Source organism: Pinus tabuliformis, chromosome 9 (genome assembly GCF_031772625.1).
Source record: "Pinus tabuliformis cultivar Carrire ecotype Pingquan chromosome 9, CPIR1, whole genome shotgun sequence".
Taxonomy (NCBI): Eukaryota; Viridiplantae; Streptophyta; class Pinopsida; order Pinales; family Pinaceae; genus Pinus; species Pinus tabuliformis.
In genome coordinates, this window is record NC_142307.1 from 23,378,969 (window position 1) to 23,888,958 (window position 509,990).

Genomic DNA, 509,990 nt, shown 5'->3' on the forward strand with positions numbered 1-509,990 from the left:
TAAAGGTAGTTTAGTTCCTCATATGTGAGGAGCTTCTAAAACAAATAATAGATGATGAAAGTTATCTCTTATAATTGCAAAGATTTGGGGAATGATGAAAAATGGAAATCGGTAAGGAACCTAATTAAAGCATATAATCCTCAAATTATTATGCTACAAGAGACTAAACTACAGGAAAAGTAATCCTCCATAAAAGAAATATAGTTTGCAAAATAGTATGGAAAAAAGTATTAGTTCAAGAGGATCATTAGGAGGATTATGCATATGGTAATCATCCCACTTCCAATTCATCCAGGAACTATCATTAGCATAATGGATTGTTGTAAGATTACTTCATAACCCGTCAAGTAAGATTATCAATTTTTTCAACATGTAAATTTACATGTTTGAAATCTCTATCAAGTTTGAAATATACAATTTGGGAACACAATATTATTTATGTAAAAGGCTTCAACACCGCATTGATGGCTTGGGGAAAAGGGGGACTTCTTAGCAAGGGATCCCTTTATAAGAAAACAAGGAGACCTTATCTCATCCCTTAACCCAATTAATCTTAAGTTGATAAAATGAAAATTCACCTAGTCCAACAGACATTTAGTACTTTGACATACTATGACTAGGTCTGATACATTCCTTGTTCATGGCTCCTTACTAGAATAGAACTTGACAAATCTATCTTAAATCCTCCCTTGGTCAAGCTATAATCATAGACTAATATCTCTTACACTATCCTCTCCATAGAATTATGGACCTCTTCCATTCTAATATAACACCATCTACACACAGAATCCTAAAATATTTGAACTTGTCTCAAATGCATGGAATCAATGGGTAAATGAGTCATTGGCATACATCTGAGAGAAAATTGTAGAAAAGTTTTAAAAGTGATTAAAATCTAGGTTAAAGATGATCAAATAAAATGAAAGGATCATATTCTCACCTTGAAGCTATAGTTAAAAGAAACTCAAGAAATCCCAAAGGGGTTGGATCCAATGGTGCAAAGCAAGGATTTTTTCACCATTGGGAAAGGCTTGTTGATTTCTGGTAGCATCATATGTGCTCTAAGTCTCAAAATTTGCAAGGAGGCTTAGACACATGCATTCTCAAATACCTAGAAACCGTTTTGGGAAATTCCACCTCTTGGGTTGTGTTATATTCTTTCCACGTAGTTAACAAGGGGTTTGAGGGGCACCTGTAACCCCACTTTATGGGGTCCGGGGCAATGCCCCAGAAAATTTTGGTTTTGGACCCTATGTTAGGTTGGGAGGACCCACCTATGGTTTTGTGCATGATTTTCGCACATGTTTTTTGGACACGATGGTTTTCAGTCCATGTTATTGGATGCTTTGCCATGTATAAATATGTATTATAACATTCAAAGGAACATAATGAAAAATCAAGCTGGTAGTCCCGATTTTGGGATCCAGGGGAAAATATCTGTGTATATGTGTTTTATGTGTTCTTCTCTCGCATTATTTATTTTCAGTGTTTTAGAATTCGTATGCAGGTAATTTATGTACGGGGTTAAAACCTACATTTGGTATCAGAGCTGATTTGGCTTCAAGGGGATGCCTTTGTTGCTGAGGGGTTTCGCTCGGGCCTGTGGTAGACCCTGTTCAATGGGAGATCTGTGAGATCGATTCTAGTGGTGAAAGAAGATGGCGAGTAGTGGAAAGATAGAGATCGAGAAATTTAATGGTCAGAGTTTTGAGTTGTGGAAACTCAAGATGGAGGATTTGTTGGTGGATAAAGATTAGTGGATCGCGGTAGATCCGAGTACTAAACCAATGGGAGTGTCCGATGAAGAATGGAAGAAGTTGGATCGGAAGGCAAAGAGCACAATACGATTGTGTGTCTTAGATTCAGTATTGTTGAATGTATCAGGGGAAGCTACATCAAAGGCTTTGTGGGACAAGTTAGGGACATTGTACCAATCTAAGTCTCTGGTGAATAAACTGTTCCTGCAAAAAAAGTTGTATAACTTGAGGATGAAAGATGGAGACTCGGTGACAGAGCATATGAACACATTTAATACTGTGGTAAGTCAGTTAGCATTTATTGATATTAAAATTTCATATGAAGATAATTGCATCAGTTTGTTGTGTTCTCTACCAGATTCGTGGGATAGTCTGGCTATTGCAATAAGTAGCAATGCAACTGCCTTACAGTTTGATGAAATAGTCTCACCCTTGCTGACGGAGGATATGAGACGGAAAAATATGTAGAGCCAAAATGGTGATGCCTTGTCTGTATGAGGATGGTCCCAAAACTGAAACAAAAATAAGTCAACGAGTGGGAGATCTAAATCTCCAGGAAAACCTGTAAAGGTGGTGTGCTGGAAATGCGGAAAGGAAGGCCACTTCAAAAGGGACTGTAAATCTAAAGCTCCTGACAAAGGAAAGGGATCTGATGAGGTTCCTTCTGTAAAGGTGAAAACCACATCAGATGAAGGTGGGGATGTATACTTGGCTTCTTCAAGTACACATGTAAATCATGAAGCATGGTTGATTGACTCGGGTGCATCCTTTCACTTCACTCCCCATAGAGAGTGGTTCTGTGAGGATGAGAAATATGATGGTGGTGATATATTCTTGGGGGATGACAGGAAGGCTAGAATCATTGGTTGTGGAAAAGTAAAGTTGAATGTGCAAGGTGGAAGGGTTAGAACACTTTTGGGTGTTCTGCATATTCCTGCATTAGCCAAAAATCTGATTTCTATTAGTAAGCTGGATGATGCAGGTGTAAAAACAGTGTTCGAGAAGGATACCTGCAAGATGGTTTGGAGAGCACTAATATTGATGTGGGGAGTTCGGATTGGAACTCTGTACAAGCTGCAAGGTAGCACTGTTGTTGATGGGTGCAACAGTTCTGTGGTTCCTGAAAGTGGAGTAGAAAATCTAGTGGTCTCTCGAGAAAAGACCATGATGTGGCATCAAAGGCTTGGACATATTGGAGAGAAGGGCCTTCGAATACTTCATGGTAAAGGTATGGTAGAAGGTATGAGTAATAGCTCTCTAAATTTTGATTTCTGTGAAAATTGTGTATACGGGAAGCAGAATCGGGTGAGTTTCCCCTCTCGTGGTAAGAGGGCGAAACATATATTAGAGCTTGTGCACAGTGATGTGTTTGGACCTATGAAGGTTCCTTCACTAGGTAAGTCGGTGTGCTATGTATCATTTATAGATGACTTCTCAAGGAATACATGGATATATTTCCTTAACAAGAAATCTGAAGTCTTTGATAGGTTTAAAGAATTTAAAGCTCTAGGGGAAAACCAGACAGAGAAGAGGATAAAGGTGCTGAGGACGGATAATGGTGGAGAGTTTTGCAGTAAGGGATTTGAAGAATTCTGCAAGAAGTGTGGTATAGCACGGCAGAAGACTACTCCATATACACCTCATCAAAATGGAGTTGTAGAAAGAATGAACAAGACATTGATGGAAAGGGCAAGAAGCATGCTCAGTGGTGCCGGGTTAGGACAGGAATTCTGGGCAGAGGCAGTGGATACTGCATGTTACCTAGTCAACAAGTCACCTTCATCAGTGTTGGAGGATAAGACTCCACAAGAGGTATGGACTGGTAAGAAACCCTCTCTTTCACATCTAAGGGTATTTGGATGTGATGCATATGTACATGTTCTAAAGGAGAAAAGAACAAAGTTGGATAGTAAATCTAAAAAGTGCATCTTTATTGGGTATAAGGATGGTTTAAAGGGTTATAAGCGTTGGAACCAAGTAACAAGGAAGGTTATGTACAGCTGAGATGTGATGTTTAGAGAGGTGAGAGATGTTATTAAACATGAATTCCAACCAAAGGAACCTGAGAAGATAGAGTTTGAGCTAAAGGAGGAAGAATCAAACTCTACAGCAGAGGAGGAATCAGAAGATGAAGAGCTATAAACTCTGGCTATGAGTTGATCAGTTCGAGAAAGAAGGAAGCCAGAAAGGTATAGTCCATCTACTTTCTGTTCAAATTTTGCTTTGTCTGTTACTGATGATGATCCCAGAACTGTGAAGGAAGCAGTGGATTCAGAGGATGGAAGACTCTGGAAAGAGACCATGGTTGATGAAATGTCATCTTTGCACAAAAATGAGGCTTGGGATCTGGTGGAGTTGTCGGCTGGAAGGAAACCCATTGGCAGCGAATGGGTGTTCAAAAAGAAGACAAATGCAGAAGGAAAAGTGGAGAAATACAAAGCTCGGTTGGTAGCAAAAGGTTATTCCGAGGTGCCGGGAATTGATTTTGGTGATATTTTTTCTCCTGTTGCCAAGGTAACTTCTATTAGATTACTTTTATCTGTTGCTGCTGCTTTTGATTTTGAGGTAGAACAGATGGATCTGAAGACAGCATTTCTTCACGAGGATTTGGAAGAGGAGATCTACATGAAGCAACCTGAAGGCTTTGTGGTGAAGAGCAAGAAAGAACTAGTATGTAAGTTAAAGAAGTCTCTATATGGGTTAAAACAGTCACCAAGGATGTGGTATCAGAAATTTGATACATTTATAAGGGGACTTGGCTTCACCAGAAGCAAAGCAGATCACTGTGTGTATTTTAAATTAATTGGTGACCGTGTTATTTATCTGGTCTTGTATGTGGATGATATGTTGTTGGTTGGAAATGACAAAGAAGTTATCCAGGATTTGAAGACCCAATTGTCCTCCAAATTCTACATGAAAGATCTTAGTGCTGCAAACTATATTTTGGGCATGGAAATTAAAAGAGATCAGGCAAAGAGGAAGCTCAGGTTAAACCAGAGGAAGTATGTCGAGACAATATTGCAGAGGTTTAATATGCAGGATAGTAAACCGGTGAAGGTTCCTATTCCTGTAGGTGTGAGGTTATCTGTTGAACAGTATCCCAAAACACAAGAAAAGGAAGAGGACATGTCCCATGTTCCATATGCAAGTGTAGCCGATAGCCTAATGTATGCAATGGTCTGTACTAGACCAGACATTGCACATGTAGTGAGAGTATTGAGCAGGTTTATGTCAAAACCAGGGAAGGAGCTGTTGTGGAGGCAAATCCTCTCTGCGGACAGAGACGATCCCTACTAGCCCAGACCGGGTCTAGCAACAATCAAACAATGCTATCACGCAAGTTCCTAATTGCAAATAAGAAGTGGGTGGTGAGAACCTACTTGGATTCCAATGCTAGTGTTCGTAGAAGAGATATCGCCCTCGTTCCTTTGCTTCGGGCGGTCACGATCCCCACGATCTCCGTGATTGGACACCTGCACATGCAAAGAACAACATGAAAACAAGCATAAAATCTAGTAGATGCAATTATATATCAATCAGAAAAGATATAACTCAACATCAAACATAAGACAATGAGAGTGGAACCATAATGATAGTCATCTATTATTAATAAATAACAAAGAAGAATACAACCATTGTTCTGACGTCAAATCCTCCTTTGGCTGGGTAGTCAGCTACACAAGTCTTGCAAAGCTTGTTGGGATGAGGAACAAGCCTCTCTCTCTTTGGGTGACAAGAATCTCCTTACTTAGATTTGGCCTTATGGGTGCAAAGAAGGCTCTTGCAGCTTCAAACTCTCTATCACTATGCTAGAACTGGAACTATTGTAACTATGACTAGCTTGCTCAAGGCATAGAGGCAAGCTTTTATAGATAGAGAAGAAAGAGATAGGATCAACCACATTATTCATGGGATTGGCTTTATCACTTGGAAACTTCCATGAAAGGTGGCAAACCACTTTCCCTTCTATGGAGATTCGAAGCCAAACCATCCTAGCTCAACATAGATTCAGTTGGTGAATGGGTTGAAGAGAACCTTCGGGAGCTTGTTGGTTAAAAACTTTACTCAATTCGGTTGGCGCGAGTGCGACTCTGGGATAGAGCGCCAATGGCGCGCCCTTTTTAGAGGATTTCCCTCATTGGCGCGGGCAGTGAACTGTGGACCCGCGCTAATGCAAAAAGAGTTGTTTTCATGGGTATTTTGCAGGAGATGTCTTCAGGGCATATGAAGCTCATACTTAGAGGAATATGATGCAAGTGGTTTCAGGTCATGTCACTTCTCACAGGTCCCGGAATGAGTCCTCCAATGTGCGGGTGAGAGGTAATAGGGACGGTGACAAACGGTGACAAATTGTTGTGTAACAAGAGCATTGGACAGCAGTGAAGCGGGTTTTCAGGTATTTGTATGGCACTAGTGATTATTGTTTGTGCTACCAAGGAAGACCAGGATTGGACAGAGTGTTGGATATTCATGGCTTTGTTGATGCAGACTGGGCTGGAGATCTGGATCAGAGAAGATCTACAAGTGGGTATGTGTTTAACCTATTTGGAGGTGCAGTCAGTTGGATGAGTAAGAAACAATCTGTAGTTGCGTTGTCAACTACAGAGGCAGAATACATGGCAGCAACTCATGCAAGCAAGGAAGCAGTTTGGTTGCAGAGATTGTGTTCAAGTATGGGGTTAGTACAGGAAGCTATAAGGATAGGTTGTGATAGCCAAAGTGCAATTTTCTTGGCAAAGAACCCCGCATATCATTCAAAGACAAAGCACATTGATGTTCAGTATCACTTTGTGAGGGACATGATAGAAGACAAAAAGGTGTTGCTGGTAAAGGTGGACACTTTGAAGAATACTGCAAATGCATTGACAAAATTTGTGAGCTCTGAGAAGTTCTCTTGGTGTAGAGAGACAATGGGCATTTCAGGGCTGGAAAAATGACTAAGCTCTCTTGTGGCCCCCTATGGAAAGAAAACAACAAGTGGGAGAATGTTGGGTTGTGCTATATTCTTTCCACGTAGTTAACACGGGGTTTGAGGGGCACCTGTAACCCCACTTTATGGGGTCCAGGGCAGCGCCCTGGAAAATTTTGGTTTTTAACCCAATGTTAGGTTGGGCGGACCCACCTATGGTTTTGTGCATGATTTTTGCACATGTTTTTTGGACGCAATGGTTTTCGGTCCATGGTATTGGATGCTTCGGCATGTATAAATATGTATTATAACATTGAAAGGAACATAATGAAAAATCAAGTTGGTAGTCCCGGTTTCGGGATCCGGGGGAAAATATCTGTGTATATGTGTTTTATGTGTTTTTCTCTCACATTATTTATTTTCTCTGTTTTAGAATTCGTATGCAGGTAATTTTTGTACGGGGTTAAAACCTACACCACCTAGAGACAGTTTTATTAAAATAATCAATTATTTTTAATGGGACCCTAAGTCTAAACTTAGGAAATTAAAATAATTAATGGGTATTAATCTAAACAGTGGGTGTAACTTCTAGAGGAAGACGAGGATCAAGCCAAAATGATCTAAGCCATCAATTAGAAGTTAATTTGGGTTGTTGGTTGTCTAACAAAAAGATATAAGAGGAGGCTTGACAGGCACTTGGAGAACACGCACATGGGAGATCAGAAGTTCGATTTCCTGAAGCAGAGCAGCTACGAGAGAGATTTTCGATAGTGATCTTTTGCTGAGCGGGGCAGGGATAGTATCCGAAGGGAGATATTTCCTTATCGGAGAATACTCAACAAAGAAGGCAGAGAGAGATCTAGCAGTGGCAACGCAGAGCTAGAGAGGTTGACGCAGGGCCACACAAAGGCAGTGTAGAAGCCAAGAGGGAATCTGAAAATCAGCTGAAGGAATCGATTGCAGAAGCTGGAAGCTGGGGTGTGAGACCGGGAGGTGAAAATTGAATTTCCTTAGTAGCAGATGGATCAGCTAAAGGGGTGATGTTGTCTCCAAAGGATTTGTAGTTGGGATGATGCAGTGACTATGCAAAGGAAGCATAGAGGCAGCCAAGAGTAGCTCATTTAGTGGTTGGATCAGCCATAATTTCTAGTGATAGTGTGAGGTAACCTCACTTATCTTTCTGTCAATGACATTCTCTGTAACTAGATTGTCGAAAAGCCATCCAGATATTGTATTCAAAAATTACTATTGCTTAATAATAAACCCTCAGTTGTTGCATCGGTTTTACAGCATTGTGTTTTTCTGGGGACATTTGTCAAAAAATAACTATGTAGATGTGTTTTATTTATTTCCTGTTCAGTTTCTTGTTTCTGCTTATAATTTAAACTGTAGGCCACAGTGTATTTGTTTCAGTGTTTACTTTAGGAAACACCAAATAATTTGCTTCAGTAATTAACAAATAGGAGAAAAGTAATCAGTTGATGCAGTAGAGATTCGAGATTCCAAATTTTCACAAGGTTCAATTCCCAGGAGGGCTTCCCTAGATCCGTGGGAGAACCTTGAGGTAGTGGTTGAACATGTGGTTGCACCTAGAGAGACTATATAATTTTGCGACTCATGCACATATAAGTGGATCAAAGCCCACCCCCAAGTCCTCCTTTGCATGAGTCAAATGTTCTTCGCTCGAGCTCTTTGGTGAATAATTTGTTTCCCCAACTGTGTGGGTTCAAGTCTCCAGAGACATGTTGTAATTGGACTGTTTGTGACATTTATGAAATAGTTGTGACTAATGTAATAGTGGCAATTAATATTTTGAAGTTACCGATTCTCCATATTTTCTTGTTCCAAAAAAAAAACTTGAGAAAAATTGGAACAACAAATAGTCACCCAAAGTCTACGAATGGATTTTTTTTGTTGGAAAATTACAAACTAAATTAAGAAATGAGGAGGAAATATGGTGGCCTAATTCTAAGATTATATGGCTAAAGGCGAGAGATAGAAACACAAAACTCTTCCATAAACAAGCCAAACTATGAATCTAGAGGAACAATGTCAATAAAATAACTATAAATGATATGGATTTATGAAGGAACAAAATGAAATACAGATTTAAACAAAACACAGAGATACAACGAAAGGACAAAATTTCAATTAACTAATAAAAAGTACTGAAAATTGTTTACATGCAGAATAAAATAGACTAGCTCAGGCGATCGTAGCTTATCTCTAAGAAGACATGTGACAGTCACATGCCTTCTGAACTATGTTCCAATGAGGCTAAGAGGCATTTTTATCATAAATAATAAGTGTGAAACCCTAACCCTAGGAGATGAAGTGCCAACAGTTTTGGGCCCCATTGGGATAAGTTGGACCGCCAACTTCTAGGGGTCATAACTTTGGCATACAATCTCTGTTTCGATATCATAATACCTCATTTTCGAGATCTCCAAGAGCAAGTAGAAAAAACTATGTGAAACATATTTCGAAGCTTTTCTAGTTTCTCTATTTTCCCAAAAAATCACCTTCTAGGACTTCAAAATGACTTTGGAAGTTTAGGACCCGAGAAACTGCCAAAAATAGAAAATTGTGCTAGAATTAAGGAAAATAAAAGGAAACAATGTTGGGGCCACCAACATCCACATGGATCAGTCCTCCCCCCATAGGAAGCAATGGTCCCCATTGTGTTGATTGCCTCCATGAGATGGGAAACTTTTGTTGAACTTGGTCCCTAGTGAGCCCCTTGCCTTGGTGCAGGAGCTAGCCAGCTTTTACAACCTAATACAATTGGATCCTCTTTTAGCAAGTGTGCTTAATCTGTGTGTCCATGATCCAGTTAGTCGTGGCTTGTTCAATGCAATTTGGGTTGAAATATGTCGGTGTCAACTGCTCAATAGTGTTTGATGTGTCCAACAATGGTGGAAAGTATGGCCAAAGGTGGTCCACATTGAACATTGGGTGCAGACCAAGGAATGGGGGAATTCTGAGATCAAAATCATTGTCCCCCACAACCTTGGTGATGGTGTAATTTCCATATCGAAGTGGTTGAAGCTTCCAACGGGCTCTAGCAAGGCATTCCTTCTACAAATGTAACCAAATATTTTCGCCCACTGAAAACTTATGTGGCACCCAATGCTAATCATGACGTTGTTTGTACTTGGAATTGGACTTATCAATGATATCATGGACTTGTTGGTGGATGTGTTGGATGCATTCAATAAATCTGGTGGCTTTATCAGCTTCAGATTGAACTTGTGCAGATTCTGCTTGTGTAGCCGCAAGAGGCATTGCGACATCAATTGGACAAGATGGTCAGAATCGCATGCCCACTTGAATCGATTGTGGTCAATCCATCTATGGAGACCTCTGTTATAGTTGTGTTGCACATAGGGAAAACTTTCATTCCATGTTCGTGGATGCTTGGAGTTGTACATGCATAGTATGTGCACTATCATCCTATTGACAACCTTTGTCTTGCCATAAATATGCAGATGAAATGCAATTGACATGGTGAGATTAGTGTCCAATAATGACCAGAGGCTCACCCATAATGTGCTTAGGAGCCTGCTATCCTGATCTGATATAATGGTTTGTGGAATCCCAAAATGAGCCCACACTCATTCAAAGAAGAGTTTGGCAGTGTCTTCTGTTGTGATGCTTTACTTACAAGCCATCAATATAGCCATATTAGAGAATGTAACAACGACCACAAATACACAGTCATTACCATGCTTGGTAGAAGGGAGGCTAGACATGTAGTCTAAGAGATGGATTCCCATGGTCGAATAGGAGTAGGAAGAGGAGTGTACACGACTTTCTTCTTAATGGTTGGCTTGGCGATGGCATAGGCAGTGCAAGGTCTGATATATTTTCCAAAATACTTTCAAACTTTTGTCCAATAAAAATATTCCTGCAATACTCCAACTCATTTCTCGACACCAAAGTGTCATGTGACCCTACTGTAATGTGCCTCCCAGATCATCTTGGCACACTCGCTTAAAGGAACACAAATATGTCCCATATAGCACAATAGTCCATCCTGAAAGTTAAAGTATACAATTGGCTCTCCATCCATCAACATTTTGTAGGTGTCAGCAAACTTCAAGTCAATTTCATATAGTTGTGTCCATCCAGAGGTCTCGTGCCTGCAAGAGTTGAGAACTGTACTCAGTTCCAAAATCGAGGGTCGGTTGAGCCAATTTGCGACATGATTGAAGCTTCCCTTCTTTTACTTTATGTTTAGATGAAATTTTTGTAGGTATGTAGACCATTTCTGATGGCAATCATTCTCAAACTTCCCCTATGTCTACATAAATTGAAGAGGGCAGTGATTTGTGTGAATGATCATCTCCTTCGCCATAATATAATGCTTCCATTTCCATCAGGTTTGCACAATAGAGTACATCTCCTTATCATAGGTGGGATATCTATGAACAATATTAGAGAGTCTCACTGTGATAGGCCATTAGCTGCCCTTTCTAAGTGAGGATTGCACCAATAACATAATCTGAGGCATTTGTCTCAATCTTAAATGGTTGTTGTAGGTTTGGCAAGGTGAGGACTGGTTTAGATCAAAGGCAGTATTTTAGTTCAACGAAATCCTTCTGCTAGGCCTTAGACCAAAAAAACTTCACTTTTCTTCTGCCCTTGGAAACTTGACTCAAGGGCCAAGTAATATGAGAGAACCCCAACATGAATCTTCGGTAGAAATTAGCAAGGCCCAAGAAGCTGCGAAGCTCTACGATAGTTGTTGTGGTTGGGAAATCCCGAATGGATTAAATCATGTTTGAATCCACATACACACGTTTCTCAGTGATTATGTAGCCCAAATATTGGACCTCGTCTATGCCAAATGATCACTTCTCTAGGTTGGCACATAGCTTGAGTTGCCGTACGGTTTGAAGGACCTTTCAAATATGTTGCAAGTGCTTTTCCCAAATCTTGTTGAAGATGAGGATGTCATCCAAATATACAACCAAGAACAAGTTGGTGAAAGGTCACAAGATGTCATTCATTAGCCTCATAAAAGTTGCAAGGGCATTTTTCAACCTAAAGGGCATGACCAACCACTTGAAAAGTCCCTCCTTGGATTTGAAGGCAGTCTTCCATACATCTGTGGGCTCTACTAGAACTTGGTGATATATGGACTTCAAATCAACCTTTTTGAAGTACTTTTCCTCCTTGATTTGTTCAAGAAGGTCATCAATTTGTGGGATCGAGTACATGTTCCTAATAGTGGTTTTAGTCAGTGCCGAATAATCAACGCAGGTTCTCCAAGTCCCATCCTTATTTTGTACAAGTACAATTGGGCTCCTACAACGTGAAGAGTATGGTTAGATGTGCCCTTTTTGTAGTAGCTCCTAGATATGCAACTTGATTTCCTCATTTTCCATAAGAGAGCAGTGGTATATTGGTCCATTGGGTAGAGGAGCTTCGGAGTCAGATCGTTCGACTGCTTGACCTAATAATGCGAGGGTAATCCTCTAGGTAAGGAGAAGATGTTCTTGTATTCTTCCACGACCTTATCAAATTGATTTTGTTGTGCAGAGGGACCCTTTCCAAGGGTCATGGATGTGGCCATAATCTTCCCCTTACTTTGAGAACGAATAAGAAAGAAAGAAAATTTCTCGATCTTGGAGATGATCTTACTGCGTGCTTTACAGAGATTAAAGAGATGGTGGTAAGAGAGGCTACATGTGAAATGCTTCGAACTCTCAAGCTTTTAGCTCGACCACCAATGACTACTTGGTGTGACAATAATTTGTTTTGTGGGTGGGTTTGTTGTGGAACTCACACCACTTTCTTGTTTCCTTCTTCCTCTTTGTGGTGCCATTCTTTGATTTTGGTTTTGATGGGTTGTTCTAAGTCATTCCACCTTGGCTTTGTCCTTTGTTTTATGGTTTGAAAGTGCTCTTTTGCTGCTTTGGATTCATAGATCCAAAGTCATTCATTTTTTGTTTAAATTTTTGTTCAATCTTGGAATCATATTGGTATGTTCCACCAAATGACGAGATGTCCAGGAACTCCATTTCTTCCTAAATGTATTTGTGCGGACAGTTGCAATACTTGAGCACCAGATGTTTCTCAGAGTATTTGATACCCATCTTTGCGCATAAAGTATTGTTACACAACATTTTGTCACTGTCCCTGTACTCCCTGTCCACGATCCTAGAGGACCTCTACAGTGAACCCTCCATGATTTCCCATCATGAAGAAACTCCCAGTATGTCCCTCTTCATGAGCAGAATAATGCTCCTTTACATCATTTCCCAAGAATCTTCCTTTTACACCAGTTTACAAGACCGACGCTACTGACCAGTTTCCTCCTCACGTCGACTTGCAGAGATTAAAACTAGCCCTAGTGTCATACGGAGCGACTGAGCCCTTTTCCAGTCATGCCAATCCTATTTTGGCAAGTTTTTTAAATATGGAGTCAAAGCTTCCAGCTCTAGAAGCTTCGTAACGGAAGTCTGGTAGATGGTTGGGCTGGATGGAGCTGAAGAAGTCAGTTTGGGCTCCTTTCCCCTATTAGGATGGAACAAAATCAAGATATAAGACCTTCTCCCATGATGAGAGGAACCGTATCCCATCCATCCAAGCTATATAAACCTCTCTTTTCCCAAGCTAAACTAGTTTTGGAGTGAGTTTGAATGATCAGCAAGACATCTATAGCTTGTAGCTTTCTAGTGTATGTTTGAGGGAGAATAACGTGTTTTGGTTTGGTTTGAGACTAAAGGGAAGAGGCCTAAAAACTTCCATTGTTGGGGCTATCCATGAGATGCTAGCAGAAGTGTGAGAACCCGGATACGTCGAAGGAGACCAGCAACATCAAGGCATTGGTTGTAATCTCTTTCTGATTTATATGAATACAATTTTTTATTGATTTCCTACATGAAGTGTTATCTTACATCTTTATGTTTTAATGTTCCTTAATTTGTTAAGTAGGTTGAATACAATATTGTATGCTATCATGTTTGTTGTTGTTGTTTGTTTACTTGTTTCAGGTATTCGAAGGAGGGAAACGAAAGATAGCTGGAGTAAGGAAGTAGGATCATCACCAAGCGGAATAGCGTTCTAAGAGGTAGGCCCTCTTAATTGATTCTAGCTTAAGGAGATTTTCCATAGATCATTCGTTTGTGGCTAGACCCTCTCTCTTAGGCTAGAGGAATTGTGTGTGTCCGTACTGAGAATTTACCTGCACCATAAATTGACGACTCCACTGGGGAGCCAATCCTTCTATTTGATTGATTTTCATTTTATGGTTTTGTGTGAACTTTTCTAGTGTCACTGTTTCCCTTTAGTGTTCTCTGCTTTGCCTGGTTTACTGCTCTAAGCCTGAAATTTACAGTGGCAAGTTTGGTTTTAGCCTTTCAAAATTTTTAATTTTTTCCTTGAATCCTCGGTTAGCGCATTTATTTTTCTAATAGTCGCATTGATCAGCGTGAGTTTCTCAAAAACAGTTGCGCCGACCCCCTTGTGGCACTTGTTTACAGTTAGGTAGTCGCGCTGATTCCCATAGGTGAAGATCAGGGTTTCCTCTAGATCATAGCCAATGTGTTATTCCCTTTTGATTTTTGCTTCTCAGCTTGTTTTGACTGTGTTCTCCCTGACAGGAAAGCTCTTTCAGCTTGGTTTCTATGCTTGTTTGGTTTGCATTTTCTTCACTTGGTTTCTTAAGTTCTTGGATGGTTTATAACCCTAGGGAATCTAGGTCATCATCCATTCACTTGTTTGTGTGCTCAGTAAGTCAAGTAGATAGTCAAGTTACTCCTTGCATTTCGTTTGTTAGTCCTTTTGTTGCTTTGATTTCCATTTTACAAGTTTGAAAAGTTTCGTTTTTTGTTTGATCATCTCTTTTTGGGCATAGATCACATTGCTCATCTTGTTTTTGGTTGTCTTTGCATCATTGGTTTGAAAGGAATTCTCTTTTGTGATTTGCATTTGCTTGAGGTTGATTGTATTGGAAATTTTTCATTGAAGTGTTTGCTAAAGGTTCGTTTTCTCATTTCATTGAAAAATACATGGTTCTAGTTTGTTGAATCAATATGTTACATTAGTTAGCATCATTGAAGACTAGAGTTGCATCCTCATTTGCATTGGAAAACAAATGAATTCTCTTTACTAGTGAAAGGACTAATTGAAGTGCGTTTGATAGGAAAGATAGGAATTGGAAAGAGTTTTTCATCATTTTGTTTTCAAAAAGCGAAATAGTGAAAAGGTCATTTTGCTTTCAATTGCTTGTTTGTTGCATTGAGTGTGTTCTCTACTCTCACTAGTGTAAATAATTCATCGAATTGAAAGGGTCTTGTCTCATTTAGTTGCATATAGGAGTTTTTCGAGTCACATTGATAAGGCCTGAAAACCAAGACATAATTTCAAAATAAACTCTAAAATGTATTCAATTAACCTAAGGCGCATTTGAAACCTAATGATCACATTTAGAAGGTCTAGGCTAGAGACATGTTCTGGCGTCTTTAAACCTAGCAGTTGTCGTTCACTTCGGCACTAGACAACGCTAGTACGGACTTGTGCTCCCCGTACCATCACGTATATAAACGGAGACCCCACTAGGTTGCAATCCTTTATCCATAGGAAGTTGAGTCTGTCACCTTGTAAACGTGATACATAGAACACAGCATTCGAGGAGATTTCCTGCCCGTACTTCTCGATTCGCCGGGAGGTATTCTGCAATTCACAGTTACCACGTAATCCTTTTTTCCTAGATCATCCTAAGTATTCATTTTGATATTTTTGACTCCCTAAATAGAAAATATCACCTAAGCGCTTGTCCTTTCGAGCTCATTTCAAACCGAAAGTGATAGAGTCACCTTTGCTTCTTTCTTGACTCTTAAAGCATGAAAGAGCACCAGTTTCTTTAGTGTCTTAAAAAATTGTTGCCCACGATCATATAACATCCCTGTTAGTCTTTTGCTAGACCACATCATGAGTACACCTTTAAATACATTTTAAAATCCTTGGAATCAATCTCTCTCTTCTGGTTAATTGAGACAAAATCATTATGGCTGAACCAGTCGATTCGCCTAGTTCCTCTTGCTCTCCTTTGTCTGAAATATTGTCTAAGGAGCCTTTTCCTGAATTGCCGCAATCACTTGAGGACCAAGGTGTTGAACTTGGAATTTTTCTGAGTATCCAACCTTTGTCATCTCATCCTCCCCCTCCTTCAGATACTGGGTCACTTTCTGACATTGGCCTAGAATCTCCAGATAATCCTATCTAGACCCCCGAGATTCCACCGACTTCTGAAGGTCAACTTGGACTGGTTGTTTATCCTCTGAATCCTTTGTTCGATCCTACTGTGATACCACTGCAGCATCCATATAGTTCGTACGATCAGCCAGGTATTCCTTTGGAATTATACCCTTGAACATCTTCGATAGTCCATCGTCGCTTGTTTTCACCCACAGAATCAGAAGGCAAAATCCCAGTCTCCTCTCTGGGTCACTTAGAGGTTTCCACTCCATGCATAGTCGAGAAGTAGGAATATCCTTTCCCTCCTGAAGGTTTCCCTTACACAGGAAGCATTCCAACCAATGTTCATATTGAGTTACCGCATAATTACGTGACTTTAGCTTAGTTGGTTTCAAGCACGCCTACTACCTCATCACTATATCACAACCCTATCTGGGCAAATGGTTGTGTCACCGCCTGGGGGGTAGAGTCTGAATGTTTCTATGATATCTGATCCAACTAATGTGAGTGGATCACAAGCTCATATGGTTGGAATGAACCAACCCTCTTAGGGTGCCATTCTAAACCCTGTTGGTCCTACTGGATCAAGTAATGTCCAGTACCAATAGCCGAACCTTATTGGTTCGTCTGGGTCAAGTAACATCCAATACCAGTAGCCTAATATGGCTCAAGTTCAGTACCAACATCCTTATGTTCCATATGGTTCACAAGTGATGGTTAATCCACCCTACATCCCTCATCCTAGACTTTACGTCCAGCCTAGTCCGTCCGCCACACCTAGTGGGTATGGCTAGATACAGTTTGGGAACTTTCAAGGTGTCATTCCGGGAAATGTTCAAGTACCTTTGCAGCAGCAAGGACAACTTCTGCAATAGCAAGGGCAACCTTCGTTGCAGCAAGGGCCATCCATGCAGCAGCAAGGCCAGATGATGCCGCAGCAAGGACAACTGCAACAACCGTAGGGGCAACCCTTACAACCGTTGTAGCAAACCATGCAGTCGCAAGTGTAGTATGCGTTGAATCCTCCCAACCTATGCCTTCGCAAGATCAACCTCTATAGCCAAAGGGACAGCCTTTACAGCTACAAGGTCAGCCCTTGTAGCAACAAGGTCAACCCGGGTAGCAACAACCCTTATACTCATATCAACAGGGTCAACCTTTGCAAGGGCAAGGTCAAGGTCAAGTCTTATAGCAGCAAGCACAAAATCCTTATGTCCAAGGGCAGCAAGTGCAAAATCCTTACGTCCAAGGGAAATAGGTCCAAAACCCTTTCATCCAGGAGTAGCAGGTCCAAAACCATTATGCTCAGGGACATCATGTGCAAAATCCATATGTCCAAGGCCAATAGGCTCAACAGCCTTTTAACCTGTATGTTTCTTATCAGCAGCCTATGGCCAGATAGTTTCAAGGCTTTCAAGGTCAGAATCCTCCCTATGGGCAAGGTAACTTACAATGGGGGAAAAATCAAATGCCATATGGACAAAATCCTCCACTATGGGGACAAAATCCTTACCAGCAGGGATGGGCCCCACCAGTTGGGCCCCCTTATCGACCTCAAATGCCTTTCAATACCCAATTGTCATTCTTGGCTACACTGGAATTGCCAGATGTGTCTAGACTCACAAATGACCCGATTCTTCATTCGCCATACTGGCCTCTAGTTCCATCCAAGATCCTGAGCGATTGTCCGAAGTTTGAAGGAAAAGCGAAAGAGGATCCACAAGCCCACGTGATGACATATCACCTCTGGTGCTCCTCAAATTCCTACGTTGATGATTCCATTCGTCTTTGGCTTTTCCATAGAACTCTTACAGGTGATGCAGCAAATGGTATATCGAGCTGCATCGAAATACCTATCATGACTTTAACACTCTCACCATGGCCTTTCTCACACATTTCTAGTTGCCAGTTCGCTATGAAACTGGCACCCATCTGCTAACATCGCTCAAGAAAGACACTACGACCCACATCTCCGATCACATCCATGAATGGAGATGTAGGAATCGCCTGATTAAGTTCGATATTGTTGATCAGTTGTTGACCGAGTGGTTCACCAAATCATTCGTAAACAAAATTGTTGAGGAAATTGCTATGGGAGGATGCGTCACTGAGGAACAAGCCATTGTGTGTGCCCAATATCTAGACCTCGTCTATTCACAACCTGGCATGTTATATGATGTGTTACCCGATGCACCCAGACCTTCATCTAATCTAACGACATCTAGGTCTCTAAGTACACCTCCTGTTGATGGAGTAATTGGTTCTTTTAGCACTTGAAATTTCACCTCAGGCTGAGAAAGGTAAACCTCAAGGCAACATCAAACCATTTAGCCTCGTAGCTAGCCCTACGGGGCAGGAGAAGGCTCTCTCCGGTCTTGCTCGTAAAATCTTCAATAGATGGAGATGACCAATAAGGTAACACTGATATTAGGCTAGTAAACTGATCAAAGAGTTTGATTTGGGGTTTTTTGAGTTTTTGGTGGCAAATTGAGGAGAGGGCAATTTTGGGTGCGGGGATTGGACACAATTTCTGCAGGGGGTTCCTTGGGGCGAGGTAGGAGACAGTGTTGATGCCTTTGATTGAGGTGGATGGTCAGGAATGAAAGGTGAAGAGCTAAAGAGAGCAAACAATAACTTTGAATTCTCTTTAGACAGTAGAAAACATTGAAATTAAACAAACTTAAAAGCAGAGCATGGCAAGCATGAATTCTTACTTTAACACTTCATTTGTTTAATGTGCAGAAGTAAAAGAAAGGAAATGAGTCACATAACAAGCTTACAAGTACATTGAGAAACACACCATCAACACATGAGTCCACAAGAATCCCAAAGAGGACTGCAAAACCCTGGTCTTCCTTAGCCAAAAATTGCAGAGATACAGTGAATAATACAATGATAGCTTATCCCTCAAGAGTCCAACCCTGAAAATGAGCAAGAAAGTACATAATATAGATCATCTAACCTCTTTCCCTGCCTCCATGGGTCGAGCTCACTATCCTAGGAGTTGTTTCAACCACTTCTAAACTAAGCACTACAAACTAGGCAGTCAAAACAACTTGCCTCTATAAGCTAGGAAACCAATTCATTCATTTAATTTTCACCTTTTTCATGAATGAATCTTCTAGAAGAGGTACATAAGAGTAAAAGTGTCATAAAAGTACATTAATTACATCAAAGAGCATAATAATCCACCCCAAAAAGTCAAACAGGGTCAAACTGCGTTTTTCTGAGCTGTACACTGAAATCTGGAGAAGTTTGCCTGACGGGTCGCGCGCCTTTGGGACCACATTTGGGGCACTTCCAGGTGGCCAAATTGAGCAAGAGTAGGCTTGTTGGAAAGGTCTGTGAGTATACTTTCCAACCCAACTGGAATTTCTGAATTTGGTGGTCATTTGCCCCTCCAAAATTGTAATCTCCCAAGACTGCTTTCTGCAACTCAAAAATGTGGCAGAAAGTCAATTTTTGCTTGTTTTTTGACTTTCTGGAGGCCCAAAACTTCATAAAATCTCAAGTCCATTGATGAGCATATGTAACTTCTCATGAAAAATCTGGAAATGCTGAGTTTTTGCAAAATGGAGTTGCCAAAATGAAGGGTCGTGCGGGGGGTGAGACCCGTTAATGGAGAAAACCTGTAAATTGCCTGAAAAAACCAAAATTTACCCAAAATGCTCAAAATTTCTTGGGATTTGTGCTGTGGCTGAGCTATTTAGTGCCATGTTCCTTTTGATGTGATGCATTCTCAGCCAGAGGTGGAGTGTTGCTTTCCACTCGAGGTGAAGTGTTGTTTTCTACTTGAGGTGAACCACTCTGAATACACCTGTTGACCTCTTCAGATGCCCTATGCAATGGAAACATGTGTTCATATGGAGCTGACACATTTGGGTATGGTCCACCTTGTTGATAGTCATTAGAAATCCCTTGAGTTGCATTGCCCTTCACCAGCCTTGTGTGTAATGTTTGAAAATTTTGTGGCTGCAAGTAAGCATCCTCTACAACCATCTTAGACCGAGAGTCTTCACGTTTTATATCATGTTGTGATATCTTAGTGTATAAAGAAGGATTCTAGGGCCCAATCATAGCATCCACTTGAGCGGCCATTGGTTCTCTAATTCTGTTATCATTAGATGCAGCACCACCTAGAACTTCACCATCCCTACACGACTTCATGAGACGATAAGCAACACCAACACGATCAAAACTTCCAAATAGTGGTGTTATAAGGAATTCATACCATCTAAAATGACACACAGCAACTTTGTCTCTTTTGAGGAGATAACCAAGAAATGTCTCAAATTCTAATGATTGTTGCCGATTCTGGCCAGCTACATGAAAATAAACCCGAGGCAACTTTGATAGTGGAAGCATTGCCGTTGGAGTCATCTCCTTAACATGCAAGGCTACAGGTATCTTCACTAGAGAATTGGAGCATGAAACTTGGCTGATTGGCTTTCCATCTTTGTACAACATAATAAAGGTATTTGACTCATCTTCTTCGGGGACCTTATTCAAATCCATCAACACCATTCTCATCCTCGATTAAGCAAACCTTACAAAATTTGGCAATTTGTGGCTCCTTGGCAAATTTGCAGGCAGTTTGATATTGATGGCGCTGACGAGTCGTGCGCCTCACCCAACGGGTCGCACGCCACTGACGGGTCGCACCTGTGTAAATTTTGCACTGGAAAAGGCAGCCTGATGGGTCGCGCGCGAGGCTCAACGGGTCGCGCTTTTTCAGGAGGCTTTTGGAGGCCTTCCCGGTGTCAGAATTGGGTGAAGGATAGCTCGTTGGAAAGGTATTTGAGTCTAATTTCCAACCCAACTGGAATTTTTTAATTTGGAGTTCATTTTCCCTGTCAAAAATCAAATCTCCCAAGACTGGTCAAAATGTGCCAAATGAGGCTGCCTCAAGGAAGAATGTTGTTGCAGTCAACTTTTGAATGCCTTCCTCAACCCCAAATTGAGCTCATGATAGCTCATTGGAAAGATATTTGTGTCTAGTTATCATTTTACCCATCAAGAAAGTCATTTGGCCAATCAAGCTAGGAGAAAACTTGATTTTCCCAAGGTCACTTCAGAGGTGCCTTTGATTCTCCTGAGGCAACGGTATTCTTGACATTTTTCTCAAACCATGACACCTGTGTAAAATGTGAAGGAGGTTTTTCTTCCTTGGAATGTCTTGAACAAAAACCTCTCTCCGTTTTGAAAAATTCATCTTTGATTGCTCAAAAACATCATTTTAGTGAAACTTGCCCCGATGTGTGAAACAAGGAATTTTGTAGAAATGGAGCGAAATGAAGGGGATAGGGGGCTTCTAAATTCTTGGGGAAATTTTTGGGAGTAGAGAGGGATGTTAGGAAGCAGGGTAAAGTTGAATCTAAGGGATTGAGTGAGGGGAAGGGGTCCAAAAGGGAAAAACACAGGCCCAACCTAGAAAATTGCCAGGTTGTAGCTAGAAACTAGGGTTTGTACAAAAATGAGGAATTTGGGGGATCTCAGTGATGGAAAGCATTTGGTAAGGTACTTTAAGGATAGGGGAAGGTGTATGAACATCAGGATACAAGTTTCACCGATGATTTGACCGTCCAAGAGAATTAGCTTCAAAACCCTAGGAGAGGGAAATGACCTTACCTAGGCGCAACTGAAGCATGAACAAGATGTAAAATGACTCATTAGACACTGACATGATAATGAAAACCCTATGAATGATGATAGACTCAGCTGAATGATGACATAGACTGACATTTGGGCAATTTTGAAAGGAGTGAAGACAAACCCTAGACCTAATGCCTAGTGACCAAATTTTGCTTGAAAACTCTTTGAAATGACAAAATTTGACCTTGACACTTTGACACCACTTTGTAAGAGCATATTTGATCACTGGAGGAAGGCTGGAAAGCCTGACACTAATAGGTTCAATGACTCAGACCCCTGCAAAATCTTCTTCCAAATAGAAGTCGGTCTCCAACACTGTTCCTAATGATTCCTCTCACAATTCATCAGGCTCTGGAAAAACCTCAGAGGTTCACGCTATCCAGTCTACCGCAGCAGACAAATCCTTCAAAGATAAGAAGAAAGGAAAAGACAAGGGTAAAGACAATGCCCTGAAACATGGCCCTCCTAAGTCATTTTCTAGTGATGCTTCCCAACGGAAACCCAAATATCCATGCCTCATCTGTGAGGAGGATCACTATACTAAGGATTGTCCTAGACGATCCAAAGTTAGTCATTTTCTCAAAGGGATCCCAGCTGTCCTAAAAGATCCCTTTCCGTCCCAGCAGACCCAAATGGTAAACTAGCCTCAGTCATCTGCTTCCACAGGTTCACAAGTGTTCATGATGAGTACACTGATTAACATGGCTATCGAGTCAAAAGATTATCAAACTCCAACCCCAACAACAGGGAAAGAGAAAGAAGGTACCCCATCTTCTTCTGCCCCGTCTAGTTTTGGTCCTGTCCATATAGAGTGACCTAATCCTGATTCCACCATTCGACCAACTTCTCAAAGTGTGCTACGAAAGTCCTTGTATAATCCCAACACTCGAACTGCTCAACATTATAATATTGTTGAAGATTTGGCTCAAGCGCCATCAACTATGTCTGTTCTCGAGGTCCTTCAAACCTGTCCTTCTTAGCGGAAATCGTTACTTTCGACTATTGGGGGTATTTATCCAGCTGACTCTAATCTCATTTTTTTTGACCTTGAAAACCACATTCTGCATTTACCTCATCAGGTTGCCTTTCTCATTGAGGTGATCATAAATGAGAAAACCATTCATAGGACCCTCATCGATGAAGGTTCTTCTACCTGCATCATGTCTGTCGCTTGTTGGAAGGCAATTGGTTATCCTACTCTGAACCAGTCCCCCAACACTTTGGAAGCTTTTGACGGAGGCGATTCACGACCATTCAGTGTCCTTCCCAACCTTGCCATCACTTAGGAGGGCAAGACAATACACGTCAAAGTAGAGATCGTTGACGCTAATATTAACTACAATATTCTACTCGGACGGAGTTGGATGCATGCCATGCATGTTGTAGCCTCCTCCCTTTTCCGTGTGATTCGTTTTCCCCATCAAGGGAAGATAGTCACAGTCGACCAACTGTCCTTCTTTGCCTCTTCCTCCTTGGATGGCAATGTTTTGTATGTCAAGCACACCGGTGCTCCTTATGAGAGTGTGGGAGCAGGACTCTTTAAATATCCTACCTTGATGGATATTTTATGCTCCCACCTCCTCATGTTGCCTCTGTCAACATCATTTCGGTCGAGTCTGATCCTTGGTTCATTCCTTCACCGGATCTTGTTGATACGTGGGGCGAGGTTATGCCATTAAGTCTCGCTAAAATTAATTACGTGGAAATTGTTTCGGCTTCGCCTTCGGTATCCTCTGACCATCCTATTTTGAGAACATCTCTCGATGCATATTCTTAATCCTCGTGGCTTGGTTCTTTGGAATCTCCCGATCCCTTAGTCGATACTTTTCTTTCTGACGAGAGTATCATGGAAGTAATGTCTCTAGAGGAAGTACCTTGGAACGACACTCATCATCGTTCCTCGTTCTTGCCTGGCCTGGAAATCATATATATGTGGCTTGAGAAGTTCTCTTCTCCACTGCCTATTAAGATGTTAGTTTCTCCTGACATTGTCAAGATCTTTCAACTAAGGGCACCTTTATCTTTTCATAGATTTAGGTTTTTTCTCCCTCCCCGATTTTTTACCGATCGCTCATTATTGCAATGGGGTTGTCATCATATGACTTGTAACCCTCCCTCCCCTAGGGGTCATGGGGGCATAGCCTTATATGAGTTTTGATCTATTATTTGGTCGAGTCAGTGCTTACTCATCATGTCAACAGTAAAACTCTGATTTTCATCTGTGTTAATTGATTACCCGAGTCCACGCATGTGTAGGTTTTAACCCCGTACAGAAATTACCTGCATATGAATTCTAAAACACAGAAAATAAACAATGTGAGATCATAACACATAAACACATATACACAGAGATTTTCCCCTAGATCCCAAAATTGGGACTACAGCTTGATTTTCATTATGTTCCTTTCAATGTTACAATACATATTTATACATGCCAAAGCATCCAATACCATGGACTGAAAACCATCACGTCCAATACCATGGACCGAAAACCATCACGTCCAAAAAACATGTGCGAAAATCATGCACAAAACCATAGGTGGGTCTGCCCAAACTAACATAGTGTCCAAAACCAAAATTTTCTAGGGCGTTGCCCCGAACCCCATAAAGTGGGGTTACGGGTTCCCTTCAAACTCCCTATTAACTACGTGGAAAGAATATAACACAACCCAACATTCTCCCACTTGTTGTTTTCTTTCCACAGGGGGCCACAAGAGAGCTTAGTCATTTTCCTAGCCCTGAAATGCCCATTGTCTCCCTACACCAAGAGAACTTCTCAGAGCTCACAGATTTTGTCAATGCATTTGTAGTATTCTTCAAAGTGTCCACCTTTACCAGCAACACCTTTTTGTCTTCTATAATATCCCTCACAAAGTGATATTGAACATCAATGTGCTTTGTCTTTGAATGATATGCAGGGTTCTTTGCCAAGAAAATTGCACTTTGGCTGTCACAGTCTATCCTTATAGCTTCCTGTACTAACCCCATACCTGAACACAATCTCTGCAACCAAACTACTTCCTTTCTTGCATGAGTGGTTGCCATGTATTCTACCTCTGTAGTTGATAATGCCACTACAGATTGTTTCTTACTCATCCAACTTACTGCACCTCCAAATAGGTTAAACACATACCCACTTGTAGATCTTCTCTAATCCAAATCTCCAGCCCAGTCTGCATCAACAAAGCCACGAATATCCAACACTCTGTCCAATCCTAGTCTTCCTTGGTAGCACAGACCATAATCACTAGTGCCACGCAAATACCTGAAAACCCGCTCCACTGTTGTCCACTGCTCCTTTCCTGATTTTGACATAAACCTGCTTAATACTCCCACTGCATGTGCAATGTCTGGTCTGGTACAGGCCATTGCATACATTAGGCTACTGATTGCACTTGCATATGGAACACGGGACATGTCCTCTTCCTCTTCTTGTGTCTTGGGACACTATTCAGCAAATAACCTCACACCTACAGGAATAGGAACCTTCACTGGTTTACTATCCTGCATATTAAACCTCTGCAGTATTGTCTTGACATACTTCCTATGGTTTAACCAGAGCTTCCTCTTTGCCCGATCTCTTTTAATTTCCATGCCCAAAATATAGTTTGCAACACCAAGATCTTTCATGTTGAATTTGGAGGATAATTGGGTCTTCAAATCCTGGATAATTTCTTTGTCATTTCCAACTAGCAACATATCATCCACATATAAGACCAGATAAATAACACGGTCACCAATTAATTTAAAATACACACAGTGATCTGCTTTGCTTCTAGTGAAGCCAAGTCCCCGTATAAACGTATCAAATTTCTGATACCACATCCTTGGTGACTGTTTTAACCCATACAGAGACTTCTTTAACTTGCATACCAGTTCTTTCTTACCCTTCGCTGCAAAGCCTTCAGGTTGCTTCATGTAGATTTCCTCTTCCAGGTCCCCGTGAAGAAATGTTGTCTTCACATCCATCTGTTCTACCTCAAAATCAAAAGCAGCGGAAACAGATAAAAGTAATCTAATAGAAGTTACCTTGGCAATAAGAGAAAAAATATCACCAAAATCAATTTCTGGCGCCTAGGAATAACCTTTCACTACCAACCGAGCTTTGTATTTCTCCACTTTTCCTTCTGCATTTATCTTCTTTTTTAACACCCATTTGCTACCAATGGGTTTCCTTCCAGCCGGAAACTCCACCGGATCCCAAGCCTAATTTTTGTGCAAAGATGCCATTTCATCAACCATGGCATCTTTCCAGAGTTTTCCATCCTCTAAATCTACTGCTTCCTTCACAGTTCTGGGATCATCGTCAGTAATAGATAAAGCAAAATTTGAACAAAAAGCAGATGGACTATACCTTTCAGGCTGCCTTCTTTCTCGAACTGATCTTCTCATAGCCAGAGTTTGTGGCTCTTCATCTTCTAATTCCTCCTCTGCTGTAGAGTCTGATTCTTCCTCCTTTAGCTCAAACTCTATCTTCTCATGTTCCTTTCGTTGGACTTCATGTTTAATAACATCTTTCACCTCTCTGAACACCACATCTCGGTTGTACACAACCTTCCATGTGACTAGGTTCCAAAGCTTATAACCCTTTAAACCATCCTTATACGCAATAAAGATGCACTTTTCAGATTTACTATCCAACTTGGTTCATTCTCCTTTGGAACATGTACATATGCATCACATCCAAATACCCTCAGATGTGAAAGAGAGGGTTTCTTACCAGTCCATACGTCTTGTGGAGTCTTAGCCTCCAAAGCTAATGAAGGTGACCTATTGACCATGTAACATGCAATATCCACCACCTCTACCTAGAATTCTTGTCCTAACCCGGCACCATTGAGCATGCTTCTTGCCCTATCCATCAACATCTAATTGATTCTTTCTACAACTTCATTTATCTGAGGTGTATATGGAGTAGTCTTCTGTTGTGCTATACCACACTTCTTACACAATTCTTCAAATTCCTTACTGCAAAACTCTCCACCATTATCTGTCCTCAGCACCTTTATCTTCTTCTCTGTCTGGTTTTCCACCAGAGCCTTAAATTCTTTAAACCTGTCAAAGACTTCAGTTTTCTTCTTAAGGAAATATATCCATGTATTCCTTGAGAATTCATCTATAAATGATACATAGTACATAGACTTACCCAGTGATGGAACCTTCACAGGTCCAAACACATCACTGTGCACAAGTTCTAATATTTGTTTTGCCCTCTTAGTACCAGAGGGGAAACTCACCCGATTCTACTTCCCATATACACACTTTTCACATAAATCAAAATCCAGAGAGCTATTACTCATACCTTTACCATGAAGTATCCGAAGGCCCTTTTCTCCAATATGTCCAAGCCTTTGATGCCACAGCATGGTCTTCTCTCCAGAGACCACTAGATTTTCTGCTCCACTTTCAGGAACCACAGAACTATTGCACCCATCAATAACAGTTCTACCTTGCAGATTGTACAGAGTTCCAACCCAAACTCCCCGCATCAATAGTGCTCCCCGAACCATCTTGTAGGTATCCTTCTCGAACGCTATTTACATCATCCAACTTGCTAACAAAAATCAGATTTCTGGCTAATGCAAGAATATGTAGAACACCTGGAAGTGTTCTAACCCTTCCACCTTGCAACCTCAACTTTACTTTTCCGCGACCAACGATTCTAGCCTTCCTGTCATCCCCCAAGAAGACATCACCACCATCATATTTCTCATACTCGCAGAACCACTCTCTATGGGGAGTGAAGTGAAAGGATGCACCCGAGTCAATCAACCATGCCTCATGATCTACATGTGTACTTGAAGAAGCCAAGTACACATCCCCACCTTCATCTGAGGTGGTTTTCACCTCTGCAGAAGGAGACTCATCAGATCCCTTTCCTTTGTCAGGAGCTTTAAATTTACAGTCCCTTTTGTAGTGCCCTTCCTTTCCACATTTCCAGCACACCACCTTTACAGGTTTTCCTAGAGATTTAGATCTCCCACTCGATGACTTATTTTTGTTTTTGTTCTGGGTTTGCCCTCATACAGACAAGGCATCACCATTTTGACTCTCCATATTTTTCCGTCTCATCTCCTCTGTCAGCAAGGATGAGACTATTTCATCAAAATGCAAGGCAGTTGCATTGCTACCTGTTGCAATAACCAGACTATCCCACAAATCTGGTAGAGAACACAACAAACTGATGCACTTATCTTCATCTGAAATTTTAATATCAACAGATGCTAACTGAATTACCACAATATTAAATGTATTCAGATGCTCTGTCACCGAGTCTCCATCTTTCATCCTCGGGTTATACAGCTTTTTCCACAGGAACAGTTTATTCACCAAAGACTTAGATTGGTACAAAGTCCCTAACTTGTCCCACAAAGCCTTCGTTGTAGCTTCTCCTGATACATTCAGCAATACTGAATCTGAGACACACAATCGTATTGTGCTCTTTGCCTTCCAATCCAACTTCTTCCATTCTTCATCGGACACTCCTATTGGTTTAGTACCCGGATCTACCGCGATCCACTCATCTTTATCCACCAACAGATCCTCCATCTTGAGTTTCCACAACTAAAAACTCTAACCATTAAATTTCTTGATCTCTATCTTTCCACTGCTCGCCATCTTCTTTCACCACCAGAATCGATCTCGCAAATCTCCCACTGAATAGGGTCTACCACAGGCCCGAACGAAACCCCTCAGCAACAAAGGCGTCCCCTTCAAGCCAAAATAGCTCTGATACCAAGTGTAGGTTTTAACCCCATACAAAAATTACCTGCATATGAATTCTAAAACACAGAAAATAAACAATGCGAGATCATAACACATAAAACACATATACACAGATATTTTCCCCTGGATCCCAAAACCGGGACTAACAACTTTATTTTCATTATGTTCCTTTCAATGTTACAATACATATTTATACATGCCGAAGCATCCAATACCATGGACCGAAAACCATCACATCCAATACCATGGACCGAAAACCATCGTGTCCAATACCATGGACCGAAAACCATCGCGTCCAAAAAACATGTGCGAAAATCATGCACAAAACCATAGGTGGGTCCGCCCAACCTAACATAGGGTCCAAAACCAAAATTTTTTGGGGCGTTGCCCCGAACCCCATAAAGTGGGGTTACGGGTGCCCTGCAAACCTCGTGTTAACTACGTGGAAAGAATATAACACAACCCAACATCATGGACTCTCTTAAAAAGCACTATGCTTAGGTAATCTTGCATGGGTACTTTTGTACAATAGTGTGTTATTCATTTTTTTGCAGTGTGGTTTAGTGTGTTGTTTTGCAAGCAGATTTCCTACTTATTGTGCTTCTTCCTGCTTTGCGGATGTCGGTGTCTCTTCACATCGGTTTCCTTGATGGTGCTTGTCGTAGTACCCGAAATCTATCATCCGCGGCATGGGCCATTTATGACCCCCATGGTGAGTTGATTGATCTTCAAGGTATTTGTATAGGTCGAACAACTAATAACATCGTTGATTTGAGGCTTCTGTGATCCATAATATTTATAAGTAGGACTTCGGCGTAAATCACATAAAGAGAGACATTTGTCAACGCGTTTCGAACCAACTAGTGTGGTTCATCATCAGGACAACTTGTCCTGACGATGAACCACACTAGTTGGTTCGAAACACGTCGACAAATGTCTCTCTTTATGTGATTTACGCCGAAGTCCTACTTATAAACTAATAACATCGTTGAGTATAGCATAGTTATCGAATTGTTGTCAGAATTTATCGCTCTTGACATCCGGGAATTGGTTGTCAACCTTGATTCATAACTTGTTGTTCTCCAGCTCAACGAGAAATATTCCATTAGAAACCCTCAAATATTGAGAATGTATCTACGTATTCGTCTATTGGAGAGAAATTTTGATTACATTACATATCATCATATTCCTAGACACATGAATACATTGACAGATGCATTCAATTATGTGTTGGATAGACATTTGCGAAACATGTAAAAATCAAACACAAAAAATTTGTACCATAGTAAGCAAGAAAATATAGCATATATATGTATGTATATATATATATATATATATATATATATATATATATATATATATATATATATATATATATATATATGTCAATAATGTTTGTCATACATCAAAACCCCAAAAAATAATATGTGTTCAAATACATCTGTGGCTCACAAGCCTTATACAGGCGTGGCTTGCAAGCCTAAAAAATGTGGAATTTTGGACCCATGAACTAATCAGCATGATGCTCATGGTATCATGTAATTGCTCATACTACATGAGTCAACAGTCGGCAGATCCAGTTTGATACCCCCACTGTGTGCCTCTGATACTGGCATGGGACATCACCCATCCGGGCATACTCTGGGATACCATGGGTCAATTCCTCGAGGTTCCGCATGATATCCTCCTCATTATCACTTCCTTCCTTATAAGGAGCAACATCGAACTGCCAAGAAACGTGCCTGGAAATCGGGGACATCCCGGGAGGATGCTCTGGACCAACATCTGCATTTATAAAAATCAAAATGTCATGAACTCATATATCTCAAAAAAAAAAAAAAAAAATCAAAAATCAAAAATTAAAATTGTTTGTTTTTACCTCCATCATCGTAATCCTCCCCCTCTGGGAGAGGCATGTCCAGATCATCGTAGAAGTCAGTACCGCTGTAGGGCCAATCCTCCACCATGATCAGTTGTCGTCATAGTCATGAGAAGAAGCCGGGATTATAGGACATATATTGGCCCCTGGTAATCCTAGGCATCAATGCACTCCAACGGACCATCCGTGGGTCTCGTGGTAATGGCGGTTCCACCTCAGCAAGCTGGTAGTGAAATAGCAGAACCCGCTCTAGAAAGAAGGTCACTAGAATGGACCCATAGCAGAACTGCTTTAGGTTTCCCGCCTTGGCTTTAGATAGCTGGCACTTCATGTTTACCTTCATGGCTTCCGCCCACTTGAAGATAGTCGGCGTCATACATTCGATAGCATACTGAAACTTCGACTTGTTGGTTTCATGTTGTGCTTGAGCCCCAACCACTTTGTTTATGGTCAACATCAACACTCTCAACACAAGATCATGAACAGTCATGATCTCAATCTTGCCACTCTTTTATTTGAGTGCTTTTGGGCAGTGTTCTGTAAGTAGAATGGTCACACTTGCCCCAATAGGCCTTGACCCATATAGATCGACTGGCTCCCCTCTTCAGGACAGTCCTGTGATGAAATAAATGTCTAAACTTTCCAACTCCAGTCCTCTTAATTAATTCTAGCTCAAGGAGATTTTCCATAGATTGTTCGTTTGTGGCTAGACCCGCTCTCTTGGGCTAGAGGAATTGTTTGTGTCCACACTAAGAATTTACCTGCACCACAAGTATGAAAAATATATGTGATCTCATGCATATCTTGGTCCCTTTGTTGTCGTAATGTGGTCCATTGTATGTACTTTTCTTCATAGATCCCCAGACGGTAATATTGTTCCTTGACATCGTCTTGAAAATATTTCCAAGAAGGTGCAGTTGTAAATAGAGAGGGTTCCTTGGCCTTTTTCTCACAATAAGTTTCCCACTAGTCCTTGACATGGGGGACGACCTTAAGCAGTGCAAAAGTAATATTTTCCCTATTGGAGAAACTATGGATTGAAAAATAACCTTTCAGCAGACTTAACCATTTATCTACAACATCTACACCTATCTCACCTTCGAATATAGGAATATTGAAGCTAATTTACCTTGAAGGATGTTGCGCCTCTGAAGTGACTATTGGATGAAGATTTGTCCCTTGTTGGCATCCACTGAAAGATTTGGGCAAAGTTTTCCATCATCTCATTCCTTTACCACTTGAGGGCTTCTTTGAGCAAGAATTTAATAGGATCGACTGCTCCCTCGTCTTTCTTTTCTTCTGCCATGGGAGGTGTTCAATGTCAGTGGGAACAATCTTACAAGGGCTCAACTAGTTCAAGTCCAAACTCCTTGTACCCCGACCTTGTTGGGGACATGCATAGAAAAACAGAGAAAGAGCAGATCACTCTAATACCACTGATCTAGATATACATCTTTTCGAGTCTCTATGTTTCCTCGGGAAACATCTTTTATGACCTCAAAATGGCTCAAGAAGTTTATCACCCGAGAAACTACCAAAAATAGGAAATTGTGCTAGAATTAAGGAAACTTAAAGGAAATAGTGTTGGGGGTCCAAGTGGAATAGATGGGTGGCCACCAATATATCCACCTAGATCAACAAATGAGGGTAGGACTTCGACTATATACAATCAAATTAAAGAGGCCACAATAGACCATTATGCCAATCAGTATAGAGAGTAGCCTTCAGTGGATGATGAGGCCAAAGCAAACATGTTGGAGCATATCCCTCATTTAGTCACCCAAGAGGAACATGAAAAAATGATCCAACTAATTATAACAGTTTAGGATGCATTGAATTCAATCTATCTTGACAAAGCACCAAGACCAAATGGATTCTCTACCCAGTTTACAAAGATTGTTAGCTAATAATCAAGAACAATTTAACATGAATGATGTCCCATGTCCACAAATTCTAAAAAATCAAAGGAGGGATCAATTCAAAATTTCTAACACCAATTCCAAAGGAGTCAACTTGTCCTCCTTTCATAGATTTTGACCTATATCTCTTTTTAATGTTTCATGTAAAAGATCATGTAAAAAATTATCTCAAACAGTGTAAAGCCTCTTCTCCCAAAGCTAGTTTCATAAAACAAGGGCAGAATTATCCAAAAATGAAGCATCATAGATAATATTATCCAAGTTCAAGAAGTAATTCATTCAAGAAAAATGTGGGTAGAGAAAGGAATGCTCATCGAATTGGATATGGAAAACGCCTTTGACCAAGTTAGACATAGCTCTCTTTGGTGTTTGTTTTCCTTTGTAGACAGTCCTAGGCTAAGGGACTGTGCCAAAGCATCTAAAGTAATGTTTTTAATTTTGAGTGGATGACCAATGCTTAAAACTTTTAAACAAATGCAAATCCTAAATATTTTGAGAAAATATAAGGGTTGATTCTTCATCCTTAACAAAATTAAGCTTTAAAAGTGATATGGAGAGCAGAAATTAAGGAAACATATAATTCTTTAAATATTCAAATTGGACATCTAATTTATTATATATAGCAGATGCGTATAGAAGTTTTCTATAGCCAGACAATACATGTGCAAGATATTACAGAAGGCAACAATTTATTGATTTAGAGGAATTAACTAAGACAAACAGTGTCAGGTAATTAATCTCTTTAAATGATGATAACTTTGCATGAGCTTTCAGAAAGATTGATATTCAATCTATTCTTACCCAGACTTCTATGTTACCTTGAACATGTGCATAGAAAAATAAAATGAATACATAATTGAATAACTAGAAAAACTCACAAAGATACACAAGCTGCTCAGAATGAATCTAGAATCCTTCTATTAACTTCAAAAATAGCTCAGAAAGTTACAAGCATGTCCACTAGTTCATCACAAGGGTTCAACCCTTTCTTCTTTGAATTACAAAATATTTATAGAGTTCGACTTTCTAACATATCTAAATTGGAATCAAAATTTATTACAAAATATCATATCATCCAAAATATTTAGGATATTACAAAAATAGAACTAAAAATAGTGGATCTGAACTAATTTTGAGGGTTGTTGTTGATGACTATAGTTGGAAATTTTCTTTTTCTATTCACTGCCCCTGAAATTTTTTTGTCTACTGCTTAAATTGTGTTGTCTTCTCCTAAAATTATGCATTATGTTCCTATTCTATGAACTCACATAGTTTATCACATCTCTTTTCATCGAGGATAGAAAATTTTAACAATTTTCTATATGACTCGTCTACTTCAGTATGTTTTTCAAAAGTAGGCCTGGTTAGGAACAAATGCCTAATTTCATGCTAAATTAATAAATCATAACTTAAACCTTCAATGAAGGCTTTCTTGGTAATAACTCTTGTGATTTTGGAAAATTTGGTCTTGTCCACTGCTATATCATGTAGCCTTTGTTGATAGTCTTCAAGTGGGATAAATTTTCCACTTCTATTATGTAAACATAGAAGTCCTTTCTAATGTAAAGCATTGAATTTCCTGTGAAATTTCTTAATCTGAACCTCCAAATTAGGGCACTTGTTCTCGAGCTGTAGCATTAAATTTCTTTTGGTTATAACCTTTCTGATCAGGTGCTCAGAATTATGCTAAAAAATAAAAGTGTCAGAATCTTGTCAAACTCGACTTCATATTGAAGAGATCGTCATTCTAAATCCAATAATGCGAACGACACTCAAATCTGAGTTTGCATGCGGAAATTAGAGCAAGTCAAAGTTCAAGTTTAACTTGTCCACATAGCAGGATTGGGATGATGTGGCAAGGTCTTTAGCAAATGAGTAGGTTCCAAACCCTCCATTGACCCTCATATATCGCATATCACAATAGTAAGTGGTTGAGGTTAAATAATCAGCCCCGGCGCAAACAGGTTGTGTTGCGATCTAATCACAATTGCAAATCACCGATGGACTTGTATTACGGAGATCAGCCCCCGGCAAGTTGGGTTGTGATGTGATATCACAATCGCATATCACAGGAAAACACAAGTCCTGTTAAATACTACCACTATTTCTTCGCCGATTGCGATAAGACCCCAAACGCAGGATTTTATATGTAACAGTTTAAGTTCTCGTCGGGTCTGCCGATATTGCAATCGCAATGTTTTGTTGTGTTAACAAGACCTTCTGCCCACAAACACTCGTCGATTGTGATTTGTGATACGACTGACATATTATGCCCCACAGTGCTACGAATTTCTCGCTCTCTCAGCAAATTTTGGAGCAGAAATGTGGTTTTTGGTCGGATTTGGAGCATTTTGTGGAACGAATAGTGGAAGAACTGGGAGAAGTCATAACTTCTTCAGTTCTTATCCAAATTGGATGCAAAAAGAGTTAATTCTAGCAGTTTTGGGGATTCTAAACTCATTGAGATAGGTTTCAGAGGCATTTGAGCATTGTAAACACACTTTTGTTGTAATTTGAGCATAATACAGAGGCCTGAGCATTGGAAGTTGGACCAAGGAGACGTAGACCAAGAGGGGTGAACTCTTCATCAAATATTTGTGTTGTGTATTTCTGTTATGAAACCAACTCACAAAAAGATAGATCAACGCCTTAGAATTCAGCCTCTTCGAGGGGGCAACCTCCTTTACATTACACAAATGAAAAATTCTTGGATGATACAAATGACTAAACCTCCCTTCTATATATAGGAGTCTAAGGGGTCACAATATAATCAAGCCGACATAATAGTAATAACATAAGGGCACAACAATAACAATAGTGGGCTTCTATGGGGCACACTAATAACAATATGGGGACAATAGTAACGGGGGAATCACTAGTATTATAGGGACCTAACATGCCCCTCTCCTTCCGAAAAGCATTGTCCTCAACGCTTGAGTAGCTCTGGATGCTTCTGTATAAAATTCTCATCCTCCAATGTGGAATATCTAGTGGATAAGTTCTTCCACTTGATGAGATACTCCGAAATTGATCGATTTCGTAGCTGTCGAGTTCTTGTTTCTGTGACTCCTTCCGGTTCCAATATGATTTTTCCTTCCTTTTCAAGTTCTGGAAATATTGTTTGAACTAGGAGCTTGTCACCTATAACCTTCTTTAAACATGAAACATGGAAAATTGGTTGCACTCAGGAATCTGCAGGAAGCTCCAATTTGTATGCCATAGTACCAATCTTTTGCAACACCTTGTACGGACCATAATACTTTGGTGATAATTTATTATCCTTCTTAGCTTGCTTGAGGGACATTTGTTTATATGGTTGTAGTCGTAGGAATACCCAGTCACCTACATCAAAACGTATTTCACTGCAATGTTGATCTGCCTATTGTTTCACTCTATTCTGCGCCAACGTGAGGTTATCCTTTAAGAGTTGGAGAAATTATTGTTGATGCTCAATGTGATTTTTCCACTTCTTGAACCTTAGAATTTTCTCTTAAATATGATGTGATGGATGGTGGATGATATCCATAAAGTGCCATAAATGGGGTCATTTTTGCTATAGTATGGAAGGAAGTTTTATACCACCATTCAACCAAAGGGAACCGTTTGACCCATTGTGTCTGTTTATCAGATACAAAGCAACGAAGATATTCTTCCAAACATTTGTTTACTATCTCAATTTGCCCATTAGATTGAGGAGGATAAGATGAGCTATGAGCTAACTGAGCACCGAGATAAGAAAATAATTTTGTCCAAAAATTTATAGTGAAAATGGGATCTCTATCGCTTACAATAATCTTTGGGTTTCCATGTAGCTTTTGAATTGTTTCCATAAATGCAGTAGAAACTGTACTGGCTTTAAATGGATGTGATATGCCCTGTTCTTCGATGACTTGCGTTATAATAGCCTTAGTATGCTAATGAATATCAATCTGCCCTTCCTTCAGTCAGGATGTTCTTTGAATAGAAGGACTAGACCGGGAGGGAATAAAAGAGAGCCCGGAGGATAAAGGAAGAAAAGGAACTTTCTTAATAATTCTACTGCATTCAGCCATACGCAACAACCCTATACGGGGGGGAAACTTCTATATGGACCAGATCAGGATGCTAAACATTGTTTCAACATGCCAAACCTAGAACGGTGGTGTAGCTACCGAAATCAATGTGGTGAATTATGTCTCTCCAGGAAGTTGGTTATCCACCTCCCATTTCGTTCTAGGATTTTTCTTCTTAATAGGTCATTTGTGGCATGTAGGAAGGGCTCGTAACTACAGCAGGATTTGAGAAAGGGTAACGCTTGGTTCCAGACTAAAGGGAGATCGAGTGTGAAACCCCGAATTTATAACCACCTCCCTCTCTTTTTTTAGGGTGCGTTAGCATGCTCGACTAAAAGGAGAGGGACGAGGGAAAGGAAATTGAACAAATAAATTGAGAAAAACACATTAGATTATCCTGACGGTCATCCAAACTGATTTTGGCTCCTCTACATGGTCCAGTTCTGACATGCATTATTGTTCCCATAAGATTTGTTCCCACATAAGCTCTTTATCTAATAAGTAATGTTCCAACATAAGCAATGGTTTCAAGAAAGCTGTGTTCCAGCATTAGTACGTGTTATTAGGACCGCACAAGACTTTGTACATTCCCAGGTTGATTCATGACTTTAGCAACAGTTCCTGCAGCTCGAGTAAACTTAGCACCTTGACTTGGATTATATTCAATGGAAGCATGCATCCAGAAGCTCTAAATTAAAGTAAGAGCATAAGAATAACTAATGAACCTTCAGACGCCTTCAAAGCACGCATATCTTTTATTTCACTATGCATGTTAGATATAGCACCTGAAATGGTATACGAAAAAGCAAAGGAATCTATGACTTATATGCCATATTTTTTTGAGAATGGAATTCATATCATATCCGATCAATTCATAACCATCCGATAAAACAAGGACTCTTTCTATTCCTACTAAGAAAGAGAAGAGATAGAAGAGATATCATTTTTCACTGGAAGAAATGACAACTGATGGATGGCAACGAGGGAGCTGAAGAGTTCAGAAGGAGATAACATTTCTACTACTGAGGGTGAATGAAGGATCGAGGGAGCCAAATGGACAAGGTCGGGGACCTTACCTACTCCAGGATTTACCCCAGACCAAGATTCCCAGAATCAAATAATATATCCTTCCTTTAAAGGCCTGCCTTATTGTCTGAAGTATTGATCTGAAAAGATGACTTCTTCGTTCGTTAGATAAGGGTTAATTAGGACATGTTAAGTATATAGCTAAACTAATAATGAACGTTTTGTAAGTCCCCTTACAAAACGTTCATTATTAGGTTAGCTATATACTTAACATGTTCCTAGCAATTCACATGGCATCATCATGTAATGTTACAAGTATTAGATAAGTAAGAATATACAATGCACTAGAACGCCCTTGTTGACGATAAAAGTGTCCATACTTAGTAACTCTATCAATTACCACCGTGATGGCACTCTTTCCTTCGGACTTGGGTAAACCTGTGATAAAATCCATTGAAACCTCCTCCCAACATTGGCTTGGAATGTGATCCAAAATGGATTTTGGATAGACTCCTAAGTCTAAGTGTTCCTCACTGAGGAAAATGAAATCCCAAAGGAGTTCCTGGAACTAGCCCCATTGCAGAGATTGTCTCATTCTGAATCTCCTGCAACTTAAATGGGCAAAAACTGACTTAGGATGTAGAAGTTATCACAAAATGAAGCAGCCTTTTTCCTTTGGAAAAAAAGGCAAAATCCCCTAAAAATGGGTCCAAAAAGCCCTCTAAGTATGATAAATCTCCTAAAAGATCAAAACCATCGCAAAAGGAGAAGTTTTAGAAATATCAGACTACACTATCGGAAGGCAAAAACACAAAGAAATGACCAAAAACAGGCCTATCAGAGGCTTAAACCAACAATGAACAGGAGCCATCGGATCTAGCCGATCAACGGTCCAGATCCGATCGGCAAATCACAATCGGCGGTGGCAAGCGAAGGATATCAGAACATGTTATATGATTATTGTGATCGCGATATCGCAATCAGTGATTACAACGGAGCGCTTACCAAACGGACGGGGCTTATGCGAGATGCGATTGCGACAAGTCGCATCGCAATATCGCATCGGAGCTACACAGAGGAGCGGCCATATATATATATATATATATATATATATATATATATATATATATGCGATAGCCGGACCTGATAGAGTTATAAACGATATGCCATAAATTTTGAAATCCGCCCAAAGGCATTTTTTTATGTATTTTCGCATATTTCATTTAATAAACGAAAAGTGAAGGAATGCACCGATGCGATGAATCTAGACCCGAAGGGGTTCCTAAATGCAAATGTATATTATTTTAGGTCCGCGTAATGCCATTTTTGTGATATTTTCAATGTTTTTAACATATTTTCTAAATACAAAGGGAAGCCACGAAATGGGCATTGCGACTTGTGATAATCGATTTCAGACGGACCCGATAGTGTCATAAAGTGGAATTAAGGACTTTTGAAGTCTGATAAACAAAGATGTGGCGATTTTCCCCGTGTTTTACAGCATTTCTCAATGTAAACAAGGTGTTAGTGTCAGTCTTTCCAGCCTTCCTCCAGTGATCAAATATGCTCTTACAAAGTGGTCTCAGAGTGTTAAGGTCAAATTTTGTCATTTCAAAGAGTCTTCAAGCAAAATTTGGTCACTAGGCATTAGGTCTAGGGTTTGCTTTCACTCCTAAAGTTGTCCAAATGTCGGTCCATATCATCATTCTACTGAGTCTATCATCATTCATAGGGTTTTCATTATCATGTCAGTGTCTAATGAGTCATTTTACACCTTGTTCATGCTTCAGTTGCGCCTAGGCGAGTTCATTTGCCTCTCCTAGGGTTTTGAAGGCAATTTCTCTTGGATGGTCAAATCATTAGCAAAACTTGTATCCAGATGTTCATAAACCTTCCCCTATCCTTCATGTACCTTATCAAACACTTCCCATCACTGAGATCTCCCAAATTCCTCATTTTCGCACAAACCCTAGTTTCTTGCTACAACCTGGCAATTTTCTAGGTTTGGCCTGTGTTTTGCCTTTTTGGATCCCTTCCCCTCACTCAATATCTGAGATTCCACTTTCCCCTACTTCCTAACATCCCTCCCTACTCCCCAAAATTTCCTCAAGAATTTAGAAGCCTCCTATCCCCTTCATTTCGCTTCATTTCGACAAAATCTCTTGTTCCACACATCGGGGTAGGTTTTACTCAAATGATGTTTCTGAGCAATCAAAGATGAATTTGGGAAAAATAAGAGATTTTTTTGTCCACCACATTCCAAGGAAGAAAAACCTCCTTCAAGTTTTACACAGGTGTCATGGTTTTAGAGAAATGTCAAAAATACCATTGCCTCAGGAGAATCGAATGCACCTCTGAAGTGACCTTGGGAAAATTAAGTTTTCTCCTAGCTTGGTTGGCCAAATGACTTTCTTGATGAGTCAAATAATAACTAGACACAAATATATTTCCAATGAGCTATCATGAGCTCAATTTGGAGTTGAGGAAGGCATTAAAAAGTTGACTGCAACAGCACTCTGCCTTGAGGCAGCCTCATTTGGCACATTTTGACCAGTCTTGGGAGATTTGATTTTTGACAAGGAAAATGAACTCCAAATTGAAAACTTCTAATTGGGTTGGAAAGTAGACTCAAAGACCTTTCCAACGAGCTATCCTGTGCCCAATTTTGACACCGGGAAGGCCTCCAAAAGCCTCCTGCAAAATGCACTATGTTGCTGAGGGCGCGCTACGCGTCAGGAAGGGCGCGCTACGCGTCAGGGAGCTTTTCTCAGTGTTATTTTGCACGTGCGCTACGCGTCAGAGGGGCGCTACGCGTTGGGTTTTTCGCCCAATAAACTGCCAGCAAGCTACCAAATCCTCTTTTCTCTCAAGCAAATTCCAGGTAGGCTCACATCCACCACTTGTGCTTGGCTTTTGAAAGATAAATGTAATGGGTTCATGAAAAGTTTGCCGTGGATATCCAAGTTTGAAGCACTCCTTTTGCCAATATAAAAAGTGTTGTAGGGTTTGAAAATAGTGTGTTACCAAGGTTGTATTCTTCCTCGTTTCCCTTTGGCATATTTGGCACTTGAAGACAAAGAAATCAAGCCTTCATTCCTCATTTTCAACAAATCTGACATACACTTGGCATAGACTTTCAATACCATGGAGGCGGGCACCAATACATCATATGACTAAGACAACGACTCTACAACAGAATTGCATGCACCGGGAGGGCACTAAAATGTCGAAAAGGGAGGATAGACTCCGAATCTTGGCCGAAGCCTCTTTGGCTGAGCATGTCACTTGATGAGGCACCTTCAGCCCAAATTTCAAAAAAATTGGGGAAAATTTTGTCAATTTTGAAATTTTTATATAAAAAACAGGTTTTTTCCCTCAACGCATAGCGCGCCGCGTGCTACCCTTAATTTGGGGAGGTCCATTTCACAAAAACTCAGCATTTTTGGATTTTTCATGACAAATTACACTTGCTCAACCACTGCCAAGACATTTCATGGAGATTTGAGCCCCCAAAAGGTCAAAAAACAAGCAAAAAATGACCTTCTGCCACTTTTTGGACACACAGGAAGCAGTCTTGGGAGATTGCAATTTTTGAGGGGAAAATGGCCACCAAATTGAGAAATTCCACTTGGGCTGGAGAGTAGACATCCAGACCTTTCCAACAAGCCCACTTGTGCCTCATTTGGATGCCGGGAAGTGCCTCAAAAGTGGCCTGAAAGGCGCGCTACGCATTGAGAAATGGCGCGCTACGCGTTGGGAAAATTTGCCAGTTTTGCACGTTCAGCACAGGAAAACGTAGCTATTTGACCAGTTTTGACTTTTGATGGGATTTTTCACCCTCTTTGATGTAATTAATGTATTTTCATGTTGACATGACACTTATTTACCTATTCTAGAAGATTCATTCATAAAATAGCAAAAATTTAATGAATGAATTGGTTTCCTAGCTTATAGAGGCAAGTTGTTTTGACTGCCTAGATTGTAGTGCTTTGTTTAGAATTGGTTGAAACAGCTCCTAGGATGATGAGCTCGACCCCTAGAGGCTAGGGAATGGGTTAGCATGGTCTATATTATGTATTTTCCAAATCATTTTCATGGTTGGAGAGGTTGGACTCTTGAGGGATAAGGTTAGACTGTATTACTCTTTGTATCTCTGCAATTTTGGCAAAGGAAAGACCAGGGTTTTGCAGCACTATTTGGGATTCCTGTGGTGATTTTTGTTGATGGTGCGTTTCTCTCATGTACTTGTAAGTTTGTTATGTGTATCATTTTCCTACTCTTCTCTTCTGCAAATTAAGTAAATGAAGTGTTAAGGTAGAATTCATGGTTTTTATGCTCTGCCTTTAAGTTTGCTTAATATCTATGTTTTCATCTGTTTAAGGAGAACTCTCGATGGTTTCTTGCTCTCCTTAGCTCCTCACCGGTCATTTCTATCCATTCACTTATTTCAAAGGCATCAAGACAATCTCCTACCTTGCCCCAAAAAGACCTCTGCAAAAACTGTGTCTCATCCCCGCACCCAAAATTGTTGTGCTCAGTTTTCCAACAAAACTCTAAAAATTTAAAATCAAACTTTCCCTATCAGTTTACTAGCCTAAAATCAGTGTTCTTTATTGGTCATCTCAGCCCTTTGAAAACCTTTTGCCGAGATAGACCCGGAGAGAGCCCTCTCCTGTCCCCGTAGGGCTAGCTACGAGGCTAAGTGGTTTGATGTTGCCTTGGATTTTGCCTTCCTCAGCCTGAGGCAAATTCGAGCGCTAACACAAGGAACGACTATTTCTAGGCGATTTCAAGTGTCAATGTACTCTTTCGTTGTAGAACAAGTGGCCATCTCCCCTAAAGGCGTTAGAAATGATTATTTAACGCTCAGAGAGGGGATTTGAGCGGACAAAAGCAGGAAGCCAGAGAGCCCGAGAGGGAAAATGAACCGACAGCGCCGATTTGGCTTAAAAAGCCACAGAACGATAGAGACAAGGGTTGTTGAAGGTTGTTGGGGGTTGTTGTTGAAAGCGAAGCCAAAGCAGGAAGCTAAGGCGAAAAAGAGCAGAAAGAGGTAGCGCAGAAGGAAAAAGAACAACCAAGGGAGTCACTTGGAAGTCAAGTGAAAAGCCAAGAGAGTTGTAAACTGATAGAGGGCCAAAGAAGCCAGAGCCGAAGAGCCAGAACCAAGAGCCAAGAGCCAGAGCTTCAAGAGCCAGGGAATGACATGGTGTCTGAACCCACTGTTTCTGTGTAAAATAGTAGGAGTTGAGCCAAGAGCTTGTAAAAAGGACTTATACCATAATCCCAGAGAGCCTAGTCAAGTTGACTAGAGCTCAAGGAGATGTAGCCCAAGAGTTTTGGGTGAACTCCATATTAAATCGTTGTTTTGTGTCTTTTGTTTATTGTTGTGTTAGTTATTATTGTATGTATGTACATATCAGCATAACAGCAGATTTTAAAGCACATTAATTTACAGCACCTGAACAGTTTAAGACAAACATAAGCATGCACCCATATTTTCAAGCATTTTTAATTCTGCATTGGTTAATCAATAAGACTTGGTAATATTTAAAGCTTTGGAAGTGGGAGAGGTTCTTGTAAGTTAGACAAGAAGCCTAAGAGCCCCATTTTCAGATAAGGTGGTATCAGATCCTAAGTTTGATTAAACCCACCTTCAAAGGAGGTTATATCAGAATGCTTGATTGACAGAGCAAAGATTGCTTGTCTGAAAGGTGTTTGGGCAGTCAAGGATTGATTATCTGATTCATTGTATGCTTGTTGCAGACTGACTATTGTTTGAATTTGCAAAGGTGAAGGGAAAGTTGTTGATAACTCAGTCCAGGAAGGACAAGAAGGAAGAAGGGCTAAAGGCATTCTTCTATTCCAAAGGACCTCAAAGCAATCCTTGAAGCACAAGAGGTTTGTTGCAAAAGGTTGCTTAATAAAGACCTTCTTTTTAATCTTGTTTGAAGTTCTTTTGTTCATTGGCATAATGACAACTTCTACAAGTGGGTCCTCAAATTCTGCTTTCTTCATAAGATTCTTTGATGAGGACATGAAGCAAGAGTTGTCCACCATGATGGATATGGTGAGGGAAATGTATGAGGATGGAAGGAAGAGAAGTTGAATTCCGTGGAGGAATAGAAGTAATTGTTTTTTGACAAATTGCAAGAAATGGAGAGGCAACTTCATATTGCAAATATGAACTTGAAAAGAATGCATGAGTTGGAGACACGGCTCTTTGTTGCCCAAGAAGCCTTGGTCAAGTATCAGCTTGAAGAAGAGGTAAACCATTCCAGTTTGTCTTCAAATTCTTCTGAGAATGCTTATATTGGTTCTTTTGAAAAACATACCAAAGGCATAGGTTCCAAGCTAATGTCCAAGATGGGCTATGAAGGAAAAGGCTTGGGTAGACATGCACAAGGTATTGTTGAGTCAATAATGATTGAGGAGAGGCCTAAGTATTTGGGCCTTGGCTATGGACAAGCTTATGGAGAAAGTTCCAAGGCTGCCATGAAGGCCATTGAAACAACTCCAAGAAGGAGTAGCATTACAGAGTGTGAAGATTGTATTCAGGAGGAATGCAATAGTTTGAAACATAATTTGTAGGATGCAGGTGTTGAGAAGCACACACTTGAACTAGAGAGTTGGGGAGACTCCAACACCCTTGAAGAGATTGATGGTGTTCCAAAGGGAGCCACTTCTTCATTTGCTTCACCTCCTAATGAAGGCAATAAAGGTGAAAGAGAAAGGTATAAATCTGGTTCTAAACATTTTCCTTTTGATTGTGCAAAGCATGAAAAATTTCCACATATGTATGCGAAAAGAATTGCATGTTCCTTTTGTGGGTTGGATAACCATAATGTTTCTAGATGTTGGAAGAGAATGGCCACATATAGGAAACTTTTGAAGGAAAAGAAGCAAGAAGCCAAAGGTCCACTGGACAAGGAAAATCATGTTGTCAAGAGGATGCACATGCAGTGCACTCACTGCCATAAGCAAGGGCATCTTGCTGAAAAGTGTTGGACATTGAATCCAACAATGCTTCCACTAAAGCTAAAGAATAAGGTGGAAAGAGAAGATGGCAGAAATGGAAAGGAAGATTCCATGACTGATGTGTCTTAGGATGATTCACATGTTGGTGCTGATGTGTAGACAAAGGCGGTAACTTTGAAAGGGATTGGTGAGAAATGGCTAGAGTTCTTATCCAATTAAGGTTGCATGTCTATTGATGCATCTATTTGAATTTCTTTGTTAATGAGATGCAAGTTGCAGGTTCTTACCAAGAAGGTGAATGGAAAAGTTGAGTAGGAGACTCACTTTATTGCTACAATATTATATTTCATTTCAGCTTCGAAAGTACAGTGTACTTAAGTGAAAGTTGAAGGGTGAAATGCATGCATGAACATGATGTGCATGGACACAGGGATGTCGATGTTTTCCTTGTTTTGAAAATGTATGTGTAATTAACTTGTAGGGTTGATTGCTTTGACATGCATGTGATGCAACGTTGACTTGGGAGAAGTTAACTTGGTCTCCAAGATGGAGATAATGATGAAGTGTTTCATCTTTTGAAAAAGAGTCCTAATGGTCTTTTTATACATGCTTGACTTGAAGGGTCATTTGTTTAAAGGCATGTTTTGTGGGCTTGTTATCTTTTCCATCATTTGTATGCAGATGTAAGACATGGAGGTGTTCACAAGATGTGAAAATCTATTTCTTTTGTTGAAGCAGGAGTTTATGCCATCCAGTTGTTGTCTGTGTTTCTGTTGCAGTTAACAGTTGTTGTTGACAGCTTGTCCAACATGTACAAATGAAAGTTTTGTGGAGCAAATGAACTTCACATTTGTTTGAGCCGCCTTGGATCAATTATCAAAGCAAAGAAGTTCAAACCACCTTCTATGACCATTTCAGTAGAAGTTCTGTAGGAAGGCAAGGAGGAAGACAGTTCTTCCCAGGAAGACCAACCCATCCAAGAAGGGAAGTGGTCAGAAACTTTGGTTCAGAGGCACTATGGAAAGGCAAGTGTAGGGAGGCTGAAAGAATAGGGTGAGTCATTCTAATTTACTGTTCAGATCAGTATATCAGTCTTTTGGAGACCAAAAGTTCTTTTACTGGGAAGGCGTGATCCAAAATGGATTTTGGATAAACTCCTAAGTCTAAGTGTTCCTCACTGAGGAAAATGAAAGCCCAAGGGAGTTCCTGGAACTAGCCCCATTGCATAGATCGTCTCATTCTGAATCTCCTGCAACTTGAATGGGCAAAAACTGACTTAGGATGTAGAAGTTATCACAAAATGAAGTTGCCCTTTTTCCTTTGGAAAAAAAGGCAAAATTCCCTAAAAATGGCTCCAAAAAGCCCTCTAAGTATGCTAAATCTCCTAAAAGATAAAAACCATCGCAAAAGGAGAAGTTTTAGAAATATCGGACTACACTATCGAAAGGTAAAAACACAAAGAAATGACCAAAAACAGGCCACTCGGAGGCTTAAACCAACAATGAACAGCAGTCGTCGAATCTAGCCGATCAACGGTCCATATCCAATCGACAAATCGAATTCGGTGGTGGCAGGCAAAGGATATCGGAATATGTTATATGATTATTTCGATCGCGATATCGCAATCAGTGATTACAATGGAGCACTTACCAAACGACCTGGGGCTTATGCAAGATGCGATTGTGACAAGTCGCATCGCAATATCGCATCAGAGCTACACAAAGGAGTGGCCATATATATATATATATATATATATATATATATATATATATATATATATATATATATATATATATATGCTATGCGATAACTAGACCCGATAGAGTTATAAACGATATGCCATAAATTTTGAAATCCGCCCAAAGGCATTTTTTATGTATTTTCGCATATTTCATTTAATAAACGAAAAGTGAAAGAATGTGTCGATGCGATGAATTCGAACCTCAAGGGGTTCCTAAATGCAAATGTATATTTCAAGTCCGCATAAAGCCATTCTTGCGATATTTTCAATGTTTTTAGCATATTTTCTAAATACAAAGAGAAGCCACGGAATGGGCATTGCGACTTGCGATAAGCGATTTCAGACGGACCTGATAGTGTCATAAAGCGGAATTAAGGATTTTGAAGTCCGATAAACAGAGATGTGGTGATTTTTCATGTGTTTTACACTGCTTCTCTGTGTAAATAGGGAACGACTGTTTCTGGGGGATTTCAAGTGCCGATGCACTCTTCCATTGTAGAACAGGTGGCCACCTCCCCTAAAGGCGTTAGCAATGATTATTTAACACTCAAAGAGGGGATTTGAGCGGACAAAAGCAGGAAGCCAGAGAGCCCAAGAGGGAAAATGAACCGACAGCGCCGATTTGGCTTAAAAAGCCACAGAACAACAGAGACAAGGGTTGTTGAAGGTTGTTGGGGGTTGTTGGGGGTTGTTGCTGAAAGAGAAGCCAAATCAGGAAGCTAAGGCGAAAAAGAGTAGAAAGAGGCAACGCAGAAGGAAAAAGAACAGCCAAGGGAGTCACTTGGACGTCAAATGAAAAGACAAGAGAGTTGTAAACTGATAGAGGGCCAAAGAAGCCAAACCCGAAGAGCCATAGCCAGAGCCAAAGTCGAAGAGTCAAAGCCAGAGCCAAAGCTGAAGAGCTAGAGTTAGAGCCAAGAGCCAAAACCAAGAACCAAGAGCCAGAGCCAAGAGCCCAAGCTTCAAGAGCCATGGAATGACATGGTGTCTAAACCCATTGTTTCTATGTAAAACGGTAGGAGTTGAGCCAAGAGCTTGTAAAAAGGACTTGCTGAGATTGCAACAAGATGATGGAGCTTAGTGAAAAGAGTCGCCTTCACTAAGTGGGCCCGCAGGCAAATTATGGCGCAAGTTCTATTTTTGGATCCCAGCAGGGATGATCACAGAAGGAGTGACCACAGCAAGGATGATCACAGCAGGAGTGACCACAGCAGGAGTGATCACACCACAGTAGGAGTGACCACAGCAGGAGTGATCACAGCAGGAGTGATCAAAGTCTATTTTTAGACTGGCTGTCGAAAATAGAAAAGTCAAATATTATTGTCTCATAATAATATTTGGACTATAAACTTTATCTTATTCTCTTGGAGCACTTCAGTTTGAGCTACAGATGTGGCCCATGCAGCTGTCAGAAGGAAGTATGCTTTTCTTATGAGTCAGTTGAGTTGTTGCATGCATGACTTCAGTTAGAACTCAATCAGATGAGTTTAGTGGAGTTGATTGTGGAGTTGATGGAGTTGTGTTCAGTTTGACTACCTCTCATGGAAATGGTCATACATGAATGACTTACTTAACGCAGTTGAATCCCAAAAAATGATATCTAATATAATGCACTGCGTAAACCCCCTATACTTAAATTCAAAAAGAGTGAAGGGATCTCTACTTGAATGGTTCATGAGGCACAATACTTGCTAAGGTTTTGCAAATGGGGTAGCAAGCTAAGTGGGCTTGATTGTGGGGAAAAACTCCACAGTTAAGCGCGCTTGAGCCAGAGGAGATCTGGGATGGGTGACCTCCAGGGAAGTCCTGGTTACCGGGTGCAAGCCCCGGAAGTGATGATTGACGCTATGTGATTTATTTCACCAGTTTCAATCCCACTTCTTCACCCCTATGAGCATCACCCGATGCAATGAGTGCTAAGTGAACTATTCAAACCATGAGAAATTAGTCACTTATGACTACCTCTCATGGAAATGGTCATACGTGAATGACTTACTTAACGCAGTTGAACCCCAAAAAATGATATCTAATAAACTAGTTGTAGTTAGTCTAACTGCAAATAGACTAATGATGAGTTGTTAAACTAACTATTAACTCATAATACAACTACAGAATACATCAATTAACTCAGTTGCATGTCAGTGCATGTTCAGTTCAGCAGGGACAGGTGTTAGAGAATCATATTGCTATCAGTTGTGACTATAGTTGTGCATGAGGATTTGCACAATCAAGGGATTGAGTATGCCAATGAGTTTGCTCATGTATTTGCCTAGTATTATAGCCTCTGCTCACGTCTAACACAGTGTGAGTGATTCTTTGGAGGTGAAATACGAGTTTGGTAAACCATTCTCATTCAATTCTTGAGCAGGTATTGAGCAGTGGAGGCAGGCAAGCAGTGGAATAGATTTGGAGATCAGATCTTAGCTGTATTGTGTGTAACAGGTGGAGCTGGTACTGGATTGCTTGTGATGAGCATTGTACTTTGTAATGTTACATGGTCTCAATCATTAATATACAGATAGTTGGGGTTTTTAGCGAGATGCTTTCCCCGGGTTACATACTGTGTTAATGTGTGAATGCTCTTGATGTTTTATTGTTATTGATGCTGCTATATTGATGATCAACGTAGAGGAGCTTATGTATTGTGTATGTATTCCGCAATAGTACATGATCAGGATAATCTTTGTTGAATATGTGTTAAATTATTCAAAATTTCTACAGGACTTATACCATAATCCCAGAGAGCCTAGTCAAGTTGACTAGAGTTCAAGGAGACGTAGCCCAAGAGTTTTGGGTGAACTCCATATTAAATCGTTGTTCTGTGTCTTTTGTTTATTATTGCGTTAGCTATTATTGTATGTATGTACATATCAGCATAACAGCAGATTTTAAAGCACATTAATTTACAGCACCTGAACAGTTTAGACAAACATAAGCACACACCCATATTTTCAAGCATTTTTAATTCTGCATTGGTTAATCAATGATACTTGGGAATATTTAAAGCTTTCGAAGTGGGAGAGGTTCTTGTAAGTTAGACAAGAAGCCTAAGAGCCCCATTTTCATATTAGAATGGATAAAGGTTGTAATAGACCTGGGGTCTTAATTGTTTCAACTTTATTTTGTTGGCAAACCAAACATTCCGCCACAAACTTTTGAATATCCAATTTAAGTCCATCCCAAAAAAATCCTTCTTAACCCTATGGTATTTTTTTTTAAATCCTGAGTGCCCTCCTAAGGGAGAAGTGTGCAATTCCATAAGAATCTTTTGTTTGAGTTGGGAATTCTTACATAGGTATAAGCAATCTTTGTACCATAACGAATCATTTGTCCAGCTAAATGTATCATATGTACTGGGATCTTGTTGTAACTTTTGAATGTATGCCCACACTTCTTCGTCATTCTTCCATTCATCCCTTGCTTCATTTATCCAATTTGGTTGGATAATAGAAATGGCGCACAACAATGCTTCCACATCCTCGTCCTTTCTTGAGAGTGCATTTGCCACAACATTTTGATTCCCCTTTTTGTAGATGATTTCAAAGTCATAACCCAACATCTTTGTGACCCATTTTTGTTGCTCTTCAGAGGATAATATTTGTTCTAAAAAGTATTTAAGACTATCATGATCCATTTTTACCTTGAAGTGTCTTCCCATTAGGTAGGGTTGCCATTTCTTAAGTGCATGTAGTATTGCCAACATTTCCTTCTCATAAATAGTTTTGTGTAAATACTTTCCTTTGATTGGATGATTTTCGAAAGCAATGGGTCTTTCATCTTGCATTAAAATGGCACTAATTCCATTTCCTGAAGCATCACATTCCACAATAAAGGTTTTTGTGAATTCTGACATAGCTAAGACAGGTGCTTGGCATATTGCCTCTTTAAAATGCTGCTTCTGGAGTCCATGAAAATGCATCTTTATTCAATAATGTTGTTAGAGGTGCAGCTATTCTCCCATAATTCTTAACAAACTTGTGATAATACCCTGTCAACCTGATAAATCCTCGTAGATGCTTTATGGATGCGGGGATTTTCCATTCTATAATGGCTTTAATTTTGCTAGGGTCTACCTTAACACCTTCATGAGATAAAATATGACCTAGATATTCCACCTCTTGTACTCCAAAGAAATATTTGGAGCTTTTTGCATATAATTGTTTCTCCTCCAATAGTTTGAGCACCCTGTCAACATGTTGAACATGATCCTTCCAAGACTTGTTGTAGATTAGTATATCATCAAAAAATACTAACACAAATTTTCTAAGGAAGGGTTTGAAAATGGAATTCATCAAACCTTGAAATGTAGAAGGTGCATTGGTAAGGCCAAAAGACATGACCAAAAATTCATAATGACCCTCATGAGTTCTAAATGTTGTTTTCGGAATGTCTTCAGTCTTCATTCTGATTTGATGATATCCTGAACGAAGATCCAACTTGGTGAAGTAAATTGATCTATGCAATTCATCCAATAATTCATCAATGACAGGAATGGGAAATTTATCTTTAATAGTGAGCTTGTCGAGCTCCCTATAATCCGGACACTTGAGCCATGATCCATCCTTCTTGTGCACCAATACTACTGGAGCAGAGAAAGAACTTTGACTAGGTTGAATTATACCAGCCTCTAGCATTTCTGCAACCATATGTTCAATTTCACTCTTTTGGGCATAAGGATATTTGTATGGCCTGATGTTTGGAGGAACACTTCCTGGAATCAAATGAATAGCATGATCATGATCACGAATAGGTGGGAGACCTTTGGGAGTCTCAAATACCTTGGAATGATTGTCCAAGACTTTTTGGAGATCTGTAGAAATAGAAGATTTCGATGGGGGAATCTCTAGCGAACATAATTGTGCAATTAAGCCTTGTTGTTCCTTCTTTAAAAGCTTTGTAATAACGTTAGAGATGATTATCTTTCTCGGTTTCCCTGAAATAACCCTTAATTCAACTTCCTCTCATTCTGCATAAAATTTTAGGAAAATTTCTTGAAAATTAAAAGCTATTGTAGCCATTGGACTCCTAATACAACATCAGCACCACCCATTGGAATGGAAAGCATTGGGATATTCAATACATATTCTCCCATGGATAGATTGATATTATGGCACTTTCCAGAGCAATTTATGGTTCCTCCACTTGCAACCATCACTTGACACTCTGGCTATCTTACAATGAATAAAATTATGGGTACTTCCCGAATCAATCAACACTATTACCTTTTTCTTCTTGATATGTCCTTCTATCTTGATACTTTGAGGAGTGGTAATTCCAGGCAATGCATTACAAGATATGGTCGGATTCATTTATTCTTTCTCTGGGGTTGGTTTCTGGTGTATATCTTCTTCTTTTGACATTTCTTGATCCTTTTATTCCTCCTCTTCACAATCTATGTAATTTAAGTTCTTCTCAACAAACTTATGACCTTTAGTGTATTTGCTATCACAACTGTAACAAAGCCCTTTTGCTCTTTTTTTTTTCCAATTTTTGTGGTGTCAACCTTGTAGGTTGTGGAAGGCTAGGTGTTATAGACATTTTTGTGCCCTACAACCCCAAGCATGAAATGTCCATAAACCAAGGGCTCCTAAGTCCCTAAAAGTGTTGTTCTAACCCCTAAAGGAACAAGGTCAACAGATTACAGCTTCTCCCAGAAGTTCTCCATGAAAAACTACTCAAAATTGGTCAAAACAGGATCATTGCAGCTGCTCCACTGGCTAGGTGCGTTGCATCTCACCCAAATACACTGTGAGGGTGCGTTGCATTTCAAAAGTCCCTTCTGTGGGGTGCGATGGGCGAGAAATGACAAATGGCAGTGTCATTCCGCGAGGTGGAGAGGCAATGGAAGCTTCCATAATCTTCTCCTGTGACACTTGCGTCACTGAATTCGACCAAGGATGAGTAAGAGGCCCTCAGTCTCCAAGTGGAAGCAAGAACTGTCAGAGAGAAGACATTAATCAAATCACAAGCTGACTCATCCCCCTTACAGATATCTATATATGGATCCCTCATCCTAGAGATCCAGAGGCTGGAATTTTGCATATTGTAGGGAATTACTGTTGGTTTCTAGAGACAAACATCAGATTGTTGGGTGATCTAAGCTTTGTTTGAGGTGAAGAGGGGCTTCTTTGCTGGGAGGTTGATGCTGGGTCGGAACAACTGGTTGTAACTCCTCCTGGATCTTTTCTTGTTTATCAATAAAAGCTATTTGAGTTTTCCTCCATGCTTTTGTATCATTGATGCTTGTTACATTTGTATGGTCAATTTACATCTGATCCTAGATTGTTTATGAATATAGATCCATGTCTTTGTATAGTGCTATGCTTCTGTGATCTTACAGGTACTTTGTGAAGCTGGGCGTGCAAGGGAGCAGGTAGCTGGGGACTATCAAAGAAGAGAGGGATCGAATCAAAGGATTAGCGCAAGACAGAGGTTGGTCTTTCTATTCCTCTCTATCTATAATTCATAAAGGAAAAACATAAGTAGCTTTTCCCTGTTTGTTTCTAAGGCAGCTGTCACACCTTAGTGGGATAGAGCTGTTGTGTCGACCTATTTTAGGAAGATTGCATTTCCCTTTCAAGGAGGGATTACAATCGTCGATCAACAGAACTTCCTCCCCAATAGTTCTCAAGTTACAGGAAGCATTCCTATGATCCATGGAAGCCCCCATTCGCTTCAAAATATCAGAGTAGGCCTACTAAAAGATCCTATACTAATGGGAACTTTCACCCTTCCACCTCCAATCAATCTGGCAGAAGTAGCGTCGATAGGAACCTGCAACATGATATCTTCTAAAAAGATCTAAGAAAACGATATCGACATGGATCATGCAGTGGTTTTGCCCCCAAGCCCAACGGAAATATTTTATCAATCAATGTTCCTAGCATGGGAGGCAAACCCAAATCAGCGCTCATCAAGCGTTTGGATAGATAGGTCTAGAGAATATGGTACCCCTTCAGATCCTTGGTCGTGAGTGCATGTCACCGACTAAGGAATTGTCCAATCAATGGTAATTGAAGGGGCACCATGGAATGATTCCCACCATCGTTCCCTTCTTCCGGATTGTGGAGAAGATACTCAAGATGACCTTTATCATCCTTCAGTTTTTGAATTCCTATCAAATACTGTAAACACGGTGGATTCCGAGCGAAACTTGTCCAACATTGAAGAAACAATCGCCATAAATATCTCGACCAAAACAGATGTTGTAGAGAATATTTATGTTGGTAAATGTTGTTCTCCTTCAGAACTGGAAATATATAACGCTCTTTTTCGCAAATTTAGAGATGTCTTTGCTTGGTCATACAGTGAAATGCCAAGCATTGACTCGAGTATCGTTGAACACGAAATTAAGATGTATCCAGATGTCAAACTAGTACGACAACGGCTAAGGCAGGTGCACCCCAAGAAAGTCACTGCCATTAAGGCAGAAGTTGAAAAACTTCTCCATGCTGGTTTCATCTACCCGGTTCCTCTAACCGATTGGGTATCGAATATTGTCCCTGTTATGAAAAAACAAGGAACAATTAGAGTGTGCGTCGATTATAGGGATGTAAATCAAGCTTGTCCTAAAGACAACTACCCTACACCCTTCATCGACCAGATAATTGATGAATGCGCCAGATGTGAAATCTTTTCATTAATGGATGGATTCTCCGGGTATAATCAAATAAATATCCGCCCACAGGACCAGTCAAACACTGCATTTATTTGTCCGTGGGGCACATTCGCATATCGAAAATTACCCTTTGGTTTGAAGAACGCAGGGGCGATGTTTCAGAGGGCAATGAATTATGCCTTCCATGACATTAAGAACATCGTTCAACCATACCTCGACAACCTTCCGGCTCATTCGCGAAAGCGGACTGATCATCCGCAGCATTTAAGAGCGATATTTCTACGTTGCCGACACTACAAGATATAACTCAATCCACACAAATGTGTATTTTGCGTCAGTTCTGGTCGTTTGCTTGGCTTTGTAGTCTCAAAGGACGGAATTCGTCTCGACCCCTGTAAGGTCCAGGCAATCATAAACTTGCCTCCACCTTCGAATTTGCTTCACATTCAAAAACTCCAAGGGAAAGCAAACTTTCTGAGGAGGTTCATTCCAAATTACGCCGGACTTGCTAAAGGTTATACACGCCTTTTGAAAAAAGAAGTGCCTTTTGTCTGGGATCAGGTCGTGCAAGCTTCCTTTGATGCTTTAAAAGAATCCCTAATGAAAGCATCAGTAATGTACGCTCCCGATTATCAAAAAGATTTTAACATGTATCTGGCTGCAGCGGATACAACCATCGCGATGGTTTTAGTTCAAGAAGTCGATGGAATTGAACATCCTATATATTATTTAAGTAAAAACTTAAATGATACAGAAAGCAAATATTCCTACGTTGAAAAGCTAGCACTTGCAGCTGTTCAAGCGATACAGAGATTTCGACACTATGTCCTCTTTCGGAAAACTACCATTCTGTCAGATTGCAACCCCATGACTTATATATTGTCACGACAGTTGCTGGGGGGCAAGTATTCAAAATGGATAGCAATCCTACAAGAGTTTGATCTGGAATTTGTAAAATCCAAGTCAAAGAAAGCTCTAGTATTCGCAGAATTATTATGCGATCTCCCATCGTCGTCCAACGATGACACATCTGAAGAAACAATCGTGGACGAAAATTTGTTTCTGATATCTGCAAGCAATGAGTGGTATGGAGATATAATAATTTATCTCCAAACCCAAAAATACAGGCCAAACACCTCACACTCCGAACAAAAACGTATTCGATACCAAGCAAAAGACTACATGATCGTCGGTGATACGCTTTATCGTCGTGGTATCGATACAGTTCTGAGAAGGTGCCTCACCCATGAGGAGGCCGAAAAAGTCCTGAATGATTGTCATTCAGGCGCGTGTGGGGGGCATCAGTCTGGATATGCTATAGCGCAAAAAATCTTACGAGCAGGATACTTCTGGCCAACAATGTTCAAAGATTGCATAACCGCAGTCAGAAGTTGCCATGCTTGTCAAATTTTTGATAGCAAAACCAAAAGACCACCCACACCTCTGCAGCCAATAGTTGCTGTTGGGCCATTCGCCAAATGGGGCATCGATTTCATGACATGTAACCCCACCTCGACCGAGGGGCATGGGTATATCATAGTCGCAGTTGACTATTTTACCAAATGGGCCGAGGTGATGCCTACATTAGATAATACTGGTGAAACAGCTGCCCTCTTCTTTTTCAATCATGTAGTCGCCAGATTCAGCGTACCACAGGCTATAGTCACAGATCATGGATCGCATTTTTGCAATCACATGATGGTCGAATTAGCTGCCAAACTAGGGTTGTCTCACGACAGCTCCACTCCATATTATCCACAAGTCAACGGACAAGTTGAAGCAATCAACAAGGTCCTAAAGCGCATGCTGCAAAGGATGATTGGAGTTCACAAGAGAAAATGGCACCTAATCATGTACTCAGCTTTGTGGGCTTACCGAACATCAGTAAGGAATGCAACTGGGTTTACACCTTTCCAACTGCTATATGGCCTGGAAGTAGTCTTACCAATCCAGTGTGAAATCTCATCCCTCAAACTCGCAATTGATCTCCTCCCCGGAACTTCAGAAGAAGAAGCTCTTTTCTTGGAATTAATCCAGTTGGATGAAACCCGTCGTGATGCCGCTTTAGCTAACAAAGCCCATAAGAAACGAGTCAAGGCGCAGTTCGACAAAAATGTCAAACCCCGTGTCTTCTCAGAAGGTGACTTGGTCTTGCTTTACGACCAAGAATCTGATAAATTGGGAGCAGGTAAATTTAAGTCTTTATGGATGGGCCCCTATATTGTTAAACGAGTGTTAGCAAAAGGAGCCTACGAGTTAATGGATTATGACGGAATCCCACTGGCACAACCTCGTAATGGGTTGTACCTCAAGCGTTACTATGCGTAATGGTAACCTGTATGCTTTTGTTATGTTTTTGTTTTCGCTAAAGTGTTTATTTTGGTCGAGTAATCCACTTTTTACATTTATTACAGATGTCAAACCTATTGGAGTCATGTGTTGGATATGCCGACAGAGCGAGTCGTAGTTCACGGAACCTATCCTCCGCAGCCTGGGCTATTTTTGATCCAAGCGGCGAGTTAGTAAGTTTCAGAGGGGTATGTATTGGTCGATCAACAAATAACATCGCTGAATATAGCGCGTTGATATAACTTCTCTCTGATGCCATCACACATGGTATACGCCGACTAATTGTCAGGCTAGACTCACAGCTCGTAATACTACAACTCAATGGTATATATTCCGTCCGAAACCCAGCTATTTATTGCATGTTCCTAAGGGTTAAGATTTTGGAAAGACAATTTGATTTTATTCAATATCAACATATTTCCAGAAACTTAAACACATTAACTGACTCATTAGCAAATTATGTGTTAGATAGACATTTGCAACATTTATAAAAAGAAACACACCATCAATGTGTGCATGTGGATCATATAACTTAACCAAAGTAAAACTCCGAAAATCAAAAATATATATAACTGTTTATGGTTTACACATAATGTTCTGAAACCAAGACAAAATCAGTCAAATGACCCAAAAACTCAAAATGCTAGGGGGAACCCTAGTCTAATGATGCTCGTGATAGCAAGTCACAGCCTGTGCGATCATGCGTAAGAGACGAGTCCATCGTCTTGGCACACCAGTAGTATGCCGCTGTAACCGCAAAGGTAGCTCGTCAGTCCTCACATCTGGAATACCAAGGGTGAGGCCCTCAACCTGCTCCTGTAATGCTGTGAGAGTCTCGGCCACATCGAGGTCACGAATAATAGCCCTTCCGACGGCCTCTCCTGCTGGAGTAGCAGCTGGTACTCTCAGGCGAACTACTGGACGAACAGGACCAACATCTGCATGTACACATGAGTTTGATTAAAGTCTTGATAGAATAAAGCAGAAGGACATTATAAACAAAAAATGATAAACAGGGATATGGTCAAAGATTTTACCAATGGCGCCCCACTGTTCGCCGTCCGGCAGTACTAAATCTGGATCACCCCGGAAGTCCATGCCAATGTATGGATACTCGGAATAAACCATCTCCTGATGATCAAACTACCTGAATAAGGTATCAGAAAATGAAATATGAGACTGGCCAGCATGCCTAGACATATGGTCAACCCATCTCTGCATACGTGGTTCAGTAGGAGAAGGTAAATCGAGTGCAATATACTACGACTGCATCAGTGGTATCTTCTCCAAGGCAAAGGCGGTCAAAATAGAACCATACCCAAAGTTCTTCAACCTCCTACTCTTTATCTTGGTCAACTGTTCTTTCATCACAAGAAGTACTGCGTCGCACCAGTTGAACACCTTCGATTGGAGGCATTCCAAGGCATGTTGCATGTAAGATCGGTTGGCTACATGAAGAGCCGCACCACCGGCCATCCTACCAAAAGTAAACAGAATAGTCCTGAGGGACCTGTCAGTGACATCACGAATGATGATCTTGCCGTCTTTACTCGGCTGAGATCCTTCTCTGCAGTACCGGCGAACATAATCTCTCACAGAGTTGCCTCCTCGGGCCGAACCTGACAAAGAGATGGGGGCACCCCGCCTCAACAAGCCAGTCAAGAAATAGATGTCTACTACAGTCAAGGGGATAGATTTTCCCCTGATCTGGAAAACCTGATTGGTAGGATCCCAAGCATCGAGCAAATACTGCAGTAAGTTGATCTGCTATCTCATGCTAGAAATGCGGAAGAACTTCAGCAAGCCGCAGTTCCGCAGTGCGTCCACTGTAACCAGATCATGTAGGGCAAGCATGTCCTCTTCTTCATGCTCACGTTATCGCCATGTAATGGTCATCTTACTCCAAAGATCTCTGAAAAACAAACAAGAGAAGAGTTAGATCCTGATTTTGGTAAGAAACGGGTAAAATTTCCATCAAAAATTGTGCATCAAATTCCCTTTTTACGCCTTGTTAGCGCTTGAAATTTCACCTCAGGCTGAGAAAGGTAAACCTCAAGGCTACATCAAACCATTTAGCCTCGTAGCTAGCCCTGCGAGGCAGGAGAAGGCTCTCTCCGGTCTATCTCGATAAAATATTCAATAGATGAGATGACCAATAAGGTAACACTGATATTAGGCTAGTAAACTGATCAAAGAGTTTGATTTGGGGTTTTTTGGGTTTTTGGTGGCAAATTGAGGGGATGGCAATTTTGGGTGCGGGGATTGGACACAGTTTCTGCAGGGGGTTCTTTGGGGCGAGGTAGGAGACAGTATTGATGCTTTTGATTGAGGTGGATGGTCAGGAATGAAAGGTGAGGAGCTAAAGAGAGCAAACAATCACTTTGAATTCTCTTTAGACAGTAGAAAACATTGAAATTAAACAAACTTAAAAGCAGAGCATGGCAGGCATGAATTCTTACTTTAACACTTCATTTGTTTAATGTGCAGAAGTAAAAGAAAGGAAATGAGTCACATAACAAGCTTACAAGTACATTGAGAAACACACCATCAACACATGAGTCCACAAGAATCCCAAAGAGGACTGCAAAACCCTGGTCTTCCTTAGCCAAAAATTGCAGAGATACAATGAATAATACAATGATAGCTTATCCCTCAAGAGTCCAACCATGAAAATGAGCAAGAAAGTACATAATATAGATGATCTAACCTCTTTCCCTGCCTCCATGGGTCGAGCTCACTATCCTAGGAGCTGTTTCAACCACTTCTAAACTAAGCACTACAAACTAGGCAGTCAAAACAACTTGCCTCTATAAGCTAGGAAACCAATTCATTCATTTAATATTTACCCTTTTCATGAATGAATCTTCTAGAAATGTTACATAAGAGTAAAAGTGTCTTAAAAGTACAATAATTACATCAAAGAGAATCATAATTCACCCCAAAAAGTCAAACTGGGTCAAACTGCGTTTTTCTGAGCTGTACAGTGCATTTTGGAAAAATCTGCCTGACAGGTCGCGCGCCCCTGCCTAACAGGTCGCGCGCCTTTGGAGCCACTTTTGGGGCACTTGCAGGTGTCCAAATTGGGCAAGAGTAGGCTTGTTGGAAAGGTCTGTGAGTATACTTTCCAACCCAACTGGAATTTTTGAATTTGGAGTTCATTTGCCTTATCAAAAATCAAATCTCCCAAGACTGCTTTCTGCAATTCAAAAAAGTGGCAGAAAGTCATTTTTTGCTAGTTTTTTGACTTTCTGGAGGCCCAAAACTTCACCAAATCTCAATTCCATCCATGAGCATGTGTAACTTTGCATGAAAAATTTGGAAATGCTGAGTTTTTGTCAAATGGAGTTGCCATGATGAAGGGTCGTGCGGGGGGTGAGACCCGTTAATGGGAAAAACCTGCAAATTGCCTGAAAATGCCAAAATTCACCCAAAATTCTCAAAATTTCTTGGGATTTGTGTTGTGGCTAGGCTATTTAGTGCCTTGATCCTTGAGTGAAGCCTCAGCCAAGATACGGAGGGGATTGGGCCTCTTTCTCCGTTTTAGTGCCTCGGTCAACCGCCTTTGAAACATTTTCATCTTTGCCTTGCACACATGCATTCTTGCCCAGTAATGGTTCTTCATGTTCCTCAGCAATTTCTTCTCTTGGTTGGCCTTAGCCAACAGCCTCTCCAAGTGTGCATTTACCCGGATGAGCATGGACTCCCGCTCCATTGGCACTAGATCACCGGGCCTTCTTCGGTTCAAGATTCGGTCACTACGAATCCTCCACAACTCATCAAGAGTTTTCTCATCCTCCAACTGTTTGTTGCGCTGCTCCAGGTATGAGATTGTCCATTGTGCACCTTCTAGTCTCTTTTGAAATACCTCATTTTCAGCTCTAAGGTGTTGAATGATCTCCTTTGCCTCTTGGCTTGGAGAACCGGCCTCAAGATCAACAAGCTCAATATCTGGAACTCCTGATGGCCCCTCATCAATCATGGGCTGCTTGCCCCTCTGTGCTACCTGTGCTGCTGAAGAGAGCGAGGCCCCTTCCACCTGATGTGGAGATAACACTCGCTAAGCTGATGATGAAGGCGAGACCCCTTCCACCTGCTGTGGAGATAGTACTTGCCGAGCTGCTACAAATAAGGCCCTCGGGCCTTTCTGATAGGTAACCAAAGGTGAGGAGCTGACATGTCTAGTGACAGGGATGTCATGCTGCTGTGATGGTCCTCCCTCCTCGTGAACAACCTCAGGATGTGACGAGGGTGGTGCTGTGAAAAACTCACGAGAGATGAACTCCTCCCATGAGATGCCCTGCTGAGCCAACTGATGCAATACTACAAGCTGAATCAAACCATAATGGTACAGGCTCCTATACTGCTGTGCCGGGCTCTTCCTCTGCAACATGGACACCATCCTCTGAATGTTCTGATAGAAGAAAACAGGGATGTTCATCATCCTCACTCGGGTGAAGTGCATCCAGAGGCGAATATGGTATGAATATACCTGTGAAAATATGCCCTCACAGGTAAAATAATGCATGATGAGCCTCATCATGGGAGCATACTCGCTCCTGAGAAACCTGAATGGAAACACACCTGCCAAATGTCTCATGAATGGTGGCCGGACAAAAGGCTCAAAGTGAACATTATCCAGCACCTTGCGCTTATTCCACACCTCCCCAACATTAGGTATCCCTGTGGCATGTGAGATCACCTCGGGTGTCAATGTAAAGTCTACCCCTGCAAGGTTGACATGTCCATCATGCAAGTGTAAAACAAATAGGCGAGCCAACTCTCTGTGGTGCTGAATTCGAGAGATCCTCTCACAAAACTCATAGCAAGACATATACTGGAAACATGTGACTGCCATAGGACAAGCCTGTAACTCTGCTAAAGAGGTGGGCTCCTCTCGCCTATGATGACCACCCTTTCCACCCTTATGAGGCCTCCTCTGTACCTCAATCTCTGAAGCTGATGACTGGTCATCACTTTGCTCATAGGTTTCGGTTTCTGACATTGTTTAAGGAGCAAAGTGGACAAACTGTGTTGTTGTTTCTGCCTGTAAAAAGCTGATTTATATGCTGTTTCAAGGGGACAAGGAACATGAGGGAAATGTTAGGGGAGGGACATTTTTACAAGGAAAATGGGAATACATGTATATAACAGGGAATTTAGGGAAAAAACACTGCAAACATCACTGCACATGCATCATCAAATTCATGTGTTTACATGGGCATATGGAGAAGTAGGGTTAGGGTTTGAGTTTGTTTTTTTTTTTAGTGTTTAGGGAGAGGGGTAGGGTTTGTATTTATTTTACAATTTAGCAAGGGGAAATTACATGGAAATACAAGGGAAGTGAAAAGGGGAAAGAGGAAAATAATTACAAGGGAAAAAACATGAACAGCAATAAACCCTAGCACATTTTAATAATCAAACATTGCAGCCATATGGAGCCTCTTCCTCTTGCACAATTTGATCTTTAAACACATTCATGATGTCCTTTAAACATAACCAGCAATCATTTCCAAGTTTGGAGAACCTACCTCAAGCAATTTGATGATTTGGAGGGTGCTTGAACGAATTTGGAATGAGTTTGGAAGGGAGGTCGCTGACGGGTCGCGCGGCTCACCGAACGGGTCGCGCGGCTCACCGAACGGGTCGCGCGCGCCTGACGGGTCGCGCCCGTTATGAAAATACACTGCGGGTTGAGCTCTGACGGGTCGCGCGCCTGTCCTGCTCCTAATTTCGACCAGTCTTCACTCAAAATCGCTTGGATGCTCGCCCAATCTCTCTTGCAAGTGTCTTGGATGCACAATGAGAGTAAAAGGAGGGAGATTGGGTCTTTATAAGTTTCATTTGAATAAATTTCATGCTCAAACCCACTTTCTAATGTTTCTCTTTGACACTTTATAAAACTGACTTTTTGGTTTCCTTTGTCCTGAAATTGACTCATTTAGTGCTTTGGCTTGATTCTTTTTGCAGGGAGATCATCTGAGGGATCTTGGCAAGGGGACCAGGGTTGCATATTGTCCGCTGAAGTCTTTTGAAATTTCATCACTTTTTACAAAAATTTGAAAAATGACCTTGGCTTTAAAAACAGAGTTTTTAAATCCAAGGTGAAAATTAACTGTACAAGATAAAAAATTTCGAAGAAACATCTTTACAATCATCCCTCTGGCTTGCTGAGCACTTATTGACCTTCAGAGACATGACCTTGTAAACATACTTGACCAAAACCCTAGACCTAGGAATTTGACCTCAAGACAAGACAAGATAAGCTTGAAAGAGCTTAATGACTGAAATGACCTGATCCAGCAATGCCAAGAGGGGGACAAAGACACCAGCTCCTCCATCAGGGTTATGGCATGCCTAATGGGATGCAAAAATTGACACTGATGAGACACCTACTTATGCAAATGCAAAGAGTTTTGATCACTGATGGAGAGCTACTAGACTGACTCTAACACGCCCAACGCACCTGCAGCAGTGTTCTAGGTGCGTTGAATGTCAGATAGCCTTTAGACAGGCCAACATTCAACGCAGCTTTCGATACACAGAGGGTGCGCTGAAGGCAGAACGAGTTCTTCAAACCCCAGGGACTCAGAAAAGCTAGGAATCAAGCTCAAAATGCAAAATGGAAACCATGAAATGAAAGAGCTCAGGTTTAGCTCCTACCTGGTCCAGATGGCGCTGAGAATCGTCCACAGAATCTCCTGAAATCAACTTATGAAAATCAAGGGGGAAAAGCACCTCCAAAGCTCCAACAAACCAAAGTTCAAATGAAATGGTAAAATGAGAGGTAAAAACACTTTTTCATTACTTTTTACGTAGTTCAAAGTAAAATATTAGTGTTCTAACTCGTTTTCAAGCATACAGTGTTCATTTCTGACTAGTTTGATGAAGCAGTTGAAAATACAGTACGATCTTTGAAAGAACAAAGCTATTTATGGTAAAATCAAAATAGGACCATCTAATCGAGCAGTTTTAGCACATAGTTCAAGCTCGTTAAAAAATAAACATAAGACATGAGCAAATGTTTCCACCCGCGTTTAAGCTCGTTAAAAAATGAACTATTCCCCGTAAATAACCATCGTGAATGTAATACTTCTGCCGTTAAAGCCTTGGTCGTGTTTGCACCATCACCTCCACTTTTTCATTGGCCGATCATTCACCTCCATTTGATTGTTTACCCATTTTGAGGAACAGCTGCAAAGAGTGATTTCACTAGCCATCCTTGTGACACCGCCGTGATTGGAAAATTCCAAACCTTACCTGGAATCAGCTGCTACCCGTTTTATCACTCGTTCCTCAAAAGACGAGTCTCCTTTAAGCTCTTTTCAACTGACTCGTAAAATATGAAAAGATTGCCGAGCCATTGGCCTCTCCAGCTCGTTAAAGGGACAGGAAGTGCTATCCCTCCTCTAGATTTTAATCTTTTTGGACCTGAGGGATTATTACACAAAAAGATCGAGCGCTTGTTTTGTTCGGCTCGTTAAAAGTATCGAAAATCCATCCCTTCTGTATTGTTTTATACTTTTTCGGACTTAACGGATTAGATGATGAAAAAGGAATTTTGGAGTTACCTTTACGTTCCTTTTCAGACTCTCTAAAATTGAAAAGGACAGAGTTATCTTTGTCGTTAAACTCGTTAAAAAACTAATAGCGACAAACTTGTCTTTAGACGAGAACGAGTTTCACTATCGCTAGGCTCGTTAAAACATGGCGATGGGTTTGCCCGAAGGGAAAATTATAGAACAAGCATATGTTATCCTCCTCAAGCTTGACAAAAATAAAGAGGTACTGGTCAGCAATGACTGGGGAAAAATTGGGAAGAAAACTCAAAGAAACTTTATTGGTAGCAAGTCGCTCTTGAACATGACACTTCCACTCCGTGTCCGAGTCGGGTTGGGTTGTTTCATTCACCGGTCACATCACCATGGTCACGCCATACCATCCACATTTGGGGTTAATGCTACCAATCCATCAAATCAGTGTCGCCGATATGTTCAAGAGAAGTCATTCAGAGAATTCACATGTGTCTCACCCACTACCCTACATTATACTCCATTCTTTCATGACCGCCACCCTAAACCTTATATCACCAGATCGTTTTCACCTCCATTAAAATCATTTGCTCCGTTCTGTGTCATTGATGTGGGATTCATTAAGGCCCTCCTGTGACGGATCCCTTCTTGTCGACATCAGCTCATTATCCAAGAAGTTGATCTAGGAACACCCCATTCAGTACTTTGAAGCTTGCATGCCTCAATGGCAAGTTTCTCACTTCCGGCGACAGGTATACATCAATGGCCTTCGACCGAAAGATTTTGCGTGGTGTTCGACGCCAAGTCCTTTATTCACACCATGTGAATTGTACTGCAGTACCTTGAGGGTCATTATCATTATCGGTGATTCCTCTCGCGCTTGTTAACAGTTTACATCATTGACTGGTAATCAAGCGATGTCCTTCCATGTTCAACTTCAGGACATTTCTCACATGGATCGACTTGTACTTTGAGTGAAGATCGGACGAGATTGAAGACCCCGGATCTAGTTTCATCCATCCGGGCTGCGATATATATTCAGGGAAATAAAGACATTAAATGTACATCATTGCAACACAGATAATCATCCTATCAAAAGGATGATGGCTCTAACAGAATCATCAGTCTACACTTAGACGGTTGTCTGTCCTATGTACATGAAAATGAATTTATAAAGTTGAGCATGGGAATGCCCGCCTCAGCTAGATCATGAAAATATTATGAAGATAATGTATTGTATTGTATCTTATTACAGGTCTCCTCCCAGCATTGAAAGAACTTCGGATCCTCATAATAAAGCATTTCACCCGACACCAAAAGGTTAACGGCCTCATACTTTAAGGGGCAACTGTTATAGACATTTTTGTGCCCTACAACCCCAAGCATGAAATGTCCATAAACCAAGGGCTCCTAAGTTCCTAAAAGTTTTGTTCTAACCCCTAAAGGAACAAGGTCAACAGATTACAGCTTCTCCCAGAAGTTCTCCATGAAAAACTACTCAAAATTGGTCAAAACAAGATCATTGCAACTGCTCCACTGGCTAGGTGCGTTGCATCTCACCCAAATACACTGTGAGGGGTGCGTTGCAATTCAAAATTCCCTTCTGTGGGGTGCGATAGGCGAGAAATGACAAATGGCAGTGTCATTCCGCGAGGTGGAGAGGCAATGGAAGCTTCCATAGTCTTCTCCTGTGACACTTGCCTCACTGAATTCGACCAAGGATGAGTAAGAGGCCCTCAGTCTCCAAGTGGAAGCAAGAACTGTCAGAGAGAAGACACTAATCAAATCACAAGCTGACTCATCCCCCTTACAGATATCTATATATGGATCCCTCATCCCAGAGATCCAGAGGCTAGAATTTTGCATATTGTAAGGAATTGTTGTTGGTTTCTAGAGACAAACATCAAATTGTTGGGTGATCTAAGCTTTGTTTGAGGTGAAGAGGGGCTTCTTTGCTGGGAGGTTGATGCTGGGTTGGAACAACTGGTTGTAACTCCTCCTGGATCTTTTCTTGTTTATCAATAAAAGCTATTTGAGTTTTCCTCCATGCTTTTGTATCATTGATGCTTGTTACATTTGTATGGTCAATTTACATCTGATCCTAGATTGTTTATGAATATAGATCCATGTCTTTGTATAGTGCTATGCTTCTGTGATCTTACAGGTACTTTGTGAAGCTGGTCGTGCAAGGGAGCAGGTAGCTGGGGACTATCAAAGAAGAGAGGGATTGAATCAAAGGATTAGCGCAAGACAGAGGTTGGTCTTGCTATTCCTCTCTATCTATAATTCATAAAGGAAAAACATAAGTAGCTTTTCTCTGTTTGTTTCTAAGGCAGTTGTCACACCTTAGTGGGATAGAGCAGTTCTAAATAGACACTTTTCCCTGTAACACTAGGGGCAACAACACTTCCATCTTTATAGTTGTGAGTGTTAGGTTTCCTAGTTGCCATAATTTTGCTTTCCATTTTTCTTGCTAACCTAAATGCCTTCTCCAATGAATCAGGCTCCCAAAGGTGAACCTCATGTCGCATATTATTCTTTAAAGTCCCTATGAACACATCAATCATATGCTCCTCTGGAATATATTTTACCCTTATTTTCAATTTTTTGAAGTCCTCAATGTGCTCCATCATTGAACCCTTTTGTTTGAGATTTATCAATTGGCTAAAAATGGTGTTGCTTTTTGTATCCTCATAATGTGCTATCATTTCTTCCATAAAAATTTCCCAAGTGACAATTTTTTTACAAAAGCAAATCCATCGATACCATACAAACTGATTTGGTTCCAAATATAAAGCTGCAATATGTACCTTTTACATGTTTTGCACATTATGGAGATCGAAAAATTGCTCCATCAGTAGTATCCATGTTCCAGGATCCTTCCCATCAAACTTCCTCATATCGATTTTTGGAACATGGTGGGTCTTAAATCCAACATTAGATTCTATGAAATCATGATTAAAATTTCTTTTTTTCTCATCATGAGTTTCCTTTACTACCCTTTCACCATTAGTAACCATTTATTGTAGCAACTTATTCAAATTTGTCTTCAATTCTTCCATCTTAGCGTCCATGCCATTCATCTTAGGGTCCATGCCATTCATCTTAGCTTGCATGCCATCCATCTTAGCTTCCATGCCATCCATGTTAACTTGCACGCCATTTATATTAACTTCCACGCCATTAATCTTGGATTCAGTTACCTTTTGTGAGAGTGAAATTTGTTGTACTTGGTCTTGTAATTTTGATATATCATGTTGCATTTATTCCTCTTCTTCACGAGTCATGCTAGAGATTTCAGGTTGCTTACTAGGTGTTTCCATTTTCTTTCTTCGGGACATCAATTAATGCTAATAATTCTTCATTGTTCCCTTTGAATTCCTTCAAACCAATCCTATTCAAAATTAAAAAAAAAAAAACTACACACATTTTTTTCACTTTGTAAGAGCTCGATATTGAATCTGTTGTATCTCTATAACTGCGGATCTCGAATATCTGAAATTACGTCCTGTAGTAGCCCTTTGAGTCCTTCTTCTAACCCTACAAGTCTAATCAAGATTGGATTCTCCAAGGAAGAGTTATGCCAAATCTACCACGGTGACCTGATTATAGACTAATTTAGTAGAGCGAACTTGTATGAAGTGCCACGTGTCACTGTTTTGACCTTAGTACCTGAAACTAATATACAGAAAACTACAAGTCATCCTCTTTCTGAAACTTCTTACGAAATTTCAATCTGATGCTCAAAACAAAAGTTATGACAATTTTCCCCAGGTCACATGTTTGGAATGTAATTCGGGAGTCTGCAAAACCCTAACTTCCTCAGATCATATCTCCGAAAATATAGCTAGACAAGCTCTGAAATTCGGACCCGAAGTTCAGAATGATTTCGGCTCAAATGGGTGTTTTTTTAGCTTCTGGAACATCACAGAAAAAGGTTATAACGAAAATGCCACGATGACATGTTTGGAGTAGCGAAACCCTAGAATCTGAAGCTTTGATACCAAATGTTATGAAACCAACGCACAAAAAGATAGAAAAGATAGATCAACGCCTTAGAATTCAGCCTTTTTGAAGGGGAAACCTCCTTTACATTACACAAATGAACAATTCTTGGATGATACAAATGACTAAACCTCCCTTCTATATATAGGAGTCTAAGGGGCCGCAATATAATCAAGTTGACATAACAATAATAACATAAGGGCACAACAATAACAATAGTGGGTTTCTATGGGGCACACTAATAAAAATATGGGGACAATAGTAATGGGGGAATCACTAGTATTATAGGGACCTAACAGTTGCATTTTGATGTTCTTTGTTCTTATTTTGTTGTTGTTTAGCATATGTTTTTATGTTAAATTGTTTATAACATTTACATAAGAAAATCTCATGGGAATCAGTTAATTAAGCAAAAGTTTTGAATCCTTAAGCACTTGATAAGCAAATGATAAGCATCTTGGGTTTTATTCTGAATGGGGAATTAGCACAACATTACTAATCTGCTTCATTTCAGATCAAGTTGGTATCAGAGCACTGGTTTTTGCTTACTAGATTTGCTTTGTGAAAGAAGGATTTAATTGTTTGCAAGTTTATTTCATGCTTACAAGGTTAAAATTCAAAAGAGGAGAAGGAAAGTTGGTTGAATGCCTTGAAATTGGGTCAAGTGGAAGAAGAGCAAGGTTGCCAAAGTATTCTACACCAGTACATCCTCAAGTTGCAGAAGTCACAGTTGAGTCTTTAGAGACCATGTCTCATGAAAGAGAACCTATCATGATAGAAGATGAGAAGACCTTCAGAAAGGATTTCTTTGATATGACTGAGATGGTGAAGGTCCTCTATGAAGAGAGGAACAGCAGATTGCAAGGAGAAAGCTCCAAGCCTCCCAAAGGTGAAGGCTTTTTAGGAGGAGGTAATGGAAATGGATACAATCCTCCACCATCTCCACCATCTTCTTCATCTTCTTCTTTGAAAGCATCTTCACACTCTTCCACTAATACCATTGCTACTCATACTCATCATCATTCTGCCAAAGTACATGGTCAATCACCTTATCTAAAGTTTGATGTTAAATTTGAGTTGCCTATGTACAATGGTGAAGTGAATGCACAGAAGCTGGATAACTGGATTCGTCAGTTGGAGGTGTATTGTAGAATTCAAAACCTTCAAGAGGATGATATCAAAATTTAGTTGGCTTCGTTGAGCCTATGGAGGGTGCAACACTCATTTGGTGGGAAGAAAGGACTCAAGATGAGATTAAAAAAAACAACAACAACAACAACATGGTAAAATCTCTATTGCTTGGTCTGATTTCATTGCTTCTATAAAAAGACAGTTCTACCCTTTAGCCCATACGCAAAAAGCTATCATAAATTGGCAAAATTTCAGACAATTAAAAGGTCAAAATGTGCAAGAGTATACTCAAGAGTTTTGGAGAAGAGCTCTTATGCTAGGAGTAGACTTACAGTCACGAGATACAGTGTTGAAATACACAGGAGAGTTGCATAGCTATCTTTGACATACCATTCTTATGTTTAGTCCCACAAATCATGATGAGGTTTGTGTTCAAGCTACACACCTCGAAGCAAGAGGGGAAAATGTACAAGAAGAAGGTAAGAAAAAGCCATTCCATAGTGGTGAAAAAGGGAAGAAATTAAAAGGAAAGCATAAGAAAAATGCTTCTATTAAGAAAGAAGGGAAGAAACCCGTGTGCAAGAATTTTTCCTAAGAGGGTTATGATGAAGCGCATTGCAGGAAGATTCATCCAGAATTATGACTGAAGAAATCTAACAATAAAGGGAAACATAAGACAAACGTTTTTGTACAACAAGACTTGGGTTTTGACTCAAGTGATGAAGCAAAGATTGTAGCCACAGTCACCAAGGGAAAACTCATGGCAAAAGCAAGCAAAGAGGAAGCTGTGGCAAGCACCATCGCATCAAATAACTCCAATAACGTTTCAAATGAGGAAAACATAATAGAGTTGTTCCATATCCGAGTTATTTCCAAACACACCAAAATTGATACGATGTTTGACAGTGGATCCTAGGCAAACTTAATTTCTATAGACTTGGTCAAGAAACTGAATCTGGAAACCGTGCCTCATCATAAATTGTATCTATTGGGTTGGATAACCAAGGATGCCAATTTGCAGGTCACACATAAATGCATTTTCAGGTTTGCAATTACTGCCAATTTCGTTGAAGTCAAATTAGATGTAGTGTCATTGGATATTTCTCAAATTGTGTTGGGAAGCCCGTATTTGTATGCCAGGAAAGTCGTTTTCCATAGATTTGAGAACAAATATCATTTGTTCAAAGATGGAGTGGAGTATAATGTGAGAGGTGATTGGAGAAAGCTTAATATGTCTTAGCGCAGGGCAAATGAAGTGACTAGTCAATTCCAACAAGAATCTCGTGCTCCTTATGATCAAGCAGAAGAATGACACATAGCATGAATCCTTTGCAGGCAATGATGTGAAGTTGAAAGCTGAATTAGGTGATGTGATCAATCAATATGGAGACATGTTTCAAGAACCAAAGGGATTGCCACCAAAAATGGGAATTCAGCTACAACAAGGTTGTCTACTCCAAAATATTGATATGTATCGAATGTCAATTCTGGAAAGTTTAGAAATTAAGAAACAAGTCTAGGAATTGTTAGATAAAGGTGTAATTCATCCCTCTACTTCGCCATGTGGTTCACCAATTGTTTTAGTACCCAAGAAAGATGGAACCTGGCGCATGTGTGTAGATTATCAAGCTTTGAATAAAATTACCATAAAGAATCGATACCCACTGCCCAAAAAAGATGATTTGCTAGATCAGTTGAAGAATGCAAAATATTTCACTAAATTAGACTTGAGAAGTGGATATCATCAAGTTAGAATAGCTGAGGAGGATATTTGGAAGACTGCTTTTAAAACCAAACAGGGATTGTTTGAGTGGTTGGTTATGCCTTTCGGTCTTTGCAACGCTCCAGCTACATTCATGAGAGTTATGAATGATGTTTTAAGATCCCTTCTTGATGATTTTGTACTTGTCTATTTAGATGATATTCTCATATTCAACAAATCAGGAAAAGAGCATGTCAAGCATGTGAGGAAAGTGTTGGATGTCTTGAAAAGAGAATAGTTATTTCTGAAGATGTCTAAATGTGAATTCGAGAAAACTTCCTTAGTATATTTGGGCCACATAGTTGGAGGCGGTGAGATGAAGATTGACCCCTCTAAAGTTTCGAACACTGTGAATTGGCCAATACCCAAATCAGTCACAGAAGTAAGGAGTTTTTTGGGAGCAGTGCAGTATTGGAGGAAGTTCATTACCAATTTCTCTTCCATAGCAACTCTACTACATGCTTTGACCTGCGTGAAGATTGTCTTCCAATGGGGAGGCAAACAACAAAAAGCATTTGATGCTTTTAAACAAAAGATCAATTCAGCCCTAGTTTTAGCATGGTCGGATTTGAAAAAACCATTTGAAATACAAACAGATGCAAGTGACTACGTCATGGGTGCGGTTCTTTTACAGCATGGTAAGCCCATTTCATTTCATTCTGAGATTTTCAATGGTGTTGTTATTAACTATCCTACATATGATAAAGAGATTTATGCATTGGTGCAAAGTGTGAAGAAATGGAAGCATTATTTGATGGGAAAAGAAGCCATTATTCACATCGATCATCAGCGTTTGCAATATCTACAATCTCAAACAAAATTGCAACAATCAGGGCACTTTCGCTGCATGGGATTTTTACAGCAATTCCACTTGGTAATCAGGCACAATAAAGGTATTTATAATAGAGTTGCTCATATGCTTTCTAGATTGGTTGTTAATGTACCCATTTTACTCAAGAATAATTCTATTTTGTGTGAAAGTTATGTTGAACAATACACACATGATGTTGACTTTCAAGAGGTATATTCAAACTTGAGTCAAAGCCACCAAGTTGAGGAATTAGACTACCATGTTCATTATAATATGTTCTATCATTTGGGAAAACTTTGTGTTCCATAGGGAGAGAGAGTAAATGTCACAAGGGAAGCACACACTTCTCTTATTGCTCGACATTTCGGTGTAAGTAAAACAATGGAAAATCTTCAAAGGTATTTTTACTGGCCTCGTATGCTTGAAAGTGTGTCACGTTTTATCAGAGGTTGTTCATTGTGTGCAGTCAATAAGCCTATTAATAATAAACTAGGATTGTACACACCACTTCCAGTGCCTTCACGTCCATGGGAGAGTGTTTCTATGGATTTTGTAGGAGGTCTTCCTTTATCAAGAAAAGGTCATGATTATTTGTACGTAGTTGTGGATAGGTTCAGCAAGATGTGCATATTAATGCCTTGTAAAAAACAAATTACAGTTGAACAAACAGCTCAACTTTTCTTTCAAAATGTATGGGTTCATTTGGATTACCTACTTCTATTGTAAGTGATCGTGATTCTCGATTTGTTGGGAATTTTTGGTCAAGTTTATGGAACTTTATGGACACCAAGTTGAAGAAAAGTAGAGCCTTCCATACACAAACAAATGGTCAAACTAAAGTGGTTAACAAGACAATTATTCATTTGCTAAGAGGATATTGCAACAAACATCCTAAGTTGTGGAATGAACAGTTGCATTATATTCAACATGCTTACAACCGAGCAAAACACTCTTCTACTCTAACTTCGCCTTTTGAGGCATGTCTTGGTTATTTTCCTAAATCACTTTTGGATTTCATCTTTGAGAAAGATGTAGTTGTAGATGGACATAGTAACATAGATAGAGCAAAGAAATCCATTGAGCAAATTCAGTTGATTCACCAAACAGTTCAAGAACAACTAGAAAAGAATCAAGGCAAGTATAAGGCAAAGCATGATAAGCATCGTGTGGATCATCAGTTTCAAGTACGTGATAATTTTGGCTATACATTAGCAAGGAAAGGCTTCAAGGTGAAGGTAAAAATTGAAACCAATCTGTTATGGTCCATTTAAAATTCTGGAAAAGATTGGTAATAACGATTTCAAGCTAGATTTTCCTTCAAATATGCAAATTTATTCCATTGTTAATGTTGAAAATTTGAGATTGTATGAGTCTCCTTTGATTGAAGATCAAGGAGAAAGTGTACAGATTCCATCGATTGAATCTTTTTCTCCAAAATTTCTTGATGAGCTTTAGTAAGACACCATACTTGATAGAAGAACGAGGTCATCAAAGAGGAGAAATTTTGATTATCTTCGAGTGGGTCTCAATGGTGCAAATCCATCAAATGCCAAATGGATTGAAGAGGGGAAGGTGAGGGAACAATACCCTCCTCTGTTCAATAATAAAATATAAATATTTTGGGTTCCAAAAGGCTTTCAGTGGGGAGGAGTGATCAGGTGCTCAGAATTATGCTCACAAATAAAAGTGTCAGAATCTTTTCAAACTCAGCTTCAGATTGAAGAGCTCGTCATTTTGAATCTAATGGTGTGAACGACACTCAAATCTGAGTTCGTATGCAGAAGTTAGAGCAAGCCAAAGTTCAATTTTGATTTGTCTACATGGTAGGATTGGGATGATGTGGCAAGGTCTTCAGCGAATGAGGAGGCACAAAGTAGTAGCCCGCCATTGGCCCTCGCATATCGCATATCACAGAGATAAGTGGTTCGGGTTAAAGAATTGGCCCCAGCGCAAACATGTTGCGATGTGATCTAATCGCAATCACAAATCACAGATGGACTTGTATTATGAAAATCGGCCCCAGGCAGGTTGGTTTGCGCTGCAATATCGCAAGAAAACACAAGTCGCGCTAAAGATTGTTGTTGTTTCTTCATCGATTATGATAAGACCCCATACGCAAGATTTTATATGTAACAGTTTAAGTTCCATTCGGGTCCGCCGATATTGCAATTGCAATGTTTTGTTGTGTTAACAAGACCTTCTGCCTGCAAACACTCGCCGATTGTGATTTTCAATACGGCAAACAGGTTATGGCCCGCGGTGCTGCGAATTTCTCGCTCCGTAAGTGGATTTTGGAGCAAAAATGTGGTTTTTGGTCGAATTTGGAGCATTTTGTGGAAAGAATAGTGGAAGAATTGGGAGAAGTCATAAAGTCTTCATTTATTATCCAAATTGAATGCAAAAAGAGTCAATCCTATAATTTTTGGGGATTTTAAACTCATTGAGACAGGTTTTAGAGGCATTTGAGCATTGTAAACACACTTTTGTTGCAACTTGAGCATAATAGAGAGGCCCAAGCATTGGAAGCTGGACCAAGGAGACATAGCCCAGGAGGGGTGAACTCCTCATCAAATCTTTTTGTTGTGTGTTGCATTTTGATGTTCTTTGTTGTTATTTTGTTGTTGTTCAACATATGTTTTTATGTTAAATTGTTTATAACATTTACATAAGAAACTCTCATGGGAATTAATTAATTAATGAAGCAAAAATATTGAATCCTTAAGCACTTGATAAGCAAATGATAAACATCTTGGGTTTTATTCTCAATGGGGAATTAGCACAACATTACTAATCTGCTCCATTTCATATCACTTTCTGACCTCCAAGACAGCGGCATTTCTGTCTTCAATGCTGAATTCTTCAAGCTCATATTTTGTCTTGGAGTTTAGGACTTTGAATATCCTTGTAGCATCTCAAGGTTTGTGGTGCAAGTCTTACTTACTTCTACCACTGCTGCTTGTGTCCTATGTATTAAATCTTCATGCTCAAAAATCATTTCAACAGAAGACCATAAATCAGTCATTGATACATTAATGTCTATCCAAATATTTTCTTTGGCCTGAGCAATGGTTTGTGCAATTAAAGATTCATTTTCATAAGCTTCTAATTGTTTAGTTAATGTATAATTCTTCTGAATATCAACCAAATATGCATTATCATTTTTTATCTTCTATTCCTGGATCTTTTCGAGCTACATTTTAAGTTTTCCAATTTCTTGATCCTTCAGACATAAGTCTCCCATGGGCTTTGACAATTGTTCTACTCAGTCAATAGACCGTGCTTCTACTGTATGGTTGTTGATGTAGATGTCGTTGTTGTTGAAGTACCTGTTGTAGAAGTAGTATCTATAGGAATGGCAGATGAAATTTTGAGTTGTTTCTCTTTGCCTTTTAGGATTGATTCCATGTCAGCTTCCATTTTTTGAAGTTGAACATTCTGTTCAACTATCAATTTGAACACATTTTCTTTCTCCCTTTTTAGATGACCAACTTTCTTATCTTGTGGATGTTCAGTAGTAGGAATTTTTAGTTTCTTCCTCAATTCTTGAATGTCATCATTCTCATTCTTTTATCATTTCTTCTACCACTTTGATATTACTAGGATCATATCGTAGCTTGATCACCAGATCTTCAAGAGATTTGTTTTTGGTATATTTAGCCAAGGACGAAATTCTTTCCATCTTCAATTGTGTATGAATATTATTCTGGGAAGCTTGCAGTTTGGAGGTTGCCATAGCTGAACTTGTTAATGTGGAATATATCATATCAACAGCCTACTTATGTAGGTCAATTTGATCAATGGTGTGAATTTTCTTGGTGTCAAAAGCAAAAATGGACATTTCTTAATCTTCTACACTCTTAGGGACTAGAAATTTAGGTTCCAAGAAAAATAATTGAAGTTGCCCCTTCTCTGTATCAAGTGAAGATAGAAGTTTGTGTTGTGTAGTGGAAGACTGCTTCCAAAATTCAGAAGAAGTGGTGGCCTTCAATGCTTCATTCTTCCTTTTAATTTTTTGTATCTAGCAAAAATATTTTTTTGTGTTGTATCATGAGAAACAGAGGATATAGGAGAATATGTAATTTCTTCAATCTATGGAAACGAATTGGTGGGAAAACCTGACAGCACCAATGTGGCTTGTTCTTGTAAACTCTTGTCCTCTAAGGACTCTTGATTAGTGTTTGTCTTCATTCTCCTTTTGAAAATTGGTGACAAACTTTCTCTTGGTCTTTTGATTTCTTTTTCTTGAGGAATTGGATTCTATGAATATTTCTGACTAACAATATGTTCTTCAGCTTCCTATATTGTATTCGCTTGCTTGATTGTATGTACATATGGAGTTGGTGTTTGCTCAACTCTCAACTTTGAATAAATTCCCAAGGGATCATAGGACCAGGTAAAGCTCATCTTGAATTTCATCTACTTTAATAAAATATCTGCCTCCTTCATTGTTCCCCTCGTATTGACAATGAAAGGGCCAATCTATACCTTTAACTTGAATTGGGCTTTCTACTTTCTGGACACAAAATGTAAATCATCCATGTTCATCATTTTCCTGATGTATTCCAAGGCAAAGATCTTGATTGGCACAAATACTGGTAACCTGTAGGGAGGAAGTTCACATCCATATATTATAATTTCTGTATAACTCTGGTAGAGGTACCAATATCTAATCTTGGCTTGCTTAGTAAGGCGCATAATTCTTCTGATTTCAGTTGAAATCCTTGGTATAACATCACTGTTGAGAAGACAAAGACATATGCAAAAAATTATTTACATAATCATTAAAGGAATACTCTTATGTGTTCTTCCTTACCAAGGAAGTCTAGTGAATGGCTTATTGCATCTAACTTCTGCAATGGAAACTTAAACCTATCTGCTTAATGGAATAAAAGTAAATACACAAGAACCGATTGATGCTTAAAAGCACCTTTAGTGGAAAACTTGAGAAACTGATCATGAATATTGTCTGCTAAAAACTGACTGTAGTTGAAAATCAATTAGGGCTTATTACCTAGAGAGAACACTGATAAAAATCCCAATATTACTTCGTCATCCCACTAATCGGTAGAGTAACCTAACAGACATGTGACCATAGAGATTACTTGCCAAGAAATTTATAGGAAAATTGAAATGGAATAGGGCCAATTAGTCCTAAGCAACTCAAAAATTTTAGGTAAGAGTGACTCAAATATTCGGCGTCGCTGACGAAATGTGAATTTTTGGTAAATATCCATGAGAGGATCAGTAGAAAAAGGGTGCAAAGGGGCTGAAGGATTAATTTGAAGTGCTTGAAATATGGACTCAAGAGTAATAGCAAATAAAACTTCATTATTTTGGGCAATTACAACCCACTGATTAGGAAGATATTTGAGATGACACCAGGTAACAAATTAAAGGAAAATATGGGTATGGGGAAAGACGAATTGGGGAAGGAAAGACTCCCAAATTTTTAATTCATCGCTGACATCAAAAAACTTCTGGTTTGCCTAGTTGTGGACTTCATAAAGGTCGAACTCACACTGGGTCTCTGAGATTTTATACTGTGTATCTACCAGGGGAATTTCATCTAGGTTAATTACAGAAGGCAATATAGGACTTTCAACAACTAATTTCGATTTTCCTTTAGATGAAGACATCATAAATATGAATTACAGACTAGAGTGTCGAATTACCAGACAAATGTCGATCACTATCGTAAGAACAATGGTTGTGCGATGGGTGGAATTCAGAGTCGCACTGGAAATGTTGGGAGCCAGAATGGCGAAAGGGAATATGCAGTGTTTAAAAGAGGGAAACCATTTTTAGGTGCGTCGAGTTAAAGAATAAAATGTTTCCGTGAAAAATTAATGGTTAAATGGTTATATGAACTTTTGGCGGGAGGAATTAAATGTATAACGGGTGACTGGTGGGGGCGAATAAGAGACAAGTGGCGAGGTGTGAATAGGCGTGGGAGTGGGAAGTGGTTTTCGGAGGGCGGGTGTTAGTGCTTTAGGAGAGGGGGGTCTCGAACTTTCTGTGGAAGTTTCATGTAAGAGGGGGCGATCAATTAATTACATCTTTTTGGATCCCCCCCCCTGTTAAACTCTGATAGTGCGGGGGATCCCGAACTCATCCCCCGTCGTTGATGCGGGCGAGGATGATCTCCTCCATTAATTTCCAATCGAATTTTATTACAATGCGACAAAATGTTCAATCAAACTTTGTTTGCAATAAAAATATAATTCTTCGGCAAAATATACAAAGGATAAAAAATAATAAACATATAAAAAACAATGCAGTGTTCTAATTTGCAAGTGACTTTTGACATTTTTCTTTATTTATTTTTTCACAATTTCTTTTATTTTTTCTTTCTTTTCTTTTTTTCAACAAAAATTAAAAAACAACTAGGGTAAAAATAAGTTACAACCGTGTCCTTCATAAATATAGATTTAGTTCAAAATCCATTGCTTGAATTTTAACATGTATGAGTTCTCCATGGATTTCACCCTTGTTTAATGCTATATTAACACGGTTTCTCAAAGCCTCACATGGTATCCAACAAGGATACCCTCTATCCACTCTACTTTATATCTTTCTAGCTGATTTTCTAATTATGAAGCTTGAGTATGAGCAAAGAATAGGAAATCTTCTAAGAATCAGAATTGTAAGATGTGTTAAGAAGGTACATTACACCCAATTCACTAATGGTACACTCTTGTTGGGGGCAACATCATCGATCGTAGAAACAAGGTTCAATGAAACTCTTAATCAATTTGTCTAGGTGTCGCATGGTCTAATAAACAAGGGGAAAAAGTCTCCTCACTTAGAATTCCAACTCTTTAAGAAAAACAAGTATACAAAGCATACTACAAATTCATATTCATGAATAAAGGACACCTTGCAAATATCTTAGCATCCCTATTAGTCTAAAATTATTCCCCCACACTTGCTAGTCGTTAATAGACAAATTAGAATCAAATTTTTCCAAACGGGGAGTTCAATGTTTAAATCTAATAGGAAGATTGGTTATTTTAAAGGATATCTCGTCTACTCTTTTTATCTTCCATTTTTTTGTAGCATTAGCCCTAGTCGGTGATAGAGACACCATTGCTTAAGACCTAAGGAAATTTTCATGGCAAGGGTGGGAATCAAACACTAAAAGATATCATTTGGTTAGTTGGGCAATAGTTAAAGCTCCCATGAATAATGGTGTCCTAGGTGTGAAAGGCTCCTCCCTTAGAACTAGATCTAGGAGGGGAATCATTATTGATATTGGAAATAGAAAAATATAATTGGTGGAAGGAGGTAATAAATTAAAAATATAACTATTAGGGGGTGAGAGAAGATGTTTGGATCAAGCCATTAATATCGAAGATGGCCCCTAGATTTGGAAATTAATGGCAATAGTTATCCCAATGCTCTAGCAAAAAAAAAAAAAAATCGTTTTGATCCCATGTAATGGAAATAAAATCAATATTTGGAAAGACAACATATTGGGAACCTTTTCTCGGAATATAAACCAACCTTCTTTCCTCTCAAACCATGGCTTAATCAAGTGGGATGGACCTTGCACTATGATATATCTATCTAGAACCATCGAGGTCGATGGTGTGGGTGGAACTTGCTCTTTATCGCGTCACAACTAGAACACTCATCTATGGAGATTAAGATGGATTTTGCAAGAAGCGCTCCTTGATCAATTCATGATAGAGACAAAAGGGGATAGTCACTGTATTTAGTTAAAATGGGATGTGAAACTTAAATGTCTGCTTCTCGATTGAGCACCCATATCTCGAAGAATATTTGGGACCCAAACAACCCCTTATGATAAACATATTCTACTGGGAATCAGCCCATAAAAAGAAAAAGAAAAAGAAAATATATACTAAATAAATCTGATGATAAAAAGACCTAGTAAGTGAGGCATCCAAGCACCATCAAGATGTTCTCTTTGTCAGGCTATTAATGAAACAATTATGCATCTATTTCTAGAATATGAATTCACCAAATAGGTTTTGGCATAAGTTATGCAAGGATTGTCTCACTGAATCAAGTGGACAAAATCAATATTCCAGTTTTTTTATCATGGTACAAGCATTACATAACCCCATTTAAAAGTAAATGACTTCTTAGAAGAGTATGGATGCATGTCCGTAAATTTGTTTGCTGGAAGATTTGGCAAGCAAGAAACATAATTCTTGTTCAAGAAACTCTATCATTGGCATAGGTGGTAGCTAAAAGAGTAAATATTTTATTAGTAGTCAACCAACCCACACAATAATAGGCATAATTAACTATTAAAAAACAACAATTTCAAGGTTAAATATGCACTCATAACTCTAATACCTTACACTTTGATGGGCCATGAATGAAAAATCAAAAGTCATCGGTCTCCAAGGGGTTTTCTATGGCCCTGAAGGAAAAATTGAATTAGAATACTCACAAAATCTGGGTAGAGACTCCAATAATCAGGTGAAAATGTGTGCTCTCATTTAAGGAATAATCCTAGTAACATCCTTCACAATCAGATCCCTCACTATCATATGTTATTCTATTAACACAATTTAATGTCTTGACTAGGAACCTCTCCATTCAACCCAAAACCAAACCATCTCGACAAGAGAATTTTGGAAAACATATCCTTATTTCCAAACATTCCAGTGAAGCATGTGCTAAAGGACCGCATTTCTACAACCAATAAATTAGCTAACCAAACTTTATTATGAGACACTAGAACCATGTGAATCAGTGGAACCTTGAGGGAGGCAATGACTTTGTAAATCATGAAATCATTTTCACAGTTAAACATCAATGTGGAAATACACCTTGCATGCATGGAATGTGGCAACAATATATCATTTTGGAATTTAAATGGAAGGGTTGTGGGATGAAGAACGAAGTCAATTGGACACAACAATGATTGTTTTAAACTTATGGTGAGCTTTGCGAAGTGTCAGGGAATTATTTCCACAAATGGGATGGCACATTAGGTGATATGGAGGAACTTTCCCATGTGAAATACATGGGATGACCAAGATAGAATAACCCATTGACACAACCCCCTTGTGAGTAGGTAGTGGGAGATTTATAGACCAAATTCAAATGATAGTGTGGGGAATGAGGAAGGGTAGAGTAGTTTTTTCCTTAAACAATTGCTTATTTTCGCACCTCCAGCAATAGGGATTTAAAGATGTTTCAGATGTTATACCATGCATGACACTTTATTTCATTATCTCTTTGAATTTGGAAAAAATGACATCTAGGGATAAGTAGTGTCAATAAGGAAATTGATGCATCCAACAATACATGAGTAAGAATCAATCTAGCCAAATCTTGCTAGACACCAAGAAAAGAAAACTAGCATGTGGGAATGGAGGACAAAAAAGGTAAGAAATGAAGCACATTAAAGGAAGTATAGTGGCAAAGGGAAATGTCATAATGGAGATTGCACTATTAAGTAGAGAGGTTTATTGATTAATTGTTCTCGTGGATACACTGACCAACATCTTATATTCTCATCGTTAATAATTGCAGGATTTTAAAAAAGAGCTTTAGCAACTCCAACTCTACGTAAAAAATGCTCGGGTTTCACAACATGAAGAAGGTAAGGACCAAAAAATTTATGTGTCTTCAACCAACTCGCCATAACTCACTCCAATTGGATTTCTTGATCTCAATCGGGTATCCTCGGTTGATAATTTAATTATAATAGATGACTAAAAGCATAATTTAGTTTAACTTTTGTTAATTACCAATAATATGTTGTTATATTTTAAGCATTTTCTTTAAATTTTATCGATATAGACATTACTAGAGCATATTAGTAGGCTAGAGGCATAATCAGTCTAGAAAAAATAATGTAGTTTTAATTTCTTTTGCTACATTATGCTACTAGAAATTATGGATGTACTTCACCATGCTTTTGCACAGATTTGCTAATATAATATAGCATGTTATTCTTATAGAAAAAAGAAAGAAGAAAAAACATAACAAAAGATATTGATGATATGCAACTCATGATCCATATAATGAATTAATGATATAAACTTATATGGATTAGAATAAATCTAAAGTAAAGTTATCTTACCATGTCATGAGCTTTAGACAACTTCACTTTCGACACCATTGATATTTGGTTCCTAACTATAATTGAGTGAAGGCATTCTTGAGCTATCCCCACCACTTCAAGAATATATGTGCCCTCTAAAACCCAAAATATTCTTAAAAGATTTGATTAGATGGCACTTAAAAGTGGTTGGAATGTCTACTTTCGGAATTAGTTACAGGAAGGTTGAATTGAATTTTCCCAACGTTTTTCCTTAAGTTATTAGTCTCCACAACTCTCCTTAAATATTCCTTTGTAAAATCATAATAAACTAAGAATAATACCATAGGGAAACCATCATCCCCAAGAATTTTGTCCTTTTGAAACTTTGTAAGGTTTAGGATAGTTCTTCTTTCCTTGCTCCTTTATCAACACTTGATTATCTTCATAACTGACAAATCCATGGAAGGATTTTGACAACCTGCTAAACTTTGTTATTGTAGCACGAGTCTCCTCTTTGAAAAGCGAGGAGAAATTAATTACTCCTTTGGATCCCATGCTCTTCATGTTTGTTTCCCAAGTATCATCTCCTTTATCAAATTTCCATACAATATTAACATTATTTCTACAGTTTGCATAACTATGGAAAAACATTGTGCTCACATCACCAACTTGTAACTATAATGCCCTACTCTTGATTCTCTGCTCTTTTTCTTTTTCCAATGGTTTATGCCTCTTTTTGTATTATAGAAATTTTACTACTAGCTTTCACCCTCACTCATATACCCAAAACCTTCATCATTGTAGATTTGATCCAAGGTTTCTACAACTTCTCTAAGAACCATATCATCTCCCAATTTTTTGTCTCTTCTCCATTTAACAACTACTCTTCTAGCTTCTTTCACATTTTGGTGAAATTGTATGGGAGCATATTATCTTAAGTTACCATTAAAATTTTCCAAACATCTTTGACTTTCCCTACAAACTCATCCATATTCAACCATTTTGAATTTTATTTAAAGGGTTTGGCATGTTTCTCCGAAGTAGGTGCAACTTCCAATGCTATAAGATTGTGATAAGAATCACCCCCCTCAACACCCCTCGAGGTGACACAATGTTTAATTTGAATGACTTCCGAAATAAAGGCTCAAAGATTGAGAATCGATCAATTCTCTTGGAAAATCTAGCTTCTCCCACTCTCTTGTTTCTCTAGGTGGAAGAGAATTTAGTTGGTTCAATGTCTAAAAGACCAACTTCCCCTAAATGATAAACTACCTTGAGAGGCAGTCCAAGTTTGCAGTCAGGAAACAAACATTTGAAACTCCTAAAGTGAAATTCAAGTCTTCCCTTATCACTAGTAAGCCATTTTGAATAAAATATGTTATAAATATTTTATCCTAGTATTTGATTGTGTTCATGTAAGGACCATAAACATTTCACATTGTGATATTTTCCCCTGTCTGAGGAGAAAAGAGGGTTCTCTAACCTTGTAAGAAAGACCCAAGAATTAGTAAGGGTAAAGGAGCATTTTTTCCATCTAGTTACATTCCCTCTTAATCTTCCGATGGCATCTATAAAACTAAAATCCCAATTACTAAAGAATTAATATAAATCCCACGGATTTTCTCCTCGTCTAACATAATGTCTTCAACAAGATAATAGAATGTTTGATATTGTCAACTAAGTTCTTTAGGGCTAACTTCTTTGAGGAGACTTTGCAACAAAGGGTTAGAAAAAATATTTAGAATCCTCAAAAGGGACATTTTCTCCAAGAGTTCCTCTCAAGGAAAATTATTTTCAACATTGTAACTCTAAAGGCTTTTATTTTAAGCCATAAACATGTAATATTTCATTCCCCTTTGATTTGATTTGGGGCCTTTCTCTTAAAAAAAGCCTGAACCACCTACCACTTTCCGTAGAAAATTAAAAGGCCCATTGTTTCTAGAACATATATTATAATTCACAAGTTCTATGGGATTGGAATCATGGATATCATCCCCAACCCTTTAGAACCTTTACCAACATCCAACACCTCTATAGTGTCGATGTGACTAGGTTCGATCTTCATATTGTCATTGCATACTTATTGTAAATTGAAAAAAGAAGAAAAAGAAAATTGTTTTTGTAAAGCATGGGTTTCATGCTCAAGTCATTTTTTCATTAGTTCAAGCATCCTTCTAATTCTCCTAGGATTTTTCAAGAGTCAAATATCGTTGTCAAATTGTAAAAGTCCCATTCGGACACTTGTATCAAATAAAGAAAAATTATTTTATGTTTGGAATTGTCTAGTGGGCCCCAAGACCAAGTCGGCCAACCCAACATAAGTCACCCTAGTAAGGGGTTATGGAGCCTCTTAGAAATCTATAAAAAAAGCAGGACTTCGAACTCATTTTGGGACATAAACAAGAACACATTTCATATATTTGATTTGCAATTGGAAAAGGAGTGCAAAGATCTTAAAAGGCTAGAAAAAGTCTATCGAAGAAGTGGCAAGCCATAACAAAGTTCAGAACTTTGAAATTTATCCATTTCAACTCACACGTGCAATAGAACTAGGGTTTCTGGGTATATATCAGATCTAAAAATTGCAGAAGAATTTGAAGTTTGTCTTAGGAGACTGGAAGGCTAGAAGAACCTTGGTTTAAAATAGATTTTGTCGCGTTGCCTTTGGAAACATGACTTTATATAGGAACAAATCTATTGATTGGATGGCTTGGTTCTTTGTAAAGTCTTTGCTTTGGTCTTGGGTCATGGAAGTCTCATTTTGAATTTAACAAGAATAGATTTTGTCTAGGTTTTCCCTTAGGAGAGGGGTTTTTCCCCAGCTGAATGCCTACATCTTGTGTTCATTGCTTTTGTGATCTTCATGTGTTTTGGAAATTATTTGATGACAAGAACATAATAATAATCAAGAAGAAAGAATAAAAACATCACAAGTAATTGTCAAAATTAAGAGAAGTCACCCTAATTTTGACCTAATATATTTCTTAACATGGTATTAGCGCAAAGGTCAAACTCTATGGCAACTTGAAGATCACTTGTATTGCTCTAAGGTTTATACATCTTCGAAGTGTTCACAGTGAAGCAATAAGGACTATTTGCATTTGTCTTAAAGGCCGAGTCAATTAGATCAAGAGCCAAACAAGAGAGGGATTTTTTTGGGCTATCAATAATTTCAAACATTTGAAATAAGACCGAAGTCTTGGGCCAAGGGATCAAGGGTTCTAAGGTGTTTAGGAGATTCAAATAGCACACTTCAGGTAGTCAACTCATCTTTAAGGTAGGCATGAGAGGTATAACAAGAAGCCTATACTAGTCCAAGGGTCTTGTACTCCTTTACAAGGAAAACTAAGACGTGAATCCTCATCCTAAATAGAGTAAATAAGGATTTTCAGTGGGCTAATAGTCCAGCGTAAGCAAGAAACCTAAAGAAGGATCAAGACTACTGTCAAATAAGCATCTTGGGCCTATTTTGAAAGGTTATTACAGTGGCAACAAAAAACCATAACCAAAGGGTTGAGGTTGCAAAGTAATAGCACGAGTCCAAAATACATTGATACCAGGTCTATTGTTGAAGGCACTGAAACAAGAAAAGACTTTGATGACACATCTAAGTATTATTTGAAGAAAAGAACACTAATAGAAGATGAATTAGAAGGATTTTTTAGAGGAGCAACAACTGATCTCCTTAAAATCATCTTGAATTGGCATTTTATGATAATTCTTGGAAGACATTTATGAAGGCAAGCATCTTGAGACCATATTTGGAACATGCATACTGAAGGAAGTTTGAATACACCATTAAGAAAAATAGTAGAACGTGACAAGAGAAATACTAAGGATTGGAATAAGCATCATCAAGGAAGTCTCCCTCATGGCAAGTAAGTATACACTAATATCTATGTCTTCAAGTTAAATGGCCTTGCACACTAAGGAAAGTAATAAGTTGAAAGGACCATCAAATTTCCAAGTGTGAAGAAGAGAATAGAATTGGTGTTAATAGAAAATGAAGTAATGTAATTTGTCAAAAAGAAAGGTGAAAAACCATCTGAAGATGAATTCTCAAGGTAGAATTTAGAGCTCAAAACATTCTTATCTGTCAAAGATAAGTAATTCCATTTCCTGTGGATCTACGAAATATTGGTGAAATAGTATTAAATCACCACTGCAAGCCAAATATGACACTTGGGAATCAATATAAAAAGCATGGTAACCAAAGAGGAAGATGTGACCTAATATCTTATAAAGGTCTCTCAAAATCATAAATCAACTTCATATACTTGGAAAAGAAGTCTCTAATTCAAAATTGGTTACTTGCATATTGAATGCTCTACCCTCATATTGGAACAATATATATTAAGGGAAGGAAATTCTGAACTTTGATTTGGTCTCTATGCATTCAGGAAGATTCAAGGTTGAAGGCCAAAGATGATATAAAATCCATGGAGAAATCTTAAACATTTGCAACTACGTCAAAGAGAAGGAAAGGAAAGTTTTGATATCGTCAAAAGAGGGACAATGACAACAATCAGAAAAATATGTCCAAGGTTCAATTCTTTGGTTACAAAGAATATAAACACCTTAATAAAGATTGTCCTAAAAGATATAAAAATTAAAAGGACAATAATCAGAAAGAATAGATATAGAACTTATGTTGCAGAAGAAGCCAAAGAACCTCACTAAAATCCAAATAAAGAAGAACCTTAAGATCTCTTCTACTAGAAAGATGCATCACTTATTTGTAGTTAACTATTAGAATTGCACATGTAGTTACATCAATAAAAGACGTTTTGGCGTCATTGTTAGAACCAGTCATCCAACAAGGCATCTTGATCACTTTATGTAGCAGTATTATGGCATCATAAGGATCACAAGGTCCCTTATTAGAATGGAATGCAGCATGAAGGAAGTCTCAGAAGTGTAGTCCGAAAGAAAGTAGAATATTGTTTGTGCTATTTTTTTTCTATATTATGTCTTTGTGATTATTTGAAAATATTTATGTAGAGGATCTATGAGGTTTTTAGAGCTATTTTATAGATCTTGAGAATTTATGATTTGTCGATATTTAGGGTTTTCAAACCCTAGATGGAAGTAAACCCTAGAAACAAAAACCCTAACCCTAATTGATTGTTACCTCTATGAATCCCTAGTTCTTGGGATATGGCATCTAGGGTTTGCTAGTTGAATGTTTCTTTGATAACTATCTCAAAACCCTAATAGAGTTTTGAGTAGGGTTCTAGGGTATGTACTAAACCCTACCTAATGTTAGGATGAATATGGATCTCAGGGGTCCATGTCAAAACCCTAGGACCAAATGTTTATGATGTAAGTAGAAATCTAAGACTAGCAGAATTGACATCATGCTCTTATACAATTTGGTTATGCTAAGAATTGAGGTACATAATAAAGGGTTGAAGCAACACAAGAAGAATAAAATTGTTCATGCCTATTGATAACTATGTGAAAGATGATGAGCATGATGGAAAAAGGGAGTTATAAAAGAAGCTTACTAATATTGGTCAAACATCCATTGTAGATTCTTTTTTTTTTGTCAAGTAAGAGTGGAACCTTCAATTAACTGAACAAAGATTACATATTATACACATCTTTACAAGTGTAAATACCAACAAAAGACAAACTGGTTGAAAAAACAACAAACAACCAGGTTAACAGAACCCAAACCTTACATACATAACCACAAAAGCCCCCTGGGCAAAATTCCTAAGTGAACAGACTGCTGATCACACCGCAATTCTTCTCCTTTAAGTCTTACTGCTCAATCTCCCCAAATCTTATCCATCAAACCCCACTGTCGATCTACCTTTCAATCAGACGGTAGATACTCACTCCGATCAACTGAGATCTACCGAGATCCATCGTCGACCTAGCCTTCAATCGGACGGTAGATACTCACTCCGATCAACCAAGAACTCCCGAGATCCACCGCCAAGCTATCCTTAATCGGACGGTAGATACTCACTCCGATCAACCGAGTTGCACGTTGATCCTTGTCACACGGAATCTGTCAAGGGTGCGGACACGACTGACCTTCCTAGAAGTCTAAGACATTCTAATGACAAACAAGACAAAATGGAGTGATCTTTCTCTAAATACACCTTTTACAACATGAAAACTACAAGTGTTTAGGCTTACCTTATTCCAAAACGCTGTTGTTGAAGTCCGTTCTTGACGATCCGGATGAGCTCCTCCTTCAAGTCAATTCCTGCAACCACAAACAATCAAACAATTACCAAGCACTTGCATTTCATATAATAAAACATATATTCAACATGCAGACCAAGGAACACATGAAATAACTCATTAACACAAGCTATTGAGAAAAATAAACCAGTTTGTATTAATAACGAAACAAAGAAACTTTTACAACCTGGCCTTGGTGTTGTGCAAGTTCCTCCCAGGGTCCATCAAGGGTTTTCCTCTACTTTGACAAAGCTCACCCTCTCCCAAGTAGAATCAAGTGAAGACAATCTCTCCTCACAAAGGCTCTAATGGAAGACCTAAATCCTGCAGCATTTACCCAAAGAAAATGTATAGCTCCAACCTCCTCTCCTTCTGGCTCAATGCCTTTATTTATAGTGCTGTAAAGAGGTTATTCAGGTCCACTATCAATGGGATCATCCCCCTCTATGGGTGGGATAGCTCCCTTATTGATGGGATAAGTTCCCCCTTAATAGAGATACATGAACCAACTGGAGGCGCATCCATTTCATCAAACCGACCTCTAGAATGTTCTAGAAGTAACCACAAGTAACTTTTTCAAGATAAAACTCGCGCATTTTGCCTTTTACAGAGGGACGCACCTGTCCCTTAACATACAGAGTGTCCATGGACGCAGATTTTGTGAACATGGTCAGCGTCCCCGCAGGTAAGGCTAGAGAGAACCTGCGACCCCAGAGATAAACATAGTTTTTACAAGACTTTCTCTCTTCTTTGAGTTTGAGATGGATAACAGAGGTATGAGACTTGCCTAAGAGGGTAGCATGACTGTTGATTTGAGCCATACTAACTGTAAGTAGTCAAGGTGACATTTTTTAGTGTAACAGATTGCCCCCTAAAGTGCGAAGCCTGGAATAGAATAGGGTTTTGTAATTCTAGGAAGGGTGAAGCGCTTTATCATTTCAAGGATTGCCTTGTGGATGGCCTGGTTGGAACCTGCAATTTTCAACACAAAATACATGGATAAGATTATATCATCACTGAGGTAGGCATTCCCATACTCAGATTCAAAACTTTAACTAATGGACTAACTATTCTGATACAGGAATGATCTTGCAGTACATCATTTTTATAGACTTTTGTAGACACAGTATGGACGCAGCCATCTGTTTATGATTAGTCTACATAGATAATGAATACAAAACTCCTCGCAGCCTGGATGGTAGAAACTAGATCCAGGGTCTTCACTTCTACTTCCCGAATTGGTACGATTCTAGCCATGTGATTAAATGATTCGATGTCGAACATGGTAGAAACCACTTGATTACCAGTCAATGATGTAAACTGTTAACAAGCGTGAGAGAAACCACCAGTAATGTCAATGGTTCTCAAAGTACCAAGCACAACCCGTGAAATGTGAATAGATGTTTTGATGTTGAACACTTCACGGAATCCTCTGATCGAAAGTCAATGATGTAAACTGACGTCAAAGGCGAGAAACCTGCCATTGATGCATGCAGACTTCAAGGTACTGTCGATTCCTAAGTCATCTTTCTAGATAATGTGTCGATGTCGATAGAAAGCGACCCGTTGCAGGCAAGCCCGCAACACGAAATCATTGTTCAAGTTGAAGAAATGTTGCTGTAAGGACTGACTCAGGGATGGTCAAATGGATAACAAGTATTTTGCAGATGAAAGTTTTTGCTTGCAGACCTCTTGAACACATAACGACACAACAGATGGCTTGGTGGCGAATAACTCAAAGTTAATTCCCGGAACCCGGTTAAAGACTTTCAAAGTGATTTGGTCAACTGTGAGGTAAAAGATTTCCCAACCCAGGTGAATGAAAAGTGTCGTGTTCAAGAGTGGTAATAAAGTTTCTTCTGAGACAAATGGTGACAAACAGGTTCATTCTTCTCTCTTTTCCCCCACCATTTCTGGCAAGTACCTCTTTATTTTTAACAAGCTTGAGGAGGATAACATATGCTTGATTATAAGCTCATCCTTCGGACGAGTCCAACCTAGTTTAAATTCGAACCCTAGGAAGGAGTGGTTCGTTCCTGTTTGTAATTGAACAGGTCCTCTACTGTAAAAGTTTAACGAGCCCAATATAGGAGAAACTCGGCGTTTTTCAATTTTAGAGAGTCTGAAAAAACTAAAGGAGACTCCACGTTGAACTTTTTCGTATATTTGTGTCCCTCAAGCCCGAAAAAGTATAAAATAATACCTGGGGGAACCGCTTGATCTTGCGACCAAGGAGTACTTTCATAATAGTGTCGTTAACCTGAAAAGTAAACAGCGATCAAGGACACGTCGTTTTATTTCCTTATCGAGTTCGAAACGACAAAAACCCGGCAATCTTTTCCTGATTTTGCGGTCAGAAAAGAGCTAAAAGGGGACCGTCTTTTAATTCCGTTTTAACGAGTGAAAAAGAAACACTCGGCGATCTTTTCATGTTTTAGGAGTCAGAAAAGGGCTTAAAAGATGACTCTGATATTTTTGTTTGTGAAAAATTACAATTTCCCTCGAAATCCCTTTGTCCTGCACAAAAGTAACACATTACTCATACCTGTTTAAAATAGGCAAAAATACATTCAAAAACATCTTTTCATGGTAAAAAAATGAACTAATTCATCCAAAAAACCTATAAAAAGACCTTTTACCATGTCATTTTTACCGTTGCACTGTTGAGGTTGAAAAAGGAGCTTTTGACAAGAAACTTCCCGTGGTTGCTGCGGAAAATCTGACCGTCGGAATCGAACGCCGTCTCATCCAGGTATTTTACACATCCTACTATGCATTTCTATCCGTTTAGAATCAATTTTTAGGGTTTAGTTTCATTTTTTGGGGGGTTTTGGTTTTGGAATGCGCCTCTCGGCGGACGCAGGTGCCCTTCGGGTGACCTGCGTCCCCCGACTTTTTCTCATACGGGAAAACGGTCAGAAGACGCAGCTCGCCTTCAGGCCAGCTGCGTCCGGGCGCCCTGTGCTACAAAGCCGGGGTGCGTCCTCCGAGAAACGCGCATTTCAAAACCCCAACTCTCTCAAAAAAACACCAAAAATTCCCAAATTAATTTCTAATTGCTATTTTTGATATGCAGGGCATTAATCATGTTAGACTGGAGAGAAAGAGAGCATGTAGAGGAAGATGAAGCTGCAATAAATCATCAACCTTCCCTGGATGCCCTAAGAGCATGCGGATTATACAAATATTGGACCATACCGGGCATGAGGGGCCAGGTAAGATTCTTGGAATGGTTGGTTGAGCGATGGAACGTACAAGAACAATGCTTTTACATAGGAGGGCACCAGCTCGAGATAGAGCCCTCGGATGTATACTTTCTCACTGGCTTGCCAAACAGAGGTGAGCAACTTAGTCTTGCGGGGACTAGGCCGGGTGGCCAATCCCTTGATAGTCTCCGCGAGAATTGGTGCACACCTGGGGCTCACCATTCAAAAGGCATAGAGATAAAACACATCACTCTACCGGAACTCAAAGTCATAGCGTTCATGGTTACCAGAATTTGCGGCGCGGCCGCTTTACACATTGCTTCCGGATCCCAAATGCGGATGGCAATTGACTGTTACCAAGGCACCATTTTCAACTGGTGTGAAGCTGTGTCGGCTCATATGAAGAGCCAACTGACCAAGGCAAAGAACGGACGACTAAAGACTTTTGGATATGGGCCTATAGTCGTGAGCTTTGCCTTGGAGAGAATTCCAATGCTGATCCCTCAGCAACTCACTGTTGATATCTTGGGTCCCCAGCAGCCAAAGCTGATACGATGGGTTGCGGTGATGGCCCGGCATCCTGACGAGGGCGCGACAGTAGTTCGATTCTCAGATAGTTATTTTGACTGGTTAGAGGGCCAGCTTTTTGTGATACAGGACTTTCCGTATGCCGGAATGGATTTCAGAGGTGATCCGGACATGGTTCTTCCACAGGGAGAACAATGGGACGACAGAGGTACTTTTTATTTTCACAAGTTTTCTAGTTATGTATTTTTTGTATTTTTTATATATATCGTCTCAAAACTAATAGTAAACTTTTTCAAAATGCAGATGTTGGTCCACAGCGTCCAGCCAACCTCCGGCCTTATGATAGACTACATCCAGCTGCACCGGTACCGGCCCCACAGGATGCGACCGCAGAAGTACTAGCTGAGTTGGAGCATGATCTAGAGCGTCTCACGGCAGATATACCTGAGACTACTATGGACGACATTCCTATCAGGCTTCAGCGCTTCGTAGTCGCGGTCCCTGGACCGTTTAGGAGATTTTTGCGTAAGGTAGCCCGCGCAGTGGTGTCGTACAGAGAGCACCACCAGTGATTGACTAGTCACTTTTGTAGTCACATGTGACATTTTTGACTTTTTGTACTATCATTTTGCCGATCATAAGGTGTTTTAAACCTATGATCGAAGACGATGTATATATTTTTTGACACACTTCTATCTATATATATCACTATTACCGGCTTATCTTGTTTAACATATGTGATGAAATGTTTTTAAATTTACTTGCATGATTACCGTAAATGTCTGTCCAACATTCGAGAAGCAATTGCATCTGCTAATGTATTCAAAGACCTTGGAATATGTTGATATTCAATGTAATCAAATTCACGTTCCAAGAGACGCACTCTCAAAAACAACCTTAATAACACAGGATTTCTAATGGCATAAACTCTATTAAGCTGTAATACAACAAGTTCAGAATCTAACCTCACTATCAAACGTCGAATTCCAAATGAAATAGATTCGGATAATAATTCAACCACTGCGCTGTATTCTGCAATGTTATTCGTTGTTTGACCGAGGCTTACCCCATGCATAGAAACTAACTCGTCAGAGGGCGAATAGATAACCCAAGCTGCGGAAGAGATATTCCGTGTACTACGACAAGCACCATCAGCAAATCCAATGTATGTTTGGAGAGGCGTCGACATCTACAATATCAAGAGTAAAACCAAGATAAGCCAGAATAATGACGAAAAACCACACTCGCTAAGCTAAGCACACTGACTAAACTAACACACTTGCTAGCTAGAAAGAAAATCTAACCTATCTAAAAATTTCTCCATACCCATCATTTTAAGCATAATACCTCTTTAGGTAAAGTCCAATTCTGGGTTTACCCAAAGAGTCCCCATCAAAATCAACTAACTCATAAGCCCCTTTTGCTAACTTTCGCTTTACAATGTAGGGCCCATGCCACATGGGAACGAATTTCCCGGCACCTAGCTTATCGTTAGCTTGATCATATAATAGTACTAGGTCTCCTTCCGAAAAACTTCGAGGGGTTACATTTTTATCGTACTGAGCTTTCATTCGTTTCGCGTGAGTCTCGATAGCTAAAGTAGCGTCACGTCGAGTCTCATCTAATTTAGCCAAGTATAATAACCGTTTCTCCTCTTCGGAAGTAGCTGGAAGTAATTCGACAGCCATTTGAAGTGATGGGATTTCGCATTCAATAGGTAACACAGCTAAGCCATAAACTAGCTGGAAAGGGGTGAAACCTGTTGAATTTTTCACTGAAGTTCGATATGCCCATAGCGCCAAAAATAACATGTTATGCCAATTCGTTCGATGGATACCAATGATCCGTCGAATCATGATGACTAGAACTTTGTTGATTGACTCAACCAAACCGTTGGCTTGCGGATAATAAGGAGTAGAGCTATCGTGGCGCAAACCAAGCTGGCTTGTAAGCTCAGTCATCATGACGTTTCGAAAATGGCTCCCATGGTCAGTAATGATTGCTTGTGGGACACCAAACCTAGTTATGATATGATTGAATACGAAAACTGCAGCTGTCTTGCCGCTTGCGTCGAATGTAGGCATCGCCTCGGCCCATTTTGTAAAATAATCAACCGCGAGGATGATATACGCATGCCCCCCGGCCGAGTGAGGGTTACAAGTAATAAAGTCAATGCCCCATTTGGCGAATGGACCAGCGGCAATTATAGGGTGGAGAGGAGCAGGTGGAGCGCGCATCTTTCGATCAAACACTTGACAGTTGTGGCATGTTCTGACAGCAAGGATACAATCTTTAAACATAGACGGCCAGAAATAGCCAGCGCGCAACACCTTCTGAGCTGTGGCATACCCAGACATATGACCGCCACATGCTCCAGAGTGACAATCATTCAAAACTCTCTCAGCCTCTTCGTGAGTTAAACAACGTCGAAAAACTAAGTCTGCCCCCCGGCGATAAAGTGTATCTCCAATAATTCTGTATTGCTGGGATCGAAACCGAATTTTTCGACGGTCTTCCTTGGAAGCTTCAGGCCGAAAGGTTTGGGTTTGGAGATAGATGATTATATCTCCATACCACGGATCTAAAGTGCTAATAAGAAACAAAGATTCGTCCACAATGGACTCCTCTGCCACAGTCTCTGTGTCAGCACTCGGGAAATCACACATCAATTCCGCAAAAACTAAAGATTTCTTAGACTTGGACTTCTCGAACTCCAAGTCGAACTCTTGCAGGATAACAATCCATTTAGAGTACTTGCCCCCTAGCAGTTGTTTTGTCAAAATATAAATCATAGGGTTGCAATCCGAAATAACTGTAGTCTTGCGGAGAAGAATGTAGTGACGAAAACGCTGGACAGCTTGAACGGCTGCCAGGGCCAATTTCTCCACATGCGAATATTTTAACTCAGTGGGATTTAAGGTTCTACTAAGATAATATATCACATGCTCTGCTTTGAATTCATCTTCTTGAACTAACACCATTCCAATGGTGGAATGCGAAGCTGCGAGGTATAAGAAGTAGTCTTGGTTGTAGTTGGGAGGATGCAATAACGGTGCATGGGTCAACGCGTGTTTTAGTGCATCAAAAGATTGTTGGGCAATCTCGTCCCAAAAGAATTGTGCGTTCTGTTTCAACAACCGTGTAAAACCTTTAGTGACCTCGGCGTAGTTTGGGATGAATCGGCGTAAAAAGTTCGCTTTCCCTTGCAAACTTTGGAGTTGGCGCAAACTCGAAGGAGGAGGCAATTTGATGATAGCCTCGACTTTCGAGGGATCGACGCGAATGCCAGCTTTTGAAACAACAAATCCCAGCAATCGACCTGTTTCTATACAGAAAACACACTTGTGGGGATTCAACCGAATTCGATAATGCCTACACCTCATAAAGATTGCTCGTAGGTGGACAAGGTGATCAGCTCGTTGTAAAGAATGAGCAGGCAAATCATCGAGATAGGGTTGCACAATGTGCTTGATGTCATGAAATGCATAAGACATTGCCCGTTGAAAAGTAGCGCCGGCGTTCTTAAGCCCAAAAGGTAATTTGCAATAAGCAAATGTCCCCCATGGACAAATGAATGCCGTTTTTGGTTGATCGGCAGGTAGAATATTGATTTGATTATAGCCTGAGAAACCATCCATGAAGGAAAACATCTCACTTCCGGCACAATCATCAATGATTTGATCGATATAAGGCGTAGGATAGTTGTCTTTTGGACAAGCTCGATTGATATCCCTATAGTCGATACAGATTCTTATTGTTCCTTGTTTTTTATTGACGGGAACAATATTCGATACCCAATCCGTTAACGGGATCGGATAAATGAAACCTGCTTTCAACAGCTTTTCGACTTCTGCTTTAATCGCAGCCGCTTTTCGAGGGTGTTTCTGACGCAACCGTTGCCGAATGGGTTTAGCATTCCGGGCTTCACTGAAATATCAATGGGAATAGTAGGAAAATATTCCCTAAATTCAGCTCTGAATCAGAATGTTTCGTTGGATCCTGAGCGTCTTTGACATATTCAGCGGTAAAGATAGATGAAAAAATCATTTTCAAATGCATCATCCTTAGGTAAAAACGAAGATCTGTGATGGAGATCTTCCCATGGTAGATCATCTACACTTAGGATTTCGCGAAGTTGTTCGTCAGATGACACTTCTTCGGGAAACGTTATCCGTTCCAAGGGTGAGGTGAAAAAAGACTCTTCACTGACCACATTCATTTGGTCGGTTTCGGTTGAATGAAAGTCGGTAAAAGACATAAGAGCTTCATAAGCAATCTCATACGGACTCAACGGCATAACATCACCGAGTGAGTCTAGCTCAGAGTCAGAGGGAACATACCAAGGATCATCATAAATAATGTTTTCTGACGTGATCATATGAATTGTTGCAAACGAAGGGTCTGCATTGAGTGGAGGGAGAGGAAAAGTTCCCAGTAAACCAGAATCCTTAACTAAACCTACACCAATGTCCCTATAAGGGATTGTCGTTTTACCAACATGCTGGATAGTTTCTAAGAGGTTGGGTCGGATGAAAAGTATGTCAGCTGATCAATAGTCACGATCTTACCGTTATGTGGAAACTTAATGACTCTGAAGACCGATGACACGACCGCTGTCATAGCATATGACCAACTTCGACCCAAAAGAAGGTTGTAGTCTAGAGGGGCATCAACCACTTCCACATCCAGACTAACGGTTTTACCTTCGACCCTATAGGCAATTCTTGTAGAATACCAAATGGACGGAACCCACGGCCATCAAAGGCCTTAAGGATGGTGGGGGATTGGTTCAACGAAGGAGAACCAAGCGATCTCCACATTGAATCGACATAATACACGTAGAAGCTCCCTCATCAATCACAGTCCGATGAATAGGCCTGTTTTTGACTATCACTGAATTTGGAAAGCCATTTGATGGGGGAGACGCGGTGTACTACTTTCTAGATCAAAGATCATTAGGTTCGGGTCCTGAACATCGACAGCTCCAATAGCCGACAAAAGCAATTTTCGTTGCGCTGGACATGATTGCAGCACTTCGAGTGCCGACATTGCTGAAGGTGAAACAGCTAAGTCTTCAACAATGTTGTAATTCTGGGCTGCTCTCGCATGTGGATTGAAAGCAGACCTTCGAAGTACACCCTTGGCGGGCGGCTTAATCACTAAGTCTGGGTTAGGTTTTTCGATCTGTAGTGGATCGGAACAAGGAGCTGAGGTTGATGGGTTAGAGTGAGAAGATTTCTGCTTCCTACCATCAACAGGAGCCTTACTACCATAATCTTGCGATCGAGTCGCAATCCTGACATGAGACATCATCAAAATGGGTTCTTCACTGGCATTTGAAGAAGAACCTATCATCTTATTCTCCTGCTCTGGAAAATGGATTTTTTAACACAGCAGGAGTGGGAGAACCTTTGACTATTTTCACTACCTCGGCCGATGAGGGTAGTCTCTCGTAAAATGATCTTCTTCACAAATAAGACAAGGATAGCGAGGTTTGCACTTTTCGTCATTGGTTTCCGACTTTTCCGTTTTCTCCTTGGAGCCTTGTCTGCTTTAGCCTTCTTCTTTCCTTTCTTCTTTCCACCGTTTTTTGATTTGGCCGTAGATGACTCTACAGCGTGAATGTCGGCGGTAAGTTCAGGAGGAGAAGACTCTCCTGTCGGAGAATCAGGCAAAGTGATAATTGGAGTATTGGAGGTCTTGGAAGACTTCTTCTTACTCTTCGTAGTCACGATACCGATCATACCATCAGCGGCATGAGATCCCGAAGGAGCAGCAGCGATTTGGTTTGACTTTGGAAGATCCGGAATTTTCTCGTGTAACGTACCCGACTGAGTGTAAACTAAGTCAAGGTATTGTGCCTGAGCAATGACTTGCTCCTCAGTAACTACTCCGGCCTTAGCTACATCTTCAGTAATTCTTGGTAATAATGATTTGACAAACCATTCAGCTAAGATTTGGTCCGGGATAAAAACTTTCACTAATCTCCTTCGACGTCTCCACTCATGAATGTGATCAGAAATGTACGTGGATGTCGATTGTTTTAACGAAGTTAATAATTCTGTACCATTATCGTATCTGACTGGTAACTGAAAATGAGTTAAGAACGAGGTAGCTAACTGGCTAAAGTTGTAAAAAGAGGCCCATGGTAACTCAATGTACCACTTGGCTGCGAGACCAATGAGTGTACGCTGGAAAAGACGTAAGCGGATGGAATCATCTGAGATGGAATTTGATGCACACCAGAGGTGGTAAGTCATCACGTGATTAGACGGATCCTCTCCAGACTTACCTTCGAACTTAGGTATATCGCTGGGCAACTTATTTGGCATTGGCGGCCAGAACTGAAGATATTGAATTGGATCGTTCGTTAGGCGTGTCAAGTCGGGTAAATCTAAAGTCGCAATAAACGGTAACTGCCGGTTAGGATCTCTAAAACTCTGAGTCACAATACCAGCCCCAGGAGGAGGATATCCAGGATAACTAGGAACAGGAGTCGCATTGGGGATATTATATCCTCCTGGAAAACCAGGATTAACCGGACCGTACTGGGGTTGCTGAGGTGGTTGATAAGTGTACCCAGGATACGGTTGATACTGGTAAACCGGTTGTTGGGCAGCTTGCCCAGGTTGATACTGTCCCTGGTACGGAGGTTGAACAAATTGAGGTTGAGTAGTAACAACCGTACTTGTACCAGGTTGGCCTACAGGCATCTGGACTGTGGTTTGAACCGTGGGTCCAGACAACGGTACAGATGTCTGAGGAGTGGTTACAGGGACAGTAGAAACCGGAGCTGCCGATACTCCAGAAGTAAGCATGGTAGATGAAGCGGTAGTTGCTGCAGCCGTGTGAGGTGGAGTACCAGGTGCAATTGGCGGCTGAGTAACTACGGAAGTTACAGGGGTCTGAACACTTGACTGGACAGGTTGCGGTTGCTGGGGTGGACCAGGAACTGCAGGTTGTCCTGCTTGAGGTACCGACTGTATACTTGGTTGCGACATCTGTTGACCCTGTGGCGGATCCCATGTTAACATTCCAGGGTATTGACTCGTAACAGGTTGAGGATACTGAGATCCATAGCCGTATTGAGGATAGGGTTGATAACTGTAAGGTGCAGTCCCATATGATTGCCTTGAGGTGGTTGATAACCTTGACCAGGGTATTGACCCGTAGGTTGATAACCTTGAGGTAAATACGAATACTGGGGTTGACCTTGACCTTGAGGTTGGTATCCTTGAGGTTGATACCCTTGGGGTTGATACCCTTGGGGTTGCCATCCTTGAGGTTGCCATCCTTGAGGTTGATATTGATACTAAGGTTGACTTTGGGGTACATATTGAGGCTGGGGTTGATACCCTTGGGGTTGCCCCCCAGTCACGAATGAAGTACCTTGAGGTTGCCCCCCAGGCATTAACGAAGGTTGCCCCCCAGGCGGTAATTGGCCACCTTGAGGTTGGTTAATGGGAGTTGAACCTGACATCATATAAACTTCACCTATACTCAATGGTACATTACCACTGTTTCCAACTAATAACCCATGATCAACAGGTTGAGGAGATGCTCCCGCAAAGGTACCAGAAAGTGATTGATACCCAGTAGGAACAGAAGGACCGCCATGTAAAAATGATTCAGGACTTTGTGAAAACACAGATGACTAACCAGACATATTTACAGGAGAATGAATTCCTCTAGGTGGAACCGGAGTACGAGGTGTAGAAAAACCTACTGAGTTGTCTAAAAAATTGGTTAATGCAAGGTACCAAGATTCACTTCTAGGAGGACTGTAAAAGATGGATTCACGCTCCCTTAGATCAAGGGTAATTAGATCTTCAGAATCAGAAACGCCTATTTCTTCCTCTGGAACAAGTTCTTCTATAGCAATTAATCCAACAGGAAGATTTTCGGTGATAATTCTTTCTATTCTTGGTGAATCAGGAACACTAGGAGTTGGAGTAACAGGTTCTGAAATTTCAGGTTCTTCGCCTGTTTCACTGGCAGATGAAAAACTACCAGCAAGCTCGGAAACCGTAACAGCTTCGGGATTGTAACCTGTTTCTAATCTTTGGTAATCTGGATGGACTACCAAGGAAGATTCTCCTTCTTTAGGTGAGCCTACTCTACTGCCACTAGGAGGAGTTACAAGGACCTTTAAACCCTTCTAAATGACCCGGAACGTCTTCAGGAGATTCACCCCGCGATTTACGGAGTTTTCTTAACAAATCTATTCCGGTAACAATCTCAGGAGACTTGCCCCGAAGTCTACGGGACTGTCTCGGTAATTCCGCCACAATTAAAGATTTTAACTACAACACACGAAAACAAAGTAAAAAATTTCAAATCAAACCACCTAAAGTCTTCTAAAGAAGCAAACAAATTTGAAGCACACGCCTAAATAATCTAGAGCGTCAAACCACACACAAACAGTAGTCTTCCGGACCAAAAGCGCTAGTTGGTGATTAGGCCCAACCTCGCAGGATTCAGTACAGAAATGGTGGGTGGAACAGTTACCCCGGCAACCTGCTTAATGAATAGACTGGACCAAGTTCCTCCACTTTAACCGTCTCGAAGTGAAGCGACCCCCCAGAAAATCCAAGTGAGTATAACCGACGTCTGCTCCAGGTACAGTGGGACCTTCCCTCCACCGTCACCTTGGGTAGAATCCTAGATATTATGGCCACTAAGGTTACCAATCACAACAATTACACCTGGGGGAACAGTCTAAACTCCGACAGCACGCAAGGGCAGAGTAGCAAGCTCCAATCCCCTTACCGGCTCCTTGACAACAATCCAAGGTTTACCGATAAGTGACCCCTGGCTCCTCGACAATGGTTAATCCGAGGTTTACCGTTTGTAATACGTACTGCCTGGCGTCGTTCCCAACGAGGGAGGAATGATCCCCTCACTGGTTCGGACACGAGCTCGTGCTTCTCCTTTAAGAGGAGCTTTCCCAGAATGTAACTGAAACAATTGGATTTGTTCTACTCAAGATAGACTATCTGTTTGGTTTTGTAGTCTTGGAGAGTTAAGTACTCACCTACTCCAAGACCCTAGCCTAAGCTATGTTGGTGCTTCAGAGCCCTAGAAAAATAAAGATTACTAGATTGATTTTAATTTAAGCGTTACTTTTAAGGTTGTTTCTTAAGTCAAAAGGTGATGGAAGTGAAACTAGTGGTGTGTTGACTCGACTCGAAACCACTACAAAATGCACCTAGAATGATTTATCCACTACTTTACTTTTTCGATGAATTGCTTAACTAAAAAGTTGAGAGAATGCAATCTTTATAAAAGCAACTTCTTAATTGAAGACAATCAAAGAAACAATTCGTTTGTCTTTTCCAAGCATAAAAACATAACCTCTCTTCACATGCACGAAAAAACTCTTTTCTTCTTTCGAAAACAAAAAGCTACTTGAAACAAGACTTTTTAAGAAGATGTTTTTGTATTTTTCTTTTAATAAAACAAATAAATCTAATGTAACCAAAAATCAATCTTAACAACTCTTAAAATCTATGAAAATGCACTCATAAGCAAACTAAAGGCAAATTTACTCTAAGCAATCTTAACGAGGCCAAAACTAACAATGATTATTTCTAAGGTGTTTTACTTGATCACAATCAAATCAAGGACTAACTTATTGCAGAATCAAAAACTAGCCAAAACAAAACTCTAATCTTTTTGTTCTTTTTGTAAAATGGAAATCAATACTTTATAAACAAGTAATTCGAAATTTGACCCAAAACAACTCAAATGGCAAGTTGCTCAAAAAGGAGACTTTACGACAGGCCCGACTTCTAAGAAGGTTGACTAACCAGAGAGATCTAAGGCTGGACAACTTTCTACTATCAAAGTCACTACAAAGCCTTTCCAAAAATCAAACCCTAGGTCTAAACTTCGTTGAAAACCACTAAAACACTCAAAGCTCACAAAACTAGTTCAGGTGAAAATTCTTGACAGGGTACTAAAGGATCTGGGCAGGAAACACTAAGGAAAAACAAAATCTAAAAGCAATTTAAAGCAAAAATGAATTTTCTTAAGTTTTACAGGAAGACGCAGGCAGCCCGTTGTCACAGGTGCGGCCCCGCTCTGTGCAGACGGCAACAGCGCGTCCAAAGACGCACTGTGCAGTACTAAGAGGGTGCGTCCTTCTGGAAAAATGAAGAAAAACCAAATCTAACTAAATCTAAAGCTAAGCCACCCAAATACTAATTCTCACAGTCAAAAACCAGAAAATAAAAATGATTTTCTCAAAGCAAAGTTCATATAAAGGAAAAGACTCTCTCATTAATGGATTCCCCAGCGGAGTCGCCAATTTGTCACACGGAATCTGTCAAGGGTGCGGACACGACTGACCTTCCTAGAAGTCTAAGACATTCTAATGACAAACAAGACAAAATGGAGTGATCTTTCTCTAAATACACCTTTTACAACATGAAAACTACAAGTGTTTAGGCTTACGTTATTCCAAAACGCTGTTGTTGAAGTCCGTTCTTGACGATCCGGATGAGCTCCTCCTTCAAGTCAATTCCTGCAACCACAAACAATCAAACAATTACCAAGCACTTGCATTTCATATAATAAAACATATATTCAACATGCAGACCAAGGAACACATGAAATAACTCATTAACACAAGCTATTGAGAAAAATAAACCAGTTTGTATTAATAACGAAACAAAGAAACTTTTACAACCTGGCCTTGTGTTGTGCAAGTTCCTCCTAGGGTCCATCAAGGGTTTTCCTCTACTTTGACAAAGCTCACCCTCTCCCAAGTAGAATCAAGTGAAGACAATCTCTCCTCACAAAGGTTCTAATGGAAGACCTAAATCCTGCAGCATTTACCCAAAGAAAATGTATAGCTCCAACCTCCTCTCCTTCTGGCTCAATGCCTTTATTTATAGTGCTGTAAAGAGGTTATTCAGGTCCACTATCAATGGGATCATCCCCCTCTATGGGTGGGATAGCTCCCTTATTGATGGGATAAGTTCCCCCTTAATAGAGATACATGAACCAACTGGAGGCGCATCCATTTCATCAAACCGACCTCTAGAATGTTCTAGAAGTAACCACAAGTAACTTTTTCAAGATAAAACTCGCGCATTTTGCCTTTTACAGAGGGACGCACCTGTCCCTTAACATACAGAGCGTCCATGGACGCAGATTTTGTGAACATGGTCAGCGTCCCCAGCAGGTAGCTAGAGAGAACCTGCGACCCCAGAGATAAACATAGTTTTTACAAGACTTTCTCTCTTCTTTGAGTTTGAGATGGATAACAGAGGTATGAGACTTGCCTAAGAGGTAGCATGACTGTTGATTTGAGCCATACTAACTGTAAGTAGTCAAGGTGACATTTTTTAGTGTAAACAATCCTGCGTCATTGATCTAAACCCTTTTGATCTGACGGTCCACAAGATATCGCTTCGGAAACATACGCGGTAATTATCTGCTATATGAACCCAAACTAGATTATAGCCTTGGTCTAAAAAGATGTCGGTCTGCTCAACCCCTTAACCTCCAATCAAAATGAAACCTGATATCCAATCGATATCAAAGGCCCTCAAACCAATGGTCTGCAGCCCTTCAACAAGCACGCTATTTAACACGTCCTCTACTCCCGTAGTTGGCTCAGATAAAAGTAGTTACAGTAGGATTGACGATTATGAATCACGTCGATTCCAAGACTTCCGCTCTTGCCCACTCCCACTAGTCTCCCTCCTGCTTATTTTCCATGATCTGGAATAATCCATGCCTTTTTCCACCTGTCAATGACAATCGTCCCTCAATTTACCAAAGGGTATAGAATCCTAGTCATACCAAATATAGCTCTCCTTGCACATCACGCCTTCATTTCCCAAACGATCAGTTAAAATATTTGCTTTCCTTCGCACATGAACAAAACTAACAGTTCTCAGGGTTCACAAGTGGGAATGAATACACTGAAAGACTTGCAAGAGCCTCCAGTGTTTCGACACTTTTCCAGGTGTCGTTCCATTACACATTTTCTTGGTTGCATTAATGACCAATTCTCATTCAACTTCAATGATAGTATTGTGTAAATTTAACAAAATCAAGCTCTCCAGGCACAGATCTAAGGCCATTAGCTCCGCCATGTTATTAGTGGCAGTCCCTAGATGACTATGGAAGCTATCCTTTATGCTCCCCTGTTCATCTCTTATGACACCTCCAAAACCAGCCATCCCGGGTGTTAGCGCTTGAAATTTCACCTCAGGCTGAGAAAGGTAAACCTCAAGGCAACATCAAACCACTTCGCCTCGTAGCTAGCCCTACGGGGCGGGAGAGGGCTCTCTCCGGTCTATCTCGGTGAGATATTCAATGGATGAGATGACCAATAGGGTAACACTGATTTTAGGCTAGTAAACTGATCAAAAAGGTTGATTTGGGGTTTTTTAGGGTTTTTGGTGGAAAATTGGGGAAATGGTAATTTTGGGTGCGGGGATTGGACACAGTTTCTGCAGGGGGTTCTTTGGGGCGAGATAGGAGACAGTATTGATGCCTTTGATTGAGGTGAATGGATGAGAAAGACAGGTGAGGAGCTAAGGAGAGCAAACAATAACTTTGAATTCTCCTTAAACAGTAGAAAACATTGAAATTAAACAAACTTAAAAGCAGAGCATGACAGTCATGAATTCTACTTTAACACTTCATTTGTTTAATGTGCAGAAGGAAAAGAAAGGAAATGATTCACATAACACACTTACAAGTGCATAGATAAACACACCATCAATACATGTAACCACAAGAATCCCAAAAAGGACTGCAAAACCCTGGTCTTCCTTAGCCAAAAATTGCAGAGATACAGTGAATAATACAATGATAGCTTCTCCCTCAAGAGTCCAACCATGAAAATGAGCAAGACAGTACATAATATAGATCATATAACCTCTTTCCCTGCTTCCATGGGTCGAGCTCACTATCCTAGGAGCTGTTTCAACCACTTCTAAACTAAGCACTACAAACTAGGCAGTCAAAACAACTTGCCTCTATAAGCTAGGAAACCAATTCATTCATTTAATTTTCACCTTTTTCATGAATGAATCTTCTAGAAGAGGTACATAAGAGTAAAAATGTCATAAAAGTACATTAATTACATCAAAGAGCATAATAATACACCCCAAAAAGTCAAACAGGGTCAAACTACATTTTTCTGAGCTGTACACTGAAATCTAGAGAAGTTTGCCTGACGGGTCGCGCGCCTCTGCCTGACGGGTCGCGCGCCTTTGGTACCACATTTGGGGCACTTCCAGGTGGCCAAATTGAGCAATAGTAGGCTTGTTGGAAAGGTATGTGAGTCTACTTTCCAACCCAATTGGAATTTCTGAATTTGGTGGTCATTTACTCCTCCAAAATTGCAATCTCCCAAGACTGCTTTCTGCAACTCAAAAATGTGGCAGAAAGTCAATTTTTGCTTGTTTTTTGACTTTCTGGAGGCCCAAAACTTCATAGAATCTCAAGTCCATTGATGAGCATATGTAACTTCTCATGAAAAATCTGGAAATGCTGAGTTTTTTCAAAATGGAGTTGCCAGGATGAAGGGTCGCGCGGGGGGTGAGACCCGTTAATGGAGAAAACCTGTAAATTGCCTGAAAAAACCAAAATTGACCCAAAATGCTCAAAATTTCTTGGGATTTGTGTTGTGGCTGAGCTATTTAGTGCCATGCTCCTTCAAGGAAGCCTCGGCCAAGATATGGAGGGGATCGGGCCTCTTTCTCCTTTTTTGTGCCTTGGCCAACCGCCTTTGGAACATTTTCATCTTTGCCTTGCACACGTGCATTCACGCCCAATAATGGTTTTTCATGTTCCGGAGCAGGCTCAACTTCTAGTGTTGACTCACGATCATCACTTTGCTCATAGTCGGTTTCGGTTTCTGACATGGTTTCAGGGGCAAAGTGACTGAAATGTACTGTTGCTTCTGCTTTGAAATCTGCTGTTTTAACTGTTTTGAAATGTTGTCTCAAGGGGACAAGTAGCACAAGGGAAATGTTAGGGAAGGGAGACTTGGAAGGGAAATTGGGAAAAATATATGAAACAGGGGTTAAAGAGAGGAATCATGACATCAACATCATCATACAATTTCATTTGCAAGGATGTTATGGAAGGTAGGGTTTAGGGTGTAATTTTTTTATTTCTTGGGAAGAGGGGTAGGGTTTAGGGCTTTTCACATATTTGGAAGGGAAGTTTAAATAAAATGATAAGGAATATGTAATGGGAGGTGGACAATAGGAAAGAAAAGGGATACCTCAAAACAGCATAATAAACCCTAGCAATTTTGACAACTTTAAGCCCAAAAGCACAATGGAGACTTTTACTTGCAAATGAAGACCTTTAAAAATACAATCATGATCTTCTTGAACTGTAGCAAGCAATAATTTTTCATGATGGAGGGCCTACCTTGCAAAATTTGGCAATTTGTGGCTCCTTGGTGAATTTGCAGGCGGTTTTACAAAGAGGGCGTTGACGGGTTGCGCGCCTCACCCAACGGGTCGTGCGCCACTGACGGGTCACGCACGTTGTAAAATTACACTGTCGGAACGCGCCTGATGGGTCGCGCCCCTCTGACGAGTCGCGCGCCTGGTCTGACGGGTCGCGCACCTGTCCAGCTCCCAAATTCGCTCAAACTTTCACTCAATCACTCTTGCAAGTAACTTGGATGCACAATGAGGGTCGATGGAGGGAGATTGGGCCTTTATAGCTTTGATTTGAAATAATTTCATGCCCAAACCCACTTTATAATGTTTCTCTTTGACACTTTATAAAATTGACTTTTCTTGGTTTCCTTTGTCCTGAAATTGACTGATTTAATGCTTTTGCTCGATACTTTTTGCAGGGATATCATCTGAGGGATCTTGGCAAGGGAGCCAGGGTTACATGCTGTCTCTGGAAGTTTTTTGAAATTTCATCACTTTTTACAAAAATTTAAAAAAATGACCTTGGCTTTAAAAACAGAGTTTTTAAATCCAAGGTAAAGATTAACTGTACAAGATTGAAATTTGCGAAGAAACACCTTTAAAATCATCCCTCTGGCATTGACCTTCAGAGACATGACTTTGTAAACAAACTTGACCAAAACCCTAGACCTAGGAATTTGACCTCAAGACAAGACAAGACAAGCTTGAAAGTGACTAAGGACTGAAATGACTAGATCCAGCAATGCCAAGAGGGGGACAAAAACACCAGCTCCTCCATCAGGGTTATGGCATGCCTAATGGGATGCAAGACACTGATGAGACACCTACTTATGCAAATGCAAAGAGCTTTGATCGCTGATGGAGGGCTACTAGACCGACTTTAACACCGGGGTTGCCCTTAGAGGCCCCATCTATATCGATCTTCAAAAATCCATGAGGAGGAGGCTGCTAGAAATCTTTACCGGTAGTTGTTTTGCTCCCTCCCTTAACAGTTCTAAGGGGAACCAAAGAGTGGAGCTCCAACTGCCTCAAAATGTAAGCCTCCTGGGCCGAAGGGTGGTCCTCAGGAATTTTCCACATAAGGGCTCTTACTATATCTTTGATCTATCTTAGAATTTGGGCAATGATATTTTGGGTCGAGCGTGTTTTGTTCATGAAAATCCTGCCATTGTGTTCTTTCCAAACATCCAATATAATAAAGCCCGGAACTAGAGTCCAAGCCTTGTTAATGATTTCATTACTGGAGAAGTCTTTCCTCCAATTCTTCAAGGTGTTGGTGATGTTGATTCTATCTCTATCAGTTTGCCTGAAGAGTGAGGCTACCCAATCCCACAAGGTAGAGGTGAAGGGGTAGAGGTTTAGTAAATGCTCCATCGTTTCTTCCTGTAAGCCACATAGATGGAATTTGGATGGGTCAACAAATCCCCTTTTCAGAAGATTCACCCAAGTGAGAATTTTCTTTTGGTGCACTAACCACATGAATAACTTGACTTTCATCCACTGCGAGTTCCTCCAAAGGTTATTCCATACATGGTCAAGGTTTAGATAATCAAAACCTAAGGCCATGTGTTTAGCTTCTTTGAGGTTAAAAGTGCCTTCACTGTTTCGACCCCATCTCAGTTGGTCAGACGAGGAGGACACTAAAATCTTCCTCTTCTCCAAGTTAAGAGCGGGGAGTCCGCCTGGGCTTTCAAAGGGCTCTCTTCGCTGTATCCAAGATTCTTCCACATTCTCCATTTTTCATTGTCCCTTACCTGATCCCAGAAGTCACTTACCATGAGTAAACCTTTGTTATCGATGTCATTTTTTAGAGCGGTTAGTTTTTCTCTAAACAGATTTGGTTCCTATTGCCAGTTATCCTCCCAAAACTGAGCAAGGTTACCAGCTCTGCTATCCCAAAAGCTATGCTTCTGGACAATGCCTCTATTCTCCCAAGCAAGGTTCCAAATGTGGGAGCCCTTGATGAGCCCTGACATTCGGATATGCTCCCTCTCCTGCCAATTAATTGCATATTTTTGCTTCCAAAGCTTGGCCCAAGGAGTTTCTAATTCCTTGATCCACCTCCACCACAGTTTTGCTCCCAAAACTCTGGTTAGGATTTTAGGGTCATGAAACCCCAAACCTCCATGGGCCTTAGGTTTGCAGAGCTTGTCCCACACTACTAGCACCCACTTCTTTTTCTCTTCCCCTTTTCCCCAAAGAAAATCTCGTTGAATACTTTTCAATTGTTGTATGACACCTTTGGGAGTAGGGAGAACTGAAAACATGAATATGGGTATATCCTGTAGGAGAACCTTTGTAAGCACAAGGCGCCCCGCCAAGTTTAAAGACCTGCAAGTCCATTTCCTGACTTTGTCCTGAAGTTTATTGGTGACCGGTTCCCACACTCCCTTACTCAGAGGTTTATCAGTAAGAGGTATTCCAAGGTACTTGGAAGGTAACTGAGCCCTTTGAAACCCAAGAATTCTGGTGAGGTTCCTCTGAATAGCAATTTCAGTATTGAAAAAAAAAAAAAACCTTTGATTTGTCAAGGCTTACCCCTGTACCAGCCGCCAAAGCAAAGTCGTTCAGGATTTGTTTGAAAGCTCTGGCTTCCTTGACCGTAGGAATTCCCTGCAGCATTGTATCATCCACAAATTGTTGATGAGTGGATGCATCCCCATCCGGGGTAAGTTTTAGCCCCTGGATTCTTCCTTCAGCATTTGCCATTTTGATCGCTCTACCTAGTCCTTCCATCATGAGAACAAAGAGGAAGGGGGAGAGTGGATCCCCTTGTCTGAGACCCCTAGAGGGAATAAAGGTTCTAGATGGAGAGCCATTAAGCAGAATTGAGAAGCTAGCCGTGGATACAAGGACCATAACCCATCTTATCTAGTTGTGGTCGAAGCCATAAGCTCTTAGCACTTCCTTGATGTAAGCCCAACTTAGCTCATCATAAGCTTTTGCCAGGTCCAGTTGCATGATCATACCAACTTGCTTATTTCTCTTAAGAGAGTGTACCACCTCGTGAGCTTGTATGATGTTTTTGAGAATCGATCTTCCTTCCACAAAACTAGTTTGCTCCTCTGTAACAAGATCAGGAAGAAGAGGCTTGAGTCTGTTAGCGATCACTTTGGAGATAATTTTGTACACCACATTACATGAGGCTATGGGTCTGAATCTATCCGGTGTCATAGCTTTTTCCTGCTTTGGAATCAAAGCTGTGAAAGAGGCATTAAGAACTTTCAAACCAGTGTTGGATCTCCTAGAGTCTTCGACAACTTCAAGGATATCTTGTTTGACTGTTTTCCAGCAAGCTTTGAAGAAATCCACATTGAAACCATCAAGGCCTGGAGATTTCCCATTTTGCATATCATTGATAACTTTACTAAACTCCTCCTCCAACACTGGCCTGTTAAGATTGTGGTTTTCTTCCCTGGTTACAAGCTTAGGAATGAACTTTGTGAATTTTCTAATGAACCATGATCTATCAACATGAGGCTCCTCTGCTATGCTAAGGAAGTGTTGCACTAGGATAGATTCTATTTCTATGTGTGAGACAAGCTCTTTCCCTTAAGAATCTTTAAGTTTGGAAATTTTGTTATGGGATTTGCGATCCAAGGTTGATCTATGAAAAAACTTTGTGTTTCTTTCTCCGTCTCTAATCCACTGCACCCTCAATTTCTGTCTCTGTAAAATCTCCTCTTGCATACATCGATTTTCCCATTCGTTCTGAACAGAGTCAGCCTGAATTTTCCGTTCCTTAGTAAAACCCTCTGAGATGTTGATCTGATTAATCTCCTGGATTTTCATCTCAACTTCTTTTTTGGCTTTAAAAATATTTCCAAACTCTTCTTTGTTCCAATATTTAAGCCTTGATTTGATGTGTTTGAGCCTCTGTTGTAGTATGAACATTTTGGTGCCTTGAATGGGCCTTTCTTCCATCCACCATTTGTCAATATTTCTGGTGAAATCAGCAAGAGAGAGCCAGATGTTTTCAAACTTGAAAGGTCTATTCCTTGGTCTTCCCATAAAAGAAGCTTCCAGCTGCACAGACCAGTGGTCCGAGCCTCCAATGGGAAGGATTAAAGCTAACATATCAAGGCCTGTGATAAGGAGTTCCTCTAAGATTATGAATCTGTCCAACTTAGAGGCGACTTCAGAAGCCCCTCCTCTCTTATTATTCCAAGTAAAAATGCCATTTGTTGTTTTTGTGTCCACTAGCCCCATGTTATTTGTTAGTGTCAGTCTTTCCAGCCTTCCTCCAGTGATCAAATGTGCTCTTACAGAGTGATTTTGAAGTGTCAAGGTCAAATTTTGTCATTTCAGTGAGTCTTCAAGCAAAATTTGCTCACTAGGCATTAGGTCTAGGGTTTGCTTTCACTCCCTCTAAAGTTGTCCAAATGGCAGTCCATGTCACTATTCAGCTGAGTCAATCATCATTCATTGGGTTGTCATTATCATGTCAGTGTCTAATGAGTCATTTTACACCTTGTTCATGCTTCAGTTGCACCTAGGCAAGCTCATTTCCCTCTCCTAGGGTTTTGAGGGCAATTTCTCTCGGATGGTCAAATAATTAGCTAAAATTGTTTCCAGATGTTCATACACCTTCCCCTATCCTTCATATACCTTATCAAATGCTTCCCATCACTGAGGTCCCCCAAATTCCTCATTTTTGCACAAACCCTAGTTTCTAGCTACAACTTGGCAATTTTCTAGGTTTGGCCTGTGTTTTGCCCTTTTGGACTCCTTCCCCTCACTCAATCTCTGAGATTCCACTTTCCCCCACTTCCTAACATCCCTCCCCACTCCCAAAAATTTCCCCAAGAATTTAGAAGCCCCCTATACCCTTCATTTCGCTCCATTTCGACAAAATTCCTTGTTTCACACATCGAGACAAGTCGCACTCAAATGATGTTCCAGAGAAATAAAAGATGAATTTTGGAAAACTGAGAGAGGTTTTTGTCCATAACATTCCAAAGAAGAAAAAAATCCTTCACTTTTTTCACAGGTGTCATGGTTTGAGATAAATGTCAAGAATACCGTTGCCTCAGGAGAATCAAAGACACCTCTGAAAGTGACCTTGGGAAAATCAAGTTTTCTCCTAGCTTGGTTGGCCAAATGATTTTCTTGATGGATAAAATGATAACTAGACACAAATATATTTCCAATGAGCTATCATGAGCTCAATTTGGGGTTGAGGAAGGCATTCAAAAGTTGACTGCAACAACACTCTTCCTTCAGGCAGCCTCATTTGGCACTTTTTGACCAGTCTTGGGAGATTTGATTTTTGACAGGTCAAATCAACTCCAAATTGAAAAATTTTAGTTGGGTTGGAAATTAGACCCAAAGATCTTTCCAATGAGCTATCCTGAACCTGATTCTGACATTGGGAAGTCCTCCAAAAGCCTCCTGAAAGGCGCGCGAGCCGTCAGGCACCCTCTGCCAGTGCAAAAATTACACTGGCGCGACCCGTCAGGGTTTTCTCCATAAAAGATTTGCCAGTAAACTTGCCAAGGAGCCAAAAATTTCCAAATTTTGTAAGGTAGGCCCTCTACACTTCAATTTGGTTTTTGGTTATGATTGAAGGCCCTCATGCTTGTGTTTAAAAGATAAATTGTGCAAGTGGATGAAATTTCAAATGACTGTAATGTTAATGGTTAAATGTGCTAGGGTTTGTGTTGTTTCAAGGTTTTTTCCCTTTGTAATTGTTTCCCTCCTTCCCCTTTCCACTCATATGTGTACTCATATCTAGCTTCCCATACTATTCCATAAATAAAATGCAAATCCTCCCTTCTCCCCAATCACTACAAATACAAACCCTACCCCTCTCCCAAAGCATCAAAAACACTCAAACCCTAATCTTGCTGCACCATATGCATGTGTACACAAGAATTTGTTGGTGAATATGTAAAGAGTTTTGTAAATATGTTTCCCTATCTTCCCCTGTTAATGCATGTTTTCATATCCCCATGTGTTCACTTTCATACATATTTTTCCATATGCAGTGATCTTTGCAAATGATTTCCTAATATCCCTGATTTTAAATATGTACTCCTATATGCATAATGGTTTGCAACATTTTCCTTAAAAATTCCCTGTTATATTTGTATATTCCCAATTCCTTGTAAAAAGGTCCCTCCCCTAACATTTCCCTCATGTCTTTTTCCCCTTGGAACAGCATAGAATTAAGCACTTTTTACAGTCAAAGACAGCAGTACAGTTTGTCCACTTTGCTCCTAAACTATGTCAGAAACCGAAACATATGAGCAGAGTGATGACCAAGCATCAGTGTCCGAGATTGAGGTACAGAGGAGGCCACATAGGGGTGGTAAGAGTGGTCACCATGTAAGAGAGGAGCCCACCTTTTTGACTTATTTGCAGGCTTGTCCACTTACAGTCACATGTTTCCGCCACATGTCATGTTATGAGATTTGCGAGAGGCTATGCTTATCCGGGTCAATGCACACTTGGAGAGGCTGTTGGCTAAGGCCAACCAAGATAAAAAGTTGTTGAGGAACATGAAGAACCATTGTTGGGCACGGATGCATGTGTGCAAGGCCAAAATGAAGATGTTTCAAAGGCGGTTGACCGAGGCTCTAAAACGGAGAAAGAGGCCAAATCCACTCCGTATCTTGGCTGAGGCTTCACTCAAATATCATGGCACTCAATAGCCTAGCCACAGCTCAAATCCCAAAAAGATTTGAGAATTTTGGGTAATTTTGGCATTTTTTGGTAATTTACAGGTTTTGGCTCTTTAACGGGTCTCACCCCCGGTGAGACCCTTTGTCATGGCAACTCCTTTTCACAAAAACTCAGCATTTCCTGATTTTTTATGCAAAGTTACATATGCCCATGGATGGACTTGAGATTTGGTGAAGTTTTGGGCCTCCAGAAGGTCAAAATACATGCAAAACTTGACTTTCTGCCACTTTTTTGAACTGCAGAAAGCTGTCTTGGGAGAATTGGTTTTTGACAAGGCAAATGAACTCCAAATTCAAAAATTCTAGTTGGGTTGGAAAGTAGACTCACAGACCTTTCCAACAAGCCCACGTTTGCTCAATTTGGCCACCTGAAAGTGCCTCAAACAGAGCTCCAAAGGGGCGCGACCCGTCAGGCAGGGGGGCGTGACCTGTCAGGCAGTTTTTTGCCAAATTGCACTGTACAGCCTAGAAAACGCATATTTGACTCAGTTTGACTTTTTGGGGTTGAAGATGATTATCTTTGATGTAATTTTTGTAACTCTAAGACACTTTTACTCTTGTTTAACACTTCTAGAAGATTCATTCATGTAAAGGGTAAATATTTAATGAATGGATTCGTTTCCTAGCTTATAGAGGCAAGTTGTTTTGACTGCCTAGATTGTAGTGCTTAGTTTAGAAGTGGTTGAAACAGCTCCTAGGATAGTGAGCTCGACCCATGGAGGCAGGGAAAGAGGTTAGATCATCTATATTATGTACTTTCTTGCTCATTTTCATGGTTGGACTCTTGAGGGAGAAGCTATCATTGTATTATTTCACTGTATCTCTGCAATTTTTGGCTAAGGAAGACCAGGGTTTTGCAGTCCTCTTTGGGATTCTTGTGGACTCATGTGTTGATGGTGTGTTTCTTAATGTTCTTGTAAGTGTGTTATGTGATCCATCTCCTTTCTTTCCTTCTGCATATTAAACAAATGAAGTGTTAAAGTAAGAATTCATGCTTGCCATGCTCTGCTTTTAAATTTGTTTAATTTCTATGTTTTCTACTGTTTAAGGAGAATTCAAAGTATTATTTGCTCTCCTTAGCTCCTCACCGGTCTTTTCCATCCACTCACCTCAATCAAAGGCATCAATACGGTCTCCTACCTCGCCCCAAAGAACCCCTGCAGAAACTGTGTCAAATCCCCGCACCCAAAATTGCAATTCCTCAATTTGCCACCAAAAACCCAAAAAAACCCCAAATCAACCTTTTTTATCATTTTACTAGCCTAATATCAGTGTTACCTTGTTAGTCATCTCATCCCATTGAAGATCTGTCGAGATTGACCAGAGAGAGCCTTCTCCTGCCCCGTAGGGCTAGCTACGAGGCTAAATGGTTTGATGTAGCCTTGAGGTTTACCTTTCTCAGCCTGAGGTGAAATTTCAAGCGCTAACATTATTCATGAAGTTGTGAAAGGAAATGGAGTCCCTGCCTAGTTTTCTTGTACCGGATTTTTTCTCTGTAAGAGATCTAATCATATTGAAATCCCCTGCCAGAATCCAGGGTATATCAGGGTATCTCTCCCAAAGTTCCTCAAGGGAGGTGAGAAGCTTTAGTTTGTCTTCTAGTTTTTGAGGACCATATACGTTAGTGATCATGTAGATCTCCTTATCCCTCAACAGTTGAATCACCATCAATAGATAATTCCTAGAAGCTTCAGCATCCAGGATTCCAAGTTTTTGAGGATCCCATAGAGTGAGAATCCCCTGGGCCGAGTTATCTACTTTAACCTCTAGATACCCATACTTGATTAACCACTTATTGTGTATCTCTCTGATCTTGTCAATTGAACATTTTGTTTCCTGAATAAAAATCATATGTGATTTTTCTTCTTTTATTCGACTACTAAGATTTCTTTGTTTCTTTCTACTTCCTAGACCCCTTATGTTCTGGGCTCTAAGGTTCATTAAGAAAGGTTTGTAATGGAGTAATTGGTAAGATCCTTCATCTTACCTGAGTTAATCATAAGTTTCCCACATTCATACAGCAGCTCGTTCTATTTTTTCCTTCCCCTTTTCCTACCTGGGTTCTTTGAAGAAGTCATCGGTGTATCCTCCATCGTTTCCACTCCCCTATTTTCTTGGATGTCATGGTTTCTTTTGATTCCAAAGAAGAACTTTGTTTGTGATCTCCAGAGGAAGAGCTATTGAACCCTTTCAAAATCCTCTTTAGGCAGAGAGTCAACCCCTTTGGTGATTCCCAACTCCATAAAATTTTCTAGATCTAAATTCTCTCTCTCTAGAATCTCCTGCAGTTCATGGTCTTCTGTTCCTACCTCACTTTGGGTCATCTCACGGTTCCTACTGAGCTCCATAATTTTTGGCACGTCACCCGTTTGTTTGTTGTTTTCTGGTATATCTTCCATGTTAGCATCCCCTTCCTTCTCATTGGGATTATTCTTGATTCCTGGTTTGTCCCATTGATTTCGACTTCTTCTTCTAAGATCTTGAAACTATTGTGGTTTGATTATCTGTCTTCAGTGCCTTTCTTTTGGTACCTCTTGCCTCCTTTCCCTTTACCCCCAACCTTAGTAAAGCCTTCGGGATTCTTGCCTGTAGGGGCTTTCATGTTGTTCTCCAACTTGTTCAATGGGCAGTCCCTATATAGGTGCCCATGTTCATGGCACTTACGGCACCTGAACGGGACGTGTTCATAATCTACCGTCTACACCCATTCCTCGTCATACACTTCCAAAATGATTGCATCCGGAAGTGCCCCAAATAAGTCCATTTCCACACATATACAGGTGAAGGAAGTGTATTTGCCTCTTAGAGTAGTATCTGAGATTTTTATAAAATGCCCTAGTTTTTTACCGATAGCCTTTAGAGACTCTGACAGCCAATAATCTAAAGGAAGGGAGTAGAGTCTTATCCATAACGACACCGAGGTGAAAGTTTCTTGTTCTGGGACAAAGTTCATCACCCATGGTCTCATGTAAAGACCTATAGACATGTAAAAATAGGGTCCTCCCTCGAACACTCTGTCTTTGTCCTCTAAGCTTGTGAACACCACTGTGAAGAAACCCTTGGACCCAAGGTGAAGTTCTATTTTCCCCTTTGGTTTCCCGTGGTTCCTTATCCATGCTTGCAAAGCCTTCTCCATCAGCCAGATTCCCATAAATTTACAGATAACAGCATATTCCGCCATGCGTTCTCTGTGCACCTGAAGCGCTGGGTCACTTAAGACGACTCGAGGAATAGTGGTCGCCTTGGCTTTACATGTCCCTAATGTATTCATGGAGGCAACTTTCTCACTGCTGCCCTCTATCCTCTTCTCCTTACCATCTTCCTCATGGTTCTCTTCCTGTTCTTGAGGTCCAATGGTTTTCGATTTTTCTTTATTCGTAACCTCTATTGCCACCTTTGTTGGTTTCTTGAAGCAATGGGATCCAACTCCCTTGCTTTTTTCCGCAACCAATTCACTGTGGGAGGAGCAAACCTCCCTCCTCCATGCCCCGCCATGGTAACCAGCTGCACAAACCCTAAAGAAAAACCCAAAATCTTGGTCCCCGTGCTCTATATTTCATGAATCTTGTTCACTCCAAAATCTCCATTGTAGATTCTTGAAGCAAGGGAGAAAAGACAATTTTCTATGGGAGATGTAGAATCCCTGTTGGATCAAATAACTAACTAGTTTGTTCCAAGAACATGATGAATTATATATGCAGGTTGAATATCTCTAGAGGATTTCTTCCTAAGGAAATATATCCATGTATTCCTTGAGAAGTCATCTATAAATGATACATAGTACACAGACTTAACCGGTGATGGAACCAACACAGGTTCAAACACATCACCGTGCACAAGCTCTAATATCCTTTTCGCCCTCTTAGGAGCAGAGGGGAAACTCACTTGATTTTGCTTCCCATATACACAATGTTCACAGAAATCGAAATCCAAAGAGAATTTAGACTTACCTTCTACCATACCATTACCATGAAGTATTTGAAGGACCTTCTCTCCAATATCTCCAAGCCTTTGATGCCATAGCATGGTCTTTTCTCCAGAGACCACTAGATTTTCTGCTCCACTTTTAGGAACCATGGAAATGTTGCACCCATCAATAATAGTGCTACCCAGAAGCTTGTATAGAGTTCCAATCCGAACTCATCGCATCAATACCAGTCCTCCTTGAACCCTCTTGTGGGTATCTTTCTCGAACATTGTTTTTACACCTGCATCATCCATCTTGCTTACAAAAATCAGATTTCTAGCCAATGCAAGAATATGCAGAACACGTGGAAGTGTTCTAATCCTCCCACCTTGTAACATCAGATTGACTTTTCCGCATCTGAAGATTCTAGCCTTCTTTTCATCCCCTAAGAAGACATCACCACCATCATATTTATCATACTCACATAACCACTCCCTATGGGGAGTGAAGTGAAAGGATGCACCTGAGTCAATCAACCATCCCTCATGATCTACATGTGTACTTGAAGAAGAAGCCAAGTACATATCCCCACCTTCATCTGAGGTGGTTTTCATCTCTGCAGAAGGAGCATCATCAAATCCCTTTCCTTTCTCAAAAGCTTTAGATCTAAGTCATTTTTGAAGTGCCCTTCCTTTTTGCATTTCCAGCACACCTTTACAGGTTTTCGTGTAGATTTAGATCTCCCTCTAGATTAGATCTCCCACTCGAGGACTTTTTTTTTTGTTTCTGTTCTGGGATTGTCCTCGTCCAGACAAGGCATCTCCATTATGACCCTCCATATTTTTTCGTCTCATCTCCTCCGATAGTAAGGATGAGACTATTTCATCAAACTAAAAGGTAGTTGTATTGCTACCTATTGCAACAACTAGACTATCCCACGAATCTGGTAGAGAACACAACAAACTGATGCACTTATATTCATCTGAAATTTTTATATCAACAAATAACAATTGGCTTACAACAATTTGAAATGCGTTCAGATGCTCTGTCACTGAGTCTCCATCCTTCATCCTCAAGTTATATAACTTTTTCCGTAGGAACAATTTATTCACTAGAGACTTAGATTGGTATTGTGATCCACTGATCTTTATCCACCAGCGAATCCTCCATCTTGAGTTTCAACAATTCAAAACTTTGACCATTAAATTTCTCGATCTCTATCTTTCCACTACTTGTAATCTTCTTTCACCACAAGAATCGATCCGGTAGGTCTCCCCCTAAATAGGGTCTACCACAAGCCCGAGCAAAACCCCTCAGTAGCAAAAGCGCCCCCTTGAAGCTGAAACAACTCTGATACCAAATGTAGGTTTTAACCTTGTACAAAAATTACTTGCAAATGAATTCTTAAAAATAGAAAACATAAAATGGTGAGAAACACAAAAAATACACAATATTTTTCCCCTCGATCCCAAAATCAGGACTACCATATTGATATTTCATTATATTCCTTTCAATGTTACAATACATATATAAACATGTTGAAGCATCCCTAAACCCAAATCCATTAACCCTAGATTAGAACATAACCATAGCTCCCTTGACCGGATCTACAAAATACCATAGGAAGAAAACCATCATGCCCAAAACCATGTGTGAAATCCATGCAGACTAGCGTGCCAAGGTTAGAACCATAGCAGTGGGTGGCCAGATTGGCGTAGTCGGGTTTGATGAATATGTTTAATGTCTCGTACTTCGTAAAAAGTCCAGGAAGCACAATTTGTGTGACAAAACTACTCGTGTTGGTCCACGATGGATGCCTATGGATGGGGAAGAGGATCACTATCGACCAAATGCTAATATGGAGAATCACAAGACTGCCTTATCAAAGGCCAAACCTCGCAGAGGAGTTTGTTGGAAAATATTAGGATAGAGCCATAGCAGAAAATATGAAGAAGTTTGGACTGACAAAAGGGAAGCGAGGTTATGATATCAACTTGATCAACAACTAGGGAATTCGCTTCGTAGCACATATATTAGCTAGAAAAATCATGAGGAAGTGTCAGGCTAATGAATTCCTTTCACCAGTGGTTTTATTAGCTCCATAGTGTGCTAATGGGGTTCAATACAACTGCGTCACATATCTTTGCCAAGAGCTTTTTGACAACTGCTGTGAGGCTTAGGAGAAAGATACTTCGCTTCATTACGTATGGTTAATTTTGATAATTGGCCAACTTTGCTAGTGTGTTCCTATACTTGGTAGCCCATTCATGGATCGTGGTAATGGCTTAATTAATTACTTTCGAAGATTTCACATTTTCTCGTGACCTCTTCTTCATATCATGTAAGGGCACTACTACCTAATGCAAGGTGACCAACTCCTTGTAAAGTGGCCTAACATTGTCTCTCAATGCCTAGATCTCACCATATATAGTTGTTTGAAGCTCTTTCAAGTAAGAATGTGAGGAATATATTCTCTTATTTTCAGCTTGGAGTTGTTCAATTTGTTGCCTTATAACATCTAAATCATTTGCCATATTTTTTTTTATGCCATCAAGAAATATGTATTTGCTTTTATAGCTCGTGCAAAGGCCAAGGTTTCTACTGCAATTGTTTTTGGATTCATTTTGGTCTCAGTGACGATCACCCTTTCTATATCAATGAAAGCAAGATGTGCCAAATCATTAGGGAAATATTTCCTCCTTTCTTGTACTATTTTATTCTGGAGTTGATTAAAGGTCAGGTTGGAAACATCCATGATCATGTCATCATCTTGAGGAGAGGTTCCCACTTCATTGCCTGGGGTGTCCCATCTATGCGGGGAGGCAAAGGTTGATTGCTAATTTTTTCTACAATGGGCATGATGTCTACCTCTTGGTTATGCTCCCCTTGTTTAATGTCCATATCCTGGGCTAATATCTGCTCCTAAATTTCTTGTGCAAATTCTTGATCTTTCTTTTGTCTGTTCTCTTCTTCTTGTAACTATTTTTTCCTTTCGTCCTCCAATTGTTTCAACCTTTCTTCTTCTTCCTCCTTTCTTTGTAGTTCTTCTTATGCCTACATTTCTTCCTTTTATTTCCTCTCTTGCTTCTCCTTCCACATTCGCTCTTCCTCCTACTTTTGTTCTTCTTTCTGCCTCTTCTCTGCTTCTCATTAATTCCTTCTCCTTTCCTCTTCTCTACTTCTCATTAATATCTTCTCCTTTCCTCTGCCATAACCGCTTTTAGAATGGTTGGATCCACTTTGAACTTGCGGCTTTACTCTTCTCATGGGTTATGGGCAACCTTCCTCTTGTACTTGATTCTCACTCGGGTGTACCTTATGATTACCTTGCTTCCTAGGTAACACTTTGTTCTGTAATTGCACTAGAAGGGTCTGCCCCATTGCATGTTGTATGAGACCAAGCGAAATTATAAAAATTCTTTATATTTTCTTCCTTCGGCATGCCACAAGTCTCATACGACTAGACAAAGTGCAACTTGGCACAATGTCTCTTGCAAACTCCTCTAGGATTGTATCAATGAAAATATATTGTGTCGAACCTAAGTCTTTCCAATTCTTTAGCTTCAACTTATGTGGCCTTTAAGTTCTTAATCTCATAATATCCCACCTACAAAGGAAATGTAGGTCGAGGTGCCTTATTCTTTCTCTGCAATATTGAAGATAGACTTATGACAAGATGATAGGAAACCTCTTGCATCACTACTTTATCTGCGGAATACCTAAAAAAGATATGAGGTGGCTTCTGATAGCCAAACACTCTGAGGTATGTACCATTTGGTGAGGAAAACCAATATGCAACTTCCATCACTAAATTTATTGCCTCGTGATACATGCAAGGGGCCTCTTCTTCAAAGATCATTTGATATAGGACCTTGAATAAGTGCTCAAAAAGTTTTTCGTAGACTCCTCAGTAGTTGAATTATGCTAACATTTTGTAATAAATATGTATAGGAGGCTATTTAGGTGTCCATTTCCATTCCAAACCAGGGAATTCATTACGAGCACATATTCCATCTAGCAGGTAGGCAAACATGTAGAATTGTTGTTGCTTGCCTTGCTGTGTTTTTTTCACCTTGTTCAAGTTAATCTGTAGTTGTTGAGACATAATATAAGACCAATTGAATATCTTCCCTTATGAGACAATATGATATAGCATGTAGAACCATCCTTCTGTGAAGGATTCAACATTCCTACACCCGTGGGCTCGGCAACACAAAACTATCAAGTACTAAAACATCGTTTTGAGTGACTTGGTCTTGTAAGTATTATTCGACGTCTAACAAAATTTTGTTGGTTCTTTCCACCATGACTTAACCACTTCGTTAGTGTTTAGATAGCCTAAGGTTGCATAAAAGTGTGAATCAAGGTGTTGTTGAAGCTTAGACAAATTGTAGATCAAGTGGATATCATGTGGTCGGTAGGAGGAAATTTGTTTCCCACTAGCGTTGTTAAATGACATGCTCTTGATATACAGGCCTTGCATAATCCATTTAATGACATCCACACATAGTAAGACTGGTAATCTGCAAGCGACCCTGTAGAACCTTGATCATTGGATGTTGATGTAAACCTTTCTATCCTCAAAATATCCTTTATACTTTTTCATAGTGAACGCATCATTGATGGCATGCCAAGTGACAGTGGAATCCTTCTCAATATAAGACTGTGTATGTGACATAATAGGAATTAATATTGGGGGACTGTCATTGACTTCCTCGGTACTGATCTGTGTGGCCTCCTTTGATGTTGATTTCGTCGAAGGCATGGTGTTGTCTAATGATGAGAGAGTGATATGTTTAGGATTTGTAGTACCTATTGCAAGAGGTGCACTCATGGTGATAACAAGATAGCCTACAAGATCAACTTTAAAGAAAAAAAAAAACAAAAAACAAAAAACAAAACAAAACAAAACAAAAACAAAACAAAACAAAAAACAAAACAAAACAAAACAAAACAAAAAACAAAACAAACAAAAAACAAAACAAAAGAACAAAACAAAACAAAACAAAAAACTAACCTCTGGAATTACACAATCCACAGTGAGAGAGGGAGATTGCGCACTTGTGGTTGACAGGAGACAGGTTTATGGACTGGAACTGCACAATGCGCAATCTCAACTAGCAAAGAGAGAGGGATTGTGCAGTGCACAATTTCAGTGGCCAGGCAAGGCCAGTACTCGATGGGATTGCACAATGCATAGCTGGGAAGGCCAATGACTACACAATGTGCAATTGCAACTAATATGGAAGGGTCCTACTGCTTGGGATTGTGTAATGTGCAGTTGAGGAGGCCAACAAGACCTGAGGATGTGTGTAGTTTAGCCCAGGAGAGAGGAAGAATTTGGATCTGAGATTGAGGAAGGAACGAGTGTAGATCGGTCTTGGAATCAAATAGATCAGTCACCAACATGAAACAAATAAGATAATACAAAGGGAAGAACATGCATGCAAATAACCCCAACAATATTAATTGTTGGTAGGAAAAAATACAAGAAAGGCATGTGACACTTGTAAAAGTAACTCAAAAAACTAAAATGACACTTGTACAAGGTAAGAATAATAGAAACTCCACTTACTACAAGAAGAATCGGGTAAAGCAATACTTTCAAACACAAGAGCAACAAAAGCGACAAAAAAAGGAGCAAAAAGTGACACTTGAGAAACTTACCTAGAAAAGTGCTGCAAATCGAATTGAAATCTCCTTGAACTCGTGAGGATGGCCAGATCCCCAATGTCAAATGTGAAAATGATCTCTATAAGCATGTATTATATAGATTTACCCTCACGATATTAAAGTCAGGGTTTCTAACACGCATGCCTAAAATCAAGGAGAAAGTGACACTTGTCTTCAAATCTGAAAAGGAAACTTGTTCCACACTATCAGGAAGGAATGGACAATCCCTATTTTCTAGGGATTGGCTCTTGGATGATCTAAGGGACTGTGCAATCCACTAGTAGAAGAGACTGTGCAATTCCAATGGCAAGGGATTATGCAATTCACTGGAACAGTGGATTACACAGTTTTGACTCACAGTGGAAGACTACACATTTTTCTTGTTCAATGACTGCCTGTCTCAAAACATTGTGCAGTTGAGTTCCTCAAGGAGTTGTACAATCTCCAATGGCAAAGGATTTCACAATTCCTAGAGTCAAGACAAGCAATAAATGTTATATCAGGGCAAGAATTAGCTTGTGTTTGAGACATGTTTGCTTATCTTCAGAGGTTGTGCAACTATTGTCAACAAGAATTAGGCTTCATCATGAGAACTCGGTTAACACATCACACAAGAATTGCATGAAAGGATAAGTCATTGCGACATTAAACAATCAATAAGAACACTTGATGACAGTCAAAACAAAAGTTCTTATGAACAAGAGTAGGTTCCAAATCAAAGCGTAGGAAAAATTTGGAGGGGGGTTGTAACGGCTACAACACTTGGCAACACACTATAGAACTCCAACTTCTCTGTATGGATCTGACTTTATAAAACAAGTATAGCTTTCCAGGTAGTATTGCTTCATCCCATCGATCACCATATCCTAACTTAGCTCGATTTGAAGATATAGTCTCTTTCATTCTCTTTATAGGCGACACACTTTCACAAAGAAGGTCAAACCTCAGTTATTTTTATCAGGAGGGGAGGAGTATAAGAATATGCAAGTGAATGATGTCAAAGTCTTATTTTTCATCTCAGATGTTGCTCCACTACCAGTCAGCCTGTTCAGTACCCCGACGAAGTTACTTGCCTAAACTTTACACAGGAAGCATTTCTCTTCTTTCACCCTTTATTTATTTGTGCTTAGGCACTTATTTATTTACCGAGGTAGAAGACGGACCCCAACTTATCGAGAGAAAGAGAGGTTTTTCCTTTAGAGACAGGAGTATATACATTTGAATTAAAGTTTGTTCGCTTAAACCTCCTGGTCTACCTTCTCTACTTTACTGAGTTGACAAGTTAAAACCAATCAAACATAAAAATCAATTCAAGAAGAAGAACTTATTTATAGATTTTAGCATCATAGTTCCACTAATGGTTCCTCTAAGAAAGAAAGTATTTTTCGTCTTAGCATCATAGATTAAAAGATACAAGGCCCATGTAAAGAAAAGGGATAGATAGTCAACCAAACGTTGGGAGTTGTTCAATATCCTTTTAAACTTTTCCATGCTTATTCAAAACCAAAGCATAACTTTCATACAAGGCCCATTACAAAGAAACTTAAAAAGAAAACCACAAATTAAAAGGCAAAACAAAAGAAACGGAAATCCAAAAAACTATACTAGGCTAAACCTACTCCTAAACTAATAAAAGACAGACCGACCTTACATGAAATGAAATTTCCAATGCAACCAACGAAGTAGTTCCTAACCTATATCGGCGAGGGAATAAGCAACAAGAAAGATGATCAATTAAATCATGAGGAAAGAAATATAGATCGCAACATACTCCAAAGTTCGAAGGCACAAAACACTAGCAAAAAAGTATGACAAGAAGGTATGTGTTAAACGTTCCATTACTAAGTCATGGTGCATATTGTGAAAACCTTTCATATCAGAACATCCATTTGAATTATCAATCTTGGCAAAAATGAGGAAAGATGTAAGCTTGTTCCTCGAAAAAGGGCTTGCCAACTATGATTCCTCTGACCATTCAACAATAGGGTCATGATAAATCAAATGGAGGATCCTGAAACTGAAAGGTAGATTCATTTTCAAAATCTACACTCAATACGTTAATATTCTCCCAAGATAAAATATCTGTTTGATCATGTTTGGAACACTAATCAAGATCGCAAGATACTAACATAACCATCAAGATAAGTTGAAGTGTCTTAAAAATTTTGACGAGTTTCCAAAGTATATAGAGGAAAATCATCAAAAAAATGTGGCTTGGAGAAATTGATAGTTGAAGTCACTTAATCATTATTAGATGAATCACAAGATACATTAAGAAGGCAATGATCGAAATTAGATTTTACATTTAAGTCAAGGGAGTCTTCATGATTTGACGAATCCAAAAAGGGATTTAATTGAAAATATGAAGTTTCATTTTCTAGTTCTTTACATTCATTAGACGAGGAATGATGTAATTTGAATAGTGGGTTCTTCCATATCCTATTCTAGTTTAGAATCAATATCCCACCACTCCTCACTACAATCAACACCATTTCGCATTAATATTTGAATCAATAAAAGAACAAATGGGTGTGACAAATTTGTTAAACATGTCAGGGATGTGAGTCAATGGTGAGCAAGACAAAGAAAAATCAAGAGAAAAATCATCTTTAATAATAGACTCTTGTTCATAATTGAAAGCCCACACATAATCATCGCGAAGGATATCTTGAACCTCTTGATCTCCAATAACACCATCTTGAACTTGATCCTCATGAGATTCAACAAAGGGTGATATAACAGATTGATCTAGTGAATCAAGACAAAGAGGATCAGAGAGAATGAGTGGTGAGGAATAAAAGGCATTTCGAGAAAAAGTAATGTCATTGATCAAATCAGCTTCAACATCAAAACATGGGTTCAAATCTCGATTATGAAGGGAAGAGGACATGGGATTGGATCAAAAATCAGATATTCAATTTTTCCAACCTTACTCTTGGTACATAGAGCCGCTTCATTAGATGAATAACTGAGAGAAGGCGAAGAGTCGCATCAAAAATTAGGTTCTTCCTTTGAAACTTTGAGGGTTCCATGACCAAGGACAATGAGAGACTTGAAAGGGATTTAGGTTCAGGCGGATTCAAAGAGAGCTTAACAAGATATTGAAATTTCTCTTCCATAAAATTCCAATCTATGTCATCTTTTGAAAATTCATAACAGAAGTGAAGGAATCGATCATGAAAATCTTTAATGGATTCATTAGATTTCATTCTTAGATGAATAATCTTCTTGTAAACACTTTGATAATCACACTTGTCAAAGGCTTCGTGAAACTCCTTAACAAGTTGTTGGAAATAGTGAATAGAAGCAATCAATAATGTATAACACCATTGTTTAACACAACCCTCAAATGCGAGAATGAACAACCTACAAGCAACATCCTAAAAATTAATTTCATAATAAGTACAAAATTAAAGAAATCAAAGGATGTGCTCAAGAATGGTTGTTTCACCCTTGCCATCAAATTTCAGATTTGACAAGTCATGAATTATCCGCACGGGCAATTTCAGATTTGCGACTTTGGAAAAACACGTCGAGGTTTTGTTGTGGGAAGAATCCATTCAAGATGAAAAATTGAAACTGGACACCACATGCTCAGCTTGTCATATCGTCCTCCTTCTAATGCCAAAATGTTGTTGACGGTGTTCAAAGCCGACAACAAGGGAAGGGGGTCTCCCTGATGTGAAGTCCCAATTAGACACCACATTATTTGGAACAGGATCCCCAATCGGAATACAACCAGTTGCCAAAACTGGTGGTCTCAAAGATATGCATTGGCTACAATGAACACATAAGATTATATATGCATAGCTTTGGTGATAACAAGTGTATGAACTTTGTGAGATATCAAATGTAATGTGTGAAAGGGTATTTCACACCAAATCAAAAAAGGATGAGCCCCTTGGAAGAAAGTAATAGTATTGCCTTAGAAGAAACACACAAACAATGTAAAGAATCATTAGCTAACCTACGAAATAGTTCACAAGAAAACAAAGATCATGATATTCTAACCAACCCCCCTCTCACATCTACCCAAGTAACCGACCAACTAGGCTAAACATGTGATGAGAGGCTACTATGATATGATTCAACCTCCTTGGTGACCTTAAGGAATGGAATCGATGGAAACATGTCAACCTTACTTTCTACATTAGCAAAAACACCCCCATGAGACATCCCAACCACTCAGGCATCCTGCCCCTAGGTCCCACTAACCTTTTAGACCTCTTGACCTCTGGACACTCTCATGGTACTAACATGCCAACGTTCAGGGACCTCTAGACTCTCTCACAATCCTACATGCATGTGTCCAGGGACTTTTCCCAGCAGACCTGTGCCAATGTCCGCAGAATTTAAGGCACTTTTCTAGCCCAGAATTCTGGCCACTGCCCAGAACTTGTTGTAACTTTCAGAATCCATCAAACACATGATGACAAGACTAATAAACCAAAAATCAACTTCAGGACTAAGCCTAAACATTCCCAACCAGGACTGACATTCTGTCAAACACTTGGCATCAATGCAACCTACAGGTCTAAGATACAAGACAGAGCATGAATGACTGAAAACTCTTTTGAAACATGACAAGAAGGATCACCACCTTCTCCCTTGAACTGTTATGACATCAATTAGGTCTTGCATCCATCATTTTAACAATTACAAGTAAATACATGAAATAACCATGACATGAACCAATCAATTAACCATGCTTATAACCAGCATAAAACCATGGAAATAGCAGAGATATAATATCCATTAAATCCACATATAAACAAGTACAAAAGAAAGATAACTTAGCTTTCATTAATAATAGGCAAATCTGACTAGGTTCGAGACTCCACGTATCACTCGACCATAGACATAGCTGAACCAAATCTTTCTTTAAGTCAGTCACCCTCGTGCCATATTCCAAGCATGAATGTGGGAACTCATGGATAAACCAATCCAAAAACAACTCAAGGAATCCATCTGTTAAACCACGTCTACCCTCACCAAACCATTATCACACCAAAATCGGTGCTCTGATCGCAAAACTAAACCGAACCTTGAACGTCATCTGGAATCTCTCACTATCCTTGAGGAATTTTCCGTCTCCTTGTCTCTCAGGCTTTATCGCAATCCAATCCCAGATAAGTAGGCCCTAAACCGAGACCAGTCTCTCAAGATTTACCGCAATCCACACTGGATCACTAGGCCCTAAACCGAGACTCCTCCCTTAATATTTACCGTGTTTCCCACCAAAACAAGTCAAGGGATTCCTAGGCCTTTGGGAATGAACCTTGAGACCACCTCTACCCCAAATTCAGAAATCCATTCGAAAAATCCAAAGCTCAAACCTAAGATAAACATCCCAACACACTATGGCATTCAAAAAAAGCAAGGTTAGGATGAAAACCACTATCATAACCTGACAAAACCATGCCACCGACAACAATAGAACCATACACCAACATGCAAAGTCATGCATGTCAAAACTAGCTAGGAAATCACACATGCAATATGTTACCTGCAAGTATTCATGTTGAAGCTGCTTGATCCTGCTCTTCCTTCCTTGATCCTTGATTTCCTTCCTATCCCTTTGCTTGCTTTTCCTTGCTTGATCCAAAGCTAGAGTGCTCCAATAAAACTCTAAGTGACCAAGAGTGAGAGAGGGAGAGAGAATAATGAGAGAGCTCCAAAACTAAACTGACAAAAGGTTACCAATTGATCCTCAGAAGCCTTTTTATTAATGAGGCCTCTATTTTATTCATTTTCCATTATTTTGCTCCTCACGTGCAACCTTTGACCTTTCGCCTTACTTTACTCATAATTTTGTTTATTTTCATAAATAAATGTGTCAAAAATGACTTTTTACCTTTTTAATGCCTTTGCCAATTTCCTTTAGCCATAAACACATCCACTGATGCCCACTAGGATATATTTGCCCAACATTTAGCTTGGAATATGTGTCCCTTAACCGTGGTCATATTTTGCCTTTATTAACTTTTATTACATGAAATTTTCACCAAGGTTGTTACAGAACCCTCCCCCTTGGGGAACACCGTCCTCGGTGTTAAAACAATAACTTAGCACGTTGTAGTATTTACAATGAAAGACATGCTCAAAAGAAAAACATCATGACAACATGATAAGATAACAACCATGCCGCTTATTGGAGCTTTATAACTTAGCTCATGGTGGTATTTACATTCATATACATACATATACAAAAACATCAACAAAACATATTCCAAACATCAAACCAAAACTCATTTGCCTCTACTGGAAAACAATGAAGGATACAGGGCCCGCATCTAATTCACCATCTCCCATGTAGCTTCTTCAGGCCCAAAATGATTCCACTACACACTTTAATTTGCTTTATGGATATGTTCCTGAGCATGAGCTATTTTTGCTGCAATGTGTACTGAGGCTCCGACTGGAACTCTCCTTCTTGCTCCACCTGCAATACAAACCAATCAATAACATGATAAACATCCTTTATATACCTCTTAAGCAATGAAATATGGAAAACATCATGGACTTTCACTCTCAAAGGTAGTGCAAGTTGATAGGCCACTGGACCAATCCTCTCAAGTATCTCGAAAGGCCCACAATACTGTGGTGCCAAATTGGCACATGATCCAATCCTCAAAGAGCTCTTATTGGGCTTGATGCCCAAATACACATGCTCTCCAACCTAAAACTCCTTAAATACCTTGTTTTGGTCTGCATAACTCTTTTGTCTATCCTATGCTGCCTTTAGATTCTTCTTTATAACCTGCATTTCTTGTTCCATGTCTGCCAACATATCTGGTCCAATAAGTACCATGTTCATTAGATCACTCCAACTGATAGGAGTATTACAACTCCCTACATATAATGCCTTGAAAGGACTTATCCTCAATGACTCATGATAACCATTATTGTATGTGAACTCAACCAATGGAAGATACTCCTCCCATTTCCTCTGCTGGTGCATCACGTACATCCTCTACATATCCTCCAAGATCTCGTTGACCCTCTCTGTTTATCTATTTGTCTGTAGATGATAAGTTGTATTGAAGGCCAACTCTGTATCCAAACCAGAAAATAGCTCCTTCCAGAACTTCAAAGCGAACTTTGTATCCCTTTCCGAAACAATATTCTTCGGAACACCAGGTAATCTCACTATCTATCCGATGAAAACATGTGCTACTTCACTGGCTAAATATGTAGTCTTCAGTGGAATGACGTGAGCTACCTTGCTCAACCTTTCGACCACGACCATAATAGAATCATGTTGTCTCACTGTCCTCAGAAGACCTGTAATGTAATCCATGGAAATAACCTCCCATTTCCATTCTCAAATCACAATACGCTATAGTAGACCACCTAGATGCTTACATTTTACCTTTACCTGCTAAAAATCTAAACATCTAGCCATGAACTCTGCCACTTCCTTCTTTAGATTCAATCAATAGTAGAACTTCTCCATCGTCGTCAATGTATTTTGATATCCTGGGTGACCCATGGATTCACGTGAAACTCCCTCAAGCTAAGCTTATTGAGCTCACTGTAATTCGGCACATAGATCATGTCCTTGTATCTCACCAAACCATCTGTGGTGAGACGATAGTCTACATCCTAATCACCAGTGCTTGTACCTATACCTGTATATGTACCTATACTTTGTTGTAACCTATGCATGATCCCCATGTACTTGTCATCCTGTTGTCCTGTTTGCAAGATCCTATCCTGTAACTCTATCCCATTAGAGCTCATAGCTACTATATGATTTACTGTACCTTCCTACTAAGAGCATCCACAACCTGGTTCTCCTTTCCTTTGATGTATATGATCTAAAAGTAAAACTCATTAGGGGTGTCCAACCATCTATATTTCCTGGCATTTAGATTCGGCTGGTCACACAAGTACCTGAACCCACTCTGATCACTCGTCAATACAAGCCTCCTTCCAAGAAGATAATGCCTCCATATCTTCAATGCATGTATGATCGCTGCTAGGTAAGGATCATGCGTCAGATAGTTCTATTGGTGCTCATTCAGTTTCTGTGACTCATAGCACACTACCTGTTTTTCTTTCATGAGAACTCCACCAAGTCCTCTCTTGCAAGCATCTGTACACACTATAAACTCCTTACCTAGATCCACAATCTTTAGTATTGGTGCATGAGTCAACAACTGCTTGAGTTACTCAAAGCTGGCCTCACACTCCTCTATCTAGTCAATATTCTTACCTTTCCTCTGTAATGATGTGATAGGATATGCAATGCATCAGAAGTTCATGATGAACCTCCTGTAGTAACCTGCCAATCCCATGAATGATCTCACCTCATCCACATTCTTAGGAGTTGCCCACTCCACGATGACGCTTATCTTTTCTAGATCTTTTGTTATGTCTTCCTTGGAAATGACATGTCCTAAGTAATGCACCTCTATCTGAAAGAAATTGCACTTGTTGAGATTAGCATACAACTTATCGTCTCTCAACAACCTCAACATTGTTGCTAAATGCTCGACATGTTCTTACTCATTTTTAGAATATACCAATATGTAATAAATGAATATAGTAACAAACTTGTCCATATAAGGACACAACACATTAATCATAAAACACATAAATGTAGCTGGAGCATTAGTTAAACCGAATGGAACTACAACAAACGCCTAATTCCCATACCTGGTCCTTAACACAATCTTGAAGATATCCTCTTCCTTGATGCGTACCTAATGTTATCCCGATCTCAAGTCGATCTTAGAGAACACTACAGCTCCCTTCAACTGGTCAAACAAATCATCAATCCTTGGCAATGGGTACTTGTTCTTAATCGTTACCTTGTTCAGCTGCCTATAATCAATGCACAATCTGATAGTACCATCTTTCTTCTTTACTAACAACATCGTTGCACCCCAAGGCTATACATTTGGCCTAGTGTATCCCTTGTCAAGCATCTCCTTTACCTGCAATCTCAACTCTACTAGTTCCGGAGTGCTCATCCTGTAAGGTGCCTTTGATGTTGGTGTTGCCTGAGAAATCCACTTCCTTGTGAGTAGGTAACTCTGGAATCGCTACTGGAAACACATCCTGATACTGCTGCAATACCTTGAAGATTTTTGCATCCTCAACATCTTTGCCCTTGTCAATAGATATTTTCACTGCAAACATCACACAACCTTTTCTGCAACTACGCTTGGCCTGCATAGTGGTAACCATCTTCACTGATGTAGGCTTATTCTTTCTCAACAAAGTTCTCTTTTCCCCACTACCATCCACACACTTAATGTCCTTGTTGAAGCAATCCACTTTGGTCCTGTGAAAGTACATTCAATCCATACCCAAAAGCATACTATATGATCCCAATGGTAGTGCATTCAAATGTGTTGTTGTAGGCATACCATTTAACTCAAATGCACAAGCTCTTACCCAATGATGAACTCTCTTCTTTGTACCTGTAGCCAACTGTACCAACCAAGATTCTGCATGCACTTCTTTTCTCAAACCACACTTATCCACCAAGTCAAGATTAATATAACTATAGTTAGATCCAGGATCAATCAAAATAGAAACAACTTGATCACAAAGCTTATCGTCCATCTCAATGATAGATGCTTGATGATCCGCCTGCCTTTTGTCCACAATTGCATAGATCCTAGGGATGTTATGACCAACATTACAAAATGTATGCACCTCCTGAGCACTATAAATTTGGGGTCTACCACCACTTTGATATTGCGGATAATCCCTCTTACGATGATCCTTACCACATATCCAACACTGCAATGGTTCTCTACCACTGCCTCTAGTCTGTTGCTCTCCATGTCCCTTATCATTTGTATTGAACCTATTGTAAGGGACTACATTTTGTTTCTCACTTTCATCTTGAGTTCTTCCTCGCTTTTTTGGCCATTTTCCTTTAGCTTTCTCATTTCCTTTCAAGTCGCTGTTAGGATCAACTTTGCGCTTCGGCTGATCATAACAATGTTTTAACTTTCAAATGGCCTCCTCTAACGATATAAGCTCATTGAACTCAATTCGGTCTATGTATGTTATTGGAATTCCAGTAATGAATCTTTGAACCTTGGCCTTCTCCTCCTTGAGGTAAGGCACATATCTCAACATCTCCAAGAACCTGCTAGTATACTCATCATCTGTCATGGAACCCATCCACAACTCAAAAAACCCCTTACTCTGTCATCAAAGTATCTTTTCGACAAATACTTCTTCTTGAATAGCCTCTCAACCTCATGCCAAGTCAGATCATCCTCATGTATACCTTTAAAATTCTTCACATCTTCCCACCAAATATTTGCTTTACCTTTGAGACTGAAAGTGGCTATCTTTTCTTTCATGTTTTATGAATAATCATGCAATCTGAAGAACCTCCTCATATCAAGCAACCATGCCTCTGCATCTTGTGATTTCTTCATCTCTCCATCAAAGGTGGGTGGCTTTTCTTTTTTAAAATCATCCGCAAGGTATCCCCTATCACTCCTACTGTAAGGATGATAATGATGACAATCATGATGCCTATCAAAACCAGAACTAGAATAGTACCTCTTGCCATCACCTCTCTTATCCAGAGTGTCCAACAAACTGCCATCTTTGATCATGTCGGCTTTGTCTGACCTGTGACCACCATAATACCTATTATCATGTGCCCCATTAGTCTTGTCCTATTACTCATGGTTGATTCAAAGTGGTCCCTATCGCTGCAATTCTGAAAAATTCTGAAGTAATATTGCATTAACCTTTGCTTGCTTCTCTTGTGCCTTCATGATTTTTCCATTGCCCACTTTACAACTCCTTATTTCTTCCTTCAAGATTCTCATTGTGTCTGCCAAATCAGAAGAGTGCCCAACAACACGTTTCTCATCTGATTCATAGGGAGAGTCTTTGTAGTCTACCATCTTGCTATCCATTTGATCTAATTCCCGCAAGGCATACTATGTCAGCTAAACCAAATAACAATAAATCAATGTACCTTAGTATACTTCGGGGAGGATATCTCATCTGCAAGATCATCAAATCAATGCGATACATGTATAACATAATCATAACAACATATAGACATATGATACATAAGCATATAATCATGTAACCATTAGTCTATCTAGAGTCTAGTCATCAATGCATGAACATATCAACTACACATACCATGACCTCATGCATGACAGCACAACCATACCAATGTACACTGACAATACGCAAGCATAAACAACATGTAACCAATCACACACTCATAACAACACACTTCACATAGCGACGTCCTCATTCCCATGGCGACATCACTACGACCATGACCAACACTAGGCATATGCAACAAACATTCAAAGATGAATGACACATGTGCAACCGACATGAATGCATGAAAAACACATTCACCCAAGGAGAGCGCAACCATGCTCTGATACCAATCTGTAACCACCCTCCTCCCACATCTACCCAACTAATCGTCCAACCAAGATAAACATGTGACGAGAGGCTACTATGATATGATTCAAACTCTCTAGTGACCTTAAGGAAATGGAATCAACAGAAACACATCGACCATACTTTCTACATCAGCAACAACACCACCAACAGACATCCCATCCACTCAAGCATCCTGCCCTTAAGTCCCACTGACTTTTTAGACCTCTCGATGCTCTCATGCTATGGGCATGTCAGTGCCCAGGGACCTCTGGATGCTCTCACAAGCCTGCATGCCTGCGTCTAGGAACTTTTCCCAGCACACCTGTGCCAGCATCTGCAGATTTAAGGCACTTTTCTAGCCCAGAATTTCGGCCACTACCCAAAACTTGTTGTAACTTTTAGAATCCATCAAACACATGATGACAAGACTAATAAACCAAAAATCAACTTCAGGACTAGGCCTAACCATCCCCAACTGGGACTGAAATTCTATCAAATACTTGGTATCAATGCAACCTACAGGTCTAGGATACAAGATAGAGCATGAATGATTGAAAACTCTTTTGAAACATGACAAGAAGGATCACCACCTTCTCCCTTGAACTGTTATGACATCAATTAGGTCTTGCATCCATCATTTTAACAATTACAAGTAAATACATGAAATAACCATGACATGAACTGGTCAATTAACCATGCTTATAACTAGCATAAAACCCTTGAAATAACATAGATATAACAGTTATTAAATCTTCATATAAACAAGTACAAAACTTTCACTAACCATAGGCAAATCTGACCAGGTTCGAGACTTCCACGTACCACCTGACCGTAGACATAGCTGAATCAAATCTTTCTTTCAGCCAATCACCCTTGTGCCATATTCCAAGCATGAATGTGGGATCTCATGGATAAACCAATCCAAAAACAACTAAGGGAATCTAGAGGTTAAACCACGTCCACCCTCACTAAACCGTGATCACACCAAAACCAGTGCTCCGATCACAAAACCGAACCGAACTTGGAATTCCATATGAAATCCATCACTATCCTTGAGGAATTTTCTGTCTCCTTGTCTCTTGGGCTTTACTGCAATCCAATCTCGAATCACTAGGCCCTAAATCGATACCTGTCTCTCAAGCTTTACCGCAGTCCATACCAAATCACTAGGCCCTAAACTGAGACTCCTCCCTCAAGCTTTACTGTGTATCTTGCCAAAATCGATCAAGGGATTCCTAGGCCTTTGGGAATGAACATTCCGAGATTCCAAAATCCATCCAGTAAATCCAAATCTCAAAACCAAGAGGAACATCGCAATACACCATGGCATTAAGAAAAAGGCAAGGCTAGGCTTAAAACCATTGTCATAACTCGACAAAACCATGCCACCGACAACAAGAGAAGCATACACCAACATGCAAAGCCATGCATGTCAAAACTAGCTTGGATATCACATATGCAATATGTTACCTGCAAGTATTCCCGCTGAAGTTGCTTGATCCTGCTCTTCCTTCCTTGATCCTTGCTTTCCTTCCTTTGCTTTTGCTTGCTTTTCCTTTCTTTATCCAAAGCTAGAGTGCTCCAAGAAAACTCTAAGTGACCAAGAGTGAGAGAGAGAGAGAGAATAATAAGAGAGCTCCAAAAATGAAGTGACAAAAGGTTGCCAACTAATCCTCATAAGCCTTTTTTATTAATGAGGCCTCTATTTTCTTCATTTTCCTCCTTACATGCAACATGTGACCTTTCACCTTACTTTTCTCCTAATTTCCTTTTATTTCATAAATAAATGTGCCATAAATGTCTTTTTTCCTTTTTAATGCCTTTGCCAATTTCCTTTAGCCATAAACGCATCTAGTGATGGCCATTAGGATATCTTTGCCCAACATTTAGCTTGGAATACATGTCCCTTAACCGTGGTCTTATTTTCCCTTTATTAACTTTTATTACGTGAACTTTTCACGAGGGTTATTACATATATCATAAACAACACACATTCAAAAAGATACATAATAAGACAAATGAATTAGTTCATTAACATTAGTGTAAATGAAACAACATACATCACAAACATATAAAGAGTAGTCTTACAACATTCACGACATATGCATGAAAATGTGTCGGTTCTCAGAGTTTTTTATTATTATGTGAAAATTTTGAGCATACAATTATGTTGATATAGCACTAACCCTAATAGTGGAACATGAAGCCATCACTTGCTCCTCCAAAGAATGATACTCTTCCTATCCTAGACTAGAGAAGCCAAGGCTCCAAATCATAGGTTCCAATCCCTTTGTTTAAGTTATGAGGGTTCATTTATAACAAATAAGATAACTCTTCATCTCCCTTTGTCACCTTTGAGCTGACCTCATGACTCTTTGAATTATTTTCTCTTTACTTTAACTAATGACTTCACATTCCACATTTCCCTCTTTGACTTCTACTTACATTTATTAAAAAGACAAAACCCCGTATAAGACAAAATGGCCAGAGCCTAACAAGACAAACTAAATATATTAAGCTCGAGTTTGAGGAAACTCTAGCTCAATAACTTCAACTTTTAATTTTTTAGTTAGATATTGATGCCAAGCTTTGTATTGTGTGATTATATCCTCAAAATTTGAAGGAAGGTTTGGCTAATATCAAACTTTGGCTCCCATAAAGTTTGGGTAAATGGTTTTGGAACCATTATGTGTCTCATTTTGTAATAAGAATAGTTTCGTATTAATTTTAGCAGGCCCAACTATATACTTTTGCATGTTGTCTATTAATTTCCAAATTGTTTTAGTAGTGACCTGCTTCAACTTGTTCAAGTATTCCTCAATTTCCCGCCTAACATTGTTTCTGCCCTTTGTCTCTACAAATGGACCAACTAAGGGGATCTTGTGTGCCTTGACCAAGGAATCCAAGCTATTATATAACCATGCATAAGCAGCTATAATGTTGGCCACAAAATATTGAGTTGCTTTTTACTTTGTATGAGCATTCTAACCTCGGCCTTCTACAACTATGCTTTTTGTCTTGTCTTCTTGGCCAACTTTTCTAGTGTGTTCCTGTACTTGGTGCCCCATTCATAGATCATGATAATGGCTACATGAATTACTTTTGAAGATTTCACATTTTCTCACGACCTCTTCTACATATCATGTAAGGGCACTATTGCCTTATGCAAGGTGACCAACTCCTTGTAAAGTTGCCTCATGTTGTTTCCCAATGCCTGGATCTCGCCATATATAGTTGCTTGAGGTTCTCTCAAGTAAAAGTTTGTGAAAGACAATCCTCTAATTTTCAACTTGGACTTGTTCAATTTATTGCCTTGCAGCATCTAAATCCTTTGCCATTTGTTTGTTTTATGCCATCAAGAAATCTATATTTGGTTTTGTAGCTCTTGCAAAGGCCAAGAGTGTTGTTGCAATTTTTTGTGGATTCCTTCTGGCATTAGTGATGATCACCATTTCTGTGTGGATGAAATCAAGATGTGTCAGATCATTAGGGAAATATTTCCTCCTTTCTTGCACTATTCCATTATGGAGCTTATTAGAGGTCAGGTTTGAAACATCTATGATTATGTCACCATCTTAAGGAGAGATTCCCATTTCACTGCCTAGGGTGTGCCAATCTATGAGGGGAGGCGAAGGCTGACTAGTAATTTATTCTATAATGGTCATGATGTCGACTTCCTGTTTTTGCTCCACTTGTTTACTGTCCATATGCAGTACTAAAATGTGCTCCTCGATTTCTTGTGCAAACTCTTGATCCTGCTTTTGTATGTTCTCTTCTTCTTGTAATTGCTTTTGCCTTTATTCCTCTAACTGTTTCAATCTTTCTTCATCTTCCTCCTTTATTTTCATTTCTTCTTATGTATGCATTTTATCCTTTTATTTCCTCCTTGCTCCTCCTTTTGCATCTGCTCTTCCTCCTACTTTTGTTCTTCTTCTTGCCTCTTCTTTGCTTCCCACTACTTCCTTCTCCTTTCCATTTCCATGGCCACTTTTATAATGGAAGGATCCACTTTGAACTTGTGGCTTTGCTCCTTTCCTGAGTTATGCGCAACCTTCCTCTTGTACTTGATGCTCACTGGGGTAACACTCTATTTTAGAACTGCATTGGAAGGGCCTGCCTCATTGCCTAGTGTATGAGACCGAGAGGCATTATAACAATTCTTGAAATTTTCTTCCTCTGGCTTGGCATAGGTCTCATACAAATAGACAAAGTGTAACTTGGCACAATGTCTCTTGAAAACTTCTATGGGACCATATGGATGAAAATCCATTGTGTCAAACTTAAGGCTTTCCAATTCTTTAGCTTTAACTTCCATGAGCTTTAAGTTCTTAATTTCATAAGATCCCACCTACAAAGGAAAGGTAGGCCAAGATGCCTTCTTCTTTCTTTGAAGTATTGAATATATACCTATGATATGATGATGGGCAACCTTGCTTTGTTTGTGGCATGGCTTGGCAAGATATGAGGTACTTTCTGATAACCAAACACTCTGAGGTATGTACCATCTGGTGAGGAAAAACAATATGCAACTTCCATCACTAAATTCATTTCCTCGCGAGACATGTAAGGGGCCTCTTATTCAAAGATCATATGATATAGGACCTTCACGAAGTGCTCAACAAGTTTTTTGTAGACTCCTCGGTAGCTGCATTATGCTAATAGTCTGCAATAAATATGGATAGGAGGCTCTTTAGGTGTCCATTTCCATTCCAAGATAGGGAATTCATTACAAGCACATATTCTGTCTAGCAGGTAGGTAGACATGTAGAATTGTTGTTGCTTGCCTTGCGATGTGTTTTTTGCCTTACTCAATTTAATCAATAGCTACTAAGACACGGTATGAGACCAATTGAAAATATTCCCTTTTGAGACAATCTGATATAGCATGTAGACCCATCCTTTTGGGAAGGATTCAATATTCCTGTGTTCGTAGGCTCAGCAACACAAAACTATCAAGTACTAAAACACCATTCTGAGTGACTTAGTATTGTAAGTATTATTCAGTGTCTGCCGAAAATTTATCGGTTCTTCCATCATTTATCAACCACTTCCATAGTGCTTAGATAGCCCGAGGTTGCATAAGATTGTGAATCCAGATGATGTTCAAGCTTAGATAAATTGTAGATTAAGTGGATATCACGTTGTTAGTAGGAGGAAAGTTGTTGCCCATCGGTGTTGTTTAATGGCATGCTCTTAGTATCTAGGCCTTGTAAAATCCATTTAATGAAGTCCAAAAATGGTAAGACTAGGAATTTGCAAGAGACATGTAGAACCCTCATCGTTGGATGTTGATGTAAACTTGTTTATCCTTTAGATATTCTTTGTACTTTGTCACAATGAATGCATCCTTGATGGTATGTTGAGTGACAATGGAATCCTTCTCAATGTAACATCGTGTATCTGACAAAATAGGAACTGATATTGAAGGACTGTCAATGAATTCCTTGGTACGGCTCTCTATGGCTTCCTTTTACACTGATTTTTTGGGAGGCATAATGTTGTCTGTTGATGAGAGAGTTATATGTTTAAGATCTGTAGTACCTGTTACAAGAGCTGCAATCATAGATTAAAAGATTAGTTCTACAATCAACTTTAAAGCAACAAAATAGTTGCTGAGCAGAAAGATTGCACAATGTTGGGCTACAAGGAGGCAAATTGAGCTCTGGAATTGTGCAAGGCATAGTGAGAGAGAGAGATTACGCGGTTGTGATTGACAAGGGACTGGCTTATGGATTGGAACTTCACAATGCGCATTCTCAACTGGTAGAAAAATATAGAGATTGCGTAGTGCACAGTTTCAGTGGTCAAGCTAGGATTGTGCAATGCGCAATTGGGAAGGCCAATGACTGCGCAATGTGAAGTTGCAGCTAGCAAGGAAGGCTCTTGCTGCTTGGGATTTCACAATGCACAGTTGAAGAGGCCAACAAGACCCGAGGATTGCACAATTTAGCCCAAAAGAGAGGGAAAATCTGGATATGAGACCGAGGAAGGAATGGGTGTATATCAATCTTGGAATCAGTTAGATCAATCACCAACATCGACCATATAAGATGATATAAAGGGAAGAACATGCATGCAAAAATAATCCCAGCAACAATAATTGTTGGTAGGAAAAAAGACATGAAAGGGATGCAACACTTGTAAAAGTAACTCAAAAGACCGAAACGACACTTGTACAAGGCAACAATAATATAAATGGTACTTACTACAATAAGAATCGGGTAAAGCGACACTTGCAAACACAAAAGCAACAAAAGCGACAGAAACAAAAAAGCAACAAAAAACGACACTTGAGAAACTTACCGGAAAAGCACTACAAATCGAATCGAAATCTCCTTAAACTCATGAGGATGGCTAGAGATCCAATGTCAAATGTGAAAATGAGCTCTACAAGCCCCTATTATATAGATTTACCCTCATAATATTAGGGTTAGGGTTTCTGACTTACATTCTTAAAATCAAGGAGAAAGCGACACTTGTCTTCAAATCTGAAATGGAAACTTGTTCCACATTGTCGAGATGGAATGGGCACTCCATATTTTCTAGGGATGCGCACTTGGCTGATCCAGGGGACTGTGTAGTCCACTAGCATAAGAGACTATGCAATTTCTAGTGACAAGGAATTGCATAGCTCATTGGCACAATGGATTGCGCAGTGAGATTATGCATTTTGCTTGCTCCATGACTTCTTGTCTCACAAGATTCTGCAGTTGAGTTCCTTAAGGAGTTGCGTAGTCTCTAATCGTAGAGGATTGTGCAATTCACAGAGTCAAGACAAGCAACCAGTGTTAGATCAGGGTAGGACTTAGCTTGTGTTTGAGAGGTGTTTGCTTGTCTTTATAAATTGTACAACTATTGATGACAAGACTTATTCGTCGTCATGACAACTCGGTTAAGACATCACACAAGTGTTGCATGAAAGGACACTAAAATATCAAGAGGAACACTTGACGACAATCAAAATGAAAATTCTTATGAACAAGAGTAGGCTCCAAAATCGAAGCATAGGCAAAATTTTAGAGGGGGGTTGTAGTAGCTACATCACCTAGATGATACCTAGATATTTGTTGGGTTGGTACCTTGGCATGCAATCTAGATTCCTGTTGATACCTTGGAAATAGCCTAGATGATACCTAGATCCCTTGATGGGTTAATACCTTGGCAATAAACTAAATGATATCTAGATCCTTGGAATAGTATATGTTGGTAATAGCTTAGATGATACCTTGATTCCTAGATCAACATGTCTTGTGGATTGGTGTCTTAAAATCTAGAGTCGTGTAAAAGAATATTTGTTGGTTTGGCACCTTGGTTGTGACTCTTCTTACGAGAATATTTTAATTTGAGAATATCCTTGTACCAGTTGTATGAATACCTCCATAGTCAAGAGGGAGTGTTGAAGTATGTGACTAGGTTCAGTCTTCATATTGTCATTGCACATATGTCATTGTATACTTATTGTAAGTTGAAAAAGAAGAAAAAAATTTGTTTTTGTAATGCATGGGTTTCATTCTCAGGTCATTTTGTCATTAGGTCAACCATCCATTAAATTCTCCTAGGATTTGTCATGAGTAAAGTATCATTGTCAAATTGTAAAAGTCCCATTTGGGCACTTGTATCAAACAAAGAAAAAATATTTTATGTTTCAAAGTGTCTAGTAGGCTCCCACGACCAAGTCTGCCAGCCCAACATAAGTAGGCCTAGTGAGGGCTTATGGATCCTCTTAGAAAGCTATAAAAGGCAAGACTTCGACCTCATTTTGGGACATAGACAAGCACACATCTCATATATTTGTTTTGTAGTTGGTAAGTAAGTGAAAGATCTTAGAAGACTAGAAGAAGTGTAGTGAAGAAGTGGCAAGTCATAGCAAAGTTTAGGTCTCTCAAATTTATCTATTGCAACTCGCACATGTGAGAGACCTAGGGTTTCTGGGCATATATCAGATTTGAAAATTGCAGAAGAATTTTTAGACTATCTTAGGTGACCAGAAAGCTAGAAGAGCCTTGGATTGAAAGAGATTTTGCCTCGCTGCCTTTGGAAACATGACTTTTATCTAGGAATAGATATATTGATCGGTTGGCTTGGTTCTTGGTGAAGTCTTTGTTTTGGTATGGGTGATGGAAGTCTCATTTTGAATTGATTATATAAGAACAAGATATTTTGTCTAGGTTTTCCCCAAACAGAGGGGGTTTGCCCTGGATGAGTGCTTACATCTTATGTTCATTGCTTTTGTGATATTCATGTGTTTTGGCAATTATTTGATGATAAGAACATAATAATAATGAAGAATAAAGAATAAAAACATCACAAGTAATTATCAAGATCAAGAGAAATTGCCTTAATAGATATCTCAACATATAGTTCCAAGGATAGGTGTGAGGGGAGGGGGATTGGGATTTTTTTATTCTAGATGGGAAAGACATAAAATCACTCAAGGATTATGAAACTTTCATTCCAATATCATTTCCATCAATACCAAAGAATGAGATATTTTCAAGAAATACTTATAAATAAAGAGTCAGCCCGATGTGTCTTACTCAATTTTTCTTAGCCTATTTTTTTATTGCTAATTGTGTCTAGGTTTATATCCTTGTCCCAACCTAACTCTGAGGTTTGTAAATATTCTTCTAGAGGCAAAAAATGATGACCATTCAAGGTCGCATGAAACCCCACATCCTCCTTTCTCCTCAAAGTTTTAATTTTTTCTTGTTTAACCATCTCCAAATCTTTAAAATGCCTTCACGGTGTTGAAATTTTTCGATACCTTGGGAAATTACAATCTATAACCAGGTGCCCATAATAATGACAATAGACACATTTAAAGGATACTCCTTTGTATTCTAATTTCAAATGAAAAAGATCAGCACTCCTTCATATATCCATTGTCTCCACCAAACCAATGCTCACCTCCAACTCAACCAAGATTCAAGCATTCCACAATATCCTATTTTTAGATGAGTTAATTTTACTTCATAATATATGCCTAAAGATTTGCTAATTTTATTGAAAACCTATTTGGACCATAAAATCAAATGCCATTGTAGCAAAAGTGTTGGCATTATGACTCAGGTTTGGCGCCATGGCACAGGTGTTGTCCTTGATGGCAACTCACTCAAGTGGTAAACCTCTGTTCAGGCTCTCAAAATAATAGAAAATGAGATACCTGCAGGTGAGCCTAACAAAAGTTGCGGACCCGCAGGTGCCCCGAACAAAAAGTGCGAACATACCCGTAGGTCCTCCGAACAAAAGGTGCGGACGTCAAATTCACTCACTTTCATGCAGAGAAGCGCGCGCACGTGGGAATTCTTATGATTGATCCATGGTATCTAGTCCGACGTGTTTGATCCTATGGTTTTGGTCCATGGTATAGCATCTAAAATATTGAACCCGGTTTTGGGTCCCTTGTATTGGCTTTCTATGGTTTTGATCCATGGTTTGAGAAAGGCCTAGACTATAAAAACGGAAGGAGATCATTTGGCCTGGACACTTGTGAATGTTGAATATCTTAAGAGGAATTAGATCTGAAATACTTGTAATCGGTTGATGAAATAAAATTAAACCTGAGGATAAGAAGACTGATCAATTGAGGGGTCGTGATCTCTTTGGCGCATGATTAGATCTGTGGATCTGACAGTCTGGGGTACAATTGAAGACTGATAAAGTGTTTATATCCAGAGGTCTGCAGGCGAGATACGGCTCAAGTGCGGAGGTGCGCAGTCCAGTAGATGGTGCAGGTGCGGAGGACCGCAGTGCAGTAAACGGCGCAGGTGCGGAGGTACGCAGTCCAGTAGACGGCGCAGGTGCGGAGGACCGCAGTGCAGTAAACGGTGCAGGTGTGGAGGTACGCAGTCCAGTAGACGACGCAGGTGCAGAGGACCGTAGTGCAGTAAATGGCGTAGGTGCGGAGGTACGCAGTCCAGTAGATGGCGCAGGTGCGGAGGTGCGCAGTGCAGTAGACGAAGCAGGTGCGGAGGTGCGCAGTCCACTAGATGGCGCAGGTGCGGAGGTGCGCTATCAAGCAGACAGAGCAGATGCGGAGCTACGCAGGCTAGACTCAATAGAAGTGCGAATATCTCGCAGGTTTCTATTGGTGAAGTTGCAGACTTTTCTTGAAAGATTTGTTGACTGCCTTTTGTCTATTACTGCAGAATTCTGGGTTTAGATTCCTGGTATTTCTTGTCTGGCTACTGCATTCTGAGAGGCCATTGGTTGATTCATTAGTTGATTGTAAAAGGAGATTGGTTGATTCACATGTACTTGATGATTATTTGATGTTCATGGATCCAGTCTTAAAATTAATGAAATGTGGTCCTTGGAAGAAAAGAAGTAGGTCAGCACCTACGTACTAGTAGCTCAGCTAGTACAAGAACTAAGGGGGTTGTAGCTCCCTTCCAGGAGAGACTGGAAAACGAGAGAGGGTTGTAGCTCTTTGCAGGTTGCAGCTTGCGTACTGGTAAAGGACTGCACCAGTACAGAATCATTGTAAAAGAAGTTTCTAATTGAAAGAAGATAGAGACACATTGCAGCAGGTGGTTTTCACCCACATTGGGTTTCCACCTTATATCTGGTGTTCTTTGGCGTGACTGTCTGTTTTTCTTGTTCCTGTTCATTACTATATGGTACTGACATTCAAATTAATGGTCAACATCTTAAGAATAATTTAAGTTATAAATCTAGAGGGAATATTGAAAAGAATTTGATAATACTGATTCACCCCCCCCCCTCTCAGTATTATTTCCAACAATTGGTATCAAAGCAGGTCTTTCAGAAGAAGCTTTATCGCTTTGAAGGAAGATCTATCATCATGAGAAACTATGAGAGAGAAGCATCGATCAGGCCACCGATTTTTTATGGGACAATCTTCATATATTGGAAGGTAAGAGTCACTGCCTATCTTCAATCTCTTGGTACAGAAGTCTAGGATATCATAGATATAGGGTACACTTTTCCGTCAGCAACACCTACAGATCTGGCTGGTAAGAATCAATATGAAACAAATGTAAAGGCTGTCAATACTCTATTAGGATGTCTATCTCAATCAGAATTCGTCAAGGTTATGCAGTATAAATCCGCAAAAGAAATATGGGACAAGATTGTTCTGAGCTATGAAGGAGATGAACAGGTAAAACGAGCAAAACTTCAAACCCTCAGAATTCAATATGAAAATCTCAGAATGCACAATGATGAAAGTGTGGCTAACTATTTCCTTCGTGTAGATGAGATTGTTAATTGTATGAAAAACTTGGCGGCAGAAGTAAAAGAGGCTGTTGTGGTTGAAAAGGTTCTAAGATCCTTGTCCCCTAAATTTGAATCTAAAGTTTCTGCAATAGAAGAAAAAGAGAATCTACGAAACCTCACTATGTCACAGCTGCATGGAATTTTGACCGCTTACGAAATGAGGAAAGGAGGACCATCAGATAGAAGAGAAGCTGCATTCAAGGCTTCAGGCAAAGGATATTACTATGAGTCAGGACATCTATCAGAAGAAGACAAAGAATCAAATTTTGTCAAGAACCTTCAACGGGGTGCTGGGAGATTCAGAGGTAAGTTACCTTTCAAATGCTTTGCTTGTGGAAGAGTCGGTCACTATGCTGCAAAGTGTCCTCATAAAGATAAGCTTGATAAAGGTAAGGAAGCTGTCAGATGGAACAAGAAACAGAATGTAAATAAGAAAAGTTATTACACTCATGAAGACAGTGATGGTCTTTCAAATAGTGACGAAGATGAACAAGGTAACAATTATAGACTCTTAATGGCTTTTGAAGATGATGATTTCATGGATGCTATAGATGAAGAAGGTCTATATGAAGAGATTTCTAAACTCAAAATTTGTTTAGAAGAGAAAAATATGATTATTGATACTCTGCAACTCCAACTGGCTGAAAAAGAAAAACTTCATGAAAAGTTAGAATGTGAAATTGTTGGTCTTAGAAAAGAGATTGAGAAAACAAAAGCTCTTAATCTTAAATTTGTTAAAGGATCTGAAACTCTGGATGAGATTATCAATGTGAAGCATTCTCCACTAATCAAGACAGGTCTAGGATATAATGAAGAAGCATCTCAAGCATCCACCTTCAAAAGTTATCTTGATGTAGCAAGGAGGAGCGAGCAAAGGCCTAATAGAAATCATCAAGTAAATCAGGGACAGTTTACCTCAAGAATGAACAAAGATTATCAAGTAAATCGGGGGCAATCTACTTTAAGGGCAAACAGAAGCTACAACCAGCCTCAGGTAAAACCTTCTCAATTTGCCTCAAGAATGGATTTCAATAGAAACTACAATCATTTGGCTGGTAGATTTGATAATCACAGGAGTTTCTTCAATGGCCAATGTTTCTCTTGTCACAACTTTGGCCACAAAGCAGCTCAATGTGTTGCCTATAAGACAATCATGACTAAAGAAGCTCAAAAAGAAAGGAGCATGACTGGGATCGTGAAAATAACCTACAATAACTTTTCTGCTCTTGAAAATGTAATAGAATGCTCTATTTGTAACAACTTCGGTCATGAGGATTCTGAATGCAGGAGCAGGTTTCAGCAGACAACTCAGAAGGAGCAAGCCTCAAGTGTCAAAACATGGAGAATGAAGGAACCACAACTAGAAAGATGTGGTATAGCTTTATATGCAGAAGGGCAAGAAAATCAATGGTACATTGACAGTGGCTGTTCGAAACACATGACGGGTGACAAGGAAAAACTCCAGTCATATAGTGCCTTAGAGAAGGAGAAGAAGGTCTCTTTTGGAAATGACACCCCTGCGCTCATAAAAGGTAAAGGTTCTGTTCAGTTGAAAGAAAAGGTCAAAGCTGGAAATGTTATGTATGTTGATGGGTTAAAGCATAATTTGTTGAGTGTCAGTCAGATGTGTGATCAAGGAACGGAGGTAATATTTCGATCAAATGGATGTAGTGTTCGTGATCTTGATACAAGAAAAACAGTGATCAAAGGCATAAGGACTCCAAATAATTTATACATATTCAAAGAAGGACAACATCAATGCTATCTAAGCAAGAACGATGAACACTGGTTATGGCACAAAAGATTGGGGCATCTTAGCTTCTCACAGATAAGGAAAGCATGTAAATACCAGGCAGTTCGTGGTCTTCCAGACATCAGAATTCCAGACAATACAATTTGCAAATTGTGTCAGTTTGGTAAGCAAACCAGAACTAACTTCCCTGAGAAGGAAGGATCAGCTAGCAGGCCACTTGAACTTGTCCATACTGATGTATGTGGCCCATCTAGGAAAAGGTCACCTCGAGGAGAAGAATATTTCATATTATTCATTGACGACTTTTCCAGGATGTGTTGGATAGGACTTATGAAGCACAAAGACGAAGCCTTTGAAAAGTTCAAATCATTCAAAGCCTTGGTGGAGAACGAATCAGATCAAAAAATCAAATGCCTCAGGTCTGATAGAGGTGGGGAGTTTACCTCGAATGAATTTTTCGACTTTTGTGAAGAACATGGAATAAGAAGGGAATTCTCTATAGCTAGGACTCCTCAGCAAAATGGAGTGGTGGAAAGGATGAACAGAACGGTTCAACAAATGGCTCGTGCTATGCTTGATGAGTCTGGAACTCCTGCAACCTTCTGGGGTGAAGCCGCATTTGCTGCAGTTGTTATTCTCAACAAAACAAATATTCGGGTGAACAACACTCAAACTTCTCATGAGCTCTGGTATGGTGAGACTCCTTCGGTAAAACATTACAAAAAATTTGGAAGCAAATGCTATATTAAAAATAATGATGAAAATCTTGGCAAGTTTGAACCTAGAGCAGATGAAGGCATTCTCCTTGGGTATTCTCCTCATAGCAAAGCATACAAATGTTACAATAAAAGGCTTGGAAGAATTGTCGACAGCATTGATGTAGTGGTGGATGAAAAAGAAAACACTCCCAGGTATGTAAGATCTGAAGACTTCCAAGATGATGAGGACTATCCGTCAACATCAAATCAGATTCATGATGAAGAAGAAACCCATGAGGCACCAGAGGAATAGATAAGGATTGAAGAAAAGACTCCATCCAGGAATGTTCAAAAGAATCATCCAGAATCTCAAATTTTGGGGCAAAAGGAGGCAGGCATACAAACAAGAAGAACAATTGCAGAAGCTTCAAGCTATTTGGCATTACTTTCCTCCACTGAACCACAAAATGTAAGAGAGGCATGCAAAGATGAATGCTGGGTCAAGGCAATGGATGAAGAACTTGAACAGATTGAAAGGAATAACACTTTAGAATTGGTTCCTAGACCAAAAGATAAGAATGTCATAGGGACAAAGTGGATTTTCAAAAATAAACTAAATGAAAATGGAGATGTGGTTAGAAACAAGGCAAGACTTGTTTGTAAAGGATATGCGCAACAAGAGGGCATAGACTTTGAAGAAACCTTTGCACCAGTTTCTAGACTTGAGGCTATAAGAATGTTTCTTGCTCTCTCTAGCTTTCAAAAGTTCAAAGTATTTCAGATGGATGTAAAATCTGCATTTCTGAATGGAGACTTGAATGAAGAAGTGTACATTGAACAACCAGATGGGTTCATCCTTGGAAATGATCCAAATCTTGTATGCAGGCTCAAAAAGGCTCTCTATGGTCTTAAACAGGCTCCTAGGGCATGGTATTATTGGTTGGATAAATATCTTCATCAAAAAGGTTTTATAAAAGGATCAACTAACAACAATCTATATATAAAGGTTGATAATGAAAAGTTGCTAATACTTGTTGTGTATGTAGATGATATCATCTTTGGTAGCAATGAAGAAGACATGAGTCAAAAGCTTGCCTTGGTGATGCAAAAGGAGTTTGAAATTTCCATGCTTGGTGAGCTCACATATTTCCTTGGTTTGCAAGTCCAACAAAACAAAGACGGTATTTTTCTATCACAAACCAAGTATCTCAAGCAGATCTTGAAGAAATATGGGATGGAGGATTCGAAACCAGTATGTACCCCTATAGTGACAAGATGCAGCCTCAGCGTGAATGATGAGTCGGCAGCAGTTCATCAACCAACCTATAGATCCATGATTAGAAGTCTGCTTTATTTGACAGGCACCAGACCAGAAATCATGCATGCAATGGGAATTGTTGGAAGATTTCAGGAAAATCCAAAGGAAACTCATCTTCAGGCAGTTAAGAGAATCTTCAAGTACCTTCAAGGAACTCAAAACTATGGCTTATGGTATCCTAGAGATACAGATCTCACACTTCATGCTTATACAGATGCAGATTGGGCTGGAAGCGTGGATGACAGGAAAAGCAATAGTGGTGGTGCATTCTTCATGGGTCCTAGATTAGTATCTTGGTTCAGCAAGACACAAAGCTCTATTGCATTATCTACAGCTGAAGTAGAATATGTAGCTGCTGCATCTTGCTGCACACAACTCCTTTGGATGATGCAAACATTGCAAGACATGCAAATCACTTGTACTCCACCTATCTCCATCTTCTATGATAATACAAGTGCAATCAATATTTCAAATAATCACGTCACGCATTCAAAGACCAAGCACATACCAATCAAGTATCATTTTCTTCGGGAACAAGTGCTTGAACAAAAGGTCAAGTTGGAGTATGTTCCCTCTAAGGAACAAGTTGCAGATATACTCACCAAACCGCTGCCCAGGGAGACCTTTGAATACCTCAGGCAAAAGCTAGGGGTAGTTGATGCATCATCTTGCTGTTGAATCTTGTCTGTTTCAGAGATTGTTGGTTGTACGCGAGTTTCATATGGGGTATATGCATACATTCGCTGGTTTATGGATTGGTCGAAGACCAAATGGCACAGGTTCAGGGGGAGCATATATTCTTCTAATAATGCATTGTTGGCATTATTGTAGAAGATCTTGGAGGAGCATGTACAAAAGGAGTACATGGATGTTAATCTAAATATTGCTGCTAATGTTTTGTCTCTATGTCTTATATTTCTTTTTTCAAGGTCATGTAACGACCTATGTCCGGGATGAATGATGTAATGTACTTGGTTGTCATATGTAAATTTCTGATGTATCCCCACTTGGTTGGGTGATGAATGTATAGAATCTGTTGGTGATAGGAAGGTCATTTGGTGTATGGTGGTTTATGGTTCTTCTTGAAGAAAATTCCTTTTGCAGATCTGGCCTACAATCAGGGGGAGCACAATCAACACAACAGAACAGAGTTTTTAGCATGTTCTCAAGGGGAGCATAACCCTTTGCCCTTGATGACAAAGGGGGAGAATGACTTTGAGGATCTTAGGGTTACCATCAAGTCCAAAGGGGGAGATTGTTGGCATTATGACTCAGGTTTAGCGCTATGGCACACGTGTTGTCCTTGATGGCAACTCACTCAAGTGGAAAATCTCTGTTCAGGCTCTCAAAATAATAGAAAATGAGATACCCACAGGTTAGCCTAACAAAAGCTGCGGACCCGCAGGTGCCCCAAACAAAAAGTGCGAACATACCTGCAGGTCCTCTGAACAAAAGGTGCGGACATCAAATTCACTCACTTTCATGCAGAGAAGCGCGCGCACGTGGGAATTCTTATGATTGGTCCATGGTATCTAGTCCGACATGTTTGATCCTATGGTTTTGGTCCGTGGTATAGCATCTAAAATATTGAACCCCGGTTTTGGGTCCCTTGTATTGGCTTTCTATGGTTTTGATCCATGGTTTGAGAAAGGCCTAGACTATAAAAAGGGAAGGAGATCATTTGGCCTGGACACTTGTGAATGTTGAATATCTTAAGAGGAATTAGATCTGAAATACTTGTAATCGGTTGATGAAATAAAATTAAACCTAAGCATAAGAAGACTGATCAATTGAGGGGTCGTGATCTCTTTGGCGCATGATCAGATTTGTGGATCTGACAGTCTGGGGTACAATTGAAGACTGATAAAGTGTTTATATCCGGAGGTCCGCAGGCGAGATACGGCTCAGGTGTGGAGGTGCACAGTCCAGTAGACGGCGTAGGTGCGGAGGACCACAGTGCAGTAAACGGCGCAGGTGTGGAGGTACGCAGTCCAATAGACGCCGCAGGTGCGGAGGACTGCAGTGCAGTAAATGGCGCAAGTGCGGAGGTATGCAATCTAGTAGACGGCGCATGTGTGGAGGTCCGCAGTGCAGTAGACGAAGCAGGTGCGGAGGTACCCAGTCCGCTAGATGGCGCAGGTGCGGAGGTGCGCAGTCCAGTAGACAGATAAGGTGCGGAGGTGCACTATCAAGCAGACAGAGCAGATGCGGAGCTACGCAGGCTAGACTTAGCAGAAGTGCAGATATCTCGCAGGTTTCTATTGGTGAAGTTGCAGACTTTTATTGAAATATTTGTTGACGCCTTTTGTCTATTGCTGCAGAATTCTGGGTTTAGATTACTGGTATTTCTTGTCTGGTTACTGCATTCTGAGAGGCTATTGGTTGATTCATTAGTTGATTGTAAAAGGAGATTGGTTGATTCACATGTACTTGATGATTATTTGATGTTCATGGATCCAGTCTGAAAATTAACGAAACATGGTCCTTGGAAGAAAAGAAGTAGGTCAACACCTACGTACTAGTAGCTCAGCTAGTACAAGAACTAAGGGGGTTGTAGCTCCATTCCAGGAGAGACTGGAAAACGAGAGAGGGTTGTAGCTCTCTGCAGGTTGCAGCTTGCGTACTGGTAAAGGACTGCACCAGTACAAAATCATTGTAAAATAAGTTTCTAATTGAAAGAAGATAGAGACACATTGCAGCAGGTGGTTTTCACCCACATTGGGTTTCCACCTTATATCTGGTGTTCTTTGGTGTGACTGTCTGTTTTTCTTGTTCCTGTTCATTATTATATGGTACTGACATTCAAATTAATGGTCAACATCTGAAGAATAAATTAAATTATAAATCTAGAGGGAATATTGAAAAGAATTTGATAATACTGATTCACCCCCCCCCCTCTCAGTATTATTTCCAACAAGAAGAACTTTGATATATATATATATTATTGAATGAATGATTTTATGATCACATGCCTTCATGACAGTGTGCCTAAATAGGCATTGGCTGGTCACGAAGGTCTAGATGGTCATGTCTGTTGGATTTCCATTCATAACTAATTTTTTTTTATCAAAGTTTATTCATTTAATTTATTATTTAATTATTTTAGTTATTCATTACATTGCCATCACCTTATAGATGCTTTGTCCTCAAAGCATGGGTAATGTTGGGTGTTGTTGTTGAAACTTCTCTGTTTCCCATGAAGAATATTCCTCTCGAAGTCTTTTTCTATTTAATGAGGTACTCTCTAATAGTTTATAATGTAATACATTTTTCTGTGGTAGCATGAATTCCTTCTGGTTCTAAAATGTTTTTTCCCTCGTCATTAACTTTGGATATTTCTATTTGAACTAACTAATTCTTCTCTAGCATTTTCTTAAGACACGATACATGGAACACATTATGAATCTAACAATTATTTGGTAATTTCAACCCATAATCCGCTTCACTTATTTTTGTGATTATTTTGAAAGGTCCATAAAATTCTGGAGCCAACTTGTTTTTTCTTTGTTGCTTCAAAGATAATTCTTTGTGGGGTTGAAGTATTACAAATAGCTAATCACCTTATTCAAATTCTCCCTCTAAATGGTGTTGATCCACTTGTTGTTTCATACGATCACTAGCTATTGTTAATTTTTTTCTATATTTTAATGATTTTATTTTATTATATTCCAATTGGTTCTTCACTGCTTGAACCATGGAGTCACTTAAAGCAAAGTCCTTCGATTTTGGAGGTTTGTAACCATATAAAGCTTGAAAAGGAGTCATTTTAGCTAAATTGTGGTAGATGGAGTTGTCCCACCATTCAGTTAAATGTAACCATTGAGACCATTTATTTTGCTTATCTGCTACAAAATAACGAAGATATGTTTCCAAATAATTATTCTCTATTTATGTCTATCTATTAGTTTTTGGATGATAAGATAAACTCATGTGAAGGGATATTACATCTTAGTTACAAAAGTCCTTCCATAAATTCCCTTTAAATTTTACATATATCATTGACGATGACCTTTGGGAGGCCACATAATTTATAGATCTTTTGCATAAGACTCTTGCAATTTGTTTTGTTGAACCTATCTTCTTAACTGCCATGAAATGTGTGCATTTAGTTAGTCTATCCACCATAAAGAATATTTTGTCCTTTTCGTTAGACATAGGCAACCCTTCGATGAAATCCATTGAGATTTCCTCCCACTTCTGATTTGGAATATGTAATGGGTGAAATAATCCTAGGGCTATAATATTCTCATTTTTATTTCTTTGACAAACATCACATTTAATGATGAATTTTTGAATCTATTTATTCATACCATTCCAATAGAATGTTTGATGAGTATTATAGTATGTTTTGAAGAATCCAACATGTCTTGTTGCTAGTAAATTGTATGTTTCCCTTAGAACCTTCATTTTAAATTTGGAGGATAGGATTAGTTAAATTATACCTTTATACAATAATATATCATTTTTTTGTTCAAAGTTTGGATTTAGATATATATTTTTTATTATAGAACAAGAGTCTAGATCCTTGGCATATTTAGTTTGAATCTCATCTAACCAGTCGAGAACTACTCCTAATGTTATGCATGCTATTATGTCTTCATCTCTGCGTGAAAAAAACATCAACAACTAAGTTATCCCTTCCCTTTTTATGCAGTATTTCCATGTCAAACGTGGAGAGTTTCCCCATCTATTTATATTGTTTTATAGATAATGTCTTTGTTGAAACAAGAATTGAAGATTGTTGTGATATTTACGAATCGAGAATTTGCATTCCAAGAGGTATTGATGCCATTCATTCAATTCATGTATGATGGCAAGCATTTCTTTATGATAAGCAGACTTCAAGATTTCCCTTTTGTTGAGCTTTCAACTTTCAAAATAGATTGGGTGCTTGTCCTACATTAATACTACTCCAATTCCGAACCCCTGGATCATCACATTCTACCACAAAGGTTTGGAAAAATCTGGGGTCACTAGTACTGGAGTAGAAGACATTACTTCTTTTAATGTCTTAAAACACTCTTCTACCTTTCTATCCCATTGAAAGGCATTTTATTTAATAATTTTTATAGGGGTGCAGTCAAGTGCACATATTTTTTGATAAATCTTTATAAATCCTGTTAATCCCTAAAACCTCTTAGTTTTAATATATTTTTTTGGTTTTGGCCACTCTTTGATTAACTTGATTTTACTGAGGTTTACCTTGAATCCTTCCTTCGATATGATGTGACCAAGTACTATACTTCCTTTTCTTCAAAAGTACACTCTAATAATTTTGCATAGAACTAGTTTTTTTGTTAGTAAGAAAAGTGCATCCTCTCGGCGCTTCTTCCCATTTTGTTGTAGATAAGGATATCATCAAATAAAACTAATACAAAATTTTGTAAATATGGATGAAAACATTCATTCATAGTTCGTTGGAATGTAGCTAGGGCATTTGTTAAACCGAATGTCATCACCTTGAATTCATAATGTCCTTCATGAGTTCTGAAAGCAGTCTTGTTGACTTCTTCTAGACTTAATCGTGTATGATAATAAGTTGACTTCAGATGTAATTTTGAAAAATACTCTATGTTGTGTAGTTCGTCTAACAACTCATATATAATGGAATAGGAAATTTGTTTTTATTTTTTTTATAGTTATTTTGTTTAACCCTCTATATTCTTTACATAGTCGAAAAGATTCATCCTTCCTTTGAACCAATACCACTGGAGCTACATAAAGGCTTCTACTTTTTGTAATAACTCGACAGTTTAACAAATCTTGAATTAGCCTCTCTATCTTTGTTTTGTGATGATGAGCATAGCAGCATGGTTTGATATTAACAAGAATGGCGTATTGTTTAACTTCTATAATGTGTTCAATCTTCTTTTTGGTTGCTAACTTCATAGGAAATGTTTGAAATACTTTGTTATACCTTTGGACAAGGGCTACAATCTTTAGTTGTTGTGATTGAACTACATTTGTAGTTAATAATTATATTTGTTGACATTGTGTGATATATACTAGAGCTCCTTTTTTGATAAGTTTTTTCATTTGTTGTGGAGATACAATTTGAGTTGAAGGTGGTTGGAATATGGACAATTTATATCTTCTACCAGCCAAATTGAACTTAATGAATTACTTCTAATGATTTGAAGAGTATGTTCCCAATGGTTGTAACTATTGTATTCCCAAAACAATGTCTACTCCTCCCACGGAACTGTGTAGAAGCTAGGCTCCAATTCATAATCACTTAATTGTAATTTAGTCTTGTGACATTTTCAGCTCCATCTATTCTTTTACTGTCTTCCATTATGAATATTATATCGGCTCCTAGGTACACAATTAGGTTTAGTTTCCTTACAACAATTACATCTATAGAATTATGAGTGCTTCTGGTGTCTACTAGCACAATGAATACATACATACATACATACATATATAATAATAATAATAATAATAATAATAATAATTTTCTCATTTCAATGTTTGTGGTTTTGTTATTCCTGTGATTGCAACAAGACAAATGTTAGTCATGGATTCTTCTTTTGGTTTTGTGCTTGGGGCTTCAATTTCCTCATTAGTCTCTTCATCTAAATCACTATTAGTTGAGTCTTCCTCCTGTTCTGCTTCATAAGTGTAGAGTTTTTGTATGTTGCATTTATGTCCTCCTGGATATTTGTCTCCACATGTCCAACATTTGTCTTCCTTCTTCTTCTATGGATTTGGGTAGTGGTTACCTTCTTCTTATAATTAGGGTGGTATATATTTGTTATATTTATCTTATAAAATTTTACTTGATTTTTCCTTTGAATATTTGCTTGATTTCTCAGAACCTATGAACAATGTCTTATTGAATCTATTTTTTTTTTCAATAAACTCTGTTGCATATATGGCATCTTCGATAGTGTCGGGTTTCCATAGTTTTATCTTAGTGTGGATATAATCTTTTAGTCCACATACATACATTTTAAGTAATTGTTCTTTAATAAATCCATTTTGTCGTATCACCAATACTTCCCATTCCTGTTATTTCACTTACAATTTCCTTCTGCTTGAGACGTATAAATTTGTTATACAAATTGTTATCCTCTTCATCATGAAACCTTTTTAATAATGTTGTTGTGAACCCTTGCCAATGAACATAATGAACGTCACACTTCACCAAAGGAACCAATCGTATGCTTCACCTTATATGGGTGTTGGAAGCGTTCATTATCTTTTCCCTTTCACCTAATGGGTGATTTTCTTCAAAAATTTCATCCATTTTGTTAATCCAAATAGTTGCTCCTCTGTGATCCTTACTATCATATTTTGGTAATTCACTCTTGATTCCTTGATGGTTTATGTGTGGAATTCTAGTACGATATTGACTAACCGAAAAGTATCTTAGGATGCTCTTGATGGTCATGTTCACTGGCATTTTGCAGGCTAGTTATGAGCCTTTGATTGGGAAAAGAATGTATTATTAACGTGTTCATATTCTCCATTAGTTGATTAATCTGTTCATTATGGTTGTTAATCCTTTTGGTGGTTTCGTAAATTTTGTTGTCTCTTTGTAGTATTTGGTCCATCTTATCTATCGCTTTTTTTTTCCCTTCACTTAAATATGTTTGCGACTTTTCCAAGATGCTAAGATGATATCACATGCTATTGAACTCACCTCTACAACAATTTATGTCGGCCTTGTAGCTCATCGTTGTTCAACATATTAGTCATATTCTTCTTGGTGGAACCCACTGTATATATATATATATATATATATTAATTATTAATTTAAACTATATAATTAAATTATATATTGTTAATTAAATAAAGTTAAATATGTGAGGGTACAAGAATGTTGGTTATAGGTGTGATGGTTGACAGGGTCGTCAACTGGGGAACAAGAAATGTCAGCGACTACAATAATAAGTGGTGAATGGTGGGGACAATGGAACAATGGGACGTGAGGGTCAGACATGTGGATAGAGGTGTTGGGGGGGAAGATGCTCAGGTGATGCTTAAGTTCAAGTTAACAATCTCTCAAGCTTTTTTGATATAATTACATCACTTGGGTTTCCTTGAATCCTCTAGTGAATGTAACCCTACAACCTTGAAATCGGAGGGAGGGGCTACACTCACAAGCTTCTAGTCCAACATTTCACCAACAAAACAAAAAATAGAGAAACTATCCTTTCTTCCAACTGCATAATTGCCTTGGGTTTCAAACTCACTATTAGCCTTAGTTTGAGGGTTTGTAGTAACATACCTTGAACTCATTACTACCTCATCCTCTTTAAGCCAGGAGAATTAAGGTTTGTAGATATGCATTACTCCTTTGTCTATAAACATATAAGCTATCCATTCTTTTAGTTACACGATTGCATTGGTTTCAAAGTCACTACTAGCCTTGGTTTGAGGGTATGCACTAACGTACCTTGAATGCATTATTCCTTTGTCCTCTTCATGCAGGGAGATTAAGATGCATATATATTTGAATGAAAATCATAAATATTTGCATGAGGCGAACCTCCATGATTGATGATCCTTGGAAGGAGCATTGCATGATCCCATCACCCCTTCCTTCTCTCAAGCCATGGTGTTGGGTATGTGTTATATTCTTTACACGACTAGCCACACATGTGATTTGTATGTACTAGGCACAGTGGGGAGGTAACAATGGGGGGTCATAGTGGGGGAAGAGGGCATCCCCACCACCCACCCCCGCTAAAAAACAAGAGTTACTTTTTATGTTCATTTTTTTTGTATTTTTCAGCATACGATTTTTTCTTTTAGTAGTTTAGCCCATGGTTTTCTAATTTTGGTTAAGGAATTGAGGTTGTAATCTAATCAAAGTTAATAGATTAGGGGTTTTGGATGCCACGTGATCATATATATTTGCATTGTAAAAAATGAAGTAATTGATAATAAAAATTAGAGGTGCACCTCTAAATGGCTTGCTAGTTTTCCCTATTTGGGTTTTCAAGGTAAATATCTATGTAATAATTGATTTCAGCTATTTTGTTTTCTTATTTATTAAGAAAATATATATGCATTACATTGTCGTATAAGGTTTAAAACTTACATGTGGGCTCAAAGCATTTATTGATCAACTATTAAGCCAACTCATCTAAATTAGCTAAAGTGGCCTCCCTAGCAGATGAGACCTCGATTGATAAAGACTACGAGTGTCCAATGTCTCTCCTATATACCAATACTTGCATTGGATTAGATTTGTTATCCCCTTGTCAAGTCTAGTAAATAATCTAGGTCATCCTCCTCTATACCCATTTTCCAATCCTCATCAACCCTTCTTGACACCCTCATGATCAAAGATCACCATGCAAAAACCCTAGTTACCACCTAATGAAACTCTCCTCCTCTACTTGTGGAGATTCCTCCTTCCACTAGCCCATACTTGTAAAGCACACCAAGAATGACCTATCGAGTGTTCAATGATATGTTTTCACCTATCTCCAAATGTAACATAGATAATCCTATGAAAATAGATGGTTGGTAGGCCTCAAGGGATTATTTCTTCAATTTCTTTGGTCTGTGATTTTTACAAAATTGAGAACAATTCAGTTATCTAACATAGATAATCCTATGAAAATCCTATCTAGATAATCCTATGAAAATCGATGGTTGGTAGGCCTCAAGGGATTATTTCTTCAATTTCTTTGGTTTGTGATTTTTACAAAATTGAGAACAATTTAGCTATCTACCATGAATATCAATACCATGGAATTCCAATTAGAGTGTACAAATCCACCATTCTCAGTGGAAAACAAAAATAGAGAGAAACTACATGCCCTTTGCAGTGCTAAAGATTCTCTGTCACGTGAACAAAAGCTCAAAATGTGGCTAGATAACCCATCCTAACTCCTTGATTTTTGCTCAAAACCCTACTCACTAGTCCTTCCCAGTAAAAAAAATTCATCTGCAACCATCAACAAGGACTTAGCAATCAATCACCCCCTGTTATCTCATGAGATTGAGCATCAATAGAGGCAACCCATGTGCCCTTCTTCTACAACACATTATCTATACTGTCTTATATTCTCAACCATCGTCCTCCTGTAAATTTTCCACCATATTTATTGTTTTTATTCCTATAATAACTATATTATGACAAGATAAACGAAAAAAATAATAAATCATATAATAATTATAGTAATAATATATTTTTAAGGCCACAACCAAGCCAAACACCGTATTAGTGTATGACACCTCCTTGTTTGTGGGATCATGGACCCGACTCCCACAACAATTTGACCGCTAAAGTTTATGGAGGTGTGCATACTCTACCCTCCCCTCGATTTGAACTTGTGGCCTCTTATAAGGAAAAATGTTCTTTGAACAATTAGACCAACTCTTGACAACATACAATCATGTACATAACTTGCGCAATTATTCAAGTATAATATCAACTCCAACTTTCCATTAGCAAAATAAATCTATACAACAAAATGATGAGCTTTACCACTCTCCTCTATGTTTTTTTTGTAAAGTAAAATTTTCCATTCCTGTAATTCAGAGATATACATCCAAAATATTTGAAGCCTATCCTAGTCAACCACTAGGGAAACCAAACTACATACAAAACTTCAATTTGAAAAATAACAAAATATAAAGTTTACTAATAAAAATCCAAAGAACATCTAGACCGATCTAATATACTAGGCCTCTAGGGCCATCCTTGTACTAAAAGCAAATAAATGTAGAATATAAATTTAAAAGAGAGTGTAGCATGGACATCATATCTAGGATTTGTCAGATTTGGACACTCCAATGGAATGAGCTCATGATTGTAGCCTACAAAGCATCCAAGGTCAAGAGGAATACCAAAGCTCGTCTTGATTCTCCTAAGGCTTATATCCATGGAGCACATGTTCAACTACATTCCATTTGGCATAAAAATGATCTCTTATTTAGCTTGATTTATGTCCACCAACACTTGTCCTGGTAACAACTTTAATGCCAATATATGTCAATGGTATAGATATATTGGTGTAGTGGCCTTTGGTGTGACCTATGTTCACGACCCAATCAACCACTTTAGCCAAGACATTTGAATTTGTAAGACAAAGACATCCATCAACAATTTCCCTTTCCAAACAATCTCCTATTGCATTGGCTGTGGGGTGTGTTCTCTAAATCTAGCCGCTGAGCATTCTTCTTGTTGTTGGGCATGAGAGCGTCCTTGCTCTCGATAATAGGTTGCTCCATGTCATACCAGAGCGCATTGATGAGGCATGCTATTCACAATTGAATAAATCATTGCTTAACCTAGAAGAGTAAGATTTGTAGAACTCTATGTAACAATGTATGGTTAATGGGGGTGTGAGGCACGAGAGGGGGACATACAAGTGAAGAGGAGCGAGAGGGAGGGTAAAGCACCATGGGAGGGAGAGGGTACAAACCACCAAGGAAGTGTTAGCAAAAAAACCTCGCAAGATAATAGGTTGTGATAAATGGGAAAGGGAGAGGGAAGCCCCACTCCTTCATAAGGACATGAAAATAGAAAAGGAAACGACCACAAAGTACTCCATTCTTGCTGTGGAGGTCGAGAGGTAACATTAAGCAAATTGAAAAACAACAAACAAATTGAAAATAACCTAAATTACTTTCCCCACAGTTTCTTGAACAAAGAATATACAAGCCATGGATAACCATAAAACTAGACATGACGTCGAAATTGAGTGCTAGTCTTTTCTACTTGCATGCAAGGTGGCAACACTATTCATTGTACGAGCCTTCACCTCCAAAAATGACCATTGCACATGAAAGGGGTTTACCAAGCTGAATCATTCGAGGGTCGAGGATAATTAACCATCGCCCAACAAGACCTTTGTGTGAATTGCACATTAAACCGAGACTGGAGGAAAGGACCTCCATTAACATAAATGATTTATGATCCATTAAATTGCGAGGTTGATGCAATGTGTGTGGTGATTAATCATAGGGGAAAGAGGTTGCACTACCATGTCCCCCTACGTTAATGCATGGAGGGACAACATTTGCGTGCCCCCCCTTGTCCCTTTCCAAACAACCCAGACCCCATATGGGGACCATTCTCCTCTCTCTCTCTCTCTCTATATATATATTCTTCTAAATTTTTTTCTTGTAAAATTAGTTAATACAAAGGAGAGTGGTCCCCAATAGGGTGTTTGAAATGGGACAAGTCTTTATGTTTAAATTTAGTTAACTTGAGAAGGACAATTATAACTCATGTATAAGTAATTTATACCAAGAACTATGTCATAAAATATTGAACAGTCTAATATTTTGAGTGAACACTTCATCTATCATAAAGAAGCAAAAAATTATTCATAAAAGGAAAAAATCTAAAAATTATAAGTGTGTTAAAATATATATATATATATATAAAATTAAACCATAAAAAAACCAATTAAATAAATGAAATGTTTTTTTTTTTTTTTTTTTTTTTTAACTAAAACTTTTGTTTAAGATATTTCCTAAAAGGAAAATAAAATAAAATTAAACTTTTGTTTAAGATATTTGCTAAAGGAAAATAAAATAAAATTTTTAAATTTATTTTAAAACTTTAATTTTGTTTTTAAAGACATATCATTTACATGTTCATTTGTTAGACGCAATTCGAGAGTTAAAACAACACGGTCATCTAAATCTCGCATTTGCACATAGAAAGAAACCGAGCTGCCGGCACCAGTTTGTTCATCAATTCACTGTAATATCTTCGGCATTCGACAGATCCTAATCCGAAGGTACGCTACTCTCCAGTCCTTCGATCTGAAGTTTACTTGCCGCTCGGATCTCCAATCAATCCTCCGAGGTATGTTGCTGTTCATTTTCAAGAACTTTTGATGTTCAGATAAATTTGTTGAAGAGAGTTCTGAATCTTTGTTGCATGTTACCTAAAGATAATTTTTATAAAGAACGTGGTCCATTAGCAATAGTGATTTTTTTCGCGAAGAATGTTGTCTCGATGCTTCTAAACCCTCGGCATGACATACATTTCAATCAGACTGCTTGGTTTCGTAATTCGTTTGAGTTGCAAAACTGCTTCTATCACATGGGAAAAGTATGCATTCTATCTACTTTGCGTCGGATAAATTTTAGCGATCTCATCCTGATTTAATTTAACAAATATTTGATATTGGTGAAAACTAGGGCCGAGTCACAGTGGTAGATCAATCAGGATTAGTAAATATGTTTAGAGCAAATTTAGTAAATTCCCATGTTACCAGAAACCTAACCAGTAGACCTCTCTCTCATTCCTTCCTGTTTCCAAGCTGGTCTTGGCATTACATTGTACACTAACAATCAGTTCTATATGCATGATATTATCTGGAAGGGGTAGTGGGTTCACATTTGTTGTCCCTCAAAAGTCTCTACCCATTTTCTTGTTCTGTACCCGGTTTTCTGTTTCGTTGCCCGTTCTCTGTGTCTGGTAACATAGATTCCATCATATTTTCAACGTTGTTTAGAGTACCTTTGGATGTACGTTAACAAAATTTATAGAGCATATTATGCTTTGGGCCATGAAAACATAATTAATTCTACACAGCAATCTGTGCGAAGCAGGCCTCAATCAAAGAACTCTAAAGGCGAAACACTTTCCATACTCTGCACTTCTTTGATAAGTAAAAATTGAAGACAGCTTTCATTGGAAATTGGAAAAGAGCGATTTTCAGTTGAAACTAGTTTAATTTACTCCTGCTTTGCTTTAAAAGACTTCCTTAAAACCTAGAGATGCATTAAGCATTCCATTGGTCTGTTGTACTAGTATCAAATGTGATTAACAGTCCCAGTGATCCCTTTCTCGTTGTTTTAATTGAAGATGCTTCCTTTCTTAATTTTTCATCAATTTGTTCTATGCTGCAACTGTTACTTCAGCAATATCCAGTAGCGTCCAATTTAATAATTTACTTCTTCAATTATCCAATGACAGTAGAGCAATAGTAGATAGAACAATTAGACAATTGCACAATGAAAGACAGCCAAGAGACAAGGGACACAATATTTAGTCAATGACCAGGGAAAAACCCTTGCAATTCTTCTTCTATTAGATTGTCTTCAAATGTTCAGCAGAGAGAGTACATCATCCAAGAGTCAAAGTCAAACTTTGACTAGCCAATGTCCAATGTCAATATCCAATATCCAAACAAATCAATATACCAATGTCAAAGATGATGAGGAAGAGTCAAATCTGGTCAACTGTCAAATCTGCAAAAAGTCAACAGCAGTTGACTGCCCTAACTAGTCAAGTCAACAACAGTCAAATCAAGGTCAAATCTGCTCTAATTTAATTCGGTCAGTGCCCAGTCAATGTGGCCTCTTTTACTGGTCGAGGATCAGCCAAAACAGCCCAAAAAACTCCAGTCAACCTTTGTCAATGGAGAGAGAGTGCTGTCACAGTTTGCAATATTCTGTGGTCAAACCAGAAAATCAACAACAGTCAAACTGCTCAGAATTCCTTGATTTTCGTGCCTTCTAATGTGGACTGCAAAAAATAAAAAATTTCCACCCAAAACCGAAGTCAAATGATGTCTATTTCATCTAGGTCAACGCCCTGCAATTTTCTGTGGTCAACCCTGCGGTCAGGCTAGGTCAAAGTGCCCAGAACTTCTCGGTTTTGGTGCCAAAAGCTGCAGCCCACAAAAATTGAAATTTTAGTGGAAAAATTGCAGTCAAATGATAGGTGAAAGTGCGTGGTCAATGCTCTGCAACTGCTCTGTAATTTGACTTGCAACAACTCTGTAATTCGGCCCAGAAAAACAGCCCCTTGTCCTTCACACACGTGAGAAAAATCTTTCTTCTTTGGGTTGTATGAACCAATAGGAAGAGGAGAGATAAGATACGTGAGTGTGATGAAGTGCCAAATGAGGATGAAGGTCTCTTGTATTTATATGAATCGACGAGGGTGAAAAGACATGTCCTTTGGGCTTCTTGAGCCTACATGTCATTGAAGCCGACCTTGACAGTTCGCACATGAGTGGGTATTAATTCAAAAACACACTTCTTGTCCGATTTGAGTAATCTCTAGGTTGGTTTTGGCTGTGTCGGAAAGAAGATTTTAATGCAATAATTATCTCCATCAAATGATCTGTCCAAAGTGGAATTTTACCCTAGTTGCATAATTTAACACTATCTCTCAACCATAGTTTTAAAAACTAGAATCGGTGACCAGACCAGTCCACCTAATAAACTGGGTTTGGAACCGGAACCGGTCAAACCGGGACGGGTCAGATCTCAATGAACCGATTTAAAAAAAAATACATTAAAAACTGTTTTTTAATGAAAAAAAATATTTTTAAGATTTAAAACCATGATTCCAAGCCAATAGAGACAAAATATGCAAATTTTGCTCATTTATATACCATGTAAAAATAAATATATCAAAATTACACCGAGTGCAATACATATCATCGACAAAATACATAAGCAATGAGGCTCCAAATGGCCTATAAAGCCCAAGAACAATGCTACAAGCTACGAGGCCATTGACCTACTACAAGATTTAGTCCTTTATTCCCTGTGCTTCCTTATGATCCCTTTTTCGTATCCGGCTCAGGTCTTAGCTTGGTGAAGCTCTTCTAGCACAAATGGACAAGAGTATGCTTTTGCCATGTCAGAATCTTGGCCCCCTTTCAGGGACAATCCTCCGAATTTAGAATTTCGCATGGATCATATTCTCAAACAAATGACAAAAATCATCACAAAGCTTGAAGGACTCAGTTCAAGCCGGCCAATTTTTAAAACAATGCTCTCAACTAGGGAGAATTCCACTTGTCAATATATGTCCATAGATCATCATGTCATCCTGTCATTGTGTAACATCTCTGCTTGTCTCGCTCATATCATGCTGAATATTCTCGAATCTAAAGAAGAAGAAATGCTGCAGGGGAGCTCTAGCTACCAACCTGCCTCTATTGCGATCAGGGAAACTTTGCTACCACCCAGAATCATCATCATCATCGTCATCATCTTCAGGGAGCCATAGCTACCAGCCGGAACCAAAGACAATGGGCGAGGCCAACCTACCCAAGCGTAGGGATCACACTCTACCCCAAAGTCCCTGGCAATAGGTGAGATCAACTTACTAGAGGTAAGGATCACACTCTACCCTATTGTCCCTGATCAACCATCTTAACCCTAAAGAGTTAGTTGGTAGAACACATGCATCCACCAACATGGGCGAGATCCACCTATTACAAGGGGTAGGGGTCACACTCTATCCCAAGTCCCTCAACCCATTGGCCAGATGGGAGAGGTTATCCCACAGAGTGGGTAAGACGCTAACTGGGGCATACTCTGACTAGGGGAGATCCCAGGTCTCCTCGTCCTATCGGTTAGAGGTCTCTCATCCCTAGGAGCCTGGGAGCTCAACCAAGGGGGAAAAGCACTGCTTAGTGTTCTTGATCAACCCAAACCATTATTTGAAAGGGTTATGTCAACAGTCAAAGCTGCTCTTTGAAGACCAAGAACTTCCTTTTCAGCAAAGCCTTGGGGAGGATATCAGCGATCTGCTCATCTGTCGAAATGTGGAGGAGTCTCACGGCTCCTCTTTGCACCATGTCACAGATGTAATGATATCTGATCTCGATATGCTTGGACTTGTCATGAAACACAAGATTTTCTGACAAACAAATTCCACTCGTTGTCGCAATAGATGACTGTCGTTTCCAAAACCTGCTCAAATAGCTCTCCAAAGAGCTTCCTCAACCAAATTGCTCCATAACTTGCAAGGCTAGGTGCAATATATTCGGCCTCAACAGTGCTAAGGGCTACGAATTTCTGCTTCCTGCTCATCCATGATATCATTCGGAAGTACTCTTCTTGTCAACAACATTACTAGCCCAATTTGCATTTGTATATCCATGGAGTCTAACGTCTCTAGCGGCATATCTCAGTCCAAGGTTAATAGTACCATGTAGATATCTCAATACATGCTTGGTAGCAACCCAATGTACATGGTGAGGCTCGGTCAATTGGCTCAAGGTGTTAATTGCAAAATATATATCGGGGTGAGTATTCACGAGAAAAATCAGACTACCAACCAGTTGTCTATACTCAGAAGGGTTTGCTAGGTTTGGTCCAGCGACTTCTCCACACAGCTTCTTGAAATTCATATCGATAGGTGTAGGCAAGGACTTACACTCAACCATGCCAAATCTCTCTAGTAGTTTCACAACATATTTTCCTTGTGAAAGAAAAATCTCACCCGAATTTTGCCATACTTTCGGAAGCCAACTTCCTCTTACATTCTAGAATGAGAGGGTTTGCACCTGTCATGAATAATTCATCAACATATAATACCAAAATGAGAGGCATACCTTGAACCGTTTTGAAGTACAAGTTTGGATCAACATTGCTCCATCCCAGCTTTATCAAGTAACTGTCAATACAAGCATACCAAGCACCGGGGGCTTGCTTACACTTCAAATCGTGGAGGTTGTTCAACTTACACTTCTTGAAGCAAACCATGTAAGAAAGCGGTCTTCACAACCGTTTGATGGAGAGTTCATCCTTGACTTGCTGCAAGGGCTACTATCGAACGGATGGTTGTATATCAGACCACAGGAGAAAATATATCATCATAATCTTCTCCCTCTTTTTGAGAGAATCCAAGGGCTACGAACCTTGCCTTGTATTTTTCAAGGGGCTGTTTTTCGGCCCAGAAAAACAACCCCTTGTCCTTCACACGTGTGAGGAAAACCTTTTTTTCTCTGAGTTGTATGAACCAATAGGAAGAGGAGAGATAAGATATGTGAGTGTGATGAAGTGCCAAATGAGGATGAAGGTCTCTTGTATTTATCAGTGTTGCGAAAATCGCGATAACATAAAAAATCTCGATATTTTATTTTTATTTTTTGTTCCGATAATATCGCGCGATTAATTCAGTGATTTTTTTCATTTTTTTTAATAGATTTTTACGATTTTTTTCCCCTCGCTGATTTGCTCCCGATAATGATTTTCACAACACTGGTATTTATATGAATCGATGAGCGTGAGAAGACACGTCATTGAAGCTGACCTTGACAGTTTGCACATGAGTGGGTACGTATTAATTCAAGAACACTCTTCTTCTTGTCCGATCTGAGTGATCTTTAGGTCGATTTTGGTTGTGTTGGAAAGAGGAATTTAATGCAATAATGTTAAGTTTAGGTATGTTCTATGCTAGAGCAATTTATTTAAATTTTCACAGATAGCAATCACATCAACATTACGATAAACTGCAGATAGAACATAAATATAAAACACAGAAGACAAGCCAAGGCAAGAGGACACAAGATATGGCACGAGCCAGGGACAAACCCCACAATGTGTGGGGAAACCCTTTGATCAAATCTTCTTTTATCTTCAAAGTTCAGCAGAGAGAGAGAGAGAGTACATTTACAACAGAAGTCAACACTTTGACTTTATCTAGATCTAAGCATAGATCATCTCCTATAACGATGAGATCAGTTGAAGATAATTTGCAGTCATGACATTGCAGATGAGTCCCCAAACGTACGAGGCGGGCATCCATCCTCTCCAAGATGGACATCGGGTGTACCTGCTCTCTGCGAATCTCATTCAGAATGATGGATATCTGGTGTACCCACTCTCTGCGAATCCCGTTCACAAAGGAAATAATTTCATGTCTCTCTTCAGGTTTTTCCTAGAGGAAAAGTCCCAACAGGGTCTTTACCTGCCAATACAATGTGATGGAATTCATGTATTGGATCCTTCTTCCCCTGCTGTCACCAGGGTCAGGAAGCCAACTAGAAACCTCTGCCATGATTTCTGTGTCGGAGAAGGCCCCACGCTCACGAGTAACATGATTCTCGACCTGTTGAATTTCTTCTCGGATATTAGGGAAAATCACTGAACGATAAATCATTGCTGCTTCTTGCTCCTCGTACTGAGAAGCAAACAGGTTGCGCTGCCCGCCAGACCCTCTGCGGCTACGCATCCGCTGTCTCGACATTATTAGAGCCAAATAGAAAATAAACCAAACAATACACCGAAATAACCACAAGCCGCCCACAGAAGAGAACCCTCGCACCCAGAAGCCAGACAGCTTTGGAACACGTACACCAGGTCAAACTACCAGAATTAATACAACCACAACAGACTTACAGCACCATGTAGAGAACACCCCGCCCCCCTGTCTGAGCCGAGGGTAAGTAATACAACTATAAAAACCAGACTAACAACAGCAAAAGAGTGAGCCCATCGAAAATTAGAGATGGTGGAACCAGCCAAAACTCATACCTATCTGACCAGGAATAACAGGACCTGACCCAAAGCCACTGAAGGAGGATGACTCCGAATAACGATGCAGCAACCTGGAAATTTCTCGCCAGTTCCTTTCGCACTGCTCTGCATAACATCGGGACCGGGAACAAAGCTCCTGCCCACAACCACAGCGGACCAGAACTCACCCAAACGCCAGAAGCATGGAACTAAATACACACCCCTGAGGATCACTGCCACCGTCTAGCCTGGGACCCCCGCACAGTGAAAAAACAGAGCTCACGCCATCTTCCTGAAAAATCAGCCACCTTAACACGCACCCCTTGAAGCACAGAGGCAAGTTAAAACCCACCATTTATCTTACAGCGTGTGAGTTCCTTGAGAACAACGCATATATATATATATATATATATATATTGTGCTCCATAATATTTCTACAGCGAAGCATATATATATTGCGTTCCCAGCGTATGGCTGTGTCATCATTATCTGCGTGTAAGATACTCTATGAACTGCGCTTTGACAACAACGTATATAATCCTTTATGAACAGCGTATATGATCCTCTATATAAAGGCATCCATTAACTGCGATTAGGGCTGCTTAGAACAGCGTATAAGTTCATGACTGCGTTCTCCGTTAGGGCATCATACTAGGTCGGCGTAATCTAGTGTGAATCTCCTTCTCCAAAAACCCAAGACGTGGAGAGGAGATCACTTGAAGTGAGTTACCAAATGACTTCAAATCCTCCTCTATTTATACTAAAACGTTGAGGTTGAATAGACACGTCGGCTGAGCTTCTAGAGCCTACATAAGAGTTGGTCGGCTTGATAATAATTACATAAACAAAATAAATTCATATCTCCATAAATACTTATCGGAATCGGATGATCTTTGGATCAATCCTACACCTCTCGACGAGAGGGATCCAATAAAAATATCAGCTGCCATAAATAAGCTGACCCACATGGAGTTTGGCCCTAGTTGCCAATTTAACAAATAATTATTTCCATCAAATGAGCTATCCAAAGTGGAATTTGACCCTATTTGCATAATTTAACATCCTTAACCTCCAGAAGCTCCAATATTGAACTAGTGTTATTAGAATCAGCTGGACTGGACTGGAGGTGGCTGGTCCAGACCAATTCATCCCTGGAGGACCCTGAACCAGCTCCTGAACAGAACTGGCATGCTCGTTCCGATCTTAATCAGTCCCCAACCTGCTCATTGTTTTAGGAAAGGAACAGAAAAAAGGAGAAATAAAGGGGAAATCAGCCATAACGGCAAATATTAAATTCTTAAAATAAAAAATGTGGTTCTCTTTATCTTTCCTCTCTTAAATTTTTGACATTATCATTAATAGTTCCAGAATGTTTGAGAGTGGTTCCAACCTTATTGGATTTCATCTGAAGAACGTAAATTTCATATCCCATTCAGAATTTAGCAGACTTAACAGTTTTCAGGGTTTCAACATTTCACGATTGTCAGGATTGCACCATTTTGGTACTGTATTATATTATGCATGAGGGTATGGGATTGGCATTTAATCAAAAGCACCAAGGCCTTTGTGTACCCCCATTGGTGGTAGTATTGACTGTTGAAATCATCTGTCATGACATTAGTAAAAATTTACCTCTCAAGCCAGAATCACTGATTAGGCATGTCAATCTCTCTGTCTCATGTAATCATTAAAACACACACACACATAGAAACACATACAACTCCCTCTTGCTCATCGATCTGTCACCAAATTGCAATGATCAGAATGAGAGTGACCTGGCCATTTCCTTGTTCTATGCATGGTTTTAAAAACTGGTGCGGTCTCAATCAGAACCAGTCAAATTGGCTGGTTGGACTGGGTGTGGCTATGAACTGGAGGCCTAACTGGATTGGAGGGCCAATTTGTATCGATTAGGCACCAAATTGACCCTACCTAGCTTGTTCCGATCCTAAGCAGCTGGTTAACACACTAACTTGTGCGGTAGCTCATGAGACCATGATGCAGTTTTTTAAAGTGCTTTTGGAGGAAACTTGGGGCTGTTTCCCTGCAGCAACAACCCCCTTTATGCCAGTTTGGTACCTAACCAGTACAAATTGGTCCTAACTGGTTGGTCAGCACACTCATTCGTGACAGCTCACGGGACCCATGTGTGGTTTTGGGAAGTGGTTTTGGAGGAAGCCAGGGGCTGTTTCCCTCCAAAAACAACCCCCCTTAAGCTATAAAACCAAACCTTCCTCTCCTATTTGTCTCACACCTCTCATTTTGAGTTTTTGTGAGCATTTGTGAGCTTGGAGAGTTTTGCAACAGCCCTGACCTTTGTAGCAGCAGTATAACAACAAGAAGGTTGGAGGTTGTTTGTCATTTTGGAGCTGTCCACTAGAGTTGGCATCTTTGGGAGGAGGCCTTGGCAGCTGGTTTTCATTCCCAGGTATGCTTTCTCTCCTAAAAAATTGTAGATTTGATTGCTGTCTCTATTTTTTTTTCCTCTCTTAAGTAAAAATCAGCCTCTCTTTCTTGGCTAACTCTGCCTCTTTTTGTTTCAAATTTATCATAGGTTTTGCATTGTACTTGCATTTTTTTTCTTTTCAATTTGTAGATTTGTTTCCCTTGAAATTTCATCATCCATCATGGCCCCAAGTGCTAAAAATGCTGCATAGGTTCATTGTGATGTCATTGTGGTATGAACATAAATATATCAATAAATAATAATAATAATAATTATTAATAAGTATAATTAGCACTTATGAAAAGGCATGTCGGTTAGTTGGGACATGACTATTCATGAAAGGGCATCCCACCTAGTATTTATACGGGGCCCTCATTTGTAACTGAATATATCAATTCTCTAATACATTTTATACGTTATATATTTGATCCTCAATGGGTTACTTTTTTTCCCTTGGAAAAAGTCGTAATTTCTATTAGTGAAGAGAAATTACATTCTGTAGATGCCTTAGCATATGCATATTGAGGTTGATTGCCTGCCCAGACTGTTTGTCGAAACAGCAACAACAAAAAAATTACTGTATTCTCCACGCAGGGAGATCATGTAGGTCTCAAAATTACTGTTACTTATCGGATTTTAATCGACAAATAAACAACAGCAAAAAACAGTAAACTGAATTCTCCACGCAGGGAGATCATGAAGGTCTCAAAATTTGTAATATCACTGATACCGTCTTGACTGAAAGTCTGTCAAGATAGTCTCTAGAAGAGAGTTCTGTAGAACCATATGAGCAGAAAATATAAAACAGCATGCGAAATACTAGGAAAATAAAAAAATGTAAAGACAGAGTGCTTATAACCCCTGGTGCAGGTGAAGATCTATGAACGGTCTGTGGTAATACTGATGGAAGGTTCCATCAATTTCTTCCTATATCAACCAGTCCTCTTCCTGCCGGCGCGCTGCCTCCTTTGATAGGTAGTCTGCCCCTGAGTTGCGCTCCCTGTAAATGTGATGACATACAAAGTTATCAAAGGATGCTATAAGTCTGTGTGCCTCATCCAAAATGTGCCTCAATGAGAAAGCAGAGCAATGAGATGTTCTATTAAGCCAGTTGCAAACAAGTTTAGAATCCCCAAACAGTTGGAGATGAGTGCAATGTTTTTCGAGAGCAAAATGGAGGAGATGTTTTGCAGTGGCAAGCTCAGCATAGTTGTTTGTGCCTCTTCCTAGGTTCATTTGGATTTTGAAACAGTGAGATTCCCTTAGGTAGAGGATGCCCCCCCCTCACAGCCCTCTTCTTGGGCTGACCCGTCAAAATAGGCCCAAGGAATTGATTTATCTATGTGTTCTGGTTGTATGTCCCTAGGGGGAGGCTGAGAGACTTCCTCAGGTAGCGAGTCAAAGTCGGCTGTGATTCTGGTTCTGATGGAGAGCCAGTGGGGATCCTTGAGGTCGAAAATAGCTCGGTCCCTTGCCATCCAAATAGACCAGCACATCAAAAGGGGCAGATTCCTGTCTTTTCCCCTGTGTCCGCCGAACCAACTAAGCCAGGCCTCACGTATATTCCCCCCCCGCCATCCCTGAAGGGAGGGGTAATGTGCCAGAATGATGTTCCATTGCTCGGAGATGATAGGGCAGTCCAGGAAAAGGTGCTCAGTACTTTCCTCATTGCTTCTGCACAGGTGACACCAGAAGGGTCCATGGAAAGATCTCTTCATTAAGTTTAGTCCGGTCGGGATTTTGTTGAAGAGGATGGACCACATGAGTAATCGCGATCTGGGGGCCGCTTTTAGCTTCCAAAGGGCTTTCCACCATGGCTCTAAATGCTCAGGTTTTGTGGCTTCCATGAGCTTCAGGTACCCATCCTTAGGGGAATATCTTCCATTTTTAGCATGTGCCCACACGATTTCGTCTTCTCCATCTAATATCCGAATATGAGCTTGTGTTAGTGCCTTAGCCTTGATCCGCTAGAAGTCCGGTCACTTCTGCTGGGAGCCTGTGAGCATTCCCGCATCCAATCCAGGGGTCGACACCAATTCGAACTGCATTCCCCTCATGGATCCTCCATGTTAGACCTTCACGAATGAGGGGAAGGGAGTTTAGCACCGCCTTCCAGATGATGGATATATTGCTATTGATCCGATGGTCCATCCGGATCCAATCCATAGTGTTTGTAGGGGAGATATACTTGGCATAGGCAACCTTCGTCCAGAGACTTTGAGTTGTAATTGGCTGCCAACCCAAGTTCATTGCTAGTGCTTTGGCGAAGATGTCTAGTTTTTTGATGCCCCACCCCCCCCATCTCTTGGGTTTAGCAATAGTATCCCATTTAACCCAGGCAAAGAGACTTCCCTGTTTGTTGCCTTTCCATAGAAATCTGCTGCAGATGCTTTGTAGCCTGGCAAGAATCCCCCTAGGGATCTAGGCCAAAGTCATCCAGTATACCGGGGTCACTTCCAGAACAACTTTAATGAGGATTAGCCTGCCAGCTCGAGAAAGATATCTGTTGTACCAAATGTTCAGTCGCTTTTCCACCTTAGAGATGAGCCAAGCCCAATCCACAATTTTGTAGCCCAGAGGCTTTACTTTAGCTGGTGAAGTGCATTGTACCTCAAGCTGGGAGCAGCCTGCTGCAGTTAGAGTAGACTTGTGAACATTGATAACCATACCTGATGCCTTCTGAAAGAGATCAAAAACGTTCTGTAGGACTGTGGTGTCTCCAATACTTCCATTCAAGAAGATGAGAACATCGTCCACAAACAGTAAGTGGGTTAAGAAGCAGTTGTCCATAATCTTTATGCCCACTATTCTGCCCCTTCTGTGCTCAGCCCCTATAGATTTGCTTAGGCCTTCCATGATGAGAAGGAATAGTAGGGGAGAGAGGGGGCAACCCTGCCGTAGGCCCCTCTCGGCCGAGAAAAAAGGAGTAGGAGCACCGTTAAGAACACTATATGAGACATTGGTAATACAGCTCATGATCCATTTGATGTATATGTAGGGGAAGCCCAGGTGCGTAAGTAGCAATCGAATATAGAGCCAATTTGCTCTATCGAAAGCCTTAGATAAATCCACCTTTAGAATCATACCTTTCAGGTTCCTTATGTGCACTGAGTGAAGAAGTTCTTGTGCAGTTCCCACAGCCTCATGGATTTGGTGGTGCTGAAGGAAGGCAAATTGCTTGGGGGAAATATGCGCCGAGAGGATGGGCTTGAGCCTGTTTGCAATGATTTTGGCCATAATCTTGTAAAGGCAATTGCACAGCGAGATGGGCCGGAAGTCATTAAAAGAGGAGGGCTTGTCAGATTTGGGAATGAGCGCAATGAAAGTGGACTTGATAGCTGGCGACATCCTTCCAGAGAGGCGACAGTCCTCCACCACCTTGAGCAGATCATGGCCCAGGATGTCGAAAAAAGCAAGGTAGAATTCTATAGTCCAGCCATCAGGCCCTGGGCTCTTGTCTCTTTGAAATCCTTTGATGGTGGCTTCTAATTCCCCCAAGGTTACCTCCTTGGAAAGTTCCTCAGCTTCTTCCATCTCTACAAACTGGGGGAAGAGTTCTGCTATGCGCATGATCTCCAGAATGTTGGCCGCTCCAGAGGCCGAGAATATGCTTTTGAAATGTGAGCTGGCTAAGGATGCCAACTCTCTGGAGGTATTAACTTTATGTCCCTGGTCATTCTGGAGCTCCCAAATGGTATTAATGGTCTTTCGCCCATTTGCAAAACGATGGTAGAACTTTGTGTTATCATCTCCTTCCTTAAGCCAGGTTGCCCTGCTTCTGAGGCGCCAACTTTCTTCTCTGTCCTTTAGAATTTGGGATCTCTGTTTTATTAGGAGATCACACTGCTCTTTTTGCTCCGGAGAGGTAAAGGTACCCTCCGATTGTTCTTCAATATCTGAAATGGCCTGTTCAGCTTGTTTTAAGTTTATGTCCTCCTGTTCCCTCTTCTTGTGCGCCCATTCTCTAGATAAGCCCTTTAGTTCTTTGAGATTAATGACAAAACCTTTGCAGGATCCGCCTCCTCTAAGATCGGATGGGATTGCTAGAACTTGGTGACCAGCTTGATATAGGTGGGGTCCCTTAGCCAGGTTGAATTGAATTTAAATGGAGCTGAGATCTTGTGGGAGCTGTCATCCAATTCCAGAAATATAGGCGGATGGTCCGAGATTCCCCCGTTGCCTACCCATTGCCTGGATCGGGAATGTCTGGCATGGAAGGCCTCCTTTATAAGGAAACGGTCCAATCTCCGAGCTAGACTTTGGCTTCCAGTGCGATTGTTTTCCAAGTGTGCTGGATCTTAGCCGATGGGATGTCGATCCGATAATAGTCCTCTAGCATATGCATAAAAACTTTAGATAGCGGGTCTATCTGAGCCATGTGGCCCCATGATTCCATGAATCCCAAAGAGAAGTTCAGATCCCCGCCTAGGATCACATTGTCTGCCTGAAAGAGAGAGGTACCGAAAAGCCTTCTCCAAAAGGTCTCTCTGTTTTGATAGGGGCCATAAACATTGATAACTCTTATCTCATCTTCCAAGTCCTTGGAGAAGATATCAGCTCCGATAAATCCCCCACCACCCCAGATGTTCCTTATTTCAATTGTTCTGTTCCTGAACCCTATAGCGACCCCCCAAGATCGTCCAGAGGCATCCAGAGCATGGAAGGTCCAGTCCGATAACCAAGATTTCAAAAGGGGGATGATCGAATCTACCATACTTAGGGTTTCTTGTAAGAAAATCACATCGACCATCTCAGACAGAAATAGTCGCTTTAGGGCTAATTTTTTCTCGGGACTAGCCAACCCTCTACAATTGAAAGATAAAAGCTTCATGGGGGGGGGGGGGGGGGGGGGGAGGGTATCCTTTGCTCTAAGTACCCTTTCAATGGTTTTCTGCTTGCCTTGGACAACCTCATCACTAGCTTGTGCAATCGCCTTGTGAAGGTTGGAAGGTTTGCCCTTCCCTGGTCTGGGCGAAACCAGGGAAGAATCCACATCAAGGCCTACTTCATCTGGCTCTCTCTGCTTGGTTTTAGAGCGGGTAGAGTACCTCGGGGCAAAGTTAACCGAGGGGGAGGGTGGCGGAAGAGAAGGGATCTGGGCAGAGAAGAGGGAGCAAGAGGTGTAAATAGGAAGAGGCACCGGGAGGGAGCAGGACATATAGGACTGTCTTGCTTGATGGGGAAGGGGGGGAATCTGGGGGCCCAGAACAGGGCCAGAGGGGAGAGGGGGAGGGGAAACCAAAACCTGAGGAGGCAGCTGGGAAGAGAGCGATAAAAAAGATGCAGATTGTTGAGATGCAGAGACATTAGAAAAAAGAGACATACCCGAAGAGAAGACGTCGCCTTTTGCAGCCCTGGATCGCGTCAGAGGTGGGGAGGGAGGCCGCAAAGGATTCTTGCCTCTCTTCTTCAGTGCTGGTGCTAGCGGCGCTTCCACTGTGTCTGATGTCTTGTTCTGCTCCGCCGGCTAGGTCTCCGCTGCCTGAGGAGGAGGCTGTTCAGCTGGCAGTTCCTGATCCTGTTCTTGTGAGGCCTGCTTTTGCTTCTTTAGGAGGGGGCAAGCCTTGTAGAGGTGCCCCACCTGATGACACCTTCTGCAGTGATAGGGGATACCTTCGTAGTCCAGCGGCTGTTTCTGCGAGAATGACCTCCATTGTATGGTAATGAATTCCTGAAGACCTCCTTTGGTATCTAAGTGTACAAGGATTCTTGCGTATGCCATCATTCCCGTGGTTTGATATGTCTTGTCGAACTCCATGAAAGTGCCCAGGGAATTCCCAATTTTCTGAAAAATGTCCTCTAACCAGTACTGTAGAGGCAGTCCAGGGAGCCTAATCCAAACCAGGCCGACCCCAATTTGCTCAGTCTCCGGGTCGAAAAGAGGCGTCCAACGCTTAAGGAGCACGAGAGCATTCTCAAAGTGCCAGAAAGAAGAGAGAACCCAACTGGTATGGTCGGCCCTTGCAAAGCGTAATGCAAACCATCTGCGGATGAAAGTCTGGACAAAAGGGATATCAGCCAGGTGTTGTCCCCAGATTTCCGTGGCCCATGCTTTCAATCTGGCTGCCGAATAGTTCCTCCCTCTAATACCAGAACTTTGTCTGCATAGTCCATCGTGCCCCCCCACTGTATGTCCTCCTCTAACCAAGGAATAACGTCTATAAGCTGGGATTTGAAGCACCTTTGTTTCTTCAAGGGACGGGAGGCTGGGTGGCTAGGGTTTACAGAAACCCTCGCCTCTTCCGGAGCTTCGGGTGGGGGGATAGGGTTAGGGTTTGGGGGATTGTCAGGAACGACTTCAGAGAGGAGGGGAACCGTGGAAAAACTGCCTGAGGGGATGGAATGTGCAGAGGACGGGAGGGGGGCAGCCGACAAGGGGACTTCAGGCAAGTTCCTGACAGAGGAGCCGATGATAGACCCGGCGCTGTAGAAGGACCTGCGAGATCTGGAGAAGGGTGTAAACAATTCGAGAGAAAACCTAGGGTAGCCGGGGACGACACTGAGAAAGGCGGCCAGGATGAGGGTTCTTCCGGCAAAACAGAGGCAGAGTGAACAGGACCAGAGGACTGTGGGAGATCAACAAAATTACCAGAGAAGTCTTCGCTGTACATACCTTCAGTAGTTGCAAACGTGGATTGCCAGATGGAGCCCTCCTCCAGAGGATCCTTCGAATAATCCACCTCGTCAACATCCATAGTGATAGCTGCACTAAAAAATGGCTAACCACCTCGAAACCAGCTGGCCGACGGAATACCAACATCGACAACAATGGAAACGGAACTAGACAAATACGAAGACCTCGGGAAGTATAGACTGATACGGGAGCTAGGGTAGGGCACAGTCGCATAACCGTTGGGGAAGAGGGGGGTGAAAATGGCCTGTGCGCAAGCCCTCCTCAAAACAAATGAAACCCTAAACAGTGAAAATGACTCGGTCGGATGAAATGTTTTTAGGTATTAGGCGAAACCAGCTCGAGTTTGAGTACCGATGAAAAACTGTCAGGGGTAGTTGCAGGCCAGGTGTCGGCCACTGCAGTACCCTATACCCGAAAATGCCATCCTGTTCAGGCCATCTCCGTTCCGTTCCAGTGGGTCGCCATCAACCGAGCTCCTCCTTCCACAAAACCAAGTATTCACAAACAATCACCAATTACCACTTTCATATAGCTAACTTGTAAATAAACATTTAAGCGCCTCAATGGGTTACTTTATATTCCAAGCTTTTTGGTTTTTTTCCCAGAGGAAAAATCGTAACTTTTCATTAATATAGAAAAATTACATGTAGAAGATGCCTGTATGGCATATGCAGTATGTTGGCCGTAGCCTCCAAAAAATATATAGAAGTATGTTGGCCGAAGCCTTTCAAAAATATATAGTTTGTACATAAATTACCACGCAGGGTAAACATATAAGTTCATAAGCAAAAATATATACAATGTATCAACTAGTACTGATATAATTCATTGTTGTATACTGCAAAAATTAGGGCCTGTCAGCCCTCTGATAGGCCCGATCTATATAGGGACGATGATAGTACTGGTAGTGTTCATCTCCTTGCTGCTCCTGTATTATCCATAGTCCTCTGGGATGTGCCGTGGCCTCCTTGGAAAGTTGGTCAGCAGCCGAATTACATTCCCTGTAAATATGTTGACATGAGATATAATTAAATTGTGCTTTTAAGATCATGATTTCATCCAATATGTTCCTGAGAGAGTGCATATGACATGCAGATATGTTATTGAACCAATTGATGATGATTTTAGAATCTCCAAAAATCTGAATATGATTGCATGCATGTGCAAGTGCAAAATGGAGGAGATGTCTAAGAGAGATCAATTCTGCATAGTTGTTTGTCCCCATTCCTAAACCCATTTGTATTTTGTAGTGATGATTTTCAGTTTTATGCAGTAGAATTCCCCCTCCACAACCCTGTGCTTGTGCTGCACCATCAAAATAGGCCCAGGGAATATTGCGATCAATGGATTCAGGTAATACAACGCGACCAACAGGTGTATGATTTTCATCTGGTATTTCGTGATATGCAGCAACAATTTTGGCAATGGAGGACTGCCATCGAGCCATTTTATCTCTGAAAATGATCCCATTTCTTGCGAGCCAAATAGACCAACAAATAAGCAGTGGAAGGCAGTGGACTTTTGGATTCAGGGATGCAGCTCGCCAAAGATCCCAGGCATCTGTTACATTGAGTCCATGCCATCTGATTGTTATGGATAGGGCAACAAGGACCTGTTCCCAAATGTGAATCACTGTCGGGCAAGTCAGGAATATGTGGTCATTTGTTTCCTTTGATTCCAAGCTTTTTGGTTAACTAACTCGTGAGCTAGGTTTTGGTTATCATATTTGGTATCAGAGCTTTCTTTCTGATCCTAGCCATTGGCCGCACCTTATTTGAACCTTTTATGATTTGGCTTTTGGCCAACAACTTTTTTTCAAGAGTTTCTCTAATCCCTGGTCATTGACTACATCAAGACCTTGGCCATATACAATGTTGAATTCTATTGCGAAAAGTTAGCGTGTTGTGAAATATAAAACAAACTAGGAATATATATATATATATACTATGTGGTTCATGGACCTCGAAGATTGGTGACTGCTACATCCACGAAATATTTGTACCAGGTAGATCCACCCAAAGGGATCACTTCCTGCCGGCTCCACCACAAAGCCTGACGTGGAGAGTGTTGAGAGAATTGAACCCGTGACCTCTCAATAACAAAGGTGCTTTAACTACGGAGACTTGACCAATTGACCTATTGTATGACTTTGCTTATATGTATATAAACGGAGTCGTACAAAAACCATTCAAATATGTTTGTATACAATAATTTTTTTTGGTGTCCGTATCGTTTGTACATCTGGGCAATAGCAAAATTAATAAAAAAAATTTGTAGTCAGAATTTGCAATGTTGTCACAATTTACTAAACAATTGAACAGACAATTTGTGTCGTGAATTGAAAGCCATAGAGATAAATTGGATAATTTAATTAATTGCGGTGCTATCCATATTGTAATTGGATTATAGGAGAACTTTTCTCTTGTTCTTCACATCTATTTGGCCAACCATGCATCCCCTAATAGCCACCTGTTAATTTTTGACAGCTCAGTGACAAATTCTAACATGGGACTAAATTCCTCTTTTTGAGAGGACCACTTTTAACTATTGAAGCACTCAATTTGGACAAGGAAAAGTGTACTTTTGAAGAAAATCCCATATGTGTACAAAAGGATAGGTCGGCCCAAAAGAGAAATTGGACACCCATGGATGGCTATAAATACAAGTCAAGTGACCTTCATTTGGAGTCTGGACATCATCATGATCATGATCATTTCTTCTTTCTTTGGTTTGGCTCGCATAGGTCTGAGGTTGGTTTTCAAATTTTGGTTCATACAGGTCCGAGATTACAGGGTCCAAAGCTCACACGTGTGTTTAGGGTTTTGGTTTCCAGCCACAGGCATGCTTCAGGCAAATTTCGGTCGCAAACGCAGGCACACAAGCTCATGCGTGTGGTTGGAAGCTACAGTTTGAGTTTTATAGTTGACCACAGATAGTTACAGTTGTTCTGAGGCTTCTGAAACAAGGTTTTGGTTATTAGCATTGTTGGGTTCATCTCATGGATGTTGTTTAGTTGATTTTGTTGGATAGGTTTATGGTTGAAGATATGGATCATTGAACTCTCTCTTTGCTGAATCATTCAATGACAATCTAATAAGAAGAAGAATTTCAAAGGTTTTTCCTGTAGTGGGTTTTGCCTTAGTCTCCAACCAATCCTGGTATCTCTATGTGTGAATGCTTTTCTTGTATTGTTCCTTTATGTTCTGTTGCATTGATGATGATATTGTTCTTTCTATATAGTTGCATATGTTGCTGAATAATGTAATGAATTTAATGTGTAAATGAAGAAGTGCAATTATCTAAAGCAAAGAACAATATAGCCCTAAGAAAAATTAACATGGTATCAAAGTTGGGCTGAAGAAAAGTCATTGAGATCGCCCCAAAAAGGACACCTTTGATGGAAGCAAGAGAAGATGGAGGAGACCTAAAAGAATGTTAGGGTTTGAAGGAAACCCTAGGCAATTTGGTTATTAGGGTTTGGTGGATATTATGAAGTTAAGGTTTGGAAGAAACCATAGTTTATGACAAAGGTTTGAGATATGCAATCTAGAAACCCTAGCAAGATCAAATTCTAGCTCTTGTGACATTAATGACTCTTGAAGGTTGGTTTGAGAAGGAGTTGATCACTTCTTGTTAAAGATAAGTGCTTTTTGGGTTTATGTTATTTCTTTGTGATGCTATTCTTGTTTTGACTATTGCTTATACTTCTTGCATGAATATTTGAGCATATGTATACTTCTAACCTTTAGATGAGATGTGAAAAGCAGATCCTTCTTGAGGATCATCTGATGTGTAGGAAAAGAAAGCTAGTGCAGGAAGAGAAGAGCTAGTGGAAAATTGACAAAGAGCTACAACTGCTTGTGGCAAATAAGTGTTACAAGCTGCAAAAGGTACATGAATACTACATGGTATGTAAGCTACAATATTGGATGGAAAGATAAGCCCTGAGGTATGTCATGAATATGAAAGTTAGTTTGATTTATGGTACGTGTGATATATATTGGAGCTCTTACACATGATGGATTTCATAAAGAAGGCTAGCACATTGTTTTGATATATGGTAGCTTGATATTGTTGTTAATGCTTGGGATAAGCTTGATGAAAGTGTGACAATAAGATTGATTCCCTTGTTGATCTTGGTAAAGTTTAGTAAATTTGATATGTGGTAGAATTGGATGCGCTAACTTGATGTTGTGATTACGATCCTTGAACTATGAAGATACACTTATAAGACTCTAACCCTTGATGAATGCTTGATGACATGATGATGACTTGATACATGTTTAAGAACCTGGTATAGTTTATGATCTAACAATTTTGCTGTAGCATGACAATATTATGATAGACAGGTTGATAGTGATGATTGAAGAGGCTTCTCATTTAGAGGGAGAAACTTTTCATGAGATTCTAACACCTATGATTTGCAAAAAATGAATAGAAGACTCTTGACTGTTGAAGGAAGGATTATGGGCATGAATAATCATCTGAAGTTGTTGAAAAGGTTTTAGCAAAGTTCTGATTTTTGGCAGAGAAGATTTCTTCTAGTCCTAGCTCCAACTATTGGGAGAAGGCTTAAGAGTGCGGTTATAGGCCTCACCGCCGCACGGAATAAGGCCTATGGGTGTGATTATGCGTGTAGGTCACAAAAATTGATGTCTTATGCAGGAGATCAGGAGCGCACCAAGAGTATGACAAACTTACAATCATGGAGCATATGATGGAAGAGTTCTATGGGAAAGGAAGTTTCTCATGTCTTCATAATGTTTAACTTATTATAGAGAATGTGAATGTCTTGGCTTATCTTGTGAGTGCGAGTCTGTAGTATGCAGTTATTTTCATTATGAACGACAAAAACTTATATGACTTATCCATGGTGTATGCATTTACATTTAGTAATAGACATTACTATGATCATGTTGATGGCTTGATGAAGTTTGATATTGCTTGGTAAATGACAATTGTTGACATGACAATAAGGTTTGATTGATTTGATTGCACAATATTGATTTGTTTGAGGTCAGATATATTAGTTTGGTTAGTGTTATGATTGCAGAAAGCATTGCATGGTTTGAAACAAGCTCCCCGAGCCTGGCATGTTTGCATTGATAGTTACTTGGTGACACCTAGAAGCAGTTATGATCTGAACCTCAAAAGTTGGTCCAAGTATGTCTTTGCTTTTGGTTTTATATGTTGGCGATCTATTCTTGATAGGTAATGAGCATCTGATGATCAAGCATAAGAGGGAGCTGGCCATTGAGTTAGAGATGAAAGATCTTCAGGAGATATGAGTCTGCATGGATAAACAAATAATTGGAAGAGAACATTGAGTACATTATTGCAAAAGTTCTGTGGAGAGCTGTTTGAGCAGGTTCTGGATATGATGTGATATATTGTGATAACAAGAGTGGGATTCGACTGGCAAAGAATCTCCTATATAGCTAGGACAAAGATATCTTCATAGATTGAGACGGTGCTGCTGTATGCGACAAGCTTAGGCTTGTGGTTGTTGCCTCAGTGAGAGGGAGGATGAATAAGGTATCCTTTTTGTGACATAATTTTTGCTCTAACATAATGTTTGATTTTGATGTCTTGCACGAACAGGAAAATAGAGGACTGTTGATGTTTGAGGCAACTCTTTGGTGAGTTGGTACTAGATGTGAGCATGTTGATATGTTTATGATCTACAAAGAGGCGCATGGATTGATAGATGTGACCCTCCTGAAGTAAGGGTCTGGGCTGATCAAGGACATTGAGCTTGCTTTTCCCCCCTATCTAAGATCCCAGGGTGAGGAATTGAGATGTTGGACTCCCAGGGTTGAGGGATCTCTGGACAATAGGGTATCACCCCTATCTGCTACCCATAGGGTCAAAGGTGTTGCTCCCCTATCTTGGTCTATGAAGAGTATACCCCAGTTGGCATTTGTCTTTCCCACCCATCTCGCCAATGGGTGCTGGCTGCTTGAGTTAGGTGCGATCCTTACTATTTATGGTAAGTGGTATCCTGCTCAAGCTAGAGATGTAGGGGTTTTACCACTAATTCTTAAAGGTCATGATGGGAAGATCAACAAAGTTTCCTGGGTTGTAGCATTGGGCTCCCCGCTGGTAGAGTTTCCTAGGTCGTAGCATTGGCTCCTCATTGACAGAGTTTCCTGGGTCGTAGCATTGGCTCTCCGCTGGCAGAGTTTCCCGAGTCATAGCTTTGGCTCCCCGCTGGCAGAGTTTCCTGGGTTGTAGCATTGGGCTCTCCACTGGTAGAGTTTCCAGGTTCGTAGCATTGGCTCCCTACTTGTAGAGTTTACTAGGTTGTAGCATTAGCTCCACGCTTGTAGAGTTTATTGGGTCGTAGCATTGGCTTCCTGCTAGCAGTGATTCCGGGTGGTAGAAGTGGCTCCTCGGTGGATAGAGGGTGGTAGATTGAGCTCCCCTTTGATTTCAAATTCTTCCTTTTAGATTTATGAATGGTCGAAGGTTGGTCAAAGAGAGATTTTGGCCCATTGAGAAATTTTCTCTCTCCTACTCACATGTGTGAAAGAGGACCTGCAATTTCAGACTTGTACGAACCTCCAAGAGAAGAAGAAGATGTTGATGTGATGTCCAAATGAGGATGCCTTGACTTGTATTTATAAAATTATATGCTTCTTTGGAGACCCAATTTGTCCTTAGGTCGACATGTACTTTTGTGCATGTTATGAATAAAATATTGATAAAAAATATATTAATTAAGTAATAATAATACTTCAAATATTTTAATTGATTAATGATTATTAATTAGGAAGGACAAGGGTCAAAAGATGTGACCACTCATCTTCATGGCTAGTCAATGCCTTTAAAGGCACACTCAGACGAAGAATTGTAATCACCACCAAAATTTCAATACAATATAATTACTTATTTGACACTTACAAATACAAGTCTACAATTGGATTTTTGCAACAAGTTTCTTTGCTTCAGTGCACATGTGGGTTTTTTCATTAAAAATAATGTTTTTCCTTGACCAAATTAAATTCTTTCAAGGACAAAGAGGGTCTTCTTTGGATGAGGAAGGCTCTTTAAAGGAGGGAATTTGTCCCTTGAGCTGCCAAATCAATGGATAATTTATCGGTTGGCCCGGGTATTGATTCTTTGATTAGACAAATTGTCCATGGAATACCCGATGGATCATTTTGTGCACGATATCTCATCACTGTTAAGATTCGAGGAAGTGATACACTTCTCAAAGGAGCGGTATTTGGACCTAGCATTACAATGTCACTTCCACAAATAAATGGCACTGCAACAAAAGTAAAACATACAAAAATAGACAAACCATCTTCAGCTCCACAACGAACTCTAGTTATACCTTGTTAGAAGTATATCAACCAACTTCTGTTATCAAAGCCATAGCAAAGCTAACTATCATGACAAGGTTGAAACTCTACAACTACTTAGATGAGTCAACTGAAAGCAAGGCAATTGAAAATTGAAACCAAATTTACTTTCACCAAGATACAAGTTTCCAACTTTCAACATGCAGCGGAAAATAATCGAGATAAAAACACATGCAAACAAAATTGACACACTTGTTTTATTGAGGAAACCCAAAAGGGAAGACCTGCTTTCTTTTGTTCTGGTAATTTATGGATTGTTCTTTGAGCAGATAGATCTATTACAATTCGCGCTACTACTGCAGCTAGCAATTTGTCACTGAGAAAGTGCTATGCTTTTCCTCACTATTCTCAGCTCTACAACTGTTCTCGACCTTGATCTGGATCTTGACCCTGCACAATTGATCTCTGCTGAAGATAGTCTCGACTTGCTTTATGAATTCTGACCCCTTGCTCCACAAATCTTGCGCACTACGCTCCTAAATCCTTGTGCACTTCTAGCTACTAGATCTACACGCGCTATTGATCCTCAATTGTTGCGCATTCCACAATAAAGAATGATCATTTATTTTGTGCCTTTGTCCTTCTCTGCCTAGTTGAATTTGATGCATGCTAGGAGGCAAAGTTCGATTAGTAGTTCACACTAGTGTCACGAGTTTCCTTTAGTTGTGATTGCGAGTTAATTGAGAAATCAACTCATTCTCTCTCCAATCAACATTGAAGTCTTAACTCCTTCTAATTAAACTTGTCACTGCAACCTCATCCTATAGTCTAGTTGAAAAAGACTCCAACGAACTAAAGCTCTCACACTACGCATGCAAACTTGACGACCATTCTAGTAAAATAGAACTTAACTCATCATAACTAAAGTCTGTCTCAGGGTTGCGGCGGAGCGCCCCCACTCTGTGTAGGAATTTACAGGGTAAGTTCCTCAGAAAGAACACCAAAAGGACACCGCTCACAACCAGATCTCAAATCAATACACCAGTATTTTTGACGTGGTTAAAACCCTCAAAGTGCAAGGAGGGAAACAGTCCACGGCCTGTCCCAACGTGGGTACTACAGGCAATTTATTAATCAAAGAATGAAAATTTACATAAGCTTCTCTCATGCACGGATTACCCGAACAATGACCCTCCATGCGCTTTAAATAGAACTCATGGACCAATCGGGTGTCAAGCCACGGATCAAGTGTCGGTAATACCGAGGTGAGAGTGAACCGTCGGATCACTACATATCGTGACCGTCGGATTGTAAGTTACAAAATGTACAACGGTAAAGAAACACACTTTACCTAACTCTAACCTAACTCTATACTAGACCAAGTTGAACTTAACTATATCCTATGTGTCGGAATATCCTAACATCCCCCCTTAAGAACAACTTGGGATAGGATTGAAGGATTTACAAATATGACACAATAGGAGAAGGAAGGAGGCACTAGAGCCTATCCCCCCTTAGTGACAACTTCCTGAACTCCAAGCATATATCGAAGTTTAGTGAACTTCGCCTCTGTGAGAGCCTTTGTGAAGATGTCTGCAACCTGATCATCTGTTGGACAATATTGCACTTCAAGAACATGGTCATGAATGAGCTTTCTGATGAAGTGCATGTGTAGTTCAATGTGTTTGCTGCGCTGATGCTGGACTGGATCTTTGCATAGCTGAATGGCACTTTGATTATCACACCAAAGTGTGGTTGGATGCTGCTGCTCAAAGCCAAACTCTGATAGGATCTGACGAAGCCACAAGGCTTCCTTACTAGCTTCCACGACACCACGATACTCTGCTTCTGCTGACGAAAGAGAAATGGCAGCCTGTTTCTTACAAGCCCATGTAATAGGTCCTGAACCAAGAGTGAAGACATAACCGGCAGTAGACTTCCGATCATCAGGGTCACCAGCCCAATCAGAATCAGTGAAACCAACTAACAGAGGAGCTGCTTTGGCACTGTAATGAATCCCAAACTGTACTGTACCTCGAACATAACGAAGTATTCTTTTAGCTGCTTTCCAATGACTTTCACAGGGGTTTTGCATAAAACGAGCAACAAGGCCAACAGCAAAGGAAAGATCAGGACGAGTATGGGTTAAATACAAGAGTTTTTCGACAAGTTGACGGTATAAGGTAGCATCAACTTCAGGAGAAGTACAAGAGACTGAAAGTTTGACTCCAGACTGAAAGGGAGAAGGGGCTGGCTTACAGTCTTCCATGTGAAAATGACGAAGAATATCACAAGCATACTTGGATTGGGAAAGGAAAATACCCTCCTGGGATTGCAAGACTTGAAGACCGAGAAAATAGTGTAAGTGTCCTAAGTCTGTCATTTCAAATTTCTTTTTAAGGCTGGACTTCACATGGTTTATAAGGTTGGGATCACTACCAGTAAGAATAAGATCATCAACATAAAGAACAAGGATGATAAGAGAGTTGCCCACTTTCTTGGTGTAGACAGTATTGTCAGAATGACACCTAGAAAAGCCAGATTCTAAAAGAAAGCTATCCATTTTGGCATACCAAGCCCGAGGAGCTTGCTTGAGGCCATAAAGGGATTTCTTAAGTCGACAAACAAGGCTGGAGTCTGTTTGTATGAAGCCAATGGGTTGTTCCATATAGATTTCTTCCTGCAAGTCCCCATGCAAGAAGGCAGATTTAACATCCATCTGATGGACTTCCCATTTTAAAGAGGCAGCAAGGGAAAGAACAAGGCGGATAGAGTTCATTTTGGCAACAGGGGAGAAGGTTTCAGTGTAGTCAATGCCTTCAACCTGTGAAAAGCCCTTAGCAACGAGACGAGCTTTATGTTTATCAACTTTCCCATCTGGTCCATACTTGGTTCTGTAAACCCATTTACATCTAACAAGTTTGCGTCCCTTTGGTAGAGGAACAAGATCCCATGTATCATTTGTCATCAATGAATGATATTCTTCGTTCATAGCTGCTTCCCAATGTGGATGGCCTGAAGCTTCTGCAAAAGTGTCAGGATCATGATTTACTGGAGCTTGAGCCAGTAAAGAAGAGGCTCTTTCAAACTGAGAACGTGTACGTCGCTGATCTGTAGGATCACCGGCAAGATCACCTGCTGCATCCCGAGTAGCACGGACCCATCGTGGAAGTTGAGGATCCTGAGAAGGTGGGGGAGGATTATCATCCTCGCTTTCATCATCTGAAGAAGAAATGTTTTCAAAAGTAGAAGAGATAGGAAGAGGTGGCACATCCGCCGGACTAGGCTCGCAGGCCGATTTATTTTCATCAAACTTTACATCTCTTCTAATGATAACATTTTTGGACTTAAATGGAATAAGTCTATAACCTTTTACATCTTCAGAATATCCAACAAAAGTACATTTCTCACTCTTAGGTTCTAAAGCTTTATGCTTTTCATCTGGAATATGGGCCCATGCTTCACTTCCAAACACACGAAAGTGACTTACATCTGGTTTAATGGAACTCCAAGCTTCTTCTGGAGTGATATTCTCTAGAACCTTAGTAGGAGTGCGATTGATTATATAATTTGCACAATTAATTGCTTCGGCCCAAAAACTAAGACTGAGTCCTTTAGATTGCAGCATACAATTAGCCATTTCCTTTAAGGTGCGATTTTTCCTTTCAGCTACACCATTTTGTTGTGGAGTGTATGGAACAGTATGTTGCATTTGAATTCCATTTTCGGTTGCAAAAGTTGATGAATGTGTTTTTAACATATTTTCCACCATTATCAGTTCTTAGCTTAAGAATTTGATGTCCAGATTGTTTTTCAACAAAGGCTTTAAAGGCCAAAAAGGTGTTAAATACTTCGCTCTTGAGTTTTAAGAAGTATACCCAAGTGCGTCTGGAGAAATCATCAATGAAAGTTAAGAAGTACTTGCAACAGGAAGAGGACCACATAAATCACTGTGCACAAGCTGTAAAGGGGCTGAGGCGTGCCAAGAGGCACGTTTGTCAAAACTGTCCCGATGATGTTTTCCGAGTACACATCCGGAACAAACACCATCTCTGCAAGATACCATAGGAAGACATGTCACCATATTTTCTTTACATAGATGCTGAAGGGAGCGATAGTTTAAGTGACCAAATCGCTCATGCCAAAGTTTGCTCACTTCATCATTATGAGCAATAAATACTGAGGGAAGATTTGATGACCCAAAGTTGTGAAACTTATACAACCTTTTGGAATCATCAGCAAGACCAGTAGCTAGAATCTGTTTAGGATCTTTTAGATCCTTGATTACAACATCATGAGGTGAAAATTCAACAATTTTACCTTCACCTGAATGAGTTATCTGATAGACAGATAGAAGGTTGCAGGATAAGGTTGGAACACATAATACATCATTAAACTGACCATTGTCTAGATGAACAGTTCCAGTCCCTACAACATTAAGAGATCTATCATCACCAACATATATATTTTTGGTGTTACAATCATTTAAAGAAGAAAACATGGCTTGGTTTTTGGCCATGTGACAAGAGGCTCCAGAATCAATGAGCCACTCATGAGAATGAGAAGAAGAAGAAGATACATTTAATGCATAACCAGACTGAGATGATTGACAATGACATGCAGAAAGTGCCATTCCGGAAGTTGAAGTTGAAGTAGGCTCCACATGGATGTTATGTTTCTTTATTGCGGCTTCCAAGGCTTCCATCTTCTTAAAGCATTTAGATTCTAAGTGGCCATCTCGATTACAAAAGTTACAATGTCTATCAGTCTTCTTCCATTTGTTTTTATTGGTCTTATCATTTTGCTGAAATGATCTTTCATTTTGAGGCTGAGATGGTTTAGGACCATTCTTTTGAGGATATGACTTCTTAGGATTCTTTGAATTTGGTTGCTGCTGGGCGGCTAACGCTTTCGTGGAAGAGTTTCCAAGATTAAGAAGACCAAGGTGTAAGAGTTTTTCTTGTTCTCTTATTAAGGAATCACAAAAGGAGTCAAAGGAAGGGGCCTTGTAGTCTTTTCCTTGACAAATGAAAGCTTCCCTTGTAGAATGGAAAGTGGAAACAAATACAGAGTAGGCTGGTCCCAACTTAGTAAGGATGGAATAAATAAGGTTACCATCTTCTTTCTTAACTTTAACACCTTCCAAGAGATATCTAAGGGTCTTGAATTTGGACAAGAAATCTTCAATGCAAGAAAAATTATTAGGATCCAAAGTAAGCAGCTCATTTTCAAGTTGATGGGCTCTAATTTCATTTTTAATCCCAAAAACTTTAGCGAGTTTTTCTAATGCTTCATGAGGAGTCTCAAGTTCTGCAATGTGGAATCTAAGATCAGGAGAAATAGACATCCCTATCAAACCACGTGCTTGATCTTGTCTATTTTCCCATTTTGCAGCCTTGTCTTCATCTTTTGGTTTCTTCTCTTGGTCTGTGGCTATTCTGAAGAGACCTTTACTTCTAAGTAAATCTTCCATGTAGGCTACCCATTGGAAGTAGTTAGTGCTGTCAAGAATGACTTGGCATGGACTTTCCATTTTAAAAAAAAACTGAAGCTGAAGATGCTGAAAGTAAGTGTTCCAATGGATAGATCTCGAAAAAATAGGCGGTTTTAAAAAAAACGGCTCTGAAAAAGGCTTCCGGATGAAGAAGTTATGGCTTTTTGAAAAAAAATTGTTGACGTTGCCGGCAAAGTGCGCGAATGTGCGGGAATGAAAAAAAATCCGCCCCCACAAAATGGAGACTTGAACCCAAGACCTCTACTCTCTTAAAATAGCTTTGAACCAATTGATCTATACAAAAAATTTGAGAGAGAGAGAGAGAGAGAGAGAGAGGGGGGCCTTGGTTTGCGTGCTTGCCTTGAGAAAGCTCTTTTTCCCTACAAAACACAAAACACAAAACACAACACACAAAACGAATATGCAAAGAAAAACGAACCTTGCGGCTCGAAGTTAGCTTTAGCCAAAAAACTAGAAATTTAAAAAAAAAAATCTCAAAGTTAGCTTTAGCCGAAAAACTAAATATTTTTCTCAATGTTTCTGATTTTCCGAGATCACACTAAGGTGCAGGGAAAAGAGCATACGCATGAGAAAAATCCTTCCTTTCTGTTTCTGATTTGCCCAGATCGCAGGGCAAAGAGCATACGCAGAAATGAAAGGTATAGATCCGGTTAAAAAAAAAGGCTAAATAAACTGAGACCGAAATAAGCAGAGAGAAAATAACAGTAAACTGCAAAAAAAAACACTGTATACCTCCCGATCTGAAAAATGACGCAGCTAGGGCTACCGGAAACCTTTTCGCGTGAAACGAAAGGGGTTCCTCACTGGAACAGATGCTCCGAACGCAACAGAGCAGTCCTCTCGGCCCGAAAGCAGTCAGAAACAGCAGATCTAGGAAACGACAGCCGCATGCAGTTCTACCGGCTTCAGATTTGGATCACCAACGGACGCGGCCCTCAAATAGCTCTGATACCATGTAGGAATTTACAGGGTAAGTTCCTCAGAAAGAACACCAAAAGGACACCGCTCACAACCAGATCTCAAATCAATACACCAGTATTTTTGACGTGGTTAAAACCCTCAAAGTGCAAGGAGGGAAACAGTCCACGGCCTGTCCCAACGTGGGTACTACAGGCAATTTATTAATCAAAGAATGAAAATTTACATAAGCTTCTCTCATGCACGGATTACCCGAACAATGACCCTCCATGCGCTTTAAATAGAACTCATGGACCAATCGGGTGTCAAGCCACGGATCAAGTGTCGGTAATACCGAGGTGAGAGTGAACCGTCGGATCACTACATATCGTGACCGTCGGATTGTAAGTTACAAAATGTACAACGGTAAAGAAACACACTTTACCTAACTCTATACTAGACCAAGTTGAACTTAACTATATCCTATGTGTCGGAATATCCTAACACTCTGAATTCGCGCTCTGGTTCGGAAGCGATTTCGGGAGTGCGCTCCCTGCAAAAAAAAAACGCTCATTGGTTTTTAAGGAGCATTTAGTCTTTTTTGCATTTTTTTTACTGTAACATTCCAAATGCACTTTTTTTTCAAAGAAACAAATAATTTTTCAGTGGGGCAGCGCAATTATCAAGCCTTTGGCCTTAGTATTGATATACGATTTATGGTAATGTTAAATTCTTAAAGTAAAAGTGACATTCTCCTTAATCTTCATTTTCATCCTTTTACTTAAATTTTTAACATTACCATGAAATGACTCGGGATGTTTGAGAGTTGTTTCAACCTCATTGGATTTCATATGGAGAAAGTAGAATTTTAGATCTCATTCAAAATCCAACAGACTTATCAGTTTTTCAGGATTTTAGGATTGAAGGGATTGCAATGGTTCCATTGGATTTTGTCATGTATTAGGGTATGGAACTCGTATTTAATCAAGAGCACCAATCCCTCTATGTACCTTGATGTTAGTGACATTAGTTGTCGAACTCCTCTATCATGACCCTTCTAAAAATGTACGCATCACTCAAACAAAATCTTGACTTGACATGCTATGCTTTTTCTATCTTATGTTCATGCTTAGAGGGTGATATTAATGACAAAGATCCCTATATAGATCCAGAGGTAATGACAAAGATACCTCTGGATATTAATGCTTAGAGGGTAATATTAATGATAAAGATTCTGATTTTCCAACAAGACTAAAAAATTAGACATTTCTCGTGGCGGCGAGAGGCCCAAGCATTAGCAATAGATAATAGATTTACTTGCCTTTTCTAGTTTCTAGTATTTTTTTATAACTATTGACTCTTTCATATTTATTATGATATTTTTTGTAAACAATATATGACAATTTAAGTTTGAAGTTTGAAGTTGGCAATTATAACTCTTTAGTAATGAATTATGAATATGATGCTATGTAAAAATTGAAAGTTGTTTCATTTCATTTCATGTTAGATATTATTTGTTGTAATTGTTACACAACTTACAAGTACAACTTTGGTGATCAATGATGATAAATGTTATATATTGAATTTTGAAAGCTTGAAACTTTAAGATTGATGAATCATGAGACTCAATATGTTGTATGTAACTAACTTGTGGATGTGGTTGATGAAGATTATAACTTCTAGATGATTGTTGTTATATGGTTCAATCTATGTTTTTTTTATATCTAATACATCATTCTACATGCTTTTGTCGACATATATGCATCAAAATATAAAAAAATACATATATATTATATAAATAACACTCCCAGAATCGCTCCCAAACCGGGAGCTTCTGAAAATGTCGCTCTTGCTTCGTCTCTTGCTCCCCGTTTTCGCTCACTCTCCCAAGTAACCTTGGTCTATCTCATGAATTAATACTCATGTGAGAGAAAGACTAATTCGTGGTCTTCACTGGCTAAGGCACAAGCCATACGACCTGCCATCACTACATTTTCAACACTCCCTCTTAGCAAGGAAGGGATTCTTCACAATTCCCAACTTATGTCTGAAAAACATGAACTTTCCTTTAACTAAGCCTTTTGTCAAGATATCCGCAACCCTCTTATATGTTGGAATGTACGATAGCTTCACTATTCATTTTTGCACACAGTGACTGAGATGATGATACCTAATCTCGATATGCTTGGAGTGATCATGAAACACTAGATTCTCAGAGAGCTCAGTGCAACTCTGTTTGTGATAGTGGATCACAATGAGCTTCAACCTTTGCCTAAAAAGTCCCACAAGCAACTTACTCTACCTCTGCTGAAATGGATGCAATTGATCTTTGCTTCTTGCTGAACCAAGAAACAATTGCTGACCCAATGTTGAAGAGGCACCTTGAAGTACTCTTCTGATCTGTAGAGCTCCTTGCCCAAATATGCATCTGTGAAACCCTCAAGCCCCACTCCATCAACTTGTCTGTACCATAATCCATAATCTGCCGTTCCTTAGATACCTCAAAACATGCTTCGCATCAACCCAGTGAACTTTGGTAGGATCCATCATGAACTGGCTCAAGTGGTTCATTGCAAAACATATGTTAGGCCCTGTGTTGACTAAGTACATCAATGACCTGATGAGTTGCCTATACAATGTAGCATCTACTTGCTCTGCTCTGCTAGTGTTTACCTTCCTCCAATTTGTGACTACAAGTGTGGTCATGGGCTTGAAAACTTGCATATGAAACCTCTTGAGGATCTTTGTAGTGTAATTCCCCTTCCCCAAGAAGATTTCCCCATCACCTTGCCATACCTCCAACCCAAGGAAATAGTGCATAAGCCCTATGCCTTCATCTCAAACTCTCTTGCAAGATTTGCCTTGCAATCCTGAATCAAACTATCTACTCAAGTCAAGATAAGAACAACAACATAGAGCACTAGAATGAGCGAAATCCCTCCAACTTTGATGTAGTACAGGTTGGAATCTGTTTCACTCTTAGTGAAGCCCTATCCCTGAAGGTAGCTATCAATGCGAGTGTACCATGCTCTCAGTGTCTGTTTGAGCCCATAAAGAGCTTTATTTAGCAAACAGACACGAGTATCTCCGCGAAAGGTCTCAAACCCCTTTAGTTGCTCCATATAAATCTCTTCTTCAATCTCCTCGTTGAGGAATGTTGTCTTCACGTCCATCTGGATCTTGCATCCCAACTGAGCTGCAAGCGCCAAAATCGTCTTGATGGATGAATAATGTGCCACTGGAGCGAATGTCTTCTCATACTCAATACCCTCAACTTGCGAGAAGCCCTTGGTCATAAACCTAGCTTTGTACTTCTCCCCACTCCCATCCAATGTTATCAGAATCGGACTGGAACCAGTGGAACTAGTTGGTTAGGCCGTTTTTGGCCTGAAACCGGTCCGAACCGGCCTATTCCACCAAACCAACCTGTTCAGGACCGATTTTGTTCTGTGTCCCTTCCTTGGTTAGCATCAAAAAATTGCCTTTTTTATTTTTTATTTTATTTTTTCAATTGATTGGTTTACTTCTAATTCTCCCCTAGGCCAACCTAATATTCAAGCCTATGGTCCTCAGCGTAATATTCAAGCCTATGGTCCTATTATTGCTATGCATTTCATGGTAATGTTAAATTCTTAAAGTAAAAGTGACATTCTATTTAATCTTTCATTTCCATCATTTTACTTCAATTTTTAACATTACAATGAAATGACTCAGGATGTTTGAGAGTGGTTCCAACCTCATTGGATTTCATACAGAGAAAGTAGAATTTTAGATTTCACTCAAAATCCAGCAGACTTAACTATTTTTCAGGATATCAGGATTGCAAAGATTGCAACATTTCCATTGGATTTTGTCATGTACAAGGGTAAGGAACTAGTATTTAATAAAGAACGCCAATCCCTCTATGTACTTTGACGTTAGTGGCAATGGTTGTCGAACTCCTCTATCATGACTCTACTAAAAATATATACATCACTAAATCAAAATTTTGACTTGACATGCTACGCTTTTTCTATTTTATTTTAATGCTTAGAGGGTTATAATGATGATAAATATCCCAATATAGGCAGTGATTGCAGACTTGGATGCTACTCATTCTTCAAATGAGGATGAGGAGGATGATTAGGATGATGATTCTGATAATAACATTGACAATTAGCACTTGTAGGCCGTAGTTGTAGTATTGTAGACTGTAGTATCATACTATCATGTTATTTTGGACTATAAAGGCCTTCTAGAGTCTCCTGCTTGATGTTTTCTGGTTCAACGATGTTTTGCACTAAGTGCTATTTTGGTTATATGCATTATTACTTGCTATATAAATGAGAACTTTTGCATATTTGTGTATAAATGGTTAGGATTCATATGGATATGTTTTTCTTTAAAGTATGAATATTTTATGTGTTTTTGGTAAATCGATTTTTTTTTTGTTTTCCGATTTTTACCGGTTCTGGGTCGGTTTGGACTGGTTCCCGATCAATAAGGTTTTTCGGTTTGATCACCAGTTTGGTTATAATAACATTGCTCCCATCTACTCCATGCTTCACCTTGAACACTTGGTGTGAGCCTATCACTGATTTGCCTTTTGGGCATGGCACAATCTCCCAGGCATTTTTCTTCATGATGGAGGAATATTCTTCCACGATGGCATCTCACCAAACCTACTATGAGGTTGCCTCCTCATAACAAGAAGGCTCTGTGTCCAATAACTTAGTGATCCAAATTGGATCCATAAAGACTGTCAAAGGAACCATGATTGTATCAGGTTGGACAAACATCAAAGAATTCCAAAACAGTGATCAGAAACACCCTTAACCAGTGGCAATGGCAGCGAGCGTGGAACGACGAGGACCTTAGCCAAAGTGTGCTGACCGAGGCCCATGGAGATTGCGTGGGAGGCCGAATTAGCCCCTGGGAGGCCCAGATCGGGAAATGGAGGTGATTTTTCTAGGCGCTAATAACGCATCGCTGGGCGAAAAAGGCCGAAATGGGGAAGCCCCGAGCGCATGGTCACGTGGGGAGTCAGAGAATCGCAGGCGAAAAGGCAAAAAGCGCTAAAAGGACAAAGGCGGGACCCTGCATTGCAATTCTCTGCTCAAGACACAATAAAACAAGGCCACCATTGGACGCTGGACTGGAGATGTAGCCCTGGAGGATAGGGTGAACTCCTTATTAATTTCTTGTGTCTTTGTGTTTGCTTACTGTATTTCTCTGCTGTCTTTCCATTTAAATGTCTGTGTATTGGCAATCTGATCGATCCGTTGCTTAAATAACATAGAACACACACTAGCACATGAGTCTGTAATACTTTTATTCAATAAATCTTTAACTGAGGTCACTCATAGGGTGATTATCAGATCAAGTGGTATCAGAGCTCTAGGCTGCAAGGTTAGACAAGCTTGTGTTGGTTTAGCTGTGAATGATCACTAGATCAAAGCTCAAATTAAGAGAAGGAGAGTTGGTGGAAACTAATCGTGAAATTGGGAGAGTCTATCCTTGGAAGACAATGTCAGAGGAAGGTTCTATGGGGCCAGACCCTCAATTTATAGAAAGTTTCCTAGCTATAAAGTCTATGGTAGAAGAAATGTATAGGGACTTTAGGAAGCATAAGACTGAAGATTCATCAGGTTCTAAACAAGATAAAGAAGAAGGTGAGTCTCAATTCCATGACCACTCCAAAGGAAAAGGGAAAGAGGAAAGCTTTCTCACACCTCCTAATAGCCCTGTGCATAATAAGAAAGCATCTTTGATCAAGCTAGATGTTAAATTTGATTTGCTTATATATGATGGAGAGCTAAACGCTGAAAAGTTGGACAATTGGATTAGACAAATTGATGTGTATTGCAGGGTACAGAACATAGACTCAGACAAGAGTAAGATTCCGCTGGCAAGCCTACGCCTAGGAGGCACTGCCTTGGTTTGGTGGGAAGGCAAAACCCAAGCTGATATGAAAAGACACGGTAAGACTATCTCTGTCTGGAGTGAGTTTGTTTCTGCAATAAAAAAGCAGTTCTATCCATTGCCCTACATGCAACAAGCCATGATGAGTTGGCAAACTCTTCGATGGTTGAAAGGGCAAAGTGTGCAAGGGTATACTCAAGAATTTAGAAAGAGAGCATTGATGTTGGGTATCTCATTAGACTCACCAGAGACTCCTTTGAAGTACATTGGTGGTCTACACAACTACGAGGCATACCATCCTCATGTTTAATCCCACTAGTATAGATGAGGTATTTGTACAAACTACTCATTTAGAAGCTAGAGGAAAGAATGGAAATCCAGAAGTTGGGGGACCATCCCAGCCCACTGTAAGGAAGAGCAAGGAAAGAAAGCAGAAGTGGAAAGCAAGGAAGGCTAACACTGCACAGAAAAGCAAAGCTTCATGCACTCACTATAAAAATGATGGGCATGATGATGAGCATTGTTGGATTCTGCATCCAGAGCTGAGACCTAAGAAGTCCGAGGGCAAGAAGAAGAAGACTGCTGCAACTATTCAGAAAGATTTGGGGTCAGACTCAGGAGATGAAACAACTATAGCAGCCACAGGTATAAAAGGTAAGAATTTTGAAGCATCTACTAGTAATTCTGCTCAATCTGTTATTGATGAAGAAAGTGAGAAAAAGACATGAGCTTTTCCATATTCGAGTTATTTCCAAAAATCAAAAGATTGATATTTTGTTTGATAGTGGCTCACAAGTAAATTTGATTTCTGAAGCAATTGTAAAGAAATTGGGATTAGCAACTACACCTTACAAGAAACCATACCCATTAGGATGGTTGAATGACAAAGCACAACTACAAGTGACTAGACAGTGCAAACTCAAGTTTTCTTTTGGGTCAACATTTCTAGATGAGGTTGAGTTAGACATAATTCCTTTGGATATATGTGGAATTGTTTTAGGAAGTCCTTACTTGTATGATAGAAAGACTATTTTCTATAGAACTGAGAACTAGTATCTGCTTGTTAAAGATGGAATCAAATACTTTGTAAGAGCTCATAAGCTCAAGAATAATTATACTTTCATAAATTCAGGGCAGATGAAAAGAATGATAAATTCATGCAAACAATTCTTATTGATGGTTGTAAAGGAAAAGAAACCTGATAAAACCAATGTATTTGAGGGCTGTAATGCTGAACAACAAGTTGATATATAAAGGGTTGTTTCAGAGTATGATGTCTTATTTCAAGAACCTAAAGGTTTGCCACCCAAAAAGGGAATAATACATGATATTATTTTGCAGCGAGATATTCCATTGCCTAACATTGGGATGTACAGGTTGTCTGCTTTAGAGAATGCTGAAATCAAGAAGCAGGTGCAAGAGTTGCTCGAGAAAGGGTTCATTAGGCCTAGCACCTCAACGTGTGGGTCACCAATCGTTTTGGTGAGAAAGAAAGATGGCTCGTGGAGAATGTGCATTGATTACCGAACACTGAATACGATAACAATAAAAAATTGTTATCCCCTTCCTCGCATAGATGATCTTTTAGAAGCAAGGAAGAAGAGTAGAAGAATTGGATTATCATGTGAAGGACCGACTCTTATATCATCGTGGGAAACTCTGCATTCCACAAACTGAGAGGATAAAGATAATTAGGGAAGCGCACAATTCTTTGATATGAGGTCACTTTGAGTCCCTGCATTGTAATTCTCTGCTGAAGACACAATAAAACAAGGCCACCACTGAAAGCTGGACTGGAGATGTAGCCCTGGAGGATAGGGTGAACTCCTTATTAATTTGTTGTGTCTTTGTGTTTGCTTACTGTATTTCTCTGCTGTCTTTCCATTTAAATGTTTGTGTATTGGAAAACTGATCGATGCGTTGCTTAAATAACACAGAACACACACTAGCACGAGTCTGTAATACCTTTATTCAATAAATCTTTAACTGAGGTCACTCATAGGGTGATTATCAGATCACTCAGTCATTAAAGCCGTGTATCTGGTGTACCTTTGTGGTTGCTTGCTCAACTTGAACATAGAGTTAGGAGTCTCAACTCGCTCTGGGCCTCTAAATCAACCTTTCGGCTCACTTGGCTCTCTTATTCCCTGTACTGGGAGTCACTCACTGATTGGTTGCCTCCACTCTTCCTTGTCCTCCTCATCCTGCAATGACTCATTGTCATCCTGCTATATGACCTGCTTGCGAACTGGCTAAGACTCAATTTGTGATACTGGTTGAGGCTCCTGCTTGGGAGCGAGTAGCTCCTCATGTACTCCAACCTGCTCTCGCACCAAGCATTTCCTCAGAAGCTCTGTCTACCTCAAACCTCATGTCCCACCTGATAATTGTCTTCTTGAGTGATGGTATATACACCCCATACACCTGAGATGTCTCATTGTAACCCACAAAAAATCTCTTTTCATCTATGGGCTCTAACATCTTCCTGCTCTCTTTGGACACATGGCAGTAAACTTTGGTGCGAAAGATGCGAAAGTGAGAAACATCGGGCTTATTGCATGTGAAAGGCTCCTACGATGTAACTCGTCCAAGCACCTTGAGTGGACTCTTGTTTTGTTGAAATACTGTAGTGTTGTATGCCTCTGCTCACAAGAACATGGGTAACCTATGGTCATGCAACATGGCCTTGGCCACTCCAAATGTGATGTGGTTCCTCTTCTCAACGACCCCATTTTGCCGAGGTTTATGGGGTGCTATAAGCACTCTTCTAATGCCCTCCTTGGCGCACATGTCCTTGAAAGCATTGAGACATATTCCCTGCCATTCTCACTCCTCAATGCTTTGATCATCTTCCCGGTCTGATTTTCTACTAAGGCCTTAAACTCCATGAAGAAGATTCATGTCTTCCAGGGATAATCATCTATGGAGGTGACACAGTACCTATGTCTCATGAGGGATGAAGAAGAGAAGGGCCCACATATGTCTGAATGTGCCAACTGCAAATTCCCTTTGGCTCTGCTGTCTTGGCCTTGAAATGATGGCTTGGCATACTTGCCAAGCGCGTGCACCCCTTGCACACATCATGCTGGTCAAATGCGCACTGTGGTAGTCCCGTGGCTATCTATTGAAGGATCTTCAACACCCCATGATGCAAATGCCACATGCATCTATGGCAAAGCTCCCTCACATCTTTGCTCTGTGCACTTCTTGCATTGCTGCTCAAGGCTGCGCATGTCTCAACTGCAGCCTGTAAAGATTCTTCATTCTTACACCAATTTGCTTCATGGATCCAGAAGCTAAGTGCTTGTGGTTAGCCTTACCTCTACTAAAAATGACATCATAACCCTTGTCCTCTAGGGTAGCAACATAAACAAGATTCTTCTAAAGGCCTGGAACATAGAGGATATCCTTGAGATGGAGAGAGTTACAAGATTCCCTCTCAAAATTGACAGTACCTACTTCCCTAGTCAAGTACTTGCCATCATCTCCTAGCTCAATGTGAAATTGCATGTCCTTCTCCTTCAGCTGGTTGAAATATTCCTTCTTCCTGATCATGTGGAAGGGTGCTCCATAATCAATGTACCATATGTTGCTACCAATTGAGCTTTCCATGCAAGTTATCAATGAGAAGTATTTCATGAATTGAGAAGAAAACACATCTACCTTAGCTGATGCGGCCACATGGTCGTAACTGGATCCCTTCTTCTGGTTAGGACACCTAGTGGCATAGTGCCCGAACTGGTGGTAAAGGAAGCACTTGTTCTTTGCTCAGATCTTTCTTCTCCTTCTCGCCCTTCTGACTGGACTGGGCCTTTCCTTGGCCCTTCTTGCCCTTGGCTTTGCTACCTTTGTGTGCCAAGGCAAAGTTCTCCTCATTCTTTGTCTTTGCTGAGCATCCATCTCTCGCCCCCCTCCGCATTTCTTCTTGGACATAGTCTCCCCACAACCTTTCCCAGTTGGTAAGATTCTCACTGCCACTCATTGCATCTTGGAAATTCTCCCAAGCTTATGAAGTCCCAGTAGTGGAAGACTCACAAGGTCTTTGTCTGCTATGGTCTCACCCACTTATTCTAACTCATCCTGAACCGAAATGAACTTGGAAAGGTACATAATTTGTTGATATGTGGTTGTCATTGATGTCAACCCAAGTAGCACCATAATATGCCTCTGTTTTTGCCAACCAAAATGACATGAAAAATCATGGTTTTCGAGTTCGGATCATCTTTGTTGGATTCTCCTTGTTGAGCTGATTCCGGTGGTATGTGACACGCCTCGAAAGCCCTCATGGTTTGAGATATATCCTTGTTTGAAGTTGAAGCCCCCAACTTGTGGGTGAAAACCCCACATGGAGATGATGTGGCAATCCCTCATTGACCAACATATCATGAAATCAAGAGAGTTGGGATTTCATCAAATTTTATGGCTAACATATTTTTTAAAGGGCTTTAAAGACAATTTTATATTCTCAAAGGGTCTTTGACTTCAAAGTCAAATTGAAACCTAACTCCAAAAGGTAGATGGCCTCATCTTTGGGCTACAAATTTAAATAAAATTTAATTTCAAAAGGGGTTTACCATCCTAAAATCCCTCGAACAACTCACCTTTAGAAGCCCCTCAAACATCTATAAAAGGAGCATTCGTTTGCCCTCCTAAGTATGCTTTTTAACAAACATCTCTTGTGATCAACCTCTGCAATTATACTCGGCCTTGTGGAGAAAAGGCAAATCAAACGAGAGGCTTGGGTTTGTCTTGTTTTGGCTGTGTTTTGGGGATTCGTTGGGTGATTTGTTTGCACGTAAAGATAGAAGACTTCGTGCAAATTTCTCTGTGGTTTCGGCCCTTAATAGGGCAACATTTCTGGGCATAAGGCTGATCCCTTTGGCTCCTCAGAAAAGCAAAGTAGCCAGTACATTCTGAAGCAGGACAATGGTCTAAACTTCATCCTTATCATCTATCCTCTGTGACATATGTCTGGAAATTTTATGGTGTGACTAAGCCCTACTTAGGCCAATCTTCTATGCAAGATTTCAAACCATAAACAGAAAATGATCCTGAATTTTTGCGGCCTTAATCTATGTTGATGAAGGGCTATCTATCTCTGAGAGTCAGATCTCTTGAAGTCACTAAAAGGTGCCTGCGACCTTTGATAGTTCTCTTGAGGTCTTCTGTGCTGGCATTTTGAAAGGAACCAAGGTCTGCCACAAAGTCTTTAGGCTATTCGACCTTCATTGAAGCTGGTTGTATTTATCTTATGTGGCAGAAATAGACCGAGGCCCAACGGACATGATCTGAAGCATCTTAAGGCAATACTTCAGTGGAAATGTTTTCGGCCTAATTATCTCTGTGGTTCTTCAAGTGACCTTTTGTGTGGCCTCATTTCTGAACAGTCTGGAGTTTCTTTAGACCTGTGCGTTAGGGTATCCTTCAGTGATAGCTTCGGCCTTAAGACAGTGACAGTTGAACTTCGGTTAGGGTTGAACCATCTGTGGCCTAAGTCTCCTTGAAGAATGGCATCCAAATCCTGAAAGTCTAAGTTTGGAAATGGATCTCTGAAAGTTCGGGCTAAGACCATTGTCATATTTCTTGACTGCAAGTATCTTTACACCTCAGAAGTGCAACATCATTGTTGACCTGTGGTTCTGTCCAAAAGTAAAAGAATATACACTCTTATACATATGTCTACGGCCCCAGCAAAAGAATTAAGCCGACTACTCAGGTATGCTGATTACAAGTTTAATGTGAAGCAACATTGTGAATTGTTTACATCTTGTTGAAGAAACATGCTATGGTGAGTTGAAACATAAAATTCAAGAAATATATAAAGGTCTCAAGCAGTAAGGAATACTGAACAGGAAGGGTATTCACAGTGAGATTTTCTTGACAATGAATTGTAGCTTGCCATCAGTACAGTAGTCTTGTCTTTGTTACATTCTTGTTAATATTTTCCGCAAGGACAAAGGCCTATCATTCTTGATATCACAAGGTACTTCAGTGCAATCACTTCATTACCATACAACAATTGATTGATTCAGTAGTTGTAAAGAACTGTGCAATTAAAGAAGGCTGGTTGTCAAGCACTACATTATCTTCATCACTATGCAACAGTAAGAAGTTTTGGTGTTTCGGTCTCCCTGAGATATCAGTTGCAGCAGTATAGCAGTAAGGGTTCTATTGTCCCATCATAGAAGATCTGAACTTGCAGAAAGGGTTCTTGTCGCTATTGTAGTAAGGTTTCATTGATGGAAGTTCATTGTTTTATCTTTTGAAGTTGTCTATTAATTGCTTTATTGTAAGTGGGTCATTGTCCCTGGTATAAGAGCCCACAATAATATACAAAAGTCTACTCATTGTAAGTGGGTCATTGTCCCTGGTACGGGAACCCACAATAGTTGTCAAGTTCATTATCATTTTCAGGTTGGTTAGGTCGTGCTTGGTAGGTGGTTGAAGTCACCTTCAGGTTGGAGCTTGAAAACACTTGAGGGTGGTAGGGTGGTGCTAGGGCTAGTTGGAACTAGCTAGGGTGTTGGAGCTTCCTTTCAACAACTGTTGATAAAACCGGGGTGTTGTAGTGTCCTTCTAGTTGGAGCTGGAAAATTGAATGTTTTTCTAGAGTACTAGGGATTTGGGGCTTCCCTTTTCAGTTGGAGCTTAAGCATTAATGTACTCATAAATATTAGAGAAGCATTTGGTGGTTTTTCTCTCGGAAGGGTTTCTACCTAAAATAAATTTTGGTGTCTACTGCCTATTGTTTGTTTATGCTTTGAATTGACGCTGAAGAATAATTAATGCTCTGAAAAGATTAATAAGTTACTAATTGCTAAGAAATACTAATTCATCCCCCTCTCATTATTTCCAACATAATGATGTTCTCTCCTTTGGTCATCCAGATATTTCTTAGCTTGTCCTTCAGGGCAAGCCTTCTAGCATCACTGGACCTTCCATCGCTACATTTTCAACAATAGCGTTTGAAAACAAACATGAAGATCTTCAACTTCACCAACAACATGGATTTTTGGGTGGAGAAACCTCTGTTAATGAATATATTCGTCTTCCCCAACAACATGCACTTTTAGATGGAGAGAACGTTGTTAGTGAGATGCTAGAATTTGTTACTCGGGATTACACCTTTCATTTTTATGGTTGGAAGATGGAGGTGAAGATGGTTGGAGCTTATTTTATATATATGTGTGTGTGTATTATTATCAGCCCCAACTTGTCGTCCCCCGGAAAATTTTGGGGTGCACTCTAGCTGTACCCAAAACTCATCCCCTTGTCCTGTTGTCCTCCCATCCCCAAAGGCGAGATGCCCCATATAAATCCTAGGGGCATCTCACCTAGAATTTATATGGGGCCCTCATTTGTAACCGAATATATCAATTCTCTCATACAATTTATTCATTATATATTTTATCCTCAATACATTACTTTATATTCCAAGCTGTTTGGTTAACTAACTCGTGAGCTAGTTTCAAAGCTATCACACATTGATGACAATATGATTTGCAAATATTACAATCACCTAATGGCAATGCGTGGGTGAGGGGGTATTTATAGGTTGAAATGACACATAGCTGGTATAAGAGGCTAGGTAACCCCATTTGATGCACCAAAGGAAGTGTTACAACATATTAGGGTAGAATACATTCAAAAGTTTGAGAAGTTTGAAGAGGAGAAGGCTAGGGCAAAGACAATAAAAGCATAAATTGCATGGAAGAGGAAAATGTTAGAACCTACGAGAGCAAGCGGGTGTGATGATATTGGCCTTCAAGACTCCTTTGCCCCTTCCACCAGTGTTTGTAACCCCTTACATTATGTTCCGCCACCTCCTGGGTCTCAAAGTGAAACTAAAGCTAAAAAGAGGATGAACAGTAAGAGCTATGTAACGCCTTCCCCCAACTATGCCTCTACTAGTGCTATTGCCTCCTAGCCAAGTCTAATTCAACCCACCTTAGATACCCATTGGAAAAAGTAATGCAAAGAAATTGCTTTTCAATACATTGCCAAATGATGGTGTTGTCGCTTAGAATGTCCAGGGACCCGCGACAACGGCTCAGATCGGGGGCTGTCACCCTGGTCCCCAATCTCTCCGTTTAAATTGTCTCTCTACGATAGACTAAGGGGGGTGGACCCTACAAAAATGCAATGGAGGAGGACTCGTTGGGAACCAACCTGTCTGGGAGACATAGTTGAGTGACCAAATATTTGTTTAGATCTAGGAACACTTAAATGATTTGATTTATACAATTGATACCAGTGCCTTGTAGAGTCAACTAACTTGCTAAGAAATTTAGGACGAAGTACATGATGGACAACTGCTGTTAAAGAAAATGTTATTATGATGAAAAGATATGCAATATGCGATTGGCAAAGGGATGAGTGAGTAGTCTTGAGGTAAGATCATTTAAGACTCAAGTACTTAGTATTGATTACCTTTATGACGAGTACTTAATGAAATGAAGAGACAATCTTATACAAGACAAAGTGCCAAATATCTCAAGTGCCAATAAGATACACAAGATATATGCTCTTAAAGAAAGATCACTAATACGCCAAAAATTATAATAACCACAAGCCAATAACGATATTAATGCCAAGAAAGAGAACTAGAGCATTTATGCAATTTATGCTTCAATGACAATTACTTGAAAATTCCAAAACTGCTTGAGAGATATTCAAATAACCCAAGTTTTCTATTAGATCCAAATCGAATGCAAGCCTTTTTAATGATACTTAGCTCAATAGATTTCAAAATATTTACCATTCACCAAACAAGAAAATCTTTGGGCAGTTTAAAATATTAGACTTATCTGTTCCAAGTGTTTGAAATGAATTTCCTTTAAGCAATGAGCTTGTGTGTATGTGATTCAGAAACTCAGAAAATAGGAGTTTAAAATTGGATTTTATTGCCAATAATTGTACCAAAGATTTGTTGACCTAAACTTATGCAAACAGTCATCCAAAAGCATTTATTTTCAAAGATTAGATTTAGGACAACAACAAATTCTCTAATGGCAGGAGTAAAAATAAAATGCCAAACTAAGCCAAACATATCAATCAAATTTTGAATTGTGTTATGAACTCAAATCACTTGAAATTTCAGAATTTATTCTATGGCAGCCAATATGTTTCAGTGATAAAAAAGAGCAGCAAAAAAGACTTTATGACATCAGGGAAATGCTTGTTGCAATCAAGAAGATCACCCTTGTAGATTCTTATGACAGTTAATTCCACAACGATATTAAAACTCCTAACTTTCAGAGAATTGTTTTTTAGGACAATAGTGAATTGTTTAGGACAACAACAATATGACAATGAAAACAATAAGCTATCAATGCTATCTTTATAACAAAAATTTATCGACAATTTTCCAAACTTGCCCACATGAATTATCAAAATATTTCAACCTGTTATGATGTGATTTCCAAAATTATGTCAGATCTGAGATATTTATTACAATCAACAATTGAAATATGAAATAGGCTTAATGATGGATTCCCAACTCAAGAAATTAATTTTTTAATGTATTAGACAACTTAGAAACTGATTTTAGGTTAACCCACCTGAAATTTTGCCACCATTAGAAAGGTATATGATTGCTATAGCAAAGAGTGAGGAAAAAGAGGGTTTAGAGATCAAACACTAGGCCCTAGGCCTTGAAGATCTCTTGCCCAATTTGCCAAAAAAAATTCCAATACCTGAAACACAATTTTTTACCAATTTTTCCGTAAAAAATCATTAATGATCAGCTTCAAAAAATTAAATATTCAGATCAGAAATGGAGCAAGGGGAATCTAGGGCCAATGAGGGCTAGCACTAGGCCCAATAGGGCTAGAGTTGGGATAGGAGAAGGTAGATCTGGGCTTAGTAGCCCCAAAACTTGAAACCCTTTTTCTGAAAAAATTATTTTGTATTAGATCTTCAAATTTGTTGCAAAATCTTTAATGGCTGGCCCTGCAAAAATATTTGGGACAAGATCTTGCCCTCCAGGGCCTATATATGTCTCAAAACCTCTAGATCTCCTTGAAAAATTCTCAGATCGGGAGTTGGTTGGTCCAACTGAAAACTACCCCTAACGCCCGAGGATTTAAAATCAAGATTTTCGTGCAAAACTCAATCCAACCATAAAAAATAGAGCGAGAAAATAATAATAAAATTTAGACAAATAGAGACACTTGCTATTACGTTCAAAATTTAAATTATTATTCAAACCCCAACGATTGAGCAAGATACCTGTACTCAAATCACTCTTCAGAAGCTATCATCAATGGCTTTAGAAAAATTTATGCATGAAAATAAGACATCTTAAAGTATTCCCTAGAAGAGCAACACCAACAGAATTTAACCCCAAAGTCTTTCTTTATTGTCCAGAAAAAAGATTACACCACAGCTTCTTGCTAAGCACACGATCAAAAGATCGGTGAATCAACTGACAAATGACTTCCTATTTAAAGATAAATTCTTCAACGGCTAGTTCGAGTGATCCTCGTCAAAGCAATCTCGATCGTTGATGAAAATTAAAATTTCTTTTAATCTCACCTGTTGAAATATTTAAGTATCTGGGGAAATTCGAAATTTTTAATTAAATGCATTTTAATTAACTCAAAAATTAAATTTTTGAGTTATTTTCCAAAAAAATTGACATTGTCTTAACCTCCAGGGATCAAAGGTTTAAATTTTAGCAAAATAATTAATTTACCTTAGTTCCAGGACCTTTTAAAATTTAATTTTTAAGGAATGACGAATTTTGCGTTTGGAGAAGTTAAATCTACCTAGGACCTAGAATTAATTAAATTTTATGGCTTAGGATTTTAATTAATTTTTGGCTAGAAAATTTAATTAATTAACTTATGAGGGAATAAATTATTTTTCCAACCCTCAAGACACTTTACATTATGATTTTCATATTTTTTACATCATAAGGGGGAAAACCCATTTGTAATAGACCCTCACAGAGTACCCATTTCTGCGACACAAATATAATACAACAGAACAAACAATTTGTAATAGAATAACCTAACCAAATAGTTAAGATTATTCCCAAATTATTTTTACATAGACTCGATCTAGAACACTAGGACTCACTTAAGATCCTAGCGACAAAATCTATTCTAGCTTTGGGGTAAGACTGGAGGAAAACTCTGCTGACCATCCGAGAATGGATCGGTGAGACAAAAAACCTCCCAAAATAGAGATCGTCACTAGAAAAGTAGGTTAACTAGGTCATTACATATGTGACACGAATCTGCTGAGATTATTTACATTATACACATGCAGAAAGGGTTTACATAACATCCTGGAAGTCAAGCTGATGATAATAGCTGGACGACACTGACACATCGATCAAGTGCTATCCCTTTTGCAAAAAAAGGGGGTGTATTGTTATGGGTCGTTGACATGTAGTGGTTAACAGATGGTATGGTGCAAATATCCCCTTTAATGTTGCATGATCACCTTATTACCAAGCTATGTGGGACTTTGCTATAGCTGTAGGAAAGGGCTTCAAAGGCCCTGGTATTCATGATTTGAGGGTTTCTCTTTTGCAAAAAGAGGTTTTGTCCCTTGATGACTATTTGAAAGAGTTTAAAGAGTCATGGACCAAAACAGGTTGTTCCATCATGTCAAATGGAGGGAGTGATTAAAAGAACCATATTATCGCAATTTTCCTTGTCTCTTTCCATCAAGAAACCATGTTATTGAAATCAATTGATACATCTACTAGGGTGAAAGATGCAAACCTGTTATTTGACCTTTTGGATGAGATGGTTAAGACAATTGGGGAGCATAATGTTGTGTTGGTCATCACAGATAATGCCTTGAACTATGTTCTTGTTGGAAAGATGTTACAATCTAAATATAGGACTATATTCTGGATACCATGTGCTGCACATTGCATAGTTCTCGTGCCCAAGGACCTAGGCAAAGTGGATTGGGTAAAAAACACTATAGAGCATGCCAAATGTATCACAAAATACAACTACAACCACTCATGGGTATTGAGCTTGATGACGAAAAACACTAAGGACAAGGAGCTTGTTAGGTTTGCCATCATGAGATTTGCAACACAGGTCCTCATGTTATACTCTCTCACTTCCCAACAACAAAACTTGCAGAAAGTGTTTTCTAGTGACGATTGGAATGTATCTCAGTGGGCTCATAGACAAGATGGAAAATACACCAAAAATAAAGTTTTTGACAAAACTTTCTGGAAAGAAGTATGAGAGCTTATGAAAATTGGTGAGCCCCTTGTTAAGGTGTTGTGGTTGGTGGATGGGAAAAAATTAGCCATGGGCTACATCTATAAGGCTATGAAAGGAGTAGATATGGGCATCATACAAGAATAAAGTAGGTAAATATGTGCCTATTTGGGAGACCATAGATAATAGATGGAACAACCAACTCCAACATCCTATATATGCAACCGGGTATTTCCTGAACCTAAGGTGTCATTATAAAACTTGGTTAGGAGAAGAGTAGACTTTCGAGGTCGAAGATGGGTTCTATGAGTGCTTGGAGTTCATGGTTTCCTAATGTGTACAATTCGTTGGAAATACGTCAACAGATCAGTGCTTTCACTAGGGATGTTGGTACCTTTAGCAAAAACCTGGCAAAGCTTGCGAGAGATGTGGATCAACTAGGTAAGCAATTCCAATTTTTATTTTAAAGTTCAATTGTTTAAAATTTAAACTATAAATAGTTTATTTTTTAGCTAACTCACAATCTAAATTGTTGAACAATGAACTAACTTTAGTCTTTGTCTTTGCAACACATTGGTGGGAGTCATTTGGAAGCTGATGTTCTTAATATGAAAAAGTTTACTATTAGAGTCCTCAACCAAACTTGCAGTGCTTCTAGGTGTGAGTGCAATTGGTCTATTTTTGAGTGGATTCACATGAATAAGAGAAACCATTTGAAACAAAAATAGTAAAATGATCATGTCTTCGTGCAATACAACCTTCAACGAAGGTGTGACTAGTTGCCGAATAAAAGATTTGATACAAATCCCATTGTGTCGGATGATATTGATCCAACTTCAAAATGATTGGAGGAGACTTAACCAGGAAAGTTTTGTTGAGGCTTATGGTAACTTTGGAAGGTCTTCTGCATAGGCTTGGTGTCTTAGCATGTGGAATTTGATATATTGCCACTTTAGGTGCTTGCTTGATGGAATAAGTGATTTATTTCTTATTTTCTAAGTCTTAGGAAGAGTACAATAATTAAAGTCAATTAATTATTGTGGACTATCAAGTCATTTTCGAAGGATAAGTAATTTAATTATTTAAGTGACTTCGAAATAATCTCAACCTTTGATTTCCAAGATTTTCTAGAAGGGAGATTACGGTTAGGGATTTGGACTTAAAGAAAACTATTAAAAATCCTAGCAAAGAGGTGAAGACACAAGAACGCAAGAGAGAGAAAGTCAACTACAACATTTTTGGGAAAGTGATTTTCTCAAGAAGGAGAGAGTGAATTTTTTGAAGTGTGAGGCTCAGATCGACTGAGGAGAAGGAAGAATAATATAGAGATAAGTGCGGGTGTTTCTAGGAGGCCAATTTGCTAGGGCCGAGTTGTGAGTGCACAAAGGCCGATTTTCCTTGGGTCGAATTATTCTAGCGGCGCAGAGTTGCAAGTTCCAATCATTGTATTTTTCTTTGTCAATTCTTTGTGGGTTGAAACCCTGATTTTCTATATTAATAGACAACGAAGAACTGTTATGGGAGAATTATTTTTATTACAATGCGTGATTGATCTCTTTGATTTATTTCTGATGCATATATTTCTAGATGTTAAAATACCAATTGTATTATTTTTTGGTAATTCAAGATTTATTTTGTTAATTAAATAAATTACTCGGAATAAATAATTGTCACAAGAAAATAAATATGGGCTAGTTTTAGGAGATTTAACAAGTTTGATGTTGATTTTGATATTAATGCCATGGAGTTGGGGATTGATCCCAATGTAGGTCTTGTAGTCAAACTAGGAGCTAAAGGAAATTAAGCACCAAGCATGGCACATGCAAGCACTAGTCGTGCAGTTCGGCCAACTCATGCTTCTACTAGGCCTAATATTGCTACTACTACCACTGAGCTAAGTCACTTGACACGGGGATTCGGGATTCGTAGGATTTGGGATTCGTGGTGTTGGATTCAGACACGTTGATCCCCCTGAACAGGACACGTAGGATTCGTTATATATTATTTTTTATATATATATATATATATATATATATTAAAAATTAGATATTTCTTACACAAGTTTTAATTAATGATACAAGTTTATTGATTTCAAATATAGATCTTCATCTATAGCTATTAGCATGCATAGTACATACAAAATTCAAATACATGTCAATCTATTATCTATTTCTTATGCTTGGCCCTCTTGCCACCACGAGAAATGTCTAATTTTTTAGTCTTGTTGGAAAATCAGGATCTTTGTCATTAATATCACCCTCTAAGCATTAATATCCAGAGGTATCTTTGTCATTACCTCTGTATCTGTATAAGGATCTTTGTCATTAATATCACCCTTTAAGCACTAACATAAGATAGAACAAGCATAACATGTCAAGTCAAGATTTTGTTTGAGTGATGCGTACATTTTTAGGAGGGTCATGATACAGGAGTTCGACAACCAATGTCACTAACATCAAGGTACATAGAGGGATTGGTGCTCTTGATTAAATATGAGTTCCATACCCTAATACATGACAAAATTCAATGGAAACATTGCAATCCCCCAATCATAAAATCCTGAAAAACTGATAAGTCTGCTGGATTTTGAATGAAATCTAAAATTCTACTTCCTCCATATGAAATCCAATGAGGCTGGAACCACTCTCAAACATCCTGAATCATTTCATGGTAATGTTAAAAATTTAAATAAAAGTGACAATGAAGATTAAGGAGAATGTCACTTTTACTTTAAGAATTTAACATTACCATGAATAGCATATCAATACTAGGGCCTAGACTTGATCATTAAGCTGCCAAAACGCTTGCCAAATGAAAATATGCGTGGCTGTAATGACCAAATGCAGCCTTTTCATACCCGTGCAGGTCACTTTTGCCGCCTAATGAGTCCTGGAAAATAGTACATGCTGCCAAAATCGTGACACAGTGTCGGATTCGACGTGTCAAAATAGGACACGACGTATCATGGTTTTTGGACACGAATCTCGAGAGAATCGTGTTGGACATGATGGATTCGGGATTCATGGGGCCTATAGGACGAATCCGGTTATCTAGCCACTGAGGTTGTAGATGTCCTTGAGAAGTCTGAGGATGTTAAGAAACCAACTCACAAAATAGAAGAGATAGATCAACGACTTCAAAATAAGCCTTTTCGAGGGGGCAACCTCCTTTACAGTACACAAATGAACAATTTTTCCATGATAGAAATGACAAGACCTCCTTTCTATATCTAGGAGTGTAAGGGGTCAATATAATCGGAGCTGACATAACAATAATAATGTAAGGGCACAACAATAACAATAGTGGGCTTCTATGGGGCACAAGAATAACAATATGGGGTCTACATGGGCACAACAATACAATAAGGGGGTTGCACTAATAACAGTAGGGGGCTACACTAGTAGTATAGGGACTTAACATGCCCCTATCCTTCAAAAAAGTGTTGTCCTCAATGCTTGAATAGTTTTGGATGCTTTTGTATAAAATTATCATCCTCTCATGCAGAATTTTCAGCGGTTAAGTTCTTCCACTTGATGAAGAACTTTGAAATTGATTGATTTCATGGCTGTCGAGTTCTTATTTCCATGACTGCTTCAGTTTCCAATATGATTTTTCCTTCTTCGTCAAGTTCCAACAATATTGTTTGAAATTGGAGCTTGTCACCTATAACCTTCTTTAAGCATGAAACATGGAAAACTGTGTGCACTCGGGAAGATGTAGGAAGCTCCAATTTGTATGCCATAGTACTAATCTTTTGCAACACCTTGTAAGGACCATAGTACTTTGGTGATAATTTATCATCCTTCTTAGCTTGCTTGAGGGACATTTGTTTGTATGGTTGTAGATGTAAAAATACATAGTCGCCTACATCAAAACTTCTTTCGCTGCGATGTTGATCTTCCTGTTGTTTCATTTGATTCTGCGCCAAAGTGAGGTTATCCTTTAAAAGTTGGAGAACTTGTTGTTGATGCTCGATGTGATCTTTCACTGTTTGAACTTTTTTTTTTCTTGATATGTCCTATCTTGAGAGTGTGAGGGGTGGTAATTCTTGCCAATGCATTACAAGATATGGTCAGATTCATTTCTTTTTTGTCTGGGGTTGGTTTCATTTCTTCTTCTTTTGACGTTTCTTGATCCTTTTTTTCCTCCTCTTCACAATCTATGTAATATAAGTTCTTCTCAGCAAACTTATGACCTTTAGTGTATTTGCTATCACAACTGTAACAAAACCCTTTTGCTCTTTTTTCTTCCAATTGTTGTGGTGTCAACCTTGTAGGTTGTGGGAGGCTAAGAACAACAATACTTCCATCTTTTTAGTTATGAGTGGTCGACTTCCTTTTTGCCATAATTTTGCTTCCATTTTTCTTGCCAACTTGAATGCCTTCTCCAATGAATCAGGTTCCCAAAGGCAAACCTCATGTTGGATGTTATCCTTTAAAGTCCCTATAAAGACTTGAATCCTATGCTTCTCTGGAATATCATTTACCCTTATATTCAATTTTTCGATGTTCTCAATGTGCTTTTCCATTGAACCCTTTTGTTTGAGATTTATCAATTGGCTAAAGAAGGTGTTGCTCTTTGTATCCTCATAATGTGCTATCATTTCCTACTTGAAAATTGACCAGGTGACAAGTTGTTTACGAGAACAAAGTCCTCTATACCATACAAATTGATTTGGTTCTAAATATAAAGATGCAATACGTACCTTTTGTGCGTTTTGCACATCATGTAGATGAAAATATTGCTCCATCTGTAGTATCCAAGCTACCGGATCCTTGCCATCAAACTTCCTCATATCTACCTTTTCGTCATTAGGAAGCCTTTCTTGTATCAACTTTGTCCAACCTTCCTTCAAATTTTCCCCGTCTTTCTTCAAATCTTCCATGTTTCCTTTTGATTTTGATTCTATACCATCGATCTTAGCTTCCATGCCATAGATAAAGTCATTTATCTTAGCTTCGATCAAATTCTTCAAATCATCCATACAATTTTGCTTATTAGGTGTTTATATTTTCTCGATTCGAGTCATTCTTTTTCTTGCTTTTAGGATCTCGATATTAAAACGATTGTAACTCTGCAATTTCGGATCTCCAAGTTCTGAAATTTCGTCTTGTGGTAGCCCTCTGAGTCCTCTTTCCAACCCCACAAGTCTGATTGAGATTGGATTCTCCAAGAAAGAGTTATGTGAAATCTCCCATGATAACTTGATTATAGACTGGTTCAATAGAGCGAACTTGTACGAAGTGCCACGTGTCACTGTTTCGACCTTTGGCCCTGAAAATGATACACAACAAATTACAGTTCGTCCTCTTTCTGTCACTTCTTACGAAATTTCAATCTGATGCTGAGAGAGAAAGTTATGATGATTTTCCCAAGGTCACCTGTTTGAGACGAAATAAGGGAGCCTGCAAAAACCCTAACTTCCTTGGACCATATCTTTGAAAATATAGTGAGACAAGGTATCAAATTCGTACACAAGTTTCAGCAAGATTTCGGCTCAAATGGGTTTTAATTTCAACTTCTGAAGCTTCGTAGAAAAAAAGGTTATAGCGAACATTCCAGGATGACCTGTTTGAAGCAGCGAAACCCTAGAATCCAAAGTTCTGATACCAAATGTTAAGAAACCAACTCACAAAATAGAAGAAGAGATAGATCAACGACTTCAAAATAAGTCTCTTCGAGGGGGCAACCTCCTTTACATTACACAAATGAACAATTCTTCCATGATACAAATGACAAGACCTCCTCTCTATATATAAGAGTCTAAGGGGTCACCATATAATCAGAGCCGTCATAACAATAATAATGTAAGAGGCACAACAATAACAATAGTGGGCTTCTATGGTGTACAATAATAACAATATGGAGACTACATGGGCACAACAATACAATAAGGGGGTTGAACTAATAACAATAAGGGGCTACATGAGTAGTATATGGACCTAATAGAGGAGTTCTTAAACTTTGAGTCGGATGATGTTTATATAGCTCCTGTTGATGATCACATGTTTAGTAGCAGTGACACGTTTGACGAGTGATCATGTTGATCTAGGATTTGTAGTAGGCTAGTAGCTTGTAGCATCGTTTTTGGACTCTAGAGGCCATTTAGAGCCTCATTGATTATGCATTTTGTTGTTGGTATGTATTGCACTTGCTGCCATTTTGATATATTCACCCTTACATGGTATATAGATGAACAAACTTTGTATATTTTGTCTTTAATGGTTGGAATCATGGTTCCTGTTAGTGCTTGAAATTTCACCTCAGGCTGAGAAAGGTAAACCTCAAGGCAACATCAAACCATTTAGCCTCGTAGCTAGCCCTACGGGGCAGGAGAAGGCTCTCTCCGGTCTATCTCGGTAAAATCTTCAATAGATGAGATGACCAATAAGGTAACACCGATATTAGGCTAGTAAACTGATCAAAGTGTTTGATTTGGGGTTTTTTGGGTTTTTGGTGGCAAATTGAGGAGAGGGCAATTTTGGGTGCGGGGATTGGACACAGTTTCTGCAGGGGGTTCTTTGGGGCGAGGTAGGAGACAGTATTGATGCCTTTGATTGAGGTGGATGGTCAGGAATGAAAGGTGAAGAGCTAAAGAGAGCAAACAATAACTTTGAATTCTCTTTAGACAGTAGAAAACATTGAAATTAAACAAACTTAAAAGCAGAGCATGGCAGGCATGAATTCTTACTTTAACACTTCATTTGTTTAATGTGCAGAAGTAAAAGAAAAGAAATGAGTCACATAACACACTTACAAGTACATTGAGAAACACACCATCAACACATGAGTCCACAAAAATCCCAAAGAGGATTGCAAAACCCTGGTCTTCCTTAGCCAAAAATTGCAGAGATACAGTGAATAATACAATGATAGCTTCTCCCTCAAGAGTCCAACCATGAAAATGAGCAAGAAAGTACATAATATAGATGATCTAACCTCTTTCCCTGCCTCCATGGGTCGAGCTCACTATCCTACGAGCTGTTTCAACCACTTCTAAACTAAGCACTACAAACTAGGCAGTCAAAACAACTTGCCTCTATAAGCTAGGAAACCAATTCATTCATTTAATATTTACCCTTTTCATGAATGAATCTTCTAGAAGTGTTACATAAGAGTAAAAGTGTCTTAAAAGTACAATAATTACATCAAAGAGTATTATAATTCACCCCAAAAAGTCAAACTGGGTCAAACTGCGTTTTTCTGAGCTGTACAGTGCATTTTGGAAAAATCTGCCTGACGGGTCGCGCGCCCCTGCCTGACGGGTCGCGCGCCTTTGGAGCCACTTTTGGGGCACTTGCAGGTGTCCAAATTGGGCAAGAGTAGGCTTGTTGGAAAGGTCTGTGAGTCTACTTTCCAATCCAACTGGAATTTCTGAATTTGGTGGTCATTTGCCCCTCCAAAATTGCAATCTCCCAAGACTGCTTTCTGCAACTCAAAAATGTGGCAAAAAGTCATTTTTTGCTTGTTTTTTGACTTTTTGGAGGCCTAAAACTTCATAAAATCTCAAGTCCATTGATGAGCATATGTAACTTCTCATGACAAGTCTGGAAATGCTGAGTTTTTGCAAAATGGAGTTGCCATGATGAAGGGTCGCGCGGGGGGTGAGACCCGTTAATGGAGAAAACCTGTGTTTGGCATAAAAAATTCACAAATGACAAAATTTTCTCCAAATTTATTGAAATTTGGGCTGGGAGTCCCCAATCAAGTATCATGCTCAGTCAAAGAGGCTTTGGCCAAAATTTGGAGTGGATCGGGCGTTTTCCTTCGTTTTTGTGCTTTGGCCAACCTCCTTGGATCCGGCGATTGTAATTTTGACATTTCTCTGAAACCATGACACCTGTGCAAAAACTGAAGGAGGTTTTTCTTTTTTGGCATGTTGTGGACAAAAACCTCTCTCAGTTTTCCAAAATTCATCTTTTATTGCTCTGGAACATCATTTGAGTGCAACTTGTCCCGATGTGTGAAACAAGGAATTTTGTCGAAATGGAGCGAAATGAAGGGGATAGGGGGCTTCTAAATTCTTGGGGAAATTTTTGGGGGTGGGGAGGGATGTTAGGAAGCAGGGGAAAGTGGAATCTCAGAGATTGAGCGAGGGGAAGGGGTCCAAAAGGGCAAAATACAGGCCAAACCTAGAAAATTGCCAGGTTGTAGCTAGAAACTAGGGTTTGTGCAAAAATGGGGAATTTGGCGGATCTAAGGGATGGGAAGTGTTTGGTAAGCTACTTTAAGGATAGAGGAAGGTGTATGAACATCAAGATACAAGTTTTGCCGATGATTTGACCGTCCAAGAAAAATTGGCTTCAAAACCCTAGGAGAGGGAAATGACCTTGCCTGGGCGCAACTGAAGCATGAACAAGGTGCACAATGACTCAATGGAACCTAATATGATGATAGCAACCCTCTGAATGATGATAGGCTCAGCTGAATGATGACATGGACTGACATTTGGACAACTTTGAAAAGTGTGAAATCAAATCCTAGACCTAATGCCTAGTGACCAAATTTTGCTTGAAGACTCACTGAAATGACAAAATTTGACCTTGACACTTCAAAATCACTTTGTAAGAGCATATTTGATCACTGGAGGAAAGCTGGAAAGACTGACACTAACATTGGCTCCAATGGGGATGGTAGCTCCTTGGAGGTGCCAAGAACCTTAGACCTCTGGGAGAGCAGACCAGTGCCTTACAATCATTGGGCAATGGAGTCATTATTTTGAACGGAGAACACAAAACCTTTGACACATTTATTGACTGAAACTTGATTCAAGCCGACTCAATTATGAAACCTACATGACGGAAAACTGACTCACAAATGACTCATGACTGACTTAACTAAAACAAGAACTTACAAAGCTTATTGACGGGCAGCAGTCCATCAAGATTTGAAATCATGATGACAACCACCTGTGTTTCTTACAAGACAATATACATCAAACTATATCAAAATGCCAATGCAACCAATCAAGCAGATGCCTTCTTGATTGATTCTTCTTATCAGATCTTCTGGTCAACAATACAAACTGATAACTAGGCATCCAAAAACATCGCTGACCATGATCTCCTTCATCACTGAACACTGCAATAATCACTTTCACTGCTGACTGTAACAAACTTGCTAAAGGATCCTGAAAAACATGATGACTTGACATTGCTACCTCCTGCTGAAAGAACAAGGTGTCTTTTGCTTCAAATTCTGATCTGCCTTCATCATGTGCTTCAGTAAAAGTATGCTCATGGGCTTCAAAAAATTCTGAACAAGTAGATGAGCAGATCTCCTCTTGAAACATTTCAACACATGAGACATATGAAGAATCTGAAAGGTGATCCTGCATGTTTTGATCTTCTGTGGTGTGAATGTGCTGTAGGTCATTTGTATATGACATGAGGGCCAGGTTATCATGTTCCTTATTACATTCATCAATCATAAGAGAAGAAACTTCAGATGGTCCTTGAAGCACAAGATGATCATTTATATCGTCTACCACAAATTCATGCAGAAAAACTTTTTCACTTGCTTGGGCAAAGATCTCACCTTGTTGTTCATGAGCTGACTGAATGACATCTCATGAAGATCTAGTTCCGGTGAGGTGGGAGCACTTAGATTTGTAACTTCGTTTTCTTCATGCCAGCTGATCTCAACAGTTGAGTTCTTCTTTATAGGATTCAACACAAGGTATTCTTGGTCACCATGATTTGAATTTTGATCTGAAATAGCTGAGTTGACTGCATTACATTCTAAAATTGAATCTTGGCTACCCTGCACGCTGTCTTCTTCTGTGGGCAGATCTGAAACAAGCTCTTCTCTTTCATCAATTATAGCCATATGGACATCTTCAACCTGCTGATCTTGACAAGTATCCTCTAAGATTTCTATGTGCTGCTGAAACGGCTTTTCATACAGGGATTCCATGATCTCTTCATCCATGAAATTATCATCTTCATAAAACTTCTCAAGGCTTTCAATAAAACTATAGGCATGCTTGCAACAATCTTGAACTAAATTTAATGATGGATAAGAGTCCTTATATCGTTCAATGAACATAGCATGAAAATCCTTTAAACAGTAAATACAAGCAGGCGGCAAGCTTTCATACCATGATTGGGCTTTACCTTCTAGAGTGGCCAAGAATATCTTCATCAAGCAATCTTCAGGAAAATCAAGCTTCAACTTGCGAATATGCATATGAAATCTAACTAGATGAAGAGCAGCATCCTTCTTACCATCATCATTAAATATAGGCAAATTCCTTGACCAATCTACCTTTGGAATTTTTTTTGGAAAACCAGGGATGTGATCTCGGCTCAAGGGAGCATATCTTCTTTCAATCCGATCCATCTTGAAAAGCTCAAAGCTACTGATCTCTCTGCAGTGAAGTCACCATGAAGCATTGATCTCTGGAGTTTTCAGTGAAGGAGTCGCCAGTGAATGATTTCAGCCTTGTCAGTGTCTGATCGTTGTCCACCATCAACAATCAGATCTGAACTTGATACATGTACTAGGGTGAAATGCAAATGAAGTGCTGTATTCACAAGCTCACGGAGATTGACTGAAGCAGCGTTTATCTACTTCCGCTTATGCAAAGCAAAAGCGTTTCGAAGGCTACCTGGCGTAACTTCAGGCTCCGTCTAAGACTTATGAAACACACACATCAATCAACAGACAAGTTTGTTCTCCCCAGTATGGTTGCCAGTATGTTAGCGCTTGAAATTTCACCTCAGGCTGAGAAAGGTAAACCTCAAGGCAACATCAAACCATTTAGCCTCGTAGCTAACCCTACGGGGCAGGAGAAGGCTCTCTCCGGTCTATCTCGGTAAAATCTTCAATAGATGAGATGACCAATAAGGTAACACTGATATTAGGCTAGTAAACTGATCAAAGAGTTTGATTTGGGGTTTTTTGGGTTTTTGGTGGCAAATTGAGGAGAGGGCAATTTTGGGTGCGGGGATTGGACACAGTTTCTGCAGGGGGTTTTTTGGGGCGAGGTAGGAGACAGTATTGATGCCTTTGATTGAGGTGTATGGTCAGGAATGAAAGGTGAAGAGCTAAAGAGAGCAAACAATAACTTTGAATTCTCTTTAGACAGTAGAAAACATTGAAATTAAACAAACTTAAAAGCAGAGCATGGCAGGCATGAATTCTTACTTTGACACTTCATTTGTTTAATGTGCAGAAGTAAAAGAAAGGAAATGAGTCACATAACACACTTACAAGTACATTGAGAAACACACCATCAACACATGAGTCCACAAGAATCCCAAAGAGGATTGCAAAACCCTGGTCTTCCTTAGCCAAAAATTGCAGAGATACAGTGAATAATACAATGATAGCTTCTCCCTCAAGAGTCCAACCATGAAAATGAGCAAGAAAGTACATAATATAGATGATTTAACCTCTTTCCCTGCCTCCATGGGTCGAGCTCACTATCCTAGGAGCTGTTTCAACCACTTCTAAACTAAGCACTACAAACTAGGCAGTCAAAACAACTTGCCTCTATAAGCTAGGAAACCAATTCATTCATTTAATATTTACCCTTTTCATGAATGAATCTTCTAGAAGTGTTACATAAGAGTAAAAGTGTCTTAAAAGTACAATAATTACATCAAAGAGAATCATAATTCACCCCAAAAAGTCAAACTGGGTCAAACTGCGTTTTTCTGAGCTGTACAGTGCATTTTGGAAAAATCTGCCTGACGGGTCGCGCGCCTTTGGAGCCACTTTTGGGGCACTTGCAGGTGTCCAAATTGGGCAAGAGTAGGCTTGTTGGAAAGGTCTGTGAGTCTACTTTCCAACCCAACTGGAATTTCTGAATTTGGTGGTCATTTGCCCCTCCAAAATTGCAATCTCCCAAGACTGCTTTCTGCAACTCAAAAATGTGGCAGAAAGTCATTTTTTGCTTGTTTTTTGACTTTCTGGAGGCCTAAAACTTCATAAAATCTCAAGTCCATTGATGAGCATATGTAACTTCTCATGACAAGTCTGGAAATGCTGAGTTTTTGCAAAATGGAGTTGCCATGATGAAGGGTCGCGCGGGGGGTGAGATCCGTTAATGGAGAAAACCTGTGTTTGGCATAAAAAATTCACAAATGACAAAATTTTCTCCAAATTTCTTGAAATTTGGGCTGGGAGTCCCCAATCAAGTATCATGCTCAGTCAAAGAGGCTTTGGCCAAAATTTGGAGTGGATCGGGCGTTTTCCTTCGTTTTTGTGCTTTGGCCAACCTCCTTGGATCCGGCGATTGTAATTTTGACATTTCTTTGAAACCATGACACCTGTGCAAAAACTGAAGGAGGTTTTTCTTTTTTGGCATGTTGTGGACAAAAACCTCTCTCAATTTTCCAAAATTCATCTTTTATTGCTCTGGAACATCATTTGAGTGCGACTTGTCCCGATATGTGAAACAAGGAATTTTGTCGAAATGGAGCGAAATGAAGGGGATAGGGGGCTTCTAAATTCTTGGGGAAATTTTTGGGAGTGGGGAGGGATGTTAGGAAGCAGGGGAAAGTGGAATCTCAGAGATTGAGCGAGGGGAAGGGGTCCAAAAGGGCAAAACACAGGCCAAACCTAGAAAATTGCCAAGTTGTAGCTAGAAACTAGGGTTTGTGCAAAAATGGGGAATTTGGCGGATCTAAGGGATGGGAAGTGTTTGGTAAGCTACTTTAAGGATAGGGGAAGGTGTATGAACATCAAGATACAAGTTTTGCCCATGATTTGACCGTCCAAGAAAAATTGGCTTCAAAACCCTAGGAGAGGGAAATGACCTTGCCTGGGCGCAACTGAAGCATGAACAAGGTGCACAATGACTCAATGGAACCTAATATGATGATAGCAACCCTCTGAATGATGATAGGCTCAGCTGAATGATGACATGGACTGACATTTGGACAACTTTGAAAAGTGTGAAAGCAAACCCTAGACCTAATGCCTAGTGACCAAATTTTGCTTGAAGACTCACTGAAATGACAAAATTTGACCTTGACACTTCAAAATCACTTTGTAAGAGCATATTTGATCACTGGAGGAAGGCTGGAAAGACTGACACTAACAGTTCCAAATCTTAAAAATAATTATTTTATGTATTTTTTTTAGTGTCAAGGCCCAAGAACGTTTAAAAGAGAAACACACACACACACACACACACACATATATATCAGTGGAGCACCACTCGCATAAGACCCGCGAGCACCCGCGGATCTTGGCGGGTTCTATAGCGAGCCGAGACACTCGCATAGAACTTGTGCTTAAGACCTTTACTCGGTCAAACTCGCATTAAACCCGTGTACTCATATAAGACCCTCGATTTTGGCATAAGACTTGCATCAGACCCCTATAAGACCCGCCGAACCTCAGATTGCAAATATTTTTTTGATTTTTCTTTTCTTTTTGGAAATGAGTTGGAGGAAAAGGGAAATTGGAGGCAACAAAATGCTTTATAAACAACTCTCTCCCTTCCATTTGTCATTCACTTGTCATTTGAGTGTTTGGCTCATTTCTATGAGTGTTGAGTGACTCCATTGCATAGTGAAGAAGCTCTCGGAGGAGGCTAAAGGAGGCTTCATCAGTTCAAACCCAGCTTCAGGTAGGTTTCATGAACCTTGTTTGAATGTTTTCCATATATATTTTTTTAATTTTTTGTATTCAATTTAAGTTTTTCTGGTATTCAATTTTGTTTTAATTTGCAATTTTTTTGGGCTTCCGATCTTATTCTATAATGAGGGGTCTAACATTCAAAGAGATCTCGGGGTGATGAGAGGTGTCATGATATGCATTGAGAAGATGTTTCCGAATCAAGATATTCAAAACAAAATTAACATACAACGAGATATGTACAAGGAAACATCTGACATGTTTGGATTCAGCTCAAGTCAACGTCTCAAGGACAAGAAAATGCCTTGTAAGTGCAAATTGTTAGAACTTAGCTTGTAATTTTGCTAGTTATCTTTTATATGTTTGGCATTGCAAACTGATAATCTTTGTTGTTATTTTTTTACAACTCATTGGCGGATAGATTGTGGCGCTAAGGCACCACAATTACAAGAATTCGCCATCAGAGTTCTGAGTCAACCCTTCAATGCTTCTTCTTGTGAGTGCAATTGGTCAGTGTTTGAGCACATCCACAACAAAAAGAGAAACAGGTTGGGGCATGAGAGGTTGGAGAAGTTGGTTTTCATCTACTACAACCTTTGAATGCTCACAAAACAAGTGCAACCAATTTAAAGTCTGATTGGGTTGTGGAGGAGGACTCCCTTGATTTTAGTTGGCTTGATGAAGAAACTGAGGATCTCTCTAGTTTTCCATCTCAAATGGAGACTCCAAATACACCTCCCTCACAGTTGCTTCAGCCTTTCGATGTTAGCATTAGCTCCATGAGGGCTTATTGTAGGCTTGGTCGTCTATGAGTGATGAGACTCAAGATTGTGATGAGACAATCATTTATCATTTATGACATGTATTTGAATTTTGAACTTGCTGACCGTTTTTATTTAAATAATGGAATCATGATTCCTTTTCTTATTCAGTGTCTAAATGTTTTGCTTACAAAAATTGAATATGTTATGTTGTACTTTTATAGATATGAGATGATGTTATGAATTATTGCATATATTGTGGTTTTTATAACTTATAAGGATTGGAATTGTCATTAGTTTCTTTTTTGTGCTTAAAAGTTACCTTATTTTAAGTTTTTTTTTTTTTTTTTTTTTTTTTTTTTTTTTTTTTTTTTTTTTTTTTTTTTTTTTTTTGCATTTTGACGAGTCTTATACAAGTTTTATATGGGGTCGTTTCCGAGTCTTATATGAGTCAATAGCCAAACGAGTCTTACACGAGTACGAGTCGTGCAACATATATATATATATAGTGTGTGTGTGTGTGTGTGTGTTTCCCCGTTTATTAATTTTTGGGGGGTCACATTTCCAGCGTGTTCCTGCTTCGGATATTCTTTTCTGTTTCCCTGTATCATGGAACTTAGATCACAAGCACTTTCCTTGTAGTATGTACTAAGCTGCTGCAAAAGTGGGTTAATGTTCTGGCACGATCACCCACCAACTTGCATCAAGCCTCCACCACTTATTCTTGCCTTTGGGGGAATTGAACATTGGTTCCTGGTCTGACACACCACTTTCTACAGTGCTTAACTACAACCGTATTGACCCCCTTTTCATGATTCATTGTAAAGTGACTTTACGAGATTCATATTTGTGGATTGATTTTCTTTGTTCCCTTAGAAAATGCAGTTAGAAGCTCCAGATCAATGGATTGATATATAATCAAATTTACGTTATTGAACACTGCAAGGTAGCCAAGGGTATATTGTGGTTAGGCTGGATCTCATAGACGATCATGTTAAAGTAGAAGTTTATAATAGTGGACCAGATGTAGTATTTGACATGGCTGTGGCAATGTGACCTAAGGCTGCTAAAAGAGATTTAATGTTTTGGCAGTAATTCTAAGATCACCTTTCCTAGATTGTTATGCAAATGTATGCTTAGTACATCTAAGTAAGAATCATTGTCCAGTGGTAGAGAGATTAAGCTAAATCCCATTATCTTTTGATGAGTAAATTTGCTGCTGTGCATGTGGTTACTTAGTTTATGGTTATTTAAAAAAACGCTAATTTTAGTGTGCTTCTACCTAATTATTGACTAGATACTAGCGAGTAAAACATTTTCATCAATGTTTACCGGTTTTGGTTTTGCTAACATATTTCACTAGCAGCATTTCAAATGGATGAACATAACAAATTATAAGAAACCTCCGTAATTTCAGCATACAGTGAACTGTATCTTAATGTAAAATCTCTGGAATAAAACTTCAGATTAGACAGAAAAATTTAAACAACTTTATGTATGTTTTAAATGTTGAATGTTTTAAAAGCGGCTGTGTCAAGTTGGTTACCAGGTATACTTCTACTGATTTTTTTCTGAACATCCCTTGGAAGTGAGAGATCAGCCCTCATAAGATTGTGTGTTTGACTTACTATGATTTTTTGATGTTTGCAGGCCGGGCAATTATGAAGTTTGTGTCTATACTTGCTTTCTGCATTTTGCTACTATGTAGTTCTGTACACAATGTAAGATGCCTAAGGGAATCATCTGATGATAGCTCAAAGAAAAATAAATTTCGTGAACGTGAAGCAACCGATGACAATCTTCCATTGCCCACCTTGTAAGTTTCTACTTTTCCTGATTAGGCTTGGCATTTATTGTAACAACAAAATTGTATTATAGTGCGAATCTTACATGGTAATATATGATGCCAGCGTAATATAAGTTGAGTAGATTTTCATGGTAGCTCCTCAAACTAAACACTTCTCATGAGGAAGCTCTGGTGAAAAAATAAGATAGATAATTTTTTAATACTAACCTAATGTTAACATGACAGCATGGTTTTACCAGAAATACTCGGGATCCTAATGTCTGATATCGGAGTAAGAGGACAATAAACATTGCATCAAAACATTGATCAAATACTATTGTTGCAAATTCACTTTTGATGTAATATTATGATAAATCACAGAATGATAGTGATACTCCACTTTCAAGGTCTTAACAAGAATATAATACAAAAAAAACATCCGAGCCATAAATATCTTTCCCAGTTGGACCAACTATATAGAGATGAACAAGGTCAACTGTTCAAAAGATTCAAGGATGCCTTATATTCAGTGCAAAAATGAATCTACATTCTTCTTGAAATTTCAATTTTTACATTTATGGTCTTGCATAATTGAGCTTTAAATTTGGTTGTCTTCAAAATAAATCTTCATAGCTTAGCATCAGCTGTAAGTTTCTAACATGACAAACACACATGAAATAAAAACTGATCTATGAATGCAGCAAAGATACTTATATGAAATGGCAAATGGTTACAGGGAAATATAATCTAAGGCATATTAGCAACATAAATGCCTATTACTAGAGGATGAACAAAATTTTGGACAATATGGACTTTTATTTCAAAATTCAAATATCTGCATCTCAGGGCTAATTTTTGCTGATAAATTATCTGAAATCTGGGGTCATGTCTCTTCCAACAATGCCAGTGACTTATTAAACATCCGCTTCTCTAAAAGTCTTAAAAGTATTTTGCCAACTAAAGGACAAACATATCATGGATAAATAACAGTCAAACAAATCAAATGTATGAGCAGTGAAGTTTAAGTCTTTTCAAATCTCAGATCACTTCTTGAATCTTGTCAAGTTCGTTGTTTTTTCAGAGAAAACATGATATTGATGATTCTCCAGTATTAGAGGAACACACATCTACAGTACAAAATTTGCTTGGAGATTGGCTGCTGAGGATGAGAATAAGCCTCCAACAAAAGAAATCTAACCCTAGAAATTCTGTTCTAGAAACTACATAGGCAAACTTTTGTCCACCGAACTTAAAACATACATTCTTCTCCAGAAATACTGAAAAATTGGTCACTGAGACAATTGTTTCTAGTTATTTAGGACAGTTGACTTCTCCCCCGCTGTTTTTCTGTTGAGTTTTTCTGCATTCTAAGTCTTGCTGTGTGCTTCTCTGTTGACTATCGAAGCTACTGTTCTCAGTGGAAGGCATGTATGATCTAAGTTGTAACTGTTCAGGGCGTTGTCTGCAGTTTGTTATGATTGTGCTATGCCCAAACTATTGTGGCTTTGCATACTCTCGTGCTTGCAGTCCCTCCCTCTGTCTAGGTCTCACTCACATGTTTGCAGTTGCTCCATCCATCTCTGTCTCACTTTTGGTTGCAAGCCCTTTGTTCAACTCTGTATCACATGTGTTTGCAAGCCCTTGGTCCATCTCTGATCTGTAGCAGTTCTTAGGTGCTTCACCAGCTTTCTCCCTGGCTCCTCCTCACTGTGGTTCTCATACAATATCAGACTTCTTTGCAAAAAAAAATGTACACAAAATACACCAATAGATGAGAGAATAATATTAATTGCTTATTGAGTGAGATAATGTTTCAATATATAGTAAGAGAGGAGTACGAGATGTAGCCGCTGAACTCCTAATTATTAATGACTACAATTAAATCATGATTACCTCATTATCTAAGTCATTTATTACGATTTTAGAACAGCGTAGTCTAATGAGGTATAAATTTCACCCGGAAAACCATGAAAATTCTGGCAAGATTTTGATAAAATCCGGCAGAATTTTTTGGAAATCCAGGTTACAGCTGTCAAGCTTCAAGATTTTGGGTGCCCCAGGGGTTTTTCATGGTGCTGAATCCATTTCTACTATCAAAACAGGGTTCAAACAGTCCTACTACCAGATTTTTTTTAATTAAAAAAATGGCCAGATTCTGACGATTTTTGGGCTTCTGGGCAAATTTGACGCATCAGCAGACAACGCCTTTTAGAACATGACAAAAATATATTTAATATTCTTAATTCTACTTATGACCATTATATCTAGCACGGAGGTCATTTAAGTTTTGTTTCATTTATTGTTTGTTGTGAAAATTTCAGTATTGATTTTGCGGACAGGCAATTTAAAACTCATTCTTGTTCTTTAGCAAGCTTACTGCATTTTGGCCAGTTACTGAATTTTAGTTTAGCCGGTAATAGGTTGCCCTTTTAGTGTGTGTGCATGATGGGTATTGATGCAGGTTTTGGTTTTATTGTTATGGTTGTTGGCTACTGCATGGTGGAATTGTCATTGAGATCTAGTGCTTTTCTGGTGAATTGTCATACTTCCTAAACTGTAGAGTCTAGTCTATCATTGATTGTTTCCGTAATTAGTATTTTGTTTTGAGCATGGCATGTATAAAAGTAAATAACATCTTCAGGTCTTACATGCCTTGTTTATACTTTTCATTCATAAGGACCTTCTGAAGACAAGTACAAATGAAGAATGCAGAACCGATTGATGCAGCTATGTTCTTGATATGCTTACCCGGAGAGAAAGTAACCATCATAGTTCTAGAAAGATGATGTGGAAAGTGATCACAGATAGAGAAGTATGGAACTTGCCTGATCTTTTAATATTTTTGTTATTTGCAGAGATGAGGATGCATTGCTAAACACAAAATGTCCTCAGAATGTGGAGTTGAGGTGGCAGACTGAAGTCAGCTCAAGCATTTATGCAACACCTTTAATTGCTGATATTAACAGGTGAAGAGAAATTACTCCAGTTACTTTCAATTGCTTATTGCATTATGCCATTTATCTTTCGTTTGGCCTTGAGCACACTTCTGGTTTAAGATCTGCTCCAATGACCACATTAGGATAGGTATGAGTGTGCACAAGTTCTTCCAATCATACTAAAAATCATTTAACATAGTATGTTAGCAAGGCTATTGAGAGTCGAGTGCATATATCTCAATTTTTTTTATTTCTTGCTTATCGAGATACAATGTTGTGATAATAAAGAGAGAATTGGCTGCATCACATTAGGCAAATACAAGCTTAAGAGAATGCCTTATGCAGTGGTGTTGTATGAGGTTTCAGGACAGCTTATGAATGAACAGCAGGCAGACCCCCTTGACCAGATCCTGGCAGCAGTTTACCTCTTCTAGACAGAAAGGCACTCCCAGGACTGGAGGCAGCTCCTCCAGCCAGATTTTTGTTGAACTGAGTAGTAGCCTCGGAAGGTCTTCGACATAGGCATGGTGTCTTAGCATGTGGAGATATTATTTGCCTCTTCTAGGTGCTTGCTTGGTGGAGCAAGTGATTTATGTTTTCTTTCCTAAGTCTAACGTAGGAAAAGCACAAAAAATAAAGTAAATTAATTATTGTGGACTATTGGGTCATTTTCTAAGGATAACTAATTTAATTATTATAGTGACTTAGAAATAATCTCAACCGTTGATCTCCTAGATGTTTCTAGAAGGGAGATTGGGGTTAGGAATTTGGACTCAATGAAAACTATAAAGGAGGCCTAGCGGAGAGGTGAAGATATAGAACACAAGTTGTGTGTGTGATACATTCAGAGAAAACAATTTTTTATAAGTGCGAGTGGCTTAGTGGACTAGGAGTGTAGAGAAGGAGAAGTGTGAGTGGATTAAGGTGAATCCAGGAGGGCCTAGTTACCGGAGGGAGATTGTTTTTATTTGGAGAAGGCTGAGTTGCTGGAGGGCCGAGTTTTTCCCTAGTGCGCATTAGTGGCACGTAAAGAGGGCATAGTTCGAATTGGTAGCTGAGTTCTCCAGGCCGATTTCATTCGGAGGCTAATTTCCTTGAGGCTGAATCTCTTGGGCCACATTTATTTTGGGGAGCCCGAGTTACAGGATCCAGATTTGTATTTTTCCTTGTATCTATGTGGGTTGAGAAACCTAGAATCTCTAGATAATTAAATGATGGAGAATTGTTGTGGGTAATTTTATTTTGCAATGTGTGATTGATCTCTTTGGTTTATTTCCATTGCATATATTTAATTCTAGAAGTTAAAAATACTAGTGATTTTATTATTTAGTGATTCAATATTTATTTGGGTAAATAAATAAATAGTTGGGGATAAATTAAATGCCATGAGAAAATAAATCTGGTCGGTATTAGAAATTTAACGTGGTATCATAGCTTTCTAGAAGATTCTGAGAGAGAGATCCGAGATCAGGAGGATTTGCAGTGGTGAGTTTCCTTTTTTGCAGCAACAAAGTTATTTTATAAAATTTTGCAGCTGGGTTTTGTGGTCGTGGTTGATTTGTGGAGATGGCTATACATGAGGAGCTACTCGCTCCCAAGCAGGAGCCTCAACCAGTATCACAAATTGAGTATTAGCCAGTTCGCAAGTAGGTCATATAGCAGGATGACAATGAGTCATTGCAGGATGAGGAGGACAAGGAAGAGTGGAGGCAACCAATCAGTGAGTGACTCCCAGTACAGGGAATAAGAGAGCCAAGTGAGCTGAAAGGTTGATTTAGAGGCCCAGAGCGAGTTGAGACTCCTAACTCTATGTTCAAGTTGAGCAAGCAACCACAAAGGTACACCAGATACACGGCTTTAATGACTGAGTGATCTGATAATCACCCTATGAGTGACCTCAGTTAAAGATTTATTGAATAAAGGTATTACAAACTCATGTGCTAGTGTGTGTTCTGTGTTATTTAAGCAACGCATCGATCAGTTTGCCAATACACAAACATTTAAATGGAAAGACAACAGAGAAATACAATAAGCAAACACAAAGACACAACAAATTAATAAGGAGTTCACCCTATCCTCCAGGGCTACATCTCCAGTCCAGCTTTCAGTGGTGGCCTTGTTTTATTGTGTCTTCAGCAGAGAATTACAATGCAGGGACTCAAAGTGACCTCATATCAGAGAATTTTGCGCTTCCCTAATTATCTTTATCCTCTCAGTTTGTGGAATGCAGAGTTTCCCATGATGATATAAGAGTCGGTCCTTCACATGATAATCCAATTCTTCTACTCTTCTTCTACTCTTCTTCCTTTTCTTCTCATTGGGTTTGAGCTGGAACTCATTGGGTTTGAATGACATTGTAAAGTTGCCCAGTAGGTGTCCATATTTGTGGCACCTATTACATCTAAAAGGAATCCCATCGTAGTTAAGATCCACTAGACACTCCACTTCCTTCCCAATATTCATGGTTTGATGCAGCTTTGCCCTCAAATCTAGACATACCAAATTTCTTGCCATTGACTAGTCCTTAGTTTCCTTGAAAGAGTAATCCGCCCCCAAAAAATTCCCCAAGGTATTTCCAATATTCATAAAGCTTTGCGGATTCCACATGTATGTGAGATGACCTGGTATGCAAACCCATATGGGCATCACATCCATTCTCTCCCTACGGGCATCAAAGAGGGGAGACCAAAATTTGAAAGCAAACGGAGTAGTGTCAATGAACCATACCTCTTTAACCATCAATTCTGCATCGGCCTGATTTTGGAAGATCAGATGAAACTGACCTTTCTCTAGCACTCCCACTTTTGGGGGATCCGATACCCTCCCATTTATGTGTTCATTTTTCCATTCTTCTAGAGTTTACATGCTGAAGAGCCTCCTTGCCCTTCCAACTAAGAATTTTTTAGCTATCTCTATGACGTGTTCCATCCCCATGTCTTCCCCTACGCAGAGATTGTAGCAAATTGACACACCCTGTTTTTCTCTTTTTACGTTTCCTTTCCTGTTGCGACCTTGAACCCAACCAGTCGGATCTTGTATCGCTCTTCCTCTACATCCTCCACATGTTCTCCTCGCCTTGGATAGGGTTTGGTCGGGATTCAACCGCATGAAGTTCTTCTACAAGAACCACAGGGGTACCACTTGCTGAGGATAGTCGCATGCGGTGATGACGAATCTCTTCACTTAGCTGGATTGGATGCTCAATCAGACTGGTACACACCCCAATCGGTTCAGATGTTTGTCCCTTTTCCCTTGAGGTCCTTGTTAGCACTCCGTAATTTTCCTAGGCTAAGGAAGAAAACTACAAAAGTAACCACAAACCACTTTTAAAGCTGGGATCTAGCCCTTCCAGCTTCAGAGAGGGCTCTCTCTGTATGATTTATTTTCTGCTTTCACGATATTAAACTAGATATTGAAGTTCAAGATGGGTTTTTCAAAATTTTGGTTGAAAGATGCTGGAAACGTCCATTGGGCATGGAGTCATAAAATTTTGGGTACTTAATTACAATTTGGCAGAGTATCTGTAGTAGGGCAGGGTAGGAAAACTCTTGGATCTTAAGATATTTATGGTGTGGTTAAGATGAAAAGGTAGATGATCAATTAAATATAAAGCATATTTAAATGAATTTTATATTTAATCTCACGAGGAAAACACTATGATTGTTTAAAACAAGCTAGAGCAAAGTACACTTAAGTAAATTCAACTCTTAATCCTCTTGCAACAATCAGGAGGGGAAATTTATATGAAAACTAAGAAAAAGAACAATTTTACATGTGAACACATCACCATTTGTTTGACACAAGAATCCTGGAAAAACACTGCCTTGTATTTCTGAAAATTGATTACTTTGAGTATAATCCACAAACTACATCAAGGTAGAGCTCTTCATACATAATCCAACCCTTACTAAGTCTTATTACAAAATATTTATAGACTTCTATTGAAGTAACTTCAGATTTCAAAACGGAATTTATTACAAAATAATATCTAACAAAATTATAGATATTTCTAGAACAAAACTAAATAATAGGAATTGTGGAAAATTTGGTGCTGACTGTAGCTATTTACTGGAAAAAATCTGAACAATAATCTAAAGATAAAAACAATCATTGGAAAACTGCAGGGAATTTGGAACTGCTGGAAAATCTCCAACCTTGAAATTTGGAAATTGGTTCATTAATGCTGATCCTTTGCCTTGGAATCTGGAGTGGTTGAAGTTGTTTTCACAAAACTTGTTAGCTGTCCTTTCAAACTACCAACTCCTCTGTTCTTGCATCCAATCTCACAGTTGCCGACCCATATGCCTTTAACTCTTTGTACTGTCTTATTGGAGAAATTCCACATCTTTGCAATGCTCCGATACTCGTCAGTCCCTTGGCGCTTAGCTCCTTTGGCATTTGCTCTCTCATATGACCGGGCCAGTGACCATCAACTTAATGCCATATCAAAGGCCCCTTTGAATCGTAGCTTTTTCGAAGTTCCGATTGCACCTTAGCTCCCTTTGCTTAGCCCTCACAGTGCTTTTCATCATAGGACCGTTACTTGTGACCTGCTGCTTAGCATTAAGGTGCTAGCTCGTTTTGTTCCTGCTGAAGGCCATTCTTCCTTTGTTAACTGCTCTGTGCCCTTAGTTCTTTGAACTCTCACGACCATGTGCCAACCCAATATGGGAAGCCCCCTTTATTGGAACTTTTCAAAACTCCAACTTTTCTGGAGTTCCGACATCTTCAACCTTCGATATGCTGACCTCCGATATGATGTCATCACTGCACGTGGCAATTCCTTAGAGGTGACACGTGTCACTCAGTTCTGGCCCATTAGAGTACTAAATAAGGTTGAAAATGCCTGCCACGTGTCTTCTTGTGCTGCCACGTCATGCTGACGTTAGGTGCCATTGTAGCTTATCGGAGCCAATCATATGTTGCGATGTGTCCTATTAGACGAGAGAGAAGAGGGCCCGTCAACCTTTGGTTTTGCAATGGAATTCCTCGTTTATCTTTATCGACATTCCTCGACGCCTTTTAATACTATCGACACTTTATCGATATCGCAACTTTTAAAGGTTCCTCACTTTAAGAAGTTCCAATACTTTGATACCTGATATGTTGATCTTCCGATGTGCCGATGCTCTGATGTACTGATGCACCAATATGCTGGACCTCTGAGATGTCGATCTTTGATATGCCGATAATCCTTCCTTGCTACGGCTTCAAAACCCTGAACTTCAACATACCATATCTTTTGATCCAGGAGTCCACTTTTGGACTTCCACATATCGTTGGAAAGCTTGTTCAAAGCAATTTCCAATGGAGAGGGTACGATGTAGGTTTTGAGCCCTTCTGCTGCTTGAAAGATGATTGTAAACTTCTCTGCTCATTAACTCTTTGGACAACTGAAATCACACCCACCATGATGATCCTCTACACGAAGCCTGCAGCTACCATGGACTTTCATCTCGTCCATCACTGTAATCATCATTTTATGGCTTTTCCAATAAACCTGTTGCTATGATGATTCTCTACTTGAAGCTTGCAACTATCATAGGAATCCTTCTGAGCCATGCATTTGCTTCAACACACATTCTTGCTAGTCTATTTGACATCAGTGCCAACATTCATGCACAAAACTAGCACAACCACCATCAATTGTCCAACACTTACTCATGACAAGACACTCATGACACCTCAATGATGACCCCTTAGGGACCTTACAATTCAAATCAAGACTAATGGACCTCTTTTGACACATATTTTCAATGACTTGACCAATTTGAGACCTTTGTACAAAGACAATTTAGACTGTAATACCTGGTGAATTTATAGGTAAACTTTACCAACAAATTCCCAAAATAAATAATTTGATAGATAGAGTTTGATTACCTATATTATAGGACCCTAATAGTCCCTACAGTCTTCTTAGAGCTAAAGATATCTGCAAGGCCTCTTCCCCTCAAACTCAGATGGTATTAGATCTTGGAGGGCTTCAAGTCAAATTCCCTTGGAAACCCTAGCAATACCAAACCCTTCCTCCTGCTCTTGTGAGGTTTTAACTTCCAGTAATTTGTGAGGGAGACCAACAAGGGGTGGGAATGCATTGCTTCATGCATGCAGAGTCACCACCTTCCCTCTTGGGTTCATAGTCGCTTTCACCACGTGGTCAATGACATGCAACTGCCCCCCTGATCTATCAGGGCCTCCCACCTGGAGCTGGAAATTTGAGCCTGGCTAATGACTCCCTGCCCTCTCATCTCGCGAAACCCCAAAACTCGTTGGAGAGGAAAATATTGACCCTCTAACAGGGCTCTCCGATTAAGAACCACCTCGCTTTCCCTATAAAAGAGACCCAACGGACTCGCAACTGACCAAAGAAAGCGTTGCCACCTCGTTTACACACATACTTTGCTGCTAGCGGCCAAATCCAACTGCAATCCATAGTCGCCCTGACTTCATCCTTCATCCTCCATCGCTCTTCTGGACTCCAACCTCTCTCATCCCGAGCTATGTATTCAAAGGAGGAGCCCATGTTTATGTTATCTTTATCTCTTATTTCTTCTTGAGAAAGGTTTTCATCAAGTTCTTTTGAGGTGACTTAGGTCTAATTCCCTCCCTTATTTGTTCAAGGAAATAGAAGGACACTAGGGTTATAGGATTAAGGGACACGAATTAGTCCCCCTTGTTTTTTTTGAATCTACATCCATCTCTTTTGTAGCAAGGATCTCTTACTCCTAGACTCCATTAGCCCTAAATTGAGAAAGACACTAGTAAGCCATTGATACGCACCACGAAAGAGACTGAAAGAAGGTAGCTCATGATCCACGAGATAAACTCTATCGCAAACCGCAAATGAATCAAAAGAAGTCGAATAAAAAGCTAGTTGACTCGATCACAAGCTCTTGATAAATTATGCCTTTTAATTTCTTGCATACTGATGCTATACAACCCTTCTTGAGCGACCCCATTACTTCATGAATCTGTCTCCCTTTCAGAAACATAAATATTTCTAGAGAGATAGCCTTAGACAGAATGGGTTTTAATCTTCTAGCAATTACTTTGGCTATCACTTTATAGACACTGTTGCACAACAAAATAGGGCGAACGCCATAAAGGGATTGAGGGTTGTCCATCTTGGGAATGAGTGCTATGAAAGTTGAGTGGAAAGCAGGGAGAATTATCCCATTTCTTCTAGACTCCTTGACCGCTCTTAGCAAATATTTCCCTAGAATGTCAAAGCGACCTAGAAAGAATTCCATCGACTGTCATCAGGCCCAGGGGTTTCGTCTTTTTGAAAGCTATTGAGGTCGCCACAAGCTCCTCTTTAGAGACTTTCTACATAAGAGAGATTATCCTCTTCCTCCAAAAATATTGGAAAAAATTGAGCGATTCTAATGTCTTTCGCAATAGAGGCTCCCTATAAGTCACTGAAAAGAGTTTGAAAACAATGTTTTTCTAAATTTGCGAACCTTTCAAAATTGGAAAACTTCCTTTCGCACTATGAAGACTCCAAATGGTATTGCATATCTTATGCCCTTTTGCAAAGGCTTGAAATTTTTTAGTGTTTTCATCCCCACAATCTAACCAAATGGCTTTGGTTTTTACTCTCCAAGTCTCCTCCCTGTTTGCTAGAAGAGATTTCCTTTTTGTCTCTAATCTAGTCAAAGAAGCTTGAGAATCCGCATTAATATATCCTTCCCTACTAGAATTAGCAACCCCATCCAATTCCTATTCAACTTGAGAAAGAGTCTACTCGTCAACCTGTCTCTTCTCTTAAGCCCAATCTTTTGTAATTTCCTTGATTAACTTGAAACTTTCTTCAAACTACCTTGGCACTGACAAACCCCTAACTGACTCAGAAGGAATCCATTGTTCCTTAACCAATGAAATATACTCCTTATTTTTCGGTTAAGTAGAGTTCATCTTGAAAGGACTACGAGGTTTTGGATCCGTGCCTTTAAGTTCCAACAAAATTGGGGATTGCTTCGACTCTCCACCATTACATACCCGTTGTCTAAGGAGGATGAAACGAGTCAAAATAACCTTTGAAACGAAAAACTGATCCAGCCTCTTAGCATCAAGCTCCTCCCTTGTGCTCTTGTTTTTGTAGGCAGGCTTGAGTTTCACAGGTTCAATATCCACCATCTTATGAATGGTCAATAGATGCGTAAAATAATCAGAAAGAGGATCTAGTTTAGCCCTTGCACCCCAAACTTTAGCAACACGTAAAGTGAAATTTAGGTCTCCTCCTATGAAAAAAAAAATCATGTAGCATGATTTTGAAAAGATTTCACTTGAGTAGGGACCATATACGTTGAGCACTGTTAAGGGACAACTCAAATTTTCAGCAAAAAGTTTGAGACCTTGGCTTAACTCAACACTCCACTGGTTCCTTAATGTCTCGAGGATTCTAGCCCCCATATCTAAACCTCCCAAGGACCCTTTAACATCAAAACCAACAAACTTCCAACTTCCGCACAAATATTCCAAAGCTTTTGAAACAAAATTCCCTTCCCCTAAAGTTTCTTGAAGAAGATTGATATCTGGAATATTTGCCAATGCCCTTTTCGCAGCAAGTATTTTTTAGGGGCTTGCTAACACCACTTGGAATTGAAGGATAAAGTTTCATGGGATAACCCCCAGGGCTGTTGTTGCTCTAAGCACCCCATCAATAGACATCTGTCTACCCATTGCCAGTGATATTGAGCTTTATCCTTAGCCTTTGAGAGGTAATATTTCCTTACTCTTCTTGCCCCCTTAGTCTTGGAAATCTCCCATTTCCCTAGGCACCCAATAGATCTTCCTCCATTGGAAAAACCATTATTGACCTAAGGTTGTAGAGAATGCCTTTCTCCCCCACATCTTCAAAATAACTCGCTCAGTAAAGACAATAGGAGGAGAAAAACCCTGATCGACCATAGGGCAAGGACAAAGGGCTGCAAAGGCCACCCAAATTGCCCTCGAAATCGAGTGGGACAACAAAACTGGAGAGGCGGTCGCTCTGGGAACTATTGAACTATCCTCCATAACGACTCCCTTCAGTTGACTTGAGATTGCCGAAGGCACCTCAACTAATTCCACCATAGTGGGTTCCATCCTTGCAGTGTCCATCGCTGTAGTAGCAACCCTAGGGACACTTGGTCTGCAGTCATTGCTCGACAATGAGACTGTTCCAGTCGACTGAGAAATTGGTGGATTCACCTCCTCATTACACTGCGTCTGGTGGAAATTAAGCAAGCATTGATTTAACAAATGACCTTGTTTGTGACATCTTCGACACTTGAATGACACCACTTTGTAATCAAGCAACTGTAGCCACTGCGACCTTAACTTAATATCCATATCTTCCGCTAGTGCTCTGGATGTCTATGTTGATCAATATTGTAGCCACTGAATTATCCCATGTTTCCTTATATGACATGTTTGTCTCCAGAAAGGTTCCCAAAGAATTACCTAGTGCCTCAAAGATCTTGGGATTCTAGTATTGCAAAGGGAGCCCCGAAAATATCACCTAGATCGGGACCACATTTTTCCTTTCACGACTTGCATCAAATAAAGGAGTCCACTTCTTGAAGATAATAGGGGTCGAGTCTAGATTCCACGTTGTGTGAATCAATTCACCTCCTCTGCAAAGTCAAAGGTAAGTTGAACCCAATCGCGGGCCAACATACTTATCTCTAGAGGTTTTTGCACATGTGGCTTAACGACAGTGTCTACCTAATCCTTCAATGTTTTGTAAATAAAATTCCTTCCCCTTGCCCAACCCACCATTGCCTTCGTAGCTAGATCCATGACATCATGCATGAGCATGTCCTCCCCCATGTTTAACTTCGGATGAGCCCCTTTGGGTCTAATACATTTGTTTTTCTGCCTCTTTTGGCCGAAATCCTGAATTCCTAGAGAGATGGAACCTGATGCCCATCCATTTGAAACTACTTGAAATGAGCCAATGAGCACTCCACCTCCGCTTCCAAACAAAAGGCCTTCTCCTTCCTTAGATTCAAACAACGCATTAACAAAGTAGCTGCAACCTTGCAATGAAGAACCTCCCACACCCAAAAGAAGGCTGCTGTCAAAGAAGAGGTTTAAAGTTTGCACTAGACCTTCCTTCACAAAAACTTGAGCAGTTGAGAAGAATGGTTGGGGCCCCAACCCACTTGGAGGAAAAAAATGGCAAGGCCCTGAGATTCCTCTTCGAACTGATTGGAAAACGACACCAGGCCATTATTCCCTAGAGAGAAGGTCTCTCGCAAAAATGGCCATGGCCACACCTAGGCCTCCTTCAACCAAGGCTTTGCATTGGGGTATTGACCCCCAATTCCTCTTTTTGAAGCCCAACTCGACAACAAAGGCTCAGTCTTTGCCCTTCCCTCCCCTCCCGAAGCAAACCTGTCACCGTCATGTCTTGCCTAGAGCTTAGCATCTAAAAATCATGATCCTACCCAAATGTCAAGACTCAACTCCTTGTTTGAACCAAATTCATCCAATTCTTTCTCATCCATCCTAAAGCTAAAATACCCCCAACCTTCTGCACCCTTCACTGAGAGTTGGATGCTGGGGCACCTGTCGCCCCACGCTTGAGACACTGACCCTCCTTAGACTTCACTCCAACCATTGCTTGCGACCCCTCTTGTAATTGCCATCAATATCAAGCAATCTTTGAGATATCAAATTGCAATGACATGGAATCACTTGGGGTGTGGGGGAGGGCCATTGAAGCATTCGTGCAGTTGGAAACCTATGTTGATCCTTTACTATATTTTTGACACCTTACTGACAACTGTCATGTGCCTTTATGAGTCAGTTTTTGGTTGTCTATGCAAAACATAGGGGTTATCAAATTTTATCAGGAGTCAGCCATAAAGAACTGTGGGCTGAATGTTAGAATCCATGATATCCATGTTGAAGGATGTCTTGAAAGCGGTTTTCAAAAAAAATGCTCAAGGAGAGTAAGATTCCGATACCCCATATTGATCTGGGGTTGGAGTGCCATCCTCAACTTGGATCTAGGTGTTAAGAATTAAATTCCAAGTAGGTATAAGCTGCAGTGTTCTCAACCTCCTCTTCCTGAAAAAGGAAATGCAAGTCTGTAAGGACACTCATTGAGCCATTGAAGTTCATCACCTTGTTTTCTTAGGTTGATAATGATTTTCACCTAGCGAAGATCACAAAAGCTGGATATGCCATCTAGCTGTCTCTTCAAGTCTGGGGTAGAGCCAAGAGGATCACATCATCTGCGAAATGGAGGTTGAAAATCAGGACCTGCTGAAGGAAACAACTATCCTGGGGCAGAATATGTTCCTGATGGTAGGACTTAGAGATGCCTTTGGCACTCCCTTGAGATACTGACACATTTAGCAGTCTTACTGTTAGCTTTTTGGTCATGTATGGACATTTATACAAACATGATTGATTGTTGTTAAGAGTTTGGGTAAACTCTTTAGCATTTAGTAGTTCCTGCTTAGGGCATGCTGATAGTTTGAAATTGAGTAAGGAATATCAGATTCAGCAAATACATTCTGAAGAGAATGCCTTGTATGCATGTTTGTTAAAAGCAACTGCTTTTGCTCATAGTGATGTCTCCGTGGTCATAATGTAAAGATCCCTTTGCCTTGGGATGATATAACATGTGCTGTGAAATGATTCAATGAAGCCATTCATCCCATATTGTGTAGCCAGATGCAACTAGATTGTCTTTTGCTGATAATCATGTAACACTAACCATAATGTAAGTGAATTCACCACTGTGGCTGACATATACAGTGGTTGATGCTGCTCGATATTTGCAGTATGCACTTTCAAGGTTTGACATTGTCTCTTTAATGATAGTTTTGGGACCACTTTTGAGAAGATATTTGTATGTGTCTTTTTTCTTTCTCCCCTGTTTTTCTATTTTATGATGGTGATGCTTAAGGCACTCATTTTCAAGGTGTAATGGTTGCTTTTCTTTTGGGTACTTGAGACTGTCTAGAGGTGCATGTTTATTTGGAAATTGAGTTGTTGGGAATCATGATTTCCATTAGACCAAAACCCGCAGGTGTTAGTCAACAATCGGATCGCCAGAGATAAGGATCAACGAGAAGCGGTTAGTACATGTCACAAACACACGGGGAGCGTTGGTTTATCCAATGTCCAACAATCTCCCTCCCAATGCGAGTTGGGTGTGTATCGAACTCATGACCTATGCTCTGATACCACTTGTTGGGAATCACGATTGCCGTTAGAACAAAACCCACAGGTGTCAGTCAATGATCGCATCGCCAGAGATAAGGATCAATGAGAAGTGGTTAGTCCATGTCGCGAAACACACGGGGAGCATTGGTTTATCCAATGTCCAACAATTGAGCAAGATTTCCAATACCAGATGAAATTTCTCTTCATTCTATTTATCGTAATTTGTAAATTGTTTTATGATTTTCTTTTGTATTTGTCGTTCTCAATAATCCTGGAGATGTCTTAGGGGTACTTCCTTAGAGTTATTGTACATTAAACATTTCATTGTTATTTGACACCTTTTTCAGCATAGATAGATATTAATGCCATTTCATTCTCTCTCTTTCATTATCATCACTGTTTTCCCTGTCTAATTTCTGGGAAGAGTGGTGAACTTTCCATGTTGTAGGTTATTAATCAAAATCATCTTTCTAGTGTTCTTCACATTGGCACTATATATTTGTATATAGGTGATAGTTATTCAACTTGACCTAATGAAGTAGAAGATCTTGAATTTCTTTATTCCTAACTTTCTAACTTTATTGGTTCTCAAATTGCTATTGGGTTTTGCAGCGATGGTAAATTAGAAATAGTGGTTCCTTCTTTTGTACATTATCTGGAAGTGCTAGAAGGCTCAGATGGAGACAAAATGCCAGGTATTTTACCTTTTTCTAATAATGTATTTGGAATACATCAATTCCTTTCAATTAATTTCATAAAGATCCTATCACGTTCTAGGATGTAGGAATGCTATATTTCTTTTTTCTCAAGAAGGATATTATTATAAAAGTAACAAAAAAGTTACGTCAGCTTTTATCAAGGCATTTTATCCACTTCCCTTGTTGACTTTGATCATATTCACGTCTTTATTTTGGCCTGAGAGGGGGGTTTTAATGACTGCAACTAGGTACTGCTCTTAGTTCCGATTCTCTTCAGATCCTTGCCCCACCTTAGTAAACTGAAATGGAATCTTGTCATATACAAGATAAAATGGCACAAAGAAGTTTTATACAACATGAAAACAGTACTATCATATAATACAATAGTAGTGACACATGACGAGCATGACTAAGAATACAGACATACATGACTAAGAATACAGACATAAAGGTGCCACTGCCTATCAGTTCTTCTTTGCTTATGGGGAAGTTGTCTCCAATTTCTATTTAAAATAGGGCAATGATTGCGAAAAAGTGGACCGAGAGATTGGCTTAGCTTGTGAAGGCTATCTTCCTTTTCTTTCAACTAGGTAGGTGGTAGTATGGTTGCCCTTGGAAGTTGTCTTAGTATTGTACAGTTTATCTAGTAAGAGATAGCCTTGAATACTAGGATGGTAACTTGAGGACACACTTATTGTTCCTTATCCTTAAAAGTGGCAACTTATATTCAAGGTTGATAACATAAATCCCATCATAAATGGCAATATGAGGGGGCAGATAAGGCAAATGAAATATTCTCATATGCCCTACAAAATGGTGTGTGAACCATGTCTATTAGGTTTCTATCAAGGTGAAGCTAGATTGTGTTTGTGTAATAAACAAATCCTGTTTATATTGAATATAGTAGATAAAATCTCATATGCCCTACAAAATGGTGTGTGAACCATGTCTAATAGGATTCAATTTGATATGTCGCTACCTTTTAAATCATTATCTATCTTGGTGAAGCTAGATTGTGTTTGTGTAATAAACAAACCCTGTTTATAGCATTGTTTGGTCATGAGGTGAAAGAATTCGTGCCCCTTGACTTTTCATTAATTAATTAACTTATTATTATAATTATTATGTTTATAACATTGCTGCCCTTTTAAGGAACGCTTTGTCCTCAAAGCATAGTAAATAGGATTCTCTTTAATTGTGCACATTTCCATGAAAAGACGTTTATCTTGGTGAAGCTAGATTGTGTTTGTGTAATAAACAAACCCTGTTTATTTTGAATATAGTAGATAAAATATATTGACTGATAAGAATAAATACGAATGATGATGGTACAACAACCCTCATGATGGTTTACTTATAGCATTGTTTGGTCATGAGGTGAAAGAATTTGTGCTCCTTGACTTTTCATTAATTAATTTATTATTATAATTATTATGTTTATAACATTGCTGCCCTTTTAAGGAATGCTTTGTCCTCAAAGCATAGTAAATATGCTTCTCTTTAATTGTGCACATTTCCATGAAAAGACGTTTATCTTTTTTTTGCCACATTTTTTCTAATCGCAATTGATTCTTCTTGAGATTGGACCCTTAAACACCATATAATTTATAGTGTTGACCTTGCCATTTAAACTCCATGAATTGTTTTTCAAGATTTGTGGTATAACTTCTCAACTATATCAACCATTTCGTACTTAAAACCATATCCATTTCTTCAAGTGATAGAGCATAGAGTCCTATTTGTAGGTCTCGTTCTTTTTTTTGAATGGAAACCTTATGGCATTTTCCTACTTCCTTGAACTTTTGCCTATTAATGATTATAATTGTGAGGTCCTTGGCTGGGTACACAAAGAGATTAAGTTTTTTAGCAAATACGATGTCTATATGATAATCAATACTATGATTATGGTGATATTTCTATATTTTATGATCCCCTTAAGCTTTAGGGCCTTAGGTTGTAGTTTTCTTGTCTAGCTGGCAAAACTGTAGGTTTGCTTTCTTTTGATCTTGTTGATTGGATTCTTTGCATCTTGAGTTGCGGTGGAACATATTTTGCAATTGGTGGATATTTTGGAGTAATTATCTTTCTTTGAAGTTCATTTTCTTCATTCTTATTTTGATGGCCACATGTAATTGAAGCTAGTGATGCTTTTTGAGAGTCCAATTATTTGAAGAGTCGATTCATATTCTCTTGAATTATGTGCATTGAGCATCTACTTTTCTGTCTAATTAGAGTCTGCTCAGTGGAAGGTCGAAGGGAATGTTGAACTATTTGTAGACTTAAAATTTTGGTTCATGCGTTGCCCGATCATCTTATTTATATGATCGGTGATATCAACAAGCATGTGATAAATCATTTCGTGAATAGAGGCTCTGAGTTCAAACAACAATGCCAAGGAGAGGAACAAGAACCTATCAAGGTAGGTGTTTTTGAAAAACGCGGAAGGAGGGGGCTGTAGTGCTTCTCTGCGCAATGTCGTGTACAAATATTCCATTGTGGTAAGTACTAAGACGTTGAAAATTCAATTGTGTATGTTTCACTGGTGGACGGTTTGCGTTGAAGTCTAGTCATGTTCTCTGAGTTGAATCTAAAGTTTTCCACAAATTTTTTGAAACCTGTGGGTACTACGCTTGTTTGAATCAGTCTATGGTGTGGCTGTAGTGCATTGGTTGAATGTTCCCTTCACTTATGCACATGGTAACAACAACATATGCTAGTTTGAATTACATTCTGGATAGAAGAATATCGTATTGGTGTCTTTTTGTTCTTCTGCCTCCTCGTTGTGTGAAGGTTTTCTATGAGCAGTCAACATCGCTCAAACCAACTTTCCTTTATGACCGTATAAAATGTTCACCCACTCACCATAATTTTCTCTGGTGAGTCGTGACCTCTTGTTTGGTAGCCCTCTAGCAGCAATGTTTCTATTTCACGTGACTATCCCCAATAAGAAGAAAGAAGAATAAATGAAAAGCAGCCAAGGCGAACACAGGGAAGGAATAAAGTTGTAAGTGGTTGCATGCACATATTATTGTTGTTCTATCAATCCAGTGGTATCCAATTTTATATCTAATTACACAGTTGCTCAATACATATGCTCTTTTGGTGGCACAATGCTCATGGCTCCATGACTATTGTGGATTACCACTCTTTGCTCCTCCGTTTACTGGTGAGGTACCCTTCCCATGGTGACCATGCTCAAATCTCTATAGAATTCTACCGAGCTACATCAACCCTGCGAATCATAGATGGAGCACTGGTCGTGGTACATTTTATTGAAGGGGTTTGTGTGCAGAGCGAGACTGTTCTTCATCAGTTTCTTGAATAAAAAGGAATTAGGCCTGTGCTTCCTTGAGTTACAGGCTGATGGTGAGCAAGCTAACCGATTTCCCACTGCAGCCAAGTGATTCATTAGCTTGATATTCTTTATGTAAGCTTAGTTTCGTGAAAGGGAATGCATGACGACCTTTCGGTGCAACGTGGTGGTATAAAAGAGGACAGTGAGAAGAGATTCTTCCTGTTGTTGGTGAGAAGTGGTGGAGAGTGTCTAGTATCTTGGTTTGGCTTATCTCCTTCCAATTCAATATCAAAATCGATGCTCTGCAATCTATACTATACAGAAATGGGACGAGTATATGGTCAGTTTAAATGAGACAAGAAAAACGTGTATTGGAAAAGATATTAAATTAATAACATATAGTGTTGCAAGGAATATTGAAGGCCTGCATACAAGCAGACTTATTTAGCATTGGTATTTGTCCCTCTACGTTGAGGTGTGCAGTGCATTCAATATTCATGCTCTCTACATTGAAACGACATGAGTCTGGAGTCTCTGTGCATTAATTAAGTCATGGTATGTGCATTGATCCATATGCGTTGATTCACAGTGAGTGGGTTGAGCAGTGGGGTTGTTCTATTGTTTTGTTATATGCATATCAGTCTCTTGGGTTATATGCAGAGAGATATATTCATATATGCACATGCTACCTTTCTCCATTCTATGAGTTGGGCATTGCCATATGTTGAACGCTGGTACATGATTGAATGTTTCTAGTCAACCTTGTCCAAAGTAATAACTGACTATGCCTCTTGAATTTTGCGTGTTTGGTGTGAGTCTCTTCGTATTCCAGCACACATAGTCCCTTCATATTCCAGCACGCGTGCCTTTGACATCAAATCTCCTGATATCTGTAAACTGTGAAGCTATTTCTTTGCCTAAATTCACTTGAACATTTGTATGCACTTTGGGATGATGACTTGCAGGGATCGAAGTGTTAAAATCCGTTGATTGTAGTACATGTGCGTCCTAGTAGTATATGTGTTGGACAGAATCCCATTAAAAGTATGGTAACATCATAGTGGAATGCTCTCTTGCTAGAAGTTGATGGAGCGTTGGTTATTTTAAGGAGTCTTCAATCAGTAATGGGATTATCCTTCTCTTCAGTGGATTTCTCTCCTATCATTAGGTACATTTACAAAATATTTTGCAGTGACATTGTATTGCGAGTGAGTGTTAGTTCTTCTCTATAGGTTCATAATTGTGATAAGTTTTAAGTGTAATTTCGACCTGGATAAAATAACCAAAACTGGTGAGGTATTAGAGTTCTTAAAAACTTTGATACATTCCTTTGATCATGACATAGTAAGAATCAACAAAGCTTCTCTTGTTGACATTAGAACTTGTTTGCAAAATGCACAAGAGAAGATAGAATTTTTGGAGCTTGAATCTCAGCTTCAATAAAAGGAATTAAAATAGAGGAGTCATCATTCTGAACCTATTTCTGTTCAGAACATTGAAACAGACTCCCATAAGCAGCAAGACAATAATGTTACAGTTGATTAAGATCCAGTGCCCAATAAAGCAGTAGAGTTACATGCAGATCAAGAAGTTCAGTTTGCACTTCCCAAGCCCACCATCAGACCTTGGGAAGAGCTTGTCCACAACAAGCACAAAACAGGTCTTGGATATGATAAGGAGGTTTCCTTTCATATTCCAGATTACTCAAAGCCCATTCAATTTCAGAGTGTTGGATTCCTTCATGACAGTTCACCTTCAGCTGTTCCAGAATCTACTCTTCTTCCACAGCAACAATAACAGATTGTGAAATGCCAACACTGTGACTGAGTTGGCCATATGAAAGATCACTTTTTTGATCTTCATCCATGTAAGCACTGTCATAAAACCAATCATTCTTCAAACAGATGTTTCAGAAACAAACCTCCTGCAAGAACAAAGATTCGTCTTGGATGGATCGCTTCTTGGCAGTGGGCATCAACAACCAAGAAGATATCTTAGTCATATGTCCGAACTTGTTCTAGAGTATTGAACAGTCTTGCAGTTGAGTTTTCTCCACCATCTCACCTTGTATCTGACAAGGGGGGAAATGATGGTCATCTACAAGCTTCAGAGTCACATCAAGCGAGTCTGAGCCACAACCTGCCATACCAAATTCAGAGTTGTAGCCAGAGACAAAGATGCCACTGAGCATGCCTTCTGTCGGTGATACCTCTTAAAAGAATTGGGGACACATCCTCTAACAGAAGACTTCAGCTTCCTACTAGTTTTGGAAGAGTTCCAAGAATTGCATTAAGCATTCCAGAGTTGTTGGTCATCCTTAAACCATCACAGGTTGAGACCTCCCTTTTCAAGTTGAGTTTCTCCCTTTTATAATGGGTGACACTTCCCTTTCATGGTTGAAGGTTTCCCTTTTCAAAACATCAGGAGCACTTCCTCTAGCAGAAGACCTAAGCTTCATGCCAGACTTGGAAGGGTTCTGGGAACTGCACTAAGCGTTCCAGTGTTGGTGGTCATCCTTAAACCATTGCCCTTTATACCAACATTTCAGAGAGCACATTCAGTCTTGTGCTGCCATGCATTTTTGCACATTTTTATTACAACTCTCTTCTTGGACTCATACATAACCCTTCGGATTAAGGGGGGGAATGTTGGACACCTAATCCTCTATGGGTTGGTGTAGAATGTGAACAACCATGAGAGTCCAAGAAACCTTGGGATGTGGAACCCAACGGTCACGCGAATGTACTATAAATGTATATCATTGTCAATAATAAATGCAATCTCATGTTTATCTTTCTTATTTTGTCTCTGCCATGTGTGTTTAACAAATACTTAAGAAATTCTTTGTAATTTTTTTCTTTGTAATTCCCCTTTTATTGAATCCTTAGATGTTAGCCTTTTTATATTTACTAAAGTCACTTTCCAAAATATAATGAAATGTCCATTTGTTTTCTTTTCTTAAATATTAATGCCTTTAACCTTAGTGTCAAGAAATATACATCTTCTTTATTTTTGAAATATGCCTTTATATTCACTTGATATATATATATATTTGGCAACTTAGTAAACTTGATACTTTATAATAAGTATAATTCTCTTTTATTTATTTATTTTTCTTAAATTAATTATAAGCAAGCTCCCAATACACGATTATTAATAAAAATCTAGTGGGTAATGGCTGTTTGACTCGATTAAGTCAGAGATACGGTGTTGGTGTTATGTTTCTCCAAGTGGTGTGATGCTTTTAACTCCTTGGGAGCCGATTATCTTTTTTTTGAAATAATTACTTTCAAGTGTTAAGGTGTTGTATGATCGTACCAATTCAACGACTATATAGCTACAAAAATCGGGTGTTGTACCAGAAAGATGCGTCAAATGTTCAAAACAATGCACAAAACAACAACGACAATCATTTTACGGATTGTTGGGACTGATAGTGCGGACGAATATGATGTATAGATGAAATTAGGTACAGATGGTTTAATTATCAAAGGTTGCACTGTTTGGATTTGGTTACTTCCTCCTAGAGTTTGATATCGATCGAATTGAACCAAAGATTTTCTATTGGCTAGCAGCGACAGGAAGAGCAGATGGAAGTACATTACTGCGAGGGCAGATTGTTGATAAATAAATCAAGGGGAGCTAGATTAGAAGTGATTTCTCTCTACTTTGATAACTGCTTGTGATATTCCTTTACTTCAACTTGTAACTCTTATTATTATTAGTTTCTTCTTCTCTTGATTATTGTAGTTTCGAATCATCAAATAGCTACCAAACAAATGAAGATCAATAGAACACAGTGGACACCAAATATAGGTTGCTAGCCAGGTCCAAAACCTCTCCTAGAGAGGAAAACCCACAAATAATTCTTCTCTTCTTATAGAATCTTCAAATGATGAATTCCAAGACCTTTTAGACCCAAGACTGAGACCCCTCCAAGACCAAGTCAACCTTCCTTGATGAGCTTTCCCTGCAAAGCTTCCAACAACAAACTTTGACCTTTCAACAACTTCGACCTGGCAATTTCTTTTGTAACTTCGATCTAGAACCTTCACTTGCAACTTCGACCTAGCAGCTTCACAACTTCGACCTAGCAACTGCACAACTTCGACCTAGCAACTTCAGAAACCCTACTTCTCCTTCGCACGTGTGAGATAGAGAGGCCCAAAAACTTCAATTTTGTCTCTCCTAACTTCTTCGCTCCTTCTCCTTTTTTTTTCTTCTTGTCTTCTCTTCTTGCTTCTTCCTTCTTGTAATCAAACCTGGATAGATTCTCTCTTCAAATGAGGTCGATTGGACTTATATATACCCCTTTCTGTGAGGCTCGAATAGCCCTTAATGAGGCAAACATCATCTTGTAATCTGACTTGGTCTTGGAGGGAGACTTTTAACACGTTTGACTCACAATAAATTCTTTTACATGATACAAAATGACGAATAGGGTCTAATGAATATGGCAATGACTCTTTTGACTTTCTTGACTCTCCTAACAAATCCTAGATGCACACAATGGGTGCTAGACCTAAAACAAATTGACCTTGAGCATGAAACCCATGGTATAAAATATTAATAATAATTTTTCTTTTCTCTTTTATGTCAAATACATAAAATCCAGATTACATAAGAATATTATGAAGATCGAACCTAGTTACATAATTCAACAGTCCCTCTTAATGAGGGAGGTATTCATAATACATAGATGGTACATGGATAAACTCATACTGAAGAATTCTCATAAGAAGAGTCTGATTGGTAAGCCATCTCAAAAGCTATCTTATCAACTTATATCGGTGCATCTCATCTTATAAACCAACATTGTCATATAGTAAGGCCTTGACTAACAACTCTATCTCTCCACTAGATTAGAACACAATGTTGGTGAGACAATGATTTATAGGCACCTTCATCATTATCTCTCAAGGCACATACCCCATCCGGATGTTCATAAGGTATGTCCTTTTAGGACCATTCCTATTATGGATTTACACATCCTCAAGAAATTTCCTCTTCGACTTCTCTTACCTATTGGACGCTCTACCTCATCCTCAAAGAGTATGAAACACTTTAAATTGTCCGCTGATGATCGTAATGCTCATATACGACTATGGCGATTCTCCTTTATAGGAGTTGACTAGCCACGAGTCCAAAAGACACATCCCTTGGGGCTGATGTCTATTCAATACTAATTGTCCAATCTTAATTTAATTTATGTACTAATTTATTAATTAATTAATATGAATGTATCTATTATTATAATATTTACTATATATATATATTGAGTTATGAATTTTTAATTCATAACATTGCCTCTCCCTTAAAAATGCTTTGTCCTCAAAGCATAGGTAATGTTGGGTGTTGCTGAAGAAAACTCTTTGTCTCCCATGATGAGTATTCCTCTGGTAGTTTATTCCATTTGATGAGGTACTTCTTAATAGTCTTGGACCGTAATACCTTCTCTCTGGTAGCGAGTATACCTTCAGGTTCTAAGATGATTCTTCCTTCTTCATCAATCTCGGGTATCTCTGTTTGAACTATTTGATTTTGCCCCAGTATGTTTTTGAGACTTGATACATGGAACATGTTGTGGATTTGAAATTTGTCTGGTAGCTTTAGTCCATAAGCCACGCTACTTATTGTTTTGATTTTTTGGTGTGGGCCATAATATTTAGGCGATAACTTATTTTTCCCTTGTTGTTTTAGTGTCAATTTCTTATAAGGTTGAAGCCTAACAAAGACCCAATCTCCTTCTTCGAACTCTCTTTCTGTGCGATGCTGGTTGGCTTGTTGTTTCATCCTATACGCGCCATTGTTAGATTTTCTTTTAGCAAGTTAATAATTCTTTGGTTTTCTTCTAAAATGTATTTTATTGCTTGTACCTTATAATCTAGTAGTGCAAAATCCTTCCACTTGGGTGGTTCATAGAAAGGCGTCATCTTAGATGAAGTATGATAGGTGGTATTATACCACCATTTTGCCAGGTGTAGCCACTAGGTGCATCTGTTTTGATTGTTGGCGATGAAACATCGAAGACATGTTTCCAAGCGTTTATTTACGACTTCAGTTTGACCATCTGTCTGGGGGTGATAGGCCGAACTCATGTTGAGAGATATTCCTGCTTGGTGGCAGAAATCCTTCCAAAAATTGCCTTTAAAGTTGTGTCTCTATCACTGACAATGACCTTGGGAAACCCATGTAGTTTGTAAATGTTTTTACAAAACACATTCGCAATTTGCTTAGTTGTGTCATTTTTTTTGATTGCCATGAAATGGGCATATTTAGTGAGTCTGTCGACTACGACAAATATCTTTACCTTACGGTCAAACACAGGTAGTCCTTCAATGAAGTCCATCGAAAATTCCTCCCATTTTTGATTTGGAATATGTAATGGGTGTAGTAAACCAGGGGTTGGGATATTTTCACTCTTGTTCCTCTAACCAACATCACATTCTACAACATATTTTTGGACTTCCTTACTCATACCCTTCCAATAGAATGATTGTCGAATGTTGTAGTAAGTTTTGAAGAATGTGACATGCCCAACTATAGGAGAACTGTGAGATTCCCTTACAATTTTCATTCTAAAATTGGATGTTGGGGTTAGGTAAATCCTACCTTTGTACCATAGTATGTCATTTTTCCATTCAAAATTGGCATATTGACTAATGTTTTCAATCATAGAACCGCAATTTGAATTCTTGGCATACTCGGCTCGTATTTCGTCTAATCACTCAGGAACAACTACCAAGGCGATGCATATTGTGTTGTCACCATCCTTACGTGAGAGTGCATTAGCTACAACATTTTCTCTTCCCTTTTTGTGCAGTTTTTCTAGGTCAAATGCCCAAAGTTTCTCCATCCACTTTTGCTGTTCTGTTGATAATGTTTTTTGCCGAAGTAGAAATTGAAGACTATTGTGATTAGCTCAGATTGAGGACTTACTTCCGAGCAGGTACTGTCACCATTTCGTTAAAGCATGTATGATGAGAAGCATCTCCTTTTGGTAAGTTGATTTTAAGCCTTCTTGTTTGTTAAGTTTCTTGCTCTTGAATGCTATAGGGTGGTTGTCTTGCATTAATACGGTTCCAAATCCAAACCCTGAAGCATCACATTCGACTACGAACAGTTTGGAGAAGTCTGGAGTTTCCATTATGGTGTGGTTGACATCACTTCTTTTAGATTCTCGAAGCATTCGTCTGTCTAGTTATTACATTGAAAAGCGTTCTTTTTTAACAAGTTGGTCAGGGGTGCCATCAAATGTGCATAGTTTTATAAGAACCTTATGTAATACCTAGTTAGACCTAGAAATCCTCTTAGTTTTGATACATTCTTGGGTTTGGGCCATTCTTTGATTGCTTTGATTTTGTTGGGGTCCACTTTGACTCCTTCCTTGGATATAACGTGTCCTAGGTATTCAACCTCCTTTTGCCCAAAGGTACATTTTGATAACTTGGCGTAAAATTGATTCTTCTCTAATATGGACAACACTTCCTCTAGATGCTTGAGGTGCTCCTTCCATGTCTTACTGTAAACGAGAATATCGTCGAAAAAGACTAACACAAACTTTTGCAAGTATGGGTGGAAAAGTTCGTTCATGGTTGCTTAGAAGGTGGTTGGCACATTTGTTAATCCAAATGACATTACCTTAAACTCATAGTGCCCTTCGTGAGTTCTGAATGTCGTCTTCTTGACATCTTCTAATCTCACTCGAATTTGATATAACTTGATTTCAAATCTAATTTTGAGAAATATTTTGCGCCATGGAGCCCATCTAGCATCTCATCAATGAATGGAATTGAAAATTTATGTTTAATCCTTAATAATCTATGCACAATCAGAAGGATCCATCTTTCTTCCTGACCAATACTACAGGTGTAGCGTATGGACTTCTACTTTTCGTAATGGCTCCATGTTTTAACAGGCCTTGTATTAATCATTCTATCTCTGTTTTATGATGATGGGGGTAGCGATATGGCTTTGCATTTACTTGCATTGAATCTGGTTTGACTTCAATGATATGTTCAATTTTCGTTTGAGGGGGTAATTTCATCGGTAGATCTTGTAAAACCTTCTCATATTTCTGGATTAGGGATGAAACTTCAGATTGTTGGTGAATCCCTTCCATTGATAATAACTCTAATCGTTGACATTGTGCAACGAATACTCGGGCTCCTTTGCGAATAAGCTTTTTTAGTTGCTGAGCAAAAATGACTTGGGTTTGTGGAGCTTGGAATCCGAACAACTTATACTTTCTTCCATCCATTTTGAACTTAATGAACTGTTTTTGGTGATTTGTCGAATACGTCTCGAGTGTTTGAAACCACTGTACTCCTAAAACGACGTCTACTCCTCCTAAGGGGACCATATAAAAACTGGAATCCATTTCGTATTCATTCAGTTGCATTTTAACTTTATGGCACTTTCCTACTCCATCTATTTGTTTTCCATCTTGCGACAATAACTTTTAAATCTACTACTAGGTAGGCAAAAATGTTCAGTCTTTTTGCAACATTGACATCTATAAAGTTGTGTGTACTTCCTGAATTTATTAAAACAATAACGTTTTGTTTCTTGATATGTTCTTTAAGCTTCAATGTTTGTGGTTGAGCTATCCTTCTGATGGCTGCCAGAGAAATTCATGGCATATCTTCTTCTGGATCTGTATTAGAGGTCTCATTTTCTTCGTTGTTCTGTTCATCGGAGCTATCTTCTAAAGAGTCTTCTTCTTGTTCTACTTTGCAGATGTAAAGTTATTGCGTAGTGCATCTGTGCCCTGGGGAATATTTGTCTCTGCATGTCCGACACTTTCCATCCTTTTTTCTTTCAATATTAGACTGTTGTTTTCCTCCATTGTGCATTGGTGGTGGAATGTACTTACCAGTGTTTTCTAAAGACGGTTTACTTGACTTCCCCTTGGTGTAGTTGTTTGATTTTTCATTACTGGCATATGGTGCTTTATGGAGTTTATATTTCTACTCAATAATTATTGCTGCATGTCTAACATCTTCAATGGTTTGAGGTTTATATAATTTTAATTCTTATCGAATATAATCCTTAAGGCCACAACGATACATTTTTAACAACTCTTCGTCTGAGAATCCCCTTTGCCTTATAGCTAATACTTCCCATTCGTGAGTGTATTCGCTTATTGATCCTTTCTGTTTGAGGTGAACGAATCTTTCGTAAACATCATCCTCTTCTTCGTCATGAAACCTTTTTAGCAGGGCGTTTTTAAAATTTTTCCAATTGAACGAGCGAGCTGCACATTTGTTAGACCACCATAGGAACCAATCATATGCTTCTGCTCCTAGGTAGTTGGATGCGTCCATGACCTTCTCTTGCTCCCTTGTTGGCGGGTTTGCTCTGAAAATGACGTCCATTTTATTTATCCATACAATGGTGCCTTTATGGTGTTTACCATCGTATTTAGGTAATTCTCTTTTAATTTTAAGGTAGTCTTTGTCGGGAAACTTTGTATGGTATTGACTTCCTTCAAATTGTATATGTGGTACTCGTGGCTTTTCATGCATCAATGGAAATTCATGACTTGGAAAAGTTCCACCTTCCTGAGTCTTGGGACTTTGCGTAACCGAGGGGTTAAAAGGTGGATTGGCTCCTCCCATAGATTGCCTCATCATGCTCCTTATTGCTATGATATTCTCTGCCATTTCATCTTGACGAATCCCGAAATCATCTTGCTTCCTTTCGACATTGTCAAGGTGCTTGCGCATTTTATCAAGTTCTTCTTGAATTTTTTTCGAATTGTTGTCATTGTTATTGCTTCCCATTTTGTTCCTCTTTTTCCTTGTAGACTCAATTTTTTTAATTAATTAAATAATATTAATTAATTGTATTATAACTATATGTTATATATAATTACTATTCGAATGGTTATTAGTAACTATGTAATTATATTGGATATATATATATATATATATATATATATATATATATATAGTTTTATGAATTGTTATGAACTGGTTTGAAGACGGATGGGAGACGCAATTGGTGGACCATGCTGTTTGACTAACAACGACGATTAAATGTGTCAGGGAGGGTGGCCCAATGGACAGGACTTCTTGTCGGAACAACGACCAATCTCTAGTTTGATGTCCACGCAGTCAAGACGAGACAGGAACTAAGGCAGACATGGACAACATGTGGACAACGTCGCAGCAGAGGTTGTTGCAGATAGGCGCGACGGTTGGGGTGAGGACAACAACGGGGGTTGGGATGTGGCACGATGGAAGTGCAGAGGGAACGACAGTGTACGATGTAGATGGGTTCAACGAAGTTGAGGAGTGTGGGATGCAGCGGCAAGGGTGTATGTGGATGAGAGACAACGACAGAAATGGGACACCATTTTACGCCGGACATGTTTGATTGAGTCGTTATGTGGCACAATACTGGTCAACAGTGGTGCAGACAGGGAAGTGGCCGATACAGCAACGGCAATGGAATAACGGGTAGGAACAACGAAATTAGTGGGGATTGTGAGGGTGTCAGAGGGGAACACAAAACGACCATGACAAGGATACAGTTCAGGTGATTGGGAAATAACCTAGCGACAATGAATCGATTGAGAACAAGTAGATACAGGGATGAGAGTGAAACACGAGGATCAGTGAGCGGAATGGTTAATCAACGCGATGGTAGGAACTACACGAATAATAACTGTGTTTGCAGGCAGAGGAACAATGGCTCTGATACCAATGAAACACTTTAAATTGTTCGCTGACGATCGTAATGCTTAGATACATTGTTGTTTCTTCAACATAGTAATATATATAATGCTTATTCAGATAAAAGATTATTGTTACAAGGCTATGGCTATAGGAGTTGACTAGCCATGAGCCCTAAAGACACGTCCCTTGGGATTGATGCCTATTCAAAACTAATTGTCTTATCTTAATTTAATTTATTTACTAATTTATTAATTAATTAATATGAATTTATTTATTATCATAATATTTATTATTTAATATATATATAGAGTTATGAATTTTTAATTCATAATAGAGTATCGGAATTCAGATGCTTAGCCAATCCTCCATTCTTTCTTCATGATGTGAAGACAAGCATGATGTGTTTATTTCTCCCTCTTAACCAAGGAGGATCTACGCATTCCTATAAAAAGGAATATACCCAAGCTCCCTCTTAACTAGGGACTTGTTTTTCAACAACAACTATCTACTCTTTGGTGGAGATCATGGTACTATTAGCTGCTATCATGTCATCTGTAGACTTCAACTTTTAAACTATGGAACCATCTTCTTTCATAACTTATTCGTAGGGCTTTGACCATCTTCTACATCACTTCTCTTCAATGAAACATAGTGTTGAACTAATCAATGCTAGTTATGTCATCCTACTTTTTATCGGGAAGAGATCTTCGTTGTCATCATCTGGCTATCCTTCGTACTGCTACCTTTTCCAAGTCACGTTCTTTTTCAGAATCATCCAGCCAATTTTATGTCTGCTAATTGTAGGTGAGTTTCTACAACCTTTTGTCGGTAGCCCTGTTCCAATCCAACTAGATGCTTGCTTTCAAAAATAAAAAAGTGAACTTCAAAAATACAATTACCTCTTCATGATGGTCTTTCATCATATCATTTGTTTTTGCAACATCAACAACCTGCACATCGTATGAATCCATCTCCAAGACACTTATAACTAAGGTTCTCCTTCTTCATCATACTTATCAGGATTTTCATAACGTTTCCATGGAGATGTCACAGCGAATTCTTCTAATTGTTATTAGATGTTGATTCATCTTATCTCAAGTGGCTATAGGTACATCTTTACGAACTCTTTTTCCAACTTCTTCATATATTGCTTCCTCGGTATCTCAATACATATTTCCTTCGTTATAGGAACAATGGTTGCCAACTTCCTCATATTCTTCACGAGGTCATGTAATGTTAATTTCATCATGTCATCATGTAGAAGAATTCAAGGCATATTGAATTGTATGCCTTCATGTCCCATTGAAAAGGAAGAGTTTCCTTCTTCTTCAATTATGCTCTTGAGATAGAGCCTTTTAACCATCCTATCTGCAACCAAGGGATGATATGACTTCATCTATCTATTAATAGTTACCAAACATGTGTATACCTCTATCTTTCATGTGGTCATCTAGACTTCCTCTAGCAACTTCCTTTCCTTACTTGAAGATGGAAATGCTTCAACCAAATTGACATGCTGCACTTCTCTGTCACCATACCTTCATCCTTCTAAATTGTAGATCCCACACTAGGTGGAATGTAGACTATCTATGTGACACTTGCTTCTTCTAAGTAGAGGTGAACTTTTTAACAAAGATTCCAATGGAGGATCTTAGTGATCCTCATTCTTCGAATGCTTCTTTCTAATGATGATGAGGTATGATGGTCTTCTCTTTTTATCTTGCTAGATGACTTGCTTCAACCATATAAACTGTTACCTTGGCTATCCTTTCATGCTTCTAGAATGATGCCATTTTGTAATGACCCACCTACAATTTACAAACAAAATGTGAATATTAGCATACATACGACACATGCATATGATAGCTGCATATGCATGTATCGCATGCACTGCATTAGCATATACTATATGTGCTAACCATTTATGAAAAGTCCAAGGAATAAATTATTGACATACTAAGTAAACAACTAGACTCACCGGAATATAATAAGCATATTAAGGTGGGTGACTTGCTATCTATCTATCTATCTATCTATCTATATATATATATATATACCACCATAATTAACATATTATTCAAAATAAAAGTAAATTTCGAGTATTTTACAAAATAAAAGGGTAAATATAATATAATCAGTTATGTTAACTAAATATTGTATTAGTTATTTATATTATTAAATTAATGAAATTTTATATTAAATAAAATTCAAAGAAATTAAAAGAAATAATTATTAATAAAAAAACAATAAAACATAACATGACCCTATGCAAACTTTACCAAAACCATAGAACATATATAAAGCAATATAAGGCACGTAACATATATGGTCTATAGATATTATAAAAGTTTAAAAGAGAATGTTGTCGACCATAGATGCATGTGGCGGATGCTTGTTCAGACGTAAACCAAAACTTATCACTTAACTCTTCGTTGGAGGAATTGGGGGAGCAGAATAATCACCGCCCTGAAACAAATGAGGGTCCTATATGAGAAAAGGGAGTTTGCCTTCAAAGGGAGGTTGGCTTGGAGAACACATTACAGGAAGGAAGAATTTACAGTGAAGAACTACAGTTAGAGCAACCTTAATTGTCCTTGAAGCTTTTTGGGCACGGGGGCCAAATTACTTCAAATTGGAAGTATTTTGGAGCTGGGTACCGAGATTTTGCCTAGTTTGGCAGGGAGGAGTTGGTATTTTGGTAACAAGAATGAATTTGGAGCGGCAACAACCTTGATTGATCTCAACAACAAAAACAATTGCAGGTATTCTTTTGCAAAAATTTAAAATTTTAAACCCAATTACTCTCTGCTTAAGAATTTCTTAGTTAGGGTATTACACATTTCAATTTCTGCTATAATATATTTTGCAATGCATTCTACCATGACTTGCTAACTTCTATATACCTGAAAATGAACTAGATGTGTGGGAGACCTGCAATAGTATAGGTATTTCACTTCTTCCTTCTTTGATTTCTTTTCTTCCTGTTCTTCTACTTCTTCGGTTACATGGGCTTCACTTCTTTCTTTCCTTTTCTTGAGTTTAGGACAATTCCTCTTGAAGTGCCCATATTCATTACATTCATAGCATTTAATTTTAAACATGTCAGTTTTCTTTTGAAATCTTTTCCGAGGCTCAAACTTTCCAAACCTCCCTTTCTTCCTTGTCATAGCTGCATATGCTTGTGTTTGTTCATTTGATCCAATGTCATTCTTTGCCTTTAGTCTGGTTTCTTCAATCCTACAAATGACCATAAATCATTGAATGAAGTAGTTTCCTTCTTTTTGTAGATACTTGATATAAATTTGCCTTTTCCATTTGGTAATGCGTTAGAGTACATGAGTGGTCATCTCTAGATTTGAGATTATTTCTCCTAATGCTTGTAGTTGATCTCTTATTTGAGATACCGTCATGAGATATGAGGCTACCCCTTTTTCCCTTGATACTTTCATCTTGTATAATTCTGTTCTTAAACATATTCAATAACTTCATTCTGAGTTAAATCTATTCTTTTCTTTCATTCAAGATAGTTTGATGTCCCAACAAGTTTATTGTTCTCCTTGTAGAAAGTAGTCATTTGGTTTGTTGATTAAGACATAAATGTAAAGTACTTCTTGACAAATGAAGATGCCTCCTTGATGATGATGTTTTCCACTAGATGCTTCCTTGATGATGTCTTCTTGTGAGCTTTATAAGGAGGGATGATCTTCCTTCTTCACTTCAGAATGACAATGCTATTTCTTCAAGATAAGGGGAGATGTTCTTCTTCAAAGATGCTTGAGATGTGATTCCTTCTTCAATATGAGGGAGATCTCTTTGATTCCTTTGATGATGAAGTGCTCTTCTTGCTTCCTTTTGGATGTAGAATGTGAGAGACTTTACAAAATACTTCAAATATGTAGAGTCCTTTTAAAATGGAGGGAGGGGTCCTTGAGGTCTTCCTTTCTTCTTCAAGAGTTCTTCCTTCAAGATGATAGGATCTTTGTGATGTGATGACTAGTTCTCCTTGATGTTCTTCTTCTTGTATTTGGCCCTTATCTATCCTTTTCAATTGAATGATCTTCAAGCTGTCTTTCCTTGTCACCTTAGCTATGATACTGTGTTGATAAATTAAGGGTAGCTAGATTAGAAGTGATTTCTCTCTACATTGATAACTACTTGTGATATTCCTTTACTTCAAATTGTAGTTCTTATTATTATTAGCCTCTTCTTCTCTTGATTATTATAGTTTTCTAATCATCAAACAACTACCATACAAATGAAGATCAATAGAACACAATGGACATCGAATATAGATTGCCAGCAAGGGCCAAAACCTCTCCTAGGGAGGAAAACCCACATGTAATTCTTCTCCTCCTTTCGAATCTTCAAATGATGAATTGTAAGACCTTTTAGACCCAAGACTGAGACCCCTCCAAGACCAAGCCAACCTTCCTTCTTGATGAGCTTTCCTTGCACAACTTCCAACAACAAACTTCGACCTTTCAACAACTTCTCCAACAACTTTGACCTAATAGTTTCTTTTGTAACTTCGATTTAGCAACTTCACTTGCAACTTTGACCTAGCAAGTTCACAACTTTGACCTTGCAGCTTCACAACTTCGACCTAGCATCTTCAGAAACCCTGGTTCTCCTTCGTACGTGTGAGATAGAGAGGCCCAAAAACTTCAATTTTATCTCTGCTGACTTCTTTGTTCCTCCTCCTTGTTCTTTTTTTCTTCTTGTCTTCTGTTCTTGCTTCTTCCTTCTTGTAATCGAACTTGGATAAATGCTCTCTTCAAATGAGGTCGATTGCACTTATATATGCTCTTTCGGTGAGTCCCGAATAGCCCTTAATGAGGCCGACATCATCTTATAGGCCGACTTGGTCTTGGAGGTAGACTTTTGACGTTTTTGACTCACAATAAATTCTTTTTACATGATACAAAATGCCCAGTAGGGTCTAATGAATATGACAATGACTCTTCTGACTTTCTTGACTCTGCTAACAAATCCTAGACTCACAAAATGGGTGCTAGACCTAAAGAAATTGACCTTGAGCATGAAACCAATGCTATAAAATATCAATAATAATTTTTCTTTTCTGTTTTACAAAAAATACATAAAATCAAGGATACATAAGAATATTATTAAGATTGAACCTAGTTACATATTTTAACGCACAATTGTAGCAAGCAGCGTGGTTTGCACAGGTGGTGTTGGTTAATGGTGGCATGTGGCGGCGGTGAGATGATTGAGAGTGGCGCAGCCGAGGATGGGCGTGGGCAAGGTGCGGGAGTGGCCAACAGGTTTTGGCTCTGGCATCGAGCATTGGCTACATCAGCTAGTATATTGACGTACGATGGTACTTTTGTCAAGTTGCAGGTATGCAATTATTCTTTTTTCTTTTTTTTGTAAGTCATCTTTTTTTATTATAGAGTCTCTTATTTATTTTGTTTTTTTTATTCTTTTATATATATATATATTTTTAATCTATATTTTTAATGTAATTTTCTTTTTACCCCCTTTTTATTTGTTTTTTATTCTTATAAATATAATTTTTTTTGACTCTTTTTATAATAATAATATATATATATATATATTTTTTTAAAATGGCCAAAGTGTTTTTTTTTTTTTAAATGGTCAATGACCTAATGGGAGAATGGAGAAAATCCAAAACTATATAGCAGAACACTTTAATCACGACAACAATGAATTTGACAAATTGATGGCCAAAGGCCTGGGTTAGATTGGCTATGTGCAACTCTGATAGACTGGCTAGAGGTTTGAAAAACTTTGATACCAATTTTATGAACAAAGTTCATAAATGCAATAAAATACTCAGAATATTTGTAATCTAAGTTGCACGAAACGCCGAAAAGTTTGGAAGTTTCCGAAATGTGTACCGTTGGAAATGCAACCCCCCAAAAATGGAAACGTTGGTGAAACATCATATATAATATATATACATTGTATATGTATATAATTTTTTATAAGTAAGTTAATAATGTATCTTGCAAGAAAAAAAGAATGAGACACATAAATGATATTTTAGGAAGAAAATCCAGTATATGTTAGCTCTCATAGATGATTAAATGATTCAAAATCCAATATTATCATTTATAAATGAGGTTGTACATCCAAGGTTCGAAAATCAGCCTTTATACATGAGGCTTTACATCCAAAATCAACTTTTATACATGAGGCTTTACATCCAAAATCAACCTTTATACATGGCTGTGTTAAAAATGAAACATAACATATGCTAATGACAAGTACAATTACATATCTTATAATCCTAATCTTCATTTTCATAAACAAAAATAGAACAAGTTGCTTTTTTAGCAGAACTAGAACATGGATTGATTCGAGATAAATTAGTTTGTGGAGTGATTAGACATAAAATTTAGTGTTATATTAAATATATTTTTGCCATAGAAGGGCCCCACAAGCTTCTTGGGTGCTTGAGTGAGCCCGCACAAGCAAAAATATCAGGGAAATGGGTCAAAATTCGTCGAAAACGAGGCAGAATTGGGCCGAAACGCCATAGAAACGTTTAAGTGGCGTTTCTAACTTAGGAAGTGCCACCCAGACATTTCAACCAGGTTTAGGTCGCGTTTCAGAGTTTCGGGGAGTTTTGGGTACTGGGGCACCACCTTGGGGGCTGTTTCATGCCAATATAGATTGATATCCTAACCAGAGTTTCAAAATCTGCCTGATTGCTAAAACCCTAAGTTGCACGAAGTGTCAAAACATTTCGAAGTTTCCGAAACGGGTATGTTTAGAAACGTCACCTCCCAAAAATGGAAATGTTAGCCAAAACATTGTCCGAAACATCATGAAAAGGGAATAAGTGAATAACAAATTATCTTGCAAGAGAAAAGGGAATAAGACCCATAGATGACAATTTAGAAGGAAAATCAAGTTTGTATTAACTCTCGTAGATGATTACATGATGATTGACTTTTGGTCGAGTTTCGGCCAAGCTTCGGAGTTTCGGGTGCGGGTATGTCCAACGATCTTTTACCCTATTCGTGTGATATCAGTTCCCTAGAAAAGAACTAATATAGATGATTTATAGGAATTATCTTGTCGAGATCTCAATAGATGAATCAATCCAAACCTCAGATTTCAATTAGACCCCGATGATTTTATCAAATCCCCAAAAGGTTCTCTGGGTAATAACCTAAAACGTCGAGTTCCTAGATGTTTAGTGCAACATAGTTTGTAATATAAATATAAAGATAGGACAAATATATTTATATAAGAAATGTTTGAATACAAGAGATATGAGATATGATTGGTACAATGAGGGCACGCTTTATACCTAGGCAAGTGCCCTTTCATTGAGTTGTTTTTTCCTTTAGAACATGCCTCTTCATTAACTAATTATTAGTTAATTAATCATTAATTATGATTATTATTGTTTACATTTTTTTTTTTTTTTTAAATTATATTAATAACACAAACATTTTCTGTATTAATAAAATAAGGCTGAGTTCTACTGCATGTGCATACTGTCAATTTTCAATTGCAGTTCATATTTCCCTTTTTGCCGATTATTGTTATGGCTTCAATTTGTGAAATGTGTTTGTAAAATTAACGACATAAATTCTGAAGCAAATTTCTGCAAAAATTATATTTGGAACATTACAGTGGTATTAGAATTGGTTTTCATGCCAGCTTGAGGGTTTATTGCAGATTGATTGAGGAGTTCGAAGAAGGATAGTTTTGGTGACCCATTATAATCACCCTAGCTAGTACTAATCAGCTTGTCAATTTCAGTGCTTTTCTCAACAAGCTACCCTAGTTGGCCATTTAATTTTTTTGCAGGGGATTTCCTCATTAGTGTTTGGATTCGTGATGGTCTAGTTTAGCTCATGAGCTTGACAGATATGGCGAGATTAAGATTATTTCGTAGACTGTTCATTGGTCCATTCTTCCCCGTAGCAGCCAATGGATTAATTAGTGAGACTATATTGCTAGAGCTGATTCACCATTTGAAAAACAGCTAGCAGGACCAAATTGAATCTAGATTGGTGACAAAACTTTAAGATACAATATCATTGCAGAGGAACCCCAGTCTGGTGATCGACTCAAAGAATGGCGGCGCCATAGCGAGTTATATTGCTATTATATCTCAAGGCCATTCTCTTTCACAGGACGAGTGAAGAAACCAGCAGAAAAATGAATTTTATATATAACAGTGGGCAACACTATTATCAAGTCAAATGTATCTTTGTGTCTAAGGGAGTGCATGAACCTGTGGCATGATTTGCTAGTATGGATGAGCATAGTAGTGCTTGGGTTCAATTGTGTGTTCGGAGGCGAAGTTTGGAAGGGATGCGATTTGAATAGCCATGAATTGAGACGGAATGTGGTTAGAGGCATGCGCTAATGGATCATATAGGATGCTAAACTCATCGTGTGACAGAGCAGAGTGACTCGTTGCATAGTGCGATTTGAGAGTAGTGTATAGTGCGCTTTGTGCTACTGTCTACACAATGTATGATTGAGGCTGATTAAGAGTCAAATCAAGAGTATATGTGTTGCGTTGAGCAAAGGCGGATTGGGCAATGTCCAAAATCGGTCACGTTGTAGCTGCAAACCGAAATTTGTGTAATATGACAGTGATGTGAGCCATCTGGTGGGGCCAAACTATTTGATTGCCAATAGGCCGAATCCGAATTTGCATGATTCGTGTTGTCACCTAAGGCAAAGAATCAAGTCGAGATTTCCATCGAGCTCTTAGTGCCACACCAGGACTGCTAGGCTTGAGTTATTGTTGATTGAGCAGAGTCATGGTGGGGCCGAGCATAACATGATGGAACAAGAGCTGTTGAGATTTCTCATCTCCCTGGGCGCAATCCTCTCCGTTGCAAGCCAAATGTAAGGCCGAGAACGTAAGTGATTTGTAGTGCGGACTAGAGGGAATAGCTCTGACAGGTCTGTCGACTAAGTGGAGCAACCGAGAACAAATCACCTTGTCTTTGTTTTGGGCTACAATTCACTGAGTCTCATGATCACGTTCGGCCAAGAATGATTAGGAGCTAAACTCTTAGTGTAAATCAGGAATCAGGGTAATTGCCAGATCATTGGGTTAATTTGAAGTCAAGCAGATTTTGAATTACAACAGGAGCGTGGCATTAAAAAGTTTTTTTGTTGGTCGTGGATCTAACGTGTATAACAACTCATGATTTGAATTATGCACGTCCCAACGACTAATTCAACAAATAAAACAAGTTGAAGCACATGAATTCAAAGTTTGTGATCGTGGCCGCCGCAAGGGATATTCAACAGGGGCATAGACACTAAAGAAATCAGGAGGGCTGCAACAGTAGTGATAGCCACAAGGAAATCATGTCCAGACATGCTATGAGGAGGACTGATTTGGTTGTTGAGATCGTGTGGAGGTTGGGCCGGTATCGTTGAAGGAGCTCATTTGTCCAAAAGACTGAGTTCCATTATTTAAGTAGTCAAATTACAAGAATTTGAGGGCGTCGAATTTCCTGGAGGAGATTGCACCCTCTATCTTGAGACAAACCGAGTTACACTTTCAATTTGTTAGTTGTGTCACCTATTTAAAACTGAGTTTATATGCAAGGTTCAAATATCTGCAAATATATCCTGGTTTGTGAAGGCTGTAATCTAGAGAACAAGACTCTCTCTTATGCTTATTTGTGCCCAGAATCTTATTGCTGAAGAAGATACAATCATATTCTGAAGAGATCTGGGACGAGTTCCATAGCCAAACAGAGGCTAGATCAAGGACAATTTTGGACTGAGTGTGTGTCATTTGAAGTTGTATATTGTTGCCACTAGATTGGAGACCAAGTTCAACGCCATCTTTGCATCATAGAAGATCTCGTGGCTCATCAGGAAGGCATAATTTCATCTTCATTTAGGTCAGTTGCTGAAGAATACTCCTGTGCATATTATCAATTCACTGGTCACACAATTCCAAGCTGCGTTGGGGCTTGAGGAGCTGATATGACTGCTGCCAGATAAAGATAGAATGCTAGAGCCTTCACTGTTGGTAAAATTCGAGATTTGGACTCCTTCAGAGAACTGTCCAACTGATTCATCCATTCTAGTTGCCAAAATGTATTGCTGAGCATTATTTTGTAGTTTATCTCGCTACCAAAAAATCAAGTTTCTCCATAACTCCTGTAGCATTATATTTTCTTGCTTAACTCGATCATTGTTGTTATTTCTGAGTATGAAACAATATCCAAGTTGTTGGTCTAAAGTTTGCTCCATGTAAGTTCTCTCAAGGATTATGACAATACCAGAACAAACAAAATTTCACCTACAACAGTGTGTCTCTGAACTATTTGACAAAACCAAATTTCACTGAAGAAAACTTCAAACTCAGTACACACAATGACCTCATCATTAAACTAAAACATGGATAATACCTTCATAAAATCTCTTAATAAACTAGCAATAACAATGAACATATCCGTTTCCAAGGGTATACTTACTTTGCTACAGCAAGACCAGCCACAGAAAGAACATGAGATGTGATACAAACTTCTTGCACTTGGGACAAATTTGAGATTCTTGGGGTTTTCAGTAAAAGCCCTTCTCAAACTAGAAGAACTTGCTTCACTTCTTTCCAAGGTGGATTAGAAGAGCTTGATTTGGGCCCTAAAACCAACCATGCTTGCTGTAGTACAACCCAAGTATTTGGAGCACCCTTATGAAGGGGTCAAACTTCCAGTTACCTTTTGTCTCAGTAGTATCATGATGCTGATTGTACCTATACCCCCTTATAATGATGACATTATGAGGATAGTTTTCAGACTGACAGTGGGGACCTTTCAGGACCTGGATAACTGTGAGGGCCCTACCTCTGGAAAGAAACTAGAGATTCTGGAAGTCATGGCCTTGGTTATATCTTATGGCCTCATGTTTGATCTGGAGTGTGATGACTTGATCCTGCAAATGTTCCAACACTTCAACATTAAAAGATATCATTATGCAGTCCATTTTAGCTTCATGTACGGGAGGCCGTGATGCCATTTGCAAGGAGTTATATTCTAGATTGTTGGCCATTTGGAGGAGGGAACAATTGGTCTCACCTATTGCATATGAACTTGCCGAAAGGTTGGTTGAGAAGAACATTGGGCTGTTAAGAAGATAATTGACAAGGGAGGGGCTGCTCAGGATTGGTGGACCATGCAACAAGAATGAGCTGAGGAGGAAGGGTGTTAGCTTCATCTGCATGGAACCTTGGGGACCTAACCACGCATGCTTGAGTGACATGGATGAGATGGCAGAGGTAGAGCAGGAGGAGGTCCCTTCTGACTTTTAGGATGAGGATTCTTCTTCTATAATTGAGCCCATGGGTTTTATGAGGATAGCTCTGAGGAGCATGAGCAGTCACGTGGAGTTGTTGACAACAACCCGAATATATATTCCTGTGTGTATGATGAGCAATCAATGGTCTCCATGGGGGAATTCATGGAGATGAGTTACCAGTGACGATCCAACATGAGAAAAATACAGTGGGGCATGAGTCAGCTGAGGAGGATGATATGGACAATGTGTGCGATGGGCCATTTGTGGAGAGTCAGCTAGTGGCTCATGTTGAGCCCATGATGGAGGAGGATGAACAATCGTCCTTTGGTCTAGCCATTAGCAAGGAGCAGACTAATGCACAGGCAGCTAGTAGGGTTGTTGACACTTGTCATCAAGAGGTGTTAGATCCTAGCAGGGCAAGTTTGCAAGTGATTGGTGGATTGGAGGAGCACGAAGTTTCTAGTCAGATGCGTAAGGATATTCTAGAGATGGTGGTGCATCCATCTGTGGGTCTACCCATTGATGAGGTGCAAATAGGTGCATTCGCAACCAATATGGTTGCAATATTTACTTGCAGTAGCCTCTCTAGGAGTGCATAGATAGGGCTTGCAACACAACTTGCCCACTTCTTCCCATTATAGAGAGGGGTAGGATTTCTTAGACAAATCTTGTTGATTGATCGGGCAAAACAACATGATTTGAGCGTGGACCAACATCATCATAGTAGGTTTGTACATTACACAGGTGTCCATGCTTTTGATTGGTGGGACATCATGAGTTGGTATCCTATTGATGGACTATCATTCTTAGTCAAGGGCATAGTACAACATGAGCCCTTATATGAGAGGGTTACTACATGTTTTAGTGGGCAGTGGGATGTAGACCGACAATTCATCAACATTCTAGTAACACTAGCCCAACATCAACATAGTGGGATTTGACCTCGGCCTATGCCAGAGGTTCGATTGGAGAGAAGTGATGAGTTGGTATTCAATTGATGGAGCAACAACTATAGTCAGAGATAGAGCACAACTAGAGCCATGGGATCGAGGTGTTGTTGATTGGCCTCGGTGGCATTGGGATCTAGGAGGATCTGTTAATGGCAAGACGAGACAAAGATTAGTTTGGGATCCAGGTATTGAGGGATCCATCCATGACTGGTTAGTGTGGAAGTGTGGCGTAGCACAATCGTTCATATGGGATCTTGGTATCAATTTGCACATGCCTCTGCACTGGACATATATGGATTGCTTGAGGGCAAGCAAACTTGGGGCTGCAGGATTCGTCATGTCCCCATTTTTATTTTCCTCTATAGTAAACCAAGATGGGTTTCCGGTTTATGTGCTGTCCAGGCTGCAAGAGTAGGATTACATCATCATAAGTTTTAGAGGGGTTTTGAGGATTTTTATGGGATTCGATGTCATTTGCTTGGCATATTCTATCCTCTGCACAACTTGCCTTTTGTTTCGTTGCATTCCAACAAAAAATTGGGTTATTACTGGGCCTGACTTAATTAATTATGCTTGAGGTGGCATTCCAGGACAAAAAGATCTATAGGATGGGATGATGAGAAGTGACTTCTAGTGGTCAGAGAGAGTATGGTGGACAATTTACCATTTTCCCAGATTAAAAATGACTTTAATTAGTCATTTAATTAAAAGGGGGAAAAATAATTGATTGGAGGAAAGAGGGCCAAAAGTGACTTACGTGAAATAAAATAAAATAAAAAATTAACTTAAAATAAAGTCAAGGCAGGAGCTTCTAGAATAATAATAAAATAATAAATTAATATGCTTCTAGAGGCTTGGAAATCTATCTATGGAGTCTTTAAAATGAGAAGAAGGAGATCATTTGGGACATCTTGGAGTTGTGATATTTTCTTGTTGGAGAGGTTTGGAGAACAGGGAGTTCAGAGCTTTAGTTGTAGCCCTAGGACGGAAACCGTTGGGTGATTTAGAGAGAGAGGGCGAGAACCCATCTCTCCACTTTGTGAATTCATAGATGAATTCACAGGTGTTTTTCAGCAGATCAATTTATTTTTGGAGGCCGCTACAACATTATTGTAGATCTTTTGAGGCCTTACCTCACCCAATTCCAATTTCTTGTACCAACATTTTCTATATTAATAAAATAAGGTTGAGTTCTACTGCATGTGCATTCTGTCAATTTTCAGTTGCAATTCATAATTCCTTGTTTTGCCGATTAATGTTATGGTTTCAGTTTGTGAAATGTGTTTGTGAAATTAACGACATAAAGTTTGAAGCAAAATCTTGCAAAAATTATATTTGAAAAATTACACTGAATCCTTCTCGACTTCATAAGTATATCATTTCTTATTATTGCATATGTGCTCTAATAACCCTTTGTCTCCACAATATCTACATTCATTTATCCCCTTCTTATCTGGTTCTTGGTGTCGGTTTTCATTTTCCCTCAATTGTTTTAGGGTCCATAGCTTTATTTCATTATGAATGTGATCCTTCAATCAACATATGTAAATTTTTAACAATTGTTTGTTTGTGAATCAGTCTTGTCTTGTTGCCAAAACTTCCCATTCATTTGTATAACTATTTACACTTCCTTTTAGTTTAAGATGTACAAATTTGTTCCATCATCTTCCTTGTCATGGAACTTTTTAATAGGGCGGTTGTGAAATTTTGTTGATGAAAGGAACAAATGTCACGTTTATTGGCCCACCATAAAACCAATTAAGCTTCCCCATCTAAGTTGTTGGAGGTTGTCATTATATTTTCTCTCTCACCCAATGAAGGTTTTGATTCAAAGATACCTTCCATTTTGTTGACCCATATAGTTGCAACTCTATGGTCTTCAGCATCATATTTTGGTCATTCTTTTTTAATTTTTTAATAATTTGTTGGAAATACTGAGAGGGGGGTGAATCAATATTTCTTTTCGATTGTTATTATGTCCAGTTAGATTGTACACAATTAAAATCAGAGAAATGAATGATCTTATTATAGAGTCAAGGAGGATAAAAAATCCTTTTATCAATTGAAAGAGTACAGTAAGATGTGAGGGTTCCAACCCTTCAAAATTTAAGCACCAACGTAATGCCAAGCACCAACTTGGACTTAATGAGGCTCCAACCTCTAGGGCTTCGACCCTATCTTCTCCAAGGCACCAACCTTGTGTGTATGGGCACCTACCCAAAGGACACCAATCCTTCCTTGCTTTAATGAAGTTGTTCATTCAAGAATGCTTCATTTCACCAATCTGCACCATACCACACCATCTTCCACTTCTTTATCAATACTGCACCAAAGTTTGCACCATGACTTTTGCACTGCACCAATATTTCAACACCACATTATCTCAAGACTACTGGACCATTGCTGCACCAAGACTTCAACACTAGATTGTGACAATTCTTCTTTACAAATGTCGTTGCACCACACTGCACCAGACCACTGTTCAACTGTTCCAATACTTCTACACAAGGATTTATGCACCATACTACACCAATATTACTGTGCCAAATACTTTTGCATCACACTGATCTAATAAAATGATTTTTTCACCATATCAATATTCTTGTGCCAAATTATCACACTACTCGAATGCTACTTTTGCAACAACACCGAGACACAGGTCTTCTGCAACAACACCGAGACACAGTCCTCTGCAACAGCACTGAGACACATGACTTAGGTCCCTGGAGGTGTCAATCTCTGTTTTATAACCTAGAACTATCCAATCGTAGCCTTTACTCCTTAAGTTCTATGCTCCTTTTCTTCAAGTTCACGAGTTGTGAATTGTAATTCCTTTTTTCTGTATTTGATGACCGAGATAATGATTGATAAGTGAAAACTGAAATGTGTATATATATACTATTTTTTTAGGAAGATGAATAAACATGTCTCTGGAATAGGCCGACATAAGTAGGCCAAAGTAAGGTTGGCTCATAAGTGAATATATATCTTCCAACTTAAAAATTCAAGTTCTCACTAACCACCAGGAGTTTGGAGGCAAGTAAGGGCTTGTTAGAAAGAGGAAAAAATCATCTTTCAGATGGTATAAGAATCATTGTGGAAGGATGCCTCTAAGGTGGAAAAAAATATTTTTCTTTGTGACTGTCTTTGAATGATTTAGTGCAGAATGATAGCTTCTTTTGGACAACATGTCTTTGTTAGAGGATTCATGTACAGTGCAATGATAGTGGTCAATAATTGTCATTGATGGAAATATTTCTTCATTCTCTCCCCCTTTAACATCAATGGCAAATGGGGTGGCCAAGTACTCCCCCTATCAAATTGTTTCGTTTGTCATGTTGCTCCCCCTAACATGTCGCTCCTACTCTTGTGAAGGTGATTATTTAATGTGATGCAAGAGCAATAACCCCCATCTTTTAGCGAAGATGTTCAAATGCTTCTCGTGGAAGAGGCTTTGTGAAGATATCTGCAATTTCTTCTTTTGTATTGATGTACTCCAACTTGATGTTTTGTTCGACGACCTGTTCACAGAGAAAATGATATTTGATTGGAATATGTTTGGTCTTTGAGTGCATGACTGGATTCTTTGAGAGACTGATGGCACTAGTGTTGTCACAATAGATGATGATTGGCTGTTTAGTTTCTATGTTGACATCCTTCAAAGCTTCCTTCATCGATAATATCTGTGATCAAAAATCTGTAGCGGCTATATATCCGGCTTCAGCTATGGAAAGAGATATAGATGATTGCTTTTTGCTGAGCCAAGATGCTAGACAATCTCCCATGAAGAATGCATTTCCACTGGTATTTTTTCGATTATCCACGCTTCCAGCACAATCAGCATCGCTGTAAGTTGTCACTGTAAGAGTTGTGCTTTTGGGCTACCAAAGACCAAAGTCAGGAGTTCCTTTCAAGTATTTGAGAATTCTTTTCATAACCAACAAATGGGATTGCTTAGGAGCTGATTGAAATCTTCCCACCATTCCTACTGCTTGCATAATGTTGGGCTTTGTAGCAGGTAAGTATAGGAGAGCTCCAATTATTGACCTGTAAAGGGTTGCATCTACCGAGGGGGATTCATCATCTTTGCTCAATTTGCAGTCTATGGTCATCGATGTGCTCATAGGTGCACAGTCTTCCATCTCATATCTTTTAAGCACGTCTTTAAGATATTTTGCTTGAGATATGAACATGCTTGCGGTGGTTTGAAATACTTGTAGTCCAAGGAAGTAAGATAACTCACCAATCATCGACATTTCGAACTCTTTTGACATATTTGGAGCAAACTCATGGCTCATCTCATCATTATTGCTAGCAAAAATCAGACCATCAACATAGACAAGAGTGACTAGTAACTTATCCTCGTCCATCTTCATTTAGAGATTACTTCCTGCCACCACCTTTTTGAAGCCTTGTTGTTGTAGATAGTGATCCAATCTTGCGTACCAAGCTCTAGGCGCTTGTTTCAACCCATATAATGCCTTTGTCAGCTTACGTACAAAGTCTTTTCCTTCTGCTAGATCAAACCCTTTTGGTTGCTCCATGTAGACTTCTTCCTTGAGTTCCCCATTCAGAAATGCTGATTTTACATCCATTTGATAGAATTTGAATCCTTTTGAGCAAGAAAATGCCAAGAACATCCTTATAGCTTCCATATGAGCTACTGGTGCAAAGGTTTCTTCAAAGTCAATTCCTTCAATTTGTGAAAAACCTTTAGAAACAAGCCTTGCCTTATTTCTGATGATTTGTCCATCTTCATTCATTTTGTTTTTGAACACCCACTTGGTTCCAATTATATTTTTATCCTTTGGACAAGGTACTAGCTCCCATGTCTCATTCTTTTCATTTGACACATTTCTTCTTCCATGGTTTCCACCCAATTAGGATCCTTGCTTGAGTAAACGTTTTTGGTTCTATCATAGATAGGAGAGCAACATCAATTTTCTTTGGTGTACTTGTCATCCTTCTTCAGTTTTGTATTCCCTCATCTACATTGCCAATAATCTGCGCTTTTGGGTGATGTTTTTGGAGGAATTTCACTTTTGAAGGAGTTTGAGATTGTTCTTTTTCCTTATGTTTTTCTTGATCTTTTTCCTCTTTTTCAGGTTCTTCTTTGTTTTCTTCAATGAGGGGGTCAACTTCATGATCTTCAATTTCCTTTTCTGGAAGGGCTTCATCGATCTTCACATCAATGCTTTCCACTATTTTCTGTAGTCGATTATTGTAGCATTTGTAAGCTTTGCTCCTAGTAGAATATCCAAGGAATATTCCTTCGTCAACCCGAGAATCAAATTTTCCTGGTGAGTCATCATTGATCTTTATAAAGCATTTGCTTCCAAAAATCCTGAAGTATTTTACTAAAGCAGGTCTTCCTTTCCATAATTCATAAGGAGTCTTCTCATTATTTGGTCTTAGTTGGATTCGATTCAAGGTATAAACCGTTGTCCCGACTACTTCTCTCCAAAATTTTGGCTTCAAGTCAGCTGCTAGTAACATTGTCCTTGCCATTTCTTGAACAATTCGGTTTCTTCTTTCAACTACACCATTTTGCTTGGGTGTTCTAGCAGCAAAAAGTTCTCTTTTGATTCCATGTACTTTACAGAATTCATCAGATTCTTTTGATGTCAATTCCCGCACCTATATCCGTTCTAAGACATTTAATGTTAGAATCCTTTCATTTTTGACAAGGGCTTTAAGATTCTTCAAACATTCAAGTGCTTCAGATTTATATTTTATGAAATATACCCACATCATTCTAGTATAGTCATCAACAAATAAAGCGAAGTACCTTTCACCTTGGAGCACTAGAGTTTTGTTTGGCCCACATAAATCTGCATGAATGATCTCCAAAGGTTTTGATGTTGAGAACTTAGTCTTGTGGCTAGTTCTAGTTTGCTTACCATGTTGACATTGGCCACATACAACTTTATCTGGTTTGGATATCTTTGGAATGTTCCTTACTGCATTAATTTTGCTAATATTGATCAAGTTATCAAAACTTATATGCCCCAATCACTTGTGCCGTAACCAACTTTCATCTGTTTGACTCAACTAACATTTATCTTCGTGGATTTTGCTCAAGATGTAATCGTTATCTGGTGTTTTTACTCCTTTAGCCACAAGTTCTCCGAGTATGAGTTTCTTATTTCATAGTCTTTGGTGCTAAAGACAACATTATGTCCCTGGTCACAAATTTGGCTAACACTCAAAAGATTGTGTTTGAGTCCTTCTACAACAAAGCGTTTTGAGCCTTTCCTTTTCCATTAACAAGGGAAACAGTCCCTTTTCCAGTGATTTTAGCAGATCCACTTCCAAAGGATACACTTCCATCCTTATTGTTCAATGAGACAAACTTATTTTTGTCACTTGTCATATGTCTTGAGCATCCACTGTCCACAAACCAATGGTTTTCATCACTATGAGCACATAGAGCTAGGCCACATTTATCCGTATTGAGATTCTCCCTTCTAGCTTCTCTTCTTTTGAGTGGACAATTTTGTTCGTTATGTCCATAATCATTACATAATGAGAAATTTGGATTAAACTTGGTCAAAGGATCAAAGGAGTTACAAGTCTTGATTTGTCCTTGCTCTTTGAGACCATGTGGTTTATTTGTTTGATCCTTCAATCTTGGTGTTTTATTCTTACGAGCCATGCAATGTTTAGCTTGATGACCAACATTTTTACAATAATAACAATACCCAAAAAAGATAGTTTGGTACTTGTTGTTATAGCCATTATTTGAATCAACATTCTTCCTTGGAGTTACTCTTTCTTCATTCTTTGGCTTTGAGATGGGCCTTTGATGAGATGACTTTTCTACTTTTTAATTGCTGGAAGATATGTCGGCATAACTTCTTGCATTATCCTTAGTACTTAATGATTCTCCTTTAAAACCAATCCCAGATTTGTCATATTCAGGTTTTTGAGCATTAAGGATGTTGTCAAGTGTTTGAGAGCTTTCCCAACTCTTTTTGACTTGCTCCAATTCCTTCCTTAGAGATACTATATCTGCTTCACGATTTTCACAAATTTTTTCCTTTTCTTTTACCTTATTTTTCAAGAGGTCTTCCCTTCTTTTTGCTTCCTCCTTTTCTACCTCGAGAGAAATGATTTTATTTTGTAATTTTTCATTTTCTTCAATGGCACTTATTAACAATTCATCTACATTTCCTTCTAGTCCTGAATCATCATCATTTGTGAATGCCATGAACAGTTCTTCTTGGCTTCCAGCATGGTCATTTTCTTCATCTGATTCATCATTACCTCCTTTGTGATGAGAGAAAGTTTTGGTTGATTTCTTCTTGATGATTACAAATTCATATTCATCAGACTCATCTTGCTTAGAGAAGAAATTCTTCTTATTAAACCCTTTCTTTTTGTATACCATCCTTTTAGAATCTTCCTCATCATCACTATCATGTTTACGAGGACATTTTGCAGCATAATGACCTATTCTTCCACAATTGAAACAAATAAGAGGGTACTTACCTTTTAGCTTGGATCATTTCTTGAGTCGTCATACAAATTGTGCTAATTCAGTTTCAACATCAGAGTCATCACTGTTGGTATTCCATCCTTTTCTTCCTCTTGTTGATTTTGAGGCTTTGAATGTTGCTTCTTTGGAATTTGAGATTCCTTTCTTGATTTCATAGGCAGTGAGAATTCCATGAAGTTCATCCATCTTGAGAGTGTCTAGATTCTTCATTTCTTCTATAGCACTTGTTGTCGCACAGATTGTCTAGGCAGCGCGACAACGCTCAGACTAGGGGCTGTCACCTTGATCCCCGATCTCTCCGTTTAAGCCGTCTTCCTAGGCTAAGGGGGGTAGGCCCTATGGGATAAAGGAAGACCAACTAGGAACCAGCTGGCTTGGGAGACACAACAAGGGGAAACAAGCACTTGATCGCTTTTAGAATTTGATTAGATCTTTAAATGCTTAAGACCAGTGCCTTATGGAGTTAATGAAAACCAAGTAATTAATTAGCTGCTGCTGTTTATGAAGTAATTTAATGATTGCTTGAAAATATTTACAAAATTTCCAACATGTAACCAACATTATATAATCCAAGCAATGATTAATTTCACTAGATGCAAGATATTCAAAAGATGCACAAAGCTTTAGCAATTAAACCTCAAAAGATCAAATGCTTTAAATAACCATAAAATTTAAATGCTAACCAGTTGCCACTTTCATATAGCTAATCTTTAGATAAAATTTAAGCCCGTTTAACTATATAGAAATGACAAATATTAATCCCACATTAAAAAATTTTAGCCTTATCGGAATAGATACACCAAAATTGTGAATGTGACAAATCCTTAAGTGAATATGCCAAGACTAAATGTGAAAAATATTTCAAATTCTTATTTTATTTTATTTATTTTTATATATTTTTTATTCTTTATTTTATATATTTTTTATATATTTATTTTTTATTTATTTTATATATATTTTTAGGCTTTAATAAAATCAAAACCAAACCCAAAAAAATAATAATAAAAGAACAAAATGAAAACAAAATTGATTTTTTGTTTTTGATTTTATATTATTTTTATTATTTTTTAAATTTTTATAAAATTGAAAACATAAAAAAGGAACAAAACTTAAATCAAAATTTTATTAAAGCTGAAGTCTTAAGTTAAAAAAAATTATATACACTCGTAAAAGAAAAATACGAATGAACTATACTAAACCTAACGCATTCATATATATCGAAATGCTGTCTATGTTTGCGAGTTAGCAGGTTCGGTCGACGGTCCAAGGAGGCTGTGGAAGGGTGCTTGAACAGACTCGTTGAAGGCAGGGAAATGGAGCTGCGAGAAGAGACCGCTGCAATGGGAGGAGAGACGACAACATAGAGGAGTGCGACTACAGGATTTGGTGAAGGTAATGAAGCCTGCAGGAGAAGAGGATGGCAACGTTTAGGTGATGAGGATGTGGGTCGATGGAGGGTTTGGCTAGATGAGGCTGAGCGGATCTGCATGCAGATTTAGCAGCAAATGAAGGGATAGTGTGGAGGAACTGAGGATACTCTGATGGACGCGGGGTTGAATAGTTAAATGCAGCAGAGCTGGACTGAGGGGAAAAGGGGCTGCGTGAATTCGTGGGTCTTGATGAGGATGGAAGATTTTCGGTGAGGAAATTGCGTGGGAGAAGAGTTTGAATAGCGGCGTAAGGAGAAGTGTGGGTAGCACACAGCGTGAAAATGGAGCAGGTTTTGGAGCAAGGTGAGAATGGGGAGAGAAAATGTGTGGAGGTGAAACAACAATCCCCCAACTTGTCTTAAAAAAAATTCGAAAATTTTACGAAATGAAACCCCAGATGCAACAATATAAAAAAAATTTCGAAAATTTCCGTCAAAATGAAATCCCAGGCAGCAAACAGATAGCCTGTAAAACCCCCACGATTCTTCAGAAACCTTAAAAAAATTTGAATCTTTTCGCTTCAGATTTCCTTGATGAAAACCCCATTAGAAATTTCCAGATCTGAAGTAAATATTCCTGCCAGAGCTGATCCTGAGGCCAGATCTTACCCTCTAGGGCCTAGATCTGTCTTCAGACAAAATGTTTTCTTTTGACCTGCAACCTGCAATAACAAAACCGAACACCCAGAAATAAAATGTGCAACAAACAAAAAAACCCTAAAACCAGCTAAATAATTACAGTATTCACAGTTTAAAGGCTCTAAATAGCCAGATTTGTCAGTGTGCCACAAAAATATATATTTTTTATAAGATTTTAAGTTCGATATGAGGTGCTTCAGAAAACCCTTCATGCATCCGCAGCGTAAATTTTAATGATAAGCCCAGGATCAAAACCAGCCGAGCTCTTCAGAAAATGCAATCCGGAGTTGGTTGTTCAACCGAGAACATCCCCAAATGCTCGGTAAATTCAAAATCAAGGATATCTTGCACAACTTAATTCAACCATTAACAAAGAGGGAGAAAACGATATTAAAATCCAGATCTAATGGAGATACCTGCCATGATATTCAGAAATTTAACTACCATTCAAACCCTAGCGACTAAACAAGATACCTGTGTTTAAAATACTCTTCATTAAGTTATCATCAATGGCTGAAATTAAAATCATGCACAAAAATAAAACATCTTACAGCATTTCCGGAAGAGTAACACCAGCAAGATTTCAACCCCAAAGTCTTTCTTTATTGCACATGAAAAATGACTACAAGAGAGATTTCTTTAGCACAAGACTCACAGATCGAATGATGTCAAATAACACGTGACACCCTATTTAAAGAAAAATTTCCCAACGGCTAGTTCGAGTGATCCATGTCAAAGTGATCTCCACTGTCGATGAGGATCAAAATCTCTTTTAATCTCATCCGTCAAAATTTTAAATGCATTTTAATATATTAAAAAATTAAAATTTTGCATTTATTTCCTCGAAATTTTGACTTATTATTATTTTATTTATTTTATTTTCTATTATTTATATTTTTTTATTATTTTTATTGGACTCTCGAACTTAGCCTTTGGAAAAAATTACCTAGGACCTAGGACTTGTGAGGGGTTTAATTATTTTTCTAACCCCAAGACATTTTACATCATGATTTCTACATTTTTACATCTCAAGAGGGAAAACCGATTTGACATAGCCCCTCATAGACTACCCAATTCTGCGACACAATCATAATCTTAGCAGATCAAACAATTTGTAATAAAATTATCTAACCAAATAGTTAGGATTATTCCCAAATCACGTTTACATGGACTCGACTTAGCACCTTAGGACTCCCCTAAGATTCTAATGATAAAATCCATTCTGGCTTTGGGGTTAGGCTAAAGGAAAACTTTGCCGATCATGGATCAATGAGACAAAAAACCTTCCAGAACGTAGATCATCACTAAAAGATTAGGTTTACCTGGCAATTACATATATGACACAAATTTGTTAAGATTATTTACGACTTATACATGCACACTGGGTTTACAAAATAACATGATCAGGCTGGTGATGATAATCGAATGGCACGGACCCGTCGATCAAGCGCTATCCCTTTTACGAAAAAAGGGGGTGTACTGCTATGGGTAGTTGACACGTAGTGGTCAATATCTAGCTCTACTTGGGGACACGTTGCTGCACTGTAGGAATGTGAGAATCCAAAATCTGCATCCACGCAACAAACAAAAAAACATAAGTAGCTTCCATCCAAAAATCATCATATAACATTAAGCACAGGAAAGATATAAGCTCTTCATTTATGAACTATCTAGTAACATGAAAAGTAAATCTAATCCTAAAACAGAAATGAAATGTTGAAAAGAGAAGGAGTAGGGTTAGAAATACAGAGGATGCCCCATGGCATCAGATGCATTCAATATAGTGTATACTGAGCATTTCCCTGCTTTTAGGCAAATCTGTCGGCTGCTTCTCGGATGTGCCATGTCCAATTCTCCATACGGTAGGATTGTTTCCTATCCGAAAATCAAGCTTCTCCCGGCTATCTGATGCGTCAAATCGCCTTCTCGTTCTCTTTCTCTTGCGTTTTTTCTTTGAGGAACATTTTGCTCCAAAACTCTCAGATGAAGTATGTAAGATATGCGTGACATGTCTTTCTTCATTTTGCATCTGATCTTTTATCGTTTTTAATTTTATCTGGATCACTTTCAATTAACCACTTTTCAATCGAACCAATGACCTCCTCATAATAAGATGGAGCTTGTTGCAGCAGATAAGGAGGCTTCTGATCTATTGACGTCTCCTTGTTTCTTTCATCTTTTGACCACTGTTGAAATTTCTGTACCTGTATTATAATGGCATCCATCTGGATAGAGTGTTCAACCTTCATAGCACTGATTTCCCTGGCATGGTCTTCTTCCATATCTTTTATTACTTTATCGTTCTTTTCCTTTATGGTCATCAAGCAATGTTTAATAGAGTTTATCTCTTTCTTATGATTTGCTTGCATGGTAGCCAACTGATTATTATAATCGAATGTCATGATAGTCATTTCTTCATCCATAGTTAATAACTTGTTTTGCATAGAATTAATTTCCCTATCATGATTAGCTTTCATGGTTTCCATTTCCTTTTCACGCTTTTCTAGGTGGGTGTATAAAGTTTTCATATCATTGGCATAATCAGTTACAAACTTTTCTTGATTAATCTCCATATTTTTACCCAGCCGCATTAGTTCTTCTATAATTTGCTTATGATTTTCCCTTTCATTGTCGACACTGATTTTACAATTTGTCCTTGCTTTTCCACTATCATGGATTTGATCTGCGACGGTAAAGGTGGATGGCACATTCTAATATGAAGATTTGTCTTGAAATCTTTCATCGACAGTTGGACCCTTCATAATATTACTTTCATTCTGTTGCACAATTTTAGGGGCACAAGGCGCACTGTATTGATAACCATATTTATCTTTAAAAGCATTGACAATGTCTTGTAAAGAAGTAAAAGAGTCTTCAGGACAATTATTAAACCAATTCAAAGCATCACCCTCTAAAGAAAAGACAAATAGACGCATTTTGACATCTTCATGATCATACTGATGAAGTCTACAATATATGAACATTATACGAGAAAACTTGCATAAATGCTTTCTAACAGCAACTGAATCACCACCCGAGAACAAAGACAATTTAGAAATGGCCACTTCCGAAATATCATGGCGAACATCAGTAAGATGACGGGGTAAATGAATAATCCATGATGAATAATGAGGGACCAAATGGATGATAGAGAGAGATCTCTGTTCAAGAAAATCAAGAGATGAAAGAAGTGGAGTCACCACTTGAACATGAATCTCACTCTAGGATCCAAAAAGCAACAAACAATCAGATATGAGGGAGGGCTTCTTGTCTGAGAATAAATGAATGAAAAGAAATGAAGTTGCCACCCAAACAATAAATGATCACAGAAGTCCAGGTGCTAAAGTTACAGATGAAACGATTAACGAGATGATGAAAGATAGGGCGATGAAAAGATCAAATGACGCCAGGAAATGTTGGCCGTTTGACAGGCTAGTGGAAAAGATGAGATGTGCCAAAAAATGCTGACTTTGCTAGTTCGAATGAGAGATGAGACAGATGAAAGATGAATGATGAATGTCGAATAAACCAAGGACAGAAAGAACTTTGTCCCTGGCAACGGTGCCAAAAAATGTTGTTGTTGCCGACTCAAATGAAAAGATGACAAATGAGAAGATGAATGAGGAAATGTCGATAAAATGTCGTTGAAGCGTCGAGAATCAAATATCCCTGGCAATGGCACCAAAAAATGTTGTCGCACAGATTGTCTAGGCAGCGTGACAACGCTCAGGCCGGGGGCTGTTACCCTGATCCCTGATCTCTCCGTTTAAGCCGTCTCCCTAGGCTAAGGGGGGTAGACCCTATGGGATAAAGGAAGACCAACTGAGAACCAGCTGGCTTGGGAGACACAACAAGGGGAAACAAGCACTTGATCGCTTTTAGAATTTGATTAGATCTTTAAATGCTTAAGACTAGTGCCTTATGGAGTTAATGAAAACCAAGTAATTAATCAGCTGCTGCTGTTTATGAAGTAATTTAATGATTGCTTGAAAATATTTACAAAATTTCCAACATGTAACCAACATTATATAATCCAAGCAATGATTAATTTCACTAGATGCAAGATATTCAAAAGATGCACAAAGCTTTAGCAATTAAACCTCAAAAGATCAAATGCTTTAAATAACCATAAAATTTAAATGCTAACCAGTTACCACTTTCATATAGCTAAAATCTTTAGATAAAATTTAAGCCCGTTTAACTATATAAAATGACAAATATTAATTCCACATTAAAAAATTTTAGCCTTAGCAGAAAAGATACACCAAAATTGTAAATGTGACAAATTCTTAAGTGAATATGCCAAGACTAAATGTGAAAAATATTTCATTTTTTTTTGATTTTATTTATATATATAATATATATATATATATATTTTTTTTTTTTTTGATTTTATTTATATTTTTTAGGTTTTAATAAAATCAAAACCAAACCCCAAAAAAAAATAATAAAAGAACAAAATGAAAACAAAATTGATTTTTTGTTTTTTTTTTTGATTTTATATTATTTATTTATTTATTTTTATTTTTTTAAATGTTTATAAAACTGAAATCATAAAAAAAGAACAAAACTTAAATCAAAATTTTATTAAAGCTGAAGTCTTAAGTTAAAAAAAATTATATACACTCGTAAAAAAAAATACGAATGAAATTTACTAAACCTAACACATTCATATATATCGAAATGCAGTCTATCTTTGCGAGTTAGCAGGTTCGATCGACGGTCCATGGAGGTTGCGGAAGGTTGCTTGAATAGACTCGTTGAAGGCGGGGAAATGGAGCTGCGAGAAGAGACGACTGCAATGGGAGGAGAGATGACAACATAGAGGAGTGCGACTGTAGGATTTGGTGAAGGTAATGAAGCCCACAGGAGAAGAGGATGGCAACATTTAGGTGATGAGGACGCGGGTCGATGGAGGGTTTGGCTAGATGAGGCTGAGCGGATCTGCATGTAGATTTAACAACAAATGAAGGGATAGCGTGGAGGAACTGAGGATACTCGGATGGACGCGGGGTTGAATAGTTAAATGCAACAGAGCTGGAGTGAGGGGAGAAGGGGCTGCATGAATACGCGGGTCTTGATGAGGATGGAAGATTTTCGGTGAGGAAACTGCGTGGGAGAAGAGTTTGAATAGCGGTGTAAGGAGAAGTGTGGGTAGCACGCAGCGTGAAAATGGAGCAGGTTTTGGAGCAGCGTGAGAATGGGGAGAGAAAACGCGTGGAGGTGAAACAACAATCCCCAAACCTGTGTTAAAAAAAAATTTGAAAATTTTTCTATGAAATGAAACCCCAAGATGCAACAACATAAAAAATATTTCGAAAATTTCTGTCAAAATGAAATCCTAGGTAGCAAATAGATAGCCTGGAAAACCCCCACGATTCTTCAGAAACCTTAAAAAAATTTGTATCTTTTCGCTTCAGATTTCCTTGATGAAAACCCCACAAGAAATTTCCAGATTTGAAGTAAATATTCCTGCCAGAGCTGATCCTGAGGCCAAATCTTACCCTTCAGGGCCTAGATCTGGCTTTGGACAAAATGTTTTCTTCCGACCTGTAGCCCGCAATAACAAAAGCCGAACACCCAGAAATAAAATGTGCAAGAAATAAAAAAAACCCTAAAACCAGCTAAATAATTAGTATTACAATATTCACAGTTTAAAGGCTCTAAATAGCCAGATTTGTCAGTATACCACATAAATATATATATTCTTTTAAGATTTTAAGTTTGATATGAGGTGTTTCAGAAAATCCTTCATGCATCCGCAACAGAAATTCTAATGATAAGCCCAGGATCAAAACCAGCTGGGCTCTTCAGAAAATGCAATCTGGAGTTGGCTGGTTCAACCGAGAACTTTCCCAAACGCCTGGTAAACTCAAAATCAAAGATATCCTGCACAACTTAGTTCAACCCAGTGTTGCACACATCGCGATCGGGATTTAATCGGCGCCGGAAAAAGCGCAAAAAATCGTTAAAATCGGGAAAAAATCGGAAAAAAGCGGAAAAAAATCGTTTGGCACAAAAATATTCATTTTTTTTCAATTTTTTTCAATTTTTTTAATATCTAAACCATCTACAACATAAAATAAATACATTGCACATAAATATGATAAAAAAACTAATATATAAGATGTTTAATATCATTCTAGCGCTAAAATCACACATAACATTGAATCATGTCCTGAATAGTAAGTCCTGAGTCCCAAGTCCAACTCAGCTCAAAATATCAACAAAAAATATGATAATGTATCTCATCATGTCAAATGTCATATACAATAAAATGAAAGTCTAATCCTATGATTTCCTCTGCCCCCTTGCGAGAAAATGGCACAACTTTCTCTTTCCCTCTAGATGTAGAAGCTGGTGCCTGTGGTGGTGGAAATGGCAGTGGAGTCTGACGTGCTCTAGAAGCTGAAGAACTAGTAGTAGCAGCTACAGGAGGCTGAGGTGGACGAGACCACGTCCTCTACTGGTGGTAAGGTAGCCCGGGTAGGCGGTGTCCCTCCTCCTCCTGCTCCTCCAACTCCTCCTCCTCCTCTCCTGCTCCTCTCCTCCTCCTCCTCCCCTCCTCCTCCCCCTCATCCTGCACTAACCAATCCTTAGTGGGATTCATGAGAGGCCTCTCGTCTCAACCCTCCATTCAGCAGTGGTGTCAATCCCTCCAATGAGATGGCTTCCGTATCAGGTGTCTTCTCTAGTGTTTCACCCACAATCGAAGATTGTAGTAGACATAGACCATGTCATTAAGTCTATGGGACTCCAACCTGTACAAAGTTCATGAAATAATAAATTAATAATTAATATTATAAAAAAAATATTGTTTAAAACTTTAATGAATTCAAAAATTTATTTGGAAATTTGCAATATTTAAATGTTTAAGTGTTAACCTATTGCGCTTCTTGTTGTGTATTTTTTCAAATACACTCCAATTGCGCTCACATCCCGAGGAGCTGCATGTTTGCTGAGGATCCGCACAAGATTTTGCAAAAGGGTACTCTGCCACCATACATCTTCCACCATGCGTCTACAACAAAATTACAAAGAAAATTTTAATAAACATAAGAAAAAAATGGAATTTGAAGAAACAATGAAATTTGAAACAAAGTTACAAAGTACATACTACAAACTAAAAATACCTGGCATTTTAACCGTCCTATCAGACAGCCATCTCAAAGCCAAATGTGCCAGCTGACAACTTATATTGCTCATTTGTCTAAACTTTTTATAGAACCAAAACAAAAAAAATTTATCTACATACCTGGTTTATGGACAAATTGGCGATCTTGGCTTGGATTCCTCCTAAAATCTTCGATTCGCTCCCAACCGACGCAACTCCCTCTCTCTTCTCCTTACCGTTTAATAATGAATAAAAAAAAATCGTTTTTTCCATATAAAACCCCGCTGCCGCGCGCCTCGCGATTTTAAGTGAAAAAATCGCGATTTTATCGAAAAAATCGCTATAAAAAAAAAGGGGCGATTTTTTCGATAAAAATCGCGCTTTGAATCGGCGAAATTAAAAATCGCGATTTTACGATTTAATCGCGATTTTACGCGATGTGTGCAACACTGGTTCAACCATTAACAAAGAGGGAGAAAACGATACTAAAATCCAGATCTAATGGAGATACCTTCCATCATATTCAGAAATTTAACTACCATTCAAACCCTAGCGACTAAACAAGATACCTGTGTTTAAAATCACTCTTCATAAAGCTATCATCAATGGTTGAAATTAAAATCATGCACAGAAATAAAACATCTTACAACATTTCCGGAAGAGTAACACCAACAAGATTTCAACCCCAAAGTCTTTCTTTATTGCACATGGAAAATGACTACAAGAGAGATTTCTTTAGCACAAGACTCACAAATCGAATGATCTCAAATGACCCCTGACATCTTATTTAAAGAAAGATTTCCCAATGGCTAGTTCGAGTGATCCTGTCAAAGTGATCTCAATCGTCGATGAGGATCAAAATCTCTTTTAATCTCATCCGTTGAAATTTTAAATGCATTTTAATATATTAAAAAATTAAAATTTTGCTTTTATTTCCTCAAAATTTTGACTTGTTATTATTTTATTTATTTTATTTTTTATTATTTATATTTTTTATTATTTTTATTGGACCCTCGAACTTAGCCTTTGGAAAAAATTACCTAGGACCTAGGACTTATGAGGGGTTTAATTATTTTTCTAACTCCCAAGACACTTTACATCATGATTTCTACATTTTTACATCTCAAGGGGGGAAAGCCCATTTGACATATACCCTCATAGACTACCCAGTTTTGCGACAATCATAATCTTAGCAGATCAAGCGATTTGTAATAAAATAATCTAACCAAATAGTTAGGATTATTCCCAAATCACTTTTAGATGGACTCGACTTAGCACACTAGGACTCCCCTAAGATTCTAATGATAAAATCCATTCCAGCTTTTGGGTTAGGCTAAAGGAAAACTTTGCCGATCATGGATCATTGAACAAAAAACCTTCCAGAACGTAGATCATCACTAGAAGATTAGGTTTACCTAGGCAATTACATATATGACACAAATCTGTTAAGATTATTTACAACTTATACATGCAGACTGGGTTTACAAAATAACATGATCAGGCTGATGATGATAATCAAATGGCATAGACACGTCGATCAAGCGCTATCCCTTTTACGAAAAAAGAGGGTGTACTGCTATGGGTAGTTGATGCGTAGTGGTTAACAACACTCACTTTGGAGTGAAATCTGTTAGGAAGAGATCTCAAAATTTTTTGACCAACTGTACTACTACTTTCTTCAACTTTTTCTCCTAACCCTTTAAGGGAGTTGACAACTTCACTCACACAAAAGAGGTATGATGCAATATCTTCTTCATCATCCATTTTAAGACTTTCGAATTGTCTTCTATGAGTTTGAAGCTTTGCCTTTTTAACTTTAGAATCCCCATCATATAATGCAATCAGATTGTCCCATACTTCTTTGGCCGAGTCACAATTCATGACTTTTGTAAATTCAGAGTCAACGATTCTACTAGTGATGGAATTTAAAGCTTTGGCATTTGTAATGTAAGCTTTCCTTTCGTCTTGATCATTTGGAAGAGTGGAAGGAGCAGTGTACCCCTTCAAAACAGAATGCCAAATTTCAGGTCCAAGGGACATTAAGTAGTAGGACATTCGTTTCTTCCAAAAACCAAAATTTGTGCCATCGAACATAGGAAGCCTTCTTGACACTTCTTGATTTTTCTTTGTGACTAAGAATCCTTCTTCCAGCTGGTAGGCTGATTATGAAGAAGTTGGCTTTGATACCAATCGAAAAAAAATACTGATTCACCCCCCTCTCAGTGTATATTCACTTATGAGCCGACCTTACTTTGGCCTACTCATGTCGACCTATTCTAGAGACGTGTTTTTTCATCTTCCTAAAAGATGGGGGTTATTGCTCTTGGATCACATTAAATAATCACCTTCACAAGAGTAGCAGCGACATGACAGACGAAACAATTTGATAGGGGGAGTACTTGGGCACCCCATTTGCCATTGATGTTAAAGGGGGAGAGAATGAAGAAATATTTCCATCAATGACAATTATTGACCAACATAATATCTCTCTGGAAATTTTGTCTGATCACTATTGCATGAAAAAATTATTCTTGGTGCTTCTTAATGTCCTCGAACACTTGATCAGAGCTTTTGGCACATTGAAGAAGTTCTGAATGATGAACACTACACTATTATCACAGGCCTTTTATGGATGTTCAAAACTCTCAACACTAGAACCAAATTTTTTTGGTCTTTTGTAGTCTTGATTTTCTTCCGCAAACTTTGATGCCTGGTTTATCATGAATATATTATTTAGAGCCTATTTGTTGTTTTATCCTACACTATTTCACTCTGATTGATAGTGAGTATATACCTATGGCTCTCTATGGACCTGTGCGATAATGTATCTATTATAATCTTCATGGTATCTCCAAATGTTTTCTTTGGTTTTTTTCTATGCCGCGGAGGGATCTGAACATATCCTATTGAATACACTTTTTGTTGTGTATATGCAAAATGTAATTTTGTTTATCATCATAAATAAAGCTATGGTTATTTTTCCTTGGAAAAAAATCCCCCTGGTCGCTTGTATTTTGTGATTCTTGACTTGGTGTTGGTTTTCCATAGGCTAAGGGTTTTGCAATTAATGCATTTGCACTCTTGAATAGTTGATCAATTCTTTCACTTTGGTAGTTAAGTGTCCTTGTTGTCATTTCTCATTCTTGTTGATTTTTGGTAGTTGCAGTCAATATTCATGTCAACGAAAGTAAAAAGGCTCCAAAATGACAGGTCGACCCCACCATGCGAATGGGTTCTGACCACTATATATACCAATTCGACCTCCCTCATTTGGACAACTTAAATCACACACTAGTAATCTGTTCTTCTGTTCACATGTGCCACTGAATAACTTGAACTTTGACCTCCTGCAGAAACCAATTCTTCCATACTTGCAACAAGATTAGTAGTAAAATCTAATAATAAAATTTCCAACTAGCATGGCAAGAGATTCCACTGAAATTGGAAGAGGTTGTTAATTTGGCATCTCAGAGACAAATTACCTCCATTGGAAAACTTTCCTCATCAAGAAAGACCCATAGTATCCCTTGGAAGAATTTAATTTGGTCAAAGAAAAATATAATTTTTAATGTGAAACCCACATGTGCACAAAAGTTCAAGTTGGCTTGGAAGAGGAAATTTGACCCCCTTGACCACATATAAATAAACATCACTTGACATCATTTGGAGGCATCTCATCACACATCACATCATTTATTCATTGGTTCATACACTTCTAAAATTGCGGGGCCGAGCTACAAAAAGTCTGAAATCTACGAGCTACTGAAAGTTGTGATTTTGCATCAACCGAAAGTTGTCTTTTTGCGATCTGTGAACTATAGCAAGTCTGTGATTTGAGGGCTACTGAAAGTTGTCATTTTGCAACTACTGAAAGTTGTCTTTTTACGATTTGCAAGCTACAAAAAGTTGCTTTTCTCTGAATTTGTTGACTTTTGCAAATTAATTATGTAAGTGAAAGGTCAAAAGGCATGACCAATCAACCCTCGCGACCAGTCAATGCCTATTTAGGCACACTGTCTGAGGGAATGTAAACCACCATCCATATTATTATATCAATACAATTACTTATTCTACAACACAAAATCTACATATAAACATTCCAGTTGCATAATTATTTTATGTTACAGGTTTGGTCTCCTTATACTGGGTCCTAATCCTCTAGAGGGCTACATTAGCATATGTAGGGTGAGCGTCGAGAGCCATGGGCCTCCACAACAACAGAGTACACTTGATGGATCCCCACAACCATTCATAGATTGCTCGTGGTTCATTTATTGGATGAGGAGGATGCACTTGATCCATCATGCCCAACGGACCCCAGATCAACTCCATACACTTGGCAGATGACCCAGGACTTCCACGATGATGTGGCATCACCTATACCATCACCCTAGCCCTTGAGGGCGACCTACATGCATCTTTGATTTGTTTGGAGACCCATAAGGACAGTTGTGTGCCCCCAAATGTCATTTGGAGCACCATAAGTTATCACAAGGGGCCAAAACAACATCTTTGAGTAATTATATTTTCTTTGATCCTCTTCCCACCTTGTCTAAGGTAAGAATATCATTGGTTGCTACATTCCTTCCTCATACCCTAGATTGGGTCCACTTGGCCCTATGTGGTCCCACTCTTTTGAAAGACCATTCTTCAAGAACCATTCGGGATACCAATTCTAACAAGGATTTTAGCGATTAGGGAACTCCTTGACAAGCCTTATCTCATAAACCTGACCCTCAAATCCTCTCTTCCTTCCCCTCGAACACATAGTACCTTGTTTAGAAAGCAAGCAAGTTCAATCCTTCCACCTATTATGAGAAAAGGTTTATTAGGGTCACTCATATCCATTCATTGTCTCATCCTTCATCAGTGACTCCATACATACCGGGTCTCCTCCCATCGGTGAAAGTCCATAAATATAAGGGAGCCTTAGCTGAGGTGATAGTGGGCTAAGACTCCATTTGTTGCACTTGGCCTAACATTTGCCCTTTAGGGATTCCCTTAGGTCTCCTGCTAGTTTGAGAGGTAACAAGAGTCATCTATTAGATATTGGTTGGTTGATCTCTTGGATAGTCAAGGAATTGACTTTGACTCCTCTTTGTTGATGAATTAAATCGTTGTACTCTGTTGAACATTTTATGATAATCTAATAAGAAGAAGAATTTGAAAGGGTTTTCCCTCTTATGGGGTTTTTCACTGGTCTTTGACCAAATTAAGTGTCTCTTGTTATTGCTCTTGATGGTCTCTTATTGTTCTATCTACAATTGCTATTGATCATTGGAATATTAAATTGTTTTGAAAGATTGCTAATTGAAGATAAGAATTGGGCTAAGGTGATTGTAATAAGATAGAACAATGGAAAATTGACAGAGGCTAGCTAGGGTGGTAATAAGATCCACTGAAACTAGGGTGAGGAGTTTGCTTGAATCCCTCGATCTGAAACTCACTTGAGTTTCTTTTCAATAACAATGAGATATGATCAAATAGGATGAATATCAATTGATGTCCATCCTCCTTTTATAGGATGTCCATGAGTTGTCCCCAAGCTTCTAGACTCCTTTATAATATTATTTTATTGGTGGGGGCCACTTTCCACTAAGTGACTTTTTTGTTGCCATTTTTAATAAAATAATATTTTGCCGCCCTTTCCCAATAAAATAGTATTTGCCCTCTTTATATTAATATCTTCAAGATTGGGGAAACTCCTTAGTAACTTCCGCAGTCACAAAGTCAGGGACATTACAACCCTCCTTTCCAAAAATTGCTTGTGCTCAATCAATGCTTACACAAACGTTCTCTCTATATGCTGACCCAAACTGTCACTACAAACAATACCAGGGTCCCAAATGTGCCACTAAGTCACCTCAAATTGTGCACTATCCTGTCATAAAGGAATCCCTCAATACCAGGATCTTGAGTCGTCCTGCTCAATGTGAAGCACCCCTTGCTCCATGCACAACCCAAAAATATATGGGTGTAAGAGACCTCCCACATGCTACTGACAAGTAGACTACCTCGATATTGCCAAGCCCATGTCAACTCCTTGTGAAGTTGACTCGTCAAGAAATCTTTTTTGGGTATCTCAAGGGTGAATTCCTGAAGCTACAACTCAAGTTTCAGAGAATGGATCCATCGTCCCTGCGAGTCACTTATAGCCATATCCCGCTAGTCATATAGTCATGTTAATTAGACGCTCCATAATATCAACGAGTCGCCTAGAAATGAAACGCTGTCCATAAAATTGAGGTCTAATGGAAGAGCTGAGTGACCTTCCCCCATACAAATTAGCTCATCCCTAATGGTAGCTGAGCTGCCATGCCTTATAATGTTGGGGTCCCATGCCAATTTCAAAAGGATACCGCCATGTTGACTCTACGCCACTTTGACTATAATTGACTGCCCCTTGTGCTAATACAAATTCCTCCTCCCTTGGAACCTGAGGACAAAATACCGATAAAGGCTAAACATATCCTACCCAACCGTCTCCATGATGTCAGAGCCTATGCAACCATGGCTAGTCCCAATCTTGAGCAACAACAGGGGAAACCTGACTTTCCATATGGTGAAGCCCTCAACAATCCCCCACGCAACAACCTAAGAATGAATTGGATCACCTGCTATCATAATCTTACTCACCAAGAAGTGAAGTAACCCACCAGTCAATTGGTTCCCTAGATCCCCTAGCCAAATTGGGAGTTCACAACTCCCAATCCCTACTGGCTGTTGCCGTTTAGGACGAAAAGCTATTGGAACCCACGCATGCCATATAGCTACTCACTGAATGCCGCCAATAGGCAAATATTTGATATCCACAATCGAGTTAGTGCATGGTGCATAAGGATCTGTTTTACTCCTACCAATCATCATCACTAAGTCTGCTATCCCCACTCTCGACAGTGTACCAATACAATGTCTGGTGTCCATACACCCATTCGAAAACTGCCTAAGTCATACATGGTATCCTTTGCTCATGCAAAATCCCGACATGCCCTACGGAAGGAAGGACACGTGTCTCCCCCATGATCATCTCCCTAAAGTGTGGGCTTAGGGATGAAATGTATACCACCTCTGTTGAATATCATCTCATCTCCCATCTTGCGGCTACTATTTCGTGCACCGAATTTGCTCCTCCATTGGGGAATCTCTATTGTGTGCCAGATGCATTGAATCTCAAAGAGCAGTCTTGGGCTAACCCCCAAGTCCTACTACCCATAATGGGGGCACCAATTGGATACAAGGCTCCCCTCGATTGTACGCGATGCCAAAGAGTGATATATGCAAGGGCTCCTGTGGATGTGTCCAAGAACTCGTATGGACGCTCACGACCACCCCTGTGATCGACCTGCTCTCCAAACCTGGGTATGCCCACCCTAATGGTATGCCTGACATCCTCGTTAAGAAATCTCCTTACTCGCTGTACTCCCCTAGTTCGTTGTGCAACCTCGTACACTGCTGCACACCGCCATGCACCTCTGTGCTTATCTGCATACAACTGCTCATTGCTGCATATCCCTATACACCAATATTTTCCACGGTCCAAGACTGAGTCAGTATGCATCAACTCGCATCCTGTTTGTATCACCATCTCCACTATCTCACTACCACAATCCTTAATGTGTGGACCTCCCCTTCTAATCCTCCCTGAGAGATCTAAGAGGCAAATCTCCCTTTATGCAAGTGGAGGTGTCACTATAGTGCTGCTCCTCTATGACCCTTGTGCTCCAAATATCTGAGGGAAATCATCGTCTCCATCCATGGCCCTGTGTAGTGGCCTTTCGATACCACCTCGTCCGACAAGCTCCTGCCTGAGTACGTCGAACATACTGCAACCCCATGCACGACCAACATGCCAAGACAACTCATGGAGTCTGCTTGCTCCCTTGTCAATCCAACCTGTGATTAGTGTTGTTTCGGATTTTGATGGGGACATGAAAGTGTGAGAGTGTTCAGTCACCGGATTCACCACTCTGCTAATACCATCACTGACCAAATCCATGATGTGATGGGTGTTGAAAAGTGTAACTAGGTTCGGGCTTCATAATGACATGTAATTGTGACTTTTTTAAATACTGTAATGAAGAAAATAAAATTATTATTGTAAGCCTTGCTTCATGCGTTTCATGAGCAAGTGATTTCATTTTAGATGGCTCCCATTGAGAGCCTTAGGATTTGTCATTAAGGTCAAAGAATAAATGTCATGTATGAAGAGCTCTCCTTGAGCATGTGTAAAATGTATATAAGCAAAACTCTCTTCTGTTGATGTCGGCCTATAAGATGAAGGAATAACTCATGTCGTCTCACCCAAAGTGACACACCCGTTGATGCTAAATTCGACTTAAATATATGGTCGAATCACTATATATAGGAGGCTAGGCTCCTCTTATTTTCACAGTTCAGAACTTTGCATCTTTTTTGGTAGAAGCTATAGTTGGAAGCTTACAAGACTACAGTTCTATGGAGAAGGGAATTCAAACCCCTCTTAAATGTAGATCACAGTGACAACAAAGATTGGTCTCTATATAGACCACAGTTCGATACTCTTGAAACAATCACAAGTTCAGATTCTTCTATGGAGTATGGGTAACAGATTTCGGATATCCTCTTAGAGTTTTTGGTGATGATGAACAGTGAAACATCTCTATTATTCGGATGTACAAAACTTGGTCCAAGAGGCAGAGAAAGAGTTTGGGTGTCAAATGGAATTTAGATCCCTCTACAGTTCGTATTTTAGTGGTTGCGAAGAATATGAGACAGTTTGTAGTGCACCACAGTCATACATTTCAGTACTATGAAAGTCATGACAACAAGAAGAAGATCTTAAAGAGAATGATGAGAAGGTCTTGATAAGACAGTGATGTGAAGACAATGTCTTGATGCAAAGAAGGTCGAAGCGAAGGAAGAATCACGAAGAAGAAAAGACAGTCAAGAGAAGCAGTGTCTTGGTCTTGGAGTGGCTAATAGGTCAAGGGTCTTGGTCTTGGTATTCGTCAATTGGAATCTCTATAAAAAGAATTTGTGCGGGTTTTCCTCTCAAAGAGTGAGAGGTTTTGGCCCTGGCTCATAGCCTACATGCTCTGTATCTTGTCTATTTATGTTCATGCATTGGTTACTGTTTGATGAAGAAGAACACTAAGAATCTAACATAAAGAAGATCCTAATCTAATCAAGTAAAAAGCATTCAGAAGCAGTCACCAAAGAAGAGAAATCAACTAATACTAATGCCCTAGATTTCTCAACAATGGGGAATCGCACCTGGATCCCAACAATAGTGTGGCCCTTGAGCTCCTCTAGTAACCCATGGCCCTTGCTGAACTATGCTCCTAGCCATGGATACATCCAAACACCTAGCCCATTCCAGCTGTTACCAACTCAATATCTCCAACCATCCAATCCCAAAGGAGGGATGGAATTCACAAATTCTTATACACATGAGAAGCCCTCCATACCGATGTTGTGCCATACTTAGCTCATGTTGCTCTATCCCACTGACCTGGTTAGCCCATATGTTCTGTCTAGGCAACTTTGCGTCTCTTTGTCCAATGCATAGAGGTGGGCTAATAACGCTGTAAACCCCATCAATGTGCTTCTGAGTGAAATGTGTTGATTTCCCAACATATGCTCTCCTTGCCGCTTCGCGAAGGACTTTAACTGTTTCTCAACGCTAGATATCTTGACTACTAATTCGGCACATAATGCTTTGAGGCCTACTAGTTCTCCAATCTGCTGCAAAACGGTACCTCGAAGCGCTTTGGCCTTCTTCTTCAGTGCTTGAAGATCTTCCCTTAAGTGCTCGAATTTCCTCTGATGGCTCTCATCTGGGAACCTTGGACCCACGCTAGATGTTTTAGTATGCACTTGCACTTTGTCGATATCTGGTTCCAAAGATGAATGCTCACTCATCTTAACTATCTCTATTTCTTGAGCCTTGAGAGGGCTCTCCAAAGGTGGAAGCTTATAGTCCTCATGGTGTAGATCCAAGCCATGATACTCCTCATTCTCATGTGAGTCAATGGGTGCCTCTTGTGTCTCCTTGCCAACCATGGCCCCCTTCTACCTCCCTTCCACTTTGCTAATCAAAGTTCCTTGCTGTTTCTTGCTCTTCTTCAAATTTTGCAGCCTCATGCAATGGCTCTAATGGTGTTCCAAGGGCTTAGGGCTTGTTTCATCCTCTGACTTCTGTCCTTTAACTGTTTTTTCATCTTCTTCTTCAGGGTCTTGAGTCTTAGGTTTGCAATTTTTCTTTTCTTTCTTGGATATTGTTAAATTTGGCAACTAGGGCCAAACTTCACCTTGCACCGCTCATATGATGCAGCTGATATTTTTATTGGATTCCTCTCTCCAAGAGATGTAGGATTGATCTAAAGATCATCTCATTCTGACATGTACAAATGGAATTATGAATTTATTTCCATTATGGACAAATTGTCAAGGTCGGCCAGCCATCTAATTTAGACCCTCAAGCCCACAACATTGCATATAAATAGGAGGAGCCTCCTCATTTAGACACTTCATTTCACTCACATATCTCTCTCTCCTTTCATGATTGGGTACGGATTTCTGAGGCAGCTCTCCACACGTGCGAAGGACAGTTCTTTTCTGTTCCTCCGTTGACCAGCGTTGACTGAAGTTGCAAGAAGGGTTTTGACCAGCGTTGACCAACAGCATTGACCAACAGCATTGACCTGTTTGACTGTATTTTTGTGAGGGATATCTCTGTTTGGGCAGGCCGCATTTCTGGGCACAGAAATCAAGGCAGACCATACTGTTTGACCAGCATTGACTGCAGACTTTCGTTGACCAAGTTTGACTGAATATTGTCAGACTATTTTTGGGCTGATTTGATTTGCTGTTGGAGGCCGAGTTGACTGAGTTTGGCTGCATTGTTTTGGAGGATAAATTCTGCCCTGTTGACCAGCGTTGACTTTCTGGTTAGGGCTTCCTATGTCTGCTGTTTGACTGGACAGATTTCACTTAGATTGGGCAAGTGAATATTGCATATTGTACTCTCTCTCTGCTGAACTTTTGAAGAATAACAAGAAGAATTGATCAAAGGGTTCCCCACATTGGGGTTTGTCCCTGGCATGCGCCATATCTTGTATCCTCTTGTCTTGGCTTGTCTTCTACTGTTATTGTTTATGTTCTATCTGCATTTTACTATTGTGTTGATGTGATTGCTAATCTGGAAATTGATATTGAGCTATAAGAAAATGGAAGTAAAATGGCTCTTAAGCATAGAACATACCGTTGTTATCTAAAATTAACAGATATTAACCAAGCTTCCTTTTGCTCTGTCATCTTTATAAAAAGTTTGCTAAGATCTTCAATTTTTTGGACCAATTCTGTGAACTGTTTCCTTGCTGCAACTGTCTTGGGAGCGTTTTCCCCTGTTACCATTAGCCTTCTGATCTGGTCTGTCATCTTACTGATACTCAACTAGACCAACCTTTCTATTATCTTCTCATTATTCTTGAGGATCTCGTCCATGATTCCTTGTGTACCCTTCTTCCTTGAGTCACTGGAATGTCTATACTTCCATCAGTTACTATGCATGCATGCCCAATTCTTCCATGGTCTTGCTGGCTTCCCGTGACTGGCCAAAATTATGCTTTTATACCACTTTAATGTTCCCACTAGGTAATACCCCAAATGACCACTAAATTTCTGAGTTTTAATGAGCCTTTTCAGTGAGAGATTTTGTCAAACACATCATGAGTATACTGCTGTAGGTGTCTTTATCATTTTTCCATTACCAAACAGAGATATACAATGGTAAATTCTTGCCAAATGAGTGTCCAAAACAATAATAAATTGTAGCAATTAACTCTGGAAATATCAGCACCACTATTTTATATTTGGGACACCATATAAGATCATTTTTCCTCTATTAAATATCAGCCCAGATTCATATAATGCAAGTCCAATAATATTCAGCCTTTCGTTAAATATATGGCAGAGTTGCAACTTGGAGAATAACACAGTGGAACCTGGTATAATTGACCCAGCTAGGGAGTCTTCAAAGTTCAGAATAAGCTCAATCTTTGAGTAATATCAGCAGGGAATGTTCGAGAAGCGTGACCCATCAGTGATATGACTTCATAGGATGCGGCAGTCGTATAATGTACCCAGGAAACTCAACGTAACTGGAAATATGCAACCCTTGGACTGATAAGTATGCACAGGAAATGGGTGACTTCGTCTCTACATCCAGCAAGATTAAACCCACAAATTCTTTGAGTCTGGTTGTCCTCCAGCGCTGGTGACTTGTCCAACCCAGCCATGCAAGCTCTTAAACTCAGTTCCTTATGCGTTCAGCCAGAAATGTACAGTAGGAGTGCAGCCCAAATATAGTATCAAACTCATTCCTTTGAGATAAATAACTGTCTCTTCTCCAGGTTACCATTTGTCCCTCATAAATCTAGGTGATCAAATAATTCAGTCTCCTTTCTTGGTATCAGAAAGGCAGCTGGGCCCTCCTATTTTCTGATATACAATCCAATTCACCCTCCTTAATTTTGGCCAACTCGTCCTCTGCTATAGGCTGGAAAATTCAGCCTCTTGATCTTGGCACCAAATTACCAGACTTCAATATGAGGAAGAGTGATCTCCAGCAAGATTAAACTTATCTCTTTGACTCAAGAGTTCGGCCTCTTCCTTGGCACAATAATTTTATGCTCAAACAACTCGGCCTCCAAATCTGAGTGAAATGAATCAGGATCAACAACTTGACCCTTGGAGATTATTTGGTGAAACCCTGTAAAAATTTTGGGAAGGAGATTCAATCTCTTGGTGCCACTGAATAGCTTTAACTTCGACCTCCTGCAGAAACCAATTCTTCCAAACTTGCAATAAGATTAGCAGTAAAATCCGATAATAAAATTTCCAACTAGGGTGGCAAGAGCATCCAGCGAACTTGGAAGAGGCTAGCAAGGGTGGCAATAGGATCCACAGAAACTAGGGTGAGGATTTCACTTGAAACCCACTTTTTGTGGGTATTTTCTATTAAGTGCTCACTCTGACCAACTGTAATCATAATGTAGATATAAAATATCCCAATTGTTGCTTTTGTGGAATTGTTTATTTGGAAAGTGCAAATGTTCTTTTATTAGATGTGCAATAAGATAATTATCTATTTAACTTATTTAGCCTTGAGGCATGGGGAAGTGTTAAGGGTTTTTCCTTACTTAGTGTGTCTGCATCTTTCAGGCTGGCCGGCATTCCATAAGTCAACTGTCCATGCCAGTCCACTACTATATGATATTGATAAGGATGGGATCAGAGAAGTAGCTTTAGCAACATATAATGGTGAAGTTATCTTTTTCAGGTAGTCAACAGGTGCCTTTGTGAATTTTCACATTAATTTATTGACAGGTTTGGAAGACATTTAAATTTCAGAGTGACATATCTGATGAGTTTTTGTATTGCCTTCTTGGATATAGGGTTTCAGGGTATTTAATGTCGGATAAATTGGAGGTTCCCCGTTTACGAGTTCACAAAGATTGGTACGTTGGGTTAGGAAAAGATCATGCAGATCGTGCTCATCCTGATGTGCATGATGATGTTCTAATTCAGGAGGCTATTGACAATAAAGCTGTATCTGGTAAGTTATTGTTTGAAATAGCATTCTTTTTATATCATGGATATATTCGACTTTATAACTCCTTTCTTTCACCAGATTTGGTACCATAAATGGACACGGGAGTTTCTTTTATGGATGCAATAACTGGCTTGTGTAGATCAGATAAAATGAAATTATAAAAAATCTATCTTGCTGGGGAGAATTTATTCTTTATTTGTTAGGAATGGAAAATGAAGTGCTTTTTATAATGTCCCGAATTGATTTTTGCTTAAATTTTGGGAGAATCTGTTCAAAAATTAAGCCATAAAATTCAGTCATCAAATTTCACAAATTTTCACCATGAAATTAACAACAAAACCACGAAGCATAAACTGCAACTTAAAATGGACAGGAAATATATGCAAAATCCTCAGCCTTATTTTATTAAAATAAAAGAGTACTTAGAATGCTCGAACTTGCCGAGAGAATGACCACCAAGAGAAATCTGCTCCAATACCACACTGGGCCTCCACCACACTGGGCCTCCAAAACGGAACTGACCAATCAGTATGCTGCAACCTGTGAATCCTGAGTGGATTCACCAACGGAGAGATGGGTTCTCGCCCACTCTCATTGAATCACCCGAGGGTTTTCGTCCCGAGGGTTTTCGTCTTGGGGATATTGAAGTAGAGAACTCGGTTCTCCAACTCTCAATCAAGACAAATGTTCCCAAATCAAATGTCTCCAAATGACCTCCTCCACCTCTTTTATAGATCTGATGGATAGATCTCCAAGCTTCTAAAAGCATCTTATTTTATTATTATTCTAGAAGCTTCTCCATTGACTTTATCTTAAGTGACCTTTTAACTTTATTTTATTTCACTGGAGTCACTTTAGGGCTTTTTCCTCCAATTGATTAGTTTTCCTTAATTAAATGACTAATTAAAGTAATTTTTAATTAAGGAAAATGGTAAATCGCCCACCATATTCTCTCTGGCCACTGGATGTCACTTCTCAACATTCCATCTTGTAGATCTTCTCGTTCCGGTTCCAATGAGCTAACACATTGAGATGACCTTCCCGGAATGCCACCTCGAGCATAACTATTTTAGTTAAGCCCCACAATAATGCCAATTTTTGAAAGTTGTCGGAATGCAACGAAATGTAAGGCAAGCTATGCGGATGATGGAATATTCCAAGCAAATGCCGTCAGATCCCATAAAAACTCTTCAAAACTCCCCCGGGGCCCCCGATGATGTAATCCTATTCCTACAGCCGGACCATCTCATACCCTAGAGCTGTACTATAGAGGAAAATAAAAATCACGACATGACAAATCCTCCCGCACCAAGATTGCTTTCCCTCAAGCAATCCATATCTGTCCACTGCAGAGGCATCTGCAAACTGATACCAGGATCCCATATGAACCACTGTGCCACGCCATGCCTAACCGGACATGAATGGATCCCTCAATACCTGGATCCCAAACAAGCCGCTGACTTAATTTGTCGTCCATGGATCCACTTGCATCCCAAAGCCACCATGACCAATCGCCATCATTCGTACCCCATGGCTCTATCTCTACTCTATCTCTGGCTATAAATGTTGCTCCACCAATAGAATACCAACTCATCACCTCTCTCCAATCCAATCCTTGGTATAGACCAAGGTCAATCCCATTAGGGTGATGTTGTGCTGAAATGCTGATGAGTGGACAACCTACATCTTGCTGCCAATTGGAGCATGCATTATCCCTGACATCTAAGGGCTTCTGCAGTGCTATGCTCCTGGCTAAAAATGACGCTCCATCAATCTATCTCGTGGAAAGAATTGAATGCATGGACACCTATGTATGGAATAAGTCTTCTATGTTGTCGTTGGTCCATGGTCAACTCATGCTGCTTTGTCTGGTTCGTCAACAAGATCTGTCCAAGAAATCTTGCTCCTCTCTCTATAATGGGCAAAAGTGGGAAAGTTGTGCTGCAAGCCATGTCTATGTACTCCTGGAGAGGGTTGATCCTTGGAAGTACTGCAACTCGTCCAATGCCTGTGCATATACCTGTACCTCATCAGTGGGTTGGCCCAAAGATGGATGCATCACCATCTCAAAAAGATCCTCCCTCATCTGACTGGAAACAACATGCTCCTCCAGTCAACCAACCTCTTGCAAATCTATACTGTTAGGCTCCAACACCTCCAGATGACAAGTGTCTGCAAATACTGCCACCCTTCTGGCTGTCTGTACATCTTTTTGCTCCTCATCAATGGTTGGCCCCAAGGATTGCCGCTCATCCTCGTCCATCATGGGCTCAACATGAGCCACCAACTGAGTAACTAATGCTCCAAGGATTGCTGCTTATCCTCCTCAGCTAACTGATGCTCCACCATTTGCTGCTCATGCTGAATTGTCACTCGTGACTCATCTCCCAAAATGTCTCCCATACGGTCCTTTGACTTCCCACCAGGCACACCAGAATATAAAACTGACCTGCTGTCAACAACTCCACATGATTGCTCAAAGTCCTCAGAGGCATCCTCGTATGAACTCATGGGTCCATCCAAAAGAATCCTCACGCTGGAAGTCAGAAAGGATCTCCTCCCGCTCTATCCATGTCATCTCCTCAGTGCCACTTAAGCATGAGTGGTCAGGGCCCCAAGGTTCCTTGCAAATGAAGCAAAGACCCTTCCTCTTCAGCTCATTCTTGCTGCATGGTTGGTCACCACCAATCCTCCACGACCCCTCCTGGGTCAATCGTCTCTTGAATAGACCAATATTTTGCTTGACCAACCTTTCTGCTAGTTCATAAGCAGCAGGTGAGACCAATTGTTCTCTCCTCAAAATGGCCAACAATCTAGACCGCAACCTCTTGCAAATGGCATCAAGGCCTCCGATACATGAGGACAAAATGCATTGCATGTGTGTTGTGGATATGTTAGGATGATGTTTCCTAATGCTGAAGAAGCATTGAAACATCTGCAGGATCAAGTCGTTACACTCCAGCTCAAACATGAGTTCATAAGATCTAACCAAGGCCATGACTTCTAGAATCTCTAACCTCTTCCCAAAGGTAGGGCCCTCACTGTTATCCAAATCCTAAAAGGTCTCCACTATCAGTCTGAAGACTCTCCTCATAATGTCATCACTGTAAGGAGGTATAGGTGCGGTCAACATCATGATACTACTGAGACAAGAGGCAACTGGAAGCTTGACCCCTACCCAAGGATGCTCCAAAAAATTGTGTTGTATGAGAGCAAGTATGGCCGGTTTTAGAGCCCAAATCAAGATCTTCCCATCTGACTGATGCATCTTGGAGAGGAGTGTAGCAAGTTCTTCTAGTTTGAGAAGGGCTTTTGTTGTAACCCCCATGTATCTCAAATTTGTTCCAAGTGCATAATTTTTTGGCCCCAATTCGTGTTCTTCTCGTGGCTGCTCTTGTTCTAGCATACAAAGTATCTCCCTGGAAAAATTTCTGCTGATTGTTGCTGCTAGTTTAGTAAGGCAATTTATAAAGGTTTGATCCATGATTTTAGTCCAATGATGACAAACACATCAAGTTGTTTTATATATGGCTATGGCTGACAGCATAACAGAAATATGACTAATCCTCTTACCCACACCTTGACTTACACCTAGCAGCCAAACAATTGGCACACAAGATATACTACACCTTCCCTATCAATCAGCAGTCAATACATGGTCTTAGCAGTCATACATAACAAGGCTCTATCCCAACATTCTGACTCAAAACAACAAATACTCAACACATTATATATGCAAACTACAATAGTAGTGGTATAAATGCAAGTTTCACCCAACTTGCTTTTGCTTAGACATACAAATGACATGGTCAATTGACTCATCAACCAATGACTGGCAATATAAGGCTTATGATAACAACCTAGTTGACCATATGCTTTCTGCTACAGCTCAAGAACAGACTTTAAAATCTAGGCATACAAACTCTAACCAGCAGCATATGCTTAATTCCAAAGTAAAAAAATTAACATAGTTACTCAACCAGACATAGCATTCTCCTCGTTATATCAGGAAAGATACAACAGAATATAAAATGGAACCTGGTGTTAAAGTAGCAGTCAGAATGTGCCTTCAACCATAATATTGCCCAGCATGAGTAGATAATGTGTCCAGCAGTGATGGCAGTCCCCGCAAATCGAAAATGTGTCCAGTCAATCAAGAAGAATCATGTCCAGAAACAAGTGATGGATCTTAGTTGTTAAAATTGGCAACTAGGGAAAAACTTCATGTGGGTCATCTTATTCATGGCTGATAATATTTTTATTAGATTCTTCTTATCGAGAGGTGTAGGATTGATATAAAGATCATCCGATTTCGATAAGTACTCATGGAGATATGAATTTATTTTGATTATGGAATTATTATCAAGCCGACCTACAACGCATGTAGGCTCAGAAGCCCAACAGTCGCATCTATTCAAACACCAACATTGTGTATAAATACAGGAGGACTTTTTTTCATTTGGACTCATTCATCTCATCACATCTCTCTCTCTCTCTCTCTAACTGCGCAGAAAAGAGTCTCTTCTCTACTGTGCAGAAAAGAGTGTCTCCCTCACACATGTGAAGTCGGAAGCTGCTGAAACTGAAGCTGCAACTGCAGAAGTAAAGATTGACCTGCGTGGACTAGAAGATCTCCTCATCTGAACTGCGTTGTAGGTTCATCTGAACCTCCTCTAAAAGCCGCAACTTTTGGTTGTGGAATCAAGTCAATTCGACGGACGGTTTGCAATATATCGACTGCCCTAGTTTGAAGGAAGCTGTTGAAACTGAAGCTGCAACTGCAGAAGTAAAGATTGACTTGCGTGGACTAGAAAATCTCCTCATCTGAACTGCGTTGTAGGTTCATTTGAACCTCCTCTGAAAGCCGCAACTTTTGGTGGTGGAATCAAGTCAATCCGACGGACGGTTTGCAAGATATCGATTGCCCTAGTTTGAAGGAAGCTGCTGAAACTGAAGTTGCAACTGCAGAAGTGAAGTTTGACCTGCGTGGACTAGAAGATCTCCTCATCTGAACTGCGTTGTAGGTTCATCTAAACCTCCTCTGGAAGTTGCAACTTTTGGTGGTGGAATCAAGCCCATCCGAGAGTCGGTTTGTGAGATATATCGTCTACCCTAGTTTGATGATGAAGCCGCTAATGCTGATGCTGCTGATCTAGGGTTTTGCTACTGCTGATATAAATTAGATTTATTGTACTATTTCTCTCTACTGAATTATTGAAGATAAAAGAAGATTTGATCAAGGGGTTTCCCCACACATTGTGGGGTTTGTCCCTGGCTAGCCGCCACATCTTGTGTCTCTTGTCTTGGCCTGTTTTCTGTCGATCGTTTAATGTTCTATTTGCACTTTACTTTATGTACATGTGATTGCTAATCTGTGGAATATAATAAGGAAAAGAAGTAAACTGTTATAAGTATAGAACATACCATATCTTAACATTAGTTTGCTCACAAATCAAAATTTTGTCCAATTCGCCCAAAAATGCAAGAAACTTCGTCCAGGTATTGATATAAATTTTTTTGGCATGTCAAGCAATAAGGAATATGATTGGAAGTCTACAAATAACCCAGCTATGTGGAACCTCTACTACAGCAAATTGATCTATAAAATCTAAGCAACTGATTCCCTAACTCAACCTCTCTTCCAATTGTGAAGTCACGCCTGAGATGGAATTTAGTATTCCTGTAGCAAGTTTTGAGTTTGCTTTCACAAGAGTCTTGGCCTCCTCAAGCATAAATCTAGACCCAGTCAAGCATTGGACCACAGTCAATTTAGTAGTTCAATGCATAATTTGTTAACACCCTCCAATAAATGGTTCTGGCACCAAATTGACTTGAGCAGAATTTTCAAGCTTCTGTCTCTGCTACAACTTGAAAATTGCGGTCCAGTGATTAATTAATTGTGGGGAAATTCGATTTGTTGCTTAATGGATTTGGTCCTCCTCCACAAATTTGGTACTCGGCTCTTGCACAGTAATAGAATCTCAGCCTCAATCTCTGGGTATCTAGTTCTGACAATGGATGCACGTTTTCTCGAGAAATGGAATGGAAATTTAGCCCAATAACTATCAGCAATTTAGCCTGCATTAATAATTTGAATTTGACCTCAATTCTGAAATGAATTCTTGCCCTCCTTTAGAATCAAACTCCCATGGGCAATTAAGTGTCTCGAACGCTTGTGCAAATGGCTTGGCCATTTTCCTTGAAAGAGATTGATTCCTTGTTGACAAACGCTGAAAAATTTGATGGAGAAATGACACTCGGAAACCTCACAATAAGAATTGCGGGCGTAATGAACAAACTCCAGAATAGTTGTAAACTTTGACCTGGAATAAAAATATAATACATGCTGCGTATTTTCCTTTGGTACCAGAATATGATATTTGGCATTGTAAAGAAAGCTCTCAGTTATCTTCAAATATTACAACAACCAAACTTAATGAAATAATTAAACCATGTCTCATGAACATTAATAATGTATTACGACCCTTTCGATGAATAAATAATTTCAACCCTTGGATATATTTAATTTCCGCCCTTCTAAAAACTCTAGCAATTTGGCAAAGAATTAAATATTTGGCTTCTTAATTAACCATGGTCTTCCTCAAATACGCTTACGACCCTTTTGAATTTCTGCCTCATAAAAGAGTAATTGGCCCTTTCAACTGAAAACATTCTCAGCCCCTTCTTTGAATAATAAACTATGGCCAAGCAATTGAAATGGAAATTGTTGATCATTTAATGCACGAAGATGTCTTCAACAATTTTGGCACATTCAAAATAAATTCTCGAACATTATGTAGTTGAAATTGAAACCCTTTAGGCTGGCAGGAACACAAACTCTAATACTACTGTAATGTCTCGAATTAATTTTTGACTTAAATTTCGGGAGAATTTGTTCAAAAATTAAGCCATAAAATTCAGTCGTCAAATTTCACAAATTTTCACGATGAAATTAACAGGAAAACCACGAAGCATAAATTGCAACTTAAAATGGACAAGAAATATATGCAGAATCCTCGGCCTTATTTTATTAACTGGGAGAATTGTATTGAAAATTGACAGCTATGGGATGAATTTCATTGAATGAAATTTCATTTCCGACCTTTCTAAAGTGACTTTCTAAAAATAGAAAGGTCATGTATATATTTGTAACCATGACTTTCCAAAAATAGTAAATCACTTTTCATCAATTCTTAATCATATATATACGATGGAAAATCACTTAACTTGTCCTTAATCAATCTCAATTGTTTAATTTTTAACTTAATCATTGATATTATTATTATTATTACTATTATCCTGTTTATGATTTTATTATATTATTATTAAAAAGAAATTCAAACCTCTCAATCATGAGACTTAATCATGTCATATGTAGCTCCTCTCAATTAATGCATATGTTACTCCCTCTCTCTCTTAATGGATTCATTCCTCTCTCTCTTTAATGCTCTTACGCATCTCTTACACTCTCTTACACAATTTAATGACTTGTCATAAAAAGATTCCTCTTACACCTATTTAATGCATAAGTTACACTTCTCTCCTAAATGCATAAGTTACATTCCTCTCCTTTATGGCATAAGTTACAGTCCTATTTTGGCATATGTAACTCCTCCTCAAGGCATAGAAGTTACTCCCTCATGAATTCGATCTCCTCGCTCTTCCTATATATTTATGCCTCTCATCTTCACTTGACACATGTACTTGTGCTTGTGAGAGGATAATTCGAACTTGAGAAAGAGAGAGAAAGAGGATAATTCGAACTTGAGAAAGAGAGAGAAAGAGTCTTGAAGAGAAAGAGCAGATCATGGAGAGCCAAAGTGATTCAGTGTTTGCATCAGCTACTGCTGTCAAAGATCTTCTCCAGATTTGGGTGAACTTCTTCATTCTCTCGTTGTTCATTGTACTTTGTATCTATGCTAAACAATTGATTTCTAATAGAAGAATAATCTAGTTAGGTTTTCCCCTTGTGGGTTTTGCCTTGGTCATTGACCTAACTTCTCTATGTCTCATTGAGTTCGTGGTTGTCCTCCATTGTGCATATGGTTTTGTGGTTTATCTTCTATCTACAATTACTTAACTTATTTTGCAACATAAAGAAGTCCTGGATTTAAGTGATTGTAACAACATAGAGCATCAAACATTCAACAAATGGCCACCAAGAGAAATATGCTCCAATACCACACAGGGCCTCCAAAACTGAATTGACCAATCAATATGCTGTAACCTATGAATCCTGAGTGGATTCACCAAGGGAGAGATGGGTTCTCTCCCATGCTGACTGAATCACCCGAGGGTTTTCGTCTTGGGGCTACTGAAGTAGAGAACTCTGTTCTCCAACTCCCAATCAAGACAAATGATCCCGAATACCTCCAAGTGTTAAAATTGGCAACTAGATGGCAACTGATATTTTTCTTGGATTCCTCTCGTCGAGAGGTGTAGGATTGATCTAACGATCATCTGATTCCGACATGTATTTATGGAGATATGAATTTATTTGTATATACTTGACAATTTGTCAAGGTTGGCCAGCAAGATAAAGTGTGTGGCACACCCCTAGCTTAACCTCAACGATTCATATAAAAGGAAGATACCTTGTGGCATTATTTCACATCATCTCAACACTCATCTTCTCTCTCCTAATCTCATTGGGCCAGCGTAGGAGCAGTTTCTCTCACATGTGCAAGAGGAAGGACGAAAATTCTATTTAGGGCAGCGTTGACTGTTTTCTAGGGCAGCGTTGACTTTTTGGTTAGCATTGACTTTTCTGGGCTGTGTTGACCAAGGTGCATGGCTGTTAGAAGATGCATTGACCAAGCGTTGACCTGCACATGCTGTTTGGGTGCTGCGTTGACTAGCGTTGATGAAGGAGTTGACCAGCGTTGACTGGTTAGGGCTAACCGCAGGTTGCTGATTTGTTGATTTTTGTTTTGACTGTTCACTGAGGGCTGTTTTGGGCTGCCGAAGTTTGCTGTTGAAGACCAAGTTCTTCAAGGTTGACTAGAGGTGAATCCGGGGCTGTTTGACTAGCTTTGGCTTTGCTAGTTGCTGATTTATTATCGCTGATATAAAATATCAGACTTGTGATATTGTACTATCTTTCTCTCTCTGCTGAATTATTGAAGATTATAGAAGAATTGATCAAAGGGTTTCCCCACATTGACGTTTGTCCCTGGCTAGTCGCCATATCTGGTGTCTCTTGTCTTGGCTTGTCTTCTGTAGATTTATTTATGTTCTATCAACATTTTACTTTATGTTAATGTGATTGCTAAACAATGAAATTGACATTGGGCTAATAAGAAGAAATTGAAGTAAATTGTTCTAAGCATAGAACATACGATAACTTAACATGGTATTGGAGCTAAGGTGACGACAAAGCCCAAGCAAGAGCAATCACCGAAGACTGTTGGAAAATGTCTTAAGACTTCATGGGTTCCTCATCACACTTCCTCGCTGAAGACAAGCTCCGTGAGAAGCTTGACTATCACGGATGGAAGATGTCACTCGATCTCATATTGGAAGAGCAGGAAGTGTTGGACTATGTGAGAGGCAGAATTACAGAGCCTCCATCAAATGCACCGACTGCTATAAGGAACAAGTGGACTAAGGGTGAAGTCAAAGCAAAGAAGATCATCTGGAACTCTATTGGCAAGCGCCTATTGGTCTACGTTTCTGAGCTGAACACCTCCAAGGAGATCTATGATAGATTGGTAAGCTTGTTTAAAGTTAGTGATGCAAATCAAGTTTTGTTCCTCAAAAATAAGCTGAAGGAAATTAAGAAGGGCAAAGATGAGGATATGCAATCCTACTTCTTAAGGATCACCAAGATCAAGAATGACCTCCTATCGATTGGAGAAGTCATTCTTAACAGGGAACTGACTATGACAACTCTTGGAGGGCTCCCATCCGAATGGTATGTATTTAGAACCACTCTTCTGAACAATAATGTAATTCCGGGATTTGAGGAATTGATGGTGAGATGCATTCAAGAAGAGACTAGGATGGAAGAGCAGGAAATTCCTTCATTTAAAGGCAACCTCACTGCTTTCTCCTCTCATGCTAAAAGGAGAAATAATTCCGGGTCTAAATCCAAAGGAAAGGCCAGATCGAAAGGTGGAAGGAAGGGAAGATGTTTCATTTGCAATAAATTCAGCCACTATGCGAGGGAGTGTCCAAATAGAAAAGACACATCTCATGACAATGATCAAAATCACTCCCAGGGCAATTCCAACCACAATCAAAGGAATGGCAGGTTCAATGGCAAAGGAAAGAGGAATGCCAGAAATCAAGGAAGTGGTCAACCCTCCAAGAAGGCAAGGAACTCTAGATATGAATCTAATGTTGTTAACAATAAGCAAGATGATTATTATCTGATATTAGCCCTCTCTACTACTTCTCCTCCAGACTCGTTGGGAAATTGGCTTATTGATAGTGGTGCCTTAAGGCACTTCACGGGTTACAAGGAAGCTCTCTCTAATCTGATAGAGAAGGAGACCAACATGGAGATTATTCTTGGGGATAACTCCACCTATCTTGTAAAGGGTGTAGGGAATGTTATTCTTCAATTAAATCAGGGTAAGACAATTCATTTGCAAGAAGTCCTATATGTACCTGATCTTAAGTATTTTATCATCCTATTTGTTCTTAACTCCTTTTAGTATTTTTGTTATTTGTTTAATGAGCCTCAACCCCGTATTTTATTATTGACCCTGTTTTATTTATTTATTACTTTTCTTTGAATTTAATTATATATTCTTTTTTTTGGTTTTTATTATATATATTTCTTTTGACTTGTGTATATTTTTGTTTTATTTTATTTATTTTCTGTTAATTATTTTTATTTTAGTTTATTTTATTTCCATTAATTATTTTTAGTTATTAAATGATCTTGTCTCGGGTCTTGACTCCTTTTTATAATTCTTGACTTCCCTCCTTGTTTGGAGTTTGACTTTGAGTTTTTGATTCTTGTTAGTTATTTTTTCGATTATTTCCCATTAATAGAAGTTTTTAATATTATTTGATTTTAATAAATTAATTTAAATATTATTTTCAAAAACTAGCCGTTACTTAAAAATATTTGTTTTTAATAAATTAATATCATAATTTAAATATTATTTTTCAAAAACTAGCCGTTTAATATAGTTGTTACTGAATAATAGTTGTTTTTAATAAATTAATAAATTACTACCATAATTTAAATATTATTGTTCAAATTCAAAATAGCCGTTACTTGAAATTATGGTCTCTACATTGCTCCCTATTTAAGCCTTTGCCATGTTCTGCCTCTTCATCTAGTCTTGATGATGAACCATACTTGTTGGTTCGAAACATGTCAGCCAATAATTTCTCTTATGTGATTTTTACCGAAAGGCTTTTCTTAAGGCTTGATCTTGGTTTCGGTTTCGAATGTCTTCTTGTCTCAGAATTGTCATTTTTGTTGATACAAGTTGATATGATGCTCTGAGTGATAAACAAAATTGTCAGACTGAGAATGGATTTGACCATCCTAGATTAATCTTCTGTGGAATCTTCCGATCAGTGGAAGTTTGTAATACATAGGACTGAATTTTGCAAACTTCAACATTCCTTGGAACATAAATCTATTGTTCCTGTTCTGAATCGTTCAAATATATAGACTAACTTAGTTGTCTGCTCTTGTGATTCAGATGTCGATAAGGAGTTCTTTTAGTTGGACTTTCCCTTGTCATGTGTGTGGTAGTTGCTTGATTTCCTTTTGGTGCTGATGTTGTTGAGTTGGCTACTGAATCACCATTTGGAATGTTAATCATCTGAATTGCAAGTGTGTTTTTCCTTCAATTGATTTATCCTCTTCTTGAGTTGTGGTATTGACTAGTTCGCTATTCGTTTCTTTATCTTCAATTGGAGCTGTTACGACCGACGACTTCGATACTTCCTCTTGAATACAATGTTCTAACTTGTCTTTTAACGACTTCTTGTCTTTCTTAAGCTTCGTAATTTGTGTTAGCTATGGTCCTTAAGTCGAAAGACTTCTTCATTTCTATCAGCAGGGATTTTGTCAATTTCATTTTGCATATTTTGTAGTGATTTTTTACCTTCTTGAAAAATTACTTTTGAAATATCTTTTATATCTTCTGTTGTCATTGAATTCAACTTTAATGTAACATCTTGTAGTGTTATTTTTCTCTTTTTGTATGAAAATGTCAAAAACTCCTTTTTCGTATTTAGGATGAAGGAAACTAGGGTTTCCATCCAGGGTGAACCTAAAATAATGTCACCTTGATCGCTCCATAGGGTTTGAAATGAGAATTGTGATATGAATTTATAATCTCTAGTGTTCAATTGTAAATTGGTTATGTCATATTTTTTGTTGTAATAACAATTTAATTTTTGGATTATATTTGACTCAAGAATCATTAATTTGTTTGCAATCTTAGGTTTTATATAATTTTTATCTTCGGCTAACGATATAATAGTAGTAACATCTTTTCCCGCAATAGACCATCTAATTCTTAATAGCACTGAGTGTAAGACCCAAAATTCGACAATTAAACCATATAATTTATTCTAAAACCTGTAACTGTGCAATTAGAAATTTAAACAATATAAAGCCCTAATTTGGAATGTTACTCAGAGAATAATTGGAATTTTAAAGAAGAATTTAAAATTTCAGGAGAGTACCTGGTAATTCGCTGAAGGTGTTGTTGTTTCCGTTACTGCATTTATGAAACCAACCTTTACCTCCCAGCCTATCTGGGGTCTACCTGTATGGTCCCCAGATCCAAAAGTCAGATCTTCTGGCCCTTGTGCCCAGAGTTCCAAGAACAATTGCTCAAATCTCCAATTCCCAATTCCAATCTCTCAGCTCAACATTTCAATTTTCAGTTCGGAATTTCCCCCTTTGTTCTCCCCCTCGATCTCTCTATGTACATGGAGAAATAAGTCTTCTTAGGTGATCGCTGTCTCATCCACCGCCTTAATCATATATTTATGTGTAACCTCCATGTGATTATTCATATGTGTGATTATATATTTAGAAGGTGGTTGTTATGTTAAATACATAACTTTAACTTTTAACTTTTTAATTATATTATTTAAATACAATGAATAGTTAGTTATACATTAGGTATATTATCAAGTGTTTGTTGCATTAAATAATTATTTTTAACTTTTAACATTTTAATTATAATATTTAAATTAAAATGAATATTTATACATATTTACATTAACAAGATTGAAAGTGTAAATTTTATTTAATAACTTTATAATTACGAAAATCTTTTAGTATGTATCTTTTGAGAGTGTCGAATTTTAGGCAATATTTATTTTCTTAATGATTTTAGGTACTTAATCCCCTTATCCTTCATTTAAACACATTTCATAATTATTTAATAAGTATACTAGCGTAAGACATGCGATGTATGCATATGTAACTATCATATGCATATATCGTATGTTTTCTAATACCTTTTTGCTTATAAATCCAAAATGTGTCATTACTCAGAGGCATAGTTATATGAAGTTTCTGGGAATCTTCCGACCTTCATTTCCGTATTAGGCTCCATTTTGCTTCTTTGGGATAAACTTAGGGTTTTAAAAGTAACCCCTTTTTTTATAAACCCTTCAAACTTTATTATTACTTTGCATTTTTTATAACTTTTTACTTCCTTGAAACTTGGAATTTTTGTTTATACTTTATTTTATTTCAACAATTATAATGAGGCTTGGAACACTTCTATTCCTCCTTTTAAATTAGCTTTGGGAATACAAAATTTACTTTTCCCAAATAACCCTTTCATACTCCTTAAAATTAGACCCTTTTAGAGTAATTTTATCAATATGAAATATAATAAAATATTTTTGTTTTTATTTTTATGTTAATACTTTTTAAAAATTTCTTACCCTTCTAATTTCTTACATGCCTTTTCCAAATAAGATGCTTAAAAAGATTATGGTGAGACGTGACCTTATGGATGGGTGCGACTGAGCATCTGTGTAATGACCCATCTACCAGTACAAACGAAATGTGAATTATTAGCATGCATACGATGCATGCATATGATAGCTACATATGCATGCGTCGCCTACATTGCACTAGTAGTCATATTAAATTATGAAGAAATTCCAAGCATAGAATAAAAGACGTAATTGTTGAAGATATTAAATAAATATCTAACTCACAAAAATATATTGGAATATGTATTTTAGTATGTGTCGTCATCATAATAGGTAACCATAGAACATTATCCAAAAGCTCTAAATTAAATTATTAAAGTTTAAAAGAGAGTTATATTGTTATAAAAAAAGTAACTCTTAACTAAAGGTTAAACATTAAAAGAGGTATAATATAATAAAATATTAAATAAATCTTAATGAGAAAAGGACTACGTAATATAGTTTGGTATCACCTAAAATCTTATAAAGTGATGAGTGTCAAAATAAAGTGTGACTACCTCTTTAATTCACTGTGAGGAGCCACGTAATAGATAGGGACACAACCAAGGCAATGAAGGATGAATGAGCGGTGGTTCTAAGAAATAAAAGGAGAAGGGAGTAGGACTGAAAGGGGATCTTTTGCTGCTTGGGAGCACAGTGTTGAGAGGAGGAAAATTTGTAACAGAAGATTACAGATAGTAAGGACTGAGCCTTGTTTGTTCTTGAAGTTTTTGGGCACGGGGGAACAGATTGCATCAATTGAGAAGCATTATGGACTGAGTACCTAGGTTGTACCCAGTTTGGCTGGGAGGTTTTGGTCTTTTGGTAGTGGGAGCGAGAGCAAGAGCAATTCTAAAGCATCTTCAACCACAACAAACCATGTAGGTACTCATAACAAATTAATGAATTCTGATGTTATGAATTTTGGTTAAACTTTAAAGCAGGTCCCATATTCTGTTTAGCGTAAATATCTGATTAAATTGTTTAGAGCCCTACAATCTGATAACAAGACTAAGTAACAAAACAACATAGCATTTGTGTGAATGGTCGTATAGACAACAGTGAAGTGCAATTCTTGGAATGGATTTACAAAATAGTACGATATAGTTTCAGGAGGAAGAAAGTGTCAGATGCTGTCGCTGTGCGGGCTTTGGTCTGTGGTAGACTTGACAAGTGGGGAGAGAAGTGGAATTGGGTACTGAGGCAAAACGAGCACCAACGGTCAATAGGCATCAGTTGATGTGCGACTGGCAGTTGAGGCTGACGGGCGTGGAACGTATAGGGCGAATGCAAGGATAGAAGCGACACAATGTTGAGCGTCGCTGCGTCAGTGTGGATAGAGTGGCAATGTGGATAGCGATTGAGCAAGGTCAGTGGTTGATGGGTGAGGCAGAGCAATGTTAACGCACAGGTTGCAGGGGTGTCGCGCTGATGTTGGCGGCACAAGCAGAAAGGTGGTGTCGTGCCTCAACGTTTGTTTATGTTGTGCGATTGAGGCGGATGTCTAGCTGACGGTTCGATGGGCAGTTGTTGGACGGTCGGACGAGGGCGACTTTATGGTGACAACAAGGGCAGTAAAAGGGTAGCTATGGAAGGATGAGGCTGATCGACGAACAAGCGAGGTTAGGAACAACGTGATGGGGCAGGCGACAACGACAGTAGAGGAGAAGTTGACTATGGATGGTTGGATGGCCGCAATCAGTAAGGACGATGGTAGCCACAGAGGGAACGACTTATTGAGCGTAACTTAATGGCAAGCAATGGCAACTGTCAGCCCTAGTATTTTTTTATTTTGACCTGTTTTTTATATAATTATTTTTAATTGCTGTTATATATGTTTTTTTTTTCACTATAAATTTTTTTCTATTCTTTTAATATAATCAAATTTTTGATATATATATTTTATTATTATTATTTTGTTTAAAAGTTTTTGACTTTTCTTTTCTAATTTTTTTTTAATGACTATCTTTCTCTTCTTTTTTTTAGCCTTTTTTCTTAATTATTATTTTTTCCTTTTTTTTTTAAATATATATATTTTTCTCTTTTTTTATAAAATTTAACTAATTTTTTTCTTAAATGGCCAAGGGCCTCTTACTAAATCAGCAAATGGAGAAACTCCAAGCTTGAAATGCTTTAACGGCAACAAGGTTGACAAATTTTACGACCAAAGACTTGGATCTAGAACAAGGCTCTGTGCGGTGGTTAGGCGGCCAGAGGATCGGACTACTCTGATAGACTGATACCAATGTAACGAACAAAGTTCCTATACTCGGAGGAATGCTCTAATACCAATGGAACGAACAGAGTTCGTATACTTAGAGGAATGCTCAAATACCAATATTACGAACATGGTTCGTACTTCAAGTTAATAACTCCAAAAGACTTGGAATATGTAGATCTCCATTGAAGATATACTAGAATATATATATTAAAATGAGAATGATGATACAAATGAGAATGATGGCCTGCTTATATACCCTAGGCAGGTGTCCCTTTATGAATGGTCATGTCCTTTAGCGACATGCCTCTTCTTTAACTAATTACTAATTAATCATTATTTATGATATGTTTTTATTATTTATATTTACATTATTTATATCTATGTTTTTATTATTTATATTTACATTATTTATATCTATATTTTATTCATAACACCTTAAGTACAAAGGATTAAGTCTGGCCTTCCTTTAACCTTCTACATTCTTGCAATCCATTTTTGCAGAAGCGCCTGCATGTTGATTAAGATAAGCTACACCTTGTAACACCCCTCCTTAACTTATGACAGTGTGATGGTCTTTGTCTAGTTTTGCTAAACAAAGATTTTACTCCATTGGAAGAATTCAGTATTCCCGATTTCTTTGCCCTTGATTTTCTCAATGACTTGTTAATATAAGGCAGCCATTGGGATGCTGTGTTGGTTGACAAAGCTTCACTGAAAGAGAAACTCTTGGCCTGGGTTGTTGAATGTTATGCTAAATTTTTTGTTTTTCTCCTACTTTTGTCAACAGGGTTGATAAGAAAAGGACAAGAATACCCTTTCATGTGAATTTATCATGTTCCATATTCAGGCCTTCCTATTGAACTATTCTTTTTCCCTGAAATGGAAATGCTTTCTTGCCAGAAGAATGAAAACAATGGGCAAGAAAGGAATCTTATTTCATGTTCTGAACACAGATGTTTCATATAACTGGGCACTAGTGTCTTTCGTGTGTTCTTCGATCTTCTTTAGTTTCACGATTTTATTTCAGTTGTTGGAAAATAGGTGTTAATAAATGCTAGAATGTTGAAATCAGATCTTTCTGTGCAGATCATCAGGGTAATGCTAAAGAAACAAAGTCCAATGAGTCATTTTCGTCAAATGGAGTTCTTGAACATCAAGCTTCAAGCAATGCATCTAATTCAGAATTGTTATCTCATGCCTCTCAGAATGGTAGCCTCGAATCTGCTTCAGAACACAATGACCAAATGAAACCTACAGTCGAGCTTCCCAAGCATACAACCACTGAACTGCATAATGAAACTAAAACAAATGTCACTAAAGAAGACCGTGTTGGTAGTGATGAGGAATCCATGCATGATATACTAAATATGGGAGTAACAACAAACGCTACTGATACGGTAAAGTCAATGGGTTCTCAGAGGCGGCTTCTTACAGAATCTGAAACAGAAAGTTCCAAGGAAGGTGATACCGGAGGAGCTGCTACTGTCAAAAATAATCAGGATCTGGCGGAGGAGGCAGATTCTTCTTTTGATCTGTTTCGAGATGGAGAAGATGGCTTGACTGATGAATATGCATATGACTATGATGACTATGTTGATGAATCAGCTTGGGCAGATGAAGACTTTGCTGAGGCCCAACATCCAAAACCAGAAGATTTTGTCAATATTGATTCTCATATCCTCTGCACTCCAGTAAGTCCCATTTTTAAGATTCTGGAGTGTAATCTGCATGTGGGATTGAGATAATGTTCAAGTGTCAATTAATCAGTCCAAACAATTGCTTTTGACAATACTGCTGTGGTGATTACGTTGTGAATTTTTTTATAACCTGGAGTCACTTGTTTCAGGTGATAGCAGATATTGACAAGGATGGTGTAGATGAGATGATTGTTGCAGCATCTTACTTTTTTGATCATGAGTAAGACCTCTTTCCATTACCATGGAATTTGTTTGTTATTCCTTTTGTCACTTTACCTAAGAGTGGAGAAGTTAAAACTTATGCCTTCGGACGTAGTTTTAACAGAACTGCAAAAATTATAGTGACTTTGATTTGTGGCAGTGTTTTTTGTCAGTGACAAGGTAATAATTTGACATAATGTTTAATTTCTTGCTAGGCTTCGTTGGTACTAATTGATATATCCCTAGTTATATTCATGCTGATTTCAGGGAATTTGACAATTTCTTATGCTAGATTTGTTAATTTCTGTTTTTCATTCAAAAACTTATTTTTAGCAAGATAGTGACAACCAATCTGATTTTGACAACCAGTCTGGCTCTCAAATTTGATATCCAAATATTTGGAATATAAAGAAATCCTTAAGCATAATAGATATATATAAAATCTATGTGAAAATGATATGATGACAGTACAGTGAGAGTTCCATTATAAATACTTAGGCTGGGTCCCCTTTCTTTAGAAGTCATGTCCTTTAGTTGAAACATGTCCTTTCATTAGGATGTGTTTCTTCACTAATTATTAGTTATTATTATTATTTTTTCCTGCAAGAAGTAGAGTTCACTCTCTTGAATTCTATTTGAATGGTTGTGTTGGTTAGTAGGAAATGGTGGCAACATATATTCCCATGATAGTCACGGTAACCTCCACGTTGAAATGAACCCACTACCAGATCCTTGAGATGACAACTAAAAAATGTGCATCTTTGACTAATGGCAGTTTAATTGAGTTGTAAGATGAATCTTTGTCTATGGGCATTGAAATTCAATTGCTGGTAGTTGCTGTATGGTTTGGTGGCAGCTGTACAGCAGGGAATGTATGGTGCCGATATTAATTTTGTGACAGGCAAGTGTTACAGATAACAGCTGCTGTTTGCCACAGTACAGATAGGTACAACAATTAATTTCTTAAGTGGTTGTATGGATAAAACTGAAATTTCAGTGTTTGATTTGTTGATTGCATGGACTGTACGATAATTTACTGAAGGTATGTATAGATGTGATTATCTTTATGGCAGAGTCGTACAACGGGCGACAATGTATCAATATTTATGTGTATGGATCAGCGATTAATTGTGTGCGGGGGTGTGCTTTGGGAAAGTACACCATGACACCTTTCCAGAGCAGTGACAGCAGAGTTGCAGGTGTCCTTCATTTGATTCATTCTGATGTATGTGGTCCCATGTCCCATGTTTCATTGAGTGGATATGACTACTATGTGATGTTCATTGATGACCACTTCAGGAGGACCTGGATTTACTTTCTGAAGACCAAGGATAAGGTATTCTGGCGATTCTAGGAGTTTAAGGCTCTTGTGGAGAACCATACATGGAGGAAGATCAGGGTGTTGAGATCAGACAATGGGGTAGATTACACATCAGTAGAGATGAGAGCTTTTTGTGGGAGTGTCGGCATAAAGAGGGAGCTCATTGTGCCTTATAACCCTCAGCGGAATGGGGTGGCATAGAGGAAGAACAAGACCATTGTGGGTGTAGCTAGAGCGATGCTACATTATTAGAGTTAACCTATCTTCTTGTGGGCCAAGGCAGTGAACACTGCTGTTTATTTGCAGAACCAGAACCCACACAGAGTCTTGGGGAACAAGACTCTTGAGGAGATAGATACTGGCAAGAAGCTCGAAGTTGGGCACATCAGAATTTTTGGGTGCCTTACATATTCACATGTCCCTGAGGAGAAGAGGACGAAGCTAGAACCCAGAACAGAGAGAGGTATACTGATGGGTTACAACGAGACCAATAAAGCCTACTGCATATAGCTTCTTGCATAGAGGGAGATTGTCTTGAGGTGGGATGCGAGATTTGAGGAGGAGAGGTCTTTGAGGAGGTCTCGGGAAATTGATTAGGTAGAATAGCAAGTTCCTCAGCAGGGGGCCACAACACAGGTTTCAGGAGCATCAGGTAGTACACTAGGATCAGGAGGGTCACCTTCTTCACGGGTGACAGGTTCATAGAGCACAACTTTTCCTGGTATCGGATCACCTGATGCAGGTTCATCAGGCATGTTATCTCAGATTTCAGGATCTCGTTTGGTTAGTACAGAGCCTTCCTTGCCAACAGGAGAGGCACTAGATGAGGATTTTCCCATACCTCCACATGAGATTACTGCAGGGAAGAGGAAGCTAAGATGGTTTCGGGAGACCCTGAAGGAGGCTCAAGAGGCAGTGGGAAGACCCAAGTGGTTAGTGAGGGAGAGCAGACTGCCAGAGGGGTTGGGTGGCTTTGTGGCAGACATTATGGAGACAAAGCCAAGTTGTTTTGAGGAGGCCGTTAGACAACAGATCTAGAGGGATGCCATGATGGAGGAATATTCTTGCATCATGAAGAATGATGTCTAGGAGGTAGTGCCACGTCCTGATGGGAAGTCAGTTGTGACTTCCAGGTGGCTCTACAAGATCAAGCATGCTGCAGATGGCAGTGTTGAGAAGTTCAAAGCTTGGTTTGTGGCGTGAGGGTTCTCACAGGTAGAGGGAGTTGCCTATGAGGAGACCTTTGCACCGGTTGCTCGTTATACTTCCATTCGAGCAGTTATATCTATAACCGCTGAGATGGGATGGCAGATTCACCAGATGGATGCGAAGACCACCTTTATCAATGATGTTATATAGGAGGAGATGTACATTGAGCAGCCCGAGGGCTTTGAGTTACATGGGAATGATTCTCATGTATGTAGGCTGAAGAAAGCCTTGTATGGACTGAAGCAGTCACCGAGGGCATGGTACGAGAGGATAAATGCCTACTTGCAGCAACTGGGTTTCAACAACTTGGTACGAGAGGTGGTTGCAACAATGCAGAAAGGCACAAAGGTGGTTGCAACAGTGCGAGAGGCAGAAAAGTGTTGCAACAATGCAGAGGCAGCAAAGGGTGCACATGATAGCAACAGATTTAACTTCAGCATCAGGTGGCTTCTAGCCTGACAAAGATGTCAGTCGTTGGGTAGATCAATTACTTCTCAGTAACTGAGTTGCAATGCAACAATTAACAGTGGTAGTGCTATGGGCAGCATGATGCAACATGATGAGAGAGTGCTGCAGTGTAGATGGAGTGTTGGGAGGAAGGACCAGCAACAACACACATGCAAAGGGAGCTGCAGTATAAATGTAGCAGTGGTAGTGGCAGAGCCATGGGCAGCGGTACATGAGGCAACAGTGGAGAGGATTTTGGGCAACAGGCCAAGCATCAGCACAGGTACCGGTGCCAGATGATCAGGGTGATGTTCAGTGGTGGAGCATTACTAGAGCACATTCTTCGCTAAGAGGGAGTGTTGATTTGGGGTAGTATCAGATGTGCTCTATCCATGAAAATTGGTGGAGAGGCTAAAGCACATGAGATCTCCAAGACCCAGAAATGGTTTGGGGAAATTCCACCCGGTTTGAGAGATATTAAAATAATTAATATTTTTAATGGAGTTCCTAAGTCTAAACGTAGGAAAATTAAAATATTAATGGGTATTAATATAAAACTGGGTGAGAATGTTTTAAATGACATGGATCAAGCCAAATCTAAACTTAACTGTTGATTAGAGATTTAATCTCGGTCATTGAAGACTCAATAGAAAAATTATAAGAGGAGGCTTGAGGATCAGTTGGAGATACACAAAGATTGATCAGTCAGTTCGATTTTCTGGAGCAGGGTTTGCTGAGAAAATTCGAACAAGTGGTTTGAGTTGTAGTGAGGGGCAGTGAGTGCATAATAGATAGGCAGAGATAGTACCGGAGGGCCAGCGCAATGATTAAGCAGGCTACGCAGAGCCAGCAGGAGCCACACAGAGGGCCAGTGCAGAGCAGCAGAGGGCTGACGTAGGGGGTTTCAGAGCTACGCAGAGGCCATGAGGGCTGACACAGAGCCTCAGAGAAGCGTTGGAAGGTTTTTCGTGGAGCAGACTTGTTGAATATCTGCTTCCGAAGAGAGGTATTACTGCCAAATAGATATCTCTATTGGGTGAACCGGTTTGGCACCCTAGTTGTACTCAAGAAAGCTGCTTAATAATAAAACAACTGCTGCACTGATTTTCTCAAGTTGGGTTTTTTCGGGGACGATTGTCCGAAAACAACGGTGTCCCTTGTGTGTTTGTCTATTATTTTAGTTGCTGATCTATATACGAGTTGAGACTACGTTTGTGTTTGTTTTCAATATTTATATGGTTAAATAACTTGTTAAGGAATAAACAAGTGGGTGAAATTAACCAGATAATGCAGGAAGAATTTCTAACGTGTTAGACTTAGAAATTATAACAGAAGAGTGCTGCAAATCGAAATCTATACTTTATTTTGGGAGGTGACGATCCACTCATTTTGGTACTGTATGTGGATGACTTGTTTATTACAGGGGAGGACAGTCTCATCCAACATTGCAAGATAGATCTTGCTTTAGAGTTTGATATCACTGATATGGGGCTGATGCATTACTACTTGGGGATGGAGGTTTGGCAGAAGGATGGGCGCATCTTTGTGGGCCAGGGCAAGTATGCAGGAGATATCTTGAGGAGGTTCCAGAATCCATATGGATGGTTGCAAGCTAATGTCTACTCCTGTGGTCACCAACTAGAAGAAGCTACATGATGTTGATTCCGAGTTGGTGGATCCCACTTTGTATCGTCAGCTGATCGGTTCATTGATGTATCTAGTCAACACTAGACCAGAAATTTGTTTTGCAGCCAATACATTGAGTCAGTATATGATGGAGCCCAAGTGAGTACACTGGGTGGATGCAAAAATGTGTTGAGAATCGAGATACTTGTAGGGTACAGTGGATTATGGGTTAGACTATGTCAGATGTGATGGGGCCAGATTGATTGGTTGCACAGACTTAGATTGGGCTGGCAGTGTCAGTGATCGAAAGAGCATGATGGAAATGAGATTTTGGGGTTTAATAAAAAAATCCCTTTCCTTTAAATAATTGATTCTGAGGCCTGTGGGTTATGGCCCACAAAGCCTATCGGAAGTGCACTTTAAGCACTAAGCCTTTAAAGCCATGGACTTACATTGGGCCGTGTTGTCGCGCGGATTGGCACGACAACGCTCAGACAGGTAAGGTAACATCCAAGCCATAAACTAATTCAAAGGGAGATTTACCAGTAGACTTCTTCTTAGTAATTCTGTCTGCCCACAAAGCATACTTGATTTTACTGTCCCAAGACTTCTTGTTATCTCCTACTATCTTCTTGATAATGGTTACGAGATTTTTATTACTTGATTCAGCCAAACCATTACCCTGAGGATAGTAATTCGACGAATGAGATAAAACAATGCCATATTTGAAACAAAAAGATGTAAACTCTGAAGAACTAAAAGCCTTGGCATTGTCCGTAGTGATCTTAGCGGGGACACCAAATCTAGTAATGATGTTATTCTCAATGAAATCCATAATCACCTTTTCAGTGGCATTCTTAGCAGGAATGGCTTCGACCCATTTAGTGAAATAATCGGTAGCGGTCAAAATCCAAGAGTAGCCATTGCTAGAATTTTCATGGAACTTCCCTATGAAGTCCAGACCCCAATGCTGAAAAGGTGCCTCTACGATAACAGGTTGTAGAGGAAGGGCAGCAAGCTTCTGCTTCCCAGTGAACAGTTGACAGGCTTGACACGTTCTAACATACTTGTGCACATCAGAAAAAATCGAAGGCCAATAATAGCCAGCTCTCAGGATTTTGTGGGCGGTAGTTCTAGCGGCATAATGACCACCACAAAATCCTGAATGAAATTCGGAGATTAATATTTTGGACTCAACATCGTCAACACACCTAAGCACTATGCCCTCAGGATTTCTCCATCCAAGGCCATCCTTCATAAGGCAGTACTTAGTGGCTTTTAGTCTAAGAGCCCTTCTCTTATGAGCGACTAAATGGTTAGGACATGCAAGATTGGTTAAGTAGTATACTATGTCTTTATACCATTCATGCTCAGCTAATCTTCTCAACTCTGGCGAAGATAGATCGTCAAGGCAGAACAAACCAAGAGTCTTTTCATTACTTTCTGTTAACATTTGAGCTAAACCTTGGCCTTTGATCAGCTTGGTGGGTCTAATTTCTAAATCATACTCCTGTATCTTAGTAACCCACCTAGCACGAGTCCCTAAGCAATCAGTTTGAGTTAATATGTCTTTAACAGCAGAATGTGGGACGAAAGCAATGATCTTAGAATAACCCACATAAGTTTTGAAATGCTCAAGAGACTTGACCAAGGCATAAGCGTGCTTTTCCATGGTATTGTACTTCAATTCGGAGTTTTGAAGTGCTCTACTCATGAAAGCAATAGGCTGCTCGTGACCCTCTTTATTCTTTTGAAGCAAAACGCCGGCGATGGTATCTTCAGAAGCGAAAGAAAAAATCATGAAATCCTTGGAATAGTCAGGACTAACCAAGACAGGAGCTTTTGTAATAGCGGACTTGATTTCTTGGAAAGCCTTTTTGCCCTCTTCTTGCCAGACAAATTTTGCATCTTTCTTCAGAAGATTTTGAATGGGCTTAGCTATTTCTGCATAGTTCGGGATGAATCTTCTAATAAAATTTATCTTTCCAAGGAAAGACTGAAGGGATTTAAGATTATGCGGGAGAGGAATCTTTTGAATTGCTTCAACTCGTTCGGGATCGATTTTGATTCCTTCCTTAGAAATGATATGACCGAGTAATTTCCCTTCTGTTACCCCAAAAATAGATTTAGCCGGATTTAAAGAAATTCCATATTCTCTACATCTATCGAAAACTTTCCTAAGATGATCTATATGACTGATACCATCTTTAGAGAAAACAGTAAGATCGTCTTGATAGATTTCGATAATTTTCCCGATTAACCCTTTGAAGGCATAATCCATGGCCCTCTGGAAAGTAGCCCCAGCATTTGTTAACCCAAATGGCATTCTGATGTATTCAAATGTACCCCATGGTGTTGTAAATGTGGTCTTGTGTCGATCTTCCTTTTTAACCCAAACTTGATTATACCCAGAAAAGCCATCTAGCAATGACATCATTCCAGACCCAGTTACTCTTTGCAACAAAGTTTCCATGTTTGGCAAAGGGTAATTATCCTTTGTTGACACCTAATCCGAAACGGATGAGGTGAAGCCGGACAGTCATCTAGAAGATGAACTGATCCGTTTTGTAAATGTATAAATAATAATAGTCTAATGAATAAAATCATCCAGTTGTTTCTTGAGCTCATTAATTTCTGAGCTAACCTGGCCTGACATGGTATCAGAGCCCAGGTCCCAGTCCCGAAATAGCTGTAACTCCTATGCCAGGTTTCTGCTGCCTCATGAAACCTGTCCTGAGAGACTGCGCATCAGTTTTCTCTGAGAGACTGCGCTCTCTGACTGCCAGAGTCTGCCCATTATTTTTTTACAAACGTTTGCCTAACGCATAACCGATACATTCAGGTATGCGCAGTGAGGGGAAACGACAGTCTTTCTATATCCTCATTAATCAGTCGGTTTGTCTTTGCATACCCTAACATGTTATTTGCCTGTGCAAATTGCAAAAGAGCTTTCTTCCTGGAGAACTGAGTTCACGCCTTATTCCTTCTTTGTTTTCTGATTGCATCTGATTTTCCTTTGTTTCTCCACTGGTGAATTAAAGGAACTGCTTTCATTGAGGTTACCCGCATTCATCCAAGATTTCTCACGGTTGGCTCTGCGTATATACATTGTTTCTTTGGGTTTCAAAATTTCCAACTGTCAAGTTCACCGACTAAACGCCTCGATGGACCATACAGATGCAGTGACATGCTCAGTTCGGCACTTGATGTTATGACCCATCCGTCGGCTACCAAATCTCCCTCCTTACTAGTTCCACAGGAGAACAATCTTGTTCCGTCGGCACTGCAGGCCATAGTGGTGCTACCAAACCTCCCGGCGATCCCATGAGCCGTCCCGTCGTCTTATTCACTCAAGTTGCATCATCCTAATTCAGTACAGCTTCATTCGATTTTGAATGTGCAATCTTCAACTTCGTTTACCAGTCGGAAGAATGGGAGCACAATCGCCCTTTGTAGGTGTCTATTTATGATTTCATAGAAGATTCAAGAGTTCCTTTGCAGCAAGATTGAAAATTTTGCTTCTGGTACACTTTCAAAACAGATTAATAATCTGATACAGCTTTTAAAAACAGAAATATCAGAAATATCGGATTATTTTATGTCAATTTCTTCTGCATTTTTAAGCTTAGATTTTTGAAGATTTCCGTTACGAGCACATTTCCAAGCAGAGCTTCATTGTATTTGAGAAAGCATTCATTTTGTTCCTGTCGTTTGAGTTGCATTACATGTTAATGTGGATGCCGAATTAAAGATCTGGAGCTAAGAAACCAATTGACTAAGAAATTGAGAAGGTCATCTCGGATTTTGGATGGTGCAGCATTTATCTATGAAACATTGAAAACTCCTGTAATGTGTGCAGCATTTATATATATGTACATTGTTTATAGGGGTCGAGCCTGACATTGTTTTCAGAGGATTATAGTTTTTTTAAGACTTGGAGATGCTGATGAAAGGATTTAAAATCATCAACCTTTGATTTGAATGCCTATGCACAGTTTTGTTCATTCAAAGCAGTTGTAATATTGCACAGTTTTTTTTTTATCATTTGAATGATAATGCTGCTTTGAAAAGTTAAAGCATTAAAGTGATATTGAAGTGAGGAAAGTTTTTATCAGCAGAGATATTTTTTTCAGAATGCATTCAATCATTTCTATGGTCGGAATAGTTCTCACTGGCAAGGAGAACTATTCTAAATGGTCCCGGATGGTAAAACACACCCTCATCTACAATGAGCTGTGGAAAGGTGTGTGTGTCGGAGAAGAAGACAGAGACCCTGTGCAGCCCACATCAGACAAAGAACTCGCCATTTGGGAAAACAAGAACAGCAAAGCCTTTGCATTGATCGCAGCATCTGTAAATGAGGAAGTAAGTCGTCATATTTCATCCTATTCCACTGCCTTTGAAGCTTTACAAAAGCTGAAAGAACTGTATGATACACATTCTGCACTTGAAGTTGTTCAGCTTATGATTAAACTCTTCACTCTTGAACTGAAAAATAATGATCCTCTTACTCTTGCATCTGAAATAAAGTCTATAGTGCATGATATTAAATCCACTAAGGTTGAGCTGGATATCTCTCTTATTGCCTTTCTCAAAGCACTCTATCCTACCTACTCTAACTATCTTGAGTCTTTACAAGCAAATGGAAATCTTAAAGATATAACCTTTGACACTCTTGTGAAAAAGTTTGCTGAAAGAGAGAAAGCCTTTGGAAAGAAAACAGTCCCTGAATCTTCTGAAGAGACTGTTTGCCTTGCTCATAAAGAAAAGCATCCTGCACAAGATTCTACAAGAGGAAGAGGTGGACGAAGAGGAAGAGGAAGATACTTCAGAGGCAGGGAGGGCAGACATCCTCAAGCAGAAAAGGCAGATCTGCATTGCATTCGCTGCAAACGAAATGGATCACATGATGCTTCTACATGCAAGCTACCATGGGACAAGGTTGAGCAGAGAAGAAACCAGCAGAAAGGTAAAACTGATGACTCAGACAAAGGTAAAGCACCTGAATCCGCTCACTATATTGAGGCACAATGTAACATTGGAGTAAATGAAGATTTGTTTAATGCTTCACTTGCTTCTTCGAAAAATGACTGGTTGCTTGATTCAGGAGCAACCTGTCATATGACTTATAGGAGAGATTTCTTTGAAGATTTCACTGACAATGTTGATGGAGCAGTATACTTTGCAGATCAGTCAAAAATCAAGCCATCAGGGCTTGGCACAATCAGGCTTAAACTGCCTGGTCTTCCAGACTTTCTTCTGGATCATGTTCTATATCTCCCACAGCTGAAGAGAAACTTGCTGTCCCTAGTCCACATCCGCCAGCAAGGTCACTCCATTCACATGTTTGATGGCAAGCTTGAGGTAAGAAAGGCATCTGACCACTCACTTGTCATGAGGGGTATAGAAGAAGAAAGACTCCTTAAACTGCAAGGAACCTCTGCTCATGTACAGCATTTCTCATATATTTCTCATCATGAAGAACGTGCACTTCCATCAAGTTTATTATGGCATGCTAGATTTGGACATTTAAACTATGATAGTCTCCGCTTGTTGAAGAAAAATGGTGTTGCTAGTTTGCCTACAATTCCTAGAAAACATAAACAATGTGATGCTTGCATTCTAGGAAAGCATAGCAAACAGTCTTTTCATGATTCACACTCAAGAGCACATAGGAAGCTTGAACTTATTCATTCAGATTTATGTGGTCCAATGCCTGTTCCTTCTGCAAATGGAAATAAATATATCATGACATTTATTGATGATTACACCAGAATGTGTTGGGTTTATTTTTTGAAGAACAAATCTGATGCTTTTCAAACATTCAAGAATTTTCATAAGTGGATTGAAAATGATGCACAATCTCATATTGGGTCTATTCGCACTGATAATGGAAAAGAATATACATCAAATGAATTTGAACACTATCTTCGCCAACATGGGATTAAACATCAAACAACTGTGCCTTATAATCCTCAACAGAATGGTGTAGCTGAAAGAATGAACATAACAATTTTGAATATGGTACGATCCATGCTTTTCTTCAAAAATGTAAAGACAATGTTTTGGGCTGATGCTGTTCTATGTGCTGCATATATAAAGAATAGATGTCCATCTAGTGCTATAAGAAACAAGACTCCTTATGAATTGTGGTATGGACATGTTCCTTCGGTAAAACATCTCAGGATATTTGGTTCCACCTGTTATGCTTTAATACCAAAGGTACATAGAAACAAACTTGGTGCTAGAAGTCGTAAGTGTATCTTCCTGGGGTATTCAAACACATCTAAAGCATGCCGCCTTTATGATGAAGTAAATAAAAAGTTTGTTTTATCTAGAGATGTCATTTTTCTTGAATCGTCCAAATCTGACAGTGTTGTTGAGCGGCAACTTGATCGCTTGGATAGATTCACAAAACCGAAATCATTTCAAGAGTTTGATAATCAGATTCCACATCTTGAAGGGGGGATTCCTATACTAGATCAACATGTGGAATCTTCTTCTTCTGAAGAACAATCTCCCCTGCATGACACTCCAACAACGGATGATGCTTTAAGTGATGTAATTGATAGAATTGGGAGACTCAATCTTGATTCAGACCCAACTCAATCAACAGAACAACCTGGACCATCTCAGAAAGGTCCTCCAAAGTGGCTGACGAAGACACTTGAAAGTGTTCATCCTGATGAAATTGGAAAAACAGGAACCAGAAATTCAAACCGACAAGATGGAGGTGATGTAGATAACTCTAATTCACCTGTTGATATGGATGTTACTTATGATTGTGAATTGAACTTGTCTACAGATTTTGAACCAACTTCCTTCAAAGAAGCTGCTTCTCATGATGAATGGAAAGAAGCGATGCAGAAGGAGTATGACGCCCTCATAAAGAATGGCACTTGGAAGCTGGTTAATCCTCCATTTGGAACCAAACCAATTGGCTGCAAGTGGGTCTACAAGAACATGTACAAAGCTGATGGCTCACTTGACAAGCACAAAGCTAGGCTTGTGGCAAAAGGTTTTGCACAGAAGGAAGGGGTCGATTATGAGGAAACTTTTGCTCCCACAGCAAAATGGGCCACCATCCGGACACTCTTTGCACTAGCTGCTCAGAACGGTTGGAAAGTCCATCAAATGGATGTAAAAACTGCATTCTTGAATGGAGATCTAAAAGAGAATGTTTTTATGTCCCAGCCTGAAGGATTTGCTGTGAAAGGACATGAACACAAAGTATGCAAACTTGTGAAGTCCTTGTATGGCCTCAAACAAGCACCACGAGCCTGGTATGAAAAACTAACTGAGCATCTTCTGAAACTCAACTTCAAACATTTTGATCTTGATGATGCAACTTTATTTGTCAAGAAAGTTGGCAAAACAGTTGTATATCTTGTGGTATATGTAGATGATCTTTTAATGACAGGGAACAATGAAAGCTATATTGCATCCATAAAGAAAGAATTAGGAATTTTTTTTGAAATGACTGATTTGGGCTATGTTCATTACTATCTTGGCATTAAAGTAACCCAACATCCAAAGTCCATATTTCTTTCTCAAAGGAAATACATTGGAGATTTGTTAAACAGATTTGGCATGACAGTGTGCAATCCCCTTTCTACTCCAATGGAACAAAACTTGAAGCTCACATCTATTGAAGGAAAGGAATTTGAGGATGCAACAAAGTATAGACAGCTTGTAGGAAGTCTCATCTACCTCACTACTACCAGACCAGACATTTCATTTGCTGTTGGAATCCTCTCCAGGTTTATGCAAAAGCCTTGTGAGGGACATTGGTCTGCTGCAAAAAGAGTTTTAAGGTACTTGAAGGGAACTCAAGACCTTGGAATCAAGTATACACAGGTGGACGACTTCAACTTGATTGGATACTCTGATTCAGACTTCGATGGAGACAAAGAAACTGGGGTATCTACTTCAGGATATGCTATGAGTCTTGGATCGGGAGCTGTCTCCTGGAGATCACGCAAACAATCAGTACCAGCAGATTCCACAACAGAAGCAGAATACGTGGCAGCAGCTGAAGCAACGAAAGAAATTGTGTGGCTCAGGAAAATTCTTGAAGATTTGCAAGTAAAACAAATACAATCTACTCCACTCATGATTGATAACACCTCTGCAATAAAGTTGGCCAAGAACCCAAAGTTCCATGATCGTACTAAGCACATCAATACTAAATATCATCTGATCCGACATCATGTTGAGGCCAAAACAATCCATCTCCGTCATTGTTCCACAAACGAGCAAATTGCAGACATCTTCACCAAAGCGCTTGGAAGAGAAAAGCTTGAAAGATTCAGAACGATGCTTGGACTCACCAACATCCCTTCAGATTAAGGGGGGGAATGTTGACACCTAATCCGAAACGGATGAGGTGAAGCCGGACAGTCATCTAGAAGATGAACTGATCCGTTTTGTAAATGTATAAATAATAATAGTCTAATGAATAAAATCATCCAGTTGTTTCTTGAGCTCATTAATTTCTGAGCTAACCTGGCCTGACATCCTTTTTGCATGCTAGATTAAGGTTTCTAAAATCGACACAAAGTCTTATTGAACCGTTCTTTTTCCTAACAATCACCAAATTCGAACACCATGTCGAATGCCTAGTTTGAGCGATGATCCCTGCTGAAAGCATCTTTGCAAGCTCTTTCTGGACCAAGGGGGCTAATTTCGGATTAATTTGCCTAAGTTTCTGCCGAAAGGGTTTAGCATTTTCATCCTTTAAGGGAATAGTATGCTCCATAACATCTTCCCTATAGCCTTTTAATTCATCATAGGAAAAAGCTAAAACGTCTCTATATTCATGAAGTAAATCAGTTAACTTTTTCCTTTCCTCCAAACTAGTACCTTTACCAATTTTAACTATTTTCGGATTTTCGGAAGTACCAATGTTGATTTCGAGGTACTCGCCTGGGTTCATCTTGTTTTCTTCTCTAAGCTTCGTGGCATCATGCCGATCAAAATGTTGCTCTAAGGCAACCACATTTCTAGGAGTAGGATTTATGATATGTTCATGATTTAAAGATCCATCCTCCTGAGAAATTATCCGAAAATCTTCAAACTCATCCAAACTATTGAGAAAACGAACGACTTGTTTTTCATCATTAAAAACTTGCCAATGCTCTGAGTTGTCTGGAACAGATGGTCTGAATATTACTTCCATTTTAATTTTATCGTTAATTAACTCGTCAGACAACTGGAAAGTGGTGGCAGCTACAGCAAGTTCGTCCGCCAAACTATTTTGTTCACGAGGGATTGCTTCAAGGTTAAGGGCATCGAAGTGCTCCATAGTATCCCACACAGCATTTCGGTAGTTTCTTAATCTCTGATTTCTACATGTGAATTTGTTTTTAAGTTGCATGATAACCAGATCGGAATCCCCCTTGATGCTAAGCAATTTAATCCTCAAAGCTTTGGCCAATTCAAGACCCAATAATATAGCTTCGTACTCAGCGACATTGTTGGTTGCTTCAAATTCTAAACGATAGGCAAACTTGAATATATGACCAAGGGGAGATTTAAGCACTACTCCCGCACCTTTACCATGACTAGAGGACGCACCATCGAAGTACATATACCAGACGTTATCCTTAAGATCCTTAATCTCATCATCGGGAGGAATTATGAAATTGGACATGATAGAGTAGTTCCCGATGTCAGATTGCTCCCTAATTATTTCGTTATGAGGCTTCTTAGGATTTTCAACATGAAATTTCCTCTCGGGCTCTCTATTTAACCTAACAAAACCATCACCGCTAGGAGAAGGAATCATAGCATATGACCAATTCATCTGAATGCTTCCTCCTAGATCAGAGGCCCACTTTCTAGATAACAGCATACCCCAAGCATCAGGTACATCAACGACAACGATATCCATAACAACCATGATGTCCGGGTAAACTGAAAGGTGAACTTGTAAATCCTTGATTAAACCATGTACTTCGATTTTCTTAGAATCCATAGCACATATATTATAGTAGGGTCTAGAAACTCTTAAGTTAAGCTGTTCCATGACCCTTTTAGTCATAACGCAAGCAGATGCGCCTGAATCCAACATGCAGTTATTCAATTTATACCCGTTGACTAATAAGGTGATAAAGAAGGGTTGACGATCTTTGTTATCAACATCTACGCTTTGCAGATAAATAGGAGCATCATGATAGTCAACCTCGCGAATCTTCTGCTGAGAAGTGTTGACTTGAGGACCCTGAATTGCCTTTAGTAACTTGTCTTTTTGGGAAGGGATCTTAGCGATCTCAGATACAGGAACCCATATTTTCGCATTGTTAAACCAACTTCCCAAATCAACATCTATTCCAGAGTTTATGCCAGGGTTTAAAGTTCGAGGGGGAACTTGATTCCCGCTCTGATCTTTATCCCTTCTTTGGTATGTCAAACCCCTATCTCTAGCAATTTCTAAAATTTTCTCAGGAGAGGGTTTCTCACCATATAACCTAGCCAAAATGTCATCTTCATTTTCAAGGTTATTAATACTAAAAGCAGATGAAGGATCCATAACATCATAGCTCCTTTCCTTAATCTCTATCCAATCATTCATGGGCACAGGAAACTTGCTCCCTACTACGTTTATTTGCTCACTTGTCCCAAGCATTCCATTATCCAAGAGTCTTCTGATAATGAGACAAGAGGACTCTTCGTGAAAAGCATCGCAAGCACGACAGTAATGAGGAGCATCATCTACCAGATTAGTAAGCGGGTTAGGGGGTCTCTGTTCACTAGATTGACCTCTTCTTTGCCAATTATTATTTTTGTTATTATTATTTCGAGGCTGAAAATTTTGCGATTGCGTTCTTTCCATCTGAATCAATCTATTCTGCAAAGTGTTTATCTCCTTATTATGATTAATTTCCATAGTTTCAATTTTTTGAAGCAATTTAAGAACAAGCTCACTTTCTGGCTCTTGGGCTGCTTTTCCCTTAGGTTCCTTTAGTTTCGTAGCAGCCCTATCAAAACCTGGGATTTCAGACTTCCCAGAAGCTGCCTTGTCCTTTTCAAGCTCTATAGCTAAGGCTTGGGAATCTCGATAATCAGTAAGTTTAGCACGCCTTAACTCATAAGATGGTTCAGGACCAAAGGCATCAATGTAAAAATCTTGGAGAGTTTTATCTGTAGGTTTATAGTCTTGAGGTAATTCTCTAATAATACCATTAAACCTTCTATTAAATTCTTCAACATTTTCATCCTCTCTCTTTTTTATCAGAGTAAGAGCTCTTACAAGATGTCTTCCCTCTCTCTTATCTCCATATTTTTCTCTAAATGAATTTATGATTGATTGTAAAGAGTTAAATGAATTTGGAGGTTTTTCTGTAAACCAGTCATAAGCATCACCTGCTAGAGTCAAGATAAAAAGAGACATCCTGACATCTTCATGATCAAAATCAGGAGATCTAGCATACTTAGCCATCCATATATTGAAATCTCGCAAGTGGGAATTAACAGTAATGGCATTATCTCCTTGAAAATTAGGCAATTTGTCTAACCCAACAGATGGAATAGCATTGGGGGATCCAGGAATGTTAGAAAAATCACAAGGGGCATACAGACTCATGGTGCTGCGCCTAACTTGACTTTTAAAGAGCAAATGAATATCGGAAAGGGCTTCTTGTCCAAGATTTGCAAGGAGTGTACGAGAAGCAAGTTTGTGTGATCGCACCCTGTAAACCTTTTCAGGATCAGGAGTGGGGTTGCACAGACTGCTTGGATGTCTTCTAGTGTACACTCTTGCAGATAATATAGGAAGTGGAGTCGCCACTTGAATAAGAAGTTAGACACAGAAAAGCTTGAAATGTAAGAACCAAGGACAGAAAAACTCTATCCCCGGCAACGGCGCCAAAAAAAGATGTTGACCACTACTGGTCAACTTCCCATGCGGTGCACCCTCTTTTCTTGGCAGAAAGAGATAGCGCTGAACGACGTGTCCGTGCCAGCCTACAGTCATCAGCAGCTTGATCATTTCAATTGTAAACCCAGTCTGCATGTATGAATTGTAAATAATCTAAGCAGATCAGAGTCATGTATGTAAAATTGCCTAGGTGGACCTAACTTTCTATGATAATCTATGTCCCGGAAGGTTTTTCGTCTCACCGATCCATGGATCGGCAGAGTTTTCCTTCAAACCTGACCCCAAAGCCGGGATGGATTTTGTCATTAGAACTTTAGGAGAATCCTAGTGTGTTAATCTGCTAGATTATAGTTGTGTCGCAGAACTGGGTGATTTATGAGGGTCTGTATTAAGTGGGTTTGTCCCCTTGAGATGTAAATTGTAAAAAGTCATCATGAAATTTGTCTTGAGGGTTGAAAATGTTTTAAATCCCCTCGTGAGTCCTAAGTCCTAGGTCCTAGGTGATGTTCCCAAAGGCTTAGTTCGATGATCCATTTAAAAAAATGAAATAAAATAATAAAATAAATAATAAAAAATTTAAAAATTTAATAAAAAATAATAAAAAATTTTAAAAAAAATTTTAAAATTAAAAAAAAAATAATAATAAAATAATAAATAATAAGAAATTTTAGAAATTTAAAAAATAATAATAAAAAATTAATTGAATAAATCGACGGATGAGATCAAGAGATGTCTTGATCCTCATCAACGGTCGAGATCATTTTTACATGGATCAATCGAACTAGCCGTTGGAGCATTTCCTTTAAATAGGGTGCTAGGAGTCATTTTCAGATCAATTCGATCTGTGAGTCAGTCTTGAAAAAGCTCTCTTGTAATCTGATTTCTGGTTAATAAAAGAAGACTTTGGGTCCAAAATCTTGTTGGTGTTACTCTCTGGAAATGCTATGAGATTGTTTCATTCTCTGCATATGTTATTTTCAGCCGTTAATAATAGCTTTTTGTAGAGTATTGTGAGCACAGGTATCTTGTTCACTTACTAGGGCTTGAGTGTTGTTAGGGTTTCTGAAATAATGGCAGGTATCTCCATTATTTCCTGAGATCTAGCAGCATTCTTGCTCTCTTTATTGATGGTTGCTTGAGATGTGCAGGAGATCTTTAGGTGAAGGATATTGGTGGGCGTTTGGGGAAGTTCTAGGCTGAACCAGCCGACTCCCACAGGCTTTTCTTTGCAGAGCCCAGCTGATGTTGCCCCGGGTTTATCATTTAAAATTTATTTTCTGGTTTACATGAGAGATTTCTGAAACTCATCTGATATTCTGAAAGTACTTTGGTTTTGATTGCGAAATCTGGCTATTAAAAGGGGCCAAAATCGCAAATTTTGCTTAACTGATCCAGGGCTTTGAAATTTTGTTTCTGCGCATACATTTTACGTCTATCTTCTGTGTCGAAATTGCATTTTTAAAGGGTTGTTCCTTTACATTTATTAGATCTGTAACAAGGATGTAATTTTGCAGAACCACGTGGCTACAATCTTCATTCGAATCAGGATATGCGAAAGTGTGTATAAAGAGATATCCGTTACCAGCGTTCTGAGTTCTGGGCCAACACAGCGAAACATTTACGTATCAATCTGCTCCCAGCATTCGAGTAAATAGATGGTGGTGTGTCTGCGTTAACTCAGAAACGATATACGTCGCCGCCATTGACTGCGTCCCTTTTTGAGAGATTTATTTGCCGTTTATGAACCCTTGATAACACCACCGGGCCAGAGGAAACGCGATCTCGAAATTTTGTGGTTGAAATCTCCATTCGTCAGTTGTCATAACTCTGCGTTGAAGGCGTGGTTACAATTTACCTGGTGTCTTCATTGCTGTGCCATTGTCTGCGTATTACATGGTGAGCAAATCGCTTTCGGAGAACATCCATCCCGTGCCAAAAAAACTTCTGAATCGAGCTCCCCTGTCCAGCTTTTCTTCTACCGCCGACGGGTTCTCTGCATGACCAAAGGCAGAAGGTAATAGCCTGAAATCGTATTCTGATTCCTCTAAAACTCACGTGGGTACCGAAACTGATTCGCGCGGCAGAGGGTTCATTCCTTTCATTACGCACACGGTAATTTCGATCCAGGTTCTGAGAAGGTAAAAGGTATTGCGTTATTTTGTTTTATCCTGAGTTTTTCATGCGTTTAAGTTCTAGCTTAAATAAAAAAAAAAAATTTAAAAAATATAAATCGAGCTTCGTTGGATCAGGCAATGCGTATTACGTTTTAGGTTTCAGGTATAGTTCTAAATTTCGTTTTCATATCAGATTTTAATTTCAAGTTGTTGCTTTTTTATTTGATTTAGACTTTAGATATTTGTTTTATGTTAGATTTAAAATTCTATTTGTTTTGTTTTATTTTTTTGAAATAGATCTTAATTAGTTTTCGATTTAACTTCTGTTTGATTTTAGTTTTTAGGTTTTAAACTTTTTTTTTTTTTGGGAATTTTTCTAAAATAAAAAGAAATAAAAATAAAAAGATTTTATTTAGTTTTTCTTTTAGATTTAGGTTTATTTCATTTTTAGTATTTTAGATTTTATTCAGAATAGATTTTAATTTTTAGATTTTAATTTATTTTCTATAGTTTAAGTTAGGTTTTATCTTAATATAGTTTAAAAAAAAAAAAATTGTGAATTTTTTTTTTTTTTTTCAGATCCAGTTATTTTTTCGGGAATTATTATTTTTCACGCTGAGATCTGAATTTTCAAGTCGAGATGCGAAGTTGATATATGATTGCTGTTCATGGTTCATGTTTCTATATCATTTAACAAGTAATCGTTTTTATAATCATCTCTTAAGGCACTGGTCTGCTTCATTAATTAAATCCATCAAGTGCTTTTATATCGTATCTCGTGTCTCCCAACCAACTGGTCGACAGTTTGTCTTCATCATCCCACAGGGACTACCCCCCTTAGCCGCGGGAGATAGGCTTAAACGGAGGGATCGGGGATCGGAGTGACAGCCCCCGGTCTCAGCGTTGTCGTGCCAATCCGCGCGACAACAGGCCGCACCATATAACTTTATCGGCGCTTTTGTTTCCATCAGGAGCCTTACATATTGACGTCCAAGCCTCAACCCTTCGGGCAACACAAATACATAATACATGGGAAAACCCATGAAAACCCCAATCTAGAATACATACCCGAACTTCAACATTTATATGCACTCGCATTCATAACTATTGGCGGGTCCATTCCTTGGAATGCTGACCCCTTCGATCTCCGCCAACGCTAATACGCGATTTGCGATTAGATCTTGACTGTCGATCTGATCTGCGATTCGACGGTTGAGATTAAGTCGCGCTATCGCATATCGTTCAACCTCAATGCCCGACTCCTTCCCTTTATACACACCGATGTGATAGTTCGCCTTCCTGATTTGATCTCAGCTGTTGATCTTCTCTGATCCAACGGTTGCTGAGCGTCAATACTTCACTTCTCTGTAATTCCTTTTACTTAGAATTTACGCCATTTTCAATGGTTTCTGCGGCTCTTTGGGTTCTTCAAAGGTTCCGACCCTCTCCTCATTCACATCTCGCTCTTCCTTCTGAGCTTAAACTCCTCACACTCCTTTGATCTCTGGCCTTCTTTCAGAGCTCTAATGGATTCAATGATCCATTTTGATTCTTCAGAATCACGCTCTCCCTCTGCGTCCTTCAGAATTCTGTCTGTACCTGTACAGAGCCTACGAATTCATAGTAAATCATTCATGAAATACTTCAATACATACTGACACAGACAGGAAATAAGCTCTGTATATATTAATGTAAAACACAGATTACATTCGAGACTCTTCAGTCTCGCTCACACACACAGGCTTGATTTTTGATATTCGTGGCCTCCTCTATTGTACACGCAGGTTCACTTATTTATAAGAATGCATTAGATTGGATCATTGGAGGGTCCGATCAATCCTCTAAGAAAAGCCTAAAGCTCTACATGCATGCATACATATGTGGCAGATAAATCTCCTTGAGACTTTATCCATTCCATCTTTTCCTCTGTTTTAAAACAGAAAAGTCTTCTTATCAGCTTCCTATTTAATGCCTAAAAGCTCTTTCTTGTTCCTAGAATCATGGAACTGTTTAAGAGTTGGACTTGAATTCTACCACTCATGTTCTCATTTATATATTTTCAGAGTACTTACATATTCTCCCATTATCTAATGAAATCACCCTTAAAAGCCTAAATATTACATTGACTTGAAACTTAGGAAAACTATTTCCTAAAATGCATGACCCCCTATGTCTACCATTTACAACGATTTTCCTTGGGCTGAATGCTCCTGCATTAGACTCCCAAAGTAGAAAATATTCATGATCTCCTAATCATGTGTCATTTGGTCTTGGTCTTTTTGGATCCCACAGTTTGTTCTGAAACTGTCCAGATGCTTTGTTCCTTTGCTGCTGCTGTATGTCTGCTGTCTTTTGCTCCATATTCTTCTTCTTGTCAATCAGCTTCAAACTCTGATTGATCATCCTTCCTGCTGCTACTATTTTTCTCCATTTGAACTGTTGCATCATCAGCTGCCATATTTCTTCAATTTCTATGTCCAACATATCTTTGGGCTGGTCCATATTTTGCTCCTTACTTCTTTCTCTTTCTTTATGTTCTAGGTTGTTGCTGCTGTCTTCTATGCTGACTTTTTCTTTGCTTGCTCCAACTTTTGGTTTGCTTGCTCTTGCTTCAACGCTTGCTGTGACTCCTATGCTGACTTCTCTTTTAATTGCTTCATTCTTTGGGTTACTTGCTTCATTCTTTGGTTTACTTGCTGCCTCCCTATCATCCTTACCCTCTTTCATGATTAAATCATGACTGCTCAACATTCTTTCCAGCAAATTAATTTCTCCATTCCATGGATTGAATTCTTCCACAGAATTCTCTTCTTTCACCTTTACTTGGCTGTACCTTTGTGCCAAATCTCCTTCAGCATATGCAACAAAACCTGCACACTCAAAACACTTGTTAAAATTAAAAACATAAGGTTGCTGTGCCTTATCTTCCTTTGTCAACAATTTAGTTTGTTGCTCTGTTTTCTCCTCCTCTGTCAACACATCAGTATGCTGATTCGAATTCTCAGCAGAATTCATGAGGCCGTCCATTAGTCTCTCTTTCACACCATCTGTTCTAATGATGTCTTCCTGCTTGGGTTCACAGTAGTGAACTTCTCCTCCTTTAACCTGCTGCTGGTTATCTTCACTTTGAAATTGTTTGATTCCTACCGCCTCTTTACCATCTTCAAACAACCTCTGCTCAATCTCTCTGATCACATACTCATACTCATTAATGCTTTTTAATTATCCTGCAAACAAATTATTGCATATTCCTGTCTCCATGGCTACTTGAGACCCATCTTCTTCCTCAGAAACTTTAACTGTAGCTTCTGTTCTACCGTCAGGTTCTCTCACCAGTTTCTCCAGCAGTTTAATCTCTTCTTCACACTTGGCAAGCAGTTCATCATAATGCTCTCTTCTTCCAGCTTCATCCTTCACATGCTGTGTTACAATATTAAAATACTGTCTTCCTTTGACCCTTGTAATCTTAAGGTCTTTCTGCAGTAGCAAATCACTACTTCCCTCATTCAAGAGGTCTTCTCCATTATACTCTATTCTCTTAGAGTACTCCTCCAAACTTTCGACATCTTCAAAAGACTGTCCATCCTCTTCAAAACACTCTTTTGTTAGTGTTCCTTTTCCCAAGGTTAAATCCTTTGCATAGGGTTCCTCCTTTTTAACATCTTTCAGTAGATGTCCTTCTTCCCTACTGTCTGTCTCCACAGTTTCCATGGCTATCTCCACTGTGCCTATCATCATAGTGAATTGATGATCCTTTACTATGTTTTTAGCTAACATAGTCTCTTGCTCAAGTTTGCCTTCATTCCCTTGCTGTTTATCTCCTCTGAAGATATCCTCAAATGGTTGCTTTTCTCCTGCAATATCTGCCATCATACACAAACTATCAGTTTTAAAAATATAAGACCCCATGGTCTCACTTGATGGTTCAGCCATCATAGCTCCTTGATGTTCTAAATCATTCATATGATTCAGAAATTCTGCGATTGTCTCCTCTTCAATCTCTTCAAGCCCTTCACTTGGTTGCTTGACATCTTTCTTCAGCTGTATATGAGATTTATCTACCTCATCTTCTTCCAGAATAGAATTTTGATTATGCTGGTCTTTTTCCTTCTTCATGACAATATTAGCCAATTGTCCGTCACTTGATTCCCCTGCAATCATACATAAATTTTCAGTTTTAAAATCATTAGACCCTTTGGTCTCACTTGAAGTTTCAGTCTTCAAGTCTTCATTTTCACTTTCTCCTAGAAATTCTCCTTGTTCTGGTTCACAAATGGATTCTTCCATTTCTAACTCAACTTCCTTGACTTTTTCCTTCAGCCACTTTACTTGCTTTTGCTGTAGCCTTCTCTGCATCTCATACCATTCCACTAGCTTCTTCCTTAAGACCCAACCTAGTCTTTGGCTTTCCTCAAGCATTCTCCTTAATGCATTGAGTTGTTCTTTTAATTCTGCAACTTCCTGGTCAATTTCTTCTTTACTCATCCTCTTGCCATTTGCTTTGGCATCTTCTTTCTTATATCCTCTGCTGTGGCTTCTCTCTAAACCTCTGCTATGACTATCAATAGTCATCTTCTTCTCTTCTTTCTTCATGAGCTCCTCTGCAACAAGCCTCTGCAACAACTAGTCCTCCTGGCTGCAATATTACCTCACTAAGCTCTCCTCACTCAGTTTTTTGGTAAGCACGGTCCTTTGTTTGGAACCTTCTCTTGAGCAACACCTTTGCTCCTTCTAGGCTTCTGCAACCTCTCACTCTCGCTTGAGAACACTTCAGTTGTCCTCTCTGTCCAATCTCTTGTTCGATTCTTCAGGTTCATTGCCACTTCTCCTTTTAGAGTATTCTCCTTACTCTGTCTTCAAGAACTCACTTGGTTCTTCTCTCACAGCTTCTCTTAATGTCACCTGTGCATTAGTATAAAAACACACATTCTTAATTTAAAACAGAACACATTACCTCACCTTCAAGATCTCAGCATGATCTTGTTTCACCCATTCTTCTGCACTTTGAATGGATTGTCCTCTAGTTGGTTTCCATGTCCTCTTTCCTTCAGAACTTGCACTAAACAATCTTTCTTTTTCTTTCCTTTAAGGAATTCTCTATTCCTGCCTACTCCAAGCCTTTGTTGGAATGCTACAATCTTCCAGAACTTCAAAAGTTCCCCTTACAGATTACAAACTTGGCTCTGATACCAAATGATGGAAATGAGATTTTGGGGTTTAATCAAAATCCCTTTCCTTTAAATAATTGATTCTGAGGCCTATGGGTTATGGCCCACAAAGCCTATTGGAAGCGCACTTTAGGCACTAAGCCTTTAAAACCATGGACTTACATTGGACCACACCATAAAACTTTATCGGCGCTTTTATTTCTATCGGGAGCCTTACATATCGACATCCAAGCCTTAACCCTTCGGGCAACATAGATACATAATACACGGGAAAACCCATGAAAACCATGCTCCAGAATACATACCCGGACTTCAACATTTATATGCACCCGCATTCATAACTATCGGCGGGTCCATTCCTCGGAATGCCGACCCCTCCGATCTTCGCCAGCACTGATACGCGATTTGCGATCAGATCTTGACTGTCGATCTGATCTGCGATCCGATGGTTGGGATTTAGTCGCGCTATTGCATATCGCTCAACCTCAATGCCCGACTCCTCTTTCTACATGTCGATGCAATAGTTCGCCTTCCCGATTTGATCTTAGCCGTTGATCTTCTCCGATCCAACGGTTGCTAAGCGTTAATACTTCACTTCTCTGTAATTTCTTTTAATTATTTTACGCCATTTTCAATGGCTTCTACGGCTCTTTGGGTTCTTCAAAGGTTACGACCCTCTCCTCATTCGCAGCTTACTCTTCCTTCTGAGCTTAAACTCCTCACACTCCTTTGATCTCTATCCTTCTTGTAGAGCTCTAATGGATTCAATGATCCATTTCGATTCTTCAGAATCGTGCTCTCCCTCTGCATCCTTCAGAATTCTGTCTATACCTGTACAGAGCCTACGAATTCATAGTATATCATTCATGAAATACTTCAATACATACTGACACAGACAGGAAATAAGCTCTCTATATATATTAATGTAAAACACAGATTACATTCGAGACTCTTCGGTCTCGCTCACACACACAAACCTGATTTCTGCTATTCGTGGCCTCCTCTGTTGAACGCGCAAGTTCACTTATTTATAAGAATGCATTGGATTGGATCATTGGAGGGTCCGATTAATCCTCTAACAAAAACCTAAAGCTCTACATGCATGCATACATATGTGGCAGATAAGTCTCCTTGAGACTTTATCCATTCCATCTTTTCCTCTGTTTTAAAACAGAAAAGTCTTCTTATCAGCTTCCTATTTAATGCCTAAAAGCTCTCTCTTGTTCCTAGAATCATGGAACTATTTAAGAGTTGGACTTGACTTCTACCACTCATGTTTTCATTTATTTATTTTGAGAGTATTTATATATTCTCCCATTATCTAATTAAAGCACACTTAAAATCCTAAATATTACATTGACTTGAGACTTAGGAAAACTATTTCCTAAAATGCATGACCCCCTATGTCTACCATTTACAATGATTTTCCTTGGGCTGAATGCTTCTGCATCAGAGCACTTCCGGATGTCGTTTCTCATTGGGCTCAACAATTGTGTCATGGTTTAGTAGGAAACATAAGTCAATGGCGTTGAGTAGCATAGAGGCAAAGTACATGGCAGCTAGCTAGGCAAGATGCGAGGCATTATGGCTTCGCACGATGCTTCATGGACTATTTGGACAGATGCTGAGATAACTATGATTTACTGTGACAACCAGAGTTGTATTAAACTCTCTGAGAATCCAGGATTTCACGACCGGTCAAAGCATATAGAGATTAGATACCACTTCATCAGACACTGGGTTCAATGAAGGGCTGTAAAGCTTGAATATATATCTATTGTTGAGTAGGTAGCAAACATTCAGTGTTTACCAAGAGGCAAGCATGTCTTTTTCTGAGACAGGATGGGAGTGGTGAGCAACACCTTCCTTGGTAAGAGGGAGTGTTGAAAATAATACCAAGGAGAGGTGTTAGTAGACATTTATCGCTTTTAGCCTAGTAGACACATTAATGACTTTTGACTTGGTGCCATTTATGAGTTATATTAATGTCATGGATGGAAGAGATACTTAAAAGTGGTGTACCATGTACTTAGTCACTTGCACTTTATAAAGTGACTTTATGTGTAAAGTACGAAGTGTACTTTTCTAATATTAAAGTCACTTGTACTTTATAAAGTGACTTTATTTGTAAAGTATGAAGTGTACTTTTGTAATATTAAAGTCACTTGCACTTTATAAAGTGACTTTATGTGTAAAGTACTAAGTTCACTTTTCTAATATTAAAGTGAGTTGAGAAAATCACTTTATGAGAAAATTAGAAAAAGGTATACAACTTGAAAAAGGTACTAGGAGGCTTTTAAGTAATGGGGCCAATGTATGAAGGAGGTCATTTGGGAAAAGTGATGTCAACCACACATCTTAGGATTTGAATACTAAATCTCAACCATTGAATCTTAGGGTTAGGGATTCAATCTTGTCCAAAAGACAAAAGGATAAAAGGGAGGCTCATTCCTCACTTTACACTTGAGAGAAGGAGAGGAGGAGAGGAGAGGAGAAATTGCAGCCAAAGAAGGAGCTCAAATTTCTAGGAGAAGGAGAGCAAACAACACAATTTTCGAGGATGAGGGAAACTACAATAGGCATGCATTTTGAGGCAAACAGGCACAAAGTTTGAGGTATGTAGCATATGTTTCGAGGTGCAATCCTACACGAAAATTGAGGAGGGTTTTGTTGCTGTCAGGCCTGAAATTCGAGGCACGAATTTTGGGATAAAAACCACTGTTTTGTGCGAATTTCGAGGGAGAAGACCAACACGGAAACTGAGACAGCCTCTCACAAATTCAGTGCATAAATCAAGGCAGCTACAACACAAAATCCGAGGCAAATTTCTAGGCACGATTTCCTAGGAGCTGAGTTGGGAATTTATAGAAATTCTGGGCATGAAATTTGCTGAAAATCTGAATTGTTCAGTGGGCACAAATTTCCAAAATTTGTAATAAATGCTACAACAGAAAGAGGGAGATAAGTACAGTGAATTTTTGTACTTGTTTTGTAATTTCATAAGCAATAAAATCCTCCTTTGAAGATTGGTTTTCCCCAAAAGGCTGTGGGGTTTTTCTGGGGTCACCTTGACCAAAAATAAGTGTCTCTCATGCTTAAATGCTTGCATAAATTTTAATTTAATTACAACTATTAGGAAATGTGAAAAATAGTAGAAGCACTCATTAAATGTTTACAATGAATGCATACTGAAAATTATATCAGCATGACAAAACATGTGGGTTGGATCAAATAAACACTTGCAAAATTGTAAACTGGGGTTGGGGTGCAGATCATTAAATTTCTACAATCAATAGAGTGTTCCTACCATCTACAATGAAATAATGATTTAATTAGAATTTAAACACAATATAGGAATGCTTGTATGTTATGAACATAAATTATGTAAAAATAAATAAAAATAGATAATAAATAATAATCATAATAATATAAATATAATAATAAAAAAAGTAAATTAAGTAATGATTAGTTAGTTAATAATGAAAAGGCATGTCTTAGAGACATGCCTGTTTGTGAAAGGGTACTTACCTGGCTATATATGCAGGACCCTCATTCTCATTTGTACTCATCCTACATCAATTCTTTTATTCAATATATAATTACAATTACTGTCCTACGATGCATGTCTTTGTCTATGAAGTATTTTAATATTTCCGCTGCGTATACAACTTTTGGTCATTACATTGGTATCAGAGCTACATCTGATTCGGCCTTTGGCCATCAACCTATCATCAACCTTGTTGTTGTCTTCGCTACACCAGTCTTGGAGATTCTCCATTCCGTCGGTTTCGTCATTCAAGGCTTTGGCCATTAAACAAAAACAAAAAGAGGAGGAAAAAAATACGATAGTCAAAGAAAAACATAAATTAAAAGAAGTACATATAAATATTAAAAAAATAAAAAGATTTAAAAAATAAATAAATAAATATAATCCGATGTAAATTTTGAAGGAGAACATTCATAAAAAGTGCATGATAAAGTTAAGAGGGAATCTTACGCTCATTCTCATTTGTACTCGTCCTACATCAATTCTTTTATTTAATATACAATTACAATTATTGTCTTACGATGCATGTCTTTGTCTACGAAGTATTTTAATATTTCTGGTTGGTATACGACTTTTGGTCGTTACATTGGTATCAGAGCTACATATGATCCGGCCTTTGACCATCAACCTATCGTCAACCTTGTTCGATAGTCAAAGAAAAAACATAAATTAAAAGAAGTAGATATAAATATTAAAAAATAGAAAAGATTTAAAAAATAAATAAATAAATATAGTTCGATGTAAATTTTGAAGGAAAACATTCATATATATAAAAAGGTTCTACATTATTGATAAAAAGTGCATGATAAAGTTAAGAGGGAATCTTTCCAAATATATTTAGAACTATACATAATAGAAGGAAGAGTAAATAATATTATCTTGATTCTTCATTAAGTGGTTGACAAGCCCGTGGGTTTTCGAAACTCATGGTAATTGCCCATGAGATTTTAAAAGTAAAAGAAAAACAAAAGGAATACAAAACCTCTTTATGTGAATGGTAAGTTTTACTTTTACGTGGAAAACATGTTAGCGGAGGTTTTAGAGACCAACCCATGGTAATTTCTCATGGTATTTTAAAAGTAAAAGAAAAACAAAAAGAATACAAAATCTCTTTATGTGAATGGTAAGTTTTATTTTTTATGTGGAAAACGTTAACGAAGGTTTTAAAAACCAACCCATGGTAATTGTCCATGGTATTTAAAAAGTAAAAGAAAAACAAAGGGAATGCAAAATTTCTTTAGATGAATGGTAAGTTCTACTTTTTAAGTGGAGAACATTAACCAACTCAAAAGTACATAAGTGAACATATATTTTATAATATACACCAAAGGTGAATTTCACTAGGGTTGTAACTTTTCAAAAAGAAAAAAAAATATTATAAATAAAAGATATATAAAGAGAAGTATTATATTATAAAGGGGTATTTAAAGAAAAATTCAAGTCATAAAATTATTGAAATATATACAAGTACAAAACGGTTATTATTATAAAAGGTTACGTAAGGAAAAAATATCAATTAAGAGTGAAGTTGAATTAAAGTTTAAAAACTTATATGAAATTTAAAAAATAATTACAAAGGACAATAAGATATTTAAAAGAAGTCAATTGAAACAATATTTAAATATTGTTTTTAAAGTACAAAAGGAAAAAAAACGTAAGTAGAATTATATAAAAAGAATACAAAGGAGTTTTGAAATATTAAGGATAATAGGAAATTGGATTAAAAGAGTTTTTAAGAATTATAAAAAAATATATATTAAAAAGACACTTATAAAGGAGGCTTGAAGTACAAAGTCCAAAGGAACTTTAAATATAATACTTTAAGTCATTTCAACAAAACAAATGGGATCAATCATTGAAAAAGAAATGATGGAGCTCAATTCTAAAATGATGAAGGAAGAAAGGTTTTCCTGTAATGGTCTTTCAGTTATAGATCACAGAGTAATTACATTAAAAGGAAGTGTCAAAGGAAGAGAAATTAATGTCGCCATCAGCCCAAGCAGTGATAAAAATTATATCAACATCAACTTGGCAAATCAATTATTAATTCCAGAGCTAAGCATTGGTGTAAAGAAAAACATTTTTGACCAAAACGAGTATAAAATTAGTGATCTACAAGTGGCAATAGGTCATTATGACTACATATCTCAATTTCATGTTGCAAGGACGGATAAAAACACTGACATCATACTCGGTCAGCCTTGGTTTAAGGATATGGGTACATTCATGTTAATAAACATAAACAAACAAGTTTTGACGTTTCCTTGTAAAGGGAAGATGGTCATGTTTCCAGACATAACAAGTAAATCAAAATCAATAAATCTTCATTAGAAGACCTTGAGGATATCTCAAACTTGATGTTTCAAGATAACAAAAAAACAATATCAAAGAAGCAAAAAGAGCTTGAAGAAGTCATTTGCAGCAAAGACAAAGTAATTTCGCACCTCAGAGTTCACTAAGAAAAACTACTTGAACAAGTCAAGAAAGCTCAAGCATCAAAGAAGGAACTCAAGAAGCGTTGATTAGAACAAGAAGAAGAAAATTTATGTTTAAAGAACCTTAACCAAACATTAGTAGAACAAATCAAGTGTTTAAAAGACGAGAAGCGTGAAGGCCAAAATAAAGTTGACTCAGAGAATGAGGAATGCTTACGTCTCAAAAATCATAATCAAAATCTGCTCAAACAAATTAAAAAACTTAAGGACGAAAATAAATCATTGATGAATAGGTTCAAAGAACTTGTCACAAAGGAAGCATCAAAATCTCCAGATGTAACAGTCCAAACTGAAGAAACAAACATCAATACCACTAATCTCGTAGTTCAGGCAAATCCAAACCCTATTGAAGTAAAAACGTACTCAGAGGTTGTCGTTCAAATAGAGGAGACACCAAATAAGGATTCAATAGTTAAGTCAACAACAACAATGCCTGATGGAAATCAGGAAACTGCCATAAAAACGTTTAAGGAAGTTCAAACAAGAAAAATTCCTTATCTACATCTGAATCACAAGAGTAGACACCTTAATCAATCTACAAATCTATATCACGCAGAACATAAACAAACTTATGTTTCAAAGAATATTGAAGTGAGCTCAATCCGGTCATATGATAATTATTCACCACATATCTTCAAGGATCAAAAGATTCCCTAGAAGATTAATTTAGGATGGTCCAATCCATTTTCGGTAAGACAATTCTGTCTATCGCTCAGAACATCATATCGTCTTGTATCAACAAAGATAAAAGCTCAGAACAAGAAGATATTCTGAACGACAGAAGAGATTCGATTCTTCATCAGTAAGCTTTGAGGACAAACCTTTTTGAGGAAGGCAATGTTATGAATATAAACTATGTACAAATAAATAAAAATAGATAATAAATAATCATCATAATAATATAAATATAATAATAAATAAAGTAAATTAACTAATGATTAGTTAGTTAATAATGAAAAGGCATGTCTTAGAGACATGCCTGTTTGTGAAAGGGTACTTACCTGGCTATATATATAGGACCCTCATTCTCATTTGTACTCATCCTACATCAATTCTTTTATTCAATATACAATTACAATTACTGTCCTACGATGCATGTCTTTGTCTACGAAATATTTTAATATTTCCGCTGCGTCTACGACTTTTGGTCGTTACACTATACCTAGCACATACCACAAATTAGTAGACAATAGACACCATGAACTGCACCCCAAACTCTTTATTATGATTCAAAAAACATTCATGGCGGGACAATAACTTTACATTAGCTTTTCTGGAGAATTACATTAGCCAAACATCAAATGGATTGAGACACAAATGACTCTCAATTTATAGATTAATCCTCGAAGTGGAAATAACAGCTAGTTGGCTTGATCTGCGTCAAAATAATCTCTTCTGTTGATAAATCTTTGAAGATCTTTTAATCTCTGCCGTTGAAATAATTATTTTTGAGGAATTTTCGAATTTCTCATTAAACCCCTTTTTTATTAGCTCAAAAATAATTATTTTGAGCTAATTTCCTCAAAAAATTAACTTTGACTTGATCACAATGGCCCAAGGGTCCAATTTTTCTTGAAATTTCCAATATTCCCTTGGTGGGGGACCTACAAAATTTATTTTATTAGCTCAAAAATAATTATTTTGAGCTAATTTCCTCAAAAAATTAACTTTGACTTGATCACCATGGCCCAAGGGTCCAATTTTTCTTGAAATTTCCAATACTCCCTTGGTGGGGGGCCTCCAAAAATTAATTCTTTCAAGACCTACGAATTTTTCCACTTGAAGAATTTAATTTTTCTAGGACTTTAATTTTGACTCTAATTAATTAATTTCTTGGCTTAGGGTTAATTTTATTTTTTCCAAAAAAATTAATTAATTGACACATGAGGGGATTAAATATTTTTTCCACCATCAAATATTTTAGCCATGGTGTCTAAGTATGAGGAAGCATGCACTAAATTTTTTTACCTAAGATTTTATATAATTCAACCCTCAAAGGGGGAATATCCATTTGTTATAGACTCTCAATTAATTACCCAATTCTCTAACACAACATGATCTAGCAGACCAAGTGATTTGTAATAAAATAATTTAGTCAATTAGCTTAAATTATTCCCAAATCACTTTTACATAGGACTCGACTAAAACACTTGGACTCACCTAAGACTTTGACGATAAATTCCACTCTAGCTTTGGGGTGAGGTTGGAGGGAAAACTCTTCCGACCATCTGTGTTTAGAAACACAGATGAGTCAGTGAGACCTAAAACCTCCTAGGATGAAATTTTCGCCAAAGTAATAGGATTACCTAGGTTGTTACATACATACACTATCTTACTAGCATCATTTACATTACAAATTTTGCATAATGGGTTTACAATGACTACTGATGGCTTGATGATGTTGATCCTTGAAAAAAATTGGTACATTTGCTTCCTTGGAACTTTGGTAAAACGTGTGCAACAAGACTCAATGAGGCCCTCCAATGGACCTTCTACATCATGATTTCATCATTTTAGCTCACTTATAGATGGCTTCTTCATCACTTTATTAGGTACATGGCAGGCTTGTCATCAAGGCCTTGTTATTTTGCACATTAAAATAATGCAATGTTCCACTGAGCTTCCACGACGGGGAAACGTGAGAGTGGGGATACGCACAAGGGGGACGTATATAAGCCCTAGAGAGTTTCCCCAAAAAGGGGGGGACGTGGGGAAACGTTTCCCCAGGGGTTTCCACGTCCCAGGAGTGAGGAAGCGCGTCCCCCACCCTGGGGGGTGTGTCCTCGTGGAACACTGAAATAATGTTAGGGGAAAATTAGACTAATCGAATTAGATTGGATGCATATAAATAGAGATGATTCTCATTGTGAGAGATCATCATCATTGCTTGGAACTTCTCTCTTGTACGAATTTCATACTTTTCTCTTGGATGCTTGGAGATTATTTGATGCATTTCGATATCTTTGGAGGCTAAAATCTTGATCTATCTTGGAGCTACTTCTTTTCTATTGTTGGATATATCTCTTGTCATCTTGTTAGTACTATTTTGTTGAAAATTTTATTGGAATAATGTCTAATGTGTGGAATTATTGCAACTAAGTTAATTCTCTTGTGCCCTAGTTGTTTGAATATCATTGTAAAATGTTATTTGGTTGTAAATTGCGCATGTCACTCATTGCATGTCAATAGATGAATGCCGCTAGTGGATGGGATTTTGTTCTTCTTCCATGAAAAGGTAGGTAATTGTTGAAGAGTGATTGCTAGGGCATCATCCTTTTACTTCCTTGAAGATGAGTTTGGAAAATCTTGAATCATCATTGACTCCATAGCCCAAGGAATATGCACTGGTCCAAGAAAGATTGGTGATCAACCTTCCCTCCTCCCTCTTTTCTTCCCTTTGAAATTTTGGTCCCTCTTCCTAGACAGTCTAGCAGGGCACCCTGCGAAATTCTTTAGGGGATGAATTTTTCAAATCTGCTTGGATAGAAACCTGCACTGGTGTTTCCTCTAGAGGATCTCAATGTTTGGTGGAATTTTCACAGTCAATTCTCCAAAAATCTTATGTTCTAGGTTTGCTTTTGGAGGAAAAACCTAGTTGGTTTCCCTTGGAGAAGGTGGTCTTCTTGAGGGTCATACGAACATAGTATCTGAAGGAATAAATCTTACTAGGCCCTTTCTTCTGCCTTACCTTGACCTAGAGAGCACTTTGGAGGAATTACTTCCTCCGTTTTTCCTAAAATCCCTGGGTCTAGCATAAGCCCTAGTTAGGTCTCTCTAGGATAGCATGGCCTATTCAAGGTGTCTAATCATCTCATAAAGTTTCTTGAGGTCCTATATCATCTTGAAAGCCTTTACCTTAGGGATACTCATCATCATTGAAGATCTCAAACCCTAAGTCTTGAGTTTCCTCCTATGTCCTTGCAAAGCCTTTAGCTTCTTAAAAATCATTGAGCCCTTAATTGAGTCTCTCCTTGAATGGGCCTTTGGAATCACTTCATACCCTATTATTGACATCATCATTATAAGTGATTTCCTTCATATTGGGACTCCTCCCATGGGTGAAAGTCCATAAAGCGCAGGGGACACTGATTGAAGTGAGAGTGGGTCTTTGTCCCATTGTTGTCTTTTGGTCTAGTAATTATCCCATAGGTTGCCCCTCCCAAGACCCATACTAAAATGTATGGAAATAGGCCCCACCTTCAAAGGTTGTGATCCTTGGTCAAATCCTTTGCATTTGACAAGTATATATATGTATATGACATCCTCATTTCGACCAACCACAACACATAACATTGTCTTCTAAAGAAGCCACAGAAAGGAACAGATAAGAGGATGCAGTTGACCGAGTTTTCTGAAATTTGACCGAGTTTGACTTTGACCAAATTTATTGTTGATCGCGGTGCGGATTTGACTGCAGATCATTGATCACAGGCAGAGTTGACCTAAGGCCTTTGACTGCAGGTCCGAGCAGACTGCAGGGCTGAAATATTTATTATTGACAGTTGACCAGCATTGACTTTTCTGTTCTTGGGTGGTTTGACCAGCGTTGACTGGCTGGTATTTGACCAAGTTTGACTGGTGTCTTGGACTTGGTTTTAGGCACGATTTCTAGACAATTTATGTAATTATGAATCTTGCTGGAAAACAACTTACCCAAGAAGAAAATTTGCTGGGGTTTCTCCCAAGTTTGGGTGTCCTAGGGAAAATTTGTTTTTTATTGTGCATGACTGTCTCTTTATGATCCTACTGTTTTCATTGCATTATTGTTGAGATTTTTTGTGTATAATTGCTCAATGATATAAGCAGCATAAGATAAATTGATTGGAAATCATTAGGAAGTAATTATCATATCAGAAAATTGGTTTCTACTAAGCATTCTTGTAGAAAATTCAACACGTTGTGGTAGGTAACAGTCATTAGATCTTTTATTACCTAGTGACTAGTCCCGTTGACTTGCACTTCTTCGCACTTGTGGACATTGATAAAATTATCTTATCTTATTCTAGGGTTAATGCCCATTAAGTCTTTAATTGTCTTCTTTTCAGACCATCTATACCAGCAGGAACTGTGATTTATTTACAATATTTAATTGGTGCAAACACTTCTTGATTTCTTCTTGCCAGTGGTGCATGTTCCTCAGATGAACCTGTTGTAAATGACTGGTCTCCCATTTCTGCTATAGCTTGACAGAATTTTTTTAGTATTCAAGGGCCATGAAAATGTAAGTCACAAACTATTTAAATTGCACACCAGGATTTAGAAGGGAGTGATAAGTATATAGAGTTATATCTCATGTTTTGAAATAGAGCTGAAGCATGTTCAGGTTTTATTTTGGTAATTTGATGTAATTTTAGCTTTCTTAACTGGTTTGAATGTGCTAGATCAATATAATTTAGTTTATATCAATATTCAGAAAAATGGGGTGTCTATCGTCACTTGTAATACCTATATAAGCATGATGTTTTAGCCCTGTTTTGAGATCGATTTTACTAAGCTTTCTTTTTATGTTTATACTAAGATTTCATATACTGTTTGACAGGTATTATGACAACCCTGCACATTCAGCAGAATTGGGTGGTATAGATGTTACTAAATATGTTGCTGGTGCAATTGTGGTTTTTAATCTTGATACCAAACAAGTTAAGTGGAGCACTCAACTGGATCTTAGCACAGACTCTGGAACCTTCCGTGCCCATATCTACTCTTCTCCTTCAGTGGTTGATCTGGATGGTGATGGTTATTTGGACATTCTTGTGGGAACTTCATTTGGCTTCTTTTATGTTTTAGATCACCATGGTAAGATATTGAAGCTCCTCCCTTCTCCCTATTTTTCTCCTTAATTTTCATATTGCCCTCCATGCCTTTCCCATTTCAACGTTAAGTAAAACAAGCATTCTAAGAACTATGAGATAGGGAATTAAAATAAAACGGGAAAGTAAGATATGTCCATGTTGACATAGAGAAGCCAATAATCTGTATATACTGTTTTTATTTAATAAATATGGATATCTTGCAATTTATTTTCCAGCCTTGATATAACATTTATCGAGAACTATGCTTTTTACTTGTTTGTTTCAGTTAAAGTTCCAAAAGTTATCGCTTCTCTGAAAATAATAAAATATCTGAAATGGCTTGTCAGAAATGATATAGTGGCATTGTTAGAGGGTAATTGAGTGGTTGAATGAAAGACATAATTTCTGGTGTTGGTCGTGTAAAAGACAAATCACATGACTAACAATAAAATGTATCTACTTGTTTTTCCAAAAGAAAAAGGAAAAAATGTACCTGTTTGTTACCTGCTCCTTCCATTAGGGGTACCCAATGTTGCATGAAGCAGGGATGAACTGGGGACATTTGTTGGAAGCGGGGATGCGGAAGCATCATTTTCCAAAAATCTAGAAAGCGAAGCGTCTCGGAAGCATCTACTATATATATATATTTTATATTTTTTTCATTTATATTAAAAAAACATCCAAAATACCAAATTAGTTGTAGAAGACATGAAAACATGCATATTTTTACATAAATCAAGATAGATATGGCATCCATTGTACATCAATGATTAATTATTCCAGAATCAACCATCTACAATTTTGATTCCTCCTCTTGTTTGGCCTTTGCCTCTACTTCAATTCTATAGGGATTTTAGTCAACATTGCCTAAGTTTGATCAAACAGCTTAATCCAAGCCTTATATTATGGTAGAGAAAGCTTAACATGCCTGATCAATGATTTTGACTTGAGTGAAGGGTACATAATTGCTAAGGCCATGACAAAGGAGTTCAACAATCAATGACACCAACACTGGGGGGGGGGGGGGGGGTACATATGCCCTCATACATGATATAAGCCAATGAAATGCCAAAATCCCATTGATCCTAAAAACTGTTAAGTTTGCTGAATTTTGAATGGGATATGAAATTCTATCTTCTCCATATGAAGGCTGATGAGATTGGAACCACTCTTAAACATCCTGAGTCATTTCATGGTAATGTTAAAAATTTAAGTAAGTGACATTCTCCTTTATCTTTCATTTCCATCCTTTTACTTTAAGAATTTAACATTACCATTAAGGAGCACCTTGGGAGTATTCAGAAAGTGTAGTTCTTCACAGAACAGTTTGAAATTTCCGAAAACAAAAAAAGCCCCGCGGAACCGTCCACTTTCTCTCGGATCTGCTTGTGATCCGCGGTGGATACATGCTCGAACCTCCACAGATCCACACTCGATCCTTTCCGGATCCGCGGGTTGGGGCCCCACGAATCCAATTTTGCAGGAATCGCCAAAAAAAAGATGATTCGCGGATCCGATTTTAAAATCCGTGGTTCTGCCGAAGGATCGGTGGCAGATCTGTACGGGACGCGAATTTGACTTTGGATCCTTAGGAGGGGGGGCGGTTCCTGCAACACTGGGGGTACCTATAGTAAAATTCTCTGAGATGGATGTGTAGTTAAGACAAAATCTAGATTGTATTTAATACTTGAGATTATGTTTTCTAAAGGCACCTACGATACAGCCCATCATTAGGGGAAAGGACTGACTGACAAATTTTGAGGAGCATTGGATAGCACTGCAACCTCAGGGTTCTAGAATTTGAGCCTCAACTCCATATGATGGTGCATATTTCCATTATCTGGACGAAATGGAAGTAAAGTAAGACTTGGGATGTCTGGAATTTGTTTAAAAGACCTTTAAATTTAACAATTGCTTTAATTGTTAAAGTAATTTGTTTTTGATGAGAAAAAGTGAGTTAATCTAATGAAATGCAAAGGTTATTTGCATAAGTAAACTAGATGAATCTCAACCATTGATTTCTAGTGAAATTGGGATTTAATCTCAATTGTTAATCACTTTGGAGATTAGGGTTGTGGATTCAATTAATAAATCGAAGTTATAAAAAGAAAGCCAGGTTAAGCGAAAATACACAGTGAACACTAGAGAGAGGGAGATTGTAGTGGATGGGTGGATGACATTTATCCAAGCCCAAAGATGACAAAATCAGTGTGGTAAGAGGAATCAACCAAGTGTGGAATCTGTGCCATACAGGGCAGATCGAGTTGGTTTGGGGTGCAGATTAGGTCGTATGATGGCCATAGAGCAGACCAGGGCACAATTTCAGCTAGCAACACAACCATACAACAATGTATGGGGCCGTACATGCTGTGCGGATCAGACTAGCAGACAACAAGACGTTTGTGGGTGATTCAGAATTTTTTGGAGGGCCGTATAGGCTGTACAAGTGCCTTGTAATATTCCTAATAGGAAAATTTTATAGTGATATTAAGCAAAAATACAAGTGCAAACAGAAAATTTTAGCAAACAATTAAACACCCAGAAATTACACCGGAACTATGCCAAAATTTAGCCATGTTATTACATATGGAGAATAGTACAATGCATGAAATGTGTGCACCTGGGCTTGCCAAATCAAGCTAGACAACCCTAGATGAGAAAAATGCTACCCGAATGCAAAGGAAATACTTCTTCTCAATGTTTTGCATTGGTCGTGGATATTTTACAACTGCTGGCTAGAAGAAACCCCTGTTTGAGCCTCTAAAAGTGCTCAGAAAATTCTGGTAAATTAATCTTGAGCTCCCCACCAAAAACCCAGAAAAACCTAGAAGGGATTTGGGCAAATTCTACTGACCACCCGGGACCCAAAATTTAAGCTTACTCCTTCACATTGGCTGCCAACTAATTCTGTTGTTTGGGGCACCAAAACTCCCCCCAAAATTCTGTAAAATTAGGAGCCAACTCCTTGACCCCTGACCGACAAAATACATAAATGTTTTAGGCTAAATCCGACCTCCTGTAATTACCCAAAATTGGTGCTACGCTCTCCTTGGCAGAAACTGCATCCCCCATAACCACAACCGCTGAATATGGCACTTATCCATCCTGTAGAACTGACCTGAAAATTTCCTCTGGGGGAAGTTAGAGGATTTGTTAAATTATGGTATGTTCTATGCTTAGAGTAGTTTACTTACTTTTATTATTATCCACAGATTAGCAATCACATATACATTAAGTAAAGTGCAGATAGAATGTTAAATGATCAACAAAAAATAAGCCAATACAAGAGACACAAGATGTGGCGGCTAGCCAGGGACAAACCCCAATGCGGGGAAACCCTTTGATCAAATCTTCTTTGATATTCAATAGTTCAGTAGGGAGAAGTAATACAAAATCTGAATTCCATAATTTTATATTAGCAGTAGCAAACCCTAGATCAGCAAAGTCAAACTTGGTCAAACTAGCTAAAATTGACCTCTAAAATACTTGGTCAATTTCCGGTCAACTTGTCCTCGAACAGCCTGAAGAAACAACCCTTGAACAGCCCCAAAAGTTCAGTCAATTTGCAGATTTCTGAAGTCAACTTGCAGCCCTAAACTAGGGCAGTCAACACCGGTCAAACCAGAGGTCAGATCACCTTGATTTTCGTGCCAAAAATTGCGGCCTGCCTAGGAGAGGCAACCACACCCAATCCGCACTTCAGGAAGGTCAACGCTTGGTCAACGTTGGTCAAAGAGATGACTTGCTGCCATAGCATCCTTCTTTCTGGGTCTTCCTTGCCCTAGGACGTCTTCCTTTCAGCCACATGTGTGTGAGAGAGAGAGAGAGAGGCTCCTTTTATGCATAAGGGAGAGAGAGAAGATGAGTGAATTAAATTGTCCAAATGAGGAGAATGCTCCTTGTATTTATATGCAAACGTTGAGGTTGAATAGACATGACTGTTGGGCTTCTGAGCCTACATAAGTTTGCTGGTGAACCTTGACAATTTGTTAATAATCAAAATAAATTAATATATCCAAAAATACTTATTGGAATCGGATGTTCTTTAGATCAATCCTAGACCTCTTGATGAGAGGAATTTAGGAAAAATATTAGAAGCCATAAATAAGGCGATTCATATGGAGTTTGGCCCTAGTTTCCAATCTTAACACTCCCTCTCAACTAGGGAGAACTTCATCTGCAATCTGTCAGGCCGTCACTGCTATCCATCCATCAAATGCACTGTCCTGTACAACATGACCCCACTCTGCTCTGCTTTGCTTTGCTCGAACTATGAAGAAGAAGAAATGATCGAGGATGTATCATACCATCCTCCACTAACCCAAAGTCAGTCTCAGAGTGTGAACCACTCTCACTGATCCCAGATCAATATCATTGATCCTAGATCAATGGAGGTCATCCTAGCATAGGGAGTACGGTAGATACAGCGATGCGTCCATCGATAGTACTACTATGGTCCCTATCATCATTTCCCTTCTCATTGATCAGATGAGAGGTACTTCCCATGAGTCCCAGACTACATGGGTAGGATGCCTCGACAGGAGAACTAATCATCCTGTCCACAGGAGAACGAATCATCCTGTCCGGCGTATGCCACGGAGAATTAATCATCCTGGCCTACAAGAGAACTAATCATCCTGCTCCACAGTCGCCACAGGTAATGAATCATCTTGGCCCACAGGAGAACTAATCATCCTGTTCCATAGTCGCCACGGGGTGTCACAGAGGAAGGTTGAACCTTGACCCTGTACATAGTGCACCACCAGGGGATGGTGAGTTGCCCCGTGGTCACATGTTGCTCCAAGAAGTACCCCGCGCCCACCTGGAGCTCCCAGAGCTTAATACATCATACTCGACCCTCATAAGAGGGTCTTTGAACGACACCAAGTCGTTCTCGGAAAGTCAGGAATTTGACCTTTCCTAGGGGCTTTGTCAAAATGTCGGCGACCTGTTCATCTGTACTGATATGTTGGAGCCTTATTGCTCCTCGCTGCACCAGATCTCGAATATAATGGTACTTGATATCGATATGCTTGGAACGATCATGAAATACAAGATTTTCTGATAAACGGATCCCGCTCTGGTTGTCACACAGAATCACGGTGGTATCCAATGCAGTGTTGCACTAATCGCGATTTAATCCCGATTAAATCGGAAAATTGCGATTTTTTCAAATCGGAGATATTATCAGTCGATTAATTCAGGATTTTTTTTTTTCGGCAATTTTTATGAAAAAATCACAATTTTTTGGGAAAAAATCGCTGAGCAAAAAAAAATAAAAGTAAAAAAATAAAAAAATTATGAGGAGGAGGTGACCCAAGCTACCCCTGTCACCAGTGGAGGACGTTGTCTACCTCCTGTAGCTCCTAGTTCTTTAGCTTCTAGAGCACAGCGGAGTCTACTGTCAACTCCTTTGACCTCTACATCTAGAGGGGCAAAGAAAATCAATAGTATTAGAGTTTAGTTATTTGGTTCATTTCATTGTATATGATATTATGACTCATGATGTGAGATACATTATTATATTTTTTGTTGATATTTTGAGGCTGAGTTGGGAGACATGAGTCAGGACTTACTATTCAGGACATGATTCACTATTATGTGTAATGTGGCACTAGAAATGATATTAAACATCTTATATTTTAGTTCTTTTATCATATTTATGTGTCAATGTATTTATTTTATGTTGTAGATGCTTTAGATATTAAAAAAATTGAAAAAAAATGAATATTTTTGTATGTTACGATTTTTTTCTCGATTTTTACTGATTTTTTCCTGATTTTTACGATTTTTCCGATTTTTTCCCCGCCGAATTAATACCGATAACGATTAGTGCAACATTGATCCAATGTAAATCCATACAACTCACTGAAGAACTTTAGCAACCAGACTGCCTCACAGGAGGCCATGCTAGCAGCAATGTACTCTGCCCCTTATATGCCTTTTGCCTTTTATGATTTTTCTTTAATTAACTGCTCAGAGCTCAAAGGGGTAAGAGCAATATGTGTGAGATATAATAGCGGATACCCCCTTTTAAGGTAGGGCGGTTCATTGCCCACCAGGGGTTGGGACAATCATGGGTTCCTATAGGATGAAGGGGACTCATAGCGCCTATAGGAACTAGGGTGATGGCCATGATGATGGGGTAGAGCTCATGTATTGGCTTTTGCCCACGTGCTAAATGTATTTGTCTCGACCATCGTTTGCATTTTGTGGTACGTTTTCCTATTGAGTGTGGCCAATTATGCTTTTACTTTTCTTTTTAGTTGCATCAACCTCTGGGGCATCATTCCAAGCCTGACCCAAGGTGTGGGCAAGGGGAAGGGGAGAGCTAACCCTATGTGGACCCAGTGGAGGAATGTAGACCCCAGTGGGAGAAATGATGAATGTGGTAATAATGAGCGGAAAGGGGGGAATATATGCATATAAGGGAACGGGACCACGCAACCAAAATCAGGGTTTCCCATGAAATACCATCCCTAAATCCAAATGGTCAATAAAAGAGATCCCACGGGACTAGAAGCCAAGGTCAATATCCAAAGGGGTCTAGGGGACAAGAGCACAGACCTGGCCCATTCTTTCCGCCGAATCCCCTCATCAATCCATGCCCAAAAGTGTCCATGACAAACAAACTACAATACTCAATTACCAAATGACAAGGCATACCTTTAGGTTCAGGAGGCCACTCTTCAAACATACGATTATGGCAGATGGGTGAGGGATCACATGGCTAGCTTAGGTGGTAGAGAAATGGCACAATGAGCTAGTTGGTGGCTGCAAGGGGCTGAAGCTGTCGGCTGAGGACCATCTTGAAGAAAAAAATTCTCCTAGGGATATTACCCACAAAATGGTGGGTAACACCCCCCATGGTATACTTTTGGGAGAAGACTAGAACAGAGAGGTTGGGGATCAGAGTGATAGACCTTGACCTGAGTTGTTGTCGCGGTGCCTGTACAATCTGAGCAGCAACATTTTCTGGTATCGTTGCCGGAGACCAATTTCTTGGACCTTGGCTTTGCGACATTCGTCTTAATCTTCTCATTTCTCATCTTTCCATTTATCCTGCCAACGCCACATTTTCTGGCGTTGTTATTAGGGATACATTTTTGTGTCTTTGGTCCTCACGACAATTTTTCAATATTTCATCATTCCTTATCCTATCAACGCCACATTTTCTGGCACCATTATACCTCTTCATCTTTTCATCACCTTATTCTTTTTCCTCTCACTAATCCTATCATCTTGTTTATTTGCACCTTTAGCACTTGGACATTTAGGTTGGTTTCCTGTTTGGGTGGCGACTCCACTTATTCATCCATTCAGAAGAGCTTACTCTAGAAGGAATTCTAATAGCTTGGTTAACCCCGCTCCCGATCTTGAAAAGGTTCTAAGAACTCGGTTAAACAAATTACATTCTAGAAAACTTTTATTCTTTATCGGACAGTAGGCTCTCCCTGATACCCATTTGCTATTCCCCAATCCTATAAATCAAGACTTCATGGTTGATTACTTTAGTCCTTGCAGCTTTGCCAACATCCAGGGTTATCCTCATGACCTTCCAAAAGATTCCGCTATGCACAAGCTTTCGACCTTCCAAGGGAATAATGCAGTCAATGTTGTCGATCACATAAAGAAGTTCAAAACTTTTATACAAAGATATGCTCATGCAACTGTATACAATCATGAAGATGTACGAATGCAATATTTTCCCTTTCATTGGAAGAAGCCGCATTGGGTTGGTTTAAGGAGAAGCTGAATAATTCTTTTGATTCATTGCAAGCCCTTACCAATGCATTCAAAGATAAATTTGGGGATAAAAGAGAAAGAAAATACTTGGTCAAAGAGCTTAATACTATTAAGAGAAGAGAGAATGAAACAATTGAAGAGCTCAATCAACGATTTAATGGTCTTCTAAAAGATATGACTTAAGATTACAAGCCGTCTGACAAAACAGTGTTAGAACAATATCTTGAAGCATTTAATGCCGACACACAATATGAGATAAGACGTGCTAAACCTGCTACTCTAGCTGTTGCTCAAAATACTGCTGAAGAATTAGAAAGGCATAAAAAAGCTTCAAGCAAATCAGAAATTCCTGGTTTCGACAGAGGTCTAGTTAAAAGTAAAGGAAAAGAAATTAAGGAGGTAGAGCATGATCCAATTAAAGAATTAACTCAAATAGTTAAGGAAATGAGACTTGACTATACTCGAGAAATGAGTGCCATGCAGTCTAGGTTGGTTCAAATGGAAAAAAATCAAGCCCAAAATATGCAACCTAGACATAATAATAATAATAATAATAATAACAAAGGAAACAATAATTTGTGGCCAAGAAGGAACCCTCCAAATGACCAGAGACCTCCTACTCCGCTTGAGTCCGCCAATGTTGTTGATCAACCGATCCCATTTTGCAGACCATGTGAGAGTTTTCATGAAGAAAGTGCATGTGCCTTAGCTAGAAAAATCTTGGATGAAGCAGCAAATGAAAAGATAAACAATCTTGGTCAAAGCTCTTCCAAGGATAGTCGTTGCACAAACATGATTTCTTCAGCCTTCACCATCAATAACTTTAGTGATGAAAATGATCCTATCACACAGATGTATGGTGAAAAGCCATCCCAAGAGCAAATTTTGGAAATTGCAAAAAGTAAAGGTTATACTTATCAAAGGAGGGGTAAAGAACAAAGTCAGAATAAGCAGGCCACATCCGAAAGATATAAGTTAGGATTAAAGGTAGATTGGGTTGTGTGGATTAATAGTATTAAGATGTCTGTCCCAGTGCTTGAACTTCTAAAAATTCCATCTCAATGGGCATCATTCTTCAAAGCTTTGGGTATGGTTCAACAGGGTAATATCGATAACAATCCTAAGGATGAAGAAATAAAGTTGAAGGATTTAAACTACTACATGACCAATGAAGATCATCAACCTTTCTTCTTAACCTTGGATATTAATGATCGTCTGCTTCATAATTGTATGCTTGATTCCGGTGCCTCAACGAATGTTATGACTAAAAAGGTTATGGATCAATTGAAGTTAAAATTTTTAGGCTTTATCATAACATTTTCTCAATGGATTCTAGAAAGGTTGAAGCAGTGTTATCAGAACCTTTTGGGCCCAAAACCGGTTCGAACCGGTTCTGTGCAGAATTTTTTTCCTAATATTCAAGCCTAATAATCAAGCCTATGGGCCTAGTATTGCTATTGAAGTCATGATAATGTTAAATTCTTAAAGTACAAGGATGAAAATGAAAATTTTAACATTACCATGAAATGACTTAGGATGTTTGAGAGTGGTTCCAACCTCATTGGATTTCATATGGAGAAAGTAGAATTTTAGATTTCACTCAAAATCCAGCAGACTTAACAGTTTTTCAGGGTTTCAGGTTTGGGAGGATTGCAAAATTTCCATTGGATTTTGTCATGTACGCTAGTATTTAGTAAAGAGCACCAAGCCCTCTATGTACTTTGATGTTAGTGGCATTGGCTATCGAACTCCTCTATCATGATTCCACTAAAAATGCACCCATCACTCCAACAAAATCTTGACATGACATGCTATGTTTTTTCTATCTTATTTTAATGCCTAAATGGTTATATTGATGGCGAAGACGCAATACAGGCAATGATTTTGATGATATGTAGGCATTTGTTGTAGCATGATTTTTTTTGGATGCTAGAGGCCATCTAGAGCCTACTTGTTGATGCATTTTCGGTTCATAGATGGATTGCACTTGATGGTATTTTGGTTATGTAAGTAAGAACTTTTGCATATTTGTGTATAAATGGTTTGGATTCATATGGATGCTCATGAATATATATGTTTTTATTTAAAATATGAATTCTATGTGTTTTTGGTAAACCGTTTTTTTTCTTTGTTTTCCGGTTTTTACCGATTCTAGTCCGGTTCCCGGTCCACAAGGTTTTTCGATTCGATCACTAGTTCGTTTTGATAACATTGGGTTGAAGTCCTTGGTGTGGTCAAGGACTTACATGTATCCTTAGCTAATTATCTATACAAGATCATCACAATGGACATAACTATCATTGATGTACCTGATGTATGGGGTATGCTCCTCCCATGAAAGTTCGCAACCGATTTAGGGGGGATGTAATCTGATGGATTTATCATATGCCACTATTCCCGCAGTAGTAGGTGGTATGGTTAGATTATGAAGGGAAGTAGAAAGAAGATACCATGTCGAATTTCCAAAGAAACTGGAAAATGTTGAAGAAGTTGTAGCATAGGATCATCCACCCCTATACAGGGAAAAATTCATTAAGCTAGTTTATCACTTTTCTTCATCTCCTTTATCGTCCTATCTCCCGAGCAAGAAAAGGAGAAGGTTTCAGATTGACATAAATATGCACCATAGTTATCACATGCTTCATCATCCAAAGAGGGTCAAGTTTCAACAAGGAACATCTGATCAACAACCTATTGATCTACTTGTTAGCAAGTTGATGTTTTAGATTGTGCCACATTGATGACAATTGGTGCCATAGGGCATTTTTTGTATACTATCTCTAACCCTATTCTTTTTATTTATGTCATTAGTTAATTTTATTTTACCCACTTAGTTTTCGTATCTTTATATTTTAGTTTGTTAGAGTAGATTTTTCTATTCCAGCAGATATTCTATGTATGCATGATGATTTTGATTTTGAATGGATATCTATTTGATGGACTTATATTTTCTTGGATACAAGATTCTGGGATTGTCATGTTACTTCATGCATGCAACGTGTCTCCATATGGAGCCAGATGTTGCACCCATTTTTTCAACATTCTAAGGAAGCAAGATCCAAGGATTTCAAAGAATTTTTGCAAAGTCAAAATCATTAGCCAACAATCTATTGTATGTCATTGTAAACCCATTCTGCAAAATTATAATGTAAATGATGCTAGTAAGACTATGTATTTATGTAACAACATATGTAAGTCTATTATTTTGGCAACAAATTTCATCCTATGAGGTTTTTCGTCTTATTGATTCTTCTATCTTTCTAAACACAGAGGATCGTTATAATTTTTCCTTCCAACCTCACCCCAAAGCTAGGGTGGAATTTATCGTCAAAGTCTTAGGTGAGTCCTAGTGTTTTAGTCAAGTCTTTTGTAAAAGTGATTTGGGAATAATTTAAGTTATTTGGCTAAATTATTTTATTACACATCACTTGGTCTACTGGATCACATTGTGTTGCAAAATTGGATAATTATTTGAGGATCTGTAACGAGCGCATGTTCCCCTTTTAAGGGTTGATTTTGTAAAATCTTATGGAAAATATATTTTAGTGCATGGTCCCTCATACTTAGATGCCATGGCTAAAACATTAGAGGGTGGAAAAAATAATTAATCCCCTCATAAGTCTAATTAATTATTATTATTATTATTATTTTTTTTGGAAAAAATAAAAATAAAATCCTAAGACAGAAAATTAATTAATTGGAGTAAAAAAATTAAAATGTTGGAGAAATTAATTTCCCCAAGTGGAAAAATTTGTTAGTCAAAAAGAAATTAATTTTGGAGGTCCCCAAGGAAATATTGGAAATTTAAAGAAAATTTGGACCCTTTGACCTTGGTGGTTACGCCAAAGTCAATTTTTTGAAGAAATTAGCTGAAAATAATTAATATTGAGCTAATAAAACATGGTTTTAATAAGAAATTTGAAAATTCCGCAAGAATAATTATTTTCGATGGTGGAAATTAAAATATCATTAAAGATTTATTGATGACCAAGATTATTTTGATGGGGATCAAGCCAACTAGCTGTTATTTTCCACTTGGGGGATTTTCTCTATAAATAAAAGGCCTTTTGCTTCTATTTATCATCTTTAGATGAACTTGGTTTGATGTAATTTGTAAATGCTGGTGCAAAGCCACTGTTCTTCTCGGAATGTTTTGATCATCATAATAAAAGACTTTGGCGTGCAGCTCATGGTGTCTTTGTCTCATTGATATGTGGTACGCGTTGGGTATGTGCATACCTATTTTGTGCTTTAGATAATAATCATTATTTCATTGTAGATGATAGGAACATTCTATTGGTAAGTTTTGGGCTTATCTTAGGTGATTTGATTGATTGTCTGTTCTACCGGTTTCTGCTTGAGAAAATATATAGAGTTTGCAGGTTCCCTAACCCTTGGGCCCCAAGTTTACAAACTGTGGGCACAAGCTAACCGTGTTTGGATTTTGAATATTTTATATGGTTTTCTAACTCTGCTAAGGTGCTGGTTGAGCATTTATATTTTCGAAATACATCTAGCCATCTTCAAAATTTTATTTAAAAATTTATTCATAAAAAAATCTTTCAAGCATTGTACATGTATATTTTGTAAATATATTTTCTAGAATAAAATTTTGTAAATAATTTTATTTTCTAACCTTTGTTTGTAGTCGGGGTTTTTTGTGGTTTTGGGACTTTTTGAATTTTTGTATATGTTGAGGTTTTGGGCACTTGTAAATTTATTTGTGTAGGTGATTCTCAAGAAGATTTGCTGGATCAAAGCTAGATATAGGCCCTTGAGGGTAAGATCTAGTGTCCAAAACTTTTGCAGTGTTGAAGAAATTTGTAGTAAATATTGAAGATATGAAGCAAATCAAATTCTTTGGTGAGGGTTTTGAATTTTTCAGGCCTCTTGGGTCCAACATCCTCCATCTTTTTAGCGGTCCAGCCTCTAAGGCCCCAATGTCAGCTTTTTCTATCCTCCAGGGCCTAGCTGTAGGCCCCTAGAGGCCTCGACCTTCCCTTTGATCCCTTGTTGTGGTGTTTTTCAGCCTTCTTAGGCCTGGTCGTGAGGCCTTGGGGCTTGCGCCCTCCTCCCAACCCTCCATTTGCCATTCGCTCTACCTCCTCGACCCTCCTTTGCCTCGCCTTCCTCCACTCCTTCCTCTTTCTCCTGCTTACCCCTCTTCCTCCTAGCTGCAGCCTCATTTTAGGCCTTGCGTCCCCCTCTCCCCCTCCTTTCCTTAGGCTGTAACCCTCTTAGGGCTTGTGGCTGGCCTCTAACGCCTCAGTGCCTTGGTTGCAACAATTGTGGTGCCTACGACTGCGTTAAGGGATCTCTATCTCCCTAACATAACCTCATTAGGCCTTTCTCCCTAGCCATAGGCCTATGAGGCCGTGCTTTGCCTCTTCTAGCCTCTTTCTAGCCCTTGTTTGACCCTCTTCCATCTATGATTTGAGCATCTGATTTTTGGGACTGAATATTGGTGGGTTTTGTAGAGAAATTGGCCCAATTTTAGGGTGTTTGCAGGTGTTCCAGCCTTTGGAAAATTCGGGAGAAGTTGGGCTAATTTCTTCTAGGCCTAAAGGCCAAGGGTTTGATTTCTAAACCCTATTTTCTCTCACTGTTTGCCTCAGCTCTCTGAATACATTCATAACAATGGTGAAAAACACACATAAGTGGCATAAAAGTCATATCTAAGATATCTAGCATTTTGTCAAATCATTTAAGCAATTTGGGCATTAATCTCGTGTCATAGATCTAATTGTTTAAGAACTGTCATCTCTGCATAATAGGTGTAATTAGATCTGATATAACACTAAAATTGCAGCATAAGAAGGTTGATTAGCTCATAGTTACACTTGGCAAGATATTGGGTATCGCATTTGCTCATATTTGGCTCATACATGCTTGTCATTTTTTGGATTTAGAGTGATTTTAGTTACTGCTGTCCTAAAAGGCTTAATAGTTGCTCATTTGAATGTGATTGGGACATAAGTGACTTAAGAAATTTCCTTGCTCATGCTCTATAAATCATAATTATCTTGCAAATTGGTTTCTAATTGTTCCAAGTACACTAACGTTTGTGGTTTCATTGTGAGTTTTTAGAAGTTTATAAAATCACATCCAACTCACTCATATAAGCACTAAATCAAGAATTGAATATCATTGTGAATGGTAATCTCATATTGATATTAAGATCTAAGTGCTCTTTACTTGAAGTCTTTGAATTAGCATTGAAGTATCTTGTTTTTGTGAAGTGACAATCTATTTGGCAAATTAGTACTCTCATGTGGTCATTCTTGCTCTAAGTGTTCTTGGTCCAAATCTAATTGAGCACCTCTTGATTGTTGGCATTGAGTAGTATTGGCATAAGATCATTATTGGCATTTACTTTGTTGAAATATCTTGGAAGATTTCAAATTGTCTCAAGTAATTGTCATTTTCATTCCATATTGAAGCATTAAGGTGGATAAGTGAACTAAATTGCTATCATTGACATTGGTTAAGCATCTTGTGGAAGATAATTTTTTCTTAAGCACTTGGGTTGAAGAGATCTATTGTTTAGTATTGGCACTTGATATTTTGGCACATTCTTGTTGTTAAGATTGTCTTTCCATTTATTAAGTAAAAGCTAATCATAACTAAAGTGCTTAAAAACTTAACAATCTTACGTTAAGAACCACTCAATCTTCTCACATATCGTTCTAAGCTAGTTGCATTAATGAAACTACCTCCAAGCATAAGCTTGGTTGATAGACATGTGTTAATTTTAGATAACAATGGTATGTTCAATGCTTTAGCACAATTTACTTCAATGTTCCTTTAACAACCCATTGACAATTTCCAATTATATCTAGTAGCATAAGCTTGGTTGATAGACATGTGTTAATATTAGATAACAATGGTATGTTCAATGCTTTAGCACAATTTACTTCAATGTTCCTTTAACAACCCAATGACAATTTCCAATTATATCCAATAGCAATCACATTAACTTAATCACATTGACAATAAATGCAGATAGAACATAAAAATGTGTGCAGAAGTGTCAGGCCAGGCAGTAACTCTCTAAACGCAGAAAAAACTGATTCATTTTATTACATTAGGTAGCTATTGTTATATACAAGAATGTGACTGCTCAGTTCATCTTCTGATGACTGTTCACATTCCAGGTTTACCCAACTGCAGAGGATTAGGTGTCAACATTCCCCCCCTAATCTGAAGGGATGTTGGTGAGTCCAAGCATCATTCTGAATCTTTCAAGCTTTTCTCTTCCAAGTGCTTTGGTGAAGATGTCTGCAATTTGCTCATTTGTGGAACAATGACGGAGATGGATTGTTTTGGCCTCAACATGATGTCGGATCAGATGATATTTAGTATTGATGTGCTTTGTACGATCATGGAACTTTGGATTCTTGGCCAACTTTATTGCAGAGGTGTTGTCAATCATGAGTGGAGTTGATTGTACTTGTTTTACCTGCAAATCTTCAAGAATTTTCCTGAGCCACACAATTTTTTTCGTTGCTTCAGCTGCTGCCACGTATTCTGCTTCTGTTGTGGAATCTGCTGGAACTGATTGTTTGCGTGATCTCCAAGAGACAGCTCCTGATCCAAGACTCATAGCATATCCTGAAGTAGATACTTCAGTTTCTTTGTCTCCATCGAAGTCTGAATCAGAGTATCCAATCAAGTTGAAGTCGTCCACATGTGTATACTTGATTCCAAGGTCTTGAGTTCCCTTCAAGTACCTTAGAACTCTTTTTGCAGCAGACCAATGTACCTCACAAGGCTTTTGCATAAACCTGGAGAGGATTCCAACAGCAAATGAAATGTCTGGTCTGGTAGTAGTGAGGTAGATGAGACTTCCTACAAGCTGTCTATACTTTGTTGCATCCTCAAATTCCTTTCCTTCAATAGATGTGAGCTTTAAGTTTTGTTCCATTGGAGTAGCAAGAGGATTGCACTTTGTCATGCCAAATCTGTTTAACAAATCTCCAATGTATTTCTTTTGAGAAAGAAATATGGATTTTGGATGTTGGGTTACTTCAATGCCAAGATAGTAATGAACATAGCCCAAATCAGTCATTTCAAAACTTTTCCCTAATTCCTTTTTTATGGATGCAATGTAGCTTTCATTGTTCGCTGTCATTAAAAGATCATCTACATATACCACAAGATACACAACTATTTTGCCAACTTTCTTGACAAATAAAGTTGCATCATCAAGATCAAAATGATTGAAGTTGAGTTTCAGAAGATGCTCAGTTAGTTTTTCATACCAGGCTCGCGGTGCTTGTTTGAAGCCATACAAGGACTTCACAAATTTGCATACTTTATGTTCATGTCCTTTCACAGCAAATCCTTCAGGCTGGGACATAAAAACATTTTCTTTTAGATCTCCATTCAAGAATGCAATTTTTACATCCATTTGATGGACTTTCCAACCGTTCTGAGCAGCTAGTGCAAAGAGTGTCAGGATGGTGGCCCATTTTGCTGTGGGGGCAAAAGTTTCCTCATATTCGACCCCTTCCTTCTGTGCAAAGCCTTTTGCCACAAGCCTAGCTTTGTGCTTGTCAAGTGGGCCATCAGCGTTGTACTTGTTCTCGTAGACCCACTTGCAGCCAATTGGTTTGGTTCCAAATGGAGGATCAACCAGCTTCCAAGTGCCATTCTTTATGAGGGCATCATACTCCTTTTTCATCGCTTCTTTCCATTCATCATGAGAAGCAGCTTCTTTGAAGGAAGTTGGTTCAAAATCTGTAGACAAGTTCAATTCACAATCATAAGTAACATCCATATCAACAGGTGAATTAGAGTCATCTACATCACCTCCATTTTGTCGGTTTGAATTTTTGGTTCCTGTTTTTCCAATTTCATCAGGATGAACACTTTCAAGTGTCTTTGTCAGCCACTTTGGGGGACCTTTCTGAGATGGTCCAGGCTGCTCTATTGATTGAGTTGGGACTAAATCAAGATTGAGTCTGCTAATTCTATCAATTACATCACTTAAAGCATCATCCGTTGTTGGAGTTTCATGCAGAGGAGATTGTTCTTCAGAAGAAGATTCCACATGTTGATCTAGTATAGGAATCCCCCCTTCAAGATGTGGAATCTGATTATCAAATTCTTGAAATGATTTCGTTTTTGCGAATCTATCCAAGCGATCAAGTTGCCGCTCAACAACATTGTCAGATTTGGATGATTCAAGAAAAATGACATCTCTAGATACAACAAACTTTTTATTTACTTCATCATAGAGGCGGTATGCTTTAGAGGTGTTTGAATACCCCAGGAAGATACACTTACGACTTCTAGCACCAAGTTTGTTTCTATGTACCTTTGGTATCAAAGCATAACAGGTGGAACCAAAGATCCTGAGATGTTTTACCGAAGGAACATGTCCATACCACAATTCATAAGGAGTCTTGTTTCTTATAGCATTAGATGGACATCTATTCTTTATATATGCAGCACATAGAACAACATCAACCCAAAACATTATCTTTACATTTTTGAAGAAAAGCATGGATCGTACCATATTCAAAATTGTTTTATTCATTCTTTCTGCTACACCATTCTGTTGGGGATTATAAGGTACAGTTGTTTGATGTTTGATCCCATGTTGGCGAAGATAGTTTTCAAATTCATTTGATGTATATTCTTTTCCATTATCAGTGCAAATAGACCCAATATGAGATTGTGCATCATTTTCAATCCATTTATGAAAATTCTTGAATGTTTGAAAAGCATCAGATTTGTTCTTCAATAAATAAACCCAACACATTCTGGTGTAATTATCAATAAATGTCATGATATATTTATTTCCATTTGCAGAAGGAACAGGCATTGGACCACATAAATCAGAATGAATGAGTTCAAGCTTTCTATGTGCTCTTGAATGTGAATCATGAAAACACTGTTTGCTATGCTTTCCTAGAATGCAAGCATCACATTGCTTATGTTTCCTAGGAATTGTAGGCAAACCAGCAACACCATTTTTCTTTAATAAGCGGAGACTGTCATAGTTTAAATATCCAAATCTAGCATGCCATAATAAACTTGATGGAAGTGTACCTTCTTCATGATGAGAAATATATGAGAAATGTTGTGCATGAGCAGAGGTTCCTTGCAGTTTGAGAAGTCTTTCTTCTTCTATTCCCCTCATGACAAGTGAGTGGTCAGATGCTTTTCTTACCTCAAGCTTGCCATCAAACATATGAATGGAGTGACCTTGCTGGCGGATGTGGACCAAGGACAACAAGTTTCTCTTGAGCTGTGGGAGATATAGAACATGATCCAGAAGAAAGTCTGGAAGACTAGGCAGTTTAAGCCTGATTGTGCCAAGCCCTGATGGCTTGATTTTTGACTGATCTGCAAAGTATACTGCTCCATCAACATTGTCAGTGAAATCTTCAAAAAAATCTTTCCTATGAGTCATATGACAGGTTGCTCCTGAATCAAGCAACCAATCATTTTTTGAAGAAGCAAGTGAAGCATTAAACAAATCTTCATTTACTCCAATGTTACATTGTGCCTCAATATAGTGAGCAGATTCAGGTGCTTTACCTTTGTTTGTTTCATCAGTTTTACCTTTCTGCTGGTTTCTTTTCTGCTCAATTTTGTCCCATGGTAGCTTGCATGTAGATGCATCATGTGATCCATTTCGTTTGCAGCGAATGCAATGTAGATCTGCTTTTTCTCCTTGAGAATGTCTGCCCCCCCTGCCTCTGAAGTATCTTCCTCTTCGTCCACCTCTTCCTCTTGTAGAATCTTGAGCAGGATGCTTTTCTTTATGAGCAAGGCAAACAGTCTCTTCAGAGGATTCAGGGACTGTCTTCTTTCCAAAGGCTTTCTCTCTTTCATCAAACTTTTTCACAAGAGAGTCAAAGCTTATATCTTTAAGATTTCCATTTGCTTGTAAAGACTCAAGATAATTGGGGTAGGTAGGATAGAGTGCCTTGAGAAAAGCAATAAGAGGGATATCCAGCTCAACCTTAGTGGATTTAATATCATGCATTATAGACTTTACTTCAGATGCAAGAGCAAGAGGATCATTATTTTTCAGTTCAAGAGTGAAGAGTTTAATCATGAGCTGAACAACTTCAAGTGCAGAATGTGAGTCATAGAGTTCTTTCAGCTTTTGTAAAGCTTCAAAGGCAGTTGAATATGATGAAATATGGCGACTTACTTCTTCATTTACAGATGCTGCGATTAATGCAATTGCTTTGCTGTTCTTGTTTTCCCAAATGACGAGCTCTTTGTCTGATGTAGGCTACACTGGGTCATTGTCTCCTTCTCTGACACACACTCCCTTCCACAACTCATTGAAGATGAGGGTGTGTTTTATCATCCGGGACCATTCAGGATAATTCTCCTTGCCAGTGAGAACTATTTCTACCATAGAGATGATTGAATGCATTCTGTAAAAAATACTTCTGCTGATAAAAAAAAAACTTCCTTACGTTACAGCCTTATGCACTATATTTTCTTCAAATCCCTCTAATGTTTGATTTAAGCATCAACATTTCATTGAAATATTATGTACATATCAATATTACATATCACTTTATGCTTCAACACAACATTACCATTCAAATGAAAAAACTGCGCAATACTACTATGTCACACCATTCCAAAAAATAATACGTCCACCAGCAGCTTCAATGCGGTTCATAAGACTGCTTTGGAATTTAAGCATCAGCCATACCTCAAAATACTTAGTCACAATAATATTTTGTCGTAGTCAATAACAGTGGTAGAGGCTAATAATTATTATTGGAGCAGAGCAAAGTTCAGTTCATATCGCATGGTCAATGCCATGAAATTCTGCCACTTAAAAGAACAAATATGGCGTAGACACAGCGACAGATTTGGTCCTTTTTGTGGGGTAGAAACTAATGTTTGCGTTAGCGAATTGTAGCCTTGTGGGCTTCCATCGACTTTCACCAAACATGAAGCAAAATAAAAATATATTGATAACGTTAACAATGCTGCACATAAAATAACCTTGCTCTAATACCTGAGCGAGGGAGACTTCTGTAAATCGACGGTGGATCCGTTCTCAATACGGTGGGGGACTACGCCGGCCGGCCAATAATCCGTTCATCATGAGAAGCAGCAAATATTGGGGTCCCATTGATTTCAAAGCTGTTTGGAACAATTGAAATTTGTTCGAATATCAACCACAACGCACTCTGTTATGGTCCGTGTGATCCAACCATCAAATATCGAAATTGGACTCCAAATAGACCATTAGATTTCTTGGAATGGACGGTGCTTTTGTTGGGATCAAAGAAATCTACGACATTTCATATGTATTATAAACATGTGCAGGTACGTAGCTCTCCATTCATCAATCCCTTTAAGTGGGGACGAAGATCTTATGGTGCGGATGCGACTAGCCGCACTTCCAACCTTCAGGAAGCTGTATGGACGGATTGAGGAGGACCTCAAAGAAGTCAACCCGCGTGAATATATGAATACCAGACCGTCCGAGTTCTTTGTTTTTGGGTGAGAGTGAGGAAGCGCAGACAGTAGATTTTAAGTTCGGTGTATACAGAAGTATAACACTAGGGTAGAGACTCGTAGAGTACAGAGATCCATGGCTTCCGACTCCGATATGTTTTTGGTACCACAACACTGGGCGAAGGAATTTTTTTTTTTGGTAAGACAGAGGCGAGGTGAATCCGGCGACTCCTGCTCCACTTCTGGAAGACTGAGACGTTACAATCATGCAAAAAATTGTGCGAACTGTTAGAGGGCGGACTGGGCGGACTGGTCTATGTGCAACGTTTAGACAGTGGCAGTCACCGTGGAGGGAACAGAGGGACAGAGAGCCCAGCAGTGGACAGACTGCATGAAACTAGCAGAAGGGAGTTACAAGATTATGCCAAAAATGGAGCTGGCTCTGATACCATGTCAGGCCAGGCAGTAACTCTCTAAACGCAGAAAAAACTGATTCATTTTATTACATTAGGTAGCTATTGTTATATACAAGAATGTGACTGCTTAGTTCATCTTCTGATGACTGTTCACATTCCAGGTTTACCCAACTGCAGAGGATTAGGTGTCAACAAGAAGACTAATCAATGAATGAATTAAATTGATTTACAATGAGCAATGAAGCTCAATAAATAATGCAAGAGTATTTACAGAAATAGAAACAACAAGTTTCTACTAAGAAATAGAAACAACAAGTTTCTTCTAAGAAACTGCTAAACCGAATAAGCATTAAACACTAAAATAGCATTATTCTTATAGTCCATGTGACAACACCGGATCCCAGACTAAACACATACCTAGCTGTATATTTACGGTCATCAATCGAGCCGGCCCAGTTAGAATCGGTGTAACCACTGAGTGTAGGATCGAAACTATGAGTGTACAAAAGTCCATAATCAGGAGTGCCATGCACATAACACAGCACACGCTTCGTTGCTATCCAATGATCAGCCTTAGGAGCTGACATGAAGCGTGAAATGTAGCTCACTGCAAAACTGATGTTAGGTCTAGTGGCAATAAGGTAGATGAGGCTGCCCACTAATTGCCTGAATAAAGTTTCATCCACAAGTGGTGAGGATGACTGAGCTGAAAGTTTGAGCCCTGGTTCCATAGGAGTCGTGGCAGGTTTGCAATCCTGCATTCTGAACCTGTCCACAAGATTTCTGTGATACTTGGACTGAGAGAGAAAGATGTTGTTCTTAGTCTGCTAGACTTCAACCCCCAAACAAGTAATGAAGAAGTCCCAAATCTGTCATATCAAAAGTGCTGCACAAATCCTGTTTGATCCCATGGATCAAATGTGCTGAACTGCCAGTAATGATAAGGTCATCCACATAGACAACCACAAACAGAATATCATCACCAGTATGCTTGATATACAGGTTTGCATCAGATGGACTCCAGTGAAAGCCATGATTTGTTAGGTACCTATCAATTTTCATGTACCAAGTCCAAGGAGCTTGTTTTAGACCATAGAGTGCTTTGACTAATCTACAGACTTTCTGTTCTTGATCGGCAACCTTGAATCCTGGAGGCTGCATCATGTAGATTTCTTCCTGTATGTCACCATTCAGAAAAGCACTCTTTACATCCATCTGATGGACTTTCCAACTAAACTGAGCTGCTAAGGTAAGGACGAGCCTTATGGTACTCATCTTAGCTGTAGGAGCAAAGGTCTCCTCATAGTTTGTGCCTTCCTTCTATGAAAACCCTTGAGCAACAAGGCGAGCCTTATACTTGTCTAGGGTTCCGTCAGCTTTGTATTTCACTTTATACATCCATTTGCAGCTAATGGGCTTCTTCCTTGTAGGAAGATCAAAAAGGGTCCAAGTGTGATTCCTATGAAGACTTTGGAATTCAGCGTCCATAGCCTGTTCCCACTCAGGTATACCCTTAGCCTTTGAATAGCTTTGAGGCTCAGAAACATTGTGTATGTTAGCCATAAGAGCAAAATTGACTGTAGGATGTTGTTTGCTCTTATTTCTGGAAGTTCTACCTTCAAGGAGCTCATTATCCTGGAGATCACCAATAGTTTTAGCCCACCATTTAGGCCAGAGAGTAGAAGAACCAATATCAGGAGTAGGTAGAGGAGGCTTAGGAACAACAGGAGCAACAAGAGGAGGATTATTTTCTAGAGGAAGCTCAGGGAGTGCACCTAATGGAAGAAGAACACTGTGAGGCTGATCACCAGAGCACTGCTCAGAAGGAGGAGACTGAAAGAACCCTCTGTCTTCATCAAATAATACGTCCCGACTGAAGCTAAGATGACCAGTGTTTATATCTATCAGCCTATAGGCCTTGTGGTGATCACTGTACCTTGTCATCATGAGTTTTTGGCTTTTGGAATCCAACTTAGAGTGCTTAGCAGCTGGAATCCAAACATATGCAACCGAGCCAAACACTTTGAGGTGACTGATCTTAGGCTTACGACTAGACCAAACCTCTTCTGGAGTCTTCCCCTTAACAACCTGAGTAGGAGACTGGTTAAGAAGATAGACAGCAAAAAACACTGCTTTAGCCCAAAATTTGTTCGAAACACTCTTGTGTTGTAACATGGAACGAGCCATTTCAACAACTGTACGGTTGTGACGTTCGACAACACTATTATGTTGAGGAGTGTAGGGTGTAGTTAACTGGCGTTTGATGCCATGGGTATCACAGAAGTTGGAGAAAGCAGAAGAACAAAATTCCCCCCCCCCGTTATCTGTCCTAAGAGTTATGATATTACAACCAAACTCTTTTTCAACTAAGGACTTAAACTTTTGAAAGATACTAAATACATCAGATTTATGTTTTAGAAAGTACACCCACATCTTTCTACTGAAATCATCTATAATAAGCAAAAAAATTTGCAACCAGTAACAGAAGATGCATTCATAGGACCACAAATATCGGCATGAATTAACTGGAGTACCTTAGATGCGCGCCAAGATTCTCCATCCTTGAATGGAGACCGATGTTGCTTGCTAGCTTGACAGGCGCCACACACTCCCAATTGCTGAGTCTGAATATTAGGTAACCCTGACACAAGTCCTTCCCGAGATAGCTGAGAGAGATACTAAATGTTTAGATGCCCATATCTCTAATGCCACAGAGTGCTGATGGGAGAAACACGAGTTGCTAGAGCCACTTCTGGAGAATCACCAGTGTCAAGAGGCCTGTATAGGCCATGATCTTCTAGGCCAACAACAACGTAAGACGAGTTTCCGTGTCAATAATGGAGCACTTGTGTGCACTGAACACCACATCGAGCTGAGGAGAGTTCCTCATAATCTGGCTGACAAACAACAGATTAATTTCCATACCAGGAACATAATACACATTCAGGAAGATGAGTATGCGCCCACCAGACTGGATTTGAACTGTACCTCTGCCAACCACTGTGTACTCCTCACCTCCATCGAGTACCACGAAATCACTGAAAGATGAGAAGTCAATAAACCAGTCATGCCTGTGAGAGAAATGACGTGATGCACTAGAGTCAATGTACTAGGCAGAAGGGGCATGATCTGAGGACCTCTTAGCCATAAAGGCGTAAAAAGCAGATTCCCTCTGCTCGGAATGTTCTACAACATTCGCTGTCTGATGAGACCCTCCCTGTTTCTTCTGTTCAGAAGCAATCCTCTGTCGGCAATCTTTCTTCATGTGGCCGAACTTGTGACAGTAATTACACTGCACATTTTTCTTCTTAGCGGGATTAGAACACTGAAGAACCTTTTTGTTGAAAGGACTGAGAGGACTGATATTTGGTAGGAAAAGCATTTTCTAAGGAGGTTGATGAAGCACCACTACCAAACTACTATTTCCAACGATCCTGCGACAGGAGTTTGGTTCATAACTCCGGAAACTTCAGATCAACATTAGTGGTGCTAACAATGTTACTTGGGAGCGGGAGCGACATTTTAAGAAATTCCCGGTTTGGGAGCGAATCCCGGAGTGTGTTTTATATAATATATATATATTTTATATTTTGATACATATATGTCAACAAAAACATGTGGAATAATGAATTAGATATAAAAAACATAAAAAAACTTAGATTGAACCATACAACAACAATCATCTAGAAGTTATAATCTTCATCAACCACGCCCACAAGTTAGTTACATAGTAACATACAACATATTGAGTCTCATGATTCATCAATCATAAAGTTTCAAGCTTTCAAGATTCAATATATAGCATTTATCATCATTGATCACCAAAGTTGTACTTGTAGGCTAAGTGTAACCATTACAACAAATAATATCTAACATGAAATGAAATGTTATCAAATGAAATGAAATGAAACAACTTTCAACTTTCATGAAGCATCATATTCATAATTCATTACTAATGAGTTATAATTGCCAACTTCAAAATTAAATTGTCATATATTGTTTAAAAAATATCGTAATAAATATGAAAGAGTCAATAGTTATAAAAGTTACTAGAAACTAGAAAAGAGAAGTAAATCTATTATCTATTTCTTATGCTTGGGCCTCTTGCCACCACGAGAAATGTCTAATTTTTTAGTCTTGTTGGAAAATCAAGGTCTTTGTCATTAATATCACCCTCTAAGCATTAATATGTAGAGGTATCTTTGTCATTACCTCTGTATCTGTATAGGGATCTTTGTCATTAATATCACCCTCTAAGCATTAACATAAGATAGAACAAGCATAGCATGTCAAGTCAAGATTTTGTTTGAGTGATGCTTACATTTTTAGGAGGGTCATGATAGAGGAGTTCGACAACCAATGTCACTAACATCAAGGTACATAGAGGGATTGGTGCTCTTGATTAAATACGAGTTCCATACCCTAATACATGACAAAATTCAATGGAAACATTGCAATCCCTCAATCCTGAAAAACTGATAAGTCTGCTGGATTTTGAATGAAATCTAAAATTCTACTTTCTCCATATGAAATCCAATGAGGCCGGAACCACTCTCAAACATCCCGAGTCATTTCATGGTAATGTTAAAAATTTAAGTAAAAGGCTGAAAATGAATATTAAGGAGAATGCCACTTTTACTTTAAGAATTTAACATTACGATGAATAGCATATCAATACTAGGGACTAGACTTGATCATTAAGCTGCCCCACTCAAAAATTATTTGTTTCTTTAAACAAAAATTGCATTTCAAACATTACTACAAAAAAAAAATTGCAAAAAAGGCAAAACGTTCCGGAAATCGCTCCCGAAAAGGCAGGGAGTGAATTTTTTTTTAGGGAGCGCGCTCCCGACCCGCTCCCGTCCGGAGTGCGGATTGGGAGCGGGAGCGGGGGGGGGGAGCGTTCCCCCGCAACATAGGGTGGTAATGTTGAGTGTTTCTGTGAAGTGTTCATAAGGTTTCGGTACACTTTTCAGAATGATGACTACCATATCTTCTTCCTCCATGGTCCGACCAATGGCTTCGAGCTGATGTCGAATGTCTTTAATCTTGTTAAGATGTTCCTGTAAAGACATATGTTCGTCCATAATGATGGAGAACAATTGATTCTTTAGAAAGAAAGCTCTACTCTTGTCGGATGTCTCGTGCAATTCCTTCAAATGTTTCCAGATTTCGGCCGCTGTCTTGCCGGAAGGAATCTGTGGTAGCTGATCATCAGTTACTGAGAGTTTGAGAAGCATAACAGCCTCTTGATTTTGATCATCAAACTTATCTTGATCTGCACCAGGTGTACCAAGACTGAGCTCTTTTCCCAAAACAAGCTGGTCAAGATGCCTATATTAAAAAATGGTCAACATTCTCTATTTCCAGATGTTATAATTTGTGCCATTAAAGCACTGATTGCCTTCCAACGTCAGATTGGTTAGTGAGGCCATCTGCATGTTTCCCAAGACACAGAAAACAATAAAGGAGTCCGGCATGAATTTCAATGCAGATGCCGGCTGATCCGGACAAAATCTGACAGATGCTGGTGTAAATATGAAATAGAACCAAAAATCGTTCTGAGAGGCTTAGGCAAGAAGAAATGCCAAATGCTGATTTTTCCACGCAGGATCGAACACTGAGAAGCACGTAAATAATCACTGACCAGGAATAACTTTAATTTTAAATACAACAACAAATTGGGCCGCAGAACAACAACGTGCAATCTAACCCTTGAAGCCATGATAAAAAAAATAATCCTTCCACATGGAAGATAAACGCAGATTCCACAAATGCTGGTTGTTACAACCTGCTACGCACATACGCGGGGGCTCGCATGGCACTGGATGGAGACATCAATAAAAATCTTCAATATAATCCAACTCCTAACAAAGCTGTACTGGCCCCAGATTACCATGTCCAGCACCCTTGCCACTGCACAAAAACAGTGACAATGGAAACATCGGTACACAGGAATGCACCTCTGATTTTTTTTTTGTCAAATCACAGCGCTGTTGTGATTTCCAGGCGTAGGTATGACCCACGGTTAGAGCTGGCAAGAACAAATGAGAATGGAGCAGTCGCTGTGTTTCCAAATGTGAAGGCGACATTGCAATTCCGATTAAACTAGTAGAGGTCGTATATGGTGTCCTGGTGTCACTCCTTGAGTCTGAGGGCGACAGTCTGATATATATCCGGCCCCGCAATCCCGTGCCACAAAAACGTTCGTGTTCACGCCGAAATTCCAACAAAAGTTGGGACGCCCAGCAAGAAATGATTTGAGTTGTGATTTCTGCCTGCGGATCTACCACCGAGCAGGAGTCGAGGTCTCTGGGCTGTCAAACACGCGTCGTTTCGGCATGCAACAAATGGATTCACATAGTCAACGATCACCCAGTTACACAGTTAAAGAGAAAAATAGCCGTAAGACAGAGAGCGATGGGAAGAATGATCGCGGTTTCGATTCTGGTCACTCTTGTTTATTTTATTGATCACTGTAAATGTTGCGGAGGCATTTAATGATGATGCTGCTGCAACACAACGAACAACTTCTGTAATTCCTCACGACCGTTGTCATGCTATAACACCGCCGTGCACCCAGATCAACTGTCCGCTCCTAGATCAATGCCAAAATGATGGTGCTCTGTGCTATGTCCACACGATCGATCGATTGAAGGCACCAGCTTCCACAGAATGGCCCAAATCCAGATCCTCGCGACACTTATTTACAACCACGCAAGTTTAGAACCCTTGACATGCAGCTGCAAGAGATTAAAGAATCCCACAAACACAAAAAACCTTTCAATTTACTCACTGTTACCCTAAATGTACAGTGATCCTAAATGGAAACTGAAGAAAGAAAAAAATTCTCCACAGAAGAGCAATTTCGAAATGAAGCACTAAATTTTTCAAACTATGAAAAATTATTTCGAAAAAAAACTGCACGAGCTCTGATACAAGTGTATTTACAAAAATAGAAACAACAAGTTTCTACTAAGAAATAGAAACAAGAAGTTTCTTCTAAGAAACTGCTAAACCGAATGAGCATTAAACACTAAAATAGCATTATTCTAATAAAGACAAGCCAAGACAAGAGGACACAAAATTTGGTGGATGCCAGGGAAAAACTCCAATGTGGGGAAAACCCTTTGATCAAATATTCTTATTATTATTCAATAGTTCAGCAGAGAGAGAGAGAGTACATAGATCAAATTAACTTGCCCAATACATAGTCAAAACAACCTTGTCAAAATCAGTAGTCAACAAAAGTCAACTGCAGCCCTAACCAAAAAGTCAATGTTGGTCAAATCAGCGCCAAAATGTCCTCCAAGTAACTCGGTCAACAGTAGTCCAATTCGACCTTCAAGGAGAGTCAAAGTCAGCCCAAAGCTGTTCGGTCAAATCCAGCTAAAGGAGAGAAATACAAATGTAATTTTTGCGGTCAAATCTGAAGTTAATGTAGGTCAAACTGCCCAAAACTTCTCGATTTCTGTGCCCAAAAACATGGCCTAGGAAAATTTAAATTTTTCCTTGAATACCGAAGTTAAAGAAGGTCAAATGATCCCTGGTCAACATTGGTCTGTTTTCCTGAGATTCGGCTTGCACTTAACCCTAGAATTTTCGGCCTCCTGCCGCACGTGCGAAGAAGAGAGAGAGGCTGCCCAAGCTATATGAACCAATCAAGAGAAAAGAGAGATGAAATGATGTGATGACTGATGTCCAAATGAGGAGAGATGTCACTCCTATTTATACAATTCGTTGAGGGTGATGAGACACATCCAATGGGTTTCTTGAGCCTACATTTGACTGAGGCCGACCTTGACAATTTGTGCATGAGAGATGAGATGAGATAAGATAAGATAATGTTATTAATGTCCAACAAATGACCATAATAGATCAACGAGATTGTCGGTTACAATGATTACATCATTCCAAGCCGGTGGACCAAACGGTCCCCTTTAACATTTCTTTTAAAAATTAGAAAATACATCTATAATCTAAGTAAATGTAAATGTAGAAGCTAGAAGTTCTCAGCTTCGAAACAAAGCATTGTGATGAAGCAGAGAAGGAGAAGAAGAAGAAAAGGGGGGAAGGAGTCTCCTGCCGTGTTCCTACTCCTAACATCCGAGGTCGAGAGAAGAAAACTGAGAGAAGCTTGTCAAAGTCTGCTGTCCTGTGGGCATAGATCAAATTAACTTGCCCAATACATAGTCAAAACAACCTTGTCAAAATCAGTAGTCAACAAAAGTCAACTGCAGCCCTAACCAGAAAGTCAATGTTGGTCAAATCAGTGCCAAAATGTCCTCCAAGTAACTCGGTCAACAGTAGTCCAATTCGACCTTCAAGGAGAGTCAAAGTCAGCCCAAAGCTGTTCGGTCAAATCCAGCTAAAGGAGAGAAATACAACTGTAATTTTTGCGGTCAAATCTGAAGTTAATGTAGGTCAAACTGCCCAAAACTTCTCGATTTCTGTGCCCAAAAACATGGCCTAGGAAAATTGAAATTTTTCCTTGAATACCGAAGTCAAAGAAGGTCAAATGATCCCTGGTCAACATTGGTCTGTTTTCCTGAGATTCGGCTTGCACTTAACCCTAGAATTTTCGGCCTCCTGCCGCACGTGCGAAGAAGAGAGAGAGGCTGCCCAAGCTATATAACCAATCAAGAGAAAAGAGAGATGAAATGATGTGATGACTGATGTCCAAATGAGGAGAGATGTCACTCCTATTTATACAATTCGTTGAGGGTGATGAGACACATCCAATGGGTTTCTTGAGCCTACATTTGACTGAGGCCGACCTTGACAATTTGTGCATGAGAGATGAGATGAGATAAGATAAGATAATTTTATTAATGTCCAACAAATGACCATAATAGATCAACGAGATTGTCGGTTACAATGATTACATCATTCCAAGCCGTGGACCAAACGGTCCCCTTTAATATATGAACCAATCAAGAGAAAAGAGAGATGAAATGATGTGATGACTGATGTCCAAATGAGGAGAGATGTCACTCCTATTTATACAATTCGTTGAGGGTGATGAGACACATCCAATGGGTTTCTTGAGCCTACATTTGACTGAGGCCGACCTTGACAATTTGTGCATGAGAGATGAGATAAGATAAGATAAGATAATTTTATTAATGTCCAACAAATGACCATAATAGATCAACGAGATTGTCGGTTACAATGATTACATCATTCCAAGCCGGTGGACCAAACGGTCCCCTTTAACATTTCTTTTAAAAAGTAGAAAATACATTTATAATCTAAGTAAATGTAAATGTAGAAGCTAGAAGTTCTCGGCTTCGAAACAAAGCATTGTGATGAAGCAGAGGAGAAGAAGAAGAAAAGGGGGGAAGGAGTCTCCTGCCGTGTTCCTACTCCTAACATCCGAGGTCGAGAGAAGAAAACTGAGAGAAGCTTGTCAAAGTCTGCTGTCCTGTGGGCATATTGGGCTGTCACTGCTGTCGCTTGGAGGTTCTAGGGTGCCTCCCAGGGGTGGATCCAATCCTGGAGCGCTGGTGCAGTCTAGTGGGTCGGCCTCCCCGGGACCGCATTGATTTGGTCTCAGTGTCTGTGGGTTGGTCAATGGTTCTTTTGGTGCCCCTCGCTGATGGTAGCGCTCTAAAGAAGTCTGTGATCTTCTGCGTGGTGTCCGATCTGGTGGGGGGCTAAAGAAATCGGGCTCGAAATTTGAAGGCCTCTTGGAGATAAAGTGCAAGGCTTCTCTGATCAACATATCTGAGGATGTTGGTCAAAGTCTGAGAAGACCTGAAGAGACAATGGAAACGACCTCGAATCTCGTAGTAAGCAGGGCATCCGAAGATGAAGTGTGTCTTTGTCTCTATCTCCTGTAAGTGACAAAGCTGGCAAATCCTATCTGCCCTATCGATGTGGTGATCTATCTCCACCCGGAGCTTGTGAGATCCAACTCTGAGCTGCCTGAGGGGGATTCTAAGGGCATGCATCCAATGCTGGAACATGTACTGGGGTCTGATGATGAGCCCATCCCAGATCTCCAGGCAATGCTCCACTGAGAAGGCCATTTTTGGATGCAACCCATTGGGAGGATTGGTCCATGTAGTCTGAATGTATCGTTTGTAAATATCCTCCTTAATGATTTTATTCAGCTCTTGCTGATTGGGAAGGAGGTGGCCTGGAGGATTCATAGAGTACTGAAAAAGAGGGAGATGGTCAATCTGGATTTCCCGAAGCCTCCAGGAACTCTGTCACACCGGTTTACCAACATTTGGATCGACCTGTTTGCATACGGGCGATGTTCTCCGAGGAGCAATATGCTAAATATGGGTATCTGTCATGACCCTTCCTCGTGTCTGCCAGGCCTCGGAGCTTGTGCAGGAGCAACACTAACCTGAATATCACCTCTAGGCAGAAAGGTTGAGCCCCGAAAGCTGCTAGAATGATGTGCTGAGGAACTGTTTGCTTGTACCTAATGAAACGACGCAAAAGGAGGGTCTGGATCCGCTCCGCTGAAGCCCAATCTGACTCTAGGAGAGAGGGACCCCAAATCTCTGAGCCTTAAAGCATTGTGGGGCGAATCAAAGTGTCCATGATGCTCATTTTGGACGAGATGTCCTGGAAATGGTGCCGGAAACACTGCCTCTCCAGAAGGGCTAGGGAGCCATACCCTTTGTTGATCCGAGGTTGAAGGGCTGGCCGCAGGCTGAAGCGAGGCCCTGAAAACTGAACTCCCAAATATGTATAGGTGCTGACAATCTCGATCTCTTCTCCTTTAAATAGGAAGTGGAAGTCTGAGGTTTTCTTGACTCCATTGAAGATAATCACTTTGGTTTTACCCAAGTTCACAGTTAGATGCCTCCGGTCACAAAAAGCTGCGAGAGCATCCAGCTGTCTCTGAAGGCCTTCTTGGGAGGAGGAAATAAGGATAATATTGTCTGCAAAGAGGATGATGGAAATCAGGACCTGGTGAAGAAGACACCCATCTGTATCCTCGATATGCTCCCGGAGGAAGGACTCAAGCTCATCGATATAGATCTCGAAAAAAGTAGGAGAAAGGGGGCATCCTTGCTTGACTCCAATGGTGCTTTGGATGAGATCTGCCATTCCTCTGACTGTGCGAAGACGGCCAAGGATGGGCTCATAGAGGCCCATGATAGTTATCAGGAGAGTTGAGGAAACGCCAATCTCTCTTAGCCTCTGGAAAAGATTTTCCCTCGGGACTGAGTCAAAGTCCTTCTGGAAGTTTGCAAAGCAACAATACACTTTAGAGGATCGATGCCTAGCCTCCTCGATCACCGCACGAAGAGTAAGGATGTGGTCGATCGTCTGGTGGTCTGGGCGGAATCCTGCTTGGCCCTTGGCCCTGAGTTGTCTCTGCTCAAGGAAATGGGAGAGTGTGCTGTGGAATGCTGTAGCATATAGCTTGGAGAATGTGTGCCCAACCATTTCTGGAAGTCTACAAAGCAACAATACACTTTAGAGGATCGATGCCTAGCCTCCTCGATCACCGCACGAAGAGTAAGGATGTGGTCGATCGTTTGGTGGCCTTGGGCAGAATCCTGCTTGGCCCTTGGCCCTGAGTTGTCTCTGCTCAAGGAAATGGGAGAGTGTGCTGTGGAGTGCTGTAGCATATAGCTTGGAGAATGTGTGCCCAACCATGGTTTTCCTGTAGTTGTTGGGGTCAGAAGTAGGCCCTGACTTATGGATCGGGTAGATAATGTGGTGTGACCAACCATCCAGAAATCCATCCCCAACCACTTGGTTGAAAAAGTCCACCAGATATATCCTACTAGGGGGCGAAGTCCATGCTTGAAGAATTTTGCCTGGAAGCCTTCTTCGTCTGCCGCCCTGCTGCTATTCATTGTCCATAATGCCTCTCTGATATCTTTGTCGGAGAAAAGGTGGCAGGAGGTGGGGGGGAAGTAACCTGAATCAGATGCTGCCCAGGAATGTCATACAGCTGGGAGGTGTGAGAGAACATTGAGGCAAGATCAAGGTCGACTGGGGTAGGTGAGTGCCGAGAAAGGATGGTCCCCCAGAAATCTTTTGGGGAGCGAAGGAGGAGAGTAGAAAGAACTTGTCTCCTATGGGCAATGAAAAGGCGCTTCTTGCGGCGAAGGAGGCGATGGTAGGCTGAACAGAGGTCTGGGTATGTTGGTAAGGAGTTCCGAAATGTGTGTCGGAGGTCTTGATGCATAGACTTGCATTCCTAGTCATACCATTTATTGATAGGGCAATTTCCCGGTTTACAGGAGGTGGTGGCGGTACGGGTAGAATGGGGGAAGGATTGGAGTGCAACTTCCTAGATTGCATATGAGAGGCACTGGTATTTGTCCTTGGCAGAGCTGAGAGAGGTGAATTGGGACTCTGATGGGAGTGTCCGTCTGAGGATAGAGGAGAAGAGATCAGGGTCAACCTCCTCAAATCGGAAGGTGGTCCTGGGAGGGCTACGGGGAAGAGTAGGAAATGGATTCGGGAAGTCAAACTACAGAGAGAGTGAGAGAAGTGCATGATCTGCGAGAGGGATGGGGGTGATCGAGAAATATTTGATGTAAGGGAGGAGATTTGGGTTTGCAATAGCGTAGTCAACCACACTTGCCCCGCCTCCAAATGGTCTGCAGGTAAAGAAGTGCGAGGATGGGAAACATGGTAGGCCATTCAGACTTACCAGCTCATGAGATTCTTCCAACTGTAGCAGATATCTCCCATAGGCTGTGGTGGGTCCCAAGTGATCCTTGGAGGTTCGGTGCATGCCGATCGTGGTCGGGTCAATCCCCCGAGTGCAAAATATATCCTCTGTTCGGTCGTGCATAGGAGTCTGGAGGTCTTTGGTCCAAGCATTAAAGTCCCCCCATGAGAATGACGTCCCCTACTGCCGAAAACGTAGTGATGTCAGAGTGTGGGTCTGTAAAAGGGTCTCTGTCTGAGATATTGTGAATAGTGTAGGAAGACGAGATAGGTGGGAAGTAATAGACTGTGACATAAATGTCTCTCGGAGGTGATGTTCTGGCTCTGATCTAAATCCACATGAATTTGGCATACTCATCGGTTGCGACCACTGATACTCTATCTGAATCCACATGAATTTGGCATATTCATCGGTCGCGACCACTGATACTCTACTTCTGAGGCTATCATGGACAAGGCAAGCAACACTCCCTGATCCCTTGACACCTCTTGAACTCTGTGTCTTCTGTCTGCAAACTGCGGTCCAATGGTATCCTGTAATGTCGGGGAGAGGTCGGATTGGGCTCGCATGAGTCTTGGTAACTAGGAGGATGTCTGCTGAGCTAAGGGCTTCATAAAGTAAGCCTGGTGAAGACTAGAAGGAGCCATTGCCATTCCAGCAGTGAACCGAGAGATCCGTGCCCCGCCTTCTCTTCGCTCAGGCCCGTCATTTGGAGCTACCTGAACGGGATGCCCATCTTGGGGGGAAGGTGTCCTGAATAACTGCCCGAAGGTTTCTAATCACTGCCCATTTCCCTTCCTGTCTTGCTGCCGCAACCTGTTCCCTGGCCTGTTTTAATTCAACTACTTGAGCTCTTGTGAGGTCTTCATCTAGAAACACTTTATTCGGAAGAGAGAATAGCTTCCGCTTGGCTCGGAGTACCCGAAGTCTATCCGGGGAGTCACAGAACCTGAGGAAGAGGGTAGAGTCCTGCCCCATCCAGGGTTTGTCCAAGGTTATGTCTGGCATGTCGAGAGTGTTGCATAGAAACTTGTTCCCCGGTTCCATTGGGTCCGCTGAGGAGGGAGGTGTAGGGAGTCCTCTTACCTTAAGATTTAATTCTCTTGCTCGTCGGGTTCTTTCCTCCATGAGATTTGCCTGCTCTACTTCCTCCACCGCTATGAGCGGAGGGGCCTTGTCCTTTCCTCTGACCACCTGTGCCCATGTGTTGATATGCGACTCCGTTTCCTGTTTAAAGGACATTTGTTGGGATCTAATTTCCTCCTGTTTGCTTTTAGGATCTCTAATCTCCGCCTATAAAATCTCGTCGGAATTCTGCCCCACACTTTGTTCCTAGTATTCCTGTAGTGTTTTTTTGATAGATGCGTTGTCTCCCTCTACTGATAGAACTCTGTTTGACAAAGTGCTAATGTCGGCTTGCAGCCTGCGATTTTCCGCCTCTAGGTGTTCCATTTTCCTCATAATTTGTCTAAGTTGGGATGTCCAGAAAGCAAAATCTGTTTCTAATGCAATATCGGTGGGGTTGTATACATTCTCACCTATATTGTGGCACTGCTGTAAGTACTTTAGTGGACCTCTGTTGTTGAAATCTTTGGACAGTGGCGTTTTGGCTTCCCCGGGGTCCTTGTTGTGTTGCTGCTCTGCGACTGCGGTCGTTGAAGTCGGTAGGAATTCACGGCGGATGTCCAGGACCTCGTCCACCGTTGCCATGTAAGCTAGTTCCGGGGCACTGTCGAGTCCGTCTGCAATTGGTTTCAAAGTAATTCCAGCATTCCCACTAGAGGACGGTGGTTCGGTAGTGGCATAATTGCCCTTTAGAGCAGTGGCACCTTTGAACAAAATCAAACAAGGACCAATATATCCAAGACTGCCCTCATCTTCGAGAGGTCCAATATATCAAAATTGGACCTCTCGAAAAGTAGAATCCAGTGCAATAATCATCTCTATCATATGAGCTTTCCTAAGGTGGATTTTGGCCCTAGTTGCCAATTTTAACACTCCCTCTCAACTGGGGAGAATTCCACCTGCCAATCCATCTGTCATCATCATGCCATCCTATTATCATGTACCATCTCTGTCATTATTGCTATGCTCTGCACTGCTCTGCTTAAGCAAGAAGTAATAATGAAGAAGTGATCGAGAGTGAGTAACAAGATCATACCACTCTCTACTGACAAAAGTTAGTCCGTGATCCTAGATCAAGTTGTTGAACACCATGCATCCTAGTCATAGGGAGTATGGTAGTACGTGATGTGTCCATTGGTAGTGCTATGGTCCCTAACCATCTTTTCTCAACTCATTGTCCAAATGAGAGGTACTTCCCATAAGTCTCAGATTCCATGGGTAGGATGTGTGTTGGGGCGTCGACAGGAGAAGGTGAACCACTCATTCTACTCATATGCCATAGGAGAAGGTGAACCACTCATCCTATGCATATGTCAATCGTAGGGGAAGGTGAACCACTCATCCTACATACATGTGTCCACAATTGTAGGGGAAGGTGAATCACTCACCCTACACACATGTCAACCATCATGGGGTATCACAGGGGAAGGTGAACCACTCACCCTGTATCTAGCGTACCACTAGGGGAAGGTGAACCACTTACCCTATGGTCACTCATAGCTCCAAGAAGTACCCCAAGCCCCCAAGAGCTCCTAGAGCGCAGTGTGCAACTCATACGGGACCCTCATAGGAGGGTCGTTCCATGAATTTAAGTCTCTCTTGGAAGGTTAAGAATTTGACCTTCCCCAAAGGTTTCGTGAGAATGTTTACGACCTGCTCGTTCATCCTGATGTGTTGGAGCCTTATTGCTCCCAGTTGTACCATATCCCAGATAAAGTGGTACATGATATCAATGTGCTTGGAGTGGTCATGGAACATAGGATTCTCTGATAGGCGAATCCCACTCTGGTTGTCGCTGAAGATCACAATGGTATCTAGCACATGCTCAAATAACTCACTGAAGAGCTTCCTCAACCAAACAACTTCACAACAGGCCATACTTGCAACAATGTATTCGGCCTCGATGGTGCTTAAAGCAATCGATTTCTGCTTCCTGCTCATCCAAGATATTGAAGTAGACCCCAAAGAGAAGCAACACCCTAACATGATCTTATGATCCACCACACTGCTAGCCCAGTTAGTATCTGAATATTCTTGTAGCCTCAAGTTCCTGACAATGTATCTTAGTCCATAGTGGAATGTGCCTTGGAGATATCTCAAGAGATTCTTAGCAACAATCCAATGAATGTCATGAGGCTCAACCATAGATTGGGTTAATGTGTTCACAATGAAGCATATGTCAGGACGAGAGTTTACCAAGAACATTAGGGGCCCCACAAGTTGACGATACTCGAAAGGGTTCACTAATCCGGGCCCAACAACACCTCTACACAACTTCTTGAAGTTGAGTTCCATCGGAGTAGACACAGACTTGCAATCCACCATCCCACATCTCTCAAGCAGCTTCACAATGTATTTTCCTTGAGAAAGGAAAATCTCACCCCGGTTTTTCCAGACCTCCAGCCCTAGGAAGTAGTGCATCAGTCTTAAGTCCTTCATCTCGAATTCGGAAGCCAAATCCCTCTTGCATTGATTAATGAGAGGGTCATCACTTGTCAGAAAGAGATCATCTGCATAAAGGACCAAAATGAGAGGCTTGTCTTTTTCAACCTTGAAGTATAGGTTCGGGTCAGCATTGCTCCTTGTGAATCCCAACTTTATAAGGTAACTATTAATTCTTTCATATCAAGCCCCAGGGGCTTGCTTCAAACCATAGAGGGTTTTTTTCAACATGCATACATGTGTCTTATGATCTTGAACTTCGAACCCCTCGGGTTGTTCTACATAGACTTCCTCTTTAAGTGAGCCATGCAAGAAAACAGTTTTGACATCCATTTGGTGTAGGCTCCATCCTTGCGAGGCAACAAGGGCTATGACTGAACAGATGGTGGTATATCGGTTAACTGGTGCGAAACTCTCATCATAGTCTACTCCTTCCATTTGAGAGAAGCCTCGAGCAACGAATCTGGCCTTGAAATTTTTAGCACTCCCATCAACTCCATGCTTTTGATTTTGTAAAGCCATTTTGAAGTGACCATTGACTTGTCCTTGGGTCTAGGAACTGTTAGTGAAGCGAACAAAGTTCCTTCTTAAGATTAATTACTCCAAAAGACTTGAAATATCAAATTATCCATTAATGATATAAATATTATATTAAATATGTGAATAAGAATGAATAATGATAATGAATTACAAATGAGAACGAGAGGCTTGCTTATATACCAAGCAAGTGTCTCTTCATGAAGAGTCATGTCCTATTAGACATGCCTCTTCAACCTAGTTACTAGCTTAACTAACTATTATTTATGATTATTATCTTTTACATTATATTTATATATTTTATTCGTTACATTGCCTCCTTCCTCAAAAAGCTTTGTCCTCAAAGCTTGTCGATGAAAAAAAGCTTGATCTCTTTTTCGGCTTTGAAGGTCTTTCTCTCTTGGAACAGTCATCTTCGTCGATACAAGCTGATATGATCTTCTTAGTGACAAACAAAATTGTCGCATTGAGAAGGGGTCAGACCATCCTAGATTAATCTTCTTTATAGCATTCTGATCACTAAAACTTTGTAAGGACTTGTCCTCGTAGCACTGGGTTGAGGTTACGTTACTCTTTTTTGGAACATTAGTTTGTTGTTTCGGTTCTGATTGGTTCAAATATGTAGTATGGTTGATTCGTCTATTCTCATGATTTGGATGCCGATATGGAACTTTTTTTGTTTGATTTTTCCTTACTGGGCATGTGCCAATTTTTATATTTTCTTCCGGCGAAGATGTTGTTGAGTTGGTTATGAAACATTCACTGGGGATGTTCATTGTTTGAACTGCAACATCCAAGTGTGTGTTTTCTTCAACTTGCTCGTCTTCTTCCTGAGTTGTGACATTCACTGAATCGATATTTGTTGTTTTGTCATCAACTTGAATTCCTACATTTGATGCTTCCTTCTTGATAAGCTGTTGGACCTGGCTTCCTAATGACTTCTTATCCTTCTTAAGTTTCTTAATTTGTGTCAGCAATTTTTCACTATGGTTTTTAAATCGAGAAACTTCTTCATTTTTGTCAACATTGATTTTGTCAATTTTTTTTTGCATATTTTGAAATAGCTTTTTACCTTCTTGAGACATTACTTTTGAAATATCTGAGATATCTTTTTTTAAATTGAGAAACTTCTTCATTTTTGTCAACATTGATTTTGTCAATTTTTTTTGCATATTTTGAAATAGCTTTTTACCTTCTTGAGACATTACTTTTGAAATATCTGAGATATCTTCTGGTGTTACTGAATTTGGTTTTAGTGTAAAATCTTGGAGCATTATTTTCTTCTTCTTGTAAGAAAATGTTAAAAATTTCTTCTTTGTATTTAGAATAAAGGAACCTAGAGTTTCCATCCAAGGTAACCCCAAGACAATGTCACTATCAATGTCACTATCGAAAAAACGTAAGGTTTTCACGGTGAATTTTGAGGTAAAAGTATAATCTCCAATATTTAGGTGTAAATTGCTTATGTCATATTGTTTGTCATATTCGCCAAAAGTATTCTTTTCAACAATATTTGATTCAGGAATCACCAATTGGTTAGCACATTTAGGACTAACATAATTACTTTTTTCAGCAGGACTGATAGTGATTATGATATCTCTTCCTACTAGTGTATCAACACTTTTACTAAAGGTTTTAGGAAACCTTTCATTACTAGCCTCCATTTTACTCTTTAAATATTAAATACCTTTTTAAATCACTCTTTTTTTATAATAGTTTTTTTTATATAAAACCTTTTTTTTTTCCTTCAAATTTTATATATTCTCTTAATTTGTAAAATATATTTCCACTTCTCTCTTATAAAAATCTAATATATATATATATTTCAAATATTCTCTTCTTCTTCTTCTTCTTTGCACTCTTTTAATAAATTTTTTTTATATAATAATATATTTTTTTTATATATAATTATAAATTATATATATTATATAATTTTAATTTATATATATTATAAAATTATAATTATATAAAATTTATATATACTTTTTTGAGACCCACTTTTCATTTTATATGTAACTATATAAGGCTTATATAGTATCCTTTTTTATAATTATAATAATATTTTTTTTTCGAAAATTTGGATGAGTCGTGACTAATTTGGATGAGACGTGACTCTTGGTACAGTCACAATCTTTAGATTTGAACGATTAAAATTATTTAGATCACACCTTTTTTCTCCAATGTTATCAAAATATCTTTTACTTTTAAAATACCATGGGCTATTACCATGGGTTGTTTTTAAAACCTCTTGTAAAAAGTAATATTTACGTTTCACGTAAGAGCTTTTGTGTCCTTGTTTTTTCTTTAACTTTTAAAATACCATGGGCTATTACCGTGGGTTGTTTTTAAAACCTCCCTTAAAATGTTCTCCACGTAAAAAGTAAAACGTATTCCTTTTGTTTTTTGTTTTTATTTCTTTTTCTTTTAACTTTCTAAAATACCATGGGCAATTACCATGGGTTGTAAAAAGTTTTAAATATACTTGAAAAGATTCCCGCTTATCTTTATTATGCACTTTTATCAATACTTTAAAACCCTTTTATATAATATATATATATATATATATATATATATATTTTTTTTTTTTTTTCACTTTTTTTTTTTCTTTGGAATATTATTTTCCTTTCCTCTTTTTTTATATACCCTTCTTCTTTATTTTTTATTAATTTTTTTTAAATAATGGCCAAAGACCTAAAAAATGGAGAATCTCCCAATATGTAGTGAAACACTTCAATTATGACAACAACGAAGTTGATGATAGGTTGATAGCCAAAGGCCTGGTGATCAACCAACGTGGCTCTGATACCACATGAAGCGAACAAAGTTCCTTCTTAAGATTAATTACTCCAAAAGACTTGGAATATCAAATTATCCATTAAGGATATAAATATTATATTAAATATGTGAATAAGAATGAATAATGATAATGAATTACAAATGAGAACGAGAGGCTTGCTTATATACCAAGCAAGTGTTTCTTCATGAAGAGTCATGTCCTATTAGACATGCCTCTTCAACCTAGTTACTAGCTTAACTAACTATTATTTATGATTATTATCTTTTACATTATATTTATATTATTTATATATTTTATTCGTTATAGTTAGGGCCTAAATCGACCTCAGGTTGAGAAAGGTAGGATCTAGGGTAACATCAAACTACGCTTAACCTGGTAGCTAGCCATACCAGGTCGAGAGAGGGCTCTCTCCTTATCAATCTCATAAAAGATGGCCAATGAAAGCTTGAGATGACTAATGTGATGACTGATTTTAGGCTAGGTATGTGTACATAAGTGTTTGATTGATTTTGATGATGTTTTGTTGGCTCAAATGTGAAAGGCAGATTTGGGTCTGGGGAATGAGGCTCAGTTTTGCAGAGATCTCAATGGGGCAAGGTAGGCAAGTGATTTGATACTTCAAATTGAGTGAGATGGAGAGCTTTTAACAGGTGAGGAGTTGAAAAGGGCATGAAAAACTCAGAGATCCTTTTAAAACAACTGAAAACATAAATAACTAAACAAGCCCTCGGTAGAGCACTGCACTTTCAATGTATTCTACCTTTATCCTTGTTTGATTTAGTTAAGATGAAGCAAAGAGATATAATGACATACATAAAACATATGTAAACTTACAATTACAGAAGAAAACACAATAACAAAGCAAGATGCCACATGAATCCCATGAAGTGCTGCAAACCCTGGTCTATTCCTTAGCCAAACTGCGGAAATGAATATACAATGAAGCTCCAAGCTTTCCCAAAATTCCAACCATGCTAATGACTGAAAAATTACAAGAGATAGGCAACCAACAACTCATCCTAGCCTCTAGGGGTTGAGCTCATAAGTTTAGGAGTTGTTCTAACAAAATCTAAACTGAGAACTAAAAAGTAGGCAATGGAACAACTTGCCTCTAAAAACTAGGGAACTGATTCATTCAGTTGCAAACTACCTTTTCATGGATGCTACCTCTAAGAGTGAAAATTTAGCATAATTACATCAAAATCCATCATGTCACATAAATTACATCATGAGTTTGACAATTAAAAGAGAAAAGTCAAACTGTGAAAAAACTAGGCGAAAAACAGAGTTTTTGGCAAAAAATGAGCAAAATTCCTCCAATGTGCAGCGCTGATTTCCCTATGCGTAGCACCTTTTTGCAGCTGACTTTGGAGGCCTTCCCAGTGTCCAAATTTGCTCCAAGTGGGCTTGTTGGAAAGGACTGCCTATCTACGTTCCAGCCAGTGTTTTTAAAACCGTTTTTAAAAACCGGTTACCGGTCTAACCGACCGGTTAGCAAGGCCGTCGGTCTAAACCGGCCAAAAAACCCGGTTGGAAAGGCAGTTTCTCCAATTTTTGGCCCTAACCGGTGAAAACCGACCGGTTTAGGACAGAACCGACCGGTTTAGGGCAGAACCGGCCGGTTTGTATCAAACCGGCCGGTTTAGGACGGAACCGGCCGGTTTGTATCAAACCGGCCGGTTTTAGGCATGCCCACCATAACTTGCAAAAGACTGGTTTTGCATCAGCTTAAACAGCTCATAGTACCTGTGATCTTCATCACTGTGCAAGGTATTCAAGTATATGAGAAATGGACGGAGCCCTAGCTACATGCCTACAACCAGTATGTTTGAATTGAAGAAGTTTGAAGCCCTTGAAACCTTCAAACTATAGCAATTACTGCAAATGTGCATGTCAACCTGGAAAGCATGAATTAAAGTTTCTCGACAGTGGAACTAGTGACCTTACAACTGTTGCATTTTGCCACTAGTGACTAAACTGAACTTGTTTTGCATACATGATAACGTGATACACAGAATGTGTTCTCATGGCCACACATATGAGTTCTTGTTTAAATTGGAAGGCAAGCATTCACTCATTTATTCTGATTGCATGGAAATATAACATTATCATGAATATTTGTGCTCTTATACAAAGTACACAATGAAATACAGAATGTTTTCCACTTTTCCCGTGGCTACATAGAGGGGTCCTTGTTTAAATTGTCAGGCAACCATTCACTCATTTATACTGATTGCATATAAATGTGACATTTTCATGATTATCTGTGCTCTTATACAAAGTACACAATGAAATACACAACGATGTTGTCTGTAGCTGCTGACAAACAGGGGTTTAAATGTGATCCAAAATTTTCTGGATCCTAGCACAGAAACTAGAGTGAACCACTCCTTGTTCTTCAACCCGAGTCACAAACTTTCTTGAATTTAAAATATGTTTCATCTGTTGGATGTGCTAGTAAAACAAACTGCTAGCTGTGCAACAAAGCTGTCAATAACTGGCATGGAAAATAGAATAGCTTAATCTACAGACTCATTGTTGTTTTCTAGATTTACTGCTAAATTATTTATCTTTGGGGATGGGATCTTCTGTAGACTTCCATATTTGCATCATGTGTTGCTTGAATTTTCATCAATGACACAAGGACCGACAAGAGATCTGAAGAACATTTTTCCCTATATCGGCTGCTGGGAGCATCAAACTACCTGTGGAAGATTTAAAGTTAAATTACAATAACTTTGGTATATTGATGGATGTGCCTCTGTTGACTAAGTAATGCATGATTAAATGCTCAGAGATTACCTGTAGTAGTAGTATGTGGAAAAGCCTGTTTATTAGAACGATACATCTGCCCATAAGCACTGTACATGTAATTCATAGTACTGAAGGTTGTACCAGAGTTGAAATATGCACTAATCTTTATGCTTTGATGAATGTATAACAGTAATGACATGCCTTTGAATGACACTGAGACCATAAGGAAAAGGACTTTATAACAGTGAAACAAATGTGGCTACCAGTGTTTTGTGTGTTAAAAGTCTGACTGAAGATGACTGTTTTAGAAATTGTGCTTTAGGCAGTAAATGGACTAATGCACAAATTTGTGCCATATTTGTGTATCTGTACTTGTGCCTCATTGCTTATGCATTTTGTCGATGATATGTATTGCACTCGGTGCCATTTTGATATATTCACCTTTACATGGTATATAAATGAGCAATCTTTGCATATTTTGTCTCTATTGGCTTGGAATCATGGTTTTAAATCTTAAAAATAGTTTTTTTCATTAAAAAATAATTATTTAATGTATTTTTCTAAAACCGGTTCGTTTAGACCAAACCAGTCCCGGTTAGACCGGTTCTGGTCGGTAAACCGGTTCATTAGGTGGACCGGTCCGGTCACCGGTTCCGGTTTTAAAAACATTGGTTCCAGCACAAGTGGAATTTTTGAATTTGGCCTCCATTTGCCCCTCCAAAACTGAGTTCTCCTAACACTGCTTCCTGTGTGTCCAAAAAGGGGCAGAAAGGTCATTTTTGAGGTGTTTTTGACCTTTTTGGAGGCTCAAAACCTGTCAAAATTTTTTGGCCATTTGTAAGCATGCATATTTTTCCATGACAATTCCAAAAATGCTGTTTTCCTCAAAAGGAGGTCCCCATCAAAAGCGCGTGCTAGGTGGCGTGGCGCATCGGGCAAAAACCTTGTTTTTTAAGCCAAAAATTTCAAAATTGCAAAAAGTGTCCCAAATTTCTTGAAATTTGGGCTGAGTGTCCTTCATCAAGTGCTGTGTTGGGCCAAGGAAGCCTCAGCCAAGATCTGAAGTCTATCTTGCTCTTTTCGCTTCCTTGATGCCTTCTTCAACTTGGCCTTCAAGTTCCTGATTCTTGCCTTCCACACTTTGTTTCTTGCCAAGTAATGATGGGCCATGTGCCTCAACATATTTTTCTCTCAGTTGGCCTTCTCTAGCATCTTTTCCAAGTGGATATTTTCCCTCTCAAGCCAAGATTCACGATCAGCATTGATTTCTTGTTCAAGTGTTGTGAGCTTGACTTTCCTCCTTTTGGCAGCTTGCTAGTTTTCTCGTATGTTTTGTAGCTCCATGATAGTTTGTTGATCCTCTAGTTGTTTGTTTCTTTGCTCTAGATATTTGATTATCCACTTGGCTCTTTCTAGGTTGAGAGACAAATGCTGTATGTCATCTTGATGCTCCTGAATGATCTCTCTAAGCTTTGAGCTTTGTGAGCCCAAATCGGTGTCATCATCCTAAATAAGAATGAAATCCGTCTCTTGCCCTCCTGAAGGCCCCTCATCATGTAATGGCCACTTGCCCTTGTCTTGTACCTACTCTGCTGATGGAGGAAACGAGACCCCTTCCACCCCGGGTGGAGATAATACTCGTTTTGCCGCTGCAAACAACCTTCTAGTGCCCTTTTGATAAGTGACAAACACTGGCACACTAGTGGTTTGTGTCTCATGAATCTCCTGCTGATGTGAAGGTCCTCCTGTCTCATGAAAAACTGCTGGGGGTACTTGAGGACCTGTGAAGACCTCATGTGAGATGAAATCCTCCCATGAGATGTTCTGTAAACCAAGCTGATGCATGACCACAATTTTGATTAGTGCGAAATGATATATATTGTTTAACTGCTGCTGAGGAGGCTTTCTATGCATTAGGGTGGTCATCTTCTCAATGTTTCGACAAATAAAATAGGGGAGATTCATCATTCTCATCCTAGTGAAGTGCATCAACAATTTGATACGATAAGCATACAGGCGAGAAAACCGGCCTTTACAGCTGAAATATTTAATTATGAGTTTCATCAAGGGAGCATATGTGTCCTTCAGATATCTGAAGGGAAAAACTCTGCTGAGATGCCTCTGATAACCAGCCTTGATGTAAGGCTCATATTGCTTTCTATCAATCTGCTGCCTTTTATTCCACTGCTCACCAACATTTGGAATGCTAATTGCTAGAGAAATAGCCTCAGGTGTTAAGGTGAATGTGACACCTGCTAGAGTGACTTGGCCATTATGAAGAAGGAGCACAAACAACCTAGCCAACTCATGATGGTATTAGACTCTCTCTACCATCTCATAGAACTGATAACAAGATTGGTGTTGAAAACATGTGACAGTAAGAGGACAGGCCTGCAACTCGGCAAGTGAAGTAGGCTCCTCTTGTGTATGTTTACCACTCTTGTGAGGTCTCCTTGGTGCATGCATTTCTCTAGAAGAATCACTAAGTGTCTCCTCATCTCGGTCATAGGAAGGATCAGACTCCATGTTTGAGTTTTCTTAGATGAGTATGAAGAGATTTATGGTGTCTTTAGGTTTTTGCTGTCAAGGATGAGAATGTATGAGGGACTGTGGAGGGAAAGTGTATGAGGGTTTTTGGGAATGTTGTTGACAAGTTTTTTTGGGAATAGGGGGTTTAGGGAATAGTATTTAGGTTCTTGGGACAACAATTAGTGTTCGGGGATCTTTAACTAGGGTTTGGGATAGTGGGAGTTAGGGATAGTAAATTTAAGGATATGGGGATTAGGGAATGGGTTGATGAAACTGGAAAATGAATGAGGGAATCAAAGAGTGAGGGAGTGATAGAGTAGAATTGGCAGCAAAAACACAAATTGTAAAACCTATGCAACTCTTTTTTGGCAAAAATGGTAAGGAGGTAGGGTTTCAAATTTTTCTCATTAAATCACCATAAACTTTAAGAGAAACTCATTCACTAGCAGTGGGAAAATGCTTGACTTGAACACCTGAGGATTGAGCGAATTTTGAAATTTGGGAGTTTGTAGGTGAAATCCGGCTTGAAGCCCTGTGCGCTGCGCCACAAACCTAGTGCGCTGCGCCACTTCAATGCGCTGTGCCAATGTAAGTTTAACATTGCAGAGGGCGGTCCAATGCGCTACGCCCACGACCCAATGCGCCGCACCCTTGAAACTTGCCTAAGTTGCTGCGATTTTGCTCTTCTTCTCCAACACGACCTTTCTCTTGTTCCCTCTTTCTCCTTTAGATGCAAATGAACTTTTTTAAACATGAGAAATGGTTTATATACAAAAGATTTTAATTTTTCACTTGTCAAAAACCCACTTTGTAATGTTTGCATTTGACTTGCTTTTCAAACTCTGTTTTGGGTAGTTTGCTTTATTTTTGCTTTTGATGAACTGAATGCTTTGGTTTTTTGTTTGCCTTGCAGGTGGTGGAGTTGCTGAAGCTTGCAAGGTGACCAGGGTTGCCACTGAAGTTATTACATATGAAAAAACTAAAATTACATCAAATTTATACATAAAAACGTAAAATACTTTGTTTTTCCTCAAAAAAATCAATCACTGAGTGAGTGATTATGGAAACTATTGTTGCTGAAACTTTATTTGACCTCCTCATGCGCTTGCTAACCGTTATTGAGCTTTTTGAAGACCTTATTGACGAAACCCTAGACCTAATGGGACCTAAAACCCTAAAAATGACTTTTACAGATTTAAAGACAAAAATTGACTGCAGATGATCTAGATGAATGAAAATGGGCCAGCACATGAGGGAAAATGTATAATAAGCCACTATCGTCAGATGATCCATGACCCTAATGGAATGTAGTTGATCGGGTGAGACACTGAACATGCAATGGAACAAGAGAATTTGATCACTAACGGAGGGATGAAGATACTGACACTAACAGGAACCACATCCCAGACATCATTCTTCATGATCGACTCATACTCTTCGTTCGTCGCATCCTTCCAAATTTGGTGTTTCACAGCTTCTTTGAATGTACAAGGATCAAATTGTACAATGGCACTCATGGCAGCTAAGTACCCTTGGTACTTGTGGCTGTTCGACTTCTTGCTTTCACGAAAATTTCCCCTCGGTGCAATATGTTTCTCAGCATCTTCAAGAGTATTTTTGAGCCACAAAGGTCTTTTTCTTGAAGTAGAGGGCTCACTAGGAGGTGGATCAATGGGGTCCATTGGACCTTCAACATCGGGCATCGGGTCATCAGTCGGAGGTTCGTCTTGCTTTCCTGCATCATCATCATTGTCCTTCCTAGGGATAGGAAGATCTTGAACTTTCCCAAGAGTGGAATCTTCATCGAAAGTGACATTATGACTTATTTCCACTTCCCTTTGACCAAGCACATATATTCTATATGCCTTCGAAGTTTCACTGTAGCCCACAAACGTTCCTTTCTTCCTAGATGCATCTAGATTGTTTCTTTTCTCTTTCGGCACATGAAAATATACGGGACAACCAAAAATTCTAAAATGAGAAACATCAGGTATCTTACCGGTGAATACTTCTTCGGGTGTCTTGAAGTCCAATGCTTGATGTGGGCATCTGTTTTGAACATACATAACGGTGTGTTGGAAACACTGAGAGGGGGGTGAATCAGTATTTCTTTTTAATTGTTACTTTTACCAGTTAGATAATTTATATTTAGAACACAAAATGAACAATAAGAATAAATGCTTTTATTAATTTTTTTCACAATAAATCAAATACAACGTATATAGGGCTCCAACCCTAGATGAAGACACCGATTTTCAATCTCCCAGGCTCCAACCTGTTGCCAATCACCAACTTGGACTTTTGTGAGGCTCTGACCTCTAGGGAATCGACCCTATCTTCTCAAGGCATTGACCTTGCGTTTAGAGGCTCCAACCCCTAGGGCACCAACCCTTCTCTGATACAGACTCTGATCTGGTTTCTTGAGGACTTTGATCCTCTAGGGCTCCAACCCTACCTTCCAAGGCACCGACCTTGTATTTTCGAGGCTCCAACCTCTTGGGCTCCAACCCTTGCTTTACTTCATCAAGATGTGTTTAGTTGTAGTTCACGGCTCCCAATGTCTTCTTCACTGAGCCCTGTCAATCTTCAACTATGTCTTCACTTACTCTCCATGTCACGTCATCAATGACAACCTTGTTCTCCACATGAAGGTGTCACCACTGCTCTTCATCATACCCAAACAAACTTCTTCAAGGTCACCTCATGAGGTCTTCAATCATGCAACAAGGTCTTCACTAATGCCTCCAAGTCAGCTTCCAGATATCTTCACAAGGTCTTCAATATGTTCCCCAAGAACTGAAGGCTTCTCTAAGTTGTGCTTGAAATCTTCAAGAATGCTAACAAAAGTCCAAGAGATAGACTCCAAGGATGTCTTTCACAAATTTTCAACAACGATGGCTTCAGATTAAGGAAAGTCCCACAAATGTCTTCAAGGTATCTTTCAAGATGTGATGTTAATGTTGCTTTAACAAGACTTCTTAAATGTACTTCAAAGTATCACAAAGGCTGCTCAATAAATTGTCCAATAATTTCCAAAAACAATGATGAACAAGTTATGTCACAACCTTGCAGCTTGCTGATCTTCAATGAACTTCCCCAACATAGAAATTCAGCCCAAACATTGTCCACAATAGGTCCTTTATAGTCTGCTCCAACAAGAGATCAAAAATGTCTTGAACAATGTTTCACAACTTCAAAGGTGGTCTTCAAGGAGGTGATAACAGATCCCTGTCTTGCTTGTTGTTCGGTTTGCGGCCTACTTTCCTTCTTTGCCTGGACTGTGGCTACTATGCAAGAGATAACCCTCTCCTAAACATCACAAAAATCTTCTTTGTTTCTGCTCAGAACTGTGGCTGCTTTCCTTGCTCAGAAATCAGATTACAGAGGGAGAAAAACGTCCTGAAGACAACAACTGTCCTCCTGTACTAATGGGGCCTTCTTAAAGGTGTAAACTTGCCCTTAAAAATAGACCCAATCACAGAAATATGCCCAAACAATATTTTATAATGTGCTCCTCGGCCTCCTGTAATTTCTGTACCTTTTCTCTGTTTTTTCACTGAAATTACTTGAGGAAAACAGAGGTCCGAGCCTCTCTTTATATACCCTTTCTGTCCTTGAAATGAACAGTCACATCCTCTGTTTGGAGGCCGACTTGTGTAGGCTGCTCAGGTCGGCTCCATGTCCAGATTTAATAAATTAACTTAAAAAATTCATAACTTTCAAATCGCTTGGAGTTTCGGGTTGTGTAATAGCTCATTGGAAAGGCAATATTATGCTCTAAAAGATGGTCTAGGTCTCATAATGAGATTCTGCCTATAAGGAGGTGAAAATTATTTTTTTAATGTGATTAGTCGTTATTTAGTGCATAAATGATTAGAACAGTATGGGCTTCTTCTTTGTCACCAAGTGTTTTTACGTGAGGTCTCCACTTGTTATGTCCTTAATCATCATGTCATCAAGTGATCTCTAATTCCTTCATTTTCATGTCATCAAATGTAATGTCACAATATATGTCATCATGATAGTGCAATGATCCATTATAAACAATAGGCATCTAGGGCAAGACTTCTTCTTAGTGGCTTGACATCTTCTTTCATGGTATCCTTGTCAAACAAGAGTGTTGACTATCATTAGCCATCTCAGGAATATTGACATCTTGGTCAATGCCATATTGACATCAATGACAACTTAGATTAACACAGTGTTGGCAGCTTCTCCCCGTAAGAACTTTGGTAGGCCTTGGTCATGAAGCATGGCATGGGTGGCTTCTATGATAGTTCGATTCTTCCTTTCGGCAACACCATTTTGTTTAGGAGTATATGTATTAGTGGTTTCCTTGTTAATCCCAGTTTCTCTACGATAATCAATGAATTCATTTGACTCATATTCGGTCCCATTATCGGTCCTCAATATTTGATCTTCTTCCTTGTTTGATTCTCGACAAAGGCTTTGAAAAAGTGGAACCATTTGAACACTTCGTCCTTCTTTAAGAAATAGATCCATGTTTTGCGAGAGAAGTCATCTACAAAAATTGCATAGTACAAATATCCACCCAAAAATGTCATGGGAAACATACCTGATAGATACGAATGGACCAATTGAAGAATATCGGTAGTTTGCCTTTGACTTGAGGGGAATGGTCCCCTTGTATGTTTTCCAGTTGTGCAACCCTGACACACACCTTCATGATCTAAGTTGAATTCGGGCATGCCTGTGACCATCTTCCTTACATTAGGTAAGGCTTTGTAATGAAGGTGAGCAAATCTTTGGTGCCATAATTTGGATTGAAGAGAAGTATCGCAAGTCATTTCTCCCAACAGACTTCCTCCAACTTGATAAAGACCTTTGACCCTGAATCCAAGAGTGAATACATCTCTCAGGTGCCTTTACCAAACACGAACCTTCCCATCAATGATTGTCACCTTGAAACCTTTATCTTCCATCGCAGAAATAGAGACCGGGTTCTTTTTTAGATCGGGTACATGCAACACTTCTTGTAAATGAAGGGGTTGACCTTGATTTAAGTGAAGAGTAACAGTCCTAATTCCTTTCATGGGATAAGTGGCATTATCCCCAAATAGAGTCTCCATATTCGTCTTCTTTTCAATCAAGTTTGAGAGAGTCTCTTTGTACCCATTGAAGTGCCTTGAGGCACCATTATCAATCAACCAATGATCTAATGTATCTGAAGGAGAGGTAGTGGTGAGGGTAGAAATAAGCTAAAATTCTTTTTGCTTGTCACCAACATTAACTTCTTCATAGCTGGAGTTTCTCGACTTCTTGGGAGGACGACCATTTCCATTTTGAGTAGCGGGAGCATCCCTCTTTCTTTTGTTGTTGAACTTGTTGATCCTTTGATTGCCATTGCCCTTGTAGTTGTTGTTATGATTGTCATCATCTTTTGGAGTATCCTTCTTGTGAGGACACTCTCTAGCGAAGTGGCCAAACTTGTTGCAATTGAAGCATCTTCCTTGTATTCCTTCTTTGAATCTTGACTTGAACCCTTGACCTTGTCTTCTTGTACCTACATTGTTCTACCTCTTAGTATGAGAGGAGAAGGCAGTAGGATTGTTTCCATTTTGAGGGCTTGTCTCTTTCCATCATCCTTATTTCTTCTTGAATGCATCTAGCCAATAATTGATCAAATCCTAGAATCTTGTTATTGTTGAGGATGGTGGTGTTAAACACCTCCCATTCTCTTGTAAGGCCTCCAAGAGCAATAAGAGTGAGCTCCTTGTCACCAATGACTTCTCCAATAAATAGGAGATCATTCTTGATCTCTGTAATTCTCATGAAGTAGGATGGAATGGATTCTCCTCTATCCATCTTGATGTCTTTCAACTTGTTCTTGAGAAAGAGAACTCGATTTGCATTATTTACTTTGAACATTCCAACTAGCTTGTCATCTCCTTAGATGTTTCCAAATCAGAAATATAGGCACCAAAGGCTTGTGAATAGAATCAAAAATAATATCTTAGCTTTAACCTCACCTTTCTTGTACTTTGTTTGTGTTGCTACGGATGCATTTGAAGGAGGCTCCACTACTCTTCCTTTGACATAGTCCATGGCATCATTTTCTTCCAAAGTCAAATCTAGAGACATCTTCCATGCATGATAGTCGGATTTGTCCTTAAGATTGTCCTTGGATTTGAAGTAAGATGTAGTCGTCATTAGGACTAGTTCCAAGTTCCTGTCGAACAACTTCCCTTAGTGATTGCTTTTCCTCACTCATGCTTGGGCTTTGTCTTCACCTAAGCTCTAAAACCATGCTAAATTTAGATAACAATGGTATGTTCTATGCTTTACCGCAATTTACTTCATTGTTCCTTTAGCCGCCCAATGACAATTTTCAATTATTATATCCAGTAGCAATCTCATTAACTTAATCACATTGATAGTAAATGTAGATAGAACATAAAAACATGTGCAAAAGACAAGCCCAGACAAGAGGACACAAGATTTGGCAGATGCTAAGGAAAAACCCCAATGTGTGGAAAACCCTTCGATCAAATCTTCTTATTATTATTCAATAGTTCAGCAGAGAGAGAGAGTACATGGATCAAATTCACTTTGCTCAATACATAGTCAAAACAGCCTTGTCAAAATCAGCAGTCAACACCAGTCAACTGCCTCTTTAACTAGAAAGTCAACGCTGGTCGAATCAGCACCAAAATGTCCTCCAAGTAGCTCAGTCAATAGTACAATTCGGCCTTCAAGGAGAGTCAAAGTCAGTGCAAAACAGTTCGGTCAAACCTAGTCAAAGGAGAGAGAAACACTGCTGTAATTTTCTGCGGTCAAATCTGACGTCAATGCAAAAGTTAATGCTGGGCAGTTGTCAAACCTAGTCAAAGGAGAGAGAAACACTGCTGTAATTTTCTGCGGTCAAATCTGAAGTCAATGCAAAAGTTAATGCTGGTCAAACTGCCCAAAACTTCTCGATTTCTATGCCCAGCAACTTGGCCTAGGAAAATCAAAATTCTGCCCTGAAAACCGAAGTCAAAGAAGGTGAAATGAGCCCTGGTCAATGTGGTCAACGCTGGTCCGTTTCTCTGAAATTCGGCCTGCACTTAACCCTGAAATTTTCGGTCTTTTGCCACATGCGAAGAAGAGAGAGAGGCTGCCCAAGTTGTACGTACTACGAACCAATGAAGAGAAGAGAGAGAGATGAAATGATGTGATGAGTGATGTCCAAATGAGGAGAGAGGTCACTCCTATTTATACAATTTGTTGAGGGCGTGGAGGCACATCCATTGGGCTTCTTGAGCCTACATTTGATTGAGGCCGACATTGACAATTCATGCATGAAAGAGAATAAATTCAAAATTCTAGTTCTGCTTGTCAGAATGAGATGATCTTTACATCAAAATTGGACCTTTCGAAAAGAGGAATCTAATGCAATAATCATCTTCATCATATGAGCTATCCTAAGATGGAATTTAGCACTAGTTGCCAATTTTAACATGTAGGGCCACCCTTTCTCAATTTAGCTTGAGGAATTTAGACCCTCTTTAGTGGTTAAAACAGTGACCTTGCAGTCGCTAGAGCCAGTCTCTGCACATCGGAGGCATTAGGTGGTTGGAACACAGGGGGAGGTATCGTTAATCAAGCCTTTGCTTGCTTCCCGTTGGCTTCCATCCCACAACCTACTCTAGACACTGGTTCCAAAACGATTAAGAGGGAGGTTATACTTAGAAGAGGCATTTAACCTAAAATCAACCAAGATTATGCATTTCACCTAGCTTGTAGTATTTGCACTTCATATAGGATAGTCATTCATCCAAGCAACGATTGTTCATCCAGTTACTTGGTCTCTAATTAATAATAAGCAAGAAGTTGACTCCATAAGGCACTGGTCTTACATTTGAATTTAATCTAATCCTTAAGTCTTGCTAAAATTGACCAAGTAGCTAGGTCATTCAATTGTGTCTCTCGGACTGGTTGGTTGCCAACTTGTCTTTCACCTTCACTTTTCCATATCGACTACCCCCCATAGCCTGCTGTTGGGAGACAACTAGAATGGAGAGGTCGAGGATCAGAGTGACAGCCCCCAACCTGAGTCGTTGTCGCGGTGCCTGTACAATTTGAGTGACAACAAGGCCTATAACACAAAGGAGTTAGGAGATGGGATGGTGCATAATGGACAAGGTTTGAAGCTTTCGTCAAGATGGGTAAGCAACAATTTTCAGAATATAATGTTAAATTTTTTTTTTCTTACAAACTTCAATATTTTGAACAGTCAAGGTTTTAAAGATGTATGACAGTTGTAACAGCCTTTAGAAGTTTATGTGCATGGGAATAGGTGCAATAGATAGGGCTAGGGTATCATTTTTAGGATTAGGGCTATATCAAGGGTTCTTTTGCTAAGACTTTTTCATGCACCAAGAGTTTGCATAGAGGGTTAGGGTATCATGAGCATCTTGGACAAGGCTAGGGTTTCTTCGTCATAGGGTTTATAAGAACTAGGTCAAAGGTTCCTAGGGTTGTATCAACAAGAGCAAGGGTATAGGGCTAGAGCAAGGGTTCTTTCATATTGACATCGATATTGACATCAATGACAACCTTATCCAACATATACTGGGTTGCACAACAGCCAGAGAGGTTGTGGGGTTGATTCAGTAGTTTTTGGAGGGCCGTGCAGGCCGTACATGTGCCCAGTTAGTTTCAGAAATATTGCTGTAGGTTGTATCTTTTTTCTGTGGGCTGTTTTCCCAGTAGGGGAGCCCTTTGTAAGCTTTGATATTATTTTATTGAGAAGCTTATTTGAAGGGCAGAAATATCCTCTGGGCTGTTGTGAAAATTTGTTTCATTTGCTTCCATGACAATTTTATTTTGCCAGTTAAAAATCCTTGTGAGTGCATTTTATTCAGTAAGCCAAGTTTAAAAATCTTTTTTAGCAAGGAAATTACTAGGAAGTAATTTGCCAATTCACTGGGGTTAGAAAAATTTAACGATTGGCTGGTTCCTGCATTGAATTTTAGTTTCCCCTTGACCTTCTGTTATTGAGCGTCGTACTTTTCTTAGTGCACTAAAATGCTTGTCTTCATTTCTGATTGTTTTAGTCTTGTAAGGGCTCAAGTAGCATTCTACTTTAAAGATTAGAAAGTACCGCTTCAGTTTTTCTGTTATTAATTTGGATGGGATCTTCTTTCTATTTTCATTCTTGTTCTTTATATAATCTTTAAGAACAAATTCTATAGAACTGAAATATTCTGTTTGATATGCTATGTGATTGAGGCTATTTAAGATGAAACAAGTAATGGCATTAGAAGCATGACAACTTCTCATAGATGCTTTAAAATTCATACGTTTAGTGCTAATTTTTTGCAGGAAAAACAAGGGAAGGCTTTCCACTACAAATGGGTGAGATTCAAGGACAAGTCATAGCTGCTGACATTAATGATGATGGGAAAATTGAAATGGTCACAACTGATACACGAGGCAATGTGGCTGCATGGACTACTCAAGGAAAAGAAATTTGGGAACAACATTTAAAGAGTCTTATTGCGCAGGTAGTCTTCTTGTTTAGTTTTACTCGTAGTGAGTTTATTTTTGGTGAAATGCTATTTATAGCTGTATACATCATTTAATATGGAATAAAGCTAAAATGGATCTATTATAGCTCAGCCTTTAACGTGCCCAACACAAGTACATAAAAGAAAGAGATGGTTATGTTGTTTGGTTTCTCACATCATGCATTGTCTACATAGTGGATATACTTGATGTTTTGTGAAAGCTATATTGCCATGTTGCAACCTCCTATTGGAAACCCTTTGCAAGTGTTAGTGTCAATACCCCATCAAACAGGTTAGGAGCTTGACATGATTGCAACTCCACCATATCAGCATGCATACATTACTTACCATATTTAATGCATTTGAGCCCATTATCACGATAGATAACAATACCCCTCTCCTTTATTCTATCTCATTGTTTTGGAATATCATTGTTATTTTAATTCAGGTTCATATTTGCAATAGCGGTGTACCTATTCGCATCTGGGGCACTACAGGTCATGTCAGAGTTGGTTTGGGATTCTGTATGGCAGGAAATGGTCTGTGTTGTCGAGGTCACTACATTTCTCTGGAGAGTCATATTGAGGCAAAGTTATTAGAACCATAATCAGTCGAGGCTGAGATTCATATAGAATAGGAATCAACCACTCTGTGAAACAGTGTGAGAACTAGTCTACTAAAAAATACATAATATGGAAAATTTAGGAAAACAATTATATATCCAAGTACAGTAATGTAAATTGAAAGCATTAGATACTTAATATGTAACGTTTCTTCAATTTAAGATTTGGGAGGGAGGGGAGAATGGTTCCTAATGGGAATAATAGAACTTGCTAGATTTATATAAAACACCACTCCATGTAATGTTGATGCATATTGATATAATACCTACCTCTTTTTTCATCTTGTTTGTCTCTTTAAATATTTTCCTTCTTGTATTTTAACATAGTATCAAAAAGCCATTGTGATTGACGCGTTGTGCAATTCTAGAGAATTGTGCCAAGACAGATTTTGGCACAAACCTTGTGAGAGAGATAATGTTTGATTGATTAAAAATGGAAGCAAATCAAATACAAGGAAAGTGAAATTGTTGAAGGCAATCCCATGATGGGATCAGGTGATTCATATGATTGAGGCATTTCAAATTATTAAAAAATGTATAGCTAGATTCCAAGGGATTTGTAAGGAACTTGTCCTATAATTACTTAAAGCGCAGAAGTAATGGGTGCTGAATGTGCCCATGAATGCAAGTGATGCTGTTATGAATAAAAATATATATAAAATAATACAAATAATGTAAAAAAATAATAATAATAAATAATGATTAATTAGTAACTGGTTAATGAAAAGGTATCTCCCTAAGGACAACCGTTGTGAACAGGTACCTGCCTAGGGTATTTAAGCAGGCTCTCACCCTCATTGTAATCATCTCATAGATCTCATCAATTCTTGTATAATATTCAATATACAATTACTTGAGTATATTGAATATTATAGAAGAATTGATGAGATATATGAGATGATTACAATGAGGGTGAGGGCTTGCTTATATACCCTAGGCAGGTACTTCTTCACAAATGGTTATTTCTTTAGGGACATACCTTTTCATTAAATAGTTACTAATTAATCATTATTTATTATTATTATTGTTTTATATTATTTGTATTATTTTATATATATTTTTATTCATAACAAATTCTCTATGAATCTCTGGGGACCCATGGCTCTCAACACCTCACTTGTGAGTATCAGTATGATCCTTTGGTGGACTTGGGCTTGATCCGGATTTAAACAGGAACGCAACAAAATACAGAGATAACCATATACACAAAGATGCAACGGAAATAATACTTCATTTCATTAATGGAATACTGAAATATGCTTACAAACAATAATGGAAATAAACCAGCTAGGGCGATGGTACCTTATCTTTGAGAAGAGATGTGGTGGCTATATGCCTCTGAACTGTTCTAAACTGTGTTACAATGAGGCTCGAAGGCCTATTTATTGTTGAGAAACAATGGAAAACCCTTCACATTCCAAAACCTAACCCTAGAAGATGAAACGCCAAATTGTGGGCCCCATTTTTGGGTAAGTTGGTACATCAACTTCTCGGGGTCGCGAATTGGTCGTATTATCTCCATTTGACGCGCATGATAGCCCGTTGGAAAGATCTCTTTGAGGACTACGACGGAAAAAACGATTTTTTGACAGAAAAATCGCTGGCTCAAAACGGCTCCGGAAGTTTAGGACCCGAAAAACTGCTAAAAATAGTAAACTGTGCTATAATTAAGGAAACTGAAAAACTAAAAGAGACAGTTGTGGGGGTCCAAATGGGATAGGTGGGTGGCCACCAACATCCACCTGGATCAAGGCCCCAATTAAGTTGCCCAACACATAATGAAACCACCTGCAATTCACACACAAAATCTAGTGCTGCAACTTATGACATTAGGTATATTTAATCATTTTTGCATCTAAGTGAACCAAACTTGCAAGTAATGGGCAATGTGACACTTCATACAAGGTTTCTCTTCCAAAATTGGGGCCTTAGTCACGTCAAAAGGTTACCTCCCTAGGTAGGAGTGGCTAAAAGAAGACCCTATTAGACGTTTCCAACCCCCAAACAGAAGTGACATGTCCTCAATCCGCCTGTCAATCAATAGGTGTCAAGTGAATAATGATGGAATGGAAGGATAAAATGGGTCTCAAAGCCAAATGGCACGGTCATAGGGGTAGCAATAATGAGGAATTTCACATATTGGGCATATAGATGTGAGGAGGGAGCAATCATGGATGCATGAGTTACATTGACCTTTGTTTTCCGACTCCACTTATTGCCTTATTGCCTTTGTTTTTCCACCCCACAGAATTTGGTAGGATTTTATCACTGTTACCCACCACCAGTGGGTGACCCCTATAGGAGAATTTTTCTCCTATATTTATCTTTAGCCAACAACCAACAACCACCCAGATAGCTCGATGTGCCATCGTTCTCTGCCACCTGAGCCATGCATTGTGTGTCCTCGCCCATCTGTTATGACCATATGTTTGAAGGTGGGTCTTCCAATCCCAAAAGTATGGCTTTTCATTATGTAATTGGGTATTTTTGCTTCCTTTCCTTGGACATTTTCAACATGGATTAGTGGGGGGATTCGACGGAAAGAATGGGTTTGGTCTGTACTCTTGTTCCCTTGTCCCAACATGGTGGTTAATCTTGTATCCTAGTCCTGTGGAATCTCCTTTATTGGCTACTAGCTTTAGGAGCGACACTATGTGGTGTTGAAATTTGGTACCGGAGGGCAGGTGGTTCCCTAAGGCTTTAATCTTTGGCCTAGGGAAAAGTGTCCAAAAGAATATAATTTTTCTCCTAAAGTGACTTTATAATTTTTATAAAGTCAAATCTAATTTAAAAGTGACTTTAAGTGATAAAGTTACTAAAGTCTAATTTTAAAGTGACTTTAATAAAGTCAATGTAAAATTAGAAAGGAAAAGTGACTTTGGAAATAAATGACTAAGTGGGTCTTTATTAAAGTGGGGTGAATTAAAAAATAGAAAGTGAGATTTAAATGAGCATTTAATCTCAGCCCTAGATCTCAATCTATTTCAGCCATTGGATTTAGGGATTCCCCAAAAGACTTAGGGTTAGATTAAAGGAGGGAAAGGAGGAAAATGTCATTCATTCTTTCATGAGTAGATTGGGAGAAGGAGAGCAAGGGAGATTTCTGGACAGTGAGGAGAAGGAGGCAACAGCTTGGCACACATTCCAAGGCAGCATTCCAGCAAGTCCGTATAGTTGAGTTAACACACAGTGAAAGGTTGGTTTTGGGCAGATTTTTTAGAAAGCCGTACAATAGTTTTGGCTCAGATTCCAAGGAGGCCGTATAGCAAGTTAGCACAGAAATCGAGGAGTAGAAAGTCTGAAGTTTGCTGGCATGTTTTTCAAGGGAGGCCGTAGAGCAAGTGGCTGTACCTTGGCACGTTTTTCTAGGTAGAAATCCATACACTATACTGTTGTTTTTCTGCACAGAAATCGAGGAAACTGTACAACAACATTTATGGCAGCTTGCATGCTTTTCTAAGCAGGCAATACAATAGCATTTAAGGTTGAAATTTGGCACAAAAATCGAGGAGGCCGTACATCATTTATTGCTGTTCTGTTTTGCTGTTTGCAAGTTTTTCCAGGTGGTTGTGAGGCATGGAAAATGAGATAAGTTGTAAAAGTTTGCTTACTGATTTTTGCTGAATATTTATCTCTCTGTAAAAGCATTTTCCAGAAATAAGAAAGAGCTTTCGAACTGGTTTTCCCCAAGAGTTGTAGGGGGTTTTGCCAGGGTCACCTTGACCAAAAATCACTGTGTTTAAATGTGTTGAATGGCTGTTTGTATGTGCTGATATTTATTTCTGCATTTTCCAGCATTCTGTAATTTTTCCAGAATTTTTGTTTTAAGCAAAAATTATTTTCCAGTTATTGAATGTATGGATATGGGAAAGGGCATTTAACTATTTTGGAGAAATAAGGTGAAACTGAAAATCGGGTGGGAAATGAGAAATTTCTACATGGTATCAGAGCTTGAGTGTTGAAGTGCAGTTTGGGACAACAAGGAAAAAAATACAGCCTGCTGATTTTTCACTCAGAAAATTCCAGCAAGCTGATTTTTCACAAACAACAGTTTTATCCTTACTACAATAGTGCTATTTTTTAGTTTTAGGACAACAGGATGTCATTGGGATTGAAGGTGGAGGATAGGTTGGATGGGCATACCAATTACAGCGTTTGGAAGGAGAGAATGCAGAGTATCTTTGAGGAGGCAGAAGTCTGAAACATTATAGTGCATACCACACAGAACCCTGTTGTTGTGCCTATTGATGCCACTCAGTCGACTGCTTATAATAGAAAGAACAACAAGGGTAAGAGACTAATTCTAGACGGAGTCAAAGACCATTGCATTCCTCATGTGAGAGGAAAGAGAAATGCCCATGAGATGTGGACAACATTGTCCAATCTCTACCAGAGTACCAATGAGAACCGGAAAATGGTCTTGAAGGAGAAGCTGAAGACCATTAAGATGGGTAATGATAGTGCAACTGGATATCTCACAAAGTTTGCTAATGTGAGAGATGAGTTGGCAGCAGTTGGAGAGGTCATTCCGCCCACTTAGTTGGTGCGGATTGCAGTGAATGGCCTCCCCCGTTCATGGATGAACTTTGCTGATGGGGTTTGTGCACGTGAGACCCTTCCCACATGGAAGAGGTTTTGGGATGATTGCATTCAGACAGAGATCAGGAAAGGTCAGCTTGGGGCAGCCAAGCCAGTTGAGCAGGATGAGGATGTAGCATTGTTGGCAGGAGGCAAGAAAGGCAAAGGGAAGAAGCAGGCCTCCACAAGCAATGGTGGGGGCAAAGGCAACGGCAAAGGTAAACAGGGTAACTCACAGAATGACTATTCCAAGGTGAAGTGTTGGAATTGTCAAAAGATGGGACACTATGTAGTTGTGTGTCCGGAGAAGAAGAAAAAGAAGGGGAAGAACCAGAGCATGGCAGCTTCAGCAGAGGTTAAGGACTTTGCAGATCGTTTTGACCGGGAGTTTGCGTTCACTGTGTGTGAGTCCTCTAGTGCAGGATCACCGGCCACACAGGTTCAGAGGGAGCATGCTTTTCCCTCGATTAACGGAGCATCTTCGGGTATCTGGTATGTGGACAGTGGGGCTTCACGTCACATGACAGGAGTCCGTGAGTACTTCTCAGAGCTTTCAGAGAGTGGCACTGATATAGAGGTAGTACTCGGTGATGACAGAGTTGTTATAGTCGATGTGGGGACACTGACATTTCAGAGGGAGTCGAAGCCTCCCTTGAAGGTGTCAGATGTTCTTTATGTGCTAGGGATGAGGAAGAACCTCATATCCGTCTCAGCTTTGGAGGACAGAGGATATGAGGTACTGTTCAGGGGAGGACAGGTGTTGATGTATCCTAGGGGCACTCCAACTGATTCAGCTAGAGTGATAGGTGTACACCATGCAAAGGTTTACAAGTTTGCATTCCAACCCCTTTTGGCATTGAGCAGTAGTACCGACAACAGAGCTAGCAGTTCTGAGCTGTGTGAGATTTGGCACCGCAGGATGGGGCATGTGTATCATGGAGCCTTGAGGACCTTGCGGGAGATCACTACAGGTGTGCCAGATTTCAGTACTGATCACTTTGATACTTGCAGAGGATGTGCGATGGGCAAGTTTGCTAAATCCCCTTTTTCCAGTAGTAACAGTAGTGCGACTGGGATACTTGATTTGATTCATTATGATGTGAGCGGTTGGATGTCTCATGTTTCCTTAAGTGGATATGAGTACTATGTTTTATTCATTGATGATCACTCCAGGAGGACCTGGATTTATTTCTTGAAGACCAAGAGTGAGGTCTTCAAGCGGTTTCAAGAGTTTAGAGCTCTTGTGGAGACACAAACAGGTCGGAAGATCAAGTCCTTGAGGTCGGACAATGGGGGAGAGTACACCCTTGGAGAGTTTGTTGACTATTGTGCGGAGGCAGGCATTAGGAGGGAGTTCACTGTTCCTTACAACCCCCAGCAGAACGGGGTTGTGGAGAGGAAGAACAGATCCATCGGAGGGGCTGCCAAAGCCATGTTACATGATCAGGGGTTGCCATTGTTCTTGTGGGCAGAGGCCTGTAACACAACTGTTTATTTGCAGAACAGGAGTCCGCATCGTGCCTTGGGGCACATGACTCTAGAGGAGGCTTTTTCTGGGAAGAAGCTGATATTGGTCATCTTCGTATCTTTGGGTGCATTACATACTCCTACATACCCAAGGAGAAGAGGACCAAACTAGAGCCCATCGCGGAGAAGGGTATCTTTGTGGGCTACAGTGAGACCTCAAAGGCCTTTCGGATTTACATTCCTGCACAGAGGAAAGTTGTTGTCAGGCGGGATGTGAAGTTCGAGGAGGACAGGGCCTTTAGGAGGTCACGGGAGTTAGAGTATTTGGATCAGCCAGACCCTTAGCAGCAGTTGAGTCAGTCGCAGGGATCCAGTGGGCAGGGATCATGAAGATCCGGAGGTACATCTATGAGGATGCCAGGTCCGTCAGTGAGCAGTGGCTCGCTGAGCCAGAGGGGTGGTGCTCCGGGCAGCATGCAGAGCAGTTCATTAGGGAGTCCACTGATGGACAATTCACATGGTACCTCAACTTCTACAGGTTCAGGTGCAGGCAGGAGGACAACAGACAGAAAGTCAGGAGTTCAGGCTCCTGATGATGATGAGGAGGAGGAGTTTCATTCTCCAATGGGAGAAGTGTGCTCAGGGAAGATGAAGCCCAAGTGGCTTCAGGACACCTTGAGAAATGCCACATCTGTTGTTGAGCCTACGAGGCCGGTCAGAGAGAGTAGACCACCTGAGAGGTTTTGTAGCTATATGGCAATGGCTACCAGCATCCTTGACTCTGAGCCTTCTAGATATGAGGAGGCAGCTAGTCAGCAGGTCTGGAGAGAGGCCATGCAGGAGGAGTATTCTTCTATCATGAAGAATGATGTTTGGGAGGTGGTGCCGAGGCTTGAGGGCAAATCCATGGTTACTTCCAGATGGCTTTACAAGGTAAAGCATGTTGTAGATGGCAGCATTGAGAAATTCAAAGCGAGGTTTGTGGCTAGAGGGTTCTCCCAGGTAGAGGGAGTTGATTATGAGGAGACCTTCGCTCCCGTGGCTCGATATACTTCGATCCACTTCATTATATCGATAACAACAGAGATGGGTTGGAAGATCCACCAGATGGATGTGAAGACTGCATTTCTCAATGGCTTCATACAGGAGGAGGTGTACATTGAGCAGCCATAGGGCTTTGAGGTGCATGGGAAGGAGTCCCATGTGTGTAGACTGAAGAAGGCCCTTTATGGCCTGAAGCAAGCTCCTAGAGCTTGGTACTCCAGGATAGATACATACTTGCAGGGGATGGGTTTCACAAAGAGTGAGGCAGATCCGAACCTTTACTTTATTGTGATAGGTGAGGAGCCTCTCATTCTGGTGCTGTATGTGGATGACTTGGTCATTACAGGTGCAGAGAGACTCATAGAGCACTGCAAGAGAGATCTTGCAGCGGAGTTTGAGATGAAGGACATCGGCTTGATGCATTACTTTTTGGGTTTGGAGGTGTGGCAGGAGGAGGGGCATTTCTTCCTAGGGCAAGGGAAGTATATTGTGGACATCCTTGGCAGATTCCACATGGAGGATTGTAAACCCATGTCGACATCGATGATCACCAAATGGAAGAAGTTTCATGCTTCGGATTCCGAGTTGGTGGATCCCACATTGTACAGGCAGCTGATTGGTTCCTTGATGTATTTGGTCAACACTAGACCAGATATTTGTTTTGTAGTCAACACGATGAGTCAGTTTATGTGGGAGCCTAGGAAGGTTCACTGGGTGGCTGCAAAACACATTTTGCGGTACCTGCAGGGGACAGTGGATTATGGTTTGGACTACAGGTAGGGGGATGGAGTGAGATTGGCAGGTTATACTGATTCTGATTGGGCAGGTTGTGCTTCTAATAGGAAGAGCACTTCAGGGTGCTGTTTTGAGTTGAGTTCGGCAGTAGTGTCATGGTTCAGCTGGAAGCAGCAGTCACTAGCATTGAGTTCAGCGGAAGCAGAGTATATGGCAGCCAGTCTAGCTAGTTGTGAGGCCCATCTGGCTTCGCAAGATGTTGTTTGGCTTATTTGGTCAGCCGTTGAGACCTTCAGTGATTTACTGTGATAATCAGAGTTGCATTAAACTCATGGAGAATCCAGTATTTCATGATAGGTCAAAGCATATCGGGATCAAATATCATTTCATCAGAGACTATGTTTAGAAGGGAGCTGTGAAGCTTGAGTATATTCCCACTGATGAGCAGGTTGCATATATTCTTACCAAAGCCTTACCACGGGACATGCATGTCTACTTCAGAGACAAGATGGGTGTGGTGAGGAACACCTTCCTCGGTAAGAGGGAGTGTTGAAATTTGGTACTGGAGGACAGGTGGTTCCCTAAGGCTCTGATCTTTGGCCTAGGGAAAAGTGTCCAAAAGAATTTAATTTTTCTCCTAAAGTGACTTTATAATTTTTATAAAGTCAAATCTAATATAAAAGTGACTTTAAGTGATAAAGTTACTAAAGTCTAATTTTAAAGTGACTTTAATAAAGTCAATGTAAAATTAGAAAGAAAAAGTGACTTGGATATAAATGACTAAGTGGGTCTTTATTAAAGTGGGGTGAATTAAAAAATAGAAAGTGAGATTTAAATGAGCATTTAATCTCAGCCCTAGATCTCAATCTATTTCAACCATTGGATTTAGGGATTCCCCAAAAGTCACTTAGGGTTAGATTAAAAGAGGGAAAGGAGGAAAAGGTCATTCATTCTTTCATGAGCAGATTGGGAGAAGGAGAGCAAGAGAGCAAGGGAGATTTCTGGACAATGAGGAGAAGGAGGCAGCAGTTTGACACACATTCCAAGGCAGCATTCCAGCGAATTCCGTACAACTGAGTTAGAACAAAGTGAAAGGCAGGTTTTGGGCACATTTTTTAGAAAGCCGTACAATAGTTTTGGCTCAGTTTCCAAGGAGGCTGTACAGCAAGTTAGCACAGAAATCGAGGAGCAGAAAGTCTGAAGTTTGCTGGCATGTTTTTCAAGGGAGGCCATACAGCAAGTGGCTATACCTGGGCATGTTTTTCTAGGCAGAAATCCGTACACTGTACTGCTATTTTTCTGCACAGAAATCGAGGAAGCTGTACAACAACATTTATGGCAGCTTGCACGCTTTTTTAGGCAGGCTGTACAACAACGTTTAAGGCTGAAATTTGGCACAAAAATCGAGGAGGCCGTACAACATTTATTGCTGTTCTGTTTTGATGTTTGCAAGTTTTTCCAGGTGGCTGTGAGGCACGGAAAATGAGATAAGTTGTAAAAGTTTGCTTGCTAATTTTTGCTGAATATTTCTCTTTGTAAAAGCATTTTCCAGAAATAAGAAAGAGCTTTCGAATTGGTTTTCCCCAAGAGTTGTAGGGAGTTTTTCCAGGGTCACCTTGACCAAAAATCACTGTGTTTAAATGTGTTGAATGGCTGTTTGTATGTGTTGATAATAGATATTTATTTCTGCATTTTCCAGCATTCTGTAATTTTTCCAGAATTTGTGTTTTCAGCAAAATTTATTTTCCAGTTATTGAATGTATGAATATGGGAAAGGGCATTTAACTATTTTGGAGAAATAAGGTGAAATTGAAAACCGGGGTGGGAAATGAGAAATTTCTACATGTGGGAAACCTCGATTTTGGTTGTGTGGTCCCACTTTCTGACACCATATACATCACTGCCGCTCTACTCATTATAACCTTTTTTTACTCTTTTCCCATTTGGGTCCACATTTATCCATTGGGTCCACAAGGAGTTAGCCTCCCTCTCCCCTTGTCCACACTTTGGGTCGGGCTTGGAAAGATGCCCTGGAAGCTGATGCAGCTAAAAAGAAAGTTAAAAGCATAATTTAGCCATGTACAACAGGAAATGTACCATAGAATGCAAAAGATGGTCAAGACATAAAAATTTAGCACGTGGGCAAAAGCAAAACTTGAGCTCTACCCCTTATCACTATGGTCATCACCTTGGTTCCTAGGGCCCCTATGTGAGCCTTTGCATCATTAAGGAACCCATGATTGTTCCAACCCTTAGTGGCTGATGAATTGCCCAACCTTAAGGGGGGTAATCACTGCTATATCATATGCATCATGCTCTCATTCCTTGGAGCCACGAGTGGTTAAAAGAAAGAAAAATAAAAAAAAGACAAAAGACATATGAAGATGGGTGGAAAAACAAAGGCCAGGGTAACTCATGTACCACGATCGCTCCCTCCTACATCTATACACCCATATGTGGGGTTCCATCATTCTAGCTACCCTTGTACCATGGCATGTGGCTTGGAGCCTTTACCTTCTACCCCACTCCGTTCTGTGATTTTTTCACCTGACATCTGCCATTTGACGGATGTACCATGGACTTGTCACTCCCTTAGAGGTTGAAACCACCTAATATGGTCCTTTATTAACCTCCCTCTTGAGTGTGAGGACACCTGTACATTCTAAAGCCCACTTGGAAGGGCATACCATTGCGAAGAGTCCACCTTTGCCCCCCCTTTGCAAGCTTATTTACTCAATTGCACTAATGAATTGTTGTATTGGAAGGAGACATGGCACATTGGATCTTATACAATGTTGCATGTGGGCCTTCATCTTGAGTTGGGCCTCCCTATATGGGATCCAAGCCCTCTAGAGGGTCATGGTGGCACTTGTAGGGTGAACATTGAGAGCCATGGGCCTCCACCACAACAGAGCAATGGTTTTTATGCCATGGGATTCTTCAACACCACATGATGCTTGCTCGTGCCCCAGTTGTGCACAGAGGATGATGCACTTGGACGGCATTGGATGTGGTCCACCCAAATCTGAACAAGCTATAACATGAAGATCACTGACAACAACAATTGATGTAAATACTGAATCCACCTTTAAGTTTTTCTCTTTCTCTCCAAGTCTTTCTTGCTCACAATCTTCTTCAAGTCTCTCCAACTGTCTCTCTCTCAATTCCAAATCCTTCTTTCACAATGCACACGTAGTGAGTAGATGAGATGATATGAGATATATATATAGAGGAGGCGCAACAAATTCTAGTCATAAAGGAGCAATATGCATGCCTTGATGAGGAGTTACATATGACATTTATTGAAGTACACATTTGTAACTCATGCCATGAAGGAGGTGTTGCCACTTTGCTTGCACACTTTGGTTAATGTGGGAAAAATCCTCAACCCCACAAGGTGTGTTCTTGGTGGCAAAATTAGAGAAGGGGCTGTCACCTAATCCCAACTCTCTTCGTTAAGCTAAGGGGGGTGGTTCCTAAGAATGATTAGTAAAGTAAACTTTGAGATTCTAGGAGACTAAGGTTAATGGAACTACTTTTCAAAGATAACTTGATTCAAGATATAAGCAAGTATGTAAATGTATGAGAAATACAAAAATTATATTCAATGATGACCAATATAACATTCAAGAAATAAGATTATAAAGTTATAAACCAATGCCTTGTAAATAATTGCCCTAATAAGATAACAAGTACTTGCACAATGAGAATGGAAATTCAAGTTACATTGATAAATAATCCTGCAAAACCAATATTAGATCAAGATGTGAAATATGAGCAATAGGAAATATAACTTGGAAAGTAAATAAAACTTGCACTTGTAAAGGAAATGCTCAAATACCAATAGACAATAACATCAAATAACCATGAGCCAATAAATCTTAGATGACAAGTACAAGATAGCAATATTGCAAGGAAAATGGAAAATGCCCACAATAACTTGATAGGACAATGTCAAAACTAAACTATGTGAGATGCAATTATCTTGGTTAGTTTTAAATGCCTAATCTAAGGTGAGGGATTCCCATTTCAAATTCTTACCAAAGGGTAAAGATTGGGGTGAATTGCAAGGAAGAGGGGCGGAGGAGGCACTAAGTCCGTCGTTAACGATACCCTTCCCCTAGTCCTTACAAATCCATGTGCCTTTATTCCTACAAAGGGGACAATGCCTCCAAGAGAATCGTGAGGTCATGTGTTGGAACCTTACTCCGTAGCAGATGGAAGAAAGATCAAGAAAATTTGTCCTATGATGTCTATACAACCAAGCTTATGCTTGGAGGTAAGTTTTAAATATGCAAGTTTAATGCTAGAATGCCTAATGAAATGATTAAGTGTTAATGCTTCCAAAATAGGTGTTGATAGCTATGTTTCCAAATAAATGAAATGAAATAAATTAATAATGCTCAAGATAAATTATACCAACGATTTTAGTGGAAGAAATTAAAGTGAAACTAGCTCAATGTCACTTCACAAGGTTGAAATGAGAATGAGAATTGCATGGAATCATATACTTCATAAATTGCTTGCAAACCAAATGAACCAAGTGAAATTAGACAAGTAAGTTGGTGACAGTAAATTGCTTCAAGTAAATGATAACAATACAATGTTCCAAAAAATATGTAATCAGGATGGCACTTGAAGCATAAATTGACACACAGTGATGAAGCGTATGCCCAAATAGCTTATGAAACAATTGCCAAGTCGAATAGATTGAATTAGTAAACAAATCAAAGCTTGCCAATGAATATTTGAAGTACTTGCTTGTATGTTAAGCACATAAAATAAGTTGCTCAAAAAATGTGTTGCGAGTGTTGTAGCTTAAGAAACAAGAAATTGCACTATACATGAAGCTGGGAAGTGATAATGGCAAACTTGGCAAATTCATCTTTGCATATGAAAATAAACTTGAGTGTTGTGTTAAGTCTAGAGATTAACCATGCATAAAACAAACTAGATTAGCAAAGTAGAGTGCATGCAAATGAATTAAACATGAGAGTTAGAATCTAAACTATGAAAATCAATCCACCCAAGAAAGAGTCCTCCTTCTAAATGAGGAGGTGGGATACCATGGGAAAATTTCTCAAGCTCCCTCAAGAAAAACTAATTTTATTATTGAAGAGCCTCACACAGGTTTCCAAAGAAGTCATGGGGAGTCTTTACAAAGATGCCACTTATGAGCGCTAGATCTCCTCCTTTAGAAAGACAAAACTTAGCGAGTTAAAATTACAAGAGAGGCTCTCCCAAATCTGAAATGTTAGGGACTGTTTTGCACCAACCAATCAGCTAGAAGGAAAGTTACAGTCAGCCCAAAAGAATAGAGGTTATGCCTCTATTGGCCCATGACCTTGACAAAGGAATAGGATCCCCTTAAATATGCTCTCGACCTAGCTACAAAATCGGCTCCTTAGATGCTCACGACCTTGAAAACTCAGCCTCAATCCTTTGCCTAGGTCCTACAAGGAAATGTGTTAGTAGTGTTCAAGCGCTTCTTCCCTCAAACCTGCCACAAGAATGAGTTAACAAAGGCTGCAAAACAAGTCAAATGTTAGTTGAAAACAAGTAAGGAAATGAAGGAAATATGTACAACTAATATACAAGGGACTAGGCTAAAGAGTATGAGTAAGACTCTCCTCTTCGCTTACTCATCTTCAAGCTCTTGATAGAAAAAAATTAAACCAATGAAAGCACAAGATATTTGAAGTAAATAATTTGAATAGATTTAACTTGTCTATAAGCGAAAGCTAGGGTCCTTGCAAGAAAATTCGAATGATGAGACTGTGAGACTATGAGCATGCTCAAGAGTGGGATGGTTTCTCCTAAAAATTCCCCTCGCACTTGAAGCTTGATCCAATAATGGTATTCCTTCTACAATACTCCAACAAAGATTAGCTCCATATAGACTTAGAAATAAACAATGATAAAGGAGTTCTAGAGATTTATTTGAAATCAGCTAAAACATTCTATATCTAGAGCAAATTTCTAAATCATATATCAATGCAAGGTAGCTCTACATCAACATATCTCTAAAAACATATGGAAGCAAATAATATAATAGCACAAGTAGAAAGAAATAAGAGCATTGATCAAATAATCATACCATACTAAAGGAGGAAGAACATCCCTAAAGTGAAACCCCAAAGTCTTTATTGCATTGATGAATGAAAGTATACAAAGGAGCAAAGCTTCCGCAAGCACAATAACTCATATCAAATGTACAAAATGAGAGCTCAAAGCTCATATAAATAGGAAGATGGGAGCCAACCCCAATGATGAATGGTGGCAATCCCAATGAGAGATGTCCATGCAAATCGAATCCTCAACTGCAACTCGAATCTCCCAACAAGGCCCAAGCTATCCATGAAGAGGAACTTGTGGAAGATGGAGGACACATGTGAAGAGGAGTGGAGTGGTAGGAGACCACTTCTCCATTCTATCTCCATGAAATCGAACCATATCCTCAGTTAACTCTTGATCACTCCTTGAAACTTGAGTTCTCTCCACAAAAGATGCGATTTTGTCTTTGGAATTCAATTTCCTTGATTTTGGGCTTAGGTGGAGTCCACATCACTTGTTATCTTGAATTTGACTTCTTGATACATTTCCACCTCATTTCCACATCATTTTGTCGTGTCGATATTTATTTTCTCTCATTTATTTATTTACTGGCTCAATTTATTGCCACTTTTTCCCATAAACTTAAGGAAAATGGGTTTTGAGGGTCTACAACTTATTTTTTACCCCTCAAGGTGTATCTTAGTCAAAAGTTGAGGTGGAGAGGTGTAATTTTGAGCACCCATACTCCATACAACTTCTCTAGACATCACTTATTACAAATTACATACATAATTTATTAAAATTGCCGTTCTGCGGAAAATTTAGAAAATGACCCCTAGACCTAACCAAATTCTGCAAAGTTTTACGAATGATCTAACATGGTAATATGCAATCACTCTAAACACTAGGAAGCACCCAAGGCCTTGTCATCAAACCACACTTCAGCTTTGGGGCAATATTTGGGACAACAAATTCAATTAATTATTAAGTGCTAAAAAGTACTAATAGTTAACTAAGTAAAAAAACTCGCCAGAGTGAACTCACATGATGACAATGTTCTAAGCTACCTAGCCTGTTACATGACTCTACTTCATCATGCTAACATCACTTTACAAAATCCTCGCAGGGCTTGCAAAATCCGAGTACAATATAGAAGAAGAAGAAGAAGAAAGAGCTTAAAAGCTCTGATGATATATGAACTCTCCAGGTACATGAATTTTCTGACATATCCTTAGGCATGGGGTCTTCAAGTTTTCAAGTATACTTCAATGGTCACATGGGGATGCGTGCTAGATAGGAAGTGAAAGCATGCAGGGACCTAGAATCTGCATCCACAAAAAGACATATATTAGTAGCGTCTGCTCAACAAATCATCATAAAAAATCAAGTACTCAAATGAAATACTAAACTAACATGTTGAAATAAAGAACTACTCTAGTAACATGAAAATGGAAACTAGCATAAAATTAAACTATAATAAGAACAATGAAAAAGAGTAGGGTTAGAGATACAATATAGAGATGCCCTATGGCATCAAATGTTTTTCTTGTAGAACAATTTGAGCATTTCGCTGTTTATAGGTAACTCAAGTGGTTCTCCATCCAAAGTGCTCAGGTGGTAGGAGTTTTGCCCTGCTCCTCCTCTGATGATGTATGGCTCAAGCCATAAGCTGTCAAACTTACCATGATTACCCGACTTCTCATTCTTGTGGTCCCACAACAAAACCTTATCTCGATGTGGAAAAGGCCTAACTCTAGATGTTATGAACTTAAATTCATAACAATTAATTAAAATATTAAAATATTATTTAAATAAATAAATTATTAATTATAATAAATTAATTAACAAACAATTAGCTAAATGAAGAGACATTAGTCCCCAAGGGACATGTCCCTCTGATTAGGCATGGCCAGTGGCCTATTTAAGGAGCACCGCCTCAGCCTTGTAATCATCATTCAATTTTACCAACTAATCTATATATATATTATATATATATTATATATATATATATATATATATATATATAGATAGATAGATAGATAGATATATTACATTCAAAATTTATTTGGTGTATTTTAAGAATTAAACAACAATTTAGAAATTTATTGCTAACAGTGGTATTGAAGCCAGAATTCCTCTGGTGCCACCCATAAGGTTTTGTTGGCTGTCAGGCCCTTGCGGGCCTTCCATTCGTAGCCTACGTTCACTGTTGAAAGACAGGCTCTCGGAACAGATGTGCGGTTCCTAGCGGAGGAGAGACTGCAGTGACGATCGCTGTCTGTGTGTGTAAGTCGGCGTAGAGAACAATCGGGGTAGACTTGCGAGTTACACATGGAGCAGCCGCCATCGTGTAAGACAATCTGCATCTACGAGATTTTTCCCGTTGTCCGTGGCGTGGAAGGCGTTTGGGTTCGGGAGACCAGTTGCTGTAACCGTGCTGTCACAGGCCACCTCTCGATCAAGCCGTCTTTTTGCAGTCGTAGCCTAGTTTGGGAGTCGTAGCATATGCCACCGTCAAGCATCGTGGTCTAGCCATCGAAGCAACCAACAGGTTATCAATCCAAAAGGGGTGACTCCGAAATGTGGTGGTCAACCATCGTGACGAGTCAACAGGCATGGTTCGTATTGGTCAACCATCATGACGTCAGCACCTGCGATCAATTCAAACAACGTTAATTCAATTAAAACTATATAATATATAGTTTGTGGTTATATATAATCAATTCATATATAAATGATATATAACTATGTAACAACTATATTATATAATTGCGATGTTATTAATATTAAATCAATATATTTTAATCAATTATATATAAATATATATATATATATATATATATATATATATATATATATATATATTGGGTCTTTAAGAAAAAAATGAAACTAATGGCAAGCAACAACAATGACGATATGAAAAAATTTAGGAGGACATCAGCAAGTTCGAAGGAAGCCAATATTATACTAAATCTTCCGAAAGGAACCATCTTAAAATAAAAAATATGTTACCTAAGTATGATGGTAAGAACTTTAAGGGTACTTTCGTATGGTAAATAAGATGGACACGATTTTTTTAGCAAACCCTCCACTCGACGAGCAAGAAAGAGTCATGACTGCATCCAACTACTTAAAAGCAGAAGTGTACGATTGGTTTTTGTGGTTGTCATATAAATGTACGGGTTGCTCGTTCAATTGGCAAAACTTTAAAAACACCCTGCTAAAAAGGTTTTATGATGAGGAGGAGGATGATGTCTACGAGAGATTCGTTCACCTGAAGCAAAAATGATTAGTGAGTGAATACACTCACGGATGGGAAGTATTAGTAGTTAAGGCAGAGAGGGTTCTTAGATGAGGAGCTGCTAAAAATGTACCGATGTGTCCTTAAAGATTACTCATTACATTCAAGAAGAATTAAAATTGCACAAACCAAAAATCATTGAGGAGGCCAGACACATAGCCATAATTCTTGAGCGGAAATATAAACTTCACAAAGCACCTTATGCCAGTGACGACAGGACTAACAACTATTCCAAGGGGAAGGCAGGTAAATTCTCGTTAGAAAATACTAGCAAGTACGTTCCACCACCATTGCAAAATGAAGGGAAACAACAATCTAATGTTGAAAGGAAAAAGGATGGCAAATGCTGGAAGTGCGGAGACAAGTATTAAGTAGGACAAAAGTGCGCAACACAAAAATTGTACAATTGTGAAGCTGAACAAGAAGAGGAATCTTCAAAAGACAGCTCTGATGAGGAGAACAATGAAGAAAATGCAAACCCTAGTCTAGAATCAGAAGAATATACGCCACGAATTTCCTTAGCAACGATCATAGGGATAACTCAACCATAGAAACTGAAGCTTAAAGGTCACATCAAGAAGCAAAGCATTATCATTCTAGTAGACTCAGGTGTACGCACAAATTTGTAGATGTCAATATTGCAAAAAGACTAAACATATTTGCTTACCCGGTAGCAGATTTAAAAGTTATGGTAGCAGATGGAAAATGTATAGATGGATTAGGCGTGCCATAAGGTTAAGTTGCAATTAAGTGATTATGCAATGGAGTCCAATTTTTATACGGTTCCCCTAGGAGGAGGTGTATAATGGTTAAGAACACTAGGCACATATTTAGCAAATCACATAAAACAATTCATTAAATTCAAATGGGATGGAAGGAAATATAAGTTGTTCGCGTTTCAGGCACCACCAACACAAGTCATCTCTGCTCAACAGATGAAGAAGCTTATTCGCAAGGGGGCACCAACATTTGTGCACAATGTCAGCAGTTGGAATTATTATTGACAAAAGGGACTCATCAACCATTAGAGATTTCATCCTTGATTCAGAAATATGAGAAGGTTTTCCAAGATCTACCAATAAAGTTACCCTCGGAGAGGAAAATTGACCACATTATCGAAGTTAAACCAGACTCAACACCAGTAAATGTTAAGCCATATCGTTATCCCCATCACCACAAGACAAATAGAATGCTTAATACAAGACCTGTTGAAGCATGATTCATTACGAAGAGTAGAAGTCGATACGCTGCACAAGTAGTATTGGTCAGGAAGAACGACGAATCCTTTCGATTAGATAGATTACAGAGGTTTAAACAAAATCACTATAAAACATAAGTTTCCGATTCCGTTCATTGATGAAATGCTAGATGAACTACACGGTGCAAAATATTTTTCCAAGTTAGATCTAAGATCAGGTTACTACCAAATACGAGTAAGGTTAGAAGACATCGAAAACACAACATTCAGAACTCATGAAGGGCATTACGAGTTCAAGGTCATGCCATTTGGATTAACAAATGCGCTAGCCACCTTCCAAGCAACCATGAATGAACTCTTTCACCCTTATCTATAGAAGTTTGTATTAGTTTTCTTTGATGATATTCTAGTCTACAGTAAGACGTGGAAAGAACATCTCGAACATCTAGAAGAAGTATTGTCTGTTTTGGAAAAGAACCAGTTTTATGACAAGCTATCAAAATGTACCTTTGGACAAAAGTTTAATACCTAGGACATATTATATCGAAGGAAGGAGTCCAAGTGGATCCCAACAAAATCAAGGCAATCAAAAAATGTCCCAAACCCAAGAACATGTCCAAGTTGAGGGGATTTTTAGGTTTAAAAGGGTATTACAGAAGATTTATAAAAAACTATGCACATTTGATAGCACCCCTGACCAATTTATTAAAGGAGAATGCTTTTCAATGGAATGACCAAGCAAACAGGTGTTTTGAAAAATTAAAGGAAGTAATGTCAACCACGCCAGTACTAGCAACTCATGACTTCTCAAAACCATTCGTAGTCGAATGTGATGCTTCTGGGTTCGGAATTGGAGCTGTATTAATGTAGGACAACCACCCTATAGCATTTGAGAGCAGGAAACTTAATAAACGAGAAGGCTTAAAATCAACATACCAAAAGGAGATGCTTGCCATCATACACACTTTGACAAAATGGCGCCAATATTTGCTTGGAAGTAAATTTTCAATCCGAACCGACCACAACAGTCTTCAGTTCTTACTTCAGCAAAAGACATTATCAACAGAACAACAGAAGTGGATGGAGAAGTTTTCAACGTTCGACTTACAAATATTACACAAAAAATGGAAGGAGAATGTTGTAGCTGATGCACTCTCACGTAAGGATGATGACCACACAACATGTGCCGCCATGATAGTTGTTCCAGAATGGTTGGACGAAATACGAGCCGAATATGCCAAGGATGAGGATTGTGACTCCATGATTAAGGATATCAGTCAATATACCAACTTTGAGTGGAAGAATGACATCTTATGGTACAAAGGTAGAATTTACCTAACACCTGCATCCAAATTTAAGGTGAAAATACTAAAAGAGTCTCACAATTCGCCAACAGCCGAACATGTTGGATTCTAGAAGACTTACTACAACATCCGACAATCATTCTATTAGAAGGGTATGAGAAAGGAGATTCAGAAATATGTTGCAGAATGTGATATTTGTCAAAGAAACAAGAGTGAAAATGTTCCAACTCCAGGATTTCTACACCCATTACACATTCCAAATCAGAAGTGGGAGGAGATTTCGATGGACTTTATTGAAGGACTACCTGCATCTGACAGAAAGGATAAAATATTTGTAGTAGTCGATAGGCTCACTAAATAATCCCACTTTATGGCTATTAGAAACACTGACACAACTAAACAAATCGCTAATGTGTTTTGTAAAAATATTTACAAACTACACGAGTGTCCTAAGGTCATCATCAGCGATAGAGATGTAAGGTTTAAAGGAAAATTTTGGAAGGAATTCTGCCATCAAGCAGGAATATCCCTGAACATGAGTTCGGCCTATCACTGAAGCATAAAACTTCTGATACGCAGAATTATATGTATAAATAATTTATTAAAAAGATGAATAGACAGATGATGAATGATTACAATGTGGTTCCTGGCTTATATATCGCCATGGGCACCCTTTGGGAAAGGGCATGATCTTATGATCGTGCCCTTTCGTCTAGCTAAACCTAAATTTAAATAATAAACCTAAAATTAACTAATTTTTTACATAACATTGCCTTCCTCTCGAAAGAATGCTTTGTCCTCAAAGCATACGTAACGACGGATGTTGTTGACAAAATGATTCATTCTCCTAAGAAACGTCTTCTTCAGGAAGTCCTTCCACTTGATCAGATATTCCAAGATGATCAAGGTCCCACTCTTTAAAAGGTCTTGGATTAATCTCTCAATTTCCATTTTTCGGAGATGTGGATATTGGTATGGCTTGATGTTGATGGGGTCTGATCTTGCCTTGACTTCTATTGTATGCTCAATTTCCTTATTAGGCCGCATCTTCATAGGTAGGTCTTGAATTACTTTTTCTTGCTTTCGAATCAGCTCTTGTATCTGTGGTGACTCTTCTCTAGTCATATTTGCAGATAACATCTCTAACTGGTGACATTGTACTACATAAGCAGGTGCTCCTTTTCGACTTAGCTTCATCCTCTGAGATGATGATACAACTTGATTTCCTAATGCTTGGAATCCATGCAGCTTGTACTTCTGACCTCCCCATTTGAATTTTATAAATTGTACTTGATGGTTAGCTGCATAAGTACCTAAAGTTCGTAGCCATTGGATACCTAAGACTACATCTACTCCTCCTAACGGTACTGTGAAGAACGGAGACTCTAAATTAAAGTCTTGAATCTGCAAATTGACCTTATGGCATTTCCCCACCTTTTCAATCTTCTTACCGTTAGCTACCATCACTTTCATGTTTGGCAAGGGAAATGAAAAGATATTGAGTCTCTTTGCCACGGTTGCATCTAAAAAATTATGTGTGCTTCCAGAGTCGATGAGAACCACTACGTTGTTCTTCTTTATGTGTCCTTTTAACTTTAGGGTCTGAGGTTGTGCTATACCTGTCATAGCAGATAGTGACACTTGCGGAGTACATCCGTCATCTAATTCTGGTGAAAATTCTGGGGCATCTTCTGTTTCTTCTATGTCATAATCTTCACTGTTTGAATCATTGGTTGCTTCACAATTATATAGGTTCTTTGGTTCTTTTCCTTTAGCACATCTATGTTTGGGGTCCCACTTCTCACCACAACGTTTACATTTACCCTCTTTTATCCTTTGCGTTTCCACATTGGATTTTTCATCTTCACGTCGATGTGGTGGAACATATTTTGTATTATTTGAGTCCACATACTGGGGTATCTTTCGTTTTGAATATGTTTTTTCTGCTTTTGACCAAAATATTGGTTCGGATTTCTTTTCAGCTGTTTTTGCTTTCCGTCTTGCTTCTTCTATTGATGTGATGTCATGCATTTCAAGTTCTGCTTGTAAATGGGTTTTGAGTCCTGAGACATATGATTGAATCAGACGAGATTCTGATAACCCAGGTACTCGTGTTACTAAGGTCTCCCATTCTTGAGTGTATTCGTCCACACTTCCTTTTTGTCGTAATTTGATGAGTTTTGAAAAGAACTCTTCTTCCTTTACACCTTGGAATCTTTTGAAGAATGCATCTTTAAATTTTCTCCAACTAATGACGTGTGTTGTTTTTTTCCACCACATATACCAGTTATATGCTTCTCCTTCCATTTTCATGGATGCATGCCTGAGCTTTTCGTCATCGTCATTGATGTCATATATCTCAAAGTATTCTTCTGCTTTATTTATCCATGCAACATTGGTTTTTTCGTTTCCATCGAATTTAGGCATCTCAACTTTTGCCCTTCGCTGGTATGTTGCTAATGGTTGAGTGAAAAAAGGTTGTTGATTGGTAAAGTTATCCCAGAGTTGCTTGTTTGTAAAGGCTGTGTTACTCGCTTCTTGGTGGGGTGTCGCCGATTTTTTTGGGGATTCAACTTTGTCATAAGAGTCTGTTGACTTTGTTGAATCTGACGAGATGCGTTCTTGATTCTCTTCACCTTCTTTTAGTAGTTGTTCGGGTGTACAATTCGACCTTTTACCCAGAATTTTCAAGATTGTTAAGACCTCTCTGATCCCTGCTTCTGTCTAGACATGGTAATTTTCCATCTTTATTTCTATTCGATTTGTTGTATCGTGAAAATTTTTGATTTCATCAGCTTGCTCCCCAAGCTTGATCTGGAATTCATTTAATCTTTTACTGACCTCATCGTGGTTGCTATTTATCTTATGCTCCGCATCCAACAATTTTTTTTGGAAATCCGCCATTGTCATTGTCGACATTGAGCGGGTTTGCGGGGGTGTGTATTTATCTGCCAGCTTAATTTTTTTTTTTTGATAAATAATTAAATTAAATTAATTAATTTAATTATTTGACATAAAGTGTTTTTTTTTTTTAATTAAAATAATTTTAATTAATTAAATTAATTATATATCTATATATATATATAACTTTTAATTAATTAAAATAAATTTAATTAATTAAATTATATATAATATATATATATATATATTTTTTTCGGGGAAAATAGAGTTCGTAATTTCTATTAAAAAGTTGTTAATAGATATTACATGTTGTAGATGCCGAGGCATATGCTGTAGAGTGGCCAGAGCCACGTTACAAAGAAGTAAGCAAGATATAAATATCCAGAGAGTGACCAGGTGAATACATGAAGCTGTATGTCACCAGAAGATACAGAAACCCCAAAATTCTCAAAATATAAAGCCCAAGGCCATACAGGAATATGTACATCCATATGTCCATACAAAATATATACCCGATTAACTAGTTGCTGCTATACAAAAAGTAGCTCCCAAGTAGCAGTTGCAAAAAAACTAATAAGGGGGAGGACCCCCCATCAGCAGGCCGTCGATGTAGGGACGATGATAGAACCTGTGGATCCCAGCTGGTGTGTGTTCTTCGATCAGCCAGTCTCCTAGAGGCCGATCCGCCGCCTCTTTCGAAAGCTGGTCAGCAATCGCATTTCTTTCCCTGTAGATATGAGAAACAGTGATCTGGTCAAAATGTGTTTTTAGAAAAACAATTTCTTCCAAGATATGTTTCAAAGAATATGCATGACAGATAGTTTTATTGTTTGTCCAATCAATCACAATCTTTGAGTCCCCAAAAATTTGAATTTGTCTGCAATGTTTAGTATGGGCAAAATAAAGAAGGTGTCTCAAAGTGATAAGTTCCGCAAAATTATTTGAGCCCGAACCCAGACCCAGTCTTAGGTGAAAAAAATGAGTATCCGATAGGAAAAAAACAATCCCCCCACCACATCCTTGTGGCGGCGCTGCCCCGTCAAAATATGCCCAAGGCATATCCTTATTTATGATTTCAGGCTGAATAATTCTAGGTCGGGTAGGTTTGCTCTCAAAAGGTATTTCATTGTAGGCAGCACAAATGGATGCCGAGAGTAACTGTTTGTTGATTCTACAGTTCTCAAAAATGTAAGCGTTCCTGCTCCGCCAGATGAAACTCGATATCACTGCTGGGAGATTTAAGGCCTTTTCTGTGGCAACCGCTTCCCACCAATTTGTCCAGGCAGTCGGTATGTCCTCGCCCTGCCAATTCTTTCTGATATTCAGTGCCTGTGTGACCTGTTGCCAGATTTCTTTTGTTGTCTCGCAGTGGAGGAACAGGTGGATCGACGATTCTTCATTTCTTTGGCAAAGTACGCACCAAGATGGTCCTGCTATGGCCCGCTTCTTGAGGGCATCCCCTGTAGGTAATTTATTTGCGATTATGTTCCACAGGAGAAGCCTGTTTCTGGGCTGCACTTGGAGCTTCCACACCACTTTCCACCAGCCTAGCAGGCTTGTAGGTTTTCTGTCTTCCATAAGCCTGATATAACCCAGATTGGGTGAGTATGTCCCAGATTTAGCAGGGGCCCATATAAGCTGATCTTCATCCTCCCGAAGTTTGATATGGGTTTCAATAAGAGCTCGTATGTATCCATTCCACTGTTCTGTCCAAGCCTCCGGGAACTGTCCGAGCCCAACATTAATCCAAGCTTGTGAAAATATAGTGGAGCGCTCCCGATCGCCGATCTGTGCTAAATATTTGATGCCCCTGTGATTGAGGTGATGGATCAGATCTCTGGGCAGTATGTGAGCATTCCCCGAACCAGGCCAAGGGTCAAGTCCAATACGAATCTGAGCCCCATCACCCACCCTCCAGAGTAGATTATCTCTAATAAGGGGCATCGCCTTGAGAGTGGCACGCCAGATCGCTGAAATACCTTGTTGATTCCAAGAAGGTCTGCGAAGCCATTCCGTGAAGCAGGATGGCCATATGTATTTGTGATGAATAATCTTAGCCCATAGACTGTCCATCTTGGTGAGGGCCCAGCCCTGTTTGGCCGTGAGAGCAAGTGCAAATTCCTGTAGGGACTTGATACCCCATCCACCCCATTTCTTTGGCAGTGCAATTGTGGTCCATCTGGTCCAAGCAAAAATCCTTCCTTTTTTGTTTCCATTCCAGAGAAAACGGGAGCAGATTTGTTGAATCCTGTTCAAAATGCCTTTAGGGATCCATGTCAGAGACATCCAATAAACAGGGGTGGCCTCCAGGACTGTCTTGATCAGTAGGAGTCTGCCTGCTTTAGACAATAGCCGATGCTGCCAACCTGTTATCCTCCTTTCAATTTTGTTTATAAGCCAATACCAGTGAGTAATTTTATACCCATCCGGCTTCAGTCTAAATCCCAGATATTTGATTCCATCCATCAACTGGCATTCTATGAAAGGGAAAAACTGTCCAGCTAGTAGAGCTTCCTGCTGTGAGCAATGCATCATGGACCTGGTGGATTTCTGCTCGTTTATTTCCATGCCCGTGGCTTTACAAAAGAGGAGCAGAATGTCATTAAGGGCGACGGTGTCCCTGATACTGCCATTCAGGAAGATTAATATATCATCCACAAACAATAGGTGGGTTAGGACAAACTGCTCCGTAATTTTGAGACCACTTATGTCTCCCGTCCTTCTAGCTTCAGCTATAAGCCTGCTCAATCCTTCCATAACAATGAGAAAAAGTAATGGGGATAGAGGGCAGCCTTGCCTTATCCCCCTGGAGATATGAAATCGTTCCGAAGCCGCACCATTGATGAGTATAGCAAATGATACCGAAGTAACACAGCCCATGATCCAATTAATGAGAATATGAGGGAAACCTAGATGAGTAAGTATCATCTTCAAATATAACCAATTTACTTTGTCAAATGCCTTGGCAAGGTCAATTTTTAGGGAGATGCCTTTCAGGTTCTTTAGCTTGATAGAGTGTAAAGCTTCTTGGGCAGTGCCAATAGCCTCTTGAATATGTCGGTTCCTGAGGAAGGCAAATTGCTCTGCCGAGATATGCGAGGATAGGATTGGCTTTATACGGTTGGCAATGATTTTGGCTATGATTTTATAGAGACAGTTGCAGAGGGATATGGGCCGAAAGTCATTGAAGGATGTGGGCTCGTCAGATTTGGGGATCAAGGCTATAAAGGTCTGGTTCATGGGTGGGTGAATGTGACCCGTGATCCTGCTCTCCTCCACCACCGCCAATAGGTCCTCCTTCATCATCTCATAGAAGGCCAGGTAGAATTCCACAGGCCATCCGTCTGGTCCCGGGCTCTTGTCCTTTTTGAACCACTTAAGCGTGCTTTCAAGCTCTTGTTCACTGACTGGTTGGCAGAGATCCTCAATGTCCTCCTGTGCCACGAACCTTGGAAACTTACCAGCAAGTCTGATAATCTCTGGAAGGTTTACAGAATTTGGGGCCGTATAGAGTCCCTTGAAATGAGTGATCCCCAATCTAGCCAGCTGTTGATGAGTGGTTGCCCAACCATCAGGCTCCATTGGAAGCTGCCATATAGTGTTAGCGGCCTTTCTGCCATTGGCAATATTATGAAAAAATTTTGTATTGTTGTCCCCTGCTTTAAGCCAGATGGCTCGGCTCTTCAGGCGCCAGAGTTCTTCCCTTTCCATTAAGATCTTCGATTTTTCCTCAATCAGTTGGCAGAGTTCAGCTTTTGTTTCATCCGATTGATAACCTGTTCCCCATTCGTCTGTTAATTGGCCTATTCTATCTTCCTTATCCTTCAGGTTCTGTTCCTCTCTGCTTCGCTTCAGACGAGCCCAGGTTTCTGACATTTTGTTGAGCTTTTTAAGCCTGTCACAGAAGTCCGAAGCTTTCCTCCCTTCTCTCAACTGGGGCTGTGAGGCCCAGAAATCCGATACCAACTTGATGTATTCTGGGTCTTGAAGATGGCCAGCAAAAAATTTGTAGGGGGAGCGCGGCTTTGGCGAGTTGCCACTGATCTGAAGAAGGATAGGGTGATGATCAGACAGACCCCCGTTGCTGACCCACTGTCTATATAATGGGAATTTCTGTATCAGTGCCTCATGCATCATGTACCTGTCCAGCCTCCTTCCAAGAGCAGCCTCTCCCGTACGCTGATTGTGCCAAGTAGGAAGTTTTTTATTCATGGGGATGTCCACAAGATGCTGGCCATCGAGGAGCATGGACATTTGTTCCGCGATAGGATCCCCTTGTGAAGATATCCCCCATGTCTCCCCAGATCCCAACGAGAAATTAAAATCACCCCCGATAATGGTGCTCTGTGTAACAGTGTTGATAATATCGGTATCGGGAAAATATCGGCGAGGGTCCAGAAAATATCTTATCGGCAATATCGGCAAAAATATCGGCAAAATATCGGCAAATATCGGCAAGCATAAAAAATAATTTTTTCAAATTTTTAAATATAGCCGATATTTTGCCGATATTTTCAAAATATCGCGATATTTTGCTGATATTTTCCGATATTTGCCGATATTTTCAAAACAGAAAATATCGCGATATTTTCTCGGCGATATATCGTTTTGCCGAAAATATCGCGATATTTCCGAATATCGCCGATATTATCAACAGTGCTGTGTAATATGTCCTTCAGATAGAAAATTTTGCCAAAAGTCGAGCCTGTTTTGATTGGGTCCATAGATGTTGAGAATTCTGATGGGAAGGCCCAATTCACCCAAAGTGATGTCCATACCAAGGAAACCTCTCCCTCCCCATACCGAAAGAGGTCTGTGTATTTTAGGATTGATACCAATGAGTAGTCCACCAGATCTACCACAGGCATCCAACCCATGCAGGAACCATCCAGGGAGAAAAGAGTGTAGGCAACGAACTGCAAGTTCAGAGGAGCATAGTGTTTCCTGAAGAAAAATGATATCACATCTGGATTCAAGTACCAGTCTCTTGAGAGCCAATCGTTTTTTAGGGCTGGCTAAACCCCTGCAGTTGAAGGAGAGACAAATCATGGGGTCACCCAGTTCTGGGGCTCATTCGCTCTAAGTGCCCTTTCAATAGTGATCTGTCGACCCGAAGCCACATCAGCCACCGCAGATAATTTTGCAGAAGAAATTTGGGATGGCCGGCCTCGCTTTTGTTTCCGATGCCGACCTGGGGAGGATCCCAGTCCTAAAATTTTAGGCCGAGTTCTGGATCTCAAAAGATAATGGTGCCCACCAGATACCATCGGGGAGGGAGGGGAATCCGGGAGACCAGTCTCCGGGATATAGGAAGGGGGGGTAGTTGAGAAAGTAGGGAGGGGGGGATCAATGGGGCAATGGATGGATGGTAAGGAGACACTCTCAGAAAAGGAAGTTCTGAATGCATGGTGCATAATGGATTGCAATTCATTCGAAATAGAAGGTTGACAAGTAGGAATGGAGTTATCACCTGAATGTGAAGATGCCGTCTCCATCGGCTTTGCTGCGGCTTCAGCAGTCTTGGATCTGGTACGCGGCGGCTCAGTTGAAGGCACAACAAATTTCCTGGATGATCTCTTTTTCCCCCCTTCGCTCGGCCCCTTGGTTGTCGTCTCCTGCTGTCTCGGATCACCCTCCGCATTATTGACATCTGCCATTGGAGTAACAGGAGGTTGTTTTCTGGGACCATGCATGCTCTCCTTGACCCCCCCTGTAACCAATGGGCAGTCCTTATAGAGATGACCAGTCTTGTGGCATCTGCGGCAACGGAAGGGAACACCTTCGTAGTCCAGTATCTGCTTCCTGGTGACATGGTTATGATAGATTTCTATAATCTCCTCCAGACCCGGTCTAGTATCCATATGAACCAAAATGCGAGCCATGGAGCGTTTACCAGACTTCTCGTATGAGCGATCATGCTCCAGGTAGGTGCCTAGGGCGTCACCAATTTTCTTGAAAGCGTATGGACACCAGAATTGCCATGGCAAGCCTGGTAAGCGCACCCAGATAGGGCCAGCCCCAAGTTGTTCGCGCTCAGGATCAAATAAGGGATCCCAGCGTTTAAGGAATACCGGCATAAGCTCAATGTGCCAATATTTGCCCAGAATCCATTCAGCGAATTGATGGTGGCAGAAGTGCAGGGCGAACCATCCTCTGGTAAGAACCATCACCTCGGGTAATTCTTTAAGCAGCGGTCCCCATATCTCCTCCACCCACGCCTTAAGTCTCTCCGCCGTATAATTTCGTCCTCGAACACGACCAACAAGAACCTTACCCGCGGCATCCATAATGTCCGGCAGCGGAGCTTCAGGCCCAAAATTTACTTTGAAACCAGAATAATTAGCTTTAAGGCATCTTCCTTTAGTAACCTTCTCCGAGCGTTTACCCAAGAGGGATTCTCTGAGTAACTTGCGACACGGGTCCGAGGAGCTTTGTTGAGCAGAATGTACCGACTGAACAGGGAATGGCGGGGTAAAGCATCCAGAACGAATAGGGGTGCGAGGGGCCGAGGAAACGGTACCCTGCAGGTTCGGGCCGGAAGTAGGGGGGGGTATACGCTGATTCAGCGGCATAAATGAGACCGAGAGGGAGTGAGAGCTAGATGGAGGGGGAGGGGACGGGGGCGGAGGGAGGGGAGGTCGCAATGGTTGATGGAGAGGAGCGTCCAGAGATGGCGACGCAGGGAAACATGAACCCAAGAGCTGAAGAGTCGCCGGAGAGAGGGGTGGGCTATCAAGTGCGGCGCCCGGGGTAGGATATTCCGGCCTTTTGCCTTTCCCAGTAGGCAGCTGGTGCTGAGGCCGTGAGGAAGTGCCAGCCGTTACCCCAAGAGCAACGCTACGCGGAATCATCAACGGTCTGGTGGTGTGAGCCCAAATTTCTTGGTTGGGTATGGGGTCCTCCCCATAATCTAACAGGTCCTCCTCAACCATGTTAACTGTCGGTGGGAGCACAGAAGGGTTCGAGCCCGGATCCGTCGGATGCGGGAAACGGAGGTCAGCGCTGGGTGGTTCGAAACCGGGACGGCGGCAACAGATAACGGAGGTCAGCGTCAGGTGTTGGCGAGCAGGGAGGAAACCACGGGGGAGAAGGCAGACGCCAAGAAACCAAACCGCAAAGCACAAGTAAAAGTAAACTGACGAGCGGCAGGTGGTCAGCCCTGCCCTATGGCAGTGGCCCCATCTGTAAAACCTTGGAGGGCCCAGCTGACCGCATCCATTGTCGACTAGCGCGCCAGCTGAAAGAGGCCTGTAGTTCCCGCACTAGGGTTCCGCCATCGCCGTTGCAGAGCAGCTCCCTTCCCTATATCATTCTATATAATATATAATATATATATATATAATATATATATATATATATATATATATTATATTATATATAAATTAATGTTATATACATTATGTGTATTGAAAATATATATTGGACGACTTTATATATATTTGGAAATAACGTTATATATATTCGAAAATATATATTGAAATTTCGTTTTTCTTTGATCGTCACGTCCTTTGGTGGGGTCACCTCTTGCGGATCGTTCAAAACCTTTAAGCTGAAATCACCGAAGTGCTGCAGCTAACCCGGAATTGTATGCGCAGAGAATTGTATGGACGCGTGTGTGCGGAGGGAATCGGGCAGTTACACACTCACGCCCTTTGACTGTTCAGAATCGATTTTTTTGTTTTTTGTTTTTTGTTTTTATTAGTCGCTATGTGTGATAACTGAGCGAGCGAGGGACGACGTTAAGGGTAACTATGAAACTAGTGTTGACACGACAATCGACTTCTGATTCGACGGATAGCAGACAGGTGACAGGATTCCAGTGGAAGGGATGGGTGATGACAACAGTGGTGTAGACACAGGGTCAATGCAGCGGGGGACAGGGCGGAAGACACAGCAGGAAGTCGCGAGGGAGACGGGATGATGGCCGTGTGTGAGCTTGGATGTGGGTTGCGGCTGGCAGTCGGCGGTGCAACAGTAGACAACGGTAGCCGGGTAGCACAAGGAAGTGATTTAGGCAGCAGTGGATGGCTTTGATGAAGCGGCACAGTGGGTGAAGGGAGACAATTGCTTGTCTGCAAATGATGATGGTGGCCAATGGGGCAGAATAGAGGACGAAGGCAACCGCGACTTTTGCTCGGTCGATGGCTTACATGGGCAATAGGCTCTTGAGCAGATAGGGTTTGGTGGCTTACACAACGGACATAATGGTGATAGTACAGTGAGTATGGCAGCGGATAGGTGCTTGAAACCTGCACAGGCGAGAAGATTTGATGGCTCCGATACCAATGAAGCATAAAACTTCTGATACGTAGAATTATATGTATAAATAATTTATTAAAAAGATGAATAAACAAATGATGAATGATTACAATGTGGTTCCTGACTTATATATCGCCATGGGCACCCTTTGGGAAAGGGCATGATCTTATGATCGTGCCCTTTTGTCTAGATAAACCTAAATTTAAATAATAAACCTAAAATTAACTAATTTTTTCCATAACAATCACCCCCAAACAGATGGGCAAACCGAAATTGTTAATAAATGCTTGGAAATATATCTTCGTTGTTTAGTTACAGATAAACAAAACAGATGGACATAGTGGCTGCACTTGGCAGAATGGTGGTATAATACCACGTATCACACGTCAGCTAAGATGACACCCTTCCAAGCCTTATATGGTTACGAGCCACCCAGGTGGAAGGACTTTGCACTCCTTGATTCAGGGTACCAACAGTTAGAGACCCCCTAGGAGAATGTCAAAGGATCATCAACATACTAAAAGAAAATCTAACCATGGCTCGTAATAGAATGAAACAACAAACTGACCAACACCGCTCTGAAAGAGAGTTCGAGGAGGGAGATTGGGTCTTAGTTAGACTCCAACCTTATGAGAAACTATCACTAAAATAACAAGGAAAGAATAAATTGCCACCTAAATATTATGGACCATATCAGATAATCAAAAAGATAAGTAGTGTAGCTTATGGGTTAAAGTTACTAGAACTGCCGAATCCATAATACCTTTCACGTACCAAGTCTCAAAAGAGTATTAAGGCAAAACCAAATAGCACATACAGAAATACCAGAGACCGATGAAGAAGGAAGAATAGTCCTTGAACATGAAGGTATACTCGCTACCCAAGAAAAGGTTTTACGATGCAAGACAATAAAAGAATACCTCACCAAATGGAAGAGGTTACCAGCGGAAGATTCGCCTTGGGAATCATAACGTTTCCTGCATCGACAACCAGGCCTACCTATGCCTTGAGGACAAAGCATCTTAAGGGGAAGGCAATGTTATGAACTTAAATTCATAACAATTAATTAAAATATTAAAATATTATTTAAATAAATAAATTATTAATTATAATCAATTAATTAACAAATAATTAGCTAAATGAAGAGACATTAGTTTCCAAGGGACATGTCTCTCTGATTAGGCATGGCTAGTCAACTCCTATTTAAGGAGCACCGCCTCAGCCTTGTAATCATCATTCAATTTTATCAATATATATATATATATATATATTTATTAAATAAATTATTAATTATAATCAATTAATTAACAAATAATTAGCTAAATGAAGATACATTAGTTCCCAAGGGACATGTCTCTCTGATTAGGCATGGCCAGTCAACTCCTATTTAAGGAGCACCGCCTCAGCCTTCTAATCATCATTCAATTTTATCAATATATATATATATATATATATATATATATATATATATATATTACATTCAGAATTATCTGCAGTATTTTAACAGTCAAACAACAATTTAGAAATTTATTGCTAACACTAGGTGATTTGTCAAAATTCTTTTTAACCTTTGCTTTATTTTTGCAACTATGCTCAAAGGCTTTTCTTCTACTTTCATCCAACTCTATAATTTGATTAATTCTATTTTACACAACATCTTTTTTAGATGTAAAACTTTGTAGAAGTTGGTAAGTTGGGAGCCTAAGGTGTATACGAAGGGTAACATCCAAGCCGTAGACTAATTCAAAGGGACTTTTTCAGGTTGAACTTTTCTTTGTTATCCTATTTGCCCACAATGCATATTTGATCTTACTATCCCAAGCCCTCTTATTTTTCCCCACTATCTTCTTTATAATGGTAATCAAATTCTTGTTGCTAGACTCTCCTAAACCATTACCTTGGGGATAATAGTTTGATGAATGGGACAAGACAATACCATACTTAAAGCAAAAGGATGAGAAATTTGAGAAGCTAAAAGCCTTGGCATTGTCAGTTGTAATTTTGGATGGGACACCAAATCAAGTGATAATTTTATCTTCAAGAAAGTCCATCACTACTTTATTGGTGGCGTGTTTTGTAGGGATGGCTTCTACCCACTTGGTAAAATAATAAGTAGTGGTTATGATCCATAAGTAGCCATTACTAGAATTCTCATTGAATTTCCCCTATGAAATCACACCCCCAATGTGGAAAAGGGGCTTCCAAAACCACCGACTGTAAGGGAAAAGAAGATAACTTCTGCTTCCCAGTGAATAATTGGCATCTTGGCACCGTCTCACAAACTTGTACACATCAGAAAATATAGTAGGCGAATAATAACCAACTCTCAGGATTTTGTTTGTAGTTGTCTTCGCCGCATAATGTCGTCCACAAAATCTCGAGTGAAACTCAGTAAGAAGTCTCTTTGCTTCAACCTCATCAACACATATAAGTATTACCCACTCTGGATTTCTCCAACCTAGACCATCCTGCGCAATGCAATACTTAGTTTCCTTCAATCTTAATGCTCTTCTCTTATGCACAACTAAATGGTTAGGACATGATAAATTTTGCAAGTAATAGACAATGTCACTATACCATTCAAGTTGCCCTAACCTTTGAAGCTCAAATGAATTTGAGACCTCCAATGAACTATTTTGACAAATCAAACCTAAATCTTTCTCATTTCCCTCAGTCAAGACTTGAGCCAACCCTTGGCCCTTAACCAACTTGGTGGGTCTAATATCTAAATCATACTCTTGAATTTTAGAGACCCACCTAGCCCTTGTTCCTAAGCAATCAGTTTGAGTTAGTATATCTTTTACAACATAGTGTGGGACAAAAGAAATCACTCTAGAATGTCCCACATATGTTCTGAATTGCTTTAAGATATTTGAGTAAGGCATAAGCTTGCTTTTCCATGGTGCTATACTTTAACTCAGACCCCTGAAGCCATTTACTCATAAAAGCTATTGGCTGCTCATAACCTTCATTATTCTTTTGAAGCAACACACCCGCAATGGTATCCTCAGAAGCGAAAGAGAAAATCATAAACTCCTTAGAGTAGTTAGGGCTAACAAGCACATGTGCCTTAGTAATGGAATCCTTAATTTCCTGGAAAGCCTTCTTACCCTTACTTCCCCAAACAAATTTAGCAACTTTCTTCAAAAGGGACTGGATAGGCTTAGCGATTTCAACATAGTTTGGAATGAACCTTCTAATCTGATAATGAGATCTAAGACAATAATAAGGTATTACAGACTTATGTGCATGGATTAGTCTATGTCATTTTATGCAATGCATCGATAAGATTACGAAATGCACAGACAATGAAGCAGTAAAAAAAACATAATAGACAACACATAACACAACAAATTTAATGAGGAGTTCACCCAATACTCCTGGGCTACATCTCCTGGTCTAGCCTTCAGTGGTGGCCTCTCTATTATGTCTTCAAGTAGAGTTCCTTTTACAACAGTGAGCTCTATTTGAGCCTCACACACAACATAATACAATAGCAAGAGCTTTACATGAACCTCTCAAGTTCTCTATGAGTACAGAGACTCCCTCAATGCTCTTTGCCTCTATGCTAACTCTGTCTTGGCATTTTCCTGTAATGCTGCCTCCTCTGCTGTGCTCTCTGTCTATGGCTTTATAGCCAAAACTGCGCTACTTGTTCGTTTCAGGTTCCTGTCTCTCGGTCTCCCCAAGCCTTTGTCTGCTTTGAATCCCTCTGCCAGCGTTATACAATCATTGCTTAACGCCTAGAGAGGAGGTGGCCACCCATTTTGAAACATAAGAGTGCCTCGGGCCTCTGCAACTCCTGAAACGACTGCGCTTTGTTTTCACAGTGAAAATGTGTTTTAATAGAGAAAGTCTGCCAAAACTCAATGTATTAGACTTCGAATAAATCCTCCCTATTCTTCTATCGGATCCGCTTATAAGTCGCCATCGCATGTCGCAATGGCCCTGCTCTAAAGTCCCCTTTGTAGTTTTGAAATACATTAAAATCATGAAAATAATGTAAGAAATGGCTTATGGCGTATCTAAAAAATATATATATTAGCCTTAAAGAACCCTTTCGGGTCCAGCTTATCGCATCGACCTTCCTCCATATTTCGTTTAATAACGAAAATCGCGAAAATACATTGAAAATGTCTTCATTGCAGATCTCAAATTTTATGAAACATTACCGATAAACCCGTCAGGTTTGGTTTATCGGGTCGCACATTATGGTTGCTCCGATTGCGATATCGCAATCGCTCATTGCAATAATCCTCGAGCCGTTGTAAGCGCTCCTCCGATAGCGATCTTATGATTTAATATGGGCCGTCGATCTGCGCGCTTGATCGACGACCCATATTAACTCTGCCAATTGCCGTCGCCATATATATGTGTTAAGCGCTGATATCACTATTCGCCATCACAATTCTTAAGTAGATCCCGCCGATCTTTGCCGAATGTTACTGCCGATTGCGATTGCCGATCCGATCGGGACCGTTGATCGGCCATATCGGACGGCTACTGTGCATTACTTGTTCCTCCTCCAATACTCTGTTTTTTCATTGGTTTCACGGGTTTTTGCCTCCCGATAGTGCTTTAAAAGGCTTCCTTATGCAATTTTTCATTGTTCTTTGGCATGATTTTTGAGTTTTTGAAGACATAGAGAGTGTTTCTTGGATCCATTTGGATCACCTTCTAAGAAAGTTGACCTTTCCTGGAAATGATTGAAGGGTTTTAATATTATGAGGCAAGGGAATCTTTTGAATTGCCTCAACTCTTTTAGGGTAAATATTGATCCCATCCTTAGAGATGATGTGACCAAGTAACTTCCCTTCAGTCTCTCCAAAAATAGATTTCGTAGGATTAAGGGAGATTACATACTCTCTTCACCTATTAAAAATTTGCCTTAGATGATCCACATGAGAGACTCAATCTTTAGAAAATACCATTAGATCATCCTGATATATCTCAATAAATTTCCTATTAAGCCCTTGAAGACATAGTCCGTAGCCCTTTGAAAGGTTGCTCCAACGTTCGTTAACCCAGAAGGCATTCTTAATTATTCAAATGTAGACCATGGTGTGGTGAATGTAGTCTTATGTCTATCCTTCTTTTTCACCATAACTTGGTTATATCTCGAAAATCCATCTTATAAAAACATCATTTCCGATCTTGTTACCCTTTGCAACAAAGTTTCCATGTTTGGCAAAGGATAATTGTCCTTGCAATCTAAGTTAAGATTTCTAAAGTCTACAAAGTTCAAACAACCTGATTGAGCCATTCTTTTTCCTTAATATAACCAAGTTAGAACACCATGTGGAATGCCTAGTATGGGCAATAATTCTAGCTTGCAACATCTTTTGCAACTCTTTTTGCAACAAGGGGGTCAACTTAGGATTGATTTGCCTAAGTTTTTTCATAAAGGGTTTGGCATTCTCATGTTTAAGAGGGATGGTATGCTCCATAACAACTTCCCTATCTCCTTTCATCATTAGAAAAAATCAACACATCCCTATATTCATGAAGTAATCTATTGATGCAGCTACATGACAACTTTAGACTTTTACACTTCGATGGAAATTATAGTAACGAACAAAGTTCATATACTCAGAGGAATGCTCTGATACCAATGTAACTGTTGAAGAGTGTAACTAGGTTCGGTGTTCATAATGACATGTAATTGTGATTTTATGAAATAGATGTAAAGAAGGAAAACAAAATTATTGTAATACTTGCATCATGGGTTTCATGAGCAAGAAATTTTATTTGTTTAGTTGAGGCTCCCATGGAGAGCCCTTAGGTATTTTGTCATCTAGTCATAAAAGAGTCATTGTCATGTAATGAAGACATGTCACACATTGTAAAGAGTCATACTTGTCTATGTAAAGTCATCTCCAAGACCTTGTCACTAGCCCTCATCATGTCGGGCTCTAATGAAGGGATGCATCTAGAAGATGAAGTCTACTTTCCTCCAAGAGATCATGTCGGCCTAAAGGTCATGAGCAAACTAGTGTATATACCCATACTCAACCTCATTTGGGGACAACGAATTCGGTGAAGCAAGTCGAGAAAGAAGTGCGAAATATACACGAGAAGAAGCCTCCATATTAGCGCAACAAAGAGGAAGGATAGCGAAGATAGTCAAGCATTGTTTTTGGGTTATTTTGTCCTCCCACGTGCTATGGTAGCAGATTCGAAGGTATCTAGAGGAAGTTGAAAGCGCTGTGTCACTTTGAGGTGCTCATTGTTTGGGTATAAAAAAAAGGTGCCTGAGGTCTCTCTCTTGAAGAGACTATAAAGGAAGTGAAGATAATCTAGGGTTTCTGTGGTAGGGTTGCAAGCCTACAAGAAGAGACTGAGAATCAAAGGAAGCCAATATCAAGAAGGGAAGGAGCCAAGAACAAGAAGAGAAAGGAAGTCGAGAATGAGAAGAGGAAAAGCAACATTGAAGAAGAGGCTAGTGACTTGGTCTTGGGAGGAATCTCGAGTCAAGGGTCTTTGTCATGGTCTTGGTGTTCGTCATTTGAAGATCTATAAGAAGAATTTTGTTTGGGTTTTCCTCTTGAAGAGTGAGAGGTTTTAGCCCTGGTTGACAAGCCTACATACTATGTCTTTTGTCTTCTATTGTTTATTTGGTAATTGTCTTGATGAAAGGAACACAATAATAACATTAAGAAGAGAAGATCATAATCCAAGAAGTAAAAGTCTATCACAAGCAATTATCAAGGAGAAATCTCCTAAATTCTGATGCCCTAGATTTCTCAACATGGTATCAGACCTTAAGTGCTGAAGTCAAGAAGGGGCATCTAATCAAGAAGACACACGAGAATCGAATTTCAAAGAAGGATCAAAGCAAGTCAAAGAACACCAAGCAAGAGATCAAGGTCTTCATCATACTGAAATCCTAGATCGAAGAAGTCTATTCTAGCAAGAGTCTTGAAATCATCTTCAAGAGGGAAGCAGGAAGAAAGACCAAAACCCTAGAAGCATTTCCGAGATCGTCATCTGAGGAAGCTCTTTAGGGACTAGGGAAGATAAGAACATTCAAGAAGGATTGCGAAGCAAGCTTTCTCTCAATCTTTCAAGGAGTAATCTTTTGTTAACATCAAGATTAAGGAGGAAGCAAGCAACAAATACTTAAGCAAGTTTATGACTTCATTTGATACTATCAAAATGTCTTTTTGCAAGGAAAGCAACAAACTGGTTGGGGCTTCAAATTTCCTTGCATGGAAGAAAAGGACAGACCTAAATCTCATTGAGAATGAAGTCATGGACCACATGAAAGGGTCAATAACCTAACCTCCTAAAGAAGATACTAAAGCATATGCTAGATTCATGAGGTGAGGGCCTAGAGGATTCTCATAGAATCCATCAAAGACTCACTCATCCTACATGTATCAAAATTAGACACTGCAAAAGCATTATATGATTAATTGGTAGAGTTGTTTTCCGTAAGTACTATTGGAGAAGTAATCTCTCTATGGCAAGAAATCTACAAATTAAAGATCTCAAGGGAAGAAGGAATAGCCTCATATTTTACAAGAATTTTAGAAATAAGAGATCAACTTCAGGATCTGGCTGAAATAATGTCTGACAATGAAATGACCACTGTAGTACTGAATGCACTACCAGAGGAATGGGGCAACTTCATTTCAAGTATTTATGGCAAGAAAGAAGCCACTCCTTTCCAAGATCTATGGTCATTGTGTAAAATCGAAGAAACCAGACTAAAGCCAAAGTCTGATGTAGGAACAAATGAGTAAAATCAAGCATATGCTGTTTTGACAAGAAGATAAGGAATATTTAGAAAATTTGGTCCTCAAAAGAAAAAGAAGAGCATGGCTAAAGTACAATGCTATGGATGTCAAGAATATGGGCACTATAGAAGAGATTGTCCTATAAGCTCAAAAGGAACAATAACAAGAGGAAAAAGGAAGAAGCCCATATTACCAAAGAAGTGGAAGAGTCTGAGACAAAGAAGCCTAAGAAGGAGGAAGTGAAAGATCTCTACTTTGATTGAGATAATATCATTCAGTGAAAGGTACTCTTTTATTGTGTAAATTATAGATAGGAAGCATTGCAAATAAGATAGGATGCATCATATTAGAGAATGGCATCATGGTAGAATCATTAGAAGAGCTTGCGACATAAGCAACATGAAGGATGTCCAGAACAAAATCTATGATAGTTAACTATGCAGGATAGAGATCTTGGAAACCTCATTGAAAGCACAAGTGATACTTATGGAAGAAGTGTTGAAAAGTGTAATTAGGTTCGGTTTTTATAATGACATATAATCATGATTTTATGTAATGAGATGTAAAGAAGAAAAATAAAATATTGTAATGCTTGCATCATGGGTTTCATGAGTAAGAGATTTTATTTTTGAGTCCAGACTCCCATTGAGAGACTTTAGGAATTATTTTTATCTAGTCATAAAATGTTAGTCATTGTCATGTAATGAAGTCGTGTTACACTTTGTAATAGGTCAAACTTGTCTATGTAAAGTATCCTCCAAGACCATGTCACTTATCCTCTTCAAGTCGACCTACAACGATGGAAGAACATGCTAGAAGAAGTCGGCCTAACCTCTAGTGATCATGTCGGCCTAATTGACATGAGGAGAGGTTTATATATAGCCACACTCGACCTCACTTAGAGGCAAGCAACTCGACAAGCTTTCGGTCAAGTAGTAGTGAGAAGAAGGGGCTACAAAGAGAAGTGCGAAGATAGGATAAAGGAGGGTTCTTCTGGATCAATGAAGAAGGTATCCTTTTGGGGCATCAAAGAAGGATTCTTCTGGGCATAGCGAAGAAGGATTCTTCTGGGGCAGCAAAGGAGGTTTCTCTGGGCAAGCAAAGGAGAGGTTTCTGCTGGGCAAGGGAAGGAGAGGTTTCTTTTGGGGCAGCAGAGGAATGATTTTTTTGGGTAACCGAGATAGAGATCTAGAGACCGAGATTCTCGAGAGGAAGTCAGTTAGATCATAGAGACTGAGTTTCTCTAGGAGAAGTCGAAGAGAAGCAGTGTGAAGTATAGAGACTAAGTTTCTGTAGAAGGAGCTGTGGAGAGCAGTTTGAGATCAAGAAGAAAGTCGAGAAAGGGAAGAGGTAGAGCATCAAGATTAGTGACAAGGTTCTTGGGAGGATACTAGAGTCAAGGGTATATGTCATGGTCTTGTTACTCGTCAATTGAAAATCTAGAAGAAGAATTTTGATTGGTTTTCCTCTCAAGAGGTGAGAGGTTTTGGCCTTGGCTGACAAGCCTACATAGTGTGTCACTTGTCTTTTATCATGAATATTGGTATTTGTCTTGATGAAAGGAACACAATAATAACATAATGAACAAAAGGCTATAAGCTAAGAAGTAAAAGTATATCACAAGCAATTATCAAGCAGAGAAGTCTTTTAACTTCATGTCCTAGATTTCTCAACAAAAAGGAAGAAGTCATCGAGGACAAGGCTCATCATACATTGGTCAATAAGGAAGCAGAGGTCATCATCGACTAAGATCATCATATAATATTCAATAAGGAAAACATCTGTCAGGGGAGGATATGAAAGATGCTCAAAATTTCTCTGATGAAATCCTCATCAAAGGATTCACTGATCTAGAAAGGAAGTAAATATTTCATTAGGAATTCCAACTCGTGGGATTCAAAGGATGAGGTATGATGACATAACATGAAAGAAGGTCTAAAGGATAAAGTTCTTTCGTTCAAATGAAGCTGCTACAGAAAGTCTGGATGATCGAAAGGAAAGATGAGGTATGTATGCTTACATAGGTTATTATGATAGTCATGTCATATGGTTGCAGATAATATGGTTCTCTATATCCATCTTGGGAAACATGATCAAAAGAAGGCGGCATCTCCTCCTTTGAAAGATTGCAGCAAAGCATAGAGTCACACTAGATGAAATCAAAATAGTATGTTCTCATATGAATCAAGAAGGAAGCTGACTACAAACTCTAATTGGAAGCTCCTGAGAATGAAGTTTGTAAGAAGAAAGGAAGAGATCGTGAAAATATGCAACAAAGGTAGAAGGCATTCAACATCTGAGACCAAGAAGAGTTAACTAGAATATCTCCTAGAAAGATATGAAGACTTTGATAGGAGTCGGAAAAAGATGAAGACCCTTCACAATGAATATCTTTAAAGAGGTGTCAACATGCATGCAGGATGCTGATACCTACAGGAAGATGTCATGATGAAAGACTGTCATAAAGGTAATTTTTGATTTAAGAGTTCATTTTTATTTTTGAACTAATATCTGGATGGGCTTATGTAGGACTGCCAAAGGGAAATCTATGGATGACTTCCAAGAGGACCATATAGAAGGATGTAAGATCCTTCCAGAAAATATGGCATAAAAGAGAGCAACATGACATGAATCAAAGCAAGATGAAAAACTGATGGATCACTTTCTGATGAAATGAGGACATGATTGAGTCATGGATGAAAGTGATGGATGGTCTGTGCCCTATGAAGAAGACCCAAAAGATGAAGACTACGTGAAAAAGGAAATTCATGACATCGAAAGAAGGAGCTCTTCAAGCAGCTGGTTGTTCCATGATCTCCACATGATGAGCTGTTGTAGGTCCCTAGTTAAGAGGGAGCTTGAAAAGAAGTTTCTTACTTGGAAGAAACTTAGAAATTCCAAAGCCAAGAGGGAGCTTAGGTACATTCCTGTGGTAGGAATGAGTACATTCCTTTATTGGAATATGTCCTCCCTATTTGAGAGGGAGAGATAGACATATCATTCTGGTCTTCACTTGGGAAGACATAATGGAGGATTGGGTAATCATTTGGCATCCGATACTCTTTGAGGATGAGATAGGGCATCCAACAAAAGAGTAATTGTGGAGGACCGATATTCTTTGAGGGTTGGGGAGTCCAAGATAAAAATAGTCCTCATGGGACATATCCTAAGTACCCGGGTAGGGTATGTTCCGAGAGAGACAATGATGAGTATGTCTATAAATCATTTGTCTCTCCAGCATTGAGCTCAGATCTTCTGGAGAGATGGAGCTGTTAGTCAAGGCCTTGCTATGTAACAATGCTGGTTGATATGATGTTATACAAATGAGTTACCAATCCGAATTCTTCTTATGAGAAATTCTTCAGATTGAAAAAGACCAAGTACCATTATGAATACCTCCCTAGTTAAGAGGGAGTGTTGAAAAGTGTAACTAGGTTCGGTCTTCATAATGACATGTAATTATGATTTTATGAAATGAGATGTAAAGAAGAAAAATAAAATATTGTAATGCTTGCATCATGGGTTTCATAAGCAAGAGATTTTATTTTTTGAGTCAAGACTCCCATTGAGAGTCTTTAGGAATTATTTGTCATTTAGTCATAAAATGTTAGAGTCATTGTCATGTAATGAAGTCATGTTACACTTTGTAATAGGTCAAACTTGTCTATGTAAAGTATCATTCAAGACCTTTTCACTTATCCTCTTCAAGTCGGCCTACAAGGATGGAAGAACATGCTAGAAGAAGTCGACCTAATCTCTAGTGATCATGTCGGCCTTAAAGACATGAGGAGAGGTGTATATATAGCCACACTTGGCCTCACTTAGAGGAAAGCAACTCGACAAGCTTTCGGTCAAGCAGAAGTGCAAAGATAGGACAAGGAGGGTTCTTCTGGATCAACGAAGAAGGTATTCTTTTGGGGCAGAGAAGAAGGATTCTTTTGGGCATAACGAAGAAGGATTCTTCTGGGAGAACGAAGGAGGTTTCTTCTGGGCAACCGAAGGAGAGGTTTCTTCTGGGCAAGCGAAGGAGAGGTTTCTTCTAGGGCAACAGAGGAAGGATTCTTCTGGGTAACCGAGATAGAGATCTAGAGACTGAGATTCTATTGAGGAAGTCAGTGAGATCATAAAGACCGAGTTTCTTTAGGAGAAGTTGAAGAGCAGTGTGAAGTATAGAGACCGAGTTTGTCTAGAAGGAGTTGTGGAGAGAAGTTCGAGATCAAGAAGAAAGTTGAGAAATGGAAGAGGCAGAGCAGCAAGGTTAGTGACAAGGTTTTTGGGAGGATACTAGAGTCAAGGGTTTGTGTCATGGTCTTGGTACTCATTTATTGACGATCTAGAAGAAGAATTTTGATTGGGTTTTCCCCTCAAGAGGTGAGAGGTTTTGGCCCTGGCTGACAAGCCTACATAGTGTGTCACTTGTCTTTTATCATGAATATTGGTAATTGTCTTGATGAAAAGAACACAATAATAACATAATGAAGAAAAGACTATAAGATAAGAAGTAAAAGTATATCACAAACAATTGTCAAGCAGAGAAGTATTTTAACTATTCATGTCCTAGAAGCAGAGAAGTCTTTTAACTATTCATGTCCTAGATTTCTCAACAAAAAGGAAGAAGTCATCTAGGACAAGGCTCATCTTACATTGGTCAATAAGATAACATCTGCAGAATGCAGAATGGGATATGCAAGATCCTCCAAATTCTCTGATGGAATCTTCAGTGTAAGGTTCACCTCTTCACATCGATATTCTTTCCATTTTCTTCAACTTGAATTTTTTCGTTTAAAGATGTTGACGCTTCCTTCTCAATAAGTTGTTGTACCTTATTTTCTAGTGACTTTTTGTCCTTCTTAAGCTTCTTAATTTGTGTTAGTAATTTTTCACAAAGGTCCTTTAGCCGAGAAACTTATTCATTTTGTTCAGTTTTGATTTTGTCAATTTCTTTTTGCATATTTTGTAATACTATTTTACCTTCTCGAAAATTTACTTTTGAAATATCTTGTATGTCTTCTGGGGTCACTGAATTTGGCTTCAATATAACATCCTGTAGTGTTATTTTTTCTTTTTTTGTATGAAAATGACAAAAACTTCTTTTTTGTATTTAAGATGAAGGACCCTAGAGTTTCCATCTAGGGTGAACCCAAAATAATGTCACTATTGTCAAAAAATAAGGTTTTAAGGGTGAATTGTGAGATAAAGGTATAATCCCCAATACTCAGTTGTAGATTGCTTATGTTGTATTGTTTGTTACTTGTGTCAACACAATTTATTTCAATTATATTTGATTCAGGAATCACTAATTGGTTAGCACATTTAGTACTAACATAATTAGTATCTTCAATAGGACTGATAGAGATTATAATATCTCTTCTTGCAAGTGATCCTTTGATTTTAAATAGTGTACTAACACATTTACTAAAGGTTTTTGGAAATCTCTCATTATTGGTCTCCATTTTTTTTTTCGAGATGAGTTTTAAGGTTTAAAAGTAATCCTTTTAATATTATAATTATCTTTTAAAAGTAACCTTTAAATGCCTTATTTTAAAACATATGCGTATATGTTTTGGATTACTTTTTCCTGAATTCACCTTTTTATTGTCTTAATAATAATAATAACTATTTTTTTTATAATCATTTTCACCTTGGATTTATGATGTATCTCTCTATATATTTAAAACCTTCTTTCCACTTCAAAATATAATAACCACCTTATTATTTTATTTGTATTTTAAATTCTAGATTAAATAGTGTACTTGTTGAATAATTCAACCCTTGGATATGTAACGAATATTTGCTTACTTAAACTTTAGGTAGCACTTCCGAAATAGCTTGGCTGTATGATTTTATACGTTACTTTATTACTGACTCGTTAATAAAAAAAATAAAAAAATTGTTTATAATTACTAACCATCGCAATTCTTTCCAAGGGTCGCGACTTCTGAATAGGGGTGGTGGACAAATGGACAAGTAGCAGAGCGATTCATGGTAGCTATAGTGGTTAAGGAACTGAGCGAAGTTGATTCGGCTGCCAACGCTAACAGTGGTAGCAACAACTGTACACACAACCATATAGACAGGTCATGCCAATGGCGACTGCGGTTTGGTGGTACCCTAGTACAGAGGATGCAACGGAGAGGGTGGTGGTCGAAGGACTGCGTGTCGCGAGGGAGGTGACGGTCGGGGTTGTGTGGCGACGACATTTTATCAGTAGAAACTGTCTCAGGTGACACCAATGGTGGTGTGGATTTGTGCAACAAACCAGTCGGGGGTAGAGCAACTGGGGTGAAGGCTGTGTTATTTTTGCATGTGGTGGTTCCGGCAGCAGTTAATAACGGCGAGGTGAATTGTTTCAGTTCGAGCGAATTGGAAGGATGTGGCTTGCAGACGACCGACAATCATGTTCAAATAATAGGAACGAAGTCGACGTGGCTATTAAGTCGGGAATGCGACGACCAAAGGTAAGTTGGGTTTTATTTTTTATTTTTTTTAAAATATTATTATTATTATTGTTTTTTATTTTTTTATTACTTTTTTAACCTTTTTTTCTTGTTGCTTTTAAATTTTTTTTTTTCTTAATATATTTTCTTTCCTTTTTTTTAAAACTATATACATTTTTCCATTTCCTCCTTTTTTTTTTAATATATATATATATATATATATATATATATTTTTTTTTTTTTCGCTTCCTTTTTAATATACTTCCTTTTTTTTAAACTTTCATTAAATTTTTTTAATATGATTTTGTTTATATATATATATATATATATATATTAAATGGCCAAAGGCCTGACGAAAAGATGGAGAATCTCCAAACACTTGTATAGCGAAATGCTTCATTTGCGACGACAACAACGTTCATTAAGATTGATGGCCAAAGGCCAAATCAAACTAGCTTTGTGCAGTGGTTGAGCAGCTAGAGGATCGAACAACTTTGATATCATTGTAAAGAACAAAGTTCATATACTTAGAGGAATGCTCTGATACCATTGTAACGAACAAAGTTCGTTTACTGAGAGGAATGCTCAGATACCAATGTAATGAACAAGGTTCGTATACTCAACAAAATAATCTGACGATCTGGTATATGTAAATATCCATTATAGGATAAATATATTATATTAAAAATATACTAAAGATATGAGATGATTACAATGAGGATGAGGGCCTACTTATATACCTTGGTAGTACCTTTTCACAAACGGTCATGTCCTTAGGGACATACCTCTTCATTAACTAATTTCTAGTTAATTAATCATTAATCATTATTATTATCGTTTACATTATTTGTATTATTTTATATATATTTTATTCATAACAATTATTATGGGGTTTCAAGGATGCAAATGCAAATTATCCCCTAGGAACATTCATTCATTGTTTGTCCAATTAATAACACATGCAAAAATCTCCAATAGTTTCAATGATTTCACTAATTTGCATTTATTAGTGCACATTATTTCACCATAAGAAATTAATTCCATGCATTAGACATCCATTAAAACAGAAATATAACATTATATTGTACGTACAAGAAAGAAAAGAATATATCCATCCACAATCTTGCCAAAAAGAATCTCCGAGAGAGATAACGAAAACTTTCAATGCATCAAAATGCATTTAATCATCCAAAATCATTCCACAATTGTAGGCTTGAATGCTTTAGAGAGAGATATCCCAAATCCAAGTGATTCCGAATGAGAGAGAATGCCTCTCTTATATTTATACAATCCTATAAGGGATTTGAATGGCCTAATTTTTCCTAATGATGCCCCTAAAATAAAATAATGTGCAAAATGACAATACTTTGGTGACAGGCTCACAAAATAGCTCCACATTAAGAATAATTAGCCTCTCAAGAGGGCCAAAATAATAGAAAAGTAGCTAGAAGGGCCGTTGGAAGGTCAAATGAAGTCCCTTATGTGCCATAGTGAATAGGAGGGCTCCAATAATAGTGATGAAGGGCGTGACCACTTGATCTCCAAGCAAATGATATATGGTGCTCCCAAGTGGTTGTGGGGGCACAAAGAACATCCTCATGGGTATCCAAATGAATGGACAAGCATGTCGTCGATCTGTAAGGGCTAGGACAATGATGTAAGCCCTCCCTTGTCTCGCTAGGTGAGACAAAACCCCATTTGGGCCCTGGATCATTTTCCGAGTGTGTGGTGCAATTTTGTGGCCGATTGGGCAATGTGGTCCAGGTGCATCATCATCATCGAATAAATGGGACACGAGCAAGCAATGAATGGTGCTGAAGGATCCCATGGCGTAACTATCTTCTCTTTACCATAGTGGAGGCCCATGGCTTTCAACGCTCACCCTACAAGTGCCATGAAGACCCTCTGGAGGGCTTGGACCCCTTAATAGGGAGACCAAACCCCAAGATGAAGACCCACTCGCAATCCTGTATAAGATTCAATGCGTCTCCTCACCTTCCATCACTACAGTTCATTTGTGCAATTGAGTAAATGAGCTTACAAATCATGGAACCAAGTGGACACTTCATAGTGGCAAGCGCTTCCATAAAGGGCTTTAGAGTGTACAGGTGTTCCCAGGTACAAGAAAAAGGTTAATCAAGGACCCTATTAAGTGGTTTTAGCCTCCAAGGGAATGGTAGGTCCATGGTACATCCCTCAACTGGCAGGTGTGATGTGACATAATGATGGAATGGATTGGGGGTATCAGGGGAGGCTCCAAGCCACATGCCATGGTACAAGGGTAGCAATAACAAGGGAATCCCACACATGGGTGTATAGACTGTTGGCATTATGGCTAAAGTGTTGTCCTTGATGGCAACCCATTCAGGTGATAGATCACAGTACTTCAAGTCAGCAACAGAGATTGATGTTCAGCTATCAAATATTGAAGAAAATAAGGGGTACGCAGGTACACCTTACATAAGGTGCGTACACGCAGGTTAGTGTTACATAAAGTGCGTACATACCCGCAGTTATCCCGTTCAGGAGGTGCGTACCCCCAGTGCACACATTTCAAGGCAAAGAAATTCACATGTGGGGTTTTCTTATGTTTTACTCTTGGTATTTAGCCGACGGTATTGAGTTATTATGGTGTCGGCTCGTGGTATTGATCCATGTTTTAAGGAAGAGCTTTCCTATATAAAGCAAAGGAGATCATTTGGCTTGAGCATGTTTTGGGTTGAATATCTTATGAGGGCTAGATCTGGTCTAGATCTAAATAAGGCGAATCTACTGATGGACCGAGATCTCTTCGGCGCATGTTCAGATCTGTAGATCTGACTGTCTGGGTTATTTCTGAAGTCTTGAAATCATCTATGCCCGAAGGTACGCAGGTACAGTGAGAGAAAAGTGCGTACATACGCAGGAACGAAGCGTTTCAGGTGCGCCGGTACGCAGGCACAGAAGGGTTTCAAGTGCGCCGGTACGCAGGCACAGAAGGGTTTCAGGTGCGCCGGTACGCAGGCACAGAAGGGTTTCAGGTGCGCCGGTACGCAGGCACAGAAGGGTTGCAGGTGCGGAGGTCCGCAGGCAGTTCAATGGACTCAGAGCGAGGTACGCAGGCTAGCAGTTGAGCAGGGTGCGTACATAAGCAGGCTAGCAGTTGAGCAGGGTGCGTACTGTAAGCAGGCAAGCAGTTGAGCATGGTGAGTACTGTAAGCAGGCTAGCAGTTGAGCAGGGTGCTTACGTAAGCAGGCCAGCAGTTGAGCAGGGTGCTTACTTCTCTTAAAATCTTTGTTTATCATTGCTGTGTTCTGGGTTTGGTCCTATTATTGTTGATCTGGTTACTACAGTTGATTGGGTGATTCTCTTATACTTGATGATCATTTGATGCTTATGGATCCAGCTTGAAAATTTATGAAAAGTGGTCCTTGTAAGAAAAGAAGTAGGGGGTTGTAGCTCCCTTCCAGGAGAGACTAGAAAACGAGAGAGAGTTGTAGCTCTCTGCAGGTTGCAGCCTGCGTACTGGTAAAGGACTGCACCAGTACAAAACCATTGTAAAAGGAGTTTCTAATTTGAAAGAAGATAGAGACATATTGCAGCAGGTGGTTTTCACCCACATTGGGTTTCCACCTTACATCTTGTGTTCTTTGGTGTGACTATCTGTTTTCTTTGTTCATGCTCATTATTTTATGGTACTGACATGCAAAACTAATTCAAAGAACAAATAAGGAAGATTTATTAAAAGAATTAGATAATACTGATTCACCCCCCCTCTCAGTATTATTTCCAACAATTGGTACCAGAGCAGGTCCTTCAGAGAAGCTTGATCGCTTGAAGGTAGATCGTTCATCATGAGCAACTACGAGAGAGAAGCATCAATCAGGCCACCAGTTTTTGATGGGACAAACTTCAATTATTGGAAGGTAAGAGTTACTGCCTATCTTCAATCTCTTGGTACAGAAGTTTGGGACATCGTAGAGACAGGCTACGCTTTTCCTTCAGCTACTCCTACAGATGCAGCCGAGAAAAAGAAGTATGAAACAAATGCGAAAGCAGTCAGTACTCTATTAGGATGTATATCTCAATCAGAATTCTTGAAGGTAATGCACTATAAATCCGCAAAAGAGATATGGGACAAAATTGTCACGAGCTATGAAGGAGATGAACAGGTAAAGCGTGCTAAACTTCAAACTCTCAGAATTCAGTATGAGACTCTCAAAATGTATAATGATGAAAGTGTGGCTAACTATTTTCTTCGGGTAGATGAGGTTGTTAATTGTATGAAAAATTTGGGTGAAGAAATAAAAGAGGCTATTGTGGTTGAAAAGGTTCTAAGATCATTGTCCCCCAAGTTTGAATCTAAAGTATCTGCAATAGAAGAAAAGGAAAATCTACGAATTCTTACTATGTCTCAGCTACATGGAATTCTAACTGCTTATGAAATGAGAAAGGGAGGTCCATCAGACAGAAGAGAAGCTGCTTTCAAGGCATCAGGCAAAGGAGATTATTATGAAGCAAGCCACGTCCCAGAAGAAGAGGAAGAAGAATCAAATTTTGTCAGAAATCTTCAAAGGGGTTCTGGAAGGTTCAGAGGTAAGTTACCTTTTAAATGCTTTGCTTGTGGAAGAGTAGGTCATTATGCTGCAAAATGTCCTTATAAGGATAAAGGAAAGGAACCTGCTAGATGGAACAAGAAACAGAACGCAAATAAGAAAAGCTACTACACTCATGAAGATAGTGATGGTCTATCAAACAGTGATGAAGATGAACAAGGTAATGAATATAAGTTGTTAATGGCATTTGAAGATGATGATTATATGGATGCTATAGATGTGGATAACCTTTATGATGAAATTACTAGACTCAAGAGATGTATAGAAGAAAAGAACATGATCATTGATACTCTACAATTTCAAATTGATGAAAAGGAAAAACATCTTGAAAAATTAGAAGGTGAAATTGTTGGTCTTAGAAAAGAGATTGAGAAAACAAAAGCTATTAATCTCAAGTTTGTCAAAGGATCTGAAACTTTGGATGAGATTATCAATATGCAGCGGTCTCCACTAAACAAGGCAGGTCTGGGCTATAATGGAGAAACTTCTCAAGCATCCACCTCAAAAAGTTATCTTGATGCAGCAAGAAGAAATGAGCAAAAGCACAATGAAGATCATCAGGTAAAGCAGGGACGAATTACAAACAGAAATTATCAGGGGCAATCCATCTTAAGGGTGAACAAAAGCTACAACCAGCCACAGGTAAAATCTTCTCAATTTGGTTCAAGAATAGATGACAATAGAAATTACAATCAATTGGCTGGTAGATTCGATAACCGCAGAAGTTTCTTCAATGGACAATGCTTTTCTTGCCATAACTTTGGTCACAAAGCAGCTCAATGTGTTGCATATAAAACGATCATGACTAGGGAAGCTCAAAAACAAAGAAGTATGACGGGGATTACAAAAAGGACCTATAACAACTTTTCAGTTCTTGAAAATGAAGTTGAATGTTCTATTTGCAATAACTTTGGTCATGAAGACTCTGAATGCAGGAGCAGGTTTCAGCAGAAAAAGGAACAAGCCTCAAGCACCAAAACATGGAGAATAAAGGAACCTCAAACAGAAAGATGTGGGATAGCATTTTATGCAGAGGGACAGGAAAATCTATGGTACATTGACAGTGGATGTTCGAAGCATATGACAGGTGATAAAGAAAAACTTTAGTCTTATTCTACTCTAGAAAAGGGAAAGAAAGTCTCTTTTGGAAATGATACTCCTGCAACTATAAAAGGAAAAGACATTGCTCAATTAAAAGAAAAGGTCAAGGCTGGAAATGTTTTGTATGTTGATGGATTGAAGCATAATCTTCTAAGTGTCAGCCAAATGTGTGATCAAAGAACCAAGGTTATATTCAGATCAAATGGATGTCTTGTTCGTGATCTTGACACAGGTAAAACAGTGATCAAAGGCAAAAGAACTCCAAATAATCTGTACATATTTGAAGAAGGACAACAACAATGCTATCTGAGCAAGGATGATGAGCACTGGTTATGGCATCGGAGGTTGGGACATCTAAGCTTTTCACAAATAAGGAAAGCATGCAAATATCAGGCAGTTCGCGATCTTCCAGATATCAAAATTCCTGACAACACCATATGCAAATCATGTCAGTTTGGAAAACAAACCAGAACTAACTTTCCAGAGAAAGAAGGATCAGCTAGCATGCCTCTTGAGCTAGTACATACAGATACATGCAGTCCTTTCAGGAAAAGAACACCTCGAGGAGAAGAATACTTGATATTATTCATTGACGATTTCTCCAGGTTTGTCTGGTTAGGACTTATGAAGCACAAAGATGAAACATTCGAAAAATTCAAATCCTTCAAAGCCTTGGTTGAAAATGAATCAGGTCACAAAATTAAGTGCCTCAGATCTGACAGAGGTGGGGAATTTACTTCAAATGAATTTTTCGATTTCTGTGAAGAACATGGGATAAGAAGAGAATTCTCTACAGCAAGAACTCCTCAACAAAATGGAGTTGTGGAAAGAATGAACAGAACAGTCCAACAAATGGCTCGTGCTATGCTTGATGAGTCAGGAACTCCCGCAACTTTCTGGGGTGAAGCTGCACATGCTGCAGTTGTTATTCTCAACAAAACCAATGTCCGGGTGAACAGCACTCAAACTCCTCATGAGCTCTGGAGTGGTAGGACTCCTTCAGTAAAGCACTTCAAAATCTTTGGGAGCAAATGCTATATCAAGAATACTGATGAGCAGCTTGGCAAACTTGAACTTAGAGCAGATGAAGGCATTCTTCTTGGTTACTCTCCACATAGCAAAGCATACAAATGCTACAATAAAAGACTTGGCAGAATTGTTGACAGCATTGATGTAGTGGTTGATGAAAAGGGATACATTCCTAGGCAAGTACATCATGAAGACATCGAAGAAGATGAAGGCTACCCCCAACGACAGAATGATGAAGAAGAAGAACCTCAAGAAGAACCTGAGGAGCAAACAAGAATAGAAGAAAAGACTCCATCCAGATATGTTCAGAAGAACCATCCAGAATCTCAGATTATGGGGCAGAAAGAAGCAGGTGTACAAACAAGAAGAACAGTTGCAGAAGCTTCAAGCTATTTGGCATTACTCTCCTCTACTGAACCACAAAATGTGAAAGAGGCATGCAAAGATGAATGTTGGGTGAAAGCAATGGATGAAGAACTTGAGCAGATCGAAAAGAACAACACTTGGGAGCTGGTTCCTAGACCAAAAGATAAGAATGTTATCGGGACAAAATGGGTCTTCAAAAACAAATTGAATGAAAATGGAGAAGTAATTAGAAACAAAGCCAGACTTGTTTGTAAAGGGTATGCGCAGCAAGAAGGAATAGACTTTGAAGAAACCTTTGCTCCTGTTGCAAGACTTGAGGCCATCCGAATGTTCCTTGCTCTCTCAAGTTTTCAAAACTTCAAAGTATTTCAAATGGACGTGAAATCAGCGTTTCTGAATGGAGACTTGGAAGAAGAAGTGTACATTGAACAGCCAGATGGGTTCATTCTTGGAAATGATCCAAATCTTGTATGCAGATTGAAAAAGGCTCTCTATGGTCTCAAACAAGCTCCAAGGGCTTGGTACTACCGTTTGGACAAATATCTTCATCAACAAGGCTTTTCAAAAGGATCGGCAGATAGCAATCTTTATATAAAAGTTGAAAATGACAAATTGCTAATACTTGTTGTGTATGTAGATGACATTATTTTTGGGAGCAATGAAGAAGCTATGAGTCAAAACTTTGCCTTGGTCATGCAGAAAGTTTTTGAAATGTCCTTGCTAGGAGAACTCACATATTTCCTTGGTTTGCAAATCCAACAAAAAGAAGGAGGAATCTTTTTATCTCAAACCAAGTATCTCAAACAGATCTTGAAGAAATATGGTATGGAAGATGCAAAACCAGTATGTACACCCATGGTCACAGGATGTAGCCTCAGTGCAAATGATGAATCTGCAGCAGTACATCAACCAACCTACAGATCTATGATTGGAAGTTTACTTTATTTGACAGGTACCCGACCAGACATCATGCATGCAGTTGGAATAGTTGGAAGATTTCAGGCAAATCCGAAGGAGACTCATCTTCAGGCAGTGAAGAGAATTTTCAAATATCTTCAAGGGACTCAAAATTATGGCTTATGGTATCCTAGAGATACAGATCCTACACTTCATGCTTATACAGATGCAGATTGGGTCGGAAGCGTGGATGACAGGAAAAGCACAAGTGGTGGTGCGTTCTTTATGGGTTCCAGACTGGTATCTTGGTTCAGCAAGAAACAAAGTTCGATTGCCTTGTCTACAGCTGAAGCGGAATATGTTGCTGCTGCATCTTGTTGCACCCAACTCCTTTGGATGATGCAGACTTTGCAGGATTTTCAAATCACTTGTACACCACCAATCCCCATCTTATGTGATAACACAAGTGCAATCAGCATCTCAAAGAATCCTGTTATGCATTCAAAAACCAAGCACATACCAATCAAATATCATTTTCTCCGGGAACAAGTGCTTGAACAGAAGGTCAAGTTGGAGTATGTTCCTTCTAAGGAACAAGTTGCTGATATTCTCACCAAACCATTGCCCAGGGACACTTTTGAATACCTTAGGCAAAAGTTGGGGGTTGTTGATGCATCATCTTATTGCTGAACCTCTTCTCATTGATGGTACAGGTTCAGGGGGAGCATATAATGCATTGTTGGCATTATGGAGGATGTGCAGAAGGAGATCTTGGAAGTAGCTGCAATATGTCTCTATCTCTTTCATGGTGGATTATGGTTCTTTGTTGCAGATCTGGTTCATATTCAGGGGGAGCATGTTCTTAGGGGGAGCATAACCCTTTGCCCTTGATGTCAAAGGGGGAGAATGAAGCTGAAGTTTTGAGGTTGCCATCAAGTCCAAAGGGGGAGATTGTTGGCATTATGGCTAAAGTGTTGTCCTTGATGGCAACCCATTCAGGTGATAGATCACAGTACTTCAAGTCAGCAGCAGAGATTGATGTTCAGCTATCAAATATTGAAGAAAATAAGGGGTACGCAGGTACACCTTACATAAGGTGCGTACACGCAGGTCAGTGTTACATAAAGTGCGTACATACCCGCAGTTATCCCGTTCAGGAGGTGCGTACCCCCAGTGCACACATTTCAAGGCAAAGAAATTCACATGTGGGGTTTTCTTATGTTTTACTCTTAGTATTTAGCCGACGGTATTGGGTTATTATGGTGTCGGCTCGTGGTATTGATCCATGTTTTAAGGAAGAGCTTTCCTATATAAAGCAAAGGAGATCATTTGGCTTGAGCATGTTTTGGGTTGAATATCTTATGAGGGCTAGATCTGGTCTAGATCTAAATAAGGCAAATCTACTGATGGACCGAGATCTCTTCGGCGCATGTTCAGATCTGTAGATCTGACTGTCTGGGTTATTTCTGAAGTCTTGAAATCATCTATGCCTGAAGGTACGCAAGTACAGTGAGAGAAAAGTGCGTACATACACAGGAACGAAGCGTTTCAGGTGCGCCGGTACGCAGGCATAGAAGGGTTTCAGGTGCGCCGGTACGCAGGCACAGAAGGGTTTCAGGTGCGCCGGTACGCAGGCACAGAAGGGTTTCAGGTGTGCCGGTACGCAGGCACAGAAGGGTTGCAGGTGCGGAGGTCCGCAGGCAGTTCAATGGACTCAGAGTGAGGTACGCAGGCTAGCAGTTGAGCAGGGTGCGTACATAAGCAGGCTAGCAGTTGAGCAGGGTGCGTACTGTAAGCAGGCAAGCAGTTGAGCAGGGTGAGTACTGTAAGCAGGCCAGCAGTTGAGCAGGGTGCTTACGTAAGCAGGCCAGCAGTTGAGCAGGGTGCTTACTTCTCTTAAAATCTTTGTTTATCATTGCTGTGTTCTGGGTTTGGTCCTATTATTGTTGATCTGGTTACTACAGTTGATTGGGTGATTCTCTTATACTTGATGATCATTTGATGCTTATGGATCCAGCTTGAAAATTTATGAAAAGTGGTCCTTGTAAGAAAAGAAGTAGGGGGTTGTAGCTCCCTTCCAGGAGAGACTGGAAAACGAGAGAGAGTTGTAGCTCTCTGCAGGTTGCAGCCTGCGTACTGGTAAAGGACTGCACCAGTACAAAACCATTGTAAAAGGAGTTTCTAATTTGAAAGAAGATAGAGACATATTGCAGCAGGTGGTTTTCACCCACATTGGGTTTCCACCTTACATCTTGTGTTCTTTGGTGTGACTATTTGTTTTCTTTGTTCATGCTCATTATTTTATGGTACTGACATGCAAAACTAATTCAAAGAACAAATAAGGAAGATTTATTAAAAGAATTAGATAATACTGATTCACCCCCCCTCTCAGTATTATTTCCAACATAGACGAGGGAGGGAGCAATCATGGTACATGAGTTACCTCGACCTTTGTTTTTCCACCCTTCTTCATATGCCTTTTTCCTTTTATTGACTTTCTTCTTTTTATAACTTTTCAGGGCTCCAGGGGATGAGAGTATGATGTGTAAGATATAACAATGATTACCCCCTTAAGGTTGGGAAGTTCATTGCCCACCAAGGGTTGGGACAATCATGGGTTCCTTAATGATGCAGGGGGCTCATATAATGGGCTATAGGAACTAGGGTGATGGTCATAATGATAGGGGGTGGAGCTCATGTTGACTTTTTCCCATGTGTTAAAATTGTATGTCCCAGCTATCTTTTGCATTTTATGGTACATTTCGTGTTGAGAGTGGCCAAATTTTGCTTTTTACTTTCTTTTTTAGCTGCATCAACCTCCGGGCATCGTTCTAGGCCCAACCCAAAGTGTGGACAAGGTGAGGAGGAGGCTAACTCCTTGTGGACCCAATGGACAAATGTGGACTCGGATGGGAAATATGTGGAAAGGGGCTATAATGAGCAAAGGGGAGTGATGTATGTCGTGTCAGGAAGTGGGACCATGCAACCAAAATCGAGGTTTCCCATGTAGCGCCACTCCTAAAGCTTGTAGCCAATAGAGGGGATCCCATAGGACTAGGATACAAGACTAACCACTAAATTAGACGTGGGGACAAGAGTACAGACCAAGCCAATTCTTTCCGCTGAATCCCCCCACTAATCCATGTCCATAATAAGTAAGCAAAAATACCCAACTACATAATGAAGGCCATACCTTTAGGCTTGGAAGGTCCAACATCAAACGTACAATCATGACAGATGGGTGAGGGCACATTATTGTTGGCTTAGGTGTCGGAGATGATGGCACATCTAACTATCTCGTGGTTGCAAGGGGCTGCTGGCTGAGGACCATATACGAGAAAATTTTATCCTATGGATATCACCCATAGGTGGTGGGTAACACTTACCGCATTTCATAGGGAGTCTTGTTTTTGAGACCATGAGATTGACACCTATTCTTAATATACACAACACATAGAACTGCATCAGCCCAAAACATCAACTTTACTTTTTTGAAAAGCACCATCCAACATACATTAGTTAAGATTGTCCTGTTCATTCTTTCAACTACACCGTTTTGTTGGGGATTATGAAGCACAGTTGTTTGATGTTTGATCCCCTGCCGACCAAGCTAGTTTTCAAATTCATTTGAAGTATATTCTTTTCCATTATCAATATGAATAGAGCCAATATGATATTGTGTATCATTTTCAATCCATGCATGAAAGTTCTTGAAAGTTTCAGAAGCTTCAGATTTGCTCTTCAATAGACATACCCAACACATTCTGGTGTAGTCATCAATAAATGTCATCATGTATTTATTCCCATTTGCAGAAGGAACAGGCATAGGGCCTCATAAGTTAGAATTCCAAGTCTAGCATGCCATAAAAGACGGGATGGAAGTGTACCTTCATCATAGTGAGAAATGTATGAAAAGTTCTGTGCACGATCAGAGGTTTCTTGTAGCTTCAAAAGTATTTCTTCTTTTATCCCAGTCATGACAAGTGAGTTGTCTGATGCTTTTTTGACCTCAACTTTGCCATCAAATATGTGAATGGAGTGTCCTTGCTGGTGGGATGTGGACCAAAGACAATAAGTTTCTCTGTAACTCGGGGAGGTATAGAACATCATGTAGAAGAAGCATGGGAGATGTTGTAACATGCATTTTTATTGTTTACAATATTCATTTTTCATTCAAGAATCACTTGAAAATATCTTAAAAAAGGATAAGGCAAGAGGGAAATGTAATAAATGACATATCGGAATCAAAACACAAAAAGAATTGGCCCATGCGATAAAGTTAAATCGCAATATAAATAATTATATGAAGCCATAATCGATATATATATATATATATATATATATATATATATATATATATATATACATATATATATATATAGGTGTTAGTGATGCGATTAAATCGCAATTGCAAAACGCAACAGGCATTTGTATAAAGTTACCATGGGAATCACTGATCGCCTATTGCGATAAAGGCTTATCTTGAAAACTGTGCAAAGGCTTTAAAAAGGCAGAAAAAGGTATGGTTACGCATTTTATATGCATTTCCATTAGAAAGGATTATAATAGAAATAAGCGCAGAACAAGTTATAAACCGGACCTGAAATATATATTCTTGCCATTAGCAAGAACTTGTTTCATCTGCATATCATAGGGGATCTTAACAACTGCTTCAAATACGGTATTGGGAAGCACGGATTGTGGAACCTCAATATCCACAGGTTTTTTTGCCAAGTGACAATTGGCACATACAATACGTCCAGTGGCTTCTCGGGGATTTTCATAACCTTGCTATATTTAAAAGCCTCGGCGGGTCCGCTTATTGCAAAGTTTATGTACATTGGTTCCGCCGACTGCGATGAGCGATGGTGTACCGGATTCGAAATATTATATGTTGCATTTTATAAGCCCTCGGATCTGCGATCATCGCATAGCGGTTATGACTTATGTCGATTGCGATCTGCAATAAGGATGTCGGACCCGATAGTTTTTATGTTATGTTCGATAACTTCGACGTGTCCATCATATCGCAATATGTTAAGGGTTGGGTTGATATAACAATGGAAAGCGCCGATAGCGATTGCGATAAAGGTATGCCTTGATAGTTGTGCAAAGCCCGTGTTAAAAGCAGAAAAGGTATGCTTATGGTGTATTTCTATTATAAAAGAGATATAATAGAAAAAGGGTAGATATGAAGGAATTATGCGTAAGTCCAACATTACGTTAATGCATCACTGGAAAGGGTCGATTGCGATTTGCGATGGGAAGTTAATGGAGTAGTGAACAGGCGGATCCGATAAATTTATTAAATTGGGTTAATTCCTTTCAGTTCTGCTTTGCATGTTTTGTGTCGATTTTGCTGTGTAAATGTAAAAATCAATGTTAAAGCCAAATTTGAAGAAAAAGGTAGTTGGTCAAATTTCTTGGTGTTTTGGCCAATCAAAATGCCTAATACATACATAAGTCCAGATTTAAGCACGGCTAACACAATTTATCATGACTAAAATGAATTAATCATTATTTAAGCATATACAGAAGAACCCAACGGCCGATTAACAGAGCAAGCCAGCAGTTAATGTCATCTTCGAAGTTTAGTTATTTTCCTGTTATTTCATGTTCTTTGAGGTGTCTTTTACCCTCTGTAAAATCCTGTAATAGTTTTTAATTTAGATAGTTAGAGAAACAGTTTTAGTAGTTTGACAGTTTCAGAGATCAACAACTGTTTCATAATGTATAAGAAGAGGAAAATTTACAGAGAAAAGGTTGATGGTTCGAATTTTGGAGAACCCGGAGACTAGGCCACTGTATTCCTGATATCATCATTGATTAATGAAAGAATTAGAAGTTTCCATGAATTGTTGGGTATAATTTTGTAACCTTCTCTGTTATGTGTCATGTTATGTTTTCTTCTTTCAAGTATAGTAATGAAGCTGCAGGTCTTTATTTGCTTATGTTGATAAAGTTAAAATTCCTCAAAAGAGCGCTCCTATACTTGAAGTTTCTGCTTTCGTTTCTATGTTATAGATAATAGTTTCTGTGAAAGACCAACATATTATCTTTAACTTCTCCCAGAGTCACAGATAGCAGTTTTTGTGTTAAGCAACATATTGTCTATGATTCAGTTTTCATTTCCATAATTCTTCTCAGTGATGGATAGTAGTTTCTATGAAAGATCAGCATACTATCTTTAACTTCTCCTTCAAGCTTTCTTCATTCATCATTTATATCTAGCAACAAATGGCATTCTGAGATGTTTTGGTCATACATGTACTAAGGGTTAAAGACCAAGTTTCTAGGTCCTTCATTTAAAGACACAACATATATCTAAGTGACAAATAAGTGACAGTAAATAATATTTATTAATGTCTTAAGCACAATTTCCCTACAGCCAGGAAATTGGTTTCTTAAGGAACAACAGGAGACTAGGTAGTTTGAGCTTGATGGTGCCAAGCCTCGATGGTTTGAGTTGAGTACTTCAATATTTTTAGTGAATTCTTCAAAGAAATCTCTTCTAAAAGTCATGTGTCAAGTTGCTCCTGAATCAAGCAACCATGCATCTTTCCATGAAGCAAGTGAAGCATTAAATAAGTCTTCAGTTACTCCAGTATTGTAATGTGTGACAACATAATGAGTGGATTTAGGTGCTTTACCTTTCCCTTTATCTGATGATTTTCCTTTCTCTCCATCCCTTTCCTGTGTAATCCTCTCCCATGAGAGCTTACATGTGGAAGCATCATGTCCATTTCTGTTACATCGCATGTAATGAAGATCAAGTCCTTCTCCTTGGAAATGTTTGGCCCCTCTGCCTTTATTATTATTCATTCCTTCTCCTCTTCGGCCACCTCTTCCTCTAGAGGAATCCTATGCCTGATTCTTCTCTTTTTGTGCAAAGCACAAAACTTCTTTACGAGACTGAGCAACTGTCTTCTTCTTCCCCAAAGCTTTCTCTCTTTCAAGAAACTTCGACATGAGAGAGTTAAAGGAAATGTCCTTAAGTTTGCCACCAAATTGTAATGACAAAATAATGAGAATAAGTGGGATACGGTGCATTGACAAAAGCTGTGAGAGGAAAATCCATTTTAACACCGGTGGTTTCTATATCATGCATATTGGCGCTTATTTCAAAGGCTAAGCCAAGGGGATCATCATCCTTCAATTCTAAATTAAACAACTTGATCATTAATTGGACAACTTCAAGCTCAGAGTGTGAGTAATATAAATCCTTTAGCTTCTTTAAGGCTTCAAAATCATTTGTAAATGGCATAATATAACGACTCACCTCTTCATTGACTGATGTTGCAATCAAGGCATAGGCCTTGCTGTTCTTGTTCTTCCATATGGAAAGCTCTTTGTCAGAAGTGGGTTTCTCAAGTGGATTTCCTTGTCGTTCACAAACTCCTTTCCATAACTTATTAAAAATCAAGGTATGTTTTATCTTCTTGGATCATTCATGGTAATTCTCTTTGCCAAGGAGCATTACTCCAACTATGGGGATGAGTGAATGCATCATAAAATCTGAACTGGGCTCAAAATAATTACAATACTCGCAACAAAAAACTAATAGTGTTTGCAATAAAATTGATTGGCTATGTCTTCAGAAAGGTCATCGACTAAGGATGCAGGGTCTTAATATTCATACAATATACCTTCCAACATATACCATCCATATAACATGCAATTTCATAGCACATAACATATGGCCATCAAAAAGGAGCTTAACCAACGATTTTTATATGCCACATACCATATTACATATGTACCATAGCCTTTTAAAAACAACATATGTTCATTTAAAAAGAATGCTTTCATAAACTTCATGAACCATCACAAACACACACACACATATACCACGACCTTTCAAAATTCATTATATGCCATCACACACACTTATGCAACAGTCAATATAACATGGCAAATAGTTTAACATTTTATCAACGCATATAATGGCTTCAACACAATAAATTTCAACGAATTGCAAAACACTAGCATGGTCTTCCAAAATTATTCAACAAAAGAAACCAACACATGGAACTCACCATAGAGACCAACGCATAACACAGTCAATGCAGCATCAACAATGACCAACAGGATTTCATTTTTAAACACAGAGATACTACTGCTCAGATGCACCATAAAAAAACATCCATACGGCATTTTCAACCAAATATAAGCCCTGCACATATAGTCCACTAATTTTTTTATAACAACCCCTTCAACATCGTTTTCATATGAGAGAAAAAACACACATACTAGATTTAAATGAATGCACAATTGGTTATACCACACGGTCTCCAACACACTATCTCCCAATTTCATTCTTCAATGTAGAATACAAACCGTGTTTCCACTGCTTGAGTTCAAAGCCAAATAAGTTCATGCTTCAATGCATTCAACATTCCTCCACGACTTTCATGACTAGACTGTCACAACCTCGCAGGCTCAACACAGAGGTGTATCACAGGCATGCAACATTCAAAGCTGCCTTCCAACACACATAACTCAAACTCCAAATTTTGTAGAGGGACAAAGGATAATGGTAGGGAAAATAGTAGGAGTTACATAGCAGAAGGCTAAATTGGGACTTGTTTCTTGGATACCATGGCAGGCTACGTTTGTAACTCCGAATGAATTGATGAGATTTGCATCAAGAGAATATTGATATATACATTGTGACAGAGACTTTTGGAATTCAAATTTTAGTGTTTCTTCACCTTCCTTATTTTACTGTTTACAATATTTACATGAATTTCCTAATCCCAAAGATTAGGTGTCAACATTAAACAATGATGTGTAAAAGAAACTAAAACCAGAGGGGCTACATGGACCTAGAAATTTTCTACACAAATAAAGTGATGGAGGAACCTATTCTAGTTAATGGTTTTTATGCATGAAGTGATTTCGTTGAGGACGATGAGCTTTGCACAAAGGGTAGAGATGCTACAGATATGGAAAGATAAGTAAGATTGGTGCTAGCATGTAGAAATTGATTAAAAATGATGAAAGGTGTGAACATTCTGTTAGCGCTTGGAATTCACCTAGGCTGAGATAGACAAACTCTCAAGGCTACATCAAACCATTTCACCTCGTAGCTAGCCCTACGAGGTATGAGAAGGCTCTCTCGGGTCAGATTTGATAGATCTTATAATATAATAAGCTGACCAATTAGGATCAAAGATATTAGGCTAGTAAATTGATAAGAGGGGTTGATTTAATGATTTTTGGGGTTTTTGGTGGCAATTGGAGGGAGTGCAATTCAGGGTGCGGGGATTGGGCTCAGTTTTTGCAGGGGGTTCTTTGGGGCAAGGTAGGAACTTGTGCTGATGCCTTTGGCTTGGATGAGTGATCAGGGAAGAAAGAGAGGAGGTTAAAGAGGGCAAACAAGGACTTTGAATCCTCTTTAAACAGTGGAAAACATAGAATTTAAACAAAATTGAAAGCTGAGCATGGCATGCATGAATTCAAACTTTATCACTTCTTTTGTTTAAATAGCAGCAAGAGATTAAGAAATGGAACACATAAACACACTTACAATAATAGTAGGAGACACACCATCAACATAATAATCCACAAGAATCCACAATGAAGTCTGCAAAATCCTGGCCTTCCTTTTCCTCAAATTGCAGAAAATACAAGTCAATAATACAATAGCACTTCTCCCTCTAGAGTCCAACCATCAAAATGAGAAAGAGAAGGCATAATATAGAAGGTCAAACCTCTTTCCCCACCTCTAGGGGTCGAGCTCAGCTTCCTAGGAGCTGTTGCAACTAATTCTAAATCAGTCACTAGATAATAGGCCAGCTCAACAACTTACCTCTAAAACTTAGGAAGCTTATCTATGCATTAAATATTCACTATTTACATCAAAGAAGCTTCTAGAAGTGGTAAAGAAGAGTAAAAGTATCTAATGCCATGAAATTTACACAATAATCCATCATTTACATGCCCAAATAGTCAACCAAAGTGAAAATAGTGCTTTTCTGGCCGAACTAGTAAAAAATTGGCAAATCTGGAGGTTTTGGTCGCGCCCCTGGAAGTTCTGGTCGCGCCCCTTTGCAGCTACTTTTGAGTGGGTTCCACTGATCCAAATCAGGTGCAAGATGGCTCATTGGAAAGCTTGGCCTGTCTACTTTCCATCCCAAGTGGAATTTCTGGATTTGGTGTTGATTTGACCCCTCAAAAACCATTTCTCCCAAGGTCACTTTCTGCAACTCAAAAAGTGGGCAGAAAGTCATTTTTAAGGTGTATTTTGAGCTTTTGGAGGCTCAAAACTCAAAATTAGGCTGCCCCCAAGTACTGGTAATTTTTCTTTTTGCATGCCCTTTCCAAAAATGCCAAGTTTGCAAAATTCCGAGCAGCCCTTCAAAATGGTCTCACCCGGGGTGAGACCAAACCGTGGGCAAAACCTGTAATTTTACCAAAAATTTGCAAAATGCTCCAAAATTCTCAAAATTTTCAGATTTTGATGTTAGATCAAGGCTGATCAGTACCATGATGAGTGAGGGATGCCTCAGCCAAGATGCGGAGTGGATTTGTCCTTTTCTTCTTCTTCCGGGCCTCTGACAGCTCTCTTTGGAGAATTTTCATTCTCGCCTTGCAAACATGTAATCTTGCCCAGTAGTGTGTCTTCATGTTCCGGAGCAGCTCTTTGTCACGGTTTGCCTTGTCTAACAGTCCCTCCAAGCGCCAATTTGCTCGGATGAGCAATAACTCTCTATCCTTGGGCAATGGGTCCCCAGGCCTCCTGCGGTTGATGTCTCGGTCGAATCGAATCCTCCATAACTCGTCCAACTCCTTCTCGGTCTCCAGCTGTTTGGTCCGCTGCTCTAAATAAGTGATAGTCCACTGAGCCATCTCAAGCTTCCGCTGCAACACAAGGTTCTCTTCTTGAGCTCATAGAAATCTGAAGAAGGAGGAGAATGAGCATCACGACCAGTGAAATCATCATGTGCCTCGCCAACTGCCTCATCCTCAACCATGGGCTGCTTGCCCTCTCGTACTGCCTGTGCCGATGAAGAAAGCGAGGCCCCTTCCACCTGATGTGGAGATAACACTCGCTGCTCTGATGATGAAGACGAGACCCCTTCCACTGGCTGTAGAGAAAGTACTCGTCGGGCTGCTGCAAATAAGGTCCTGTGACCTCTCTGATATGTGACCCGAGGACAAGAAGCCATGTGTCTCGGGATGCTGGTCTCGGGCTGATGTGATGGCCCTCCCTCCTCATGAACTGCCTCAGGCCCTGAATGTGGCTGTGTGAAAACATCTCGGGAGATGAAATCCGCCCAAGGGATGCCCTGCTGGCTCAGCTGATGGGAAACTACTAGCTGAATAAGACCATGATGGCATAGGCTCCGGAGCTGCTGTACTGGAGTCTGTCTCCGAAAGGTAGTGGCTATCCTCTGAATGTCATGAAATAAGTATGCCGAGATGTTCATCATCCTTACTCTGGTGAAGTGCATCATCATGCGGATATGACAAGAAAATACTCGTGAGAATCTCCCCTCGCATGTGAAGTAGTGCATAATGAGTCTCATGGTGTCTATATACTCTGCTCGGAGGAACTTGATAGGAAAGTTCCTTGTCAAGTGATGCACATAGGCAGGCCTAACATATGGCTCATAGTATACCAGGTCTACCCATTTGCGCTTTGGCCATACCTCACCCACATTGGGTATCCCGGTAGCATCTGTGATAGCCTCTGGAGAAAACACAAAATTTACCCCTGCAAGGGTGACCTGCCTGTCATGGAGATGGAGGACAAACAACCGGGCCAAGTCTCTGTGATGCTGGATGTGTGACAGCCTCTCACAAAACTGAAAACAAGCCATATGCTGAAAACAAGACACTGCCAATGGGCAAGCCTGCAACTCTGTCAATGATGTGGGCTCTTCCCTCCTGTGATGACCACCCTTGCCTCCCCTACGAGGCCTCTGCTGTGTATGAATCTTAGAAGATGATGATCGGTCATCACCTTGCTCATTAGTCTCAGTGGTTGACATGGTGTTATTTGAGCAAGGTGGAAAAAACAAGTCAAATTGACCGCTGCCCTGCCTGCAAAATGCTGTGAAGTATGCTGTTTTCAAGGGGAAACATCATGAGGGATATGTTAGGGGAGGGAATTTACATATAGGAAAGGGAAAAAATATATATATAAGCAGGGAATTCTGAAGGAAAACATCACATAATGTTAAACATGCCATCTCATCTTTCATCATTTGCAAATCAATACTTTATTTAGGGAAACTGTGATTTTTAATCACCAAGGGAAAGGACAATATAGAATTTTCATCATGATGGAAGGAAGGATGTCATGGGCATAGGGGGATAAGGCAGCATCAACTATCAACATTTAACAGGCTGCTCATTTCATTTTGTCTTTGAATGTCTATTAAGAGCATACTCTGTTTTTTATAACTTTTAGAATGGCCATTCAATGCTTTTGGGAAACAGTGATTTTGTATGTTTGATCACCAAGGGAGGGAAGGGTTACGGTGATAGGTTTGCAATGGAAATAGAGTATGATGTCTTGTGAGTTAGGGAGATGAGGGGATATAGAGAAATAGGTTTAAGGAGACAATAAAACCCATCACCAAAATCTGCCAAACAATTTTCATAACAGCAGTCTTTCCATGGTGCTGGCAGTTTCATTTTTGCATTTGTCATTGGGAATTAGGATTTCACTGTATGTTTTGACATTGGGGATGGAAATTCAATTGCATAGGGAGTTTTGCATGAAGGGAAATGCAATTTGAATTAGGTTTTCATATGGGGAATGGATAGGGAAAAACAGAGTTTTATGGATAGAGAGATGATACCATGCTAATGAGAAACCCTAACACAACAAAACTGTTTCCTTTGACAATTATGCAGCTGTATTTTTGATGAATTTTGTGATGACTTTAACACAGCTTTGAATCTTTGACATATACACAGCAAGATGACACTTTTCTTTATTTTTTTATAAGGCTATGCAAATGACATTTTCACTGTTTTTACAATTTCTTATGTGCATGCCTTGTCATCACTTTTCTTTTTGTTTTTTTTTTACAATGTTTTCTTTTTTACTTTGCTGTGTATTAACGTATGCAAATTTGCTGTGTAGAGAGGGTAGGGTTTTAATCATATAACATGGGGAAAAGGTAGGGTTTGTAGGGTTTGAAAGGACTAGGGTTTGCACATGATTTAGGGGTAGGATTTGATAGGATTTAAGGGGCAGGTTTGGTATGACTAATTTGCAAATGAGATTAACAAATATAACATGTTAACATATGTAATTTAATTTTGGGAAAATGAATGGAGGGATATAAGGAAAAAAAATTGCCTTGAAAAACAAACAAACTGTCATACATATTGCTTGCAAAACATCAAGTCATTTAGCTTATTCTCTATTGATTCCTTGCATAAAATCATGAGCATTACCTTCCTTTGCAACCACAAAACCATCACACAACACGTGGGAGAGACATACCTTAACAAAATCGAGCAAATTTGAGGGAGATTTGGCGTTTGGGTGAGTTTTAAGCCGGGCAAACTTTTTTTGGTCGCGCAAGCTGCCAGTTTGGTCTCACCCCTCCGTTTGGTCGCGCCTGTGTAATTTAACACAGCGCGTTGGCCTTTTTTTGGTCGCGCCCACCCACTTGGTCGCGCAGCAGAATTACCCTTGTAATTTGCAGAATTTTGCCCGAGTTGCCTCCTCTTGCCTCTAACATGAATTCTTGACCTTCATATGCACAATAAGAGTAACTAAAGAGGGAAAATTGCTTTTATAGGTTCATTTCAAAAAAAATTTAACTTTAGAACCCACTTTCTAATGTTTCCACTTGGACATTCTTTTTTAACACTGTTTTGGAGTCATTTTGTCCTGAAATGAGCCTTTTGATGCGTTTGACTCCTTTCTTTTTGCAGGTTGACCGCCTGAGGGACTGTAGTGAAGGAACCAGGGTTATTGCCGGCACTTTTACAAATTTTTGAGAATTTCTTTATTTTTTCAAATTTCCACATGGCCTTGGACTTAAAAACAGGGTTTTTAAACCCAAGGCATAAAATGAGCTATAGCTGAAGAAAATGATAATGAAACGTATGTACAAGACTCCTTCCGGCTTGCTGGGCACCTACTGACCATGACTCATGACCTTGAAATGATTTTGACTCAAAACCCTAGACCTAAGACCATGGGACCTTAAGACAAAAACAAGAACAAGCCTGACTCAATTACATTGTTGTATGACCTGATCCAGCAAAGCCAAGAAGACAAAGACCAGCTCCTCCATTCAGTGTTATGGCATGCCTAGCGGGATGCAAAACTGACACTGATGAGACACCTATAAATGCATATGCAAAGAGTTATTGATCACTGATGGAGGGCTCAAGACCGACACTAACACATTCTATCATTGCAGCGACTGATTTACTTTTCCTACTTATTTCATCATAAATTATTCATGAAATTACTTCAACAAACATTAAAATAAATACTGCTGCAGATATCACATTGTAATACAGAAACAAAAAATATGCACACATTGACACAGTTATTTTGGACTAATGTCCCTGGAAAAATCCAATGTGGGAAAACCAGTGCAGCAAGGGAGGATTTTATTATTCAGCAAATTTATTGTACAACAGGGTGCCAAACTGGTTTACCCACATATAGATAAACTTCCAGCACTTTCCTAAACCCAACATAGGCCCTACTGACCTCTACTACAACCTGAAACCCTCTGCGTCAGCGTGAAACCCTCTGTGTCAGCCCACTGAGGCTCTGCGCAGCCTCTCTGGGCTTCTACGTCACTCCTACAACCTTTGCGTAGATGACTCAGGCCCTTCTGGCTCTGTGCAGTCTCTGCTGCCTCTGCATGGCTTCCTCTGGCTTTGCGTGTGCCTCTTCTGCGTTGAGCTCCCGTCTCTTTGTTCCGTACTTGCTGCCTCCTGACTGCTCTCCAAACCACTGGTTCAATTTCTTAGCAAACCCCGCTCCAGAAATTGAACTGACTGGCCTCCCTCAGTGTGTTCTCCAACTGCCCCTCAAGCCTCCTCTTATACTTTTTCTGTTGACATCTCAACGGCCGAGATTAAGTCCCTAATCAACGACTAAGATTAGATCTGGCTTGATCCATGTCTTTTTGGACCATTTCAACACAGATTCATATTAATACACATTAATATTTTATTTTCCCTAAGTTTAGACCTAGGTACTCCAAAAAATCATTATTTATTTTAATATCTCTTGATCTGTTTAGAATTTTCACAAAACCTTTCTAGGTATTGGAGATCTCATGTGCCCCAACCTCCACCAAATTTCGTGGCTAGAGCACATCCGATGCTACCCCAAATCAACACTCCCTCTTAGCGAGCACCGTGCTCCTGCAATACTCCTCACTGAGTATTTCTCCGATCATCTGACATCGGTACCTGTGCTAATGCTAGGCCTCCCTGCCCAACATCCTCTGCATTGCTGCATCCTGTATTGCTGCCCATGGTTCTGCCACTGCCACTGCTGCATCTGTATGATAGCTCCCTCTGCATTTGTGCTGTGCCTAGTCCTTTCTCCTAGCACTACATCCGCACTGCACCTTCCTCTGCATCTGTGCTACTGTTGGTCCTTTCTCCCAGCACTACATCCGCACTGCACCTTCCTCTGCATCTATGCTGCTGTTGGTCCTTTCTCCCAACACTGCATCTGCACTGCAACTCCCTCTTCATTCGTGCTGCTAACACACTACTTCTGAAAGGGATTCATTACCATCCCCATCTTTTCCCTGAAGTAGTCAAATTTTGACTTTCCAAGGGCATTGGTGAGGATATCTGCCACTTGTTCCCCTGTAGGAGTGTAGCTCAACTATACAGCTCTACGTTGGACACAATCTCTGACAAAGTGACAACACCGGATATCAATATGCTTTGACCTATCATGAAATACTGGATTCTCAGAGAGTTTGATACAACTCTGATTATCACACATGATCTTGGTTGCCTCCATATTTCTTCTGAATAGGTTTACCAGCAGTTTTCTAAGCCATATGGCCTCACACGAAGCTGTGCTTGCTGCCATATATTCTACCTCAGATGAGCTTAGAGCCACGGACTTCTGTTTCCTATTGCACCAGGAGGTTATTCCTGATCCAATGTTGAAACAGTACCCAGAGGTACTTTTCCGATCCATTGAACTTCCGGTCCAATCTGCATCAATAAATCCACTCAACTTGATATCCTTCCTCTTGTTGTACAAGAGCCCATAATCAACTGTTCCCTGTAAATACCTGAGAACGTGCTTGGATGCTGTCCAGTGAGCCTTGTTTGGTTCCACCATGAAGTGATTGAGGGTGTTGACAGCGTAGCAAATATCTGGCCTGGTATTGACTAGATACATCAGGGACCCTATGAGTTGTTAGTATAGGGTGGGATCGACATCCTTGTCTTCTGATGCATCAATCTTCTTTCAGTTGGTGATCACTGGCGTAGCCATAGGTCTACAGTCTCCCATCCCAAACCTTTTCAGAATTTCTGTAGCAGACCTTCCTTGCCCAAGGAAGATTTCTCCTTTCTGTTGCCAAACTTCCAACCCTAGGAAATAGTGCATTTGTCCCAGATCCTTCATATCAAACTCTGTGGATCGATTCTTCTTGCAGTCTTCAATGAGGCTGGATGATCTTATTAGGAAGAGATCATCCACATATAATACTAACATAAGTGGCTTGCTCTCTACGTCCAGATAGTAGAGATTCAGATCCATGTCACTCTTGACAAACCCCATCATCTGCAAGTAACCATCTATTCGACCATACCATGCTCTTGGTGCCTACTTCAGCCCATACAAGGCCTTCTTCAGTTTGCATACATGAGACTTCTTCTCATGAGTTTCAAAGCCCTCTAGTTGTTCAATGTATACTTCTTCTTCTATTACCCCGTTCAGAAATGTCGTCTTGACATCCATTTGATGGATCTCCCATCCCATCTGGGCTGCAAGAGATATCACGGTCCTAATAGATGTATAGCTGGATACCGCAGCGAAGGTTTCCTCATAGTCAATCCCTTCCTTTTGAGCATACCCCTTAGCCACAAACCTGGCCTTGTATTTTTCAATACTGTCGTTCGTAGCATATTTGATCTTGTAGATCCATCTTGAACCTACCACAGATCTGTCTTGAGGCCTTGACACCACCTCCCAGACATCGTTTACAATTATGGAGTTATACTCCTCCACCATCGCATCTAGCCAGAACTGATGCTGAGCTGCCTCCTTGAAGCTGGCAGGCTCTCCATCTTTAGCTACTAACGCCTGATACCTGTTTGGCTGTTTTCGCTCCCTTTGAATGTTCCTTGGCTCTCCGATGAAGTTCTCTGCATCACGCAGAATCTGACAAAGTTCCCTGTTGTTTCTTCCTCTGCCAATAGGTGCTTCTGTTTTCTCCTCTTCCTCATCCTGAGAATCTTCCTGATCTGAGTAAAGATTCTTCACTTCCGTTGGTTGAAGAGGCATGACCAATGGATCCTCCTTCAACTCCTCCTTGGAAGGCATTTTGCGAGATCTTCTGAAAGATCTGTCCTCCATTAACTTTACATCTCGTCGTACTATTACCTTCCTGCTCCCTGGAATATAGATCCTGTATGCCTTAGTGTTCTCGCTATATCCTGTCAGATACCCCTTTTCTGCAGTTTGATCTAGCTTCTTCCTCTTTTGTTCGGGTATGCGACAATATGCCAAACTCCCAAATATCCTGAAATCACTGACTTCAGGTGTCTTCCCAGTGAAGACTTTCTCTGGAGTAATCTTGCCCAATGCCCAATGAGGAGTCCCATTCTGAACATAGATAGCTGTGTTGAATGCTTCTGCCCATAGAAATTTTGGCATATCCTGATCATACAGCATGGCCCTAGCTGCTTCTACAATAGTCCTGTTTTTCCTTTCTGCCACCCTATTCTGCTCCAGATTGTAGGGAGCTGTCCACTCTCTTCTGATGACCTCCTTAGCACAAAAATACAAGTCTGGCATATCCTGATCATACAACATGGCCCTAGCTGCTTCTACAATAGTCCTGTTTTTCCTTTCTGCCACCCCATTCTGCTCCAGATTGTAGGGAGCTGTCCACTCTCTTCTGATGACCTCCTTAGCACAAAAATTAGTGAAGTCCTTATGGATATATTCTCCACCATTATTTGAGTGCAAGACTTGTATTTTCTTACCTGTCAGATTCTCCACTAGGGCCTTGAACTCCTTGAATCGACTGAAAACCTCATCCTTGGTTTTCAAAAAATAGATCCAAGTTTTCCTCGAGCGGTAATCAATGAAAGTAAGGAAATACTCGGCACCGCTGAGAGCTTTGACGTACATAGGTTCGTAGATATCTGAGTGTATCAATTCTAGTACACTCTTGGCCCTGTGGTTGCTCCTAGGAAATGTCGCCATGGCATACTTTCCTTGAGTGCATCCCCTGCATACATCATCTCGTTTTGTACTCATATTTGGAACTCCTGTTATGGTGCTCTTGAGAATTCTCAGAGTTCCATGGTGCAAATGACCCATCCTTTTGTGCCATAGTTCGTTCAAATCTTTGTCCCCATGACTGCCTATTAGTGCCATTGGAGATTCTAGTTATAATCTGTATAACCGATTACTTTTGATCGCGATCTGCACTTTCTTTTTTCCAGCTCGAGTGTTTGATGTATACCTATTCCTTGCTGAAGTAGACGTCATAGCCCTTGCCTTGTAGTTGTGACACGGAAAGTAAGTTCATCCCCAATCCTGGCACATGCAGCACATTTGTGGCATGGAACCACTCTCCCGATTCTGTCTGAAAAACTATGGTACCCTTTCCTACTGGAGTACACTTTGCCTTGTTCCCCATGGTGATTTGAAAGTTCATCTTCTCTTCTCGATATTTTGAGAAACACTCCCTAATTCCCGTCATATGCCATGAGGCTCCACTGTCTATATACCATACTTCTGATTATGAAGCACTAGTCATGCACACCACGTCTTCTTCCAACCTGGAAGCCAACATAGAGAAGTCGAAATCTCTCTTTCTTGTGTAATCTTCTAAAAATCTGCGTGAGTCCCCTGAGGTGGATGCCTCTGCATTGTGGTCTCGACCCATAACTAATTTTCCCTTTCTGTGTCTGATTACTTCCTTTGATACCATGTGAAAATTCTATCACTGCAGCAACTGATTTACTTTTCCTACTTATTTCATCATAAGTTATTCATGAAATTACTTCAACAAACATTAAAATAAACACTGCTGCAGTTATTACATTGTAACACAAACAAAAAGTATGCACACATTGACACAATTATTTTGGACTAATGTCCCCGGAAAATCCCAATGTGGGAAAACCGGTGAAGCAAGGGAGGACTTTATTATTCAACAAATTTCTTGTACAAAAGGGTGCCAAACTGGCTTATCCACAGATAGACAAACTTCCAGCACATTCCTAAACCCAACGTAGGCCCTACTGACCTCTGCTACAGCCTGAAACCCTCTGCGTCAGCCTAATGAGGCTCTGCGCAACCTCTCTGGGCTTCTCTGTCACTCTTGCAACCTCTGCGTGGATGATGCAGGCCCTTCTGGCTCTGCGCAGTCTCTGCTGCCTCTGCATGGCTTCGTCTGGCTCTGCGTCTGCCTCTTATGCGCTGATCTCCCGTCTCTTTGTTCCGTACTCGCTGCCTCCTAACTGCTCTCGAGACCACTGGTTCAATTTCTCAGCAAACCCCGCTCCAGAAATTGAACTGATTGGTCTCCCTCAGTGTGTTCTCCAAGTGCCCCTCAAGCCTCCTCTTATACTTTTTCTATTGACATCTCAACGACCTAGATTAAGTCCCTAATCAACGGCTAAGATTAGATCTGACTTGATCCATGCCTTTTTGGACCATTCTAACACAGATTCATATACTCCAAAAAAATATTAATTATTTTAATATCTCTTAATCTGTTTAGAATCTGCCCAAACCCTTTCTGGGTATTGGTGATCTCATGTGTCCCAACCTCTCCACCAAATTTCGTGGCTAGAGCACATCAGATGCTACTGCAAATCAAAAAAAGGAAATGTAATTTAAATCCAAATCGATATGTGGCAGTATTAATGACCTCAGACCACCATGATCACTTAGAAAGCAGTCTTAAGGTTAGGAACCCAGTGTTGGACCAACCAAACCATTATGTGATATTTGGTGGTCTAAGACCTTTAAAGGGAATAAAAGGACCTCGATGAGGAAAAATTCACTGGTTTATCGAAGCTGGTTTTAAGTGATCTGTTGAGCTTCCAATGGGTGAAACCCTTTTTGTTTTGATCCATTTATTACACCAGTAGCACTCTATAAACAGGCTGAGTTAGCTACACACCTGAGGTTTGATCCATGAATGGAACAGTGTCTGGCTGTGTTGATTTCAGGCCTGAACTCTTCCTTTCAGCAAGTTAAAATTTGGTAGAATTGTCGTGCAGTTCAACAAGAAGACTCTCATTGTTGTTCCATTTGTAAGTATTACTTTCGTTTATGGCTAAACATGCCTCACAGTTTGGTATATATCAAATTCAGAATGTCAGATCTGATTTCTATCCTTGTTCTTAAATGAGATTGCTCTTAGCAGTACTGGGAAGTCTGTCATGGGTTGTTTGCCACAGATTACAAAGTTACAATTTTGACTAACTTATTGCTAGAGATTGTTGTTAGGAACCATGTATTGTACCATGATGTTGTAAGCCTAACTTAGGTTTTGTGGATGTAGTCTGGTATGAATGTTCACGAGCAATTATGGTTCTATAACATTTCACCCTACAATATTGAAACCTATAGATTGCTGACAGATGTAAAGGTAGGCTGTAAAAGAGATGGGTGGAAATTTCCTATTGTCAAATATATAATTGTTTATCTTGAATTTGTTTGGAACGTATAGATGATTGCCAGACTGACAAAAATTGGTCAGGTGCCCTGTTTTGTCAATGATTGGTCATAAAATCTATTTTGGCATAGTTTATAACAAGGCCTTCTATACATATTAAAAACCGAATCAATTTTCTTTGTTTGGGATTGTAGAGATGGAATGCTGATGTATATGAAGTCATATTGGATAAAATTATGATGTGAACCAGATATATTATCATGCTGCACTTACACATGCTTGTAGGACATCTCAAATTGTTTGGGAGTCTGCATAAACAAATGGACAAGAAGTATTTAATTTGATTTCATTTCTAATTAGCTTTGATGTATGATAGTTCTAGTTTATAATACTCAGGGTAGTTGGGGAGGTGTTGATGTTCCATTTACATTTTTGCTATTTATGTTTTCTCATGTTTCCTTGTCTCCTTGGGTTGTACCAGTTACTGGTATATATGTTGCCTTGAATGACATGATTTTTATAGATGTTTGTAACTCATATTTAGCAGATTTCCTTGTAATACTGGTTGGAATTCTGCCCTGCTTCTAATACCTAAGAAAATTGGATCCATCCTAGCATAAATTTGTTACTATGTTATTTTTGAGTTTGAAGCATTTGCTCTCATTTCCTTGAAGTTTGAACTTCTAAGTGCTCTTGATTCTGTAGGGCCCAAGCGTTGGTGATGTTGATGGAGATGGACATACAGACCTGGTAGTTCCAACAATTTCAGGCAACATTTATGTTCTGAATGGAAAGGATGGATCATATGTGAAGCCATTCCCTTATCGCACTCATGGGAGGATCATGAGTCCAGTCCTTCTGGTTGACCTGAGTAAGCGTGGAGAAAATCGTAAAGGGCTAACTCTTGCTACAACATCATTTGATGGTTACTTCTATCTTATTGACGGCCAAACAGCTTGTGCTGATGTTATTGATATTGGAGAGACTTCGTATGTCACTTGAATCCACGATCCTTGGAAAAATATTTTGGTGGTTTTTTCCCTTTGGGTTAAGTTCTGACATTGATTATATTGTTGCAGATATAGCATGGTTCTAGCTGATAATGTTGATGGAGGTGATGATCTTGATCTCATTGTGACAACCATGAATGGAAATGTATTCTGCTTTTCAACTCCTGCTCCACATCATCCAATGAAGGTATGTGAGGAAAATTTTATTCCAGTGACATCTACAACTACATTTTATTTGACTCTTTACTGTACATGTATGCTAGCATAGATTTCTGTTCTGTTTATTTACTTAAGTAGTTTTATGGCTTTCTGTTCATTTGCTTAAGTAGCCTTATGGTTTTCACTGTTTATTTGCTTAAGTAGTTGCACTTTCATTACAGCAATATAGCATAGATTACTCATGGTTTCCCTGTTCATATGCTTCAGTAGCTGCATTTGCTGTAGTTTACTTCCATTTATGTCTTCTTTCAGTTCCCAGGTTAGTTAGAGGAAAAGTATCACTATCAGGTTGTGTGCAGGTGTGTCTGTACTTAGTATATTTGCTTGATTTTTTTTTCCTGAAATACAACTCTAATTATCATTACTACGTACTTTATTCAGCACAGATTTTCAATCTTTGTGAAATTGGCCTCGTATGTGGAAATCAGAAATAAGATACATCTGAGTACCTATACAAAGAGGATAAATAATATTAAATCCAAGATAAATGAAAATCAAGCACTTATCTTTCTTGCAGACACACATAGATATGTATCCAATATGAGGTAGATTTTGAAAATGGTAGATTGTAATTTTAAAACTAGGGGTCTAAAACATGAAAGCAGGAGTAAATCTATGGTACTGTTGTATGTGGCGTTACATATTGTATAGTTTTGCAATTATGCAGGCTATTGTTTCAATATTTCAGGCAGTTGAAAGTCAGCCTTGAGTATGATAGTTATGATCATATAATTATTTTAATTTGCCTTGGCTGGCTGAGATGGCTCGGTTTCTGTATACAGAGGACCTGTTAATGCTCGAAACTGCTCACTTCCATTATCGACTATGCAAGAGTTGATGCTTGAAACTGGATGAGTTAAAAGGTAACTAGGGAAGGTAGTAGCTACCTTTAACACCTTGCGCAATCCCTTTGCAGTTCGTGCTAGTGCTTGCTAGCCTTGGGGGGATTCCTATGCAATCTAGAAATGGAGTATGGGCTGACCAAAGAATTCCTATGCAATCTAAAAGTAATTGGTGTAAAATATAAATTCAGACTGTAATCTGTCATAGGACACACTAAACAGTCAGCAATTGTTGAAATATGTAACTAGGTTCGGTCTTCATAATGACACATGTAATCATGATTTTATGTATTTGATGTGAAGAGAAAATAAATTTGTTATTATTATTTTTGAGGCATGGGTTCATGTTCAATGGAAATTTACTTTTAGGTCAAGCACCCATTGAGTGCTTCTAGGGCTTGTCATTGAGTCTACAAGTCAAATAAGTCATTGTCATGTATTGAAGACCCTCTTGGGCATGTTACATATTGTAAAGAAAATTTATTTGAGTAAAAAATGGATTCAAAGACCTTCCAAGGCCTTGTCAAACAAGTAGCAACAAGTTGGCCTAAAGATAGAAATTCATACCCCTCAAAAACCTATATATAAGAAGGAACTCGACCTCTTTTGGAGTTTGGACACACACTCAAGCAAGTTTGATCTCCTCGAGATAGAAGCTGGAAAAGGACGAAAAAGAAGAAGAGCAAGATCAAAGTTTTGGGCCTCTCTCTCTCTTGTGTTAGGGTTTCTATAGTTGTTGGGGTCGAAGTTGCAGAAGAAACTGCTGGGTCGAAGTTGCAGAGGAAACTGCTGGGTCGAAGTTGTAGAAGAAACAGTTGGAGTCAAAGTTGTTGGAAGGAACACTCATCAAAGAGGAAGGGTTTGACATGGTCTTGGAGTGGTCTTGGTCAAGGGTCATAGGTCTTGGAATTCGTCAATTGAATTTCTAAAAGAAGAAGAATTCTTGTGGGTTTTCCTCTCAATTGGAGAGGTTTTGGCCCTAGCTGATCGCTTATATCTTGTGTTCTCTTGGCTTATTGTTCTTTATGGTTTGGTAGCTGTTTGATGAAAAGAGCACTAAACATAATCAAGAAAAAGAAGAAGCTAATTAAGTTAAGTAAAATACATCACAAGTAGTTATCAAAGTAAGAGAAACCACCTAACTTGCTCCCCCTATATTTCTCAACATGGAATCAGAGCTAAGGTGACTACATCAAGGAAAGGCAACTTGAAGAAGGACTATTCATCTCAAAGATCATCACATCTCAAAGAAAAGAAGACCTCAAAACCCTAGCTCATCCAAAGAAGGGTTCTACACTTGAAGCATTCTTGAGAAGTTCACAATCATCATCATAAAGAAAAGATCTCAAGGACCCTACCTCCACTCAAAGAAGAACTACACATTGAAGCATCTTGAAGTCTCTATATCCAAGGGAAGCAAAGAGAAGCACTGCCATCATCAACAAGGAATACAATGGTCTCCCTCTTCTTGAGTTAAGGATCACTAACAAAGCTTACTTGAAGGAAGACATCTTCATCAAGAAGACATCTTCTATTATCAACATCATCTAGAAAGGCATCAAGTGGAAGATTTCGTCATCAAGGGGTATCTTAGAAGACCTCAAAACCCTAGCTCATCCAAAGAAGGGTTCTACACTTGAAGCATTCTTGAGAAGTTCACAATCATCATCATAAAGAAAAGATCTCAAGGACCCTACCTCCACTCAAAGAAGGACTACACATTGAAGCATCTTGAAGTCTCTATATCCAAGGGAAGCAAAGAGAAGCACTACCATCATCAACAAGGAATACAGTGGTCTCCTTCTTCTTGAGTTAAGGATCACTAACAAAGCATACTTGAAGGAAGACATCTTCATCAAGAATACATCTTCTATTATCAACATCATCTAGAAAGGCATCAAGTGGAAGATTTCGTCATCAAGGGGTATCTTCACTTGACGAGTAAGTATTTGTATATCTATGGCTGAATCTATCAAAATGACTTCATTTGCAAGGAAAGGAACAAATTGGTTGGGTCATCAAACTTTCCTGCATGGAAGAAAAGGACAAATTTGATCCTCATAGAAAATGAAGTCATTGGACATGTTACGGGTTCAATCACTAAACCTCAAAGGAAGAAGCTCAAGATCATTCCAAGTATATGAAAGGGGAAATAAGGGCTCAAAGGATCCTTATGGAGTCCATCAAGGATCCCCTCATACCTTATGTTGTAAAGTTGCAGACATCAAAAGAAATCTACGAGAAGTTAGTAGAGTTGTTCTCTGTAAGCACCGCTGGAAAGTCATATCTTTAGGAACTGAGCTATACAAGATGAAGATATCAAAGGAAGAAGGAATAACCTCATATTTTGAGGGTGTTAGAAATACGAGACCAACTACAAGAGTTGGGGGAAATAATGTCCGATAAAGAGATGACCACAGTTGTGCTCAATGCACTACTGGAGGAATGGGGCAACTTCGTATCTTGCATCTATGAAAATAAGGAAGCTGCCCCATTCAATGAACTTTGGTCATTATGTAATATTGAAGAAACCAGGTTGAAGGCAAAAAGTGATGTGGGATAATATGAACAAGTTCAAGCATTTGCTGCCATGGGCAAGAGAAAAGGGAAGTTTGGGAAATCTGGTTCTCAGAAAAAGATGAAGAATATGTCAAAAATCCAATGCTATGGATGTCAAGAATATGTGCACTTCAAGAGTGATTGTTCGAAGCTCAAGAAGGACAACAAGAAAAGGAATGAAGATGGTATCACCGAAGAAGTGGAAGAACCTGAAAAGAATAAATCAAAGGAGGAAGTGAAAGGTCTTTACTATGACTGAGATAATCTCCTTCTCTTAGTTCTTTTCAGTTTTGTAAATAATAGCTATCATGATAGGAAGCATTGTAAGTATGATAGTATGCATCATAGTAGATACGGTATCATACGATGAAAACAAAAGCTCATAACATCAGTGAACGATAGCTAAAGTAGAAGTCTACATGGTTGTAGCAATCATCATAGAAAGGAAGTAGCTCTTGGTAACCTCATTGAAAGCATAAGTAGTACTTATGGGTAGAAGAAAGTCTTCTAGCATAGAGTTCATCGTACATCATCATCATCATTAGGAAGGAGCATTTACAAGATGGGGATAATAAAAATCCACCACTGGAATCTTCATTAGAAGGCTCACCTCTCTTGGAAGAAGCAAGTGTCTCGCTGATCATTCCACCCTATGTGGATCTATTGTTTAGAGGGATGATGGTATGGGAAAAAGGAGAGAAACATATCAAGATGGTTGAAGTACTTTCATTCAAGGAAAGGAAGTTGCCGAAAGAATTCTAGGTGACCTACAGGGAAAAGAGGTATGTATATATTTGACAGTAAGTCACGTTATCATATAGTTGTAGATAGCATGAGTAAATGCTTTACCTCATGAGCATGATCAAAGGAAAGGGATATTTTCCTTTAGAAAGATGCATGAAGGCATGGTTCACCTTTTAACAAGATGAAAGCAACATAATATGCCGTCATATGGCATATGAGGTGGTTGGCAAAGATGAAGGAACCATGTATGAAAGTTCCGAAGGAGAAATATGTGAAGAAAGAAAGAAGAGATCATGAAAGATGCACTACAGTCACATAAGAAAAGGAAATTAACATTCCTTGACTAGAAGAATTGGCTATGACATCTCCATAGAGAAGTTTGCAAAGGAGGGGACCCTTGACATTTAAAGTCTTGGAGATGTGTTTATGAATGTGCAGGATGTTGATGTTGCAAGCAAGCAGATGTCATGATGAAAGGCCATCACAAAAGGTAACTTTGATTTGATGTTCATTTTTTATTTTTTCAACAACATCTGGATGGGTTGATATAGGGCTACCAAAAGAGAGTTGTAGATGTCACCTACAACTAGCACTTATGTGGTTGGATGGAATATCCTAAAGGAAACATGACTTGGAAGAGGTGGTTGACAAAGATGAAGGAACCATGGATGAAAGTTTCGAAGGAGAAATATGTGAAGAAAGAAAGAAGAGATCATGAAAGATGCAACTACGGTCACATAAGAAAAGGAAATTAACATCTAATGGCTAGAAGAATTGGCTATTACATCTCCATAGAGAAGTGTGCAAAGGAAGGATACCCTTGACATTGAAAGTCTTGGAGATGTGTTTATGAATGTGCATGATGTTGATGTTGCAAGCAAGCATATGTCATGTTGAAAGGCCATCACAAAAGGTAACTTTGATTTGATGTTTATTTTTTATTTTTGGAACAACATCTGGATGGTTTGATACAAGGCTACCAAAAGAGAATTGTAGATGTCACCTACAACTAGCACTCATGTGGTTGGATAGAAGATCCTAAAGGAAACATGACTTGGAAGAGGTAGTAGTATGAAGAAAAGCCAGATGTGGACTAGAAGATCACTTTCCAATGAAGAGAAGGATGACATGGCTGATATTGTTCGTGAAGGAAAGTGATGGATGGTTGATGCCCTACGAAAGATGAAGGCTCCATAATGAAAAAGATATCGAAAGGAAGAGCTCTACTAGCAATTGAAGGTACAATGATCTCCACCAAAGAGTTGTTGTGGGAAACAAGTTCCTAGTTGAGAGGGAGCTTGGATATATTCCTTTTATAGGAATGAGTGGGTCCTCGCTGGTTAAGTGGGAGTGATGGATATCGTTCTCTACTTCATGTGTCATTCACTAGACTAGGACTAACAACCGTAAGTCTGAGTGAAGGCCATGAAGAGAGATAGACACATCATTCTTGTCTTCACATTTTAAAGAAAGAATGGAGGATTGGGTAAGCATCTGAGACTGGTTTCGAAACTCTTTAAGGATGAGCTAGGGCATCCAAGATAAGAGTAGTCGAAGAGGAGATTCCTTAAGGATGTGTTATTCCAAGACATGAAGAGTACTATAAGGACATGCTCTGTGAACACCTGGGTGGGGTATGTGCCTTGAGAGAAAATGATGATGGTGTCTGTTAATGATTGGTCTTGCCAGCATTGTGCTTTGATCTTGTGGAGAGACAGAGCTATTAGTCAAGGCCTTGCTATGTGAGAATGTTGTTTGATATGATGAGATGCTCTAAGATGGCTTACCAATCTGACTCTTCGTATGAGAATTCTTCAAATTGAGAATGTCCAATACCTCCCTAGTTAAGAGGGAGTGTTGAAATATGTAACTAGGTTCGGTATTCATAATGACATATGTAATCATGATTTCATGTATTTGATATAAAGAGAAAATAAAGTAATTATTATTATTCTTGAGGCATGGGTTTCATGCTCAAGGGGAATTTATTTTTAGGTCAAGCACCCATTGAGTGCTTGTAGGGCTTGTCATTTAGTCTACAAGTCAATTGAGCCAGTGGTGTATTGAAGACCCTTTTGGGCATGTTACATATTGTAAAGAAAATTTATTTGAGTAAAAAATAGAGTCAAAGACCCTCCAAGACCTTGTCAAACAAGTAGCAACAAGTCAGCCTAAAGATAGCATTTCGTACTCCTCAAAAGCCTATATATAAGAAGGAACTCGATCTCTTTTGGAGTCTGGACACACACTCAAGCAAGTTTGTTCTCCTCAAAGATAGAAGTTGGAAAAGGACGAAAAAGAAGAAGAAGAGCAAGATCAAAGTTTTGGGGCTCTCTCTCTTGTGTTAGGGTTTCTACAATTGTTGGGGTCGAAGCTCTAGAAGAAACTGCTGGGTCGAAGTTGCTCGAAGGAACACCCATAAAAAAGGAAAGGTTTGACTTGGTCTTGGAGGGGTCTTGGTCAAGGGTCATAGGTCTTGGAATTCGTCAATTGAAGTTCTATAAGAGAAGAATTCTTGCGGGTTTTCCTCTCAGTTGGAGAGGTTTTGGCCCTGGCTGATTGCTTGTATCTTGTGTCCTCTTGTCTTATTGTTCTTTATGGTTTGGTAGAAGTTTGATGAAAAGAACACTAAACATAATCAAGAAAAAGAAGAAGCTAATTAAGTAAAATACATCACAAGTAGTTATCAAAGTAAGAGAATCAACTAACTTGCTGCCCCTAGATTTCTCAACAACAATAATATAAATTTACACTTAAGGATCAATTTCTTCCTTGCGAACTATGCAAATCTGCTATTAGAACATGAAAGTCTGCGGTTAAAAGTGCAGATCTGCATGTGGAAATACAAAAAATGGTAAACTTAATGAGTGAAATTAGAAATTCTGATTGCAGTGCCTTGAATTCGATGGGTTAAAGGGGGTAAAAAATCGATCAAAAGGGAGTAATTCCCAACAATGTTGATAACATCGCCAATTTTTTGGGCCCGAAAACTGTGATTTTTTTTCCTTAAAATAAATATTGTGCAGTTTCCTAAAGAATTGCAATTTATTTCAATTTTCCATATGGTTTACTAAAAAATTATGATTTATTTCAAATTTTCATGTTGTTTACTAAAACATTGCAGTCTTGAGTCATAATGCCTTTTTTTTGTCATTTCACTCAGCGAGTTGGAGCTATGAGGCAATTTGGAGTGTAAGTGAGGGTTAATGTGTAATGTTAGAAGGGATTCCAGATGTTGGGCAAGTGGATTTCTGCACACCCTACTAATGCTATGTAAGTAATAGTAATGCTTAATTCTTGAAGTAAAAAAGATGAAAATGAAAGATAAAGGAGAATTGTTTAGGATGTTTGACAATGGTTACAACCTCATTGGATTTCATATGGAGAACATAGAATTTTAGATCCCACTCAAATTCAACAGACTTAAAAGTATTAAGGATTTGGGGGATTGCAACATTTCCATTTGATTCCATTGTTTATAAGGGTATGGAGCTAGCATTTAATGAAGATCACCAAGCCTTTTATATTTTTGACTTGGGTGGTAGTGATTGTTGAACTCCTCTGTCATGACCCTAGTAAAAATGTACCCATTACGCAAACAAAATCTTGATTTTACATTTTAATATCTTTCTATCTTATTCTAATGGTTAGAGGGTGACATTGATGATTAGGGTTTAGGATTCCGTATCGACTTTGATGTATCATTTTTTTATTTGGCATCCACTACATATTTTTTTTTGTTTTCTAGTTTATGTTAGTCCTAAGATGACTACCATGGCTAACTTGTGGCTTTAGTAGCTACGATCTGTTGTAAAATGTATCTAGGTTCGGTCTTCATAATGACATTGTAATTGTGATTTTGTAAATGATGTAAAGAAGAAAATAAATTTATTTTTGTAATGACTTGTTTCATGGGTTTCATGAGCAAGAAGTTTATTTTTAGATGGCTCACATTGAGAGCCTTAGGATTTGTCAAAAGGTCAATGTCATGTATAAAGATATGTCAAATGTATTCTAGCAAATAGCCCTCCAAAGACAAGCACAATCCTCCTCTTCCTATGTCGGCCTGCAAGATGAAATAATAACTCATGTCGGCTCAGCTATATGGAGTCACATCTATTCAAGATGTCATGTTGGCTTAATATATGGACCAACCACTATAAATAGAGTGAAAGGTTTTCGCACTAGCACAATGAATTAGTTCGATACATCTTTGAGTTTTTCGGTAGAAAAAGGCAGAGAGAAGTTCAATGATGGTAGAGTGAAGTTCGGATGGGTCCTTCTGATTTTGGGTACGCAGTAGTAGCAAGAAGTTTGGATTATCTTGGAAATTAGTGTGGTTGTTTTGGTGCCCTAAACACAGTCATACAGTTTGAATAAAAAACCATAGTTCAGACCTTCTTGAAGTATGAATATGATCACATAAAAGGGAACTTAGATCTCTCTCTCTATACTTCGAATGGGCAGTGACACATGAGATAATAGTTTGGAATTGTAATGCGTTGAAGGGAAATCGGATCCCTCTAAAGTTTAGATCACAAAGGAAGCAACACTAAAAAGCTCGGATCACAGTGGCAGTAACCTCAATTAAAAAGTCCAGATCTTTGAAGTGGATATAATCACAGTATAGATACTACCTTGCAGTACCCCTGTCTCGATGTTAGCTCAAGTGTAGTATGGTATCTTTGATGACATGAGAATTCATTGTCATGAGAAGAGGTGATCTCAGTTTATGCTATGAAGAAGATTGAAGTGGAAGAGAGGAAGAGAAGAAGATAAGATGGAAAAAGGACGCGTGTCTTGGTCTTGGAGAGGCTATTAGGTCAAGGGTCTTAGTCTTGGTATTCGTCAATTGAAATCTCTATAAGAAGAATTTGTGTGGGTTTTCCTCTAAAAGAGTGAGAGGTTTCGGCCCTGGCTCATAACCTACATGTTGTGTCTCTTGTTTATTTATGTTCATGCATTGGTTACTGTTTGATGAAGAAGAACACTAAGAATCTAACATAAAGAAGTTCGTAATTGAAACAAGTAAAAAGCATTCACAAGTAGTCACTAATAGAAGAGAAATCAACTAATACTAATGGCCTAGATTTCTCAACATGGTATCAGAGCTAAGGTGCCGAAGTTAAAGGAAGGGCATCTAATCAAAGAGACACTCAAGGATCGAGTTTGAAGAAAGGCATCAAAGCAAGTCGAAGAATATCAAAGCGAAAGTTCAAAGATCTACATTGAAGTATCAAACCCTAGATCAAAGAAGGTCTACTTCAGAAGAAGTTTTGGGATCATTAATCAAGGCCAAAGCCTTATTTCTACTCAATGCGAATAGATCTACAAATCAAGGCAACCGAAAGTCTACATCAACAAGAGTGTTGGATCCTATAGTCCTTAACAAAAGACCACAAAGACCCTCATCATGGTGAAGAGATCTACAAAGAAAGGTGGCCTAAGTATGGACATCCAAAAGAAAGCATTTCTAGAACTAAGATCACACCATCGTGGAGACCCTAGAAGCATTTTTGATTTGCACTCATTCACCACCGAGAAGTCAAAGTATCTTGAAGGCAAAGAAGGCTAGAAGGCATTATCATCATCTTCAAAAGCTATAAGACAAGTTACCTCTCATTAAAGCAAGGATCCCCTCTTTATCCTTGAAGAAGATCATTTGAGGAAGCATCAAAACATCCTCATCAATCACTATCAACAAAGAGAGCTAGATCTAAAGGCGTTGACATCATAAAAGGAACAATCTTCTTTGTTGAAGAAGGGCTTTTCATTTGGAAGAAGATCATCCAAAAGGAGCACTAATACATCTTCTTCAACCATCATCAAAGTGATCAAGTTGAAGATTTCATCTTCACGTGTCAAGTAAGTATCTTTCATTCTATAATCAAATTTGGTAAAATGATTTCGTTTTGCAAGGAGATCTATAAGCTAGTTGGGTCATCGGAATTCCTTGCATGGAGGAGGATAGGCATTGTCCTCGAACAAAGTGAAGTCATTGAACATATCGATGGAAAAGGTCTCCTTTGAATACATGGAAAGAGATTCTTATGAAAGGTCCCCTCATATAGCAGTATTGGAGATATCAAGAAATATATATGATAGGCTAGTAGAGCTATTCTTTTAAGATGCGAAGGGCATATCACTTAGATCTGATCCACTCAAATTGAAGTAATCAAAGGATAAAGGTGTATCTTCATTCTCTGATGGAATTCTCATCGAAGGATTCACCGATCTAGAGTGGAAGCATGTGTTTCATCAGGAACTCCAACTTGTGGAATTAATGGGATGATGGTATGATGATATAAAATATGAGGCAGATCAAGGGGTTGAAGATGTTTTCAATCAAGGAAGCTGTTGAAAGAAGCCTAGATGACCTAAAGGTAAATGAGGTATGTATGCTTGTATTAATTATTATAAAGTCATGTTGTATGGTTGCAGGTAACATGGATCATGACTCTATCTTGAGAAGCATGATCAAAGGTTAGGAATCTCCTCCTATGAAAAGATGCCGGAAGGCATGGGTCACACTAGATGAAGTCAACATAATATGTCCTCATATGAAGTATGAGGTGGTTGACTACAATTGAGGAACTCTGATTGGAAGCTCTTGGGAATGAAATGAAATGTGTGAAGAAAGGAAGGAAGAGATTGTGAGATATGCAACCATGGTAAAGGAAATCAACATCCATAAAACCAAGAAGATTTGACTAGGAACTCTCCTGGAAAAATATGAAGACTTTGATGGAAGTCTGAAAAAGATGGAGACCCTTGACAATGGATATCTTTGGGAGATGTGTCAACGTGTATGCAGGACGATGATACCTATAGAAAGATGTCATGATGAAAGACTACCACAAAGGTAATTTTGATTTAAGTGTTCATTTCTTATTTTTGAACAAGTATTTGGATGAGCTTACGCAGGGCTACTGAAGGGAAGAACTATGAATGTCTTCCATGAAGAACCTTGTAGAAGGATGCAAGAACCTTCCAGAAAAGAAAGCCTGATGAAGGTAGCAGAACATGAAGCAATGCGAGATGAAGACTGATGAATGGCTTTCCGATGAAATGAATGATGACATGACTGATGGATGAAACTGATGGATAGTCTATGCCCTATGAAGAAGTCCCCAAAAAATGAAGACTCCACAAGAAAGAAAAAATTCATGACATTGAAGAAAGGAGTTCTTCAAGCAGCTGGTTGCCCCATCATCTCCACCTGAGAAGTTGCTGAAGGTCCCTATTTTGAGAGGGAGCCTTGAAAGTTTCTTACTTGGAAGAAACTTGGAAATTCCTAAGCCAAGAGGGAGCTAAGGTGCATTCCTCGTGTAGGGATGAGTAAATTCCTTTAATGGAATAGACATGTCCTCCCTAATTGAGAAGGAGAGATAGATACATCATTCTGGTCTTCATCTAGGAAGACAAAATGAGAGATTGGGTAATCATTTGGCATCCGATACCCTTTGAGGATGAGATAGGGTATCCAATAGAAGAGTAGTTGTGGAGGACTGATATTCTTTGAGGGCTAGGGAGTCTAAGACAAGAATAGTCCTCATGGAACATATCCTGAGTACCCTGGTAGGATATGCTTCAAAAGAGACAATGATGAGTGTCTATAAATCATTGGTCTTGCCAGCATTGAACTCAGATCTTGTGGAGAGATAGAGCTGTTAGTCAAGGCCTTGCAATGTAACAATGTTGGTTGATATGATGCTAAAAAATGGGTTACCAATCCAATTCTTCTTATGAGAAATTCTTCAGATTGGGAATGACCAAGTACCATTATGAATACTTCCCTAGTTAAGAGGGAGTGTTGTAAAATGTGATTTTGTAAGAGATGTAAAGAAGAAAATAAAGTTATTTTTGTAATGCCTTGCTTCATGGGTTTCATGAGAAATAAGTTTATTTTTAGATGGATCCCATTGAGAGCTTTAGAATTTATCCAAAGGTCAATGTCATGTATAAAGATATGTTAAATATATTCTAGCAAATAGCCCTCCAAAGACAAGCACTATCCTCCTCTTCCTATGTCGTCCTACAAGATGAAATAATAACTCATGTCCCTGAACTATATGGAGTCACATCTATTCAAGATGTCATGTTGGCTTAATATATGGACCAACCACTATAAATAGAGTGAAGGATTTTCGCACTAGCACAGTGAATTAGTTCGATACATCTCTGAGTTTTTTGGTAGAAAATGGCAGAGAGAAATTCGATGATGGAAGAGTGAAGTTCAAATGGGTCTCTATGATTTCAGGTATACAGTAGTAGCAAGAAGTTCATATTATCTTGGAGATTAGTGAGGTTGTTTCGGTGCCCTAAACATAGTCATACAGTTTGAATAAAAAACCACAGTTCAAACCTTCTTGAAGTATCACTATGATCACAGAAAAGGGAAACTCAGATCTCTGTCTCTATACTTTGGATGGGCAGTGACACATAAGATAACAGTTTGGAATGGTAAGGTGTTGAAGGGAAATCAGATCCCTCTAAAGTTTGGATCACAGAGGCAACAACGCTAAAAAGCTTGGATGACAGTGGCAATAATCTTAGTTAAAAAGTTCAGATCTTTGAAGTGGATATAATCACAGTATAGATACTACCTTGTAGTACCTTTGTCTCGATGTTACTTCAAGTGCAGTAAGGTATCTTTGATGACATGACAGTTCGTTGTCATGAGAAGAGATGATCGATCTCAGTTTATGCTATGAAGAAGATTGAAGTGGAAGAGAGGAAGATAAGAAAAGAAGATGGAAAAAGGACGCATGTCTTGGTCTTGGAGAGGCTAGTAGGTCAAGGGTCTTGGTATTCATCAATTGGAATCTCTACAAGAGGAATTTGTGCGGGTTTTCCTCTAAAAAAGTGAGAGGTTTTGGCCCTAGCTCATAGCCTACACGCTGTCTTTTGTCTATTTATGTTCATGAATTGGTTACTATTTGATAAAGAACACTAAGAATCTAACATAAAGAAGATCCTAATCGAAACAAGTAAAAATCATTCACAAGCAGTCACTAATAGAAGAGAAATCAACTAATACTAATGCCCTAGATTTATCAACACGATCCAGGGGTATGTAAGCCAAAATCACCCGAGAATCGCACATGGCTCGGGCCAGACTAGTGTTGATTTTTAGGGTTTTTCTAGAATGGTAATTATTTCCAATAATTTCATCATTAGATTATCTTGCATCACAATCATTATAAAGCAATCACACATAGAAAAGATTCAACAATAGAACAATAATGTTGATAAGAACAAGACGAGATAACCAAAAACAAGAGAGACAAAATTACCTTTGGAAAACCCCAAACCAGGGTAAAAACCCAACAACCTTTTCTTATAGAGATTTTTCCTTTCAACAAGGAGTATATATGATCTTTTCTAGTCAAATAAGAAACAAAATAATTAGAATCAAACCTAGGTCAAACCTAGTCAATAGCCTCAAAAAATCGGTCAACTTGAGCCTCAGAAAATCCGTCCATCATTAACCCCAGATTTTGTCCTTAGAACTTATCCTTCTTGTGATCCGAATTAGGCCTTAGATGATCATAATTTAATCTCAAAAGTGATTTGAATACTTGTCCAAATGAGGAGAAAGAATTGCCCTATTTATAGTGATCAATAGAGCCCCAAGAGGTATGACTTTTGGGGTGAGCTTATATGAGCTAAAGGAGGAGCCAACCTTTCATTTTGGGAGGCAAAATTTACAATTTGATAATCCAAATTTTAGATATCATTTTTGGGATTCAACTGCGTTAAGCGCGCTTGAGCCAGAGGAGTTCTGGGATGGGTGACCTCCTGGGAAGTCCTGGTTACCGGGTGCAAGCCCCGGAAGTGATGATTGATGCTATGTGATTCGTTCTCCACATTTCACTAGTTTCAATCCCACTTCTTCACCCTGTGAGCATCACCCGATGCAATGAGTGCTAAGTGAACTATTCAAAAATCATGAGAAATTAGTCAGTTACGACTACCTCTCATGGAAATGGTCATACGTTTGAATGACTTACTTAACGCAGTTGAATCCCAAAAATGATATCTAATATAATGCACTGCGTAAATCCCCCATACTTAAATTCAAAAAGAGTCAAGGGATCTCTACTTGAATGGTTCATGAGGCACAATACTTGCTAAGGTTTTGCAAATGGGGTAGCAAGCTAAGTGGGCTTGATTGTGGGAAAAACTCCACAGTTAAGCGCGCTTGAGCCAGAGGAGTTCTGGGATGGGTGACCTCCTGGGAAGTCCTGGTTACCGGGTGCAAGCCCCGGAAGTGATGATTGATGCTATGTGATTCGTTCTCCACATTTCACTAGTTTCAATCCCACTTCTTCACCCCTGTGAGCATCACCCGATGCAATGAGTGCTAAGTGAACTATTCAAAAATCATGAGAAATTAGTCAGTTACGACTACCTCTCATGGAAATGGTCATACGTTTGAATGACTTACTTAACGCAGTTGAATCCAAAAAATGATATCTAATATAATGCACTGCGTAAATCCCCCATACTTAAATCCAAATTTTATTCTTTTTAAAGCCAACTTGAAGCACAATGTATATTCATTATTTTGGAGGGCTAAGGAAAATTATGAAGACAAGCCTTAGCTACAAAACTTCAACACTCCCTCTTAGCTAGTGAGTTATTCATAATGACTTCCACAAATGTTTTCTTGTTGAAAATTTCTCTATTCGAAGAAAAGGTTGTATCCATCCATCACATGTTCAATACTAGAACCATGTGGAAAGCATGCCCGCATCAACATCAAAGGAGGAAGTAGTCACCTACTACTTATAGGTCACTAGTTCAACAAGTTGTCACTTGATGACATGTTAGGAACATCGCCTGACACATATTGAAACCCGTGGCAGTGCTTTCCCGATGGAAAGAGGCATGTTATGAATAAAATATTCATAACTATATAATATTAAGATAAATAATAAAATAATAATAAATAGATATTAATAAATAAATAAATTAAATTAAATTAAGTTGCCCAATTAATTATGAAAGGGCACTTATGTCAAAAGTCGTGTCTTAACCTTGTGGCCGGTCAATTCTTAAAAAGGAGAACCACCCAAGGGTTGTAAATCATCCATTATTGAATAAAAAATATATATAAGTTGTTATGTGCATCGATGTGTTTTTTATTGTCAAACTCAGTGAACAAAATTAATTGTTCCAGTGGTATTAGAGCACGTCGACATCCTCCACCTCTATTGCTATTCGCTGTCATCACTGCTGCCCACACCATACCATTCTCCGTCTTCATTTACAATGCTTGATCAACACATCCACACCACTCCGCATATCCCCCGCCAGACATCACTACCATTGTGCCTGCTTGACTCACCATAATCCCCGCTACACAAACCACTTTCTGTGCCTACTCGACCACCATAGCCTCGCTACACAAACTCTGCGGCACGCCAATCATCGTCTGTTGACAGTCAACAGACTGACAACTGACAGTTGGTTCCTCGTCCTGGTCCGTGCGTTTTTCTAACAACCAATCCATTAGCCTTGCCCAAACTCTGTCGCACGCCAATCATCGTACGCTGGTTGTCTCTTGACCTTGTCCACCGAACTTTGTCAATGCTGACCATCCGTTGTCTTTTCTGGAACACGGTCATTTCATCCATGCTTTGGTCACTGTTCTGACCACTATTCATCCGTTGTTCAATCGTTGTTTTGTTTGACTACAAGTCAAATGATGTGACCTCGTTTAACATCCCGAACCATTGCAACTAATATATATATATATATTATATATATATATATATATATATATAGTTACAAACTATATAACTTTATTAATATAATTAATTAATTTATTTAATTTGATTAATTTAATTAATTAATTTATATAATGTTAGATTTCAAATTTCTGTGGTCTTTGTTTAGAAAAGGATGATTCAGATTCTCCACAGTATATTTTGAACTTTGTTGACGTTTCAAATCCCAATGGGGATCCATCTTCATGACATTGGGGATATAACTTAATTATTATATATATATATATTATTTAAAATAAAAAAAGAAAAAAATTGGGTCTTCTAGGAAAAAGTGTTGATTTGGGGTAGCATTGGATGTGCTCTAGCCACGAAACTTGGTGGAGAGGCTAAGGCACATGAGATCTCCAATACCCAGAAAGGGTTTGGGCAGATTCTAAACAGTTCGGGAAATATTAAAATAATTAATATTTTTAATGTAATCCCTAAGTCTAAACTTAGGGAAAATATAATATTAACGTGAATTAATATGAAATTGTGTTATAATGGTCCAAAAGTCATGGATCAAGCTAGATCTAATCTTAGCCATTGATTAGGGACTTAATCTCGGCCGTTGATTTGTCAACAAGAAAAGTATAAGAGGAGGCTTGAGGGTCACTTGGAGAATACACTGAGGGAGACCAATCAATTCAATTTTAGAGTGGGGTTAGCTGAGAAATTGAACCAGTGGTCTGGTGAGTAGCCAGGAGGCAGCAAGTACAGAACAGAGAGATGGGAGATTAGTGTAGAGGCAGAAAAGGCAGATGTAGGGCCAGAGGGAGCCACGCAGAGGCAGTAGAGACTGCGCAGAGCCAGTAAGGCCTGCGTCATCCAAGTAGAGGTTGCAGGAGTGACGCAAAAGGTCAGAGAGGATGCGCAGAGTCTCAACAGGCTTACGAGAGGGTTTCAGGCCACGCAGAGGTCAACAAGGCTAATGCTTGGTTCAAAAGAAGTGCTGAAGAATTTGTCTATCTGTGGGTAAGCCAGTTTGGCACCTTGTTGTACTAGAAAATTGTTGAATAATAAAATCCTCCCTTGCTGCACCAGTTTTTCCACATTGGGTTTTTCTGGGGACATTAGTCCAAAATATCTGTGTCAATGTGTTGATTCTTGTGCATATGTTTGTTTCTGTATTGCGGTGTGATATCTGCAATAGTATTTATTTTAATGTTTATTGAAGTGATTTCATGAATAACTTATGGTGGAATAAGTAGGAAAAGTAAATCAGTTACTGCAATGAGAGAATTTTCACATTGTATCAGAGCAAGTAATCAGAGACAGAAAGGGAAAATCAATTATGGGTCGAGACCACGATGTAGAGGCATCCACCTCAGGGGACTCATGCAGATTTTCAGAAGATTGCACAAGAGAAAGAGATTTTGATTTCTCTATGTTGGCTTCCAGGCTGGAAGAAGAAGTGGCATGCATGACTAGTGTTTCATCATCAGAAGTATGGTATATAGACAATGGAGCCTCGTGGCATATGACAGGAATCAAGGAGTGTTTCTCAAAATATCAAGAAGAGAAGATGAACTTCCAGATCACCATGGGGAACAAAGCAAAGTGTACTCCAGTAGGGAAGGGTACCATAGTTTTTCAGACAGAATCGAGAGAGCGGTTCTGTGCCACAATTGTGCTGCATGTACCAGAATTGGGGATGAACTTACTTTCCCTGCCACAGCTACAAGGCAAGGGCTATGACGTCTACTTCATTAAGGAAATGGTATACGTCAGACACCTGAGCTGGAAAAGGAAAGTGCAGATCGAGATCAAAAGTAATTGGTTGTATAGATTACTACTAGAATCACGAATGGCACTAATAGGCAGTCATGGGGACAAGGACTTGAACAAACTATGGCACAGAACGATGGGTCACTTGCACCATGGAGCTCTGAGAATTCTCAGGAGCACTGTAATAGGAGTTCTGGATCTGAGTATGGAACGAGATGATGTTTGCAGGGCATGCGCTCTAGGAAAGTATGCTAAGGCAACATTTCCTAGGAGCAAACACAGGGCCAAGAGTGTACTAGGATTGATACACTCAGATATCTGCAGACCTTTGTCCGTCAAAGCTCTCAGTGGTACCGAGTATTTCCTTACCTTCATTGACGACCACTCGAGGAAAACTTGGATTTATTTTCTAAAAACCAGGGATGAGGCTTTCTATTGATTCAAGGAGTTCAAGGCTCTGGTGGAGAATCTGATTGGGAAGAAAATAAAAGTTTTGCGCTTAGATAATGGTGGAGAGTATGTCGATAAGGACTTCACTGATTATTGCGCTAAGGAGGGCATCAGAAGAGAGTGGACAACTCCCTACAATTCAGAGCAGAATGGGGTAGCAGAAAGAAAGGACTATTGTAGAAGCAGTTAGGGCCGTGCTGTACAATCAGGATATGCCAAAATTTCTGTGGGCGGCAGCATGCAACACAACTGTCTATGTTCAAAACAGGACTCCTCATCGGGCATTGGGCAAGATTACTCTAGAGAAAGTCTTCACTGGGAAGACGCCTGAAGTCAGTCATTTCAGGATATTTGGGAGTTTGGCATATTGCCACATACTCGAAGAAAAGGGGAAGAAGCTGGATCAGACTGCGGAAAAGGGATATCTGGTGGGATATAGCGAGAATGCTAAGGCATACAGAATCTATCTTCTATGGAGCAAGAAGGTAGTAGTAAGACGAGATGTAAAGTTCATGGAGGACAGAGCTTACAAAAGATCTCGTGAAATGCCTTCCGAGGAGCAATCAAAAGAGGATCTGTTGGTCATGCCTCTTCAACCAACAAAAGTGATGAATTCTTCCTTAGGTTAGGAAGATTCTCAGGTTGAGGAGAAGGAGCGAACAAAAGCACCTGCTGGCAGAGAAAGAACTAGCGGGGAACTTCTTCAGATTTTGTGTTATGCAGAAAACTTCATCGGTGAGCCAAGGAACAGTAAGGTGGGGCGAAAACAACCAGACAAATATCAGGCATTAGTAGCTCAGGATGGAGAGCCTACCAACTTCAAGGAGGCAACTCAGCATCAGGTCTAGCTAGATGCGATGGTAGAGGAGTATAACTCCATAATGGTGAACAATGTTTGGGAGGTGGTGTCAAGACCTCAAGATAGATCTGTGGTAGGTTCGAGATGGATTTACAAGATCAAATATGCTGCGGACGACAGTGTTGAGAAATACAAGGCCAGGTTTGTGGCTAAGGGGTATGGTCAAAAGGAAGGGATTGATTATGAGGAAACCTTTGCCCCGGTAGCCAGGTATACATCTATTAGGACAGTGATATCTCTTGCAGCCCAGATGGGATGGGAGATCCATCAGATGGATGTCAAGACGACATTTTTGAATGGGGTAATAGAAGAAGAGGTATACATTGGACAACTAGAGGGCTTTGAAACTCATGAGAAGAAGTATCATGTATGCAGACTGAAGAAAGCCTTGTATGGGCTGAAGCAGGCACCGAGAGCATGGTATGGTCGAATAGATGGCTGGTTGGAGAAGACGGGGTTTGTCAAGAGTGACGCGGATGTGAATCTCTATTATCTGGTCATAGAGAAGCCGGAACTGCCAGAAAATCCGTAAAAGTCGGAACTGCGAGAACTGCTAGAAAAGCCAGAATAGCTGGGACTGCCGGAACTGTCGGGAACAACCAGAATTGCCGAAACTGCAGGGAACAGCCGGAACTGCCAGAGCTGCCGAAACAATTGGAGCATTTGTCTTTGAAGGAGAGCAACATACAATGGACAACTAACTAACATTGGGACAGTTGTATGGTACTTAGCAGCAAATACACCAATCATGCAATGTTACAGCTAGCATGCAAGGGGCAACTAGCATGCAACAACAAGCATGCGAAGGGCAACAAGCATGCTAGGGACAACAAGCAAGCAAGGTGCAACCAACACATAGGTCAGGATGGCAACATGGTGCAACAACGGCAGATAATGCAGTACAGTGATGGGTACAATCATGATTAATGAAGCGTGATGAGATGCAGCATAGTGATGATGGGTGCAACATGGTGCAGCTCGGTGAGGTGTAGCATGATGACGAAATGCAGCACAACGATAGCTGAAGGAGTCATCTTGGAGAATTAGTTGAAGCAACATGTCTTTAACTAATCTCATGTATCATCTTCTTAGAGATGATCTATGCTCTTATCTAGATAAGTCAAAGTGTTGACTTCTGTTGTAAACTGATGCAGGAGCATTCAACCCAAGGGAAATCATTGTAATTAAAGTAGACATAGGGGGTTCATGTATTTTTAGGAAATAGTTTTCCTAAGTCTCAAGTTAATGTAATTTAGGCCTTTTCAGTGATTTAATTAGATAATGGGAGGAAATTATAAGTACTCTCGAATAAATGAGAACATGAGTGGCAGTAATACCAAAAGAGTCCAAAGTCAACTATAACTCTTAAATAGTTGCATGATTCGAGGACGAGAGAGAGCTTTTAGGAATTAATTGAAGTAAACATAGTGGACAAAGGATTTAGGAGTCGGTTCAGTAGATATAGGAGTCGAACCAGGACAGTTCAACAGAACTCCTAGCATATATGTAAGCCTATGGGCAGAGTCAAAGAGAGGGAGGCCACTAATATTGAAGAATAGGCCCATGAGAGATAGAGAGTCTCGACATGTATAAATTGTTCATATTATATAAACAGGAGTCTATTCCGGACTGTGTGAATGCGTCAAATTATCTTGAATGATTGAATTACATATAAATGGTGAATTTGTAGGTTCTGTAACTTTGATTGCAGGCAAAATTCTGGTGAAGAGCACGCAGAGAGAGGAGATCGATTCAGAAGAATCGTAATGTACCATCGAGTCCAATTGAAGCAGCAGAGCAGAGCTCTAGGGAGACAACAAGATGAGAGTTCGAAGACTTAAGCTCAGTTTAGATGGCGCAACAAAAATTGTGGAGGATGAGAACCTTCAGAGGAACCGAACCACAAAGAGAATATTGAAGGAAATGGTGGAAAAAACACAAGTAAAGAGATAGCGAGGAGTAAAGCATTAGCGCTCAGGAGCCGTTAGATCTGTGGGATCAATGGCCCAGATCTTATTGCACCATTGGAAACCATTGGGACGAGGACTGGAATGGGCCTTTGAATAGAGCGATTGCGATATTGCGATTGAGCGACAGCCGTCGGATCTGATGTCAGGTTGATGGTCCAGATCTAATCGCTCATCGCATATTGGAGAGACCAAGGTCTAGCTTCTAAGCGACTGTGGAATAATTAAGGAGTGATACGCTGATAGCGACTAAGTGCTAATCGACGATCAGAGATATCGTCTAATCAGAGATCGGGCCTTAATGTAGTGCGCATTATGGAGCGACTAAAGGAAGCGGACCTGACGACAAATATAGTCGCGGTCTTAATGAATTTGAAGTCCGTTTTATGAGTTGGGCAGAGTTTTCCTTTGTAAACGAAAAGGGTATGAATTAAGCGCCGATAGTGTATTTCCCGATCCTAAAGGGAAATCACATATCAGAAAGCAGAGGATATATATGTATGCATGACCAAGGAAAGAATGCGAAGGCCGATTGCGATGAGGTTAAACCTTGGGAACTGTGACAAGGCTGTACGGTAGGCGAAAAGGTATGTTGGAAGTTAATTCCTTTGTAATGGTTTATAAAGTGGAAGAGCGTTGATAGAAGGTTTTATACATTAAAACGTATATAAACAATGTGTTAAGGGGTGATGTAAAAGTTTTGAAGGGTTTTTAAGATCCTGATAAGTGAGAATTAATGAGAGGCTTTAACAAAGGTTTAAGCAAAGGTTTTGAGGAGGTAGAAACTCTCGATAAGAGGTTTAGGCGGGGTGATTGAGTTCCGATACAAAGGAACTGTTGAAAAGCGCCCTAACCATTCATGGTTTGATGATTTGACTCCTTTGAGAGTCAATTACCTGGGACAGAGATTTATGCATATTAATGCATACTGTGGGTATGTGCGGGTCTTACCCTGCACCATTAGTGATATCAGAGCATAATCAAAATCAGAGCGAGGAAAGATTACTGCGAAAGGGAGTTTGCACATAGAAGAAGGTCATGTGCATCAGTTAATTGATGAATGATAGAGAATACAACAGAAGACTGTAAGGGGAACTTTTGAAGTTCTTGGGAGACTGTAGCAGTTCCAGTAGAGGCTTGGAGTAGACAGGAACAGAGGAAAGAGAAAGCAAGATTGCTTAATGCAAGTTCTGAAGGAAAGAGGACTTGGAAACAAAATAGAGGACAATCCATTCAAAGTACAGGTGGAATGGTGAAACAAGATCATGCTGAGATCTTGAAAGTGAGGTAATATAATATGTTCTGTTTTAAATTGAGAATGTGTGTTTTTATACTAATGCACAGGTGACAGCAAGAGAAGCTGTGAAAGGAGAACTAGATATGTTCTTGAAGGCAGAGTAAGGAGAATACTCTAAAAGAGAAGTGGCAGTGAATCTGAAGAATCCAACAAGGGATTGGACAGAGAGGATAGCTGAAGTGTTCTCCAGAGAGAGTGAGAGATTGCAGAAGCCTAGAAGGAGCAAAGATGTTGCTCAATAGGAGGTTCCAGATAGAGGACCGTGCTTACCAAAAGACTGAGTGAGGAGAGCTTAGTGAGGTAAGATTGTAGTGAGGAGGACTAGCTGTAGCAGAGGCTTGTTGCAGATGAGTGAGAAGCTCATGAAGAGAGAGGAGAAGAAGATGACTATTGATAGTCATAGCAAAGGTTCAGAGAGAAGCCACAATAGAGGATATGAGAAGAAAGATGCCAAAGCAAATGGCAAGAGGATGAATCAAGAGGAAATTGACAAAGAGATTGCAGAGTTAAAAAAACAACTCGATGCATTAAGGAGGATGCTTGAGGAAAGCTAGAGACTAGGTTGGGTCTTGAGGAAGAAGCCAGTGGAGTGGCATGAGATGCAGAGAAGGCTACAACAAAAGTAAGTAAAGTGGCTGAGGGAAAAACTCAAGGAAGTTGAGTTGGAAATGGAAGAGTGCATTTGTGAACCAGAATAGGGAGAAATTCTGGGAGAAAGTGAAGACTACACTAAAGACAAAGAATGGAGATCAAGTGAAGATCTCATGGACTATTGGGATAGTTCAAAACAACATGAGGAGATGTTGATTGAAGATAAATACTTGAAGACTGAAACTTCAAGTGAGACCAAAAGGTCTGATGATTTTAAATCTGACAATTTGTGTATGTTTGCAGTTGAAAAATGTGAAGGACAATTTGCTGATATTGTCATAAAGGAGAAAGAAGACGAGCATAATCTAAATTCTGTTATGGAAGAAGATGAGATAGATAGGTCTCATATACAACTGAAGAAAGATATCAATCAACCAAGTGAAGGGCTTGAAGAGATTGAAGAGGAGACCATCGAAGAATCTCTGAATCATATGAAGGATTTAGAACAACAAGAGGATATCATAGTTGAACCATCAAGTGATACCATAGAGTCTATTGTTTTTAAGATTGATAGTTTGTCTATGGATGCAGGACAAATGCAGGAGAATGATAATGCAGATGAGGAGACAAGGATAGCTCTTGAAGGAGATAAACAACAAGAGACTAAAGACAATTGAAAAAGAAGAAACTATGTTAGCTGAGAACGTGGTAAAGGATTATCAATTCATTATGATGATAGGCACAATGGAAGTAGCCATGGAAGCTGTAGAGACAGTCAGTGAAGAAGAAAGACATCTACTGAAGGATGTTAAGAATGAAGAAGTCTATGCAAAAGACTTAGCAAAGGGAGAAAGAACACTAATAAAAGAGTGTTTTACAGAGGATAAACAATCTGTTGCCACTGTCAGAAGTACGAAGAAGTATTTTTCAGAAGATAAAAACTCTGAAGTAAAGGAGGATGGAGAATGTTTCTTAAATGAGAAAAGCAGTGATTTATTGCAGAAGAAAGAACTTAACAATGCATGGATGTGTGAAGATGTGACAACGCAGGAACAAGTTCTTATGGAGGAAGGAGATGAAGTTCAGTCTGAAGAGCTGATATGTGAAACAACAGTTGAGATTGTTGAACCTTGTGATTCCTAAACTAATAATTTGTGTGTAAATGCAGGAAGCATAAGTGATGATGAAATACTGACAAAGTGTCATAAGGAAATTGCATTGCTGGAATATTTGTTGGAGAATTCAGAGTATGACAGTATGATTGCAGAAAAAGGAGTTCACTACAGTGAACAAGAGAAGGAACACATCATCAGGACAGATAATGTGGAAGAGAGACTAATGGACAGTCAGATGAATTATTTTGAGAGTTCAAATCAGCATATTGATGCGCTGACAGAGGAGAAAGAAATAGAGCAGCAAACTGAGTTGTTTCCAAAGGAAGATAAGGCATGACAACCTTATGTTTTCAATTTTAACAAGTGTTTTGTGAGTGCAGGTTTTGTTGCAGATGCTGAAGGAGATTTGGCACAGATGAGCAACCAAATAAAAGTGAAGGAAGAGAATTATATGGAAGAACTCCATCCATGGAATAGAGAAGTTAATTTGCTAGAGAAAGTGCTAGACAGTCATGATTCAATCATGAAAGAGGGTAAGGATGATAGGGAGGCAGCCAACATAGGAGTCACAACAAAAGTCAGCATAAGAGTCAACATAGAAGTCAGCATAGTAAGCAAAGCAAAAGTTGGAGCAAGAATAACAGAACAAGAAGAAGAACAACATATTGAAGAACTAGTGGACAACAGCAACAACCTGAAACAAAAAGGAGGCAGAAATATGAAGTAGAACATGGACCAGTCCAAGGATATACTGGAGACAGAGATTGAAGAGATATGGCAACAAATGATGAAGCAGTCCAAATGGAGAAAAATGGTAGCAGCAGGAAATATGATCAAACAGAATTTGAACCAGATTGACAAGGAGAAGAAGAGGAAGCAAAAGACAGCAGAAGTGCAGCAGCAGCAAAGGAACAAAACATTTGGGCAGTTACAGAACAAAGTGTGGGATCCAGGAAGAAAAAAACAGAAGACACATGATTAGGGGATCATGAATATTTTCTACTTTGGGAGTCTGATACAGAAGCATTCAGCCCAAGGAAAATCATTGTAATTAAAGTAGACATTTTTAGGAAATAGTTTTCCTAAGTCTCAAGTTAATGTAATTTAGGCATTTTTAGTGATTTAATTAGATAATGGGAGGAAATTATAAGTACTCTCGAATAAATGAGAACATGAGTGGGCATTAATACCAAAAGAGTCCAAAGTCAACTATAACTCTTAAATAGTTGCATGATTCGAGGACGAGAGAGAGCTTTTAGGAATTAATTGAAGTAAACATAGTGGACAGAGGATTTAGGAGTCGGTTCAGTAGATATAGGAGTCGAACCAGGACAGTTCAACAGAACTCCTGGCATATATGTAAGCCTACGGGCAGAGTCAAAGAGTGGGAGGCCACTAATATTGAGAACATGCCCATGAGAGACAGAGAGTCTCGACATGTATAAATTGTTCATATTCATATAAACAGGAGTCTATTCTGGACTGTGTGAAAGCGTGAAATTATCTTGAATGATTGAATTACATATAAATGGTGAATTCGTAGGTTCTGTAACTTTGATTGCAGACAGAATTTTGGTGAAGAGAACGCAGAGAGAGGAGATCGATTTAGAAGAATCGTAATGGACCATCGAGTCTAATTGAAGCAACAGAGTGGAGCTCTGGGGAGACAACAAGTTGAGAGTTCGAAGACTTAAGCTCAGTTTAGATGGCGCAACAGAAATAGTGAAGGATCAGAACCTTCAGAGGAACTGAACCACAAAGAGAATATTGAAGGAAATGGTGAAAAAAACACAAGTAAAGAGATAGCGAGGAGTAAAGCATCAACGCTCAGGAGCCGTTAGATCTGTGGGATCAACAGCCCAGATCTTATCGCATTGGCGGAAACCATTGGGACAAGGACTAGAATGGGCCTTTGAATAGAGCGATTGCGATATTGTGATTGAGTGACAGCCATCGGATCTGACGTCAGATCGATGGTCCAGATCTGATCGCTCATTGCATATCGGAGAGACCAAGGTCTAAGCGACTGTGGAATAGTCAAGGAGCGATACGCCGATAGCGATTAAGCGCTAATCAGTGATCGAAGATATCGGAGATTGGGCCTTAATGTAGTGCGCACTGTGGAGGGACTAAAGGAAGCGGACCCATCGACAAATATAGTCGAGGTCTTAATGAATTTGAAGTCCGTCTTATGAGTTGGGTAGAGTTTTCCTTTGTAAACGAATAGTGTATGAATTAAGCACCGATAGTGTATTTCCCGGTCCTAAAGGGAAATCACATATCAGAAAGCAGAGGATATATATGTATGCATGACCAAGGAAAGAATGCGAAGGACGATTGCAATGAGGTTAAACCTTGGGAACCGTGACAAGGCTGTATGGTAGGCGAAAAGGTATGTTGGAAGTTAATTCCTTTATAATGGTTTATAAAGTGGAAGAGCGCTGATAGAAGGTTTTACACAAAAACATATATAAACAATGTGTTAAGGGGTGATGTAAAGTTCTGAAGGGTTTTTAAGATCCCGATAAGCGAGAATTAATGAGAGGCTTTAACAAACGTTTAAGCAAAGGTTTTGAGGAGGTAGAAACTCCCGATAAGAGGTTTAGGCGGGGTGATTGAGTTCCAATACAAAGGAACTATTGAAAAGGGCCTTAACCATTCATGGTTTGAAGATTTGACTCCTTTGAGAGTCAATTACCTGGGACAGAGATATTTATGCATATTAATGCATATTGTGGGTATGTGCGGGTCTTACCCTGCATCATAAACGTACTATCTCTCTCTCTCTCTCTCTGCTGAACTATTGAAGAACATATAAGAAGAATTGATCAAGGGTTTCCCCACATTGGGGTTTGTCCCTGGTTAGCGCCACATCTTGTGTCCTCTTGTCTTGGCTTGTCTTCTGCGATTTATGTTTATGTTCTATCTGTAGTTTACTTTAATGCGAATGTGATTGCTAATCTAGAAAAGGTATGGAGCTAACTGTGAAAATTGAAATAAATTGCTCTAAGCATAGAACACACCTAAAATTAACATGGTATCAGAGCTGAGGTGAAGACAATGCCCAAGAAAGAGTGAAAGAGCAATCACCGAAGACAGTTGGGAAAGGACAAAAGGATTAGTGGATTCCTCATCCCTCTTCAAATTCACCAAGGGTGAAGTTGAAGCAGAGAATATTATCAGATTGGTGTAGCGGAATATGGCCTACCTAAAGATCACTTCATTAGAACACTGGATCTCAGGGTGGAAGGAAGGTCAGATAACTAGTTCGGCCATTATGCGAAGGAGTGTTCGAATGGCAGGGACACTTCACTTGATGATGATAACAATCATTCCAGGGACATCTTCAATGATCAAAGGAATGACAGGTAATGCAGGTCATCAAGGAAATGGCCGACTCTTCATAGAAAGCAAGGAACCCCAAGTATGAAGAATCAAATGTTGTTTCTGATAAGATAAAGAAGCGTTATCTTGTATTGGCCGTCTCAGTCAGATTCTTTGGGAATTTGGCTTATCGATTGTAGTGCTTCAAGGCACTTCCTCGGATAGATGGGTGCACTCTCTAATTTGGTAGAGATGGAAACAATCGTGGGATTATACTTGGAGCCGATGCCACCTATCCTGGAAAGGGTGTAGGGAATGTTAAATCTCAATTGAATAAGGGTAACTCGATTCATTTACATAATCTCTTTTATGTACCTGATCGAAGAACTTGGTGTCCATCTTAGAAATGGAAGTCAAAGGTTTCAGGGTGGCATTCATTGATGGAAAGATACGTGTTAAAAAATATAATTTTCAAAGATGCTTTTTCTCATGGGTTCAGGGTTGGCAATTTGTATCAAGTTGCAGGATGGTCCATTGGGGATCATGTCAATTGACATATCGCATCTATAACACCGGAGGTCTACCTATGGGGCCCTACATGATGTGAGTCAAATGGTGATAGGGATGTCTGAATTCAAGTAGAGCATGAAGGTACATGTCTGAGATGTACCGAAGGAAAATCTTATGAGGGGACCATTTCCCTCATGCAACAGGTCCACAGGTTTGGAACAACTCGAGGAGTTTGAGATTCATGATTGGGAATCTCATGTATACAGGGGGAAGAAAGCCCATTATGGCTTGAAGCAAAACACTTCGGGCGTAGTATGAGAGGATGATAGTTGTTTGATGAAGTTGAGATTCACTAGGAGTGAAACCGATCCAAACCATTACCCAAAGGTTGTGGATGATAGACCTCTCATACCAGCACCTTATTAGGACGACCTATTTCTGACAGGTGCAGACCCTCTCATTTGCAGAAGTAAGAGGGAATTGGATTCCGGATGTGGAATGATAAACTGCAAGCCTGTGACTACCTCGAGGATCTTAACTTTCAGAAGTTATATGGTAGTGATGTCGGACCAGATTTGGGAAATGCCTTTGAGTTTCATAAACTCATTTGCGTTGATGTTCTTGGTGAACTTCCGTCCGGACATATGTTTTGTAGTTAGCATGGTGAGCTCATATTTGGTTGAACCTCACTGGATTGGTGCCAAGAATCTTTTAAGATATCTTCGGGACACAATCTCTCATGGATTGAGATACACTGCCAAAAATACGAAACTGCATGAATATTCGAAAGTTGACTGGGCAAGCAATGTGGAGGATCACTAGAGCACTTCTTAGTGCTGGTTCTCTTTGGATTTTGCTTTGATATCATGGATGAGCAAGAACCAGAAGTCGGTTGCTATAAGCACTGCCGAGACCGAATGCATAGCTACGAGTATGATCTCGTGTGAAGCTGCATGGTTGCAGAAGCTCTTAAGCGAGCTGTTTGTACACATGATGAATACCACTGTGATTCTCTATGACAATCAGAGGGGGGATTCGATTATTGAGGAATATTGTATCTGATGATTGCTCCAGCAGATAGACATCAGATACTGCCTTATTTGCGATATGGTAAGTCGATGAGCGAGGAGGCTCCATCACATTGAGACTGATGTACAGGTCGCAGACATTTTGTCAAAGCCCCGGGGAAAGGTCAAATCTGTGACTTTCCCGAACGACTTGGAGTCGTTGAGAGACCTTCTTATAAGGGTCCTGCATGTTGCATGTTTTGAGCTCTGGGAGCTCTGGGGGGCTTGGCGTACTTATTGGAGCAACATACAACCACAGGGCGACTCACCCTCCCCTAGTGGT

At 39.3% G+C, this 509,990-nt stretch overlaps 1 protein-coding gene across 1 annotated transcript; it reads left to right on the forward strand.

Moving 5' to 3' along the window:
- The first annotated feature begins 160,670 nt into the window (after positions 1–160,670).
- On the forward strand, positions 160,671–480,929 carry DEX1 (defective in exine formation protein (DEX1)). The gene is made up of 12 exons (XM_089441661.1): positions 160,671–160,878; positions 224,184–224,349; positions 227,175–227,285; positions 240,033–240,115; positions 296,209–296,326; positions 296,442–296,602; positions 313,821–314,425; positions 314,581–314,651; positions 349,977–350,233; positions 405,005–405,186; positions 480,357–480,640; positions 480,731–480,929. Exons 2-12 carry the CDS (start codon positions 224,195–224,197, stop codon positions 480,927–480,929), a joined length of 2,226 nt encoding a protein of 741 aa, XP_089297787.1. The 5' UTR covers positions 160,671–160,878; positions 224,184–224,194.
- The last annotated feature ends 29,061 nt before the right edge of the window (positions 480,930–509,990 follow it).

Coding starts and splice junctions, on each gene's coding strand:
- DEX1 (XM_089441661.1), top strand. CDS start 224,195: ATGAAGTTTGTGTCTATACTTGCTTTCTGCATTTTGCTACTATGTAGT. Junction 314,652..349,976: donor TCTTACTTTTTTGATCATGA/GTAAGACCTCTT, acceptor ACTGTTTGACAG/GTATTATGACAACCCTGCAC. Junction 480,641..480,730: donor ATTGATATTGGAGAGACTTC/GTATGTCACTTG, acceptor ATATTGTTGCAG/ATATAGCATGGTTCTAGCTG.